This window comes from Sphaerodactylus townsendi, linkage group LG06, assembly GCF_021028975.2.
Source record: "Sphaerodactylus townsendi isolate TG3544 linkage group LG06, MPM_Stown_v2.3, whole genome shotgun sequence".
NCBI lineage: Eukaryota > Metazoa > Chordata > Lepidosauria > Squamata > Sphaerodactylidae > Sphaerodactylus > Sphaerodactylus townsendi.
In genome coordinates, this window is record NC_059430.1 from 42,294,606 (window position 1) to 42,871,321 (window position 576,716).

The 576,716-nt window shown below is 42.7% G+C and overlaps 11 protein-coding genes, 1 long non-coding RNA gene and 2 other non-coding genes across 29 annotated transcripts; 5 read left to right on the forward strand and 9 right to left on the reverse strand.

The window, feature by feature from the left end:
• Nucleotides 1-6,739: 6,739 nt before the first annotated feature.
• Nucleotides 6,740-11,881, reverse strand: LOC125434995. Its single transcript, XR_007244844.1, has 3 exons — nucleotides 11,363-11,881; nucleotides 7,783-7,948; nucleotides 6,740-6,892 (listed from the first exon to the last, which is right to left on the reverse strand). It is a non-coding gene; the product is annotated as an uncharacterized LOC125434995 (long non-coding RNA).
• Nucleotides 11,776-48,238, forward strand: SERHL2 (serine hydrolase like 2). Its single transcript, XM_048500915.1, is given in 14 exon segments — nucleotides 11,776-11,944; nucleotides 32,720-32,869; nucleotides 32,961-33,074; nucleotides 38,324-38,365; nucleotides 38,643-38,662; nucleotides 39,381-39,455; nucleotides 42,539-42,564; nucleotides 42,566-42,614; nucleotides 42,823-42,935; nucleotides 44,098-44,177; nucleotides 44,809-44,843; nucleotides 46,658-46,734; nucleotides 47,045-47,132; nucleotides 47,642-48,238. Coding segments are annotated over 14 exon segments (1,050 nt in total). The 5' UTR covers nucleotides 11,776-11,883; the 3' UTR covers nucleotides 47,762-48,238.
• Nucleotides 48,239-49,284: 1,046 nt separating this feature from the next.
• Nucleotides 49,285-56,207, reverse strand: RRP7A (ribosomal RNA processing 7 homolog A). The gene is made up of 7 exons (XM_048500916.1): nucleotides 56,075-56,207; nucleotides 55,637-55,779; nucleotides 52,481-52,606; nucleotides 52,156-52,279; nucleotides 50,927-51,024; nucleotides 50,294-50,492; nucleotides 49,285-49,655 (listed from the first exon to the last, which is right to left on the reverse strand). The coding sequence occupies exons 1-7, from the start codon at nucleotides 56,136-56,138 to the stop codon at nucleotides 49,570-49,572; spliced, it is 840 nt and encodes a 279-aa protein (XP_048356873.1). The 5' UTR covers nucleotides 56,139-56,207; the 3' UTR covers nucleotides 49,285-49,569.
• A 19,281-nt stretch (nucleotides 56,208-75,488) lies between these two features.
• Nucleotides 75,489-80,853, reverse strand: POLDIP3 (DNA polymerase delta interacting protein 3). Of its 3 annotated transcripts, none has more exons than XM_048500918.1 (4): nucleotides 80,715-80,853; nucleotides 77,705-78,101; nucleotides 76,839-76,913; nucleotides 75,489-75,698 (listed from the first exon to the last, which is right to left on the reverse strand). In XM_048500918.1, the coding sequence occupies exons 1-4, from the start codon at nucleotides 80,825-80,827 to the stop codon at nucleotides 75,504-75,506; spliced, it is 780 nt and encodes a 259-aa protein (XP_048356875.1). In that variant the 5' UTR covers nucleotides 80,828-80,853; the 3' UTR covers nucleotides 75,489-75,503. The 3 variants fall into 3 exon arrangements, with proteins under 3 accessions (XP_048356875.1, XP_048356874.1, XP_048356877.1); XM_048500917.1 differs by having other exon boundaries at nucleotides 76,839-76,916; XM_048500920.1 differs by lacking the exon at nucleotides 76,839-76,913.
• Nucleotides 80,854-81,192: 339 nt separating this feature from the next.
• LOC125435974 lies at nucleotides 81,193-81,341 on the forward strand. Its single transcript, XR_007244954.1, has one exon. It is a non-coding gene; the product is annotated as a U12 minor spliceosomal RNA (small nuclear RNA).
• A 4,603-nt stretch (nucleotides 81,342-85,944) lies between these two features.
• On the reverse strand, nucleotides 85,945-116,104 carry LUC7L2 (LUC7 like 2, pre-mRNA splicing factor). 2 transcript variants are annotated; one of them, XM_048500914.1, is made up of 11 exons: nucleotides 115,766-116,104; nucleotides 105,329-105,366; nucleotides 104,658-104,752; nucleotides 97,434-97,532; nucleotides 95,980-96,090; nucleotides 94,028-94,171; nucleotides 93,056-93,232; nucleotides 90,967-91,058; nucleotides 89,678-89,707; nucleotides 88,544-88,738; nucleotides 85,945-86,941 (listed from the first exon to the last, which is right to left on the reverse strand). In XM_048500914.1, exons 2-11 carry the CDS (start codon nucleotides 105,333-105,335, stop codon nucleotides 86,743-86,745), a joined length of 1,149 nt encoding a protein of 382 aa, XP_048356871.1. In that variant the 5' UTR covers nucleotides 105,336-105,366; nucleotides 115,766-116,104; the 3' UTR covers nucleotides 85,945-86,742. The 2 variants fall into 2 exon arrangements, with proteins under 2 accessions (XP_048356871.1, XP_048356870.1); XM_048500913.1 differs by lacking the exon at nucleotides 105,329-105,366.
• Nucleotides 116,105-116,185: 81 nt separating this feature from the next.
• Nucleotides 116,186-118,315, forward strand: LOC125434992 (synaptonemal complex central element protein 1-like). Its single transcript, XM_048500921.1, has one exon. It carries the CDS (start codon nucleotides 116,551-116,553, stop codon nucleotides 117,328-117,330), a length of 780 nt encoding a protein of 259 aa, XP_048356878.1. The 5' UTR covers nucleotides 116,186-116,550; the 3' UTR covers nucleotides 117,331-118,315.
• Nucleotides 118,316-120,607: 2,292 nt separating this feature from the next.
• FMC1 (formation of mitochondrial complex V assembly factor 1 homolog) lies at nucleotides 120,608-122,856 on the reverse strand. Its single transcript, XM_048500924.1, has 2 exons — nucleotides 122,678-122,856; nucleotides 120,608-121,024 (listed from the first exon to the last, which is right to left on the reverse strand). Exons 1-2 carry the CDS (start codon nucleotides 122,813-122,815, stop codon nucleotides 120,821-120,823), a joined length of 342 nt encoding a protein of 113 aa, XP_048356881.1. The 5' UTR covers nucleotides 122,816-122,856; the 3' UTR covers nucleotides 120,608-120,820.
• An 836-nt stretch (nucleotides 122,857-123,692) lies between these two features.
• On the reverse strand, nucleotides 123,693-123,765 carry TRNAR-CCU. The gene has a single exon. It is a non-coding gene; the product is annotated as a tRNA-Arg (tRNA).
• Nucleotides 123,766-136,350: 12,585 nt separating this feature from the next.
• UBN2 (ubinuclein 2) lies at nucleotides 136,351-183,648 on the reverse strand. Its single transcript, XM_048500904.1, has 17 exons — nucleotides 183,154-183,648; nucleotides 176,877-176,966; nucleotides 169,754-169,855; nucleotides 169,130-169,267; nucleotides 167,611-167,723; nucleotides 163,423-163,915; nucleotides 162,289-162,359; nucleotides 160,064-160,193; nucleotides 158,624-158,742; nucleotides 157,659-157,772; nucleotides 154,465-154,608; nucleotides 148,259-148,309; nucleotides 146,705-146,747; nucleotides 140,828-142,366; nucleotides 138,553-138,799; nucleotides 137,962-138,051; nucleotides 136,351-137,473 (listed from the first exon to the last, which is right to left on the reverse strand). The coding sequence occupies exons 1-17, from the start codon at nucleotides 183,646-183,648 to the stop codon at nucleotides 137,424-137,426; spliced, it is 4,029 nt and encodes a 1,342-aa protein (XP_048356861.1). The 3' UTR covers nucleotides 136,351-137,423.
• A 4,431-nt stretch (nucleotides 183,649-188,079) lies between these two features.
• On the reverse strand, nucleotides 188,080-217,580 carry TTC26 (tetratricopeptide repeat domain 26). Of its 6 annotated transcripts, none has more exons than XM_048500908.1 (18): nucleotides 217,499-217,580; nucleotides 217,077-217,214; nucleotides 215,290-215,382; nucleotides 213,372-213,486; nucleotides 213,095-213,144; nucleotides 212,202-212,347; nucleotides 209,244-209,415; nucleotides 208,877-208,951; nucleotides 206,257-206,359; nucleotides 203,738-203,793; nucleotides 201,767-201,820; nucleotides 200,908-200,971; nucleotides 199,721-199,809; nucleotides 195,993-196,076; nucleotides 193,617-193,686; nucleotides 191,562-191,668; nucleotides 191,159-191,292; nucleotides 188,080-189,302 (listed from the first exon to the last, which is right to left on the reverse strand). In XM_048500908.1, the coding sequence occupies exons 2-18, from the start codon at nucleotides 217,212-217,214 to the stop codon at nucleotides 189,191-189,193; spliced, it is 1,662 nt and encodes a 553-aa protein (XP_048356865.1). In that variant the 5' UTR covers nucleotides 217,499-217,580; the 3' UTR covers nucleotides 188,080-189,190. The 6 variants fall into 6 exon arrangements, with proteins under 6 accessions (XP_048356865.1, XP_048356864.1, XP_048356867.1 ...); XM_048500907.1 differs by lacking the exon at nucleotides 217,499-217,580 and adding an exon at nucleotides 217,337-217,443; XM_048500910.1 differs by lacking the exon at nucleotides 217,499-217,580 and having other exon boundaries at nucleotides 217,097-217,192.
• A 14,287-nt stretch (nucleotides 217,581-231,867) lies between these two features.
• On the forward strand, nucleotides 231,868-318,121 carry GUCY2C (guanylate cyclase 2C). The gene is made up of 27 exons (XM_048500906.1): nucleotides 231,868-232,096; nucleotides 232,713-232,834; nucleotides 234,305-234,366; nucleotides 243,377-243,592; nucleotides 247,585-247,706; nucleotides 249,722-249,818; nucleotides 252,242-252,356; nucleotides 255,246-255,381; nucleotides 257,200-257,285; nucleotides 261,429-261,540; nucleotides 265,909-265,990; nucleotides 266,301-266,406; nucleotides 268,278-268,340; nucleotides 271,183-271,254; nucleotides 275,784-275,888; nucleotides 278,541-278,627; nucleotides 290,281-290,413; nucleotides 292,724-292,861; nucleotides 295,858-295,946; nucleotides 297,917-298,008; nucleotides 306,017-306,175; nucleotides 307,802-307,994; nucleotides 308,416-308,590; nucleotides 310,332-310,430; nucleotides 312,565-312,659; nucleotides 313,556-313,632; nucleotides 317,348-318,121. The coding sequence occupies exons 1-27, from the start codon at nucleotides 231,895-231,897 to the stop codon at nucleotides 317,520-317,522; spliced, it is 3,210 nt and encodes a 1,069-aa protein (XP_048356863.1). The 5' UTR covers nucleotides 231,868-231,894; the 3' UTR covers nucleotides 317,523-318,121.
• Nucleotides 318,122-323,716: 5,595 nt separating this feature from the next.
• Nucleotides 323,717-362,070, forward strand: PLBD1 (phospholipase B domain containing 1). The gene is made up of 11 exons (XM_048500737.1): nucleotides 323,717-323,974; nucleotides 331,075-331,294; nucleotides 339,828-339,911; nucleotides 342,733-342,871; nucleotides 347,565-347,726; nucleotides 350,942-351,086; nucleotides 354,311-354,511; nucleotides 354,597-354,737; nucleotides 355,609-355,794; nucleotides 357,370-357,476; nucleotides 361,813-362,070. Exons 1-11 carry the CDS (start codon nucleotides 323,890-323,892, stop codon nucleotides 361,978-361,980), a joined length of 1,638 nt encoding a protein of 545 aa, XP_048356694.1. The 5' UTR covers nucleotides 323,717-323,889; the 3' UTR covers nucleotides 361,981-362,070.
• A 9,096-nt stretch (nucleotides 362,071-371,166) lies between these two features.
• Nucleotides 371,167-499,729, reverse strand: LOC125434394 (activating transcription factor 7 interacting protein). Of its 8 annotated transcripts, none has more exons than XM_048499705.1 (15): nucleotides 499,483-499,729; nucleotides 435,759-436,846; nucleotides 425,805-425,891; nucleotides 418,597-418,742; nucleotides 409,439-409,576; nucleotides 408,119-408,184; nucleotides 406,086-406,159; nucleotides 401,642-401,730; nucleotides 395,630-396,286; nucleotides 383,213-383,295; nucleotides 380,758-380,830; nucleotides 376,606-376,770; nucleotides 374,931-375,116; nucleotides 374,153-374,265; nucleotides 371,167-372,267 (listed from the first exon to the last, which is right to left on the reverse strand). In XM_048499705.1, the coding sequence occupies exons 2-15, from the start codon at nucleotides 436,837-436,839 to the stop codon at nucleotides 371,851-371,853; spliced, it is 3,375 nt and encodes a 1,124-aa protein (XP_048355662.1). In that variant the 5' UTR covers nucleotides 436,840-436,846; nucleotides 499,483-499,729; the 3' UTR covers nucleotides 371,167-371,850. The 8 variants fall into 8 exon arrangements, with proteins under 8 accessions (XP_048355662.1, XP_048355666.1, XP_048355661.1 ...); XM_048499709.1 differs by lacking the exon at nucleotides 499,483-499,729 and adding an exon at nucleotides 499,002-499,118; XM_048499704.1 differs by lacking the exon at nucleotides 499,483-499,729 and adding an exon at nucleotides 485,605-485,701 and having other exon boundaries at nucleotides 376,606-376,767.
• Between the last annotated feature and the right edge of the window lie 76,987 nt (nucleotides 499,730-576,716).

Consider the following 576,716-nt stretch of genomic DNA (forward strand, 5'->3'; position numbering starts at 1 on the left):
TCCGTGTAGGCCGTCAGGAGCTAGGGAAGCCTGCAAGAAGGCTGGGGGGCAGGGCTTTGGGGGGCGGTGGCACCTGCCGCTGCGCCCCACCCCCAGCCTCCGTGCAGGCTGAGCCCCACCCCCCAACATCTGTGCACGCCTGTAGGGTCTGGCGAAGGCCTGGGGAGGCCTGAACGGAGGTTGGGGGCAGGGCTTGGTGGTGGTGGGCAGCCCAGGCAGGTGCTGCACCCACCTGCATCTGAGCCCCGCCCTCCCCCCACCAGGCCAGCTCCTGAGGTGGGGCTCGGTGGCATGCGTCCAGGGACATGGGTGACGCCATGTTCCTATAGGCCATAAGCCTCTGCAATCCGATGGCATTACACACATTTGTATGTTTATGAAAGAAATTAATCCTCTATTAGATACTTTTTAAGACTCCCTGGCAAAGCAGTGTGCAAAATGTGTGGGGATCTTTACGTGAAACATAATAAAAATATTTTCCCCCTCCACTGTAGCAATTTTTTCTTCTCTGGTTTCAAATTCAGAACAGCCATTTCCAAGAGCCCCACATTGAGAAGTCCTTAAAATGCCAAATTAGGACCAAGGAAGCCCAACTTCAAAGATCATCTGGTGCCAGTCTCTTGAAACCTAGTCTAGTCCGCCTCACAGGGCTCTTGTGATGAAGATGGAGAAGGGAAAGGCAATGTGAAGGGAGAAGGGAAGGCCACCTGGGTTCCTTTAAGGGGAATGGGGGGGAGGGAAATGTGCTGGATTGACTTGTGCAACAGGATGGCCTGAAGCCCCACTTTGTTGGATACAGTGAGTGGATGCTCAGTATGAAGTAATTTTATATAGGAAATTTGAAAAAAAAACTATGTGTTGCCAATGGTACACAAAGTACAGGAAATACAAAGTGAAATGGAACTATGCTAAACTAGCTAACACACCTGTAACAGCTAGATTAGAGTCCAGCAGTATCTGAGAGACAAACAAGATTTTCAGGATATAAGCTTTCAATCTTCATCAGAGTCCTGTTTTGTAAAGACAGTTACCATTCTAGTAAGAGAAAAACTGTAAATTTAGGTTGATGAGTGGGAATAACAGAAACATTGCATAAAAAGTCCTGGTGGCATTATAGGGTTGCCAACTTCAGATCATGAAAATGCTGGAGATTGGGAGGAGGGGTGTGGAGCCTGGAGAGGGGAGGGACCTTAGTAGGTATGATGACTTACAAGCCACCCTGCAAAACAGTCATTTTGTCCAGGGAACTGATCTGTGCCATCTGGAGATCAAGACCCCAGATGGAGGGTGGCAATCTAGCTGTATAAACAATTTGGGGAAGTACTCCAATACACCATATTTCAGTCTAAATGCTGTACACCAGGGGTGTCCAACTCTGGTGCTTCAGATGTTCATGGACAACAATTCTCAATTGGCCATGCCAGCAGGGGCTGATGGGAATTGTAGTTCATGAACATCTGAAGCGCCAGAGTTGGACATCTCTGCTGTACACTTAATTCCAGGGGAGCCCCTAGGCTTGTACTCTTGGGCAATCTCCTCCAGAGGCATCACCGCATGATTGCGGTGCTCCTTGGATCTGTCACATATCACCCAGATGAGAGCCCTGTCATTCTTGCAGAAGAGCTTCAGGGGCTCTCAGTACTTCCCGCAGAAGTCCTGCCTCCCCTTTCTCCTGCTTGGTAAACTGCCTAGCAGTCTCCACGAAGCTCTGCCAGTTGGGATTCCCGTGGAACTGAACACTCTCCCAGCACTGAGGGCAGACCATGGCCACTGGCGATTCCCCCCAGCCCCAGCACTGGACGATGCAGGCCTTGCAAAAGTTATGCTGCAGTCTAGGGTCACCAGCACTGTGAAAGAATCCAGGTAAATGGAGCCGGTCGCTTCCTTTTGAAGCCTCTTGCTGGGGCTCTTTGCAGCCATGGCTCACTCTTAGATAGGCAGAGGATTGGTTTTCTTTCCCGCAACCAAGATCGCTACACCAGGTTGGCAGAGCTGGGTGTGCCCAGCAAATTCAGCAAAGAAGCTGGTGGCAAGCAGAAAGGAGGAGTGGAATCAGCACTTCCCTGCAAAAGTCACGAATCTTCATGGGTTTTGAAGGGGAAAATGGATTGTCAAGGGGCAGACAACTGGCTGCTTTCCTGGCCGGAGGAGGAGAGGGCCAAATGCACCCATCATGTGACCCAGGCAAGTGGCACCTGGGGACAGAGCCCCCCGCCCCCCGATTTGCCTCTGATGCTTCTTTAAGACAAACAACCAGGAGAAGAACCAAAAGCAAAAAAGAACAAAGCAAGGATTCTCTGTGCTGTTTTGATCACTACTGCAAAATGCACTGGCAGGCAATGGAGATTTTTACATACAGGACTTTTCTGCACGTTTTCCTCCAACTTCCAACTTTTCCCTTCCATGCTCCACAGCAGTTTCATCTTGTTGAGCGCATGGTTATCGTGGTCACTGTGGAGACTTGCTGCCTTCTTTTTTACCCCTTTTCCGCATATATGCTCTTTTAAAAAACAAATCTATCAATATATTGTCAAACGCTTTCACAGCCGGAAACACTAGGATGTTGTGGGTTTTCTGAGCTGTATTCCAGTAGTATTCTCTCCTGACATTTCACCTGCATCTGTGGATGGCATCGAGAGAATACTACTGGAACATGGCCATACAGCCTGGAAAACCCACAACATCCTAGTAAATCTATCAATATTTGAAACAGATAAGCAGCAATACATTGTTATAGTGCTGTAACTACCTAGTGCTATAATTTATTGCTACATCTATTCAAATTTTAACGAAACCATTGCAGTACCATATAAAAATATAACTAAGGTTTTACAGCAATTTATTTGGTTGCCATCAAGTCACAGGCAACTTATTGCATCTCCATAGTTTTTTGTTTGTTTTTAAATCTCCAATGGCTCTTTGGGGTGCAGCAGAAAAAATGCCGGCAAAATGGTTTTGAAGAGGGGCTGATGGAAGGGAAATGGCATGAATGTAGCAGGTCAAGAAAATGTGTACTATTCCTTGCAGACAGTGCACTAATGCACTAGGATGGTGCTCTTTACAATAAGACTGAAGGAAAGGTGATTTGAGGAAGAACACAATGAGGCTGGAGAAAGTCTGGAAACAAAATGGTTTCTCTGCAACATTGTGCAGAACCTCTTGCACAAAGTGCTCCAATTTGAAAACCAAGCTGGAAAAACACCTTGGTGTAAAAGCAGCCAAAGGTAAAGATTGCTGAGATTTGAAGATTTTTTTCAATTATTACCATTTCTAACCTGCATTACTCAGCCCCCTTCTACATGGGCCAATAAACACAGGTTAAGGATGGTAAAAAAACCAAACTTTTTTTTTGGGGGGGGGGACTTCTCCCCTACAGCGAGCCTGCCCCATGTTATATCCCCCAAATTGGGTTTTTCGAGATTCACACTATCCGTGAGTCTTTTTTAAAATCCCAGGTTGCAGCCGCTTGCGAGCGAACGGCTGAGCAGGAGGCGCTTTATTCGGCTGTGCTTTCCTTTTTTAAATTTCCTGGCTTACATCTGCGTAGCCACACATGTGTAAAGGGTTGTATCATGAGACAGCATGGCTGCGGGGGTTCATTTGTGCATGCCTGCGTAGTTACGCATTGGTGGGAGGTAAATTTAAAAAATCGACGCACCTCCGTGTGAAGGCGCAACAGCAACCTGCATTGTTTCTGTGGGCTCCAATCGCTGCTGCACGGATGCATGCAAACACGATAACAGGAAAGTGGGTTACTTTATCCTGACTGCAACCCGCTGCACATTTGCTGTGTGGAAAGGGCCTCAGTGAAGGTAATGAACATGTTTTAAATATACAAAAGCATAATGAAAATATCTCCAAAGCTAAGGCTCATTCCGCACATGAAGAATAATGCACTTTCAAACTGCTTTCAGTGCTCTTTGAAGCTGTGCGAAATAGCAAAATCCACTTGCAAACAGTTGTGAAAGTGGTTTGAAAACGCATTATTTTGCGTGTGCGGAAGGGGCCTAAGTGATGCAAATTTAACAGCATACATGAGATATATTCACTTTTCTTGAATTCTGTTTTAAGAGGCTAAAGCGTTTATTGATACATTTACCAAAGTAAGCAAGTATTTCACCACTGGAATATTAAGAGATATATTAAGAAGTCTATGAAATATGTTCATAGATGATCATCAGCCCCATTGCAAAACCATACATGCCATCTCATATAACAAAGTATCAGATTGCAGAATAAAAGCTCAGAAAAGTTAATTACAACACCAGATTAAAAAGACATTAAGAAAAACTAAACTTACCAAGAAGCAATGGTACAGGCTTTCTATAATAGTAACTCACCCATGTTTTATTTGCTTTTCAGAAGCTCTTCCAGAAGATCTGGTTTTTAAATAGGCAAACCATGTTCCCAAGGCCTTCCTTAGCATAGCATTGTTAGCTTTCATTAGGTAGGTGGCTCTTCTGTTCTCTCTGCCTGCCCCCCCCCCCCCCCCTTCAGCAAGAGGGTGTGCTCATTGTTTCCCAACGGTTTCACAGTCCAGCAAAATTTTTCCTGTTCCAGTAAATGGCTGTTTTCGGTTCATTGTTTCTTAAGGGTGGTTTCTCTACCAACATCTCTGATTAAGTTAGCTCTTGAGCATTGCTTCAGGCACAGTTCAAATACAACATTAACAAGGTTACATGTGTCATCAGCATAATTAGCATGTCAGACATTTCTAACAGACGCCACACAAGCTTCACACAAACCAAACCTGTACGACAAAAGTGTCACAGACAGGACACACTAATCTGTCCCTCCATGCCAAAAATACATCCCTCTATCCACAACATAAAATATACAGCTGTAACAATTCCCTCTGATGTTTGATAAAGTGTACAATTAAACTCTTGTGAGTTTTTTCCATATTTTCCACTATGCAAATTCTATTCGAAAATTCCGAGCAATGTACTTTGTTTTGCTAATATAAATTGCCCAATCTCCTGCCAGCTTTCTGATGCAATTACGACTCCTGATCTTATCCTTGTCTTGCTTTTTGCTAACACACCAAGTTCCATTTTTCCTTTCTAAGCCTTTCAAAATTTTACCCAGGTGGATTGTGCTGTTCATATCTTCAGTTGCTGCTTGAGAAGAGTCAGAGACACGCAGACACAATGCAAATATATATTTTAAAAATAGAACAAAGCCACAACTACTTTATCTGTGTGCAAAATCACTGAATGGTTATGTACTGCTCCCCCAGAAATTTAATTCACCACAAAAACCAAGCCCTCTGAGATGTTCCATTACTTACTGTCCCTTTGTGTGCCAACATGGACAAGTTTTATGAGAAAATGACTCCTGTCACTTTGTTTAGAAAGCAGTTTTGTTTTCTTTGGACACCTCTATGCTTTCCTTTCAGGAATATCAGAGAGACTTAGGGAAGATCAGCTACATATCAAATCAGGAATGCACTGTATTAAATTAAATTGTATGGGTTAAATATAATCCTCTGCTAAATCTGTGTTTACACTGGTCAGACAGCCTTCAGTTCCAATGAGCCAAACTACACATCAATGCTACTTCCTAACAATGCTGTTTCCTAACATTCCTAGGCACTGGTAAATCTTCCCAGAATTGTATAGAGCTGTTAGGATAAGCCTAAACTTGTCTGGTCTATTGTTCTACCTTTCATTGATTGTGTTATATGACTGAGAAAGTTCACAGCCAAGTTCTCCTATTAAAAACACAGCAAAGAATAATTTCAAAATAAAGAATTGGGACTCCATTACTATTTGGGATTGAGATATGATTATTTGTTCCACATTGTCATGCATCCCTTTGTATTTCTCAAGCTGCAAAACATGCTCACAGATTGCATAAGATTCCAAGCTAGAAAAGGCTACAGTGTATGGGGGGGAGGGGATATTTCCTTACAGTATTTGAGTATTATAGGTTTGACATCCATTTCAAATCACCAAGCCCTTTATTTGCATCATATAAACTACTTTTAACACTATACAAGAAATCACACACAATTCAATGACCTTTTAGCTGGAATTCAAATGGTTCCTCCTAAAAAAGAATGGCTCTTGCACCATTTGTTAATGCTAACAGATATTTCTGAATCATAAATGTAACGTGAGAATCAGATCACTTTGGAATCATTGCAGATAACACATTAATAGTCACCTCTCAACTCTAAATATACTGCACTTCCTGAACGAAGAGCTTTTTTTTGTGTGAAGGGGTTGGGGAAAGGAGGAGGGAAAAAGAGAAGGATCTCAATTTTATGAGAGGTTGGCAAATTCCTATCCCTAAAAGCAAGGATGGCAAACCTTACTGTATCTATTCCATGTGCCATGACCACTTGTATTTCCTATAGTTTGCTCTGGGATGGAAAAAGTTGTGCATACAATATGCCAAAAATACTGGAGGTTCAACTGCAGACCATTCCAATCCTTTCAGCAACACTTCCCTAACAGCAGCGGTCAAGGAATGACATTTTATCCAGATGCTTTCAGTGCTCTTACATGGACCCACAGTTCTTATGGTTAGTTCCAAAATAACTCATAGTTGTTTCAGAGGCATAAAACAGCACTTGAAGTTTTCACCATCCTGTGGAATTTTTAAATTCATTTTACAGTTTTTGTTTCTGTGTAAGAATTATAACATTACAAAATCACAAAACCGTATCACAGAAAACTAATATCATAGTACAAGTAAAGATATATGTAAGAAAAAATATATATTCTTACCAAAATTTATTCTGGATGCTGCCACATCTGTTCAGAACTAGTACATTTCTGACTCCCAAATGCCAGAAATACACAGCAGGAGATCACCATATCCAGCCTGCATTGCTTGTGGACTCTCTCAAACATCTGTTTGGCCATTGTCTGAGCGGTGGAGAGAACTATAACATGATCAAGCAAACCAGTGATTGTCTAAATATTCTATGCTGAACCAAATAGACACTGTTCTTCTATAAGAATAATTAAGTCACATTAAGCAAGCTGAGTCTACCAGGTTTCTAATACAGGAAATGATACTGAGTGTATAATGCTGAGAGCCAAAGGAAACATGCATCGTGTCTGCTATAAAAACAGACATACAGAGGTTTGCTCTACCTAAACAGGTCAACTATCTCAGTATAACAAGTCCCCGAAGACAACCCCCCGGCTTCTTATACCATTTGCCCTAGAGTATATTAAAAACAGTATTTTAAAAAGTTAGTCCTAATCAGTGGCGTAGCACCCACAGGGCAGGTGCAATGTCCTGGGTGGTGCAGCAGTGGAGGTGTGGCCAGGCCGTGGTGGGGGCGTTCCGGGGCAGATGACGCCACGGCAGGGGCACAGGGCATGCGTGCGCCCCAGGCACAATTTCCCCTTGCTTTGCCTCTGGTCCTAATGTAAGAGACAGTCCAAAAAGCTGGCGGGGGGGGGGGGGGGGGGCTAGCTCAATAGTAATGCTACTATACAATTAAATTTGACATCTGCAGGAGAGGCATACTATTAATAAAATAATATTAAATGGTTACAATTCTGGTTCAGATTGTCTAGGCTAGTAGTCTTATAACATATCCTTAGAAGAAGCATAATTTTACAGAAATGCTACCACAGTGTGTACAATGCAGATGCAAAATTTCTAGGCATTTCCCAGCAACTCGGGGGGGGGGGGGCAGGGTGAGAATTACTTTTATCTTTTCTCCAGAAAAAAGAGAATATTCTAAGAATATATGAAACACTTTTTTTCTGATCAAATTTTTAAAATTAATGCTTTAAAGCCATAAAATGATTCACTTACAATTTAGTTGGCATGTAAAGTTGCACTGTTTGGCATCCTTGTTATAGTTAAAAGTAGAAATGCCTTCATTTTATACAGTGTTAGAAATACACTCAGTATTAAACACACAGTTGAAAACTGCTGCACTCTATCCTTCCTTTGCACGTATATCACATGTTTTTGGCACCTGAGAAGCAGGAAAAAAAGGTGAAAATTAAAAATAGAAGTTTTTGAGTAAAGAAAGAACATTATTTTAAGAGATACTGCCTCATGCAAGAGAACTACAGCACATTTGGATAGGCCAAACTAGTCCAACCTTTGTCAGATCTCAAAAAGTGAGCAGGATTTGCACCAGTTACTATTTGGATAGGAGACCATCAAGGAAAACCAAGATTGCTACTCAGAGTCAGACAATGGCCAAACCACGTCTGAACTTCTCTTGGCTTGAAAATTTCATATGGTTACCTTAAGTTCACTGTGACTTGATGGGAAAAATCTGCAGGAGGGGATGGTGAGTTAAACTTGATAATATTGAAAACATTTAACTCTTCAAAGTATATTATCATTACATATATTATGGCAAATTAATTGTAGACAGACTAGTCATATTTAAACAATATGTATTGGAAAATATATTATTATCATAATACCATAAATCTTTTTATACTTTATACATTTATAGCAAACACGGGAATTATAATTACCTGATGCTGTAGACTGCCTTACATAGACATCTTCATGCTACACATTTTGAACAAGCAATCTCTTGTTTTTAAAAGCATTTTATTTATTCCAAAGGAGAAAATATTTTAAAGTGTTTTTTCCAGTGTTCCCTGAAATTTCCAATTAAAATTGTTGCATATTTTCAGTTTCTTTGGGGTTTTAGTTTGATTGCTTAATTTCCTTTGATAGATGGTTCCTCACCCAAGCTTCTGGAATTTTAAAGTCACACTTGCTAATCAGACTGGAGACTGAAACCTGTGTGTTTGTCTAACTTGAATCTGAGGCGTAAGAGAAATTACATGAATTTTACAACTGAGGAACAAGAAGCAGCCTTTAAAGGCTGGTTGTTTATTGCTCTGCTCCCCCTGTTCATTGTGCATATTTGTAAAAAAAAAGAAATACAAATTGAGAGATGGTGAACAGAACTTTCCTCACAAAGGGGATTGACCCTTTGAGGCCTCCTCTGGAACATCTTTCCACTCAAGAATTTGAAACAACTTTATGGCACTGAAACAGTTCTCAGACTGCATTATTCTACCCTCTAGTCTTCCAATTATGGCCTTCATCAGAAGCGTAGCTGGGCAGGAGTGAACCCAGGGCGCACTCTGTGTTTTCTCCCCCAGCCCCTTCCCTAACCTTTTCCAGCTGGCAGAAAGGGCTGAAAACAGGCCAGGCTGGTGGGGCGAGGGAGAAGGGGTGATTGTCACGCTTCCCAGGCACGCACCCCCCCCCCTCTTTAGGGAAATGTGTGGAACCTCCCTACCACTATGCAAGAGTGAGGGGCCTGTGGGAGGTCCCGCCTGCCAGCAACTGCCCGAACTGTGCAGCACCAATATGGTGTCTGTGCAGCCATGTGGCTTACAGGGAATGTTGGCCATGTCTCTATGGTTTTTATCACAGATTAGGAGAAATTCCTAGAGTGTCATCCAGAAGTGATATGACATCCTTCACATATTACACCCTTTGTACCATCCTCAAATATCCTGGCACTTAATAAGACAATGCTGACAACCCTATGCCTACCACTACTGTAATCCATCAAATATCTCTAGTTTTCACCCACCGCATGCACGCGTGCACGCGCATGCACACACATTTAGGGCTGCTTCACCCATTACATTTCTCTATATTGCGATAGTTTCCCAAGCAAGTTAAAGCCACCACTCCCAAGCCACGACGAACCCATCATAAGTCTCCTCAAGACTCCCAATTTATATTTAGCTGCTCCAAATCTGGAAGCTTTTCCTACCTCCAAGTCATTTTTTGTCATGCTTTTTTAGCACTACCTCAGATAACACCAATGAACCTTTCCTTTGTGAGCCTTTTTTAGGGCTGTTTCACTTTTCTTATCAAACTGGTCTTTTAAGAGCATTATTGCCACCCTTGGATAATATTGCACCTGAGTGCATGGTCACTACTGGAGAGTCAACTAGTGGAATCTTTAGATCATTCATAGTGCTGGAAGGTAAAGTTTAATTTTTTTTTTGTTAGTGCTCCCAGTGAGGCATTGCCCCCAGATTATCCCATTCAATTTTTGTGACCCCCCCCCCCATATTTCTGGTAAAGAAAATTCTTGCATGGGTTTGGAGGGTGTCTTGAACCCTCTTGAGTCCAGTTTTGAAGTTTCAATAGGCTGTTCTGCATTGTCAGTTTGGTAATTTAGTGCTGCTACCATTTTTTGTAGAAGTATGTTGAAATGTTCAGGCTGAAACAGTCTGGAAGAGGCATTGTTCTGTTCTGACTCCTCCCCAGACTTTTCTCCTTCTGGATGTGAGGTGGAATCAAAAGAGGACCTAAATGAGTACAAATCATTCTAGGAACATTTTTGTCTTTTTGAAAATGGCACCTTTTGGGGGGGCCTCGCCACTGTCAAAAGCCTCTAATACGCCCTCCTCTTCTCCCCAGTTAGACTGGCTGTCTAGGAAGGATCTGTGGCATTTTCAGCCCTTGAACAATGTTATTGGGTGTTTAAAATAAGGATAACAAGAGAAGCCAAACTTTGAAGAGAAACTTCAAAAGAGGGTTCATCAAGAACCTAAATGGGCCTAGCTGCAATTAACAATCATAAACTGAGTGGCAAGCTGTCAAACAAGTGAAGTTTCAACTCTGTCACACCTTTCAGGTTTATCAACCTTAACTATTAACCATTTTGCCTTAGTCAGCACAATGTCTCTGAGTAGGAGTATTCCATAGTGAACAGGGATGTAAAAAGAGCTTTAAAAGATCATGCAAATGATAGTCTTTCGCCATTTTCCAGTTTTTAATGTTTAGTTTGGGCAGCTCTTCCAACCTGATCAGAATTGTGTCTAAAATGCCACCATCTGTTCTCATGACAGTATTCTCCAGAAGCCACATTCCTAATTGTAAAAAGCTGTCTAGAGGTCTGCCACTGTTTCCTTCAGAGGTAGGCAGAGCACATCTTTCCCTGCAGGAGGAGGGGTGGAGGAGCTTTAACATCTCCTTTCATCTGGCTGCTACAGCGGCCAGAACGGCTCACAGGAACAACCTCCGGCTAACTGAAGCCAGATGGTGCTGCTGCCGCTCCTTCCACGCGTTTCCAGGTTGGCCTGGCTCCGCCACCCCCCTGAAACTTCTGTGGCCGCTAATTTAGCACAAACTTCTATCGAGAAAGAGGGTTTTTCTGATCTGAGGCGATCAGAAAGCAACTAGCAGACCAACCCCAGTGCCGCGCGGAGTCACAGCAGCAAATGTTTGGCACCCCCTCCCGCCTTTTGTGCATTTGCACCCGGAGAGCGCCCCCCCCAAAAAAAAACCCCACACCCGCTTTTCTCCGGCCGTAGTAACTTCATGAAACACGGCCTCACCCTCCCCTTTATGAAACAAACGCTGCTTCAGGAAGAAAATTGCGCCTACTTACTTCAAGGTACACTTTGGACAAGATAAGCAAATCTTCTCGCGGGTATTGCAGTGACTAGGGCGCCGAATAAAGTTTGCAGAAAGAAAGAACTCTCCAAATTTAAACGTGGGGAGGAGAGAACGCCGCTGGCCTCCTTTCTCGGTTTGTTTTTTTTAAATGAATGCAAGTACTTTTTTGCAACGGAAAAAAAGTTTCCCTCCAAGTAAAAAAGAAATTATTCAAAACCCAGCCCTGGCCAGATTTGGGACTTGCACTTCAAAGCCAGGCTGTTTTTCCGACGCCGACAAGAACGCGCAGCTGCGGCTCCCAGCATGTGGTGCATCCACCTCGACAAAAAGCTTCAGCGACTTCCCTCCCTTCCCAGCCCCTTTTTACACCTCTTGCTCTATCGCGAGCTGCTTGAAGAAAGCCTTTAGACCTCCCTGCTTGGTTCCAGGAACGGGTACTTAAGGGACCTCTCCCAAGTACTCGCCCTAATCAGAAAATGGGGGTGGCATCCATCCTGCCTATGCCCCCAGTCTATGACACACCAGAAGCTGCACGTTAACGCAAGAGCGCTGGAGGAAGAATGTGAAAATATGGGTGAGAGATTATGTGAGGGGAACTACGGGAATTAATTCACACCGCAGCAGCTGATAATTAGCATGTGCATTATAGTAGTCTGGATAGAGGCGGTGTCCTTTAGGAATTCCAACCTCCTGTTTAAAAAAAAACAACACTTTTATTGTTTTGTTGTTTCATTGTTTCCCCTCCAACGAAGTTCTGGTGGAAAGCTGATATCCCCAACGCTGTTCAGTCCTCACAACAACGCTGTGAGATGGGTTAGGGTGAGTGACTCCAAAAAGGGCTTCATGGCCGAATGGAAGTTTTAACACTGGGCTGGATGTAGTGCATAGCTCCAAAACAGCTGAGATATTGAAGCAAGTGTAATAATTTAATGTTATGTTTTAAAACAAAAAAACATTTAGCAGAGACAACAATTTGACTTTGTTTTAACATTTTAAAATTATTCCACATTGGATGACTATTTAGAATTCACTCATTCTGCAGCTTTTAAGCATTTAATTGTAATAAGTCTGAGTTAAACACTCACTGGACAAGGAAGGTGAGGTCATTTCATATTTGTATGCCCCCTTGAAGGAAAGGATGTAAATGCTTTAAATAAATACATGTATAATATTCATAATAGTTGCTGCTGCTTTTCTTTCTGTATTGGTTGTGTTCCCTGTAGTGATTCACTGGTCACCCAAAGAAATTTTAAATACCTAGCATAGTAGTGGGACAGAAAGGTGTTGGCAGATGAAGGTTCTCTTGCTTGCCTTGATGCATCTATAGGCTACTATTAAAGCACAGGTTGCAATACTAGCCATTGTAAGACAAAAACAAGAACATATGAAGCTGCATTGAACTTTTTTTTTACTTTAACTAGTTACTGGATAAATAGGCACACTGATCTTCAGTGAAAAAACCTGCTGCAGTAACAGTGTTCAGGGCACTTCTGAACTTGTACAAGCTTTTACCTTGCTCTTCAATTACTGCTAGAATTTCAAGACTTCATGAACATTGTGAAGAACATTGTAACACTGATACTAAAACAAAACATACCCAAGAATCCTGGCAACATTCCTTAAGTACATATTATTTGGGATAAAGTAATTTTTTTAAAAATTGTGATATTTCTAAATACCTGCATCTTTTCTTTTTTAAACTGCAGGTCTTTTTATCAGCTGCATTTTTCCCCACATCCTTCTCTTCACAGCTTCCTTTCTTACTGTTTAAGGTACTGCAAAGTGAAAGGTTGAGATAATTTTACTCTTGCCAGGAAGCAGTTTAGTGGGCCTTTCAGAGAAGCTGTTCTTAGGCACCTCCTTCTCTAGGACCAAGTCAGTTCATGAGGGAACTCTGACACATCCTTTCCAGGAAAGTGACGACTGATTTGTACTGGCAAAGCCTGTGCAGCACTCTCTCCACTACCCACATTTTAGATATAGGACTAATGTAATTGTAAACAGAAACCATATGTTGAACAGAAGCTTCTTAGACTTACAGAATGACCAATAAGTCTTTCTCAGTGCATTTAAGACGAAGCAGTGGTTATTCAACTCTCTCATTCCAGAAAGGGTTGTTCAGGAGTAGCTGCAGTACTGCCTGCTTCAAGACAGGGAGCCTTCACCTTTCTCAGGGCAGCAAGTACTGTCGCTCAAATCCAGTCTGCCAGCCCTCCGCTGGCAGATTTAAGCATCCAGGAGGGACAAGGGTAGTAGATCTTAAACTTCCAAGAATCTTGCCTGTATCTTCAGACTGAACAAGCAAAAAGGTATCCTGCACAACTGGAAAATTTGGAACCCTAAGATCATCTGATCCTGTCACTGCTAATGTAGAGTACAAGTCATAATTGATACAAGAGGTTTTATCTGCAAAACAATGCGCAAAATGATCACAGTGGCTTGCACAGCATTCCACCTCCCCCTGTAGGTCAGAAGCCTAGAGTCCCTGACCACCTGGAAGAGTTCCACAGGTCTACATTGCACAGATAAAATGGTAACAGAGAAATATTGGCTCTTTTTCACCATTAATGTAATGGAGTAGGCTTTAAAATAAGCTCTAGCCTGTGCCTTGTCAGATCTGTCATTATCTGTCTTCACTGTTTCTCAAGCCGTCTCCCTTGCTTTTTCATTGTCGACCACAGGCCCTCAAACCAAGGGTCAGTCCAGGGCATTTGGTCTGAGGGAGGGCACCTAGGAGTAATCTTGTCAATTTTTTGGTCATTTTCTCATTTCATAGGTCAACCCGGGCATTGACAAGAGTGCCTACTATATCAACAAGGAAATCCCCATTTGAAAACCATTTGCTCCATTAGGTTACAGGGGAGGAGCGTCATAATCAATCCCACACCCCCAAAGCATCTTAGTACCCCTGTAAGTCTATGAGATGGAAACTGTCTTCAATTTTCCTGAAGTAGCAAGGCCAGTCACTGTCACTAATACAACCAAACGCTTCTGGGTCTGGTCTGTAAATTCAGTTCAAAGTGCCTCACCTACATGCCTGGCTGCTTATTCACCCAGTTGAGGGCCTCCACATTCTACGCATGCTCAGAAAGTTGTTTACTGGTGTCCCACACTACAGGTTAAACTCAGTTTGGTTGGTGGTGATCCAAAGACTGTATGGCCAGGGGAAAGAAATGGGGAAGTGCCCACTCAGACATATGCATGCACGTGCAAGTCCCTGTCCTATCATGACATATCCTGACAAAACCACGTAAAGTGTACACACACAAGTGTGTACAACTAAAAAATCTTAATTATATATTTACAAGTGAAGGGCCCAAGAGGATTAACAGGAGTGTGGGGGGGGGGAGTTCATTTTCCCACTCCTTGCTATTCCTCTTTGCCTTCCCAGCAGTGCCTGCAGCCTCTTCCCTTCCCTTCCCTTCCCTTCCCTTTCTTTCTTTCTTTCTTTCTTTCTTTCTTTCTTTCTTTCTTTCTTTCTTTCTTTCTTTCTTTCTTTCTTTCTTTCTTTCTTTCTTTCTTTCTTTCTTTTCTTTTCTTTCTCTCTCTTCTTTTCTTTTCTTTCTCTCTCTTCTTTTCTTTTCTTTCTCTCTCTTCTTTTCTTTTCTTTCTCTCTCTTCTTTTCTTTTCTTTCTTTCTTTCTCTCTCTCTCTCTCTCCCTCCCTCCCTCCCTCCCTCCCTCCCTCCCTTCCTTCCTTCCTTCCTTCCTTCCTTCCTTCCTTCCTTCCTTCCTTCCTTCCTTCCTTCCTTCCTTCCTTCCTTCCTTCCTTCCTTCCTTCCTTCCTTCCTTCCTTCCTTCCTTTTCTGTTTCTCCCTTAGGCAGCCTCTGCCACTCACATACCTCTTTCTGATCCCCTCCACCATCTTCAGCTTGCCCCTTTAACCTTTCCACTCCACTCCACTCCTCTCCTATCTTTTACTTTTTTGGCTTCCCCCACCATACTAGCTGAAGCTTGGAATCCTCAGCAATGGTGGTTGCAATGTGAGTTGCTGAGCAACTGTTGTGAATATCAAATCCCATCAGTAACCCACCAAATGGCCACCAAGATCTCAGGAGGTCTCACTGGTACACATTTTTTTAAAAAAGCAGATATTTACTTCTATGATTTTGGGAGTTTTCTAACTCCCAATGTTTGTTTGTTTAACAGTTCATATGTTTCTGCAAACCAGGCTGTCTCTAGCCCCATTGTGTTGATATTTTGATTCACTGTCTATTGGCCAGTTCAAAATTATATATTAATAATTCCCTAGCTGCCTACTCCAATTTCACCTAAAATGCTGAATGCACTAACACAGTCATGACCTCTAGCAACCCAAAAGGCAATACTTTTTTTGGAGCCACCCTTAGAAAGTGACCTACTCAGAGCCCTCAAAGTAGTAATCAGCTGGGTTGGAAGCCTCAGGTGCCTAAGCCTCCTCCTGGCCTCTCAATGCCCCCATCACTACTATGTTGTCTGGCTTGCCATTATCAAACTAGACCTTCAACACAGCATAAAAGACTTGGAGGGTTTAGATGACCATTGCCTCACTCTAGCTTAGATGTTCCTGACTATTAGGTGCTGATATATCTTGAGAAATAAAATCATACTTGATTATTTCTATATGAACAAAATAGTGGAAAAATAATTATGTAAACAAATGCACTCTATTAACAATGTATGAGTTTATGAAGTAGATTGTACTACGTCAGACCCCTGATCCATTTGGCCTATTTATCGTCATTCTGATCAGTAACAGCTCTCCAAAATTTCCAGCAGATGTCTCTTCAAACCTTGCTGGCAGTGACATATCTCAGGTATGGCAGGTATGGCACATGCTCTGGGCACCACTTGAAGGTAGGCGCCATCCCTGCCAGCCTGCTACAGCTGTGCAGTCTGTGCACCTTGCCTTGCTCCACCCGCCTTCCATCTCCTCAGTGCTGCTCAGCCACTGGCAATGCTGCACCTGCTCCAAGCCAAGCTTTGGGAAGAGTCTTGCACCATCCTGAGCCAGCAACAAAGCACAAGGCTGGCCAGTAAGGCAGACACCACCCCCACCCCCCGCCCCGACTGGATACTAGAATGCTTGCCATAGGCACTGTTTTCTGTAGATACGCCCTTGCTTGCTGTTTATGATCTTTCAACTGGAGATTTTAGGGATTGAGTCCCCAGTCTTAGTCATACATGGTATGTGCACTGAACCTCTTCCTCAGTTTTGAAATTAGGTGATACACTTAGTAAATTAAAATTGCTAAATATTCATTGAGAGATATGATATCCCTCACTTCTTCTTGGTACTTAATACTATGCTCCATTTGTTAAGTATATTACAACATTCACTTTTCTAAGCCTTTTCTCTTCAGTGCACATTGATTCTCTGGCAATGACATGATGCTTAGTTCATCCTGCTTGTACAGGAATAATCATTTATTAGGATTATTTTGAACTGAGGGGAGTGTGCCATTTAGGGTTTTACTGTAAGGCAGTGATACTCAGTAGGTTGGAAGTCACATGTGGTCTTCAGCATGCCCCCTGTTGCTCTTCTCAGCACCATTCCTCAATGTGGCACCTGCCCTATGTTTCAGGAAAGTAAGGCCCTTTTCTGGTAGAGGCTTGTTGTTGGTAGTTGGTTCCACCTTGAAAAAGTCACCACGAAAATAAACTTGTAAGCTGCAAGCCTTCATGAGGTACAGGCCTGAAACAAGGGATGGAAGTAAATGTAGCTTTTTTGCTGGAGGGTGATTGAGAATGTGGCTCTCTACAAGCCATTGAGCTAGCACTAAGGTCCTAATTCCCTAATGCCCTAAGGTCCTAATTCCAATTAGTTTATCAGTGTTTATTCTCTTTCTTTCTCCCACTGTCTCTGTCTCTCTCACACACAGGCCAACTACACATAAGGCATCTGCTGCTCGATAGGGGCAAACATGCGTTGCCGCAAGATTTCTTGTGGACATATCTCCTCAAGTCCCGCTTTCATTTTCTATTTTCTCTGCAACAGGCAAGACCACTTCTAGCACAAATTTAATTTTACTTCACAGTCAGAGTGGGCAGAGTTGCCAGGGAGCACAGTTTTGCCCTGGATCTCTTCCCTCTACCTACAGGCAGCTCGCCTAGTCTCATTCCACCCCCACCCCCCCATTTCCCTGGTGCTGCTTTGCACACTTCCCCCTCTGCATCTCTACATGCTTGTTATTGATAGATCGATAGGAACAACACCAGCCAGGTAGCTTTCTGGCTCTACCCCACCTGCCCCACTCTGCCTATGCCTTCTCCCATGATTGGGAGGCCATTTTTAAAACTTTCTTTCAGACAAGCTTCTATTTTAAGAACAAGCCTCTCTCTTTGGCTTTTGCAAAGGAACAACACAAACAGCATTTCTTTTTGTCTCCACTCCACCTTCCCCGCACTGCTTCCGCCCTCCCCAGCGACCAGGAGGGTTTTTTACAACTTTATTTCAAACAAGACTGTATTTAAAGCAATTTTCCTGGCTGCAGCAGTGGCAGGAAGAGAGAGAAAGAGATAGAGAGTATGTGTGTGTAGAGGGGAAGGAAGAGAGGATTTAGCATATGGTCCCCCCTTCTTTCTTTTTGGGAGGATTATGCTGGGAAAGGGAATACAATATTGATATACTTGCTATCACAGGTATATTGATCTTGCAATTACGAGTGTGGTTAGATATGTGCCTTTAAGAGGAATTGATAGGTGGAGTTAAGAGAACCAGGAAAAGCTGCAGAGGGTCGATTCCCCACGGTCAATTAATTGCGTGATACACGAAATATCACAGATTCTGGACGAACTCCCCACTGCCTGAGTGACTAACAAGGCTTCTTCCAGGTTCTGTCGCTCATTCCCCCCTTATCCCATATCTTTTGAGGTACCTGGTTGCAAGTACAACTTTTTAAAAATCACACCTCTGAACCTGTTTGGTGGGGAGGATCGGGGGACTAATCTGGTTTCCAAATTTCCACCGTTGAGTATGATGCAAATGTCTTCTAGCCAATCAGTGTGCGGTGGGCTGGCTCGAGCTAGCGCCGCTATCAATAACCCTCCTCTTTGGTTTCCCAATTTCTGCTTTTGGGGTCGCGGTGTGCGGTGCAAAAGGGAAATGTGTGAGCCAGTGAACCGTTCGAATGGGAGGACAGTGACCCGATTAAACATTAACTGTTAATTTCACAGCACATAGGCAGAGATAAGTAGTCTGTCCCTAGCCTTACAGAATTTTTAAAAAATCTAGGCGCTAATGGTAACGTGTGGCGCCGATCTCGTGAGAACACGAGATCATGAGAACATGAGAAAGCGTTAACCAACCAGAAAGCAGAACAGGGGGTGGACGTTCTGATATGCTCACTTCATGACGTTATCGTGTTTTTCCGAGGAAAAAGCGGTCCCACCCCAAAATGGCACTTCAACCAATCAGGAGAGACCAGCCATGGCGATCGCATGGTAGTGGGGATTGTCACATTTCCTGAATGCGAGATAGGCCTACCAGTCCAGCTCTACTTCCTCTCCTTATTCGGATGGAGTACTTATTGGGATCAGGGCCAGCAGCAATTTCCTAACAACTTTCTAACATGCAGTTCATATAACTCACCTAGCTGGCATGGTGGCTACCACGTGATGCCAAACAGCTCACCTGAACCTAACAGCCTCCGCACAAGTTGCATGATTTGGCCAGATCCAGAAGTGGCTGATCAGATAGTTCATCTGAGCTACAGCACAACTTGTGCAAGTTGACCACGCTATTCCCAGGGAGCATCTGCTAGGACCATGGTGGTGAACCTTTGGCACTCCAGATGTTATGGACTACAGCTCCCATCAGCCCCTGCCAGCATGGCCAATTGGCCATGATGGAAGGGGCTGATGGGAATTGTAGTCCATAACATCTGGAGTGCCAAAGGTTCGCCACCACTGTGCTAGGAGAAGGAAAGAGGGAAAGCTGAAACAGTGTTATATAGTGGTTAAAGTGTCAGACTAGGAGCTGAGGAATCCAAGTTCGAAGCCCTACTCTGCCATGGAATGATATAAGCTGAATTGGCTTCCTTTTGGAAAGAAAGGTGGGGCATAAATGTAAATAATAATTAATGAAACAAGACTGGGAGGCAGAGAAAGGAAAGCTTCATTAGTTGATTAGTTAGGGAAGGAGAAAAGGAAGCCGGAAAGGGGAGAAGATATGGGTCTGTCGTTAGGAGAGAAAGAAGAAATAATGTGAGGAAGAGGATCCAGGGGAAAATGACATGATCCCTGAAAGTCATTGCTTGTTTCCCCACTTCAGAATAAAACTTCTGCTATTGTACTGCCCTTGTTTAAATCCTGGTCAGACCACACTAGGAATACTGTGTACAGTTCTGATCGCTGAAACTGATAGAGTTTACTGTAGAGCCTGAAAAGGTGCAGAAAAGAGCAACCAAAATGATCAGGAGCAAGAGCATCTCTGCCTTATGAGGACCAGTTAAATGCTTAGGGCTGTTTAGCATAGAAAAAAGTGTAAGTAAGGGGAGACATGGGGGCTTCCGGTTTGGGAGAAGAAGCGGCGGCAGCAACTTTCTGTGGCTGCTGAACTCTGCACCCTTTACCGCAGCGAACCCCTATACTATTGGGACGGTAGGAGACTTCAAGGAGCTGGAAGATATCCTGCCCACGCCGAGCCCCGTTTGGGGAAGCCCGTGAGCTGGAAAAATCCGTAAATAGGAGCCTGAACGGGTGAAACATCCCACGGAGACGGCTGGGAACGGGTAGCAGAGCGGGGGAAGAGCAGCCTTCCCCCTTCAAGCAACGTAACCAAACCCTAGAGATTTTGTTATTACTACTTTGCAGTAACAGACATTGGGTTTAGTAAAGTCTGTATTATAAAAGAGTTTAAATTCTTCTAAAAGCTATCACCTCTATATGAGAAAATAAATATAAAACGAAACGAGCGACTACGGAAATAGAGGGGAAAAAAATAGAGGAAAGCGGACCTCCGGTAGCGCAAAGCGCATAGATGAACAGAAATTAATTAAATACCGAGAGGGTCCAGAAGACATAAGCCTCTTAAATAAGTAAGAAGAGAAGTAATCATTTATAAAGTAAGAAAAGGGGAAAAAAATAAATCCTTACCGCTTTAAGGGCATAAGGAGTGGCCAAACGAAACAAACGGAAGAGAGTTAATGGTGAAAAAGCAGGAAGTGATTGCGAAACCATAGAGAGGCGAAATAGCCGCTCTGGCACGCGACGGAGAACAGGACATAAACAAACCATAAGTATTAAGAAGTAGTTAATAAGAACTGATTGTGCCGAAAGATGTATGACTGATGCATTAAGTTTGAGGTGAAGACAGTTTGTACCAGTCTTATATTTACCAACCATTGAAGGAGGAAATAAATGGCGGCCAGCAGAGGGAAGGCGCAAGCAAAAGATAAAGGAGGAATTGAGGAAATAGCGGGAGGCAGGAGAGGCTCGGAATCTGCTCCGAAAATGGAGACATTGTATGACATGATATCTGCTATGCAACAGAATATCGTAACGTTACAACAAGACATGCAAAATAACTTTAAGGAAATTAAACAAGAAATAGCGCAAGTTAAAAAATTGGAAGAAGCGGTCCTGGCTACAAAGCAAGATATAAGTGATGTTAAAGAACAGATGGTCACGATAGGTGAGAGAATGGATGAAAAAGATAAGCGAATAGAGTCTCTGGAGGAAAAAATAATGCTAATGGAGCTACGAAGTAAAGAAAAAAACATACGGATCAGAGGATTAAAAGAAGAAAGATCAGAAGAACTGGAAAAGAGAATAATAGCTGAAATGGCAAATTTTATTGAATATGATGCTGAAGAACTAGAGGCAGAAATAGACTCAATTTTCAGAGTCAACTCAAAATTTGCCAGAGAAAACAACGTACCCAGAGACATTATTGTCACCTTTCTCAAAAAGAAACAAGAGACGCGCTACTAAGAGAACAAGCAAAGCAGAAAATGAGAATTGAGAACCAAGAACTGACTCTTGTATTAAAGGAAATTACCCAATAGCTTCATAATGGAGAAGACTTTAAAGAAATATACCCCCCTGACTGAAATCCTCAAAAGGAAGAAAATCCTCTATCGCTGGGAAGTGTTAGAAGGATTATCCTTCACTTATAAAAGTAAAAACTGGACTGTAAACTCGGAAGAGAAAATGGAAGACTTCATTCAGAAGAACAAAAAAGAACTGACAAAAAATGAGTCACAGAAAGTTGGTAAATTAAGACATATACAAAGTATATAGATGGAAAATTATTTCCTTTATCTTAAAGCTTCTATAGACAATGTTTAAAATAATAATTTCAGGAAAAAATAAGAACCATATCAGGTAGATAATTCTAAGTTGAAGTATTAAAATGTGATATATAAGTTGGATAAAAATTAGTATGAAATATTTTAAGGAACAACTACAAAGTTTTTATGGTAGAGAGAGATATAGAGATATATATGTATAAAATGAAAATTTAGAATTTAATAATTTGTTTGATATTTAAGCAGAATTGTATGAGTATGTGGGTAAATATCTATTTGCTGTTACTATAATTTATCTGCTGTTATTACATAGTATGAAGATGATAGGGTAGACAATAATTAGAATTGAATTTTAGAGTTAAAATATTAGGGATAATATAAGTTGGTGGATAAATTAAGCTAATGAATCTAAAGGGAAGGAATTCATATGTAATTAAAGAACCCTTTTGTCTTCTATGCGCAAAATGAATAACAGGTAAAATCGAAGGAGTGCATGGAAGTACATACGTGTAAATAAAATGCGGAAAAATATCGGAAATATAAAAAAATGTATATATGTATAGATAGAGTTGTATTATATATGTATTAGGATAGAGATGTATATATGCACACCGAGTATATACATGGGTTTGGATATCTCTGATAGATCTCTAGGTTTCCCTGCTTAAATGCCACAAGAGGAAGGGAAAATAATAATAAATAGGTGTTTATAGGGTCTCAATTGGAAGATAATTTGGAGCAAATAATAAAGAATATGCAAATATATAGTATGGTTAGAGAAGATGGTAAGGAAATTGACAAGAATTATTAAAGGATAAAAAGATAATTCTGTCTTCACCATGATATGAAGTTTTAAAAAAAAATAAATGAATCTGGAAGAAGATTTCATGCACAACAATATTAATGGGTTAGCAACATACCACAAAAAACGTGAGGGGACATTTTTTTCTTCTAATTCTTGTATAAACAAAGGTGTGATATAATATGTATTCAAGAAACGCATATAAAAAGAAAAGATGAAGAACTAATTAAAAGGAAATCCCTTGGGGAACTTTTCCATGTTGCACATAGGAAAAAAAAAGGGGAATTGTGTTATATATTAAACAACATTTAAAGCCGACACTGATCTTTGGGGACCCCCATGCAAGATACATCGGAGTAGAAATAAATGTGCTAGGGGAAAAAATACTTGCTGCTAGGGGTATATGCAATCCTCCAATGAAAAAAAAAACACAGGAATATTATAAAACCTAACAAAAAATATTAGCAGATCACCATTACGAAAATCTGGTCTGTATGGGGATCCTTAAATGGGATCGTAGATCCATGTAAAGATAGAACTGCGGTTAAAAAACTAAGGGAAAGAAAAAAGGGGTAAATAGGAACTAATCTAGCAAAACTACACCCCAAGTTTCTTTGACATGATGGAAAGCTACCACTCTGTAAAGCTGATGTCTGGAGGGAAAAATGGGGAGAGGGCTAAAGATTACACCTTCTACTCACATAGGCATAACTCCTCTCAACTGAATAGACAATGATATGGACATCACCATATTTATTGACCAAAACTAAAGACATTTCCTACTACCTAAATCTTATCTGATCACAATCCGATTACATGGCAACTGGAATTTGATACAAAAAAAGCCAAGGACATGGGAAATTAAAATGATTATATCTTCTAGGAAAAAAACAAAGAAGTAGAAAAAGAAAATGCAGAAAACATATAATAGAATATCTTTCAATTTAACGTAAGGAACGGTAGAGGATATAAAAAAGTTTCAAGTATGGGATGCCCACAAAGCTTTCTCTTAATATCAGGAGGAATACTAATTACAAGAAAAGAAGTAAACTTAGGAAAAAAGAAAGAAGAAAAGTAATACAAAAGAGATAATGAAAGAACTTTACCTCTCTGGAACAAGCAAACAACAACCCAGAAGTAAAATAAAATAACAAATAAAAAATTCAAAATCTTGAAAGATTTACTTCAAGCACTCCAATCAATGGCAATTAGAAGCCTTAAATAAATTCTTTTAAAATCGAGACAAACAAAAAAAAACCTCTTTATAATGCAAAAAAATGTAGGAAAATGGATTAGTATTAAAACAAAAACAAGAAAAAAGAAAGGAAAAATTATAACTAAATTAAAAAGAAGGGAGAAAAATTACTCTGACAGGATCAGTCAAAAATGATAATAGGAAAAATAAATAAATATTACTCAGATTTATATAAACAAGGACAACAAAACAAATTAGAAATGGAAAAATATATATCAAATAATGTAAAGGGTAGAATAGAAAAGGCACATCTAGAAGAATTAAATAAAACCTTTGACCTGGAAGAAATCAAGAATGCAATAATGAAGGCAAAAAAGAATAAGACCCCTGGGCCAGATGGCTATACAGCTCAATATTATAAATTATTTCAAGATATCCTAGTACCTAAATTAACAGAAGTTATAAATAATGTTGCATTGACAGCCCAAATGCCAGAGACATGGAAGCAAGCTAATATTAGCTTAATACCCAAAACATCTGAACAAGATCTAACAGTAGGCGGTTTTAGACCAATATCGTTGCTTAATGCAGATTATAAAATCTTTGCAACAGTCCTTGCGCAGAGATTGCAGAAAGTAATACAGACATATGTTAAAAAAGACCAAACAGGATTCATTAAAAGAAGAAGTATCACTAACAATATCAGAACTGTGATAAATACAATTGAATTTTTGAACTGGAACCCCAGCAACAAAGCAGCTCTTATTTTTGTTGGATTTCTAAAAAGGCATTTGACAACATCAGTTGGCAATTTATGATACGTAAGCTACAACAAATGGGCCTGCAAGGAAGCTTTATAAAATCGATATAAGCAGTATATACGACCTGCAAAGAGCTAATATAATTATAAATGGAATAAGATCGAAAGAAATACAGATACAAAAGTTGTACATGACGCAAGGATGCCCGCTATCAGCATTTAATATTTAACCTGGTCCTGGAAGTTTTACTTGAAACACTACGAAATTGTAATTGTTATAAAGGACTAAGGATAAAAAAAACAAACATAAAACTAAAGGCATATGCTGATGATTTAGTACTCTTCATAGATGATCCAATTCAGAATCTACCACAAACCATTAATACAGGGGAACAATTTGGACAACAAGCAGGATTTCATCTTCCAAATAAGAAAAAAGACCAAAATTCTCAGCTTTTAATTCTAACATGAGACAAAGAGAAAAAAGAACCTAATTATAGCAACAAATATACAGGTGGAAAAAAAGAGTAAAATATCTTGGGATAGAGGATTGAAAAACAATAATTAATCAACTGTTTAACAATAATTATAAGAAAAGTGGATGGAAATAAAAAGATTTGATTTCAAAATGGAACACCCACTCCATCTCCCTTTACAGGAAAAATCGAACTGATAGAAAAAACTATGGTGCTGCCCAAGATACTGTAACCTATTTCAAAACTTCTTACCGGTAATATATAGTTCAAAACAATCGCGAGAAATCGGAAAAAAAAGATCTTCTGGAATTTTGTATGGAAATAAGAAGAGACACTCGCATTAAGCTATATATCGCTAATAGAAAATAAAAAAAGGGCAGGCTTCGCCTTCCTCCGGACCTTACAAACATTATATACTTACATGCCATGCGAATGCCATGCTCTTCTTTGGGTTCGAGGAGTGGATTTTAAACCTAGGATAATGAAGAACTCTCTAGATATTGAGGGCCACAAACATCAGGGTACAGGGATGGGCAACGTAATTACTCTATGGCCTACCAGGAAAATAGAAAAAAAGACAGGGATCGCCTGCTAAACAAACCATATATATATTTAGGAGGAGAGCCTGTTGTTAACAGTTCTGGGGAGAAATATAAATATTCCTATTATAGTAAATTACCCTACTGGGTGTCAAGAACTGAGAGTTGGCTTAAATATTTCAAAAATAATAGCAACAGACCCGTTTGGGTAAATAATATAATTTTGATATCTCTAACTTGACGCTAAGACAACGCATCTAACACTTGTAAAGAAAGACAAGAAATAACAATTGGACAAGAAATACACAGTCATTGGTTTACATTTACTCAACAAATACAAACACAATATAGAAAAGATATAATAGATTGGACAATCGATAAAAAACTCAAATCCCCAGAAAGTTAGATAAAAATATTACTTTAATAGAACCAAACAAAGGACTCTCCAAATTCATAAGCAATAAGTTGTTAGTGAATTCTACAAACGGAGAAAGAAAATGTAACAGGATGTGATGGTGAAATGGGCACAGGATATAAGGAAAAAACAATAGCATATGAAGACTGGGAATTCAGCTGGGAAATAAATGCAAAAATTTTCATGGCAAGCCTTGAGTTGAGAGGGAAAACTATCTTAAAATATACCCATCGGGATGGTACATAACCCCTAAGTAACTCCAGCTGGCAAAAAATGAATAGAAACATCTAATTCGAAAGCAAGGTTGGTATCATTGTCATACACAGAAGTAAGAGGAAATATGATACACATGTGGTGGTTTTGCCAAAAAACTAGAAAACTTTGGGGTGCTTGTACATTAGAAAATATATAAAAAAATAATGAAAATACAAATAGATTTTATGCCAGAAATATATTTTATTGAATAATATAGGAATCTGGGAAGATACTCTTAAAATAAAATATTGAACTGTTCTTGTATATGACCATCAGCTGGTGCGAAAGTTTCCTGATAGCCAAAAACTGGAAAAGCGAAAAGGTTATTTAACAAAAAGAAGAATGGTTACTTAAAATAACAGGCTACATGGATTTAGATAGGCTGTCAATTAAACTTAAAGAATTACCTTGGAATAAATTTGAGAGGACATGGAAAGATTATCTTCAGTTTATAGATAAGGATAAAAAACAGATAGTTAATAAAATTGTGCTTAAAGAAAACTGAAGTATTGGTATACGATAATACAGTATGTTTAATAAGTATAATGATTTAGTTTGAATACATTATTAGAAGAATCTTTACAATAACAATTATAATAACTCTTATTAGAAAAATGTTTTTTTATTATTTAATTCTCAGATCTAACTAAACCAGTGTGGAAGTCTAAAGGCTGTAAAGATAGATGGAATCAAACCAAGCATTCTGTTTAAAAATAAGACGATAGAACCGAAGAAATGGACTTGGTAGAAAAAAAATGGAATAACTTTATTTAATTTGTACAAATGTAATGAGAATGTAGTTGTTTACTTTTGTGTATACTTATTTTTAAATAATAAAGTTTATAAAAAAGTAAGGGGAGACATGATAGGAGTCTCTAAAATTATGCAGAATGTGGAGAGAGTGGATAGAGGACTTTTCTCCTTTTCTCATAATACTAGAACTTGGGGTCATCCATTGAAGCTGAAGGGTGGGAGACAGAACAAAAGAAGTGCTTCATATGGCACATAGTTCAATTGTGAAACATGATGTGGTAATAGCTGCCAAATTGGAAGGTTTTAAAGAGTGGACAAATTCATAGAGGATGGGACTATTAATGGCTACTAGCTGTAATGGATACCTACTCTTTCCAGTACCAGAGGTAGTATGCCTCTTCATATCAGTCACGGTGGAACATGGATATGAGCATCCTGTTGCAGTCATCTTGCTTATGGATTTTCTAGTGGCAGCTGGTTGGCCACTACGGGGAGAGAATCCTTGACTTGATGGGCCTTTTGTCTGATCCAGCATGGCTCTTTTTATGTTCCTTTCTAAAGTTGTTGGGAAAGGGCTTGTTCTTTCTAATTAATAGGATAAAAATATGGGAATCAATAGTTATATTTAGGTTAGCAATAAAATAAAAATTTCTTCCTGGCAGGGCTCCTGGCCATTTAACAATGGTGTGACAGACTGGAATTTGACAGATGGATCTTCTGGCATACAGAAGACAGATGGGATCATCTGAATTCCAGTTTCTGACCACTGATAAAAGCACAGGAAGAAAAGTGACAGCACTCTTTCAGTAAAATATTTGAATGGTTCATGGCATTTGCAGCTAATGTAGCTCATTCCCTTTATTACTGAAGACTGCAAAATCTGGTGGGAATCTCTAGTGATTCCTTCTGTTCTCCATCATTTTTACTTCATTATTAAGATCTGCCACCCATACTGTGCCTGCCATATTGAAGTTACCAGTAGTAGCTATCAGGGGCTGCTGTGTTTCACATTTTGAACTGCTAGTTGCAATCATACTAACCAAATGCTTGCCCACATACACTCTCACTCTGACAATGTATCAATATATCAATGTATATATGTGCATATATAAACGAAAGTGCAGCAGGATTTCTCTGGGACCTCTGAATGCAGTGCATGCTTATGCACTTGCGTTCTGCAGAATCTTCCCTGGGCTGGGGGGCAACCCAATACCCAGGGTGGAGGATAAATGTTGTCCTTACCTCCATAGTATCTCAAATTGTATTGCTGTATTTTCCCCCAGAACAAGTGAATGGAAGCAATCCACTTATATGGGAGAAATTAAACAGATGCTTTGGGGCATGCAAAAGTCAAGCCTATTTCCTGATCCTGGAAATTTCAAACTGAGAATCAAATCCACTCTGCATTACAGAGCCTCATCCTCTGTTAAGTTCAGGGCAGCATACATGATTTCCCCTAGTATTCATCTTTATGAATAGGTAGGTTAAGTTGAGAAAGTGACTGACCCAAAGTCACCCAGTGTGGCTCATAACTGAGTTGGGATCGAGATTACCCTTGTCCTAACTGTTTCCCTACTCTAGCATCAAACTTATGTTTGTAGTAATCTTTTACAGACAGACTGATCACATCCATACCTTTCAGGAAGCACAGGATAATATACGTTGAGCTTGCCTATTTTATTGTCTCAACAATAAATTTTATTTTATTATCTCAGCAATAAAATTCAAGATACTGATTGGCTCAGTCATCCATACACTTTGCAGATGCCTAAATCCTGTATCTGATGTCCTTCTTATCTCCTTTGAGTAATTAAAATATTTGTGTTTTTGTCCAAGAAACTTTTCTCTCTCATTACAGGCAATCTATGCAATCCAGAACTGCATGGCTGATGGTACCAGTCAGAATCAGATGAAGAATCACAACATATCTTTGAACAGTCTGGCATTTTCTTGTGTTGTTTCCTTGTTGCACCTGTTCCTTGTTGCTGTGCTAAACCAGCAGATACAGCTGCAACAGAGCTTCGGCATGGCAGATTTCCCCACCACAGTCATTTGGAAGTGACCTCTGCCACCTTACTTCCAGGTCTTTTCAGATGTTTTCAATCAGCAATTAAATACTATTGTATTGTTATAATGATGTGATTATTATGCACTAGGTTCTGTAGACCCTTTCATTCTGGAGATATTAGGGGAAAGGTATATTTACACAATGAAAGGAATGAGAGACCTTTTTTAAAAAAAGGAAGCTGAGAATTTAGTGGACCTGATATATGCTTATATTCTTATAACGGCATAACAATATTCAATTGCTGATTTTTTAAAAAAAGCCTTCCAGTGGTGGGGGAGGAAATGGCCAGTGAGGGCAAGGGCAGGTATAATGGCTGCCATGTGGGCAAGACAATGAAAATCAAAACTTTCCCACTCATATAGCACAGCAGCTGACTTGGGCAGCTATCTTTCCCAAAACCTTTCAGCAAAGCAGATTTGGGAAAGATCAGAGAATAGCTGGGGAAACACCCCCTCTTGCCTTGATTGCCAGCCCAGATGGTGGCTGAAGATCTCCTGTAACTACAACTGATCTCCAGCTGACAGAGATCAGTTTACCTGGAGAAAATGGTTGCTATGGCAGTATAATCTATTGAAGTCCCTCCCCCAAATCCTGCACTTCTCAGGCTGCATACCCAGATTATCCAGGTATTTCCCAACCCAGAGCTGGCAACTCTACTCTTACTCCACACAACAGTGTGGTGTAGTGGCCAAGAGTAGGTGGACTCTAATCTAGAGAACAGGGTTTGATTCCACAATCTTCCGCATAAAGCCTGCTTGCTGGGGGACCTTGGGCTAGTCACAGTTCTCTCAAACTCCCTCAGCCCCACCTACCTAACAAGGTGTGTCTGTTGTGAGAACAGGAAGGGAAGGAGTTTGTAAGCAGCTTTGAGACACCTTTATGTTGAGAAAGGTGTGGTATAAATCCAAACTCTTCTTCCTTTTAATTCACTGTGGTAGCAATGGCTGATGTAGCTGAAAAGGCAGGGAAAGCATCTCCTCTAACCTACATTGGCCAGGCTACCCTGATCTCGTCAGATACCAGAAGCTAAGTAGCGTCGGCTCTAGCTCCTATTTGGATGGGACGCCTCCAAGGAATACCGGGGCCGTGAGGGTTAGACACTCCTGGAGGTCTTTTATCTAGAAAACCCTACGAGGTCGCCGTAAGTCCGCTGGGGAAAGTACTAAAATTGTAACGAGAGCTGTCTTCAGAATACAACAACAGTACGACAATCTAATATATGCATAACTTTAGATTTATTGCGGAGGGGAGAAAGAAGACTAAAACAAAATCAGAAAAGGAATAGAGTTTGAGGAAAATATGGAATAATACTGAATTGCATCACAGAATGGTCGAGGCGCCATAAAGATTGCACAGGACGCACAATGAATGGTGATTTGACCCCATGACGCCCTTCGCCGTGTTACTTCTGAATGCTTCTCCACGCCTCTGCGTCATTTGACAAAGGTCGGGAATGAAGTGAAAACTCGTTTTCCTGAAGTTTTTACCGCGTTGTCCTAATCCCAAGGTCGGTGTGAGATACTGCCGGCTCCCTTTAAGAGCTGCAACTTCGTTCCCGGCTGAAGGGGAAGCGGGGCTGCTGTGCTTCCGGCGACTGCTGATGGGAAAAAGAGACAGGTCGGAACCGCGAGCTCGGAGGCCGGGTGGAGACTGTGGCGGCCGCTCCTTGCAGTGTCCACAACAGGTCTGGCCTCTCGTTTTGCAAGGCCTCGATCTTATGCATACGGATCAGTCATGGGACATACGAGGGGGCGTGCAGAGCCTCCGGTTGTCAGCTGGACAATTTGTAGATCGTTTCTTTCCTTTCTGTGGGTTTCTGCTCGGAATAACTGAAACTCCTGATTGTTTCTTTTCCTCTGTTTTTCTATTAATGCTGAGCAAAGAATTAATCCTGAGGCAGAAGCTTTGGCGTCAGAAAGAAGTCGCCTTTTTAAACCTTGAACCTACAAACAATGATGGCTGTTGGTGTTTGATAGATTGTGATAAAGAGGCGTGCAAAACACTTGCTTACCGTGTTTCTCTTAGGTTGCTTGCTTACTAACATACCGATAATGGCAACAGAGTTCATGTTTTTATTATTTGCAATGTCTCTGCCGCTGATTTATAAGAAGCAAAGGCATTTGCCCAGCTGGGCCAAATCCTGCAGCAAACTCAGATGCCTGTTAGATTTGAGTTCGGTGGCACCTTAGGTATAAGTTTTTGTAGAGACAAACGTCCCTTCATCAGACACGAGTCTAATGAAAGGAAGGAAATTTGACTCTAGATTGCATATACCTTGGAAATTGTTTGTCTTGAAGGAGCTACTGGATTCATGTTTTACCACAGACTAATGCAACTACTCTCTGAAAACTTCCCAGAAGTACCTGTTTTCATTCAGTCTCTTATTAAAAGATTCACCAAAAGCTAAAGGGCTACTGTACGTGATCATCCTCCAGTGTGGTCTATGCAATCAGCTGCCAACCATGCTCTTCACATATAACTGTGAACAAATTAAAGGCTTGTACCTGATATGGAAAGATCACATGCAAGAAACTGCTGCTAACCTGAAAGTCATCCTGAAAGTCAAGAACTCCCAAGGGTGATTCCAGCATGAAACTGAAATGGAATTCTTTTACAAGCTGGATCCTAAGATTCATTAAGACTCAATAGACACAATAAATTCCTGTCGCACTACTGGTGTTAAAATTAGCTTGACACATGTAGAAAGATGGTTTTATCACCTATTACTACTGCCCTATATAAGAGCAGTTACCATTCACAATTGAGCCTTGCAGAAAAATCTCATAAACTGCTCCACTTGCATTTCACTGTCTTTGACCCCACTGTTGATATATATTGCTTTTATCCAACAACATCTATATTTTTGCATTGACTGGTCTCTAGCTCACAAAAGCCTGTGCAGCAATCAATTCCCACAACCCTTTTTTCCCCATACAAAAGCAGCTACCACTCTGGCATTTTCCATGATAGGAATCAACGACTGTCTCTGCTCTAGAATTTTTCCTCATTGGGGTTATCGAAGTTCCACATTGGGGTTATCGAAGTTCCTTTCCTTACATATTCACTATGTGAAATCTTCTGTAGTTTTGACCTGTAACACTATTTGAGAGTAGGAACAGAGTTACAAAGCAATTGTATTACTGGAGGGGAAAGGTAGAAATTCATCTTCTCTTGCTCCCTTTGTTCTCAAAAAGATCCAGATAAAGGAAATGCCACAAATGAATGTAACCTCAGCTGACATGGACTGCAGTGCCAGATGCCTCTGTGTTAGTGACTTGAAGGAGAAAGCCAGGATTTCTTTACTGAACTAGTTTTGAGTCCATGTTGTCTACTACACATAATCCAAATGATGGTTTCTGATTATGCAGTATCATGTGGCATTTACAAACTTTCCTTGTGTATGGTAAGTGCCATGAAGTAACTTCTGACTTCTGGTGACTATGAAATAATTACCTTCAAAACTTTGCATTATAACCACCTTGCTCAGGTCTTGAAAATGCTTAGTACAATTTATGTCTCTGGGATATTTCTTTTAATCTCTTGCCTATGTGCCAGACTTCATTGGTGCTACCAGGTTGGTTATAAGGTATTTTGGTGTTGCTCTAGTATTGCACTGGAAAAGTGCCTTCTTAGCAGGTCAATCTAGATGTTCTTAGGAGAAACTGAGAGGCAGCAGCAGATTACCAGGGTACTTCCCAAAGAACCCTTGGTGTAAGAGAGTTTACCAACAAGGAAATGCACTATTTCTTCCTTCCTGCCATAACATTTGCAAACTGTCCCTCTTAGTGCTATATAATTACCAGTATATTGTACTTCCAGGTCTGGGGGCAGTTGTGATTTGCTGCTTTTTTGTTTTAGACATGATCACAGAGCTGAAGTTCTTGGTTCCTTGGGGTCATATTGCAGCCAAGGCATGGGGACCACCACAGGGTCGCCCTGTGCTCTGCTTGCATGGCTGGTTGGACAATGCAAACACTTTCAGCAGGCTCATTCCTTTGCTCCCTAAAGGTGAGTTTACATTAATTAAGAGTGATGCTCTTTTATATTGGAGTGAGGACTGGCATGTGACTTGTTCCTTTCCCCCTTGTTTCTCTTTCAGACTGCTATTACATGGCAGTAGATTTCGGGGGACATGGACTGTCATCCCACCGGCCACCTGGATTTCCATATCACTTCTTGGACTATGTGGGAGATGTGCACAGGGTAGCTGCAGGTGAGCATGGCGGACAGATCTGCATATAGCAGGCTTAAGCATCTCAGTGCTCTGTATTCATCTTGCTCTAGGGCACAGACAGGTTGTTTCACTGTCCCAGATCAATTAAGGACAGATTGATTCATTTAAAATATTTCTTTTCCTACTGTGAAGAAACAAAAAACAATTTTGAATAAAAATCTAATTGAAACTGAAAACTTTATGAAAACCAAACACCTGGACAGAGCTGTAGCAAGGGGGAACTGTGCCCAGGGCAGGCATGTGCCCTGTGCCCCTGCCATGCTTCTGCCACGCCTCTGCGCCCGGTGTGCACCCCACCTTGTCCCTTTGGCACTACACTACACCTGAATCCTAGTATAGAAAAACTGCCTTAGCTGTATTTCCTAGAAGGCCACAGCCCAAAGTCTGAAGAGGGGAGGGTTTGGAGGAGGCTGGGTGGAACATACGCAATGCTTCTTGTTAGGTAGAGGGGTTGGTGGTAGTGTATGCGAGAAGGCACCCCACCCTAGGCTGTTTCAGGGGGAGGGAGAAGGCCATTCTATAAAGAGAAACCTCCTAATATATTTTGTTTGTTGTTAATAATACAGTGTAGCAGTGGTTCTCAACCTGGCGGTCGGGACCCCTTTGGGGGTCGAACAACCCTTTCACAGGGGTTGCCTAAGACTCTCTGCATCAGTGTTCTCCATCTGTAAAATGGATAAATGTTAGGGTTCGGGGTCACCACAACATGAGGAACTGTATTAAAGGGTCGTGGCATTTGGAAGGTTGAGAACCACTGCAGTATAGTATTCATTTATTTACAGTCACAGACTTATACCATTGGATAAGACAAACCACATTCCAAAATAAGAAAATGGGAGACATTCAAGGAGAATTGTTGTCAATAGAATCTTATTTTAAAAATAGAAGTTCTTAGTTAAAAACTTAAACCTAAGGTTGGTTTTATAAGGTGAGATCAATACTTCTCTAATGTCCCTGAAGTCATAATGAACTACCTAAAACAGCTTTCATAGTTTTCCCTGGATTAGAGCAATTGCTCTTTGGAACAAGTCTAGCAGCCACTAATATATTTATATGGGAAACTACTGCCTTTCACTAGAGCCATCCAGACATCCAAACAAAACTGTAGTATATATAGGTATAAATACAGACACACAAAAAATAAAAGCAACACAATGAAGACATTAAGAACTAGCAGCAACAGAATAAAAACACAGTGAAGTGTGATAAAACAGTTAAAATTATTCAGTGGTACTAAAGTTACAAGAGAACAAAATAGACTTTCCTCGGAGACTAAATGTTAACAGTGATAGTGTCAGTCAAATACCATTAGGAAGGATGTGGCAGCCACTAAGTCTCATTTCTGAAGGTGGGCAGACTTGGAGAAGGCTAAGAAATGGCAAATGCAGTTCAATGTAGCTAAATGTAAAGTGATGCACATAGGGGCAAAAAATCCAAACTTCACATACATGCTACAGGGGTCAGTGCTATCAGTCACAGGAAAGGGATTTGGGCGTCTTAGTGGATAGTTCCATGGGAATGTCAACTCAATGCATGGCAGCTGTGAAAAAGGCAAACTCTATGCTGGGGATAATTAGGAAAGGAGTTGATAATAAAACTGCAAGGATTGTCTTGCCCTTATATAAAGCAGTGGTGCGACCGCACTTGGAGTGCTGTGTTCAGTTCTGGTCGCCACATCTCAAAAAGGATATCGAAGAGATAGAAAAAGTGCAGAGAAGGGGAACGAGGATGATTGAAGGATTGGAGCACCTTCCTTATGAGGAGAGGCTGCAGCGTTTGGGACTCTTTAGTTTGGAGAGGAGACGTCTGAGGGGGGATATGATTGAAGTCTATAAAATTATGCATGGGGTAGAGAATGTTGACCGAGAGAAATTTTTCTCTCTTTCTCACAATACTAGAACCAGGGGGCATTCATTGAAAATGCTGGGGGGAAGAATTAGGACTAATAAAAGGAAACACTTCTTCACGCAATGTGTGATTGGTGTTTGGAATATGCTGCCACAGGAGGTGGTGATGGCCACTAACCTGGATAGCTTTAAAAGGGGCTTGGACAGATTTATGGAGGAGAAGTCAATCTATGGTTACCAATCTTGATCCTCCTTGATCTCAGATTGCAAATGCCTTAGCAGACCAGGTGCTCAGGAGGAGCAGCAGCAGCAGCAGGCCATTGCTTTCACCTCCTGCATGTGAGCTCCCAAAGGCACCTGGTGGGCCACTGCGAGTAGCAGAATGCTGGACTAGATGGACTCTGGTCTGATCCAGCAGGCTAGTTCTTATGTTCTTATATGTTCTTAAGGACCTCACGTTATCCTAAATGGTGGGGAGCTGTGTGGGAAGGGAAGCTCTTTCAGATAGTACATTATGGAGCCATAGTTAGTCAGTCTAAGATGTGGAGGACTGCAGGTTCAAAGGTCCACTAAGCAATTGAAGCTTGCTGAGGATGCCCATGGGTCAGTCATGCATTTCCAGCCTAAGCTATCTCTTGGGGTTGTTGTGAAGATAACAAGATGAAAATGATACAAGGGAGGGGGAGAGGGTTGACATCTGGACATGGCCCACCCACCCTAGGGGAGGGGAGGTGTCAGATTCCCCGTTCAGACAATAAATCACTTGATTGGTTCAAGGCTTTTATTGAAGACATGTCAGGAACATAGAAAGAGAGTTCTGGTGAAAACCGTGCCAAACTCTTGATAATATGAGTGTGAGATCCCCACCCCCACATGAGAAGCAGGCAGTTCACATTGTGTGGCCTGGAATCTCTTCCCAGCTGCAGAACTTCAAGTCTACAGCTAGAAGTGATAAAAATGCACCTGCAAAAGCGAAAGCGATCCCCCCCCCCCAACAGCACCATCATGACAGGAGGGGGAGGAGTGCCATGCAAGGGAAGATGAGAGGGGGGAGTGAGTGAGGGGTGGCATGTGAAGGAGGGGAGGGAGGGGGAGCTTTTTATTGAGCTATTTTGGGTCCGTCCATTGGGTAGAAAGGTAGGGTATAAATGAAGTAAGTAAATAAATCTAACACCAGGTAGGCTCCAAACAACAGTTTTAAAAACACAGTCTTTCTGCCACAATTCTATGAAGTACTTTTTGCTAAATATATTTCAGTATTAACTTTTGCCACAGGTACAATATGGATGTACTAATTTGCAAAGAAAGGTTAAATTAAAACCGTATCCTGTTCTCTTTATTGAGCTTTCCAAAGCCCTTTTTTCTTACCGAGAAGCAACCATTTCTTTCTCATTGACACTTTGGCTCATTCCGCACATGCAGAATAATGCACTTTCAAACTGCTTTCAGTGCTCTTTGAAGCTGTGCGGAATGGCAAAATCCACTTGCAAACAGTTGTGAAAGTGGTTTGAAAACGCATTATTTTGCGTGTGCGGAAGGGGCCTAGGTCAGTCACCAGTTTTTCCAGAGGACTCAGAGACATTCAATGTTAAAGGGCATGTTTCCAGTAACACAGAGGGACTCTCTGCTTAGAATACTTTACAATCTGGACAGTATGGACTAATCTGCGTATAAATAATCCTGCCCAGCGACGTAGGTATAAATTTTTTATGGGGGGGGGTTCGGTGGGGCCACACCCCCACCCGCCCCAGGGCATGGCCACGCCTCCCCAAGCCCCACCCCTGGCCTAGCGCTTATAAAAGCAGCTCTCCGAAGTCGGGGATGGCAGACTCCCCTGCCCTGCCCTCCCCTGCCCCTCCCCTCTGGGCTGAGGCATAGAGGGAAAATGGAGCCTGGTGCAAAATCTGAGTTTTGGGCCCCCCTCCCCCCCCGGCAGCTGCTGTGATGCAGGAATCCACCCCCAAACAGCATCACTTTCAATGGTGTTTAAACTAGATCCACCTTAAAGGGAGAATCTGGGGTCCCTAGTTAAACAACATTGAAAGTGATGCTGTTTTGGGGTGGATTATCCCCCACCCTGAAACAGCATCACTTTCAATGTGGCGTAGTGGTTAAGAGCAGGTGCATTCTAATCTGGAGGAACCAGGTTTGATTCCCTGCTCTGCCACTTGAGCTGTGGAGGCTTATCTGGGGAATTCAGATTAGCCTGTGCACTCCCACACCTGGCAGCTGGGTGACCTTGGGCTAGTCACAGCTTTTCGGAGCTCTCGCAGCCCCACCCACCTCATAGAGTGTTTGTTGTGAGGGAGCAAGGGCAAGGAGATTGTAAGCCCCCTTGAGTCTCCTACAGGAGAGAAAGGGGGGATATAAATCCAAACTCTTCATCTTCTTCTTCTAAACTGAGGACCTCAGATTCTCCCTTTAAATCCATGCCGGAGTGGGTGGATTTAAAAGGGAAATTTGGGGGGTGCCTGCTGTCAGGGGTGCAATGGTTAAGCTGGAAGCACCAAACTTTCAGGGTATCTTTAGGAATCTCTCCTAATGATATCACCCAGGTTTGGTGAAGTTTGGTTCAGGGGGTCCAAAGTTATGGACCCTCAAAGGTGTAGCCCCATCTCCTAAGCTCCCATTGGAATCAATGGGGGATGGGGGCACCCCCTTTGGGAGTCCATAGCTTTGGACTCCCTGGACCAAACTTCACAAAACCTGGGTGGTATCAATAAGAGACTCTCCCGATGATCCCTCCCAGGTTTGGTGAAGTTTGGTTCAGGATGTCCAAAGTTATGGACCCTCAAAAGATGTAGCCTTCATCTTCTATTAGCTCCCATTGAAAACAATGGAGGATGGGGCACTCCCTTTGGAAGTCCATAGCTTTGGAGCCCCTGAACCAAACTTCACAAAACCTGGGTGGTATCAATAAGAGACTTTCCCGATGATCCCTCCCAGGTTTGGTGAAGTTTGGTTCAGGATGTCCAAAGTTATGGACCCTCAAAGGTGTAGTCCCCATCTTCTATTAGTTCCCATTGGAAACAATGGAGGATGGGGGCACCCCCTTTGGGAGTCCATAACTTTGGACCCCATGAACCAAACCTCACCAAACCCGGGTAGTATCATCAGGAGAGTCTCCCAAACAATCCCTGAAAGTTTGGTGCTGCTAGCCCAAACAATGCGCCCCCCTGCAGGCCAAAAACCGAAAAAGCACTGAAACGTTTTAAAAACCCACAAACGGGTGGGAGGAGCTTCGGACATGAATGGGGGGGGGTTCAAACCCGAGAAACCCCCCCCCCTTATCTAAGTGCATGATTCTGCCTCCAATTTATCATGCAAGAAACTGACAATCAGGTTTCTTTCAGAATCTCATTTCTTTTTCTTTCCTTTTAGCATTGAAGTGGGATCGATTTACTCTCATGGGTCATAGTTTAGGTAAGTGGCCTTAATCCTCAGAACAGTTTTATTCTTTTCTCAAAATATAGCGAATATTTAACTTCCAGGTCAACTTTTTGACCTTGTAGCAGCAGTTAATTTTATGAGGTAAAAACATTTATCTTATTTGCTGACTCATTCAACTCACGTAGCCTAGTCCTGTCCTCTAATTTACTAGCCTGCTTCTTCTCTTGGTGAGGCTTAGCAATAAGGACTTCTTCCTTGGTACTGGTTTCACATTGTACATTTAAACCACATTCCCTGTTCTCTCATACAGGTGGAACTGTGGCAGGAATGGTAAGTATTTTTTTAAAAGGCATTCCTCATATCAACTGTTTTTCTCCATTAAAATGTTGGTTATTTAGTTCACTTCATTATCAGCTCTCAGGAGTGAAGCTGGCCAAGTTAGTGGTGGCAAAACAAATAAATCCATAAATCAATACATCAAAGTTAAGCCAAAAATATCCCCAGCTAGTAACAATAAATTAAGATGAACAGAATCAGCAAAAAAGGAAAGTGTGTCAGCTTAATAGCAGAAAAAAACCCAAAATCAGAGCTGGGAAACAAGCCAGTCAAATAAAACAGTGCAAAATGATATATAGGCATAAAACAGATGGTAATATACTAAAGTGGTTAGATAATAAAACAATGAAAAGGTAATCATGAAAAAACGCAAAAGCCTGGGCAAATAAACATGCCTTTACCTGACATCTAAAAGGCAGTAGTGAGGTGGATGTGGGAGTGGCGGCAGGTGAGCTTCCAGGGGGAAAACATTTCATAGCCAGGGCACAACCATTGAAAAAAACCTGCCTCTTGTTTCTAGTTACCTCATGTTTATGGGTGGACATATAAAGAACTGGGCATGCAATAAGGATCTTAGGTGACAGGCAGGAGACCCCAGTTCTCTCTGTGGTAGTCAGAAGAACACAAGGAAATAAAAATGTCTGAAGGCAAAAATGTTAGAATTAACATTTGCACCTGGGATAAATTCTCTCCTCTTCTTGGATCTTCCTAGTTCTCATCTATTTTCCCTGACATGGTGGAGAAGTTGATCTTGGTGGAATCGTATGGCTTTTTCCCAGCACCTAAGGTTAGATTCTAAAATGCTTTTCTCTTCTCTTTATATCACATTTGAGAGCATGAGAGCTGAATGTCAGTCAGGAAAGGCACTGCAGGGAAACAACCCCACACTTGCCCTCCTGTCCCGCTGTACAACAGAATGTTCACTAAAATAGTAGCGTAATGTTTAAGAGTATAATGTTTAAGAGTATTAGACTAGTTTGTGGGAGCCCCTTCTTATGCCATAGTAGCTCTCTGGGTAACCTTGGGCCAATCACACTCCCTCAGCCTAATCTACCGCACAGGATTGCTGTAAGGATACAATGGGGGAGAGAATAACACTATTATGCTGCTTTGGGTCCCCATTAGGAATAAGGGCAGGGTACAAATGAATTAAAGAAATAATAAGTTGATGATAGCAATGTTATATTTCTGAAAGAAAGTGCTATGTGATTAAAAGGTTCTGGTACTAACCTTCAAAGCCCAAAACCGTCTGGGGCCTTCTTCTGGGGCCCATCTCTTCAATTTGTTCCCTAAAGAGCATTACACTCAGTAAATTACAACTTACTGGTGGTCCCTGACCCAAATATTTTCTGGCTGTCCTTGACCAGAACCAAAACCTTTTCAACTCTATCCAAGCCTGGTAGAACACTCTGGCTGATTATGCACAAGGTGCTTGTGGCGCTGCAGGGGCAAATGTCCGTCACTGCAAGATTTCTTGTATGGACATGTTTCCTTGAGCCCTGTTTCCACTTTCCATTCACTCCACAGCAAGCAACACCACTTCTAGCACAACTTTAATTTGCTTCGCCACCAGAGCAGGTCAGATTTGCCATGAGCTCAGCTTTACCCCAGACATTCTCCCTCTGCCCATGGTCAGCCCACCTAGCTTTTCTCTTCATACTCTTTCATACTGCCGTCCATGCCTTCCCTCTCACCCCCCTTTCCATGTTTCCAGCTTCTTCCTGCCCCCTACTCATCCTGCCAGCATCTTTTGGTAGCCAGCAAGTGGAAGTCAAAGAAAATAGGCTCAACCACACAGGCTTAGCCAAAACACACCAACTTCTAAATTCTCATTTTGATATCCCAATATAATTATATCAAACAGTGCTTGGTCCTACCATACATCCAATGTTCCTGTGTGCTCAGCCCCCCTCCCCCCATGCACATTACATATGTGGCAGAGACCTGATATGGGAGTTTTACAGTGTTCATTTACATTCAGGGGACAAGTTGTTTCTTTGGATAGTACAAGCAGGGCGTCTTTTTAACTTCACTCCGCTACTCCCGCTCTACTTCCCCTCTCCCCAGTGATCGGAAGGACTTAAAAAAATTTATTTCAACTTCAAAATAGTGATAGATCTAATACGGTAATGTCAAAATACCAAGGAATATCAAAATAACAAGCCTCATTCTCCTTCACTACCAGCAGGAGAGTGTGTGTGTGTGGAGGGGGGAAGAGATCATTATAAAGTTGGAAGAGACCACAAGGGCCATCAAGTCCAACCCCCTGTCATGCAGGAACACACAGTAAAAGCACTCCGAACATATGTTCATCCAGCCTTTGTTTAAAAACCTCCCCAAAAAGGAGGTTTTGATGATAGCAATGTTATATGTCTGAAAGAAAGGGCTATGTGAGTAAAAGGTTCTGGTACTAACCTTCAAAGCCCAAAATGGTCTGGGAATATCAGTTTTAGGTTATGGGCCCCTTCTTCAGTATGTGTGGTCCAGGGAATTGCTTTGCCTCTTTCATTTGTGGGAGGAGTAGTGGTGGGATTCAGCGGGTTTGCACCACTTCGGCAGAATGGGTTGTTAAAATGGTGTTTGCAAACAACCAGTTGTTAAATTATTTGAATCCCACCACCAGAACCAGTTGCTAAATTATTTGAATCCCACCACTGGGCGGGAGGGATTATTTCTGGAAAGGGGCTGCAATATCAATATAACTGCAATACTAATTATATAACTGTAATTTAAAGGCTTTTACAATGCTGGCAATCTTGGGACTACTGGGTGTGATGAGATCTGTGCCTTTAAGAATGAGTTGATGGGCAGAGTTAAGAGAATCAGGAAAAACAGGCCCAGGAGACTTCTGCAGACAAGCTGCACAGCAAGGTGTGAGGCCTCCTTGCATGTAAACAAAGAAATGCAAGGAGTCTTCACTACAAGCCCACTGAACAGTGAAGAGTCCCAAGGTAAGCGGTCCAAACATAGTGGGCCTCTGCCAAGTGAGACCCGACCCTTTGGGACTTGATACAAGTTCACAGGGCCTGTAAGATGGAGCTGTTTTGCCAGGCCTATGGTTATGGGCAGTAACGGTATCCATCTATTGACTTCCCCTTCTCCCCTTCCTTCTGCCTTTCCTTTTTACCTTTTGTAATATTAGTGTGAATGCTGGGTTTTTAAGGGGGTATAGTTTCAAATTTTAATTGTTATCCCCTTAGTAGAGACTGTGGCACAGGGGTACAATAGAATATGTCAGTTGGTGTTGTAAGCTGCCCTGAGCCCATATGGGGAAGGGCAGCCTATAAAACAAACAAATACATAAAAACTGCCTTATCTACTCTGACTGCAGTCACTCTCTGTGGTCTCCGCTGGAGGTTGTTCACATCACCTCCTACCTGACATTTTTAACCACAGATGTGAGGGACTTAGCCTGTGACTATCTGCATGCAAAGGAGATGCTCTTCCCCTGGACCCCAAACCCTCCCCTAACAAGTGTGAAACTGCACCACCACCTAACACATTTGCTGTTTTCTGGGAGATGATAAAACCTGAATGTACATACGATAACCTTGGTGTCATTTTTGAATGTTTATGTTGCTTGAGTTTCTAAACCTATAAGAAAACAAGCTTTTGTATCACAGGAATTGCATGTGCCACTGACAGGACATGAATTCAGAAGTTTAATTTCACAAATATTGCAATAAAAACTACTCTCTTAACATTGCTTTGCACTTTGTGATGCGACTTGTAGTTGATCAGAAGGGAGCGTGCCTCTCTGATGTATCCAGTTCAAATTTGAACTTCTCTAACTTCTAACAAGACAGGAGTTCCTCTTATTATAAACCACTGCCAGGCTCTGAGATTGTTCCTTGGCTCTCTTGTTGGCAGGGTGATGAGAGGGGCCCAGGATTAAATAAAGCCAAGCTCCCCATTCACCCCTAAAGATGCCCCATCAATATTAGAGGTGAGGCTCCAGGTGTTGTGACCCTTAGTAGCGTGAATCAGTTGTCAGCTCTTCTTCCTCCCTTGATTTCATGCTGTTACCCTGTCTTGTTAATGTATAGTCTTAAAATATGATGGTGCTAACTGCTGCTGGTGGTGGTCTGTGTGTTTTGTGAGAAGTTTTGGTTGTAAGGAGCTACAGAAAGGAAATGACTGCTTCTGATTTGCAGGACTATGAAAGGTTACTAAAGCCCAAACGAAAGCTGTTTGAGGGTCTGCTGAGTTTTGAGGCAAGCAAGCAAGATTCTGCTAAAGTGCGCAGCCCCCAAGAGGCACTTCAGAGGTGAGTTCTGTTTTTGGACTCTAAAGTCAGTAGCTGTCATCTCCTGTCCTTGTGGAATGGGAGCATGGTAGTGTGTCCTGTAAATGCAGGCTGACTCTGGACAAGAAAGCAACCATTGTGGTATACTGCTTTGCCATCCTGAGAAAACAGCAGCAGCACCTTTGGGGTAGACAGAAGGTTGAAAGTGACCTGTAAAATAAGTGACCAGTTACTTGCAAGTAATATGCCCCCACGCCAGCCACCCAAGGACTGACCTATCAGAGTAAAATGAAATTTGAGATGGGCAAGGGTTTTATGAAGAGTTTTTATGTGGAGGTTTTGGATTTATATCCCACTTTTCTCAACCATAAGGAGCCTCAAAATGGCTTTCAAACTCCTTTCTTACCCATCCCCACAACAGGTGCCTTGTGAGGTAGGTGGGGCTGAGAGTTCTGAGGGAACTGTGACTAGCCAAAGATCACTCAGCAGGCTTCATGTGCAGGAGTGGGGAAACAAACCTGATTCAACAGATTAGAATCCGCTACTCTTGTGGAGGAGTGGGGAATCAAACCCAGTTCTCCAGATTAGAGTCTCCCATCCTTAACCACTACGTCACTGTTCAGAGTTTGTGATAAAGCTCTCTTCGTGACAGACACAGCTTTGTATTGTGCTGTTGCACTCTCCCTCTATCTTGCTGTCAAGCATGAAGAATGATTGAATGGTTCCTGATTTCAGAAGCTTTTAATCAACTTTCAGTTAGTTGCCATATTCAAATGCAAGTGCCAGTCAGGTTGGAGTTTGTTTCCTTCCCGCAAACTGTGATTCCAAACCAGAACTGAATCTTGGCTTGAGAATCGCTGAGATGAACCAAAACTTCATCTTGACCAGGTCCCCATATTTGCACATCATTGCAAGCTGTGGCCTGATTTAAGACTTCTGAAACCAGGAAGTTTGCAACCCTGCTTTGCAGACACAGAGAGGAGGGGAGCTTGCAAGCACGACCAGTTGTTTGCATCCATCCTGAACAGAGAGAGGTTTGTTGTGGTTTCAAAACGCAGCCTTACCCAGCCTCAAGTATAAACAAGTGGAATAACCATTTAGACAGGAGCCTTTCCAAGAATCATATTTTCCAATGTATTTCTACAGTGGCAAACCCTTGTATGTTCTTATTTGGTTTCTCTAGGCTATTAAAGGCAAACCCACACCTAACAGAAGACAGTGCAAAAATATTGCTGCAACGGGGAACAACTGAAGTGCCAGGAGGTAAAACGTTATTGTCGTGACTGTGCAATAGTTCGGTAGCAAGGCTAAGACCTCCTTGGGTGGCAGTGGTAAATTTTTGCCAGAGGATGCATAAAGCCAAGGTCTGCAACCTATGACTCAAGAGCTAAATTCAGTTCAATAATGGAACCAAATATACCTTTTATAAAAGAAAATGATATGTGTAAGTTAAAATATAGTGGAATGATAGAGGGGATGCTAAAATAACCTCTCACAGGGAAATGAGAGAAGTGGGTAGTTTCCAGTAATCTTAGTATGAGCCATGCATAGATTTATGCCAGTTCAGTGGAACAATAGGACAGGATGCTCCTGTATATATTTATTGCTTATTGTTAGATCTTGTGTGTGCTTCTTTCTAATAAAGACTCTACAATGAATGTTTGGGCTGCAGAAACTTTATGGATTGTTATTACTCAGAGTGTCAATTATAAGTAATTCTATATTGTATATTTTCAGTTATGCAAATAGGCTTTATTATACTGGCTCATTTGTTCTGAAGTATGATGTAGTTTGGCTTTTGAGTTATAAAAGATTGCTGACCTAAGGCATCAAGCGTGCAACAGCTGTCCTGACATCAGTGCCTAATATATTGTTATCTTCTCTGATCCCCCAGGTCTGGTCTATAACAGAGATATAAGAGTTACTTTGGTAAGTTTTTGTTGTCAGTTATCCAACAAAAAGGTATGTTGGACTGGACTAGGAAAGTCTTGGCTCCAGTTCCTGGTCAACCATGAATTCTTTGGCATTTTGTGCTCTCTGTTTCACTTTCTCATCTTTTAAATCTGCTGCTATAAATTTGAAATAATAACATTAATATTTTCGTACCCTTTTCAACCTATCCTCTAAAGGGCTTGTCTGAAAATGAAATAATTTTTTAAAAAATAATCGGCATATTAAATACTGCATTGAAAAAATTTGTAGCAATGCCAGAACTAGGTAGGCACTAGGACCCCAGCGGAGCATTCTAAAACAAAGATGGTCCAGCATGTGGTGGATGAATTTACAATTCTGCTTTGATCCTTACATGGAAAAGAGTATAGCAAAGTGTGCATGTTCTGGCATCGTGCAAATCATGCATAAATACCAAAATGGCCAGTGATATATTTTCACTGTTCACATTTTTGAGGTGGAGAATGTGCTTTATGTTGTGTATTGTTTCCCCTCCTATCAAGTCCTGCTAGCTAGCCCCATCTCATCAGATTTTAGAAGCGAGGCAGGGTCAGCCCTAGTTAGTACTTGAGTGGGAGATCACCAAGAAAATCCAAGGTTACGAAAGCGAGCGTAATGCAGGGGTGTACCGCCCATGGGCACATGGGGTATCTCATGTCCCTGGGCACACACCATTTTGTCATGTGGGGGGTACCGGGTGGGTCCTTGTGCCCAGGCTCTTCCATGGCATAGCAACCCGGCCAGGGCACTGCTTGCTGGCTGAAGTGTTCACCATGGGAGAGGAGGAGCCGGTCCGCCTCTGTGGTGCATGTTCTAGCCTGCCTGCTGCTGAGCCCTGCCCTCCTGCCCTCCTTGCAGGCTGGCTCCTGCCCTCCCCAGGGAGGACGGGGCCCAGCGGCATGTGGTCCAGGTAGGCGCCGTGGCAGCAGCTGGCCTGCCACTGTGGCGCCCTCCTGAGCTGCCCGTCTGGGTCGCCCGCCGCTGCCCCCTCTCCATCAGAGGCCAAGCCTGCCTTGCAGGCCCGCGGCAGGCTCTCGGCCCAGCTTGCAAGGATAAGTGGGGCGGGGGGGGAGGGATGCCTTGAGGTTTTCTGTTTACTGTTATTCAAGAGAATTTCAACATAACTTATACTCATTTTTGTATTGCACATCAAAGTAACTCCTTACTTCTGCCTGTGCAGCTACTTGTGATGTAGCTTCAGCAAAGAGCCAGCTCTCTCGATCCAAAGCCTGGCAAGAAGAGTAGCACTTATCAGGCAGTCCACTTTTGTCCTGTCAAAAAAAATGACAGATGGGAGGGCCTGCCCCAAGTTCCCCACCTCTCCCACTCAACGGGCGGGGCGGGCAGAAGAGGCAGCTGTAGCACCGGGTGCTCTGCCCAGTAATTACACTGGCAGATTTTTGGGGGGGTCTGGAGAGAAGCAGTGCACATCCTGGATAGAGAATTCATTGCCTGCTGCCTCTTCGACATGTGTATCCACCTGTGTACTCTTACAAGATGTCTCACCCCTAAGCACAGAACCACTCTCTCTGCCCCAATTTAGCTTTTCTTCATGGAAGCCCAGGCTTGAAGGGATCTATTATGATGCCAGGCTCTTTGACCAAGCCTAGAAGAACCTGAAAATATTTGTTGATGTCTTTTTGCAGACACTACTGGGTACGTTTTCAAACATTTCCACAGAACTATGAGAATTTCGCACTAAAAGTTAATTTGCAGTGACCCAGATTATCAGGTTCCACATGTACAAAAACCTAGATATCAAACTCTGTCTGACTCTGTATTTTCATTTGTAGCACAATCACAGTTTTGTGACTTTGGACCAATCTTTGACCTTCCTGAAAAACATCCAGGCCGATGTACTGATGATCATGTGAGTGATATACAGATGTGACCAGCAGCTTATCTTTCATGGCCTTACTTCTCTCCTGCCAAAATTCTAAGAAAAAAATGCCATTGCTTCACTAATCTGCTACAAGAACAAGGCTAAGTACAACCTTTAAGGAGCACTGCTGGGGTAACTACTACTTTAAGTGCAGAATTTATGGCATATATTAAATGGCTGCACAGTACAGTTGCCTTGAAATAGCTTCTGTTTACATGACTAGCTTGTCCTTGGCTGTGTAAACAGAACAATGCAAGCTACCCACAAAGATAACTTCAAAGTTTGTATTTCTTTCTAGAGCACAAGATGGGATCTTTTCCATTGAGTCTAAAGATATGCCTATTGTGAAACCCCTGCAAGAGGCATACAGGACCTTCCTAAAAGAGGTGAGAGCAGCTGGCTAGGCCTTACCAGACACTTACACTGGCCTACATATGTAGCAGTTTCTCTCATGTTAGAACTTTAGAGTAAGGAAGAAACCTTTATCTTGCTCTGTATATATACTGAAGTGGGAGGGAGAAGAGTATTGAGAGTATATTTCACAGAATCGTGAATTTTTTTTTAAATAAGCGGATTCATAACTTGTAAACCTGCTAGTTGTCAACTATTTTAAATCTTACCAAGGAGAGTGGGGGGAAAAATCAGCATTTCCAGTGGCAAGACTGTTAGTCCAAAAATATGAAATTGTAACAAATAAAGAAGTCTTTATATCTGTCCTGTGCTAGATCACAGCATTTGGGTTTAATCCTTTTTAACAGATCTGGTCAAGGCTTTCGTAACCCACTGAAAGTTTCTGTTTACAGCCATCTGTAATATTAATAACGTCTCTATTAGAATATTTCAGACATCTCTTTTTTTGGAGTCCACTTCTCATTGTATTCACTGTCACCCTTAGCGCTTCCACTACGCTGATGTAACTGGGAATCACTTTGTCCACATGAACGAGCCAGAAGTTGTGGCTGGGATCATCACTACTTTCTTAAGTGAAGGCAAGAATGTCAAAGCCAGTCTGTAGCCAGCATCACCTCCTCCCCTGCTGACTGTCCAGTGGATGTGTTCTGCAGGAAAAGACATCCCTTACTACTGCTAGAGTGAGGACAAGACTGCAGCTGAACTTCCTTCAGGTTGCATTGGAAACAAGTACAGGAATCTTGGATGTCTCTAAAAGGTGTGGAAGAAATGTGGCCACAACTATTGTTGCCGAGAATACGCCTTCAAACAGAAGCCACATTTTTGCTGGTTCTCCGTTGCTGGGTAGCCAGCATACATTGTTTTTGCTGAATGTCTCAGCCAGTTTCATTCATGCACACAGACTCCATGGGACCCCATGAGCTATAGGCTGAAGTTGTTTTTACTGGTTTTGGCACAGTAGATGACATTTGGCTGAAAGCCTGATTTTCTAAATATACAACAGTTGTTCATTTAATAAAATAAGTATTCGCTTGTTGTGCTGGTTGAACAATAAACATGGCTTACTTTACCACTAGATCAATCAGTCGCATCAAGTGCATCATTCAGGAGTAGAGTATCTGAGGTTTTATTCCTGGATTCACAAGAACAGCCTGTTTTTTAATACTGCTTTCTTGCATGCTTTAAAACTTTTTTTAAAAAAAGCAAGGACTTATTGCCTATGCTGTCAGCTATGAGACACTGAAGGGATAGTATCAAAATTTTGTCTAATATTAAATTAAAAGATGTAAGCAAGGGGGAGAGTCAGTTTTTACTGCCAACTACAGAATCCTATTGCCTTTCAGTGGAAAGAGAACTTGTGTCTCCCTTGTTAACTTTTAGCAAAAGAATTAGCTAGGCATTTTTTCCAGTCACACTCAATCTGCTCCCCCGTTCCCAACAGCACACTGGCAACATGAGCATCTACAAAGATGTTATACATGCGGCTGATGGCATCTCTTCCTGCCCTTACTGCAAGTCATGTCCACATGTTTGTGGTAGATATTACATTAACATTAGAGATTCAAGAATCTCGAATTCTTCCTTACAGCTAATTTTACCCAATAGAGTGCACAAATGGCCATTCCCATTTTCAAAAGATGAAATGTTGTGCTGAGATTATCTTGAACTGCTCTGAGAAAACCAAGTACCACTAGGAAACCTCATCTTACCCCTTTGGCATCGTATTTTCTCTCCTTAGGGGGATAGTAACATCAACCAGTAGCAAAGCAACCCTTTCAAGCCGCAAAGCGGTGCAGCAATTTATTTAGAAAATGTATAACTGCCTCTTTAGAGACTTCCTCAACAATCATTGTCATGATTAGTATATAGCCGCTACCAGTCTCCCTTACTATACTATTGCAACATGTATCCTAGCAGAATCATTGTTCCCTGAATACCATAGCAAGAACACACAATACTACACAAAATATTTGACATAATTGGCAGCACAGTAGTACATTAACTGTTGTAGGTGACTTAGAAGTTAGAGAAGGAACTAGTCACACACACTGTGTGCAAATTTAGTTTGCAAGTTACCCAGCAAACCAGATATGCAGGAAAAAGATAAAGGAAAATGGAGAGAAAAAGAACATTCTATAGCCCGTAGCAACATTTATTTACAATTTAAAATGTAGTTTTTCATCTCTCAGCCAAACAGCACACTATTAGGTGACATCAAGTTTGTCAGGGATCATGGAGCAAGGTCCACAGAGCTATCATAGGGTTGTGCATTTGAGCAAAGATTACTTCATGTGTGGCCCCTAAAGCTGTCCACTTTATTAGACCGTCCAAGAGACAGTGATGAAATGAGCAGGAAGCTCCATCAAAATATGTCTGTCTGTAACCTCTTTGTGGCTTCCCTTTTGTAAAGACTCAGTATGGTCGAAACTTTCGCTGTTCTCGCATGAGCGCAATTTTCTGCTTGTCTTCTTCGAATTTCTTCCTCAGCTGGGCTATGTCTGAAAAACATGGAAAAAAGATACTAGATCAGACTGAAGATGAACGACACTCCTGCAGATTTCATCTGTCAGGCATTTAAAACAGCTTTGTGCTGAAAATATTATTCCCAGTGTGTTCAAGTGTTATGTTGATTCTGTGTACTAAAATAATTATTTATAGTAGAATCTACTATTCACTATTAGAAATGCTGCGAAGCTCTCCTGAGGGATTCAAATTTTGTTTCTCCTGCAATGAAGCTTCAAATGAAACCCACTATGAATCCAGAAAAGGGTCTACCAAGACTGGACAAGTAGACAGCCTGACTAAGGTAGCACTTCTGTTCTCCTTCTGGCTTCTGCACTTTTGGCAAGTGTTTATAATGAGTTAGGTTTTAACCATATGAATGCTTGCCATCATCCCAACATCCTGTATTGTACTGTGTCTATTGACAAGTTGACACAATTAAAAAGAAACACAACAGACCAGAGCTAAAAATCCCGGCAATGACAGCAACTCTGTTTATTCAGCAGCTGCTTCCATTACCACCAGGCTTCAAGCTGACCTGGAAAAGCCACATTTTGCAAGCAACTCAGGTTCTACACTTCATTCCATCTGCACCCAAATCCCACAGGACTGAAGTGGATAAGAAGTTACTCACGCTCTCTCTTAGTTTCACGATGCTGCCAAGCATAGAAGTTGAGCAGTTCCTTGCGTTGTCTCTTGCGCTTCTCCTTCTCCAGTACCCGCAGGTTGGCTGCTTCTGTCCGTGGAACTCCAGGTCTTCGACCTTTCCTTGTCACCTTCACCCACCCATCCTCATCTGGGACACCATCGGCAGCCTCAGCTTTTGCGTCTTCCTGTGTCAAAGAAAAAAAGTGAAGAAATGAGAAGGCTGAGAAAGAAAAAGCAGACCTTATCCAGCTTTGGAGGAAGGGGCTGTTGGATTCCCACCAGCCTCCTAAACCCAGAAACATGGTTTACAATTCAGAGAATGTTCCACCTGACTGTCACAGCTCATTAATAAAGGAATCCTAGAACTAGCCCCTTTTACCATGCAAGAAGATGGATAGAAATGGCTTGCTGAGGAAGGCACAGTTGTGCTACCTCCAGGTAATATAATCAATGTGACCCTCCAAACGTAATGGTTCTCAATTCACCATGTAAAATCATAGATGTCTACCCTCTAGGTAGGAAGGTCAAGGACACTACAGTAGGTAACACACTGGAGAACATTCATAATTTAAGAAGTCTGTAGCACAGTTAACACAACTGAAGCTTCAGCAATCCCTACCTCAGCAGTCTTCTGATCATAGACTTGCATGAAAGAATCCACCTCTTTCTTCAGCTCAGCGGGATCCACAACTGATGCAGCATACCCAGCAATCCATTCTGAGATGAAGAAGAAAATCAACAATCACTACAAACATCTTCAACAAGTTATGCAGAGAAAAAACTGTGGGAACCGAACAAGCCCTTCTTCACACAACCTAAACTATGGACCTAGGTGGACGGGACAAACAAATTAGCTCCAATGACGACTGCTGGTAGGAATTAAATTGCACATTGTGTGATATGGATGCCTGCCTTTGTCTGCTTGTGGATAAGAACCACCAATGTTGCAAGAGCCAGGAGCTTGTTTCAGCTGAGCCACTACTTGAGCAATTTAGCATATCAGAAACCCCTATATCCTGGGTGGGTAGTAGCACCAGCATGCTAACACTGCATGTGCAGCAGTATTACATGCACTTTAAACTTTGCTAAATCTGTGCAAGGTTGTATGGGTAAGTTCTTCTGTCCCATCAGCATCAGGCCTAAGGCAATGGTATGCAAGTAGCTATTTAAAGCTGCTTACCTCATGAACCTGCAGCAAGGTCCATTTCCTAAACTGCTGAGATTTCACACTACTCTGCAAAAGCAGGAGTGCAAACAGGGAGGAGATCTCTGCTTACCCCAGACAGTGCATCTTGCAATTGCCTTGCTTTGCCACTCCGCACTGCAGTCTGACAGTGAAATTATGTTAGAGCAAGAGGTTTAAAACCTAATGCCTAAAGATACTGGGTGAAAGATAACTTAACTGACCCTCTTCTGCCTTTTGCACAATCTGACAGTGTACTGCAAAGATAAGGGGGAACCCCGCGGCAAGCCAGATTTGTACTGGCAAGAGATGGCTAAATGCCTATGGGGAAAGGATGAAGAAACTGATGTGTCAAAATTGAAAGACAAGAACCCAATTTGGCTGGAATCAGTTACATTTCAAGGTCAACTTTCCTGAAAGCAAGGAACTCAGCTGCAGATGTGGCCACATGCTTCATTTTATCCTGCAAAGTGGTCTAGGTTGAAAGTCACCCAGTGAGCCTCATGCCTGAGCAAGTAACTGAACCTGTCTCCTCCAACTGTCCAACATTTGTTGCAAATTTCAGTTTCTAATAACAGGAACAGATGCTGTGAAAAACTGAATCTGCACTTCTGCGAGCCAGTACAAGAAGGCATAGAAGTTCTAGGCATCTGTGGCTAACTTACTGAGAATTCCAGTTTGAACAGGATGATTGACTGAAGAGATCACTAGGGGCCCATGCGTTGATAATGACCGGGCAGCCTGTATACCAGCTGGACTCTTGAATACCACATAGGCCACCTTGAATCCCTAGAAAACAGAAAGTACATTTGTACAGGCTAAAAAAAACCCCAAGCCTGTTCATATATATCTCAAAAAATGAAGTTTCGCTAAGTACATAAGCAACAGTTCAAGAGTATTCCCCCTCCCCAACACACTTTTACCTACATTATTTCCCCACCACTCTCTCAACATGCAAGCCACCAACAGAGCTGACTGTTCTCAATTTACCAACAATGTCTTAGTGTTGAAGAACTTGGACTCAGATGCTTCTGGTTTTTCTCCCAGCCTTGGCTTTTCACACATCTCCACAGACTGTACAGAACAGCAGCCGGAGAACAGCCTCGACAAGCATTCCTTCGAGCAAAATAAGAATTTAGCACAAAATTACTAAAAAGTATATGAAGTTATCCTGTAGTCAAGGTAAGACTACCAGTCTTTCTTGGCACAGGATTCAATTAACTTGGAAAACAGGCACACTCCCAGCTGATTCCAGAGTAGTCTTCTTGTACCCTTCCTTTCACAACACAGCTATATGACTATCTCCTACTCTTACAAAATTTTTGAACACCAAAAAACAGGACGAGTCACAATCATGTTGTCTGTTATGCACTGTCTGTCATTGACAAAAATGTATGGTTCCTTCTTCAGAAATCAGCTAATGCAGACATTCTCAAGATCTGAATCAAAAGTTCCATAGAGGATAATGTCCTACCGGTATGCATTTTCTTCTATAGCTAGAATTGTAAGGCAACAAAATGAAAGACAGAATTGATTCCCTTATTATAGTGATACATCCAGCCATTGAATTTTATACTAATTAAACAAGCCTGTTGGCCATGGTATGGGGAGAGGCATAATCATGGCACTTTCTTTTTTTTATTGACACAAAACACACATAACCCATAAAATAATTACAATTAGAATAATAATTTAAATAATTACATAAATATTACATACATTTGAAATCATTATACTAAGACAATAGTCAACTATTACCTTAGGTCAATCAGATTGAATAATATATAATAATTATAGATATAATCATGGCACTTTCTTTGCATTTAACTACACAGCATGAAAACTGCATGGCAGTATAAAAAATACTCCAACAAATCTTGCTGTGATAAGCATTATCTTAAGAATGAAAAAGAACAATTCTAAAAAGAGATGATAGCAGTACCTCTAGAATGTTCAAAGCATTTTCAATAAGTCTGGTGTTAATTTTGAAAGATAGGGTTGACTTCAGTGCATTTCTGCAAGTGCCAGGACTTACATTAATGGAGCCTGACTTGGTTACCTCCCCCCGCTCTGCCTGAAATCCTGCCCCTGGCAGGAGGGTACCGCTAAGGACTGGCATTTGGGCTGACGCGGGAGAGGAGAGCTGAGAAAGTCTCTCTCTGTTAGCAGGACTCCTTACACCTGCAGAAACACTGGTGTGGATCCAACCCATTATCTTTATATTGCATATGTAGTGGAGTATATAGAGGAGTACAAGACAGAGACTTACTTAAAGCCACATACCAAAATGAAGGTAAGATAGAAAGCAGAAAACTTTGGTTCAAAGATAATCCTCTTAACTGTTATGCAGTAACTAATAACTTGGAAAAAAACAGGAAATAAATGGTTTAACTAAATGCTAACACTTTAAATCAAAGGCAGCATGGTACTTTAGGCAGTCATCTAATCTCAGCATCTAAAAGGTTCTGGAAACATGCTCACCTAACACGATACTGCTGACCCTGGTACAGCTGTCTCCTATTGAAAACCTATGTTCTTGCCTTGGGTGAATGGCTAATGTGTTAGGCATAGATGTCCCACAACTTATAGACTGTGTACATTTACAAGTTTAGACAAAGGCTGCTTTATTTTTAACGAGGAACATTTCTCTATACTATAACTTTGTATCATTCAGTTGGAGCAGTCTAATTCAAGAGTCACCTGGGGTAGCAAAACTGGGCCCTCGACCACCCTGAAAGCATTGCCCGAGGAAAGCAACTGAGAATAAAACGATCTGTACTGTAACACAGTCTCATGCGGAATACTGTGCTTAGTTCTGGTTGCTTCATTTCAAGAAGGATATTGGAAAAGCTGGAAAAAGTACAGAAAAGAGCAACCAAAAACACCACAGCATGACAAAAATGATATATGGTGAGGCAGTGAGTCAATTGCAGAGGGGGGCTTATGAAGGAGAATGCAGGGAATGAGGAAGTAGGGTATAGCTGGTGTAGGCAATGAAGGCACTTTGTGTGTATATCAATCTTGTCTTCAAAGTCAATGATGCTGTTTCTTGGGCACTTGGGGCTTTAAGTTTAGAAAGAAAAGGTGGCTGAATGGCAGCATGAGGTATAGAGCTTTGTATGGTGTAGAAAAGTAGACAAATAATTTTCCCTCTTTCATAATAATAGAATTCTGTGAAACTGACTGGCTGTAAATTCAAAACTGACAAAAAAAGTATATTCATACTACAGGCTTTTGTGGTACTCACTGCCGCAAGATGTGGTGATGGTCACTGGTTTAAACTGATTTAAAAGGGGTTGGACTGTTTTATATTAAAAAGATCTATCACAGGTTACCAGCCATGACAGTTATAAGGGGCTTTCAAGTCAAGATGCAGAATCTTGCTGCCAGATTCTGGGGAGCTCTCAGCAGGAAAGGGCTGTTGTTTGTGGGGTTCTGCTTGTAGGCTTCTCTGTGAGAAGTCAATGTTGGAAAGAAGATGCTGGACTAGAAGGACCACTGATCTGGCCACTGTGGCTACTCTTAGGCTCTTATCAGAATGAGAGAGCAATAATGTCTTCTCCAGTCAGATTGCATGTCTAATGTAGTGACTGCAATTTTAGAAGTCTCTCACTTGAAAAGCTCCCTGCAAATAGAAAACTGGCAAAGCAAAGGAAGGTGATATAGAAGCAAATAGTTTTCTGTGTGCTTGAAGTTTCAAATAAAGGAGCACTCAAAATTCACTTCTAATCTGCTGTTGTGCTGTCCTTTCCACCCTTTCAGCATTCTACACATGTGTGTGTTAACCAGCAACCCATCTCCCTGACAACAAAGAGAAACTCTGGTGCTCATCTTCAAAGTGCTCCAGAAACCTCTCTCTCCCCAAAGCTGCATCTTCTCCCACAATTTCCAAATGCAAATAGGCAACCCATGCTGCCCAGAATATCTTCCAAGACAAGGCTTTTGGCTACTTGTGCAGCCAGCCACTACCATTCAGACAACTGAAAGGAGTAGATTATGAAAAATAGGGATCGTGAGGGGGAGGGGGGGCTATCCTATTTTTGCCCAGAGGCCCAGATTTATTAGAACTTGCCATGCATTCAATAGCCAGAATACTCTCTCTCTCCACAAGACTATTTTCTCCTTCCCTCTTCCATATAAACTCACCTCTGTGCAATATGGTGGAACATTGAGGATGAAAAGAGTACGATTTGGAGGCCTGTTAGGATCTGTGTTCTCTCTGACTTTGTGCTCCTTCACATAAAGGTAGTGAGGAGATTGATGCTTTTCAGAGAACTTCACTGGTATAGCTAAAAGAAGCAAGGGACATTTTGTAAGCAACAGACTATAACAAGAAGTCTTAAATCTACACGAAGGCCCAGCAGTATGCAGTGAATCGCAATCACAAGCTTACTACGTGAGGGAGAATTAACTCTTATGACCCGCACCATAGGGGGAAAAAAACACATTAAAAAAAACCCTATTCTGTTCCTGCAAAGCGAGATGGCTACATATATCAAAACCAACAGGAACGGCAGGAAACCGAGCGAGGCCCATGAAGGCGCTCGGCAACCACACCTCAGCCCTGCAGAAACAAACTCTCACCCGTGTATCCTGCAGGAGCAACGCACGATCCCACTTTCCCACGCTTCCTCTTGGAAGTCGCCATTTCAGTGCTGTAGGAGGAAGACCCGTCGTTGCCCAGTTCCTGTAGTAGCAAAGCATGTTGGGAGCTGTAGTTTTTCCGCGTAGACCCGGGTGGGGAAGGGAGTGACTCTGCTCTTGAGCCCATCAGCAATACGGAAAAGAAAGGTTCAAATATGTTTTTAAAACTTCACGATCTCACAGAAACAAACGACGAGAAAATGCTATGGGCTTTTTGGTTTGGCGTGCAGGCTCTGAGGGTGACAGTGGAGAACGAATTCCCAAGAGGTTGCAGACAGAATAAATGGCATGGACAGACAGACAGCCCACTTACCTTTTTAAGTAGCGCTGCTGAGTATCCGTTTGGCATTTCCTTTTACATTTCAATCATTTTCTTTTTTAAAAATCTGTTGTTCCTTTGCGGGTGCGGAGTGTTGTGCTACAGGACTGAAATGTGATGATCTTGACTGCCATAAGGGAGTGACTAGCATAGCAGTTTCGAAGCTTATGTTGAGAAAGGAACCCAGTTATCTCATGCTCATAGTAAACACTACATCCAGTAAACACTAGGCACAGATGGTTCTGGTGGGTTTTCCCGGCTGTGTGGCCGTGGTCTGGTAGATCTTGTTCCTAATGTTTCACCTGCATCTGTGGCTGGCATCTTCAGAGGTGTATCACAGAGGAAAGTCTGTTATTTTTTAAAAGATCTGTTGTTCCTTTGCGGGTGCAGAGTGTTGTGCTACAGGACTGAAATGTGATGACTTTGACTGTCATAAGGGAGTGACTAGCATAGCAGTTTGGTAACAGACTTCTCCAGTGGTGGGATTCAAAAATTTTAACAAAAGGTTCCAATGGTGGTGGGATTCAAACAGTGGCGTAGCGTCAACAGGGCCAGGTGGGGCGTGACATGGCGGGGGCGTGGACAGGACAGACAGCAGGCACCCCCCAGATTCAGGGGCATACCTAGGCAAACTGGTGCCCGGGGACAAAACCTGAGTTTGGCGCCCACCCCCCACCCCCCCGGCCCGGCGTATCGGCGGCCACCCTCCCCCACCATGATCAAACAATGATTTTTTGTACCAGCTCACAAAACACCTCCCACTCCCAGCAAAACATGCATGGCTCTCTCCCCACCAACTCTTTTCGTAATTTCCTAATCACAACAACCCTATGAGGTAGGTTGTTAGCCTGAGAAACAACTCCAAGCCAGTGCAAGTGGGTATTAAGCATGTAAATCTCTCACAAATCACCCCCAGCAAACATTTACCAAACAAATGTCAGCATCATCTCTCACAAAACACCTCCAGTGGAATCCACCCCCAAACAACATCACTTTCAATGGTGTTTAAACTAGGGAGCTCAGATTCTTCTTTTAAATCTACCTTAAAGGGAGAATCTGGGGGCTCCGGTTAAAACAAAATTGAAAGTGATGCTGTTTGGGAACAGATTCTCCCCCACCCTGAAACAGCATCACTTTTTAGGGTTGGAGATTCAGATAAAACAAATAGCAGATTCGGCTGGAATCTGGGCAAATTCGGACAAAAATTGTCTGATTATGTCCTGCCCAAATATGAACAAATGCGAATGCAAGGTATTTGGGCTTTTGGGGGGGTATTTTTGGTGTTTTTTTGGCCTGCAGGGAGCACATTTTTAAAGCTAGCAGCACCATGATTTCAGGGCATCATCCAGAGACTGCCCTGATGATACCAGCCGAGTTTGGCGATGTTTGGTTCAGGGGCAGCAAAGTTATGGACCCCCAAATGGAACGCCCCCATTCCCATTGTTTTCAATGGGAGCTAACCTGAGATGGGGGCTACCCATTTGAGGGACCATAACTTTGGTCCTCCTGAACCTAACTTCACAAAACTTGGGTGGCATCATAAGAATAGTTAACAGGTGATACCCTGAAATTTTGGTGTCACTAGCTTTAAAAATACATCCCTTCCAGGCACCCCAAGAAATTTGCCCAAGATTCTTTGTTTTGCAGTGACTTTGCTCCATTGTAGCTAATGAGGAATTTCTGAGGCAGGCTGCACATTTTTGAAGATAGAGGCACCAGACTTTCAAGGTGGCTCCAGGAAGCCCTCCTGGTAATAGCATCCAGGCTTAGAGACCTTTGCTTCTGAGGGTCCAATTTTATGGGCCCCCAAAAGGCTTATTTTGTTTCCCTGCTCTTGCACATGAAGCCTGCTGGCTGAGTTCTCTCAGAACTTCTCAGCGCCCCCACCCACCCCCAAAAGCAAAGCTCACCAAGCTTGGATGCTATTACTCAAGGCCTCTTGGAGCCACCTTGAAAGTCTGGCGCCTCTATCTTCAAAAATGTGTGGGGGGGGGGGGGTGGGGGGGGGGGGGGGTGGGGGGGGGGGGGGGCGGGGGCGCGGGGGGGGGGTGGGGGGGGGGGGGGGGGGGGGGGGGTGGGGGCCGGAGGTGGGGCGGGGGGGGGGGGGTGGGGGGTGGGGGGGGTGGGGGGGGTGGGGGGTGGGGGGGGGGGGGGGTGGGGCGGGGGGGGGGTGGGGGGGGGGGGGGGTGGGGGGGGGGGGGGGTGGGGGGGGGGGGGGGTGGGGGGGGGGGGGGGTGGGGGGGGGGGGGGGTGGGGGGGGGGGGGGGTGGGGGGGGGGGGGGGTGGGGGGGGGGGGGGGTGGGGGGGGGGGGGGGTGGGGGGGGGGGGGGGTGGGGGGGGGGGGGGGTGGGGGGGGGGGGGGGTGGGGGGGGGGGGGGGTGGGGGGGGGGGGGGGTGGGGGGGGGGGGGGGTGGGGGGGGGGGGGGGTGGGGGGGGGGGGGGGTGGGGGGGGGGGGGGGTGGGGGGGGGGGGGGGTGGGGGGGGGGGGGGGTGGGGGGGGGGGGGGGTGGGGGGGGGGGGGGGTGGGGGGGGGGGGGGGTGGGGGGGGGGGGGGGTGGGGGGGGGGGGGGGTGGGGGGGGGGGGGGGTGGGGGGGGGGGGGGGTGGGGGGGGGGGGGGGTGGGGGGGGGGGGGGGTGGGGGGGGGGGGGGGTGGGGGGGGGGGGGGGTGGGGGGGGGGGGGGGTGGGGGGGGGGGGGGGTGGGGGGGGGGGGGGGTGGGGGGGGGGGGGGGTGGGGGGGGGGGGGGGTGGGGGGGGGGGGGGGTGGGGGGGGGGGGGGGTGGGGGGGGGGGGGGGTGGGGGGGGGGGGGGGTGGGGGGGGGGGGGGGTGGGGGGGGGGGGGGGTGGGGGGGGGGGGGGGTGGGGGGGGGGGGGGGTGGGGGGGGGGGGGGGTGGGGGGGGGGGGGGGTGGGGGGGGGGGGGGGTGGGGGGGGGGGGGGGTGGGGGGGGGGGGGGGTGGGGGGGGGGGGGGGTGGGGGGGGGGGGGGGTGGGGGGGGGGGGGGGTGGGGGGGGGGGGGGGTGGGGGGGGGGGGGGGTGGGGGGGGGGGGGGGTGGGGGGGGGGGGGGGTGGGGGGGGGGGGGGGTGGGGGGGGGGGGGGGTGGGGGGGGGGGGGGGTGGGGGGGGGGGGGGGTGGGGGGGGGGGGGGGTGGGGGGGGGGGGGGGTGGGGGGGGGGGGGGGTGGGGGGGGGGGGGGGTGGGGGGGGGGGGGGGTGGGGGGGGGGGGGGGTGGGGGGGGGGGGGGGTGGGGGGGGGGGGGGGTGGGGGGGGGGGGGGGTGGGGGGGGGGGGGGGTGGGGGGGGGGGGGGGTGGGGGGGGGGGGGGGTGGGGGGGGGGGGGGGTGGGGGGGGGGGGGGGTGGGGGGGGGGGGGGGTGGGGGGGGGGGGGGGTGGGGGGGGGGGGGGGTGGGGGGGGGGGGGGGTGGGGGGGGGGGGGGGTGGGGGGGGGGGGGGGTGGGGGGGGGGGGGGGTGGGGGGGGGGGGGGGTGGGGGGGGGGGGGGGTGGGGGGGGGGGGGGGTGGGGGGGGGGGGGGGTGGGGGGGGGGGGGGGTGGGGGGGGGGGGGGGTGGGGGGGGGGGGGGGTGGGGGGGGGGGGGGGTGGGGGGGGGGGGGGGTGGGGGGGGGGGGGGGTGGGGGGGGGGGGGGGTGGGGGGGGGGGGGGGTGGGGGGGGGGGGGGGTGGGGGGGGGGGGGGGTGGGGGGGGGGGGGGGTGGGGGGGGGGGGGGGTGGGGGGGGGGGGGGGTGGGGGGGGGGGGGGGTGGGGGGGGGGGGGGGTGGGGGGGGGGGGGGGTGGGGGGGGGGGGGGGTGGGGGGGGGGGGGGGTGGGGGGGGGGGGGGGTGGGGGGGGGGGGGGGTGGGGGGGGGGGGGGGTGGGGGGGGGGGGGGGTGGGGGGGGGGGGGGGTGGGGGGGGGGGGGGGTGGGGGGGGGGGGGGGTGGGGGGGGGGGGGGGTGGGGGGGGGGGGGGGTGGGGGGGGGGGGGGGTGGGGGGGGGGGGGGGTGGGGGGGGGGGGGGGTGGGGGGGGGGGGGGGTGGGGGGGGGGGGGGGTGGGGGGGGGGGGGGGTGGGGGGGGGGGGGGGTGGGGGGGGGGGGGGGTGGGGGGGGGGGGGGGTGGGGGGGGGGGGGGGTGGGGGGGGGGGGGGGTGGGGGGGGGGGGGGGTGGGGGGGGGGGGGGGTGGGGGGGGGGGGGGGTGGGGGGGGGGGGGGGTGGGGGGGGGGGGGGGTGGGGGGGGGGGGGGGTGGGGGGGGGGGGGGGTGGGGGGGGGGGGGGGTGGGGGGGGGGGGGGGTGGGGGGGGGGGGGGGTGGGGGGGGGGGGGGGTGGGGGGGGGGGGGGGTGGGGGGGGGGGGGGGTGGGGGGGGGGGGGGGTGGGGGGGGGGGGGGGTGGGGGGGGGGGGGGGTGGGGGGGGGGGGGGGTGGGGGGGGGGGGGGGTGGGGGGGGGGGGGGGTGGGGGGGGGGGGGGGTGGGGGGGGGGGGGGGTGGGGGGGGGGGGGGGTGGGGGGGGGGGGGGGTGGGGGGGGGGGGGGGTGGGGGGGGGGGGGGGTGGGGGGGGGGGGGGGTGGGGGGGGGGGGGGGTGGGGGGGGGGGGGGGTGGGGGGGGGGGGGGGTGGGGGGGGGGGGGGGTGGGGGGGGGGGGGGGTGGGGGGGGGGGGGGGTGGGGGGGGGGGGGGGTGGGGGGGGGGGGGGGTGGGGGGGGGGGGGGGTGGGGGGGGGGGGGGGTGGGGGGGGGGGGGGGTGGGGGGGGGGGGGGGTGGGGGGGGGGGGGGGTGGGGGGGGGGGGGGGTGGGGGGGGGGGGGGGTGGGGGGGGGGGGGGGTGGGGGGGGGGGGGGGTGGGGGGGGGGGGGGGTGGGGGGGGGGGGGGGTGGGGGGGGGGGGGGGTGGGGGGGGGGGGGGGTGGGGGGGGGGGGGGGTGGGGGGGGGGGGGGGTGGGGGGGGGGGGGGGTGGGGGGGGGGGGGGGTGGGGGGGGGGGGGGGTGGGGGGGGGGGGGGGTGGGGGGGGGGGGGGGTGGGGGGGGGGGGGGGTGGGGGGGGGGGGGGGTGGGGGGGGGGGGGGGTGGGGGGGGGGGGGGGTGGGGGGGGGGGGGGGTGGGGGGGGGGGGGGGTGGGGGGGGGGGGGGGTGGGGGGGGGGGGGGGTGGGGGGGGGGGGGGGTGGGGGGGGGGGGGGGTGGGGGGGGGGGGGGGTGGGGGGGGGGGGGGGTGGGGGGGGGGGGGGGTGGGGGGGGGGGGGGGTGGGGGGGGGGGGGGGTGGGGGGGGGGGGGGGTGGGGGGGGGGGGGGGTGGGGGGGGGGGGGGGTGGGGGGGGGGGGGGGTGGGGGGGGGGGGGGGTGGGGGGGGGGGGGGGTGGGGGGGGGGGGGGGTGGGGGGGGGGGGGGGTGGGGGGGGGGGGGGGTGGGGGGGGGGGGGGGTGGGGGGGGGGGGGGGTGGGGGGGGGGGGGGGTGGGGGGGGGGGGGGGTGGGGGGGGGGGGGGGTGGGGGGGGGGGGGGGTGGGGGGGGGGGGGGGTGGGGGGGGGGGGGGGTGGGGGGGGGGGGGGGTGGGGGGGGGGGGGGGTGGGGGGGGGGGGGGGTGGGGGGGGGGGGGGGTGGGGGGGGGGGGGGGTGGGGGGGGGGGGGGGTGGGGGGGGGGGGGGGTGGGGGGGGGGGGGGGTGGGGGGGGGGGGGGGTGGGGGGGGGGGGGGGTGGGGGGGGGGGGGGGTGGGGGGGGGGGGGGGTGGGGGGGGGGGGGGGTGGGGGGGGGGGGGGGTGGGGGGGGGGGGGGGTGGGGGGGGGGGGGGGTGGGGGGGGGGGGGGGTGGGGGGGGGGGGGGGTGGGGGGGGGGGGGGGTGGGGGGGGGGGGGGGTGGGGGGGGGGGGGGGTGGGGGGGGGGGGGGGTGGGGGGGGGGGGGGGTGGGGGGGGGGGGGGGTGGGGGGGGGGGGGGGTGGGGGGGGGGGGGGGTGGGGGGGGGGGGGGGTGGGGGGGGGGGGGGGTGGGGGGGGGGGGGGGTGGGGGGGGGGGGGGGTGGGGGGGGGGGGGGGTGGGGGGGGGGGGGGGTGGGGGGGGGGGGGGGTGGGGGGGGGGGGGGGTGGGGGGGGGGGGGGGTGGGGGGGGGGGGGGGTGGGGGGGGGGGGGGGTGGGGGGGGGGGGGGGTGGGGGGGGGGGGGGGTGGGGGGGGGGGGGGGTGGGGGGGGGGGGGGGTGGGGGGGGGGGGGGGTGGGGGGGGGGGGGGGTGGGGGGGGGGGGGGGTGGGGGGGGGGGGGGGTGGGGGGGGGGGGGGGTGGGGGGGGGGGGGGGTGGGGGGGGGGGGGGGTGGGGGGGGGGGGGGGTGGGGGGGGGGGGGGGTGGGGGGGGGGGGGGGTGGGGGGGGGGGGGGGTGGGGGGGGGGGGGGGTGGGGGGGGGGGGGGGTGGGGGGGGGGGGGGGTGGGGGGGGGGGGGGGTGGGGGGGGGGGGGGGTGGGGGGGGGGGGGGGTGGGGGGGGGGGGGGGTGGGGGGGGGGGGGGGTGGGGGGGGGGGGGGGTGGGGGGGGGGGGGGGTGGGGGGGGGGGGGGGTGGGGGGGGGGGGGGGTGGGGGGGGGGGGGGGTGGGGGGGGGGGGGGGTGGGGGGGGGGGGGGGTGGGGGGGGGGGGGGGTGGGGGGGGGGGGGGGTGGGGGGGGGGGGGGGTGGGGGGGGGGGGGGGTGGGGGGGGGGGGGGGTGGGGGGGGGGGGGGGTGGGGGGGGGGGGGGGTGGGGGGGGGGGGGGGTGGGGGGGGGGGGGGGTGGGGGGGGGGGGGGGTGGGGGGGGGGGGGGGTGGGGGGGGGGGGGGGTGGGGGGGGGGGGGGGTGGGGGGGGGGGGGGGTGGGGGGGGGGGGGGGTGGGGGGGGGGGGGGGTGGGGGGGGGGGGGGGTGGGGGGGGGGGGGGGTGGGGGGGGGGGGGGGTGGGGGGGGGGGGGGGTGGGGGGGGGGGGGGGTGGGGGGGGGGGGGGGTGGGGGGGGGGGGGGGTGGGGGGGGGGGGGGGTGGGGGGGGGGGGGGGTGGGGGGGGGGGGGGGTGGGGGGGGGGGGGGGTGGGGGGGGGGGGGGGTGGGGGGGGGGGGGGGTGGGGGGGGGGGGGGGTGGGGGGGGGGGGGGGTGGGGGGGGGGGGGGGTGGGGGGGGGGGGGGGTGGGGGGGGGGGGGGGTGGGGGGGGGGGGGGGTGGGGGGGGGGGGGGGTGGGGGGGGGGGGGGGTGGGGGGGGGGGGGGGTGGGGGGGGGGGGGGGTGGGGGGGGGGGGGGGTGGGGGGGGGGGGGGGTGGGGGGGGGGGGGGGTGGGGGGGGGGGGGGGTGGGGGGGGGGGGGGGTGGGGGGGGGGGGGGGTGGGGGGGGGGGGGGGTGGGGGGGGGGGGGGGTGGGGGGGGGGGGGGGTGGGGGGGGGGGGGGGTGGGGGGGGGGGGGGGTGGGGGGGGGGGGGGGTGGGGGGGGGGGGGGGTGGGGGGGGGGGGGGGTGGGGGGGGGGGGGGGTGGGGGGGGGGGGGGGTGGGGGGGGGGGGGGGTGGGGGGGGGGGGGGGTGGGGGGGGGGGGGGGTGGGGGGGGGGGGGGGTGGGGGGGGGGGGGGGTGGGGGGGGGGGGGGGTGGGGGGGGGGGGGGGTGGGGGGGGGGGGGGGTGGGGGGGGGGGGGGGTGGGGGGGGGGGGGGGTGGGGGGGGGGGGGGGTGGGGGGGGGGGGGGGTGGGGGGGGGGGGGGGTGGGGGGGGGGGGGGGTGGGGGGGGGGGGGGGTGGGGGGGGGGGGGGGTGGGGGGGGGGGGGGGTGGGGGGGGGGGGGGGTGGGGGGGGGGGGGGGTGGGGGGGGGGGGGGGTGGGGGGGGGGGGGGGTGGGGGGGGGGGGGGGTGGGGGGGGGGGGGGGTGGGGGGGGGGGGGGGTGGGGGGGGGGGGGGGTGGGGGGGGGGGGGGGTGGGGGGGGGGGGGGGTGGGGGGGGGGGGGGGTGGGGGGGGGGGGGGGTGGGGGGGGGGGGGGGTGGGGGGGGGGGGGGGTGGGGGGGGGGGGGGGTGGGGGGGGGGGGGGGTGGGGGGGGGGGGGGGTGGGGGGGGGGGGGGGTGGGGGGGGGGGGGGGTGGGGGGGGGGGGGGGTGGGGGGGGGGGGGGGTGGGGGGGGGGGGGGGTGGGGGGGGGGGGGGGTGGGGGGGGGGGGGGGTGGGGGGGGGGGGGGGTGGGGGGGGGGGGGGGTGGGGGGGGGGGGGGGTGGGGGGGGGGGGGGGTGGGGGGGGGGGGGGGTGGGGGGGGGGGGGGGTGGGGGGGGGGGGGGGTGGGGGGGGGGGGGGGTGGGGGGGGGGGGGGGTGGGGGGGGGGGGGGGTGGGGGGGGGGGGGGGTGGGGGGGGGGGGGGGTGGGGGGGGGGGGGGGTGGGGGGGGGGGGGGGTGGGGGGGGGGGGGGGTGGGGGGGGGGGGGGGTGGGGGGGGGGGGGGGTGGGGGGGGGGGGGGGTGGGGGGGGGGGGGGGTGGGGGGGGGGGGGGGTGGGGGGGGGGGGGGGTGGGGGGGGGGGGGGGTGGGGGGGGGGGGGGGTGGGGGGGGGGGGGGGTGGGGGGGGGGGGGGGTGGGGGGGGGGGGGGGTGGGGGGGGGGGGGGGTGGGGGGGGGGGGGGGTGGGGGGGGGGGGGGGTGGGGGGGGGGGGGGGTGGGGGGGGGGGGGGGTGGGGGGGGGGGGGGGTGGGGGGGGGGGGGGGTGGGGGGGGGGGGGGGTGGGGGGGGGGGGGGGTGGGGGGGGGGGGGGGTGGGGGGGGGGGGGGGTGGGGGGGGGGGGGGGTGGGGGGGGGGGGGGGTGGGGGGGGGGGGGGGTGGGGGGGGGGGGGGGTGGGGGGGGGGGGGGGTGGGGGGGGGGGGGGGTGGGGGGGGGGGGGGGTGGGGGGGGGGGGGGGTGGGGGGGGGGGGGGGTGGGGGGGGGGGGGGGTGGGGGGGGGGGGGGGTGGGGGGGGGGGGGGGTGGGGGGGGGGGGGGGTGGGGGGGGGGGGGGGTGGGGGGGGGGGGGGGTGGGGGGGGGGGGGGGTGGGGGGGGGGGGGGGTGGGGGGGGGGGGGGGTGGGGGGGGGGGGGGGTGGGGGGGGGGGGGGGTGGGGGGGGGGGGGGGTGGGGGGGGGGGGGGGTGGGGGGGGGGGGGGGTGGGGGGGGGGGGGGGTGGGGGGGGGGGGGGGTGGGGGGGGGGGGGGGTGGGGGGGGGGGGGGGTGGGGGGGGGGGGGGGTGGGGGGGGGGGGGGGTGGGGGGGGGGGGGGGTGGGGGGGGGGGGGGGTGGGGGGGGGGGGGGGTGGGGGGGGGGGGGGGTGGGGGGGGGGGGGGGTGGGGGGGGGGGGGGGTGGGGGGGGGGGGGGGTGGGGGGGGGGGGGGGTGGGGGGGGGGGGGGGTGGGGGGGGGGGGGGGTGGGGGGGGGGGGGGGTGGGGGGGGGGGGGGGTGGGGGGGGGGGGGGGTGGGGGGGGGGGGGGGTGGGGGGGGGGGGGGGTGGGGGGGGGGGGGGGTGGGGGGGGGGGGGGGTGGGGGGGGGGGGGGGTGGGGGGGGGGGGGGGTGGGGGGGGGGGGGGGTGGGGGGGGGGGGGGGTGGGGGGGGGGGGGGGTGGGGGGGGGGGGGGGTGGGGGGGGGGGGGGGTGGGGGGGGGGGGGGGTGGGGGGGGGGGGGGGTGGGGGGGGGGGGGGGTGGGGGGGGGGGGGGGTGGGGGGGGGGGGGGGTGGGGGGGGGGGGGGGTGGGGGGGGGGGGGGGTGGGGGGGGGGGGGGGTGGGGGGGGGGGGGGGTGGGGGGGGGGGGGGGTGGGGGGGGGGGGGGGTGGGGGGGGGGGGGGGTGGGGGGGGGGGGGGGTGGGGGGGGGGGGGGGTGGGGGGGGGGGGGGGTGGGGGGGGGGGGGGGTGGGGGGGGGGGGGGGTGGGGGGGGGGGGGGGTGGGGGGGGGGGGGGGTGGGGGGGGGGGGGGGTGGGGGGGGGGGGGGGTGGGGGGGGGGGGGGGTGGGGGGGGGGGGGGGTGGGGGGGGGGGGGGGTGGGGGGGGGGGGGGGTGGGGGGGGGGGGGGGTGGGGGGGGGGGGGGGTGGGGGGGGGGGGGGGTGGGGGGGGGGGGGGGTGGGGGGGGGGGGGGGTGGGGGGGGGGGGGGGTGGGGGGGGGGGGGGGTGGGGGGGGGGGGGGGTGGGGGGGGGGGGGGGTGGGGGGGGGGGGGGGTGGGGGGGGGGGGGGGTGGGGGGGGGGGGGGGTGGGGGGGGGGGGGGGTGGGGGGGGGGGGGGGTGGGGGGGGGGGGGGGTGGGGGGGGGGGGGGGTGGGGGGGGGGGGGGGTGGGGGGGGGGGGGGGTGGGGGGGGGGGGGGGTGGGGGGGGGGGGGGGTGGGGGGGGGGGGGGGTGGGGGGGGGGGGGGGTGGGGGGGGGGGGGGGTGGGGGGGGGGGGGGGTGGGGGGGGGGGGGGGTGGGGGGGGGGGGGGGTGGGGGGGGGGGGGGGTGGGGGGGGGGGGGGGTGGGGGGGGGGGGGGGTGGGGGGGGGGGGGGGTGGGGGGGGGGGGGGGTGGGGGGGGGGGGGGGTGGGGGGGGGGGGGGGTGGGGGGGGGGGGGGGTGGGGGGGGGGGGGGGTGGGGGGGGGGGGGGGTGGGGGGGGGGGGGGGTGGGGGGGGGGGGGGGTGGGGGGGGGGGGGGGTGGGGGGGGGGGGGGGTGGGGGGGGGGGGGGGTGGGGGGGGGGGGGGGTGGGGGGGGGGGGGGGTGGGGGGGGGGGGGGGTGGGGGGGGGGGGGGGTGGGGGGGGGGGGGGGTGGGGGGGGGGGGGGGTGGGGGGGGGGGGGGGTGGGGGGGGGGGGGGGTGGGGGGGGGGGGGGGTGGGGGGGGGGGGGGGTGGGGGGGGGGGGGGGTGGGGGGGGGGGGGGGTGGGGGGGGGGGGGGGTGGGGGGGGGGGGGGGTGGGGGGGGGGGGGGGTGGGGGGGGGGGGGGGTGGGGGGGGGGGGGGGTGGGGGGGGGGGGGGGTGGGGGGGGGGGGGGGTGGGGGGGGGGGGGGGTGGGGGGGGGGGGGGGTGGGGGGGGGGGGGGGTGGGGGGGGGGGGGGGTGGGGGGGGGGGGGGGTGGGGGGGGGGGGGGGTGGGGGGGGGGGGGGGTGGGGGGGGGGGGGGGTGGGGGGGGGGGGGGGTGGGGGGGGGGGGGGGTGGGGGGGGGGGGGGGTGGGGGGGGGGGGGGGTGGGGGGGGGGGGGGGTGGGGGGGGGGGGGGGTGGGGGGGGGGGGGGGTGGGGGGGGGGGGGGGTGGGGGGGGGGGGGGGTGGGGGGGGGGGGGGGTGGGGGGGGGGGGGGGTGGGGGGGGGGGGGGGTGGGGGGGGGGGGGGGTGGGGGGGGGGGGGGGTGGGGGGGGGGGGGGGTGGGGGGGGGGGGGGGTGGGGGGGGGGGGGGGTGGGGGGGGGGGGGGGTGGGGGGGGGGGGGGGTGGGGGGGGGGGGGGGTGGGGGGGGGGGGGGGTGGGGGGGGGGGGGGGTGGGGGGGGGGGGGGGTGGGGGGGGGGGGGGGTGGGGGGGGGGGGGGGTGGGGGGGGGGGGGGGTGGGGGGGGGGGGGGGTGGGGGGGGGGGGGGGTGGGGGGGGGGGGGGGTGGGGGGGGGGGGGGGTGGGGGGGGGGGGGGGTGGGGGGGGGGGGGGGTGGGGGGGGGGGGGGGTGGGGGGGGGGGGGGGTGGGGGGGGGGGGGGGTGGGGGGGGGGGGGGGTGGGGGGGGGGGGGGGTGGGGGGGGGGGGGGGTGGGGGGGGGGGGGGGTGGGGGGGGGGGGGGGTGGGGGGGGGGGGGGGTGGGGGGGGGGGGGGGTGGGGGGGGGGGGGGGTGGGGGGGGGGGGGGGTGGGGGGGGGGGGGGGTGGGGGGGGGGGGGGGTGGGGGGGGGGGGGGGTGGGGGGGGGGGGGGGTGGGGGGGGGGGGGGGTGGGGGGGGGGGGGGGTGGGGGGGGGGGGGGGTGGGGGGGGGGGGGGGTGGGGGGGGGGGGGGGTGGGGGGGGGGGGGGGTGGGGGGGGGGGGGGGTGGGGGGGGGGGGGGGTGGGGGGGGGGGGGGGTGGGGGGGGGGGGGGGTGGGGGGGGGGGGGGGTGGGGGGGGGGGGGGGTGGGGGGGGGGGGGGGTGGGGGGGGGGGGGGGTGGGGGGGGGGGGGGGTGGGGGGGGGGGGGGGTGGGGGGGGGGGGGGGTGGGGGGGGGGGGGGGTGGGGGGGGGGGGGGGTGGGGGGGGGGGGGGGTGGGGGGGGGGGGGGGTGGGGGGGGGGGGGGGTGGGGGGGGGGGGGGGTGGGGGGGGGGGGGGGTGGGGGGGGGGGGGGGTGGGGGGGGGGGGGGGTGGGGGGGGGGGGGGGTGGGGGGGGGGGGGGGTGGGGGGGGGGGGGGGTGGGGGGGGGGGGGGGTGGGGGGGGGGGGGGGTGGGGGGGGGGGGGGGTGGGGGGGGGGGGGGGTGGGGGGGGGGGGGGGTGGGGGGGGGGGGGGGTGGGGGGGGGGGGGGGTGGGGGGGGGGGGGGGTGGGGGGGGGGGGGGGTGGGGGGGGGGGGGGGTGGGGGGGGGGGGGGGTGGGGGGGGGGGGGGGTGGGGGGGGGGGGGGGTGGGGGGGGGGGGGGGTGGGGGGGGGGGGGGGTGGGGGGGGGGGGGGGTGGGGGGGGGGGGGGGTGGGGGGGGGGGGGGGTGGGGGGGGGGGGGGGTGGGGGGGGGGGGGGGTGGGGGGGGGGGGGGGTGGGGGGGGGGGGGGGTGGGGGGGGGGGGGGGTGGGGGGGGGGGGGGGTGGGGGGGGGGGGGGGTGGGGGGGGGGGGGGGTGGGGGGGGGGGGGGGTGGGGGGGGGGGGGGGTGGGGGGGGGGGGGGGTGGGGGGGGGGGGGGGTGGGGGGGGGGGGGGGTGGGGGGGGGGGGGGGTGGGGGGGGGGGGGGGTGGGGGGGGGGGGGGGTGGGGGGGGGGGGGGGTGGGGGGGGGGGGGGGTGGGGGGGGGGGGGGGTGGGGGGGGGGGGGGGTGGGGGGGGGGGGGGGTGGGGGGGGGGGGGGGTGGGGGGGGGGGGGGGTGGGGGGGGGGGGGGGTGGGGGGGGGGGGGGGTGGGGGGGGGGGGGGGTGGGGGGGGGGGGGGGTGGGGGGGGGGGGGGGTGGGGGGGGGGGGGGGTGGGGGGGGGGGGGGGTGGGGGGGGGGGGGGGTGGGGGGGGGGGGGGGTGGGGGGGGGGGGGGGTGGGGGGGGGGGGGGGTGGGGGGGGGGGGGGGTGGGGGGGGGGGGGGGTGGGGGGGGGGGGGGGTGGGGGGGGGGGGGGGTGGGGGGGGGGGGGGGTGGGGGGGGGGGGGGGTGGGGGGGGGGGGGGGTGGGGGGGGGGGGGGGTGGGGGGGGGGGGGGGTGGGGGGGGGGGGGGGTGGGGGGGGGGGGGGGTGGGGGGGGGGGGGGGTGGGGGGGGGGGGGGGTGGGGGGGGGGGGGGGTGGGGGGGGGGGGGGGTGGGGGGGGGGGGGGGTGGGGGGGGGGGGGGGTGGGGGGGGGGGGGGGTGGGGGGGGGGGGGGGTGGGGGGGGGGGGGGGTGGGGGGGGGGGGGGGTGGGGGGGGGGGGGGGTGGGGGGGGGGGGGGGTGGGGGGGGGGGGGGGTGGGGGGGGGGGGGGGTGGGGGGGGGGGGGGGTGGGGGGGGGGGGGGGTGGGGGGGGGGGGGGGTGGGGGGGGGGGGGGGTGGGGGGGGGGGGGGGTGGGGGGGGGGGGGGGTGGGGGGGGGGGGGGGTGGGGGGGGGGGGGGGTGGGGGGGGGGGGGGGTGGGGGGGGGGGGGGGTGGGGGGGGGGGGGGGTGGGGGGGGGGGGGGGTGGGGGGGGGGGGGGGTGGGGGGGGGGGGGGGTGGGGGGGGGGGGGGGTGGGGGGGGGGGGGGGTGGGGGGGGGGGGGGGTGGGGGGGGGGGGGGGTGGGGGGGGGGGGGGGTGGGGGGGGGGGGGGGTGGGGGGGGGGGGGGGTGGGGGGGGGGGGGGGTGGGGGGGGGGGGGGGTGGGGGGGGGGGGGGGTGGGGGGGGGGGGGGGTGGGGGGGGGGGGGGGTGGGGGGGGGGGGGGGTGGGGGGGGGGGGGGGTGGGGGGGGGGGGGGGTGGGGGGGGGGGGGGGTGGGGGGGGGGGGGGGTGGGGGGGGGGGGGGGTGGGGGGGGGGGGGGGTGGGGGGGGGGGGGGGTGGGGGGGGGGGGGGGTGGGGGGGGGGGGGGGTGGGGGGGGGGGGGGGTGGGGGGGGGGGGGGGTGGGGGGGGGGGGGGGTGGGGGGGGGGGGGGGTGGGGGGGGGGGGGGGTGGGGGGGGGGGGGGGTGGGGGGGGGGGGGGGTGGGGGGGGGGGGGGGTGGGGGGGGGGGGGGGTGGGGGGGGGGGGGGGTGGGGGGGGGGGGGGGTGGGGGGGGGGGGGGGTGGGGGGGGGGGGGGGTGGGGGGGGGGGGGGGTGGGGGGGGGGGGGGGTGGGGGGGGGGGGGGGTGGGGGGGGGGGGGGGTGGGGGGGGGGGGGGGTGGGGGGGGGGGGGGGTGGGGGGGGGGGGGGGTGGGGGGGGGGGGGGGTGGGGGGGGGGGGGGGTGGGGGGGGGGGGGGGTGGGGGGGGGGGGGGGTGGGGGGGGGGGGGGGTGGGGGGGGGGGGGGGTGGGGGGGGGGGGGGGTGGGGGGGGGGGGGGGTGGGGGGGGGGGGGGGTGGGGGGGGGGGGGGGTGGGGGGGGGGGGGGGTGGGGGGGGGGGGGGGTGGGGGGGGGGGGGGGTGGGGGGGGGGGGGGGTGGGGGGGGGGGGGGGTGGGGGGGGGGGGGGGTGGGGGGGGGGGGGGGTGGGGGGGGGGGGGGGTGGGGGGGGGGGGGGGTGGGGGGGGGGGGGGGTGGGGGGGGGGGGGGGTGGGGGGGGGGGGGGGTGGGGGGGGGGGGGGGTGGGGGGGGGGGGGGGTGGGGGGGGGGGGGGGTGGGGGGGGGGGGGGGTGGGGGGGGGGGGGGGTGGGGGGGGGGGGGGGTGGGGGGGGGGGGGGGTGGGGGGGGGGGGGGGTGGGGGGGGGGGGGGGTGGGGGGGGGGGGGGGTGGGGGGGGGGGGGGGTGGGGGGGGGGGGGGGTGGGGGGGGGGGGGGGTGGGGGGGGGGGGGGGTGGGGGGGGGGGGGGGTGGGGGGGGGGGGGGGTGGGGGGGGGGGGGGGTGGGGGGGGGGGGGGGTGGGGGGGGGGGGGGGTGGGGGGGGGGGGGGGTGGGGGGGGGGGGGGGTGGGGGGGGGGGGGGGTGGGGGGGGGGGGGGGTGGGGGGGGGGGGGGGTGGGGGGGGGGGGGGGTGGGGGGGGGGGGGGGTGGGGGGGGGGGGGGGTGGGGGGGGGGGGGGGTGGGGGGGGGGGGGGGTGGGGGGGGGGGGGGGTGGGGGGGGGGGGGGGTGGGGGGGGGGGGGGGTGGGGGGGGGGGGGGGTGGGGGGGGGGGGGGGTGGGGGGGGGGGGGGGTGGGGGGGGGGGGGGGTGGGGGGGGGGGGGGGTGGGGGGGGGGGGGGGTGGGGGGGGGGGGGGGTGGGGGGGGGGGGGGGTGGGGGGGGGGGGGGGTGGGGGGGGGGGGGGGTGGGGGGGGGGGGGGGTGGGGGGGGGGGGGGGTGGGGGGGGGGGGGGGTGGGGGGGGGGGGGGGTGGGGGGGGGGGGGGGTGGGGGGGGGGGGGGGTGGGGGGGGGGGGGGGTGGGGGGGGGGGGGGGTGGGGGGGGGGGGGGGTGGGGGGGGGGGGGGGTGGGGGGGGGGGGGGGTGGGGGGGGGGGGGGGTGGGGGGGGGGGGGGGTGGGGGGGGGGGGGGGTGGGGGGGGGGGGGGGTGGGGGGGGGGGGGGGTGGGGGGGGGGGGGGGTGGGGGGGGGGGGGGGTGGGGGGGGGGGGGGGTGGGGGGGGGGGGGGGTGGGGGGGGGGGGGGGTGGGGGGGGGGGGGGGTGGGGGGGGGGGGGGGTGGGGGGGGGGGGGGGTGGGGGGGGGGGGGGGTGGGGGGGGGGGGGGGTGGGGGGGGGGGGGGGTGGGGGGGGGGGGGGGTGGGGGGGGGGGGGGGTGGGGGGGGGGGGGGGTGGGGGGGGGGGGGGGTGGGGGGGGGGGGGGGTGGGGGGGGGGGGGGGTGGGGGGGGGGGGGGGTGGGGGGGGGGGGGGGTGGGGGGGGGGGGGGGTGGGGGGGGGGGGGGGTGGGGGGGGGGGGGGGTGGGGGGGGGGGGGGGTGGGGGGGGGGGGGGGTGGGGGGGGGGGGGGGTGGGGGGGGGGGGGGGTGGGGGGGGGGGGGGGTGGGGGGGGGGGGGGGTGGGGGGGGGGGGGGGTGGGGGGGGGGGGGGGTGGGGGGGGGGGGGGGTGGGGGGGGGGGGGGGTGGGGGGGGGGGGGGGTGGGGGGGGGGGGGGGTGGGGGGGGGGGGGGGTGGGGGGGGGGGGGGGTGGGGGGGGGGGGGGGTGGGGGGGGGGGGGGGTGGGGGGGGGGGGGGGTGGGGGGGGGGGGGGGTGGGGGGGGGGGGGGGTGGGGGGGGGGGGGGGTGGGGGGGGGGGGGGGTGGGGGGGGGGGGGGGTGGGGGGGGGGGGGGGTGGGGGGGGGGGGGGGTGGGGGGGGGGGGGGGTGGGGGGGGGGGGGGGTGGGGGGGGGGGGGGGTGGGGGGGGGGGGGGGTGGGGGGGGGGGGGGGTGGGGGGGGGGGGGGGTGGGGGGGGGGGGGGGTGGGGGGGGGGGGGGGTGGGGGGGGGGGGGGGTGGGGGGGGGGGGGGGTGGGGGGGGGGGGGGGTGGGGGGGGGGGGGGGTGGGGGGGGGGGGGGGTGGGGGGGGGGGGGGGTGGGGGGGGGGGGGGGTGGGGGGGGGGGGGGGTGGGGGGGGGGGGGGGTGGGGGGGGGGGGGGGTGGGGGGGGGGGGGGGTGGGGGGGGGGGGGGGTGGGGGGGGGGGGGGGTGGGGGGGGGGGGGGGTGGGGGGGGGGGGGGGTGGGGGGGGGGGGGGGTGGGGGGGGGGGGGGGTGGGGGGGGGGGGGGGTGGGGGGGGGGGGGGGTGGGGGGGGGGGGGGGTGGGGGGGGGGGGGGGTGGGGGGGGGGGGGGGTGGGGGGGGGGGGGGGTGGGGGGGGGGGGGGGTGGGGGGGGGGGGGGGTGGGGGGGGGGGGGGGTGGGGGGGGGACTACAATTCCCATCAGCCTCCTGTCCAGCATGGCCAATTGGCCAATGCACAATGGTAAAGGCTTGATGGGAATTAATAGTTCCTGAACATCTGGGGAAAACACACTGAGTTCCTGGTATAGAAAATGCTAGCATTAAAAAGGCTGTTGGCACATGGTCAATAAGAATTATTTTTAAAATCTTCCAAAAGTTACACACCAAGATTTTGAAATTGCCAAAATAATACTGAGTGTCATGATGGCTTGTACCATACAGGAAAGATTTTGATAATATGCTAAAAATGTCATCTCTGTTTGCTAAGTTTGATCCCAAAGAAAAATTCCACAAAATGTAATGCTCCAAAACGCATTGAGCCAGTGTACTGTGTCTTTCTGATTGACTACTTCAAAAATTAACAGATAAAGACACAAAAGTGGACAAGAGCAACAAAGATAAGGAAACAACTTCAGTACAACTGACAGAATTAGGTTGCAACCCACAACCTAATTCAGTCAAAGTAATTCAATTAAGGACAGTCTTGCTGTCCCAGTTATAGTTTTCAAAAATAAAAGCTTTAGCTTAGAGAAAAGTAAACAACACATTGAATCATAGAGTTGGAAGAGACTACAAGGACCATTGGGTCCAACCCCTGGAATGCAGTAAAACAAAATGAAAGCACTCCTGACAGATGGCCATCTAGCCCTGACTGTCAGGAAGTTCTTTCTAATGTTTAGGTGAAATCATTTTTCCTATACCTTGAACCCATTACTCCTTGTCCTAGCCTCAGGTGCAGCAGAAAACAAACTTGCTCCCTCTTCAACATGATATCTCTTCCAATATTTAAACATGGCAATCATGTTACCCTTTAATCTTCTCGAGAACTACAGATAAACATGAACTACTAGATAATAAACTGGTCAAATAACATACCAATAAAGCCTTCCTCACCTATTTCTTCCTTATCCTCCCCCCAAAAGAAGCCCCTATGAAAAATTAAATAGAATAATTGTTTATCTATGAAGCAGACAATGACGTTTAGTGGTACAAAGAATTCAGAATCATGACAATCTTTCTAAACCAGTAACTAAAGGCCAAAGTCAATTAACAGCATAGGATGTGTCATTTCATAACTCACCTGGAAAACAATCTGCACAAGGCTTTACTGGAAATAAGACATTACTCTATATCCAATGCTGAACATGACATCTTTATGCAGATAAAATAAAATCTACAAGAGGAGTCCACTCAGACAGAGGGGATTTTTCTACAAACATGGAGAAACCTTCAGGTTTGCAGGAAAAATTGTACAGACCCCAACTTAAAAGGAAAATGGAGATCTTTCATCATAGTGTTGTGAGATTTGGCTGCCATTTTAGGGTTGCCAACCAACCCTGCTAAACATTGCTGATGGGGAGGGGGGAGAAAAAGGTAGACATGGGAAGTTTAGAGAAGACAGACAATATTCAGGAAGGAAAGGACACAACTGAAACAGAAGGAGAGCAACAGGTGATGACAAGCAGCTTGGGAGAAAAGAAATGAGAATGGGGGGGCTGGGTGGCAGAAAGGCAGCAGGTGAGGGGCTGAGCAAGAGATAAGGAAGAGGAAGCTAGTGGGAGGGGGAAGTTCTCCCCCTTCTTGTATTCCAACTTGAATATCAATTCTGAACTAAAAGTAAGCATCAGGAGGCCACAAATTCCCAAAATCCATGTTATCGTCAAACAGTCCAGTTATAAATGCAGGTTTAGTCCTGGGCTAGACCTGACTAGCAGAAGCTAAATCTTTTGCTCTCCTTTCCCTACTTGTCTTTTCCTCCATCTTTAGCCTGAATGCTGATGCCTGCGGATCCACGGCCTGGAAAAGTATGCATTACAACAGAATCTACAGCTAGCAGGATAAAATACCCGAACAAGAAGACAGAAAAACAGCAATGAGGAAACAGGTAGAAGAGAAAACTGCATTTGTACTTTGCAACAGTTTCCTTTGTCTACAAATTAAAGGGAATATTTGTAAATCTAGAGGTAAATCTAGAAGCATAATTAAACATAATTGGGTGCACACAAATACAAGGGCAAAAAGGCTGCAATAATTTGTTAATTCATTGTACGCACACAGTTGTCAGAATTCATTTGCACATCAGGAGCTTGGGGGAAGGGGTTGTAAAAGAGTAAGCTATGAAGACAGACTCTTACTGTACTATGAAGAAAGCTGTTTGTGGTAGTAATTTTCATTTGTTTGCTAGGAAGGGGAGATACAGTTTCTTCATCATCTTCCATGTCATACAGGCACTACAAACAAATAGCAAAAGCAGCTTGTTGAGATTTCTGGTTTTTAAAATGTGAGGCAACTATTCCAAAGGAGACTTGGCTTTCATGATGTAAGCTGTTTTATGATGTAAACTGTTAAATAACTACCCTGAGGTCTCTTCAGAATGGTCATGTGCACATGCATTTCAATGTTGTGGCATATACTGTCCAGCTGGCTTCCAGGAATTTTCCTAGTTTTAGAAATGAAAACTTGCATGTACCTTCTCTGAGGTAACATTTGCAGCCTCTGAAGACAAAGGACTTTATAGCTATCATAGTCTGTGCTCACTAAACAGTTTCAAAACTGCACAGCTTACATCAAGTACACCTCAGAACTCCATAATACATTTGAATGAAAACTACTCACAGATCTCAAAATTCAATTTCTCCTTGAACTGTCTTTTGGTCAAAGTCAATTGCAACAGCTTGCCTGCTCAGGTTCACTGTGACTTCAGAAAAGATCAGCCAATCACACCAAGGCAGGGCAGAGGTGTCACAGCATAATGCAAGTGTGAAAAGCACTAAGAGCTAAGTGTAGAACAACTGAGGAAGGTTCCAAAAATACTTGCTATCATGACAACAATGTGAAATCTGTAAATGTGAAATATTGTATATCAGAGTGTCAAACTCATTTGTAATGAGCACCGGACATAACATAAATGTCACTTAGTCGGGTCAAGCCCTGTGTGTGTGTGTGTGTGGCTGCCTCAGCTGGCGAGCTTCCACCAGGCTCCCCAGCCCAGATTGGCATTGAGGGGGTGGCTACCACATCTTAAGAGGATTTATCAGACCTGTGAGCAACTGAGGCAACTGCCCCCCACTCCCTGTGGACTCACCAGGCCAGATTGGCAGGGGTGGGGGGTTGCCTCAGCTGGCTCGAAGACCTGATGATAAACTCCCTCAAGGGGGTGGGTCCAGCCCCCTGGGCTGCATGTTGACACCTCTGAACAGAATGCAGACAATGCTCTGAACCCATGTCCCATAAATGTATTATTTGTACAAAGCCAGCCAAGGTTCAAATCCTTTGCCTATTTTATAAAACAAGCATACTTTCTGTTCAAAACCTTCCTAGTGTTTTACAGTAACTGAGCCTTTCCCATTCAGCTAATGAAGGACACGCACCTGTTTGTGTGTGTGATTATTCACAACATTGATCTTCATACCTGCAGGGTGAGAGTGTGATGGAGCTGCAGCCTTCTGCTATGGTAAGGAAGCAAGTTACATCATTAACACCAGAGCATAAAATGCCTGACCTCAGTTCATGGGAGAATTGGAGGTTCCTCCAGCCTGCAGTTTATAACTAAGGCAGTGCTGGATTACTCTGTACCAAACTGTTTTTTCTTTAAGAGGTACGCAGTGACCTTACTATCCCACCCACTTCCATGCGTCATTTGACTGATATGAGGAGCAGACAAAGACATTATAAGATATAAAAAGTATGGAAAAACAATGCTTCAATAACAATATGCCTGCCTTTCCACTCTGTGTGAAAGAGGGGAAATGTGTAGAAGGAGGGAACTGTAATAGATATTGAACAATGCTTTATAAACCAGTTGCACAATTCTGATATAAATTATTACATATATTAAAAATAATTACAAGCAATTTTATTCTATAGTTTTTCTCTCCAACAATATGTATGAGAACTGTACTAATATTTCATATTAAAGTAAGGAGTCTTGATAGAGTTAACATTAAATATTCTCCATATTTAACTTTGGAGGAATAAAATCAAGCAAGCTCACATGACAGAAACTATTTAAATTTTAGATAAAATGGCAGCACTAGTTTCAATATACAAAAATCGTATGTGGCAAGAAGAATTGGGATATCTATGTTTTCAATCTCATATTATGGAATTTTAAAAAATTCAAAATTCACACACATGGATTTATCACTGTTATAATTAAACTATATTACTGCTTTCCCATTTGGTCTCTCTGAAAGACATGGAGCAATCTCACTAGCAGTTGACAACCATAACCTACTTGAATAGTTTTTGTTATCTTCATGGCAGGGACCACTGCTTCCATAGCACTGTTTATAATGGCTGCAGTAGGTACAGTAGGTGCACTCCTTTTCAAGCTGATCTTCTCTCTAGCATCAACAACTTTGGCCACCTTCTCGACACTTTGTTGTTTTCGAGAATTGAGCATCTCTCGGGCATCTTGTACTTTCCCTTTAATTTTGAACCTGGCATCTTTCTGAAGCAGTTTCTCCCGGGCATCTTTCACACCAATTTTCTGTCGGGCATCAGTAACACCAATCTTTTGACGTGCATCAAATGTCCGTTGGAAACCAACACTTGATGTTGGCCTGCCAAGAAAAGTTTGTTGGACTCCAGTTCGGGATCTGATACTACCAAATACTGGCCTGGTGTTTAACCTGGAAGAGAAACATCAAATATTACAAGAAATGCAACATTTCAGTTAGTCTAAGCAAACAATAAAATAAAATACAAGAACACACACAGAAAGACAGCTATCTATCAACCAGTCTGAAGGAAGAGGCTGAACAGCCTGGTAGGAATGCTCAGCCGCTAATATATATGTGACAGAAAGGACAAGAGCTGATCAGAGAAGCTAAATCCTGCAAAGAAGTCACCAAACACATACAGTTGTACTTTCCTATTGGTTACTTGAATAAAATCACTGGCATGTTACTCTGGCACAGGGCAGGGGATGGAACTGCTTGTTCTTCACTGTTTCCCAAATGTGGAATTCAGATTCCTGCTCTAGATCTGTACTAATGGAGGCTGGATTGTTTCAAACCATGTTTCAAAGAACATCTGGGCCAATCTTCACATTTAGTCATTTCACTCAAATGGCTGGACCTTGGCTAAAAGCAGAACTAAAAATATGATAGCTACCTGGTGACATAGGAGAGGAAAAAACTGATTCCAGCATTTAAGAATTTAAAACATTTATGTAGCCTTATGCAGAGCCAGCCCCTTAAACTCTTATGTTAGCGTCTGCCAAAAGACATGACAAGAGTCCCTCTGGTGTTCATAGTAGATGAGAATACAGTGACATTTATCTTAATGCTCAGCCACAAAAGCATACAGCTCTGAAACACAGTTTAAGTGAGACAAGATTCCTTCACAGCAAATCATTCTCTATTGTCAAGCAGCCAGTAGCAAAATCAGCAAAAAAGAACCATTAGTGACACTGTGTCAGGAATGGAACGTGGTCAAAAGCCAGGTTAGTCAAAACTGGCTTCTTGCAAGCTGGGTGCTTCGCTACCTTCCAATAAACACTACTGATCAACAATATAGAGTTTGTTTATTGATTGAAGGGTTGAGACCTAACACACTGTCTAGCAGTGAACACTCTTAAAATGCTTGCTTAGGGAGGTTACAACATCTTTTGCTGTGCTTCACAAGGAGAAAACTGCACAAGAACTCTGCTCTTATAAAGGATTATATATACTGGTGGGATGCTGCCTGCTCCCAATACCAATAATACTATCTAAATCTGATATGGCATTACAGGTTTTTTCCTTCAGTTTTATTGGGACAAATAATCATAACTGTGATAGTAACACACATCAATGCTTAAAGACGTTACACAGAGACCTCAGGAAACATACAAAAATTATTCAACAGCCTGGTGGCATCCCAAAGAATGATACCATTCATCAGAAAACTCAGGAACTGACAGAATATAAATCAGTGGTTCTCAACCTTCCTAATGCCGCGACCCTTCAATACAGTTCCTCATGTTGTGGTGACCCCCAACCCTACCATTTATCCATTTTACAGATGGAGAACACTGATGCAGAGAGTGTTAGACGACCCCTGTGAAAGAGTCATTCGACCCCCAAAGGGGTTGCGAACCGCTGATATAAATAGAAAGCAACTGCAGGTGTTCAGGGCAAATATCCAGAAGACAAGGTCAGAGGACCTGGTAGGAATTCAGAAGACATCCATTCATTCTAGTTCTTAACAGATAGACAATTCAGAACAGATCTCATAAACTAGTCTCTATACAGAGCACTTATAGTCTATACTAGATAGTAATAGTAGTGCAGGTAAGGTTTAAATGAAAATACACAGACAATAGAAAGATGGATGAAATCAAGCCATTTATCCCTTCAGTCACACGTTATACACTTGTCTTAATGGAGCCATGATCTCTTGATTTCTGTAAAATTACAGCTGATGAAACAATTTTACCTAATCTTTCCCTGCATCCTTATGTTGTTCAGCTAATACCATATTATAAGAACTCAGAGTACAAACTATATTTCATGTCTGAGCTCTTTCTGATTCCCAGTATGAAGCTGTCTCTAGACGACAACTATGACATACTGGAAAGATATCACTATAGGCTGAGTAAGTGCTTGGCAGGAATAGACAGGGAATCGACACACAGAGAAATTAACATTAGGAGAGAGATGGCAAAAAATTCCTCTGGAAATATGAAATAGTGTGGACTAAATTTTTCAACGATCCAGAAAGGGAAGAAGCAGGGGTAACCTCACTACCCCAGTAGACTCCGTTGTAAGCAACACTAAAGCACTGCCAACAACAAAGGGTTGTGATCCCAAGATGGGCACCACAACATCACCCCTTGAGAGACTGCAAGAGACGAACTCTTCAGACCATAGAGAAGTACAATATTTCGGGTAGGGAAAGAATCAGATTTAGGGAAGGGTCGAGAAAGAGCAACAACTTCGCTACAGACCCACATTCACTACCACTGCGGCTACCACCATCTCCACCACACACACTGCATTCAATTGTGACATTTCGGGTTCCAGGCGCGCGAGCACGCACGCACGCACACCCAAGCTCACACGAGCTGGAAGGCCCAACAAAGCCAAACGCTCCAGCGGGTTACAATTGACAAAAGACCTCGCCAACCAAAGTGCGGAGAGGAGCTCTTGGGCCACCCCGAAGAGAACTCGGATTTGCGCAGCAAGCGAGGGAGGGAGGCGGGGGGAGATGCGCTAACCTCCCGCGAGTCCTGCATGTCGCCCCGCTTTTCCTCGACTCACCTGCCCTTCAGGTTCACACTGACCCCCCGTTTCCTGATCAGCTCGTCCAGAGACAAGTCCGCCATGTTGTCGCTAGGCCTGAAGACAAGTCGCAGCGACTGAAAGCCGGACATGAGATTTAACTACTTCCGGTTTTGTGCAGCTCCCTCTCTCTTCACAGCAACGGGGGGGGGGGGGAACTCTCGCGATTCCTTAGGGCGCGAGAAAAGAGATGCGAGACCAAATCACGCGGGGACTGGGCTCCCATCATCCCTCGCGGCCACAATGCATATTTGCATATTCGCCGAAAGGGCATAAGTGGTCATTTTTACACCTCAAAGTTGCCTTTTTTTACTTTTACTTAGGTCATACTGAGAAGACAGTATCTGAAGTTATGTTTTGAAACTGCTGCAATCCATTTTCTTTATCTAACATTGCTCGTCCTGACTTGTAAAGCAACTGGACGCTCCCAGATGGCTTCCCTGGACTTAACACCGTTATGCCTTAAACTTATGAGTAAGGAAAATAACGATCCGGGGTGACGCCCGGATCCTCACTGCTAATGTGAGAAGAATTTTTGAGCGGGTACAGGTCGTCCCTATGGTGACCCGCCTACTTAGCGGGATGCCTCGGTGGTGGATCTGCCCGTCCCCTGATTTCCCAAAAATAGCTAAATTATTTGCTTGTCTGTACCATTGTCACGGAGGGAACTCGCCATAATTGTTTTCTTATAAGTCCGGATGCTGACAACGTGGCACCAGTTGATAGTATATGATAAACACTGCCTTCACACACAGCCTCCCATTCTATGTTAAGTATTGCTCCTAATTTTGTTGCGAACAGGGTTTGTAGAAAACACAACTGCAGAGGTGTGTCCATGGACAACCCAAAAACTTAAATCTGTTTAATTACAAATTTCTTTTCTAAACGAATACCTCATGGGAGGGTAGCTTACCTAAGGGATTAATAATAAGGCTATCTACCAATCTTCAGGTTATTTATTGCCCTTTCATTATTTTGAGTTCAGTGAATTTATTTATTACACATTTATTATAATAAAAGGGACAGACTGGGGAAAATATCCAAATCCTGAATGAATGTAATGAATGCATTTTTCTCAGCAGCACATGTTCTCCCTCCATGGATAAATATCCTGGGTAGAATGCTGGCATGAGAGCCAGAATTTTTTATATTTGCTTAGTTGCAATTCAGCCATCAAAAGCCCAGAACAGTCATATCAAACCATACAAAAAGAAGCCTGCACTGAGCCCAAGGGCAAGGATAGTGCTTTAATAGGCTGAAATTTGAAAGTCTAAAATGTCAGTTTCTTCATATTTTTAGCTTTTAGAATTGTGATGAAACAAGTGAAAATGGATGAATAATTACCTGCCTTTCCTCTCAGAAGTATATCGACAAGGCTTCCAGGAATAAATGGGCAATTCCTGAGCCTTCCATTCCATATCATACATTTTCCAAACATGTTTCCACCATCAACCTCATTTTCATATCCCCCCCATACTGCAACAGTGTTAGTACTGCAGCATACAGAAGCTGTGTGATTACAGAATATAATCCAAACTGCAGAATAGTATAACCATTTTTTAAACTTCTTGATGTATTGCTGAGTATAGACTTGGATCCTCAACTGCCTTTCCCCTCATGGCAGGCACTTCCGTTTGTGGAAGGTTGGTGGGCAATTTTTGCCAGTTTATTCCCCTCACATAGTCCATCACTTGGATTATACACCCCTCCCACCCCCGCAGCATGTTCATGGTGTTCCGCTGACCCATTGGGAAACAACATCAGAAGGCTGCACGAGAAAGGTAAGCAGGGTCAAAGCCACCTGTTGTTCGTACTGCCAATAGCAGAGCCTTTGTCCTGTATTTTGCAGCAATGGCGTTCCAACAAGGATCTAAAAATGAATCTCCTGTGAAAATGACACCTGATCCGACCCCCAATCTAGCATAATTGACAGCAACTCTGAAAATGAGCTGTGCAAATCTTTTATAATGGCCATTGCTGCAAAGTGTGATAATTTAGCAATATTTCACTTTATTCTTGGGATGACATGCCAAGGTATCATGGAACTGACTCTCCTGTGCTAGGGAAATGTGTGGGTTTGTTTAGCAGCTTCATAGATGAACTACCAACAAAAGATATGCAGGTCAAGAGGCTGAGTTTTCTCTGAAAAAGGCAATTCTTTTAGAGGCAAATACCACACTTTCTTCAAAACTGAAGTGTTTTCTACAGTTATAATCAGTCCCCATATTGCTCTACTTTCAGCCAGTTGCATACTATGCACGTTTACTAATTCATCCTTACAATTTTCTGACAGTTTAGTTTCAAGCTTGCCTTAAAAAGGTCATTCCATGTTTGGCTAAAAATCATTTTGATGTACACATGCAAGTTTTAGCTAGGTTTGTTTTCATTTACCTTCAATGCAAATTAAAGGACAATTTTGAATGCACTTGATGATGGCCTTATGGGATATTAGCAACGAAAAATGATTAAGCTTTCTTTTTCTTTTAAAGGGGAAAAACACCATCATTATTGGCATATTTTCTCTCATGTATCCAAGCAATATACATTTACTCACATTGTACAGCTCAGTCCATTCTTTTCTGGGGTAGCAATCAAAAAGTTAATAGGATGAAATAAAATAAAAAAACCATGCATCAACCTTTTGGAACTGTGGGTTTACTGGACATTGATTGTGGCAAAACAGGCCCCCTTGGAGGACTTCCATGGGTCACGAGTAGAAATACATGGCCTATCTACCCAACATCTATAGGTTTTCTTTGCAGTGTAAGCAAATTGTAACAGAAGACACAATTTTGAACAACAGAGCTTAATAAAGGTCAAGTATTTTAGAACATAGTGCCGAATAGTCTGCAGAATTTAAACATTATGGAAGATTTTATCTTGACAGAGTAGAATAAGTGTAGTTGAGTTTCCACTAGTTTAAGACCTCTTAAAGCTAAACAAATACCTATAACACACAAGTCAGATTTATAGGATTGTCAGGATAGTATTTACCTGTGAGGGGAAAAATGGAATTTGGTTCATAATCCAAGACTTTTATTACCAGAAAAGTCCAGAGAACAGGACCTTGTCACAGGGGAATATGAATTGTAGTTCAAATTATTTTAGTAGTGGCTAGATACCTGATTGTCAGGTATCTAGCCACTACTAGATACTGACCATATTAATCTGAGCTGATGAGTGGTTCACTGGCCTTGATAAAAATACGGGATTGCCTTTTCCAATTGGCTAGCTGAGAATATGTTGGTTCAGATACAGAGAATACAGAGCATAATGTTGAGCTGTGGAAATCCTATTCCTCACTCAATCTTTAAATCAGTCTTGAGATTTCCAGTGACACACAAGAATGTGTCTGATTGCAGAATGAACATATATTCTCACTCACATACAAATTCCAAAACATACTTTCAAATGGTAAAACTAATTACTCAGAGCAATTTTAGACAGTAAGTTAATGTAAATGTAATGTCTGTTTAGAGGGGTCCAGCCAGCTGTTCTGGTTTAGGAAGCTACTTAGTAGCACTTGAGTGTTCTGCACACTTCAACGTAAGTGCCTTTAACACGTGGGGTGCAAGAAGATAACTGATAATCAGGAGTCTGCAACCTGTTCATGCTATCACCACCAGGACTGTCAAGAAAGGATTTTCAAATAAGTTTACAAAATCTATTTTTTTTTAAACCTCCAGATTGCAGTTTAAGGACATAGGTATTTAGTGCCCCTATCTGCTGGTTCTGATCAGCAGGAAACAATTATGAAGGAGCAAGTAGCCTGCCCCAGCCTTTAGGAAAAGAGTGAGCTGCTAAGCATTTGCTTTCTTCTGAGTCTTGACTGCACAACTTCTGTTTGTTATACCATTTGTGGTCTGGTAGTTTTTGCTCCTAACATTTTGCTCTCATTAGAGGAACGTCATGGTAAGATTTCTCTCATGGTATGATGTGTTGCAGGCAAAATGTTAGGAGCAAAAACTATCAGACCATAGCCACATAGCCTGGAAAACCCACAATACCCAGTTGATTCTGGCTGTGGAAACCTTCGACAATACATTGAACTGGATAGTCTCTGGGTTTATTCAGGAGGCAACTATAAAAGAGTGCATATACAGGATTATGGAATACAGGCTGTGCCCAAAATATTAAAAGATCCAGAATATGAACTCTTGTTTTTCTTATTTAAAATTCAGAGATTCCATTTGTGGGGCCAGGACCGCATCTCCACACATTTGTCATTTCACAAGCTTCACAACAAAAATTTAGAATTTTAAAATTTTTATTTAAAACATTTATTAGCTGCCTTTCTACCTTGCAGAACTCGAGGAGGCTTACAATACAAATAAAACGATTATAAAAACACAGAAAAGACCACACTATAGAATCACCAATTAGGACTGTGAGTAAATAAAAAATAAATTAGTCAAACACAGTCCTACATAAAATTGTCTTCAGCTGTCTCTTCAAGATGGAAAGTGAAAGGGCCAGGAGCACCTCCTTGGGGAAGTTGTTCCATAATCATGGCAACAAAGCAGTCTGTGTTCCAAACCCCAGCCGGAAGCCAGGTTGAAATGGTCCACTTTACTTAATAAGCCTAGATAATATGAGCTACAAGAACAATTATGAAATCAGTTTGCAAAAAAACCCCTCATTAATATAAGCTATCCAATTCAGATGAAAAAAAAGCAATGCATCAATATTTAAACAAGTATGTGAATTATGATGTTTTTAACAAATAATTTGAGGAATGCACAGCCTCAACTCCAGGTGCATTATTGTGTGTGCGTTCAGAGAACCCTGAATTCAACTTTAAATGTGCCTGCACGGTTACCCCACCGTTTGACCATGACTTAGGCTTTCTTTGAGTTTGGAAGCATTTGATCCATTTCCTGTCTTCTGAATGCCGCTGTCTGTGCAGAATATCATGTTCCCTTCCTACAAACCAGGATTTGTATATGAATGAGGTTCTCCTACAACTAACTTTCCCAGGTGGAACTTTTATACCATGTATGCTAACTCAACATATCTTCTTTTCATGGCCTAAATAACTTTTGTGAAACCAGAAATACAATTAGTATTTGTTATGTGCAACTAGTTATCCTTCACCAAGTAGTTGCCACACATAATTACCCTGGTAAGAAGACATAGACATAAGCAACACACATCTTAATTGTGAGGAGGGAGTAGGGAGCACAGAGCTATTCCATTGGACAATACTGGGTTTGTTTTTTATTTTTTATTTTATTTTTTTACAATTAAGGATGTGCAATTAACACCCCACGAGAAAAAGCAGAAAAAAGTCTTATGGGAAAAAACAATTATACTGAACACATACCAATTAAATGGTACAGAGTTATGGGGATGAGTTTGATTTCAAAGTTTCAACAGAAATTTTAAAAAGAATGAAATGCAACAGCTATTCAATTTCCAAGTCTAATAGGCACTGTAAAAAACAAAATAAAAACACATTTCTGCTTTCTCCAGCACATGTCCCCAATCTAAATATCCTGCCAAACATCTGGAATTCTCAAGAACCAACTGAGAACACAGTCTTACCGTGATAATAAAAGCTTGGGACCCCCACCCACCCACCCTCTTTAAAAACCACTCAGTGCTGCTGCCTGGACTGGAAGAAAATTAAGAGGATTTTATAAAGGTTTGAAAGCATCCAAGGCCAAAAGCACAATATAGTTTGTTCACTATAAGTTGTGTTGAAAAAAGGAGACTAAAACATTGAGATCTACATCATAGTACATAAAAGTGTTGTGTTGAAGAGAGATTTTGTGAAAATAATGTTTTACAAGTTTGTTGTAAGGAAGGGAAGGGGAAAGGACACTGCTTTAGCGGTCACCAAGGGTCAGTTCAAACTTCATTAGAACCTTTTTTTTTTACACTGTACATCTACTCTAGTTGGATCAGTGTGTGGATCTGCTCACTGGTGTCCCTTTGAAAAACTGTAAACTAAACCACAGTATGCAACTCCATAGGAAGTTAAAGGATCAAGTGAATGTACAGCCAGTTATATTTCCCCTGCTTCACGCTCCTCTGAGCTCCTTCGGTCTTCTGATCGGCCATTTGCACTTTCATAGGAACGCTTCCTGTCTTTGCAATCTCGGTCTCTAGGCGATTTCTCTCTAGAGCTCCTGTCCTTGTCACGTGATGTTCTGTTATGGTCTCTTGACCGTTCTTTATCTCTGGATGATCTTTCTTTTGAGGATCTGAAAAAATACAATCCATTTGATAGTTTATATTACTTTTTTGTTTACTTGTTTAACTTAGAAGTCAATTTTTATCAGAGCATGAGAAAGTCAACACAGACTGCATTATTTACAGAGACAGAATTGGGGAAAGTGGAGATAAATTTGGACAACTTTCTATACCTAGATTTTTTTCCTCAGTGAAAATTTTAAAGGTTAGGAGGAAGGATTGAATTTTAAAATATCCTGCTGCCTAGTACATTTTCCATGTAATTCAAACAAAATTGGAGTGTGCAGGCATGCTCCTACCATGCAAGACTGAAAATAAAGCCTTTTCCTAGATTAATGATATCTGCTTTGTTATCTGTATATTGTTATCCTGCCAACAAGTAGTTGAGGGAGGCACACGATTCACCATTCTTCCATTTTATCTTATTATCCAAGGGAGAGACTAGCCTAAAGTCACCTAGGGATTTGAACCTTGATCCTCCCAGTCCTAGTTAACGCTAATTATTTGTTTTACTTATACCCCACAATCTGTGAGCTGAAAATGGAGGAGACGCAGATGGGGGCTTATGGAGTGAGTGTGAGGTTCCACAGAAAATACAGTTGCTTTAAAGAGGGAAATATGTGGCAATATGTGGCACTTGGAAGGAACTCCAAGGATAAGTAGCTACAAGGAGAAACAAGTAGAATCCTCTTAAAGTGATCAATAGGTATATATAAAGAAGTAAGGACAGATGTACTGCACGGGCCATAGTTAGTGTCTAGATGCAGAAGTTTAAGGCAGGGGGACAGAGAAAAGCAGTCAGATTTTTGTGATTTTTATAGGGAGAAGCAACATGATTAGATGACAAATGGCACATAGAGAAAAGAAAAGAATGCAGGAAACATCAAGGCTTTATATGTGAGCAACACACTGGTATGTCATAAATGGAATGCTTGATTACCCACGCCTATCCATGGGACCACAACCGATAATCACTGTCACACAGCAAAATTAAATTAGTAATAAAAATACAGGTGACATGCTATGTATTTTTGAAGTTCTGAAGCAGATTTCTGAGAGCCAGTTTAACAATTCAGGTATCCAACAAGACCAGATACAGTGTTTCATGGGAACACCGTGACAAATTATGGAGACCCAACTTGTCCCAAATAAAACCAATCAGCAACTCCAAGCAAGGCTGAAAGAACACAGCCAAGACTTCAACTGACAAAGACATGCAACTCCACTGTTTCTGCTTAAAAAAGCATCCCCTTAACCATCCAAACAAAGAAGCATGCTAAGCAACACAAAGGCACATAAAGAAGTGCGACAAGTTTTCATCTCCAAGTGAAACTACTCAGAAATACAATACTGCCATAATTTTTGAAAATAGGTTGAATACATGCTTAGATTTTACATGCAATCACTAACACTATTAGAATATTCAGGGTTACAATTGAATGTTATGGGGCACATTGTTCCATGATGCAGTACCTCCTTTGATGCAGAATATTAAGCATGGTTAAAATTAAGGTAATGCTCAAGGTGTCATTAATGTTCCCACAGTAACAGTAGTGACATGTCACAGAAGTGTCTGCAGATGAACTACTCCTTCCTGCTGATCCAAAAGTTACCTTTTTTTAGAACTGCGTTCCTTGCTCCTGTCCCTGGAGCTATGCCTGCTTCTCTGGTGGCTGCGGCTTCTGCTGCGACTAGTAGAACGAGATCTGTGACGATGACGTTTCTCACGGGATCTTGATCGAGTTCTTCTCTTTCGGTCACGTGAGGAGGACCGAGATCGATGTTTGCGGCGATCTCGGGATCTAGATCTGAAAGGAAGAAGAATGGTTTGGATTTCTACCCCGCCTTCCTCTCAAGGCAACCCAATTCCTTCCCTTCATCTCCACACAACAGACACCTTGTGAGGTAGGTGGGGCTGAGAGAGTTCCAAAGAACTGTGACTAGCCCAAGGTCACTCAGCAGGATTCATGTGTAAGAGAGGGGAAACAAACTCAGTTCTCCTGATTGGAGTCCACCACTCTTAACCACTACACCATGCTGAAAGGAGACTCAGACTGGATAAAAGGGAACTCCAACAAACTAGATCCATTGAAATGACACTCTGAAATCAATTTCTGCTGTAAGAAGTATGAAAATTTCAAAATTTCAGGGGTCTTTTAAGGTAAAAATCCCTAGCTTCACAGATAGCAGACTTAGTAGCACCAGTTCATTAAAAATGCCCAAGAGTCGTTATTATGTGTAGCCAGCAAGGCAGCAGCTGCTGCGCTCCACATCAGTAGTAGGATGTGTCATACTGGGAGTTCAAACAATTCTGGATCTGTAAAGCTTTAAAACTATCTTCCAAGATGATACTAAACAGAAGGTAGCAACCAGTTCAAACTGCTTTGCATTTCAAGTACTAGCTCACTGCTCACTGCTTTTAGAAAAATTGTCTAGGGGGTGCCAAGCAACCCTCAAAGTGCAATAGAGGCTCTTAATGCAATTCACAGCAGATGTGCTTCCTCTATGGCTAAATGGCTGGCACATCCAAGCTTTCTATTCCTCATCATACCACTAATAATTCTGGGTTTTAAAATTCCATTAAGAGCCGTGTTTGTTGTGATCCATAGATCTATCTGCTGTAGTCACACTTCATCGAAGTGTCAGGAGCTGGGACTCCTGTTGTCACTGAGGAAGACTTTGTTTACTAATGATACCAAAACATACACTTGTAAAAATTCACAGGAAAAGTAAAGCTGATATCCTACCTCTTGGGGTTCTTGCTGTGGGATCGGGACCTGAAAAGAGAGGTTAAAATATATAAATATATGCTGAAATGTCAACTTGCACAATCTACTAATCAAAATATTTTGCACATTCAGTGCACAGCTACTGAACAAAAGAGACCACTATCTTCTTTGTAATCAATTCCCTTATTGAAGTATTACAAGTAGAATTTTTCAAATAGTTTGACAGCCTTCTTAAAAAAATAAGATTCCATAAATGAAAAATACGGAGAAAATAAGCATTTCAGCATTTGAAGTACTGTATATACTCGAGTATAAGCTGACTTTTTCAGCACTTTTTTAATGCTGAAACAGCCCTTCTTGGCTTATACTCGAGTATATTCGGTAATTCCAAGATGGCAGCCAGAGCTGGGGCTGCTGTGGGGATCCGGTAAGCATGTTGCTGCTTTTTTCCTAACTCACCAGAGAGCCGTAAAAACAAGCTGCAAGGACAGCTTGCATAGCATTACAACTAGGTTGTGTGTGTGTGAGTGTTAAAAGAAACCAAGGCATTTCTCTCCTAAGGGTTATTGGTGTGTTGCATTCTAGATGAATACAATTCTTCATACAGTCGTTTACTGCCAAATACTGATGTTGCTGAAGACAAAGCCTTTCTTTGGAGCAAAGTTTAGGCTGGCATGGCTATGAATCCCAGAATTATTCTACATTTGGAGGAAAACAGTGGTTCATTTGTGTTCCTAGAGTGCTGGAAAGCTGCTCATCCCTAATGCAAACTCTGTTAAGCAACTCTATTTCATCTTGCTCCCAAATCTTCTGTTTTTAGCTGCTACAGAGTCAAGTTACACTCAAGTCAATGTTTCCCAGTTTTTTGTGGAAAAAATAGGTGCCTCGGCTTATATTCGGGTCAGCTTATACTCAAGTATATATGGGTATTAACACCACTTCTCATAAGCAACTTGTCATAGTGCTTGACAACTGTGAAATGCTCAAAATCATGCAAATACCAGCAATTTAGAATTGTCTGGAACTCTGGGAAGTTGTACAGTGAACTGATTTACAGTGAATATAATATTATCTTTGATGACTAATCATGTCAGTTATTATGAAAATGTCATTGAGTTGAAATTCATTTGGATGTTTTCCAGGTTCATTCCAAACAAACACTCAAGTAGAAAGCAGCAAACCTGAAACAGCAATATCACTCTTAAACTAGGCAGAAATCTTATTTAAAAAGAAAGTTCTGCTATTCTTTTCAGAGACAGCAAATGCAAATAACATTCTTGTCATTCTGAACTACAACAGATTTCTACCTCCTTAGTTTCTCTCTTTCTTCCCTTTCCCTCTCTTCTCTCCTCTTGAGACGTTCCTGATTTCTTTTCTCTTGTTTATCAGCCACAATCCTCTGAAAAACAAATGTAACATTTTCCGTAACTACCTTTATGTGGACTGGAACCACCAAAGCATTTACAATATTGTGTTTGCTTCTCTTCCTATTTCTTGACCCTTTCCAATCACACACCTAATCTGGCAGGATCATGAGTTGTATAGTTAAAGGTGTACACAGTAAAAGTAATCTTTTGTTCATTCCAGAGAGGGAATTAATGGGGTCACTGTTTAAAGGAGTGATCTGTAGGGTTGCCACTAAAATGTTTCATTTCCCTGTCCAACTTTTTTCAATTTCTCTGATCACCATGCAAAAACAGCCCCATGTTTTAAAATGCATAGGTTATTGATTGATTGATTGATTGGATTTTATAGACCGCCTTATCCCTGAAGGGCTCTTATGTTACATCAAATAAAGGTTTTATTAAATGGTTTAGAACTATACAAATTCTGAAATGCAAAACCACTTATTTAGACCTTGAATATGAACTTATTTAAACATTGTTAACTGAACACATTCATTTTGAAAATGCGTTAAAATTACAAAGACAGATCTTCAATACTTGTAATAGTTAAACATTAATGACAGAATATTTTTGTTCTGTTTAAAACTACACTATATTATATTTTTAAAATTCAAGGAATGTTCTAAAAATGGCTTAACTGAACCTACAATATGAAACTTAGATGTAAAACTTCAGTTAAAAATCAAGTTAAGAGTATAAGTATTCTTTAAAAAAAATTAAACAACCTACAGCTGTCATTTCTACAGTTTTCCCATTTTCTTTTACAGTTCCTTTCATTTCTGATCAATTGTTTCTTCATCCACTTTGGCTTTTGTTTTTTAAAGTATTTTCAGGGTGTTCACATTCTCCCTCAAGTTTCTTCTTTTCTCAGATATTTTCTTGCTGCTTAAGATGTTTAACATCTATGTACTTAAATCTTTCAGGCTAAGCCTTCAGGATGCCTACAAGAAACATGCTTTAATACACCGTTCAGTGAATTGGAGATTATTGCTTTCTTGAATGTCATGGAAAACTGGCTGGATACTTTTCAGTTGTCTTCTGCTGTAATCTCCTTTGTGTAGAAGTAAGTATAAGTGTAGGAATAGAGAAGAGAGGTCTGTATGCTAAACGGTATTTTATAGAGTGTATGAACTACTGGTTTAAAATTAATATTTTAAAAAACTGTTCTTTTATTAACTTAGTTCTGCACTATAAGGCCTGATTTTAACCCAATTTTCAAATTTATTTTTGAGAGTAGTATTGTAACATGCTTGCGCTTTACAGCTGGGTAGAAGAAATAAAGCAATTGGCTGATGTGTCAAAATATTCCCATGTTCAAATCAACCAAAACTGATTCCAATTTGTTTGCATACAAAAATGTTGCAAGAAGCCAATCAGCTTCTCCACAAAATAATGCAGTTTCTTACAAATTCATTTTATTCTGTTTGATTGTCAACAACCATCAGCCAATATACATTTTCAAAATCATATAATCAAATAATGGAATGTGTGCCTTGTTATTACAACATAAACGAATGAAGGTAAATAATGTTTTAAAACGAAAACCTGTAATATTCTATATTGACAAACAAGACTTTGGTAATTTGATGGGAGGCAACATGTTGTGCAGAAGAACTACAGAACTGGAGGCTCTGCTAGGTTCATATATTTCTCCATGAAATATCTTCCACAAAAGAGAAGTTAACAGGCAAAGTGGGATTGACAGATCTGTGTCAAAAGGACCATCAAGGGAGAAGTCCTGACACTATGAATTCAGAATGTTAACTCATGATCCCCAGAGAAACATTCTCTGAATTTTCCATATGAGATTCTTAAACAGATGCTCAAAAGATCAATGCATGTAAGTCTTTATATCAGCCCCTTTAAAATATAAGTTTTCATTCCCAGCTACAGTTCCAAACATGAGATACCAATTAATGGAAATCTTTAACAATTGTCTGACCAGCAAATTATTATAACTAATGGATTTAAGAAAGTGATATATAATTACCCTAAGTTCTTCAAGTTTCTCTCTTATTTCAATAAAACCCAAGTGCAGTTTTCCCCCAAAATGATCAGCAAGTCGCCTGTCATTATCGTGTAGACCAAGATAGGCTGAGCACACTTCACAGACCCGAAGCTTCTGCTGCTGGAAGCTAGAGGCAGGCATTGAATTTCTGTACACTTCCTGAAAGACACACAATATATTCTCACAAATACATGAACATACAGACATCCTTAACAGGTAGATGATTAATTTGCAGGATGGAGGATTAATCTGTGAATAGCTCAAGAGAGGGACAGTGTCTATTTTATTTTTTAATTTATATTTTGATTTTTAAACCCTCCTCCAAAGGGCTATTGGTAACCTGGCAAGGGAACCTGTGGACTGGTCATCACTGCTGTATGGACAAGGAAGGAAAGAGTGCATCATGGACAGAATACTTTTGTAGACTCTTTCCAGTGAACCACAAGAGTGGACCAAAATATTTGGGAGTAGCGCTCTAGTCTGAGTGAAATGTGTGTAGTTCATTATAAAGTTAAGACAATTTTCTGCTTCCTACTGCAGCAGTCCACGCTTTTCTGAATCACTAGAACAAAGGCTAGTACAGATCTGCAGTGGACACAGTGAGAAACAAAGGGCTAAAAGAAGGCTTTCCCTGTAGGAAGTACAAATCACAGCATCTACAAACACATCTATGGTAAAGGGTCAAGTCTGGTCATTAAACACTACTGACCTGAATGAAATATTAGCGCAGGAATGTGCTTTGTGTGGTCGAATGCCACAACTCTTACTACACATGAGGACTTATTGAATTTTAGGTACAATAATTGGTTGAAGCAATTTTTAAGACTCTTGACATATGCCAGTACTGTGGGTCAACTTATTCGTGAATCTTAAAAATTAATAAATATGAGAGTGCTGTTTTAATGTCCAAGGACCAAATTAAATCAACTGCTTAAAAACACTGATTCAAATTACCTCTGCTTCCCTCTTCTTTGCTCTTGCTTTCTCCACTTCATCCATTACTTTCTGCGATTCTTCCACATTTCCATCAGCCCCAAGTTGCTCTACTTTGGCAAGCAGCTTCCCAATTTCTTCATTCAATTCATGGACTCGTTCAGCCTTTGAGGAAGTATAAGATAAAATGAATGAATTAAACAGTTTTCTTCTATCTAGCAAGATTGAGATGTACATCTCACAACAGCAACATTTCAGAAATACGCAGAAGATACTGCAGTATAAAGAATGCATTTAACAAAAGGAGGGTACACAGATTACAATTGGTCCTACCCATTAAATTGTCTATTCCTTGCCACAAGGTAGGCAGGAAGTGAAAAAGCCAGTATGCCACAGAGATCAGAATACTGGACTTGGGACTTTTGAGACTTGGCTTCAATCTCTCATAAAATTCACTGGAAGGCTCTTAACCAGTGGCATATTTACCTAGGGGACATGGGGTACCCTATGTCCCTGGGCACACCCTAGTTGGGGGGCGGAGCAAAAATTTCAGGTTCATTTGTGTTTTTTGTATTTTTAGTGTTTTTCAATTTTTGGCCTGCAGGGGGCACAGTTTTTAGGCTAGCAACACCAAAATTTCAGGGACTTTTCAGGAGACCCTCCTGAGGATTACAACTAAGTTAGGTGAGGTTTAGTTCAGGGGGTCCAAAGTTATGGACTCACAAAAGGGTGCCCCCATCCCCCATTGTTTTCAATAGGAGTAATAGGAGATGGGGGCTACCCCTTTGAGGGTCCATAACTTTGGACCCCCTGAACCAAACTTCACCAAACCTGGGTGGTATCATCAGGAGAGTCTCCTAAAGATACTCTGAAATTTTGGTGCTGTTAGCTTAATTGCACCCCAGACAGCAGGAACACTCCAAATTTCCCCAGATTCTCCTTTTAAATCCACTCCCTTCAGCATGAACTTAAAGGGAGAATGTGAGGTCCCCAGTTTAAATATTGAAAGTGATGCTGTTTGGGGGTGAATTCCACTGGAGGTGTTTTATGAGAGATGATGCTGACATTTGTTTCGTAAATGTTTTGTGGAGTGATTTGTGAGAGATGTACATGCTTAATACCCACTTGCACTGGCTTGGAGCTGTTTCTCAGGCTAATAACCTACCTCATAGGGTTGGTGTGAAGACAAAATTAGGAAAGAGAATTGGTGGGGAGAGAGCCATGTATGTTTTGCTGGGGGCGGGAGGTGAGCTGGTGCAAAAAAATCATTGCTGAGTGAGGTAGGTGTTGGGGAAAGTGGCTTGCCCTTACAGGCGGAGAGGCAAACTCAGGTTGTGTCCCCGGGCTCCTGTTTGCCTAGATACGCCTCTGCTCTTAACCACTCATAAACTTGTATCTCACAGGGTTGTTGTGAGACATTATCCTGACCTTCTTGTGTTCAGACACTATCCTGACTTCCTTGTGTATGGGTAAAGGGCCATCAAGTCACAGCTGGCTTGTGGCAACCCAGTAAGGTTTTCAAGGCAAGAAACTAATAGAGGTGGTTTGCAGAGGAAGGCATAGTGACTCTGGTATTCCTTGTTGGTCTTCCATTTAAGAACTAGCCAGGACCAAGCATGCTTAGCATCTAAGATCTGGCAAGATCAGGCTAGCCTGGGCCATCCAGGTAAGGGACCCTGGCCTTAAACATTACTGAACCACACAATCAATACAGTCCTTGAACTGGATCAGGGAAACCGAGGTTCAGATCCCTGTTCAGCTGTCAACATTTAGTATGACTGTTGTTCATATTATCCTTTGTTAGCTGTACTTCCACATCTGTATAGTGGACTATTACTGACTTCAGAAGTTTGTTGAAAACAATGAAATGATTAAAAGCATTTTCCACACTGAAAAGTGATGGAGAAACAGTTTAAAAAACTAATCAGAGGAGTACAGCTAAGTGCCCCGCGGACTAAGTGCTCAATGTTTACCTTGGCTGCAACTTCAGCACTAATCTCTTCTTGGGTTTCTGCTAATCTTTTCTTTGCCACTTCAGTTCTTCTATCACAGTCAGCTATAAATGACTGCAGATGATCCATTGCCTAAGGCATTAAAAAGTCATTGCTTAAAATTAATGTTTTCATTAAGCAAAACAAATTCACTCACTACAGTTTAAACTTGAAACATTTAAAAAATTGCACCAAAAATCTTAAAACTTTTACACTTAACTCACTTGATCAAGGCTTTCTAGGAGATCTTAAAGCAACTTTAAATCACACTTACTGGAATACTAAAACATTTCCAGTTGTCAACACTCTTCCATTTCTGTATTTTTTAATAATGAAGACAAATTCAGAGCAGTCAACCAATGAGATGTACAATTACATAAGGCACTCTTGAGTGAAGCTGAATTGGCAAGGATTTTAAGTAAGAAGGGCTAGATTTCACATATAGAAAATAATGCCCTAGCTCAGTGGTGGCGAACCTATGGCATGGGTGCCAGAGGTGGCACTCAGAGCCCTTTCTGTGGGCACACGAAAACAGAGTGCCCCTACCCCGGGTTGCTAGGCTCAATTGTTAGCATTAAACCTAAGACCTAGTTTTGGGGAAGCAGTGTAGGTAACCTTGTTAAGCGCTGTTAAACCCCACTGATTTTCATGCAAAGAACTAAAGCGCAATCCTTTACCTGGGAGTAAGCTTGGTTGCTGGCAATGGGGCTTGCTTCTGAGTAAACCCTCCAAAGGTCATGATTCACCCATTGGAAGAGATGCAAGGTTGCTTCAAAGCAAAGCCACTGACTACCACCAAGCTTACTCCTGAGTAACACATGCCTCAGAGCCAACCGTTTTTTCTAAACTAAAACCTCAGTATTCAGGTTAAATTGCTGTGTTGGCACTTTGCAATAAATAAGTGGGTTTTGGGTTGCAGTTTGGGCACTCGGTCTCAAAAAGGTTCGCTATCACTGCCCTAGCTCCTCATTGTGTGAATGGTTACAGGCTTAACACCTAGTTTTTCACTTCCCAAAGGTTATCGGTTCTCCAGACAATATCACTACTTGTATGTTTTTGTTCCATATCTTCACTGAAAGCAATCATCTTTAAAATATCACACATACATAATACTTCTCAAACTCATCAAAACTTACAGCCAGCAAGTCCTGTTGAGTAGTTCTTCCAGTAGTATATAAACTTGCAACAAAATGTCTAATTTCTCTAATCATGTTCCAGCATTAAGCAACTAACCAAGAATTCTAAATCCCAGAAAACTGAGCACTTCACAAAACCCCATGCTCCAAAAATATAGGCACTTAAGCACCAGGTTATTTGCTGGGATCAAGACTTGAAAACAAAACCCAGCATGACACTATGTGCTTGAGTCAGCTTCCCACGCTGTTACATGTTCCAACACAGTTATACGTGAGAGAGAATTCAAAGACAAAACGTACATCAAGCTCAAAGAAAAAGTCTTGTCCTTTGGATGCAATTTCATAATCTGCTCTTAATGCCAAATCATGCACCTTCAGACATTCTCCAAGATCCATTCTCTAAAGACAGAAAAAACAAGAATTTAACATACGTACATTAAATGCAAAGTGGCTTTAAATAATATTGTGATCAAATATTGTGAAGAAAATTTAATGTAAGTTCAGAAACAATGCACTATTTGAATTAATTAGCACAACAGAAATATTTTCATCAGTGACCAGAACTACCGTATATACTTGTGTGTAAGTCGACCCGCATATAAGTCGAGGCACCTAATTTTACCACAAAAAACTGGGAAAACTTATTCTTGCGTATAAGTCGAGGGTGGGAAATGCAGCAGCTACTGGTAAATTTCAAAAAGAAAAATAGATACCAATAAAATTACATTAATTGAGGCATCAGTAGGTTAAAATGTTTTTGAATATTTATTTCAAAGAAAAACAGTAAACTAGCTCTGTAAGTGGAAAAGAGGGCCAACATGAACAATATGGTTTCAACAATAACTTTAAAAGTACAAAAACCTTAGCTCAATCAGCAACCAAGTTAAAACACAAGAGTTAAAATCCTTCAAAACTGGATTTTTGGTCAGGGGAGGAATGTTTATGTTAGCAGAACCAACATTTCAGAATGTAGCCCCATCTACTATTAGCTCTTATTGGAAACAATGGGGGATGGGGCACCCACTTTGGAGATCCATAAATTTGGACCCCCTGAACCAAACATTACCAAACCTGGCTGGTATCAGCAAGAGATTATCCTGATGATACCACCCAGGTTTGGTGAAGTTTGGTTCAAGGGGTCCAAAGTTATGGGCCCTCACAATGTAGCCCCATCCACTATTAGCTCCCGTTGGAAACAATGGGGAATGGGGGCACCCCCTTTGGGGGTCCATAAATTTGGACCCCATGAACCACACTTTACCAAACTTGGGTGGTATCATCAGGAGAGTCTCTTGAAAAATCCCTGAAATTTTTGTGACACTAGCCTAAAAACTGCGCCCCCTGGCGACCGACAAAGTAAAACCCCTAAAATATTTTTTAAAATACACCTGACTCGCGTATAAGTTGAGGGGGGCTTTTTCAGCACCAAAAATGTGCTGAAAAATTTGACTTTTATGCAAGTATATACAGTAGTCCATATTAAGATATTCAATATAATACTGCTCAAACTAAGTATAGCTGACTTTCTTGCTGCTGTCACTCTAGCATTATATTGACTGGCCTTAATAAAAAGTACAACACAGCTTTTGTTATTGGATTCCACTTGGGAATGATGTAGTCAGTTGTAGTCTCTGCATTTGTACTAATACATGAACTTGTAAGACTGGACAATTCTAAATAAGTCTCCTCTCTTCTTCTTGCATTCACCCTAACAAGATTGCATAGCTATCATCAGCCCATTTGTTTAATAGAGATCCTAACGAGGGGAGATTATGCATTACAATCATAATAACAAATGGCACATGTTTACTTCTATCATACTCCTTTAATTTACCTCCTGACAATGAAGACAATGAAGTATTCTCCATGAGTACAACAATTACAATGATTTAAATTCTACAAGCGTTTCACTGATGATGGACCCTTCATCTGGTGGAAGTGGTAGAAGTCTAAGCTTATAACGCCTTGGGTGTTACAATCGCACAGAAAAGTTATAAGAACTGGAGAAGTAGACAAGAGAATTCTACAACTGATTCTCAGGCAACAACGATAGTTAAGTTATACACACATTCATAATAATCAGCAAGAAAATTTTAAATCTCAATTTGAAACTGAGAAAAAAGCTGTTTAGACTCCTATTTTGTAAAAACAAGAATAGATAGCTAACTTAGCATGTTTTACCTACAGAATTTTTAGCCATGCATCCTGTAACAGAAAACTTCATCCAACACACTACAATGATTATACACATTGCAATTTCTTTGATTTTTAATGAAATTAATAGCAAACTGATACAATATTAATAGCAAACTGATACAATATTATTTACAACAGCCAGCTTAAAATATATGGCTCCTCCTCCATATCCAATACCATTCATTTGTAAGGCATCACAAAATAGATGTATCTATTTACTCTTAATTCATACATATCCATTATGTTTCCAGCATAATAATAAATGTTTTAAGCTCTGGGTTTTTACTGACTTTGTAAATGGTTCAGTCTTGTGCTAGGTTGTGAGTTGCCTCAAGCAAGTCTCTGAATTAGCAGAGATACATTCTCTGCTTAAACAGTGGATAGAGTGCTGAAACAAGATTTGGAAGTTTCAGCAACCCTCGGCGAGCCACTCTTTTAAAAAATTACTTAATGGGGTTGCTGCAAAAATTAAATGGGGAATGGAGAACAATGTATGTCACCCTCAGATCTTTGAAAGAGGGCAAGATAAAAAAAATATGCTAAGCCAAATGAAACACACACACAAAAATGTAGAGTCATTCTTATTTTTCCTGTTAAGATTTGGCCACCAACATAAAATTTCTCTCCTGTTAGGAATTTTTATAAATCTACTATCTGAAAAGATTAAGCAATTGGAACATCTATTCTATGAGGAGAAGTAAGAATCTGGAGCTTTTCAGATGATTAAAGGGGAACATGAAAGAGGTTTATTAAATAAGTTATGGATAACGTATTCCCCTATAACACTAGGCCACAGGAACACCCAATAGGTTGATGAGGTACACATTCAGGACATATGAAATAAGTAACTCCATTTTATTTATTTAAAACATTTATTAATTATCTTTCTCTTTTGTGGAACACAAGACAGCTGACAACAGAAATAAAACAACTACAAAGAAATAAGAATATTTTAAAAAATTATAAACATTGGAATTTACTACCAGTTGGCACAGGTCCATTATGAAAAGAATGCTTCCCTTGGAACTCTTTGCTGCCCAGTGGGGTTATAGTGGGTTTTTTGTCTGCAAGTGAGGAGGCACTGCCTGCTGTGAAGTTTGCCTGCTACATTCTCCCAGGTCAGCTTTTCCCGGTTCTCTTAACTCCACCCATCAATTCATTCTTAAAGTCACAGATCTTATCACACCCAGTAGTCTCAAGATTGCGGACTTTGTTAAAGCCCTTTAAATTACTGTTATATCGATATTGCTGTAATTGTAGTTAATATTGTACGCCCCTTCCACAAATAACCTACACATCCAGGTGCCATAAGCATACAAAAACTAGTACTAGGAAACCACGACAGGAAAAAGCTTTGGCATCTATGCTGTTTGCTGGTCCTGCAGGGCAATAAGTGATTGTTGTGTGAAACAGGATCCTGGGCTATACCCTTTTCAGGATAAAGATGACCCCAGTTTAGAGAATTCATCCGCCATTTTCTGGAATGTTTTTGTTCTAGAATGCTCCGCTTGTGTCCTAGTGCCTTGCGGACAGAACTAGGTAGGCACCAGGACTCACATGGAGCATTCAAGAACAAAGATGAAATGGTGGATGAATTCTGAAATCTTCAGTCATCTTTATTCTGAAAAGGGTATAGATGGATCAGTTTTAATCTAGCAGTCTGCTTCTTATGTAAATGATTTTCCCCGTGTATAAGTAGAAGCGGTGTGTTTCTGAACAGGATTCCAAGAGAGATTACAATGTTTTGTGTTAAGTGCTATACTGAGTAATCATTTGACATCATCACACAAGCCCCCTGAAGCATTTTTTTATTTACACGCACACCACTACATACTTTCCACCATCTTATTTCTACTTCTCATTATTGGCATTGTCCAAAAGCCAACATTTATGTTTTGAGATTCAAGTCTGAATGTAGCAAACTCAGACAGTTATAAGAAAGAACCTGATACTGACTTTGTTCAGGAAACATAGCAAAGATTACTCTAAGAGGTATAGAAGTTATCTGGTAATATAGTAATTAGAGAAAATTGTGCAAAGGCATTGCTCAGGTGGTATCAAACTGGGGAGGATAGCAAAGATGCCTGAGTTTGTTTGGTTAGAAATGTATTATATGTTAGAAATGAACAGATATGTTGATGATTTTATGCATATCTGGCAGGAACGTCTGAAAGCAAAACTAATCTGAAGGAAGATTCATAAAGAAATACACAGGATTGTTGATTATTGGATATGTCTAAGAATTAGCTCATTATTATATTTATCAGGTTATACTAATAAGCAAATTCCCATGTTATGTGTATATCTCATAGCTTTATGTGTTTTCATCTTTTAATTTAAAATTCTGCATTTTTAAAAAATAATGCAGTTTACAGATTCACTTATCCTGATGGAGTATCTTTCTTCTTAGTCAGTAAGATTATCCAGAGCCAGGAGACAGTGAAGAGGGTATCACACTGTGTCACACTCTGGAGATGCTCTGAATGCCACCAAAGACCAATGTAAGCAGAGATCTGCTGACCATGCGTTTTGGCAGGCAGTTAAGGCTAGCCAAAGCACAACGATCACCAATGATCATTACTCTGTATTATAATATAGTATTATAATATAGTATTATAATATAGTATTATAATATATTATTATTATTATTATTATTATTATTATTATTATTATTATTATTATTATTATTATTATTATTATTCAGGAAAACCTAAAACAAAGGTGGAAAGGAAGTAGGGAAGAAATACAGGGGAAAAACCTATATCAGTGGTTCTCAACCTGTGGGTTGTGACCCCTTTGGGGGTCAAACAACCCTTTCACAGGGGTCGCCTAAGACTCTCTGCATCAGTGTTCTCCATCTGTAAAACGGATAAATATTAGGGTTGGGGTTCACTACAACATGAGGAACTGTATTAAAGAGTCGCAGCATTAGGAAGGTTGAGAACCACTGACCTATATGGTTATCATTCTGGGCAATAGGATTTCTGCCTGCAGAGTGTGACTTACTGTGCCTCCCCCATCCTGCAGCAGCTCCAAATCTACCTCAAAATACTTTCTGGGGGAAGGGGTCCCTCAGCATGGAGTGAGCTGGAGTGCTGCTGTGGGAAGAGGGAATCAAGAAAACAGACCCACACACTTGTGCAGCCATTCAACAGATTCCAACCAAGAAACGTAAAAGAAAACAGTGCTGCAATAATTTTGCTTACTCATACCATTGCCGTTTAAGTCCTCAAATTTATTTTCATTGTTTCTTGGAGCAGCCAGCCTCAGAACTTAAGAAAATGCTGCACTCTACAATGACTGAGACTCTGGAGGTCTACCTAATCACTGCAGATGCAAAAGCTCACCTTTTGACAATTATTTTTCTTCCTCGCCATTGACCAATAGGCTAAGGAGGGTTGTTGTTTTTTTTAAAGATGCTTTTATATCAAAATATTTGGCAACTACAGTGTGGAGGCAGTACTCTGCAACACATAATGATCAAATGCACTTGTACTTACAGCAGATTTTTGTTAGCTATTGGAGAAACAAGTGGCTTTTTCATTGTTTCTTCCTCTGTCTTTTCTCCAGTGACCTACCACATTATTATTACTTCTCCAAACCATTCTAAACAAATAGCCCATCACATAGAACAACTGTTCCATATGCACAGCAAGCTAGCTGGAATACCATCCTTCTCTTGAAAGGGTAAGTGGGGAGTTGTTTGTCCCATGAACTGATGTATCCCAAGAACAGGTTTACCATATCATTGAGATAAAAACTGTTTCTGGCTTTACTACTTCACACAGTGGCAATGTCCAAAGAGTGCACAAGAAAAACAGAAATATCCAAGTCTATTACATCTGTAGTAACCAAATGTAAGCAGTGAGACCGTAAACCACCATCTCCTTCCAATAATGAACAAAAAACTAATATTCTCAAAACAATTCACCATATGGGATTATTTCTCAGCACAGTGCCCACCCCACTTTTCCTTGCACCAACCAAAAAGCAAACTTAGATCACACAAGTAAATATTATTCTTGGAAGAAAATGAAGCTGGCTCTCTAAAGTTAAATAAAGAAATCACAGCCAAATCAAAATCTTCATTCAGCCACAAAGTTTACTGTGTAAGCTCTGGGCAATCACAATCAATTCTGCCAGGGCTGATGAGGGTTGTGATGAACAATATATACCATCCAGAATTCTCTGGAAGAAAACAGGATAAAATTTATGTTGGCCTCTTTGAAATGAAGTGCAGGTAAAGTGAAATTATCTGAGAAAATACCTCAAAATACAGCATGAGTGTCGAAGGTTTTCCTCTAACGCCATTTTAACTGTGGCAAAATACACAGAAATTGACACAGTCAAAGAATACCTTCAACACCTCATCATTCCTACTATTTTCAGCAATGGTTTTATTGTAGTGTCTCAGCAATTCTCAGTAGAAGTACAGTGGCTGGACCCACCAAATTTTTCCATTGGTGAAAAAGGACGAAAGGATTGTGGCATCTGCATGACAAAAGCCATGTGAAGCAGGGGCTGTAGAAAGGAGAGGAACTGCTGAGATTTAACTAAAAAGCTGGCTGAATCCAACCCAAAACTTATTTATTACCTTACATGAGAATGTTTTGCTGTATAATATAAACATGGGCATAAAGTTCTGGTCATTGCTTGTTTATATAAAAGCTTAACCTTACACCATTCAATAGTGGTGCATGAATTCATTTCTTAAGCAGTTGCTTTTGTACTGCCTCCAATATTCAACTAAATTGAGCTTTTAAACCAACAAATGAAATTATTAAAAAATTTAAAGAAATTAGGCTAGGGTTAGAGATTAGCTATTTATTGTGACGATTACAAGCAGAGTTGTTTCTCTATTTAGATCACAACACTATTAGCATACTTTTAATTATAGAAAACTGAGAAAAGGTTGGATTTAGGTTTTGTGGAAAATATGGTTATTAAAGTATGAAATCCTAGATGAAAAATGAACCTAGCTCCCAAATTGTTGGGGCTGGATCTCAGAGTCATTTTTTTTTTTGTTAAAGTCTGCATTATGAAAAAAAATGTCTTAACATAGAAAACTAGCAGCAGAATTAACTCAGAGCAGGAAAAAAGTTCAGGAAGACTAGCGCACTGTTCACAAGGTGCCAAAGCACTATTTAGATTACATCATTTTAAAAACAGGGGTGCTGGGAGGGAAACAACTTATATGTTCTGGTTTCTTTATGATAGGATCATTTACTTAACATTCAATATTGTATTTTGGTTCATTAGCTCATTACTGCTGGAAATTGTAAACATTCCAATAAGCAATATTTAAAATTTATAAAATAAAATACGCACTGTTCCAGAGAGGACATCATGAGGGCAACAGTTGAGAAGATGACTTTTGCATACTCTGTCATCGCTGAATTTGATTCGCTGCCGGGTAGTGTCCCCTGTAACACAGAAATACACATCATTGATTAGGCAAATATGAAATGTTCAAAAGGCCAGCGTTGTTTCTTTTGCATCCAAAGGATTGTTCTCCATGATACACACACACACAAATCTGATAAAGTTGAATCTAAAACGTAACACTAGCTCAGGAATAATTTAAATATAGTAACTTTCATATAAAACACAACACTAAAATAATACACCAGAAATTAAACATAACTACACATAGAGAAAATTCATTGCCTTAATAGTATTGATACAGAAGTCACAGATTTCTAACACGCTTGGACTGCACTTGGCAATTGGAATGAATAGTTTTGCAACTGTTTACATTTCTTGAGTTTCTATTAAATGTCACTGACATTTCTTCAAGACTTCATTCACGGTATGGCTGCAAAGGCCTTTTACTTTGGGCAGGTTGAACACAGGTGGAAGAGTTTATACAGCTAGAACACTGGAAGAAACAAGAATGCCTACCAGCTGAATTAAACAATTACTCTGTAAGTTGAACACAGTGTATCTACATTAATGACAAAATGAGACTTCTAGAAACACAAAAGCATCAGCCTGCTTACCAAACATGAAGTCCAATTGCAAGTCTAATCAAGCACATCTGCGAACAAGGTTGGAAATATTAGATCTAAATTGTAAACTCAATTACCTGGCTACTGATTTACTGCAGGGGTTACTGTCCCTCAAGATACAGTAGAAAGGTCATTATTTCAGACTGGCAAAGAAGGTCCCCTCAAGAGTTACTTCCTGTCTAAAGATGCAGCAGCAGTTTCACAACTCATGTTTTCTATTTATTCCTTAAAACTGTCATTTCATAAAGTGAAAACCTATTGGTGAATTACTGAAACAGAAGAAAACTTCTTTCTGAAGCAGAGAAAGGATGTCTTCACAACTCCCCTCCCCATCTACCTCAGAATGTAGTCATCATTTCATTCTATTAAGTTTAGAACACTCAGTTTAAACCTGTGTCCAAATCCTTGACCCAATCATTCCATTGTGCAATTCCAGTTTTAACTAGTTGTCCTATGCAAAGTTAAAATGCAAACTTTTTTTTCAAATAGGTCACATTTCACATAAAGTAAACTTTCATTTCAGAAACAGATTAATTAGTTCTAAATAATTCACATCCTACAATAACTTCAGAGTAGTTCAACAGTAGGTTTTCAGATGCTAGGTCTCTCAATTTAATAGATCTAAATTTACAAAATTTAGATTTGCCCTTACAAGTCATGCCTACTACTGCAGAATACTTGAGGGAATGGGGGCACTTTCCTCCCAGTCTTGCTCTCTTTTTAAGACACATGTGCGCTGGTTACATATTAATTAACACATCTGAAAAGTTAGCAGTAACTCACGGCTCGGCGAATGCGGGGCCTTTCTGACACTCCCTTGCAGAATGAAGTAGGCAGGCATAGATACATTGAACCTTTATAAATAAAACAAGGGGCCAGATTGTTCAGTTTGTATATAATAAAGTCTGCCAGCATTTTCATCACATATCTAGAAATACATGTTGATTGTAAAGAATGGAGGGAAACCTGAATTGTGTTGTGTCTGACAGCAATACACTAGCCTATCTTGCGGGAATTTACTGAAAGTTGCTGTCAATTAACCAGGGCTGGGTTGGAAAAACATTTTAACTCCTGGGTATCATCGTTTTGTTTATACTCCTTCCTCTAAAATTACCCAGATAGCTACAAATTTAATGTTGTATCTAAAATTTGATTCTGGTGCCTAGAATCTGAAATATTTTCCAGTACTGCTTACAAATATAGCTGTTTCCATTTTTAAAAACAACTGGTCTTCAGCAACTGTAGCTCGATCACAAAATCATTACATAAAATGAACTATTGTGGGAGAACTGTGAAATTTTAAATACTGGTAATGGAAATTATCATTCTTGCTCATTAAAAAAAAAATATTTAAAACATGGTTGCTACTCCAGCTCTTCAGCACCCAGGTAAATAGATATTTTAAAGCCTACTATTACACACACCAATTCCCCCAGATAACTTTAATTTATGTATGACATGAAATAGTAACACTGAATTTACACAATTACAAAATTAAGTTCATCTTTAGAAACAGCAGCTTCCTTTTTAGCATGGTGTCTGGCCCAAACCATATTTCTGTAACGGAGATGGAAGTAATTATATAAAGCCTGTTAGGATAATTGTTACTCATACATATTAATATTTTGTTAATTTAAAAATCCAGCTTCCTGTACAATGTTAAAGCAGATATTCCACCCCACCTGATGCAAAAGCAATATCCAGATGTCACTTTCACTACAAATAGATATTAATTCTTGTTCAACAAAGTATTTAGAAATATTTATAATGAGTTTGTTTTTCAACTTACACATTATGTAACACTGTTGTGGTCATTCAAACAAGGAGATGGATTTGTAGGTTAACTAAAGAGGAGGTCTGCAACATGTGTTTAACCCACATTCTTTGGCTAACACTGGTTTCAGGTCTTTTCATTTTTTTTATTTTTATGGCTCTGTATATATTTCCTACATACATTAATGGCCCAGTTATGCTGCTATAACTATTTGTTAAACCCAGGTAAGGCAAAAGGAATTCAGGTCAACCTCTATATCATAAGAACATAAAGAAGAGTCCTACTAGATCAGATCAGTTGTCCATCTATTCCAGGGGTGTCCAACTCTGGCACTTCAGATGTTCATGGACTACAATTCCCATCAGCCCCTGCTGGTATGGCCAATTGGGGTGCTAGCAGGGGCTGATGGGAATTGTAGTCCATGAACATCTGAAACATCAGAGTTGGACACCTCTGATCTAATCCAACATCCCATCTTAGACAATGGCCAAACAGTTATTCTGGAGGGCCAACAACAGGGTCCAAAGGCCTTCCCTCTGATGTTTTTTTCCTGGCACTGGCATTCAGAGATTTGCTGCCCCTGAACATGAAGGTTATCTGTAGTCACCATAACTATGAGTCACTCACAGACATGTCATAATGCCCCATTATAAAGCACCCCAGCTTGGATGCTTTATAAGGATGCAGATACAGTGTTGTAAGCCTCTTCAGTGATACGACTACAATGCAATTCGACAAGTAGCTTAATTTGTTCACAACAGAAACACAACAAAACCATCCTTTCCAAAGACAACATCCCAAAATTTCAAGCAATTAAGCTGTGCCTTGACTGGACATTACCCAAGGTTAGCCCTACTTTCCTACAAAACAGGTACAAGATAGATTAGAAATACAAGAACTGTAGACAAACTAACTTTCAGCTAACTGTGATCCTCATTTTCACTACCTCTTCTGAAACATCTCAGGCAATTTCCTCTTCTGCCACCAGCACAAGCTCAACCCTCAATCAGAGGATTGTAATTCTTCCCTGATCTCTATCAACTACATTTTTACCCTAGTCCTTTTCCAGAGAGCTGAGGCTGCATTACAGTTCTCCCTCCATTTTATGCAACAATACTATTAAGTAGGCTAGGATGAGAATGTCTTGCCTACGATCATCCACTAAGCTTCATGGTTGAGTGGGGATATGAATATAGATTCCTTGCTCCTAGTACTACACACAAACCACTACTTCACACCAGTTCTCCCCTTATAGTTCTTCTCCAATATTGTGTAGTGGTTAAGAGCATGCCACAGTGGTTGAGAGTAGTTGGACGCTAATCTAGTGAATCAGGTTTGTTTCCCCACGCATACACATGAAGCCTGCTGGGTGACCTTGGGCAAGTTACAGTTCTCTCAGAACTCTCAGTTCCACCTACCTCAGAAGGTATCTGTTGTGAGAAAAAGAAGAGAAGGAATTTGTAAGGCACTTTGAGACTCTTTGTGATTGAGAAAAGTGGGGTATAAATCCATACTCCTTTCTTCGTACTCAAAATCATTCAAAACTAAACCCAGGTTACTATTTTTTAATTAAACACACTAAAAATATAGAAAAAATGAGAAAACAACTTGAACAGCCTTGTAAATTGAATCTAAGCATGTTTAGTTGTGGAAATGTGAGCAAGCGGGAAATGAAGTTCCTGGCTGTCATGTTCATGGATCTTTTGCATATTGCAACCAGAGCCTCTGTACGGAAAAAGTACCATATCAGAATTAATATGTGGGCTCCATTCTGAGCAGCATCAAAGAAGTAATCTTGGTCTCTTTTAACCACACAAACCCGGAATACTGTGCAGGGAAAAGAAAGAATATTTTATCATATGATTTTTGTTTTAACATTTAATTAAAAAGGTATACTGCTGAAGCATTTTTAAAAGTGAACAAATTTTGACCTGGGAAAAAGGACTACAGAACTCTCAGATATCCCAAGTTCTAATCATCTTCTCCTAAGCACACAGAACAGATCTATGTTCTTCGAAAGCTCATTTAACAGATTATCCTTTATTTCTTTTTAAAATTAATTTTCATAGATTCATACATATTCATCTATGGTCATCATATTACATGTAAAAAATTTTGCATGCCTGACCTGCCTAGCCTACTTAGGTGCAGTTTTCCATGTGGTCTCAATGGTAATGAAATAGTATTGCTGAAGGCTTTGATGGCCAGAATTAACTGCCAGCCATAGATGCAGGCAAAATGTTAGGACTAAAAACTACCAGATCATGGTTACAAGGCTCGGAAAACCCACAACAGCAGTTAGTGAAATTGTTGTATGTTAAAGTATGCTTCAAGTAACTTACATTAAAAAAGAACAATATAAGGTTAGTTAAGCTAAACAGTGGCATTTTAAAGACTATTTACTGCAGCATCAGTTTTTCTAACCTCACTTTCATAAAGTGAGCTGATTCATGAAGTGAACTGACCCATAAAAGCTCACATTAAAATAGCTAATGTAAAAAAATCCTAGTGACCAACACAGCTGTATCTGTAATTATCCTAGCTAAGGGAATTCATTTACTATTTGAATTGTAAAGCAGTATGAAAATAGCAGAAACTGAAGCAAAATAATTATGTCAAAGCTACCTAACAAGCTGAATGAAAGTCCAAGGAGAAATTCTTCTTTTCTAATGGAAAAAAGTAGAAAACAATTTTACAATGCTAAGTATCTGTTTTCTGACCCATCAACAACAACATGCATCTCTCTGCACCACAGAGGTTATTTATAGCATGGCTTTTTATTATAAACATACCAGTATTCAAAACCTGATATACATATCCTGGCATCAGAACCCCAAAATGAAAACCACATCTGTGATGCACTGGTAGCAATTCATAACATAGCATCTCTTTTAAAAAATTAAAGATTTGTTAGAGGCCTAGATGTTGGAGGTCTTAGAATTCTGTGGTAGAATATCTGAAGTTTTTGTGTACCAAAACATCAGACAATGATTTGTACTTATAAACTTTCTCGGAGTGTTCTGTTGAATCGGCTGCTCAAGGCACTGAATATGGTTGTCATTAAAGGTAACAACCAGAAGGGGAGGTATCTCTCTAGAATACTTAAAAATGCTTCCATGAATTACCCCGTATATACTCGCGTATAAGTCGACCCGCATATAAGTCGAGGCACCTAATTTTACCACAAAAAACTGGGAAAACTTATTGACTCGCGTATAAGTCGAGGGTGGGAAATGCAGCAGCTGCTGGTAAATTTCAAAAATAAAAATAGATGCCAATAAAATTACATCAATTGAGGCATCAGGAGCCTAAATGTTTTTGAATATTTATTTCAAAGAAAAACAGTAAAGTGGCTCTGTAAGTGGAAAAGAGGGTCAACAAGAACAATATGGTATCAACAATAACTTTAAAAGTACAAAAAACCTCAGCTCAACCAGCAACCAAGAGTTAAAATCCTCCAAAATTGGATTCCTCATCATCATCTGTATGTCCAAATGTAACCCAACTTAGATTTTAAGAGGGATATTATCAGAAATGGAAAATCTATTATTAGCTTCCATTGTAAACAATGGGGGATGGGGCATCCCCTTTGGGGGTCAATAACTTTGGATCCCCTGACCCAAACTTCACCAAACCTGGCTGGTACCATAAAGAGACTCTCCTGATGAGACCAGCCAGGTTTGGTGACGTTTGGTTCAGAGGGTCCAAAGTTATGGACCCTCAAAAGGGTAGCCCCATCTACTAATAGCTCCCATTGAAAACAATGGAGAATGGGGGCACCTCATTTGGGGGTCCATAACTTTGGACCCCCTGAACCAAACTTTACCAAACTTGGCTGGTATCATCAGGAGTGTCTTCTGAGGGTACCCTGAAATTTTGGTGCCGCTAGCATACAAACTGCACCCCCTGCTGGCCAGCAAAGTAAAAACACAAAAAATTTTTAATGACCCGCATATAAGTCGAGGGGAGCTTTTTCAGCATTAAAAATGTGCTGAAAGATTCAACTTATACATGGGTATATACGGTAGTATTTTCTATTTTAAAAATCTCACTGGATATTTTATACTGATATATTTTAAGGACTGGGGTAGAAAAGTAATGAAAGTCAAAATCAATGGATCTCTGACGCTATTTTGTACTACAGTCAGCAGCAGGAGTCCATCGCAGCAAATATTGCTATCATAAGGTCATTCTAAATTATTATGTTGTAAGGACTGGGGTAGAGAAGCATCATGGAAGTTTTATACAGATACAATACTTGCATTGTTATTGCAGTATGAATGCTTTCAAAACCAGTTATTTTATGTCCAAGCCAACACTTTAAACACCGTTGGCAAAAACCAGCAAAAAATAAATAAATGAGAAATCCTTGGACCAGGCCTCAATAAATCTACCCAGGAGATGGGAATTGGGGTGGTGGTACTTATCTTTTCGACAGACAGCTTTCCCCAAGATTTCTCATTGCAAAACACAAAACAACATGAGGGATTTCTCTCAAGTTCTCTGGAACGCTCAAAAGAATTACAGGAGAAAAAAGATAAGTAGCATCCACTAAATGTGGGCACATAACAGACGAAAATATCAAAAACAAATTATAATCTATTCACATCTGGACAGATAACAGACTAAATGTGGGCAGATTAACAGACGGAGAGCTAAATGTTCTCCAGGGTTTCAGGAAGAGTTATTAGGTAACCAGGAGGGGATGTATCTGTGTAGAATACTTAAAAATGCTTCCATGAATTAGTATTTTCTGTTTTAAAACTCTCACTGGGCATTTTGTACTCCTGATATATTTTAAGGACTGGGGTAGAAAAGTAATGAAAGTCAAAATCAATGGATCTCTGACGCTATTTTGTACTACAGACAGCAGCAGGAATCAATCGCAGCAAATATTGCTATCTTAAGGTCATTCTAAATTATTATGCATGTGAATTGAAATAAATGATTCAAAACAAATGTCCAGAATCTCAAATTTAAGTAAAGGACTAAATGTGGTAGGTGCATAACAATGTACTTATTGGATATAGGTCTCTAATATTCATCTACCTGTAATGCTGTATGTATTACAATGTATTCAGTGACTACAGGTTGCCATAACCAACAGCTGACTTTTGGTCATGTCAAAATCCACTTCACCAGACAATGCAGACACTTGTAGGAGTACAACTGAAAACTAGATCAGGAGGAATCTAGAAATTGAGAATCACCGATTCTGACTGCTGCAAGAGAGCTACCTATTACTTCACAACCCAAAATCTGTACAAACTGAAAATACAATTTGTGCAGCATACAAGTATTGGTCCTAATTTTTGAAGATCACTCCACTGAAGAAAATCATCATTTTTACCTGCATCACTAAGTTTCCATCTACCTGTAGTCCTTTTCTCACACATTTACAGATGCTAACTTCCTTGTGTTGAAACAATGGAAAGCTTGAAGTGTGGAATCCAGGGGAACCCTTGACCAAGAGAACAAACTACCCTTGACCAAGAGAACAAACTACCCAAAACTTAGCTTTTCAATGGTGAATAACTGCACTGAAAATTCTGAGACATGTATCAAATACACAGAACAGTAATCTTTCATCTTTCAGCCATCGAAATGTTTGGGATAAGTATCAAGGTAACATCTATGCACATAGATATCCAATTATATTCTGATTACATGATTTTAAGGAACACTGAAATGAACCTCATGCTGTTAAACTATTTTCTTAGCAAGCACCTTATCATGTAACAAGAAACCAGGAACAAATCTGCAAAACAAACGTTTGTGGAACGAGGTAAACGGAGTCACAGATGACAGGACTTAAAGCATTATTTTAGGAACAATGAGTTGAGTTTCATTAGTTTCATTGCATGTTTTTTATATGAAAGTCTGTAGTGGTTAGAGCAGCCATTCTCAACCAGGGTTCCCTGGTACCCTGGGGTGCTGTGAGCATGTCCCAGGGGTACCGCGGCAACACTACCGCCCCCCCCCTCATTTTTGTGGTGTCTCCCACCGGCGCCAGCAAGGACATGGAGCTGGCCCATGGGGCAGGGCCTGCCACAAGGTCAGCAGCCACCCCCCCAGTGCTACCCTTCACCCTGGGAGGGGAAGGTGGGGGGTGTGGCAAGCAGGGGCAATGGGAGGGGAAGGTGGAGGGTGGCGGCAGGGGTACCGTGAGATATGAAGAGTGAGGTCAAGGGTACCCTGACCTCGAAAAGGTTGGGAAACACTGGGTTAGAGCAACAGACTCTAATGTGGAGAACCAGGTTCGATTCCCCCTTCTCCACATGAAGCCTGCTGGCTGACCTTGGGTAAGTCATATTTCTCTCAGAACTCTTACAGCCCACATGGAGGTAGACAATGGTAAACCTCCTCCAAATGTCTCTTGCCTTGAAAACATCATGGGATTACCATGTCAGCTGTGACTTGACAGCACAGACACATGCACACAAGTACTGGTAAGAACTGACTAAGTTTACTAAGCAGTTTTCAAGTCTTTTAAAGTCACTTTGCTCCAAATATTCAAGTGTTTAAAACACTGAACATAGAGATGTGAAGGCTCAAGTGGAGGTGGGGGGGTACCACAACAAAAGTCTGGAGAAACAACTTCTCTACATTTTCCAAACAAAAAGTTGGAAATTTGGGGAGCACTAAAAATAACTCCTATTAAAATTTTATCATTTGGAATTAGTAAATCCTATTAAGACAACGTTCTACTCATTTAAATGTGTACTATGCATTTTGTTATCTAAGATTCTTTGTATAACATAGACATACATTATTTAAATATATTATTTAAAGTTACTATCTGGTTCACAAGCAGCATGCAATTATGTGTACAGAGATAATATTCTACTGAAGAGCTCATTTGCTTTCAATATTATAAACTTTTACTTGAGACACAAGTGTGATACTGAATGAGATCATGTCTATCTAAGCAATACTTTCTTCTGTTTACTTTCAAAAACTGATCTCTATTTCTTAGCTCTTCAATGGCAAAGACTAATTACAATTAGTAAAATTTGATGTGTAAAGTTAAACATTTATGCCTAATAAAGGTTTTGGAATGGATTGGAAGTTAAACATGATGTGTACTATGCTATTCAAACAGTAAAATAAATTTATGATTAAAATATGCTTGCAAAAGTTTCAGATTTTTCCAAAATTCCATTGCCCTCATCCAAAATAAACCAGACAACATTTGGTTTTCTTCCAAGGCTTCTGGAAAGTTTTCCTCTCCAAGTTAGCATCATCATTATTTGAACACACTAATTACATGTTATACAGATACGCTACTCTATGGCTTGCAAATACACTTAAAATTCTGATGAAAGCAGTACTGAACGGATTTCATTGATAAACTTTATGTACAATTCACAATTCTTCAGGAAAGACACCGTCCCCACCTGAATTTGGAGTGATTCTGACAGACTGAAGCTAATACTTAAAATCATCTAACACAAGTGTAAAATAATAAGGCAAGACAATAAACAAGTAAGTAGGCACATTATTGATATTCAGAAGTTCCGATAAACTGAATTAAAGTGATTAATAAGATACTGTGCCAAGGAGGATGAAATTGAAATACTTCAAATGCCAGAAATCATAAAAGGGATAAAACACCTTAACATAAGGAAGCAAATTTAGGTTAAATAGTTTGAAAGCCTCAAAATATCACTTCATAGTCAGAAGAACGTACTTTGTAGGCACAGGGAAAAGACTTCTTTACACACAGATTTTCACACAGCACATGCTTCCCCTTCCCCCAAGTACATGATCAGCAAATGGTTGTTACACCATAAAGCCTATGAAACCCACTAATAAATGACTGCTCTGAATCCCACTGAAATACACTAATAGTTCAATAAAACATCCGTCTATAAGGTTTATAAGTGTATGCTGACATGTAGCTTCCTGAAAATTGTTATTCATGTTTTTATTCCAACTAAAGTCATCTATGCTTAAGGATGACAGCAAAGCTACAAACGTATCCAGACAAATCCCGAATGCACAAGAGTGCTCCCACACGACATTGGTTTTTTTCTATATTTTTGGACAAATTCCGTTAATGATACCTCAATTATGCCAAAATTTCTATAGAGATTTTGATTTGAAATGCTGGTTTGGGTCAGATTTCTAACAAGCTGGCCATGACAAAAAAAAAAAGGCTTCATCGTCGGAAATCACGGCCGGAACAAGCCAATTCATGCCCGCCCCCCCCCCCTCCCTCCCTCCAATAACAAGGCAAACTGCTGTTTCACTGAGCCGAGATGAACTACGGATGGGGCAATTTCATGTCTCGATGTTAACTAGGTGCTGATCCAGTCGATGTACTGGCTGAGACAGTGTCACCTCACTGTCGGAAGGCAGAAACGCCCATTCTTCAGTAGAGCGGGAGGCACAGCTTCCCTCTCCCACCTTCAAGGGAGGTGAGTGGCGTTTCTCTCTTTGTCCCCCTCCCCCTCCCCCTGTCTTCAGCGATTCGCAGCGGCTGCACCGGGACGCCGGCATCTTACCCATCGTAAGCCCCGCCCCTACAAGGGAGGAGAAAAAGGCGACACGCAGTTCTGCCAATCATCTTACTAGGCCTTTCCTATCCCTCCCCCACCCCACCGGAACGTCTCCGCCTTCTTCGAGCCTGATGGGCAGGCAGCATTTCTTACCGTCCCGGGAGGTGCCCATGAGCTGGTCCAACATCGCGCGCATTTGGGCCTGTGCCGACATTCTGGAAGTGCACGGGGCCCGCGAGGGCCGGCCTAGTCCCTGTAAGCCCCGCCCACAGCGGCCTAGAAGGTGTCGAGCCCGACGCGGCGGTTGCTTTTCTCAGGAACAAGCTCAGTCAGAATCGCCCTTTCTCTCTCTCTTTAAGGCCGTCGTAGTTACAGTAACGCCTTCCGCTCTTGTTTGACAGGGAGGGCGAGTGACCGCCTGAGGCCTGTCTGTGTCGGAGGTCCTCGGGTCCCCAGTGCTCTCCCCCTTCACGCCTGCCTCACTAAGGCGCGCGCGTTTCCAGACGGTAACGGACATCCGCGCGCACGCGCCATTCTCCCGCCTACCCTGACGGCTAGTAGTTCACTGATTGGCCAAGCCGAGCGTTTTGCACCTGTAACGTAAGGCGTCTTCGCTGATTGGCCTCGAGAAACCGTCGCCCTGCAGATCGGCGCTCAAGATGATTGGAGGCGCAGCCCACGGCCTCTTTCTATGACGTTTCTCAATCGGCTCGGCATCACTGGCAACAATTGATTGAGTTAAGAATACCCCTCCCCCGCGTTTAGGAAAACGAGTTCATTTGTATCGAAGCTTTACAAAATTCAATATGTAGCGAAACCGTCGCCATACTGGGAGTGGTGCTGAAGCTTGCCCTCGAAAGTAGAACTAACTAAAAATACAGTTTGAAATGGGGGCCGTTGGCTGAGGATGTGCCGGATTTACATTCCCTCTCAAAGCCATGGAGGGAGATTCCTGGGACTTTGCATCAAAGATGGAGGAGATCATATCACTTGTGAAACAAATGCAGAATGCAGGAAATCTGGATTCAAGAATTGAAAATCTAGTAACAAGGATTAATGAATTGCAGCAAGCCAAGAACATAATGAATGAGGAGCTCTGTGAGGCAAATGAACATAATGCAGAACTTCAGAAGGAGCTGGAAAAATTGAATGAAGAGGAGTTGAGGCTTGAGGAAATATTGAACAAGAAGAAAGCAATTCGACAGAATATGGAAAGGCACTCTGAAGAGAGAGAAGCAGAGATGAAGAGACAACAGGAAATGAACCTGGAAAGTAAAGAGAGAATTGACGATCTAGAGGCCAAGATTCAGGAGGAGAAACTGAAGCAAAGGAAGCAGAGAATGCAATTTGAGCAGCGACTTGAAGAGTTAATGGAGAAGCACAAGAGCCTCTGGGAGTGTCATGTTAGAAAGAAGCCAGTGACTGAAGAAGACAAAGAGCTTTTGCTTGCTGAAGAAAAACAGATCCAAGAGAAAGTAGCTTATCTTCAGGATGAATTAGATTTGCTGAAGTGCTCTCCCTTCAGTGAAGAGATAAAATTTCTCAAGAGTCCTGAGGCAGCTTGTTCCATGGAACTGTTTCAAGAGGAAAATAAGAAAGCAAAAGAGTATTTGGAAGCAAGCTCCAAGAAGAATTCTGACTTGCAGGAGAGATGTAGGAGACTAAAAGCAGAGTTGGAAAACTTAGGGGTGCAGGTTGGAGGCCCCAAGGACGACTAATTGGTTTCTGGGCACCATAGAGTAGGTTAATGGGATCAGGAGGCAGACTGGACATTCACTGAATGCTGGCCCAAGTATAGGACATCTATAATATTGGCTGATAAGAGAAAACATTGTTTTTGACGTTCAGATAAATCTTCATCTGTGGGGAATACTGGGCTTCTTGCTCCATTTTCAGCTTTGACCATTGTTATTGAGAGGAATTTATTAATCTGTTAATAAAGAAGTTCTACTGACTCTCTCAAAAAAAAGAAAAGAAAGTAAAACTAACAAGAATTCGGGTTTCTCTTCTGTTTGGTTACAAAGTCCAATGGCCCTGGTCCTGGTTGTTAGCCTGCTGTGCAAGGCTTCTGGGACATTAAGGACTACACAATTTATTGCAGCTTAAGTTTCTGTAGACTGAAGTGCTCTTTGTTACATGCTTTTGGTAAAATCTCAGATAGCATATCCATACCTGAACAAACCTTGCCACATGAATGTCATGTAAAATAAAGTCCACCTTAAGATTAACAAAATTTATTTCAATATGAGTTTCCACAAGTCACAGCTCATTCTTCAGACATGTGAAGGGAAAATTGTACTGGGAAATATGAGGAAGGCTGGTGGAAAGGAGCCAAGGCTTGGTGTGAATTACACCATAAATCTTCCAGGTGTAAATGCTTGGTGTAAGGGAAAAAGAAGGAGCTGATGTATCTGAGAAAGTGTGGTGTTACTGATAAATGTTAGTGTTATGATGCCATTGGACTTTTATTCTGTTAGTGCACATCTATCTCTTTGCAATTAAATCCTAGGAACTGCAAAAGGTGTAGTCAGTGACTTGGCTACACAAAACTGAAACGTATAAGATTATGCTGCTTGCGTTTAATGGGTTTTTAAGCTCCATCTAGATTTTTCGATATTTTCTAAATGTATATACATTCAAAATTAAAATAAAGAAATCAAACAATCACCACCAACATGTTTATAACCACATTTCCACTTCATATAATCATCAAAAATCACAAACAAAACTAGTATGCTCCACTAAAAGAGGATTTTTGTGCACATCTTTTAACATCTAGGAAAATATGGTATTTTACAGCCCTCCTACAGAGAGCTATACCATAGAGATTGAAAAGGCCTTTGACCTGGCAGAAGAGATTCACAATTCCTGAAGTTCTAGTATTAAAAACAGCAGCTGCATGGAGGACCTTAGCTTATGGGCTTGTACAGAAAAGCAGCTTTTGATGTAAGTGGGTACCAGGCCATAAAGAGCTTTATAAGGAAGAACCAGTGTGTTACAGTAATCCAACCTAGAGGTTACAGAAACATGGGTCTCTACGACTAGCTCAGACTACATGGAAAAAAGCCTTTAAATGAAGTGCTGATTATAAAACATTTCTAAATACCATACCAACACACTCCTCCAAGGGCAGAGCTGGGTCCAACAGTATACCTAAACATTTAATTCTATCCGACAAATGAAAATCATAATACTCATTATTAGAAATCTATCACGTTAGACTGGGTTCTGTGAATGCCTGGATGTTTATGAGGGCCTCCACAAGTAATTTGTAAGGACAGAGGTAAACTTGTGAAAAAATGGATAGCCTACCCACACAAATCACACTGTGCCCAGTGCTACATAGTATTTTTATCAATTACTTGGATGATGGAATAGAGGGCATGCTAATCAAATTTGCAGATGACACCAAATTAGGAAGGGTAGCTAATACCCCAGATGACAGGGTCAGAATTCAAAATGACTTGGACAGATTAGAGATTGGACCAAAAACAACAAAATGCATTTCAACAGAGATAAAGTTAGGCAGAAAAAAATGAAATGCACACATAAGATGGGCAACATCTGACTTGACAACAGTACATGTGAAAGGGATCTGGGAGTTTTAGTAGACCAAAAACTGAGCATGAGTCTGCAGTGTGATGCAGGAGCCAAGCAAGTCAATGCAATTCTGGGATGAATTGATAGGAGTGTAGTGTCTAGATCAAAGGACATCACAGTACCACTCTGTTCTGCATTGGTCAAACTTCACCTGGAATACTGTATCCAGTTCTGGGCACTGCAATTCAAGAAGGATACTGACAAAGCTGGAACAGCTCCAGTGGATGGTAACCAAAATGGTAAAAGGTCCGGATTCCATGCCCTATAAGGAGCAGTTTAGGGAGCTAGGTATGTTTAGTGTAGAGAAAGTTAAGGGGTGACATGATAGCCATGTTTACATATTTGAAGGAATGTCACGTTGAAGATGGAGCAAGCTTGTTTTCTGCTGCTCCAGAGACAAAGACAAGGAGTAATGGATTCAAGGTGCTGGAAAAGAGATTCCAATTAAACATTAGGAAGAACTTCCTGATGGTAAGGACAGTTCAACAGTGGAATACACTGCCTTGGAGTGTAGGGAGTCTCTTTCTTTGGAGCTTTTTAAAATCAGTATCAATTGCCAGGTACATTAATTATATTGCTAATTTTCCTGCACTATTCAACTCCGAGTTCAATGACACCTTTAGGACAAACAAGTTGTTTTCCTCTTGGCTTACCTAATTTTAGTATATGTAGATAGAATACCTGACTTGGACTACAGTGATGTAGGTTTAAATTCTATTCAACCACAAAACTCACTTAGTGAGCCTGCAGTGATCACTGTCTCAGACTGTTGTTACTTGAACCACAGATACTCAAATGTGGAAATATTTGAAGACTGGTATAAGAACATAAGAACTAGCCTGCTGGATCAGACCAGAGTCCATCTAGTCCAGCACTCTGCTACTCGCAGTGGCCTACCAGGTGCCTTTGGGAGCTCACATGCAGGATGTGAAAGCAATGGCCTTTTGCTGCTGCGGCTGCTCCCGAGCACCTGGTCTGCTAAGGCATTTGCAATCTGAGATCAAGGAGGATCAAGATTGGTAGCCAGAGATCGACTTCTCCTCCATCAATCTGTCCAAGCCCTTTTTAAAGCTATCCAGACACAAATATTCCCCTAAGAATATTTGTATATAAGTATTTAATTCACGCAAATATATTAATTGGTTATCTTGCTGGTTTTTATGATTTGTTACATCTTTTATGGTGTGAGGATTATGCTAACTATGGTTATATACTATTGATGAAGACTTTGTGCCAAAATGCATTGGCATTGTTTTATTGTATTCGGCAGTCTGTTATTTTATTATATGTGCACAATTGCTGCCTGCTTTGGATTATTTCATACATTCAATTACCTGTGTTATGTTTTGTGCACATAATTGAATTTCTTCATTACACACACACACACACACACAATTGGCAAGGCAACTGAACAATCATTTATATATATATCTTTAGTTTTATCACTACAGGGTGAACATGAGCATTGAATGAAAAACACAAGAAGAAGAACTTGCAGGCAATTGCTCCATCTGTACATGAACATTGAAAGCAATTCAATTAACCACTACTATTAAATAAAAGCATTTTTACTTAAAGTTCTTTTAAGATTAGCAAATTATTTCATATCTATGACTCCCAACCTTTCCCTCCAGGCTGGTGAGGTAGCTTAAGGCCCACGAGCCCAGCCACTTCTTCTGGTGAACGCTCTCCACTGCCATGATATTCTTGATGCAGTGCTCGGTGCTTACGGACACTGCGCAGAAGACAGAGATAAGTGGTAGCCTGGAAATGTAGATCATGTTGGGCCCTGCATAATTTTTCACTGGTTACCTGAAGAGAAAGAATGGAAATGAACACAAGAAACTTGTTACAAATGTAGAATTTTTATTCTAGAATTTTACTCAAAAAGCTAAGTAACTTTTAACACACTGCTCCACAAGCAAGAAAGCATACTGCTTATGCAACACAATGTGAAATTTAGCTATGAATGTTTACAGGGGAAGGAGGGAGCTAGAATGGACATGGGAAATAATTTGGCTCTGGAAATTAAAACTTGGAAGAAAGCAAAATGCACTTCAGTTTTCTAAACTATCCTCTCTAGAGTGCTCAGACAGGTAATACTATTAAAAGCGCCATTAAACAGCTAAATAATACACATTTAAGTGTTAAGGTTACAATCCTTGTTCACACCTACTTAGAAGTTCCACTGAAATTGGTAGAATCTACTTCTGAGTAACAACACTGGTGATAATTTCAGATAATGCATTATCTGAATGAGGTGTTACTCTTTGCCAGTTTAGATTTAAGAAGCAGCATGATCTAGCGAAATTCAAGTATTACTGCTGTGGGGGTGCCAGTGAAAATACCTCGACTTTTTTTTTACCCCCAATGACGCAGTTGCTGTATATCAAGATCTTTTTAACTGGTAGAGCAATGAAAGCAGCCTCAGTATCCTGGAAGAGCCCAACCTGCAGGTTCTCTTGTATAAAAACCCAGGGAAAAAAACATGGCTACAGCAATTAATGGTTGCCCACATGAGAGGTGTTTTCTACAAATGAATGCTAATAGAATCTCTATTTTAATTTTGTTCAGCTTTCATATCTTGACCATCACTTAGCCATAATATGACATGTGTCCAAAAAAAAGCGAGAACATCTCCAGAGTTTTGACAAATGTCTAGAACAACCTTGGTGGTTTCCATAGAGCCTAAATATTTATTTTATTTTTTGTTATTAAATTTATATACCGCCCCTCCGCCAAAGGGATCTGGGCGGTGCACAACAGAATTATATAACAAACAATAAGTAATATAGGTCTGAGGAAGCTATTTATCCCATTTGGGGAAAGAACTTCACACAGGGCTCTTCCCCAAAATTGGTTCAGCCCATGATACCTCCCTCAACCCAGGTTTTTAAAAAATCGCTCAACTAGCGATCTTTCTGGAGAAACCAAAGAACGGTTTGCAGTCGCTTCATGGAGGGGTGAAATCTCCAGAGCAAAGAGGGGAAACCAATGTATTGTCGAAGGCTTTCACAACCGGATGGTTTTCCAGACTGTGTGGCTCTTGTTCCTAACGTTTCACCTGCATCTGTGGCTGGCATCTTCAGAGGTGTATCACAGAGAGGTCTGTTATAAATTGTGTTATACACTGTGAAGATGCCAGCCACAGATGCAGGCGAAACGTTAGGAACAAGATCTACCAGACTGCGGCCACACAGGCCGGAAAACACACAACAACCAGGGAAACCGAGTTCATTAATAACGTGGTTTTTTAGGACTAACCAAACGAGGCTGGTTTCTGTACAGCACTGTACTGTGCAAAAACCACTCTCGTTTGGTTGGTCCTAAAACACGGCGATTGCCCAGCGCGGGGAAAGGGCTGCAGAGGCGAAGCCATCAAGGTAATTAACATTCAGAAAAAAGTGATCTGTTGCAGGAATGAGTCCCGAAGTAGCTGCAGCTTCCTCCCCCACATCGATATACCCGATGAGCGCGGAAGGCCTCCTTCAAATACAGACAAGCCGCCATGCCTTGGTACGAACGACCAGCCTCCGATTTAGCATAACGAAGCTCACGCAAGAGGCAACGGAAAGTGCGCAAAGGCAGCCCCAGGGCCGCCATTTTCCCCCTGTGAGCGTTTCTCACGTTCTCAGCCAATAAGGGTGTTCCATTGGTCCATGAAGCGGAAGCTCCGCCTCTGTCCCGCAAGGATCCGGAGCAATCCAGCCAGGAGCAATCCAACTCGGAAGTCTTGTCGTCTAACAGTTATGGAGCCTCTGATTTCCGGCGAAGCGCAGAAGGCTTCTGTGGAAGTGAAGTGGACGCCATTTTCCTTTGACAGCTAGAAGTGTTTTTTCCGCCGATTTGAACTCATTGTTATTTTTGTAGCCTCTCGCCCCGAGTCTTTTTATTGACTGGAACCGCATCTCAGTAGCAAAATCAATAAAGAGGAATTCAGAAGGTACTACTCTACAGGTTATGGATCAAAGCCACTGGAGAGGTTTCTTCCAGCTGGCTTCGATGAGAGTATCGGAGAAAAAGCAACTGGCTGACAACCTCCTTTGTATTTTAATTTTTATTGCCTTTCGAGCCATGTGAGTTGCCTTGGAGATTTTTGGATCAAAACCAGTATATGTAATGTAAATAAACATGTGTGTGTGTGTGTGTGTGTGTGTGTGTGTGTGTGTGTGTGTGTGTGTATAGTTTCTTACCTAAGGGAAGCTGCAGCAGATTAACATGGCAACCCACGTGGAATTATGATATCAGATAAAACGGTGTTCATCCTCTGAAGAGCTGGATTCTGACCAAATAGTGTTCGCAATATTTTACACACGCTAATGCACCATAAGCGAAACACGCGACTATAAGAGTGCAAACTGTAATCACGCGAGAGTACACAAGTATTGGATTGTGAAGGAGACGAAGCATAATTATGTTTCTTGACCTTAAAATGCATAAAAGTATAAACGAAGTTAAGGAATGTAGAAGAAAAAAAGCTCACCCCAGATGGGACTCGAACCCACAATCCCTGGCTTAGGAGGCCAATGCCTTATCCATTAGGCCACTGGGGCTGCGATAGCTGAATGTCTTTTAATTGTATACTTATACCTTAGCCAGAAGTCCTTTGTGGGCAGTTTCTACGTGATTCCTGTGATGTTTCGCAAAACGAAAAGTTGCTTCAAAGATTTTTTGGTAGGTGTACGGTAGCAAACATGAAAAGAATTAAGCTTCGAATACTTCACGTTAGAAGTAATTGGAATCAATGTAAAACGGCGGGTAACGAAAGGTCACGTGAGGCGCTACTTTACCTAACGGGATTGAAATAATCATTCTTCTTCCATAAAAGTGAATTTGTTCACTTGTTAATTTGTTCATTTCCGTTTAAATAGAAACCTGGGTGGCTTAGACTCCAGGTGAACATGTAAAGGAAAAAGAAAATTAAAACCATTTTATGATTTTTTAATTTACATCCTGTATAATATGCTTTCCTCAGAGTGAATCAATACAGTAAGTAGGATAAGACATCCAATAAATGATGCAATAGGATTAGGAGTGCAGAAATCTGAAACACAGCTGAACTAAAACATAAAGGCACATGTTAAGCTATGCAGAGATTACACAGTAGGTTCACACATATAGTAGGAAATCCCTATAATTTATTAAAGCATCTTTCTGAATCCTTTCATTATAGCATAACCCTATTGCATGCGTAAAACTGCCCTCCTGAATAGTTCAGTTTTGCCTAGTTAGCAAAATACCCGGAGAATAAAAGTCCAAAAGGCTCCTGTTGTTGTTAGGCTCCCTGAGGCCAGCTCTGATCAGAAAAGTGGGGGCTACAACAAAGAATGAATGAATAGAGGGAAACATTCGGATAAGTTTTTCTGTCACCGTGGGTGGAGAAGTGGTTCTGAAGATACAAGGGTCAAAAGTCATGGAGGACTTTGTATGTGATACCCAGCACATTGAACTGAGTCTGGTTACTGATGGGGGGCTGCAGAATGGGTGTCATAGAAATGTTCCGTTAGTCTCCTGATAAATTCTGCACCAAATGGAGTCACCAAGTTTGATGGGAAGCTGAGGTAAAGTGCATGACAAGAGTCCAGCCTTGGTATTACTGTAGTGTGGACCAAGGTGTAGGGGTGTGTGTGTTTTGTAGCTGCATTACCTTGATTCTTCCACAATGATGCTGGATCCAGTATAACTCTAGGCTCTTAAGGGTTAGCTGAATTCCATCAAGGTGGGAAGTACAATGTCATTCAAGATCTCTGCTTTCCAACCAATAATACCTCTGTCTTCTTAGGATGTAGTTTACATTTGTTCACTTATAGTTATTTAAGCACAGCAGACAAGCAGCAATTCAGGACCTCTACAGCAGAATGTTTGAATAAAAAGATATATAGCTGAGTCCCATTAGCATATTAATGACAGGAACTCCCAAACTACAGATGATTTCTCCTAAGGACTTTACATAGAGGTTAAAAAGCTCAGGAGATAAGTTTGTTTGTGGCCTGTGGAATCCTAAAGGACAGGTCCCACACTGGTGAATTGGTCTCCAAAGGCAATCCTTTTTGCCTAGGCAGCAAACAATTATTTGAACCAGGCCAAAGCACTCTGGCCCCTTCCGCACACACAAAATAATGTGTTTTCAAACCACTTTCACAACTGTTTGCAAGTGGATTTTGCTATTCCGCACAGCTTTAAAGAGCACTGAAAGCAGTTTGAAAGTGCATTATTCTGCATGTGCGGAATGAGCCTCTGAGTGCCTGAGGAGCATGGGTTGGTGACTGATTTGATATTTTTAATTCAAACTTTAAAAAAAAGATGTTTCATAGCAGAATCCTCTATATTTACTAAGGACTCAAACTTAGTAAGTTCAGTGAAACTTCTCCTAAATAAGGGTCAGGGACTACACCTCTAGCCCTCTTTGTTAAAGAGATATTAGGAAATAGGCTTGCCAACCTCAAATTGAGGCTTGGAGTTGTCCCAGAATTACAAATGATTTGAGGCCATCTGTGTTTTGAGGGGAAAGGACACAATGTTTCAACTCACTGTAACTTACTGTGAGACTATCACTTGTATCCATAGGCCTTTCAACTATAGATGTCTGGTAGAAATTTAAAAGGCAGAAAGCCTTTGTTAGGCCTGGTGTTAAATTTTGAGCTGGAAGATTAAAAAGTTAAATAACCTATAGTAAGTAATTTACTTTCTTGACTTTGTATGAGAGTAGATCCAGTTGGAAGATTCAACCTATGTCTACATTTTAACATCTGAGCTACTGCTGAATACGTTTATATTTTCAAGATATAGGAATTGAATATCTTTATAGCTGACTTTTACAAGAAATCGTTAATATCTTGATATTTCTAGTCCTTTCCTAACCAGAACTTTGACTTTTACTGTTGTTATCCTTACCTTCATGAATTACCATGAGGATACAGCAGCTTCCAATTTAGGAATGTTTCAGTATGGTCTATATATTCTTCAAGTAATCTGATAGAAATATTATGAGATCACCAGAGTTTGTGTGATCTAAGATCTAATTTTTGCTCTATCATGATCTAAAACTTATATATGCTCAATTGGGAAAGATCATAGTCTGTACCATTTGTTATTTTGTATTGCTCATATTATAAGTAATTACCTTCATTTTATTTGTAAAGCATTTTAGTAATTTTACCCTGTGTAATCTAACACTATTTCAAAGTGTCTGGTTATCTTGAACCACATATTCCATATACAATTAATTATTCTGCATTTCATACTGGTTGGGTTGTCTTTAAGGACCTTTTCCTTCTTTTTGGTTTGGCAGTAACATAAACCATTTAAAGCCCAGTATAAAAGGTCATCCTGATTTGGGAGTAATGCATGGCAAACCTTTATTTGGCTGTTGTATTATTTGTATGTTTCCAACATCCTTAGATATGGTAAGAAGACACATTCAGAGAAACAATAGTGGCACTTTAGATTCCCAAATGAACACAAATGAACATTCAGGGTGCCCATTTGCAGAGAGGTACACAGCCTGAAAGTCCTCCTTCTACGGTAATGTGGACTTTCAGTTTGAATACTTTATGTGCCAGGAAGTAATCTGAGCCTAGCTGTGAATTACTATATTTCAGTTTAAAACATAGGTGAGGGCTTAGTAAGGTTCCGAGGCCCATTAGTTACTTCACTAATTAAGTATTATCAATGGCTAGGGAAAACATTGGGAACTAGGCACTTACTTTTAAAAAGAAAAATAGCAGAAGTAGAGCCTTGTGATAAATCTATTACAACTGGTTCAATATTCTCTTCCCATTCTAATACTTTTCCTTTAGGAGATCTTGCAGTATATTTGCCTGCCAATTATATTATTACAACTATTATAATTACATATATTACAACTATTATAATAATATATATTATTATAATCTATTACAACTGGTTCAATATTCTCTTCCCATTCTAATACTTTTCCTTTAGGAGATCTTGCAGTATATTTGCCTGCCAATTATATTTGTGATTGTTTCACTCAATACAACTATTCAACTATGGATACTGACAGCCTAATCATGGGCATGAATATTCAGGAATGTTCTATTTTGAGAGATACATCTGAGTAAATGCACCAGTGGTAGGGTGGGGTGGATTTAGGATAAGTTCTGTTACTGAAACTGCCCTGATTGGTATTATTTCCTGACTGCACAGCTAACTGATACCAACCCATTTCAGTTCAACCATGTTTTATGTCCTTTTTCCATCTCCTTGCTGGAAGAAAGTAAACACACATGCATGAAAAAGCACTTAAACACAAGCAAAGATAAGGTTAATTTATGTGTCACCTAATCCATATGTATGTTGCCTGTTTTCTACACATGGGGACCTCAAACTGGAGCAGATGAAAATCTTTGCCTTCAGAGGAATGTTACTCATTCTAAAAGAAGAAAATATTTCATGGGAGTTCCTTTCCAGTGGTTCTTTAAAGTTTCCAATTTCCAATTGGAAAAACAGGGAAAAAAGCATCAGAAAAAATAATCCCCTGAATTTTCCCATATTTCTAGAATTTTCTCATCCTATTTCTCATATTTTGTCTCATATACCCATTAGTGGATGAAAGAGTGCTTGATAAGAATGACTTTTGGTTATATTTAGTAAGCTAGAGGCAACTTTATGTTCTTATATGCCCCCACTGTTAGGTTTGGATTGAAGCTGAATGCCATCCAAGATCAAAACACATAAGACCAAACTACAGCACTGAAATTATTTGCACAAAGACCAGACAAGCTAATATGTACATTCCTCTTTATTTAATACATCACAGACACATGACACATACAAAAGAAAAACACTCATGAAGATCCTGCCCCAAATTAAGGACACATACATCTACACTCAGTTGAACAGGCTCCCACAGCAGGTCAGATATCTCCTAGCTAGATACAGATGGATTTCAGAGAAAGTATGTTGCAAAAACAAAACAAACACATCCTGCACACTATTTGGAAAGTAGAACTAGTAGAGAGTAGTTTATGGATGCAGAGGAAGGCCAGGGAACTAAAACCATTCTCTCATATAGAGGAACTAGAACAATGAGATTCTGACACCAATATTCCATGTTCACTATTTTATCCTTCTGGTCCAAACAATGATAAAATGTGCTAGGAGGGGAAGCTATTTTTCTTCCCAGGTAAATTGCATCTTTAAAACAGAACAGGCCCGTATGAACATTTAAAACTGGTGCAGGCATTTCTGGCAGCAGCTTTCCCATTTTTCCTACTCCAGTTTCCGATGGACAGTTAGGCAGGCACCAGTTCTCCCCGTAAAGAGCCTCACATACTTTAAAAAAATACAAAAGGAGGGTGACAGGGGTATTTACAAAATTCATGGCTGGTACAGTACATCATTTAAGACACACTATGCTACAATCTTTCAGGTCCTGAGATTATTACAAAAAAGTTCAAATATTGTGTTCAGATTCAGTCTGAGGAGGAAAAGATTTCTTTATAAATTCAGTATCCCTTCACATCAGTAGAACACATCTTCCTAAAAAACAAAACCAAAAGTAGTTGGCACCAGTCAGTCACTCATTAAGTAGCCATGTCTGGCTACTCTGGCCTCTCTCACAGAGAAGCGATGCATGTCTGTTGCATGGAGAGTATTTATCACATGGAAGATGTTTTAGGGGATACTCTCCATATGAAGTCACAGGCTTTCCCCATGAGTTTTAGAAACAGTCGAGTTCTTAGCAGCAAGTTAAGCTCATGTGTGGAGCCAAATTGTATACAGAACTGAATTAGCACTAATGATGTGTTGCTAAGCATGGTTTATAGCACCGCTAATTTTGTTACATGAAGGAGGACAATACAATGGTGATTTGGGTTCTCTTTCAGAATGTTCCAAATAGTAAACTAGCGCCATGGGAAGTCTCTCTGCTTCTCATTCGATATATTTGTTTGTAGCATATTTATAGCCTCTTATGTTCAAGCATATAGTTAGCCAAGGATTAAAAGCTGATCCCATCCCCAAAATAAGACATGAGAAGAAGGTAACTACAGAAGATACTGTTTTGTAGGATGACTAATACTATAATAGAAAGCTACTCGTTAAATTTGTTGATTAAATTTCTTTAGCAAGGCAAGTATTTGTGTGTGGGTGGGTGGGTGTGGGCGCTGGAAAGAAGATAACCACCCATATCTTGGAACCTACAAAAAATTTTAGCATTAAGAATTGAACCTTGAAATGTAGTATTCTGGTACTGAGTATGGTAAAAGGAAAACAAGGGATGGAGATAATAGTTTATAATGCGACTAGTGTAATACTGCTCCGCAGATTTTTAGGAAGTGAAGCTTATTTTAAGTAAGGCTAATGCAACTGATTTTTTTCCTAGCTAACATCCAAGTACTAAATTAATGTGCTCTCAACACTGATAATGTAGGCACACCAATTTTTACATGAGGGAGTTCAAAGGTTATTTTAAATTTTTATTTTTAGACCCAACACTGAAGGACAGAGGAAGAGGCAGAAAATGTAAGAATGCTGAATTAGTTTACATCTGCATAGAGAGGGATTATTTAATAGATTGCTTCTGATACAGGGATTGTGCAAAATTAATTAAGTATATTATTTATATGATAGCTTGGTTATGGGTATTTTGGTTGTTTATAGTTCTATCACATACTGTAACCCCTTATATTTTTTTACTGTACATATTTTGAGTATGCATGTTTGATTATGCTATTGTATAAAATGTTCTCCCAAATAAGTCTATCTGATAGGTTCTCTCCCATGCCATGCAATCTCTCACGACATTAGCTTTGCACTAACTGAAGTGTTTATTCTTTAACTAGAGTTTCATTTCCATGTTGGAAATATATTTCTGTAGCATACATATTCAAAAAGCTGTGTTTGTTAGGGCAGACATCATGTTGCAAGGGGGGGATGCATGTAATATTAGAGCTTAAAATCAACTGTGTGCATAGTTAATTTTAGTTCCAATAATCCAACTAAGGCTTTCTAGAGAGGTGAAAGGGCAGATTACAAGATCTTTCCTCTAATAGTGAAAGCCGGTTGTCCCTCAATAAGCTTTGAATGCTGTAACCATGATTAAAGTTTTTTATGAATTTGCTGATTTCTCCCAATTTATTTTTTTATACTAGCCAGTCAAGGCCATGAACTTATTTGGGTGCTGTGTGGTTTCCGGGCTGTATGGCCATGTTCTAGCAGCATTCTCTCCTGACGTTTTGCCTGCATCTGTGGCTGGCATCTTCAGAGGATGAAGTAGTATTATCAATGGCTAGGGAAGATGCCAGATTCCTCTGAAGATGCCAGATTCCTCTGAAGATGCCAGCCACAGATGCAGGCAAAACGTCAGGAGAGAATGCTGCTAGAACACGGCCATACAGCCCGGAAACCACACAGCACCCAAGTGATTCCGGCCGTGAAAGCCTTCGACAATACCATGAACTTATCTTTAGCACTGAATGTCAGAATCTCAACAAGAAAGCTTAAGTGCTGAATAATGCAAATATAAAATGGAGCATACTGTACACGGTTATATGCTGACGGCATTAGTATGATTAACAGACTGCAGTGTGTGGGTTTTTTTAAAGCTTCAGAATTTTTTTTTTGTACTGTGGAACAAAGACTGTCTCTCTTACACAGCAACTACTCTATAATGTAATATTTGTTATAAGAGGAAACAACAACAGAAAGCCCCAATTTTCAGTTATGGCAAAAGAAAACATAGGATTTGTTTAGGTTAAAGGGTTTTAAGTGACCTAAAAATGGACTTTGCATCTCCAAGTTCTAAAATAGTGGTAGGTTAAGCTGATTCCTTAACTTAGTTTCAGAGCTGCTATAAAATTACTTGAACTACCAAAAGTTGGATATTAAAGGCAATATTGAACAACAGGGTCCTGAGAAGTCCCAAACACATAATTTAAAAAATTATAAAGCTCTGGTGGTTGAACAAATGCAAACAGTCATTTATAAACTGTAGCACTAGTTATATATCATAATCCTTTCCTACTATCTCCAAATATACAGAATATCACCTCTGAAGGCATCTTTGTAGTAAGCGAAACTGAATAGAGCACAGATTGCTCTTTTTTTTTACAAATGGATTAAAGTCCTTAAAACCCAAATTAAGGCCATACCTCTGAGATTTCCTCCAGCAAACAAAACACACCAACTAAACCTTTTTCTTGACTGCAGGCAGAGCAGTCTTATTCAAGATGTTCACTGCAATCAGAACACAAAATCGTTACCACGAAGAGGTATCTTCCTCCATCACTTTGAGCTACCTTCATCAGCATATGCTTACATGGGATATTTTAGATGTGAACAATCTTCAGCATTATTCCAAGTAACTAATCACCCATTCAAGAATGATCTTAAGCAGAATGCAACTTATGTTTCTTCTAAAGATATAAGAGTATTATTCTGTTAAAAGAAAACTGGATTTAAACTTTGCAAATTTTTAAAGTATATGATCCTTTACTGTGATCACTAAATTGTATTCTACTAATTCTCACAGTTGATTAATTTACAGTAGCAGGCTTTGTAAAAAAATCTTGACATACTGAGCAAGTGTAATACTTAATAGCAAAAATCCTGCTTTGACTAATTCTGACACAGATTTTAAGGTATGTATCCAAGCAATGCAATGAAGTGTTCATGTCTAATGAATGGGAAGTGACAACCTTGATTCAATCTCCACTGAAGTTGAGCTACTAGGCTCTTGGGATTTGGTTTTAAGCGTCTCAATTCCAGTATAAAGGAACTATCGATACCCTGGAGAACCTGGATTTAACTGTAATTATGCAGATACTGATGGTGCTGCAGCTTTGTCCCCTATGCACCTGCCATGGCAAAGCTGAATCAGTATGTGGTACCATTTAAGGTGCGTAATGTAAGGATACGCATCTGATACCCAGCTGCATAAAATCCCAGACAACTGAGAAAGTCATCATACCCTTGCAACTGGATAGCAAGTTTCTCTGTCAAGGTCAACTTTCCCACGTTGTCTGCAGTTGTAGCAATGTAAATCACCATGCATCCACAATTGAAACAAATTTTTGAATATTAGCATATTGTACTAATTTTCTTAACATAATTTGTACTGTGATCTGTGGAAACATAGTATTCAGTTCTAGCTATTCTTTACCTGTGGGTTGGAAAAAATGTTTACCTGTGGGTTGGAAAAAATGTTTTCTGAAAAGGGAATGCTAAATTTTAGGGAGGGGGTTGAGCTTTTAGTATATTTATACAGTATCAAACTGGAGCCACTACATTAATTTCATTTACAACCAAGAATTCCATGGGAATCACTCAATTGTTTTCCCTCTGACCACTTCCTGACAAGCTGCTCGAATATACTACTTACTGTATTGTCACCTGTGACAAGTGCTTACCTATATAAGCAAATATTAATGCTACAGAAAACAGATGGAGCATTAGGACTCTTGGGAATACTGCTCTGTGTGAAAGCAAGCACATAAAAATGAATGCCATAATACAGCAGCTAAAACATTACACACATTAAACACTAATTACAGAAGGGAAAACAGTTTTAACAGCATAAAGTCATCTTGGCAAGTTCAAGATTTTTCACCCACATGCTTCCCTCACCTTATGACCTTTGAGTATAGTTTGTTGGAAAGAGGAAAACAAAACAAAGAAAAGGCACTTAACCAAAGGACAAAGACCTGAATCAAGTAAGTTGTGGAGGGATAACACCATTCAGTGACAGAACTAAGTTATATAAAAACGTTTAAAATTTGACATAAAATTATAATTGCATAAAATATTGTTTGACTATTTGATTATCTAGCATGTTTACCTGTGGGTTTGCTTTTGAAAAAAATCAGAAAAAGCAAGCAATTCTACTACAACCTTTAGCACAGGGAGGTCAGAAGACCTGGGTGAACACCTTCCAAAGCTTAGCTTGATTGCAGGTTTTGCTTATTTCCTGCAATACGATCCTGAAAAGTCCCAAAATAAAAAAAAGAGGAGTCACTATATCTTTTGCTAATACACTCCAAGAAAACAAGACATTCCTTAGTATCTAACCTTCCTGTGAGCAAACAACTCCAAAACCAAACTGTAAACTAGAATTAAATTTACTTATAAATATAGCCATAAGCTCTTATTATGAATGTAGCAGCAAACATGATAAGACAGTTTGGAGTCCTAAGCGGTTAATCCTTCAGAGGATAATAATTCAATGTAACTGATGGTAGCTTGGGAGTTGCAGAATCTCTTTCATGTCAGCTGCTTTGGACCAAATCGAGAAGCTATGTAGAGGTTGGATCAGTCAGCTGAGAAGAGAGTGAGGATACCTTGGTTGCCTTCCTCACTCACAGCCTACAAGGTACAAGTTTCTTCTGATTACATGGAAACAGATGTCAAACCCACAGCACCCACACCTGGGACTTATGACTCCGCATTGCCCATCCATCTTCTTGGAGACAAGCTGATATAGAAGGCTGAGCAAAAGGGAATTATTCAGACCACCGACTTCTATTTTGCAGGTGATGGAGAGCAACATATAGTGAAGACAAAATTGCTTACATCTATTCCTCATGGTTTGTAAAGATCCCAGATAACTCAACAACTGTTACTTTGCCCCCTATATGGTTAACACATATATAGAAGGCATAATTAAAAGATGTAACTTCAAAACCATGTTATTTGAAATTATTGCTTGTTGCGGCGCAGAGTGAGCTTGCCATTTTAGCTCATAGTCCCCAAAGTAAGTTCAGGTCAGCTATCCACAGTGACAGCTTTGACTTTTATTGCTTGTGAATACTCAGTTAGTTCGTACAAAATGTTAGATTAAAATAAGTCAGGCTTTTCAAAAAGTAGCTTAAATGAGGAGTTTCTCTGCAGGAAGTCCACAAAATTAAAATTTGCATTGGAATATTGCTCCCCTCTCACCCACACTGAATCTTCTGGACAACTCTTGATGTTTCTGTGCCCTCCCCTTTAGAAAGTAGACACTAGGAATCACAACAGTGCTCGAGTTATTCCAGAGTCAATTTTTTTGTTTTACTTAGCACTTAGGAAGAGTCTACACCCATCATTCTGTTCTAGTTCCAGGCTATGTCCCCAGATACATCCAACTGGCTATTGGTATAAGGAGAGAAAACGTTCATTATATGACTAGGTTGTTCCAGTGTAGCTGTTTTGCAAAAAAAGATCCAAGTTAGTCTGCTTTGTGGTCTACCTCTTCATCTTATTCACATACTTAATATATGCAGAAAATGCGTGAACTACATTAGAGTGCAGGGAGCTATTGTGTTCCAAAGTTTCATTCTTCATTACTTTGAACAGTGAAATTTTTGCATCAGCAAGAAAAAGTTAATCAAAGAGTGTGGTGGTCTCAGGGGAAAGCTGAGGTTTTCCTCAATAATATTTTTAGTGATTCTATTCACTATCTTCCCACTTCAGCATTGTTTCTAGAAGGCAGATTCCACATGGGCCAAAAACAGTGGTGTGAAAATGGTGTGAAAACAGTGTAAACCTTTTTACACTGTTTTAGACTAGTTTATACTGTTTTCACACCATTTTCACACCACTGTTTTTGGTCCATGCGGAATCCGCCTATGTGAAATAAATGTTCGGAAGCCAAAGCCAAAGTTCTGCCAGGAAATGTTTGCCTCCTCCAACAGAAGGAAGAAAAACAGGATATTAACCAGCTAAGACTTCGCTCCTAAAGGCAAACAGGAATGTTGGACTATTTGCCAGATTCTCATAAAATTTCTGGTATAAAGAATCATCAACTATAACTTCAAAGTTTTGAGATATTTCTTGCAATTGCCAGTTTGTAAATATAGTTTTATACCCCAGGGTATATCTACATTTGTGATTTTACCATATTAACATAAGCATTAGTTGTTCTATAGTAGCAGCCAATCGCTTTTTCTGCAAATTAAAAGTATATATTTAAATTTATGTTAGTATAGTAGAAGCAAAATATATGAGAAAGCAAGAATCTGTCAGTTTAAGCATGGAAGAGATGATTGTGGGGAACAGGAACTGCCAGGTAAGCAAACTGAATCACAGCAGAAAATAAACCAATTACTGTTCTGCAAAATCTAAGGCTTTGGATAATGTCCCAACTTAAAAAAAACCCCATAATCTTTTGAACTGACTAATTAACTATGTAGTTTCTTCTAGCCAAACTACATAATGTTTTAGAAAAGCCCTTAATGTACCTTTGAAAAGAGATAAAAATTCAAGATTTAATAGAGCTTATTTTTCATTCACAGTTCTGTGCAAAATGCTTTATTTAAGGGCTCAACCCAACATTCAGTTACTGTTTTTATATTATATATTATTTAAATATATGTATGTGTTTACATATACACTTACTGAGGCATCTAAGTGTAAAGATAAGTAATCTGCCTTTCCAAGATTAAAGAATATATCTTTAAAAAATGAAACAACTTGTCTAAAAGAAAGATGAATTGTGATCTTAAAGTCATCAGGGTATGTGTGGAGTAAAACTACATTGGGCCATAGATCTCTGACATTTCCATTGAAGCTATTCAAATGGCAAGCTGCTTTTTCAGTTTAAAATATGTCTTGCCTCTTCTGTAATTAGTGCAGCTGTAATACAAAATTCAAAGACACTTTCAGTTGTACACAGACCCTCCTGTAAGTGCATAGTCTTTTGATGAATCATGAAACTTCTTGTTCACAAATGGAAGAAAACTGAAAGATTCTAGTTCAAGAATGAGAAAATCTAGTAAGATTTTATTTATGGGAGATATCAGATTTAAGTGAGAAAAAGATTCACATCAGAAATGCTAGTTTCTAGACCAGAAGATCATGAAAGATTTCATGGCAAAACTGGTTATGCTTTTCTGATCTTTTTCCCAGACAAAAGCATGCCTCAGTTATATTCTGACATCAATATTTTCTGTACTATTTTATGAAATATAAGTGAAATGTCCTAATTGCCTTGCCAAATATCTAACATATTGCTATAAAAACTGAAAGTTAGCCTAGAAGTTCTGTGTTGTTGTGCAGCAAAGAGATCAGGTTTTTACACCTCCTAGCTATGCAAATATTAGGAATGCTGAAATATGAACTTTAAGTCTAGGCAGAAGGCACCTCAACCACTCTTTGGAGAAAGCTTTGAACAGTACTGAGAAAAGGAAAAAAAGACTGTGCACAGAAGCAAGCTACATGTATTTCTTGTTAGCTGCAAGGTCAATACAGTGCTTGACTTTTTTCGAGCTATCAGGAGAAGGAGATTACCAGAGACAAAAATATCTTCATAGAAATAAAAACTGGATGTTTCTTGATTTTGTGAAAATCTTAAAACAAACAAAAAAGACACAAAGCAACTCTCTAGTAATACAGCACATCTAAGGGCAAAAAGAAAATCTTCCTTCAGAAGATAGTAAAAGTAAGATCTGCTCTGATGAAGCCAAATTAGTTCCCATTTTATATTTAACTACCTGAAGTTAGAATATCCCATGTAAGCTCCACTTAGAAGAAGTTTAAACAGGTTACAGAACACACCAGTGTTTTCCTTTCTCATTTTGATTAGCACTGATGGGGGGAATAACACTATATATATAACACCATATATACAGTGTCTATAACACTACCTATGACTACAATCTGCACAGAACAAGAAAACCATTATCTTCAGCTCTTCAAAAAAAACCCAGGGAACAAGTAGCATTGACTTTGAAGGAGAAAGCATTTTCTTCCTTTCGGTTTCTAAACAATCTCTTTTTCTGCTCTGCATTCCATGTTACTCAGAGCTGTACATAATGTTCCTAACTGGTATATACTGTTGACATTCCTGGGACATCCCATTTGCCAACAGAATGGGATGGCCTCACTTGCATGATGGATGGAGAAGTCTATTTCAGCTTCCTTTCACAGATCCTCTTTTTCAGATATCAGCCTGAAAGAAGATTTTTGTGCTGCTGTAGGTTTGACAACTGAACCTTTCTGTGTAACCCTTTCTGAGCCACTCAGAAAGGATAAAGGCTTTGGGAGTTCTTTATGAGAGATCAAACTATGAGTAGTTCTCACATGAACATCTTTCCTCCTTTTCCTTCTCTCTGATCAAGTTTTTTTCTTCTTCTTCCTCTCACCACAGTGCTTGGGATCAGAATATGTAAACATTGACAGAAACAGCAGCTCTGTGTCCATTTAAGCATGTTCCCAACAGGTTAGTTTCCATCAGCAAAGCAGAACCACTTTAATCCCCTTGCTCATCTGAATCTCACTGGGTTTTCCTTTGTAACTTAGCGTCCCCTTTACTTTGGCCTCCATCTGTAATTTGAATAGGAGAAAGAAAATACAAATGACAAAAAAAAGAGAAAATGCTACTTTAATTATGCAAGTTATACTAATGAGATGCACGTTATAGGATAATGAGCTATATTCTTACCAGGCAGCCTTTAGAACAAATGTTATTTAATGTAATTTTGCAACTCATTGCAATATTTATGGAACTAGAAGAACAAACTCTATAACTAGATTCAAAACTAGAGACAAAGTTTGATCAGACAGTATGCAAAACAGCCTAGAATCCTTATTATCAGAAGCTAGAATTTGAAATATATGGACATTTTTTCACTTCCCTGTTTCTGATCTTCTACTCCAACTGTTTCTAGGAAAGGCCCAAGAACTGCAGGTGATAAATGTACTCAGCTCAATAAAGCTTGAGAAATAATTTTTTCTTCTGTCTTCAAGAAACTAATTGTCAGCTGAACTGATGTTTCACTTATAAAAACTAAGAGACAAAATTATTTCCATACCTGTATATGTTTGTTGCAAGTGAGCAGGCAGAGGTGTGTGAGACAGAGTTGCTGTGTGCTGAGCTCCTGGCTGTAAACCCTTCAGTAAATCTGAAGTGGCACAGACAGAAAGAAAAAAATCAACAAGATGCAAGTACCAATGGATACAAATATAATAGTTTCATTCATTTTTGTCCAAAACACAAGATGATCCATCTGGATAGTAACAGCTATCACTTTAACTTGCAGATTCATCTATTATTAAGACTACACTAACATGAGAATCCATTCAACATTTTATGTGGTCTCTAATGTGCTTCTGAATAGGTTTTCTGAGATGAATATCTATTTCTGAGGTGAAACAGATATTTGTCCAGCCTTTATTAACAAACTAGCATAGTGTTAGTTTTACCATCCAAAAAGGAAAGTATATATATATGCTAACACATCCATTCACAAATCTGTCTCGAGGAAATCTGACATGAAAAAATCTTATCCATTAATTTTGAAGAATTATATCTATATTGCCTTGCAATTTTTCTTCTACACAGGGAATTTGTTTAAAGAGATGTTTTGTATTAGGGTGGCAACAAAAATCCTAGCCACACTTACTTTGAGTCAGGCTGTGATGGAAAGCTGCTGAGGTAGATCCCGAGGTGCTTGTCACTCCAGCTGTGTCTGTTCCAAAGCCAAGTAGCTCCAATGGGAACTGAAAGGGCATGGTCACAGGAACAAGGCTACCCAGCATCCCAAAAGGAGTCAATGGAGCAGATGCCACATTCTGATTGGTTACAGACAGGGATGGTGTCATGAGAGTCAACGGGGAAGCATTTGCCAGCAACGATGCACCTGCTGTTGACTGTATAGAGACAGGTACTATTTATACATCTGTTGTTATATAACCTGAGGTACATCTAAAAGTAAGACTGAGGCGTCAATCCTAAACTGCTGTTTCATCAACTTAACAACTTGTTGCTAGAACTCTTCTAGGAAATCTTTAAAAGCAACATAAATATAGAAACTATTCAAATATTAAATTCTAACATGGAACAGCACACATGGGGTACAATCCAGAATAGGTTAGATATGTCTACAATATGGCTCTGAAATCAATGGCTCTAGAACTGAAGTTCCATTGAAGGAAGACTCTGTATAGAACCAACTATGGTTCTTTAAAACAAACAAAAATAATCCTTTATGGCAAAATATATTTCAGAGATAGGCGGGATGCTACAATAACCAGTATGTGAAATGAATGACAAGAAAAGATCTTGATGAGACTAGAAAACCTTCTCAAATATTCTTTACAGATAGGAAAATTATAGAAGTAAACAGTCGCCAGGAATCCAAGTGCAACCATTACCAAATGCATACAAATGCACTAAGCAACTGGGCAGGGGCTCTTGCATTTATTACTCATTGTGAGACTTCTAATATGTCACTTCCCAAAACAGGCCTCACAATGGACAGAGTTTGGGCTACAGAAACTTTATGGATTACTAGTCAACATGTCAAGTGTTAATTCACATGTCAATTGTCAGTAATGTCAAACTATATATTTTCAGTGATGCAGACAGGCTTTTTAATATTGGTTCTGTTGATCTCTTGTTCTGAATTTTGACTGTAGTTTGGTTCTTCAATTATTAAAAAAGAATACCGACCTGTGGGATACAAGTTTCATAGGATTTCAATGCAACGCTCTCCTGGTAGCACTCATGGCCAAAAAGCCAGTTCAAAAAGCCTACTGACATGACAAGTTCAGTCTATTATTAATCATAACAGCCTCCCATTGTTGTCTTTAGAGTCAGCAAAATAACTGTTTCACAGTTTAGCACGGAAGAAAGATTTGAGGCAGAATGACTGTTCTTGAGAATACTCAGTATTGAACTAAATGGGGGTGTACCATTCGAGAGTTTCCAATAAATTAACAAAATTAGCATGGTGTCAGGAAAAACTAGATCTGGGTTAAGTGAAAATGATATGTGTTTGTGTGTGTGTGCTGTCAAGTCAGAGCTGACTTATGGAAACTCTGTAGGGTTTTTAAGGCAAGAGACACTGGGAGGTGGTTTGCCATTGCCTGCCTGTGCCTCAAGGCTCTGATGTTCCTTGGAGGTTGGCCATCCAAATATTAACCAGGGCCAACCCTGCTTAACTTCTGAGATCTGACGAGATCAGGCTAACCTGGAGTTATCCAGGTCAGGGCAGGGAATATTCTACTGTTCCTATAACTGTACTAATATCTGCTCATAAACCAACAAGTAATTACATAATATTGAATGCTATTATTTCATTACAATGCAAAATTGCTAATTAAGCTAACTATTTTAAGATTGTCAGATTTGAGCTGTTCTCTGTTTAATAACTACGGAAGTAATGAAATATCTAATTTCGCATCAGAAATATGCTTATGCCTGCTAGACTACGCATGGAATCTTAAAAATATATTTCCAGCAAACTGTAACACATTTGCAAAGGAATAGGGCTAATGAATGAATTAGCCAAATCATTTCAAGCTCACACTGGCAGCAGCTCCCCAGGGTCTCAAGCAGCAGCCTTTCACATCACCTACTGCCAGAGCATTTAACTAGAGATGCCAGGGAATGAACCTGAGACATTCTGCCTGCAAAGCAGCTGCTCAATCACCGATCCATGGCTCTTCCTCAAATATCTGCAGTGCAATCCTAAGCAAAATCAATGGATCAACTCCATTCAGGATTGCACTGTTGATGTCCTTTCATGTAATCATTAACAAACATATTTTCCATTTCCTCCGACAGTCTTGTCTAGGGATACTTGAGCAGGAAGTAACATGTACTTTGGTTTAATGAAGTTAGATCATGTGCATAAGATATACTGAGGCTTATCACATTTCACATTCAACACATACCTGCACACTGGCTGTAACACCTGCAGACCCTGAGGCAGAAGCTGGTCTATGTGGAGCTGACAATTGTTTAGTAGCACCCTGTGTTCCACTTCCTGCTGCCCCAGAGAGATTAGTCCTGTTAACTCCACCTGTATTAAGGTTGCTGCCCCTGTTGACAGGTACATTCATTCCAACTCCACTCAAATTATTTTTGCCCACAGTTCCAGAGGCAGAAGAGCTGGACACTTTTGCAGGGGCCTGAGGGATCTTTGCTGGTTGAAGGCCTGAGGTGCGATTAGAGGGCAGTAAATTAAGTGTAGGAGACTGCCTGCTGACATTTACTCCACTGTGCTGTTTATGAAGGGAATTGCTGCTGGAGTGACTACTCTGGGATACTAGTGCACTTGAACTGGAAGAACTGGAAGATGACGTGGGCTTGGGTGTTGGAGTGGACTTGGATGATGACAATTTAGGTGATGTAGTAGGCTTGGATGTTACAGGAGGCTTGGATGCTGTGGGCTTGGGAGAGGGAGCAAGTTTGGGGGAGGGAGCCATGGAGAAAGGAGGCTTGAAACCCTGGGCAGAAACCTGCGATACCATGGCCTTGGTTAAATAGTTACTAGAGGTAGAGGTACTGGACGTTGTTCGAGACACAAGTGGGTGAGCCATTTGAGAACTACTTCCAGAGGTGGTGTTAGGCAAAGGAAGGCGATATACTACTTGTTTATCTGAAGTCTTGGTAACTGGAGATGAACATGACAGTCTGGGATTGCTACTTAATTTCACAACAGAGTTTGTTTGAGATTTACTAATAGTTGCTTGTAGAGGTGACACATATTTTTGTTGGGCAGCCGACTGCTGGTGAACCTTGGTTATTTGTAAAGTTGAAGAGCCGCAACTTTGGCCTTCTGAAGAGGTTATGAGGACAGTCGTATCCTTGGGCCTCTGTGAAGCGGGGGTAGTTGTGGCTTGGACTTTACAGGAGGAAGAAATATGGGCCTGTGAAGAGGAAGCAGCTTGAATTTGGCTTGACCTCTGTAATCCTTGTTGTAGAAGTTTGGCTGGCAAAGGCTCCAAGGAAACCTTGGGGTTCTGAATTGAAGATCCAGCAATAAGACCTGAAGATATACCAGTCTGAAGCAAATCTTGGGATTTCTTTGGTACTGGTGCTGTGTGCCCAGCTATAAGACTTGAGGAGTGTGGCGTCTGAACGGCCTCAATCTTTTTTGAGGATGACAGAGGTAACTTGCTCATTATACTTGCTAACTTTTCTTCTCTCAACCCAGGCCGAGGTCTTGAAGTTGGTGTTTCTACAGAGGTTCCAACAGGAGAATTTTTAGCTCCATTGTTAATAACAGCCAGAGCATCAGAAATAGAATCTAGTGAAGGTGGATTGAAGGAGAGGTCTTCATCCAGTGAATCATCCAGGCAAATTGTCTCTGGAGTTAGATTACAGCTAGAACTAGCCAGGCCACTGACAGATATGGTGGTACTTGAAGCAGGAACACAAGATGACATAAAAGCGGTAGAGCTTCTCTGCTCCTTCTTTGGACTAGTGTCCTAGTGGGAGGGAAAAACAAAGTTAAAATGCTTTTCCTAAAGCAGAAAGTCAGAATTTTTAAGCAGTGGTCACATTCTGGAAGTTTGTAATTATGCACAATTTAGTGTAATGAGTGTAATGTTATTTAAGATGCTATCAAAATATTAATATTATATAGTGTTCATTTACTTATTAAGCTAGTTCTTAGTGATAACTGCTGGTAACATATTGTTTACAAGATAAACGTATTTTAAATGTATTTTTAAAACAGTAAGATACTTAAAGTTAAAAAGAGGAGACATCTGCTCCCTATATGTACTGATCAGTGTCTGCTCTAACTATATCATGTAGTGTGTGGGGACAATGAGCCCTCCCCCACTAAACAGCTGTTAATGCTTCAGTCCATCTCTTTCTCCTTCCCAGTAATCTTGTTTCTCCCCTGAAAGGATCAGACACTATAAGTGAGCTTAGTGAAAGGAAAGTGCTCAGAAGAGGGGCTGAGAAAAACTGACAGGTGTAAAGTGAATTCAGCAGTCAACACCCATTTTCCTCTGTAAAACATCATTCAGACAAACCGGTGCAGGGAAACAAATCCAAGTAATGTCATTTAGAGATAACAGTTTATGACCCATCCCTAGAATGTTCATGGCATACATAACATGCTTGCCTTATTCAAGGTCTATTTTTCACATGTAAAAGGTAAATGATGGGGCCATGTCTTGGTTGAAGAGCACCTGCTTTGCAAGAAGGTTGCCCTAAATTTAACCCCATTCCACTTTTAAAAGAATCAGGTAGTAGGTGATGTGAAGGACGTGAAAGTGAGACCCTAGAGAATTAATGCCAGTCAGAGTAGACATTACTGATCCTGACAGAACTGTGGTCTGATTCAGCATAAGGCTGACTCATGTGTTCAAATCAACATTCTTTACTAGGTCAACTTTTGGTGATAAGGACTATAAAGCATTTTAAAACCTTAAACATTAACAGAGGTGCCAGACAGCTATGTTAGCACAAAGAGATTTCCCAAAATTAAAACAATGCAATAGTATTTATTAAGACTAACCCAAAAGATATCATAATATATGCCAAGTTTTCAGGTTCTCCAGAACTTTTCATTAGGCAGTATGCTAATACCCTCCTCCAAAAAAGGAGGGGGAAAGGTGCAAGGACATAGGTAAGGGTTTTTTTCCTTGGGTTCAACCCCCACATTACATGTCTGCAGCTCCGCCCCCCCCCCCCCCGTTTGTGGGGTTTTTACCATTTTTAATCTATTTTTAATTTTTTGGTTTTTGGCCTGCAGGGGGGCCCTTTTTTAGGCTAGCAGCACCAAACTTTCAGGGATTGTTTGAGAGATTCTCCTGATGATACTAGCCAGGTTTGGTGAGGTTTGGTTCAGGGGGTCCAAAGTTATGGACTCCCAAAGGGGTGTCCCCATCCCCCATTGTTTCCAATGGGAGCTAATAGAAGATGCAAGCTACACTTTTGAGGGTCCATAATTTTGGACACCCTGAACCAAACTTCACCAAACCTGGGAGGTATCATCAGAAAAGTCTCTTACTGATACCACCCAGGTTTGGTGAAGTTTGGTCCAGTGGGTGCCCCCATCCCCCATTGTTTCCAATGGGAGCTAATAGGAGATGGGGGCTACACCTTTGAGGGTCCCTAACTTTGGACCCCCTGAACCAAACTTCACCAAACCTGGGTGGTATCATCGGGAAGGTCTCCTAAAGATACCCTGAAAGTTTGGTGCTGCTAGCTTAACAATTCCACCCCTGACAGCAGGCACCCCCCCAAAAAAAAATTTCCCCAGATTCTCCTTTTAAATCTACCCTCTTCGGCATGGATTTAAAGGGAGAATCTGAGGCCACCAGTTTAGAAAAAGAAGAAGAGTTTGGATTTATATCCCCCCTTTCTCTCCTGCAGGACACTCAAAGGGGCTTACAATCTCCTTACCCTTCCCCCCTCACACAAACACCCTGTGAGGTGGGTGGGGCTGAGAGAGCTCCGAAAAGCTGTGACTAGCCCAAGGTCACCCAGCTGCCAGGTGTGGGAGTGCACAGGCTAATCTGAATTTCCCAGATATGCCTCCACAGCACAAGCGGCAGAGCGGGGAATCAAACCCGGTTCCTCCAGATTAGAATGCACCTGCTCTTAACCACTACGCCACATTGAAAGTGATGCTGTTTCAGGGTGGGGGGATAATCCACCCCAAAACAGCATTACTTTCAATGTTGTTTTAACTGGGGACCCCACATTTTCCCTTTAAGGTGGATTTAAAAGGAGAATTTGGGCTCTCTAGTTTAAACACCATTGAAAGTGATGCTGTTTGGGGGTGGATTCCAGCATCACAGTGGCCGCCGGACCCCCCCTCCCCCCCTAAAAAATCTATACTTACGTCCCTGGGAAGGTGAAAGAAGAAAAAATTAGGTATTTTCTCTGCATCCTGTAGATAATTCCCTGCAGATTTAACAGGCCCTGGGCAGAGACAGTATCAGGATGCCTCTATGACATTATGGGCAGAAAGCGAGACAATGGGAGACTACAATTGTAAACATTTAAAAATGTACCGTATATACTCGTATATAAGTCGACCAGCATAGAAGTGAAATCACCTAATTTTACCACAAAAAACTGGGAAAACTTATTGACTCGCGTGTAAGTCGAGGGTGGGAAATGCAGCAGCTACTGGTAAATTTCAAAAAGAAAAATAGATACCAATAAAATTACATTAATTGAGGCATCAGTAAGTTAAATGTTTTTGAATATTTATTTCAAAGAAAAACAGTAAACTAGCTCTGTAAGTGGAAAAGAGGGCCAACATGAACAATATAGTCTCAACAATAACTTTAAAAGTACAAAAACTTTAGCTCAATCAGCAACCAAGCTAAAACACAAGAGTTAAAATCCTTCAAAACTGGATTTTTGGTCAGGGGAGGAATATTTATGTTAGCAGTACCAACATTTCAAGGAATCTTTAGGAGACCCTCCTGATGATACCACCCAGGTTTGGTGAAGTTTGGTTCAGGGGGTCCAAAGTTATGGACCCTCAAAATGTAGCCCCATCTACTTTTAGCTCCCATTAGAAACAATGGGGGATGGGGCACCCCCTTTGGGGGTCCATAACTTTGGACCCTCTGAACCAAACTTTACCAAACCTGGGTGGTATCATCAGGAGAGTCTCTTGAAACATCCCTGAAATTTTGGTGCCGCTAGCCTAAAAACTGTGCCCCCAGGCGGCCGACAAAGTAAAAACCCTAAAATATTTTTTAAAAGACACCTGACTTGCGTATAAGTCGAGGGGAGCTTAAAATGTGCTGAAAAATTCAACTTATATGCGAGTATATACGGTAAATATAAGATAACTTTCTTTCCTGTCCCTTGTTTATTTCAAACACTCACCTAATGATGTATCTTAGAGAACTCAAGAGCCTGTTGGCTCAACTTAAAAAACATTATTAAATATTTTAGTTTAGGATTAATAATTAACAGTGTCATGATAATACCTCAGATAAAAGCTATGGGACTTGCTTACTTTTGTCAATATTGCAATCTCTAGGCTGGAATGTGGTAGCATTATACCAAATGTCGCCATTTTTAAATCAGTAAGAAACAGGGGTTTCTCAGATACATAGTTCTCAAGTATCCAGTTACAATCAAATTCAGTATACCAGAAGGATTGCCTAATCCTTTATGAACCTACCTCACCATTACATTCGCTTTCAGAGGCCTTGCTTCAGGTACCCCACTTTCTAAGACCAGGTGGGTGGCAACCTGGGAAAAACTTTTCTTGGTCATGGCATCAAAGCTCTGGAACTCTCTCTCTAGGGAGATTCATCTGTCCCCTTATGTTGGTATCTTCTGCCCAGTGGGTGACTTTTGGTTTTGTTTGACAGAGCCTCAATCATCCTTCCTTCATAATCAATGTTTTTATGTTTTGTATGAATTTCACCTTCATTTTATATGAAATTGTTTTAATGGTATATATTTGTGAGGAGGACTGATTTTAATGGGTTTAAAATATAATTTTATCATGCATGTTTTAAATTGTTAGCTGCCTTGGTGGCCTTTTGTAAGGATGGAAAGTCAGGACATAAATTCTATAAATAAAAATAAATGAAGATATAACCCCCTGAAATGCATTATGAATCTCCAAACCATTACCTGTTGAACAATCTCTGCTGCAGGAAGCATTTCATGAAAAAATTACCGCTTAGCAATTTTCCACTTTCTGTTAGAAAGCCTTGATAGACCTTGAGCAAGCCACTACCATTAAAATCAAATGCTATGAAAATAATTGCTCTGCACAGTTTGAGGGTGACCTTTTATTTCTACATCTTTTCTGTGATTTTGCTACTTACCTTCACTTTGGGTTTAGGTGCAAGAATCACTTTCTTTTTTGCCCTAAAGAAAAAAAAGGTACAGACCTACAATTAGAGGGCAAATCAATAATCTGTATGGGAAACAGCTGAACTACCAGAAAAGGCTTTAAATAGAACTAGAAGTGTACTGGCCATGGACACAAGGACACAAGGTCAGTTGCTCTATGAGTGTAGAGCAAACATCATCAGGAAGAGGGCAGAATGAAAACATTTGACTGAAATCCATAGGAATTTCTACACACATGGGTACACAAAATGCATGCAGTCAATTCCACAGCTCCCCATTTGATTCTCAAGAATATCACCTGCAAACTCAAAAAAAAAAATTCATACCACATCCCAAAATGTTTTTGAAATTTTGTAAAGCACTTTGAAAAAAAATTGAGAAAAAGTTAGGTGTTTTTATATGGATTGCAAACATGCTCCATTCTGAACTTTAGTTCTTTGCTGAAATAGTCCAGTTATAAGATTGAAAAGCCATGTATTTACTTACTGTGTCACCTTTTCAAAAATTCACAGGATAACTTACAAAAACAGCAAAATATGAACACTACAACACAAAGTGAGATAAATTCTAAACTAATAAAAGAAACCATCATACCAACAGCAGCAGCAAAATAATTATTTGAAAGTCTAAGGAGATTAAAAGGCACCAATCAAATCAAATAAAAAGTATTTTAAAACAAGTCTTCGCCCTGAAGCGAATCATGGCTCACAAAAAATGGCAGGCATTCCTTGGAAAGCTGTTCCACAGTATGAACACAACCACTGAGAATGCCTGCATCACACATTTTTGTCAGTACTTTGGCAGTGAAAATGTTTGCACTATTCCGTGTGACACAATGATGATTGAGTAAAGTAGCAACATTGGTCAAATTCCTGTAACTACAGCGAAAACTGCATTCTGGAAATTAATCATCAGCAATTTCAGTATTGTGCTTAACATTGGAAATAAAACTATTAAAATGCAAAGTGGCACACTCCCTAAAATCCTGACCAGGAAGTCTGTGGATGCTTGGGAACTTGCTGGAACTCTCCCTTGAATGGGAATGCACAGGATCCAGCCCTGTGTCAAAGTTATTTTACTCAAGCAAATCTAAAGCAGATATTCATATTTGAATGTTACGGAACATTGGAGCTTACCGTGTTTCCCCGAATATAAGACAGTGTCTTATATTAATTTTTGCTCCCAAAGATGTGCTATGTCTTATTTTTAGGGGATGTCTTATTTTTCCTGTGTTCTGTTCGGCGGGCATGCTTCCAAACAAAAACTTTGCTATGTCTTACTTTTGGGGGATGCCTTATATTTCGCACTTCAGCAAAACCTCTACTATGTCTTATTTTTTGGGGATGTCTTATATTAGGGGAAACAGGGTAGCAGCACCAGAATAACAGATCACACTGAAGTCTGGGGATGTACAGTCTCATCACAAACAGAAAAACAGCTGTTGTAAACAAACATTCATTCTCAGATTGTATGACAGGCACCATTAGAGAGATCAATCAAAATACATGTCTTGATCCTATACTCACGGAGCAGATGTAAGATGATTATGAACACTCCGGCTTTCTTTAAAGAGCATCCTGTAGGAGAGGAAAAGAAAACCATTCAACCCTATCAACAAATTTCTCCAGAAAAAAAGTCAGATAGATAATCTGACTTCCATAATTTTTAATAAGAAAAAACACTCAGTACAACCATGAAAATAAAAGACATTTGAAAACTTAACATCTTTAATCCTCAGTGCTGAGAAACAATGTGGATTTTGAAACAACTCTTATTCAGGTAAAACTGAAGTGCTGTGGGTGGGAAATAAGTCAGATCCAGGAACAAGAAACTGAGTTATGCAATTGCACTCCCCCTGAAAGGTCTGAAGTGGTGGGATTCAAACATTTTAACAACAGGTTCCGAAGGTGGTGGGATTCAAATAATGACTGTTAAAAAGTATTTTAAAAATATTTTAATATCACTTTTTTATTTTAAGTATTAAAATATTAATACTTAATAAAAAATATTGTAAGTATTTTTAAAAGTGATATTTTAAATTTTAATCTACAGAACCTTCGGAACCCCCTGAACCCCACCTCTGTCTGAAGTGACTTTTAAATGCCAGTTAGAGTCATTCCTGGAAAAAGTAAACATGATCACCATCACACGTGACTTCATAACATCCCAATCAGATTACCAGGAACAAATGGAATATTGTGGTTAGAGCATATGACCAGGAAGACCATGGTTCAACCCCTTTGTAGCCATGAAGTAAACTTGGGATAGTTACATTTTCAGCCTAAGCTACCTCCTCATGTGGGTTTAAGGATAAAATGGAAGAAATAATCATATATGACTTCCTGAGCTCCTTGGAAGAAGGATGGGATTAAAATGCAATAGCTAGATAGGTACTCTTAATGGGGCGGCCCCTTCAAGAGAGTTTGGAAACTGGTTGTCGCGGGTTTTCCAGGCTGTGTGGCTGTGGTCTGGTGGATCTTGTTCCTAACATTTCACCTGCATCTGTGGCTGGCATCTTCAGAGGTGTATCACAGAGAGAAGTCTGTTACACACTGTGTCCACACAGCCCAGAAAACCCACCATAAGCAGTTGAATCCAGCCGTGAAAGCCTTCGACAATACAGTTTGGAAAATTCAGCCAGTGCAAAACACAGTGTGAAACACAAAGGAAGAGATCTTTAACCTATTACCTGAGCCTTTGACTGGAGATGCCAGGGACTAAGCCACATCCCTCCAGATCTTTCATAATTTTTATGACATTGTTTTATATTTTAGCATAGTTGCTAGCTCACTGGGAGAAAGGAGGCCTGTAACAATTTTTATTTCTGTTTTACTATTATTTTAGAGAATGTAACTGGTTTTGAGTCTTCGGGGGAGAATGGCAACTTAGAAGGGTCATAGATAAATTTGAAAAAAAGGCAGAGGCTATCTGAGAGAGCAAAGTTTCGTAAGTTCTGGCTAAAACTTCTTCCTTTGGACTTATCACAAAATCCAGTTCTCTACCAGCTATAGGCTATTTTGTTCTAAGATAGCTATCAATCTTGGAGATTATGATATAGTATAGCCCTGGATGTATGCCTTTGATCCAACACTGTGAGAATAGGCTTTATTCAATGGGACTCTGATGAACCCACTACATGAACAGGGATAAGCATCCACAAATACCACCAGAAAGCTTGATAGCTCAGGGTGTTATCTTTAAAACCACAGGATTTTAACATTTTCTTTTCCTACATAAAATCAGAACGATCCTTTTAAGTTACAAAACATCTAAGAATTCCAATTCTCTTTCCTCAAACTCTTTACAGCCTCTCTTACCTAAGCTGATGTCCTGTGGCTTGTCTTTGTCTCGTCTATCTGAGATTGCAACTCTTCAAGGCAGGGAAGGAGTCTCACTGTTCATAAAGAGCCAGGTATATTTACAGCACCATATACATATGAAGACTTATTAAGAGTTACTTATGATGACCAAAGAATTCAACAATGTATTTGAACAGTAGCCTGAACAGCTTTCCTCAGTTCTTTTAGTAACAAAGCTTGGGATTTCAAACTGGCTTTACTGGAAGCTACAGTACAGTTATTGTAGCCATATGGCTGCTCACCTCTGTGAACCCACAGAGAATCAGCTTTAGTATATAGTAGAATCAGCTTTAGTGTATACTTACACTGGTCTTTCTAGAATAGGGCAAACTAGTAAAGAAATTATACATGAATGCATAAAAATATCAGTTTGTTAGGAATAATTCTAAACTACACCAAACTGAACCACTGAATAATAATAACAACATGTTTAAAGGGGTAGGTCAGTGCAAGTAAAGCCAACTATCCACAAATTACTATTTATTTCAGCTTTATGTACTATCATGTTTCAGAGGCTTAGGAAACAGTTCCTGTCTGGTCCCTCAAGTCATTTTGGGGTTTTTTTTTGCTCCATCTTAGTAACTTTCAACTTTGAAAGAACCTTTAAAAATGCTGTTTAGGGAAGAAAGACCTATTTTTGCCTTGCCTCTACTTTTCACCAATACCTTCCAGTTTGACAGGTTCTTGCACTACAGTAATTCTCCTGAAAGGTAACTGATTGCCTCCAAGAAGACACTTGAAAATCTACTCTGAGTACTTTGCTTCAGATTCTCATATCTAGATGAAAACATTGGCCACTGATATGTAATGTATTTGAGAACATGAGCATAACTGTTTACATGTCAGAGTCCCTACTTATTATATCTGGTGAGAATCAGCCGGAAAAAGGAGGATTCACTGCAAGATCAGTAACTTTGTCAGGAAAGACATGGTGCTAAACAGAACAATATCTGTGGTCTTCCAGTCTCTACTCCAAGATTTTTTTTTAATCCTTCAACTTTCTGTTTATTTTGCAATTAGATATGAAACTCCTCCTAACTTCACCTGAAAGAAAAACCTACTGAGGTAGTAGCTGTTGTGAGTTTCAGCACACTTATATATATTTGGCAAATCTTGCTTTCCATTGAATAAAATATTGAAATTGTATTACCCACCACATTTATAATAATATACCATTGATGAGCCTTGCAGAGGCTAGTAATTTTTGGGATGATAGTCTAAAAATAGTGCTTGACAGCTCTTCAGACTCCATTAGAGAATTCCACAATATTCCATTCAATCCTCATTCTGCTCAGCATGTCCTCATAACAATTAGGAAAGCCATTATAAAGATGTGACACAACCCACTAGCAGCACCCTGATGTTTACTCATTTCTCCCATTCAATTATGGGGTGGGGGGAAGCTCCCTCTAAGATTTCCCAACAGAGGCAATGCCCGTCCCACAGACTGCTAACGCTGTCAAGTTTAGTCAGTCCTGTTTGTCTTTGCAGCCACTTAGAAAGTTAATAGGACCTCTGGTTTTATTTGTTTGGTTTTGTAAAGATGATAGCGGGAGGAGATCTTCAGTGACTAATATTGTGTGTGAAGAAACAAAACAGAGAGAAAGAACCTTGTTGCCAGGGAAGGGAAAGATTAATAGAACTGGTGGAATCCATCTAGCAATCAGGACTCACTGGTTAGATGGAAGACTGTATTTCTTGTAGCCTGCAACATAAACTGTGATGCCAGTAATGGATCAAGAGAATTATGGTTGCCTTGGAAGGCAGAATAGTATCAACTGCAAGACTACTCTGTCCTTAGGCTTAGACAAATAAATGGTCCTATTTCCATTTTATCTTTAGCTGTGGGGGTAGAGACTGGTTCTCCAAACGTGACAAAGTTATTCTATGACCTAGACACTCCTTTGAATAAATACATATTCCCAATCCATTTTATATGTAGCCTGGTGTGTTTGGAAGGGGCACAAAAGCCTACTGCCCAAGTATTGGAAGCTGTGTGTGTATTTGTGTGTGTGTGTGTGTGGGGGGGGGGGGTGTGTGCAGAGCCCTGTGGCTGAAATGGTGAACGTTAAGTTGATGTTGGTATTCTGAGATCTGTTTAGAGAAAAAGGAAAGGAAGATGTTTTTAGCCATTTTTTAATTCATCAGTGGGACATAGCCATTTTTGTTTGCTCTTGTACAGAGTGTAAAGGGCAGAGATTTGATGTTGGTTCCCTATGTATGGAAAATGAGGCAATTCTGCTCTCTTGGGCACTACTTAAACCAAACAAATACTCCCATATTTTCAGATCAGGGTATCTGAGAAACCAGTATTTATTCCTGATTCTGAGAGTCAGGTGAAGATTCACACTGAATATTCAGTATGTGAACAGTGTAGTACTTAAAATGTTGGTCTAAGACTTGGGAGACCAGAGTTCAAATTCCCACTTAGTCATGAAGCTCTTTATGTAACTTTGTGCCACTTTCAGCCTAACCTAATTCATTGGGTAGTTGTGACCAAAAGAGGGAAGAAGAAGTATATTCTTTCATTCACAAATTAAATATAGATTCTGATTGTCTTCATGAAGGAGCTCATGACATTTTTCTTCTCATCTGACAACAGTCCTCTCTTTCTTGGACTGAGATTCAAACTATCATGAGTGGGAAAACTATATTTTTAAAACCATAAGATTAATGGTTGATGGCAAAAAGTCTCTTGAAATATCAACTGTCTCACACTGAAATAATTTCACAGAGATTAATAGGGATGCCAGGCCTCTGCCAACAATGAGGCCTGTTGGTGTCTTAAGCACCTTCAGGAGAAACAAAGAGGGGGGAGTCTGGCAAAACCAGAGATATTGGGGAGGGGGGTGTTTCCTGCAAAACCAAAGATTTTCTGCAAAATGCAGAGCGCCCCCCCCCCCCCCGTCATTTTGTTTTGAACTAGAAGTGATATATAGGTGCACCAGCTGGGTATGCCACATCCTGCCCCCCAACTGCTCCTGGGAGTTGCAGTCTGTTGCCAGGCAATCCTATTTCCTAAGTTTGGGCCTGGGTCAGCTGTGCCCTCTGCGGCAAAATTCAGGAGTTGACACCCCTGCCTTCTATGCAACATTTTCAACTATTGCAAATATTGAAGTGATGTGGCTTTTCAGTAGCTGTGAAACCCAAATGAGACTCAAGCCTCACAACACTGTTTTGTAAAGTGTCAGTAACCATCAGGTCTATGAGATAACACATTTCTCATGATTAATGCAGGTAAACCTTTTTCAATCAATCAAAGGTTTGCCATTTTCAGGTGCTCCTATACCAGTGGTGACGAACCTATGGCACACGTGCCAGAGGTGGCACTCAGAGCCCTCTCTGTGGGCACGCGCGCACAGAGTTCATCATGTTGGGCGGGGGCATAAAATCATCCCCCACACACATCTAGACTTGGCACAACATGCGCACACTGCGGCGAGCTGGTAGGACTTGGCTGGGAGGGCTGGTGCCTATGCTTACTCCTTTACCTGGGCGTAAGCTTGGTCTTGGCAATGGGGTCTGCTTCTAAGTAAACCCTCCTAGGATCATGATTCATCCGTTCAAAGCATTGCACGGTTGTTTCAAAGCAAAGCCACCAACTACTACCAAACTTACTCTTGGGTAACACGCGCCTCGGAGCCAACCATTTTTTCTAAACCAAAACCTCGGTATTCAGAATTCATTGTCGTGTTGGCACTTTGTGATAAATAAGTGGGCTTTGGGTCGCAGTTTGGGCACTCGGTCTTGAAAAGGTTCACCATCACTGTCCTATACCCATAGCCATTCTTGGGATTACAGGCTACAGTGATAACAAGGAGCACTCTTTCCCCAACTTTAACTTCCCCTCATCTTCTTAAGGTCTGGGGTTGACTCTCTCAAGATCACCCAGTGAGCTTAATAGTTGAGTGGGGTTTCGAATCTGAGTCCCTCCTTCCCTCCTGTTTGTCACCTTATCTGGTCCTTTATTACATAACATTTGTTCCTTCCTATGTCTCACTGATGAATCAACCAAAATGCCCATTTGATTACTCCATCTATGTACAACATTTAGAGAAAGACATGAAAAAGGCATTCTGAACAATAATAACTGATTTTTCCTTACAGTGGAGACTCAAAACCCCAGAATCTTTCAAATAGTCATTTTTATTCAGGTTGATTTTTTGCTATGCTTTTGAGGGCATGAAGCATTATTTGATTTCATACAAACAGGTTGAGAACTGAAAATATCCTAGATCTTAGGGATGTGGCCCAAAATCAAACAAGTTAATACATTGTAATTTATTTCTTTATATTCTTAAGAGTTATTTAATTCAATGAACTTTATACTGAAATTTGAAAAATCAACAACTGAATCTAAGCAAGTACCATACCTAACTTGCATCCAACCTTTAGGCCACAGTGGTTTAACCTCTGTCTCCATAAAGGTCTTGAGGTAATCTTCTGCAGACTGGCTTCTGTTTGGTTCCAACTCATAGCATCCCAGTTTTATCTTGACAAGGTTACAAAGCAAGGATCTGTGGAAAAAGAGTGGACAGGCTTGAGTTCAACAGCCCTCATCCAGCCTGTCCCCTGCTCAGAAATCTATACTGTTGTATCCTGTGGTAATTTATATAATACAGTTCAGATTTAAATTTCTCAGAGTTGGAACTTCATTATTTTCACATCCAAACTTCTAAATGCATTATATCTAAATCCCTGAGTCCAAAATACATAGATTTTATTTTTTAATTAAATAAAAAGGGTTACCTAGTCATAGAATCTGACTGAAGAACTGTGGGTACATGGAGATACTCCATAAAGCAACGTTAGATGGTTTCTGGGTAGTCATTAGTGCAACAGGTTCTTCATATCTCCAGATGGCGACATAAAAACCAATAACCTTATCACAGGAGTCAGAGGGAACTGCTGAGGGTATCCCGACACCCACACCCAAGGACGTAGGTAAGGAGGGGGGTTCTCGGGTTCAGACCCCCGCATTACATATACGAAGCTCCGTCCCTCCGTTTGTGGGTTTTTGTATTTTAAAGTGTTTTTTTGTTTTTGGCCTGCAGGGGGCACAGTTTTTAGGCTAGCGACACCAAAATTTCAGGCTATCGTCAGGTGACACTCCTGATGATACCAGCCAAGTTTGGTGAAGTTTGGTTTAGGGGGTCCAAAAGGGGTGCCCCATCCCACATTGTTTCCAATGGGAGCTAATAGTAGATGGGTCTACCCATTTGAGGGATGGAGGCACCTGCTTTGGGAGTCCATAACTTTGCACCCCCTCAATCAAACTTCACTAAACCTAGGTGTTATCATCAGGATACTCTGCTGCTGATACCACCCCGGTTTGGTGAAGGTTGGTCCAGGGGGTACAAAGTTATGGACTCCCAAAGCAGGTGCCTCCATCCCCCATTGTTTCCAATGGAAGCTAATAGTAGATTGGTCTACCCATTTGAGGGTCCATATCTTTGGAACCCCTGAATCAAACTTCACTAAACCTAGCTGGTATAATCCGGATAGTCTGCTGCTGATACCACCCCGGTTTGGTGAAGGCTGGTCCAGGGGGTACACAGTTATGGACTCCCAAAACGGGTGCCTCCATCCCCCATTGTTTCCAATGGAGGCTAATAGGAGATGGGGGCTATGAGAGTCCATAATTTTGGACCCCCAGAACCAAACTTCACCAAACCTGGGTGGTATCATCAGGAGAGTCTCCCAAAGATAACCTGAAAGTGTGGTGCTGCTAGCTTAACAATTGTAACCCTGACAGCAGGCACCCCCCCCAAATTTTCCCAGATTCTCTTTTTAAATCCAACCCCTTCAGCATGGATTTAAAAGGAGAATCTGAGATCCCTAGTTTAAACATTGAAAGTGATGTTGTTTCAGGGTGGGGGATAATCCACCCCAAAACAGCATCACTTTCAATATTGTTTTATATGGGGACCGCAGATTCACCCTTTAAGGTAGAATTAAAAGGAGAATCTGGGCTCCCTAATTTAAACACCATTGTTTAATGGTGAGGCAACCCCCCCCCATAAAAAATCTATACCTACGTCACTGCCCACACCCCCACCCCACAAGTGCTTTTTGCAGTGATGTTTCACTCATGGAATAGCCAAATCTATTGAAAGTTCACAATAAATAAAATATATAAAATAAAAATGGCAGATTACCATATTTTGCTAGACAATTGGCAGTTTACCCACATATTTCTTTACAGTTTTATTTACTGGGATAGGTGCTACAACAACCTAAAAGATGAGGAAGAGCAGCAGGCCATCAAATTTTAAGACGCATAACAGGATCACACACACATTTATAAGGGGCTTCATGTGGTACACAGAAAATCCAAAAGTGCTAGGATGAGGTTCTTGGTGTGATTAAAGGAAGATGCATAGATAGATTACTGCGCAGTATCTCGAAAATATACTGAGTGTCCAAGTAAAACATAACCCACACTGGTAGTTTGCAAGACAGGATTAATAATTCTAGTAATCTCATTAGCAACATTAACGTAATACATAGACTTTCACATAGTTTTCAACTATTGAAGAGTTGTACTACATTAATTACCCAACAACCACTTTGAGCTTATTTATTATTTCATTTATTTACAAACACTATATTCTGCTTTTCTGCCCAATCAGGATTACCAGCTAACAATTAAAAACAAATCAATATAAAAACACATCAGAAAACCAATATTACTAAAGCTTATATTTAAAAACACAGAAACAAGCAATTAAAACTTAGGGCAGGACAAAGGGTCACTGATGGGACACTAGTTGAAACAAAAAGTCTCCACACACTGGGTGAAGACAGTGATGAAAGGAGACAAACATTCCTTAGAAGGGAGTTCCATAATTTTGGTGCCATGACCAAGAAGGACATATCTCGGGATTCCACATGTCTAAGCTTAGGGGGCATCTAAACCAGGGCCTGAGAAGATGATCACAGTGGTCAGGTAGCTTTGTATTAGACTAGGCCAGGGGTAGGGAACCTGCGGCTCTCCAGATGTTCAGGAACTACAATTCCCATCAGCCTCTGTCAGCATGGCCAATTGGCCATGCTGGTAGGGGCTGATGGGAATTGTAGTTCCTGAACATCTGGAGAGCCGCAGGTTCCCTACCCCTGGACTAGGCAGTCCTTAATGTATGCCAGTCCCAATCAATGTCTTAAGAGCAGCACCAGCACCTTGAACTGATCCCAGAAACAAATCGGAGCCAGTGTAGACGGACCAAGACTGGAGTGATAAGGTCCCTACAATCCAGGCAACAGCCTGACTTTACCAATTGAAGCATCATATATTAGGAAAAACAGCGTATAAGGACATTATATTCATTATGTACACAGAGATTAACATTTTACTACAACTCAAATTATTCTGCATGGACTCAAAAATAAGAATATTTGCAAACATTCCTTTGCCTGGCAGTTGGCATCTGATTGTGCTATGATCATTGCCCAAGGTCTGCAGGCCAAATGAGCAATATTATTAAAGGAAGGTTATGCTGTGACAATGTCTCCAAGTGCCATTCAAAAAAAATATTTTAGTGGATAAACGGGCAATATTGTATCATACCTCACTGTATCATCCCAGTGGAATTTCTTTCTTGGTCCTGCAACCCTCTTTCCTGGCTTCTCATCATCTTCCTCTTCTGAGCCATTCTTTTCTCGTTCATCTTCTGCCTGCAATCTAGACCCAAACCAGTAACTGCCTTGTTGAAAAAATAGGTATACTTATTTCCAATATTAGTTTGCAGATGTTAAAAGTTCTGAATGAATGTAAAGAGTGGGGGCGGGGGGGAGGAAAGAATGCAGACAGAGAAGAGATGGTCAGTAAAGGCATAGACAATAGTGATCTGTGTGGAAAGACAAGGAACTGGGCAGACTACTCTGCCTCAGGTCTGGAGAGCCCCTTCCAGTCAGGGGAGATTTTGACAGACCAATGGTCTTATTCAGTATAAGGCAGCTTCATGTGTTCATGTGCCTAAAACGGAAACTTGTTCTACAACCTTAACACCTAGAAATCTGTTTTTTTCCCTAAGAGAAAAAAGTATTTCATATATCAAACTGATTCAAAATGTCAATTTCTGCGATTAAGTGAAGATTCTACAGAACATACACACCCAGATGTAATTAACGTTTTGTGTTTGCTTCTTAACTATTTACCACATTTCCAACTTGTAGAGGAAATGCTCATAGTATAACTGAATGAAAACAAACGCAGGTAGTCTGCTGAAGAAGAAGCTTCACTAGTTCCAAGTTCTTTGTTGTGTGAAACACTACAAACAAGCAAGAACAAGTGATCCAAGACTTGTTCCACGCCATTTTGTGAAGGTTTCCACTATGGCTGTTTTCCCTCATTCTTTACCTATTATACTGTGAACAAAACTTCAAATGAAAGTTTCAAAAGAACAATCACAAAACAATTACAGAGAGCAGTAAGTGCCCCCTCCCCTGGGAAGTGTCTGCCTTTTCATAGCCCTGCTTTCTTCCATGAATCGTGTACATTAGCCAAATATATCCCATGGCTCAAGTACATACTTGGCATTCTTGGCCTGACTGTGGGCCTGGCAGTCCTCCTGGTATTTGAATAACTGGTCAGGCATGACATTGCTGACAGCCAATTTCAGTTTTTGCAATGGTTCCTTCAAGCAGTCATCCTGAAAAGACATAAATAGTAGAATAGTGATGTAAGACTCTATCCAACTGATACGTTTCCCAAATGGTCCCTTCTGTTTGGAACAAATATATCTCCTGAAGTGACAATTTGGTTGTTAATTTTTTTTTTTGCTCGTCTGCTGTCTAGAAGGAAATTTAGAATAACTTCATTCTAAGTAAGAACAGAGAAAAAAAAGAGAACAAATGAAATTATCTTCTATATTGGTAATGAAGCCCTTACCTGATAAACCAGGCTAGTCTAATCTTATCTGATCTAAGAAGCTAAGGAGGGTCAGAACTGATTAGAATTTGGATGGGAGACCACCAAGGAACTGCAGGATCCTACACAGAAGCAGACAATAGTAAACCTCCTCTGAATGTCTCTTGCCTTGAAAACCCTTTGGGATTGCCATAAATCGCCTGCAACTTGACAGCACTTTCTACTATCATACTGGCAATAAAAGCGTAACAGCAAAAATATTATATAGAACTGGACATCCTTTTTGCAAATGGCGCACCAAAACATTTGTAATGCAAAATTTTGGCTTTTTTTTCCTTCCCAGGATGCATGTGAAGCTACAGTGACCTGTAGGGGACCTCCATGGCCCTGCAATTTCCAGGCAAGAAAATAAAAAATCTCTCCCCACCCCCCTTCCCCAGTGTTTGGGACTGGAATGGTTGGCAGCCAGAGATTCCCCCCTGCAACCAAGTATCTCCCCTAATCTGAACATGGAGGCCGCCAATTGAATTCTAGCGAATCCATTTAAATGATAGATGGACAGGGGGAAATTGGATGTTTCCTGGTGCCGCAGTTTGCACAGGCAAGCAGGAAGCATTTGAAACCTGGGTTACAGAGAAAAGATCACTTGTTTAGCAATCTTCATTTAACCTGGGTTGGGCTCTCTAAAATGGATCTGACCCATTTGGGGGGAGTGTTCTATGCGAACCTCTGCCCCCAAAATGGTTTTTTGCCTTCTTATCCCATTTAGATTGGCTGTGTAGAATCTCCCTAAAAACCACTGATACTCACAGCCAACAGACGTAAGCCAGTTTCAAATCTAAACTGTCATGAGTCCTATTCAATGAAACTCTCACTGTGTAAGAGCTTGAAACTCAATATACTACAATTCTTAGGGTTCATGATTCTTAAAACATTTTGATCCCATATTCCTTCAATTTGTGGCAGCCAGCACCTTTAAAATACAAAATTTAATTGTATATAAAAACCTTTTAGATTGAAAGCTTCGTTGTACAGGAAACCATGTGGATGACCCATCTCTAATAGTCTACCCTCCTATATAACCATATTGCAGATCCTTTTACCTGAACATTGAGGTGAAGCTTCTTCAAACGTTTTATCAATGTGTCCTTATTGCATGGCACGAAAGCCTCGAGGTGAGAGTACACTCCATTGCAGATGTGAGGACTCAATTCCTGTAACTGCAGCTCAATACTGACAAATGGAAAACAAATTTGCAATAAATGAAAAATAGCTGAGGAAGGCAAAGATTTACTTAAAAGGCTTCCTAAGGGTGCTGCATATTTTACTTTTCAAAATGTACACCCCCAACTTTCTGTCCTCATAATGGCCACCAAAGCAACTAACAAATTAAAAACACACATGATATCACATATTTTAGAATAACTTTAAACCAATGTGAAATACATCATTAAAACAAATACCAGTGCTAAAACATACACACAAAAACAAAAAAGCGTTAAAACATTGAGTTGGAATAAGGGATCATTAACAAAAAAAATAAAAGTCTTGTCCTACTGGAAAAAGATGGTAACAAGAAATAACAGATGAGTCTCTCTGAGGAGAAAGTTCCACAGTTCCAGTGCCGCAATCAAGAAGTCCTTCTGCCAGGTTGCTACCTGCCCAAGCTCAAAAGGAAGGAGCCCCAAAGCAGGGTCTCAGAAGATAATCACACTGGTCAAGAACGTTCATAAGTGAGAAGACTATTCTTCAGGTATGTTGGTCCCAAATTTTACACAGTTTTAAAGGTCAACACCAGCACTTTAAATTCTACCCCAAAACAGACTGGGAGCTAGTTATAGATAGACCAAGATTGACGTGATATCCTTGCTGCTGCATTCTGCACCAAATTAAGATTCTGAACATTTTTAAGGGCAGTCGCAAGTTCATTACATTGCAGTAATCTAAATGTGACCAGAACTTGCATCATAATGGGCAGATTTCTTCTGCCCAAGAAAGGCCACAGCAGGGTAGCCAATAGAAGCTGGCAAATGGCAATCCTGTTCATGGCTGCCACTCGTTCATGAACCTGTTCCTTCAAGGAGGGTGCAACACTTTTCAGAACAGTTGACCCCTTAAATTCCAGGTGAGACCTTCCTCTCACCAACAGCACTGTTGCTTTGTCGAAGTTAAGCTTCAGCAGTTTAGCCTGCATCCACTCCAAAACTGCCTGAAGGTATCTGTTCAGTGTGTGTACAGCACTGCTGGGAGAGGCCAGAAGTGCAAGACAGAGCTGATTATCATTTGCACACTGGTGACAGCTCAGCCCAGTTCTCGGAATGATCTCACCCAGTGGTTTCACCTAGCTCGTAAAGAGCACAAAGAACAAGGTGCAGCCTTGTAGGGCCCTACAGGCCAGAGGGCTTGTTCTTATGTTCTTATGTTCTTAGGGCTAAGCTCCCAGGACCACTTTCTGAAAGCTGCTCTTTAGGAAGGATGAACCACGGTAAAATAGTGCCTCCCAATCCCAGCTTAGAAAGATGGTGCAGAAGGATACTAACACTGATGGTGTCAAAAAACACTGTGAGGTACAGGAGAATGAATAAGCCTTGACTGTCTCTTGGCACAGACCATCCACCAGGATGACCAGGGCTATATTCAGTTCCATAGCCAGGCTGGAAAGTATCCAGACTACATGATACAGCCACTGGAAGAATAGTGAGCTGAATGACTATAAGTAGTAAATGAATTTAGGTTTAGCTACATAAATATTCAGGAGCTGCGTGGTGTAGTGGTTGAAGTGCTTGCACTGCCACTCACACGGTCAGGAGTTCGAGCCCCCTGTGGGTCAGATATCCTGGCAGCTGGTTCATGGTCAACTCAGCAATCCATCAATTCCTTGGTCGGTAAATGAGTACCTAGCATATAGCTGGGGGGTAAAGAATAGCCGGGGAAAGCAATGGCAAACTACCCCACAAAAACGGCTTGCCTATAAAATCACTGCTTGCAGTGGTACCCCAGGATCCGATACGACTGAAGGGGAAACTTTACTTACATAAATATTCAGCCTGGATTCTATACTACACAATTTATAAAGAGCAAGGACACAGCAGAGCTTAGAAGGAGGCTTTTCTCTGTACAGCAGAGAGGAACTGGGGAGTCTTTTCCCACATAAATTTGCATACATATTACTCTTTTTCAATTAGAAAGATCTTAAGATAAGCATAGTTGAAAAACTTTTACCTTTAAAAAAATCCACCTACTTGATTATCCCAAAATTTTGCAGGACATCAGCTTATTCTCATTCCCTTTCCTAAACTAAACACTCTCATCATAAAAAAACACTTACTCCAGCAGGATATTGTTCATGTCCTGTGTGAAGAATTTCTTTCTACCTTCTTCATCAAAGAGCTTGGCAGCCTAGAAGAAGCAAAAACAAAGACAACTTTGGGTACATTTTATCCCAAAATGCCTATCTTGCCTGTTGAGCTGCTCTCTGTTTGACTGTTAATTGCACAGATAAGTCACAAAGTAGTTTAGAAAACAATCACTACTGTCATGTACTATATGTGTACATTAGTTACCTTACAATGCCACATAGCTATTACTTCTTCCTCAATCATATGAATGATGATCAGGCATAGGCATTATAACATAAAAATCATTTATTTGTACAATCATATGATTTATGATCAGGTATAAGCATTGTAACAAACAAATCACTTGCTTCTAACTAATATTTTTGGGTGGTTGGAAAAAGGAGTTAATAAAGTACCTTAATGTCCCTCCACCATATCAAGATGTTTCCTGAACTCAAATGCCATATAGATAAAGAGCAAAAGTTACACTGCTTATGTAAAAATGTATTTTAGAGAACACCAGGGAGGGCATATGCAAAACTTCCATCCCTCAAAATACCAATACGGTTGTGGCATTTCCACAAACACATATATTTTAAAACATTGGTAGTTTATTCATTCAGCTGTACATCATCTAAGACTGAGTAATCAAGCATATGTGCATATGCAAATTAGCCTTCAACTAAGAAAGGAGAGTTCTTCAATTGAATTAAAACAGACAATTGGAATATCTACTAGTGGAACTTGCAAAGGTAGGAGAACAGAATTTCTACTTGGTGGTACATATATTTCTGATTAAAGATTCACTTTTAGAAACCTTAGTAAGCAAACAGATGACCTCCAGGGACTGTCACTCGTACTCTCTCATAAGTAACATATAAGAACAACTGCAGCATTTGCGAGTTCAATGCAACTTGTGTATAACTTGGGATAACTAAAAGTGAACAAGTCGGCTGCTACTTTCAGCTAATAATGTTTGAACACATTTTATGGAAAGGTAGAATACAAATATTTTAAGTAAATAATGTTTTCCATGTAGGCTTTAGGATGACACATGCTGTCCAAGTTCAAGTTTGATTCAACAACTCTTCTCAAAATTCAGCACTAGGGAGGCCAATACTTACATTTCTAAGATCTTCAATGCGCTTTTCCAGATGTGCTGGCAGACGTTCTGGGAGGGCAGGGACCTGTTTCAATGTCAGGATCTCAGAGGGATGAGATGGATGAGTGGAACTTCCATTTTCCCCAGATGGTTCAGAAACTGGGCTGCCATTGGAGGCACCATCAAGCAGCCTATCCAAGTCAATATCTCCCAGGATCTCTAGGGCACTTTCGGTTTCCTGCAGGAGCTCATGCTCATTTGTGCAGCCAAAAATAGAAAGGTCTGTAACATTGAGGTTCAAGTCAGAGATGTCACTTCCAGCAGTGGCTGGGGCAGCTGGGAGTTTATTGGGTGCAGAGTTGGAAACAGCCACGGTGCAATTCTGAGTCACTTCTTTCTTCCTGAAAGCTTCCTCTTCCTTCTGCAACTTTTGAATCATAGCAGACAATGAGAATGAATCCTTGTACTGCTTCTTTTTTTTCTTTTCAGATTTATGTGAATTTAAGGCCACCACTCTGCAAAAAAGAAAAGAGAAAAGCAGTTAAAAAGTCAATCAACCACACTCTCAAACAAGAACCTAATTTTAGTTAAACATCATTAATCTTCAGCAGTAGAACATTTACGAATTATTATTAATGAATGTACCATTTCCCAGGTTTCCATTGCAATTCCACAGAAAGGCTGGTAATCACATTTCCCATCAAGAGTTTCAGGTCACTTTTAAATAATTTGCTTTACAAAGTCTTCAACAAGGACTGAAAATTGCAAAGTAATTTTCACAACATGATTCTTCACTTAGCCCTATTATAAGTTATAAACTTAGAAACAGCCGGTGTTAGAAGCTCTGACTATTTTCCTGGCAGGTAGTTTTAAGTAGAGATTAGGGTTGGTAAATGGGAAAAAAATTCGGCCCCGGTTCGGATTCGGGTCCAGTTCGGATGTATGGGGTCGGATCCCATCTGGAGCCTGCTGTATTCGGATATTAACTGGACTCGAGATTCCTCGGCTGGTTTTATTTTGATGTTTCTTCCCTGTTTTCGTAGCGTAATTTTGAAGATATTGGCATGAAAATTCCAGGGCATCTTCAGAATTGTTCTGATTTCATGCCCCCAAGTTTGGTGGCAGTTTATTCAGGGGCCTGGTTAGGATCTTCAAAGATAGGCCCACATATTCCATTGTTGCCAATGGAAGCCAATGGAATATAGGGTTATTTTGAGTGGTCCATAACAGGGTCTCAACCAAACTGTACCAAACTTCTGGGGTATGGATCAGAACAGTATCTGAAGATAATTCCCATAATTATGTTGATATCTTTTAGGGTCAAAAGCCCCTACAGGCACCCCAGGATTTTGCCTTAAGATTCTGTGGTTTGCATTGAATTTTCAATTGCTTCAATGGGGAATTCCCAAGCCTGCAGAGGGCGCATTTTAAGCATCATCACCGAAACTTCAGGCGTCTCCCAGACGCCATTCTGACTACACCTCCCATGTCGGTGCAGTTTGGTTCAGGGGGCCTTGCTATGGACCCACAAACAGGTGGTCCATTATCACCCAATGTAGGAGGGGATGAAAAATGCAAAATCCATTTTTTTTTTTTAAAGCTCTCGGATAAATTACATTTTAGCTAGAGACACCGCAACTTTGGTGGCATCATCTGGAGACTTTCAAGGATCATACCCCCTAGGTTTGGCAGCTCTGGTTGAGGGGCCAAAGGATCCTTGAGGAACCTTTGCTTTTAAAACAGATTTTATGCTACTGTGCGGATGTTTTGTGTGATTTTGGGTGACTCGGCGAGAAAATCATTAGGATCGTGGAGGATCCATTCTTTTGATCATGTTCTTGGGGCAATTGCCGGGGCCAGCCATGAAGTTTGGATGTGTGACTGCTTTGTGCAGACATGCGTCTGGGCGACTTGTGCCATGATGTGGTGGTGGATTTTAAAGTGACTGGAAGTGAAAACCATGGATCCTGAGGATCCATGCTTTTAACCATGCTTTTGGCGGCACTGTTGGGCCAAGGCGAAGATGGATGTGTGACTGCTTTGTTCAGACATGCGGCTCCAAGGACTTGTGCCATGTTGTGGTGGTGGATTTTGGGTGATCAAGTGAAACTATGGATCCTTGAGGATCCAGCGCTTTTAATCCATGTTTTGCTGCACTGTGGTAAGAAACTCCCAGGCAGGTGAATTCATAATAAATTTATTACAAAGCTTTTAGTTAAAGGTCCAGTTAAAGTAGTTGATTTTTTCAGTTAAAGTGTTGTTTTGCCACATTTCTAACATTGTGGGATGTGGATTCCTTCACTTTGCTTCTTTTCCCCAGCACTTTTTTCTTCCAGCCTTACTGTGCTGTCCTGCCTTCCACTGGCGGAGAAGCCTGTGATTGTGGCTTTCCCTCACTCCCTTCCATCCCCTGATGTCACAAGCAGTTCTCAGCTGCATCCCAGGCGCACGCCCAGGAAGTGCTCACACGACCCCGCCGCTTCTGTGCTGGGTCGCTAAAAGGCCGCTCAGAAGAGCCGCCTGATGCCGCTACTGAGGCACGATACGCAGCGTGGGCTGCATCGGGCGCTGTGCCTGCCGGGGAACCCCGCCACTGGCGCAGCGCCGGGCTGGCTGCAAGGGGAAAGGCTTGAAGGGTGCAGCGCGGGCGGGCTGCTGTGGCCGCTCTCGCCGGGATGGAGGAACCCCGCCGGGCCTCCCGGGCGCAGCCGGAGCCTACGGTAGTGGGGAAAGGCCCCAGCAGCAGCGGGCGGGGCGGCTTTGGCACAGGCCGCCTCTGCCGTGAGGGAGGAACCCCGCTTACCTCAAGTAACGCTGGGGCTTACGGGCAAGTGGGGAAAGGCTCCAGCTGTGAGCGGCAGGGCTGGCTAAAGCGGGTGGCCGCCTGCGGGGAGGGAGGAGGTACCCCGCCATCTCCCTGGCGCAGCGCCGGAGCCACGGTAAGGGAAAGGCCCAGCTGCAGCGGGCGGGCGGCTGCTGCGGCCGCCTTCTGCCGTGGGATGGAGGAGGAACCCCGCTGGCCACTGGCAGCCGGAGCTTAATGTGCGGGAAAGGCCCAGCAGCAGCGGGCGGGCGGCCGCGCTTCGTGGCCTTCTGCCGTGGAGGCGGAGGAGGAACCCCGCATCTCTGGCGCAACGCCGGGCTTAGCGCGGTGCGCCCAGCTGTATGCAGGGCGGGCAGCGTATCGCCCGCCGTGGAGGGAGGAGGTACCGCCACTCAAGCAGCGTGGAGCTTACGGGCGGGAAAGGCCTGAAGCGCAGCGGGCGGGCTGCCGTACGCCTCGCCGGGGAGGAGGAACCCCGCCACTGGCAGCCGGGCTTACGGGGCGTGGTGCGGCCCAGCTGCATGGGGCGCCGCCTGTGGGCCGCCGCCGCAGGAGGAGGAACCCCGCCACTGGCGAGCGCCGGGCCACGGCGGGAAGGCCTACGTGGCAGCGGGCGGGCTGCCGCGCTTCGGTGGCCGCCCCTGCCGCGGGGTGGGAGGGAGGTAGAAACCCGCCATCTCCCGCGCAGCGCCGGGCCACGGTAAGGAAAGGCCCAGTGACACTGTGTAAGGCCCTTCTTGGGTGGGAAACTTTGTGGGACCATTCTCTGGGTGGGTTTTTATTTTGTAGTTTTAGCCCCATCATCCCACCGCCACTTGCCAGGAGCCGTGCTGGGAGTTCGGGGTCTTGGGCTCTCGCGCTGGCCGGGGAAATGAGGCTGGGTGGGGGTGGGTGCTTGTGGTGGACTTGGCGGGAGTGGTGTGGGGAGCCGGGCGCTTTGGCGCGGAGTAGGGTTTGTTTTGTTTTTTTACTTGGAAGCTGTCATCCTGCTACCGCGGAGTCTGGCCGTCCCGGCTTCTGCAGAGGCGAGCCGGGCCAGAAGGGAGTTAAATTTTATTTTCCCAGGCTGGCTCGAGAAGCTGCTGCTTACCGGGAAGGGCCAACTTCGGATTAAGTGAGGAGGGGGCAGGCTCGCCTCGCCCTCGGACCTAACTGGTTGATCTCGGCCTGATTTGTTGCCTCGAGGGCCGAATCACAACTTAGTAGATGTGTCAAAGGAAGAAATCATTACAAAACCCAAGCTTATATTAATGACTATACCACAACTATTTTTTAACACATTCAGCAAAAAAACAGCTCACAACTGACAAGCTCTGACACAAATGATTTACCATTAGTTCCGAACCAAAACAGAATAATCTATGCTAGAAATATAGATAAGCTCACCCCAGCTGCTTAGAAACTTTCATCTTTCGTGGCTTTTTCTCCTTCTCTGCCTCTTCCTCTTTCCGTTTGCGCTTCTTCATTCCACGGTCCTCACCATCTTTCAGTTTAGCTACCTGGAGTGGACAAAGAACAATTACTTCATCAGTGAAATAATGTAATATCAACTGTAAAGTTTTAAGACCAAACAAGATCTATCTAGTCTGGCAATTTGTTTCCAAACAGCCTGGTACATAGGGGATTTGATGGCAATCGTTAACCTATGTTTACTCACCATCATTCTTCATTTACAGGTTATAGATGTTACTTAATAAGCTCAGGTGGGTTGCAAAAACTGTATTGTACTACTATGACAGAATTTATACTATGTCACTATTATATTCTAGAAACAATTTCAAGTTTGGGTTTTGCCATAAAAGCCTTTAACAACTTGAGTCTCACAAATAGCCTCTCCCATTTTATTATCATATCCATTACAACCAGCTGGACTATACATCCATGGTAGAATATATGGAATCCACACAGATAGTCCCATTTTGAATCAGTGGCATCTTCAGTTGGAAAGACTTCAAAAACCAGCAAGAAAAGATGTCTGCAGCCAGTCAAATAAACAGTAAGGCTACATGCAACTCAGTACTAGACTTCATGATAAAGTATATGATGCTGTAACTCAGGGGTCCCCAAACTTTTTAAACAGGGGGCCAGTTCACTGTCCCTCAGACTGTTGGAGGGCCGGACTAAAAAAAACTATGAACAAATTCTTATGCACAAATGATTGTAAAATGTTTGATTTCACCTTTCAGCCTTTCTGTCATGGTCTATTTTTAGAACAGTGACCAAAGTATGTCAAGTACAGGGTGGACTCCAAATATTGTTGGGGAGGCTGTGGAATACCTTCCCCTGTAAAAAAAAAAAGCAGAACTTTCCCAATGAAACATTCCATCTAACCCAGGATCAGGTATCTTCCTGGGTTCTTTCCTCCCTAGCAGCCAGAGAGCGATTCGCCAGCCTGGCTGATGCCAATGGGAGTGAGGCAGAACAGAAAGCCTGAAAGCAACACATGTAGTAGTCGAGAGGGAAGGGCAGAGCAGGCGTTGCCACATGTAAGGTTTCCAACTCTGGGTCAGAAAATTCATGGAGATTTGGGGGTGCCATCATGTAACTGCAATCAACGGCCATTGGGGCCGGTTCCTCCTCTCCCTCGAGCCCCCACTGCACATGAATGGAGCCATCGCCGCCATGCCTGGTGGGCCGGATAAATGCCTTCAGGGGGCCACATTTGGCCCCCGGGCCGTAGTTTGGGGACCCCTGCTGTAACTTAACTGGACCATCCATGTACTCTTTGAATAGTAACAGAACACAGAAAACAGCCAAAATTAAAACAGAATATGTGTGTTAATTATGTAATTTGATATGAAAAATGGAAGATTGTGATACGCTTTAAAGTTTGTGATTTGTGATACGCTTTAAAGTTTGAAAACAACTGTAAAAATATGAATCTGAAGAAACTAGTACTGCTCACTTTAGATGGCCTATGCTTTTTGCCTTCTGTAAAGCCTTCCTCCTCAGAGTCAGATGCCTGGCGGAACTGCAGAGTTCCAGTGTTTATGTAAAAGCCTCCATATTTTGTAGTCAATGATGCAGGAACCAGTTCATCATACTGAGAAGGAAATGGAAGAGTCAGGGTAGCAGACAGTTATCACTTTACTAACATGAAATGATGATTTGCTATGCTGCAAAATGCAGCACCAAACAGTATATATAAAGACAATCATATATGTTTATACTACCATACTGGTGGAAATGTTGTCAGAAGTCTACAATACACAGAGCAAAGCTTAAAAGCAATCTGAATGAAGATAAGGAGTGCTACAGTGCTAACAGTATGAGAGTACCCCACCAAAATCTCCAGAATGCTGGCTTAGAAGTGATGTAATGTGCATCATTAAGGATAAACATGATCATTAATGTAAGTTATCTTTCTGACAAACAGATTTATGACTATAATATATCAAATAAGAGTCAGATAGCATCCAAAGCTGAGCAGGTCTACAAACAGCTGGTGCCTGGGAGATGGTCTATGTGAGAACCTCAGGAGCTCCTGGAAGAAGAGAAGGATACAGGTATAAAAATCCGATTAACTCACAGCTTCTGAGTTATCAATAAAAGGATCAGTTTCATCATAGCCATAGCCTATGTCAATGAGATCCTGAAGGCGGTCCTTCCGATGCTTGTGAGTCTTTCCTGCCTGAAACATAAAAGAAATAGGCATTTGAGGGCAAAAGATGATTTAAGATAAAAGTGAAAGCTTGAGGCGGCTTCAAAGTCTGCATAAAACTAAAGCAGTGTTATTAGATTCCTATTTGACATTTAAAAGAGCTATCAGATTTAAATCAAGGTCCATGATCATCACATAGTTGTGAAAATTTATAGCAGAAGCCTCTCAGAGATATAACCAATCCAAAGCTTAACCAACCAACCACTAGTAATTCTATCATCTTGCTCTATAAGAAATATATTGTTTGTTCTATAAATTACATCTAATCTGCAACATGGCCATCCATGTCTGTGCCTACATAAATCCCAAGATTAGAGTCATGAACAGACAAGACAGATCTTCCTACAAACTTCAAACAAGCTCCAGGTTTGCAGTATTTGAAATCTACAGTAAAAGACCAAACCAATAAAAAAGACAAATTTAACCCCAAATGTAATAGAAGGAGCACCTGCAGTTTTAAGAAATGAATTACCTTAGCAGCCTTTGGTAGGCACAACAGTCAGGCTTGGTTTCTGTCAATAAAAGGCATTGGGAGAGGACAGGGATGTTTCGGCCTTTGAGTGAAAGCTCACCAGGGACAGGCCATACACCAACCACTGGAGATTTGCTATCATCCGATCTGCATGATTCACCTGAGCCTGGCTGCTTACTACTGATCTTGGGCTGGTTACATATTCTCAGCATAACCTACTTTGCCCAGATGTAGTGAGGATGAAACGGAGGAGAATGATCCCCATTGTGGATCATTGATCCTCTGGGTCCCCACTGTGGAGGAAGATGGGATATAAATGAAGTAAGAAATAATCAATATGGCTGAAGATGGGTGGCAGGTAAAACGTAGGTTGGTTGTTGGGTAGGAAGGAAGGAAGGAAGGAAGGAAGGAAGGAAGGAAGGAAGGAAGGAAGGAAGGAAGGAAGGAAGGAAGGAAGGAAGGAAGGAAGGAAGGAAGGAAGGAAGGAAGGAAGGAAGGAAGGAAGGAAGGAAGGAAGGAAGGAAGGAAGGAAGGAAGGAAGCAAGCAAGCAAGCAAGCAAGCAAGCAAGCAAGCAAGCAAGCAAGCAAGCAAGCAAGCAAGCAAGCAAGCAAGCAAAGGAAGGTGAGGATGTAAGGTTGCCATGTGAAGAGAAAACAGTGTGGGCAGGGGAATCCAGAGGAAAGTTAGGTGCCCTTCGCAAATCCTTGTCCATTTTCCACAACGCACCTAGGCCCAGCAGCTAACACTGCACATAGTTCTCCCATGTAGAGGCTGCCAGGGGAGAGAAGGGAAAGCTGCAGACAGAGGGGCAGATAAAGGTAGGGTGGCTAGTCAGTGAGACAGAGAAATAAGCAGTTAAAGGGGAGAGGCTATGGGGGCTTTCAGGGAAGGAAAACAGGAAATAGTTGGAAAGGGGGAAATCCTAGCAGATCCCACAGTTATATGTTAGGTGATAAGTACACTGGCAATCTCAGGCACTGAAGACCCTATGTTTGCTGTTGGGGGAATATTAATGTTCATGTTGAGGCTGCCCTGACAGGAGCAGCTCAGGACTTCATGGCCACTGACATCCACAGGACTGTTCTGGAATGTACTGAGACCTGCACATAAGCATGTTATACACCTGACTAAGTTTTCTCTGGAGATAAGGTACATGGTTTGATAATGGAAGATTTTTCTATTTTGCCCTTGCCATGAGCCAACCATTATCTGGTAACATTTAGAATCATGGACCCTTGGAACCTCCACAAGCGCAGGGCTAGGGAAACAATTAGGATGGTCCACGCTAGGAGGTTCATGGATTAAGAGGGGTCTCCTGATGTTTCTTGGGGTTTTTCCAGTCCAACAAGGTTGGTGCTTTTATTGCAGCCTATGGAAATGACCTGAGCTGTGAGTATAATAGCTCCTGAGAGTGCTCTCTTTTTTCCATTTCAGAATGTCCTTTGGCTTACTGAGGAGCTTTGGATGAAGAAATAACAGGGCAGATGGTTAGAGTGCAAGTGTAGGAAAACTTGAACTGAATGTGACCAAACACAAGTGAGAGAACATGATCATGCTTATCATGTGGAAGTATGGCAGAGAACCACGCTCATATTTGAACCACCACTGGTTTTACACAATGACATTTGTAGATCTTTCCTAAGTTATGAAGGGGCTTTTATCTCAAGTCCAAGATAATTTTAACCTGGAAAATATACCCACTGTGATTTCTCTGCAATGCATTTTGCAGAGAATTGCTTGCATATGCCACAGCTTAGATACAACAGTTGCACTGTTTCCATCTCATGATAATTCCAGAGTGCCATCTGATCATAGCTGTATGGATGACTCTCAGTTGGTGAGACCTGATGAAGCAGACAAGGTGTTTCAAAGTGTGGGGTATACCACATCCAATTCTGATCCTTGCCACTTGTGAATGAGGGTATCCATGCAAGGCTGAGTTAGCTGTCTGGGTACAGGAGGTAGGAATGCATCTCAATCGCTCAGAAAACATCCCCCTAAAAATGACCTTTACCAGTAGACTGATAAGAGGTACATGTGCCTGTTGATTCCTCAGGACCTCTATGTAGCTTTCCATACCATTAACCATGGAATCCCTCCGAAGAGGCTGGCTGGGCTAGGAGTAGGGGACGTTATGCGTCAGTGGTTCCACACTTACCTGACCAACCACTTCTAGAAGATAGGACTGGAGGACTATTGCTTGGTCTCATGGTATTTGTGCTGACAGGGTTATTTAACATCTCTATTAAATCACCAGGAGACCTGGAATGAGGTGCCATCAACACACAAATTACACCCAGCTCTATTTCTTCTTAACACCTAAGTCTAGGTGGGTCTGCGGAAGTCCTAAATAGGTTCTTGGAGAAGGTAATGGGGTAGATGAGGTTTGATGAACTGAAGCTCAATCCAGATGAGGTGCTGTCAGTCAATGGAGAAACTGCTTGGAGACTGAAGTCAGCCTTGTCCTGGAAAGGGTTGTATTTGGGGAAGGAGCAGACTCGTGTTTTGGGGGTGGCAGCAGATCCTGGCCTATGGTTGGAGGTTAAGAGCTCCTCTGCAGCACACAGTGCCTTTGATGAGCTCCAGATGGTTTGCCAGCTACAGATATTCTTCAAAGAGTGATCTGGCCACAGAAACTCATGTCCTGATCACATCCAACTCAAATTACTGTAATGTGCTCTACATGAGGCTGCCTTTGAAACAGTTCAAAAACTGTTAAACAATGTGGCACCCAGAGGGGAGTACACGGATCATATAACCCCTATGCTGAAACATCTGCACTGGCTAACCATCATTTTACAGTCCTTATTTAAAGTGCTGGTTCTTACTTTTAAGGCCCTAAATGGTTTAGGGCCAGGGAAACTCCTGTAAGATCCAGCCCACCAGTTAAAATCTGCCTCTCAAGCCTTGTTCTCTATGACCCTGATTTCAGAGGTGAAGCAGATGGCAACTAGAGAGCATTTTTTGTGGTTCCACCTTGTCTTTAGATCACCTTCCCCCCTTGAGGTTTGCTTACCTAGTACCTAAGTTACTTTCTTCTAGGTGCCAGGCATATCTTTTTACCTAAGCTTTTAATTAGGAGGTTTATCTTATCAGTGATTTAATGGTCTGCATCTGTTTTATGGACAGTTTTTATACTGCTTATGTCAAGTTGCTTTTTTCAATACTGTGATTTTAAATTGAAAGCAGTGCAAGTAGGACTCTGAAGAGGCAACATGGACATAGTCTAAATGAATAATATGATTGTATATGCGTGGGGTGTAAAGTACCATCAAGTCATAGCCAATTTGGCAAGAGACATTTAGAGGTGGTTTGCCATTATCTGCTTCTGCATAGTTCTGGACTTCCTCGGTGGTCTCCCATCCAAATGCTATTCACAGCTGACACTGGTTAGTTTCTGAGATCTGGCTATAAATAAATACATACACCAACCAGTCAGAAAAATCTTCCCATGGTAATGGGATGATTCAGATACTATTCTCTCATATTGAAAAAGCATATTAAAATCTATCTCAGCCTGTTTCAGAATCCTGAAGAGGGCAGGTTACTTTCCGTGAGTTGGAGCAGAGAGCTGTGATCATATTTTGTTCTCTTTCTCCTGAACAGAAGAAACTACTGCAGCCACACACCAGAACCTCCTCAGCAGATGCATGCAGATATTAAGAAAGCTCCAAATTTTTTCGTAAAATTATGGGCCTGCCAAACTGTGTACCGTATGCGGCCCTCTGTTTAGAACTGGGCCAAAATTCATTAGTTTATAGGGCTTGGTTGAGAGCTTTTAAATTTTGGCTTCGCCTGCATTTCTCACATGATGAGCACTCGCTGATTCACCTACTTTTGTCTGATACTCAGGCTAATCCATGGTTCTCTCTGATCGAAAGAAAGATTGAATCACTTGGTATATCTCTCGACTCGCTTTTCCCGCTATCTAGTTCAGAATCCTACAACTTGTTAAAACAAAAATTGTTGGAAAGCGAATGGATTAATTTATTTAGGGCTGCTATGAAAACTTGTTCACCCTTACATCTTTCAATACCCCTATATCAAAACAGGATGGCTCCCTATTTGTATTTTTTTTTGACTAATCCAATGCAGAGAAAGAGCCCTCCACGCTACTCTGCTCGCTTCAATGTTTTCCCCTCCAGCTTTATTGCGTGGTAGATTTAACAATAACTTGGAAATGAGCGAAGAAGGGCATGCCTCTTGTGGTGAACAACAAATTGAAACATTGGCACATCAACTGCTTTGCTGCCCTAAATCTGCTAATATTAGGATCACAAAATATTCCTAATATTCTTTCTAGGATACCTAGTGAAATGGGAGAATCAGGTAGACTTCCTTTCCTTCTGGACAATTCTGACAATGAAACTTGTGAATTGGTTGCACAATTTTTACTGGAGGTGATGCACAATCAATAATTTATATTTTATCTTAAACCTTTGTATTTGTATACCTTTTATCTCAGGTTTTTTATTGTATTATGATTATTGTTATGCCAAATAAAGGCTTATTATTATTATTATATTAAGAAAGCAACAGTATATCACTTACTATGGCAAAAACAGGGGAAACTATTTGCTATAAACAATATGTAAGGTTGCAGGACTTTTTAAAAAGCTATGTCCTAATGCAAGAATGTTTGCTCCTCATTTTTGAAATTCCAAACCAGACAGTAACATTGAGACCTAAAATTATGAATCTCCACACAAGAGAAAGTTTGTGTGAATCAATCCAGTGTACCAGTCTTTTGAGAAAAGGTAACAGTTCTTACATAAAATATAGTGCTTCACTCCTATGAATCAAAGAATGACTATGATAAAGAAAATGTATACTAAAAGAAAATAACACATTCAGAAAATGTATTGAATAAAATCAGTGAAGGATTCTTTTGGTGTTTTCAGAATGGCTTTTGCTGCAAAAAAGAAAAACGTAACCATTGGAAGACTCAAAGAGCTGCTGTGAGGCTCAGAGCCCACCATGGCACACATTACCTTTGGGTCAGATTCTCAAGTGCGCATGTTTCCCCTCCTTTTCAGAATGCACCATACCGTAGATCAAAGAAGCCCCACGATTTCCAGGAGTGGGGAAAGCATGCCCTCTGCCTGTGCTTTCCATACTGCTCTGCTGCTTCACCAAGGCCTACCTGCCCTCCAGAGGGTTCTCTATCCTCGCACTCTGGTCGTCCCTTCAGGAACATGTTGGGACCATCCCCTCCACTCCCACTCCTTTGTCTGCCCCTTCTTTGCCCCAGGCCTGTTTTTCCTCCCTGCTGGCTGTTGACCAACCTGTTAGTTATGGCCCCTGTCCCACCCACCCCATGCTGGTGCTCCTGCACCATATTATCTTTTTGCCTCCATTGATTTTGTTTTTGCCATTTCAGGGTTGGGTGCAGTGTCACTACCTGCTTAGGAGGTGACTCAGTTGCACGGTTGCTGGGCCATCACTGGAGCAGCTTCCCCTCGCCCTGACTGCGCAGCCCAACAACAAATTCTTGAAAATATGTTATATGCCTCTACAGTGAACATAGAAACAATAATAATCTAATCTATAACTCATCCTGCATTTAAAAAAGTGCTATACATTTTGAATGAGTAAACACTAGTTTTTGGAGCAACAGTGGTGTAGTGGTTAAGAGCAGGTGCACTCTAATCTGGAGGAACTGGGTTTGATTCCCTGCTCTGCCGCTTGAGCTGTGGAGGTTTATCTTAGCCCATGCACTCCAACACACACCAGCTGGGTGACCTTGGGCTAGTCACAGTTCTTCTGAGCTCTCTCAGCCCCACCTACCTCGCAGAGTTGTTTGTTGTGAGGGAGGAAGGAAGGAAAAGGAGATTGTCAGCCCCTTTAAGTCTCCTAACAGGAGAGAAAGGGGGGATATAAATCCAACTCTTCTTCTTCTTCTTAAACAACATGGCAATCATTCCAATCCAAGGAGAAAATATTTCATAAGAATTTTTCTTTAATTTGCCCACTAGAAACATTGAAAGAAGCCAGACTGTTCCCCCACCCCATCCTTAACATCTGTAACCCTATATTCCTATATCTAGTACACGAGAGCTGGCACCCAAGCAAATTTGTATGGTGGGGTCAATTAATAGCTATGCTTGAGAGTTCTACAAAACACAGCGAACCCTCCAGAATGTAATTTAATTTATTAATTTGGGTATACAAAATAAATTTTAAAAACCCGTGTCTCTATATGTGGTTCCATCTCCTGCAGTAGTCATTTCCTGGTTGGCTCTGCTTCCTATGGCAGCCATTTTGTAGTTGTGACCACCACTCTGTATCTGAATTGCAAAGGTGACCATAGGCTCATAAAGGTTGGGAGCCCAGTTGTACACCTGACTGGCACACATAAAAGTGTAGGATTGCAATAAAAATCCTCACAATATTAATTATGTGTATTACTTTCTACTGATATGCATCACTATGAACTAAATGTAAAGAGAATTTGAGTCATAGTGAGAAAAATTCAGCTAATACCTGAACAGTGAAGTTGTTAACAGATGTTGACTTACATATTTTGCTTCAAACTTCTTAGCCAGCATTTCCACTTCATGTTGCTCACGCTCTTCATCATTAAATGGATCAACCACTGTGGACTTTTTCTGAGGGACACACAAAAGATCAGTCAATGTTTACAGAAAAACTTGCTTAATAGAAATAAGGAGTTACAGCATCACTACGCTGCATTGCTTTGATTGCATAAACACAGTTCCGGCTAGGAAGCAGTAAGTTGGTAGCAAATACAGCTTTTCAAGTACATCGTTACTACCATTAAAATTTACTTTCAGGAAGTGCAAATGAGATCTGTTTACTAGCACACTAAAGTGCCCTCCCTAAGTCTTTGTAGAGTATCCCAGCACATGACATGAACTGAAGGCAAAGCTACACATATACCTATAATACAGAGGTGAATAAGTTATATTAATGAAATATCAGTACAAAGAAATCAACAGTGATCTAAGCTCAAAGCTGATAAACTGCGAGCTAATTCTCAAGCTTCATCAATTTTAAACGACTCTTTCCACACCTTAAACAAATACTCACTTACAAATGAACATGCGTTATAAACCCTGCCCATCTCTGTATCCTATAGTAAACTAGAAGACCCCCAAACAAAAGCTGCAAAACTAGGTCTCCCAAAGACAAGGCAGCATTTTTTTTCTACAGATAATGATAAAATTATCAGCATTCTTGAGTTCTGATCTTCAAAATCAATAAAGCAACAAAAAAAGTAACCTTTTACTAGTTTAAAATGACTTTTTCATAGGTCCAGGCAGATAACAGCCAAAGCACAAATCCAGGTGAGATGAAATATTTCATGAATAGAAAGATTAATATGTTGTTTCACAGGGATCAAAAATCCTCCTATTACTATCTCCATGAGCTGCTGCATGGTTTGTGAGGAGAAGGAACAAGAAGAATCTACAGAATCCATCACTAAGGGAACTATAGACCAGCTTCAAATCGGGATTATCTCAAACCTACCTTGACGTTGGGGGTAGCCCAGCCCATTTCCTCTTTGGGCATTCTGCAAACAGCTTTCTAGAAATGCACCCCTAGAGCAGTAGAAAGTTTCTAAACCATTTGAGAAAGCGTGCTTGGGCAAAATCAAGAATTTGGGTTTTTGCTAATTGTTTAAGACAGCTATTTTTTTAAGGAACACGGATTGGTGTCCTCGGCAGTTGGGCTAGCAGCAACTCTGCATAGTAGCCACAGGAAAGGAAGCTGAAGATCTACAGGATTGAGCTGGGAAGGCTTCTTAATGAGAGAGATCTAGTTGGCAGTTATATAATTTTCAGAAACTGGTAGAAATGGTATTTGGAAATTTCTGCTGAAATTCTTAAGTTTTATTTTTTCAATTCAAATTAAAAATCAAAGTAACAAGAATTCAAGTGCAAACATCTAAATGCATTTTTATTTTTATTTATTTATTTATTTATTATTCTACTTTTATACCGCCCTCCCCCGAAGGGCTCAGGGCGGTTTACAACAGTGATAAGACAATAAATATTAAAACAATTTAAAAGCAGCATCCAATTTCTGTATCAATTAAAATAAAGATGGCGTCCCGCTATTAAAACTCCTACAAAGGGAACAGCGGGTTGTAGCTGTTTCCGGGCACCCCTATCAGCGGCTGGACTCTCCAAAAGCCCGGCAGAATAACTCAGTCTTACAGGCCCTGCGGAATTCATTAAGGTCCCGCAGGGCCCGGACAGTTGGTGGGAGAGCATTCCACCAGGCAGGGGCCAGGAGCCGTGAAATGCCCTGGCCTCTAGTGGAGGCCAGCCGCATCATAGAGGGGCGGAGGATCACAAACAGATTGGCCTCTGCTACTTGAACGCTTGAGAGACCGACGTGGGACATATGGGGCCAGACGGTCTCTTAGAGGGTACTGAAAGGTCCCAGGACCCAGCGTAGGGCCTTAAAGGTTACTTTTAACCAACACCTTTGGAAGACAATCCGGAATCTCAACTGCGGAGCCAGTGCAAGCCGATGCAACACGGGCATGATGTGATCTCTAAAGGCACTCTCCCGTGAGCAGACCGCAAGCCGCTGCATGCTGGACCAGTTTCAATTTCCGGATCAGCCGCAAGGGAAGGCCCGCGTAGAGCGAGTTGCAATAGTCCAGCCTGGAGGAGACCATTGCATGGATTACAGTGGCCAGGTCCGTCTGGGAGAGGAAGGGGGCCAGCTGCCGGGCCTGTGAAGAAGCATGGAAGAAGTGCAACTCATTACATGGGCTTACCCAATTCTCCACTGAAAGAGACTTAATCCAGGTGGACCCCCAGGCTGACGGAGGGGGTCGGTGCCACGAGACTCTCCCACACCGGGCGCTGGAAATCCCCTAATTTCTAATGCCTAGCCAGAGAATCTCCGTCTTCGTTGGATTCAGCTTTAACCTGCTCTGCTTCAACCAACCAGCTACCGCCTCCAAACAATGCTGTAGAGCGGCAGGGGCGGTGACCGCTCCCCCCTCCATCGACAGAAGTATCTATAGCATGGGGGATGAAGGTACAAATGAGCTTGCAGCTATATACTTTGCTACTTTGTGCTTATGGGGGTGGTACTGTGATGAAAAGGGAAGAGGCCAATTGTGAAGAAACAACATTAATCATTAAGAGGAAGAAATGTGCACTCCAAGACACCTTTGAAAAACAACAAAAGGACCAGCAAAGAAAGAGTTAACTGAATGACAGGCACTGCTGCAATATGTAGACAGTAATACAGTAAAACTGTACTATTAACATAGATATTTTAATATAAATTTGTGTGCAGGTATTTAAGATCATAAAAATGTATATGCATAGGGATGAAGTGACAAGCATATTGCGACTTATTAGTGATATCATCGATTCCAGTGACACACAGGCAACCCCATTCTATCTGGCTGTGTGTCTATTAAGTGCTGTCAAGCTGCTTCCAACTCATGGTGACCCTATGAATCAATGTACTTCAAAATATGCTATCATTAACAGCCTTGCTCAGGTCTTGCAAAATGAGAGCCATGGCTTACTGTATAGAGTCAAGCCATCTCATGTTGGATTTTCCTCTCCTGCAGCCATCAACTTTTCATGGTAGTATTGTCTTTTCTAGTGACTCTGCTCTTAATATGACCCAAGTCTACCACATTTCAAAAACAGCAACATTCTTCCTGTTGGTTTTATTCAATGTCCAATATCCACACGTATACATAAGGAATACTGCAGCATGTGTTATTTTGATCTTGGTTGCCAGTGACACCTCCTTACACACCAAAATCTTTTCTAGCTCCTTCATAGCTGCTCTTCCCAGTCTCAATCTTTTTCTGATTTCTTGGTTGTAGTCTCTCTTTTGGTTGATGATGGAACCAAGAAATAGAAAGTAATGAGATATAAGAACTGGGAAAATGAGGTGTCCCCACAATAGAAGGACTACATTAGGGAAAGAAATGTGACCAAATAAGCAACCAATAATGCAAAGATTCTGGACCACCTACAAAGAATGTATAATTGTGCATCTGCTATACGACGGAAAAATCTCCTATTTAGAGTCATAAAATACACATACTGGTTTCTTCTAGGGTTGGCTTCTAAGCAGTGCATCTATTTATTGTTCTTACTTTTTTGGCAGAGAAGGAGAGCACATATAAATCCATGCTCACTCTCCAGAGATATTATAGAAGCTCTGTATACGCTCACACAGTTTACCACAAAACAAAAAATTGAAATTCCAATCTACATCCAAGTATTGTTTTATCATAAAAATGCACTGTGATAACTACACAAAATGCTCTTTAACCATGGAACCCGCAGTCAGCCAAGGTTCATAGAAAGCAATTCCATAAGATCAAGAATAATAATCAAGGATCATGATGAATATCACACTGATGTGCAATTATTTTCTAGCCTTTGTATTTTGATTTTTTTCTAGAATAGAATAGAATGAGGGCTGCCAGTAATGAGTTCTTCAGAATTCAAAACATCCTAGCCCCTTTGGAATCTAAGGATTTATTTACAGTCTTTCTTTTGATAATGTTTCCTTTATTTCACTTAAAATTATTCAGTCCTGCACTGTACACATATGGCCATTGATCTAACATGTGGGCTCTATCAAATGATCCTTCACATCTCTTCCTTTACATCTCCCAAAATGTGTTCTCTGTATTTTACGTTCTACTGCTAAAAAACCTTGCAATATTAATAAAGCACACACTTCTTTGGGGAAGTGTTCAGATGAAAAGATATAAGGAGCTGTTTGGATGCCTTAATTTACAAGTATATTTCTGATTAAAGAAAAAAGAAAGAAAGATGTGACCTGCAATATCTGGCTCTTTAACCTCCACAGAAGAATAAAGGAACTGCAGGAGAAAGCTACTGAGAAGCACAGGCAAATGAGAAGAAATTAAATCTCTCCTCACAGCCTTCAAGAGTATTATAATTCTTGACACAGTGAAGGTTCACTTGGCAAAGACTGCAATGTAAAAGTGAAAGAATAGATAGTTGTGAACACATCTTTTTTTGTCAAATAGAATTCATAAGTTAGTACAGTTTAGACCTGAAACAATATCTCCAGAACACTATTTCACTACTGGCCATAGACCATACTGAGCAACAGCTACTTCGGCAATTAGAATAATATCATACAACATACACAAGGAGTTCATAGATCTTCAGTATCAATTTCTTTACTGCTAAATATAAATTCAGTCACAGCTGCAAGGATCACCCATAAAATCCTGATTATGTATTACACTGCTCACATGGACTTTTCTGTGAATGAACAAAATGGTCCAGAATGGAGCTCCTGACTTTTAGATTCCCATCATCATAAAGGGATGATGGACTGAATACAGCTCAGGCCGGACTAGACGAGGTGTGCAACCACAGAATGTTTAAACATAAAGCAATTATGTCATCACTTCAGTTTAACACTGATTAGCACAACCTAAAAACCATAAAATATAATAGTAAAAGCATTTACTGGAAATTATCCAATGAACAAAGTATGTCAGATATTTCAATAACTTGAATATGCATTTGTTCCCAGGAAAACTGTGGGGAAAGAGTGTACATCATTTTCACCAGATTAATCATTAGCAGTATATTTACTGAAGTATCTCTCTGTTTAGAAGATAATAACGCTAGAATTCCTCACAATGGATCAGGCAGCACATGGGAGGATTTGGCAGAACAACTCTTGAGGTATTCCAAACAGAGTAACTTAGAGGCTCCACAGAGCTCATGCTGGCTACTCAAACCCAGTGGTATTACCAGCTGGTGGTTATGACCTTCTTTCAACTTGTAGGGTTAGGTAAGTATAGTAAATACATGACCAAACTTTTGTCGTCAAGCAAAGAATTACATCAATTGAACATAGAATCTAAATCAATAGGTCCCTTAAATAACACAACACACTGCAGTCATAATATATTTTCAGCATTAAAACAGACACATTTACAGTCCAATCCAGAGCAGAGTTATTCCAGTCTAAGTCCACTGACTTTAACGGGTTTAGACTGAAGTAGCTGTTTTGGATTGCACTGTTGGACTTCCAACATGACAGATGCTTACAGCCAACTTTGGCAAACTGACTATTTGAAAAATCCTATTCTATCATGCCCTTTATGAGGATATACACACAAAAAAAGTATCCTCATGATCTTGATCTAAACATGTTCTGAAATGCTGGAACCAGTTCTGGGAAAAAAAATATACAGAGGCGCATAATTTTGTTTGTCCTCACTACTCCTTCTCAGCAGGCCATTATTCCCTGCAGTGACATATGGGTACAGTGGGAATCCATTTAAGCGGTTTATAAGTACCAGTTGGTTCCTGGGATACACTGAATGTTGCCTTGAGATTCAGCTCATTATGGGGCATACCTACACGCATCAAACAGACTTTAATACTGAGGGGGGAAAGCATTTCTTTAAAAAACACACCCAGTGATTAAAGATGAGAATACCTCCACTCATGGGCAGTACTTGAAAAAGGATGCCTTGCATGTCACCCAAGCACATTAGACTGATAAAAGGTAAAATTAGTTGAGTTTAGTTTATGGATGGGTCACAATGCTTTTAGACACTGCCTAAGTAGAAGAACAAGTTCTCTACAGAGCATTAAATAAATAAATTATCATCGTATATCCGGCCCATCCCTTGACAGTGATTATGTTTTATCTTTTTCCAAACCAGAGACCACAACCTCCATATTACTCCTCTTTCACACACACCTCTCAACTTCAAGAAAAGCAGCTAAGTGCGACAAGTGACAAAACACAAGGAGTAAAGGGGTGGGAAGAGATCCTTACCCGGGGCTCACCACACAACAGCAATTCGGGATAGCTGAACTCCACGCAGCTCTCCTCAGTGGGATCTTTCAGTACCAACTCCAGGCGGACTGTCTGACGCGGCGGCGGCGGCGGCGGCGGCGGCGGCGACTCCTGCCGGTTGCTTTCGTGCGGTAATTGCTGGTGTGGCGGCGGCGGGGGCGGCGGCTCTGGCCTTGGGGGTTCGCGCTGAGGTTGCAGCAGCGGCTTCGGCTCGGGCCGACCGATCTCGCGTGGCAGCAAAGGCAATAACTGGGGCTCCGTCCGAGGACAGGTTTCGAACGGCTGCAGCGGTGGCGGCTCCGTCCGACAGCTATCGTGGTGTTGCTGCTCGGGCAGCTTTAGGGCCTCACGCACCAATGGCTGCTCTACCTCGCGAATCCCTCCAGGCTCTCGCTCGAACACCGGGGTCTCGCCTTCTCGCCGCCTCACGGGTGACAGACTAATGAACGGCACCCGGCGTGGCTCCGCCATCATCTAACCCCCCACCCCCTGTCCCACACGTTCGGTGTCCCCCCCTCACCACCCACAGCTCCTGCTGCTCCTCCGGCTCCCTCCCCTTAAACCGGTCAAAGTAACCACCCCCACTAGGTTCTCCTCGCCGCTGGCACCGCCGCCATCTTGGCGCCCCCCCACGTAAATAGAAGCAGGCCACTAGGGCACGCATGCGTAGTAGCGGGCCCTCATGGACGCGCCGCTGCACGTCACTGTTGTTATTGCACAGATTCTCTCGACGTCACGACGGTCCTCGCGATCGCACGCTGAAGGCGCCGGAGCCCCGCCTACAGTTGCCTTGGAAATATGCACGCTGACCTACGGTAATGTTGTTAAAGGGACAGGAAGGGGGCCTCGCAGAACAGCGTCGGCTTCTTCGGTAAACCCCATGGAGTGGGAGAGACGAGCCTCAAAAGCAGTAGCAGCGAGTGGGTGGCACAGCAGACTTCTAATTTGCAATTAATGGGCGTTCTGATTGGCATTCTGCATGCATAATCACAGCTAACAGGGCAAACAGGGAAGCATGGAGGGACTGGTTTACAGAGTGTCCAAGAGTCGGACACGACTACCCGGATAAAGAAGAACAATCACAGCTAACAACTATGTAAGGTAGCCTAGAGGTCAATAACAGTAGAAAAGTATAAACAAATCATGGACTTCTTTGATAAAATATTGGAGAGTCAGCTAAATAATTCAAACATTTCAGAACATTTACAGATGAATTTCTTTGGCTGCTTTAGTTTAAGTTGATTAAATGTGTGTGTGTGCATGTTTAAGATCCGTCAGATTGTTTCAGATTTACGTTGAGCCTATGAAGTAATGTAATCGAAAATGACACTTGCTCAGGTCTTGCAGCTTGGGAGCCATTGCTTCCTTGATTGAGTCAATCCATCTCATGTCGAGTCTTTCTTTTTTCCTGCTGCCTTCAACTTTTCACAGCACTATTGTTGTTTCTAGTAACTCTTGTCTTATAGTGCAACCAAAATATGATATCCTCAGCTTAGTCATTTTAGCTTCTAGGATAGTTCAGACTTGATTTGATCTAGAAACCTACTGATTTGTCTTTTTGGCAGTCCACAGTATCTGTAGAACTCTCCTGCAACACCACATTTCAAAGGAATCTTTCTTCCTGACAGTTTTCTTCACACACATTAATAGTAACAGCAAATAATGTGGCATAAATTAACTTGATTACCCACCTACAGTGATTGTTAGGGCAGTAGCAAACCAACTCCAAGCCATCTTAGAGAACTAATCTTTTCTAGATTCTTTTCAGTTTGCTTTTAGGCCAGATTATGGAACAAATATGGCTCATCTAGCTTTAGTTGATGACCTCTGGGCTGGGGCATAACTGCCTAAAATGGCACCAGGGTAAGTAGTACTACCGAGGTTGAGTAGCCAGCATGAGCAGTTTAGGGCTGAACCCAGCCAAGTTCAGCATAGCATTGAACAGGTCCACTCTGAACTCTATGTGGAGTTTGGGGTGGGGTGAGCGCACACTGGCCGGCTCAGCATTCAATTGTGCCCCTGCTCCTGAATTCCATGCAGAATTCGGGCAGGGGTGCAGTTGCGGGGGAGGGGGGTGGCCAGCAACACCATCCTCACATAACCTGCCCAAGTGGCACTTGGGGTAAGGGAAGCCATTGGCTTACCCTGATGCCATTTTAGAAAAGAATTTGTTTACGGTGGTTTCAGACTTCTAATCTCCTAATGCATTAGCCACTGATTGCCCCGTTTTTATGATTTTACTGGCTTACTATATGTAATCTGCTTTGAGTCCATGTGAGAAAGGTAGTCTATAAATAACATATGTAAAATTTCCAGCTTCTTCATGGTCCTTCCCAGTCTCCTTCTGATTTCTTGGTTGCAGTCTCCCTTTGGGTTGATGATGGAACCAAGGAACAGAAAATCTTGAACAAATTCAATGTATTCATTATCAGCATTAAAGTTCTATAATTCTCCAGTAGTCATTACTTTTGTCTTTTTCATGTCCAGTTGTAATCCTGCTTTGGAACTTTTTGTTTTAAGCTTCGTCAGTTTTTTTCCTTTTTTCTGCCAGTGATGTAGTGTCTTCTGCATCTCAAATTGTTAATGTTCCTTCCGCTATCTTCATCTAAATTTAATCCAGTTTTTTTTAATGATATGTTTTGCATACATATTGAAAAGATAGGGAGATAAAATACATCCTTTTCTGACACCTTTGCCAATCGGAAACCTTTCTGTTTCTACATATTCTGTCCTAATAGTAGTCTCTTGTCTAAGAACAGGTTGCACATCAAAACAATCAGATACTGTGGGACACATATTTCTTTTAAAACGAACTTCAGCTTTTCATGATACACACAGTTTAAAAGCTTTGCTGTAATCTATGAAACACAAATTAATACTAGATAAAATTGCATGTTATATTTTGCAGCCCTCCATTGCTGTACAATCAACAATCTCTCAATTAGTTATCAAATGTTTTTTAATCTCAGTGTCAGAGAAGTGAGGCCCCTTCTGCACACACAAAATAATGCGTTTTCAAACCACTTTCACAACTGTTTGCAAGTAGATTTTGCCATTCCGCACAGCTTCAAAGAGCACTGAAAGCAGTTTGAAAGTGCATTATTCTGCATGTGCGGAATGAGCCTGAGTGTCTAGTATTGTTTCCCAGTATTTCATGGTGCTAGGTTTAATTCCGCATCAGTTCTATATCTCATCACCTACATAACGAAAGGGAGAAAATACAGAAGCTTGCTGCTTATCAGTATCCTGTCATCTTCATGGTCACATACAGTTATTTCATTTACAAAATTGGTCATCCCCCCCCCCCCCAAGATATTGCATTACAACTACAATAAAAGCATTAATGTAAAAAATTTGGATTCCCACACAAATGGTCAAATGATACTTGTTTTGCTATGTAAATACATAGGAATTATATATTAGGATGCTGTGTTTCATGGGGATTTTTAGTTGTTTAATCCTATAGAGCCGTATGTTTTTTACTGTAAATTATTGATGTTTTAAATTGTGCTCTATCTATATGATGCCAACCGCCCAGAGCCCTTCGGGGGTGGGTGGTATACAAATTTTTATTATTATTATTATTAGTAGTAGTAGTAGTAGTATTGGAAAAGTGGACATTGCCAAAAGGCAATGGTTAACATCTGGAACGCTAAAAAAAGAAACAGAAGGATTAATTCTCGCTGCTTAAGAACAAGCGATTAGAACAAATGCAATAAAAACAAAAATCGATAAAACATCTAACAATGCCAAATGCAGATTGTGTACTGAATTGGATGAAACTGTGGATCACATACTCGGCTCATGCAAGAAGATTGCGCAGGCTGATTATAAATTGCGGCATAATTCAGTTGCCAAAATGATTCATTGGAATTTATGTAAAAATTATGGTTTTTCCACACCCAAGAACTGGTGGGAACATAACACCGAAAAAGTGATTGAAAATCAGCAAGTCAAAATATTGTGGGACTTTAGAATTCAAACAGATAAAGTGCTGGCGCACAACAGACCAGACATTGCCATCGTCAAGAACAATAAAGTGTGGATTATTGATGTTGCTATACTCAATGACATCTGGGTCGAAGAAAAACAACTAGAAAAAATTACAAAATATCAAGATTTAAAAATTGAACTGTAGCGTCTATGGCATAAACCAGCAGCAGTGATTGGAGCACTGGGTGCTGTCCTAAAATCCTTGGGACGGTACTTGCAACAACTTAACATCAATAAAATCACTGTCTGCCAAATGCAGAAAGCTGCTCTACTCGGCTCTGCAAACATTTTACGCCGATACATCACATCTCCTAAGTTCCAGGGTGGAACTCGAAGCGGATAGAAGGCCAACACCAACCAGTGATTTGGCAGTTGTGATACAATGTGCTTGTTGTTTTTGATGATGATGATAATAATAATAATAAAATCAAACAGTATCTTGTATGGCCTTAGGGCTCCAAACTTGTAAAAGTACTTTAGTAGGAATTCTTTTTATACAAAATAGTCTAATTGTTAAATCATTAAAGTTAAAAGGCAGACTTAGGAATGCTGAAGTGTTTTGTACATTGAAAGTTGTATATAAGTGTTAAGTTTTATTATGCAGACCTCCCTTTTTTGAAGCATCAGAGCTCTATAAGGCTGCTGAGTGGGAAAGTGATGGGGGAGGGCATGTTTAATCCTTTACTTCTCTGCCACTCTGCATCTGAATTAATTGCATGGGGGACAAGGGACACATACAGCTGCTTTGAAATTTAAAAGTAAAGGGAGAGGGGAGATCCTGATCATGAATCTCGTGTATCAAATCTACAATTTGACCTTCATAAGAACTCACAGTACATGTTAATACTAATCACATAAGGAATTTGAGTTATAAATTTACTGTGCTTTCACAAAAAAATGCATATTGATCTGTTTACTTTTATAAATTGTTTTATTTCTTTGGGTTTTTACGCCATCCCAGCATGAAAACTTGGTACAAGTTACAAGCACTACCAGTTTCAAAGCATACAGATTGTAAATGCTTACAGCATGTTTTACAGTGTGTTTCGGTGGAGTTTCTTTTGGCTTCTTCACATCCTTTAGGAGTTTAGTGATCTAGTCTCTGAAGTAAACTCCCTAGTTCCTCAAGCTATTGACAAGTACTTAAGATGCTTATTATGCTACACAACATAACTTCTAAGGACAAAGTAAAGCAGTACAGAAGACTCTGTTCAACCAAGTATAGTAACTGTAGTGAACATAACCCAGCAGCCACTTGCTGCCCGCTCCAACAAATGTTTACTGAGAAGTAAGTTCCATTAACATCTATGGGACTTCCTTCCAACTTTGTGCATTTTGGATTACAGCCTTAATGCCTGGACAGAAGGCTAAATCTTGTTAGAGAAACAAATGCATCCAAATGTGGGCTATTTGCTGCATAAGTTTACTTCCATCGTAGTCTGTGCCTGAGATACTAAAGTCACATAAGAAGAAATACTCTTTGTACCATTTCCAGTGGGGTGGGGTTTTTTTGGGGGGGGGGGAGATAATTTAGAAACCTATGTTTCCTAACAGCCAAGAGTTTTACTGTGACATGCTGAATATATTCTTTGAGTTCACATCATATCTACTATGGTAAGCGATACCAAAGAGTCTAGTAAGCATCTGTACAACTTGAATAAACCAGTTCTCAAAGTGCTTCATCCCTAGAGGAATTGTAGAAATGCAGGACATTGGAAAACCTGACAACTAAAGACCAAATTAATAGCTAAATGCTGGTAATTGCAGTATAAAAGAAAATAAAACCCAGGAAATGCTATATAACAGAAGTAATAAAAAGACACTGCCCATACTGCATGACATTCAGACAGTTTTAATTAATATAAAAATATAGATCTGTTCTTAAGATTTTGTATTATTATATTCTACAGTACTGGCATTAGGGTGAAAAACTCTTCAGTATTCCAGCCAGGTATAAAATACAGCCATTTTCACATTCTGGTAGGAGATGGTAGCGGATTCCATCCTCTTGGGTAATGCTAGTTTAGATGGGGACTCTGTTTTCCTTGGCCCACTTTTTCATGATCCGGACAATGTACTCTACTTGTGGATTACCTGTACTTCTCAGGAGGTGCAGCACTTCCCTTAGTGTATCTCTGAAGGGAAAAGGACAAGTGAACAAAGATTTAGAAAGTAATCCTGTGACGGATATGTTAGGTTCTGCCTCTCCCTAAGAGTAGCTATTGGGAGTTGACAGAACATTAGAATGTTAGGCAGAGGCGTAACAAGGGGGGAAAGCGCCCGGTGCACCGGTGCATTCTCTGCCCATGCCACGCCCTCGCCACACGCCCACAGGGGCGCACGCACGCACGGTGTGTTGGGCCCCCGCCCTGGAGCTACGCCTCTGATGTTAGGAAAAAGAAGTTGGAAAACAATAGCTGAGAGGGCAGTTAGAGAGCAGCTGGGAGTTGGCAGCTGGAAGTCAAGGGGGAAAAAGACTACATCTGATGAGTGAGGTTGAGATGAAGATCAGCTTAAAGCTAGCTGACTTAAAGGGGTCAATTTGTCTCACAAGGTGAGAGATACTGGAATAGGGAAACAGTTAAGAAGTTCAATAGAGGTGAAACGTAACCTCTATCTTACTTCCTTCAGTGTTTTAAGATATGAGTAAATGGTAGCAATGTGTGAACAAGAACAGTGTAAGAGCCCCCAAACCTAATAACTCTGTGAAGTCATTGAGTGAGGGCTAGGTTACTCTGTCTGCTGATGTCTTTGTGTGTGAGAGAGAGGACCTGAGAGCTGAAATGGCCATGACTCTAGAAAGTTTAAAAAAGAGACAAGAAAGGTAATGAATGACATGTGATGGTTTAACCCACTTGTAACCCTGAACCTGAAAGAGAATGTAGAGAGTGGTAAGTACTCCTTGAGAATGGAGAAGGGGCATCAGAAATCCTAAGCCAGTCTACTCAGAATTCTACTTAAGTCTATTCAATGGCGCTTGCTCCTAGGAAATGTTCTTATGATTGCAATTCCAAAGGGGTAAGAACTAAAGAAGATATTTCCCATTTCCAGACTGAAAATGAAAGGAAAATACTAGAATAAGACTGCAAAAATGTAACTGAATATCATGTGAAAGTTTTAAAACAATACAATAGTAAGAATCATTGTAACACTATGGCATCTCTGTAAAATTAAAGGATGTTCTAGGATTGTAAAATTACTCAGCCAGGAATTCAACTAGAAAACAAATTAAAATTCTGGTATATACACTGGCAAAATCAGCATGCAAGTAATTTGGAAGAACTATTTAGAAGTCTGGTTGTGGTGGGTTTTCCGGGCTGTGTGGCCATGGACTGGTAGATCTTGTTCCTAACATTCCGCCTGCATTTAAAAGTCTGTTTAAAGATGTTTCAGCAGAAGAACAATATAGGAGAGCTTTCATCTGTCACCATTTACTATGGTTTCTAAAAGGGTTTTGACCACATTCAGCTCGATGCATTTAATGCACCCAGAAAGAGACTTTGCAGGTACAACTTTGCAGAGACAATCTATGTTTTCTTATCCACTACTTACAAGATCTAACTTCATTACTATTGATTGTTTCCTGATGCTTACTAGACCTATATGACAATCATTAAGTGTTGTACCTTATGATTCTTGACAAATGTATTTTTCTTTTATGTACACTGAGAGCATATGCACCGGAGACAAATTCCTTGTGTGTCCAATCACACTTGGCCAATAAAGATTCTATTCTATTCTATTCTATTCATTTTGTGAATTCTTTGCTTTATTTGAACTGTACTGCTTTTGAAACACCAAGGCTAAGAAGAAACAAATCAGAATTCCATCACATCCTATCAGTTATCAGGGTATTTGAACTGAAAAGGGCTTTCCTCCTTTCCCTACAGGCACTTGGCATTAATAAGTAGAATGATGCCACAACCATACAAGTGGTCAAGATGTTAATGCCAAAGAAGTCTAAAAACAGGAAGCAACTGAATGTACATACTTGGGTTCTCTGCAAGCTAAGATCATTTGGAAGATGCCTACACATGCTCCCCTTTTGCCTTCCCAGTATTCAGGATTAGGATCCAGTCTTTCCAGGACATCAAAGGCTTTGGCAGAGTAGTAAAACTGTCCCATCTGGGGAAAAACATAACACATAAATAAAATAAAAATCTATAAAGCACCATTGTTCAGGATCAGCACACAAATGTTTAATGTTATACCATATTAGAAAAAGGCTAATAGATATTGACTAGCTTACTGACAATATATGTTCTTAACTGCCATCATCCACATAACTACACAAGTTGAAGAAATGGGTAGAAACTTGAGTTAAAAATTAAGTTACATGTCAGGTTTCTTGTTGAAAAATTAATATTACTAAAAGATAGAGGAGTAAGGCTCACTTTATAGCAGTCATTTGCAATAAGCTGTAAAAGACTAAAAGACTCTCCTGAAGTTTCCATCTTCTGGTACAGCTCCCAAGCTTGTCGTGGCTTCTTATTCATAATGTCTGCAAGGGACAGAAAGCTAGTGGAGACATGTTGATACACAACACTCGCTTAATGCTAGATAAGCACTCTAATCAGTAGTCTAGTTATTTCTGCTGTTTGGATAACAAATACAGTAACCACACCCATCATCAGCAACAGTACAAAGGGAAACAGTCTAATATCAGTTACAAAATCAAAAAAACGTGAAAAAGTCTCAGGAAGCAATTAGCATGTTTGAACAGAGTAGTAGCATTTAAACTGAGCTCCCACCCAGAAATACAGGTTACTCCATTGATCTGTCTATTCTGCCTCAGAAAGAACATAGTGCCAGTGTTGAAAAGAAAACAATGTAGAAAGAGACTTCTGACAAAAAAAAATTAAATGTTCTAAGCAAGGCTTAATAGTACTGTCCTTAGTTTGCACCGTCTTAGCACCAACATTTTGGAACTCTTTCCCCAGGGAGATTTGTTTGTCCTTCTCCACGGGCATTCTCCCCAGCAGATAAAGACTTAAAAAATATTTCATTTAGCATACCCCCAATAATAGTTAGTGGCCTTCCTCCCTGGTTCTGGTAATGTGTTTTCATTGAATTGTATGATAATTTTAAATTTTAATTGTTAAATGGTTTAATGCTTTTATGTGACCACCGTAGGGCCTCTGATAAGGTGGAAAGGTAGCATAAAATATTTAAATAAGTAAATAATAGTTTGCGTATAAGAACTAGTAGGTCTACAGTTCCACAACCAGGAGATACATGAAATGATACATGAAATAAAAACCATTTATTTGTATCACTATGAATCCCACAGCTATACCAGCGAAACATCTCTGGGTATGATCCATTTGTGCACCTCCCAAGGTTTCTCTAGCATTTATTTTTTTCCCCAAGCTGCTTTGCTGCAAAGTTTAGGGAAAGATCACAGTAAAGCCTGGAAATCTACCATGGGTGGGAAATGAGATGCACACATTATTGTACTGATACGATATGCCAATTTAAAAAAATAACCCAAAAAGCCATAGTGGCCTGTGGGGGAGGGGGGCAGCTGCTTCCACAGGGCTGCTGCAGAGAAACTGTGTAGAAACCTGTCATATGCAAGCTCTGTTGCCACTGCACTGTATTGGTAGCCAAAGCAGACACACATGTGGAAACCACTGAGATCTGCAGACTGCTGTTTCTTAAATCCCGTAAAGACACAGCTAATGTTAAGAGTGAATATAGAGTCACACACATTTTTGAATGTGACTGCAGTATGAATTGTATCAATTGAAAAGCCAGAATGCAAGAAAGTTATGAAATAGTTGCTTCAACAGCAATTCATCCCGATGGAAATTTTACTGTTCGTTGTTTGGTTAATATTTAATATTGTCACTTTGCAGGTGACAAAGACAACACTTACTCTGCAAGCAGAAATGCCAAGCATCTCTTGCTGCCTCAGGGCCAAAGACAATTGAAACTCTGAGATCAGATCTCAACCCCCCCACCCTTTTAAAAAATGCATTTATCAGGTAGCTGTCCACCTCCAATTTAAATCTGTACTATATTAGGAAGGGGAATTTAAGCCTTTTCTCTAACACCATTTTCCCAATTTGGGGAACAGTTATTTGCCCCACTGTGGTAAATGTACAGTTGTCCATCTGTACTGTTAATGTTTTCATCAGGGCAAGGAGTGGTTCTCCAGGGCTATTTTAGGTAAGGAAGTGTGGGAGAAGGCATAAGCCCCCCTACTTGCCTGGGCCATGCCCAGATCAGAATCAGGCTCCCAGTCTTGGAACTCCCAGAATCTCGTGTTTGGGCAAGATTAGCTACTTGTGTGACCTGTTATATAGGCTACATCTTATTTTAGTTGAAAGTTACATTTGTATACATTAAAATCCACTCACAAAATGAAATAACATTAGGGAAAGAAATTGCAAAAGATAATACAATAGAGAAGAATTTATCTTTGACAGCAAAATAAAATAACTCACAACAGCGAGCCAGCCAGCTGATGTATACAAAATCATTCTTTATTTTCTCACTTTGAATCAGAAGGAACACCTGGAGAGGGGAGGTAGAGAAAAAGCTGCAGTAACTATCCGCTGTACAGCACATACCATAAACATACTCTCACTCCAAGCCACAGCCAGATTTCATGTAAGCCATGGCTTACAGACAGCATGTGTTTCGTGTGGAAGAATGTGACATGCAGACAAATTTGATGTAGAATAATGCATAAATTATCCTTCCAATTGTGTTATCAAGTGACCTCTAGTTTTGAAATGCTAAAGGATGACTGGGGAGCATCCTTATGCACAGAAGGCAATGATGCATAACATGCAAGTGCAAAGGAAGATGGGGTAAGATAAAAACTAGAATGCATAGGGAGAGAAATAATGCATTTGTTTCTAGAATGCGAAGGAAGAAGTGAAACACTGACCTTTGCTGGTCTTTCAAGAACCATTTTGGGAAGCCATAAATTTATATGCATCTCTGCTATCCAAAAATTACTTCTCTTTACTTGAGGTGATATTGCTGCTGGGATACTGCATCTTCCAAGGACTTACAGCACAATATTTGCTGTCTCTATCTACCACTTGCTACGCTTTTGTAATTGCTGTGAACAATCAGCTTGTCCAAGCATTCCAGGCAGCCACTGGAGCTTGTTTGTGACTAGAAGAGCAAATCACACCCTTCATGACAACACCATTGCAAGCCTTTCAAAAGTTTTAACCTTTCTTCAATTAATAATTCTTTGTGATCATGGGAGGATTCATTTAATCTTATGTGTATACTTTTTACAAGCCTAAAAAAGCCCTTTGAAAGTTACATTCTGTTAGAATATAATGGTGGAACAGGAATGTGTATCTTGTCAGATTGGTGAGGAAACTAGCATGCCCCTAAGCAGCAAGGCTATTGGCCTCCACTTCTGAGCATGTGAATGAGAGCAAGCTACTGTCACATAAGAATCACTTTAAGTATCCTGCCATAGCTGGGGATTTACTTGCGTCATATTTTCTGTGATCATGTTCAAAGACCTTAAATATACACATGATTCTAATTAGAACAGCAATCAGCATCTTCCATATCCTCGTCTTTTTCATAAACATAGATGCATTCTATGACTAGCAACAAGTGTAGTTCCTTACTATTAAATTATCATATTATAAATTGGGAAACAGATAATGGAAATGTACTGTATATACTCATGTATAAGTCGAATTTTTCAGCACATTTTTAATGCTGAAAAAGCTCCCCTCGACTTATATGCGGGTCATTAAAATTTTATGTGTGTTTTTACTTTGCCGGCCAGCAGGGGGCGCAGTTTTTATGCTAGAGGCACCAAAATTTCAGGGTACCCTCAGAAGACTCTCCTGATGATACCAGCCAAGTTTTGTAAAGTTTGGTTTGGAGGGTCCAAAGTTATGGACCCCCAAAGGAGGTGCCCCCATTCCCCATTGTTTTCAATGGGAGCTATTAGTAGATGGGGCTACCCTTTTGAGCAGGGGTAGGGAACCTGCGGCTCGAGAGCCGCATGCGGCTTTTCTGCCCTTGCACTGCGGCTCCTCGAGCCGAGCCGCTGGCTTCATCCTTGCCCGCCCTGCAGGCAGCAGGGCAGGCGCACCAATTGCCCACAGCCGGCTGGGCCACGCTGCGGGCTTCCCCTCTCGCCCGCCCCGTTGGAGCGGGGCGGGCGCTTTCCCGGCGGCTGGCAAGGCTGAGCCGCCGGCTTCATCCTTGCCTGCCCTGCAGGCAGCAGGGCGGGCGCACCAATTGTCCACGGCCGGCTATGCCGTAGGCTTCCCCTCTCACCCGCCCCATTGGAGTGGGCGGGCACTTTCCCGGCGGCTGGCAAGACCAAGCCGCTGGCCCCATCCTTGCCCGCCCTGCAGGCAGCAGGGCAGGTGCATCCATGCGCTTCTCAGCATGAGTGGAGTAAAAGGTAAAAAAACCCAATATATACAGTGTTATCTTTATTTTAAATGTCAAAAATTATTTGCGGCTCCAAGTGTTTTCTTTTCCCGTGGAAAACGGGTCCAAATGGCTCTTTGAGTGTTAAAGGTTCCCTACCCCTGCTTTTGAGGGTCCATAACTTTGGACCCTCTGAACCAAACTTCACCAAACCCGGATGGCTGCAGGAACGGTAAGTCGACTGGGCGACGGCGCCCAGCAGCGCCGTCTTCCTGGTTCTTTCTGGGACTGTTCATGCTTAACGGGTCTCCGCGGCGCCGGGTCGGGCGCGGACTACTGACTCTGGCCGCCTCCGACTCAAGTATGGAAGCTGCCAAGTGAGCCAGGCCATGACTGATAAAGTAGAAAATACTTTCCCTGTTTGTCTGCAGTATTTTAAGAAAGCAGAGACATACCTCTTCAGCCTCATTGGTGTTGCCAGTTGCAGCTTTGGCTTGGGCATAATTAAAGTTAAAAGTGTCATCATTGTAGAAGTAACTCTGGAAAATAAAGTACATAAGATAATCAACAAACGCATATAAGAATGAAGACTCAAAATTTGAGTCAGCTTTAACAGGGTAAGGAGGGTGGATAGCAAGCTTTTAAACAAACAATGGCTAGAGTTTGTGATTACAGACATAATTGAAACATTCCACAGCATTTTGGGAAGAGTTCCAAGACAGAAATTGCAGGGTGGTAACATTCTAAGGTTTGCCTTTCTTTCTGGGATTATTACATTCTACTGTGATGCAACTGCCTCTTTCACCAGAGCTTCACCCACATTAAAACATCCTTGCTTATTCTCCAATAGTTTAGCAAGTAGCAAAGAACTCCGTTTTATGTCTATGCATGTTATCCTTAGAAATACACTATACTGAAAGTTCATAAAGAGTTCTGGTAAACTGTCAAGAGCCTCTAGCATGCTAGTCCTGGTCAGCATGAAACTAATTTTACCAGTAACTTTCAAAAGTTGCAAATATAACCATGTACTATTTAAATGTGATGTAAGCCATATATGTGCATTGTACTTAGCTACATGTACCTGAGAGCAAGTACTAGCATAAGAAAACAGCCAAGAAGACAGAGGCATGAAATTGGTTAATAATAAGAATTGCCGAGCATTTGCCAAAACAACAGCCTCTTTGTTCAAATGTGGGTGGAACTTTTTCTGCCCTCATTCATACCAAGTTTTTGCCCAGGGAAAGAAGCACTTTCCCCCCTCCAGCTGTAGGAAAGTCATAGCTCCTTTATACTGAAATCCTTTGGTTGTGTAGGAGGTTCAAAGAATTACCCAGACACACAGGTTTGGAACAGAGAGGATGCCAAGTGACATTAAGTCTCAGACAGGAATGTTTTCAGCACTACATGAACTGCATTATCAGATTATGGAACAGGCTTTGTACACTACCATCAATCGTCAGGTATGCCTCACCCTGCATTTGTTTCAACACTTTATCCTGACCAGTTCTACATCCTATTCAAAATTTTATTCTAAAGATTGACTTAGGGGGCCTTCAATTCTCATTGCTCTCACTTTATACAATTATTCCAAACATTCTACTTGGAGAGTATAAACATTATTAAATCAGCTTGTCACATATAGCTCCAAGTGATTACTCTAAAACAGATGCATGAACACATTTACATAAACACCCTTCTGCCCTCTGAGTGGTTAATGAAATGCCTTCTGCTCAACAACAAATCACTCTTCCATAAATGGTAGGTGCTTCTGAATTAGTAGATGGATAATCCAATTGAGTGAGATTATGGATCTTGTGTGCAAAGAACAGGTCAGTGTTGTTAGTGGAGTGGGAAAGATCTCAAGAGATAAAATCTGCAGACTTTAAATTAAAGGTCCCTGGTTTGCAGCCGTAGTTTCTCTAATAATTTCACTGGTGCCTACAGTCTTTTTCTTAGTGTGATTCATTTTCTTACATGTCTCCTCCAACAGGAGCAACCCAATAAAGAAAGCTCAGTGAAAGAATTCCCGTTGTCTTTACTTCTCTGACCTTTCCTCCCAAATTCTGCAGTCTTTTGTGCTACATGAAACTAGTTTTGCATTCTAGCATAAATCTAACCTAATTAATTTCAATAATGTTAGCTCTGTTGAATAATATATTCAACATTAGCTTAAAACTGTCAAAAAGAACAGCCAGAGGCTCTTTCCTTCTATTTTATAAATGTGTGAAGTTAAGAAAACTCATGATATTTTTGCTTTTAAAAGTAAAATAGTCTCAATGCAGAGAAGACCCATCCATGAGAGGCCATCAAAAAGGTTAACACCACAGCCTCCAGGGAGGAGCATCTTACCATTGGTTGTAACTGCCTCATCCTGGACCACTAAAGATCAGCAAATTATTTGGAATGACAAGGTCTCCAACAAAATGAAAAAGGGTTTCTAAAGTTTTTTCAAGCTTGGTGACTACCCAATAAAGTGGCAGATGCTTGCAAAGTAACACAGGGAAACAAAAACTCCTAACTGATGGGGCCTAAATGAGCATTTAACTATTTAGGAAAAAGACAGCTTAGGACAATAGCAGGCACCACAAGTGCTAGCCTATTTTATACAGGAGTCATTAAGCCTTGGATTTTGTTTTGATTACCTTCCAGCAAGAAACAAGAATTTTGGAATACTGGCTACAGATGTTGTGTATCTGTACACACAGAAGATTATGCTTTCCAAGCAGAAAAAAAAGTTAATCCCTTTGAGGAACTGTTTTTTTTTAATGTTTTCTTTCTTCAGGAACATACTACCCCTCCAGTAAGAATAAAAATAAAACTACCCTGCTTCTTCAAAAGAATATCCGAAACACAGCCAATGCAAAAGGAATTAAGACAATGCTGTGAGGTTCTCCATACTGGAGAAGTACTGTGCTCCTTCAGAAAGGCAACATAAAAAAATCAAACTTTTAACACGTTTCCAGTGGCAATTCAACAAGGGGTATTTTTTGACACCCATACCTATTTTCACCTCTGTTCGTCCTGCCAATGCCTCTTACTGTGTCAGCCCACTTTGGTACTCTCCCTACCCCAGGCTATGTTCTTGCAAAAAAAATTTTCTAAGAGTTTGTAAAGTCCTATCAGGCATGTATGACACATTGAGCTCTGTTTAGACACCAGGGAGCTGAGAATGAAAGGAGAATTAAGTGCATCAGTTACTGAATTAAAGGGGATTGGGGAATAACAGCAACACAAGAGAAGCAGTGATAATGGAAGCTCCCTCCCCCTTCAATCCAGGCCACAACTGATTATAGAACTGGCCTATGGAAACAGCCTCCCCACATGGCTTTGACTCAGTGCCTTCATCTGAGCCACAGAACTTCCTGAATAGAAGGCCATCTGAGCAGGTCGTCTGAGTGCAAGCCCTCCACAGAGCTGGCCCCTGACAGCTCAAGGGAGGCTGAGGAAACAACTCAGTCAGTTACCAACTGGCAGAGCCATCTGTCAGAATCCCAGTAAAAAGATGGTAGTTTCCGGCTGGTGAAGTGGAGAGGCAAGATCATGATGTGCATACATTCAAAAGGCAAAGGGGTTAGGAGGCTGAGGAGGAGAAGCTTGCCCTCTGGGCAATGCAGGTTAACTGAATGTTCTGTAGAATCAAGTGCCAGAGAACAAAGCTTTTACCAAAGAAAGATTATGGCAAATGTTTACTGTTGTCTTTCTGGAGTACAGATTACTCCACTGCAGAGTAGAAATGAAATATATAAAGACATTATTTCTTTGGAAGAAAAAACCCTGTTTATTCATCCAAGTTATTATTTTTATGTCAGTTTTCTGAAAGGATACATACTCTTGAATTTAAAAAGAGACAGAATAGTTGTGGATCCCAACATTATCAGTGATACCATGGTTAAAAAAAATCTGGTAATTTGAACACCAAAATCCAGGAAGAAATATGGCAGGGGAGAATTTGCAAATAATTGCACTGAAAAGATCAACATACCAGGGCAAAACAAGAAGCCAGATGTCCAGCTTTTGAAGTTTCTCAGATACATGATAGAGATAGCAATCTCTGTTGTTTTTCTCCAGGATCTGATAAACTTGTGAATTAATGGCTGCATAACTGTTAGATTCTGCCATGCCCATACAAAACAACGTACAAAGGATGCACTGAAGACCACCAGTCCTGATAAAATGTACTGACCTTCACTGAAGTGAGATAAATTAGGACATCATCAAACTGTCTGAGCAAAAAAAAACAGGATGCCATGCACTGTCTCCCAGGGATTGTATCTGAGGAACAGATGAACAAATATTTTGAACATAATAAGAGAGCAGCAGCTTCTGACGTCCTCCCTATATAACAGTCCACAGGTACTGCAACACAATGTATGCAAATGATCTGTCTTTACAACACTTAAACACAGGTAATTATTTTATTGGTCAGCACATTATAGCAAAGGACTAAAAGAAATGAAAATCTAAGGGTAAAATTACTCAGACACTTTGAGAATTTTGCTCCATGCCTTCATTACATTAGAACCAGGAAATCTGCAAACTCTGTCTCATTTTTATTAGATACTATTGTAATTTCTAACAATCAGGGCAATATATCCCTTTTGCCAAAGAAACTCAAATGCCATAGTCTGAATAAACTGTGCAAATTGAGAATAACAGTGCTTTGAGTAAAAGGTATTAGTTGTATTGAGTTATCTGGAGCACCACCACCATTTTCTCTGTTTCAGCTAATGTAAGAGGGTTCCATTGTCTTGAAGCAGTTTAAATTACCTCCATATGTATCTAAGGTAAGACCTGATTTACTTCTGTTACAGAAGGAAACACCCCTACTTAGGAGGGTCTCTCTGCGTATTATATATAGAAAATATTCCAGAGAAGTACCTATGACTATCTACCACAACACCTTAAATATGTTCATGTAGCATAATCTTTCATAGGTAAGAGTCTAATAATGACATTCTATGTAGTGTTACTCCAATCTAATTCCATTGATTTCAGTGGTTTAAACTGGTATAACTGCACAGGATTGCATGATAAAGATTAGAATAAATATATCTCAACTGGAACTAGATACTACAACACATATGCTTCTCTTGCTGACAGTGACAGCTATGTTTGTAGGCAGGAAATACAATGTTATGTCACAACATAGCAATATTGTATTAGATGGGACAGAGAGAAAAAACATAGCTGTTGTCTTGGTGGCAGCTGTGCGTATATTTTGAAAACTAACACTGACTCCATAGATGAAGAAAGATTTCAAGGATGTCTGAAGAATCCATACAGTAGTGACGCAACATGAGTGAAAGGTTGCATTCAATGGAAATACTGTCACATAGTATTTGAAGAAAAAAATCATAAAAGTTGATATACCACATTCACTGGCTGAGCCTCCCACCAGCTGGAAGAATTGCTGAGCAATTTTTAAATGATCTCTCTGGAAAGAAAGAAAAAGGCATGATATCCAATGTATGGGCTAAGCAATGGGACATAGTAACAGTATAGCACATACAATTTTAAGCAGAAAAGCCACTTCCAGAGGTGTGATCAGGATGAGATAAGTGGCTAAGGCAGGGGATACTTAGCCCGTTGTATGATCCAAACTTTTTTTCCCTTTAAACCTCTCATAATTCTCATTGGCCCTTCAACAGTATCTTTTCTGGTTCAAAATGTGTCCCCAGGACCATGTTACATGTGTAAGTAACATGCCAGCATGAGCCAGTGTGGTGTAGCAGTTAGACTATTGGATCCATGTTCATATTCCCACTCTGTCAGGAAACTCAAAGGTTGACTTTGGGTCAATCACTCTCTCTCTCTCAACTTAATCCTTGGGCCCTAAGATTTACGATTTGCAGAAGGATAACATGGAGAAGTAGAGAAATATGTATGCTACCTTGAGCTCCCTGGAAGAAGTGCAAGGTAAAAATTGAGACATCGATGGTTAGTAATGCTTAATATGGTTCTGAAAGCATAGAGGGGAATGGATACTTATTGTGGAAAACAAAATAATGTGATTGTTTCAAATACAATGTTCTCATAAAAACAAAGCAAGTATTTTGTAAGCAAGACAGATAAGACATGCTCAACAACTAAAGTTTTATTATTATTTTTTTAACTATGTGGAACTGAAAAAAAGGGTCTAATAAACAAGGATAAAATTGGTCTCAATCAACATTTCAGATGAATTCTACTGCCTACATGTCTGGCTTCCATGAACTAAAGTTATACTCACTGAACCCATTTCCTGTCCAAGAACTGCATTCACTACTCCCTTGAGGATATATTCCTGGAAAAAGATTAGATTCAAAGACAAATTATTAAATGCTGCAAAAGGTTTATGGCATCTTAAGTGGCCTCTAAATTACACTATTCAAATTAATTACAAAATCAGAAATACATATTTCTGAAATGCCTATCTCCATGGATTCTGACAATCCAAATCAAGATACACTAAGCATGCAAAACAAAATCAACTACACTATATATGAACCGCTGACTGCAAGAAACAAGCATAGGCTCATTCCTCACTTGCAGAATAATGCACTTTCAAACTGCTTTCAATGCTCTTTGAAGTTGTGCGGAATGGCAAAAACCACTTACAAACAGAAAGTGGTTTGAAAACGCATTATTTTGCGTGTGCGGAAGGGGCCATAGACTGTAGTTCAAACAACCATATTATAAAATCCATTACAAACAATGAGCATGAGCTGTAAGAGCCGCAAGCAGCTGAGAGATTTATTACCTCCTTCACTCCTCTAATAAACCATATCCAACTACCGTATATACTCGCGTATAAGTCGACCCGCATATAAGTCGAGGCACCTAATTTTACCACAAAAAACTGGGAAAACTTATTGACTCGCGTATAAGTCGAGGGTGGGAAATGCAGCAGCTGCTGGTAAATTTCAAAAATAAAAATAGATGCCAATAAAATTACATCAATTGAGGCATCAGGAGCCTAAATGTTTTTTGAATATTTATTTCAAAGAAAAAAACAGTAAACTGGCTCTGTAAGTGGAAAAGAGGGTCAACAAGAAACAATATGGTATCAACAATAACTTTTAAAAGTACTGTAAAACCTTAGCCTCAACCAGCAACCAAGCTAAAACACAAGAGAGTTAAAATCCTCCAAAACTGGATTCCTCATCATCATCTGTATGTCCAAATGTAACCCAACTTAGATTTTAAGAGGGATATTATCAGAAATGGAAAATCTACTATTAGCTTCCATTGTAAACAATGGGGGATGGGGCATCCCCTTTGGGGGTCAATAACTTTGGATCCCCTGACCCAAACTTCACCAAACTTGGCTGGTATCATAAAGAGACTCTCCTGATGAGACCAGCCAGGTTTGGTGAAGTTTGGTTCAGAGGGTCCAAAGTTATGGACCCTCAAAAGGGTAGCCCCATCTACTAATAGCTTCCATTGAAAACAATTGGGAATGGGGGCACCTCATTTGGGGGCCCATAACTTTGGACTCCCTGAACCAAACTTTACCAAACATGGCTGGTATCATCAGGAGTGTCTTTTGAGGGTACCCTGACATTTTGGTGCCGCTAGCATAAAATCTGCGCCCCCTGTTGGCCGGCAAAGTAAAAACACACAAAAAATTTTAATGACCCGCATATAAGTCAAGGGGAGCTTTTTCAGCATTAAAAATGTGCTGAAAAATTCGACTTATACATGAGTATATACGGTAATTGAAAAAGCATGTCCAAGAATGTCCAGCCAGTAAATGTGGTATATCAACTTTTATGTTTTTTTCTTCAAATGTAATAACAGTTTTGTTTTGCAGGCTATAGTTGCACGACCAGAGTAAGATTTTAGTTTATTGTATCTTAAACCTACTTGTCATATCTTGGAGTTAATAAACTACTATATTTTAACTGAACAGAATGCCTTCCATTTAAAGAAGTAGAGTTCTGAAATTAACAATGAGCTTGGAATAGCCTGCATAATAAGGCCAAAGAATTCCACATTCAACAGGCCTATTGTTTTTAAAAATGATAAACCCAATTCCTGGACTAACACCTGACTTTAGGAGGAGTTTTCCATTTCTCTGTTCAAGAAGGTTCAATGTGAGACTATCTTGTAGTCTCTATCTTGTAGTCAAGGACTTGACTCCTGCTCAGGAGTTATGAGATATTCTGATTCAGGATTACAAATTTTTCTTTTCTATAATAATGCCATAAGTTTCTAATACCTGAGGAGTTGTAGGTTCCAGGTCTTTGATGAGGTTGTAAGCCTCCTGTGCATCATCTAAATTGGCACAAGATACAAGACACACACTTTTGAGAACAATATTCAACATCACCATCTTACCTTCCACACAAGCATTTAGTAGAAAGTGGTAAAATTTATATAATGGAAACAATTAGTACCTTGTTTGTGATGCAGTTATTTTATTACATCTGTTATTAAGAAATGCATCACTGCTTTAGTGCAAAGTCTCCTCATCCTATTCTAGCCAATGCTATGTATCAACATAAAGATAAAAAATAATCCCATTCATTTTCCTCCCACAGTTATCCACCCTTTGAAGATAGGACAAAAGGAACAATTATGTGACAATCACCCAAGCAAAATACGTTGTTCATAAGAGTTAACGCTGATTTTCTTAAGAATTGTGTAATTCTAAGCAAGGGCTTCCTATAACCTCAGTCTTAAAGTCTTAAGTAATTGGTCTGGATTCAACAGGACTAGGAGAGCACTGGGATGTATGTATTTTTGTCTGCCAAAAGCTCCTTCTGACCTATGGAAAATTGATGGTCTGATCCATGAGACCTGTGTGAATTAACAGCCACACATGTCAAGAACTGCCATGAGCAGAAGCAAGGGGAAAATGTCTCCTTCCTTCTTCCACAAGCAGAATTTTACTTGAAGAAAGGGAAAAACCAATTGTGCCACTCTTCACTGCTGCCCCTGGCTTTTGTGACTGTTAGTTCCTGTGGGTCCCACAACCTCATGAATCAATTTTCTGAAGGTTGAAACTACTCAAGGAACGAGAATACACATATCTACATACACACAACTTTCCTGGATCCAATCCAGTGAATAGAAGCAACCTTCATTAAACTCAGTGGAGCTTATTTCTAAGAAGTGTTTTTATGGTTAAGAGGACACAGAGGTAGAAACAAAATTTAGAAAAATGCTCAGTTTGCACAAATCATTTGTACAACTAAAAGAACCATTAATTAGGCAGTTATACTGGTACAAGCCCACAGAAGTCAATTAACACCTAGTAAAGTGATCCATAAACATCTCTTATGTGCCTTTTATTATGAACATTTTTTTAAAGATTTTTACCCTGCCCATCCCCAAAGGGCCCAGGGTGGCGAAAAATCTCATAAAACAATCACAATTAAAACAATAAATACATTAACACCAATATTATACAGTACAATTAATTTTAAACAATATCAAGATTTAGACTTACAAACTCTAATTTTATCCCTCCAGGAGGCCAAGAAAAATAGATGACATCCCAGATGGCCTCCAGAAAAAAGCCCGGCGAAACAACTCCATCTTACAGGCCCTGCAGAACCCATTCAAGTCTTGCAGGGCCATGATCTCAGTCGGGAGCATGTTCCACCAGGTAAGGGCCAGGACAGAAAAAGCTCTGGCCCTTGTTGAGGCCAGCCGGATAGAGATGATAAAATGCTGCCCTGGCAATATTTGTGACCTTATCCACCAACGAGAAAGAAGAATCCAGGATCATGCCCAAACTCTTGGCAGAAGATGGGACAAGTTGAATACCATCAAGAGTCGGGAGTAGGCTATCCTGTACAAGGTTACACTGACCCGGCCAGAGGACTTTCATCTTCAATTGAGTCAACTTCAGTTGATTCTGGAGATTATACAGTGCCAAATCATCAGCTGAAACTAGTTGGGTGAGATAGTATGGGACTGAACTGCAGAGGCCAGGTATAATTTATTTCACTTTTAAAGGACATTTCCTCATCAATTAGAGGTAAGAAAAATACCAGGAATAATAAAATAATTACTGTAGTTCTGACATACACAATTATTTCCTACTGCTAAAGCTATCTAAGCCTATTGTCCAACATGTGCATTTTAAAATACATATTTCAGGGTGGCATAGTGGTTAAGACCGAGTAGACTCTAATCTGATGAACCAGATTTGTTTCCCCATTCCTACAGTCCTGCTGGGTGACCTTGGATTAGTTATAGTTCTTCGGAACTCTCTCAGCATCACCTACCTCACAAGGTAGTGGGGAGAAGAAGGGAAAGGAGCTCATAAGCCCTCTGAGTCTCGGTATAGGAGAGAAAGGGGGGATATAAATCCAAACTCTTCTTCTTCATTGTTTAAAGCTTGCAACATTAGTTCTCATCACACAGCCCTTCCTGTTCAAGGTTGCAAAACCATTCTGCATAGCATGCCTGGGAATCCCAACTACCACCCCTCTGCCCTGTTTCATAGCAGCCTTAATCAAAACAAGATATTTTTCTTAAGTATCACCTATCTTCAGCCCTCCTCGTACCCATGCAGGAATGTAAATCATTTGCTTAATTTCTCTAGCACCAAAAACAAAAAGCAGGAAAAAGCTGTCATCTGCTACATTCCCCCCACTAAAATAGCAAAACAAAATCCTCTGTATTCGACTTTGAGGCAAGCAAAAAATGGATTAATAGAAAGTCCTGGGAAATTAAAAAGCTTACCACCTTCACTACATCAAAGAAAAAAGCCAGAGATCTGTTTACCTTGTCGGAGATAGTAAATAACTAAATTCAATCTGACTTCAGGAATAACGTCAATCAGGGAAGGTAGTACTTGAAGAGCCCCTTCCCCTCCTCGGAAAACCACCTGCAGAAGAAAACTCTGACGGTGTTAGTACAGTTGCAAGTTGTAGTTTGTAATCATGGAAAGTATTTATTGGACTAGGAATGGCTGTTGTTAGGCAACCAAAGTATTAGGCAACCAAAGTATGGAGAAAAAAAGCAGGGGAGGGAGCAGAGCCCTTTTCAGGCCATATTTGGCCTTTGAGGAAGAACTCATTGGGATCAGGGCTGGCTAGGGTTGCCAGCTTCAGATTGGGAAATTTCTGGCGTTTTTGTTGTGGAGTTTGAGAAAGGCAGGGTTTGGGGAGGGGAGAGGCCTCCATAGAATATAATGCCAGAGTCCACATTCCACAGCAGTCATTTTCTCCAAGGGAACAGCTCCCTGCCATCTGGAGTTCAGTTGTAATTCTGGGAGATTTCCAGGTCCTTCCTAGAGGTTGGTATCCAGGAGCAGGGCCAGAGCCCCTCCCCGGACCTGAAGGGGACCCGCCATCGGCCGAGGACACACTGCAGAAGGAGGGCGCAGGTGGATTCTATGGCATTATATCCTGCTGAGGCTGCTTCCTTCTCCAAACCTCACATCTCAAAACTCTACCCCCAAATCTCCAGGAATTTCCCAACCTAGAGCTGGCAGCCCTAAAGAAGGAAGCAGGAAAAGGGGAGGGTCTATGGGAGTGTTAATGAAATGGAAAAAGGAAATAGCAGGGGAGGGGGAAATGAGATGCTTTTTGAAAGTCCTTTTGGGTTCCCATTTGTATATATATATCTAAACTGGAACTAAATATTATAATATGCAAGCAGCTGCTGCTGCAAATGATAGCTATGTGTGCGGTGTCTCCCTGTACCATATCTATGGACATGGAATATAATGTTATATCATGATATGGGCACATTGTATTAGACACGGCAGAGGGGGGAAACTTAACACATGCTGGTGTTTTTATGGCAGCTGCATGTATATTTTAATATTTAAGACTGGCCAAAAAAGAACTTTAACACTGAAGTCATGAAGAACTTTTAAAAGGAAATAAGTTTGTGCCTGATATACAAGTTGATGGAAAGTTAGTAACAGGATGAAGGAAGAGCTTCACATAGTCTGAACACTGAAAATACTGAGTAATTTTCAAAGTTCTGGACAGAAATATGATAGGGGAAGGTCAGCAAGAAGAAGGTTACAGTGGTCATGGCTGGATATGACCAGAGAGGAAATTATGGATTTCTGCAATGGTACAGGAAGAAGTAATAGATGGAATGGAAGGGAGCAAAGGTAATTGATTAATGAGAGGCTATTAACTAATGTGATCAAGGAGAAGGAAGATTTAAATATTACAATTCAATCATGGCCAGTTTGAGATGGTAATGAGACCTCCAAGTGGATGGATCAGACATACAGGTGGAAATGTGACTAGACAGGGGAGGAGAGATCTGAGATAAAGTGGTGTGGCTGAATGACATCAGGATCCATATGACACTGGAGGCCACAGGACTTAATCATATCACTCAAAAAGAGAGCAAAGAGAAAGATTTGCACAGGACCAAGAACAAAACTTCTTAGGATCTTTACCTCAGAGATGACAGACCTAGACCTGAAAGGAGGTTTCCCCCAGGAAACACTGAATGTATCATTTGAACTGGCTGAGATCAGAGTTATGAAAATGTAAGTCACAAGGGGAGTCAACAGAAACTGCATCAAAAGGCCGCAGAGAGGATCAAGACAATATCTGATCTGGCAGCAAGAAGATAAACCTGTGATTTTTAACAAGAACATATTTAGTAAAATGGAGGATAAACGATTGTAGGATGTCAAGAATGGAACTGGGAGAGACAAAACACACCATAGCAATTTGGAATCAAAGAAAGAAGAGAAATCAGTTTTGACTTACAGGATGAGGGTAGGTCAAGGAATCATTTTAAGAGGGGAGATATTTATTTACTTCATTTTGTATCCCACTTTTCTCCCCACTGAGGCCCAAAGCAGCTTTGGCTATTTTGCTCTCCTCCAGTTTCCATCCTCTTCCATCAGGTGGTGGAATGTTTGAACATAGCAGGGAATAAGCCAAAGGAAAAAGATGATGTGCTTAGAAAAGGCAAGAATAATAGTGAGGAGCTGGTAGCCAGTAGGTAGCAAAGAACAGGCACAATGGGGCAAATGAAAGGGATGGTTAGAAAAAAAAAAGTGTATTAATAATTGCAACAGTCAGAAAAATAATTCTTAAGCATTTGCCTTTCTTGCTAAGATCTAATTTCCCCAGGTATCTCAACATATGTGGAAGCAATTCAAAGTAATTCATGGAAAGCTCTGGTGTTTGCAGAAGGACATTGATAGGCCATCCTTCTGACAGCAGGTCCTCGCACCAATGGACAAGCCATTGCAAAAACTCAGGGGACCTTCAGGACTAGGTTATTCTAAAACTCTAGATGTGATAGTTGGAGGAAGAAAAAAAGGAAGTCTCACTGAATGAAGGAAAGAATATGATTTCCAGTCCATACAACTGAGCTCTACAAAATATATAAGTTTGCTATGTTCACAAGACCCACTCACCAGATTGTGTTTAATGAGTTCTTTAGCAAACTCAAATGATATTGAGGCACTGTCCATCAGACTCTTGAGCTCTGCCTTATAAAGAAATTAAAAACAAACCAGTGTCAATGCAAGAGGAAGACACAGAAGAAGCACAATATTATCTTTTGTACCCTAAATACTAATTTACTAACCTATTCTAAGTTATGTTTCAGGACAGTTGGAAAAGCCAACATACACTCAGACAAAAAGAAAACTCATACAATTAAGAAGTGCATACAGCTAGCACAGTAGATGCTGAAATAATGGAGCTATGTCATACACAACCTTTGGGAATGGGAGAAGCTCATATCATCAAAGACTAACGATAAAGAGAAAAACAACATACCTCAGCAGCCTTCCCATTATAGAGTCGAAAATGATTACAGGCCTTTAAGTTAAGAGCAATGGTGCTATCAGGAACTTGCTGAAGGTAGACAGCTAGCACCTCTTGGGAGACATCATGGTAATCCAGCTTGTAGTAGCACAAGGCCACATAGACATTGAGAGCCAGATATTCCCTACAGAATGAAACATGAAACTAGTTAACATCAGTGTTCAAATAACTATACTTTTAAAAGCTTGTGTTAATTTTAATGGCAAAAAAGTCAGTTTAGCTACAGTAAATCCCTGCCTACAGGGGAAGTGTGCAGATCAGCCAATGGGAAGTTGTGGAACCTCTGGGACAGGGGTAGGGAACCTGCGGCTCTCCAGATGTTCAGGAACTACAATTCCCATCAGCCTTTGTCAGCATGGCCAATTGGCCATGCTGGTAAGGGCTGATGGGAATTGTAGTTCCTGAACATCTGGAGAGCCGCAGGTTCCCTACCCCTGCTCTGGGAGATGGGGAGGAAAGAGAGTTAACTGGAGGAAAAGTCTTTCAGTGCCTCAGACAGGACTTGGGGAAGTGACAAAAAAATAGGGAAAACTATGGCTGACTCTGCACAGGCAACACAAACAGGTTAAAGGAACCCATGTTGCCTGTGCAGCCATTTGCATGGCAGGTGCAGGAGCCATCCGGAATTGCTGGGATCCTGGCATCAGGGGGCAGCATGCTTAACACAGGAAATGATGTGTTTCTGTGAGAATCACACAGCCAAGAATCCCCCCCAAGAACCCCGCCCACTTATCAGCACAACATGGTGGCCCCTAGAATTATTAGGTGTCAACTGCTGTTCTTCCAGGAAGAGGACTACAGTTCCCATCATCCCCTACCAGCATCATGCTGGCAGGGGGTGATGGGAACTGTTGTCCATAACATCTGGAGGGCTGCGAGTTTGACACCTGTGCTCTAGAAAATCCACTCTAATGGCAGCTGTCTGGGGAATCCACCATAATGGTAGATGGAGGGGGGGGGGGAATAGAACACTTCCTGCTTGCTGTAGCTCGCACAGGCAAACAGGAAGCGACGGAAACCCAGGTTGAAGGGGGAAAGTCGCTAATTTAGTGACTTCCATTTAACCCGGATTCATCCAAATATAATGGGTCAGAAATGTTTGGGAGGGCCTGAACCTGTTATATTTGGTCTGTGAGGAATCAGCCTTCCAGAATAGTTAAGTAGTCAGGCTTTGCCAGATGAAGAAAGACATCTATAGTAAAGGTACACAGGGTTCATGGGCTTTTGGAGAGTCAGGAATAAAGTAACTGTTCTGTGTTACCTTATGGAAATAGTGTATTAGTATTAGAGACTTGTATTAGAAGGGAGCATTAGAGGGAATTAACATCCTAAGAAACAAGCTAATAGTGTGCCAAGGTTCTAAGATTCTCAAGTTGAGTAAGAAGTTCTAAAAAAAATTCCTTCCCTTTCACACAGGGAGAAAATGTCTTTTCTGTAAAGCTGTGTGTGTTAAATAGTAACTTTTCTTACAGCAGAGATTATGCTCTCCTTTAAGTCCCATTCCCAAGCTTCCTCTGCAATAGAAACATGTAGTACAGCAGTTATTTGTTAACCTTACCTTACAGACCATAGAATCATAGAGTTGGAAGAGACCATAAGGGCCATCAAGTCCAACCCCCTGCACTGCAGGAACACACAATCAAAGCACTCCCAACATATGTTCATCCAACCTCTGTTTAAAAACCACTTGCAAGCCACCCCACAACCAAAACAATTTGGTCACTACTACAGGAAGTTGTAATGCTGCAGGTAAGTTAGTGCATTACTTTTTATTTGTAAAAAGATACAGGATATATTTCTCTTGTCTAGAAAATACTGAAGATACTTCCTTGTTCCTGGGACTGCGCCTTTATCTTTATGCTAACTTTTCCTACTTAATACGTTGCACTGAATACTGCCTCTCAGTGCTTCTCACTGTTTCTCAGTGTGTAAGCACAAAATTAACTTAAGGGAAATTACAGACTAGTAAATTAACACAGCAATCCAGATCCAGGAGACGGCCACGGATGGTGCTGCTGCTGTGCCACCGCATCGCCTCCAGAGGGCTTTCTGGTAGCACGGGGAGGCAGAAAAAAGCAGAAAACCTCCCTGGCCACCCAAAAGCTCTCCACAGGGGAAAAGAGAGTTACACCAGCCAAAAGGGTGGCTTAAGTCCATCCTCCCAACCACTGGCATTCCCAGGGCAAAAGCCAGGTGGGAGCTGACTAATGTTGGCTCCACCTCTGGGAACACCCCCAGTTCAACTGGCTACAAGTTAGGCCAATGCAACTTTAGAAGTGGTGACCAGAAGTGAGTCAGGCACCATAGAGCTGCGTGGAGCCACCCGTCTCCCTATTTGCGCTGCTGGCCAGCGTAAGGGTCACTTATGCCAGCCAGGAAGGCAAACACATTGATGTAAGACTACGCTGCCTCCTATGGCCATTTAGCCCCTGTGTCTGGATTGGGCTGTCCAGAACTTAGTTGACAGAAGACTGCAGTTCTGTGTTGGAATTAAAACAGTACCTTTGGGCCACCAACATCTAGTAAGGAAAGAGATACCTCAAATAGTATTACAACCCAATCCCATTTATGTCTACTTGCTGCAATGAGTTCAGTGGATCTCACATTCTAGGATACCATCTGATGTGAACCTTTCCTAGGTTGTCTACAATAATACATCATGCAATACCACCCAAAAAAATTAAGTCTCAGTCCTGCATCATAAAGTTTAAAATTATGAGCTGCACTGCATTGTAATTTATAATGAACAATTCTATTTCAACGCAACAACTGCCAGAAAACTACTCACAGAAACCTAGCAAGAAATTATTAACAATACTGGCAAAACTGGAAGAGTTCTTCTCCAGTAAAATACTACCACCAATAAAATATTAAGCAGATAGAAAGGGGGGAAAGAAAAGCTGACCAAACCGGTTATCGAGAAGTATGCGTTTGTAGATATCAATGGCCTCTTGGTAGTGAGATCGCATATAGTGGATAGATGCTAGGCTAAGCTGATCTTCTGTTATGTCCTGCAGATTCTGGTGGAAGCTCATCAGTTTCTTCTCATCACCGAACTATATGGGTCAGAAAGAAGATACAGATGCTTCACACAGAAAGCAAATACAGTCATATTCTGTAGTCATTCTCCATTAAAATTTTCCTTGGGCTTCTGTTTCATATTTTCCTAAAATCCCACTTCTCTGGTCACGAACTTCAATTCCTTAGGGTTCTCCCCACTCCCAGCCCCCTCCATGCCTTGTCTTCTACTTTCAACAACATATTTGAAAGTCAGAATGTAAAGAGTTATAGTTAGAGGAGTCCCAGGAGCCTAGGATAGCTCATTAGGGTCTGAGCATTCTTATCAGCCCCTACCAGCAGGGCCAATTGGCCATGCTGACAGAGGCTGATGGGAATTGTAGTTCCTGAACATCTGGAGAGCCGCAGGTTCCCTACCCCTGTGCTAGAGAGATCTAGGTTAAAATCCCCGCTCCAAACACAAAGCCTCTTGGGTATCCTGGGGCCAGTCATTCTCCCTGACCAACTTGGCAGGATTGATCAAACGGGAGAGGAAAAAATATGTATGCTATTCTGAAATCTTTGGAGGAAAGGTGCAGTAAATATTTTATACAGTTCTTCCTGCACTTAAACAATGTAGAGGTCCTTCCACATCCAGTGGGCCTTACAGAATCTATGATGATGCAGACACATTTCGGGGAGGGATTTCCGGTGCTAGGGAAAGGTGTCAATATACTTCAGGAACACTCTGATTACTTGCCTATGTTTGTAATCATTCTTTTCTTTTCTTCTTAAAGCATACGTACCTTGTGGGCTAAATGGAACAACAGACGATTCTGAAGTCTACTTTTGGGAGCTGAACAAACAAATAAGAATGAAAAACAAACCTTATACCAATATTTAGGGTTTACAAATATTTATGAGCATACCATTAATTTTATCAGGAATATCTCCGGCAATACCAACTTCTGCATTACCCATCCAATCTAGTTGGTTTCCAAGATGCTATTCAACTCAAATCTAACAGTTCTCATGCAGATCAACACAGCTACCCTCCAAAACTATGTGCATTACCCACCTTACCTTTCAAGGCTGCCTGATCGGCTTGTGTATACATCCCCAGGAAAAAGTAAGTGCATGCTAGATTCACCCAAACGTCAGGGTTGCAGTTAGGTTGTTTGGTCAAAGCCTCATACTCCTGAAACAAAGAAGTCTTCTTGAAATGTTCATTGTGTAGCCAATGAATATAAATAAGCACAGCTAATATTACTGTTTGCTTTCATTATCAAATATAATGCAGTAATAATTTCCAGAAGCAGGATGTGTAAATGCTAAATGCTCCAGATAAATTTTCTCAAGAATAATTAGAATAAGCCTCCAAGTCAGTATAGTTCCAGCTCAAAAGCAGAATCAAAAAGCAGTTTTCCCAAGATTACATAGTGCATTAATGGTTGAGCTGTGATTTCAGAGGGGAAGGGCTTATACTTATCTCTGCTGAATTACACTAGTTTACAATTCTGCATCCCCTGAAACAGTTTAGACTAATCAGAATCCCAAGCCACAATGATATTGAATACTCTATTTGTGCAGTAAATCTTGATCCAGAAAGTCTTAAAAGGATTAAATAATCACAGAAATCTTTTAAAAACTGGTATAGGTTCAAATGGATAATTAATGCAAAACTCAAGGTTACAAAATCCTAAACTGCAAAATCTCCCATGGTTAATATTAGAGGGGACACAACAAGGAGCCATGTATAAGGACAAAACGAAGAAGTTAGGGAAGCTGCATGCGAGAAGGGATGGGTGAGGAAGTACATAATCCCACATCCTGCTCCTCAACCTGAATGGATAGTTACAACTTAACTATACATTCAAACTTCAATACAAACTGCTCCATCCAATGAAAATAAATTAAAAGATCTGGGTATTAAAAATCTAAATCAACCATGCTACACTGTGGTAAAACATTAACTGGATTACTATGATAGTTTCCAGAATCTGTACTATTCGTTTTATAAGCTCCAGTATGATATTTTGCAATCACTAGGGTTTTTAAAATTTTGTTAATGTATGCAATCTGAAAATATGTTTGACATCACTTAATCTTAATTGTTGTCAAATTCAGTTTTAATAAAAGGGAACATACTGTACATTCAAAATCTTTCAAACAAACGAATGCGAGGCTATTTTAAATATCACAATTAATAAACAAATGTTGGCATTCAATTCTTTAGTGACATTAAGCAATAGTTCACTCCTCAAAGTTAGAGATACAAGTCCTGAGTTGATTCCTCCCACTCTCTTTCAGCATTTCAAGACAGAAGTAAAGCATCTACTATACCTTTTCCCACAGAAAGGTACAAGTGTGGTCAGTAGTGGTGTGGCAGAAGTGTGTACTTTCATAATAGAAAATAGTCCCGAAGGACTATGAGCAGGCGGGTGAATAAGCAGTGAGTCAAAGGAGGAGATGGGAGGGACTGGCTTGGTGTTTGGTCTAGGTCGAGGTAGGTGGGAGAATGGGGAGGCTGTTGCTAGATCTGGTTTGGGGAAGGGGGAGGGCTGCTGCCAGGCCCAGTGAGACAGCAGGCAACTTGCCACTACTGTCCAGTCATCCCAGCTTGGTGTTGGAGGAACTAGGTGTTGGAGGGACTTGGGAGGACTACCGCCAGGCCCTACTTGGTGTTTGGGGTGGAGGGAGGGTTGGAGGGGGAGGCCGATCAATTCACAGTTCTACTTATTTCTTTCAGTGGGACAGAGTATAGTATAGATACTGGAATATTTATGATGCTTCTCTTTTCCAACATGTTACTCTAATGTTAAACTGCATTTACTGAACTCAGTCTGACTTAAGCATTTATTAAAAGATACATAGCAAATTGGTTTGCTGTCCACCTTTCAATTTACCCTGAAACATTCTCTCTTTCCCTTTTTCCCAGTGGTCTCATTTTAAGACAGCATCCTCCTTCCTTTCAAAGGGAAGTAGAATTTTCTCACCTCACCTCCAATGCTCTCTTGTAGTCACCCAAATGGAAAGCACAATATCCAATCCAGAGATCTCCATCTTCCTCTTGTTCCCCAACATGACGTTTAAACTTGCAAAAAAATTTAAATCATTATTTACATATTTATTTTATTAGATTCATACCCTGCCCTTTCCCCCACAGGGCTCATGTTATGGGCACTCTCACAGGAAAAATCTCATGAGATTAACTTAATGAGGACATTTTTCATAGAAATTCATAAATTTACAGTGCAACCGGGGGCGGGGGGGTTGCGGGCTAAAGACTAAGGCGGTAGAATGCAATGTGCCACTTCAGACTGCAGGAAACAAATTCTATTTTTCAATGCTTGCATACAAAATGTAATATGAATAAAAAATACGCACTGCTCGGAGAAAGTTTGTAGCAGCACTTTCGGTTGTTTTGCTGCTTTTTGTGTAGGGGAGCATTCCAAAATGTGAATGATCCATTGTCACAGAGATACTGTGATCTTGAACACATGATCATCTGAATCAGATTGTTGACCCATGTAAAGTGCCATTCTAAGCAAAACTGTGCCCTTCTAAGTTCATTGATGTTGATGGACTTACAAAGAGTATTACTCTTGTTCAGGACTGCACTGCTATTCTGCTGTTCCTTGCTCTGAATTACAGCAGCTTGCCAGGATGTCAGTAGGAGGAGTATACAAAAGGAGTTCTATAGCACTTCTTAAAGACTGTTTTATTGTAGCATAAGCTTTCATGGGCTAGGATGAAGGGCAGACTCAATACATAGAAAGATATAAATTAATAGGAAACAAAAACAGTTGCTAACTGTGGGGGTCTTTAAGGTGCTTGCAAAACTTTTTTTTTGTAAATTAACACAGCTACCCCATTGACTGATTTAATGTGAGTAAACATTTACTTTCTTGCGTTACTTCAAAAGGACTGTCCTTTGATGTCTCAAATTATATACATCACTGACCATAATAATTATGCCAATATGTATACTGGTTAGATCATACTACTAGTAAATGAGAGACCCAGGTTCAAATCCTCACCATGCCATGAAACTCACTGGGTGATCTTACGGCAGTCACTGTCCTGTCAGCATTAACTACTTCACTGGTTGCTATGAGAGGAGAGAACCATATAAGCCTCCAGAAGTTCCTTGAAGGAAGGATGGGATAAAAATCCTGAACAAAAGAAGCAATCTTTGGGGTGTGGGTATGAAGTCTGCCTCTGAACACAGCTGAAGTGGACTAACTTTAAACTATTCCCATTATACAAAATATACACAGATCAACAGGGAAGTTGTAATTAGTTAATTAGTTGATAGTCTATCAGGGAGTCAAAATCAGAATGAACAAGATGAGTGGATGTTGTGGGTTTTCTGGGCTGTGTGGCTGGGGTCTGGTAGATCTTGTTCCTAATGTTTCGCCTGCATCTGCGGCTGGCATCATCAGAGGTGAATCACAGAGAGAAGTCTGTTACACACTGTGATGCCAGGCCACAGATGCAGGCAAAACGTTAGGAACAAGATCTACCACACCCCAGCCACACAGCCCAGAAAACCCATAACAACCAGTCATCTTGTTCATTCTGATTTTAGTTCCTCCAGATTAGACTATCAACTAGTAGCTAATTGATGATTTTCCATAAATAATCTTCATCTTAACTGCAGGGCATTGACAAGCCTTTGGTGATTTGCTCAGTAGACACACACAAGCAAGCAAGCAAAACAAAACAAAACCAGATGTCATCTAAAGGAGCGGTTCATGGAGACATTCAAATTCGTATCTCCGGTACCTCCAGCAGGGCAATCGCACCAGTGAAATCGCGCTGGGTCAGCAGCTCCTCCAGCTGCGGGATCCGCTTGCCTTTCTTTTTGCGCTTGTCTGCAAGCTGCGGGCCGCCCCCGACGGCGGGTTTGAGCCTCGAAAGCATCTGTAAGAAATAAGAGGCAGCACGATTAGGTGAAGCATCTTGGAAGCTCCCGTCGCTTCTCGTCTCGAATGAAATATATCCCATCCCTACTCAGCCCTTCTCCTGCATTCCCGGCCCCTCACCATCTTGCCCACCAGGCCCAATCCACGCCACCGCCGCCTTTCTGACTCTCCAAGGACTCTGTTGCCTTAGCAACCACGCGGGCGGGGGGTAGTTAAGGAGATGGAATCTGGACAGAGAGGCATCAAATAATGACCGGGCAGCAACAGTTAACCCTTACTCACAGTTCCGTTGCGGATTCCACCTCAGAACCTTCTGCTTAAACAAGGAGGAGTTCCATCACGTTGACGATGCGGCAGGGGCGGGGACGGCGCATTGCTTTGGCAGCGTGGAGAAAGCACAGGCCTAGTTCGGCAGAGACGGATCAGCTCCCTTAAAGACACATTTTTAAGAAGTCCTTTTTTAGTAGGTCAAATGTAAAGGTGGATCAGATGTAAAGAAAATGCCTTATAACATGGCAAGCCTTGCTGCAAAAGGCGCATGTATGTGTTGGGCATGCTTGGGGCAGTTTGAGGATTGTTTCTAAAGTCTTTAAAATTAACTATATAATAGACGGCCTGGCCTATTATAAGCTTATGTTTTATATTCCCTTCCACTCCGCCCCCCCCCCCCGCCCAGCCAGAAAAAAAATGTTCTCAAGAAAATGACCTGCCATTCAAGCACACTATTTTATTTTTTGGTCTTATAGATTCCATTTTGGTCTAATCAGTTTCAACTCTCAGTTAACTTGAAGTAAAGCAACAACATTAGGAGTTAATAAAAATAAATTCTCTCCAATGAGTCTTTCCCTAGTTCCATTACACTTGTACTGCTAATACTAGACTGGAGCTGGTGCTATCAGAGCATTTGGGTCCTCAGATGTTATTGGAAGAACTTGAGTTTTGTTTTTTATGTGGGTGTTGAACAGTAATGTGCAATTCAAGATTCAGGGAGGAAAGATGGGATAATTTATATATATAACTTTCAGGAAGGTGGGCAGCCCAATCTGAAGGGGGGGGGGGATCCTCCTCTAAAGCAGGCACAGCCCAGTCCTCCTCTAAAGCAGGCACAGTGGGCACCATGAATGCCCACCCCACCAGCGCAAGGGGGCAAATGTGCTGGCGGGGGGGGGGGGGGGTAGTTACCCCGGCCTGGAAGCCGCTGTAGTCACCAGGACAAGCAACACAATTCAAGAATATGTATTTCATTCACACACACACATATATAAATGAATAGTGTAGTAGAATTGATTATGATCACACCCAAGAATCATATTATTATGAGCACACACAAGAATCGTATCATTTACACTATAGGAAATTGATACGTTTCCTGCGCAGCATTAGAGATCTAACTAGTGAGGTACTTTGGGAATCTGCCCACAAGCTTGCATGAGCTTTCAAAGTTCAAGGAATTAACTGGAACCTAGCTGCACTCTTAGATGATATATTATAGAAAGATGGGAGGGGGAAAGAAGACTTTGGGTAGCTAATTAAAGAAATACATGGAAGCATATATTCTGTCACAAAGTGTACAGTTTATTGCTTTATTGTGCACAGAAAACATAAGCTGCAGTCTGCCTCCTGCTTGGATTATAAAAAAAGCTAGTTTGCTTTGTTCACCAGTTGTTCCTTTTTTGCTGATTGAATTCTCTCTGATCTGAATAAAAGCTGATTAATTTAATCACCTGTCTCCTGATGCTTTTCCTGCCCACCTTCCCTCTGAGCTAGGAGCAGGGTAGCTTGCCAAAGATACTCCATGGAGTTTCAGTTTGATGCCATGAGCTTGCTGACGATACTCCACAGAGTATCACCGCTGCCCCTGTCGCCCAGGCCCACTGGAGCAAAATGCTGCGCTGGCATGGCCAAGGGTGGGCAGGGGGCAGTGGGGCTGACCGGGCCCCTATTCCTCTCTATGGAGGATTTTTGGGGTTTCAGCACTGCAGGAAAGCCCTTTGGAGGGGACAGGGAGGCGCTGAAGTGGCACTGTCCCTTCCCACCGCGCCCCTCTGGATGGAGCTTTACAGTTTAATCCAGATTTCTTATTACATTTATCAAATTCAGCAGCTGCGGGAGCTCTGCTATTTCACAACCAATTTATAGAAAAAATGGCCTGAATATATTTTAAAATTCTCTCATCTCAGACAGCTATGTACTTCAGATCAGCAGTTAAAATTATATCTCTTTATTTGCTTGCAGTTGTTTTGTAGTGACAGCTTCCCTACAAGATAAATAAATGGATGATCCTTTGAGATTTCATCTGAAGGATAAAAGGCCATATACTAGTTCAGGGGTAGGGAACCTGTGGCTCGAGAGCCGCATGCGGCTCTTCTGCCCTTGCACTGCGGCTCCACGAGCCAAGCCGCCGGCCCCATCCTTGCCTGCCCTGCAGGCAGCAGGGCAGGCGCACCAACTGCCCACAGCCAGCTGGGCTGCGCTGCGGGCTTCCCCTCTCGCCTGCCCCATTGGAGCGGGGCGGGCGCTTTCCCGGCCGCCGGCGAGGCTGAGCCGCCGGCTTCATCCTTGCCCGCCCTGCAGGCAGCAGGGGCTGGATGCACCAACTGCCCGCGGCCGGGCTGGGCCGCGACCAGTGGGCTTCCCTCTCGCCCCGCTGGAAGCGGGGCGGGTGCTTTCTCTGGCGGCCGGGCGCAGGCTGGAGCTGCCAGCTTCATCCCTGCTCCACCCCTGCAGGTGCAGCAAGGCGGGACCACCGCACTAATTGCCCACGGCCGGGTTGGGCCAAGCAGCGCGGCAATTCCCCTCTCGCCCGCCTGCCTCGAGCAGAGGCGTGGTGCTTTCCCAGCGTCGGGCGCCAGGCTGAGCTGCCGGCTTTATCCTTTGCCCACCCTGCAGGCAGTGCAGGGCTGGACGCACCAATTAAGCCTCATGGGCTGGCTACGCGACCGCTGGCTTCTCACTCCGGGCCTCCGCTTGAGCGCCGGGCGGTGCTTTCCTGGCAGGCCGTATGGCCAGGCTGAGCTGCTGGCCCTTATCTCTGCCTCGGCCCCTGCATGCAGCAGGGCAGACGCATCCATGCGCTTCTCAGAATGAGTGGAGTAAAAGGTAAAAAAACCCAATATATACAGTGTTATGTTTATTTTAAATGTCAAAAATTATTTGCGGCTCCAAGTGTTTCTTTTCCCATGGAAAACGGGTCCAATTGGCTCTTTGAGTGTTAAAGGTTCCCTACCCCTGTACTAGTTAATGTCATGATTGATTTTTTAAAATGTTGTTAAATCATTTTTTGCTCTTCAAACCATTTTAAAAGAAAATATTTTAGAAAAAGTATTGTTTTTGATAAGTCTGTTTAGCTTCATCAATATATTGTTTCACACGTCCCTAAACAGAGAGCCATCAGTTTAGTTTGCTTTGAATGAAAGATAACTGGAGACTACAAATGTACAAACAAAGAGTAAGTGAATACAAACAACATGTTTTAGCAAATAACAGATAGACTATTCTATATCAGACACAGAGAGAGCCCCTTTATATATCAAATTTTAGATGTCCAGATAAGAGCCATTTATGTCAATTTTAGGAAGGCAGCTGGCTGCTTGGGGTCCTGGACACCAAGGATTTCTTCATGAGTTCCACACAAAAATACTTGTGCAGCAGTGTGAGCAATTTGTATTATATACAAAATGTTCAGGGTATAGAACAAACTATTTCTGTGTGAATTTTTAATGTATATCCTGCTTTTCTTTCTCCAAGGGACTCAAAGTAGATTATTACATTGTGCTTCCCTCTTCTGCTTTATTATCAGAGAAACAATCATGTGAGCTGGTTAGGTTGAGAGATTTTCAGTGCAATCCAGAGCTGGCAGACAGATGGGGACAGTGCCACTCCAGAGCTACCCCACCCACTCCAAAATGTTTTCTTTGGTGCAGGAAGGCCGAAAAAGTACAAAAAAGAAAACTCCCCAAAGAATCCCTAATAGGGATTCCCTAACAGAGATACACCATGAAAATTATGTTGTATTTCTGCCAGCAGCTTCGTCTGCTCACAGGGGCTGACCGGGCTCTGTAGTCCAACTAATGTTGGCCATGCATGCCCCTCTGGAATTCCCCTGGCCATGCTGGCATAGTATTTTGCACTGGCAGGCCTGGGCAATGCGGAACATTTCGGGGACAGAGTTGCTCTGCACCCGGCCACCTGGGTAAGTTGCCCCTTCGCTGGTGCATTTGCCCCTTGTGCCAGTGGAATAGGCACTCACACCAGCGCAGTGGTGCATCAGCTCCAAACCCCCCCCCCCTTGATTGGGCTGCCTGACATGCCCAAAGTCTTCCAGTGAATTTCCATGTCAGAACAGGGATTCAACCCCAGTTGTCCCAGGTCCTAGTCTGACATTCTAGCCATTACATCATGCCAGCTCTCAAAGATATAATTTCTAGGAGATTAATTTAGTGATCAGTTACCTAAATTTTAAAAAGTCATAGATGCTCCTCCTCCTCCTCCTCCTGCATCATATAATAATAGTAATCATTATTACATTGGTATTGGCTCTTGTAAATGCTCATTCTTTTATTTATTAATTAAACAAAATATATATAAAATCTATAAAATCTATAAAAAACAAAATTAAAATCACAGTCTAAGACTGCCAAATAACTATTTCATTAAATATTTTGTTCACTATTTAGAGGGCTTTCAATATTTAGAAGAACAGTTTCAGAATATTGTAATAAATCAGTTTTGTCCATATAAATTATGGTATGGCATGGAATGGAATGTTATAGTATATACCTACAAAACAGTACTGTTTATTCCCTTAGATGAGGTTGCCAGCTCAAAGCTAAGGCATAAATCTAATGTCTGTTGTTATTAAGTTAAACCTTCTGTTCAAAAATGGGCTAACTAAACATTAGCATATACTTTTTGTGAGTCAAAACAGGCAAAGTGCTAAGAGATCCATAAATTGGTCTTGCAAGTGAGTTTTAATTGTTTAAGTATAGTCACAGAAGCTCACTGTTTGGGCTGGGGATATAATACTGGGTTGGGTGGTATTATCCCTGCCCCTTTTTCATGGCCTCAGCTGGCCTACTTGAGCTGCTATTTGCCTCATGGGAAAACACTCAGATAATCTATATCAAGTGTCCAAATTGTGCCTTTCAGCACTTTTGGAATTCTGACACTGAATGGTAGTGAGCACAACCACAAAATGGCTGTCATAAGAGGTGAAGCTAGCCAGAAAATCTCAGGGAGTGAGGTCATGATTCACTCTAACTTTTCCTGTCAGGTAGAAGCTCTGGTAAATGAGATCCTTTTTTAAAATGAGCACAATAATACAAATATTTGATTGCATACAATCAACTTATCTTCAGACATACAGTAAAGATTTCTGTGCTGTGGAAGAGGCTGCCAAAGCAACTTAAAAATCTTAAAAATCTGCACACCAAATCAGATGTCCAATGGCTGATCAAAAGCTCGTGTGGGCAATTGGACTACCTGGCCCCCCTCACTTTCTAAAAGCACTTGGCTGGCACCAGGAGAGGTATCTTTAGGCACCATGGCCATGTTTGCCGAATTTTTTTCTAAATAACGATAGGAAGGCAATTTGAAGCTGGGAAAATTATGGACTGGAAAAAAATTCTTCCAAATCATGGTTTTCCATGACTACTATGTACCAGTAAAACATGGTTATTGCATCTAGTTTACTCTCAATTCAATGAACTTTGACTCTACATAACAGGAGTGGTCATAGCTCAGTGGTACAGGACAAGCTTTGCATGCAGGAAGTGCCAGGGTTAAACTCTGGCATTGCTAATTTAAAAAAAATGGTATTAGGAAGAACTTCTAATTATGAAAACAGATACTGCTGTGTTAGGTGCACCAAAGGTCTGACTCATACGGGAGCTTCATATCTTTATATGTGGATCAGGGCACAAAATACTGTTTCCCATATTGAATTCTAGAACTTTATTTTGCAAATTTGCGCCAGACTGATAAGCAGAACAGCTGTTAATAATTCCATTGCTGTAATAAAGGAGGTGGAAGAGAGAGAGAATGCTGGCATTGTGCCACAGTCTCTGCTAGTACCAGTTTATTTGTTGCTTGCATGGTATCCACATTGTGTACTTAGAGTGATTAATGAACTTGTTTATAGCACATGCAGTATTTTTCAGAGCTTCATGAGCATGTTGAGAGCAGCAAAAAAGGGAAGTCCTGTCTGGATCGAATAGAGATAGATAACCATCAGAGTTCAGAAAAAGTTTATGTTACAAAAGGCGAAGTGCTGCTCAAATACACTGGGTCTATTAAATGTTCAGTATGGCTGTAAGCAGGAGGAGATTCCTAAAGGATTTCTTTATAGTGCAATTCCTATAAATAGTGCCCACAGGATTCCTGGACTGATCTCCAGGCATGTATCTGAAGCTCTGAACACATGAAAGTGCCTTATTCTGAATGAGGCCTTTGGTCCAGCAATGTCAGTATTGTCTACTTAGACTGGCTGCAGCTCTCAGGGAAAGATAGAGTACTTGATCATTAGGCCTGTCTCTGGTGATGAGCAGACCTTGTATTATTTAGTATGATCTTTGGTACTCTTTGGTACAAGTCTGACTCTTGGGAAAGAGCAGACTGGTGTGGGAGAATCCTGTGTGTGTAAGGCTGATTCCGCATGGGCCAAAACACCAGCATGAAAACGGTGTGAAAATGGTGTAAAAAGGTTTAAAACAGTGTAAAAAGGTTTATACTGTTTTCACACCATTTTCACACCACTGTTTTTGGCCCATGCGGAATCAGCCTCAGAGAGGCTCCAACTTACTTCAGTATCCTAGATTACTACAATGTGCTCGACGTGGGGCTTCCCTTGAACATTATCTGGAAGCTACAGCTGTGATCAGATTGTATGGTTGTATGGACCATATCACTCTACTCTTGTTCTACCTAAACTGGCTTCAGATTTGCTGCCGGCTCAATTCAAGGTTTTATTATTGACCTTTAAAGCTCTATACAACCTGGGACCACCATATCTTAAAGACCATCTTCTCCCATACAAACCTACTTGCTCACTCTGTTCACCCTTGGAGGCTCTGGTTCAGTTGTCTCTGCCATCTGAGGTTAGATGGGTAGCTATCCAAGAAAGGGCTTTCTCTGTTGTAGCACCAAAATGTTGGAACTTTTTCTTCAGGGAGATTAATCTGTCTCCCTCTATTGGTGTCTTTCACCAGCAAGTGAAGACTTTTTTGTTTTGTCTGTCATGCTCTCAATAATGGTATACCTTCTAATGTTGTTTGTCTATGTGTTTTCAATTGAATTTTGTTTTCAATTGAATGTTGTATTTTAACTGTGTTTTAATTGTTTAAATGTATTAATGTTTTTATGTTTGCTGCTTTGTAAACCCTGATCGGGTGGAAAGGCATCATAATTTTTTTAAAAAAGAAATAAATATTGCCTAGCCAGTAAAAGCCTATTTGTACCTGAGAGCATTGACAATCTGGAGATCTGTACTACTGATCTGTTATTGAAACCAGTGGTGGGATCCAAAAATTTTAGTAACATGGTGGTGGAATTCAAACAGTGGTGTAGCACCAATGGGGCTGGCCGGGGCACGACGGGGGCGTGACCGGGCATTCCGGGGGCGGGGCATTGTTGGGCGGGGCTGTGGCAAGGACGCAGCTGCTGTGCCAGTCCTTGGGCGGGAAACGAATGCATGCAGGCGCAGGCTGCCACGCACGCCGGTGCACCTCCTGCTAGACTGCTTCAACTTCTGCGCGCTACTGCTGAGGAGTGCAGGAGGGGCGTAACTAAGGCAAAAATCACGTGGCAAAATCACCAATTAGTAACCCCCTCTCGGCACACACAAATAATTAGTAACCTACTCTCGGGAACCTGTGAGAACCTGCTGGATCCCACCTCTGATTGAAACCAATATGTAATTAAATAAATCATCTTTCTTATTTATATACAACTCCTGCCTCAGTGATCTTTGTATTCTTCTCACTCATGACAATCTTACCGCACAGCAGCAAACCCAAAATCTTTATACTTGCTATGCTAAAAACATCTTGTAACTGAAAAAGTTTACAGTTTAAAACAAACCTAACAAAACAAAAACCTAAGAGGCTGCATGTGTCTAGCTTGATTGGCAAAACTGCATGGAGGGATGATTTTTCTTCCTTTTTCCCCAGGGCCATTGCCAGTATTTGATCCAGTTAAGAAAGCAAGTATTCCCTATTATTAACATGCCATAGTGCCAATCTGGAGAGTCCTTTATGGGCTGCTAAAAAGCCACCATGGTCAAAGATTCCATCTCTCCCAACCAAGAGACATAATATGAGTACTGAACTGTACTGTAAATTAAATACAGACGAGTCACAAATTACCTGGGAATAAAACCAGCTGAATTAAGAGAAACATCAGCCTCTTTTTAAAAAATGCAGCCCTAATAGCCCAGACTTACTCAATCTTGTCAAAGTTCAGAAACTTAGGGCCAAACTAGACATGATGTTGGCCATGGGGCCAATGTGGGGCCAACTAAACCACTTTAGAGGACAATTTAGCCATATAAAATTTACTGTGAGGGCCCAATCCTGTGCAGTTCCATGGTGCAGTGGCAACAGGTAGAAGAAGAAGAGTTGGATTTATATCCCCCCTTTCTCTCCTGTAAGGAGACTCAAAGGGGCTTACAAACTCCTTGCCCTTCCCCCCTCACAACAAACACCCTGTGAGGTAGGTGGGGCTGAGAGAGCTCAGAAGAACTGCGACTAGCCCAAGGTCACCCAGCTGGCATGTGTTGGAGTGCACAAGCTAATCTGGTATCCCAGGTAAGCCTCCACAGCTCAAGTGGCAGAGCAGGGAATCAAACCCGGTTCTCCAGATTAGAGTGCACCTGCTCTTAACCACCACACCACGCTGGCTCCAGGTGACCTTCTTTCCCCACTCTGTGCCTTTTAAAGTGCCCAAATAGCAAACCAAACCAAACAACCATGATTCTGTGGCTGCCATCTCATCTAGTACTTTTTTTAAAAAAAAATTATTGTATCATTTGAGTTTTACAGTTTATAATAATTTCTTCTTCATACATTTTCAAACAATACATTTCCCCCCTTTTCTCCCTCCCCCCGTTTCATCTTCTTCATAGTTTTGTCACACAAACAGCAGTAAGTTCATTCTCTGTAGCCTCTTCTCCGATATTTCTTCATTGACTCGAGCTTCTTTCATCCACTCCACATATATTATCCATATCTTCAAAATTTCATTCTGTTTATCTTGCCATGTCTTATTTTGGGTTAATATATCGAGAATATCAAGCGTCACTTGTTCCCAGATATATTCTAGCCATTTCTGAAATGTCCATTTTTTCTTTTCTTTCCAGCCCAAGGCAATTATTTTATACACATAACTATATTTTTTTATCCTCTCATCTAGTTTGGATCTAAACAGGGCCAATAGTTGAATGGGACACAACCAAAGAAGACTGGGGCTGCTGTGCCGAAGAACCACCTCTGCTCATCTCTTGTCTTGAAAACCCCACGAGATGCAGCTTCATGGGGTTGCTGTTGTGGCCTGCTGAAGGCACAAGAATTTCAGGTTAAAGCTGGCTAGCAGAACCAGGCAGGCAGAGAGAGAGAGAGAGGACTTCAAGTCCTGATGAAAAGCAGTCCAGTGCAGCTGTACAAGCCAAGCAAGGGGTAGGTCAGTCAATCTGGTCCGGGTTCACAAATCCAAAACATTCAATCCGAGAGCAGGTGCTGCAAAAACTGTCAGGCTGTTTCCCAAAGTTGCTCCTGCAACTCTTACTATTCACAGCTGCCTCTTATAAGCCCGCATTCCTGCTCAATCTGAACCCTGAGCTGACTCACAACTGTCCCTTCGACGTCTCTGTCCTCCAAACAGGCGCTGTGTTTTTTGGCATGGAGTGCTTGATGGCCACAATGTCTGAGCTGCCTCACAGAAACAGGTGAACTGGGAGGACTGTCTGCCCTGTCCTCCTGTTCTTGGTTTGGGCCAGCACTGTCTTCCACCTGTGTGACTTCCAGCTGCTCAAGGGACTCAACCAACTGTGGCTCTTGAGATTCAGCCAGCTGAGACTCAGGTTGTTTCCGCATGGCCAAAATATCATGGGTGGAGCAAGAAAAATATTTCTATGTAGCCAAGAATCCAGGCCTAAAGCAGGTTTGCCCCTCGGGGACATATGGGGTCATATATCCCCGGGCACCTGCCAATCAGTCACATGGGGGGGGGCGGAAAATCGCTCCCCACACTACTAGCCTGGGCCTGGCTGGCCTATGTTTCCTTTCACCAGCGCTGGGCAAGGAGTGCCAGGCAGGCTCCCTGTCTGGCCCCCAAAAGTATTCAACTGGGGGAAAGAACCCTTTAAAATGGAGAAGGAAAACTAATGAGATGTGAAATGCTAGTTTTATTCTTCATTAAGAGGCATGTTAGTGATATTATTTGTTATGATAGTATAAGATTCCTTTTTTGGTTTTGCCACCACAGACTAACATGGCTCTCCTCCAAAAACTGTCCTTGGAACTGTCAGCTTCATAAATACTTATTCAGTTGACAATCCTAGGTATCCTCTGTCAATATATACTATAAGGCATAAACCATTGGTGCACATTTAGGATAGTTATTACATGCTAGAGAATATAAACTGATTTTGTTTGAGCTAAATATGAGTTGTCTTACATTCTCCAACTATGAAGAATATTGAAATGTTTGTAATTTGTCTTTGGAAAAGACGCATGCAACATAGAATGTACATAAACAATATTTAACCAAAGTTCCTTTATTGCTACATCATGGAAAGTCACTCTGGCTTGCTGTACATTGAATGCTTGAGTTGTTTGTTCGTTTGGTGTCTAATTTCCTGTGTTCAAAAATAATCTCTAGAAGATAGAAAAAAGTTAATGTTGTTTGTTCAAGGGAACTGAGAGCCATTCTAAAACTCAGCTACCTATTCTAAAAGGCAATTTAATGCCACAATGAATATTGTGGAAGTTAATATTTGAGGTAAATGTAGTCTTTCCTAGAAAAGAAAAACAGGATGAGATGTTTTGAAGACTTTAGTAGGGCATACAGCACTTACATATATCAGCTTCAATAAAATTAAGATGGAATATAGATGATTGGATAAAATATTTTTTATTTAGAGCTTTTCCACAATAAGATTTAAAAACAACGGCAGTACTTTATTTGAACCAACTATAGTTTTGGGACTTTTTCTAATGGAGCAACATGACTGCCTACAATATACCATGTAAGTCTGCATGATATAGTGGTTAGGGTTTGAATCCCCTTTCTGTCATGGAAGCTTGCTGGGTGACCCTGGACTAGCCACATACTCTTAAGTTAACCTAACTCACAGAGTTTTTTGAAAATAATATGGAGGAGATTATAAAGGTATACCTAATTTTGGGGGCCAATGGAATGAAATAAAATAAATTGCTACCTGCAATTTTTGTCAAAAAAGATGAAATTAAGGCTCTTTCCACACATGCAGACTAATGCACTTTCAAACTGCTTTCAATGTTCTTTGAGGCTGTGCGGAATGGCAAAATCCACTTGCAAACAGTTGTGAAAGTGGTTTGAAAACGCATTATTTTGTGTGTGCAGAAGGGGCCAAAGTTTGTGGAAAGTGATGTAAAAAAAGCCTAACCAAGCTGGGTCAAAAAGTCTAGCCCAGTGATAGCGAACCTTTTCGAGACTGAGTCCCCAAATTGCAACCCAAAACCCACTTATTTATCGCAAAGTGCCAACACGGCAATTCAACCTGAATACTGAGGTTTTAGTTTAGAAAAAAATGGTTGGCTCAAAGGTGTGTGTTACTCAGGAGTAAGCTTAATGGTAGTCGGTGGCTTTGCTTTGAAGCAACTGTGCAACTCTTCCAATGGATGAATCATGACCCTAGGAGGGTTTACTCAGAAGCAAGTCCCATTGCCACCAACCGAGCTTACTCCCAGGTAAAGGATTGCGCTTTAGTTCTTTGCATGAAAATCAGTGGGGTTTAACAGCGCTTAACAGGGTTACCTACACTGCTTCCCCAAAATTAGGTCTTAGGTTTAATGCTAACAATTGAGCCCAGCAACCCGGGGTAGGGGCACTGTTTGCGCGTGCCCACAGGTATAAATTGACTATAACTAACTTGCAATTAATTCTTCTCTGTAGTTAGTTTTTGTTGTTGTTTGGGAGCTCATTGGAAAGATAGGCAAAAATTGGGAGGTGTATGAAAACACCACAGTGCTGTGGAGAAGTGGGAGAAAGCCTTGCAACCGCATACCATCCACAATCTGTATTCAAGACCCCCCCCCCCCCCCCCGCAACCCTCCTCAAGTCACTTTTTTCAAATATTATTTGTAGTCAAACCTCAGACTAAAATTTATTTTGGATGACTTCGAACCATGTTATAGAGATCAGATAAAAGCATCCATGGACTTGCATGTACCTCAAAGGCTTTAGTTGATCAGTATACCAATTAAACCCATCATAGATTATGCCCTAACTAATTGTTATTCATTTGGTTATTGTGGGTATTCTGGGCTGTGTGACTGTGCTCTGGTAGATCTTGATCCTGACGTTTTGTCTGCATCTGTGGCGGCATCTTCAGAGATGTATCACAGAGAGCACTTCTCTCTGTGATACACCTCTGAAGATGCTGGCCACAGACGCAGGCGAAACGTTAGGGACAAGATCGACCAGACCGCGGCCACACAACCCAGAAAACTCACAACAACCAGTTGAATTCGGCCGTGAAAGCCTTCAACAATACAGTGTTATTAGTTTGTTTGCTTCTCTTTGGCTGATTCCGCATGGGTCAAAAACAGTGTGAAAACGGTGTGAAAACGGTGTAAATCCTTTTAAACAGTTTTAAACCCTTTTACATCGTTTTCACACCACTGTTTTTGGCCCATGTGGAATCTGCCTTTGACTTAATAGTCAAACTGTACTAATATGGTAATTTCTCTTCCACTATTATTGTTGTGGGGGATAAAAGGGAAGTAAAATAGCATAAGAGAAGAACGGTGGCCATTGAACAAATGTTGTGTCACTGATGTCCAAGCTCAGACTGAATTAAGGGCTTAGTGTTATGCTTCACTAATATTCTGATCCCTTTATGGTCAGCAACATACAAGAACACGTTGTTAATAATCTTGTTATATTTGAGAATTTTATTTGACATTTTTATTAAAATACAGAGTGAATGCCGAAAGGGAGTTTATTTATACTCTACCTCTTCATAAACATGTCTGTGAAGTAGCTCAAACAAAAAATAAAAATGGCAAAAACAACAAAAATTACATGAGATAGAACAACAGAAAAATAAAATATATGAAAAAGGAATTGAAACAGAATTAGATTAAAAATTAGGGCAATGATATTTAAATGGTATTGTACACAAGCCACCTTGAGCAAAACTCTCAAAAGCGACATAGAAGCATCCTAAATAAATAAAAACCGAGGAGATTCTCTAAAACTAAAATGGCATAATACCAAGATAACTGGTAAAACACAGAGGAAGAGGAGTTGTGTAAAGGCTTTGGTAAATAAAACCATAATCACTTGGCACTAAAAAGATTTTAAAGAGCCGGAGTAGTTTAGTGTTTAGAGTGCTGAACTAGGATCTGAGAGACCATGTTAAAAAAACCACTCTGCCATGGAAGCTTGCTAGATGTGTGTCAGTCACACACTCTCAGCTTAACTTACTTCACAGAGGTCTTGTCTGGATAAAATGGAGAAGAGGAGAAAGCTTGTAAGCCACTTTGTGTCTTATTGAGGAGAAAAGTGAATTCTATAACCTGGATATTTTAACTGATGAAGCTATTTTTGTGTTTAAAAGACCAATTTTGTGTGGAGATTAAAGGAACCTAAATTCTATTCTTTCAAGGACTGGGCAGTCATGTAACAGCCAAGATTTGACACCTTGATGATTGCCAATAGTTGGCATCTCAATTATCAGTTTGAAGGGGGAACATGGTAAAACTTCCAACTGACATCTTCAAACTCCACATTCCAGAGAGATATGGGAATCACATTTTGTTCTCCACTAGGGTTCCAAGTCTCCATGTAGTAGCTGGTGATCTCCCACTACTACAACTGATCTCCAGGTGACAGAGATCAGTTCATCTGAAGAAAATTACTCCTTTGGGCAGTAGATCTATGGGATTATACCCCATGGAAATTCCTCCCTTTCGCAAACCCCACCCTCCTCAGACTCTACCCCTAAAATCTCCAGGTATTTACCAACCAGGAGCTAGCAGCCCAGCTCTGCACCCAACTTCAAAAGCTCTATGTGAACCCCTCTCCCAAAGGATGACTGGGAAATATATAATTACTCTGAACCTTTTTGGATGGACATTTGCACAACCTCCCTACTTTATGATTGGTCAAAGAGCCTTCCTCTTTTATTTTCCTGACCTATCACATTGTTGTCTTATCTAGGGAAGTGCAGTTATTGCCTTAGTTTTATAGGCCTCAACAGCAAACATGTAAAACAACCTTTGGTCCTTTCTCATTTCATGAGTTCTGCTGTTGTTAATTGTTCACAGGCAGAAGTACCATCTGGGGCTGATTGGGTGTGTAGGTGAAAGAGGAACTAAGAAAGGGAACAGAAATATCTTTCAGAAAAGTGGATTTATAACAAATATCTTTGCTTCACTCTAAAACATCAGTCATGTAGCACCTGTGACAACAAAGACATAATGGGACAACAAAAGCTGGGTCAGACATTTTGGACATTGCTACTTTCTACTCAGCTGCTTTGGCAGACTGGTGAGGGCAAATGTTCGAGAGATGAAGGTCTGATCAATGTAATGATGGTGACTGATGATGAATTAGTGACTGCAAGCAACATAAAACCAGCTGTACTACTAGGATTGGATAAGGTGAAAGAAGACCTGAAAGGTAAGAGCACAGTGCCACAGCCCCCCATGCCCTGTACGTGTATGTCTTTGGGATACTGTCAATACCATCTTAAGCAAAGTTTCCCCTTCTGACTTCAATGCAGTTAAAAGGGTATAATTCAGGATTATCTCCTAGCTATGTGAGCCAACCAATAACCAAGATTGTTTAACTCTTTCAAGCCTGCTGGGCCTTCCCAGAAAGATGAACTTTGGTTAATTTTTGTGGTTATTTAGACTGAATATTGGGTAGTATTAGATAATAATAGCTAACTGGAATGTTAATTTCTAGAAACTGAGACTTGTCTTCTTCAGGTGAGATTCTGTCTTTAAAATTAGGTAAATTAGGGCAAGGTTGTTTTCTGCAAAGCTGGGATCTTCCCTGGGTTTGTAGAACCCTGCACTATAGCTAAGGCTGGCTTGTGGGACAAATATCTGTATGGGCAAGGGGGTTAGTTAGCCTTTGACTATTAAATATAAGGATAGTCAATTAATATTCCTTTTAAAGACAAATAAATTAGGCAAGTATTTGATCAGCCAAACATGCTACCAATTCAGATAATTATCTGAAATGTTTGTTTTATAGTTAAATACCTAATTCTCCTGCTTTTTTGTTGAAGAGAGCAATCTGAGTGTCTGTGTCAATGCATCATTTGATGGCCTCAACAAAACAACACTCTATGTCTCACAAGGCTGCCGCACTAGCACTTGTGAAGGTGTGGAAATCATCAGGAAGTTATTTGTGAGTATTAAGACATTTCTGTGGGAATCATCTTTTATATACATGTAAACAATGACTGGGATGTGGAATGGTATCCCATCAGATCTCACAAGTTAAGCAGGGTTGGTACTTGGATGGGAGACTACCAAGGAATACTCTGCAGTTGAAGGCAAAGGCAAACCACCACTGCTTCTCACTTGCTTTGAAAGGCCCTTGCTGCAGTCAGCATAAGTCAGCTGTAACTTGGTGGCATTTTACACACACACATTCTGGTCAGAACAAAATTTAGCAATTAATGGAAAATATAAATTATTCTTATAATGACAGAGTATCTTATGATAATGTACCATTTGATAATGTACTATTTCAAATTACAGTCGTGTGTGTGTGTGTACATATATATACATATATGTATATGTATATGTATATGTGTGTATATGTGTGTGTGTGTATATATATATGTATATGTATATATGTGTATATATATATGTAAAAGGGGAAGCAAACGGTTCGAACATGTGTCATTGCACAATGCTTGCAAGGGAGGGGAGGGGCAAGAAGCCCCTCGTTCCCCTCCCTCTCTCCCGTTCCCTTGCATGGCAACCCGGCCGGTCCCTCCCTAATGTTTCGCTTCCTCTGCTAGGGTGGGTGGGCCATGTGCAGGTGGCTGATCCTGTCCCTTTCACTCCCTTCCCTTGCAGGCGAATTATTTAGCGTAAAACACGCTGGGAGGCATGAGCTACATTGTGTTCAAATTTCAGAGCATTTGGTCCAGCAAACCCCCGGACCCTCCCTCACCTTCCCCTTCCTCCGGTAGGGTGGGTAGGCCATGTCCAGATGGCGGACCCCATCCCTTTCACTCCATAAGGCAGCGGTTTTCAAGGAAGTCATGGTTGTTTCCCTTGTATCAGAGAGTGTTGCTTTGACTGCCAGCAGATGTCGCTGTTGCGGAACAGAACTGTGGTTCCAACTGTCACAGATGTGGCATGTACACAATAACGGGCACAGTTGTGACATGTACACAACAGGAGGTGTGGAAACAGTATGGAAACCTGGCCACATGCGAATGCGACGTTGTGTGAAAATTTCAAAGCAATCGGTCCAGTAGTTTGGGAGATTACCTGTCAGCAGAAAAACGCACTGATAGATTTTTATATATATAGATTTTATATATATAGATATATATAAATGCATAGCCTTGATGTTAATATATTTCTCTCATATTAAAGGTCCAACTGTTCCTCAACCATGTACCTATATAGCTCTAATTCATGCCACTAAATAGAACATACATGGGGCTTCATCATATTTACTGATCTCCATATTTCGGATCTACTCTCTTAACCAATATTTTCTTCCTATTCCTATTGCCATGTTTTGCATCGTTTTGCCACGTTCCTTCGCTTCAATAGCACTTTGCACCTATATGGTGGGTGTTTTGCTGGATTTTCCATCTTCTGTTGATTTTTTCTGTGTTTTTTTAAATTACAGATGGATGGCAATCTTGGATGTGCTGTCCTGGGTCCCACATGTACCTATGCCACATACCAGATGTAAGTATTGGCAAATACACTGTATTGGAGGTTAAAATATTGAATAGACTCCATGCTTACTTATAAGTCTAACAGAGGTATGTATTCAGTATAATGCTTCAAGGCCTTACATTTCCACCTCCACTTTTTAAAATGGATGTAGGAAAATGCTATGAGGACCTAAATTCAAGCATCTGATAATAACACCATTATATCTATGGTATTTCGGAAATGCATCTCTTCACTAGTTTCTGGCCTTTTTAGGATTAATTGTCAAGCTGTTATTGGCACAATATTCATTTCATTTGGCCAAAAGGCTGGTTAAGCCCACCTTAGTACTTGACATTAAAACCACATAATCTGCGTATGGAAGGATGGATAGTGGAACATTTTTCAGTGTTGGACAATGGGCATTAACTCCATTTAGAGCAGGGTCAAGATCATTAAGAAATAGGTTGAACAAAACTAGAGTCAGGACACACCCTTGTTTAACTCCTCTGGTTACTGATATTCCAGGAGTCAGTTGGCCTAATGGAGGACACTTCACTTGGCAGGTGGTATTGGTATGAAAGGCCTTTATGAGCATGATGAGTCTAGGTTCTATACCCAGAGCTTTTAACTTCTGTCACAGCAGCTCTCTAAGCACCGGATCAAAGGCTCCCTTGAGGTCAAGGAAGGCCATATATAACTTGGCCTTTCCTCTCTTCACATATTTGGAGATTATTGTATTGAGGACCAGGCAGTGATCTAGAGTGGAATGACCCTTCTTGAAACTCATTTGCTCAGGTCCCATAATTTTTTACTCATTGATCCAGGAGGTAAATTTATCCAATAGATATTTGGCGTAAAGCTTCCCGGTGATTGATAGGAGGCTAGTGGGTCTATAATTGGCTGGGAGAGCCTGATCTCCTTTTTTTAAAAAAATAGGGACAATTATAGTGTTGGTCCAATTGATCTCCTTTTTTAAAAAAAATAGGGACAATTATAGTGTTGGTCCAATCATAGAATCATAGAGTTGGAAGAGACCACGGGCGATTCCGCACACGAGTAAAATAGGTTCGACCCAGTTCCCTGAGAAGAATACTAACCTAGGTTGAAGCCATTGTTGTTCTCCACTGCAACCAGCTTGATCCAAGCTCGGAGGGCGGAATCATCCTGTGCCTCTTCGCTGCTCCGTTCCAATTGGCTACCGTTCTACGGCCGTGTTCCGTATATCCCCACAGACGTTATTTAAAAAACTGCCACAGGAATGGAGGGACGAAGGTGGCGTTTTTTAATTGCCGCTTACATTGGTACGCGGAAATTGTGCGCTGTTTGTGTGACCAGCCATCGTTTCAAATGCAAGAAAGAAGAGGGGGAAAAAATTAGGCGCGATTTTCGCCGCAGTGGTTCTTCAGCTGTACGCATGCCTGAAACACTCAGCTGTGATTGGCTGAATGGGGGACTCCTGGCACCAGAGATTCTGCACTTTACTGGAATCAAGCTGAGTTCGAGCGTGGTTCCCTGAAAAAGTAGTAGTTCCCAGCTGGAGTCGGAAATTTGACCGTTACATGGGGCGAAGCTGGTACAAAACCACGTTGATCCCAGTAATTGTGCGGAGCACTTAGGTCGAACGCAGCTCGAACTTAGATCGATAACGCAAGTGCAGAATTGACCCACAAGGACTATCAAGTCCAACCCCCTGCCATGCAAGAACCTGCAATCAAAGCACTTCTGACATATGTTCATCCAGCCTCTGTTTAAAAACCTCCAAAGAAGGAGACTCCATTACTCTCCGAGGCAGTGAATTCCACTGTCAAACAGCCCTGACAGTCAGAAAGTTCTTCCTAATGTTTAGGTGGAATCTCTTATCCTGCACCTTGAACCCATTACTCTGTGTCCTAGTCTCTGAGGCAGCAGAAAACAAGCTTGCTCCCTCTTTGACATGGCATCCTTTCAAATATTTAAACATAGCTGTAATGTTATGTACATAGCTATCATGTTAACCTTAGCTTCTCCAGACTAAACATCCCCAGCTCCCTAAGCCTCTTTACATAGGGCATAGATTCCAGACTTTTTACCATTTTGGTTGCCCTCCTCTGGACACATTCCAGCTGGTCAATATCCTTCTTAAATTGCGGTGCCCAGAACTGAAACAGTACTCTAGATTATGTCTGACCAGTGGACAGTAGAGTGGGACAATTATTTCCCTCGATCTAGATACTATACTCTTATTGATGCATCCCAGAATTGCATTGGCTTTCTTGGCTGCCATGTCACACTGCTGACTCATGTTCAGTTTGTGGTCTACTAAGACTCCCAGATCCCTTTCACATGTAGTGTTGTCAAGCCAGGTGTCACCCATCCTATATCTGTGTATTTCATTTTTTCTGCCTAAGTATTGAATCTTACATTTATCTCTGTTGAAATTCATTTTGTTAGTTTTGGCCTAGTTCTCTAATCTGTCCAGTTCATTTTGAATCCTGCCCCAGTCCTCCAGGGTATTAACTAGCCCTCCTAATTTGGTATCATCTGCAAATTTGAATAACATGCCCGCTATTTCATTATCCAAGTCATTGATAAAAATTATTGAATAGCACTGGGCCCAGGACAGAACCCTGTGACACTCCACTACTCACTTCTCTCCAGGATGAAAATGAGCCATTGATGAGCACTCTTTGTGTTTGGTCAATCAACAAAATTACAAATCCATCTAACAGTTGCATTGTCTAGTCCACATCTTTCTAGCTTACTCACAAGAATATCATTGGGCACCTTATCAAAGACCATGCTAAAAATCAAGGTGTGCAACGTCCACAGCATTCCCTTCATCTACCAAGTTTGTCACTCTATCAAAAAAAGAGATAAGATTAACCTGGCATGACTTGTTTTTGAGAAACCCATGTTGATTTTCAGTGATCACATTATACCCTTCCGAGTGCTTACAGACTGTCTTCATAATTATCTGCTCTAGAGTCTTTCCTGGTATTGATGTCAGGCTGATTGGGCAGTAGTTGTTTGGGTCCTCTTTCCCTCCCTTTTTGAAGATGGAGACAACATTAGCTCTCCTCCAGTCCGCTGGGAGTTCTCAAAGATCAGCAGGTACAAAGCCAGTATTGTTCACAGCAGTGAACAGAATGGCTAAAACAATTTCTGAGAGGCATCTTCGAAGCTACGTTGAAATCTGAGCATATTGCTGATTCTCATATTGTTTCTTTTCAGCTTTGATGATACCTCTCAGAAATTTTTTTTAAAGGACAAACAATATATTCACGTAATTGGCAAGCAATACAGAGGCCCTTTCCGCACGGGCCAATAACAGCGCCCTAGGGATGGCAAAAACGCCGTCCCTAGGGAGCTGTTCGCATGGGGGGCGCAGCTGCATCCCAGCTGCGCCGCCCTCACTCCCTCCCAGCGGCGCGAAGCCGCTGTTTTCCAACCTCACTCCCTGAGCGAGGTTTTTGGGAAGCAGCGGCTAGAAGGCGCCACCCCCCTTTCCCAAACACCTTACTGTGTCCTCCGGCCTCCGGCGTGTCGCACAGGCCAGGGGACACGCCCCCCCTGCCCTGCGACTTCCAAGCTGTCACGCAGGGCAGGGACGGCATGTCCCTTGGCCTGTGCGACGCGCTGGAGGTCGGAGGACATGGTAAAGCGTTTGGGGGACGGTGCAGCCTGCGCAGAGGCTGTGACGTCTTCCCCACCGCAACCGGGACCGTTCGTGCGAATGGTCCCAGGGGGGTTGGGTCGGCGTCATGTACGCCGACCCAACCGCCAGCGTGGCTGTGTGGAAACAGCCTGAGTTTATTTTTTATGGATTTACAGCACCCTGTCAGAGTTCTTCCACTGATGACTCTCCACCAATCAAGGGGAGGCTGATTTCAGTTAATTCGAACCAAGACAATTGCTTTAACTTGCAGTTGCTTTGTCTGAGGAAAATCTGGTGGATAGGAAAAAGATCAGGGGTTTTAAGATAGCAGCATCAGTGAAGAACACGCTGTATTGACTGTTTCTCTGGTGTTTTTGTTATATATATGTTATATATATTTGGGTTCTGTCCAATATGTTATAAAGTTTCTAAACTGAATGTTTGTTTGAATAAAACCTGGCTACTTTGGTTATTTTTTTTAAGTTAACTTTATGAAGAGAGAATAGTCCTTTAACTTTCGCAAACCATCCATAATCTTGGCCATGCCAAGGAGAGTGAGGTTTTTCTCACTTACTTGGGGAGACGGGTGTTCTCAGCCATAAGGCAGCCACTCTCTCTTTTTTATCCAGAAGTGTGAAGGTCCCCTTCTGTGAAACAAAAATAGGGTCCTCTGGTGGCAGCCGTCTGTATTGAAGGAATCAAGGGTGGCCTAGGGAAGTTTCGCCATCCTGGAGGGCAAACAGGTCCATTGCAAAAGGGAATTTCCTTCCCCTGCTGTGAGCTTGCCGCTACCCCCCAGTTCACCACAACATTAATGATGGAAATGGTGGGCAGTTGTGATGCCAGATGAGTAAACATCCCTGGGAAACTTCATCAAATGGCAGACAGCACAGAAAATCACTGAAGCAGCAGAAAATGGCAGGCAGCAAGAGGTGGAGAAAATGAAAGCGAGAGCTTCAAAATCGGGTGGGAGAAATAAAACTCTGCACAGCAAGCAAGAAACATTTTCAAGATATTTTGGCAAAAAAGATTGCTAGTTTAGCGTTTCCAAATAAAACGTTTTTAAGAGGAAATAAAGCATTTTCAAGATGTTTTTGGGGAAAAGATGCGCAGAACTCCTCCTCAAAACACTTTTATTTCTATCCTGAAGATGTTTTATTTGTGTTACATAAGAACATAAGAACAAGCCAGCTGGATCAGACCAGAGTCCATCTAGTCCAGCTCTCTGCTACTCGCAGTGGCCCACCAGGTGCCTTTGGGAGTTCACATGTAGGATGTGAAAGCAATGGCCTTCTGCGGCTGTTGCTCCCGAGCACCTGGACTGTTAAGGCATTTGCAATCTCAGATCAAAGAGGATCAAGATTGGTAGCCATAAATCGACTTCTCCTCCATAAATCTGTCCAAGCCCCTTTTAAAGCTATCCAGGTTAGTGGCCATCACCACCTCCTGTGGCAGCATATTCCAAACACCAATCACACGTTGCGTGAAGAAGTGTTTCCTTTTATTAGTTCTAATTCTTCCCCCCAGCATTTTCAATGAATGCCCCCTGGTTCTAGTATTATGAGAAAGAGAGAAAAATTTCTCTTTGTCAACATTTTCTACCCCATGCATAATTTTATAGACTTCAATCATGTCCCCCCTCAGACGTCTCCTCTCCAAACTAAAGAGTCCCAAACGCTGCAGCCTTTCCTCATAAGGAAGGTTTTCCAGTCCCTCAATCATCCTCGTTGCCCTTCTCTGCACTTTTTCAATCTCTTCAATATCCTTTTTGAGATGTGGTGACCAGAACTGAACACAGTACTCCAAGTGCGGTCGCACCACTGCTTTGTATAAGGGCATGACAATCTTTGCAGTTTTATTATCAATTCCTTTCCTAATTATCCCCAGCATAGAGTTTGCCTTTTTCACAGCTGCCATACATTGAGTTGACATTCCCATGGAACTATCAACTAAGACGCCCAAATCCCTTTCCTGGTCTGTGACTGATAGCACTGACCCCTGTAGCGTGTATGTGAAGTTTGGATTTTGCCCCTATGTGCATCACTTTACATTTTGCTACATTGAACTGCATTTGCCATTTCTTAGCCCACTCACCTAATTTATCAAGGTCCGCTTTGGAGCTCCTCAAGAATCCTTTGTGGTTCTCACCACCCTACATAATTTGGTATCATCTGCAAACTTGGCCACCACGCTACCCACCCCTACTTCCAGGTCATTTATGAATAGGTTAAAGAGCACTGGTCCCAATACGGATCCTTGGGGACACCACTCCCCACAGCTCCCCATTGTGAGAATTCCCCTTTTACCCCCACTCTTTGGTTCCTGTTTCTCAACCAGTTTTAATCCATAGGAGGACTTCCTCCTATTCCTTCATTGCTGAGTTTTCTCAATAGTCTCTGGTGAGGAACTTTGTCAAAAGCCTTTTGGAAATCCAAGTAGACAATGTCCACTGGTTCCCCCTTATCCACATGCCTATTTACATCCGCAAAGAACTCTAGTAAGTTTGTAAGACAGGATTTGCCTCTGCAAAAGCCATGCTGACTCTTTCTCAGCAGGTCTTGCTTTTCTACATGTTTAATAATTTTATCTTTAATGACAGATTCTACTAATTTACTAGGAACAGATGTCAAACTGACTGGCCTTTAATTTCCCGGTCCCCCGTAGATCCTTTCTTAAAGATTGGTGTGACATTGGCCATCTTCCAGTCTTCAGGGATGGAGCCTGATTTCAGGGATAAGTTGCATATTAAAGTGAGAACATCAGCAATTTCATGCTTGGAGCTCTTTAAGAACTCTTGGGTGAATGCAATCTGGGCCAGGGATTTGGTAGCATTTAGTTTATCAATGGCTGCCAGAACTTCTTTCCTTTGTCTACCACTATCTTCTAGTTCCTCTGATCTCTACCCTCCCAAGAAGCTTGGTTCAGGTGCAGGGAATTTTCCTCACCTCCTCTTGGGTGAAGACAGATGCAAAGAATTCATTCAGCTTTTCTGCAATCTCCCTGTCATCTTTTAGCACACCCTTTGTTCCTTTGTCATCTAACGGGCCTACCGCTTCCCTTGCTGGCTTCCTGCTTTTGATGTACTTGAAGAACTGTTTGTTGCTGGTTTTGATGTTCACAGCCATGCCTCATAATCCTTTTGCCTCCTTTACAGCTAACTTCTGCTTCTTTGCCACCATTTGTGTTCTCTCTGGTATTCTTTATCAGTTAACTTGGACTTCCATTTTCTAAAAGACATCTTTTTTTCCCTAATAATTTCCTCAACGTCCCTTGTTAACCATGGTGCCTTTCTTTTGGACTGGGTGCTGCCTTTTCTAACCTGTGGAACACATTCCAGCTGAGCTTTTAAGACTGTGTTTTTAAATAACCTCCAAGCATCTTGGACATTTTTGACTCTCTTGATTTTCCCTTTCAGCTTCCTGCGCACTATCCCCCTCATCTTTGAGAAATTTCCCTTTCTGAAGGCAAATGTAACTACATTAGTAGTTGTCACTTGTTCGCATGCAGAGATACTGAATCTGACAGCATTGTGGTCGCTGTTCCCTATCGGCTCAACAACACTGACTTCCCGCACCAGGTCCTGGGTCCCACATAGAACTAGATCTAGGATCACATCTCCCCTGGTTGGTTCTACAACCATCTGCTCTAAGCCACAGTCATTTAGCATATGTTGTGTGGAATAGGCTGCTATTAGAATGATCTATATCTATAGATGGATGCTCAGATCTCAGGGGCAGCATGTAGCACCTTCAACCCACATAAGCTTCTGTGCCAGTTACAGTTTTTCCTTGAGAACCAAGATTTGGGCCCAGGTATTGAAGCTCTGATTGCATTCAGGTTAGATTATTGCAATGCCCTCTACTTGAGACAGACTTTAAAGGCTTTTCACAAACTTCAGTTGCTTCAAAAGGCAAGATTACTAGCAAGGACTGATTAAAGAGAACAAATCTCAACCACTGTTGAAAGAATCTCATTGGTAAACAATTAGTTTCTGGGCACAGTTTAAAGCAATTATTCTTGTCTTTAAAGCTGTAAGTGTGAGATTAGGGTATTTAAAGGTTTGCCCAGTTTGATATGAACCTATGTGAGAATTGTGCATGAGAGACACTGTTCCATGTCACAAGTCCAGAAGTAGACACAAGCCCAGAAGTAATAAAAGGAATCTGAAGCTTATATATACAAAGTTCCCACTTGACTGTCATATATCTCCCAATGGGGAAAAGAAGAAATGTAGACACTTAACCAGAAAGTAATTTTGGAGGAGAGTTTTACTGATGCCGTGGACCTCTCACAAGATGAAGTGGGTTTTAAATAAGCCTCAACTGTCGCTAGATACTAAAATGACTTAACTAAATCTCTCTCTCTCTCTCTCTCTCTCTCTCCCTCCCTCCCTCCCTCCCTCCCTCCCTGTGTTTCTCAACCTTCCTAATGCTGCGACCCTTTAATACAGTTCCTCATGTTGTGGTGACCCCCAACCCTAACATTTATCCATTTTACAGATGGAGAACACTGATGCAGAGAGTCTTAGGCGACCCCTGTGAAAAGGTTGTTCGACCTCCCAAAGGGGTCCTGACCCCAGGTTGAGAACCACTGATCTAGCTAATCAATATGTATTTTTAGCCCAAAGGTCTCAGGGCAGGTTACAAGAAGACAAGAATCACTGGAAAAGACAAAAGTTAGAGAAAGCAAGAAAAGAGGAAGACCCAACATGAGATGGATTGACTCAATAGTGGAATCCCCACTGCCAATTTACACACACTTCCTGCTGTTTCTATTGCCATGGGAGTAGGGAAAGACTTGTTATTACATGGTTAGCCCACCATTCATAATTCACCCTACAGACATTCCCTTCCTCCAGCCTGTTGTTAACTGCAATGGCTCTGGAAGTGAGATGAGAGTGCAAGGGAAATGGCTGACTGGCCATTTGGAGGTTTTCAAATGCAATAAAATACAGCGATTTTGCATTGATTCTCTGTTTTTATCAATATATCCATATAATACATAACAAAAATTGAAGTGATAAGAAATCTGAGAAGGGGGAAGGGAAGAGGTGTGCATGGGAGTGCAAGGGAATGGGAAGGGCTGGTGGTGGGGGGAGGGAATATGTCCAGGGCAAAGCTGTGCTCACTGGCAAATCTCCCTCGCTCTGGCAGCAAAGAAAGTTAAAGTTATGCTTAAAGGGGTGTCACTTGGTGCAGGGAGAATAGAAATTAAAAGTGGGGCTTGGGGAAATACATCCATACAAGAAATCTTGCAGTGATGGACATTCACCCCTGCTATGCAGCAGACACTTTGAGCATAATGGGCCAAAGAGTATTGCAAATATGATCCACACAGTAGCTTTCCTTTGATGAGACATCAGTAAATATAGCACTCACTATGGAATAATCTTCTCATTTTTCTTAGAGTGGACACAGTAATGGGCCTCCCTCTGATCTCTGCAGGGAGCTTTGGGCTGACTTGTGACTACAAAGAAAACTTAACACGGATGATGACACCAGCTAGGAAAGTGAGCTACTTCTTGGTCGATTTCTGGCAAAATTCCAGATTGCCATTCAAAACAGTCTCTTGGGAATCTGCTTACATCTATAAGACAAATAAGATTGCTGAAGATTGCTTCTGGTAGGGAATTCTCCTTATATGCCACGTCTTTATAAAGCTTCCATTATTTTTAAATCTCAGGGTATTTTTGCATATATCATGAGAGCAACATCTGTGAAAAAGCCTTGCTTAGATCTTTTGTGAACATAATTCATTTTAAGGAAATACCTGAAAGAGAAATTCCCAGTTTAATAAGCACTTGTCTCTAGCATTTATTTTTTTCTGGTGCAGGGTTACATCTAGAGAGGTTCAACCAGAGGTTGCAAGATGCATGAAAGGATCTTCAGCACATTTTGTTCCTAAATAGCAGTTCAGATTCCCAGCCTTGAGTGGTTCTTTGGATATAGTGTTTGCCCACTTCAGAAATATACAGGTTGCCTACATGTTTCCCTCAAGGGGACAAATAGTGACCATACTGAGAAACTACACGAGGTCAGGGAACCATACAAGGTGGGAAAGTGTTAAACTCTCCTTCGCAGAGTTGCTAACATCCAGGTGGTAGCTGGAGATCTCCTGCTATTACAAATAATCTCTAGGTGGCATAGATCAGTTCACCTGGAGAAAATGGCCGCTTTGGAAGGTGGATTCTATGGCATTGCACCCCACTGACCATTACATTATAACTCTTTCCCTCCTCAAGTTCCACCCCGAAAATCTCTAGGTGTTTCCTATCCTGGAGCTGGCAACATTGCTCCTCTCCCTACTCTATGGCCTTAATTCAAATAAATCCAAATAATTCCCTTCATTCCCTTCAGTTCAGTAATATAACCAGGGGAGCATGAGGGGGTTGATCAGAGTGGAGCCTGCAGACGTAGCCAGCAATATAAAGTTGGAACTGGTCAGCACGATTGCTCAGTTTGATTCTGGGCTCAGCGTGGCTTAGGTTGAGCTTTAAACTGAAGGCTCAGACAAATTTGTGCTTTTGAGTGATTGTAAATATGCTTGGAGCAGCAGTGGCGTAGTGGCTAAGAGCAGTGGCTAAGAGCAGGTGCACTCTGATCTGGAGGAACCAGGTTTGATTCCCAGCTCTGCCACTTGAGTTGTGGAGGCTTATCTGGGGAATTCAGATTCGCCTGTACACTCCCACACACGCCAGCTGGGTGACCTTGGGCTAGTCTCAGCTTCTCGGAGCTCTCTCAGCCCCACCCACCTCACAGGGTGTTTGTTGTGAGGGGGGAAGGGCAAGGAGATTGTAAGCCCCTTTGAGTCTCCTGCAGGAGAGAAAGGGGGGATATAAATCCAAACTCCTCCACCACCACCACCACCACCACCACCATCACCACCACCACCACCACCACCACCACCACCTCCTCCTCCTCCTCCTCCTCCTCCTCCTCCTCCTCCTCCTCCTCCTCCTCCTCCTCCTCCTCCTCCTCCTCCTCCTCCTCCTCCTCCTCCTCCTTCTTCTTCTTCTTCTTCTTCTTCTTCTTCTTCTTCTTCTTCTTCTTCTTCTTCTTCTTCTTCTTCTTCTTCTTCTTCTTCTTCGTGTCTATCATCCTTCTTTCATGTTGTTTGAAATAATAAGATTTTGAAAAGCTTGCAGTTTAAAGCTGGACCTGCCCAAGCTCAGCCCAACATCAAACAGTCCCACCCTGCTCTGAACTCCATGTTGAGTTCATGGTGGGGTGAGCTAATGCTGACCAGCTCAGTGTTCAACTGTGCCTCTGCTCCCAAACTCCATGTGGAATTTGGATGAGAGTACAGTTGCGAAGGGGAGTATCTTGGAAACACCCTCCCACATGACCTGCTTAAGTGGCACCCAGAGTTGGGTGAGCTGTTGTGCTTCTCCCAGGCACTATTTTAGGCAGTTATACCCCTGCTTCAGTTCCTGCTATTTAGCTTCAGTTCCTGCTATCCTGGTTATCATATCTTGTTTAATTTGACTCTAATATAAAGCAACAGGGGAAGCTGCCGAGGGTATGACTCTCCTCAGGGAGAAGAGAGCATATCAGGGAATGAAGACGAATCCAAGTTTTTGACTGATTGCAAACCTGCTTGGCAATGTTTGTTGACCTACTTTCATGTTGTTTGAAATAATAAGATTTTGAAAACTTCTGTAAGTTCATACAAGGATAGAACCAGCATTTAGTTTTCTAAAGCTGTAATTCTAACGTTTTGCTTAGCAACAAAAGCAAAAGTAGAGATGTAGCTTTTTACTCAGGGTTCAGAAGTCTCTAGTTACAGCCGTGTGCTAATGTGTACCTTTAAGGATACTGCCATTTTGCATTCCATGGACCTCTCTTTGTGAAAAAATCCAGTTTTTATTAAACTGCTTTTAAGGATGTTTATTCAAAAAAATTAGACATTCAAATGCATATCTGGCAAGGTTTACTAAATATGCATTTTATTGATATGTTTTGTATAATATACACATCTCCATTAAGACTCTGGAGGCAAATATCACATATCCTGAGTATTGGATATGTTATATTTTGCATCTGGGAAAATGTGATTTTTCTCACAAGTAGCATGTTTATTTCTATTTTGATTACTGTGTGGACTACAGTTGTACAGACAGCAATCAGATGCTGTCTTTGACAAGCTCTCTTGACAGCTCATCTGTGATGGTTTTTTATTGGAAATGTAATTTATCTACTATTTATTTACTATCTGTATGTTCCCCCATTATTCAACCCCAGTATTGGACTCTTCACTAGGCTTGATTTATATTTTAAGGGTGCACCCATCCAGAGGTAAGAAAGAAGACAGAATGGGTGAGCTTTTGGGTGAACTTGTTTGGTTACAGGGCTTCTGTTCCTTTACAAACTGACTGACATGGAGAACTATAGTAGGAGTCAGAAAGAACTAAACTGCAAAGTTAAGACCATGGCACAGACAGTTATGATATTTGATACATACTTTTGGATTGATGTGCTTGTCACATGAATATAAGTAAATATACTTATGTGTAATTATTAGTTTACATTTTGTAGAGGTTTTAACTTTGTAGTTTTTTTTCTTCTGTAGTGGGACTTCTTTTCTGTTTTTGAAATTTAGCAGGGGACATTTGATTTCTATATTTAGTTAGCTGAAGAAAAGCACAGAAACTTTACTAGAAAAACAAACTAGGAAATGTAGTGGCAGTAGTACTAACATAGATCAGGGTAAGCGAAGGGACCAGTGTCTTGAACAGTGAGAAGTGGGCTCAGACTCCTACACATTACATTTTTCTTGTGTCCTCTCTATGTGTACCATGATGACTTTTGTTTAGATTGCGTCTATTACGTAGGCAACTAAAGTTTTCCCAGCATGGCAAATAGCATCTCAGGGCTGATTCATGCCAGAAAAATTGAGTGTGGGGGAAGGTTTAAATTCCTTCTCCTTGTATGCTTTGGTCCCAGTGTAATTCAGACCCTTGAGTTCCAAGCACGGGATTAAAAGTGCACATCTCATCAGAAGTCATAGGGAGGACATGGAGGAAATGTAATGTATAGTTAAGGCTTTTATAGAAAAAGGAGGAAGGAGAAAAGGAGTATGACCAGAGAATGTTCGTATAAATGGGCCTGTCCACCATGTCTCCATGTCAAGAACTATCACTAAACTACCCTAATAATGAAACATTTTCCAAACATTTGTTACTATCCATAATTCAGATAATGGGTCATCTACCCTGTTTCTGACATGAAAGTGAGTGGCAGAGTTGCTGCTCTAGTGTTGCTTTAATTTTAAAATACAGTGTAGGAAGGAAATGGGAAGGAGAGAAAGTTGAGTTCAAACATCTTGTGCATTCCTCTTCACATGAAAATAGAACTCCCAATTCATACGTGAACAATCAGATACATTTAAAAAATATATTTGTACCCCCATCATATCTGGTTTGATACTTAGTTTGTACATTTCAGTGTGTTAACAGCAAGCATCACTGTTAATGGTGTCAGAGGTTCTCCCATATTTGTACAGATCTGTGCTTAAGGGAGGTTATGTGACCAGAGTTCAAGTATTCCAATCTCCCATAGCCTAACATTTAGTTCAATTATGTGCTGCTGTTGCAAAAAATCCTGTCCTAACTTCAGGTATATGAATGCTCTAGAAGCTGGAGTTACATACTTCTCTGGAGAAATAAAAAACAGGGACATAATAAGGACCCCAGAGCGACTGAAGGAAACACTGAAGAATCCATCTCGAAAAAGCAATGGTAAGGAAAGATGAGGAATTTTTTGTCCTTAGGTTACATTTCATGTGTTAAATTTTTTCTGGATCTAAGCAGAAGTTCTCTGGAGAGAAAAAAGGTGGAGAGGGAGAAATATACTGATTGGTATCTACATTTAAGGGTGAGAAGTAATAGCTAAGCTCTTGCTTGTTCCTTGGTAAACTGGTCATTAACACTCTGAGCATCTTCTAAAACAGGGGTAGGGAACCTGCAGCTTGAGAGCCACATGCGGCTCTTCTGCCCTTGCACTGCGGCTCCATGAGCTGAGCCGCCGGCTTCATCCTTGCCTGCCCTGCAGGCAGCAGGGCGGCCGCACCAATTGCCTGTGGCCGGATGGGCAGTGCTGTGGCCTTCCCCTCTCGCCCACCCTGTTCGAGCGGGGCGGGCATTTTCCCGGCGGCCAGCAAGCCCAAGCTGCTGGCCCCATCCTTGCCCGCCCTGCAGGCAGCAGGGTGGGCGCATCCATGCGCTTCTCAGAATGAGTGGAGTAAAAGGTAAAAAAACCCCAATATATACAGTGTTATCTTTATTTTAAATGTCAAAAATTATTTGTGGCTCCAAGTGTTTTCTTTTCCCGTGGAAAATGGGTCCAAATGGCTCTTTGAGTGTTAAAGGTTCCGTACCCCTGTTCTAAAAGAAGTTAAGAGCTCTCTACTTATGTGGATTATTCTCACAGAATCCTGCCACACTTTTTAAACTGAAAAGCCAGGAGCAGATTAGCCATTAAGGCTACCAAGGAAACCCCTGGATCCAAGCAAAGGGCTGCCCTCATAGCTACCACTATCACAAGCTGGTGACCTCTGCAGTTGCTGTAAGTGAACCACCTGCCCTACACCCAAGCAGGGTGAGCATGCTGCCCGCAGTGCAAGAAAGCCATCTGCCCCAGCCCTGTGTTAGGTGGGTAAGCTGCAGCAGTGATGTGAACTATCTGTCCTGGCTCCTTGCGGGGCAGGCAAGCCACCACCATGAATGAGCCAGCTACCCCAGTTCCATACTGGGCGGTGAGCTGCAGAGGCAACAGCTCACCACCTCACATGGGGCCTATGCAGCTGGATTGCTTATGGTGGCCCCCTCACTCCACAATGAGCCGGGGCAGGTGGTGTGTTTACCATAGTGGTGAGAGCGCTATATTTACTCCATTCTGTCTTCCTTTGTGGGGCTGGGCTGGGGGCTTTTCCAGGGCTGTTTTTGCTTCCCAGTTCACCGCTGCTAACAGCCCCTACAACTCAGGGTTAGAAGATAATGGACATCATTTTGGGACAAGCTGAGCTTGCACAAAGGAGGTGCATTCTGTGAGAACTGTACTGGAACCAGATTCAACATAAAAAAGGCCACAGAGCAGCTTGTAGTCTGGAGCTTTGGAGCCTCCCCATAGGGATTTTTCCTTGCATGCAGACCAGGAAATTTAAAAGGAATGTCCACACAAGGTCATGGTTATTCTGAGCTTTTCTAGGGTTTTCCCTTTAAACCAGATAAAAAACTAAACCATATCTGATCTGGAATGATGAGGTGGCTGTGAGCGGAGCATGCATTTGGATGCTCTAACCATAGCCAGTAGGGGAAGGGTGTAGAGCCAAATTCTGCTTTCAAAATGGCATGGAACAGCTCAACACTGCCCAATTCCTTTCCCAGTTCAACCAAATCAGCCATGGGCTGAGAAGATAAATTAGGAGAAAAGGGAAGTCTTTCCTAATTGCAGGGGGCCTGGTATAATTGCTGTTGCATCTCACTTTTTGTACATGTGCAGCAGAAGGAAGGAAGAATGCAGGGGTAGGGGCAGCAGCAAGTGAGATAGATGTGTGGGGACCAAGTTCTCTCCCCATCTTACCTCACTTGCTTCTGCTGCCATAATAGGTTGCATTTTTGCACCACTATGTACATGCAACCTATGTGATTCAACTTGCAATCCTGAGCTATATCTTCTGCTACATTTTTCTGGAATCACAAATGCCTTTACCAGTGTGGCTCTGCTTTACATTCTCTGTTGTTTTAAATTGCAGTGATTGTCATGTGTGGTACCCTGGAGGATATTGAGACAAACTTAGAGAATGGAGAGGTAGATGAAGACATAGTTATTGTCCTGATAGATCTTCACAGGTAAAATAAAATGGAATCAAATCAAAATAGTAAAAAGAGGAATTCCTAACACTGGAATGTTTCTCCCAATAGCTATGTACAGAGTTAAGTATATTTTAAAATGCCCATTAAACTACCATGCTAAGACAACCAAAATTCTGTACCAAAAAGAGGTTAATTGTGTGACCTGTATAAACTATGCAAATTGAGACAATGTGCATATATTTGTAATTGATCCATTTCATCTAGATATAGAAAGAGGGGCAGGCAATAATGCAGATAACTGAAGCTTCATCCTTGCTCACCAGCCCCTACTTTATTATACTCTTTCTCAGAAAAAGATGGTAGTATGATTCATTGAGATGCAGCGATCAAGAAAATTGTATGCTTCCACATTCGAATACAGTCCCAAACAAATATAAGAAGTATAATTCATTTTTACACTCCGCCTTTGTCAAAACCATTATTTTGTGCATTATTGAACATGGTACAAGAGCATTTATAGTCCTTGAATGACTGTCACCAATCCTTGTATTTTTACTTTAAAATGGATGTGTTGGGGGGGTGGGAGCAGGGCTAGGTAGACATGAGGACCCAGGTGGAGCATTCTACAACAAAGATGATATGTTGAGTTCTGTGGTGGAGGAATATATAAACCCTATCAAGGTTTTTTTGAGGCAGACTATAACTGATGCGATATTGCCACACATTTTCACATCTATGTTTGTGGGCCATCAGTGCCAGGATCTTAATTTTAGAGAAAAAATGATTATTGAGATTTATGGTCGAATCCAAACTTAATGAGTTTGGCATTTCCTTGGAGGACCTGCTAATGCTAACAGAGCAGGAGGTCTATGGGGCTATCAAGAAGAGACTTTTTGACAGAGAGTTTCAACAGATGCTAGAGGAAGCTAATAAAACCTGTTCCCCAATCTCTCTGGGAATACCTGTGGATAGATTAATTGTAGCCCAGTACCTTTATCTCCTGGTTGAGGCCCGGTGGCATAGAGCAATCACCTTAGCTAGGTGTAATGCCCTGGCTTCTTCCTTTAGCCTTGGACGCCACCTTGGAATCCCACATAAAGAAAGGACATGCCCGTGTGGCATGGGTTCTGTGGAAACAGTATCTCATATGCTGTTGAATTGTCCTTTTTATGAGATAGGTAGGAAGAAGCACATAATCCCCTTCCTGCATGGAAGTGAAGGCATTACAGATAAACAGAAGGTTATATATCTTTTAAACAGCCACAACTACGAGCTGTTGGAAGCGGTGGCTAAATTTTTTTAAATGGTGTTATTTTAACTCGTCAGAAGTTGTAAAGTTGTAAAGGCTGTTATTATCTTGCTAAGTTAATCTTAAACAATTTATATGCCATTAAAGGTATTCAAAATCGAATCGAGATTTGTAGAATCTGCACATTGCATATAGACTATGCACACTGGTATGTCAAGCAGCCCAATCCAAAGAGTGAGATGGTAGAGCGGCAGCTGGGGATGGGGCTGTGGCACCACCTCTAAAGAGGCAATTAGGGGCGCAGATGCTAGGGGAGAGAGAGAGAAACCTCTTCTCTCCTGGGGAACCCCACCACTTTACATCACCCTTTTTTGGTGACATAAATCTGCCCCATAAAAAGGGGTATTCATGGGATGCTGAAACTGCACTGGGAGCTGAATCAAGTCAGCTCCACCACCTGGACTGCCCCCAGGCTGCCCCCACCCAACCAGGCATAGGCTCCTGTGGCGCATGCTGCAGGTTCTGGGTTTGGGTGCTTCACAGTTGCACAATGCCCTACCATTGCCATAATAGCCCCATCACCAGCATATCCTCCCCTTATGCCAGCAGGGTGGGCACCTGCTTCCAAGGCTCTTCCAAGGCTCCATCCCCCCCTCCACCACCACCTTTGTACTGCACTCTTTAATGTCCTTTTCGTGATCTTCATAATCTGTGGCGAGACTATTGGTCACTAATAGTTTGAAGAGAGCAGGTTTGGATTCAGATAAAACAGCTGCACCAGTGACTGATATATTGACTACATGGCATTGAAATATCTTTGCAGGAGCAGTTGTCTTATGATGTGACAGTGACATTTCAGAACGCAGTCAGATAGTGTCACTATGCCCAAATTATTTCCCTATGAGGGCTTTGCAGCCTCAGGCATCAACTCAGCAATTCATATAATCCATCCTATTCATGTAATCCGTGCCTGTTATTTTTTAAAATTTAAGCACTGTTAACTACCATAAGGAAAATGTGATCTCTATGAAGCAAAGTAATACTGGTGAAAAGAGACCCACCAAATAGAAAAACAGAAGAGCATATTCTGATTGTTCTACCACATCTGCTAATCAACAGCTAGGAAGTTATCATTCTCTCAACTATATAACTTGTCTTTTTTTCCCTGGCTCCTCACTATACTGTGGGGCATTTGTGCTTTCCTTTACAGTAATAAGTACTTTGAAAACAGCTCTTCATCCTTTGCGATGCGGAATGTCCTTGTCCTGACACTGAAACCATTGAATACCACCTTGGCTTTGGAGAATTTCCCAGATGCCCAAGTGGTAAGTTAATTTTATCATTATTCCTTCACTCATGTCTGCATTGTTCTCACAACACTGCCATAGATACAACAGTACTCTCAGACTGTACTTATTCTACAAGGTGGACCTATCTAAAATAGAAGCAAAAGAAAATGTATGTGGCAAACCCATATCTTTGTAATGTGATCTATCTGAATGTATTGGGATTTTCCCAGTCTGCAATGTTTCTATTATACTGAGAGTTAGATGGGGTGTTGAGGCTCCATGCCACTTACTTACAAAGCCATAGTGGATACAACTGAGTAGGTGTGAGACTGACAGATCTGCCAATAAGTTAAAATTCCAGCTACTCACCAGTTAAATCACTTAAAATGTCATCTTATAAGCAAACCACTGGTTTTTAATTAACACAGTAACAGAGAAAGAAAACAAAGTTCAAATAAAATATCTGTGTAATGCCAATCTATGCTGTAAGTATACTGGTGTTGCCGTGCCTCAGTTTAAAGCAGTCAATAAATATCTTTTGAAGGTAACTAAAATGTCTGACCAAACACAGCCCTCTAATTATTCTCTGTTTCCCATGCTGCCAATCACCTTCAACTGTCAAAATCCAACTGCCACTTCAGCATCTGTCCATGGACCGTTCAGGTGCTCCAATAAAATTTTTCCACCTGGCATGATCTTTAGTAGCATTTTAAAATAGTATGTAACACTTGTAGAGGGTCATTATCAGCCAACAGATTATGAGTTGGGATGGAACAATTTAAATGGAGAAGCAGCAAGGTGGTTGGTGGTGCGGGACTCTTCCCCTGCCTGCTGCTGTCCACCCCCACCCCTCACTTCTCTCCTTCAACCTCTCCCTCCTACAGTGTTCTCACTCTGATACATTGTGATTCTGTAGGTGTTCTATTCTGCTTTCACATGCTGTACAAGACAGCATGCACACCCTACCCATGAGCCAGTTCTTCTATAAAATAAATACATTCCAACTGATGTGCTGTAGAACAGAGATTTCTTCATCCAAACCAGATTAATGTTGGATGTATGAGCTGGTGACAGAATAACTCTACTTCATCTCCTTATATGTAATAGCCATAAGTGGTTCCTATATAGACAAACAAAATCCATACAACAGGGCCAGCCAGGATTAGAATATAGATTTCTACATATCTAGGAAAAAACTAAAGTTTGCACAAAAATCTGATTTTTAAAGGGGGGTGTAAAAAACTAAAAAGAGTTCATTTGCTAGAGACTTGTTAAATGAATATGAATGTTGGGAAGTAATTTTCATATTCATAGGCGGGAAGGGCCACAATGCAGCCCTGCTCAACCAATCTGCACCTCCAAAGCATGCCCTTCAAATTTTGGCCCATTACACACTCATGTGTTCCCTGCTTCAAGCAGCCTGTTGCTTTTAATTATGCAACAGCTTCCATATATGATTCAGGTTAGATTTTCCCTTACGCAACTGCTCTGAAGTAATTGTGCTTCTTTAAGGGGAAGCCCTGTGTTTTCCAGTTGTGGGGAAAACCTGACCTTTCTTTTGACTTCTCAAGAAAGATGAAGTAAATGTATACGCGATGCCAGCTTTGGCCTTTTTCCCCCCCCCCCCCCCCCCCCCCCCCCGTAACAGTGTCCTCCTATACCTATGTCATTTCACCCTCCTCCCACTTTTCCTGCCGGCCCTCTCCTCATCCCCTCCAACCTCCATTTTTGTTCTGCTCTCTGGTTGAGTGGTTTCTGGTGGATTTTGTTTTATTTTTAAATTTTTATTTAATAATGTGAAAAATATGTCAAATATCTGTGAACTGCATCTGTAAAACCTCCATTTGTCTGGGGATCTGGGAATCCATGCTGGCTTCTGCCAGTCCTGGAGCACTCATTGCCCACCATGCCTGCACCATGTGTTTGGGGGGGGGGAATCCCCCAATCCAACATTGAAACCCTTTGTTCAGCTAGCAACCATCACTGGAACACTACATAAATACTACATGAATACTTACTTTGTGTAATCATTTTTGCTGTCCCTGGCAGGTTTGCAGGGCACTACCTGTCCTGTTGGCAGAATGGCTCAAATCCTTGCTGGGTTTCCTTAAGTTTGTTTGTGATGCATGCAGTTTCCCAGCAGAAAATGCCCTATTATCGTGGCATTTGAGGGAAATGTTTTCGCTGCCTTCTTCATCCATACCATAAAGTCCATAGCAGTAACATCAGTGAATCAATGTAACATTCCTTTGAAATATATTTAATAGATTTTGCATTGTCCTTTCCCTTCTAAGCAGGTTTTAGAGCTCTAGAGGTCATTTGAGGGGGGAAGAAAGAGCGCATGTGCCTCAGGACACTGATCTGGGCAGGCACGATACAACTTCCCCATGGTAATTCCCCATGCAAACTTTTTGGTTGTAAAAACACTCACAGGCAACACATCATGGTGACAGAACTAACCTGGAGCCGGAGAAGTGATTTGTGAGGAAATGCGTTACTCCTGCACTGAGCCAGAAAAAAGCTGAAGAGGCGAGGACAAGAGTGTTCAATACATGCTTCTTGCCCCATAAGAAAGGGAGGTGATTTTACAAGTGACAAAGGGATAAATGTGGCATGGGTGCATAACTGCCTTTAGATTTAGATGAGGCAGTTCAGTTGAACATAGACTGCTGATAGACCGCAGAATTCACAATTGCCTGGCAATAAGTGCTCTGATGCAACATGCTGATGGTGGAAACAGATATATGAGTATCTACTTCATTGACTGCCTGTTTTATTTACCTTCCTCCAGGGAAAATATAGAGTGCAATATTCTGCTGTGTTTTGTGGAAGCAAGGGTTTCAGATGGTTCTTAGCAAGTTCACTGAAAGGAATGCAAATTCTCTATGTCTTCAGTGAATTACCTGCTTTCCCCATCTCTTGCAGCTGAATGATGACTACCTTGTTGGTTATTTGGATGCCATTTTGCTCTTTGGAATTACATTAAAGAAACTGCTTCTCACACGAAAGGACTTTTCTGCTGCAGATTTCATTGAACACTTCCGGAGTGTCACATTTCCAGGTAATCAAATGTAGCTCTTTTCTGTTATCAACTGAAAGACAATTCTCTAAAGCTTTTCACCACATCAGAATGAAACATTCAAACGTACAGTTTATTAAAATAATTTTTTTTTAAAAAATAGTATGTTAAATATTGTATGCCACTTTTGGACCTTAGGCGCTACATGATAGCAAATAAGCAAACAATGTTTAGTAATATGTTTAATAAAAACAATGTTTAATAAATAAATACTAAAATACAACAAACACCAAGACACAAAAACAGAGGGCCAGTGGGAATTAATGGAAGAGTACCAAACAAAACAAAATACCTTCCCCCACTGGCAGAAGACTATGATGAAGACAGACAGATCTCTTTAGGAAGGAAATTCCAGAGTTTTGGTGCCAAAACTAAGGTTATTCTTCAGTTGCTAGTCATCTAGCCTCAGATAACAGGGCCACCTCAAGCAGCACCTGTGAAGAGGACCAGAACAGTCAGGTAGGTTCATATAGGTGCAGGTGGTCTTAAGGTATGCAGGCTCCAAGCTATATAGAGTTTTGAAGATCAATACCATTTCCTTGAATTGGGCCTGGAACCAAATTGAGAGCCAGTATAGGGGAAACATGGCTGGAGTTATATGATCCACATGACTGCAATCTGGTGCATCATTCTGCACCAGCTGTAGTTCCTGGACACTCTTCAAGGCATATTGCAGTAGTGCACATTGCAGTAGTGTCATCTAGATGTTACCAGGGTATGCACTGCAATGGCAATATCTCTTCCACCTGGAAAGGGCTGCATCTGGCTCACCAGCTGAAGGTTGTGAAAGGCACTCTTGACCATTGCGACCACCTGCTTATTAAACAGATGGCCTAGGATGGTTCAGCAGCACCCTCAAACCTGCTCCTTCAGGGGGAGTGGAACCCCATCTAGAATAGGAAATATTTGGCCCATCTGTAGCACCTGCATTTTGGTCAGGACTAAGTTTAAGCTTGTTAGTCCTTATCCATTCCAAAACTGTATCCAGTCATAGGTCATAGATTCTATAGACTCCCTGTGTCAAGAGCACAAGGTTAGGTCAGGGAACAGCACACAGAAGCCAGAGCACAGTAATCCCAGAATACAGGCATGAAGGAGAGATGTTGCTACTGAATGGTAGCTCTTCCCTTGGCCTCTTTTAAGCCAAATGCTCACTTGGCAGCCGGAGGTGCTGTGCACCTGGCTCATGCATCAGACCTGCTTCTGCAAGAACTCTCTGTCATAGCTGAGGACTGGCCAATGCTGAGCAGCCAAACAAGTGCTGTGTCTTCTCTTATGTAAGTCACTGTGCAGTTTTCTCCAGTGTTCCTCTCAGGGCTCAGGAGAAGTAGGAGGAGGATATGCCAGTCTGGGATTCCCTGCATTTGGTCTGAAGCTGGAAGACTAAGGGACTTCTGGGCTTGTGCCAGGCTGCTGCCCCCCAGGGGCGAGCTCGGTGCAACATGCACCCCCGGCCCCCTTGTAGCTCTGCCTCTGAAAGTGCCTCCCAGTCACAACCCAAAAACTTGTCCAGAAGAACTTGATGATCACTGGTATCAGACATCCAAGAAAATCAACAGGAGGATCTTGCCATCTTGCTTCCTCCACTTGAAGCAAAAGACAAAGCTGGGCTTTTTATGTACTCTTGGTCAGGATTCAAAAGCATAACCATTTTGTATATTCACATCTTTACTAGAAGGTTGGATGGAATGTTGCCCCCAAGAAACTGCCTTTCCTCATTATTTTGTCCTTCTTACCGAATGTTATTTTCAGGGGAAATGACCAGGCTGTTATCAGTAGAAGTCTCTGTTTTTTTTACAGGCATCCTGGGTCCTGTAATACTGGATGACTTTGGCGATATTGATGTCAATTTCACTCTTATGTATACATCTGTGGATAAGTATGAAGTAAGCTAAGCCATAATGAAGTTTTTCCATGAGGAGACATGCCAGAGATGGGATGAGGGAGTAGCACTTAAATTAATACATGAGAGAGGCAGAAAATATCAATGTTAAAATACAGCAAGAAAATTAAGGAGCAAAAGTGGATCAGTAAACAATAAAGTATCTTCAGTAGATACTGTTTTCTGTCAAGGGCACCATGTGGTTAGTAGAGCAGAAAAGCAGTGTTGTCTGGTGGTAACGTTTGTGTTTTGGGGAGAAGTTGTTTTAACAGCAATTAACCTCTTATTAACCTCTTGTTGAAGATGCAAGTTAAGAATGGTTTGTGCCCCAAAGGACTGTTCCAAGTCTTTTGATGTGGGGAAGATGGCTCAATGGCATCAAGAGCAACAATTTAGTATTAGTGTTATTAGTGTTAACACTAATACCAAAAGAAAAAGGAGAAATTCTGGAGGCAAGCAAATACAGACCAATTTCTTTAATTAATTTGGATTATAAAATTTTTACAAAAATTTTAAGCGAAAGACTAAAAAATATGCAGGAAAATATATAAATGAGAATCAGGCAGGATTCATACCTAACAGACAAGCAAAAAATAACATTAGAACAGTGTTAAATATTATCGAGTATGCAGAAAAAAAATCCAACTAATAGAATTGCTTTAGTGTTCCTGGATGCATATAAAGCGTTTGATAGTGTAAATTAGGCTTTTATGATAAAAGGATTTAAAAAAAGAGGAATAGAGGGACCATTCTTAGAAGCAATTCAAACAATATACCATAAACAAACTGCAAAAATCAGAATAAACAACCAACTGTCCAAACAATTCAAAATAACCAAAGGTACAAGGCAAGGCTGTCCACTATCCCCACTGTTATTTATTTTATACTTGGATATACTAACCAGCAGATTAGACAAGGAGAAGGAATGGAAAGGATTGGTAGTAAAAAATCAAACCTATAAATACAAGGCATACGCGGACGATCTGATACTTGTCATAGAAAACCCCACAGAAAAAATTAATAGAGTAAACAACATCATAGAACAATTTGGTAAATTGGCAGGATTAAAAATTAATACAGAAAAAACGAAAACACTGTTATTGAATATAAAACATAAAGAAACAGAAAAATTCAAGGAAAGATCAGGCTTTGAAGTAGTAAACAAAGTAAAGTATTTGGGTATAGAATTAAGAACTAAGAATAACAATCTATTTGAGGACAACTATGGGAAAATCTGGCAAAAAATTAAGCAAGACTTAGACACGTGGAAAGGGCTATTTCTGTCATTATCGGGGAGAATAGCAGTAATCAAAAATAACGTGCTGCCGAAGTTAATGTATTACTATCAGAACCTACCAGTAATATTATCGAATAAAATATTTCAGAAGTGGAAAATAACAATTAATAAATTCATATGGAATGGCAAAAGGAACAGAATCAAGTATTTACAAATGATTAAAAAAAAACTCTATGGAGGTTTTGCGTTACCAGATTTGAAAATATATTATGAAGCGTGTGCAATCACGTGGATAAAAGAATGGATAGAATTAAAAAATACCAATTTACTTACATTAGAGGGATACAACTTGTACAGAGGCTGGCACGATTTCTTATTCCCTATAGAACACAATAAAAACTTCAACAATTTCAATACACATTTGATTAGAAAAGCATTAGCCAGGATATGGCTAAAATATAAAAACTGGTTCTATGAAAAGACCCCACTATGGATTTCAAGAATAGAATCACTAAAGCTAAAAGAATTTAGTAACACGGAGAAATGGGAAACTTACAAAGACCTGTTAAAAATAGAAGGTACAACAACTAATCTGAAAGATAGAGAAGAGATAACAATTCAGGGGAAAAAGTGTCAATGGTTCCACTATATACAAATAAAAGAAACATATAAGAAAGATTCAGAAAGAGGCTTCCAGATAAGAAAGAATGAGTTTGAAAAAGCGATGTTAGATGACAAGAAGAAAATAATCCAAAAAATATATAATATGTTGTTAAATTATAAAACGGAACAAGAGAACATAAGTGATAACATGATAATCTGGGCTCAGGATATAGGAAGAAATATAACAACAGATGAATGGGAAAAAATATGGCGGAATAATGCAAAGTTTACGTTAGCGATGGACCTACGAGAAAACTGCCAAAAGATATATCATCGCTGGTATTATACACCAGTAAAATTACATAAAATGAAAAGCATGAACAATGACAAATGTTGGAGATGTAAAAAAAAAACGGGAACGTTTTTACATATGTGGTGGGAATGTGAAACAATAAAGAAATATTGGGAAGAGATAATTAACCTCATTGAAGAAATCTTAAAAACTAAATTACAAAAAAAAGCAGAAATTTTTCTCCTGGGTCTATTCAATAACAACAAAATAATAGAACGAAATAACAACCTGTTTATGTATTTAATCACAACGGCAAGAATGGAAATTGCAAAGTACTGGAAAGAACCACGGCCCCCCAACGTGGAAGACTGGAATAGAAGACTTTATCAAGTAATGGAGGCTGATAAATTAACCTGTATGTTAAAAGATAACCCAGAAAAATTTAAGAAAACATGGAAATTATATGTTGATTATTTAGAGAAAAAGTTAAAATGAAAGTGGAAAAACAATATAGAGATTTAATTGTAGATACCTGAACGGTCTTATCTGATAAATTTGATTCTTTTATATTTAAAGGAAAACAAAGAAAATGACGAAGACAGACAACAAACAAACAGAACAAATAAGAGAAGACTGTACTACATATATACTGTTTATAGAGCTTAAGGTCAAGAAGATTAAGAATAAGAGTAAAAACAAGAATTAGGATAGGAGATAATGTATAACAAGAGATAAGATGCAAACAGAGATTTGTGCCAAGGATGTAGATAATGTTTAGTGATAGGATGTTACTATGTATACAGTTAAAGATATATTAGCCTTAAGATATAGAATTGAGAACAGGAAAGGCAGGAGAAATTAACAGTAGAGGGATAGCTACATTTCTCAGAAAAGCTATGAAAGTCAGAGCAAGAAGCATACAGGAGAGAAAGATTAAAAAAATAAAATAAACAAAAGGAAGAAAAGAGCATTAATGACTGGGATAACTCCCACTAAACTTGATCTGGAAAGTTAATTATATTAGACGGAGTCAATTAAGGGGGAGGAAGGGTATAGTTTAGAATTAACAATTAAGAAACTTAAATGATGGTGTAAACGAACCCTTGAGAAGGGGAAACATTTCGAACTGTTTATTGGTTATAATGTTTGATAAAGATATTGGTCAATATAGGACCAATAGAGAAGGTCAAAAGTTAGATTTCATAGACAAAAACGGACAATGTTGGATACCCAAGTGTCGAAATGACTGAATGCAATATGTAAAATGTTTTAAAACTCAATAAAAACTATTTTAAAAAAAATATTTACTAAAAAAAAAGAAAAAAAAAGAAAAAAAAAGAAAAAAAAAGAGCAACAATTTAGGAGGTGCCCCCAGTGTCATATATTAAGGCTTTTTCCTGCCTACCCGTACCATTTTGTAACTCACGTGACATTCCAAAATATTATGCTAGTTGTGTCATGTTCCTTGCATTTTTACCAAAAAAATAGTGCTTTTGGAGCTGTGTGCTCCTTTTTTCCATAGTGAGTATGTATATTTATTTTTAAAATCAACTATTCCTGCTGCAGGTAATCCTGTCTCTGCCATTCTGTGAGCACACAATGGGATATTGCAGTTATTCACTCAGATGGGTGATAGCCAACGAGAGCAAGATACTCAAAGAAAAAGTGCATAAGGAATAAATGCATATGTTAAAACTTTTTTGAAAAAGAGTCTCCCCTCATGACTTAATACATGAATAAAGTTTGCAGTGTTAGAACTTGTAGGTCTGTGTCCTCTCTTTTGGCAAGGATAGCAAAGCTACAGACAATATGTTAGAAAAAGAGGGAATGCAGTACTAAGCTATGAAAAGTATAGGGAAAGTGACTAAGATTATTAGTTTTCATTTTATTGTCACACAGTGTCACACATCCAGTGGAAAAGAAGTTAGTTTTCATTTTAGTTTTCATTTTATTGTCACACATCCAGTGGAAAAGAACATGGAAAAATTCAATTTTCCTCGGCTTTCTCATTCTAGTATAAGATCCTCCTTCAGTATGACACACAATTGAATAAGACGACGGCGAAGTCGAACAAACCATCTTTCCGCTGGAGCAAACACACCCTGCCTAATGATATTCCTAGCCGTGGTGAGACTATAAATTGACCTCTGCATTCCTCTGGGGTGGTACTAACTGGTAACTTAATCCAACCTTTCATTTCTCCTTTTAAATATCTAGCCAATTTCAGATCAGTTTGGCCACTCATTGGGAAGCACTATTCTTACTGATCAGTTTCCTGAGATCCCAGTGTTAAAAAATGTACATACAGTTGAAAGTGCTACTTTATACATTCCAACTGTTCCTGCTTACCAAGTGCAGTCTCCATTTCCTGCTACCATTTCCCTTGTAAATCACTGTTACTATTGTGTCTTTGGGATGCCTTGTGAATTATGCTAGTTGTGTCATTCTTTAGGGTTCAGTTCCTTCCCTATGTTCCCTCAAGGAAACTCTCTGAATGGGGAATGGATGCATCTTGGCTTATAACTATTAAGTATTGGTTTCATTTTGATTTTAACCTCACTGGTCTTACTTACCAAATAGTTATTGACTCAGTCATCAAATTGGCTAGTATGTATTGAGCAAAAAGTAAGGTCTATCGGCTTATCCCTTGAATCACTGGCCATGCTATCGGAAAAGGATGCATTTCAAGTAATAAAATGAAGAACTGCAGGCATTGAATTTGGCCTGGATGCTTATTTAACTGAACTGTTTATCTATCTATTATGCCAATAAAGGGCTGTGACTGAGATACAGATCCATGTATAACTAAGTGTGAAGCCTTAAGGCACCATGCTGTGGATAGCCTTCCATTTTTTCTACTGCAGCTGCTGTGGCATATTTTGAACTGTTGATACCATACTCCAGCCAGTTACATTTTTCTAGTATTTATTTATTTAGAAAATTCCTGTGCAGTCTTTCCAAAGAATCTGCTTGAGGTGACTTATCAAGTAAATCATGATGAAAACATAGAAGAGCATAAACTCATTAACAATCAACAAACAATTAGTATGCCTTAGCGGTCCAGGTGCTCGGGAGCAAACAAATGCCTTAGCGGTCCAGGTGCTCGGGAGCAACAGCCGCAGAGGGCCATTGCTTTCACATCCTGGGGGCCACTGGTGGGGGGCACCTGGTGGGCCACTGCGAGTAGCAGAGAGCTGGACTAGATGGACTCTGGTCTGATCCAGCTGGCTTGTTCTTATGTTCTTAATTAAAACCTAGCATTAAAAATCCAGACACATCATAAAAACAGCACAAAACATTAAATGGCTTGAAACAGGTCCCATATGACATTTCTTGGGCTAGAAGCAGACAGCAAAAATAATTTTAAAAGATCAGTTGCTTGATTAAAAGCTGGGTGAAAAGAAATGCTTTGTCCTGGCATCTAAATGACAGCAGGGAAGGTGACAGGCAAGCCACAAGGGCAGTGACATTCATTCTACAAGCAAGATGCGACCACTGTTGCATCAACATTTTATTTATTCATTAATGGTAGCTATATCCCTGCCTTTCGACATTGCTTACTAAAGGACTTTAAATATTGTTAAGAGTCAAAATAAAATAAAATTAGTCATCAATATACTAATGCCTTGACCTGGACAGCACCAGGCTAGACTGATCTTGTCGGATCTCAGAAGCAGAAGAAGTTTGCATTTGGATGGGCAACCTCCAAGGTATACCAAGGTTTAAGCTGCTTTAGTCCTCACTGTGGAGAAAATTGGGATATAAATGGAGCAAATCAGTGATACATATGGCTGAAGATGGGAGGCAAATAAGATGTAGGTTGATGAGTGACTGATAAAGCAAGAATGAGATGGGGAAAGGGGAGAGGATATGGGGGTTGCCACGAGGAGGGAACGAGGAAGTAGTATGGGGTGTGTATATAGAGGAAAATGAGGTGGCCCCCAACAAGTCCTTGATGGTTTCCTACCATTGCAAGTGTGCCCGGCCTAGTAGCCAGCTCCACACAACTGGGCCATAGTTTACCTAGGCAGAGGCTCCTGGGAAAAGAGAGAAACCTGAAGATAAAGGAGCAAAATATTTCTAAGTTGGCTGTTGAATGGGAAGGTGGAAAGGAAGTAGGAAAAGGGAACAGGCTATGGGGTTTTTTAGGAGAGAGGAAATAGTAGAGAAGGGGCAAATGAGGTAACCTTGCAGGTTCCCACTTGTAACAGAGTAAAAGCAGCAATCAAATTAAAAATGAATGTTGAAATAAATTGGGAGTAAATATCTGCAGCTCCCTATTAGATATGTGTATGTTTTGATATGGCTGCCCTGGATAAAACCTGTGGTGAATAACATACTATTATTTCTCCACGCGTGGATCAGAGCTGTTTTTAAAAGATTATTTAATACCAGAGTGGTTGATATAGCCCTTATCAATAAGTAAAAAAGTTACCTGCTTTCCTATATCAATGCCCTAATATTTCAGAAATATTTTTAAAAAACATTTTTTTTAATTCAAACAGTTTGTAGTCCTATTATGCAGCACTTTTTAAAAGGAGTGACCAGACTCCCCATCCTTCCCAGGCACATCTTCCCCCGCTCCTTTGCTGTGCTTAGATACTTATTAAACCACTCATGCTAAATTAGGGCTAATATCAAAACAGAGGTGAAAGGCAGGGTACCTGCTCTTATTGCTCAACAGAAATAATTTTCCATATGGAGGATAGGCGTGTGCATAGCATTGTCCTCACAGGTAAAATTAGTTATTTTCTTCCTTCCCATAGGTTAAAATGCAAAACTATATAACTGCAAGTGCACCATGAGATATCTCCCTTTTCTTAATGCCCCTTTTCTTAATGTAAGTTGTAGAGCATACTCTTGGTAGAGGGAAGATTCCTCAGACAGTCATCTAGTTCTAGGAGGGACACATGGAGTCTACATATAAACAAACAAAATGTATGATTTCATGAGCAGTCTGAAGGAAGCAGTAGAATTCCATTCTTTCAGGTATTGAGTGTTTTCCATATGAGTACAGGCTTCTGTAGTTTGCCCATAACAACAATGGGGTTCCAAATGGCAGGGTTTCTTGTTGTTTCTCTGCCCCAGTCCCCAAGCAGTGGCCTTTCTCCATGTTCCATGAGAACTTTTTCTCTGTAATGTAACAATAACTGAAATTTGTTCCATCTTGACAGACCGTTTTTTTTTACTTCATTCCCCTTTCAAATTACATTTTTTTTTCAAATTCCAAAAGCACGACTCTTCAATTTATCTAGACTTGTTTCTGTCTGTTCAATTTGATCTGCTTAGAATGAAATATCTTGGCTCTTGGTGTAGTTGCTCTATCTCTAGCTCCCCAAGTTATCAAATTTCTTCAAAAACTAAATGTTCAATTAAAACAAACCATAAAATTCATCAGTACAGACCCCTCCCCCATATGAATGTGTTGTAAAGATCACTGTGTTTCAATTTCTCAGTAGTTGTCTGGTTCAATAGTTATTAACCATCCTTTCACCCATATGATCTGAGATTTAAAAATGCAGTGTCATTATAATGACTGCCACTACATGGGCCATAATAACAATCATCTTCACATGAAGCTGAAGCCTCTGTTTTAAACTGAGGAGAAAGAAGTTGGGTGGCGAAGAGCATGTGTGCAAGGGAGGGCTTTTGCATGATCAGAACCACTAGATGGCAGCAGACTGTCAGAAATATAAATGCGTCTTTATACTTTTCAATTTCTTGCATTGTGTAAATATGCTTGGAGCTATTTAGCCTTCTGTCACTCAGTCCAAGACGCAAGGCAGAAAAAAGCACTCTATAATTTGCCTAACACATTTGCCTGCTAACGGGTTTATTTATTGGTGACCCAATGTCCTGCTTTCCAGTCAGGATCAGAGAGTGCAACTGTGTTAACAAGGATGACTTTGTTGGGGATATAAGACTGGCCCATGAATCAGTAGATGGAGAGCATGAATACCTACTAAATAAAATGAATGAGAAAGGTTTGCAAAGTAGCTTGTGTGAGAACTGTCAAAAGAATTTTGTGCCTTTCATTAGGGCTTGATTATCAACAGAGATCAGTCCTTTAATTCATCTCCCCATACCTTGTGGGATTCTGAAACAGGGACAAGAGACAAAAGGGGCAAGACAAAAAAGTTCACCTTATCTTTTTGTTACTCTCTCAGTTTTTGTCTCCGCTATTGCATTAATTGGAAACTATATAATTCTTAAACATTTAAACAAAAGAGGTTAAACCTGTATTTAGCCGTTTTATATAACCCCCTTGAGACTATTTATAACTCCTTGTAATATGTGAAACAACTGACAGGAAGACATCCTAGCAACTATTCAGGCTTGATTTGATCTGGAACCCACTTATTTGTGGAGCCTAAAACTGCCCACAGCTTAATGGCTCTCATTTTTGAGTGTGTGTACGAGATTATTCCATTCTCATTCAGCAGGTGTTTTAATATTCTTCTTGAGGTTGTCTGATTGCCCATTTCATTTTCACAGGTCCACAAATTCTGGTTATAGCTATTTTCGTACTTACTGGGACAGTGGTGCTGGTTCTGATCATCGCTCTGCTGGTACTGAGGTACAATCCTCTGTTTCTCTTCCTCTGCATTATTGGGCATGGGTCCCCAAATTATTTCTGAATTTGAATTTCTAAAGCTTTTCCTTTCCACAGGCTTTTCAGTGCAACTGACATTTACTATGATACTCACAGCTTTACCAATTAATCAAGTCTCCTATGGAAGATTCATTGTCTAATCTTAGTGCCTTTTGTGTTTTAGCTGTCTTGCATTAAAGTTTCTTTTACTCAATACTTTCTTTCTTCCTTCCTCTTTCCTCCTCCCTGTCTTTTTTTTTTCACTCTCTCTTACACATTCAATATATGTATAAAGAAAATACAGAAGAGACAATGAAATCCGGCTGAAGAGATGGTCACACATACCACCTGACAAGATCTTGCCTTTGGAGACCAATGAGACAAACCATGTCAGTTTGAAGGTATGAGGCAGCAGCCATCCAAGGCAGTAGTTTCCCTTTGCTTAATACATACAGAGCTACGTGAACAGTTGCAGTGGTATTACAGATGCTACTTGTAAGACTGCTCTGCGATCTCCTAATTCCTCCTACTCTGCAGAGACAAAAATGAGCCAGTTTAATATAACCCCATTAATTGTCTTTTAATCATAAAGCAAGCAATTGGTTACTTTTAGTTTTGTTTCATTGTACCATATGTTTGTACAACAGTATTACTAATAAAGCACAAGTCACTAGATTATGTTCACTTTCCAGTGAAGTCCATACTCTTTCCCCATAATCTGTGACTGTATGCCACAAACACATTTTAGCCATTGCTTGATACTCCTACAAATGACTTTTCATGTTAGCAGCACAATATTCCATCTTCGTGTCATAGACTGGCAGAGGACAGGTGGTTATACCGTGGCCTTTCATGCATGCACAACTTATCCTGTGGCTGTTTATTTCACATTGTGATTTTCCTTCAGTTTTTTTTTTTTTGCTCAGGGATTTCCTCCTGCAAAGTGTCCCTAGCCGAGTCAATCTGCCATTTTTCCCACCCACCACTTCCTTATTGTTTCTGTGCAACCTCCATTTGGGGAGGTTGCCCACCACCTTTCCCCCCCTGCTGTCTTTGGTCTCGCATTAGTGTGCAAGACCATGCCAAATTCTTGTCAACTTCATTGGGTCCATCACTTCAGCAGTAGATCTTCAGCATGAACATTTTAAAAAGGAAAGCCTCTCTTATCCTTCTGAAATGGTGACTCAAAGAGTAGGAGGAAGTGCTGTGGTGTGGATGGGGAGAGGTGGGGAGGAGCAAGAAAATCTGAAAAAAGCTAAACATATACTGATTCCTTTGCTTTCCCTGCAAAGGAAGAGGAAATATCATGTATTCAGAGCTTTTGAAAACTGTGATGATCTGAAAACTGATCTGAAAGCTGGGTGATTGTCAAAGGAGGGATGTCAAATCCAAAATAAATGTACCGTCCATGTGAAGGAGACCACAAGTGCCTAAATGGCCTGTATTTTTTTTTATTAGCGTCGTACAGTGGAAGGGAGCAGTTCTCAATTGTTTCTCCACGGGTGTACTCCCACACAGGAACTGTGGCAAGGGGGAATGTACAATCTTCAACAAACAGATCTCATCTCTACATATACACATAACAAAAGTGAAACTAAAAATAAAACTTCCCAAAGCATTGAGGAGGCAGGAATTATCTCTTATTAAGTGTATCCAATAGATATTCTTAACTCTCACATATCACATTCCACAAAACAATCACAGTAGTAATGGATGCAATAAAAGATAAAGAAAGTATCTACTTTCTCAGGCATGAAATATTGTGCTTTAGGTACTTAGGAAATCTCCCACACAAAAGTGCTGTCCTGAGTTGAATTTTTGGACTTTGTACAACTTTTTGCCATCAAGTCACAACTGACTTATGACGACCCTGTAAGGTTTTCAAGATCAGAGACATTTGAAGGTGGTTTGCCCATTGCCTGCCTCCATGTCATGACCCTGGTAATCTTTGTAGGTCTCCCATCTAAATACTAGCTAGTGTTAGGGTTGAGAGTATGTGACTGGCCAAAGGTCACCCAGTAAGCTTCCAAGGTGCAAGTGGGGATTTGAACCTGGGTTTCCCAGGTCCTTGTCCAACACCATGCTGGCTCTCATGTCACTTTTGGAACATTTTAAAAGCAGAAAAGTAGCCTGTATAGGCAAATAGATAAATGAATAATGAGAAACATGTGGCTAGATTCCTCATGCACCAAACACCACAGTAGCACTCCTATTGCACTTTCTGTTTTGCTTTCTGGCACACAGCATCTAATCATCTACTTTTGTTTGTCAGATTGAGGATGACAAAAGACGTGACACTGCCCAGAGGCTGCGTCAAGGCAAATATGACAAGAAGGTATGTCTACCCAGGCATCAACCATTCTTGTTCTCTCTAGAAGCATCGGTGGGATTCAGATAATTTAACAACCGGTTCCAGTGGTGGAATTCAACAACTGGTTGTTTACAAGCACCATTTTAACAACCGGTTCTGGTGGTGGGATTCAAATAATTTAACAAGTGGTTGTTTGCAAGCACCGTTTTAACAACCGGTTCTGTTGAAGTGGTGCAAACCTACAGAATCCCACCACTGTCTAGAAGGGTTCTTCTGTTAGGCAAATGTCAAGATGCCATTTCACACCAATCTCTAGTAAATTGCAAAGGTGAATAGATTAACAATGGGGTGGAACCTTTGCTGATTAGTGGCAAAGACAGCATTCATATGCTGACCTGATGAGAATTTGGCTGGGACAATTGCCCCTAACAGCTGAGAGGGGGCTCACAAAGCTACCCTTCAGCTGCTAAAGAAAAAAAGCCTGTTAAAGTGTGTGGGGGGCTGTAAAGCTTAGCTGCACCATTTTGAAGATGATACTAAGCTCTTCTCTCCCCCGCACCATGCCCTGCCAGTTTGATGCATATATAACTTTTACATGGAGGTTCTATCTGCAGTTGTATCACCAGATCCCATTTAAATCAGTGGAAATGAGGTTTTCCTTGGTTCAGCTTAAAAGGGAATGTCTCAGAAATCCCATGGGCCATGCTTGGAAACAACATGGCAGCATATGGACATCCCTAAATAAAGTAGGGACATACTGTGTTCCACCCAGTGAAAAATACTTGCGTGGAAATGGCCCTTGTTTTCCTTTAAGGCCCCATTCATTAACAGATTCTTCATACTGAAAAATGGACACAATGAATCACTGGTTCTAGTACAATAGATACTGTTTAGAGGAACAGCAGTCTGATGTGATGTGAAGTGAAGTGTAATAGATGATTAACACTATGCTTTAGTCACACAAATTTAAATCTGCTTTTGTTGCCTGCTCACAAGTTTAAAGGAGTTGCAAGATCAACTTTTTAATACAGCCAGTAACAACAGTAGAAAAATCAGTGAACTTTACACTTTGTTGTTCATGCTAAATAGCAATTAATGAGAATTAATAGATCTAATTTGCAATGTGGCCCAGTGGCGTACCTAGGCAAACTGGAGCCCTGGGCAAAACCTGAGTTTGATGCCCCCCAACAACAACTTTTATTAGGCATTGAAAGAATAAAAGAAAGAAAGAAAACAAGCATTGGCAGGAAGGGGGGATTTAAAAGGAGAATCTGGGGAAATTTTAGGGTGTGCCTGCTGTCAGGGGTGCAATTATTAAGATAGCAGCACCAAAATTTCAGAGTATCTTCATGAGTCCCAACTGATGATACCACCCAGGTTTGGTGAAGTTTGGTTCAGGGGGTCCAAAGTTATGGACCCTCAAAGGTGTAGCCCCCATCTCCTATTAGCTCCCATTGGAAACAATGGGGGATGGGGACACTCCCTATGGGAGTCCATAACTTTGGATTCCCTAAACCAAACATCACCAAACCTGGGTGATATCATTAGGATAGTCTCATAAAAAATCCCTGACATTTTCGTGCTGCTATCCTAAAAACTGCGACCCCTGCAGGCCAAAAACAGAAAAGACACTGAAAATTCAAAAAAAAACCCACCTGCATTTTTGGTGCCCCCCACAAGGTGGTGCCCTGGGCAGCTGCCCACTTTGCCCAATGGGAGGAACGCCTCTGATGTGGCCCCACCTGTGGATACTTGTATCCAGATACTGTGGTGATGGACAGACAAGACAGATCATTCCGCAAACCTGACAAAAGCCTCAGGATTGCAGAAAAATCTGAAATGTACCCCCCCCCAGTACATTGGGGGGTTAAACCCTACCAAATGAGGAATGGAGTGCCTTTAGTTTTAAGAAATTGATGCCTCAGGCATCTTCAACAATATTGCCAGCCTTCAAGCTTTGGTTTCCAATAAGAAAAGACAGTGGGAAAGATCAGGGTTCCTGTGAGGATTATTTTGGCCTTTGGGAGAACACTCATTGAGGCCAGGCCTGTCAGCAATTTCAGGTGACATAGTGCCAATGTGACTTGCATGACTCATCCAGATTCAGCTGCTTGCTACTTTTCAACAGCCGCCACCTCATGAAAGTGGTTTGATGTAATGAATTTCTGACTAGAATCTGGGAAACCCAGATTTTTATTCCCAATCTACAGTGCAAACTTACTGCACTTGCAATGTGACATACACCACAGGGTTGTTGTGAAGATAAAATGGAGGAGAATGATGTAAGCTGCTTTAGGTCTCCACAGTGAATAAAGGTTAGATATAAATGAAGTAAATAAATAATATTGCTCAAGATTGGGGTGGGGGCAGATAAAAGGTAGGTTGTTTGATGTGAAGAAGAGAAGGAAGCAGGGAAAGGTCAAGTATGGGGGCTACCATAAGGGCGGAAAGAGAAAACAGTGTGAGGATGGGATACAGGAATGTGAGATATCTCCTGCAAGTTGCTGCAAGTTTCTCACCACATAACTGGGCCTGGATCAGCAGGCATCTGCAGCTCAGCTAGAGTTTTCCTGGGTAGAGGCTGCTTGGAGGATGGAAGAAAGGAAAACTGATGACAGGGGTCAGATAAAGGTAGGTTGGCTCAAGAGTGGAAAGGAGAGAGGGAAGTAGGAACAGTTCCGAACAGGGGGAGGCTATGGGGGCTGCCAGGGAAGAAAAAGAGGAAATAGTGGTGCAGGGTTAAATGAGATGACCTCTGCAAGTACTTGTGGCTCCCCTGCTTGTATCTTTCTAAAATATAAATATCTCAAGATATTCTGTTGTTTACTGTTGTGTTTCATTGTTGTTTCCTTCCAATGACTTTTAGGTGATAATCTTGAAGGATTTCAAACACAGTGATGGAAATTTTTCAGAAAGGCAGAGAATAGACCTCAACAAGGTTAGTGCTGGACCTCGAGGTAGCAATTAATGCATAAAACGCACAGTCCTTTCCCCATTATAGCTATATTTTTTGTTTAAACATTCTTTTTGCAAAATGCCATTTCCCTTTGGCACGAGCTTTTAGAATCTGCCAGATTGCACTACAGATGCAATATCATGGCAAATAATGATGCATCTTTGCAGTCATTTCATTCACTTTTGATTTACTTGAACTGGAAGGCAAAAGGGCTCCTTCCAGATGAAGATTTTTCTATGCCTTAGTTAAAAATGGAAGCTCCTCCCCAGCCAAGGCAGCGTGGTTTCTGCAAAAGTAGGTCCTAACTCTTTTAGAGGTTTTTAAAAGAGTTTTTTTCCTTTTAGAGGTTTTTTAAAGTATCAGGAAGCATGGGAACAAGATAGACAAAGCACCCCAACAAAGGCTGCTAAGCAGACTTCATAGTCATGGATAAGAAGACAAATATTCTTATGGATTGAGAGCTGTCTAAAAAATAGGAGTAAATGGTCAGTTCTCGCAATGGGGCTCATGAATGGAAAGGAGAGAGGGATGTAAGCAGTGGGTTCCTCAGGGATCTGTTTTGGGACTGGTGCTTTTCATCTTGTTTAGCAATGATGTGTCGCTTGCGGGGGGGGGGGCACTACAAGGTGTCCAGGTTTAAGGCAGATGAAACCAAATTATTTAGGGTGGTTAAAATAAGGCCTTTTCCTCATGTGCACCTTACCAAAAACCTTGCATTTTGGAAATCTGTGAAATAATTCTGCCTCTTCTTCCCCTTCCCCATTTTTTTTTAGTTTTCTTCCCTTGTCTCTACATTTATTCCACATGCTACTACTGAAAATGTATTATTTTTTATGGTTGTGGGATGTTATCTGTGATGCAGAAGAATAAACCCTCCCCATTATTTCCCCTTTGTGCAAGTGCTCTAGCATTGGGGTGCTGTGTGGTTTCCGGGCTGCATGGCCGTGTTCTAGCAGCATTCTCTCCTGACGTTTCGCCTGCATCTGTGGATGGCATCTTCAGAGGATCACAGCCACAGTTGCAGACGAAACATCAGGAGAGAATGCTGCTAGAACACGACCATACAGCCCGGAAACCACACAGCACCCCAGTGATTCCGGCCGTGAAAGCTTTCGACAATACATTGCTCTAGCATTACTGTGCAGTTACATTTTGAAGCAACAGTTTAAAAAATGCCTCAGCCTTCATTTCTACTATTGAGAACTACAAACCCAAAATGGAAGCCAAAGCAACTCCTGGACAGGCACCATTACCTGAAGGAACAGAAACATGTAGACCACCTGCCCACAAAGAACCACGTGTTTCTGTCAAATGTGATCTGCAGCAACACACAATCATTACTGCAGCAGTCCCTCATTGCATGCAGCAAGTCCTTCTAGTACGCTTTTCAATTGCCTCAGTGTTCTATCGCTGATACAATCACCCTCACTTAAAAACCCCTCTGATTGAATGTTAATATTTCAAGTTCTATCTGAAATTGTCAAAGCTGATCCAATCGCCTTGCTTCTTTGTATCTCTGCCTCAATGTTATGTTGCTATTTTGATATGACAAATAGATTTTTAAAAAATCCTTTTGAAAATGGAGGAGGAGTGGGAAGTGAAAATGACTGAAGGGAAGATTGAGCAACTACGTGGGGTGTGGATAACAGCCTGGTATTTGAAGGGGCAGATAGATAAGGATCATTTCAACATGATGTCATGCTCCATGGAAACTGGCTTGGAAATGGATCAAAAAAAGCATCACAGTTTTAAAGTGCTCAGGATACAATGGAGGACTAAGGAAGGGAAAACATTTCTGGAACCAAATGAAAGAAAAAATGTGTCGAATTCAAAGGAAAAAATGTAGCATTTTGCTGGAAGATATGTTGCAAATGACTTGTGTGGAAAAGGCCCAAAACCAGATTGTGAAGAGCTCCAAAAGTATCTCTCCAAACTGGGGGAATGGGCATTAAAAAAGCAAATGAGATTGAATGTAAGTGTACAGTGAAGCATATTGGAGCAAAAAATCCCAACTTCACATATACACTGATGGGATCTGTGTTGGCAGTGATCGTCACCATCCAAGAAAGGCATCTTGAGGTGGTATTGGATAGCTTGATGAAAATGTCAATTCACTCTGAGGCTGCTGTGAGAAAGGCGAATTCTACACTGGCCATAATTAGACAAGGAATAGAGAATAACACTGTTGCTATATTGCCCTTATACAAATCTATGGTGGATTTGGAATATTGTGTACAGTTCTGGTCACCACATCTAAAAAGGATATTGCAGAGCTTGAGAAAGTGCAGAAAAGAGCAGCTAAAGCAGTGGTTCTCAACCTTCCTAATGCTGTGACCCTTTAATACAGTTCCTCATGTTGTGGTGACCCCCAACCTAACATTTATCCATTTTACAGATGGAGAACACTGATGCAGGGAGTCTTAGGCGACCCCTGTGAAAGGGTCGTTCGACCCCAAAGGGGTCCTGACCCACAGGTTGAGAACCACTGAGCTAAAGGATGATTGTGGACAAGATATCTGCTGTGCTGCAGGGGTGAATATCCATTGTAGCAAGATTTCTTGTATTAACCTATTTCTTTGAGCCTTGCTTTCAGTTTCCATTCTCTCCATGGCAAACAACACCACTTACAGCACCAATTTAATTTGCTTTGTCAATGTTGCTATTTTGATAGCAGATTTGACCACCAGATTTGCCAGTGAACACAACTTTGCCCCAGACATCTTCCCTCCACCCGCTGCCAGCCTACCTTGCTACATCTTTCCCTCTCCCTTGCACTTCATCCACTCATTCCCCCTTGTCCACCCCTCCATGTTGCCAGCTCCTTCCTTCTTCCTGCTCATCCTACCGGCATCTTTGCATATCCACAAGGGGAAGGATATAAGAGTTAAACCCAGCAAACAAGTGAAAGTCAAGAAGCTCAGCCACACAGGCTTAGCCAAAACACACTGACCTCTAAATTCTCATACTGATATCTCAATATAATAACAGCAACAGGGAATGCTTGGTCCTGGCATACATCCAATGTTCCCATGCACTTGGCCACCCCACCCCCCCACTTTTCCAGGGATGGAGTGAATTCCCCCATGCACTTCAGGGGTATCAGAGAGTGGATGTGGGAGTATATCTAATGCAGGAATATCAAAATAACAAGAGATATCAAATAACAAGCCTCTCTCTTCTCTCACAGCAGCAGCATCAGGAAGCTTGTGTTTCTATGGAGTGGAGGGAGAGAGAATATCAGTCCTAACACATAGTCCCCTTCTTCAGCAGAATGTAGTCCAGGAAATTCCTTTGCCTTTTTCATTGGCGGGGGGATTATTTTTGGAAAGAGACTACAATATTGCTATAATTGCAATAAAAGCGATATCAATATAACATCAATTTAAAGGGCTTTAACAAAGCAGGCAATCCTGCAACTGTGTGCCTTTAAGAATGAGTTGACGGGTGGAGTTAAGAGAACTAGGAAAAGTTGCAGAGGCTCAGGATACTTCAGCCAGCAAGCTGCACAGTAGCAGTGGAGTACCTTCTCTCGTGTAAACAGAGAAACCCAAGGAAACCCCACTATAACCCCAGCAAAGAGTCCTGAGATAAGTATACCATGCATAATAGGCAGTGGTGGATTCAAATAATTTAACAACTGGTTGTTTACAAGCACCATTTTAACAACTGGTTCTGCTGAAGTGGTGCAAACCTGCTGAATCCCACCACTGATAATAGGCCAAAACGACCAGGGGGCTAGAGCAACTGCCCTATGAAGAGCGGTTAAAACACTTAGTGCTGTGTAGCTTTAAGAAAAGGCAGGTAAGGGATGACATGACAGAAATCTATAAAATTATGCATAGTGTGGAGAGAGTGAACAGAGATTTTCTCCGTCCCATAATGCTAGAACATGGGGCTGTCTGCCAGAAGCTGAAGAATGAGAGATTCAAAACAGACAAAGGAAAGTATTTATTCATGCAACACATAGTTAAATTGTACAACTCCCTGTCCTGGAATGTGTTGATGGCTACCAACTTGGAAGGCTTTGAAAGAGAGATGGGCATGTTCATGGAGGATAGGGCTATCCATGGCTACTAATCAAAATGCATACTAATGATGTGTATCTATTCTCTCTGGCATCAGTGGAGCATCCCTATTATATTAGGTGCTGTGGAACACAGGCAGGATAATGCTGTTGCAGTTGTTTTGTTTATGGGCTTCCTAAAGGCACCTGGTTGCAATCTTTTGCAAGAGAAGTGAGGGCAAGAAGGATCAGATGCTTGAGCTCCCCAGTGAAAGGAGGGGGTTAGAGGGGGAGGGGGTTAGAGGTGACAGGTAGTGAGATGGTAGGGAGATGGAGGAGACTAACAGGCAGGGGAAGGGAGATTGCTGTCGGTACCCCATTTGCTATCAAAGGCAAATGTCTCAGATTCATGGTATAATCAGCCCCATCTGTTTCTCTTATTCTTAGCCTCCTGTCTTGCTTTACAGTCATCTTTCTGCTTCTAATGTGTATGTTATTTTTGTTGTAGCTTCTTCAGATTGACTATTACAACCTGACTAAGTTCTACGGAACAGTTAAGATGGATACTATGATCTATGGAGTGATTGAGTATTGTGAGAGAGGATCACTGCGGGTAATTATCTTTAAAACCCACCAATCAGTTTATATGGAGACAAGCTTTTGATGAGGCCTGGAGATGGTAGGAAAGAAGGATAACAGTTTGATCTGTAGCCAGCAAAAGATGTTGCCAGATTTCAGCATTCTCAGGCATGGTTGAATTAGAGCCAATAATCTATGTTATTTTATTCTAGACACTCTTATCCCACTGACTTCATGCAACGTCACTGAAAGTTAATTGAAATAATTTTACTAAGTTCAGTTTAATATTAAATGTATAAGTCAATTTCTGGAAAGACGTCTGTGAATTACCATGAGACGCGGTTGCTGCTCGAGGTGGGGAGAAGCGAAGCCAGCTGTTGCAGTTCCTGTAAAACACACTGTACATCTCAGAGAATACACAGCTCTAGGCTCAAAAGCTTCACTATGAGGGAAGGGGGCTTTTAAGCCTTTGCCCAATCATAAATAGCCTTCGGGGAGCACTATCTGCTCATTGTGAAAATGAATGTGTACTGGTGTCAGGAGACATACTTTTTCATAACTATGCAAATTCCACGCTCTTGGAGTTCTTAATTGGAATGGCTAGGGTAGGCTTAAAAGCACCTTCCTCACGGCAAGTATGCCATATGTTTTTGTCTTTGCTGTTGTACTTGTCTAGTCAGTACAGTGGCAACAAGGGCTTCCATATGCTACACTGGCCAATTACCCACAGGGCCGATTACCCACATGCTGGCAGTTGGAGCGCATTGGGGCAAGAAACCTTGTCTTGATGCACTTCCTCTCTGGTGTGCACTAGGAGTAGAAGCACATCAGGGCAAAAAATCTTGTCCTGACACACTTCTTCCCTGCAGTGCACCAAAAGAGGAGCATTGGGGCAAATTTTTTTGTCCCAATGCACTTCCTCTTGCCCTGCCTGTGCTTCTCGCCTTCCCCATGGAAAGCAAGAGCAGTACTGGCATGACTTTTGTGCCTGAGCAGGGCAAAGGGGGGCAGAGCCAGCTGTTGATAGTACTCGGCCACTGTCTCCTAAAGTGGCTGTTTACCACCTATCACACACTTCTAGGGGGCTTTTCCAGGCTTCTTAAAAATCAGCAATTGATATATATCATTACAGAATTATACTGCTATAACAGGTCCCTTGAATTTCCAACTCCCATTTTTAGAGGTATGGTTCTATCTGCTTTTATTGCAGATATATGAGAATGACATCTCTGCAACAAAAATGGCTAAAGGCTTACTTTTTTTTTAAAAAGGAAGCTGAGAATTCACATGTCCTGATAAATTATAACCTTCCCATGCTGGATAATCTTATAGTGCTATAATGATTTGCTAATTACCAGGTTTTTTTAAAAAAGTCCCCCATGGTATAGGGGAGAACAGTGGCGTAACGCCAAGGGGACGGGGCGGGGCGCGATGCACTGGGCACGCGCAGGGGCAGGAGCGTGGCAGGGGCGCAGTGCGCATGTGTGCCCTGGGCACAGTTCCCCCTCGCTCTGGCCCTGGGGGAGAGGAAATAATTGCTGTAGTGGACTGAGACAGGGGAAATGGTACTGAAGCGGGTGGATCCAGAAAAGGTTTGGACTTTTTTTATAAGTATGGAAGTCACCCTGGTTTGCTGAAATCTTTCATAACAGATCATAGTAAAGTTGGTTTTCAACTGGTTGCAGGAAAGCTGGAGAAAATCTGGAAGGTCAATGACAAGCCCCCAGTCAGTGCTTTGTAGAAGCAGGGAAAAAACACTTCCCATCAGCAGCAAAGCTAGACTAACTACTCAGCATGAAGTTTGGTTGCCAGTTCCAGGTAGGGAAATTCCTGGAGATTTGGGAGTAGAGCAGTGATGGCGAACCTATGGCACGAGTGCCAGAGGTGGCACTCGGAGCCCTCTCTGTGGGCATGCACACAGAGAGTTCGTCATGTGGGGGGCGGAAAATCACACACCCACACACACACACGACGTGCGTGCACTGCGGTAAGCAGGGAGGACTCAGCTGGCGAGCCTGGTGCCTGTGCTCCGGGTGGCTGCTGCCTGGGGGGGTGGGCGCAGAGGAGGCAGAGATGCTAGAGAGGCAGGGAGCGGTGCGAGCAGAACTTGCTGAGGCTAGAGCAGGCTGGCCCCTGCTCGAGTGGGTGGGGTGGAGGAAGAGGGAACCAACCTTTTTTTCTAAACTAAAACCTCAGCATTCAGGTTAAATAGTCGGGTTGGCACTTTGCAATAAATAAGTGGAGTTTGGGTTACAATTTGGGCACTCGGTCTCAAAAAGGTTCGCCATCACTGGAGTAGAGCCTGGTGAGGGCAGGGTTTGGGGAGGAGAACGTCCTTAGCAGGGTATAATGTAATGGAGTTTACCCTACAAAGCAGCCATTTTCTCCAAGGGAACTGATCCCTGTCACTGGGAAATATGTTGCAATTCCAGGAAATTTCCAGGACTTACCCAGAGATTGGGAACGCTAGCATGAAGGTAACCTTGTTTGTATAGATAAGCACCAATTGCCATGCAGCTGTTGTCTGAAAATAAAATTTTCTTTTCTGTTCCTAGAATCTTCCTAAGTGTTTTGGATTGATAAAAATAAGTGGTGTCCTTTTTGGTGTCCTTTTTGGTCATTAAACTGGTCTGTTAACTTTAGCCAAGAGTCTTACTGAAATGTCCTTATTTTCTTTCTAACTCAGGATGTCTTAAATGACAAAATCTCCTACCCTGATGTCACTTTCATGGATTGGGAATTTAAAATTTCTGTGATGTATGATATTGCTAAGGTAAGAAGAAGAAAAGCAGTGATCAAATAATGAAGAATATAAATTTGCAATTTCAGTACTGTCTGGGTAGGAGGTAAGTGTTATAACGCGTTCTTAAAGTATCCATCAACAAAGTTGCATGAGTGTCTTCTGTATCAATCAGTTTGACACAGAAAATCTGGAATTCTTGGAAAAGCTGAACCATTTCGATTGGTTGAATTTTGTCAAAGTGGCAGGGTAACACAGTTCTTTGCCAGATCAACAGAATGAGCTCTGTTTTACACGTGGAGATTAGAAATGAACCCCTTTTCATGAGAAGCTATGTGATTAAAACAGGCTGAAATAAGCAGTATCAGGAACCAGAGAGAAAAGTGATTTTTAACTTTAAACAGATTTTAAAAGAATTCATAATCAGATGGGATTAAAAAAATCCACCTTTTCCCACACCTTTCAGTCTCCAGAGGCCATGTATGCATATTACATTACATTATATGAGTAAACTATAAACATTCATATGGGGGAGTGGCACTGTTTCTTCTCTCTACATGCCTCTAATATAACTGTACAGCACTCTGCTCTTTGTATGCCTTAAGACTGTTTCTGCCCTCACTTGGATAGCCCAGGCTAGCCCAGTCTCTTCGGATCTTGGAAGCTAAGCAAGGTAGGCCCTGGCTAGTATTTGGGTGGGAGACCACCAAGCAAGTCCAAGGTCGCAACACAGAGGCAGACAATGGCAAACCCCTCTGAATGTTTCTTGCCTTGAAAACCTTACACAGTCAGATGCAACTTGCCAGCACTTTCCACCACCAGGCTGTTTCTCATGTGATGCTAAAGGGCTGACATGGGGTTAGTGGGCAGGGTAGGCAGGTCTTGCCTTGTATAAATTTTCATTTCATAGATATATAGCCTGTATTACATCAGATTCTTCTGATCTCCATTTCTGATTTCCCAGTAGCCCATTTCTCCTACTCTGCTGGGCAGTTGTGTGGCCTGTACCATTTCAAAATGAAGCCTGCATGTGCAGCTATGGTGTTGGCAGCTGCTGTTGCTTCTATGTCTGCTTTAAAGCCACAGTATTGTGCTGGCTGAAACAGACAAGAGTGTGCCTCTAGCTAAAGCAGGGCTATTTAGGCTCCACAGTCCCTGTTATTCTTCCTACCACAAAGAGTGTGGATGGGGTGGAGTGGGAATGCAGGTGTACTAGAAAGACCCTTGGGCATAAGACAGACAGGCTGATCTGTCAGAGCAAGCCAAGCAAGACTTCCTATTGAGCATCACTATAGCAGAAAGGAAAGATGAAAGAAGGAAAAGCTAGAATTATATCACAAGATCTCCACGTTCTAGTAAAAGTGTTGCCAGTGATGTGTCATATGGCTTCTAGCAGTACTGGTTTGACTGGTTTGGGCATAGGTGGGAAGTTTCTCTCATAGGTCCAGGAAAAAGTATCATATCGTATATTTAATTTATATACCACCCTCCCCTGAAAGGCTCAGGGCGGTATGAGGATTCACCTGTAAGTGATTGGAAACTCCCAGGATTACAGATTGCTCCATAACAAAAATACCAGGAATGTAAATTCGTGGCAAGTACAAATTTTATTTTGTAGATGAAGGTTAAAATAACAGATAATCAAGATCCCTTTAAGTTTGGTTTTAGCAGTGAAACAACCTTGATTTCCTTAGTCAATGACCTACACCAGAGATGGATGTGGGAACACTTACCTGTTGATTGTTCTGGACCTCTCAGCAGCTTATGATACCATTGATCTTACTGTCTTTCTGAATTGATTCCCCAGATGCAAGTGAGAAGTGTAACTGTTGTACCAATACTTCCTGCATCTGGTACAACATCTGGTATCAGGGACTGCTGTTCTTCCCTGAGGTTGTTGGCCTGTGGGATCCCACAACACTGTATTCTTTCTCCTATATTATTTAATGTCAACATGAAATTCCTGGGAAGTGTCAGATCATCAATGGATGTGATATTTCTACCTCCTTTAATAGGATCCTACATAGGCTGTGGATTTGCTTAATTACTCAGAATCAATGGCTGATCATGCACAGCTACCTCAAAGAGAATTGGCCAGGGTGTCTTTGTCTTGGGGCACTATTGCCCACCACCTTGTTTGTGGCGGGGCAGGCATTACCCATCAGCTGGCTTTTTGCTTGTGTCCAGGGAGGGGCGATGTTTTGCAGGTTCTCTATCGCGCATGCATGATTTAATTTTTAATATATTTAATTTTTGTCTTTAATCTTATCAATCTATCAATCTATCAACATAAAAATATGAGCTATTACAAAAAAAGTCTTGAATACGGCATCTGTAAACTTTGCCCAAACACTGTCTTTAAGGCGAAAAGTGAGGAGGGAGTAATGGAGGCATACAAACTGAAAAACAACTACATGAGCTGCCATTTGCTAAGCTTCCCAGGTTCATGATCATCCATCTCCTGAAGTGCTGTAAACCCAAGCATCAAGACCAACTGCCCTTTCCCAGTGTGGAATCATTGATTGTTTCTGTGAGGCTGGAGACATCCTAGTTTGTTTATCAAGTGCAGGGGCAAATTGGTGTTTGGACTGATCGACTATTATTATTTTTAAATTTTTAAAAATGCTAGTATTGATTTATTGATCTATTGATATAGTTATTTAAGTTTTTTAAAAAATCTAAAGATCTAAATATATGCAGGAGCAGAGAGGCCACAGACAATAGAAATGATATGGCAAGACAAGAAGTGGGAAGTAGTCTGCAACAGGGAGGAGGGTGAGGTTGAAGTGTGCAAATCAGTGCAGAGAATGGGGGTAAGACTAGGTGGGCTGGCTGCGGGCAAAGGGGAAAAGACTGGGAAAAAGCTGTGTCCACTGGCAAATCTACCCTGCTTTGATAGCAAAGCAAGATTTAAATCGTACTATAAGTGGTTTCACTTGCCACAGAGAGAATGGGAAATGAAAGTGGGGGCTCCAGCAAATACGTCGGTGCAAGAAATCTTGCTGTGGTGAACACTGGCCTCCACCATGCAGCAAACATCTTGTCCACAATTGGCCAATGATTGAATGAATGTGGGTGAACAAACAGAAGCTTAATGCAGACAAGAGGATCTGGTGATCTGAGAAGTTAGGTTTATCTGGTGTTACATGGATTTGTAATTTCCCTAGAGAATTAAGTTCGGGGTCTAAAAGATCTTCTGGACTTGGATTTACTCTTGGGTGACTAACAGTGCAATGCAGAACAGAGTTATTCCACTTCAAGCCCATAGAAGTCAATGGGCGTAATTAGAGTAACTCTGTTCTGGATTGCACTGTAAATAGCTATGGCTAGGAATGCCTTTTACCGATTGAAGCTAATATAATAACTACTGCTATTCCTTAAAAAAGCTCTCAATGAAGTGGTGTGTGTGTGAAAGAATGGTGATAATAAAGGGATTTCAATGTAGTAGGGATATGGTCTGGGAACACCTGGTTGCTTTAAATCCATACAAATCCTCAGGACCTGATGAACTGTATCCTAAGATGTAGAAGTAGTTGGCAGACATCATCTCGGAACCTCTCTCTTTAATTTTTGACAAATCTTGGAAGATGGGGAAGATACTTGAGGACTGGGAAAGGCTAATATTGTATCTGATTTTAAGAAAGGAGAAAAAAAAAGATGGTTCAGGAAATTACCAGTTAGTCAATTTGACACTGGAAGAAAATTTTGTCAAACAATTATTATAGGGTGTGTTTAAGAACATATGGAGAAACACAGTATGATTGTTAGATCTCAATACTACTTTCTTAGGTATACGTCATGTCAGATCAGTGTAATCTCTCTCTCTCTCTCTCTCTCTCTCTCTCTCTCTCTCTCTCTCTCTCTCTCTCTCTCTCTCTGATAGAGTTACTAGTTTGGTGACTCAGGTCCCCTGGTTGCCAGCAATCCTAGTTTAGGCTCTTATTTTTTTAAAAAGCAGCTGTTGTATGGTGCAGAAACTCTTTAAAAACATGAAAGTGTAGATTCTCCCAGAGTTTCTGGCAATTCCTAGAGAGGCATGAAGGCACTCCCAGGTTTTCCCTGGAAGTGACATCAGGTTACTGCCCACAGCTACCCCCAGAGTCCTTTGGTCTCCTGATGGTTGCCAAGCAGGGCCTGGCTGCTTGCAAGTCCTTCAATATGTACACTAGGCTTCTTTCTTCCTCCGTTTTAGAAATCTACTGAATTCTCTTCCACTGAGCTTTTAGGATAAACTGATTTATTTAACAGAACTTTAGGGTATTTCTGTATCTGTAAGTACCTTGACTGTACCTTGATTACAGGAAAAATTGAGAAGGAACACTTGCAACATACAGATCAGCTACTGCCAGCAAAGCCTTTCTTAGGCCTCTGCTAAGGAACCTTCAAAACCTGGAGCCCTGAGGACATCTGCTGATTAGTTTTGCTGGATTTTTCCATAGTACACCTGGGAAAGCACATAAGTCTGTGCACTCTGAAGTTGTAGGATCATGAGACATTTAGTTTATGCTAGCAGTGATAAAGAGTGATAATTCTTAGAGTAGTATTTCCCAACCTGAGTCCCAACCCAAAAGTGGGTTGTGAAATCTGTCAGAGTTTTACAGTTTTACTGTTTTGTTCATGCTCCCCCCCCCCCCCAAGAAGTAAATTACCATATCAAGTAAATCTGGGCTTCTGGGTTAGCCTGCCAAAAAGATCAGGAAGCACTGGCCTAGGAGATTCCATTTAACAAGAGTATATGATGTAAAAGGTAGTTTTTTTAAACCACCATTGTAGAGCAAGAGGAACTCTCTGCTACTGCATGGATTCTGATTTGATTAATGTAAAGCACTCATAGCCAATTAAAAAATTTTCATTTATTGTGAGGTAAAATATTCCTCAAGAAACAATAAAAATCAACATGCTGTATGTGAAGCTTATATTGGTTACAATATACATCAAACTAAGTAACTCTTTTAGTTTCAGTTAATTTGTTTCACATTCAAGTTCTGACTAAACAGTGAACAACCCCCACTGAACTAAATGCATGCAAGTATATAGAGAGACTTCTCTTTTTCCACCTGCTCAGTCTGAGGGCTCAGCTTAACTGCCCCTTTCAACATAGAATCTTATAAAATTTAGCTGCCCTGACTTGAAAGGTCCAGGATCGCCTGATCTCATCTGGTCTCAGAAGCTAAGCAGGTCAGTGCGTGGATGGGAGACCGCCATGGAATTCCAGGATTGGTATGCAAAGGCAGGCAATGGCAAAACACTCTGAATGCCTCTTGCCTTGACAACCCTATGGGAATGACATACTTCTGCCATAGCTTGACAGTACTTTCTCCCGCCAAAATTGCACAAAAGTTTCCCAGGGTCATTTCTGTGCAGCAGCCTGTTAAAATTTATTTCATAACCACTGAGGACTGTCAAATTTATTATCTTGTATGTATAGGACAGTTGTATTTGTTTTTCTTAGTAGTTGTATACTGTTCATTTTTTTTTGCGGCGGGTGGCTTTAAAATGTTCTTAAAAGAGAACACAGATATGTCTGAATGAGGCTGTATAGCTACATGCTTGCATCTGGCCAGATTTATCTTATTGGTATTACTAGGATATAGTGATTACTGAACATCTCATTTCTACTTCGGATACATCACAAATGTTTGTGACATGTGTAGAGCAGAAGAAAAAGTCTGCCAAGTAGAAGTCCTGGGGTTTTCTGTATGTTCCCAGGCTGTAGACCAGGGGTGGGCAATTATTTTTTCCATGGGGCACTTGCATAAGTCATAGAAAATATTTTTGGAGGAGCCGGAGCCAAAGCAGCAGGGGGGCGAGAGCACTTTTGAAAACCCCGCGAGAAGCCGGGCAGCCAAGGCAACCGACTTCTGCGGGCATTGCTCAAAGCGTTACACCTAAGCTCCTCAGCAAGGCAGGGCTGAGAGGCACTTTGAAAGCCCCGTTTCATGAAGCCGGTTGCCTTGGCTGCCAGCTTCTGCGGGGACTTTCAAGTAAAGACACCTCACTCCCCGGCACGGCAGCAGGGAGCCAGTCAGGGTCATCCCAGCGGGCGGATGTATGGCCCGCTGGGGTCGAGTATAATGCCCAGGTCTGCTGTAGACCATAGTACAGGGGTCCCCAAACTTTTTAAACGGGGCCAGTTCACTGTCGCTCAGACTGTTGGAGGGCCGGACTCAAAAAAACTATGAACAAATTCCCATGCACACTGCACATATTTTATTTTGAAATGCAATCCCAAACAGAGTTATGACAATCTCAGTAGCCCAACGTGGTGCACAGCGCAATCCTAAAGAGAATTATGGTGGGCGAACCCTTTCATTCCAATGGGCTCGGACCGGAGAAACTCAGAGCAGGATTGCAGCATAACAGCCGCAGGATCTGAGGCTCCGCCTAAGCCCCTTTCCCAGCAAAGGGTCTCCAGCTCCCAGCTCAGCCGCCTTTCTCTCTCCCCCCCCCCCCTTGCTGCATTGGTACAGTCCCCTCCGGCCCCCTTGGAATGAGCGCAGCGGAAGTCGCCCGCGTTTGAGGCTGTGTTTGTAAACCTGGGGGTCGGGGTGCCAAGCTCCAGGGGCTGCCTGGAGCACTTTAAAGCACTGAGCACTAATGTGCTGAAGAAATTTTTCTCCCTTTTAAAATGGGTTGTAGCCAGTAATCTGGAAACAATCCTGAAAAAGCGGGCTGCTGAGCCTGAATGCAGCTCTGCCGCCTTTCTCTCACCCCCCCCCCCCTTGCTGCATTGGTGCAAATCCCCTCCAGCCGCTTGGAATGAGCAGCGAGTCGCCCGTGTTTGAGGCTGTGTTTGTAAACCTGGGGGTTGGGGTGCCAAGCTCCAGGGGCTCCTGAAGGTTCCCCCCCCCCACAAGAATTACAGCTGCAGAGGTTAGCTCTCCTGAAGAAAATGGATACCTCGAAGTGGGGGACTCTGTGGCCTTGCGCTCCAGCGTGGGAAAGGAAGGAAAAGGAGAGAGAGAAAGGGGATATGCGCTTCCGCCCAGCGGGCCGGATGAATGTCTTCCAGGGGCCTGATATGGCCCGCGGGCCGTAGTTTGGGGACCCCTGCCATAGTAGCATGAAACAGCACCTCATTGTCCCACACTTTCACCAGTGCCAAATACTGTTGATAGGAAACACAATCAAACACCTACAAGATGATCAAGGTGTTTTTACACAGTTCAAAAGTTTAGATTGCCTGCAAACTTCACTTGTAAAGATTAAGATACTTCTGTAATTTAAACAGCATTCTGGTCATGGAAAATTTTGTATTTGCATTACAAACTGCTTTAAGCTCCATGTGTGGAAACTCTGATAGAGTGTGCTTGTTCATTTCCAGCACACTGCATTCAAACTATGTTACTACTTGCTCTAAGTCAGGAAAGCAGGGATTCCCCCTTGCTTAATCTGGAAGATTACTTTGTCTCAAACAAGCTCCTGATTCAAATTTCTTTATGTGTGGGTTGATGGTGCAATCAATGCTCATTTAGCCTTTTCAGTAGCAGAAAGGGTGTATCAGGAAAACCAAGAGGGTGCAACAAGTAAGTACAAGTTTAAGTACTCTACTGCCTCTTTAGTTTCCATCTAAATGTGTGATGGTTTTGCTGCTGTTGCTCTTGTCTAACCTACTCACATACAATTTTCTTAAAGGCCTTCATTTCTTTTAAACAATGAAGCTTTTAAACAATTTGGAAAGAAGAAGCAAAATATTTTTTTAAAAAAAGAAAAAAAATCAGTTGTTTACAAGCAATAATGGCTGCTGGCTTCTGTGGTGCCTTCCCCTTTCCGCTTATTTGGATGGAAAGCACTCATTAGAATGTCCAGTCATTAATCTGCTACTTTTCCTTAAGAATACAACTCAAAATGTTGTTTTTGTCCTTTGAAACCCTATATGGCTTGGGACCAGGCTATCTGAAAGACTGTCTTCTCCCATGTTCCTGCCTGGAAATGAAGATCACAGTGAGAGGCCCTCCTTACTGTTCCATAGACCAAAGAAATTTGTCTGGTGGGCATACAAGAGAAGGCAGAGGCGTATCAGGGGAAATGGTGCCCAGGGGCAACACTGTTGTGGGTCCCCTTCCACCCTGGCGCCTCTCCTGCCCGATTGGGGGGGGGGGCAGCAGCTTCTGCTGGCCTCCCCACCCCCCTGCACTCCATTTACTGTGGCAGCTCTGGTGGGCAACTCAGACAGGTGCAGCAGGGATGGGCTGGCTTCTGCCCTCCCCATCAGCAGGGGAAGGCAGGAGCCCAGAGCATCCCCTTTGCGCATGGCCTCAGCACCAGTGCTGGGCACTGCTGGCGCAGCTGGAAAATACCAGTACAATCTCCCAGTGCGTGAGAGGCCTCCAGGCCATGAAGCTGGGCCCGTCCTCTGGCACCAGCAAATGGCGCCCCGGCACCGACTGGATCACAGCGCTGTGGCGACCCGGCTGGTTTCCGGCATCCCCCCCCCCCCGTGACTGAAAGGCATGCGCCGGGGAGCATGGATGTCCCCATGTCCCTATGGGTGGTACACCCGTGAGAGAGGGTCTTTTCAGTGGCAGCCCTGTAACTACAGAACAGGCTTCTTTGAGAAGTATGCCTGGCCCCCTCACTTTTGAAGTGTGCTTAGCCCCCTCACTTTAGATTTTTAGGAAGCAGTTGCAGATTATTTTATTTAGGACTGCATTTGGCTTGTTTGGTGTTTGGTTGCCTAAAAGCTGGCCTGCATGGATGTGGGGGGCAGGGCTTGTGGCATGTAGCTGGGGCACATACTGTTTGGTCGTGGGGGGGCAACCAGTGCCCAACACCTCCCCATGTGACCAAAAGGTATGCACTCGGGGACATGGATGATCCCATGTTTCTATAGGTCTCTGCCCTCTCTTCCCCTTCACCCACACACTCTCTCTTCCTGATGCTGCTGCTGCCGCAAGTGAAGATAGAGGCTTGTTTGAAACAAAGCTTTCAATAGCAGTCCTGATCTCTGGGGAGAGTGAAAGTAGAGTGTGGGAGGTGGAGCCAAAAAGAGACCCTGCTTTTACTGTTCCTCGAAAAAGCCAACTCTTTGTTATTATTATATTGAGATAGTGATATCTTGATAGGAGCATTTAGAGAAACAGGGAGGAGCTGGCAACATGGAAGAGAGATGAGTGGTTTGAGGCTTTTTAAAGATTGAGATCAATAAGAAAAATTCTGGCAGAGGAAAGTGATTGAAAAGGTTCAGACATTCTATGGTAAAGGAAGGATTCATGGGCATAATGAGATAATTGGGTGGAGTTCAGATAGGAACAGCAAGGTTGGGTAATTTTGTCAGCAGTGTGGGAAATGTATAGTGAGCTTGCATTGTGGTAATATTTGCATTTCAGTGATAGAGAATTGGCATCATATTAGATGACTCTTAAAAACTCAAGCTGAAACATCTTTGGCAGATCACGATATTGAGCCAAGCTTCTGGAATCCCTCACCAGTTTCTAAATCACAAAGCTTTCCTCTTTCCAGAGAAACCAATGTCCTTCCTTCTAGCATCTGAAATTCCAGCACCTTCAAGGGCAATGAAGGTGGAAAATCCAATTAGTAATTTGTGCTCTGTCTCTTGGTTAGAAGAAAATAAATCTCAAAAGAATAGCTGTCCCTTTTTCTTTTTAAGGAAACATTGATAGGAAGATTAGATGAATGCACAACCAGTAATTTTGGATAGAAAATGGTATAGAAGGAGATAGCAGTTCTGTTCCTTCATCCAAAATGTAAGAACTAAGGGTAAAATCTCCTACAGGGTCAGGAGAAGGCAGGCTATACAAATACTCTGAATAAATAAATTATGGAAATAGAAGAAACTTTGACATACAATGAAAAGGAAAAACTCTGATCAGAATTACAGTTATGTACATTTACAGTATCCCTCTTCCTAGATATAATGTGGCTTTTTAGTTTGTTTGTTCATTCCCTCCTAAAACTATGTCTGCTATAAGTGTTTCAAGGTAAGGGTGAGCCAATTATTCCCCGTGTGGCCTTTTCTCTCCTGATTAGGTAGACAAAAAAAAGATGCAGTACTGAAGCTTTTGAAGTCTGAAATTGCAGAAACTAGAGAAAGTTTCCATGAGTTTGAAAAAATAAGAACCAAGCAAACATTATGCAAGAAATCTAAGACTGCATCTTCTGACATTTTCCTTTTTTTAACGTAACACAGAGCACTTGTGCAGATCAAAATCATATATACACATCTAGGCTGCCATTTGTTTGAGGAGGGGAGGTCTTCCCATGGGACGACAACAAGTGGGGAAGCTGTTGTGGACATGATTTGGGGAAGAAAGGGTTAAACACCCCAAGAGCAATGTTGTTCCAATAAAACTGGCAATACACCACAGTATTACCCAAAATTAGGGGGTGAAATATGCTTAATAGATAAGTAGCATAAAAGAGGAAATAAAACCTTATGCTTTCCATCAAAATTCATTGGATATGTTTACTCTTCAAAAATATCCAATTACACAATACATTTTTGGGCTACTGAACTATAAGAACTTTCCCTTTATATATGGCCTCCAGGAAAGCTGATCTCATATTAACTTTTGGTAGTAAAGTCATAAAAGAAACTGACAAAGGTTGATTCCCAACAGAAAAAATGAATGTAGATCCAAACCAGTTTGGAAAGATTCGGCACCTTTTGATCACGGTTCCATGGTCCCCACTGCAGCTTGTGGCCCCCAAACGATCCTTGTTCCCAGCAACACAGCAGCAATGCAGGACTCCCCACTGTTGACGGATCGAATGCGCGATCCACTCAGGGGCTTTCCTGATTGGCTACAGCGTTGTGTTGGGGTGGGAATTTTTTTAAATATTCCACCTGGCAGATCCACGTCTGCGCGAGCATGCGCAGAACGACTCTACGTGGAGATGAACGGGCAATTTATGCAAAGCCCTGTTTCCGTGCACCTCCATGAGTCAGATACAACATGTAGCACTGCTTTATATTGCCTTCTACTCAGTCAATCAGTCAAAACCGTCCCCATGTAGCTTCGTATCCATGTGGATCTCCGGTTTGCAAAATAAAAAAAAAGGCTGCGCGCGCATCGCACACAGCCCACTGTGTTCTCATTGGATGGGAGGCTCCACGTCACCACCAGCGGTGGGAAAAATGAATCCAGATTCAACCCCCAAACTTTCCCAACTGCTCCAGATTCCACACGTGTTTTTCAAAAAGGTGTACTTTCAAGCAGGTTCTGGAAAAACACGTGATTGGGGTGGGTGGGTAGAAGAGCGCCAGAAATGGGATGAATGCATGTTGGGCGCTGGTGAAGTGGGGAGTTCTGCACCAAACCTGGATAATTCCCGTGAGTATCACGTGTTTAATAGTCAGTGGGGAATCGACCAAAGTGAGCTTTGACTCACAAAAGCTTGTACCCTGGAAAATTTTTGTTGCTCATTAAGGTGTTATTGGACTCAAATTTTGTTTTCATATAAAAAAGACTCCCAAGCCCATTTAAAACATTATGCAAGCAGCATTTTGCTGACATGGTCAAAATCAACCCAAGACATGTAGGAGTTACAAAAGATGACCATATAGTTTTTCTTGCCATATAATGTAATTGTGTTGCTAGTATAACTTTCAGGGTAGAGAAAAAATGGCACATTTATGTGTCATTTGTTGAGCCACATTACTGTTGTATTCAGTGAAAATGATGAAATCAGTCGGACAACATCTGTCCCTTTCTTCAAATCATAGGGAATGTCCTACCTGCATTCAAGTAAAACAGAAGTTCATGGCCGCCTTAAATCTACAAATTGTGTGGTGGATAACCGTATGGTGGTAAAGATAACTGATTTTGGATGCAATTCTATTCTGCAATCTAAAAAAGGTATGTAAGAAATATTACCAAGCTGTTTTCCTTCCTAGTTCTAGAATTCTCAAATGCACAGATGTATTTTTGCAAGAGGAGAATGATCAGTGTGAAAAAAACAAAACCCTGTTTAGCATAGGTTGTTTGAACATGGTGTCATACTTCTGGCATGATTAAGTATTGTAAATGATTTTGGCTAGTGCCTCCACTTGACCACACTTGATCACAACTTTCAGCCAGTGCTACAATAGCAGAAAATGACATAACACATTAAGATGTCATGAGAAGGTATCACCGTATTGTAATCTTTTGACTTTTAGTTGTGCCAACAGCTGTAGTGTAGTGATACATATTTCTGTTACATATACATAGATAGAAATATATATAGAAATAACCTGATATATACATCTCTATGACTGAAGATTGGCAGTGGATTTGTTCTTTTCCCCAGAAAGTTGAAAGTGACAAGACAGAACATTATGGTGTATACCTTAAGTTTTCATTAGACAGGTACTACTTCAAAAACTTGCAAAACCTGTTTAAGCAGACATGATAATATGCCAAAAGACATAAATATATTTCTTAGGATAACAATAGCTGTATCACCCATTCGTTGTCTGTCAGTCTTTACATTAAAAATGTTATGACATAGTTTAGACTTGGGTGTTTTAAGATCAGAACATACTGTTCCTACAATCTGTATATTTTGGCCTGATATTTTTCACATTGTTTCTGGTTCTCAGTTCGTCAGAATGAAGCTTCTGCAATATTATTGAACTTAACAAAGCATGGGAATGGTAGTGGAAATCAGACTGTAGGAATCAGAGGCGTAGCTAAGAAAAATGGAGCCGAGGGCACAATCTGAGTTTTGCACCCCCCTCCCCCTGTAGGCGACTGCCCTCCCTCACCAAACAACAATTTTTTGCACCAGGTCATTTCAAAGGAGATGGGGGGGGGGGGCTTGGAGAACTGGTCCTGTCCATGGAACCTGTGATCCATGGGCAGAGCAAGCTTGATGGGGGTGGGGGCTGGGAGAGCTGGCACTGCCCATGGATCCTGTGATCCATGGGCAGAGCAAGCTTGCTGGGATGGGGTGGGGGCTGGGAGAGCTGGCACTGCCCATTGATCCTGCGAGTGCCCCTCTCTCTCTGAGAGGGAGCTTCTCAGAGAGAGAGGGGGGAAGTGCTCCAGCCTCTGCGGATCCCTTTCTCAGCTTAAAAAAAAACCAATGCAGAGGCTGGAATGCTGGAATCATCTACTGGGGGAGGGAGGCTTTGTCCAGGCCCCTGCATGCCCGACTGGCCTTTTTGGTTGTGGGGGAAGTGAGAGAAGGCTTCTGCTGGGCCCCTGCATGTCGGGCTGGTCTTTTTGGGTGGGGGGGAGGGAGGGAGGGAAGGCTTCTGCCAGGCTTCTGCAGGTCTGGCTGGCCTTTTGGGGTGGGGGGGAGGGAGGGAAGGCTTCTGCTGGTCTGGCTGGTTTTTTTGGGTGGGGGAAGGAAGGGAAGGCTTCTGCTGGGCCCCTGCAGGCTGGAGCAGTCTGTTGGGGCGGTGCCAGGCCAACCAGACTGAGGGGAGAAGGGGGGAGGGGTTTGGAGGCAATTTTCCACCCCCATATGATCTAACAAGGGGGCGCTAGGGACAATTGTCTCCAGATGTCCACATTGTTGCTTCACCACTGGTGGGAATGGATTCAGTTCTGAAGAAGCTATAACTCTGTTTGCTGGGCCTTTCTGTCTCAGGCTTAGGGTTGCCAAATATGAGTATGGATGTTCCTGGGGATTTTGACTGTGGAGCGTGGGGAGTGGACAGACCTCAGCGAGAGTATAATGCTAAAGTTCACCATCCAAAACAGCCATTTTCTCCAGGGAATTGATCTTTGTAGACTGGAGATCTTCAGGCCCCACCTGGAGTTAGCATCCCTATTCAATGCAGCATCTACATGGGGATTTTCTTTCACTTGGCTTCTAAATTATAGTGGGTTTTGGGGAGCATCCACATGATATCATTCTCTAACCATTTACATTCCTGCCTTTCCCTGTTCTCAGTACATTCCTTCTCAATCCTACTTTGGTACAATCTTGGAAAGAATGCAGTCCAAACATGTTACCAAACTATTTGGACAGGAGTGTACATGTTTTCAATGGTCCTGCCCATATCAGCTTCATTTCCCTTCTGCCAGCTCTTTGCAGCCACCATTTTCTCTTCTGTACCACTGGAGGACTTTTTGAGGGTTTAACAATCTTTGTCATGTGTATGCAGCTTCACACAAACACTCGCACACACACACACACAAACAGAGAGAAACATGGTCTATTGTCTTGCTTTTCAGATCTCTGGACTGCTCCAGAACACCTTCGCCATGGTGATGTATCTCAAAAAGGTGATGTGTACAGCTATGGAATTGTAGCACAAGAGATCATACTTCGTAGGGAGACCTTCTACACCAACTATTGCTTCAACCATAAAGGTAAAGTTGGATCTTACTGTCACAAAAGCTTGCTTAGGCCTCTGCCACAAAATGTGGAATTTCATTCAAAACTATCTTCTTTGAAAAAATATATGTAAAAATGGAATCATTCAAGAGGATATTTGTGCAAATAGAATAGGCCTATAGTTTTGAAGCCTGTAAATTTTGGTAGTTTTATTGCATTGTTTTATAGCATTATATTTTTATTATTTTGAAATTTTGAAATCCATGAACACATAAAGTTGCCTTATAATGAATCGCACACATAATTGGTCTATCAAAGTCAGTATTGTCCACTTAAACTTTTTCTGATCACCTCCCACCTGACCCTTTTAGTTGAAGATGTCAGAGATTGAAACTGGTATCTTTTGCATGCCGTGCAAATGCTGTATCACTGAGCTATAGCCCCTCCCCAACCCATCTTGAGGCTCGTTGAGAAAGCCAGGCTATAAGTGCTATGGACTTTCATCAGTAGCTTGTGAGTGAACTGTAGCTGTTCCTGGGCAGCAGAGATCTTACCACCATGTTGCATTCTCTGATAACATATAGGTTATACTGCAGCAGTTTGCTGTATGGAGGTTGCTCTTGTCAGAATACTGTGACAAGATTGCTGACTGGAATAAGTCATAAGGATCACTTCAGTCTTGTTTCAGCTGATATTGACCGTTAAAGTCCTATACTTGAAGAACCACCTACTCTCATATAAACCCACCTTACCAATCTTTAGAGGACCTTCTTTTGCTCCCCAACCAACTGATGCTAGTTAGGTGGTATGACGAGAGGGAGGGTTATTGTTGCCCTTAAGCCTTTCCACTGCCTCATGCACAGAAAAAAAATCCCTCCAAAATTCTAATGGTCGATAATACTTTCCACATGGGTCAATACATACAGGTGAGGGGCAGGATAAAACCCATGTTGACCAGGAACTTCGCAATGTTCCTGCCCCAACATGGGTCTAACCTGCCCCTCACCCACACTATTGGCTGCAGGATGGGTTTTTTGAAAATCACGTTTTCAGTAATTCTTTTATTTGAACGTGGCTTACAGTCATGGCTCAGTGAATGGCCACAGCTGTGAGCCACATTTGGGGGCTGTGATTAAACTAGAGAATTGCAGCCCCCGGCCCCCACCTGCACAGCCATGCAGGCCATAACATGGCCCTGGGGCTTGGTCCTGGAATTGCCAGCCATGTGAATGGTCCAAGGTGAGGGTAGGTTCATGTAACCCGCCTCTCACCTGGGTGGCCCTTTTGTCTGTCAGTATCTCTGTGCAGTAGTGTGATGTGGTGGTTTAGAATTTGTGTATCCACTTTGTTTTTCTCCACTTCTATAAATTAAATCAAACAGTAAGAGTGTTCTTTAGATGTTCAACTCGGGCACTTTGCAGACAGGAAAATTAACAACTTTATAGGGACACTTAAATAACCTTTTCCTTAATATCAGAACATAATAAAGAACGGGCAGAAGCTTATAAAGTTAACAAAGAATCAAATGTTTTTATTTATAAGAACGAAATCAGGAAGTTTTTCTGGCAAAGGATTATACACACATACACAAGAGGTTGGTTTAAAGAGGTTATTATTTACAAGTTGTTTCAGTATCTTTTTACAGTTGATACAAGGTTCATACAGGTCACTGTTTTTAGTGCCTCACTTGGAACTGGTCCTCAGCCACCACAGAATGAGGCTGTAACAGAAGCTTATTCCCTCTGATGTTCAATTCAGTTTTGTCACCAAAACTCTCAGTGCTCTGGCTAAGAACACTCTGCAGTTCTCTCTAGCCAATCACATGGAGTTCCATGTCATACCTCTGGGCTCTCAACATTCTACTGTCTGAGTGTATATATATGTTACAGGTGGCAACCAAAAAAGGGGCCATATTAGTTTTGGTACTGAAAATCTGGAACTCCATCCACAGGAAGATTCATCTGTCTCCCCCTATTGTTGTCTTCCTCCAGCATGTGACAACTTTTTTGTCTGGTTTGATGCTCCCTCACTGATACATACTAGCCTTCTTTCCTGTTTGTGTGTTATATGTATTTGTTTTTGTTTTAAATATTTTATACATATTTGTATTTGCAGTGCTTTATAAAGTTTGAACAGTTTTAGTATTTTAATATTTACCCCCTTGGAGACCCTGAATTGGGTAAAAAGTTGGCATAGAAATGTTTTAAATAAATTTTTAAACCCTATTTTGCCTGTAAATATAAGTATTTGTAAATTTTTCTTATCAGCATTGAAAGTCCCTTAGGGTGGCATATTATGTCAGGAAAATAAAAGAGGGAAAAGTTCAAAAAGTTTTATTCCTCTATTCCATTCTTGAAAAAGGAGCCCAAAGTAACAGCAGCTGGAAAAGGATTTTTAAAATGACCCACCCACTGTTGCTTGCAAGTTGAACTTGTATGATCTTGAGCATATTTTGTTAAAATATAATTATTAGGTATGTGAATAAACAGTCTGTCAGCAAAATGTTGCTGGAACAATTATAATAGAGTCTTCTTTGCTTCAAATATCTTTATAATTTGCATAATTTATTATGCAGTGAAGCAGATATACATTGCAAGGTCAGTGAATAACAAGTAAACACCTGTGACAAAAGGCTGCAGATTGTTTTCAGGTTGCTCAAGGATGGTTGTAAAGGTGAGAGAAATTACATCTTTGCAGCCATTTTCAAGCAAGTTTTAAAAAATAACCCTGGTTCCCTTTTCAAACTTTACTTGGGCTCTGAGAGCAGGGCTGTTGGGGCAACCCTAGCAGGTATGCTTTTTCAGTCAAGGTTTTCCTACTCAGTTCCCAAATTGCTCCATTGTGTGGATTTTTTGATCTGCATAGCAGAGCCAAATACAGGAATTAAATAGATGGTGATATACAAAACCATCTATTTAATTCCTGAATTTGACTCTTCCAATATTCTGCTTGCCTAGAGAAACTCTGCTTCTCAAGCTTTATTGTGTTTGTATAATGACTAGTTAAATGTTGAACTTCTCTTTTGCTTTAGAGAAACTTTATAGAATTGAGAGCAGCGAAGGGCCAAGACCATTCCGGCCAGATCTGTCTTTGGATTCAGTGGAGGAAAGAGAGCATGAAGTAAGATTATGTTGAAATAATATCATTTCCACCATAGAAAAGCAATATTTATGCACAAACCTAAACCAGCAAGTTTGACAGGAGGAAGTTTATTTATTTACATTTATATATAGTTTGCCTTTCTTACTAAGACTTAAGGCAGGTTACACAGTGTAAATCAATGCAATAGAATTATGACTGCTAAAATTAAAATCAAAAAAGTTTTCTATTAGCAATTCCAGGGTATTATAGTTACGAAACTTTATAATGCATACAACATGGTAGCATAAAATTTCACTCCAAATTATTTAGAATGGATCACTAAATACATATCTAATAGCAGGAGGGAGGTATTCATCAGTTTAGGAAGAAGGGGGATCTGAATTACTGGCAAAGTTTGAAGCCTTCTTCCAGACCATGGAGCCTTCCTCTAATTTAAGTGACTGTTCTGCTGGACATTTTTGAGGGTGTAATACAATATAGGCTGACTTTAATATATATGGAAAATTGCACTTACATAAGAAGATACACATAAGAAGATACCGGGAATAGCTGGTTCAGATTATAATTGGATTTTTTGAATTCTGAAAATTGCATTTCTCAAAGCCATCCTGAATCATTGCTAGTCTTATCCCAAGGTCCTATATATTACATCAGCAGAACCAACTGTTAGAACATGTGTTGTGCTGAATTCCTATAAAGTAGATAAAGGGGGATTTAAAGAAATGAGAAAAAGACAGAAGGGATATTGAATTTTTCCTGTATCCATGCTATCTCTCTGTGTGTATATGCCATCAAGTCACAGCTGGTAGGTTTTCAAGGCAAGAGACATTTGGACGTGGTTAGTCATTGCCTGCCTCCATGTCACATCCATGATATTCCTTGGAGGACGCCAGTTCAAATTCTAACCAGGGCTGACCCTGCTTAGCATCAGAGATCTGATGAGTTAGGCTAGCCTAGGATTATCCAGGTCAAAGCAAATGTCTTCATCCATTGGGGAATACTTCTAATTTTAGAACTCCTCAGAAAAATCGTAAGGAAGAATGCTTTTAGGAGAAAAGATGGGCAGTCAAGAGTTGAGCAATCAGATAGTGCCAGGATGCCAACTTGTCCAGTTATTTGGCATACTTTTCAGTTTATTCAGTCTGAGGATGTGGACGGGATTCTTGAAGTTTGAACCCTACAACCTGCTTGTATGTCCCTTGCCCTTCCTAGTTACTTAAATTATTGTGGGGATGGGGGTGGGAAATGAGGGGAGGCTGGCTAACTGGATTTGAGAAGTAATTAATGCCTCCTTGTGAAAGGGGGTGATTTCCCCAGCCTTGAAATAGAGTGGGTGGTTGCCTCAGCCTTCTAAAATAAAGCCCACAGACTCAGGAGACTCAGTAATCTTTCACCAATCTCAAATGTTCTATTCTTGAGCAAGGTTGTTGAACTAGTGGTTACTAGGTGTTAGGTCTCTGGAAATTTGGGTTGGGTTATCACTGTAGAAATCCTGAACTGGTGCCTGAAGGCAAATTTGCAGTGTATGTGGGCTAATAAACTGAAGCTTAATCCTGACAAGACAGATGTGCTACTGATGAGCAGAAGAGCATTTATATTGCTCCAGATGGCTATCAGCAATACTTTCATTTTTATATAGTTACACCCGCCATTTTGTAGGCTCTGTGCTGATGCAGGTAACAAAATGGCAGGCGCAACTGTATAAAAACAAAAGTATTGTTGATAACTGTCTGGAGCAATATAAATGCTCTTTTTTCAAAGTGCTAAGTTTAACAATGCCGAGGATAATGGTTTTGACAAAGCTGATGTTTAAATACGATTCTTTATTCTAAAAAGAGAATTGGACAGGAATGAAGGCAGGCACTAGGACCCCACAGAGCATTTCAACGAAAGGAAGATCCAGAAAGATGTGGCGGATTAATTCCCACATTTCCTGGCATCTTTCCATGAGAAAGGGTATAGCTACAATCTGGATTATGTGTTCATAGGTATATCTTCTTGTGAAAAGCTGCTGGGAAGAAGACCCAGAGAAGAGACCTGATTTTAAGAAAATTGAAAGTATCCTTGCTAAGATATTTAGGTAAGAATTACTTTAGTAATATTTATGTTTTTTTTTTAATATTTTTATTGATATTTCGGAATTATTACAGATTTATATTGTATACTTTATATACATCCTCCATATCATTTTTCCCCCTTTCTCCCCCCTCCCTCCTTCTTCTTCTCTTCTTTAGATGCGCAGCAGCAGGTCCATTCTTTTCAATCTTCTTGTCCATTTTCTTCTGTAGTTGAATTTAGTTTAGCCAGTCTTTGAATTCATCAATCTCCTTCATATCCTTTTGTTTTCTTGCCATGTTGAGTTTCTTGACATTGTGTGAAAATTTCTAAGGTAATTGCTCTATACATATTCAACCATTTCTGCATTGTCAGATTTTTTGTCCTTCCACTAGTATATTACTGCATGGACCGCTCTAATCATGAATTTGAAGGTTTTCCTTTTCTTTGTTTCTATTATGGTATAATCCACTATACCTATATAAATGGTAAATCTATATTTATCTTTATTTTTACCTTTGTATTTTTTCTATATTGTTTTTATCACATTTTCCATATTTTTTGCTTCTATACATTCTGGCCATATGGGTATATATTGTTTTCTCCTAGTACAACATTTTGGGATGAGCCACTTATCATATATGCCAACTGTTTTAGGTGTTCTATACCATTTTTTAATATTAATTTCTTCTCTAGTTCTGCATATTTATCTATTTTATTTTTTTTATTCATATTATCTATGAAATCCTTTTAATGAGGTCTATGTCTTTCCTTCCATCTTGTTTGCCATTTTTCCATTATGATTCTTATCCTTGAATTCTTGATCTTCATGTTTTGTATATATCTAATATTTGTCTTTCTTTCCTCATATTTTTATACAACTTTCATTATACCTCTTCCTCCCTCCTGGAATTTTATCTTTCCCAGATTCCTCTTAATGGTAACCAATTTCTTTACCTCCTTTCTCTATAAAATTTGGAAGCGTTATTATTCTCCTCTTTCATTGTGCAGTTGTGCTACATATTCCTTGTCTGTGTAGAGATCTTATTGTTTGTGCTCCTTCCCCTGTCCAACCATTAACTTTCCTTGAGTGGTGCCAGCACCAATTAGCCTAGCATCGGCTTCCTTCCATTTCTCCCCGTTTCCAAATTAACACCTTTCTAGAGACCTTTTAGTTTTTGTCTTTCTATTTTGAACAACTTGAATATATTCAAAGCTACCCGTGTTCAAGTTTATTTCATTTCGAACTTCATCCATCTGTCTCTTTTATCTATTTGAATTCCATCAAACTTTTTATTTAAAATGCCGCAAAGTAATATTCCTGTAATTTTGGGAATTTAATACGTAGTTTTTAGACCTTATAGACTATTTTATTCATCACTCTTGGTTTCTTTTGATTAAATGCCCATAGTTTAATTTTCTTATCCCATTCTTTAATTGTTTTCTTAATCTCCAAGCGGCAAAGTCTGAAATAGATAGAAGAGTTTGGCATTATACACATTTTAATGCTACTATTCTCTTAGAAATAGATAGATTCTTCCCTTATACCTCCTTTAATTGCTTCATTATTTTTTTTTCCATGTGCCATTAATTATGTTTAAACATCTTTTCCTTCTTATTTGTTAATGTTATACCTAAATATTTAATCTTCTTCTTCACCATTTCTTTCTTAGTAGTTTTTTTTTTCTATATTTATTCCCAGGTTCCAGATTCTCCATTAACCACACAAACCAGAATGCTTTTGAAAGGATCTTCTAATATTATTTTAATTCTTTTAAAGTTCTGGGGTTAGTTGTTATTAGTAATAAATCATCTACAAATAAGTTTAATCTTATTTCTTCTTTATTGATTTTATAGCCTTTGATCTACCATTATTTCTAATTCTATCCGTAGGTATTCCATTGCTACTACAAATAATGATGGAAATGGACATCCTTTTTTCACCCCTCTTCCTATCCTAATTTCTTCCGATCATCCATTATTTATCATAATCTTTGCTTTTATTGTTTTATATAATTATTTTAATATCATTAGTAATCCCTTTCCAAATCCCGTCTGTTCCATTATTTTGGAATAAGTAATAAGTGACTAACTGTGTCAAATGCTTTATAGACATCTAATTTTATCATGGCATGTTTTTATCCTTACCATGTTCCATCATTCAATACATTTCTTATGGGATAGCTAATGTCTCTATCCTTCAAGAATCGATATTGATCTTGACCAATTATTTTGGTAATGTGCCTTTATTCTGTTCGACAATATTTTGAGTAAATATTTTATAATCCTGGTTTAATAAACTTATAGGTCTGTGGTTTCAACCTGTTCTGGATTCATCCTGGTTTTAATGTAGTGATTATTTCTGTTTTACTCTCCATGTTTTCTGGTATTTTCTGTCCCTTTAATCTTATTATATAACAACCTTTGTAATTCAGATTAATGTTCTGCCATTTCTTTGTAATACTCTGCTGTAAATCCATCTAAACCAGGAGACTTGTTGGTCTTTAATTCTTTATTATAAGCCTATTTCTTCTTGTGTTATATCTTTCTCCATGCTTTGTTTCTCCCTCCTGTGTTAGATCTTTTTTATGTATTTCCTCTATCCTTTCTGTGTCTATCCTTTTAAATAATTTTTTGATAAATTGTGCAAACCTTTGTCTAATTCTTATGTTTCCTGTTATTCTTTCTTTGTTTCACTTATTATTGATTTAACTCTTTGTTTCTTTCTTTTTTCTTTAAATGGTGGCTAGTTGTTTCATTGACTTTATATTGGTTCTTTAGAGTGATTTTTGATATGTGTCTTTTTTCCATGCTCTAATTGATCCAATTCCTCAGTTGTTTATTTAGTAGTTTTTAATTCATTATAGTCCAGTTATATTATTTTTTGTTCTGTGGTTGTCTCTGCAGTCTTTGATTTTCACTTAATTGATGTCTTTCCTTGGCCCCAATACCTTTTTCTGTCTTTTGTATTTCTATACAATACCCTCTCATTACCTGCCCAACCGAGGGCATCCACAACATCCGATCAGAGACCGGTGTTTTATTTTTCTAAAGAAATAGTTTTCATTCCTTCCCTGTAAAATCTTCTTATTTCTTTCATTTCTTCATTATAATGTTATTCCTTATCTCCATCTATACTGTTGTCCTCTTTTGCCAGTCAGGTGCTTAGCTACCACGAACATGGTCTGACACCCTCTTGTGTCTGAATCTCTACATTGTATAAGACTCCATGTTCTTTGTCAGAATATAGTATGTATGTAAATTTTTTATGTCTGTTAGAATAGAAAGTTGGTTGTTGTGATTTTCCGTCTCCTCATACATATTAGTTATATTCCATTTTAAAGCTATAAGTTCTCAAATCCCTTAATACAGTCTCCCACTATTAATTTCTCCTTATATTCCCTTTGTATGTTAAATTGTTTCCTGAATACTTTTTACTTTGTTAGGTTACGCTATAAGTTCATTAGTGTTATTTGTATCTCAGTAAGGAAACTAGCAACAAAATCCATCTCCCATTTTGATCCCTTCAATATTTTTTTTTTTTTGCTTGTATGTTTATATTATTTTTCACTAAAATAACACCATTCTTCCTTCCCTCTGCCCTTGATTCACATAAGGTTCTCAGCCGGTAGCTTTTATTAAAGAGACAATATCTCTCTTTCTTTTATGTGTTTCTTGGATGCAAACCAATCCCAGTTTTCTTTCTTAACTAGTTTGGCTAGTTTAAAATCTTTGAAATTGGAATTTAATCCGTTAATATTTACAGATACAAGTTTTAAATCTCCTGCCATAAATTAATAATTTTTGTCTACTATTTTTGGACTGCTGCTGTTTCATATTCATTCTTTTTTCCCCTCATTTTCCCCTTCTCCTTGAATTTCTGGGAGGATTCCTCCCTCCCACATCTTGGATTTTCGGCCTCTGGGTCTTCCCTCCCAAGCCTTATATTCAGTCAATTCTCTCTATTGTGGCAATCAATCCAGTTTAAAAGAGATTCTTATAACGATTTCAATAAAGGAATGCTTCTAAAATACATACATATCAGCTAAATTGCATCTTACAACCTATTTTCCCTCAGAGAGTTTTTCCTGTCTGGGCATTCCGCCCATTTGATGTTTACTGAAACAGTGTTAAAACTAGATAATACTATTCAAAACAAATGTCTAGAGACCTTCCCAAGATTGTTAAAAGTAAACAATGTTAGAGCAGATTACTGTTTTAATATCTTCAAAACTACATACAAGAGTTATTTTAGTTGAGTGATTGTTATTCAGTTAGATTCTGTAGTACTTAGGGGTAGAAATGTTATATAGCCATTTGAAATTTTTTTGAAGAAGTCTTGAAAAGCATGTTATCTTCTTTGGCTTTAGGCGTCTGGTATCTTGTGAAGTCAGCCTAATCCTACATGTCATCTTCTTCTGAATCACTGTCTGTCTGAGGGTTCTGCAGCTTCAAGGAGAGACAGTTTATCAAGAGTTGTTGTGCCTCTTGGGGTTCTTATATATATTTCTGATTGTTTTCAAAATGTAGGATAAGCCATTAGGTAATATCCTTGAAAATCTTCTATTTGCTTTAAATGGGCGTTTGCATATGGCATTAGTGTTTTCTTGATTTGCAGCGTTTCTGGTAGAGATCTTGTCTCACAAAATTTTCTCAACTTTATACATCAAAGGCTGAGCATTTCTCAGCTTCTTGTATAGATGTTTCTTTGATCTCTTCTGGTACATTTGAAAATAATGTCTGAATTCTGTTTCCCTAGAAAATCCTCCTGTGAGCTCTATCTAGCCCGATTCGATTAATGGTTGGAATGTTTTATAGAGAATTGAACCACTGTGTCAAATGGTTTTATATCTGTTTAGATCCTCCATTCGGGACTCCAATTAAAAAAATGAGGGTTTCGCAGCGTCTTGTCTATCTGAGAGGCTATTTTTTTTTGATTTCAAAGAGTCCAATGTCGTCAAAGTGGCTGCTATTTGTTTCCTGGATTTTAATCCTCTCCTTGGTGTTAGAAAGTTTCTTTGACAAGTCTTGTATGTCTTTATCATTTTCAATCAGGTTGATCTGTTTTTTCTTAGTAAAAGATCATCAAAGAGCCTTTATCTGATTTGTTAGCTCTGAAAACAAATCTGTTTTAGTTCACATAGAAAGTTTCCTTGAAGCCATGTTTTGCTTAAGCTATACTTTATCTTTTAGTATTTTAGTGGACTCACGGTTTTGTTTTCGTCTCTTCAAAGCTTTATTAGAGGTGTTCTCTCTTTTAGGTTCTGTTTCAAGAGTTGATTATTAGTCTTTGCTCTCTAACATGCCATTAAATCTTTGTTGTTTTACGGGAGTTAGCCAGCGTCTAATCCTTATCAGGACTATGCATGAAAAGCCAGTAATATTTATGTGACATGATGTCAAGATGGTTCAATGTATGGAAAGATCACATATTGCTGATAAGGGAGGACTTTATTATAATGGTTTTGACAAAGCTGATGCTTGAATACGATTCTTTATTCTAAAAAGGGAACTGGACAGGAATGAAGGCAGGCACTAGGACCCCACAGAGCATTTCAACGAAAGACGTGGCAGATTAATAAAAAGATAAAAGGAAGAGAGTACTACTGAGCAAGACATGGGAGTTCTGTGGTCAGGTTCCCTCACTCATCAGATAGTCCTGAAAACTTATTTTTCAGATAGCAAAAAAGGCTCAGAGTTGTTGGCATGGAAGCTGTTTAGTATCATCTGCCCAGCGTAAGACATGTGCATATAACAAGCAATCATTAATCTAGATAAGCCTAGCCAATAAGAGTAGTCTTGACTAAAAACTCAGCTCTCTCTCCCTCTCAGGATCTGGCATCTGCTTCAGTAGTAGGGATGACTGAAGAGGAGGAGGAGAGAATGGGCAATAATGATAACATAACAAAACCAGGATAGGCTTGTCATAAGAACATAAGGAAGAGCCTGCTAGATCAGACCAGAGTCCATCTAGTCCAGCACTTTGCTACTTGCAGTGGCCCACCAGGTGTCTTTGTGAGCTCACATGCAGGATGTGAAAGTAATGGGCTGCTGCTGCTGCTGCTGCTGCTCCCAAGCACCTGGTCTGTTAAGGCATTTGCAATCTGAGATCAAGGAGGATCAAGATTGGTAGCCATAGATCGACTTCTCCTCCATAAATCTGTCCAGGTCCCTTGTCCAAGCTATCCAGGTTAGTGGCCATCACCACCTCCTGTAGCAGCATATTCCAAACACCAAATAATGTATTGCATGAAGAAATGTTTCCTTTTATTAGTCCTAATTCTTCCCCCCAGCATTTTCAATGTATGCCCCCTTGTTCTAGTATTGTGAGAAAGAGAGAAAAATTTCTCTTTCTTGACATTTTCTACCCAATGCATAATTTTATAGACTTCAATCATATCCCCCCTCAGACGTCTCCTCCTCACACTAGAGTCCCAAACACTGCAGCCTCTCCTCATAAGGAAGGTGCTCTAGTCCCTCAATCATCCTTGTTGCCCTTCTCTGCATTTTTTCTATCTCTTTGATATCCTTTTTGAGATGTGGCAACCAGAACTGAACACAGTACTCCAAGTGCGGTCGCACCACTGCTTTATATAAGGTCATGACAATCTTTGCAGTTTTATTCTCAATTCCTTTCCTAATTATCCCCAGCATAGAGTTTGCCTTTTTCACAGCTGCCATGCATTGAGTTGACATTCCCATGGAACTATCGAGTAAGACGTCCAAGTCCCTTTCCTGGGCATCTTAATTGATAGTTCCATGGGAATGTCAACTCAATGCATGGCAGCTGTGAAAAGACAAACTCACTGCAGACTGTATCTAGCAGAAGATAAGGAGAACACAAACTTTCTTGCCAGGGTACCATGATCTTAGAAGATTCTGTTATGGATTAATATCCACTTAATATTTAAACATACTACATGTTTACTAAAATGCTTATATTAGCTAAATATCTAGAATGTGAAGGTTAACAGAATAAAGCCCAGCCAAACTGAGCTGAAAGCAATTTGTTTATGTTAACCATGTCTGTGTATTTTAATTTGATTAATTTGATTTGATTTCCTCCATGTCCCTCTATCAAATCTAAGGAGGCAAGAAAGTGTGGATGTCTTGATCTTATTGAGGAGGGCCAATGTAATATGCAAAAAAAAAGTCTTGTAGCACTTTAAAAACTGTTGGACTTGAATCAGGGAGATCCAAATTCAAATCCCATTCCACCCAGTCAAATTACTTCACAGAGTTGTTGGCAAGATAAAATGAGGGAGGAAAGAACCAGGCAATCACCTAGCCCCCAAACCTTTTAGATCATCAACTCCTTCATGGAATCCTTCATCCCTCATCAACTCCCAGGCATGTTAAATAAATAAATAAATATTATAAATAATAAATGTCTTTATTTGTATAAGAACAATGTGTAATGTCCTGTGGGGCTACATATCAGCTATACATCAATAAGTTGTAATTTAAATTTATTGAACATTTTATGCATTTTTATTTCTTATACAAATGTTAGCTTTTGCCCCAAAAGTTCATAATTGACCCTGGTGCTTATTGTCCCCCTTTTGACCCCTATGCATTTATTGACCCCTTGAATAGTCCCATTGACTCCCAGGAGTCAATATTGTCTTAAGCACTTTAGGACCGGGGAATGATAAAAATTGAGGTAAATGAAATGGTGAGATAATGAAGATAGATGTCATTGAAATATAAATAATGTTGGAACATTTAGTCTGTGCTATCCAGAATTGTTCACTACATTTTTGTATTAATTTCTTGCATTTTCCAAATCTAACCCAGTAGTGTACAATCCCAAATAAAGCTATCACACACACACTTTCCTTAGAAGATTCATCTATAACTTTTAGAAACTTTTCTTAGCAAGCTATTTTTTCCAAGTTGAAAGTGATCAGAAGCAGAAGTTCAGAGATTTCCATTTTAGTTGTATGGCTTCCACACATGAAGTAATTATCACTAGCTTCTTTTTGCTGTCTTGAAATTCACTTTTACCATTTCTGTGCTTGCAATGTTGCCAGCAACTACCACAACCAAACCAATGAAAGCTACATGGACACCTTAATCCGTCGACTGCAGCTGTATTCACGAAACCTGGAATGCTTAGTAGAAGAGAGGACACAGCTGTACAAAGCAGAGAGGGATAGAGCTGATAGGCTTAATTTCATGCTTCTCCCAAGGTGAGTGCTGCAAGGGGTTGTCTGGAGCAATTACCAGTGTGGGGCTTCCATGTGAGAAATCATTGAGAGAGAGTGAGTAACTGACAATCCATAGCACTCATTCATATGTTAATTTTGTTGTCATTTACAGTGCTTGTCTCTACAGAACTTAACTGCAGACAATTCCAGAGTATTATTTCTTTTCTATTTCAGAAAACAAAAAGACACTCTTTTACCACCTTATAAATTAATGCATGTTTATTCTAGCACATTTCTCAAACGTTAGCAACTTGTGGACTCCAGTTCGATTTAAATATTTCATCCCAAGCTCTCACTCTTCCCTCATTGATGCCTTCTACTGCCAGATAGCCTTTTTGTCCAGAAGAAGAAGGGAAAAGGTTAACTGCACCTGTTTCTTGTCTGCTGTACTTGCTGCTTGTCTGGATGGGAGAGAGAGGATGTCCTCCTTCACCTCCTCCCAGCCCTTTTGTTCACAACAAGCTGTACCTGACTCATGAAGTCTGTTGGTAAATGTCAGAGTTGTGGGTGCTACAATATAATTACCCAAACTGACACTGAAACATATTTGTTAAGAAAAAGGAACAATGTGCTTGAGAACGTAAGCGTCTGGTTCTGAGCAAGCAAATTAAGTCAAGGAGAAAATGTGATCATATTAACCTAATCATTAATCTATGAATCTAATTCTGAACCTGGTTCCAGAGTGTGGAGCAAAACCATGGTCAGGTACAGAATGAGGAGCTATTTCTATAACAAGGGAAAAACCCCAGATTTGTGGGACAGATCCTACTCCTCCTTCAAAAAAGAAGGCTCCAAAAACAATGCTAACATTTTGTGAAACCACCATTGGCTTTACGAGGCTGTCTAGCAATCCTTTATAAAAGGTCATTTTTAGAAAAGTAAGAAGTTGTCAAAAGGAGAGAAAGAAAATGGAAGCAGGAGGGTTGGCAGGAGGAAGTGATGGAGGCAGAGGGGAGCAGCAGGGGGGAGAGAAGGTAGCAGCAATGGGACGAAAGAAGGAGAACGAAGAGGTAATGGGAGGTGGTAGTGTGATGGAGGAAGAGGAGGGGTGGAAGTATGGTTGCCAACTCCCACTTGGAAAATACCAAGAAATTTGGGGACAGGGCATGGGGAGCCTGGTTTTGGGAGGGGGGGCCCCAGAAGGATATGGGGTCGCCAGGCCTAGCAAATACCTGGAGATTTTGGGGTGGTCCCTGAGGAGGGGAAAGTTTGGGGAGAGGAAGAGAAGGACCTCCATGGGTTATAATGCTGTAGAGTCCAAGTGAACTGATCTCTATTGCCTGGAGATCAATTGGAATAATAGGAGATTGGCAACTACGGCCTGGAGGTTGGCAACTCTAGTGCAGAGCAAAGTGTGGTGCATACAGCTCTCTGGAATGGGGAGTTTAAAGATCAAAAAGCCCCGTCTGTTCAATTCACAACTGTAAATAATTTGCCAAATCATTAGCATTATGAGATTTAATTAAATAATACTAATGTAGTGCCTTGAAATCATTATTAAAAATAAAATTAACTTTATTCTTCAAAAAACTATGACCATCAATAACAATAACCAAGCAGTAGATGTAGCCTAAAGTTACATTTAGAAATATTTTCCATTTTTGACAGGCCAGTGGTAAAGTCCTTGAAGGAAACGGGACTAGTAGAACCCGAATTGTTTGAAGAAGTTACCATTTACTTCAGTGACATTGTGGGCTTCACAACCATCTGTAAATACAGCACTCCTATGGAAGTGGTGGACATGCTAAATGAGATCTACAAGAACTTTGATCGCATTCTAGATCATCATGATGTTTACAAGGTGACCAAAACTGAGAACAGGGCATAGAAGGCTAGGCAAATTGTTAAAGTGATTGGAAGCAAAAACAGATCTTTGCCTCTGACTCAAGGAAAATAAAACAAAAAGTGAGAATTATTTATCTCAGACATCCTCTTTTGAAATTCTGCAAAATGTAGAAGTAAAGTAGGCTTCCTTCTGCTTTTATTTTAGATGTTATAAGGGCAGCTTTCCAGAGAAAAGTAGTCTTGTACAGACTTCCTAGCCTGAATATTGTTTGCAATTGAAAATGTCTGTATAAATATGTTTGTTAATTCTAAGGTGGTTAGCCTTCCTTCTGTCCAATGCAGAGAATAACAGTAACATTTATCAGGCCTTTCTCATATCTGATCATGGTGGTTCTTTGCTCAGGAGAAGATGGTGACTATAGCTCATATTTCAACAGGTGGAGACCATTGGAGATGCATATATGGTAGTAAGTGGTTTACCAAAGAGGAATGGCAATCGTCATGCAGTGGATATTTCTATGATGGCATTGGATATACTCAGCTTCATGGGATCCTTTGAACTCCAGCATCTTCCAGGCCTTCCTATATGGATTCGAATAGGAATACATTCTGGTACCGAGTGATATTATTATGTACATGATAAAGACAAACAATGATGAATTCTCAGTTCTGTTTGATTTTTCATAAATTGATGACAGAAGGTCATAATGGGTTGGATCCTGTGGATTTGTTCTGCTAACAGTTGTATTTTCCACAGTGCAAGAAACCTTCCCCTGATTCAGAAAATCCTAAAGTATCAGAGGAAGTCTCTGTGCCAAAGGATGGCACTAGTATAAATATAATAGATCCACAGGATCCAGCCCATTGTATCATATACATATCTTCATGGGCATTTATTTGTTTAATGTATTTATAGTGTGCCTTTCGCATCAAGACTCAAAGTTGATTACACAGTGTAAATAGATAATAACCCATGTGAAGAAATATCTAATAACTGTAGTGTAGGTCTATACAATATGTATGAGCAGACATTGAATGGGAATGTGCTAGGATTAGAATTACAAAAATATCCATGAGCACAGTATATTATGCATGATACAGAGTCTGGATATAAGGAAGAAAAATGGTATTACATCAGCAGAAAACAACAATAGGATAATATGAAACAACAATGAAACAACAATAGGATAATATGAGCAGCAAGCTCATATACTCAGTGATATAAACCACAGTCCCTTTCCATTTATAAAGTGACTTCTGGAACTATTCTGCTATAATATAACGCTCTGAAATGTTTTAGAAAAGCTCCCCTGAACAACTCCATTCTGCATAATTCACAGAATGACAGGCATGTGGGAGCCTTCAGCTTTTTAATTTTTTGCTTGCTTCAATAATCTGTTTGGTGCAAAAGGGCATATAATTGTCAGCCTGAGAGCTTATCATGTGATTTTCTGTAATGCAGTTAGGGTTTCCTGGCAAGCAACATGGAAGTGGTGGGGAGTCTTACTAGGCCCAAATTGTTGTTGAGAGTGCATCAACATCACACCCGGAAGTGACATCATCGTCACCAATGGCATAGGTGACGCTCTGGTATCTGGCTAAAAAAACTATCTGACAGAAGCTGTTTTTAGCATAGAATTTTGCCCAAAATACAGAGGGCCTTCCTCCTTGTCAGCAAGGTGATGACATGTACTAATTATGTTGTCATCGTCTACTACTACTACTACTACTACTACTACTAGTCGTCGTCGTCGTCGTCAATGTACTAATGAAATCAAGGCCTAGTCCTCAATTTGGGCCTTGTAAAATCCTCCCACCCCTTTCCTGCATTACAGGGAAGGGAGCTCAAAGCGGGGGATCCCTTGCCCCCCAGTGGGGGCTTGGTAACCCTAAATGCAACTCTTCTTTTTTGAATCCCAGAACTAATCTACTTTTTGTAATAAGTTGTTGATCCAGAGCAGATCTTCTTTGTCTGATATAAATAATGGCAAAAGCTATGATAGTAGTTGAAACCTCTACTATTCCAGTCTGATAATTGTGCCTCCATGCTACTTTTTAGCTCCAACCACCTTCCAGAAAGTGACCATGAATCAGGCTAACAGGGAAGAGAAATTCAATAGCTTCAAACCTTAACGTAATATAAATGTTGACATTAACATAGCAAAGGTGCAAACCTGATTAAAGAATTTCAGAGGCAAAAACAGGACAAACTATCCTGATTCAACTTTGAACCCTAATGTGTTTCCTGATGAGTAACGTTAATGACTTTATTTAATTCTTGAGTTGCATCAGGCTTTATTTAATTCTTGAGATTAGTTTAAGATAGTATGGACTCAATACTTTGCATCTTCAGGTCCTTGTGCTGCTGGTGTTGTTGGGATTAAGATGCCTCGCTACTGCTTGTTTGGAGATACAGTGAACACTACTTCAAGGATGGAATCTTCAGGTTTACGTAAGGATGGTCATTTGGTCCTAGACTGCCCAATACTTTGTTATCATTATATCTAGTGTTCTTTCCCCACAAAATAATTATTTCCTCATAAGTTAGAATATAATTTATCCGTCATTCTTCCTTCAAAGAAAACTTTCTCCAGTAACTGCTCAGCCATGAAACCCTTGAACATCTATTATGGAATCCCTGCAGTGGATTCTAGCTTACACAACTTTCCTGCAGGGCACTGGTCATAGCTGTTGCTCATGAGTGTTGATTCATGGCAACTGGATGCATAGTCCAGAACATAGCCCAAATGCCTTTGTATCTAAGCACTGCAACAGAAAATTGGATGCAACAGTAGCCTGTCTTTGAAGAAGTTTGTAATAGTCACTTATTCAGAGGACTCAGCATGCAAACCTTTTTACCACTTTGGAAAAGGGCAAGAAAAAAACTTGTAAAGTGCCCCCATCCCCCATTGTTTCCAATGGGAGCCAACAGGAGATGGGGCTACACCTTTGAGGGTCCATAACTTTGGACTTCCTAAACCAAACTTTACCAAATCTGGGTGGTATCATCAGGAGAGTCACCTAAAGATATCTTGAATTTTTGGTGCTGCTAGCCTAAAAACTGCACCCCTTTCAGATCAAAAACTGAAAAACACTAAAAGTACAAAAACCACAAACGAACATGTGGGGGGGTAGGTGGGTGCAAAATTTAGATTTTGCACCGGGCTCCATTTTCCCTAGCTGCGCCTCTGCTTGGAAGCATACAAAGCAAGAAAATTTGGAGGGGTGTTGGTTGTGGTCAGAGGCAGATACTCAATCAAACAATTTAAGATAGAGCAAAAATACAATGAATATTAAAGCAATGTATGCAAATATAACAAAGGACTCAAAACTACATAACTAAACCAAGAAGGCAGAGCACACTGCATGATCTAGGAAGAAAAATGCCTGTATTTTATTATTTCTTTTAAAAACTATTGAATTTTACTTGTTTATTTGTAGACCATTATGGGTACTCTAAAAGCAGAGAGAGAACCTAGAAATACAGTACTAATAGTAATAATATCTTAGTGCTTTGTTGTTCGTAGTCTCAGTTGCTTTGCTCTGTTTACAAATGACTACTAAGGTTTTTTGGCATATCAATATACTTCATTTATTTCATTTCATTCATTTGATTTATATGCCAACCTTCCCCTTATGGACTCAGGGTGGCTTCCAATGTGTAAAACTATTAAAACATACATTAAATACATTAAAACACAGATGGCAACTGAATATTTTAAAATGCTAAAGTATTCAGAAATTGCATCCCGATTGATACATCCAAACTAGTAAAGGAAGGGTATATCTAATTCTCAATATGGCCAAAACCCCAGGTTGAACAAAACTTTGAACTCTTAAAAAAATGGAGGGATCAACCCACTCTGTGGCAACTATTATTTATTTATTATTATTTATTAATTTTTCTATATCACCCAACCCCCTAAGGGCTCTGAGCAGTGAACAATAAGGCCAAAAGAGGCAAATCCAATATATAGTAATAAAATATAAAGATATAAACATTAAAATCATTTAAAACACAGTAGCAGCAACACACAGAAATGTTGGCGGCGCTCCATCCAATTGTTGGCAGAAGGACAGTAACTATAGACAGAATCAGAGGGGGGCGTCAGGGGGGGAGACAGGCAGCAGCTCCGCAGCTAGCCTCCCCAAAGGCCCAGTGGAACAACTCAGTTTTACAGGCCCTGCAGAACTCCTCAAAGAGTGAGAGAGACTCTGAGGCGACTGCCTTCTGGACTGAAGAATAGCCAGTTCCCCATTCTGGCTTCTCCTATTGATTCTTTATACCCCAATTGTACACAAATAAAAGGATGACACAATCTTTATATTAAAGATGGTAGCATGTAGACTATGTGCTCCCTAGTAGTATTTTATCTGAAAAACTGTTAGACCAAGGCTGCCCTTATATAGTACCTCAACAGTAATTCTCCACACTATACAGATTTTTATAAACCTTTATCACATATTCCCTAATTCATCTTTTCATTAAACTAAACTCCTTAGCTTGAATATAAACACAATATAAAACCAAAAATTAAACATGAATTTATGTTAGAATTTATTATTTGTTGATTGTATATTTACAGCTCTACGGATTCATGTAAGTGGTTCCACTATTGCTATCCTCAAAAGGACAGACTGCCAGTTCCAGTATGAAGAGCGAGGAGAGACTTATCTGAAGGTACAAAAATTTCAAAAAGATCTGCCCAGAGATGTCACATCCCTGAAAGATTTATACATTTTAAATTACTAATTGAGGATAAAGGAACTTGCCCTGTAATCTCATAAATAAACAGTGATTTGACTTGGGCTTTTGTCATCAAACCCATGCAGTCTAACCACTGCATTGCACTGGCTGTCATATCTAATTTCAGTGCTAATCTCATTAATTTTATCAGGACTTTCCTATGCACAACTGTGGATGGTAATGACAGTTTACTTCTGTTGGTTTCTGATACATACATTACATATGTATGAATTTAAAAATCCTAGGTATGCATCTTATGCTCATAATGTAAATTAAGCAAAGATAGAACAATTATGTAAATTAAGCAAAGACAGAACAATGTTGCAATGTATAAAGAAATTAAGAAGAGCTCTGCTGGATCAGACCAGAGGTCCATCTAGTTCAGCATCCTGTTTCATACAGCAGCCTGCCAACCTGTTTCCCTGGCGGATCGAACAAATAAGGTGCAAAGGTATTTCTGATGTTGCCTCTTAACACTGAGTTTCAGAAGTTTACTGTCTCTGAATATGGAGGTTCCCTTTACTCACCATAGTTAGTAGCCACTGATGGACTCTCTTCTGAAACTGACTAATCCCTCCCCTTAAAGCCATCTATAAAGAATTTACCAGCAGCCCTACTGGATCAGACTGTATTAGATCATCTTCATCATGGACATTGACTGACTAGCTTCCCACAAATTACAGTTCAGAAAAAGGGAAATAATAGTTACCAACAATTGCATAGTGATGCAGGACAAATAGTTCTGATAAGTTACCATATGTGGTATTATTAGATACCACATAGAAGTACTGTAGAAATCTAATCTCTGATTGAATCTCATTTTATATTAGGGCAAAGGAACTGAAATTACCTATTGGCTCACAGGAGTGAAGGACCAACAATATAACCTTCCAACTCCACCTTCTGTGTAAGTGGTTCTTTGTAGTATTAACAGTACTTACCAGTCTATTTCCAACATTTAGAGTAACTATCTATTCCCTTTCTGTTAATATATCATTTGGTCGTATTCCTGGCAAAGGTCAAGATGGCATCAGTGCATACATATATTCATATACATGGCCCAATTGTATCTCCTACTGTTTTGTGCTAATCATGGTGAAACCCCACCACAAGCTGCTCATGTGTCAAGAAGAGTTATGTGTATAAGTTGGAATTTACCAGCCAGTGGTTTGGATCTAGACTAAACTGGAACTCTGTCTAGACTGGTAAACTTTGCCTCCTTGCCCACTGTCTCTTCGTGGGATCCAAGATCATGTGTGCTATACCTTTTCCCATAGAAAGAACCAAGTACGGTCAGTAGTGGTGTGGTGGAAGTATGTGCTTCCACAGTAGAAAATAATCTTGAAGAACTATGAGCAGGTGGGCGAGCAAGCAGTGAGTTGGGGAGAAGGTAGGCAGACCCGGCTTGGTGCTTGGGTGGGGTGGGGGAATGGGGAGGCTGTTGCCAGGCCTGGTGGGAGAGTGGTGGCTTGCTGGCACTGTCCCTCTGGCCTGGCTTGGTGTTTGGGTTGTGGGAGAGGGGAATGGGCCTGGCTTGGTGTTTGGGCCAAGGGAGGGTAGGTGAGGGAATGGAAGGAGGTTCAGGAAGTGGTGGCAGATGAATTAAAAAATCTCCTGATATTTTTTGGTAAGCTAATGCAGGATTCAGTTAATTTCAGGCTTGATTTGGTCTAGAATTTACTCATTTGTCTTTCTGATAGTCCATGAAATCCATAAAACTCTCCAACACCACTTTTCAAATTAATCAACTTTCTTCTTGCCAGCTTTCTTCATTGTCCAAGTTTCACACCCATACATTGTAACAGGGAATACTATGGTATGAATTATATTGATTTTAAAAATGTGCAACATATCCTTATACTTAAGGATCTTTGATGGTTCCTTCTAGCTACCCTTCCCAGTTTCAGTTCTGATTTCTTGGTTACAGTCTTCTTATGATTGACTCAGGGAATAGAAAATCTTTCACAATTTCCATTTCTTAATTATCAACCATATTGTTGTATAATGCCCCAGCAGCCTGGACTTCGGACTGATATTGCCAAAAAGGCAGTGTAAGTCCATTCTGCCCAATGGGGGATTCTCAGCAGCGAGGAGGCTTTTTTTTTAACTGTCAAGCCTCCCTATGCCACCGAGAAGCCTCCATGGGAGTGGCCGGAGTGGCAGTTCCTGTAGCAATGGGCAGGCATGCAGATACCCCATCAGTGAATGAGATTCCCACTCCAAGTTTTGGCCACTCATTAGCACTCATTAACAGCCAAGGAGAACTCTGAACCTTCTCCACAGCAAGACATTACTGGCTCCTATAGTGTTTCCCCTCTGCAGGCAGTATTATCCACTAAAGGTCTCCCCTCTTATCTTTACAAAAATAAACAAATAAAACCATCCCTGTGCCTTCCATGAACTTGCTAAGTGCTACAAATGGTAACAGTACTGACTGAACTTGAGAACTTGACAGCCTGAGCAGCTTCAGGATACTACCTGACAGTCTGATACAGCATTGTCCCCACCAGGAAATATTATAGGGCCTTGCCACTGCCAGGAAATCCCAGTGGGGTATAATTCCTCCTGCCCTTCCAAGTTTAAGCCCTTGCACCATTGTATGAGGGGTCCCAAATGCACATCTGTACGGCCCTATGATGTGTTTGTTTCAGGGCACCTCCCATTCTTTGCAGGAAAGTATGCTCATGCTCACTTTGTTCCCTCCTTTGTAGGGTTATGCATGTGGGCAGTGGTAGGCAGTGTATGACCATATCACCATGCACTTGTTAGCCGTTTATAACAGGGGCACCATCAGGGACATACTCAATGGAGGGATTCAAACGTTTTAGTAACAGGTTCCGATGGTGGTGGGATTCAGTGGCATAGCGCCAGTGGGGCTGGATGGGGCATGACGGGGGCGTGGCCAGGCATTCCAGGGGTGGGGCATTCCTGGGCGGGGCTGTGGCAAGGACGCCGGGCATGCGTGCCCCAGGTGCAGTTCCCCTTTGCCCTGCCTCTAGATTCAAATAATGACTGTTTAAAGTATTAAAAAAGCAATATACCGAAAGGTAGTATATTATTTCTTTTTTAATATAATTATATTGATTGATTTTAAATAATAACATAAGTAAGGAGAGAAACCAAAAACTGTTTACAATTGTTAACATATTACAAACATATCTAATTGTCTATCTCTCTCAACCCCCCCAACTAAAACATCCTATATTGCCTCCCTCCTTACCATATTTCCCTCCCTCCCTACTTTCTACTTCCCCTTCAGATTCCTATAACTACTTTATCTATTCCACTTGAAAGAAAACTAACAGAGGAAGAGATCCAAAATCCTTAATCTAAAAGAGTAGTTTAAACTCCTCTCTTTCCAATATAAATTTCAAGGGAAAAAAAGAAAATGAAAAATCTTTACCTATAATACTTTCCCAACCTTTGTACCAATGAACAAAAAAAAATAGAATTACTATATATTGTATTATTTCATACAGTTCATACACATGTGGGGAGGGGTGCCATGGGGGGCAGGGGGCCCTGGGGGCGATTTTGCATCCCCCACTTGATGAGATTTGTTGTACCCAAAGACAGAGATTATCCCCTTGTCCCTAGTGGAGTTAATCATTAATAACCGGTTCTCCGAACTGAGAAAATTTTAGTAACCGGTTCTACCGAATAGGTGTGAATAGGCTGCATCCCACCTCTGGACATACTACACTGTTTTTCAGTGTCCACAGGATTATTGTGGACAATGGTACAGCAATTGCTATGCTCTCTGCACCCTGGCATGACCACTTTCATAATTTTTTCTGCCCCCTACTAAGCAAGCATAGCATACCAACTAACAGATTAGGCAATACACTAACATCTGTAATATGCTAGTGTTGGGATCTTAGGGTTGGGCTACTTGTTTCTTAGCCTTTGGCCATGCCTCCTAGACACAGGGTCAGATTATTTACTGATTCTGATTAAAAAGGGAAATATGAGTTGGATGTCATCAGCACATCAATTGCATTTCACCCCAAATCTCTGAACAATCTTATATAGCAGTTCCACGTAGATGCTGAAAGTCCTATCAATGGAATTTAAAACTGCTTAGCATTGTTTAGATTTTGGTATGTTTCTGGAATTAGAACCAAAATTAATTTATAGTTCATTATTAAATCCAGGTATTGAATTATTCCAATTTATTCATAAGCTTTATGCATAAAATGATTCTGAAGTAAAACTTTATCTCCTATATATTGAAAATAACTTCTATCCACAATACAGGGTTGGATCCAATGGATTTTTCCCCCACTTCCCACTGTAACACACTGTGCTCCTGAAAAACTTCTAAGGGTTGAAGGAATCCCAGAAACAGCTTGGAATGCAATCTGGGGCTCTGCAGTGAGGGCGGGGGGCAGGGGATTGGTGAAATTGTTCTCCTTCCTTACATTCTGCTTGTGGAAAAAAACTTTAGATCTGCCATCTGCAATTTCACCATGCAGTATCCTAATTTTATATCCTAGTAGATGAATTCAGAATATACAATAAGGATGGATAAATGGAATAATAGTTAAAGGGTTCATTAGTAAGACTTATAGTTGTTCTATCTCAGTGAGTAACTGAAACCTTTTCTTTCCTGCAATTTCCAGAGAGAATCAGCAGCGCTTGCAGACTGATTTTGCTAAAATGATATCAGACTCTCTGCAGAAAAGACAAACAAAAGAGTTCCAGATGCGAAAGCTTTCTCGCGTGCCCAGTTATTACAAAGACACTCTGGAATATCTGCAAGTGGCTACTATAGAAACTTCCAGTTCTTACCTGTAACAAAGGGTAAAGAGGACATCTCTTGAATATTAGCAAGCTAACAATAAGTATAATAGACCTTACACAGTCCACATATCTTCATTGCTGTAGATAGCAGAGGTGGCTGAGGAGAGAAATGCAGTCTTTTCTTTGAATGTTTGGTACGATAAATAATCTGTAGAAAGAACATGCCCTCTATTGCACTGGAACAATATAGATGGCCCAATGTAAGATGCTGCATTTTGATGACTGGAAGCTTCCTGATGCACTGCTTCTTGAAATTATGGAAGGACAAAATAACAGTCTTCCAGATGACACTGGCTTGCATATCATGGTACTTGAAGCTGTGTGGACTGTGTAGGCTGTGCTGGTCCAATACTTGTACTGATTTATAGTTTAGATAGATGGATATAGACTGCTGGAGAAAGGCCTTGTGAAGGTATATGCCGATTACATTCCAAGATCTTGAATTGAATGCACATCTATTCTTCTTGGAAACTGTAGTTTGACCATGCTATCATTCTTTTTTAAAGTAACACCAGCAGCATTTTTAATCTGAGTCTCTATCTCATATTCAAGAGCATCAATGGCGTAGTGGTTAAGAGCATGTGCATTTTAATCTGGAGGAACCGGGTTTGATTCCCCGCTCTGCCGCCTGAGCTGTGGAGGCTTATCTGGGGAATTCAGATTAGCCTGTGCATTCCCACACATGCCAGCTGGGTGACCTTGGGCTAGTCACAGCTTTTCGGAGTTCTCTCAGCCCCACCCACCTCACAGGGTGTTTGTTATGAAGGGAGAAGGGCAAGGAGATTGTAAGCCCCTTTGGGTCTCCCACAGGAGAGAAAGGGGGGATATAAATCCAAACTCTTCTTCTTCTTATACTACAAACACCCTTGCCTTTTGTCTTAAGTACAGTCTAAAGAATTTTTAACTGTATATTAACTGTATAATGTATTGATCTACTATTCACTTTCATCACAGTGATTTGCCATGATTTTGACATGTTATGTTTGTTTTAAAAAAACAAGTATCATTGTATTTGGACAAGAAATAAAACATTTTGAATAAAGTTCTGAATGTTTAATTGTATTGACTCATGCTATATTGCTAGAGATGTAACTGGAAAATCTAACAGTCAGCAAATCAAATGACATCTTGCACAATTAGGTTTTCATAGGCCGATTACACACAAGACATCTGCTGCATGATGGGGGCAAATGTCTACTGCAGCAAGATTTTATTGTACAGATGTTTTTTCTCCAGCTCCACTTTCATTTCCTGTGGCAAGCAAGACCACTTCTAGCACAAATTTAATTTCGCTTCACCTCCAGAGCGGGGAGATTTTCTAGTGACCACAGCTTTCTCCCAGACCTCTTCTCTCTGCCTACAGTCAGATTGCCAAGCTCCACCCTTCCCACTCTTTGCACTGCCATCCATGCCTTCCTACATATTGATGACACCCAAGTCCAAAACTCTGAACTAACTGGGCTAGAGGGCACATATAAATGTTAAAAAACAGTGGGGGGAGGATTGCCCTCCGGGGACACCATATACCAATGGGTGCCATGTCATGTCCCTCTCTCCTGGTGCCACCCTCTGTTCCAGATTCTGAAGGAATAAGATCAGCCATTGAAGGGCTGTTCCCAGCATTGGCAAGGCTGAAGTTCAACAGGTCGCAGTTGACCATGTCAAATGCTGCTATCATAGCTAATAACAATAGCATTGATGACCTGCCTCAATCCAGCTGTCTACAGAGATTGTCTGTGAGGGTGGCCAGCACTGTCTCTCTCCCATGACCAGACCTGAAGCTGAATTGAAATGGGTCCAGAACCAATGCAGCATTCAAGAAAGTCTGCAACTAATCTGCCACCACTCTTTCAATTGCCTTGGCCAGGAAAAGAAGATTCAACACAGGGCTGTAGATTTATTTATTTATTTATTTATTTATTGTTTCGATTTATAAACCGCCCCATCCCCTGGGGGCTCTGTGGAGATGGCTTCCCACTGTCTACTTCAGGAAAACTCCTGAGGTTAGGAGTTGATAATATCCTTTAAAGGGGTCCACACTCCTCCCACGTTGGTTTTAAAATAGATTAGAGGGTGCATAGTTCCAGGAGGCAAGTGGTCAGCTTCACAGCAGTCAGAATCCTGTCAACATCAGCCTGACCAAGCCAGCTGACTTGGTTCAGTATATGGCCAGAAGATGACCAAGGGGCCTCCAGTTCACTTACTGTATCAAAATTCACAGGGAGCAACAAGACTATCAGCAAAATGGCTTACAAAGGCCGCACAGCTGATGATCAAATCACCAGTCATCTCAGCTCACTGAACTCTGGTGATTTGAAAATTTGTCAGATGGTAACAAATATCTGCTGGAACACAGCCATACAACCTGGAAAAAATCAACAACATCCTAATATCTGCTTTCTTGGCAACTCTAGACTCTCTTGGATTAAGTGGATTATTTAGAAACATTGCAGTATAGCTTTTGATGTGGCTTTGGTTCTCAAATTACCTTAGGCTTGAAGAGGAAGCACCTAAATTAAAAAAGAGTATTCATCCACTATCATTTGGGAAGCTCCACTTTGAGGTGAAGAAAAACTTGTTATGACTCCAATTCAAAGAGGAATGTTGGGAGTGCCTGTTGATGAGTGTCTATGGGGGACTCCTTCCATTAGCACTATATGGAGGTTAAAAGCTCGTTCTTCCAAGATAAGACCCTAAAATTTAAATAATTTGGGCCCTTTTTCCCAGCATCGGGACCCATAAACGCAGCGGCTTGGGACTGGCAACAACGCCGGCCCCTTAGGCCGCCCGTTGCACAGGCCAGGGCGCAGCTGCGTCGCAGCCTGCTGCCAGCTTCTTTGCTGGAGCAAGTTTCCCCAGTGCGCTCAGAAGCGCACTTGTTGGGGAAATGCCGGCTGGAAGTACGGCAGCGGCTTCCGGGCGCTTCCCCCCCCTCCTCGATCCCTGTACTTACTTTGTCCCTGGGCCTCCGGCGCGTCGCCGAGGCCTGGGGACCACGCTACCCTGCCCCCCAGCACTGGAGCAGGCATGCAGGGCCAGGGCGTGTCCCCAGGCCTCGGGCGATGCGCCGGAGGCCCGGGACACGCTGGGTCGGCTTGACGCCGGCGGGCTCGCATTGGTGCCGACTGCTGCCGGCTGCTTTCTAGGAACCGTCTGTGCAGACGATTGCGGTAAGCAGTCGTACTGGCCTGGCGTCAAGTACGCCGACCCAGCCGCTTCCGCATTCGTGCGGAAACGGCCTTAAATAAGTATATAAAACATTTTAAAATCCCTTTTTCAATTAATGAAGTACTGCAATGACTTATTTCTTTGTGAATAAATATATGTATAAATACTTTTGATTTCTTCCTTTCTTTCTTAGGTATATATCACTGCCACCAGGAATTTAATACCCAAACCTCTTTTCAATTTCTCCTAAAGTACAGTGTCTGAGCTCTGAAGCAGTTTTGAAGGGCTTTGTGATCCTGGAGAAGAAATCCTAATAAAATTCAGGTGTTGGATTTCAGATTAATTTGAACAAATTATAATTTTATTTGTATATTTACTTAAGCGTGATGGTTGCAAGAGATGATATATCTAATCTCTACAGTTAAGGAAACAATGGGTGATAATAACTTCTGGCTGAAGTGACCCACATTTTTTCTTCATACAACTCCTCTCTCTCATTTTCTACTTCATTTTCTTTTTCCCTTCAGATATCTATTGTGTCTAATTTCTAAGGTACGAATCTCATCTACTTATTTAACTCTTCCCTCTGTGACCTTATTAGGATTTGACTCCTTTTTTGCTCTCCTAATGTTGTCGATGTATATTCTAATTATCTCTTTTGACTATTTATGACTTCATATAACATTAGGAAGGATTCTAGTCAGAAATCTATTCCCCCCCCCCCGCCTGTCTAAGCAGTTAACATCATATTGCTGTTTATTTCTTTCCTTCAGCCTCATTTCCGCCCCCACACACACAGCTTTCTCTCTCTCTCTTTACAAAATCCTTCACACTCTCCAGTACCAACCAATCACCACACTCTCTCTTCCTCCTCTTTCACCTCCCTTTCTTCTGTGACTTACCTCTCCTTTAAAGGAACACACTTAACACTTTAGATCATTACAAGTATATTTACGGTTGAAGTGTTTTGAATTAGGAGAAAACCTCAGCCTTATCTATTTGCCTGCTAATAACTGCTTTGCATTCTAGAGTTTAAAGTGGACTTTTCCCCCTAGAACACTAACAAGAACACATCATTGTTTTCAACTACGGTAATTGCATTCATCTTCCCATGGGTTCAAGGAAACACCAACTTTGGGTATAAACAAAATGTTTAATGACAGTATTGAACTAATGATCTCCTGGCCCAGATGTGAGATTATCATAGGATTTTCACAAGAGAATTGGAATGACAACCACGTATTTGTGAACATGCTTGATTATAAGCTTGGCAACAGCTTCTGAACAGAAACACACACACCTCACATAGGATTACCAGCCTCTAGGTCAGTGGCTCCCAACTGTTTTTCACCCACATACCCCTCCCTAAAATTGTATCCCCATATTAGAAAGCCCATTTTGTAATTTTCCCCCCTCCAAGCACTATAGTGCATACCCCTGGGGGTACATGTACACCAGGTTGGGAACCACTGTTGTAGGTGATAGCTGGAGATTACCTGGGCTTACAACTGATCTCCAGGCCATGGAGATCAGTTAAGATCAGTGGTTAATGCCGTGACCCTTTAATACAGTTCCTCATGTTGTGGTGACCCCTCACCATAAAATTTTTTTTGTTGCTAATTCATAACTGTAATTTTGCTACTGTTATGAATCGTAATGTAAATATCTGATATGCAGGATGTATTTTCATTGTTACAAATTGAACATAGTTAAAGCATAGTGATTAATCACAAATACAATACGTAATTATATTTTGTGGAATATTTATTTCTAATTACAAATAAATGAAATATGTGTTTTCCGATGGTCTTAAGCGACCCCTGTGAAAGGGTCATTCGACCCCCAAAGGGGTCGCGACCAGTGGTGGGATCCAAAAATTTTAGTAACAGGTTCCCATGGTTGTGGGATTCAAACTATGGTGTAGCGCCAATGGGGCTGAGTGGGGCACGATGGGGGCGTGGCTGGCCATTCCTGGGGCGGGGCATTCCTGGGCGGGGCTGTGGCAAGGACGCAGCCACTGCGCCGGTCCTTGGGCGGGAAACGAATGCACGCAGGCGCAGGCTGCCATGCACGCCGGTGCACCTCCTGCTAGACTGCTTCAAGTTCTGCGCGCTACTGCTGAGAGGAGGGGCATAACTAAGGCAAAAATCACGTGGCAAAATCACCAATTAGTAACCCCCTTTCGGCACACAAATAATGAATAACCTACTCTGAGAACCTGCTGGATCCCACCTCTGGTCGAGACCCACAGGTTGAGAACAGCTGAGTTAAGATGGAGAAAATGGCCTCTTTGGAAAGTGGCCATTTTCTCCACCCTCCTCAGGCTCCAACCCCAAATATCCTGGTATTTCCCAGTCTGGAGCTGGCTAGGGTACCTGACCATCTCTGAAAACCTGTTTGATCTTGCTTGATTCTTGAACTGTAATGAAGAAGGGAATTAATGAGACCAATATATATTCTAAACAACATCTGAAACAAAATGAAATCTTCCCACCCCCGCGTTAAGAACTGGATCACAGTCATGCTTGCCAGGTTTAAGCATGTAGGTGCAACTTTGATAGGACAGAGACACTTTTAGATGTGTCAAAAATTGGGGCACTTGAGTCTTCCATAAACGCCAATCATGTCATATGCTATTCAGCCGTTTCAAAACTGAATATCGGTTAGCTTTAACTGAGACTGAATAGGCACCCTTAACACATCCACTCTGAACGGAAATGTTACCTTCCTCCACTTTTTAAACGATTCTGCCTCGTGAGGAAAAAGGCGACGGGTTACTATTCCCTGTTAAGTGAGCTCAAGTCCGCGGTGGTTATGGGGATGTCCTATTTTTAAGACACGTTTTAACCACCCCAAGCCGCTGTCACGGGGAACACCAAGGTAATTTTTTTTCGTCTTCATCCAACGAGTCCGGGAGTCGCAAGGAAAAACTGTGTGCCAGACACGTAGGCGGCGGTGTGAAATCCCTTATTTTTCGCGCCGCATTCCCGCCCTCCCTCCGAGGCACTCAAAATGCCGCCCGCCGGGGCTGAGGGGAGCTTCTGCCGATTCCCACCCATTAAGGCTAGGGCGGGCCTGCAGTGACTGCCCCGGGACAGCGGGGCAGGGCGAAGGCGGGCTGTTCCCTCGGTAAAAAAACTCGCCGAAGTCCCGGGCCGCGGCAGCCTCAGTGTGAAATACACTGTGCAACAGCATGGCCCGGCTGTTTCCCTGCCTGCCCTCCTGCTGTTGCTTCTGGGGTCTTTTTCTTTTCTGGGCCGTGGCGGAAACTCAAGCAGGTGAGGAGCACAGAAAAGGCAGCCCAGGCTGGGGACAGGGTGGTGGGGCGGAGCGGGCAGACCCCCAAAGAGAAGGAAGCGAGCGAGCGAGCGAGCGAGCAGCCCCGTTTCTGGAGCATGTTCAGGGTCTGTGGAGGCGCTGGGGCGCCCAACCTTGATCTTAGACAGTGTGGAATCTTCTTCGGAGCCCCGCAGAGAAACTGCTCTGCTTTCTCTCTTTTCACACACTCAAAAGTTTTCGAGTATCGATCTTAACATACACAACCGCCCGCAGTCAGTTCGGGGAAAAAAGATAAAAAGAGATACCGGTACGTTGGTAGATTTCTTGAGGCTGCCGGGTCTTCTTAAATGTAAAAAATTAAATGCACTCTGGAATCGCAGAGGTAGTCTTTTATGGCTGTAGATTTCTGTGGAGCCGCCGGAGTGTTCCGGAAACTCTTAGAATCAAGATGTTTTGTTCTTCTTCAACAGTTGAATGATAATTAAAATAAGTTAGAAGCTTAGAAGTCAAATAAGAATGGAAATAATTAAAATAATATTTACAATTTCTTTGAAGTTAAATAATAAATAAAATGACAGACCAACCCCCCCCCCCCCCCCCCCCCAATCCTCCTGTTGTACTCTGGAAAGAGGAATTTCTTGGACACTGGACTTTTTTTGGCATTAGTCTAGTATGGGAGTCGCCAGTCTTTTTGAACCTGCGGGCGTCTTTGGAAGTCTCATGCAGGTTGATGGGTGCAACCACAGAATAGTTGCCCTGGGAGACAGCTCTGCACAAGCAGCGTGCACAAGCACAAGGAAGAAGTAGATTTAAAACATGTACCAGAAAAGAGGAATGACAGAATAAAGCTAGCACTGATAATTGCAGCTGATGCAAGATTGTTTAAATCTGCATAGACAATCAGATCTCTAGTGACAGGGCAGGAGCACTATCCACTTTCTAAAACAGTTGGTGGGTGCCAGGAAATGTGCCAGCAGGCACCATAGCACCCAACCTGCTGCATGGGTGCTATGGGCAGGGAGCTGGTGGCAGTGGGCCCCACCAGAAGCCCTGGCCCCAAGCAGCTGCCCCACCTCAGAGTATGCTGACACTGACTTGACTTAGGAGCCACATGTGACCCTTTGATATGACACCTGTGGCTCTGCTGAGCACCATTCCCCAATGTGTCACCTGTACCATGTTTTAGGAAAGTGGAAAAGATCCTTGCTTAATGGGGCTTGTGGTGTGCAGATGGTTTCCACCTTGATATAGGTGCTTCTGGAGGTCCAGGTAAGCTGCAAGCCTCCCTGAGGTACACACCTCCTGCCAGGAATGGAAGAAAATAGTATGGCTATCTGTGAGCCACAGAATGAGTACCACTGGTCCAGCTACAGATCAACTGAACAACGGTGGAAAGGGGCTTGGAAAAAAATGAAATCAGTTCATAGAAACAGAAGAAGACCAGTGTCACACAAAATCAAATATTCCAGTATTTAATTGCCATTGATTATTTATCATCTATGGATGCACAGAGGTTCCTCACTATCATTTAGCCAATTAGAGTACTGAGGGCTGAACTACTGAAGCTCAACATCCTGTCCATATATTTTGTGGTGGTCTAGAAGTTAATGTGGATCTTGGAAGCTTTAGAGGAACCCACCATTAAAAATAGGGGAGGGGGGGCTGATTCCATCCTCTTATCCTGAGAGGATAGTCCTTGCCCATATTCCAGGGAAAGAAAGGGCTTTAAATACCTGAATGGTCTTGAATGAGGGCCACCCTTTGTCTTTATGACTTGTGAACCAGGTCCCAATTACAATAATGCTACTGTAGAATATTTTATAACTGAAGCTTCTAAATCTCTTTCCCCAATGGGTTCTCAGATTTTCTGAAATGGGACCCAATTGTAACTTACTGTACTTTTCAGAATTCACATATCAATAAACTAACTAGAAAAGCAACTTCATGCTACTCCCCCCCCCCCCTTAACATAATATACATATTATAGATATGAATATACTTCCAGCTGGTCCCTGTGGCCCCTTGCTGTGATTAGCTCCTTCTTACCAGCAAGATGATTTGTGGGGGAGGAGAAGGCCTGGAGCAGAAAGTGCATCCCCCCAAATCATCTTGCTGGCAAGAAGGAGCTAATCACAGCAAGGGGCCACAGGGACCAGCTGGAAGTATATTTTCTAGTATTTATATTTCAAATACTAAGTAGGAAAAATAAATTATAATTGTGGTCTATTGAAAAACATATGAGATTCCTGTATTTTTATGTTGATAATTTTGTAATGAAGAAGGTCATAAAATAAAGCTTAAAATGAACTGGTGTGTTTCTAAAATGATTGCAGCTTCACTAGTCCATTATACTTTTTAAAAATGAAGACAAGTATCAGGACTATTGTTTAGGCAAGATAGGCAAGTAGCCAGCCTGGCCTCAGTGAGTCCTCCTTCAAAGGCCATAACAGCCTTGGAAAGAGACCTGTTCCTCTCCCTGACTATTACTGAAAACTGGCAATACCATTGCCATTGTCTCGTAATGGTCACATAGAGCATTCACTTATAAAAGCTACTGGCACTTTTTCTATCATTTAAAAAACCCTTTAAATCTTTTTTTAGATTTTTCTGCAAACTTAGGGCTTTTTCTGACAAGATGTATGTTGTCTGTTCATGGCCTAGTCTCCAGAGTTAAGCATCCACACATAGTGCCTTATTGGGAATTATTTATATTGAAATAATATAACTGTGTATTTCTCAATGTAGTTAAGAATTAAACCAGATCTTCACCTTCTTCTGAATGTTCATTTTATGACAGAAAATGAAACAGGAAGTTTTGTGCAAGTTCTGTAAATGTAGTGATTGAGCAAATCAGAAATTGTTTACACTGAAAAAATATAGGAAGCAGAACTAATTCATTTGTTTTTAGGTTTAGATGCAAATATGTATGGGTAGAATGATTCCTGTTAATACTTTAAAAAACAAAGCTGTTGTGGAAAAAAAGGATCACAAAAATAAAAGGGTGAGTGCTACTGTTCTGCTAAGTTAAATGCTGAACCCTCCTCCAGAGGAAAAAAAAATATATATGCTTAAATGATTGAGCAGAATTGAGTTGAAATGGCAGTTTGCCATTGAATACCGGTTGCTAGTGGGGGTGGGGGTGGGATGCAACAGTAAGGCAGGGCTTTCTAGCAGCATCTGGATGTGGAAAACAAGATGTTAGATTAGATAGACATGATCCAGTAATAAATGAAGCAAATGGATTTCTACCACTTAGCCTAGCAAATTATGTACAGTACAGTCATTTACAGTGTCAGTGAAGTAAAACAAGTATGACATCTTGTTGCCTCCAAGAATAATCATGCATATCTAGTAATTATTAACATAACTCTGTGTTAATTATTAAATATTTGGAAAAATCGGTCTCAAGTTCCTAAACGTAACTTGTCATTCATGACCCCAAACATCAAGTTTAACTCTACAAAGCAACTGAAAGCATACTTGCTGTTGATCTTGTTCCCAAAAAAGTAGTATACTTTGATTTGGATCCCATAGTAAATTTTTGTTGATGGAAGATGTGTGGGATTTTTACTAATATCTCCTCTCACTGTTGAACCCTCCAATTTATATCTTATGCTGCCCCAATGGTTTCCTGGGCTTTTTCAGTTGCAGAAGCAGAAGGCAGGGAAATCCCATTCTGCTGATGAAAATGTCTTTCATTAGTGGAGAGTTTCTGCAGGATCCAAGCCTTTACATTTTTGAAACTGTAAACAGAACTAATTGAACTTTGTTCAAAATAAAGCATCAAGTTAAGGAAGCAGGCCACTGTTGTTGTGCCATTATGCAATACTACCCAAAAAAAGGTTTTCAAAATGAAACTAACCTTGTTTAAAGTTTCTGTGTATAGTTTAAATAAAGATTAGTGGCTTCTCCAAGTTCCTTATTTTATCTTAAAGATTTTGTGCTTTCTTTAAAGATTTTGTACTTTTTTCTTCCTTTGTGCTTTCTTTTGTGCTTTCTTTTGTGCTTTCTTTTATCTTAAAGATGTTGTGCTTTCTTTGGGGGGCACATTCATTTTTGAATTAGTTACACGAATGTTCTTTGATTTGTGTCTGAGTGCTGCATTCCCTATGTACTTGTGCACAGCTGCAAACTCCTGCAGAAGTTAGAGGATCCCTCTTATCCTTTGATGAACGTATTTTCTTGGTGGGTCTGAAGATTGTTTGAAGGTTATGTTTCTTCATCAGTTTCCCTATTCAATCAGTTATTTCCTTCATGTATGGCAAAAATACCTTCCCTTTGGGTGGCTGTTTATCTTCATTCATGTGGTTTGTTCTTGATCTTGAAGCTCTTCTGATGTCTATAGTAGCGGCATGGATGCTGGCAGCGATGAACTTACTCTGGCGGTGGGGCACTGCATTAACCAGGAAGTGTTCCTCAGTGCCATTGTTCCTGTGCCACTGGAGGCTGCACCGGCATGCCAGGGGGTGTTCCAGGGTGTTCCTGGGGCAGAGCTGAATTTAGTAAGCTTCCAAAGGATTTTCAGCCTGGTAGTGCCCCCTATGTCTGCAGATGACTTAATACCACCCAAAAGTGGGGTGAAAGTTGGTCTTCCCAATGAGATTTTTGAGTTGGCCAGTGGTTTAAAAACGTTTTCCCCTTCTTGTGTTGCCTGGAACCCTACCGGAGGCGGTGCGGGCGCACTGCTGTGGCGTCGTCCCCAGCTGCTGCTCTACCCCCACCCTTTGGATTGGGCTGCTAGCTGGATCAATTTGGGCTACTTTTTCTTCTTTTATTTACAAACTAGTATTTTCTGCATGTTTGATAAGTTTTTTGGCTAGATGCAGAAACCCTTGCCCTTTCTGTGGGTGGTCCTAGTGTGCCACTGTTCAAAGAAATGAAACTTAATCTGTGTGTACCTGAAAATATACTGTTGGAGGGCCTGAGGCTTCTGTATTATGGAAATGGGGAAAGGCAGCATGTTTTTAGCTTTGTTCTCTCAGAACTCTTTTAGCCCAAGCAGGGAGAAGCAGTGCCAAACCACCTCTGAATGTCTCTTGCCCTGAAGACCCTATGGTTACCATAAGTCAGCTGTGACTTGACAGCACACACACATACATATTATGTATCTTTCAGTGCAGTGTTGTATGACACTTATTATTTGCGGTACACTTCTTCCCAATTGTACAATTCATTTACTTTTTAAAAGTCAGATTTCACCACCATACTGATGGATTTATGCAGCAAACTTAAGTGGGTTTGCTCAGAAATAAGTTTAAGTTTATTCAGTGGGGCTTACTTCATTAAAGAAAAAAGGAAGGTTGAATTCAAAAAGAGAGGAATTAGATATAAGAATATTCTAGAGAGGAAAAATATGCAGATGCTGGTGACTGAGAAAGTGATATTCCTTATTTCAATAAACAGGACCATTATAACAAATGGTAAAAAAAACCCTTTTTATCAGCTTTGTTAAAGTGGGAAGGCATTTTTATATCAGTGTGACAAACTGAGATTGCCTTGAAACGGAGTTGAGTTGCACAAGCATTCAGAAATAGTCCAAAGTAAACTATTCAGAACCTGAGCCTGCAAAGGAGAGCAAGTAGAAAGTGGTTGTGCTATCATTTAGAACTAATATTTATTGTTTAATATTTTATGTGGTTGTATATTTTTCATTCATAGGTATAGAAGCATCTTTTTCATTTCTTTGTGAAGCCTTGTAGCTGAATCCCGCATGGTGTCAAAATATTTCCCAGATCTCAGCTAATATTACACAAGATTTTTGTTTTATTTTGTTAAGACAAGTGTTTTAATACAAAATGTTGAATTGCTTTTTCTATGCAGCCTATATATGGGTAGCCTAGAATAAAGAGAGTGTCACAGATAGCCCTTTTGAGGAGGCTAGTCAGGCCAGGATCTAACAAGCCACAAAAGCTTTCCTGCTACCTTTGCTTGCCAACCTTATTCCACCAGATAATATGAGATAATCCAAAAATTGAATCATGTTCTTACAAAAAAAAAAACGGAGCTCCAAAGCAATGTGTCTGTTTAAAAGTTTTATTAAAAATCATACACATTAAAATTGCAGGATAATAAACAATAGTTAAGTCAGAGCATCTTTTGGCATCATTTCAGGGTTTCTGTTTCCCCTCAAACAGTCTCTTTTTCTAAATGAGAGGAAAATTTGTTGGGTCCTGAACTGGCAAAACATTTTCAACTGCCAAAACAATTTGAAGCAATAAGCCACCCTGATACCTCTTCCTCAAAAATGCTGGCATGTTACACCAGGCTGAATCAAACAGAAGAAGAAGAAGAAGAAGAAGAAGAAGAAGAAGAAGAAGAAGTAGTAGTAGTAGTAGTAGTAGTAGTAGTAGTAGTAGTAGTAGTAGTAGTAGTAGTAGTTTGGATTCATACCCCACCCTTTCTCTCTTGTAAGGAGTCTCAAAGCAGCTTACAAACTCCTTCCCTTCCTCTTCCCACAAGTGAATCTGTTCAAGGTCAATTTGGAAATCTTTTGAGGCCTGAAAAGGCTCAAGCAACCTGTATCTGTAACAAAAGTAGCTTCAGTGATGTCAACGTGTGGAGGATTTTTTCATTAAATGTTAAATTATTATTGAAATTGACTTAGTGTCTTGGAAAATGATGATTATACCACATTGACCCAGACCTTTTGGTCCATCAATGTCAATATTGCCTATTCAGACTGGCAGCAGCCTTCAGGGTCTCAATCAGAGTCTTTCATATCCCCTCCTATCTGATCCTTTTAACTGGATATGCCAGGGATTGAACCTGATGGGCCCTTGAGGACAAAATACAAAAGAAGAAATGGCTATACAAGTATGTCTCTCGCTGTCAGTGGGGTTGTTCCACCTTGTCCTGTAAGGACCATATGATTGCTATGATTGTTTAAAGATTAATCCCATAAACTCTGCTGATTTATCAAATGGTCTTTTTAGTGTACAATACCAGACATGCATCTGGTTCTCACTGTTGTTGTTTGATTACAAGTGATGAGTGGGAAAGAGCTCCCCTCTCCCTGCTAATTATCCTATCCTTTCAGAATGGAGTCAGCACTTTTATTAACATGCAAAATTTTCCCATTTCTTTTTCAATGTCTTTGCAGATATCAACTATGCAACTGTATACTTGGTGAAAGCTGAAAAGAAATTCTATATTAAAGATGTGATGGATAGGAATGGTGATGCTTATGGTTACTACAACAACACTGTACAGTCTACTGGGTGGGGAATTCTTGAGATCAAAGCAGGCTACGGTAGCCAGTCCATAAGCAATGAAGACCTCATGTATGCTGCAGGATTCTTGGAGGGCTATCTCACTGCTTCGTAAGTACTTCCATAAAGGCAGTTCAGTAAATGAATGTTGTTAAAACTTACAAATCTGTTTCCCATTTCATAAATCTAAGCTCCAAGTCAAGGATCTGTAACAATATTAATTTTTGAAATCTCAGGTTTTTAGTCCTTTTGTCCAGTTTCCTTGACTAAGGCTGATTCCGCATGGGCCAAAAACAGCAGCAGTGTGAAAATGGTGTGAAAATGGTGTAAAAGGGTTTAAAACGATGTAAAAGGGTTTATACTGTTTTCACACCGTTTTCACACTACTGTTTTTTGGCCCATGCAGAATCAGCCAAAGTTTTCTTCTGGGGCAGGCAGTGGCAAACCACTTCTGAACTTTGCTTGCCTCCAAAAGCAGTCCCACTTTCTATGCAAGAGCAACAGTTGTTTTGACCAGTGATTGTATAAACAAGGCCAGTTGTTACAAGAAGGGCTAATGTAAGTCTGTCGGGGTTCATCTGGAAATACCTTGAAGCACCAACCTAGCAAGAGAGCTCTGGTTGTCCACTGCGTTTAAAAAAACAAAACTTGTCTGTGTTTTCCAACTCATACAGTGACTGACTGATGTTAAAAAAAATCTTACCTTTCAATTGAAAACTCTGTATTTACCATCCATTGTTGTTACCTGTTTGTTTCCTTTCACAAAGTAAAAGTGGCTTCCTTTGCAGACTCCCCACTTCTGTCATCTAAGTCTGCTGTTCTGGACACACACCAAAATGAATTATAGGAATGTCTATTGGGACCAACAAAAGTGGCCAGAAGGTCAATTCCATGTAATGGGAGGTGGGAATGTCAACTGACTTGCATAGGCTCAATTGTACTACCTTACAAAAGACAAAAGTTGTAATGAAAATGCAGCATGGATTATGTAAAACCTGGAATGACAACCTTCAAAGTGGAATGACAGTCCCTGGGCCCAGAGAAAATGCTCTGAGATTGGAATGACAGCCCCCCACTTTGGAGTGATGACCCATGGGACTGGAATAAGAGTGCTTGGAGCTGTCATTCCAGTCCCAGAGCTAATTATGTTGTTCCAGGCATTGTCATTATATTCCAGGGCTGAGTTTCAGTACCTAAACATAGGTACTAGTCCCAGGGGCTTTAATTCCTGTCCCAGAGCCATTTATCTCACCCCAGAAACTGTCACTCCAGTCCCAGAACACTGATTCCAACCCCAGTGGCCATCATTCCCTTCTAAAGACTGATTTCTCATAATCAATTCCACATTTTCATTGCAAGTTTTGTGTTCTGAAATGGAGGTGGGCTGATTCCCCACGGTCAGTTAATTGCGTGATACTCACGTGAAATATCAAGGATTCAAGTACTTCACCCTGCCTGATCAACGAACAAGGATTCATCCCGGTTCTGGCACTCATTCTCCACCTTATCCCGTGTCTTTGCCGAACCTGCTTGAAAGTACTACTTTTTAAAAAAAACACGTCTTCAATCCAGTTTGGACAGGAGGATCGGGGGTCTAAACCTGGTTCAAATTTCCCACCATGGAAATACCTTATAACCAATCAGTGCGTGCGGTGCTGTTCTCACGAGAGCACGAGAGAATGATAACCAACCAGAAACTTGGGCGGGGGAGACATGCTGACGTGCTGACATCATGATGTGAGCACATTTTTGTGGGAGAAAAAAAAAGATCCCACCCCAACACAGCACAACAGCCCATCAGGAGAGACCTGCCAAGCCAATCGCGTGGTAGTGGGGATTGTTACATTTCTTGAATCCGAGATAGGCCTAGATGTCTTCACTGGAAACATGCTGCGGTGGGGAGGTTGAAACCTCGATGAAAAGGTGCAGTTTATTTTCAAACTTGGTTTGATCTAGATTGAATTTCCCAGTGAGGATTCAGCCTCCATTGAATCTATGCAAGTCCATTGGTATTCCTTGCTTTCCAAAACATTCAGTGGACCTTCAGGCATCTCCCATTGTTCCCAGTGGGCATTGCTGTTGTTCATTTTAATACATCCTTCCATTATGCCTCTTGGGGAACTTTTCAGGAGGGCTGGATTGGGTGTTTTTCAGCTAAATCACACCAAACGTTCAGCAGAGTAAGTGCTGCCTGTCTATTAAACAATCAGGTTCCGAGTGAATTGGACCAAGGGGATGAATTCCCTAGCTTGCTGAAAAAGCTGCCCCAACTCTCTATTTACTCAGCTTTAGAAGAACAAAAGAACTTTGCTCCCCACAAAAGAGGGAGTTCATGAGAACTATAGTTCTCTGTAGCTTGACTTTAAAGGTGATTGGTTGGAAGCATTCTATGCTCCTCCCTTACAAAGATCTAATTGGAAGAAATGTAATTGCTGAAAAAATCAATAGAATCAAAGAAGAGCAGGAGTACATGTAGCTGTTTAGCAGAATTCAAACTGAAAAAGAACACAGATTTCTTCAGTGAGGATAGCTTGGTTTCACTAAGAATCCCAGATTTCTAATGCCATTCTGGAAAATCACTGTGATGACCTGAAACAGGGATTTCCATGTATATTTTTGACTTGGGTATTTCATTATATGCCCTACTATCCAATAAGCAAAGTTATAAATACATTCCATAAAGAAATCTGAGTGTTAAAGCGTGACCAGCCTGGGAGAAGAACTACATTTTCCAAATAACAAAATATGTTGAGTGGTAGGAAAATATTATGTCCCTGAAGCCAAGGACTACCTTGAAAGAAGACATCTAGATTAGGAGTAACAAGAACAGTATAAATTATGAATTTATTGCACAAAATATATGAACAGAAATCAAAGGAAAAGGAAAGAAACTGAGATATACATAATGTCACTCTGAAATATTAGAAGCAAAAGTCCTGCAAAAAGAAAATAGAAGGTTGTCTTTATCAGTGTAGCATGCACAAACTGACACAAGCTGAGGACAAACAGGTCCCTTTGTTGTGTTGACTGTGCAGATAATGTTGGAACATGTGCTTAGATGGGACATGATCTATTTGACAGTTGGACACTCCCTCCTGCTAGTGCCGTGTGTAAATCAGTGCAGTGTGCATAACCAAGTAACGTGTGCAAAGACTGATATGGCATGGGCATCGGATTGGCACCTGGTTTGTATATTAGTAGACACAGTCCACTCAGTGGAAGGAGCTTGGAAACAGCTGTGTCTGGCGGAGCACTTTGGTGGTGGTTAGTAAAATGTAAACGGATCTGAACGGTGACTGTGTGTCTTGCAGTTCTTGTTTGCCTTGCACCCCTCAAGGTGTCCTACTCTCGTGTAAGCCGCTGCTTCGACAGGTTATGGGCCCAGATTCTGCCCTTACTCGAGAGTAGCTGTTTTTGTTGCTGTGTGCGTAAACAGTTCCCGGCTGCACCATGGCTGCTTCTTTTGCCGGTTTGCCTTTCGAGCGGCTGACAGAGCACAACTATGTGACCTGGTGTTTGAAGATGAAAGCCTATCTTCTGCGTGAGGATTTATGGACTTTTGTGTCAGCTCCCTTACCCGCCAAGAGCCTCCTCGCTGGAGATAAGAGCTGAAGAGCCGGGCAAGAGCATCCATCATCTTGGCAGTAGAAAGCTCCCAACTGCTCTATATATTAAAGACGCATGCGTCTGCATCGGAACGCTGGAACTTACTCAGAGGCGCCTACCAGCGTGAGTTCATTGGAGTGAAAGTCTTACTAACAAGACAGTTGCACCACCTCAGGGCTACGGAAGGGTGACTCTGCTCTCTGGTTAACCTACAGAAAATGCTAACGCTATTTTCTGAGTTGGTTGATCGCAGGGTCTGCTTTATGAGGACTCACATGCCTACCTGCTGATTTCGTCACTAGATCTATCTGCGGGAGTCGCGGTCAGCAGCCTCCAGACAGCTGCGGATGCCGCCTTTGGTCCTCTGGACTACGCCACCTCGAAGCTGTTGGACCGCGAAATGCGACAGAGGGAATTCCAGAAGAGCGTTGCTATTTAGCCTCAGAGGGAAACAACTCCTGAGAGTTCGTCCGTCATGCCTGCTGTTTGTGCTTAATTGCATGCGTTGCTACCGTGGAGCTCCTGGCCACTTAGCAAGAGTACGCGTGAAAGTGTTGGACCGACGGAAGCCCAAACAGAGACAGAAGAAGGGTCCTGGGAGAGGGGACTCTGCCTCTTCTTTCGCCTGCTTTTTTTGCCACGCGGCAATTCAACAAGGACAGAGATGGAACTTGGCTCATTGACTCTGCCTGTTCTATGCACATCGCGGAACCGTGAGCATTTGTTTACAGAGGATCAACGTACTTCTGGCATCGCAAACGTGTGTTTGGCAACCGGGACTCCAGTCTCTGTGGAGAAGTAAGGAACAGCTTACGCAAGCCTGCTTTGGTAAGGACACATTAAAAATGTCCTTTATGCCTGTTTGATTTCTGTTTGCTCAGCCAAATGATCGCACAGATGGGTATGTTGTTACTTTTGCTGATCAAATATGTACAATATCTAAAAAAAATGATGTTGTGTGTGCGCGAGGGAAATTGTTAAATGGCTTGTATTATTTAGAACACAGTGATAATGGTACCGTCTGTATGTCTGAGAAGGTAGCAACGCCAGTGTCTACGTTCCTCCGCATGACCACAATGCATTCATTATTACCATCGTGTGTTTGGATTACATGAACTTCAGAGCACTAGCCAACCTAGTAAAGGTGTGCGGTCTGAAGGTAAAACCCTGCAAAAAGTTTTTGGAGTGCTCTGTGTGTGGCAAAACCAAAGTGAAGGCGTATCCTTCAACCGCCAGAAATAATTCAGAGAGTCTAACCAGTCTCACTCCAACTGGTCCATATGGATCTTGCAGGACCGCTCTAACTCAGTCAGGGAAAAGCCGAAGCACCTAATGGTTCTGTGTGACGATTTTAGTAGGTACACGCACTCTTTCCTAAAGTCGAAGGCTGAGGCATTTCCAAAGTTCTGGAACTGCGTGGAAATGATAGAGAAAGAGCTGGGTCATAAGGTGACTGCGCTGCAGACGGACAGGGGAGAATGGACAGGGTAATCACTTTCAGTCTTGGCTGGAAAGAAGGGGAATCCAACACCGCCAGAAAACTAATCCTTATCGGGCCTATGAGAACGGCGCATCGGAAAGAAAAAATAGCCGCATTCTAAAATATGAAAGAAAGCATGCTGTTAGATGCTGATTTGCCAGAATACTTCTTACAGAAGTACAAATACAGCCACATATAAAAGGAACAGAATGTGGTCTTCTGTAGTGAAACAAACCCCGCTTTTTTCCTAAGTTGTATGGGAAAAATCCTGACTTGTCAAACATGAGGATTTTTGGCAGTAAGGCTCGCGTGTTGGTTACCACAGCAGAGAAAGACAGGTGACCCCAAGTGGCAAACTCTGACCTTTGTTGGCTTTGAACCACTGATCTAAAGGTTTTCGCTTTTCTCATCATTATGGGATCATTGTCATCTCCTCGAGTGCTAATTTTGTTAAGTTGGCGAATCCGGGAGAAAATCCACTCAAACACAGAGGTAAAGCATTTCCATTTACTGAGCCTGAAACAGTTAATGGACAGCAGTATTTTGCCAGCTGCTGTCTGGCTGTCAGCGCTCAGAGAGTGCGTGAAACGTCCGAGAAATAAACAAACTGTCTCCTCTAGTGAAGAGTCAGAAGGGGGAGGAGGTGGAACGAATCCATCCCTCGCCAATATCCAAAAGGATAAACAAGGGTGTGTACCACCCGACCGGGTAACGGTCACAGTCAGAATGTTTATGTGTGTCAGACTTCTGTTTTTGAACCGTCTCCCCATGCAGAGATTTTATCTCTTCCCACTGAAGAAAGAGAGAAGTGGGAGGAAGCTATGGAGGCGGAACATAGTACCCTTGTTAAACAAAATGTGTTTGTGAAGGTAACTGCACCCCGGAAGCAGAAAATAATCGCCCTAAGTGGCATTTAAGAGAAAACTGTTGCCCTAATAACAGGCTGATTTATGCGCAAGAATTAAGTTGCTCGGGGCTTTGGCGCAGGATAAACCGGAGGAGGAGAAAGGGTATTCTCCCCACAGCCAGACCAGAGTCTTTGCGGTTCGTCCTTGCCCCAGCGAGCAAGTATGACATGAGGTTACGCCGCATTTTGATTTTCAATGTGCGCCACCTTAATGCTCCACTAAGGCAAAATGTTCATATGGCGCCACCTGCTGGATATGAAGGCTATGACCCAAACATGGTTTATAAGCTGCAAAGGCCCCTGTACGGGCTTATTCAATCTGGGAGGAATCCGGTACTGCTGCTTAGATGCAAAACTGCAGCAGTGTGGGTTTCTATCAGACTCTCTTAAGCTGATGCCTTTCCGTAAAGCGTGAGAGGTCAAGCATCAGACAGAGAGATCATACTGGTGTATGTTGACGACATTTGTGTATGTACTAAGACTGACCAGCAGTGGGCAGAAAAACATCTACAAAGAACTCACAGTGAAACCTTTGTGGTGAAAGATCTAGGTGAAATAACCCACTACCTAGGCATAGACATTAAACAAGTAATAAATCAAGGCTTCTTCATGTGCCAGAAGAAGAAAAATAGAAGCCATAGTCAAGAAAGCTGAGTTAGGATCGCCAGGAGAATCAAGGCGACCCCAATGACTGCAGAGTTTTGTATGATCTGATACAGAACTGTGTAGTGATCCAGAACTATACAGGCCCTTAGGAAGCCTACTGCATATCGCAAACTGGACGCCACTCAGACCTGGCTTTTGCCGTAAGCATGTTAAGTCAGCCATGCTGCTAAACCAACGCAGCATGACTGGATAGGTCTGACTCCGCAGATAAGATACCTGAATGGTAAATTGCTGATCTTGGCTTACTGGCCAAAGCAGAGAAACAGAGCAATGTGCTAAGTGCAACAACAGATAGCTCTTTCGCTGACGCAGAACCACAAGTCATGCACAGGATTTGTAGTGACTTATGCAAACGCATTCAGTATCCTGGCAGTCCCGCACAGACAGACCTCTGCTAGCTCCCTCAACTGCTGAGGCTGAGTTCTGTGCCATCTCTGAAAACATGCAAACGAATTGATCTGGTTGAAAGCATTGCTGTCAGAGTTAGGGGAAACAGTAAACAGCCAATCCCCCGTTAGAGGATTCACAGACAGCCATTCATCTAGCAGAGACAGAGAATCTAAAGGCTAGGAACCAAGTTAGTTGTATGAAATATGAACAGGTACTAGAACTTGTACAAAGTGGATTCATTAAGCTGCAGCATGTGGATTCAAAGTCAAATGTAGCTGGACGCTTTAACCAAGCTCTACTGCTGTGCCAGTGCATGTACTTTTATGTGAGCAACTGAATGTACCATCTGTATCCAATGTATAAAGTGTAAATATGGGCCGTCTGTCAAAACCGGATCATGGAAGGGGTGTTGGAACATGTGCTTAGATGGGGACATGATCTATTTGACAGTTGGACACTCCTCCTGCTAGTGCCGCGGTGTAAATCAGCAAGTGGCCAGCAACCAAAGACTGATATGGCATGGGCATCGGATTGGCACCTGGTTTGTATATTAGTAGACACAGTCCACTCAGTGGAAGGAGCTTGGAAACAGCTGTGTCTGGCGGAGCACTTTGGTGGTGGTTAGCAAATAAACGGATCTGAACGGTGACTGTGTGTCTTGCAGTTCTTGTTTGCCTTGCACCCCTCAAGGTGTCCTACTCTCGTGTAAGCCGCTGCTTCGACAGATAATAGAGAGTTGGTTGTTTGCAACGTGATTCAGTAAAGATGCTCAATGGGAAGTGAGAGGAGTTTAAGCCTTCCCTGGCAGCAATCAGTACCATCCCAGGGAAGTGGTTCTAAGGATATAGTGTATTTACATGTCCTTAAGAGGGAACCACAGTTTCTGCTGATTCCTACTAATTGATCTCACTTTCCGTCCCATCCACAGGGGAGGGGGCTGAATTCGCTGGTGGGAGTGGCACAGGGCCACACTGGTAGATTTGCCCTCCCTGGGGCAAATCCATTGGCAGGCGGCTGCTGTGGCCCTCCCCACCAGAAAGACGGTGTGCTGGATGCCGTACCAGCATTGTGCCCTGCTGCCAGTGTAGTGCGGGTGGTCTGGGGACATTAGTCAGCTTCCTCCTGGCCATTGCCCCCATTGTGCCAGCTTTGGACTTAACCACCAAAAAGGTGGCATGAGCCTATTAAGCCCAATAGGGGCTTCCCAGCAGTGGGGAGGCTTTTTTGCATTTTAGGTCTCCCCAGCTGCCGGGAAGCTTCTCTGGGAGTAGTGGGCTGGTGCAGCTGCACTGCTGTGGCTGGACTCCCAAAATGTCCCTGGGGAGTCAGTGAGCCCTCAAGAACAACACAGAAGGCAAAGTGGAGGGCTGCAGCAGGACAGGAGAATCTGGGGAAATTGCTGCTCACTCTTAAGAAAACTCAAGTCCTCTTATGTCTTTGGAATGTGTGTCTGAATATCAGCTTTTATATCTTTCTGTGGAGTGGTTTCTGTGATAAAAAGACTATTTGAGAAACAAAGCTTACCAGTTTGTATTTAGTATGTAGCTAAGAAAATGAAAAATGAAACAACAATAATATTTATCTCCTCCTTTTAGACATATCAGTGACCATGTTGCAAACCTGTCTCCACAGCTGTTTAAGAATGTTATCATTATGAAAAAAGTTGAAGATTTTATGGGGTAAGTACAGAGTTGTCAAAAATTGGGCTGAGGAACTGAAATGTCATGATAGGGTTCAAACCACCCCCGGTGATTTCTGCACTTTGTAACTTAACTAGTTGATGTAGGAAGAGCTTATGCCATAATAAATTTGTTAGTCTTTAAGGTGCAGAAGGCTTTCTTTTGTTTTTGCTGTAATGGACTAATACATTCCTGTGAACATTAGTGTCCACAAAATCACAGGTGACACACAATTAGGTCAGGAGTAACTATATTTAGTGAAGGAAACATGCTTTGTGAATAATATTTGTATGAAATTATAAGGAAACGTTCTGGTGTAGATACTTCTGAACCCAAAGCATATGTTAGTGCAGCTATAGTTTCATTTCTTAATAAACAGTACAACCTTAAATGTGTTTACTCAGAAGCGTCACTCAGATTTATTCCCTGAAGCGCAATCAAAGGTCATTTATACGCTGAACTTCTTGTGGCAAGCATGCTTTTCTTCAGGTTAGATTTTTAATTGTGCAACAGATTTGACACATTATCTGGGCTAGATTTTGAATTATGCAACTGGTCCAAAGCAGCTGCGCTTCTTGGGAGAGAATCCCTGGATTTTCCCGATGCTGGCAAAACCCAACCTTTTTGCCACTTCACACACACACACAAAATTTAACCAGAACAAGTGCACCAAACCTTCTTCGGGTTTTCACCCCTCCCTCCCGCCTTTTCCCCTCCCACAAGGGACTAGTTCCTTCTTTTGTCTTCCTAATTTCCACCCTCCCTGTGGTGATTCAGCTGCATTGCTACCAGACCAGACCCATGGTGGGTGAGGGAGGCTTATTTTTCAGTGTCTCTAACTATTCTGCCAGCCTTAGAGGTAACTAGAAGAGCAGTATCAAGATGGATATCATTCCTGCATTGGCTCAGTAATACAAATAAGAAAAGGGTATCTGTCTGGACAAGTCTCCTACCAACATTAACTAGAAAATAGCCAGTCTCACCTTTCCTAAAGCAGTTAGGAAAAAACAAAGCCCTCTGCCTGGAAAAAGCCAATTCCCACCTCAACCATGGTTACACCTGCCTCCTTAAAACAAAGGTTATGCTAACTAATTTAATCAAACTTCCTTTCAGCCATTCTTCAAACAGATTCAATCTTTTTGTTTCCAGACTGTCCTGTAAAAAGACCACCTCCATTTGCACTGACATTAACCGGGGACTGTAATTGTATCAGTTCCACTCTAGAATCTAATCATACTTGGGTGCTCCCTGGGCTTAGAATATTAAGCCTAAGTGTCCACCTCATTCTGCTCTGGAGAACAAGAGCTGCCTTGGTCCTGGGAAAATCCAGTCTTTTAGCATAGCCTGAGGGCCCAATTCTCCCTATTACTAAACTGTTCACCCTGCACATTGTGTTTAGTATTTCCTGGAATACCCTCTGGTCTACTGTTCTCAGTTCTGCTTTCTACCCCATCTCTCTCTATGGGAGCTCAACATGGGTCGCTGAACTATTCTCATTGGATCATTCCTCTTCTAGAACAGGAAATTATCAGCTTATTCCCCCCAAACCTGATGTATTCCAGACCTATCACTTCACCTCTTTCTGAATCCCAGTACTATTTGAATTCTCTATGTGTTTTTATCATTTGCGTGTCTGTACGTTTATTATTTTCTGTTTTCTAAATAACATTTGTTAACTTTTTACTTTTGATTCCTGTGGATTTTTTTGCAGAAACCTACCTTTGTAAACTCTAGTGGAAAATATCTCATATTAATTGCCTTCTCTCGCTACACAAAGTCTGGCCTCACTAATTCCCCTACTCTAAAACGGGCAGACTCTAGCATTTTGGATTACAGCATCCTCTATTTTGCTGCTGCTACCAGTTAGACAGGCTTCCTCAGGGAATCTGCTGTGGCTGCTGAGGGAGGAGTGGGGAACTTGTGTCTGACCCTCTAACCCCAATGGAAAATAGGTGGACAGAATAGGACTATGTTGTACTTCCCCCCTCGGTTGAGTGTTCTCTTGAGCCCTCAAGGAATGGGGTGGGACTTGCCTGGCTCAGCTGAGTGCAGGGCACAAGACTTCAGAGATCAGGCTGGAGACTGCTACTTTCAGGGTTCCACAGGGAATATCTGATTGTAATTTCTTTGGGCTGCTTCCTGAACCAACTAAAAGACTATGGTATGAAATTAAAATTAACCAGGTTTTCTCCCACTCTCTTCCGTTGTGAATGCCAGCTTAGTTTCACTTTCTCTTATCTGCAGACGCAATGTATCTTTGCCTTAAAGTTTCACTTGCAAATATTAGGCAAAATTGTGCCTAATATCTGCGATCAACCTGGCTTGTGCCTTTTGCTCTAACGTTACTTCGCTAATACGATGGAAGTTTTTAAAAAAATGTTGCAAAAATGGAGTTGGGAGGAAGAGAAAATGGCTGATAGGTAGACAATGGACACTAGAGGGTGAATGAAGGGGAGGAGTCATCGGGTGCATGCACCTAAGGTGAACTGGTTAGTTCTGTGCTGCAGTGTTGGATATTTCTCATGCAACTTTTTAAAAAAAGGAACTCCCCCACGCTTTATATCTTGGGGGAAGCTGGAAACCTGGGGCATCAAAAGGTTTCTCTGAACAAGCAAAAATTACGTCATGCAGCACATTTGGTGAAAAAGGTGAGGTAAAGAGATGTGTGAAAAGAACATCACATGCCGTGGAGCTAAAACCACAGCATCAACTGTAGGCAAAGGTCATCAAGTAGTAAATGTACAAATGGCCAAAGTTTATTTCTCTGAGATGATTCAAATTATGAAAAATACTCTGTAAAGTCAAATTTATTCCCATATAGGAAACAAGATCAATGGACTAGAGAACAAATTAGAAACAACCCAGATGACCAGTTTTGGAGACATACAGGATACATCATTGCTCAGATGGACGGCCTTTACATGGGGACTCTAGAGTGGGCTAAACAGCAGAAAAGACCAGTAAGAATTATTAAATTGTCTTTAAATAATATGTAAATATATAGCGTTGACTCTAAAAATACCCTTCCACTCATGGAAAAAATCGTGAGTGGAAGGGTACTTTAGAATCTAACCCAGAGTGCTTCCTACTTTACTAGGCAATACAGTAAGCCTTCCTGTTAACTCCAGCCTTCCTGTCAGTATCATTTTCTAAATAATTCAGTTATACCACAGCTACCAGCTCTATACAGGAGATGTGTTATGAGTGTAAGAGAAGAGAGTTATTCTCAAAAATTCTCCAGTTGCAGCTCAGGTGGCACAGTGGGGCGGGGGGGGGGAGCTGAATGGGCTTTGGGAATGGTGGAGGACCATGTTAATGCATTTGCCGCCTCCGCCAGCATAAGGGGCACCCAAACTCATGGAGAGAGCAAAGACCCACTTCATAGTGGCGGACAAATCTAGAAGTAGGCACCACTGTGGAGTTAAATTGGCATCCAAGTGGATGCTGGTGTGTGCGGGATGGGTGGGCTAGTGTGTTTCTGCAAATAGAGACAACTTTTTTGGCTTCTATTGGCATTCCAGCCTGGGACACCCCCCCCCCCCGCCCCCCGGCCGCCTGTTTTGGCTATGGGACAATTCAAATGACAGGAGGGTTTTCAAATTTCCCTCCTTTCCACGCAACCTGAAGCCCCTTTAGAGACGGTATGGCATCACCTTCACTGTGCTGTCCCTGGTGGCTTCCCCCCCCCCCCCCCCCCCCAAGCTGTAGCTTTTTTGGAAATTAGGTGGAATATTGAAAGTCTGAATGCATTTGCTCTGTCTTACTCACAGAATGAGAAGTGATGCTGCATGGTGTTTCTGCCATTTCAGCCTTAATTGTTTTGTGGGCTGTTGACCCTCTAGATAACCAAATAGACTGCAGCACTGTGAATTAGCAAGCTGAGAATTGATGGAAGACAAATAGCTTTCACCTTTATTGCCAAGTTCAGCTATTTGTTTCACACTGTGAGTAAAGACATTAACAGCCAACTGACCTTTCCATCTTTGTCTAAGCACTGCAAGGAAACATGGAGCCTGGGGATGATAAAGTTAGCATCAACAACATATAAAACAAATAGCATTTATCCCCTGCTGATTTTAATTTCAGCTTCCACTGAAATTAAATCATAAAAATGAAAAAGAAAGGGAAAGAACTGTTTTACAACCAGCTCTGTGATCCCACTTTTATTTGGAAGTAAAATTCAGTTGAAATCAATGGGTCTTATTATGTATGATTCAAAGTGGTTTGAGTAGGTTTGTCAGACAGTTTTATCCAGATTCTCAAAAGTTCTGCTTATAGTCTTCATCTATATGGTAGATTCAGATGAACAGCTAAGCTAGTGACAGAGGCTGTTAACCTTTCTTCCAAAAAGCTTAGAACAGTGTACATGATTTTCGTATGTTCGCAAAATCATGTAGTCAGTATGGATTTGAATCTGAGTCTTCCGGTCTTAATCTTATATAGTAACTGTAATACAATTCTTGCTCTCCAATTGCTGTAAAAATCATATGTACTCATGTATAAGTCGACCCGCATATAAGTCGAGGCACCTAATTTTACCACGAAAAACTGGGAAAACTTATTGACTCGTGTATAAGTCGAGGGTGGGAAATGCAGCAGCTACTGGTAAAGTTCAAAAATAAAAATAGATACCAATAAAATTGCAATAATTGAAGCATCAGTAGGTTAAATGTTTTTGAATATTTATTTCAAAGGAAAACAGTAAACTAGCTCTGTAAGTGGAAAAGAGGGTCAAGAACAATATGGTCTCAACAATAACTTTAAAAGTACAAAAACCTTAGCCTTTTTGTAAGGAAGGGTTTTAAACAATGAATCTTACAATAAAAACTGGAATGAACATGCCTGTTCACTGTGACTCAAAACTACACTGCTTTTTAAAAGAATAGTTCATTATTTGTAGTGTACATATTTTTAAAATTGCACATGGCAGGTGTCATTTTAGAAGGAACATTCACACAACCTGTCAGGGGAGGAATGTTTATGTTAGCAGTACCAACTTTTCAGAGTATCTTTAGGAGACCCTCCTGATGATACCACCCAGGTTTGGTGAGGTTTAGTTCAGGGGGTCCAAAGTTATGGACTCTCAAAAAGGTAGCCCCGTCTACTATTAGCTTCCATTGGAAACAGTGGGGGATGAGAGCATCCACTTTGGGGATCCATAACTTTGGACCCCCTGAACCAAACATCACCAAACCTGGCTGGTATCAGCAAAAAAGTATCCTAATGATACCAACCAGGTTTAGTGAAGTTTGGTTCAAGGGGTCCAAAGTTATGGATCCTCAAAATGTAGCCCCGTCTACTATTAGCTCCCATTGGAAACAATGGGGAATGGGGCACCCCCTTTGGGGGTCCATAACTTTGGACCTCCTGAACCAAACTTGGCCTAAAAACTGCACCCCCTGGCGGCCGACAAAGTAAAAACCCTAAAATATTTTTTAAAATAACACCTGACTCGTGTATAAGTCGAGGGGGCTTTTTCAGCACAAAAAATGTGCTGAAAAACTCAACTTATACACGAGTATATACGGTTAAATGTTGCACCCTTTCATGGACCTGTGATCTCTCTGTAAATAATGTTGTGCCCTTCCCCCCTTAATCATTTTGAATATTTGAGATAGTATATACCAGGGGTTGGTATATACCAATCTTTTATAGTTCATGCACCATTTTTTCATTTTTAGTTAATATGTGCCATACAATCTTATACCCTTTTTCAGCCCCTTTAAAATATGGTAATATGGATATAGTTAACAGTTATGCATAAAATGATTTATAATGCCCACCTAAACAATTATAGTTTTTTAGAATAATATAAACATATTCACATCTTCTTTAGCCTCAAAAAGGAATCCAGTTTTTGCATTGACTGTATTTCACATTTTATTTTTCTAGGGTTGAATACTTGGCAAAAATGTGTTTTAGTAATTTGTTTCTTGCAGGGCATGAATAAGTATTTAACTCCCACAAACCTTTCCCCTTCAAAAAGTGAATCATGCATTCTATGAACCCATTTTTAAAAGTTGGAAATAAGGTTAATTTTATTTCTTATTTCATTATAGTAGAAGAGTACTGAAAGTCAATTTTTTTCAATATTTACATTTTCCCCAATATTTCTGTGCTTTTATATTTTGGAAATTCACTCTAACATGCCATTATTATTGTGTGACATATATGAAGCAAGCATCTGGATTTCCTGTTTCCTAATAATCAGACTAAAATATTGATTGATTGAAATACTGCAAATCAGACTAAATATGATCAGTCAAGTTACCTGAGGAAGGTAACTTGAAGAGTGCTGCAAAGTGCTTGATGTTTCTTCACAATATCATTTTTAGAATTTTTTTTCTCTTTAATTTTTTTCCCTTTCCCTCTATATTTCATTCTTTAGTCTCATTTTTAGCAATGTCAGGAATTTGCTGCTCTCTGAATCCTGAAGAGCCACAGTCTGCTCTTCTTATGAGAACTGTGCTACAGCATCCAGTCCTCCCGGCTACAGTGTTCGCATGAGATAACATAATCTGGGATAGGGAGCAGGCACCCAATTGCGAACACAGCAGTTTATCAACAGTCAATAAGATGGTCAGAATATCTGTAGGCAAATGGAAAACACATTGCCTATGTTCATACGCTTCTAGAACACTGATTTGGGAACTTTTGCAGTAGAAAGGTAGTCTGCACACAAAAACAAGTATACTCTAAGGCTGCTCTGTGGTCCAGATCTTTGCAGCTGCTTCCCAGAGAATTGTCACCACTTCAGCCCTCCTCTTGGCATGCTGGCTAGTACATCTTGAGACCTTTCAGACATTATACCAACTCACATAAAATAAACTTTGCAGGACCCAACTAAGATTCCACCTAGTTCTGCATCCAACTTTTCATTAGCGATTTCACAGATACTTCTAGAATAATCAGAAGCAAGGTATCTGGGCAGCTGTCTTCCACTTTTGCTTGGTTTTCAGAAACCCACCACTTGATCCCAAAGGTACCTTTAGCCTTTAGTTACCTATCTTTCTGAACCTGCTGCCAATCAATTTAATGGGATGACATCTATACCTAGTGGGATGACATCTATACCTTGTACTGTTTTATAAATCCCAGTCATGCCCTAGTATGTTTATTTTTTCTCTGAACAAAATAGTTTTGACACTTACAGCTTTATTTTCTGATGGGTTATGTCTGCCACAGAACAAGAACTTTAGCTTTCATTGCAGATAGCATGGGCTTCTTGAGATAACATATTCCAGTTCCCTTTGGGTTTGGCATGCATCTCCTACAATCATCCTGAACTTGGTAGCCAATTTTGAGGCTTCTTGCTTTATTTTCTAATTAATTATGCCTGCCACACATGAATGGCTTTGTCAAAACCCTGGTTTTCTCCCTAATAGAAATCCAAAGTGGCGTTTGTTGTTCTCCTTTTCTTCAGTTTATCCTCACAACAATCCTGTGAAGTAGGTTAGGCTAAGCGTGTGTGACAGGCCCAAGGCCACCCAGCAGAGTGGAAATTCAAACAAGTCCTAACCGTCATACCACATTGTCTCTTAAACAACCCTGCAGAATGTTCTTCATTCATAGGCATCTGTCACTCATCATATGTCAATTTGTATAAATCTGAGTTTAAGCTTATACGTTTGTTATCTCTTTCTTGACCTTCAGCCTCTCACTGTTTTTGAGACCCGCTTCCCGAGTGCAGCTGGAGATCTGCTTGATCTCATTCCTTCCTTCCTCTCACATTCAACAGAGGAAAACTATGATTTTTTATCAGGAGGCCGCATAAAATACCGATGGGACATGGGTCACTGCTCAGCTCTGATCAAGGTGAGCAAACAGTACTTGTTTTATGTATTGTCAAAGGCTTTCACGGACTGATTCAACTGGTTGTTGTGGGTTTTCCAGGCTGTGTGGCCATGGTCTGGTAGATCTTGTTCCAGACCGTAGAACACTGATGATGAACCTTTTCGAGACCAAGTGCCCAAATTGCAACCCAAAACCCACTTATTTATTGCAAAGTGCCAACCCGGCAATTTAAACTGAATACTGAGGTTTTAGTTTAGAAAAAACGGTTGGCTCCAAGGCGTGCGTTACTCAGGAATAAGCTTGATGAAGCAACCGTGCAATGCTTCGAATGGGTGAATCACGACCCTAGGAGGGTTTACACAGAAGCAAGCCCCATTGCCAGCAACCAAGCTTACTCCCAGGTAAAGGATCACACTTTAGTTCTTCCCATGAAAATCAACGGGGTATAACAGTGCTTAACAGATTTACCTACACTGCTTCTTCAAAACTAGGTCTTAGGATTAATGCTAATAATCTCCCTGAAATAATTACACTATAATCACACTGGGGCCCTGGTGGAGGAAGGGGGAGCAGTGTGGGGGGAGAGGGGACAGGGAAGTAAAACTTTAGCTTTCTGAAACCCAATAAACCCCCCACCACAAAATAGAAGTAAAAAGGCAGTCAAGGAAGAATGCTTTGCAAGGTGTGGGATAACTTCAGGAAAGCTAAATTGGTGGAGCAGCCATCTGATCTGCGGTTTTTCCTTCACATGTCATCTTTCCTTCATAGCACTTGACTTCCCACAAAAATGCAACAGGAACAGAAAAATAAAAGCAGTTCTTGGTGTGCTTTTAAAAAAATCCTAAATGCATCTTTGTTCCTCCACCCTAGGCTTGATTCTGCCCAGGCGATCGGCAAAAAACTTGGGTCTGAGTGTTTCCCTGGTGTACGTGTGTTGGATCCATTTGGATCCACCTTCTACCTTTTTCCCATGTTTTGTTTGTTCAACTCCTCGAGCAGCAGCAGCCAGCCTGCTCCAGCCCCCAGCAGGTCCTGTGTGCACCTGCCACTCTGCCCTGTGCTGCTCCAGTGCCTCCACCCTACCCCTCTGCCTCTGCCCCACCCACTCAAGCAGGGGTCAACTTGCTCTAGCCTCCAGCAAGTCCCACGCGCACTACTCTGCGCCTCTCTAGCATCTCCGCCTCCTCTGCCTCCCCCCCTCAGGCAGCAGCTACCCGGAACACAGGTACCAGGCCTGCCAGCTGAGTCCTCCCTGCGCGCATGTTGTGCCCAGTGGCCCAGGCCAGCCTAGGTGTGTGTGTGTGGGTGATTCCCCCCCCCCACACACACACACGACAAACTCTGTGTGCGCATGCCCACAGAGAGGGCTCTGAGTGCCATCACCACTGCAGTAGAACAAGATCTACCAGACCACGGTCACATGGCCCAGAAAACCCGCAACAACCAATACTTGTTTTCTTTCTACCTTTAGAAAGAGTCACCACTTTATTATATTTGTAGACCCCATAAACATGGTTGAGCTTTTAAATAGATGCTAATCAGAACCTGGTCCGTACAGAGGAAGTTCATTAATGTAGCTTTTATAAGTCATCTGAACAGAAAAAATTAACTGTATTAAGAAATAATGAGAGAATGTTGTTAATTCCCACCTCTGGACAATTTTACTGCATCAATTGAAGGCTTTGGGATTCACCCCTTGAAATGAAAACATGTCTGTGATATATTTCAGGTGCTTGCAAACACAAGTGCTTGGGATGTAATAGGGAAATTTCGTGTGTGTGCGCGTGTGTGTGTGTGTGTGTGTCTGGGGAGTCTGAACATTGCCTCTCAGCATAAACAACACCAGATTGGAGATGTTTTGACACTCCCATAGGAAATTTCCCTGTTGGATCCAAGGGACTTATATTTGCATACATGGGCTATAATAGAGCTGATGGCATCATGGGGAGATGCACGCAGCACCACTCAAGAACCCTTATGACCCACCTGAACTGTGCACCCTTAGCCCAAATTATCATCCAAAATGTATGTAAATGTCAAGCCCTGGATCTGTGAGCAATATCGGACTCAGTGATTTCAATCAAAATCCTTTATTGACAGGCGAAAGCATGGCCATAGAAGAAGCCAGTTCTAAGAACTGGCGTTCCCGAGCACCCTTTTATGCCCACCAAGCCCCCCCCCCCCCCGGTTTTTCCGTTTCCCTGGAGATATCAAAGCAAAGCAATACAGAGCATGAATGCAGGGACTGTTGGATCTCAAGGTCAGGTGAACAGATATGAGCCCCCCCCCACCCCCCCGACAGTAAACTGTCCCTGGCTATTCAGTCCTATCACTGACATAGGCCTAAATAATCTAAGAATAAATGCCATCCATGTACTAACTACAGCTGTTTCTGAATTATCTCAAAATGTTAAGACAATAATCTGAATCAAGTTTCATGTTGTTAAAAACCAAGCAGCAGATAACCTGAAGTAGATATTCTATTGACAAGGACATTCTGAGAAACAACAAAATAACACTAGGGACAGAATTAATTGATTTTGCTTTTCATTATTCTGTACAAAACAAGATATTGATTGCAACTGATTAGTGATGGCCTGCTTGCCTATTTTAGGGTGTATGTCTGTTTCTCCAGGTGAGAATAAAGAAGGCCTCAGTAAGGAAAAATATAGGTTTGTTGTCTGTACAGAGAACAATCCAATGGAGACTAGAGCATGTGGTCTCAAGGAGTCCCGAGGATCAATATACAGTTTAGGCAATCATAGAAAGTCTGAAATCATAGTAGAAATCAGTATATTTGCATATGGCCAGTGTCTAGTAATCAAGATAAGCAGAACCAATTAAGAAGAATCTCACCATAGGCTCTGCCTTCTGTCGGGATGTTTCATGTGCTGCAGTAGCTCTGTTGACTAGAAAGTAAACAACCTTTTACAGAGAAGTCAGCCATGCCACAAGGGAAACCAGGAAAACCAGGGAAACCAGGGAAATAAAGTAGAACAAAGCAGAAGATACTATCTTCCAAGGCAGTGCCACCAGAAACAATGCAAACATCTTAGAGGGTCATAGGAATGCAGACATTTGGTTGAGAATTGAGAGTTAACACAAATAGTGAAAAGCAAATCCATTTATTATCTACCTATGTCAATAATTTCTGCGTATTTTAATTTGATTTCTTTCACCTCCCTTCACCTACCAGATTCTAGGTACAGCATTTTCTTCCCCTTTCTCTTTTCTAGGTCCTTCCTGGGTACGAGAACATATACTTTGCTCATTCCAGCTGGTTCACATATGCAGCTACGCTGAGAATATATAAACATTGGGACTTCAAGATTGATAGTCCAGAGACAAGCTCAGGCCGTGTCTCTTTCAGCAGTTACCCAGGTAATTAGATGTGTGAGTAGAGCTCCAAGAAGAGTGTATTTCCCATTATTCATGTACTATTTGTTGCACAGTTTGGAAGCAGTAAATTTGCAGTCTTTCATTCACATTCTGTGTTTGTTTTTCGCATCATCCTTTTTTCTTTGTGGCAATTGTTTCCTGTACTGCAACATATTTGTTTTGTGTATCTGGAGAAAAGTCAGCTTTTGTTTGCATGGGTGCAGGTGTCACTGATCATACAATGAGGGAGGTGTTCCCTTTTTTGTGATGTCGCGTGAAAGGTCTATTGATGCTGTGTTGTGATTGGACATTTGAATCTTCGCAACTTGGTGTAGCCACATGGGCATTTGCAGTCCCAATTCATTACCATCCATCATCCATTTTAGATCCACCCCCCCCGCCCCCCAACTTTTTTTAGTAGAAATATCCATTTTGAGCAGTTTCCCCCTGAAGTTTTAATTTTTTTTTTCAATTTGCCAGAACCAGACTAGTGATAGAATGCTAATCTTAAAAGTGAAACTTACAAGGCTCGATCCATAGGTCACACAACCAGGTCACTCATGCATACACAACAGTGGACAGAAGGAAGAGGATGCACCACAAGAGCAAATAGTACCAGCACTTTGGCAGGTGGCACAATTTTGTTTATTTGTTTGATTTATACCCTGCTCTTTCCTTTCTTGTCAGAAAACCTCCATTTCGTGAAATTGCTTGCCAAAGATTTTTTTAATGGCGCCTTAACATCATGTCAACTGACAATATAATCTGCAACTCTTTTGTATACTAGACTCCTGTTCCATGTGAATGAGCCCATTTCGCTGAGTCACACAAACAACCAATTTAATTTAATTTATTTACTTTTAAAATAATATTTCTATCTCACTTCATCTCACTTCACTTGTCATGCCCCCAGAGAAGCTTTTGTTATTTTCTTATTAAGCATCAGTTATCCCTATGGTTATAATGGGTTTAGTAGTTCCTTGTATAGTGTTCTAAGGGAGGGAATTGTAGTTAGACCCTGTCCCTTTAAGAAATTTCCCTAGAGGCAGTCTTCCTTCATTACCCAGCAATGCCCCTGTTTAGCTCAGTCAGTCTAAGGTGCCTAGGGAGTTGGAATGCTGCAATCTCTGTTATGTCTATGCATAGACTAAAGTGTATATAGTCTAGAGAAGGCAAAGTTAAGGTGTCAACAGAAAATAGAATGCAGACAAAAGACTGAAAGAACCAGGAGGAACTATAGACAAGTGAACTTTCTTGAAAGGAGTCAAGGAAAAATAAAAGTCTACAGCTTCAAGTTTGTTCACCAGTCAAGCAAGTACCTTATCTTAGTCAGACCCTGGGAGGAGTTAGGGTCTCAAATCTTCTAAGCAATAAACCTTGTTTTTGAACTGTTACACCTTGCTTGTGTGTCTCCCACTCTGTTCCAGCCAAGAACAGGGCACCTTCAGATTGTTTTGCTTGGGGAACAGAGCAGCACTCTAGGCAGACATTTAAAAAAGAAACTGTCCTCTGCTGTCACTTCTTCATTTTTCTTGTGGGAGCTGCCTACTTTAATGTCCATTTAGAAATGTGTTTAAATCTGGACTTAAGGCCACAATAGTCTATTTTTTTAATTTTTCCACCAACCAATATCTCTAGCTTATGAAAACTGTCACAGTAAATATGTCACACTTTGTTGTATCACAAGACTCTTATTGTTTTTAAGTGGTCCAACAGATTAACAAGGCCACTATTCTGGAATACAGAAGTGACATCTAGAAAAAATAACCACTACTGCTCTCAGTGTGGTATGATGGTTAAAAGTGTTGGGACTATGATTTGAGACACCCAGGTACAAACCCCCATTCTGCTATACAGCCACAGTGTTAAGTTGCACTGTGGGAACGCTAAAGTGACTTGCTGGGGCACTTTATGCAAGCTTTGCGGCTTTAGTATTATCGCCTTCCCAGATTTTTTGCCTTACTGCTCTCTGTTCTGCACTGTAAACAGAAATATGCATTCTTGGGGATTGGCACTGTATTTTATTATAGTTGCATCATTGCATCATTTCCAGCTCAGGCAGTTCAGTTTCTGATCAAACCTGGCCCACTGGGGCCTGTTTGAAATACTGTCACTACTAATTAATAATAAGGCTGTGATGAATGAGGCTGCAAGCCTACAGTATTCCCTGCAACCTTTGCTGAGTGGCATGCTGGCTTGTGTTCAGGAGATGAAATCAGAAGCACTTTTGTTAGCTTTGCTAGAATGATGGGGCTCATTCAAGATTGTTTGGGAGTTGCTGATAACAAAGAGAGAAAATGGCTTACAGATGAAGTACATATAAAGAGGTAATTTAAATTACATAAAATTCTCATAAAACCCATACATATGGAACACAACAAACAGCTGATCAAGCAAAACTTCATGCATCTGCTGAGGCTTGTAGTTTTTATTTCTGTTTGAATGCCTTTTCTTGGTGATACCAGTTCTTTCCACTGTTTATCAGAACTCATTTCTCCAGCAGACTATCAATGATATAGAGACAAACTCCAGAGGAATTTGAAGCCAAAACTAGTAAATGTGCATACCTGGAAACTGTTAGGTGGGGTTTTCTTTTTTTGTTTCAATTATTAATGGCTTAGTATTTTTAGATGTCTCTGGAAGATTGCAGTTCATGTTGAAGGTCACTGAGAAAGTCCATTCTTATAGTGGTGCTCAGAATGGAAGTAGACTCAGGCTTCTGTGTTTAACTAAGATATAGTTAGTTATTAATCTTTTCTCTTTAATTTATATAATACTTTTTAGTGCTTCATGGGTGAACCACAGAAGTTTAACTGTGCACATTAGCAAGATGAAAGGCATATAATGCCACTAATTGTGGATGCATCTGATGACAACAGCTGGTATTCTACACTGGAAGGGAGGCTAGACTGTTGCTGCCAAAATGTAGAATCCTGCTTATCCTTAGCAATGTGGATGTGAGCGCTGCTTTTACCATTCTCCAGTAAGGATAAGAGAAATCTCTCTCTCACTTTGGATGCTCTCATGGTCTGCCGGCTTGGCTGCTGCTTCTTCTGCAAGGCATCTCTTTTACTCTCCCAAACTGATCACAGATTATATGAATAAATGCTATCATCACAGTTGGACCATGTAAGGCTATTTTTCTTTTTTAATGCTGGAGAAAAAGAACTAAAAAGTTGTGAAGGGCCCACTCATGAATAACAAGGGTTCTTTTATTTTGTATACAGGTACTTTGGCATCCATGGATGATTTTTACATACTTGACAATGGCTTAATAATGTTGCAGACAACAAACAGCATATTCAACCAGTCTCTGTTTAAACAAGTGGTACCTGAGAGTCTCTTTGCATGGCAGAGAGTCCGTCTTGCCAACATGATGGCAGACTCTGGAAAAACTTGGGCTCAAACTTTTGCAAAGCAAAACTCTGGTTGGTATTATAAAGATGGAACCTGTTATATGTATTATTCTCTTTAAAATAGTGCAGTTTTAATTGTCTCTTCCCTGCCCCCTAGGTACCTATAATAACCAGTATATGGTCTTAGATACAAACAAGATCACATTGCAAAAGCATATTGATGATGGAGCTCTCTACATCATTGAACAAATCCCAAAACATGTGGAATACTCTGATCAGACAAATATTCTCCGGAAGGGTAAGACCTGTTGATATTTTATTCAGTTTTGCTTTCTAGTAAGAATTGGAAATGGCGAAGAAGGAGAGGTGTGGAGGAAAGGTGATTATTTCTACTTGTCAGAGGATCACCAAATATGAATCCAGTCCTTTGGGAGGCTATAGGAGACGATAGGAGATGCTCAAAATGGAAATGGAATTTTCATTCCCTTTTGTTATTTCTGGAATTCTTATGAGCTTCAGCCAAGGGCCGGCATCAGGCCTGAGCATGGTTGAGTACATGCCAAGGCCCTCAGACCAGCAGAAGGCTGCTGGAGATGACAGACCAATCTAGTGCTGGACAGCAGTGGAGGCGGAAGAGTAGAAGAGAACTGTGCATAGTGTTGCTTTGTCTGGGCACGCCTCTTAGCAGCAAATGGGTGGGGTTTTTTTTTACCACATTTATTTATTTATTTATTTATTTATTTATTTATTTATTTATTTATTTATTTATTTATTTATTTATTTATTTATTCATTCCACTTTTATACCGCCCTCCCCCAAAGGGCTCATCAAGATGAACCTGAAATGTTCACAGTCCTTGTAGAGCTGCTGGCACCACCAATGAAGAAACCGCACTCTGTCCCTTCTAGCATTGTGATGTTCCCGTGGGGCAGAGCGGGGCAGGGGAGAAGCACAATGCAAGGGGTTATGGCACCCTACAGCTGGCTCTGCTTCAGTTTGCCCAAACAAACCCTGCCTTTATGGCTGTTGTTCTCTGGGTTGCTGCCAACCTTGGCCATATTTCCTACATCTTTATGGGAATTAGTTGGAGCTCTCTAGACAGCATAGAATCTCTTTGAAATTTAGACCTTTGAAGCAATGTAAGTGATCTATGTCTACTCAATTTGCAGGTTACTGGCCTTCTTACAACATCCCTTTCCATGAAACTATCTATAATATGAGTGGATATAATGCATATGTTAAAAAATATGGATTGGATTTTTCATACGACTTGGCTCCCAGAGCAAAAATTTTCAGACGGGACCAGGGGTCAGTGACAGACATGGAAACCTTGAAGCACATAATGAGATACAACAGTACGTAATTCTTCTCTTTATTATTTTTTTAAACATCCAAACCCCTCCTCCCCCCGATCCCCAAAACATGACAAGGCTTATTCCAAAGCACTTGACTGTCATGCTCTGTACCTGCAAACACTGTTCAGGTAATGTCCAAGAAATAGCAATAGGAATTGAGTTCTTCTTTGCTACTATGTTGTTGAACATAGCTGGAATAAGGTAATTGTTGAAGCTTAAATACCTTTAAATGGAAACAATTTTTCAAACTCCATTGAGAAAAATTCAGTCAAAATTCCACTAAAAATTAATTTCTCACTAAGATCAGGCCAAGAGCTCATCACACCTTCCTGCTTCTTAGGAAATAACCTGCATCATTCAGTTTCTCTAGATTTTGAAATGAGGAAGGTAAATCCCAGTGAATATTGCAACCATGTCTATAAATATCTAGCCCTATGGTCAGCCAAGCAAGCATGGTGTAGTGGTTAAGAGCGGCAGACTGTAATCTGGAGAACCAGACTCCAGATCTATATGCATTCTTTATGTTCAATACATCACTGTAAAACCCCGTTATATTCAGTATTTGACACAGAAAGCAGCATCCTGGGTCTCCCATTTCGCCCCCTTCCTCATGTGCAGAATAATGCACATTCAATCCACTTTCAATGCACTTTGCAGCTGGATTTTACTGTGCGGAAAAGCAAAATCCACTCACAAACTATTGTGACAGTGGATTGAAAGTGCATTATTCTTCATGTGCAGAAGGGGCCTTCATGTTACAGCTAGCAGAATAAAGGTTTTTTTTTTAATCTGATTTTTCTTGGAATGCAATTTGGATCCCTTTTCTTGCCTCTCTGCAAAAACAGTATGAAGACTAACTGCTCATTGCTCCAAAGAAAAGAATTTCATCCTTTTATTCTGTGAAGAAGATTGACTGGATCGGGGGGAAATTCTTCCAAAGCTCCTGTTCCCCGATTGATGTCATTTTTAGGTCAGGGCAAGAGTGGGGTTGAGGAGTTTCTTTGAAGCACCAGACAGGTGGTTGTACGTACTGTTATCTGCAAAAGGCAAGAAAATGGATCCTTATTTCTTCCTTTGCAGAGATGCAACTGACTATTTTTTTTCTTCTGAACTAAGGTTGGAACTTTCAAGGAAGACAGGAGCATTCCCAAGCCCAGGTTTTCCTCATAACTTTAATGCAGGCAGAGAAGGAACAGCAAACTGGAAAGATGCTCAACTGTTCTCTGTCCTGATTCTCTCCTGAAAATGACATTTTCCCCAAAATGAGTCCCCAGATGAGTTTGGAAACTGGAAATAATCCTGCCAGCTTTTGCTCCTGCATTGGCATTTGCAGCTTCTAGGGGTTTTGAAACAAAGTTTGGTGAAAGAATGGACATTCCACCCTAACCTATCAAAAAGTAATGCCAGCTTTAATTGTTGGTTCATGTTTCATCTGATATATGCAATTAAAGTATGTTTAAGGTATAAAGCAAATATTCCCCCCCCCCCCCCAACCATTAAAGAAAGGAGGTAGTCCTTCGCTATGGATGGTCATGTGTAGAATTACTTAACTAATCCGTCCCTTCTGCTTTGTAGACTACAAGAAAGACCCGTATTCAAGGCAGAATCCCTGTAATACCATTTGCTGCCGGCAAGACTTGAGCCTCAAATATCCATCTCCAGCTGGCTGCTATGATTCTAAGGTAAACACTCCACGATGAACTGGCCTACTAGAGATGCTGTTTCGGATGAAGAGCAGGGAAGCAAAAATGTATTCCTGTTGTTTTTTTCTCCCTCTGTTTCCCCCTTGAATTTGGAATTATGGGTGCCAGCAGCCCAATAAATTCACAATTGTGTAATTTTTCTATCCTTTTTTTAAACTCTCAGAACTGGGTGAGGGATTTAGAGCAATTCAGTAGTCCACAAGCCAGGCACACTTAACAGTAAGAAGTGCTATAAGAACTGGACATGAGACCTTAGTTTGTATGTGTAAGTCTGGCCGCTTGTGAACTGCTACAGTTTCATGTTACAACCATTGCTGATTATAACATCTTCATGCTTAACCTTTAACTTGAGGAAGCCACTGCCAGCACAGCAACAAGTGTTAAACTCCACGATGCCTGCCCAGTCTTCTGTTATGAGATTTCTTCTCCTCTGTCATGTGATATGAACCTTGTCCTGCCTAAGCATCAAGGTCCAGAGAAGCTGTAAAAAAATATCCTGACTGATTGCCCAGATGTGTCAGCTGATCCCTCAGTTAGCTTTTGAAATGGGGTAATAAATGACCATAAAATGTCAGGCGTTGGCCTTTGTGAGGTATCCACAACAGTCTGCTTGAGCCATCTCTGTTTGCCTTCAGTTACACAATTTCCCCTTTCGCCTCTCTGATCTTGTTCCATCTGTTTGCACACAGTCAAACAATTTGTATGAGTAGGGACCAGTGGTGGGATCCAAAAATTTTAATAACAGGTTCCAATGGTGGTGGGATTCAAACAGTGGTGCCGCTGCACACACGCACCTCCAGTCCCTATTGGGCAGGGAGGTTGCTTTAGTAACCCCTTCTCGGCACTCAGAAAAAATTAGTAACCACTTCTATAGAAGTGGTGAGAACTGGTTGGATCCCACTTCTGGTAGGGACTATCCAAAACATTTTAGTTCCTGAGGGCAAAACTAATGAGAGACTAGGAGTTTCATGATATTTTCCCTGTAAATTTCATGGTCCTGATTTCCTCTAGTGGAGCTGTAGTTTGAGACCAGTTATAATACTGGGAGAACTCCAGGCTCTACCAAGAAGTTGGAAACCTATATGGTACCACTATTTGCCCTTTTGGCCAGGCATTGATTCTCCCCACCAGAGCAAATAGTGCCTTCATGGGGCTGCTTCAGGTTTGGAAAACAGTGAATGCATTTGATTCTTTGCAGAGTTGGACCCCTGCTTGCCTAATTGTTATAGAAAAACACTCTGGCTTCCTTTTATACATGGTAGCATGTACAGACCTGAAACCCAGGTACTCTGCCATGGAAGCTTGCTGGGTGAATTTGGGTCAGTCAACACACAGTCAGCTTAACCTATTTCACATGATTGCTGTGAGGGTAAAATGGAGGACAGGAGAATGTTGTAAGCTGCTTTGAGTCCTCATTGGGGAGAAAAGTGGGGTATAGGTGAATTAAGTAAATAAATAAATCTATTCCATACTAGAAGGCCCTACAACTCTAGCATACAGATTTAGTATGCTGTACACTAACATCCAAATATTTCCGGAAGCCATGCCAACCTGCAGTTATTTTAGACCATTTAAATTCTTTCCTTTGCATCTCCTTCCCTACTATATTGGTATAAATATTAAACAGTTATTAATAATTTAATATTATTGCATTTGACAGAAAGAGAATGAGAAAAGGCACATACACAGGGGAACTGAAAGAAGTTTAGCTCTCTGGCTTATTTGCATCCCCTCATTGCAATGCAAGTCTATTGTAAGAAAAAAAATCATGTGTTCTTTTTTTAGGGCCTTAGAACTGTTCAACACAGAATGACAATCCCATTTCTTTGTCAATCAAAAGAACTGTTGGGAATGAAACCAATATATACTTTAATAGCATCTTGTACTTATCTGTTGACTACTGTTAGAGTAGAAAATGGAAGATGAGAGAAAGAAATAACAGGGATTTGTAAGGGTGCATTGAAAGCAGAACAATAGGGAGGAGATATTTGTTGTGTAAAATAGGTAATATTTTGCTTCATCCTGGATTCAGGGTGATTGCTTTTTGAAGAGAACGACAGAACAAGAGTTTGCATTGCTGTCCTCTTGGTCAGCAAGGATGTCTCATTAAGGAAGGACACAGATGTGAGGTCCTGCTGTATCCCCACTGTAGGTGGGGTTTGTCCCCAACAACTATTCCTTCACTTAAGTCTGTCGAGAAGCAGAGGGGCCTCAGCTAGGCCTCATAGGGGCGGGCACTGCAATCACCTTCTTCTTCCTTTTCCTGTCCCAGGACATCTCCCACTCAGTTGGGGGAGGGGGTGCCTGCTTCCTTCTTCCCTGACTTACTGGAACAGACCCCTTTTAGTCCTCCGCACAAGGCAGTGGTAACCCATACAAGACTTTGCCTCCTCACAAGGATTGCAAGTCCCACAAGAGCATGTGGAGATCCTGGACGCCACCAGGGTTTCCACCCAGCCCTGTCCCTCATTCAACTGCCATGGCTTTTAAGGGACCACCTTTCCCTGCTAAACAGGTGTGCCAACCCTGTCTCTGGACTGCTTTTTTAGTTCCAGCTAGTGAGGCTTAAGGTTTCAGGATACAATTGAAGGGAAGGGTAGGTCTGTGCTTATGGTCTGTTCCAGATAACAGAGGCAAGAGAAAGGGAAATAGAGGTTTTTCAGCTCATTGACCAAAGACTGAGCTTGACATTCCATGGATTCCCTTCCACAAGTCAGATCTGGCCAGTTTGCAGAAGGATCTGTTTACCAGTCCTTGCAAAATATGTCTGATTACTTATCTAAAGGGATGGGGGGAAACCTTTTCCTTTAGGTCTGTTGGCAACTCTGGTCTTGGATGCTCTGAAGCAACCTGTTTTCACACACAATTTAGTCAAAGAGAAGGGGATGCAGGGGAGAAGGGAAGAATACTTGGTAGGTTGAGACAGGATGCTCTTAATTACTTTCCCTGAAAGAAAAGGGATGCTACCACCTTATGGTGCAACCCCCAACAAAGTCTATAAATCTCTAATCTGTTTCTGTGAGCAGCAGTGGCGTAGTGGTTAAGAGCAGGTGCATTCTAATCTGGAGGAACCGGATTTGATTCCCCACTCTGCCACTTGAGCTGTGGCGGCTTATCTGGGGAATTCAGATTAGCCTGTTCACTCCAACACATGCCAGCTGGGTGACCTTGGGCTAGTCACAGCTCTACAGAGCTCTCTCAGCCCCACCTACCTAACAGGGTGTTTGTTATGAGAGGGGAAGGGCAAGGAGATTGTAAGCCCCTTTGAGTCTCCTACAGGAGAGAAAGGGGGGATATAAATCCAAACTCCTCCTCCTCTTCTTCTTCTGCCAACCTCCCCATATCTCTCACAACTCCTTCATACCTTCAGGCAGTCTCTATTATCCCATCCTCCAGATTTCCCTAAGTTTATATTGCAAGTTCTCTCCTCTGCATTTTTGTCGAGTATCTGTTATGTTCTGCAGAATAACACACATTTTTAAAAATTCACACGTACAAGCAGATCCATAAGATTCTTCTAGTATTAATGTTCCTAACTGGAGAGCCAGCATGATTACTGGATAAGAGCAGGTGGACTCTAGTCCAGAGAACTGTGTTGGATTCCCAACTCTTCCACATGAGTGGCAGACTCTGATCTGGTGAACCAGGTTGGTTTTCCTACTACTACACATGAAGCCTGCAGGGTGATCTTGGGCTAGTCACAGTTCTCTTAGAACTTTCTCAGCCGCACCTACCTCACAAGATGTCTGTTGCGGGGAGAGGAAGGGAAGGAGTTTGTAAGCCACTTTGAAATTCCTTACAGTTGAGAAAAGTGGGGTATAAATCGTAACTCTTCTCTACTAATCAGCTGTAACTATTGGAAGGCAAGTGACTCGGTTGAGGCCTGGGTGAAAAGGAAGCACCACGCAAGAAGCTGCACATGATGTCCCATGCAGCTAGTTGATCCCTATCTTGCAAGGTGTTCCTTCCTGCCCTTGTACCGCCTGAATTGCTGCTGTCACCATGCCCACAGACTCTGGCCATTAAATTCAAGGGAAAATTATATATAGCTGAAATCTGCAACATGAAGGAATGACCTTATACTGCCCAATGAATGATTCAGTAGTGGACATAAACGCACTGAACTTTGGGACACTGGCATTTCTGAATGCTGTGGTACCAAAAGCTGAATCATATGGCTATTTATAAAAGTTATGTGTATTCTCAGCAAAATGACCAGTTTGATTCAGGAAAATTCATGCTTTGCCCCTGACACTTTTGACTTCTTCCTTTCGTTTCCTTCCTGAGACATGAAATATCCTTTGATCCTTTACAGGTATCAGACATCTACATGGCTGCAAAGTTTACAGCATATGCCATCAGTGGTCCACCAGTAGAGGAGGATCTGCCAGTTTTCAGCTGGTCACGTTTCAATTCAACAAAGCACCAAGGCTTGCCAGACTCATATAATTTTGATTTTATCACCATGGTGCCAGTTCTATGAAACTGGCATCAGAGTTTCAACATATGGGGGGAAAGATTTTTCTATGTAGTTTTGCAAATATACCAAATAAACTGATCTGTGCACTCCTGAGATTCTGCCTTTGATTTCCTACCTTGAGTTTGTGTGTGCAAGCTATCCTGAACAATATCTACACAGATGTAGTGAAATATATTTTCTGTTGCAGTTCGAAGGTTCCTTCAGGTGCGCAGCTGGACATCCATACATTTTGCCTTTCTGATTTCATGTTGCATTTTTTACTACAGTAACCACTCCTTGACAGAGAATGTGAATTACCTGTTTAGTTCTTGGCAGTGACTTAAATGACACATGCACACTGTGATTGCACCTGTTGCCCTCTCTGAAAGGTTTTATTTTAAGTAAAGCAAAGATCAAACCCTCACATATACTTCAAGTATATTACTATTCATTTCTTCAGTTCCAAGTCTTTCAAAAATCAAACAAAATAAACCCTGCAGTTTGGAAACAAAAGAATAGACCAGCAGGCACCAAATAGGACACATAACACACTTCTCCACTATCTTACATTGCTTGAGTCTTGCATATTCTACAGTAGCCATCAGATGGCAGCAGAATCTCACTTATGTGCAACATTCGCTAATACTATCCAAGTAGTCCTTCCTTTCCACGCTTGCTGCATGTGCATCCTCCACAGTATTCTACTACATTAGAGAATGCAACAGGATCTGCTCTGACACAAATACCCCATATGTCAATTTAAAGAAATGGCTAGCATTTTAAACAGCCAAATAGTGACTTAGCACACACAAAACAAAATAAATAAGGCTGGGTGAGCTTTTTGACCAGAGTGCAGCCCTGCAACCCCGCCCCATCGACTAATGAATATGCTGGTGTGCTGTCAAAGATCTGAGCAGGGAGGGTGAAGAAAGGGTTGTACTTGGCCAGAAATCCTTTATGGGAGTATGGTACTAGAAAAGTTCGCAGAGCTCAAGATGCATACTAAATGGTGGCACATCAGGCCAGTTGGCTGGCCATGGCAGTTCCCTTGCTGTTCCACAAAAGTCAGCATACAGCCAGAAACCTCCTGTGCCTACTTCATAGCATGAGCAAACGGAGTGCCAAGACTTGGTAAGATACAGCACACAACTGTTGGCTGCAGGCACTCACTTTGGACAGGGTCAGAAAGAGCTATGATTGAAGACATCACCATTCCTGCTCCATATGTTGGGCTCTGTCTCAGCTTGACTACAAACCTGTGTCTTATGATGGAGGAAGGGAGCAACGGTGCCAGCAAAGTGATCTGAAGGGTCATTGATTGGAATGTTTGTCTACCCTGACTTCATTCTAATAAGTTGCCATTGTTAAGTAACAATATAACCTCAAATTCTTCATGTCCGTCTTTTGGTATGTATCAAACACATGTACAGTACTGAATCATAGTGTGTTACTCTGTTTGGATAAGCCTAGTGTATAATGGGATTGTAGAGGGAGAGTTTGCAGGGAATGAAGGAAACAGGTCACTAGGCATTGATGCAGTCAAGCAACTATGTTTTGAAACCACAGATCTTTAGCCAAGGCAACTGGTACCCGGTGGGCTGTTGGAGCAGAGCCAATGCCAACAACAGGCACCAACCAAATGCCACCTCTCCTTTTGCTACTATGTTTACAACAATAGCAGAAATTATCAATGTCAGAAAGAAATCTTACCACATGCCCCCTTAGAGTTGCCTGGCAAATGGTGGGAGAGTTAGCGTGAACAGCATCCCAGGAGAAAAATAACAAAATAAAAATAAGGCCTCATCTACTTATTGAAAGTTCTGACTGTAGAGCTCCTCACAAAGGGTGGCTCTAAGAATCACCAGAAACTCTATGGTTTCTGCATTTTCACTCTAGGAATTTCTAAGAACTCTATGATTAGAACTTATGTAGGTGGATGGGAACTTATTTTTCTTTTTAAATTTTCTCCCCAGGACAGCTCATATCTATGGCTCCAGTTTTCACCCACCAAACAGGTAAGCATTGCCTGGAGGTCTCCCACCAAAAGTGGGCAAATAAGAATCCATGCCTCTCTAACCCACTACTGAACACACTTATCATACAGTAAGATTTATGAGATAAGTGATATGAGCACATCAGATCCAGAACTCTGCTAGCTTACAACCATTTTACCAAACCAGGGTAAGGGCTTCTGTTTTCAGATAGGAGAACATTTAAGCAGGCAACATTTTTTTTCTTCCTTGAGTGGTGTTCTCTTTGTACGTTGCTAGATGAAAATTTAAAAAAATAATTTCAGGTTGTTTTGCAGTAAGACATTATTAGAGCAACCAGGGGTGTATTTTGGTTACCCCATGTCCACGGGCGCCCCCATTTGGTAACGGGGGGGCCTCCGCAAAATTTCAGATTCATTTGTTTTTTGTAGCGTATTTTTTGGCCGGCAGGGGGCACAGTTTTTAGGTTACTGGCACCAAAATTTCAGGGTATCGCCAGGTGACACTCCTGATGATACCAGCCAAGTTTGGTGAGGTTTGGTTTAGGGGGTCCAAAGTTACAGTTCCCCAAAGGGGGCGCCCCATCCCCTATTGTTTCCAATGGGAACTAATAGTAGATGAGGCTAGTCTTTTGAGGGTGCATATCTTTGGACCCCCTGAACCAAACTTCACTAAACCTAGGTGGTATCATCAGGATAGTCTCCTGCTGATACTACCTAGGTTTGGTGAATATTGGTTCAGGGAGTCCAAAGCTATGGACCCCCAAAATGGGTGCCCCGTCCCCCATCCAATGGGAGCTAATAGTAGATGGGGCTACCCTTTTGAGGGTCCATAATTTTGGACCCTGAGCCAAACTTCACCAAACCTGGGTGGTATCATCAGGAGAGTGTGCAGAAGATAGCCTGAAATTTTGGTACTGCTAGCTTAAAGATTGCTCTCCTGACAGGCACCCTCAAATTTTCCCCAGATTCTTCCTTTAAAACCACCCCCCTCAAAGTGGATTTAAAGTGAGAATCTGGGCTCCCTAGATTAAAAATCATTGAAAGTATTGTCGAAGACTTTCACGGCCAGATTCAACTGGTTGTTGTGGGTTTTAGAGGCTGTGTGGTCGTTGTCTGGTAGATCTTGTTCCTAACATTTCACCTGCATCTGTGTCTGGCATCTTCAGAGGTGTATCACAGAGAGAAGTCTAAGAGAAGTCTGGACACAGTTTATAACAGACTTCTTTCTGTAATACACCTCTGAAGATGCCAGACACAGATGCAGGCGAAACATTAGGAACAAGATCTACCAGACCACAGCCACGCAGCCCGGAAAACCCACAACAACCAACATTGAAAGTGATGCTGTTTGGGGGGTGGGTGGGGAATCTACCATGAAGCAGCATCATTTTCAATGTTGTTTAAAGTAGGGAGCCCAGATTCTCCCTTTAAGGTGGATTTAAAAGGAGAATCTGGGCTCTCTAGTCTAAACATCATTAAAAGTGATATTATTTGGGGGGTGGGATGGGGGGAATCCACCCTGTAACAGCATCACTTTCAATGTTGTTTAAACTAGGGAGCCCAGAGTCTCCCTTTAAGGTGGATTTAAAAGGATAATCTAGGTTCTCTAGTCTAAACAACATTAAAAGTGATGCTGTTTCAGAATGGATTCCCCCACCCCACCCCAATAAAGCATCACTTTCAATGTGGTTTAAACTAGGGAGCCCAGATTCTCCCTGTAAGGTGAATTTAAAAGGAGAATCTGGGCTCTCTAGTCTAAACAACATTGAAAATGATGTTTTGGGGTGGATCATCCCCCCCCACCCCAACAGCATCACTTTCAGTGTTGTTTAAACTAGGGAGCCCTGGGTGTGCAGATTTGTGAGTTGGGGCATGTTCTATAATGTGATGGTGACTTTGAGATGACCTGGTGAAATTATTTTGGTTTTTTTTTGGGGGGGGGGTGGCCGCCCATATGGAGGGGGCAGAAAACTCAGATTTTGCCCTGGGCTCCATTTTCCCTAGCTACACCTCTGGGAGAGAGCCATGTATGCTTTGCTGGAAGTGGGGTGGGGAGTGATTTGTGAGAGATTTATATGCTTAATACCCACTTGCACTGGCTTGGAGCTGTTTCTCAGGCTAACAACCTACCTCATAGGATTGGTGTGAGGACAAAATTAGGAAAGAGAGTAGGTGCGGAGAGAGCCATGTATGTTTTGCTGGGGATGGGAGGTGTTTTGGGAGCTGGTGCAAAAATTATTGTTTGGTCGTGGTGGGGAAGGGTGGCCACCCATGGAGGGGGGCGTGGCCAAACTCAGGTTTTGTCACTGGGCTCCAGTTTGCCTAGATACGCCTCTGAAAGCAACCCAATGTAATGTATACCTTTGCACAAAATAGCAAATGGAAAAAGTGATGGTGGGCAGTGAACCAGAACATTTCCTGCCTTAGCAAGCACTGAGATGTCTTTTAAAGTTCCAGGCTCTTAACAGTCTGAATAAAGCACACAAGAATCAAAAAGTTAAAAACCCAGTAGTTTATTTCAAAGTATAAATTTCAGGCTTGTCAGACAAAACCCCACTACAATTAACACGTATACAGACACTAATCTATAATGCATACAAAAACTGGGGAGAACTTGCCACTGCCCCGCTCAAACTGGACTTTTTGGTACGTCCTACAATATCTTTATTTACAAGTTAATCTGCGGAAGAAAAAAAATCAAGAGTGCAAGTTTATATAAAGGGTTTTGTAGGAGTTTATTTGCCAATGGCTGATAAGTTACTGAAGTCCAACAAGTACCCCAACGTTTGGCTGTCCAGTTACTTTATTTACAGATAGAACTTCAACTTCAGACAGCGCTTAAAATATCTTCAAAGCAGAAAAGCCAGCACAAGATGAGAAATCTATCCATGTGCTTTAAAATATTGATTAGATCCAATGACAAAAGGAACCAAGATTTTAAGTTGTATTTATCTATGTGTGTTTTACCCTCCTCAACATGAGCTTTTATAGTAAGGTTGCAATAACTGATTTATGGCAATGCTAGAAGACCCCACCAAAACACTGGTACCCAGTTCACCTCCCTCACCACAAAAATATGAGGGGCAGAGAAGAAAGAAAAATAACTCCATATATTTAAGATACATAGCTGTGAAAACAATATAATTTTTGTTTTAAAAATCTGGATATTTTTGCAGTGGAGAACTTGAAAACACCAAGAGAGTTCTAAAAGTCTTCATCCCAACATTGTTGTTTTTTTACTGCATATGCAGTTTTCCTATTTAATACTGTTAATGTGGCTATTCAGGGAACAAGTTAAAAAGCGACTTAACACCCAATCTGATTCTACATCTGATATAGATTCTGCATCACAGACCACTTAAGACACACAGCCTAAAGTGAAAGGGTGAACTGACAATTTATTGCAGTACAACACTGTTCAAATCCCAGCAACTTTCCTCTTGACTCCACAAATGCCATTAGCTTTGACACCATTTTTCTGGAATGTATATACTGAAGAGGCACAGCCATGCCCCCAATATAATAAAACTTCAGGTTAGAGCTACTTTCAGTGATTCAACTATCCTTGAGTAACCCAGCATACTTACTAATATGTTAAGAAATCTTAGAAATCTGTTTTTTCCTAATTAGTTGCCACCGTCACATATGAATTGTTCTTGCCCTCCTCCCCTTCCAATCTACTGAGGTCTTGCCAGAAAACATTTACTTGCTGTAATCTGAGGGACAAAGTAGGAAACATACAAACGATTTGAGAGATTTAGTAGCAGTTTTCCATTACTTCCTCATGTTCAACAGCAAAAACATCTCACATGCCCCTTCCCGTCTTCTAAAATGGAATGTTACTAACCACCCGACGGATTCTCAAGTTCTCAGTGTAAAGAACAGAATGTTGCTGAAATTCAGATGAAAAAATACCACTTCACCTTCACATTTAACAACAGTAGAAAACAGAATGTAAGAATGGGCCAGCCCATCTACTGCAGTAAGGAAAGCATGGTGAAAAAATACTGACAAACTGCAATATGGAGAATAACATCCCTCCATGTCCTTTTTCCTTGAAGCTTTCTTTCCATCATCTCTTTTACATCTGTAATGCATACACCATGTTGAGAGGGTTCAATTTGACCATAAGCATCGCAAAGTAAAACCCCAATAACTGTACTTTGATATTCTGCAATTCTGTTAGGTCCTAATACTTTGAAAGAAAAGTCAGTTTACAGGCAGATGCTCAGTGGAAAATAAACCACCTCTCCTTTCTTTGAGAATATGGCACCAAAAAAAGGCTACAAACTCCAAACTGTGTGCTCCTGCAGACAGAGCACTCTAGTGTCTATTTCTGCCTTCCCCATGGTATTACCTACATAATTAGTTCAAGATGTTCATTCTGATCCATAACAAAGTTTTGGGGTTTTTTTACTAATAGTCTCTCTACCAGTTTCTGTTTGTAAATCTGCTTTGCCCTCAATTTAGGATTTAATTTAACAGCTGCAATTGACACATTACAAGTTTTTTTGTTGCTGTTGTTGGAAGTGCAACAATATCTGGCTCTCAATGCAGAAGTAACAGAAAAAGTGTAGTTGCCAATATTGTCTCTCTGTCAGTTATAAGGCAGAATGTAGTCGATCCAGGCAGAGGCGTAGCTGGGCCAAACTGCACCTGGTGCGCAGTCTATATTTTCCGCTCCCCCATGGCCCCCCCACGGCGCTCCCCCTTCCCACACTTACCTTAGTTCCTTTTCTTTTCCTAGAACTTTTTCAGGCTGAAAAAAAGGCCTATTCACAGTTCAGGCTTAAAAACGGCCTGATGGGAACTATAGTTCCCAAGAGACCTTGTGAGCCCCAAGGTCTCCTGGGAACTGTAGCTCCTCAGGCTGTTCTTAGCCTGTACTGTGAACAGGCCTTTTTTTCAGCCTGAAAAAGTTCTAGGAAAAAGAAAGGAACTAAGGTAAGTGTGGGAAGGGGGGGCACCATGGGGGGAAGGGGGGAATTTTAAAATTCCCCCCACGCGGACTCAAATCATATAACACACGCATGTGGCACACCTCCTCACTTCCCCTGGTAGCCCCGCCTCTGGATCCAGGCAAGGATACTGATATTTTCTGGGTTCACAGATCTCTGATTCTTTTCAGTAGCAAGTTCAAGCATGATCTCTGGTTGCAAATTATCTTCCTTTGTGTGAAAATGCATGCCTCATATATTCCATATATCCACACTCTTTTCAGCTATATTCTATCTTGTGCTCACTGTTTGAAGATAAGCAAAAAGCATGAGTGCTAGCAAGAAAGAGGCAAAGCAGACTGAATCTTTGGCTACATATGACTGGGATTACTGCAGTCACACACAACTCTTAACTTTCTCTCCCCCCCCCCCGCCTTTAAATCAATTTTTATATTTAAAAATGCTTTTCCACAGACTTTAGATTATTCTAGTGTCAGCTGATTTTTAAAAAGCATTACTGCTGTTAAGTTAGAGAGGAAGCCCAAGTATGCCTCCAAACTGAGGAGAAAATATTCAAGTGGTCACTCTAGAGAGATCATTGTTTGCTTCAAGGTGCCAACTAGCAAACAAATAGACAAACAAGTAGACAAAATAGTTTTGTTTCTGAAGGCAGCACCACTGCTAATTTAAACAAGTGAGGCAAATGGATCATCCACAAGAGTAAAATTCACTCAAGTTCAAAGGTAATTCGTGAATAGACCACTAGAAATAAGCAAAAGATCCACAAGAAAGCTGGTTCCTCATCACTCAAAAGCAACTCCTTGGTTGTAAAATGTAGATGAGGATATGAGGTGTATAAAAATAACAGAGATTTTTACTGCACATATGTTGTCACAGTTGCAGAATTAAGACCCTGTCTTCCCAACATATATAAGCTCAGCGTTGTTCCAGCCGTTGGCCTTCTCCCTTTTGGAATCTTGCATTTCATGGTTTCAGCTCTACCAGCTTCAAAAATAAGACAAGAAGTGCTAGACTTTTGGCCAGACAACGAACAGAGAAGAGCTGTCCCCAATTAGAGCAGCTTTCCACTGGAAGGTGATATGGTGCAGCTGTTATTCATTGTCCATGGAAGGTGTGGTTTACACTTGTTTGTCTTATGTACTAGGTCCTGGTGGGATGGAAGGAGATGGAGGCACTGTTCAGTTGTTCTGGCTCAGCACACTGAAAGAATGAAAGGCTGTACCAGAAGATGGAGTTATAATGGCTTAAAGAAAGCAATTACCAGGATGTAAGTGTCCAGAGACGACCTCCCTGGAGTTCCCCCTCCTGCCAGTGCTGGACGTTCCCAGCCAGCCAGCCAGCCAGCCCCTCACTTACCGCAGGGTGTGACATGGGCAGACAGCAGACAAATGGCCAACAATGGTCCAGAGGCGTGGGGGAGGTCGGCAGGCTCATGGTGGCAGAAAGCGCTTCCATGGCTGGAGCCGCTAGTGGGATCAGCAGAAAGGACAGCATGCTTGGGTGAGAGAAGACCTCAGCCAGCCAGGAAACCCCAGGACTGAAGAGGGGACAAATGGGCTGAACACAAAAAGGAGTGCCCAGATGGCCTGGTTGGTGGCAGGGTGGGCTTGGGAGCTAACTACAAGGAAGTCCAAGGTCAGACCTGACCTCGGATGATAGGAAAGGCCCCAGACATTGAAGGAGGGCAGAGCCAACACAGAGCAAGGAAAAGGCAGCACATGGGACCAGAGAGGTGGGGAGAGATACAGCCTGAGAGCAGAGAAGCAGGGAAAGCTATTTTCCCCAGCTGCAGGGAATGGTGGGTGGTGCTAGTGAAAAGGAAGATTATAAGAAGCCCAGCAGCCAGACAGCCGAGGAGGAAATCAGCTGGATATTTCTGAAAGAGAACCCAGCAGCCAGGGACAGCTGAAACACCCAGTTGAGGTCCTGGCCCTGTTCTAAGACCCAAGGGAGGGTGACCAACACGATAGTGGAGGGCAAGGGGCCACAGCACGTGAAGGGGGAATGCCACATAAGTATGTTAACAATATGGTGTCATGCACCCAAATCTCCTGTGGCATACCAACTTCCTCTGACAAAGGTGAATAAACCTATCTTTACCAATTCATCAGACTCAAGCATTTCAACACTGGCTTGAAGTATCACAACTGAGAATTAATCTAGGAAGACTGGTTGCTACACTTCTATGGACATCTGCAGGGAGAGGTTGTGGAACTAGCTAGAAGAGCTGAAAAATGAAAATGGCAAAAGGAGAGGAAACACAGAAAAGATGACGGCATTTATTTTTGAACTTACTGTTTAAGGCACAAATTAAATTTTTTAAAAAGAGAAGGACAGGTAAGAAGAGGGTCAGGAATGCAAATGAAACAACTTTCTACAAACCTGTTTTCAGCCTGGTCTCAGAATGCTTCCTGAGACTAGCAAGAGGATTGCTCCCTCCCCCATAAGCAGATACACATACATTCCTCAAGAACTGGCCACTCCTCCCCCGCCCCCCCCCGCCCCCGAAAAAACAACAACCAGTCAGTGTCTTCTAATGTAAGACTGGTCATTCTTCCAGTACTAAAGAAAGCAAGACCCCGAATCCTGGTTTCCCTCTTGACCCAATATGCCTCTTTGTGTCAGGGCTAATAATTCCTCCTCATCCTACTAAGATTTTTATTTGTATGAAGCCATATGCCAAAGATCCAGGGCCTCACTGCTGAACAGCAGCTTGACAGGGAAGGGGAGAAGAATTTTATACTTCAAGATTCCAGCTGAAATACAGGCTCTCCCACATTATGCTAAACATTTATTTGGGTTATAAGTTTATGTAGTGTGTGACAACTGTCCAAACTAACCTTGCAGAAAAAGTTTTACAGTGAGTTTCATGCATGGGAATAAACCCAAAACCAGAGTAAGCTGCATTGTGGGGGCACGATGGAAGCCTTCAAAGTCTCCAGTTTAACTGCTTTGGGAAGCAATCACATCTGTAGACTGGGGGTCACAGAAAGGTCCGAAGCGTCCATAGATGTCCTTAGCACGGACAGCAAAATAGTATTTGCTGCCAGTCACAAACTGAGTAAGTGTGCAAGCCATAGGCAAAGGAAGGGCTTTCACCTCCCCAATCTTCTTCCATTGGGAGGGCACAGTGGCACTAGGGTCCTCATGGTATGCATACAGATGATAGCTATCCACGCTGGCACAGCTCCGTTCCACTTCTAAAACGCTCCAAGAAAGCACTATGCCATTCTGGCTCTGTACACGTGCTAGCTTCAGATGTGGCTTCTGCGGCAGAGAGGTATTAGCAGCTTCAGGGGGCAAGCGTGGTGGCTGCGGGGCATCTGGCAGTGGGGCGGGATGCAGAGGCCGCACGGATTCCTGGAAGGCAGAAAAAATATTTCAGAGAATAAACGCTGTGTGGATTGGTGTACATGTCTCTCATTCTATTTTCAAAAGTGTATTAGGTCAACAAATCAGTTTATATTATCACATAGCCACAGTCAATCCAAGGTCCCAAAAAGCACTAGATAAGATTAACAGTACAAAAAATTAAGAAACAATATCATATTCCCAAGCTCTAGTGCAGAGAAATCATGAGTAAGCTAGTTATTTTTTTAACCGATGCTGATGAATATTTTAATTCCTCAAAATATAAACCTTGGCAGCTTGTAATACAAGCATTCAACACGAAAATCAGCATTATGGCACCAAGTTATTCTCTAGTTTATAGCTGTTAGAAGGACCATACTTCCAGAAATTATGTACTCAGAAAAATGGACTGCTTACTTGTAACTGCACAAAAAGGCTGCAAAGCTCTGATTCGGAATACTCCACAGCTAGGCTTTTAGGCTTAATATCCTGACCCACACCAAGTACACATGCTAATGCATATGCCCAAAATAAAAAATTAATAGCTTCTTGCTCAGTTCTTCCAGAACAGCAAGTATTAAGCATTTGTTATGGAGAAACAGGGTAGGTTGTATGACTGGACAAATAACTACAAGTTACAGGAAATCAACTTGTTCGTCTTCTTTGTGGTCTCTGGGCACTCACACAAATGGGAAGACATCCGCAAGCTCGCTTAGTTGGGCACTGGATATCAGTACAACCCATGAAAAAACAACGTTGAGCACAGCACTTTCAAAGGAGGCATCCCCCAAAGTTCTGACATTCAGGGCATAATGCCTTAGAGAAGTGGAAAGTTGTGACCAAGTGGTTGCTCCAGAAAAGGAACACCTTTGCTAAACATAGAAGCCCTGACTCTTTTTGAGTGCAATCAAGCTGCCAACTCACAGCATAACTTTGTGGCTGATGAAACCCAACACCTAAGGCACCAAGACTTTGTTATCTTTTGTTCTGGTCCTTACAACAAACACAGCACCATCCAAACCTGGAGCTGGTGGGATGTGGAACCAGTGTGGTGCTGCCTCACTGCCTGCAACAGGGCTTTCCAGTGGTGCAGGGAGCTTGGAAAAGCTCCAAAACTCCCCCACTATTAGAAAGCGGCTTAAGTCCAAGGGCTGGTACACTGTGCAACCAGCCCTAAAACCCCAAATCAGTCAGCTCCATCCTGAGAGCACCCTGACCCACCCTCCCCCGCCCCATGCTGCAGTCTGAGTAGGGTGCCAGCGCAGTCCTGCTGCAGCCTGGACTTCTGGGTTTTGTGGTAGTGGGGCTGCAGGACACATGACCACCAGTGCGTCTGCCCCCTCCACTGGGCTAAGTGCTCTGGGGAAGGCAAATGGGCCGGTGTGAAGTCATGCTGGTTGCAGGAGCCCTTCAGCCCTCCTTTGAATGGGGCTTACAAACAAGTCAGGATTCTACCTAAAGGGATCCGTTCTATCGAGACAGAACTGACATTGAATGCAGTGTTATTTCACTGGATTCAAGAAGCACATTTCTTTACACTGGTTATTATAATTGTTCTTCTTGTCTCTCTGTGTAAGTTGCTGGAACACTGCATTTAGACTTTTGATTCTGTTTTCCTTTGCCTCTCACTTATTTTTATCTCTCCCTTTCCTCTACCCACCTGCCTCCCTACTGTGCATGCCCACCCAATCCCCTACTCATTTATAGTGCTGCTGCCTCCCCCAAAAGGAAAAGTTCTGTGTGAACATCTGTACACAAATGCTCCTGTGTGTGGGGATTTAACCCCCTTCCTCCCCTCAAATTTGTCAATATAGGCCCTAATATGAGGATTTAAGTATCCACACATAAATCCTTCTCTGTATGTTCACCTCAGCAGATGGATGAAAGTACTTACTGAATGCACTTGAGATGGCCGATGGTGCACTGTGAGCTGAGGTCCTCCAGATCCCAAAGTCAGTCCATTGTTTGCAACATATGCTGTTGTCTGAGGCATTCGCAATGTCACACCTGCACAGGAACCAGCAAAAATACAACAATACATGGAAGAATGTAGCCTGGTCATAATTTTCAGTTCTGTTACTTCTTAACTTACAATTATTTTGTGAATATCATTAAGATTGTTAAAGCTTTCCATCCTTTACAGTAAAGTATATAATATCAATCTTTACAGTAAAGTATATAATATCAACCTATAAAAACAAATACTACACAAAAATCCTAAGGTTATACAGATATTAGTTCAATTCCTCTATCAAATCATCATCTCCAAAATGGTATATAGCATTTGTCAAATAAATTTGAGCCCTCTTTTTTTCAAATAACATTATTACCTCCTTACTGTTGCCTCTAATTATTTTTCTGGCTCATAGAAGGGAAGTCCTAAAGTTCTGAGTGAGGGTGCAGAAACAATTTATTACAAGGGAATTTACTCTGTACATTTTGAGAAGCTTTTACAAATGTAAATGAATTTGTAACTACACATGCACATCTACACAGTGTAAAAAGCTGCAAGGCCTGAAAAAGAATTTCAGTGATGCCTACAGCCAAACAGGCTATTCTTTATAGCTCCAGGTGAACTGTTTTCTTAAATACAGACGAGGATGACATTAAAAAATCTATTCAAATACTGTACCTACATGGTACAGAATAAATCTGCAAGAAAGTTTGCTTACCTGAACTTTGTGGGTTGACCTGCCTCAAACTAGGGCTCTGCATAACATTGGTTCGTACAACATTCTGTCCTGATGGTGCAGGAAGTGTAGTATAGACCACCTGATGGTTTGCAGGGGTTCTTGGTACTGGGAGCCGGGCAGCAGTCTGAGTCATTGGACGATGGGTTACATTCACAGTTGTCTGGGCTAGAAGTCAGAATAAGCAGAATATAAGTATTATGCTCTATCTAGAAATCAAACATTGCAAAAAATCAAATGGTGCAGAAAACTGACGCATTTGAATCAGGCCTGTGGAACATAGTTTTTTTAAACACTCAACAGCATTTGCTTTCAGTAACAAGAGATATTTAGGAGAATCAGGAGAAGTGATAGCTTTCAAAATTCTTCAATGTCTACAGCAAAAGAACCATTCAATGAAGCTTTACCACACAGGTCAATCTGAAATTTGTTAAACTTGCATCTCCAAGTTATACTACAAAAGGAGGGATTCACAACATGGGCCAGACTGAAACTTAGGGGTGGCTTTACAGATGTACATGACATCACTGTGCCCCATTTCCAGGTCTTGAAATGCTAGGGCCCTAGCTACACATGAACATGACTATTTGTGTCATCACAGTACAAGGAAATAATTATTACAGTTCAGTACATCACAAACAGAAGTATACCTGACCCAAAGCCTCATAGGAGGAGCCAATTGCTTTAATCACCAACCAGTAAACTGGCTCTCCACACAAGGGAAATGAGAACAAAATAGGTGTCCACAATGTCAGCCCCTCACCCTCCATAGACAGCTGAGTCTTTGCACAGCACATGTTGTTTTCCTTGCCATGAAGCCTAGTTTTTTTCTGAGCTCTTTCTCAATTCTGAACATATTCCTCCCCACAATCCTAATTCTCCCTTTAAACAGTTACCGCTGCATTAATTCCTCTTGGGCAGGGTTCTCTCTCCTTCTTCCTAAAAGCAGAAAGGATGAGGAACCATTGACAAGCCTTTATTGAAAGAGTGAAGCAGATGCTTAGTGGAAACTGGGGAAGGTGACTGGGGGTGAACAAGATGGGGGGGGGGGAGGTTGCCCATCTTTTGCAGTGTCATTTCACTAGCAACCAAGTTTCCATTATACCACTGAGGGGGCCCTCATTGAGATGTAAAGACAGTCAGTTATTGGAGTGCAACCACACTTGCTGATCTGCTGGAATCAGAAGTAGGGCTGTGGGCTGTGTGAGTTGCATCCACTCAACTGCATGTTGTGCACTTTTGCTCTGGAGAAAGCCTCATAGTCAGCCAGCATCTAATTGATTCTAGTGGTAATTTTTGAAACAAAAACACGTTAGAAGAGAGATCGCTGTGGTAATGAATTGATGGAGCTTCCTCAAAGATGGATAAAACAGTGCGAACCTGATTTTCGTCTGCAGAGTAACTGCCCTACAGCAAAGCCAGTAATATTCTACTGAATCACCCCTTCTATTGACCATTTAATGATGTAAAAATACTATGATCTGAAAAATCTTCTATTTCTTTATTTCTACAAAATAAATGCTTTCATTGCACACTGCCCTTAAATTTCTTTATATTGAAGTAGTGGTATTTCCCACTGTTCCCACTGCTAGATAATGAAAAATCCAAATGGCTTGAATACAAAAAACATGCACAGCTTTATAAACAGTAAAATTACCTGTGGGGAGAACATGTATGGTGGTCTGTGATAAGCCACTTCCTTGTGCACCTGCCTGTTGGACAGGAGCTGTCTGTACTGGCTGCAGCGGACGAGATGTAGACTGGGTTGGCAGGCCCACTCCAGAGGTGCTTGATTGGCTTTGGTTCTGCTTCTTGCTCTCTGCTTCAAAAACAAGTCGATGCAGTTACAGACAAGACAGAAAAGGCAGCTGAAAAAAGTAACTTTAGTGTCTTCTATTCTATTTCATATGTAATTGAGAATTTAAATTCTAGTAGCCATTCTTCCCAACACAATCAATTTATATTCTATTTTTGTATAATGCATGAACAAAATAATCATCGGAGGAATATATATACATACAGTTCACTACTATACAGGGTTTCAAGCAGAGGTGGGATCCAGCAGGTTCTCACCAGTTCCCGAGAGTGGGTTACTAATTATTTGTGTGTGCCAAGAGGGGGTTACTAATTGGGTCTGCTTTTCCGTTAGAAATTCCATTAGGTCCAAAAATCATAAAGTCCTGTTGTTTCCTATGTGGCTGGTTAGCAAAGGTAGAAAACGGGATAATTCTTCCTGTTGGGCTGTTTAAAAAACATGTTTTAGAAATATGGTAAAGTTCCTTGTTTAAGGAAAGTATCCTTCTTTTGATTTCTAGAAACAAAATTAAGTATTTGAAAGTATTAAGTATTCGACAGGCAGTCAATTAGAGGAGAAGTAGTTGTTTCTGTTGGCAGTAGACGATAGGACTTGATATAATGAGTTTAAATTATGGACAGAAAGATACCAGCTGGAACTTTTTTTTTACAGTAAGTGTTTTTTACAGTAACAGAGAAATTATTAATGCCCCGCCCCCGGAATGCCCTGCTCAGCCCCATTGGCGCTACGCCACTGTTTGAATCCCACGACCATGGGAACCTGTTACTAAAATTTTTGGATCCCACCACTGGTTTCAAGGTACATCGACACATACCCAGTTCATGAAATCCTACGGTAGCCTAAAATATGTTTTAAGCTGTGGAAATCTTCAATAAATTGAACTACAACTTAATCTGAATAAGCTAGTATGACATTTTATGTGCAGGTCTAAGCTTAACCTGGTTGACTTCAATGATCACAACACTGTTAAACATTTGTTTCAGGACAGCTATCTCTGTAGGTTTGGACTCAACACTGTATGCTCCTTTAGTTTTAGCATCTCCTAAATAACAGTACTCAAATATATTGAGGTGCTGTGTGGTTTCCGGGCTGTATGGCCGTGTTCTAGCATGCTGCTAGAACACAGCCATACAGCCCGGAAACTTCACAGCACCTCAGTGATTCCGGTTGTGAAAGTCTTCGACAATACGCAAATATATTCTTTATAGATATATACAATTTAATCTTATGTTAGCATTTATCTTCCATTATGAGTTTTGCATAATGCCAAAATCCAATCTAAAATTATGCTGATCAGGGCATTTGCTGGAACTCTGGTTGCCTTCAAATGGTATATTATACAACAAATCTGAAAGTAACCTGTAACTACTCTTGCAATAAATCATTCTGTCTCTTTGTGCTTTCAGTGCATTATCTCAAGTGAGAATGTGTACTGCTTTCCGCAGTGGTGGTAGAAGAACTGAGGGAGGTGCTTCTTCTCCTTTCTAGTCACATGACATTTGGGGCAGGAAAACCTGCCCTGGGCTCTGGTTGGGAGGGAGAGGAGCACTCTGCAGAGTTCTAATCCTCACTAAAGCTTGCTATTTGATACCGTGGCTGACCTGCACAAGTGCAGGCCACAAAGGTGGAATATGCTGAATCTTCATTAGCTGCAATAAATCTTTCATTAATGGCCTCATTTTAAAGGCTCAGAAAGACCCAGCTTTTATGTTTGACGTAGATGAAGAAGACAGCAGGTGGCATGGAAACTATCCCCCATTCTGGACCTGAAGAACTGCCATACTATCCTTACTACAGTGTCACTGAGGCTGGACTAGTGTGATGCATATTGTATGAGACTACCCCTGAAGACAATGAGGGAGCTTCAACTGCCTCAGAATTGGTGGTATGGTTGTAGACGGGGGTTAAGCTTGAGCACATTATCCTAATTCTTAAATATTTGCATTTGCTTCTGCATTCAATTCATGGTGCTGGATTAACTTTTACATTAGCTGGGACCCTCATAGCTGAGGGACTGTTTGTGCTCATAGCACAGCAACCACTGTGATCGTTGTTATCTTAAAAGGGTATTAGGATGGCTTTGGATGAGCCCAGACATTTTCTGTGGCTGTTCCAGTTTTGTTGAATGGCCTTCCTGAGACAGTGAGAAAAGTTCCTGCCCTTCACAGCTTTAGGAAGCTGTGCAAGACTGAACTGTATAGATGAGCTTCTTAGGGCACTTCCGCACATTCAGAATAATGCACTTTCAATCCACTTTCACAATTGTTCGCAAGTGAATTTTGCTATTTCGCACAGTAAAATCCAGCTGCAAAGTGCAGTGAAAGTGGATTGAAAGTACATTTTTCTGCAAGTGTGGAAGTGCCCTGAAAGTCCATGAACAGTAGTATTTGTTTCTTAAGTGTTTGGCTGTAAGAACTGGTTGAAAGGGCTATCTTCTCTTTCATTGTTGCACCAGTTTTAGAGTGATTTGTGATCTCGCTGTGCGATTCTTCAGTGCAAGAGAAAAGTGGGATAAAGTATTTTAAACAAATAATAATAAAATCTGTTCATGGTATGAGTACTAACTGCAAAATGTAAGCACGCACACACGCACTAACATCGCTATCGCCATCGCTAATAACACTCACACTGTCACATGTCCCTGGATGGTCCCAAGCCATATAGCTGCTTTTGCTCATCCTCTTCCTCCTGTAGAGATTGGCTACTGATGTGTGTGAGTGTATAAAACTGAGCCTGTCTGAGTCTCACCACACTTCCCGCCTTGTCTCCTTCCTGGGCCTCTTAATGAGAACACTGCATTCCAATCCTTTAGCTTTGAGATAACATCTGTGATTCTATTCTGTTGTTATGCAAACAACCAATTATGTTATATTGTCTGCTTCAACTAATCACACCTAGTTTGGGGGGCTCCTAAAAGTATATCAATGCATAAGCCTGCTGTGACTTTTCAGATCTGTCTATGGATCCCTATGTGCCAATATCCTGCCATAAAGCTTCAACAAAGAATATCATGACTAATCCTGAGTTCTTCAATTGAGCCTGTGGACACAGGGCATGACTGACTCACACACACACACACACACACACGAGAGCCTGCAGAAGGGCGGCCTAGACAACAAACAAACACTGGAACTCTGGCTGCCTTCAAATGGGGTTATATAAGAAATGAGAAAGTAACCTATGATCACACACACTTCATTATAAATATAAACAGAACAGAAAGAAAACCAAAAATCAAAACACATGTACCAATTATATCAGAAGACTAAGAAAAAATTGTTTACATGATAACAATCTGATAAACAATAGTCACTTAATGTATTGTCGAAGGCACGGCCTTCTAGCACACGGCCATACAGCCCGGAAACCACACAGCACCCCAATAGTCACTTACTTACAATAGCTGCTATTGCCAATAGCAAGTGATATAACAATAATCATGAAATAATGCTTATCAAAATCTAACAAAAACAATAAAATACAATTTATGATACACCTAATAATATAAGTTGCAATATATAATCAAGTAGATGAAGTAGATAAAAATAACTAAGAAATTACTATTATAAATGATGATGAATTCTCAAATATTAAACATTGAATACACAAATTATCATTTCTATTTGTAATATATTTAAGAATTTTATGTTTTATTCCCTTTAGATCCCATTTCAATATGTAGCATATTATGAGGATTATTAATAATTTATGTACAATATTTCAACAACCTCTTTCTCAACTCATCATTTTTAAAATAACAATATAGATTATATGCTTTCCACTCATCTTCTTTGACTGGTCCCTTCACAAAAAAATGGTCAATTTTGCTGTCACTGCATATTTAGCTACATACATACAAACAAACATGTATATATTCAGTAGATTTCTCTCAATCATTTCTTTTTATAATTTACCACCATCTCCATTTTTGGAAGTAATTACTTATAACGTCCATCAGGTTCAGTTAATTTGTCATTATATCTTCTCATTTACCTTGAGAACAGCCATCATCTTCATCATCTAGGGTAAGGTCAATGACTCCGCTTGAACCTGTGGGCTTTCCACTCTGAAAGTCAAACAAAATTTGTCATCTTTGCAACAGTGAATTAAAGTTGCGTGCTACGATTTTAATACTGTTACAAGAAAAACCAGACTACAAATCAGTGGTCATCAGTGTCCCCACCCCACCCCAGCACCAGTAAGCGCCACATCCAATACCTCAGCAAAAGAAAAATTATTTTCACTTAAAGCGGAACTGACATGAAGAGAAACCAATCTCCATAGAGTGCCAGAACACGAAAAACCACATTTTAATTGATTCCAAGAGTATTGCCAAAGTAAACTGCAAAATAGAAGTATTGAGGATTAAGGCAACACATTTAAGGGCAACATAGATGTAAAGCCATTGTATGTGGAAAGTGATATAGTAAAGAATGGGATCTTAGGATCTGGAGGAGGAACAAACTATTGATAATGCTCTCTAAATGAAAAACTATTCTCTATAGTTTTAAATATAGAGAATGTGCTACAAATAACTATTTAAAGCTAAAACCAAATAACGTCCCCATTTTAGACTTTAACAAATAATGGCATTGTTAAAAGAAACCAACATGACAGGATAAAACATGAATAATTTCAAAATAGGCAGATGAGACTACTGTTTAATAATGGTAGTAGTGGGGAGAACACTATTTTTTAATGGTAGTGATGGGGAGAACACGTGTTTATTGAATGTCACTGGCATCTTGAACGTATAGTACAGGGGTAGGGAACCTTTAACACTCAAAGAGCCATTTGGACCCGTTTTCCACGGGAAAAGAAAACACTTGGAGCCGCAAATATTTTTTGACATTTAAAATAAAGATAACACTGTATATATTGGGCTTTTTTACCTTTTACTCCACTCATTCTGAGAAGTGCATGGATGCACCCGCCCTGCTGCCTGCAGGGCGGGCAAGGATGGGGCCAGCGGCTCGGCCTCGCCGGCCGCCGGGAAAGCACCCGCCCCGCTCCAACGGGGTGGGCGAGAGGGGAAGCCCGCGGTGCGGCCCAGCCGGCTGCGGGCAATTGGTGCGCCCACCCTGCTGCCTGCAGGGCGGGCAAGAATGAGGACGGCGGCTCGGCTCGTAGAGCCGCAGTGCAAGGGCAGAAGAGCCGCATGCGGCTCTCGAGCCGCAGGTTCCCTACCCCTGGTATAGTACAAAGTCAACTTGCTATTGTATGTTTTGATGGCCACTCTTGCATGCACTGGGCAGATCCCATAAACTCCACTATTTGTGAAAGTGGCCGAACAGTGACTTTTTATCTTGTTTTGCTGGGATGATGAAACAAATGCTTCAGGCTTCAGGCTTTTTTGCTCCATTCCCCTCCCCTGCTCCACTTCCACCCTCCCTAATGATCAGGAAGACTTTTTAAAACTTTATTTCAACTTCAAGCATTTGTACCATATTAGATCTGTCAAAATAATGATAGATCTAATACAGGAATATTGAAATAATAAGCTTCTCCTTCCTCCCGCAGCAGCAGCAGCAGCAGCAGCAGCAGCAGCAGCAGCAGCAGCAGCAGCAGCAGCAGCAGCAGCAGCAGCAGCAGCAGCAGCAGCAGCAGCAGCAGCAGCAGCAGCAGCAGCAGCAGGAAGTGTGTGTGTATTGGGAGGGAGAGAATATCAGTTCTAGGACATGGCCTTCTTCAGCAGAGTGTGGTCCAGGGAATGGCTTTGTCTCTTTCATTGGGGGCAGGGAGGTTGAAAGAGGCTACAATATTGATATTGCAATAACAGCAATATTGATATAACAACAATTTAAAGGGCTTTAACAAAGCCAGCAGTCTTTGATGATGAGATGTGTGCCTTTAAGTGAGTTGATGAGCAGATAAGAGAACCAGAAGAATCAGTTAGAACTGAGATCAAGGAGAGTTCAGCAAGCAAGCTGTGCAGCAGGCAGTGGGATGCCTCCTTGCGTGTAAACATGGAAATGCAAGATAACACACTATAACCGTACTGTGAAGTGAAGAGCCCCGAGGAAAGCATTCTATGCATAATGGACTAGGTAAAAAAGGGAAAAAAGATGGATAGAACGGGGCTATACTCTCTTCCTCATCTCGGCTTTCTCATATACAGTAAGCCTTCCCACCACCCCATCAAATATATATGGCATATGGTACTATGAGGAACTTTGGGGAAACAGTTACAAAAAAGTAAAAACATGGTTTAGTCTGTTTGCCTTGCTGCTCAGAAAAACCCTACATTGCAACCCCACCCCCCATATTCTTAACCAATTCTGAACGCTTTTTATCTAAACTGGAATAAGGCAAACAAGCTCAAACAGACGAATGGACAGGAGACAAAAAACCCAAGCACATTGTTTGAATAGAAAAAAAATTGGATAGGTTTACATTTCTGGGGATTATAACTTTTGATCTACACAGAAAAAACACAAAAGCAATCTACCTGTGATGCATTTTCAGGAGCCTTCTTTGCTGAAATGTCTGTTGATGGCAGTAGAGGTGGCAGCAACCTTGATGTCTGGCTCTCTTGAGGGGGCAAGAGATAATTTCATTGAACAATCTAATTAAATCCCATGCAATATAACATTTATATACATTGTAACAGCATATTTGATACATGCAACTTGTACAGTCGATTGTTCAGATTCTCTCTTCAGAGCGTAAGCACAGAGATAATTAAATTCATAGAGGCAACAGTGAGCTAGAATATACATCAATCATTTCAGAATGCAGTAATAATATACCCAAACATACATTCAAGAAACTGGCTACTTAGTACAAACCAGTACTCAGACATTCCCACACCCTGAACATCATTGCAATGTTTTTGTTCCAGCTTCACTTTCTCCGTATTTCCCTGACTTCACCATCTATTTTTCCCCATCTATGTTTTTCAGTCTTCCCAATGTCCCACTTAAGTCCTGACTTTCAACTAGTCTATTTCAAACCTGTCCTCTTGCCTTTCTTTCTCTCAGACATTTAATCCAGCTATCTTCCACAAAAGGTTTATTTTTCTTTAGCTGTTCTGCTTCTTGGTTAAACCTTGCCCTTTAATTTCCCAGGTGAGGTTTGAAATCACTAACCTTCTCTTCCACCACAGAAGACTACGAACACTGCAATAAAGAGTCACTTATTTATAATTAAATAGCATCAAGGTGTTAAACAAATTACAATAGATCCCCTGATAAAGCCACAGGTAAAAAGCTTTGGGATCAGGAAACAACAACGAAGAATTTGTTCAACACCATTATTTATTTTTCCTGCTAGTGTGGCCCTAACTTCTCTTTACTCAATTAAACAGGGCATTAAACACTCTGAAAGTTTAAAGACATGGAAGATGAAGAAAGATTAATTTGGGTAAGCGGAAGGAAAAGAGGGGCTGTGACTAGTGAGTATATATGTAAATACAGGAAAAAGAAAGGCATATATAGCTCCAGGCAACTGTTGCCATGGAACTGGAATGTTGGAAGAGAGGAGAGCATCAGTCTAACTGTGGGAAAGGATGAAAAGAAAACAATGGAAAGAAAGATACAGAAAGTCCTTCTGGAAACTAGCAGAGTGAATATAGTGAGACAGAAAGCAATCCTGGTGAGACAAACTATGTCCTTGATCTCAAAAGGCCTAGGAGTCTGTTGTCTCTGAATGCTTACACAGTCTGCTAGTTGGGAAGCAATGAAAAACACAGCAGTGGGGGAACCAGAAACCTGCTATGCAGTGTCAACCCAAGCCCACTACAAATTGTTTCTCACACAGGCAATGCTGTAGCTGTCAGGGTCTGTTCCCCCGCTTTGTCTGACAGTGAAGATGATGGCCTGTTATGCCGGTCTTTTGACTCCAACAGAGGTGAGACCCCCGAAGCCAGACCTGGCAGCAGTGACTCATTGGAGGATGAGGAACCAGCTGCGGCCACACCAGCTTCTGATGGCCTTTCAGAACCAGGGCCAGCTCACCAAGCACCCCCAGAACAGTCCCAGAGCTCACCTCCAGCCCCCCCCCCGCTCCCCAGCTTGCAGCCCTCCTGGTTCCCCTACCCCGCTAGAGCAGCGCCAGCAACAGTGGGACCTGACACAGCAACGGAGATCAACCAGACTAGCTGCTCGCAAAATGTGAGTGCTCACAGACTTGGCTCCTTAAGGCAAGATGTGAGTGCTCACAGACTCAGCTCCCTGAAGCATGGCAATCAGTCCCACATGGATAAAAAGGGCTGGTTGCTGCTTCATGCCTTTGCAGACGACAACAGCTGACGTTGATGACACTCAGCTTGTGGACTTACTTTGTGAGAACTGTACTGGCCTTGTTTTGCTGAACTTGTGGACTTAGTTTGTGTGAACTGTACTGAACTGTTCTTGAGGACTTAGTTTGAGTGGACCTGGCTGCACCAATGGAGCGGTGTATCAAGAAAAGCTGTGAGTTTCTTTGCCTATCAAGTAAAGCTGTGAGTGTTCACTACACCGTGCCTTGTGCCTCCTTTGTGGCCAGCCTGTGACAGTAGCATTAAGTAGGCCTCAGTATAGGAAACTAAAGTACTGAGAGGGATACAGGGGGCTCTGAAATTGTCAAGTCATTTGGAAAAGGAGGCTACTTCAAGAAGTTATTGTCTTTACCCTAAGTATTTAGGTTTCCAAACTTTTGAATAATAAGACAGTAATTTACATTACTACCTCAGTTCAGTCTTCACTGCCCAATGTACAATAAAATACACATCAGATCTGCACAACTTGTTGTTGAACATCATTTAGTTCTCCCGATGAGATTGAGAATATCTGGGGTGTTTTCCACTGACCAATCAGGGAGGCAGGATCAAATTTTTCCTTCCATGATGTCGCTGGGACATGCCCCTTCTTCCCCAGTTCTTTCCTGCTTCCCAGGAGAGTAGTTGTCTCATTGCCTGTGCTTTTGCTTTATTCCTTATTCTGCTGATACTGTCTGAACTTCTTATTCTTATTCTCTTCTTTAATCCTATCATCTCCTCCATTGTCTTTCTGCCATTCTCTCCTGCTCCTGACTCCCCAGGCTGAGAGAGAGCATGTGTTTGAGGTTGTTAGAGCTGCAGCGTGAGGTGACTCTTGGTGTCCTTTTTGTGTCTTTTAGCAGTTGTCCCTCACTGCAAGTTTGCAGATGAGTCTATGGAGGCAAGAAACAACAATTTTATCTCGGAAGAAGGACTTCAACCCCCTGCAGTCACCAAGGGGGACAAATGGCAAGTCTATCCCCTGATAGGGCTGTCTCAACTGTGGAGTCAGTCAGCAGCCAGGGGAAGGTGCCATATTCTAAGGATCAAACTGGCACAAAAAAGCTGCACATCAAGAAAATGGCGCCTGGAACTTCAAACGTCCCTTTCCTTCTTCCCATTCCAGTGGCGGCAGTTGGCAGTAGATTGGAGAGCCATGGAGGCCCATCTGTGGCTCTGGAAGGCATCTTAGGAGTCATCAGACTGGGAGAAGGTACTGAGGAGATTGTTGGAGTTATCAGAGCAGTTTCAGGGAGGAAATGTTTGACCTTCTCCAGATGCACCTTGGAAGTAAGGGCTTGCAGAGAGAAGAGGGCGCTGCTGCCACAGGCACAGTTAAATGCTTTCAGGTTGCCTCAGTCAGAGAGAGGGATATGCAAGGGGCAGGCTGCTGTAGCTGGCCCACTAAGGCAGTGAAGAAACGGACTAGAATATGTCCTGAAAGAGAGCTGTCTGATTCTTCCAAATTTGAAGAGGGAGGGAGGGAAAGAGAGGCTGGGTGGGTGGGGGGTTAAGGGATAGACCTAAGTTCAGGTCCAAGCATAAGGGAAATAAGGAAGTCTTCTCCTACACTTCAGTAACAGAAAGTGTTACCTTTCTTTGAATTTGAGGAGCAGCTCCAGAAGGAGTTGGAAAAGGCCGCAGCCAGTTCCCAGCCTTCATCCACAAATTGTACTCAATGCCAAAATACACTAATGATTTACTGCAGGTTCTCCTCATAGATGCTCTGGTTGCAGAATTCCAGATGGCAGGCTTGATATCAGAGCCAAATTAAGGATGCCATTGATCACAGGGCTAACTAGATCTCAAGGAGAACACATGAGGCCATCGCCATGTCAATTACTGTATCTGCTGTGGCATCCGTCATCTCCAGGGCCTCCACAGTCTGGTCAAGGAAGATGCTTCAGGTACTTCCAGAAGGAAACAAGAGGTTCCTGGAGGGGACTAAGAGGATCCTGAAAGTTGTGGACTTCAACTCTCAACGCTCTCTCCTTCTCCTCCAGCGTCACTGCAGCAGTGGCATAGTGGTTAAGAACAGGTGTACTCTAATCTGGAGAACTGGGTTTGATTCCCTGATCTGCCACTTGAGTTGTGGAGGCTTATCTGGGAAACTAGATTAGCCTGTGCACTCCAACACACGCCAGCTGGGTGACCTTGGGCTAATCACAGCTCTTCGGAGCTTTCTCAGTCCCACCCACCTTGTTGGGGGGGGGGGGAGAGAAAGGCGATTGTAAGCCCCTTTGAGTCTCCTTACAGGAGAGAAAGGGAGTTATAAATCCAAACTCCTCCTCTTCTTATCCGCTTGACATTTGCTGCGGCTTCACACTTGACAGGTGGACTTCTGTTCTAAAGCCTTAGTTGCTGCAAACCTGTTCCAAGGTGACAAGTTGTTTAGAGAGGCACTGAAAATCATGGTCAAAACCAAAGACACAATCAAAGCGAAGACTAGGGCATTTTGAGAGGAGGTCAGTGACCAACTATTCCTTTTGTTTGCAGCATACGCTTCCATGATTTTGCCAAGATTCCAGAAGGTCCTCTTGGAATCAATTCCGCCACCAATCACACAAGGGATTCTTCAATTGCAAATTCCAGTCCAAAGGGGCACAACAGGACTCAAGGTCCTCCAAGGCATGATGTGAGAAGTCCACCGGTGAGGGGAAGACTGTTGCTCTTTTGGGAGGCCTGGTTGCAATCCAGTGCAGACAGTTAGACCCGAGAGATTGTTTCCCCCCAGCTATGTCATTGAGTTCCTGCCCACCCACCCCAACCTCCATCCAACAACCCACAAAAGTGGACAGCCATGTTCAAGGCCACTGAGCACGTCCTAGACATAGCAGCTATAGAACTGGTTCCAACATTGGAACAGGGCTAAGGGGTCTACTCCATTCTGTTAATCAAACCTGAGAAAAATGGGCAGAGAAGGGCAATTCTCAATTTAAAAATTAGGTGATAATTTGATAAATTAGGTGAGTGGGCTAAGAAATGGCAAATGCAGTTCAATGTAGCAAAATGCAAAGTGATGCACATAGGGGCAAAAAAATCCAAACTTCACATACAAGCTACAAGGGTCAGTGCTATCAGTCACAGACCAGGAAAGGGATTTGGGCGTCTTAGTTGATAGTTCCATGGGAATGTCAACTCAATGCATGGCAGTTGGTAAAAAGGCAAACTCTATGCTGGGGATAATTAGGAAAGGAATTGAGAATAAAACTGCAAAGATTGTCATGCCCTTATACAAAGCAGTGGTGCGACCACACTTGGAGTACTGTGTCCAGTTCTGGTCGCCGCATCTCAAAAAGGATATTGAGGAGATAGAAAAAGTGCAGAGAAGGGCAACAAGGATGATTGAGGGACTGGAGCACCTTCCCTATGAGGAGAGGCTGCAGCATTTGGGACTCTTTAGTTTGGAGAGGAGACAGCTAAGGGGGGGATATGATTGAAGTTTATAAAATTATGCATGGGGTAGAAAATGTTGACAGAGAGAAATTGTTCTCTCTTTCTCACAATACTAGAACCAGGGGGCATTCATTGAAAATGCTGGGGGGAAGAATTAGGACTAATAAAAGGAAACACTTCTTCACGCAACGTGTGGTTGGTGTTTGGAATATGCTTGCCACAGGAGGTGGTGATGGCCACTAACCTGGATAGCTTTAAAAGGGGCTTGGACAGATTTATGGAGGAGAAGTCGATTTATGGCTACCAATCTTGATCCTCTTTGATCTGAGATTGCAAATGCCTTAACAGACCAGGTGATCGGGAGCAACAGCCGCAGAAGGCCATTGCTTTCACATCCTGCATGTGAGCTCCCAAAGGCACCTGGTGGGCCACTGCGAGTAGCAGAGAGCTGGACAAGATGGACTCTGGTCTGATCCAGCTGGCTTGTTCTTATGTTCTTAAAATTTGTGAATCAATTCATCAGGCTTCAGATGGAGACCCTGAGGTTGACTGCAAAGGGGATTTTCTTACATCAGCCAATCTCATGGACATCTCTCTTAATGTGCCCATCTTTCTCCGCAATGTCATTTCCTCTGATTAAGCATAGGAGAACATTTTCAGCTCTGGGCCCTCCTGTTCGGTCTCTGCATGCCCCCCAAGGTCTTTTCCAAGGTTATCATAAATTTGGTTGTTTGACTCAGAGAGGAGGGGGTGAGCCTGCATTCCCACCTAGATGATATTCTAATCCAGTCCAGATCTTTCTACCAGTCCACTCTAGATACTCAGTGAAGAGTTCAGTTCCTGAAGAGTCAAGGCTTCATGATAACCACTCCAAGAGCTCCTTGATCTCCAGCCAGCAGCTGGAGCACCTGGGGTACTGAAAGATACAGTGGTCTGCAAATTCTTCATTCCTTGTCCCAAGACTCTGAGAATACAGAAAAGATGTCCCTGGCCTCTCATGTCCCTGGCCAGCTGATAGGCCTCCTTATTCAAGGGAGTTCCAGCAACTGGCTATTTCGCTCCTATCAGCTTCATATCACCCTTAAGAGTGCCATCTCAGTGACTGTTCCCAGACAAGTGAGGACCAATCTTTTGCAGTGGACCAGGCAGCTTCAACTGGATTAAGGGAAAACCTTCTGGATTTTGTCTACCAAGCGATTGTTCACAGATGCTCTCAGAGTGGGGAGCTAACCTAGAGGAGGTACCCATTCAAGGCACTTGGTCTACAATGGAATCTCAATTCTCCATCAACGTTCTAGAGTTACAAGTGATCCATCTTGCTCTCCTTCACTTCGAGCAGCGCCAGATTATTGTCACATTCTGATCAGAACCGACAACGTAGCATGAAAAGTTAACCTGAACAAACAGGGTGGATCAAGATCCTCAGCCCTCCACAGAAAAGCAAACAAGGAGTTGGTCTCCCTGAGAGTTGAGAATATTGGGGGCACCGCCAACCTCCAGGATGACTGGCTGAGTTGACAGCACCTAGACTGGGGCGAGTGGAGCCTCAATGGGGTGGTGTATCGTAGGACAGCGAATCAACTGGGAAGTCCAATTCTGGACTTGTTTGCATCCCATCTGAATCACCAAACTCCCAGGTTCTTCTCCTGTTTTTACCACCAGACAGCAGAGGCAATGGATGCCCTATCCAACAAGTGGCCTGTTGGGCTTCTCTGAGCCTTTCCTCAATTTCCTGTTCTACCCAGACATCTATGGAAGTTCAGGGGAGAGAAGGCAGGTAGCTCCACGGTGGTCTCATTGTTCTTGATTCTCCACCTTGTGACAGATGTCAGTCCAGGAACCCCTTCTCCTTCCACACTGAAAGGATTTGCTTCTTTAGGGTCCCATTCTCTATCTGGAGACTGGCTACCTGGTGATTGAGTGGAAGAGCATGAGAGTGTGTGGGTATAGCAAGGAAGTGACAAACACCATACGATTCTTGGAGGGATTCCACAAAGATTTATAATATCATAGGGAAAGCTTTGTTTGGTGGTATCGCCTCTTTGTCAGGGGTGAAAAGTGTCCTTGTCTTCACTCTGCCATGCCATCAACTCCAAGGCATTGTCCATCAACTCCAAGGTCCAGTTATTATATCTTAGTTGTTATCAATTTTCAATCCTAAAGTTACGGTATCTTGTTTTTACATGATTGATTCATATTCAAATAAAAAGTAAAGACCCCATTTCTCATTGAATTCATGTTTTGAACGTCCATTTACAAGATTGGTTAATTTGGCCACAAGAGCATATTCTCTAATTTATTCTTCTCAGCATTTAGCTGTAAGACCTTTATCAGATTTCCAACTAGTTGCAATTGTTGCTCTTGCATCAGTTAGTAGGTAACAACACAGTTCATTCAGTTTCTTTTCTGGAAGTATGTCAGCCATTGAATTTTTCTTCCCTCTGCCATTATTACTTGCCATTATTTAATTTCCCCTTACTAATTAATAATTTCTTTATATGTTATATTGTCATTCTTCTTCAGAGATTCAGTGTTGTAGTGTGCTTCTATTGGAGATTTAAAGAGTGAAGTCACGGGCTAAGTTGCAAACATGATTTTTTTCCACATTTCAAATAGTCTTTTTCTCATTACATGAGAGTATTTTTTTATCAGCTCTATCTTTAGGTCTGTTTTTTCTTGCCATAAATAACTATGTATGCCTGATGTGAGGCCTACAGTTTCTAATTTTACAAGACTATGAACTGATTTTAATATCCAATCAGCAATCCGCGTAGGTCCCACTGCATAGTAATATAATTTAATATTTGGTATCTCTAGACATCTTCTTCCTTTTGTCTTGTAAAACTTTGAATCTTATTCTTGTTCTTTTATAGGCCCAGATAAATTTGTTAATGTGTGCTTGCGATATATTGAGAATCGTTTCATTAATATATATAAGGCAGCATTTGAAATAAAAAAATCCTCTTAGGAAAAATGTTCATATTAATATTTGTTATTTTTCCTAGCCAGGATAGTTTGAGTATACCATCTTTGTAGGTTTTCTTGAATCTTCTTCCAAGTCGCCCCGTAGATATCTCGAAATAAGTTATTAATTTGACCGTTTATATTGATCCTCAGATACTTGATTTTGTTAGTAGAAACATCATAGCCAGTTATCTCTTCAATATCTTTTATTTCTTGTTTGGTTAAAAATCTTGTAACAATTTTTCTTTTTATAGGATTTATTTTGAATCCAGCAAATTGTTCATATTGTTCTTTTTGCTCCATCAAATGTTTTATTGAGAAGTTAGGACTAGATATTGTCAGTACTACATCATCTGCATAGCTTTTCATCTTACATTCTTTTCCATCTACTTTCAGACCTGTAATTTTTTGAATCTTGTCTGATCTTTATTGCCAGGAATTCTAGGGCTAGTATGAATAGTAATGGTGACAATGGACATCCTTGCCTTATTCCTTTTTCAATTTGGATCTTTTCTGTCAAGGTGCCACTGATTAAAATTCTTGCTTTTTGTCTAGAATATATTCTTGTAATCCATTCTAAAAATCTGGGCACGCAGGTGTCTCAAAGCCTTCCTCATCAGAATTTGCGATTTTTGGAGATTGGACTCGATGTTTATAGCAGTCTCCAACCCAAATAAAGGTTCCAAGATATCAAAAGCAACAATTAGCAGATGCCTCAGGAGCTGCATAGCTGAACCATACAAGGTTCAGAGTTTACTTGTTCCCACAGTATTCTCCACCCATTTGGTATACTCAGATTAAACCAATGAAGCGTTTGCAAAGAATGCGTCAGTGGCAGAAATTTGAAAGGCTGAAATGTGGTCCTCCATTTCAATTTATGTCAGGCATTACAAGCTAAACCGTGCCTCGGATGCAGCCTTTGGCTGACAGATGTTGCAACACATCAAGGAACCAGAGAGCGATTCCCCACCCAAAATTAAGAGACACTGCTACAGGAGATCCCCAGATATCCTTGAGCTCAATGAGAGAAGGATCACTGGTACTTACCATGAAGGATCCTTTCTTCTTTGAGCAGAAGAGGACATCTGCCCTCCTGAGTCATTATACTCTCTCAGTTTTGCCAGGCAACTGTACTGTTGCACATGTGTAAGCATGTTGATCTTGCTTCCTGTTCTATATATTACTTGGTTGCTAACCTTTCCTCCCTGGTGTTTGATATACCTGCTGTCAGTTAAGATTTGTTTTCAACTGCTATTTGGAGTCTCCAGAACTGGAAAAGAAGGGGCATGTCCCAGTGACATAAGGGAAGCAAGAATTTGATGTTCCTCCCTGATTGGTCAGTGGGAAATACCCCAGATGTTATCTTCCACTCAAAGGAGAAGGACCCTTCATGGGTAAATACCAATGGTCATTTAATGATATGCCAAGGTTTCATTATATTTTCTGGTTTTGTTGTCTATTTGAGATTGTGAAGAGAGGTCATAATTAACTACATGTAACCTGGAATACACATTAGACAGAATTTGTCTGTGCAGAGTTTAAAGTTAAAGTATTAAAACTTGAGCATTTTTATACATCATCACTGGATATAGTATAAATTTATCTTACATAACATCCTTTTACTGTTAAAAATAATAATGTACAGGATCAAAAATGCCCAGAAGAGAGGAGCCATGTTTTCCAGTTCATTTCCATCCAAAGAGTATTATCTATTGTGGGGAAAGTGGGAAGACTGGATGAATACCTAGACAATCATTTGAATATCAACAGTTAGAGGTAAGCTGTTTTTATTTTACTACGATCTCTGGGCATTACACAAATTATACTAGCTACCTGATCTACCTGCAAAGAGATACAAAAATTTTAAAGATTCCAAAGAATTTAGGACAGCTCAGATTAAGGCTTTGCAGAGCTTAGAAAGAAGAATCCATCTGCTGAAGGCCAAATATGTAAACAACAACAACTCTGGAGTGCTGTGTGGTTTCTGGGCTGTATGGCCGTGTTCTAGCAGCATTCTCTCCTGACGTTTCGCCTGCATCTGTGGCTGGCATCTTCAGAGGATCTGATAGTAGGAATGGAAAGCAAGTGGAGTATATATACTGTGAGGTCAAAAGGTGAGGCCATCTGAATAGAGTAGCCTGGCATGTGAGTCACAAAGAAGTCTGTAGCATGTGAGTAACAATGAAGATGGCAAGGTCAATAGGTGAATGCATCTGAATCCTGGTCTTTGTTCCCTTTGATTGCTATTGTCTATAGTTGTCCTGTGTTTGTGTGGAGCTGATTACTCTGGTTGAGCTGTTACTGGTACTGCCTTATTCAGCTCACAGAGATCCAGTGACTAAAGCTCTGTGAGAACACACACTGTCCCTTCTTATGGTTTGAAAAGCATAAAAACAAGCCTATATATTATGGGATGAATCCTGCTGATGTAAGAAGGAAAGGGCCCTCCTCTCATCCATGGAGTATAAAGTCCACTCTAGTTGCAAGAAAAAACTTATAAAGGATTTTGCTTCCGGCAACTTAACTTTGTTAGTAGGTATTTCTTTCCTCAATATCTCTAGAAGCTTATCTCAAAGCAGAAATCTTTCCCGTTTATACAGAACTACAGAAATATAGCTTTCATGTACTGAATATTTCTTCTGTATTTCTAGACAACATTGAATACTTTAATTGAGATGTCATGATCTTGTTCAAACAGTTGACAGCAAATGTAAATTTTTCACAAATTTACAAAATAGTCTGCAATTTACCACACTATTTTGCAGGGGGACATCAGCTTGGCTCCTTCAGGGAAGTGGGGTGATAGAATTATGCTGGTTATTTCAGTATTCTCTATATCTAGATAGCATTTAACTAACAGACACATTCGCAAGTATTTAACAATGTTATATGATTAGCAGTGCAATCCTAAGCGAAGTTACTTCAGTCTACACCCATTAATTTCAATTGACTTAGACTGGAGTAACTATTTATAGAATTATACTATTAACAGCCCCATCTAATGGGCCAGGAGCCCATCCTGTCATTTCCAAAGAGGCTTCCCAATGGCGAGGGAACACTATAAACAGGAAAAAGCCAATTGGGCTTAATGGACTTGTGCCACAAAAAGGTGGCCTAAGTCTAATGCTCCAGCCACCAGTGCAAAAGGGTTGATGGCAAAGTGGGAGTCAACTAATGCTGGCTCCTTCCCCAGCCACGCCCCAGTTATTCCAGGGGTGCACAGGGCTGCTGACGTGGCATCCAGTGCAGCATCCCACCACCAGGGAAGGATGTGGTTGCCTTGCACAGGAAGATTCACCCCTCCGCCAGGGCAACTGCCTTGGGGAGGGCAGATTTGCTGGTGGGGTCCCACTGCGCTCCCAACAGTGGATTTCCCCCCACCCCACATTTGGATGGGGCCGTAACCCTTTCATTATTGTACATATATCCTTGCATTTTTTTAACATTTGCAGCACTAGCTGTGACAAAGCTAAGTATGTCAGGAAACTGTTAGACATAAGAGGTGAATGAGATGGATCAGTGGATGATGCCTGGGGTTCCTTAATTTTTCTTTACAAAGAAAAGGAGCCTTTCAAAAGTTCACGAAAGGGTACTGTGGATCACAAAAGGATCATAAATTAAGTTTTAAGACATGTTTTTGCATTAAGTCCAGATCTCATTTTGAATTAGATTTTAAAAACAGTCAATTGTATCTCAAACTTTAAAATAAACTTTAAAACACAATTTAAATATTATAAAACTCATTTTACCAATTTTGTCCAGATTTTAGGTTTGACTAGGAACAATATTATTACATAAAGCCTCCCCCACCCCCCCACCCCTCAAGGAATACTCTCATACTTCTCAATATAACTATAGCATATCTGAATTTTACATCTCATTAAGAACTGGAGGCCATTTTGAGCCAAGAAGTGAGGCATGGGATACGTATTTGAATTAATAAATGAAAGGACTAGAAAACTGTTAGAAAAATGACGTGGTATTCTAATTTCTGCAGGGTTACTTGCAAGGTTCTTTTATCACAACATTTTAATTCTTCCAATAGTCACTAAATTCTGTTTGCTAGCAAACAGTAACCTTAAGCACAAACATAAAAACTTATGCTCATTTTGCAAGCAGAGCAAGTTTACTTAGCTGTACTGACAATTTAAAAGAAATGAATGAGTTTGATAATTATGTGTGGGGAAAAACATTTCAGTATGAAACATCCAGTTTCCCTACTTGTACACTGGTTTTCTATCATACACACTATGAGCATACATAACTTACCGACTCTAGGTGCGCCTGAGGTGCTTATTTCAGAAGGCGCAGTACTGCTCAGGGCCGTCAGAGGGATCTTCATTTGTATGGAACTCCTATTGCTGGTAGGGGGAGTATATATCCCTGTTGTAGTCACAGTAGCCAAAGTGGTCCTTGAGGCTTGTGCAACAGGATGTGCTGCTGAGACAGCCTGTACTGCCAGAGTTGTCCCTATAGAGCAACCAGCACTGGCCGGAGAGTTTCTCTGAATGCTAGAGTTGGGTACCGAAGGGCTGTTGTTTGGTTTTGCTGAATTAGCAGATGACAGTGATAACGGAGTCTTGCTTAGGTTGCCAACATTAGATTGACTTTGCACAGGTATAAATTCAACACTTCCAGACTGCTGGTTAGTAACCAAGGTACCAGTATGGCCTTGCAGGAGTTGAGTCTGAGAGGACATTGCGACAGGTACATGCAGTATTACTGGCAAGGACTGCAGTGAAACAGATACAGGCTGTGTGTTGCTGCTGGCTACTTGGTTAGTGCCAACCACTGTCGCTGTATTCGCTGCAGGAAGAACGGAGGTTGTCAAAGAGCCAGAAGTCAAAGGCGCAGAAGTGACTGGAGTCTGTGGTTTGGGATGTCCACTGACTGCTGTCTGAGGAGCTGTGAGATTAGTAGCAGACACTACAGAAAAGGTCAAAAGATAAATAACTGTCAACATTCTGTGGCAAGTGAGCTATTTTATTCAATACAGTTGAATGAAAATAAAACCAGCAGTATTAGTTCATCCTGGTAACCAGCACTTTTGAGTATTATTTTATTTATTTTTACCCTACCTTCTCCCCAAAGAGGACCCAGAAGGGCTTGCATCATTCTCCTCTTCTCCATTTTATCCTCACAACCACCCTGTAAGGTAGGTTAGGCTGAGTGTGTGTGACTGGTCCAAGATCACCCAGTGAGCTTCCATGGCAAAAATGGGGATTTGAACTTGGGCCTTTCAGATACTAGTCCAACACTCTTTACTACACCATAAAATATATGCTACAACACTGAATTATCGTTTTAAGAAAGCGAAGTAAAATTCCAGTTGAAATGAAGAGACAGTAGCTTGCTTTCTGATAGTGGGAGTGATTTTTATTGATTCTTCCCTTTCACTGCAAATCTTCATTGTGCAACCATGCTGTTCCTAGGGGTCCAACACCACCTGTGGCCATCATTTGGGGATGCACAAAATCAGAATGGTAACTTCCACAAATGCTATTCTACTCTCACAGAATCTGATCCAAGCCAGTAATCTGAAATTCTCATGGCAACAATTATCTGTGCTTGTTAACACATTCCTGTGAACAACAAACATACAACATAAAGGCTACTTTAGTGTTTGGCATTTACATTAACAATCCATAAATAAAAATTTACAGATATGCCAGGTTTTCTTTACTGTGGATCCTTACTGAATCCTGGGGCAAAATGACCACTAAGAGTAAAATGGTATTGTATTTTTGGAGGGTTATGATGTATCTTCACTTCTATCTGTACTTAAGAAGTATACAAGACTAACAGCAGGTTACCCTTGCATTTAAGGTACTGTTGTTAGAGTTTTTAATAAGTAGAAAGATCTGTGTCCTATAAGAGTCTATACTAAAGTTAGTGCTACTACATTTTATTACCTATTACTACATATAAATGTGAAGTTGGCACAAGTCGATCTTGGACTGATGCTCTCTAAATTGGTTGCCCAATCTATCAGGGTTGAAAATCACTATTGATTCTTTTGATATAAGAAGTAATAATAGAGGTTGTAGTATGTTGTTATGTGCAGTGTGCCCCAGCTGTAATATCCATATGTTCCTCTATGTGCATAAATCCTCATTTGGGAGGACAACTTCCTAGAGAAAATCACTGTTTGTGTTGAAATCTTTACCTCTCTGTTCTGAGATTTATGTGTGTCAAGATCCTCCACCTAGTTATTCTGGATATTCAAAGTACTCTCCCTTTATAAGTAACTTGTTGAGTTTTGAAAGGGGGGAGTAGTGAGAGAGCATTTAAGAAATAAATGCTATTATTCTCTTAAAGACTATATTCTGATGTTGTACTAACTATATTAGATTAATGCACTTTATATTAATCGTGCCTTAGATGACTTGTGCCTTAAAATATAGCCTCTTAAGATATATAAATAAAGGTCAACAGGGTATTGCTGGAATTTTCTACTTGCTTAAATGTATGCTGAAATGCTTACTTGTAGAAGCAGCCAATCAAACTGCAATAACCTATGGTATTATCTCAAATGCGTGGGATCCCTTCTCCCATTTTTAAGATACCTGGCCAGGAAGAAAGATGCCATCATTGCCTGTCAATGGGGAGGTCTGATGAGCGAATTACATCCTCCAAATGTTGAAGTGCAGGTCATAGATTTTGCAGGGATTCAAAGTGTTCTGGAACTTCAAGAATGCTATAGAAAGCACTAAGTCTCTTCTCTGCATTCTGATAAGTAATAAGCTAGGCGCTTCCCCCTCTCCTTAAGATAAGGGTGTTATGCTGTGGTTAGTTTATTGTTTTATGGTGTTCAAAGTGGCCTTTGTAAAAAGAGTGTTATTTTTTAGTTGCTTATTACCATATTTTGTTCTCGTTTTAGTTGCTTATTACCATATTACGTTACATTTTAGTTGCTTATTACCATATTACATTCTCCTCCTACTAGACCTAAGTGCCAGCCTCTTTTAGATCATGAGACCTGTGTAGTGGTGAATGGAGGGCTTAACCTGTATTGACATGTAAGAGGTTGGACTGAAGTGATGTAATATATGAAGTACCAATGATGGATGGATGTACTCTTATAAAATGCTCACCCTGAAATGTAATCGTTGCTTCTGCCTTGGAGTCAGAATGCCTATAGTTTTCTGCTGCAGCTTAAATAAATATACATACCTCTTACTCCCTGGTGTCCATGATTGCATTTTTGGTGCTTAAGGGTCTCTAGTTTAGACTTTAGTCTAAACTTCTAGGAGAGTCACTTAATGAAGAATGATGAAAGCTGAGACACCAGACTAAGATGTATCTACCCTATTCAGGAACCAGTGGTCACTTCAGCAGAAGAGAACTGACTATTCTAACAGTGATGGGGGCAGAGGAATCCTTGAAGGGTAGTTCCTGGCCAACAGCAGCAGTGGAAACTGACACCGGCAGAGGAACTTTCATAGACAACAGCAGTTACAATTAAGCACAGACCACAGCAGTGATAAGCAAACTCAGGCTAGTACTGCTCAGAAGAAGGCAATGGTAAACTACTTCTCATATCTCAGAAACTCTTTGATGAGACAATCCAAAATGAAAGAAGATACAATAATAGAAGACAGGATCCCCAAGTTGGAAGAGATTCAAAGCACAAATAGTGTTGTTCTTAATAATGCAACAGGATTAAAGCTGAAAGGACATTGAGCTGCCAATGTGAACAGATGCAAAATAAAGTCCAAGCTATATGACATGTATATAGCAACATGGAATGTGAGAAGTATAAATTAGGTAAACTAAAAATTGTAAAAATGAGCATGGAACGTTTACACATTGTAATCCTGTGAAAGGACATTTTCAGTCAGAAAGTTACAAGTGTTTTACTCTGAAAATAACAAACTCTGAAGGAACAGTGTTGCTCTTATAGTGAGGCAAGATATAGCACATGTAAACAAAAATTATATAATGCAAAGTCTGACGAATAATATCAATCAGACTTCAGGGAAAGTCTCTCAACATAAACATCATTCAATTTTATGCCCCAACTACAGATGCTGAAGAGAAAGAAATTGAAAGCTTTTGTGCAAATATCCACGAAGAAATTGATCACACACTGCAACAAGATACCATGATCATCATAGGTGACTGGAACACAATGAGACAAAGCAGAATCACATATGGTCAGAACATTTGAACAAAGTTTATAAAAAGAAGCAGGACAGCAATTCGAAGCATTTTGTAAAGCCAACAATTTGTTTGCTGTAAACAAATGTTTTAGGCAACCAAACAAATGCTTATATACATGGATATCACCAGATGGCCAAAACACAAGTAAAATCAATTACATAATCAGAAGCAGAAGATGCAAGATCAAGAGTTAATAATGGTATAGACAATGAATTTATTAATATAAAGCAATCAGAATAAAGCAGAAGAAAAACACTAAACCCCAGTGCTCAAATATAAATAATTCTGGAAGATTTTAAAGACCATATAAAGAACAATTTGCATTACTAAATTCAGCTGGATGTGAACTAGAAAAACTATGGGGTGAAATAATAGATTTTTGAAGGAAGAATGACCAAAGACTATTCCTGAAGCCAAAAGAAATTAAAAGCCTTGATGGATGCCTGATGATACACGTAAAAGACAGATGAGGAGCAAAAGTAAAAGATAACAGGGATGGAATCAGAATTCTTAATGCAGCTTTTCAGTGACAATTATAATAATGACTGCAAAGAAACAGAAGAGAACAACAAAAAATGAAGAACAAGAGATCTGTTCTACGAGATCAAAGGAAAATTCAAACCACAACCAGAATACTGGAAAATCAGCAAGGAAATGCATTAACTGTTCAGGACAAAATAAAGAAAAGATGGTAATAATACACTGAAGATATATACAGAAGACATGAAAGGATGACAGATTTCTTCAAAGAAGAATTTTTTGATGAAGAACCTGAAGTTTTAGAAAGCAAAGTGGAAGCTGAACCCAAAGCAATTGCAAGAAGCAAATTACCAGGAATAGATGGAGTAACCAGAGGTATTTCAAGTTACAGAAAGTGAGTCCATCAAAATATTAACAAGAATATGCCAACAAATATGGATTTTCCATTCCTTGGCTCAATAGTCAGCCAAAAGGGAGACTGCAAACAAGAAATCAGGAGGAAACTGAGTCTTGGAAGGACAGCCATAAAGGAGCTAGGAAAGAACCTGAAGTATTAGGAAGTGTTCTTGGAAACTGTCAAGGTATGGTATTCTCCACTATAAATGGATGCAAAAGTTTAACAATGAAGAAAGCAGACAGAAAGAAAATTGTTCAGTTGAAATATGGTATTGGAGGAGAGTTGCGGATATCATGGACTATCAAAACAACAAATACATGGGTTCTATGTCAAACCAAGGCTAAATTTTCCCTATAACCTAAATAATTAAACTGAAGCTATAGTACTCCAGTCATATCATGAGAAGAAAAGACTCACAGGAAAGAAAATAACGCTAGGAAAAGTTGAAGGCAGTAGGAAAGGAGTTGCATTTAAGATGAGCTGGATTGGCTCAATAAAAGAACCCACAGCCTTCAGTTTGCAATATCAGTTGGCTATATCAAGGACAGGATGCTTTGGAGGTCATTGATGCATAGGGCTGCCATAAATTGGCAGCAACTTAACAGGATTTAACATACCCACTGCATGCAGGAAGTATATGACATAATGAAATCAGCATGCCTATGTTAAGAAAAAGGAGTACTAGGTAGAAGTGTGATATTTATGGTACTAATTAATCTTTGCCCTGGCATTGACAGTAGGAAAGAATTAACACATTGGAAGAGGGAGGTAAGATCAAGAAATAGAAGAACAAATGAGAATAAAGGATAAGAAGAAATCTGAAAGGAAAGGAAAGTTTGCTTGTGGATATTCCTCCCAGTAGGTTGCGTGGCAATGCTCATCAATAAAGAGAAGATAAAGATAACCATATAAATGCCCCACTCTGACCCAATTTCCAAGTGGATAGGTGTCTGGTAATGGACAGAGGAGAGAATCCAGAGGAACCAAAGAACTGAAGGCAAAGCACTTTGTGTTCACAGTGGCGAAGTAACAATTAAAAAACAACAATCTAGCAGTGCACATCTGTAAAGGAACACTCTCCAAAGTTTCTCTTTGCTCCATCAGCACCCATTGTTGCTCAGTGCTATCCATGGGTTTCCACAGAAGAGCTACTACTTGACAACAACATTGATATACTTTTCTTTTTACACATGCACAGAACCACATACATGTACACATTTGAGGTAGAAAGGAGTTTTTACCTGTATTAACAGGTGCCTGAAAAGTAGTTGGTGTGCTGTCACCTGTATTTCTCTTGGACTCTAGCATCTGTCTCACTGTGCCAGCATTTCTGTGGAATACAAATGTGTGTTAATAGTACCATGAGAAGCTGAAGCAGAGAAAAAATTATTCCAGAGTTTTTTGTCATCAGAGTTTTCCATATTTATGTGAACCAAAAGCTTTTTTACTTTTTTATTTCATTCAGAAAAGAATCAGGAAAAAAACCCAAAGAAAAAAGAATATAGTCTTCAGGAGTCTTGATTCTCTGGAAAATAACAGTACAGGAACCATTCCTAGTTTTGAACATAACAGTACATCGGACTTAGTATGTCCTTGCATTGGAGACATGGAAGGCATCCTTGATTGCTAGAGGTTTCTCTCATCAGCTTTGGAGGCAAGGGCCCTTTATGAATGCACTACTTACTCCATGGCTGTTTGCTTTGCAGGGAATTTTTTCTACTACAAAATGCCCCTAGCTGAGTCAATCTACCTTTTCACGTGTCCCATTTCCATGTTTTCTCCATGCAACCTCCTGCTGTCTATTTTGGTGTTGTCTGTGGTCTAGCATTAATTTGCTAGACCATGTAAATGTTATTTCAATTTCAGGGTCTATTGCTCTAGTGATGGAAAACAAATAGCCTTTTCAATCCTTCTGAAGTGGTGGCTGGAATAGTACAAGAAACTGTTGTTGTGGGGATGGGGGGAAGGAGCAAGAAAACTTGAAGGAAGTAAAATGCATGCTGTGAAGAAGTGGTTCTCAATTTGTGGTTCGTGACCCCTTTGGGGGTTGAATGATCCTTTCAAGGGGTCGCCTAAGACTCTCTGCATCAGTGTTCTCCATTTGTAAAATGGATAAATGTTAGGGTTGGAGTCATCACAACATGAAGAACTGTATTAAAGGGTCATGGCATTAGGAAGATTGAGAACCACTGCTGTGAAGGGAGAAGAAAAGTCACACTTTCAGAGCTTGCAGAAACCACAGCAATTCTCGAATATAAAAGCACGGTGACTGCTGAAGAGGGGGCAATGTATGCATATCTGAGATTCCAAGCCAAAAGGAATATATGATCAGTGTGAAGTAGAATGTGTAAATGGTTAAGGACAAAGTTGCAACATCATCGCCATGCATCCTCCTCCTCCGTTTAAGTTTCCACAGTTGCAACCTTCCTAACTAAAAGTCTGCTCATTACATCAAAAGCTAACTATTCATAGACAGCATAAATAAGTGTGTGTGTGTGAAAAAAAATGAAAATTGTGCCATATTGTGTCCTACAAAAATAAATTTAGAGAACAAAAGGATTCATAAAGTCCAAATCTAATTTGTGACTTTTCGTCTTCCACCTGAGGTAGATTGGGTCTAGGTGGAAGACTGGAACCTGAATAATTTACAGATGTACTGGTCTTTCCTGTGGCTTCAAGATTATTGCAATGTGCTCTCCTTGGGGGCTGTGGCTAGATTGCTGGCCAGGACCAGATATTGGGAGCACTGGACCCTCATACTAAAGCAATACACTGGTATCCGATCCACTCCCAAGCCCAATTCAAGGTGCTACTTTTATCCCTTATAGCTCTCCAATGCCTGTGAATTAAGATCACAAGGAGCTCTTGACTATTTCACGAATCAAAGAAACTTGTCTGGTGGGTGTACAAGAGAGGGCCTACCTAGTCTACTCCTGAGCATTCATATAGAGTGAAAAATCTTTCTGCATGACAAACTAGGAATTTCAAAACAATATGCTATCATCCTGAAGATCATTACCTTCTGTAACTACTCAAGTGGAGTCAGTTGACATCACCTCAACCTGTTCACTGATAATCATGTCTATTAACTATCTACGGACTTTGACAGTCATGTCTGTTCTGACTAATACACATAGGTCTGAACAGTGTAGATAAATTCCAATGATTTTTTAAAATAAAAAATTCAGGATTTTAAAAAAGTAAATCCTTTTTTATTTAAATTAGATTTTGTTTGGTAAAATGCTTTCTGAAGAAAAATCTATACAAAGATATTTTTCTATTTAAGATACATTACAGGAAGGATATATAGAGGCAAAATTTTAGAACAGCATCTAATTTGAAAAGACTGAATCTAAGGCCCTTTCTGCACGGGGCCAAAAACAACGGCCCAGGGATGGAAAAACACTGGTCCCTGGGGAGCTGTTCGCACAGGCAGAACTGCTGCAACGCAGCAGCGCCGTCCTGTGCGGCCCTGAGCAAAGGCGCCGCTTTCTATCTCCCTTCCCGAGGGAGGTTTTTGGAAAGCGTCACCTTCCCATCAGCGTGGTGCGAACAGCACCGCACCAACGACGCTGCTTCCCCCCCCCACTCACCTCGTCCTCCAGCGTCTGTCTGGAGGGCTGCTGAGACCCGCCCACGCTGCCCTCCGACCCCTGGAGGTCAGAGGGCAGCATGGGCGGATCCCTGCATCCATCCAGACCGACGCTGGAGGACGAGGTGAGTGGGGGGGGAACGCAGAAGAGCCTCTGAGGGGGCCGCTCGCACGCTCCCATGTGAATGGCCCCCTCCCCTCCACTGGCATAATTTCTGCGGGTGGAGAGGCACCCTTTCCACCTTGCGGAAAGGGCTTAAAAGAAAAGGGCGTGTTCTCTTGGATGCACCAAGCACAGATCTATTGCAAAGAGTGTAATAAATACTTATTTCTATGTAAAAAGAGAAGTCTAAGATGAAACAGAAGATGGATCACAATGACAAATTTATGGGGGAGGTGGCAGAAGATCTTAAAGGAATGGTTACAAACCTGAAAAAGTAACAGAAAATATTAAAACATCGAGATAAAACTTGACATCAATATGAAAGTAATTCTGCGCTAGGCGAAGGGACTGCTTTGGTTTGATCTGATGCAAAGAATGTGCTTTGAGAAAAAGAGCTCTTCTGGAAAAGGACAAAGATCTTCAAAATAATTTATTCCAGAATTGGAAATATTTATGTCTCTTTCTATTGAAGAAATGGAACTCACTGTTGACCAAATCTACCGGATGAAGTCAGTGGCAGCAAAAATAAGAATCTCCCCCAAGATTGTGTGATATATTTGACTCTAAGATCACTAAAAAAAGACATTCTTAGTTTGCACTATTAAAAAAAGATGAAATATCAAGGTCAGGATTTGATAATAATGACAGAACTGCCATGAGAAATACTACTAAAAAGATTCAAAATGTGATTCTGTCATTTAAGTCCAGGATACAGTTCACGCAGCTGTGAAGTTGTTGCAGTGAACCTGCTGGATAAAGCGTGTCAAAGAAATTGATCAGCATACAATAAGGTTTGAGTGTAAAATTGCCAACCTAACTCCACAATGACCCTGTTATATATGCTTGTTAAATAGCAGAAGAGAATGTCTTTGCAGAAACAATTGATATATCAGAAAATGCATACACAGTGGAATTCTGACAAGAAATAGTAGTAAAAACTACAAAAGCAGTTTGGTCAAAGATGAGAAGAAATTTAGAAGAGAATGAAGACAATAACATATGGCTTCAGTACTCATCTGATGTATCTCTTAGCCAAAGACTTTAGTGCTCCAGAAAGAAAGGTTATTGTTGTTCAAATTGCTGAATACTTCTATAACATCGATTGTTACAGCAGCTGCTTTGTAATGGGTGGACCAAGCTAAGTCTCCCACAAGATGTTAGATGGAACAATATAATTTACTGTTTTGAGTAATATACCAAGAACTGGCCTATTCTGATACAATTTTGTGAACAAGTAGATGGCACGATCATGGCCCAAAGCCTTCATGTTGGGCTTAAGAGAATTGTTGAATATATGATAAACATTCTGAGTCCCATTTCAGAAGCTTTAAACAAAGCACAGAAAAATAGCTGTTTTATTACTGTTGCGGTTGAAATTTAGAAGGAACTAAGAGAGCATTTAAAAACCAAACTCTGCCGTGACAGAATTAAATTGTAAGCATTAAAAAAATGAATGGGACGAACACCATTTCCAGCTCATTTTCTCGCAAATATTGTCAATAATCAGTACCAAAGTCAAACCTTAAGTGCTGAAGAAGAGTTAGCTATGATACAGTTATCCCGCGATCATCCATTCTTAATGCCAACTATAACATCAGATCTGGTGGCGAACCATTCAAGAAACATAGATTTGCTGATGATGTTTTAAAGAAAGTCACAACACTGAGCTGGTGGAAGTCACTTAAATACTTGGATGGGCAGTGCAATTCAGGGAGGGTGCAGCTGCGTTACACTGGGATGGACATGTTAAGTGAAGCTGCGACTGTCCATATCTCCATAGTTGATGAAAGGGATGTCCATCAAAGATGTCCTCCTATGAAAGAGAATTCTTAAGAGAACTAATACAAATTATTTATCTTTCTAACAGCAGCAAGGGATAAAAATGCACAACAAACTTACTCATAGGCAATATTATATTCGCAAATCTTACCTATATGCCGCGCTGTTAATGCCGCCTGTGTCGCCCACTGTTTTTCCTGGGGATTGAGGTGTGCTTTGTGGATTCTATAAAGTAACAGAAGTCAAAGTGAGACCAATGGCCTCCATATTCATATATGTTTGTTCTATTCACCAAACATACTTTTCTTTTCCCTTTCAATAACTTAACATATTTCTACTTGATGAATCTGGGATCCCAATATAAACTACTGGTAAATCTGCTTGCACCACCACAGCTGTGATTTGTAATGCTGCACTACCCTCCCTTGAACTTGCCAGTAATTTCAAGGAGAAACAATATTAAGATTTTAAAACCATGCAGAGATCGAACAAAGAAACAACAGAGAAAAAACACAAAAGGTACATATAATGGGGAAAGGGGGGGGCTCCCAATTTTGACTGCATCAAGTATAAACATACCTTTAAGACTCACTACTGGATCTCTGATTATAACATTCTTAATTATTATTATTAATAATAACCTTCACACTTTTCTCTATTATATCTATTATATTTATTTATTATATTTATATACCGCCCTCCCCCGGAGTTTCTTGTTCTTCTATTCCTCAAATTCACAAATCATCAAATCACTTTTTTATTTTTTACACAAAAAGTCTATCAGGGTTGACAATTATTAAACAATTTAAGTAAGTTCTTTTCTCTAATCAACGACATAAATTTAGCCATCATTACATTCAACAACATCACAAACCATTCTTCTAATATAGGTATAGCTAAAGTTTCCCATTTTTGCTGGTGATAATATTTTTGTTGGGGATGTCTGACCATAAGTCCCAAAAGAGAAAACTCTGGTTTCATTTGTATATTAGTTCGTAAAATTTTCTGAATTGTTAAATGCATTTTTATCCCTTTTTTTAGCTTTGTTACAAATCTCATATGTCCCGAGTCATGCCCTCCGCTCAGCGGAGGTAAATCTGCTGGTGGTCCCCGCCCCCTCCATGATGCGGCTGGCCTCCACGCGGGCCAGGGCATTTACTGCCCTGGCCCCTGCCTGGTGGAACGCTCTTCCCCCAGCAGTTAGGGCCCTGCAGGACCTTGGAGAGTTCCGCAGGGCCTGCAAAAGTGTGTTGTTCCACCGGGCTTTTGGGGGGGCCGGCCGCTGAGCCTGCCTCCTTTTGCTGCCCTGCGCACTGGCTATATATTTGACCATCTGCCAACCCCCTCCTTCCCAGGGTTTGATCACTGGGGTCTGATGCCAGACGTCTCTTATTATTAATCACTTATTGAAGGTTACTGCTGCTATAGTTTTAAGGTTTTGTATTATTTTAATTGGGGCTATTCGATTTGTTTTATTGTGTTGTTATTTGTTGTTGTACACCGCCCTGAGCCCTCTGGGGGTAGGGCGGTTTATCAAATTGAATTATTATTATTATTATTATTATTATTATTATTATTAGTAGTAGTAGTAGTAGTAGTAGTAGTAGTAGTAGTAGTAATAAAAATAATAACAATAATAACAATAATAACAAAGGAAGGTCATCTTTACTATTTATTTAAAACAGTAAGAAATTAAGCCTCTTTTCATATAGATGAGAACCCTGCACTTCATGGGTTACATATTATGAAGTTTTTTAAAATAACATTTCTACTCTCATAAAACACACCTGCAATGATTCAAAGGAAAATGCTCAATTATATAGCATCAGCATGTCCTGACAAATCATACTTGATATTAATGAAGTATACAAATCATCCACAGATCACCAAGCCACAGCTAAATTTTAATGAGGCCACTGCTGGACAAGACCCACACCTCAATACAGTCACTTTTTGTCTGCTCTAAACTTCCAAAAGATATTCTCTCCTCATTGCAATTTACAGAAATTTCCTCTTCCCTATTTCATCCCAAAATAATATCAAATTATTTCCTAAAATTCTACGGACTTTTTTTTAATGAAAAAGGATTGGTTTCATTCCAGTAAGATCCAAAATTATCCCCATCAAGGTAATTACTTTGTTTTTAACAGTAAAAAGAAAAATAACATAAAGTTCTGGCCTTACATCAGATCTTTTTTTCAGATCTTCTTTAACTGTTCCATAACGTTTTGTCAATCTTGCAATTTTAGCCTTGAAGAAGGGAGAGAAGAATAAGACATTAAGTATGTACTCAGTTTATCTTAAGTTCAGATTTATTTAGTCATTTGTTGATCAACACAAAAGCTTTTTAAAAACCCTGTAATAAACAAAGAATGCCCCCCTTACAACCAACTATAGAAAACATATTTACAAACATAAGTACAGATTTCCAAGTATGTTCTTATTCATTTTTTTTGCATTTTTACTTTTATTTTACATATATATGTAATATATCTATATGTAGAGAATAATAATATATAACTGTAAAGTTCTTTCATGATCTGTGGCTATAACAGCCCTTCACAAAATGCAATAGTTTAAGTAAAAGAGCAGTCTGCCACTGAAAAGGCATCATTATTATTAATTGGTACAGAATTTTCCTAATAAGGAAAAATGACAACAGCCCAATCCAGAGGGCTGCAGTGGCAGGGGATGGTGCTGCTGCCACACCGCCTCCAGAGGGGATCCAAGCAGTGAATCCTGCCACTATATGTCTTCCAAACTTACAAGGGAACAAGCCAGATTTTAACAGGTGCACAGTTTTAAATTATATCTGGGTCCTACTTTAAACAGCAGTGAGACCTAACTTCACTGAGAACAGCCTACAATTTTTATATTTTATATATTCTGAGGGACCCGTCTCATCCAGCACACTCTCTTTTTAAACTGCTACCATCTGGCAGACGATACAGGGCCCTCAGAACTAGGACAAAGAGGTTTAGAGACAGCTTCTACTCTAGAGCTGTGGCTATGCTAAACTCCGCTGCTTCATATTGATGTATTTGGGGCTGTGTAGGGATGGGTGGAGGATGATGATGTATGAGTCTGAAATTGTGTGCATCGAGGAATGCTGCTGTAAATTTCGTTGTGCGTGCACAATGACAATAAAATGCTTATGCTTATGCTTAAAATGCTTATGCTTATGCTTTATATTTCATTGTAGTAATTCTCTTCCAGTGATCTACATGCACAATTGATTGCACTTGTCTTGCAGATTTCCCATCAGTCTTGGTTATCCTGAACTGAGATGACTGTCTTATGAGTGCCCATGACTCATGAATCCTTATTTTCTGTTCTTACCAGGGCAACCGACAAGAGTAAAAACTGAGTTTCTATTTTGTCTATAGCTGACATGTGGCCTGCTTGTAAAGTTTAATTTCTGAGGATAAACAAAGTATGCATGAGAAAAAAAGAACATATAATGAGGGAAAGCTAAAATGACTTTTAATTTTTAAACACACATACCTGTAGTTCATTAAGGGCAACTTTATGTCTCTTGTTACATTCAACCTTATCTACTCTAGTTTTCAGATCTGCTAGCGATTTATCAAAGATTGTATACTGCAGGGCACTAAACTTTTCTTCAAGAAACCTCTGGATAATCTGTAAAAACATAAAGAATAAATTACAGGGTTACCATTTGATGCACAATACAGTCAGTATATTCAATATGCCACCATTATTAAAAGCAGATTATATTTATTTGAAAAAAATTATGTACATCAGAATTGAATACAAAGTAATGATGGCACTTACTATATTTTTTCATGTCTATAATAATTTAGGACACAGGTTTTAAGGAGATGGTTACTGTGTGCATAAGGAATTTACACATACACACACACACTGATTCACCCTATATGTCTACTTCCTTTATTTTGCTGCCTGCTCACCTTGACCACTTTCAGGGTACAACCAGATATCCACTGAGAAGAACATAGACTCATGCTGTGTACCAATGTTCCTTGCTCTCTCAGTAGAGAATGATATTCTGCCCCAGGATTCCTAGTGGCATAGGAGGTTAAGAGCTCATGTATCTAATCTGGAGGAACCGGGTTTGATTCCCCGTTCTGCTGCCTGAGCTGTGGAGGCTTATCTGGGGAATTCAGATTAGCCTGTACACTCCCACACATGCCAGCTGGGTGACCTTGGGCTAGTCACAGCTTCTCGGAACTCTCTCAGCCCCACCCATCTCACAGGGTGTTTGTTGTGAGGGGGGAAGGCCAAGGAGATTGTACGCCCCTTTGAGTCTCCTACAGGAGAGAAAGGGGGGATATAAATCCAAACTCTTCTTCTTCTTCTAGCTGCAGTACTAGCATCCAGGTGAATTTTTGGTGATAGGAGACATTTCTGAAGCTAAATTGCACTATTTATTTATTTATTTATTTATTCATTCATTCATTCATTCATTCATTCCACTTTTATACCGCCCTCCCCCAAAGGGCTCAGAATGCTTTCAAGTTCTGCTGAAGGCTGCCAAGGAAAAAATGATAAAGGAAGTCATGGTCCTCAGTTTACAAGATCTAGGCAAGGCTGTAAATAGAAGGACATGTTGGACGTCATTAATTCATTGGGTTGCCATAGGTTGGAGGTTACTTGATGGCACTTACTCCACAACACACATACATGATCTTTATGAGTTCATCACTGAGCAAAGCATATGTGTCTTCAAAAAACTCCACAACAGTGTCAAAGAAGTTGTAGAAGAATCTCACACAGTTGCTTTTCAATTGTCAACAAAGTAGAAAATGTTAAAAATTTTAATCATTCTTAACACAGAGCTCCCAGAAAGTCAATAATTGAGAGCATGAGCATTAATTTTATTCACTGCATTAATGACAGTGTGCAATGACATGTGCAGACGATCACAAGGAGTGCTGCAACCAAATGTTGTTGATGAATGACACAATCAGTGGTAAAGTCATTTAGCACTGCTTTTGTCAAATAAGAAACATACCCATGGTAGTGATCAGTCACTGATGGTGCTTCAATGGTATGCACCCTCCATCTTCCAATGGTATGCACAAGCAAGTATGTTAGTAAGTGGAATTTCGTTGTCTTGGAGGAACCTGCTCAACAGCAGAAAATATCTATTCCCCTTTAGTAGCTGTTCTTAGCTGCCTTACAAATAACAAGTCTTGAGCCAAACTTTCATCTTTTAGAAAGTGCATATAAGCTAGAAGCAAACATTCATGGCCTGGCAATGTTGACTCATCCTGCTGTAAATCTCAATTACCATGAAAAGGGAGAAGAGGCTAAGTATAATAAGAATTCACACCTAGGACATACCTTACCCAACAGGGCAATAACTGTGTGATTCTGTTAAAATAATAACTTATTTTTTCTTAAACATCAAAAATCATATTTTGATAGCATATAATCTTTACACAAAAATAGACAGAAGCCTTTGATAAACGAATGCATACCTTCTAGGAAGATATGAAAGTCTTTATTAATAAAATTTTGGAAGCTAAACAACATAAGTTTCATAGAGACACTAGTGATTATAACACTGGTTATGTTTACTTCTGGAAAGCAAAGGACTTCAATATTAAACAGAAACAGTCACTTGGAGGGATACAGACAGCTCTCATTTTTCTACATCTGAGAGCTCTACATTTTTCTACATCTGACTAGCCTGTGTCAGAATTCCAAAGTTGCCTTTAAGCTCACTGGTCTACTGAATGGTGTGGTGATTTTTTGTTTGCTTTGATGTGGAAGAAATCAGGAATCCGGTCTTGAATCTTCAAAGGAGTCTTCACCTGTTAGATGTATTGTCAGTTTTTCGCTTGGCTTACTGTTTCTATAGTTATTTTCCCTGAAGTTAGAAGCACTTCTGATGCAAAGAAAATTCTTCAATGGTATTTTCTTTTTTCAGAAGAATCTGTCTTAGGAAATTGAGTTCAATTATTTTTCCTCAAATAAGTGTTCGGCAAATCTTGATAGAGTGGCTATCCCAGACTTTTCTACAACTAGTGGTTCAGACCATTGTTTTCTGAAGTTAGAATCCCTTGTTTTCTTATGTGTAAATAATATGGTTATATGTCTTGGAACTTTATTTCTGGTGGGAAATCTTGAATTAATTCCGTAAAATTTTGTTCAATATTAAAAATGTCCTCACCAGCTGTAATAAATCTTTGTAGAATCTCACCAAATTCTTTTTCAGGATCTTTTTTGCCTATTATTTCGGGAATGTTTTCAAACCATAGATTTCTCAATTGTCTATATTTCTAGAACTCTCTCTCCAGCAATTCGTATTCTTTTCTCTTGGCCATCTAACTGGCAAACATTTTCAAATAAATTTTTATTATGTTTACTCTATCTTGTGCATTCTCCTGAATGTGCTTTTTAATTTTAGTCAAACTTGATGTTACATCCTGTCTGAAGTTCTGTAATTCTGTCTTGAACTCTGTTCTTATACTGAGTTCCAATTGGTTAAGCTCCTGTTTTAGGCTTTGAAGATCTTCTTTCATATTATTTTCTGCTTGACTGATTTGCATAGACATGGATTGGAGCTGTTTAATCATGTCTGATGAGCTCACAGACATTGTTCAGAGTGTTGTGAGGCTTGATTAGTTTGCTTTTTATAAAAAAAATTTTCCCCAAAATAAGAGCACAAAGAAACCCCTCTCCCAGAGTAATACACTAACCCCAATAGTGAAGTCAGAACAGTTAATAATTAACAAATCTTTGAAGTTTTTAACAGCTGCAGTTTGTGTCCAGATACAATTTCTAGAGTGGAGGCAGTACATCAGAGTATATCAGGATAATTATAGAGGATTTCATGAAGGCTGAGAAAGTCTATTGTTTATATTAAAAAGTGGCATTTGAGATAATGGCAGGCTTTTGTTCTCATAGTCTATAGAAAATTGACTTCTTAAAAAATGGTATGTTGCTGTCTCTGGCTAGATGCTTAGTCCACCAAAGCTTCACCCCCAGATTTCTCCACAGTCATATACTTTTATAAAGGGGTTCTTTGGCTGCCCATAAATTACACTAAAATTCTCTTATCACTGCAGCTCAAAGTCAGAAGAAGTTCAACATAACTTTCATTGCAGCATTAGTAAATCAACTTGTTTACTGTTGACCTTCTAATTAAATTATAGTCCGTCCTTAGTTATAAAGTTTCGTAACCAGTTGTAATCCATTTATCAAACTGACAGTTTCGTTATTAACTTTGAATTGTGCAACTCAAATAAAAAAAGTTTCTTATAAAAATTGTTTTAGTAATCTTTCAGTATTTTAGAAATCTTACTGCAGATCCATTAAGGCATTCAAAGAAAGCAAAAGTAACAGACTAATGAAAGGGGGAGTAAGAGAGACGGAGAGGCTTTTTCTTTTGCTGAAGACAAGTTTTCAAATAAAACTAAATTAGTCCACCTGTTCAATTGAAGGTCTCCAGAACTTCTGTAGAGACAAGTGCTAGACCTGGTCTGCAGTAAAGCTTATCACCTGGCTTAAAGACCTGGCTTATCACCCCTTTCAGTAAAGTGTAGAAGAACTACTGGAAGCTCAAATTGGTTAAAGCACTATATTCTCTGGAAGTCTGATTTCTTATTTCTGATTAGTACAAGAAAGCACCTGCTCTTCCTTTGAATCAAATAAGTGTTTTCAAATATCTTGAGTTTTCAAATATTTTCACATCTAAAAATGGGGTGGAAACTAGGTTACCTGAAGTGGTGAGGTCTACTTCCCAACAGTTTAGCCAAAGATTGCTTCAAAGATGGAAGAGATCACCACTTAATGGAAAACTGCGCTATGTCCAATCTTGCAGTATATAAGGAACAATTTTGTCATGTCCCCCCCTTTAGGTGTTTGTTACATCTATGAAAACAGGGTTGCACTTATCTCTAACAGCTGCTCATTGAGTTGTCACCTGTGCAGTCACATATAGGCTCTCCATATGTGCAGGCCTACAACTGAGAGGTTTCTGAAGCTCAAAAATTCCTGAGCGGGCTCTATCCCCTCCCCCACACCATTTCCCCACCTTTTTGCAGAAAGATAAGGAAAGGACAGAGCACCCATCATTCAGTCCTTTCTGCAACCAACAGTGGCTACCAAGCATAAAATAGAAAGCTCACAGTGGAGCAGGAGGGAGGGATTTGTGACTGCACAGATGACCACTCAATGAACAACAGTTACAAGAGAGTTAAACTCTGTTTTCATTGTTGTGGTACCAGCGCAGTCCCACATGGGAGAGTTGTCAGCTGACTTACCAAGTCTATGAATCAATTGTGAGTTCTCAGTTGATTAGAGACTACAGTACTCTCTTCCCACAACCACATCACTCAGTGGCATCTACATCCCCATGTCCTAGAGTTACTCATAATCCTTTCAGAATATATTTGATGCAGGAATAACAGAAAAGATGAAATTGTACTCCAAGATCTAAACTGTCCATCTTAGGCTGTGATATGATAGATGAAATAATTGCTTTTGCTCAGAGCATCTTCTCTCTGGGCTTACAATTTGATCTATTTCACTTAATTAAGGGAACTTCTTCCTATACATAGGGATTGTCCAATCTAATCAGATTGCTATGCTTTTTAAAAATTTCCTGCTATGATCAGTTTTGTATGTTAAATCTCTTTCTCAAACTTAAATACTTTAAAATGTTTCTGTCCAGCCTCTCAAGTTCAAAATGCAGTAGGTGCCTCCCGAGTAGACTGCTTAAATGTCTGATTGCATTATTCTTAGCGTTCCATCTAATTAGTTGGTCTTTGTAAGGAAGGATTGTCAGACATAGTTTATTGGCTTGCAGAACCAAATTCTGTTCAGACTTATTTCGGGTTGCATTGTCATTTGGTATACCCTCATGGTTGGTGGCGGCCAAGGTCTTCACACTATCTTTAGCTGGCTGTAAGCCTGAAGGTCGTGTTAGTGCTTTGCGAAGATTGGCCACTTCACTCTCGAGCCGGTTCAGGGAGTTAAAAATGGCCTTAACAGTTCTGGCAACCCATAAGAGCATTTCAGAGCAATCATTAGGGCAGCTGCAAGCATTCTCGGCCAGAACACTGTCTGCAACACATGAGTCAGAAATATCTTTTCCACAGTTAACCTCCCTGACAGCTGAAGAGCTGGCCTCCTTTGTTTCTTCATCACGTAAGTCAGTTAGAGGGGCGTAGAAATTGGTAATTGGGAATCCAGACAGAGTTGGGCTATCAGCTTTAAAAAATTCATCTATTTCTGCAACCATCCCTAGCTGGCCAGAGATCACCACTTGTGAAGTGTGCAAGCTAATTGACACGTTACACTATGGGAAAGCCCCTGGTTTTGACCTTGTACCTCCTGACCTGATTAAAAGAAACACTGATTGGTGGGTACCAGTCCTGGCAAAACTGTTCACCTCAATAGATAGATCAGGGAAAACCCCTAAGGGCTGGGAAATAGCTGTAATTGTCCCTACCTATAAAAAAGGGTGATAGGAATACCCCTGAGAGTTATAGGCCCATCAGCCTACTTAGTACTATCAGCAAGCTATATGCTAAACATCTATGCTGGAAACTGAGAGACTGGCTGGAACAAGGGAACCATTTAGCAGAAGAACAGGGGGGGCTTCAGAGAGGGATATTCAACACAGAATCACTGTGTAATCATGGACCATCTCATAGCTAAATACACATCAAAGCCCCAGACCTCTCTTTATATTGCCTTTGTGGATTTTAAATCCGCCTTTGATTCTATCTCAAGAGATTTACTTTGGGACAAGTACCGATATACTTTGCTTAGTACCGATATAGATAAACGGTTACTAATGCTAATCAGGGCACTTTATCAGAATACCAGCATTAAAGTAAAATATAACCCACAAGGCTATCTAACAAATGAAATCAAAAGTAGCAGAGGGGTCAAGCAGGGTTGTATTTTGGCCCCCTCCTTATTCAATTTTTACATCAATGATATTGTAGCCTTATTCAGTAACCCAAAATTCCCCCCAAAATTGTTGACAAAAGTATCTCTTTACTTTTATATGCGGATTTAGCTTTGAATGAATCCAGCATTCCCATCAGCCTCTGTCAGCATGGCCAATTGGCCGTGCTGGTAGGGGCTGATGGGAATTGTAGTTCCTGAACATCTGGAGAGCCGCAGGTTCCCTACCCCTGATCTAGCTCTTATCTCTAGAACCCCCATTGGCCTAAGGAGAGCCCTAAGGACCCTTGCTGACTATTCTCAGAAAAACCAGTTAGAAATTAACTATGAAAAAACCAAAGTGATGGTTTGCGCTACTAGACCTAAATGCCATATATGGAAATTAAATGGGAAAAAATTGGAGCAGGTTCTACTCTACAAATATCTGGGCGTAGTATTTCAGTCATCAGGACTTAGAACGGCTCATATCAAATATGCTGTTGCAAATGCATCTAGAAGCTCTGGAGCTATTAGAAATTATTTCTGGAACAGAGGTGGGCATCATATTCCGGCTGCCATCAAATTATTTAAGGCCAAATCATTGGCGCAACTATCATATGGTACACCACTCACTTTTACAGCCCTGGCCCCTGCCTGGTGGAACACTCTTCCTCCAGCCGTCCGGGCCCTGCGGGATCTTGGTGAGTTCCGCAGGGCCTGCAAGACGGAGTTGTTCCACCGGGCCTTTGGAGTGTCCAGCCGCTGATATAAGTGCCCCCGCCTCCTCCTACATTTTGGGCCCATTACCATCTATGGGCCCACTCTTTTTCTCCCCTTCTGGGAGAGTTTAACAGGGATTGTTGCGGGCATTGCTGTTATTAGTCGTTCTTAATTGCTGCATTTTAACTTAAATTATTTACAGTCTATTATGTAACTGTTATTTTATGTTGTTCATCGCCCAGAGCCCTTCGGGGGTTGGGCGGTCTATAAGACTGAGAAATAAATAAATAAAATAAATAACCGGCTCCCTCTGCAATCTTGAGCGTCCTCAGTCAAAATTCTTGAGGTCTATCCTACAGCTCCCAAACAACATTTCGAACGCTGCTTTGCTTATAGAGACTGGCCTAATTTCAGTACAAGCAAAACTATGGACACTCTCTCTACTATATTGGCTCAGGCTATGCTATTGCCAGAGGGGTCTTGCAAGACTTGTCTTGTCTGACATATTTGTTCCCCCGTGGCTTAGAGCAGTTTTACGGAAACTATCACATTATGGACTCTCTCAACAACTAATTACCAGCATGAATTATGATAGAGCTAGGGATCTTGTTAAACTTAGAATCATAGATGTCGAGAGGCAACACGGTCTGAATAAACTTAAACACCCAATTTTCAGTAAAATAATGCTGGAATAAACTTTCAATAATGCCTTATCTTGGCGCTTTGCTTTGTTTAACGATTAACTATCCACGACAAGAGCCCTCACGGCCTACTCCGTTACAATGCCCTTTCGTCCAACTATATCAACGGGATTTATAACAAAGTACCAACTGAGGGTAGAATTTGCAGTTGCCAAATAGGAGGTGTTGAAAACTCGGAACATATATTATTTGAATGCTCATACTATGATGAGATACGTTGGATGCTTCTGTCCTTTGACCAGACAAACTCTCCTTTGGCTAAGAAAGAAAAGGTTAAAATACTGTTATCAGATACCAATAAAAATCTAATGTATTCTGTTGCCAAGTTTGCCTGGATATCAAGTAAAATCAGGAAGGCCCGACAGAGCACTACTGGCTCTGCCAGCTAATCCTTATTATTAATTATTATTAGACTGACCTTCCACTCATTATCTTGAGCTGATGTTCTGAGTTTCTGAGGCCTATTATCTGCATTTTGTTAACTGTTTTAATCTGTATATTTGTAATATCTGTAAATTTTATGATTTTAATTCTTTTGGATCTTGCTGGTCAATGACCGTAAATAAACTATGATGATGATGAAAATGTTTCTGAATACTGTCTGAAAGAAGTGATAGCAGAAATGATACCAAAATTAATACAAGTGATATCAGAAATGAAACATTTATAAATTAAATGAATGGTGCTTTCCTTACAGTTAGCAACTTGGAAGTCCCCTGTTTGGCTTCTGGCATGCTCATGGTTTGAGATAGGAAGGACTTCTTCCTGGTGAAGTGCAACTAAAGATATCTAAAATGCTTAAGGTATTGGACTGTTAACCAACACACAAGTCATAAACGACTCTTTAGTCTTTTGTAACCCAATTTATTCGCATACTTTGTGTTTTTATGCTTAATATTATATTCTCGTCTGCTTAAGTGTACTCTTAAATTTTACTATGGACATACAAAAGTTCTAAACCCACGCCTTATCTATTAACTACTGTACTCCTTCACAGATTAAAGAAAGAGGGGATATAGACTTCTTGCCATTTGAATAACAAAGCACCCTTAACTACCTAGAGTTAAATACACAAAAAAACCCCATGAAAGTGCAATACTGATATGATTAACAAAAATTCTCAAATTAGAGATTACTGTAACAAGCATGTTGGTTCAATTACATCAGTCCCCAGATGAATGTGCCAGTGCCTTATCACAATAGCAAGAACTCTAGCTAATAAAGAAGGGGAGGACAAACTTCAGTTTCACCTGGATTGTTTTGTATCTGAGCCAACATGTTTTAACGCAAAAAACAAAAATAATGCTTTACATTACAGGCAATGTCTTCAACAGAAGAGTAGATAAACTCTACCTTTTCTAACTTCTGATTAACATCCCCTCTGGTTGTAATTTTTACTTCAAATTCTGCTTCATACTCTTCTCCCATGTATCGACGACGTTTAGAATGGACAGTGTCCATATCCTCCGATTTGGAGCGCTTCCTTCTTGATGACTCACCTAGAAACACAGGGCACAATCTTTAAAATGCAACAGACAGAAAGACCACCAGAATATTCTTTGTTCTGAGGCACATATCTATTCAAGGAATACCAAAAATCATTAGGAAAACAACAGGTTGGACTTACCATGAGGCTGTCTTTTCTTCATTGGGATGAAGTCATCCAGGCTGATTAGGTCACGTCTCCAACTGTTCAGGCAGGGCTATGCAATTTTTTTTGCTACCCTCCTGGACTGTAGTGGGCTGGCCCTTCCAGGAATACATAGCCATGCTCTACTAGTAGTACTGTACTCAATTTTAAATATAAATATATGTATTTATATTTATTTATGTATTTATATTTAAAATTGAGTACAGTACTACTAGTAGAGCATGGCTATGGTATTCCTGGAAGGGCCAGCCTCCTACAGTCTAGGAGGGTAGCAAAAAAATTGCATAGCCCTGCCTGATATATATATATCCTCTTCACTAATCCACTCATTACTCTTAGGGTGGGAAGTGGATGAGTTTACCCCACTGAAGTGATGACAACCTGTAAGTCCAACCTGTCATTCTTCTTCAGTGGGACGAAGTCATTGAGGTTGGTTATATACGTAAATCCTCCCAAATGGGAACAATTTCTCTGGCACACATATTATCTGGCTTTCCTCAAAGTTCCTGTAGTGCCATGTTGTAGGGCTTTTCTTCTAAAGGCAACCTCAGCTGAAGCTTGCTGATCGAGTCTATAATGGTGCGCAAACACAGAAAAGGAAGACTATGTGGCTGCTCAACATAACTCTGCCACCGGAGCTTTGGAAGTGAAAGCCGCTGATGTCACTGCAGCTCTGGTGAAATGCGCAGTTACGCGTCCCAGTACCTGCAAATATTGGCATTTGTCGGCTATCTGAATACATTGCTTCACCCAACTGGCAATGGTCATTTTTGAAACTGTTTTTCCTTTATTCCACTTACCATAAGCAACAAATATAGAATCTGTTAGCCAAAGGACTGAGTTCTATCATTATAAAATTTTAGAGCCTTCCTGACATCAAGGATATGCCATTCCTTTTCCTTTGGATGAACTAGGCTTCAGACAAAAGGATGGAAACACCACCAGTTGACTCAAATGAAATTCAGGTTTTACTTTAGGAACAAATGATGGATTAGTCTCAGTATCTACTGACTCCTTGTTGAAAAACATATCTCCTTCCTTATGTAAAGGTGTTCCTTATGGCAACACCACTGGTTGACTCAAATGAAATTCAGGTTTTATTTTAGGAACAAATGATGGATCAGTCTCAGTGTCACCCAACTCCTTGTTGAAGAAACATAGCTCCTTCCTTATGTAAAGGGCCCGCAGCTCCAAGACCCTCCTAGCTGAGGTAATGGCTATAAGAAAAACCACCTTCTAAATTAAAAAGGACACATCCATCCTTCACAAGGGTTCAAAGGGTTTTCACATCAAAGCTTTTTAAAACTCTCCCCAAGCTCCAGAAAAGAAACCCTTGCACAACAAGAGGGGACTGCTGAGATTTGCCATTTAAAAAACTCTTAATCATGGTGTTTCTGGCTAGGTCTTTGAAACTTCTTTGTACCAGGACAGCTGAAAGAGCTGAAACCTGCCAATGTAGGGTGTTGGGTCGTAACCCTATTTTCCACCTATGACAAAGAAAGGTAAGGATATCCATAAGGGATGGTTTCAAAAGTGAAAGTTTCCTTTCCCATGCCCACTTTCTAAAGGTATACCACATGAAATCATTTATACGATTTGTGGAGTCCCTTCTTGAACCCAACATTATATTAACTACCTATCTAGGTAGGCCCAATCTCTTTAGGTCTGCCCCTTTAATAGCCACACTATCAACTGAATCCATGAAGGATCTGGGTGGACTATACGTCCTTGACTGAGTAGATTTTCGTCTAATGGTATTCTCCACAACATTCCCTGTGACAACTGTACCAAGTATCAGAACCATGGTCATTGTGATCAAAACGGGGCCACTAAAATTAAGGTGATGCCTTTCTTTCTGACTTAGAATCTTCCCCAATAAGGGAAGTGGAGGAAAGCCATAAAGTAGACCTTTTGGCCACTGAATCCTGAGGGCATTCACCCGCTTTACCTGTGGTTCCCCAAAAACAAGCACAGAACCTGGGAACCTTTCTGTTCGCCACTGAGGCAAACAGGTCTATCTCAGGTAGGTTGAACCTGTTCACTCTCTAGAAAGATTGTCTGATGAATACACCACAGGTTCTGTCCCCGGTCCTTTCAGCTTAGCCAGCTGGCCTGTGTGTTTGTTACCCCAACATTTTGCTATGATGCTTTGTACATTTTTTTTCTGCCCAAGTAGGGTCTTTACTGCTTCCTGATACAACATCAAGGGCTTCATGCTCCCCTGCTTGTTTATGTGGGCCTTGGCTATTGGTCTGGACAAACACATGCTGTTTTTTTAGCCTGTTGCTGAAAGTACCCAAGCAAAAGGCCTGCAATTCCAGATAGTGATGCTGAGCTTCTGCTCCACTACTGACTAAATGCCCTGGGTCACTAGTTCCTGGCAATGAGCGCCCCAACCACATTTGCTGGGATTGGTAGTTAGCATCAGTTGAAGGGGCTAGAGAAAGGAAATTCCCTGTTTCAGGTATCCCAAGTTGGACCACCACCTAACCTGTCTTTTAATCTGCTGTGTCAGTGGTAACCATTTGTGTCTTTTTTTTTTGCACATGCTGCTGTGATGGGGTAGCAGAACGTACCGTAGGAGATGAGTGTGCAACCTTGCCCAGGGGAAAATATTGTTTGTCAAATTTAGTCCATCAGGTCCATCAGATCTTCTCTTTGCTTGCTACAGGTAAGTAGAATCATCCCCTGAATCTTGAATTGTTTTTCCTCTGGCAAGAAAACCTTCCCTTGAATTGTATCTATCTTGGCTCCCAGATGATTAGGTGTATAACTGATATTAGGGAACTCGTCTCCCTGTTGATGAGGAATCCATGTTCCTCCAATATCTAGACAGTCTGTATCATGTTCTTCTGGAGCACCTCTGAGGAAGCCCACAGGAGGTTGTCATCCAGGTAAGGATAAACATGGATTCCCACCTACCCAAAGGTGTGCCACCAAGGTGACCAACACCTTTATAGAACCCTGGGATCCAAGGATAGACCAAAAGGTAAGGCCCTGTACTGAAAACATTGTCCACTGGTGCAGAAGAATAGAAAACGTCTGGATGATAAATGTATTGGGATATGCAATATGCCTCCTTTATGTTCATGGAGGTCAAAAAAATATCCTGCTGTAGGACAAGCAGAATGGAACATAGAGACTCCATCCTGAATGTTGTTTGTTTTTTAATCCAGTAGTTGAGACACTTGAGATTTAAAATGGCTCTCCACATTCCCTGTCCCATCTGGTCTGTCAGTACTTTTGCTGTGGTTGCAATGTTCAGAATATGCTGGGCAGCTTCTTTTAAGATGGTACTTTTTCTGGAGAGTTTGGCTCTGAAGATCTCTGAAACATGTGCAGAGGTGGGGAGGTAAACTTGTGTTTGTGACCTTCTTAAACCACTTAGTGCATCCACAAGTTGATTACTATCATCTCCCACGTGTCTACAAAGTGCAGGAGACTACCTCCTTAAGCACAGTCAGCCTGAAGACATCTTGGTGGAGACTGATCACGTCTTGATTGTTGTTAAAACTGACATCCCTGATGTCTGCTTCCATATTCAGAAGGCCCTCTGGATCTAAAGCCTCTCTGCTTGAAAGAGGGGCAAAAGGATCCATAATTCTTTGCCTTGTGATCTTTTGCTGACAAGTTTGAGGAAGAAATCATCACTTTCTTCTTTCTCTTGGTCTCAATAAGGACTTTATTTATTTATTTTTGAGGCTTTATCCAGTGCAGCTTCCCCAAACAACAATTTAACCCCAAACTGTTCTGTTGAGAGATTGGCCTTTGTGTGTCAACTCTCCAATTTTTTAACCACAGATTCCTACAAACCAGTACTGTAGCAGCCTGTGATCTGGCATAGAATTGCATTGCATCTAGTGATGCATCTGCTATGAATTGGGAAGCTTTCTGTATCTTCAGCAGTGATCTTCTTAAGGACATAGGGTCCACCTCATGATTCTGCAGGAGATTCTCAGACCAGATCACCGAAGCTCTGGCAATATTTGAGAGAACAGCTCGAGCTCTGATTGCCAAAGAGTCTCATACGCTTTTTTAAAACCTTGTTGGATTGGCAATCCAGGGAGTCTTTTTAAACATTTCCCCATCCTTTGACAGGATTGCTCCGGAATGTAATGGCACTACAGGCACATTCACCAAAGGCACTTTTTCTCCAGTGTCTTCTTATTTAGGGAATAACACTTTTTTGCTATCAGCCCCAGGGAACTGCTATTGTCAGGAAGGGCCTACTCCTTTTCAATGACTGCATCAAAATGCTCTGGGAAGGGGCTTCCAGAAATCGGCTTTGCTGGCTTCTTAAGCACCGTGTTATCAAGATTAGCTGAGGAAGGATACTCTCGTGATCTCCACACTTTAGCTAGTATTTCAAAGCGTTTATGGCTTTAGGCAGAAGTTTCTAGAAATGCTTCCTTGCAAATAGTCTGGAAGAATTATATCTAAATTCTTCCTCATTACCCAACCAATCTCCTTTCTCCCTGTCTGAACCCATAGCTTCAGATTTGATGGAATTGGATTTCTCAAGGTCCATCTCTTGAGTCACAGGGTTCCAAATGGTGGTCTTTTGCAATATATTTCAGACACTGCTTGGGGGAGGACTCCAGTGACTGAGCTGTTTTCCTCCCGATCACTGTCAGATTGAGAGGGGAAGGTGGATCTATAACCTATTTTCTCTCATTTGGTTCACATTCTCCCTTGCATCTCCAGCTGCGAGGCTTTCTATTGTGTAGGGGTGGACTGTCAGATGCTTCTGTCCTTGCAGCTTCAGTTGGGGCTGTTATTGGAAACACGGCTGCTCTGCACCCTCACAAAGGGCCTGCTGAATTAGGGAGGCTAGGGTCCAGAGAAAGACCCAGGAGCTTGCAGTGAAGTCTGTGTGTATGTGGGGGGAGGCCCCCCCCCAAAGACTGCAGATGAGATCATGCTGTCACAGGTGAAGTGTTTCCAGTCCTAGAATTTCTCGTTGTAAACACAGTCTATCAGTCATCAAGACAGTTCGCTGCCTGCATGGGGTTTCGTGAGGTTCTGCTTCTCAGAATTTCTCCAAAAATGCTCCATATGGCATTGCTGAGACTTGTCTGCCCCTGGAACTTGTTCTGATGCCTGCAGATCTGCTCTGGTGTGCTCCTATGATACAGGACTTCCTGGCCCCGAGAGGTCCTCAGCCATCCCAGGTATGCTCAAGGCTGGAACAATGGGGCCTAGGCTTTGCTCTGGACTACTGGAACAACCTGCCCTAGCTACCTTCATAAGACCTAGATGTCTCCTTCTGGACTGATGTTCCTGGCCTGGGGGACTTATCCTTATTTTTCTTATTTTTCCAGCTCCTAAAGGAACTGAATTGGGCCACTCTTCTGTTTGGACATGATCAGATAAATTCCTAAAAACCTTCTTGTTCAATAAAGCTTCGAATCAAGCCACTTATCTTAACTGCAGGGCTATCAGAACTGGAATGACCAGTCCCCCTACAGTCCAGGAGAGTAGCAAAAAAAATTACATAGCCCAATCTGAACAGTTGGTGTGACCAAACCAGTCTGGATGACAAAGTCTCACTGAAGGAGAACATCTAATTTTAATTTAAATATTCACTGACATAAAAATTAAGACAAGATTATCCCCCTAAATGTGGGAAAGCCTTTTAATGTTTTAATTGTGATAACATGCTGTAACATGTACTGTTGATTTTTAATTTATTTCATGCTTTGTTTGAACTATTAGCTGCTTTGTTGGCCCTTACTGGAAAGAAAGGAAGCATACAAATTTTGTAGATAAATGAATAATTGGTGGAGTTAAAATAGTTCTCAGCATCAGATAGAGTAACCTCTTAGTCAGAAAAGTTGTAGTGTTAAGTCAGTCAGATTGGTAGTTTTTTGTAACTCTTCTGTATATGTCAATTTAAAAAAGTATAACAAAGTGTGCATGTTTGTCTTCTCTCCCTTCTCCATATGCACAGACACACAAACAAGCAAACATTTGAATTACAGCAGAGAACTCCAAAAGATAAGTTTGTGACCTATTCATAGATTGCTAGCTGCTGCTGGGTAGCTCACATAACCCCTAGAAGACCAGGGAACAGATCACAAAAAATCTGTTCTAAGCTTTAAAAAACATTTTTATTTAATAGGATTTCTTCTCAGTAGTAGCTTTGTTTCTTGTGCACTTTGGAATTCAGGTTCTGTTTCCAGAACAAAACAAAACATGGTAACATGCTGGGTAGTATACAGGAATAGATTCAAAGAACTAGCAGTCCCTTCTGTCCCGTGTGCACACACTGTATAGGAGTATTGTAAATAACAAACCATTCTGCTACTACATTTTTTTGGAAAATCTTTCATTTCCAAAAATGCATTGTTTAATAAAACTAATCAATGTTGGATAAATGAAATACCAATCTAACTGAGCAGCTATTAAGTTCTTTCATGCAAGTGTCACATTAGGATACTCTCCCATGCAATTTGTTTAGGAGATCTTGCATCAGTTACTACCTCTTAGCCTAATCTACCTCACAGACCTATTGTGAGGAAAAAGTGGATATAGGAATACTATTGCACACCTTCCTGAACTTCTTTGGAGGGGCAAAGATCTAACAAAAAAGGGTTTTTTTCATTTCATATTTGGCTTCTGGGAAAATTAACATAGCATACCTGTTTTGTTTACTACATCTAAGCAGTATAAAGATGATCAATTAGATTGCAGTCATTTTAGGGTTTTGTTAAAATTTCCAAAATAACCTAATCTCTACAGCACAGAGATGATAGGAATTAACAAGGTATCCTTGTATCTTATACAACCATATTCTAATTAAAATACTACAGTTCAATACAAAATATAAAACTATAAATAAACACAATTTTTCTATAAATTCTTAGATATTACTAGAAGAAACATATTTTGTCATTTCTGTCATACATACTTCTTACTAGAGGCCTCTCTTCCTCCTCCTCTTGTTCTTTTTCTTCTGCTTTGCCCAGTTCTTTTTCTTTTGCCTCTTCTCTACCCTCTGTGAGAAAAATCAGATTATTTTACCTTATTGACCAAAAGCTCCCCATTTCAGGTCTTGGCAATTACTTCTGTGAGCATATTAAATCACTGCATGTACAAAAAGAAAAACTTAGAATGTTGTTGTTGAAATCCAAAGGCATTATACAGTTCTCTGTTTACATTACACTGCTCGAACAGACACATTGCTGAACATTTATTCCTACTGCGTATTTTTACAATTCATTACATCAATCAAATCAATTCTACTATAACAATTTAAAAAAAAAATACCCTGAAGTTCTCATATAAGCTCTCAAAGGACTGACAAAACATAAAGTACTGCAAGAGAAATTTCACCCACAGAAATTTCTCCTATAGACCAAAATACATCCCAAAGCACTTGCCTTGGAATTCAGAAGACTACCAAGAGCAAAGCTGGGGGAATGAGGAGTTAGCAGTGGCAGGAAGGAAAGAGAAGATAAGTGTTAGATCCAACAAAGGTTGCCAACTCTGTGTTGGGAAGTTTGAGATTTTGGGGTGCAGCCTAGGGATGGGAAAGACATCAGCAGAGTATAATGTCATACAGTCTATCCTCCAAAGCTGTCATTTTCTGCAAAGGAACTGATCTCTGCAATCTGGAGATCAGTTGCAATTCCAGGAGATCTCCAGGCTCCACCTGGAGGTTGACACTCCTATATGCACCCCAAGATATAATTCACAATTAAAACAAATATACAATAAAATATCAAATATCTACACATCATCAGAAAATTACTAAATTTGCCTGTGCGTTTTCCCCTGCCTCAGTAATGAGGGAAATTTTCTCTCTAGTGAACATTTTCAAATATTAATTTTAAAAATTACCACATACTGATATAGCTATATCTATATATTACTACAGCAAAGGGGTAATCATTTTTCTTCCCTTGTGCTTGTAGCAACTGGTGCCTTTTTCTTTTTTGACCTGGTTTTATTTGTTTGTTTGTTGAGGCCATTTGCTTCCTTGCACTTTTAGAAGGCACTTGATCCTGTGAAGATGCCTGTCCCAGATGCAGGCAAAATGTCAGGAGGAAATGCTACTAGAACACGGCCATACAGCCCAGAAACCCACACAACACCCCAGTAATTCTGGTCGTGAAAGCCTTCGACAATACACTTGAATGCTCATTGCTTTTTCCAGTTACTCACCCTTCAATCTGGCCCTGACTCTCTAAATAAGTTCCACCCACCCCCTCCCTCAGGGAAAACAGGAATTCTTTTCCTTGCATAGGCAAGTCTCATTTTTTAATTTAAAAAACCTCCCTGGTAGCAATACAGGGCTGTAAGAGGTGCCTGTGTCTTTATATCCAGCACCTCACTTCGTGGGAATTTGATTTGGGGGGCATTTGTTATCACTTTCAGTTCTGATGGGGACTGTCCAGAAAGCAGCCCATTTCATTGTTCTTCGTCTGCTAGAAACATTTAAACAACTAAATATGAAGGACTAGTCACTTGGAAGCAACTGACTAGATGAGGCAGCTATTCACTTCTTTTTGTTTGCCTGTTGTTGACAAAAAAAATTATAAAACTAGTTTGCAGCTCCAAACATCCAGATATTAGAATGAATCTTGGAATGGAGGATATAATTTCACAGGGACAATATGGCAATTCTCATTGTGTGTGCATATCAAGACATGCACACCAAAAAAGAAAAACGGAACATTGGCACAGTCCCACCACTGATAACAGTAGCACCCTTGCTCACAAATTCTGATTTTAAAGGTATGTCTGAAAGAAAATAGAAACATAGAATCATAAGAGTTGTAAAAGACCACAAGGGCCATCCAGTCCAACCCCTGCCTTGCAGGAACACACAATCAAAGAACTCCCAACAGATGGCCATTAGTTCTTCCTAATGTTTAGGTAGAATCACTTTTCTTGTAATGTGAATCCATTACTCTGCTGTAATCTCTAAAGCAGGAGGAAACAAGTTTGCTCCATCTTCAAAATCCCTTCAAATAGTTAAACATGGCTAACGTGTCACCCTTTAACCTTCTCTTCTTCTGACTAAACATACTCTCCTCATAGGGCATGGATTTCAGAACTTTTACCATTTTGGTTACCCTCCTTTGGACATACCCCGGCTTGTCAATATTGCTCTTGAATTACGGTGGCCAGAACTGGACATAGTATTCCAGGTGAGGTCTGACCAATGCAAAAACAGAATGATACTATTACTTCCCTTGATCCAGACACTATACTCCTATTGATGCATCACAGCATCACATTGGCTTTCTTAGCTGCCTCATCATATTGTTGACTCATGTTCATCTTGTAGTCTACTAAGATTCCCAGAGCCCTTTCACATGTACTGTTGTCAAGCCATGTGTCACCCATCCTATACCTGTGTATTTCATTTTTTCTAAGTGCAGTATCTTACATTCCCCCCTGCAGGAATTCATTTTGTTAGTTTTGGCCCAGCTTTCTCATTTGTCCAGGTCCTTTTGAATTCTGACTCTTTCCTCTGGGGTATCAGCTACCACTCTTAATTTGATGTTATCTGAAAATCTAATTAGCATGCCCTCTATTCCATCATCCAAGTCATTGATAAAAATATTGAATAAAAGTGGGCCAGGACCGAGCTCTGTGGCATCCCACTAGACATTTCATCCCACTAGGATGAAGATAAGACATTGGTGAGAATTCTTTAGATTCTGTCGGTAAACCAACTATGAATTCACCTAACAGTAGCATTGTCTAGCCCACATTTTACTAGCTTTTTTTGCAAGAATATAATGGGGAACCTTGTCAAAGGCTTCAAGGTATGCTACATCCACAGCATTCCCTTCATCTGCCAAGCTTGTAACTCTTTATACAAAAATCCCAAAGATTAGTTTTGCATGACTTGTTTTTGAGAAACCTGTGTTGACTTTTAGTGATCACGGACCGGTATTCCCTTCTAAGTTTTTACAGACCGTGTTTAATGATCTGCTCTCGAACCTTTCCTGATACTGATGTCAGGCTGACTGGGCTGTAATTGTTTGGGTCATCTTTTTCCCCCCTTTTGAAGATGAGGACAACATTAGCCCTCCTCCAATCCACTGGGAGGTTTCTTGATCTCCAGGAATTCTCGAATATTATTGCCAGTGGTTCTGAGTTTACTTCTGCCATTTCTTTCCATAACTTTGGATGTAGTTCATCAGGCTCTGGAGGCTTGAATCAAATTAGAGTAGCCAGGTATTCCAGGACTACTATTTTATTCTGTGCCAGATTTCCCCTACTGCATCATCTGCTCCAATTCTCCCTTGTTGACCACTGTTTTCCTTTAGGGAGAAGACTTAAGACACAGAAGTAGTTGCGTAGTTCAGCTCTTTTTCCATCACCTGTTAGTGTTTCACCATCTTCTCCACAGAGTTATCCTACTATTTTCTTGTTCTTTCTTTTGCTTCAGACATAACCAAAAAATACTTTGTTTTTAACTTCTCTAGCAAGCCTCAGTTCATTCTGCACTTTACCTTTCTGACGTTCTCTCCACAGCTGCTTGCTATTTGTTTTTGAGCTCCTCTTTGGTGATTTCCCTCTTTTTCAGTTTCTTGTACATGTCCCTTTCAAATCTTAGCTCAGTTGAAAGTTATTTAGACATCCATCCTGATTTCTCTAGACACCTCCCATTTTTCCTCTCATTAGAGCTGTTTGAAATTGTGCCTTCATTAACTCACTTTTAAGAAACTCCCATCCATAGTGCACTCCCTTTTCTTTTAGTATTTTTAACTAAGGGACCACACCCAGTAGTTTCCTAAGTTTACTGAAATCAGCCTTCTTAAAATCTAGAATGAGTGTTTGACTATGCTTGGCTTCCCCGTTCAAACTCCAGGAGCACATGGTCACTTCTACCTAAGGATCCCAGGTAATCACTGTAGGTTAGGATCAGATTTAAAATAGCTGTTCCCTTTCTTGCCTCTTCCACCTTCTGGACAATGAAACTTTCTGCAAGAAAAGTGAGGAATTCGTTGAACCTTATGGTCTTGGCAGAATTTGACTTCCAACAAATATCAGGAGAACTGAAATCTCTCATTACTATTACATCTCTCCTTTCCGAAAATCTGGTCGTCTGTTCTAGGAGGGCCTCATCCAGTCTGGCTTGGTAGTAGACCTCCACAATGATATCATGGCTGTAAAACCAACGTTGCAACTGAAAAATTGTGGAGGGATGTTAGATGCGCAGAACCCCTCTATTCAACATGATTCTGATGCTAGCAAATTGACCACTAAGAAAAGCAGGCAGAAATAGTACATGCAGAAAACTTCTGTGTTATCCAGTGTAACCTTATGGAGCCAGTAGTCAGATATGACTGGAAATTCAAAAGCATGGAAACCTCAGGTTAACTTGCTACCATGCGAAGAAGTCATCTGAGAGGAGATTACCCTGGCTGGATCAATGTTTTCAATTGTTCTCCATCCTCAAAAGTTCAAGAGGATAGACAAATATACATACAAGAAGTCTAGCTCTATACTATCTCCTACTCATAATAGTGGCCTGCTAAAGATTAATTTCCTACTAACAGCATACAAGGCCAGTAAAATAAAATTAATTGCATATCATGCTGCAAACTAGCTGGGCTTTCTGTTGGCAATGATGATAAACCCAATAGGGCAAAAAATTAACATGGGATACTTTTCAAAATTCTATTTAGCAACTGTAATCCAAAATATACCACCAGGCTTATATTAGCATGGCTGGAGTTTACAGATTATTTATTACTATGCATGCAGTTACTGTAGAAGGAAAATGAGGAACTTGCATGTCAATCTGCATGTATTAGATCGGTGTTAGAGTTCTAAGAATTTCACCCAGGCAAAATAGGTATAGACAACTACTTCTATACCAGATTAAAGTTGAGAACTCTGATGCTGATGCTATTTCTTGTGCTAGAAAGATACATCTATCCATGTTGTAGATTTGCAGACATTCATGCTGACTGCATGATGAAGTGTGAAAATCTATAGGGATAACATGCAGATGTTTCCCTGGGTTATAATAATCTTAGAAAATGTTTGAAGGCTAAAGAGAGTCAGCGTGGTGTAGTGATTAAGAGCAGGTGGATTCCAATTTGGAGAACTGGGTTTGATTCCCCACTCCTCCAACTGGGTGGCTGAAGCTTATCTGGTGAACCAGATGTTTCCGCACTCCTACATTCCTGCTGAGTGACCTTGGGCTAATCACAGTTCTTTGGAACTCTCTCAGCCCCACCTACCTCACAAGGTGTCTGTTGTGGGGAGAGGAAGGGAAAGGAGTTTGTAAGCCACCTTGAGTCTCCTTACAGGAGAGAAAGGTGAGGTATAAATCCAAACTCTTTGTTCTCCACAAGTCCAATCATTAACAGCATCGCTGAGGTCTTGCAAACTGAGAGCCATGGCTTCCTTTATAGAGTCAATCCATCTCATACTGGGTCTTCTCTTTTCTTGCTACTTTCAACTTTTCTTAGCATTATAGTCTTTCCCAGTGTATTTTGTCTTCTCATGATGTGACCAAAGTATGATGGCCTCAGTTTAGTCATTTTTGCTTCTTGGGACAGTTCCAGGTTTGATTTGATCACGAACTGCCTCACTTGTCTTTTTGGCTGTTCAAGGTATCCTTAGTACTATACTCCAACACCACATTTCACAGGAATCTACTTTCTTCCTGTCAGCTTTTCTCATTCTCAACTTTCACACCCATACATAGTAATGGTATAGTAGGGCATGAATTAATTTGATTTTGGTTGTCATTTAAACATCCTTACATATAAGAATCTTTTCTAGTTCCTTCATGGCTGCCCTTCAAGTCTCAATCTCCTTCTGATTTCTTGGTTGCAGTTTCTCCTTTGGTCAACGATGGAGTCAAGGAATAGAAAGTCTTCAACAATTTCAGTTTTTTCATTGTCCACCTTAAAAGTTGAGTAATACTCCATCAGTTATTATTTTTATCTTGATGTTCAGCTGTAATCCTGCTTTTGTACTTTCTCCTTTAATTTTCAGCAGTAATCATTTCAAGTCTTCACTATTTTCTGCTAGTAATACGGTATCATAAGAACATAACATCATCACCATAGCTCAAATATTCCTCCTGCCAATTTTTACTCCACCCTCATCTAAATCTAATTCAGTTTTCCTTCTGAGATGTTCTGCATACAGATTTAAGAGTCAGACATACAAAATACATCTTTTTCTAACAAACTGGCCAATGGGAAACCGTTCTGTTTTTCCATATTCTATCTTAACAGTAGCCTCTTGACAGAGTACAGGTTGCACATCTTGCATACACATTGAAATTCTCTTGTATGCTACAGTTAACCAGTGTAAATTTTCAATATGATCTGCAGTGCCTCTTCTGAATCCGGATTGAATTTCAGGCATTTCTTATTACATATATAATAGCAGTCTTTGTTGTAGGATTGTAAGTTCGATTCTTCATTCAGGATTGTAGGATTGTAAGTACGATTCTTCATATACTGTACTTGGTAGCCAGGAAGATCCAGATAACCAAGTGATCCCAGAACGTGTATGATGGGTCCTCACTTATGCCAAGAAAAAATATCTACCAGAAAATACTTTCAGAACAGGTGAAAGCACTTCACAATCTTTGCTTCACAGCAGAGCTAGATTCATCCACATGTGCAATGCTTTCCTCACTAGAGTACCTACTTCACCTACGGTTTCCCTAGCATATCAGCTTCCCAAAACTCAATCCAATGCTACTCCATCTTTTCCCAGCCAATGGTTAAACATTTTTTTTGGTTGAACAGTTTTATACTCCAGTGTTACCTTCAGTACCTGCATGGGATACCTGGATTGTCCTCACCTTCACCATTAAGAGCTTTGAACCTATGGCAACTTGTAACCTTGAAGGACTATTGTTCAAAAGGTGGCCTTTCTTACAGCTATCTGCTCTGCCAGGAGGGCTTCAGAACTTGCTCTCTGAGGGGCAGACCAATCTTTCTTCTGCTTGTATTGTGATAAGGTAATCCTTTGTCCCAACTCTAATTTCTGCCGAAGGTGGTCATGGTGTTACATCTGAATAAGGATGTAATCCTATCTAACTTCTTTCCATCACAGAAGCTGAACATTGGCTTCCTATCCTAGACATAAAAGTAGCACTTATATTCAATAGGTATCATATCTCTCAATTTCAGAAACACAATAATTTTGTTATCAACCCAACAAATCATACACTGGATATGCCATATTATAGAAATCTCCTGCCAACTTGCATGTGATTTGCCTTCCAATATTGAAGCACATTCCACAAGAGCAACCTCTGCCGTCTTTGATACCCTCACCTGAACTGTGCCATGCTGCAACCTAGGCTTAGCTGTTGTGACAGATTCAGCAACAGGCAGAGGAATAAAGATCAGGATGTAAAAGGTTATAAATGACCATTCAGTGAATAAGTTATAGGTAAGAAGACCACATGTTCTCAGCTACGCAACAAACTGCTGAATAAGGATGAACAAACTGAATCAAGGGCTGTTTTTGCCGGTTGTAAAGCCCCAGGGATCTTACATCCCGCGGTGCTTTTTTCCTGATGTTTTACTTTGCACAGCTCCTGGTTCTTCCCAGGAGTCAAGGCAGGGGTGATCCGTAATGTCCCTGCTGTTTCCACACGACCCCAGGGCATGAGGGAGAAACCGTGGATTTTAGACCGGGGTGGGTGGGTTTAAGTGCCCCGAATGGGAGGGGAGCAATTCTCTCAAACACACATGGATTACAGGGAGGGGGCTGATGGGAATTGTAGTCCATAACATCTGGAGTGCCAAAGGCTCGCCACCACGGCTCTAGAAGATTGTGTTAGCCCTTGCGGGGATGGGAGTATTGAGACAACAGACCATATACTTCTCGATTACAAACTGTATAGCAATATTAGAGAAGCCTTGATGAAGGAAATCTTTGTACGATTTAGAGGGAGGGATAGAAATATTATTCTATCACTTTTACTATTATTATTATTATTTTTATTATTATTATTATTATTAATTCAATTTAATGAACTGCTCTCCCCCAAAGGGCTCAGAGCGGTGTACAGACAATAAATACCAAAATACAAAAAACATTGAATAATATCATTGAAATACATAAATCAATAAACACAGTACCAGCAATACAACCCACCCACAATTTGGAGGATGGCGTCCAGTTCTAACCCTGGGAGGGGACCGGAAGACAGTCGAAGAGAAACAGATGGTACATGGGCATCAGGAAGGGGCGGCAGCTCAGCAGCCAGCCAGTCCCCAAAACCTGGTGGAACAGCTCCTTGCTGACAAGGATCACAAAATGACTCTTAAGGTTGTTAAATTTGGAAGGGTGATATACAACACTAAGAAAGCTGCTGGGAATAACATTTAAGGGGTAGAATTTTGATACATATACAAATATATATATTCAAGACTATTATGATGTGGAGGTGAGTTAAATTTAAAGGAAATTTTAAAACAAATTATAGTATATATGTTTTAGTAGGAAATAATTAGTCTGGAGATTAAGATATGATGGAAATGTGATAATATTGTGTACATGGATGTTATGACTGTACTTTTAAATTACCCATCTAAGGAATTGAATCTTGTAACTGTATATTTTATTGTATGGACTTGTGCAGCAGCTGAAGGTACATCAGATTTGTATATAGCCATGGTGGCGAACCTTTGGCACTCCAGATGTTATGGACTACAATTCCCATCAGCCCCTGCCAGCATGGCCAATTAGCCATGCTGGCAGGGGCTGATGGGAATTGTAGTTCATAACATCTGGAGTGCCAAAGGTTTGCCATCACTGGTATATAGGTATTTTATGGACGAAATGATGTAGAAACATTTAAGGGCTGGTCTTTGAGCATAATAATAAAATTCTATTCTATTCACACACATATCCCAATATATTGGAAAGGCATGAATGTATGCAGATGCTTTGCAGAGGTCAAAATGGGGTAACCAGGGTAGGATTTGACAAATTCACATTTTTCATTGCCCCCAAAGGTTCTCATGAAAGTGTTGCAAATTAAATATGTTCATTGTTTTGTCTAAAAGGATTTAGCTTATATTCCACAAAACATTGCCTTCTTGGTATTCCAATCCAATATTTATTTCACATTACAAAGAAGCAGTAGAATTTATCTCTTACTGGTGCAGACACATGGATTTGGCCTTTCTGACTCTTAGAGTTAAACCGTAGGTTAACTGACCATAGTTACATATTACACAAAGTTAAGAATGGCCTTGGTGTTAAAACATCAAGCTTTCCTCCTTTCTTATGCTGTCACTTTAGGTTCTCATTTGAAAAAGAACAACAAATTCAGGGACCACAAAGTAGCTACTAGTAGAACAGGTCCTATGTTAGGACACTCTACAGACCCTGTACGTTTTCTGAAGAGGAGAACTCCTTCAGTATAACTTGACAATTTGCTCTGTTAAACATCGTGGAAGAGTCACTCACATTCTCACTCATACTGCGGAAGAGTCAAGTATATCAGATCACCTGGTATCTTCTGAGCAAGCACTGATACTGTACACCATTTAAAACTGTACAATACTGACTAATTCTGGATTTCTTGCACAAAAAAAGAACAAAATTCACATTTATACCAATTGAGCATTTTCATTCCTTTCACTGTTAGTTATCCTGCGTTAGTTATTAGCATGCACTGAATTAATGCTTCTGAAGGATCTATTATTTTACCTAACAGAGCACGGTATCTGACTAATGAAATACAAAATACAATAGCATTCCCAAGCATTTATCTGAATATTATATACGGTTTATTACATGTTTATTTACAAAACAGCAAGTACTACATGTAAAACAAAATGGGAAAAGAGGAGAAATCACCATTTTAAACACACACATTTTATATGTGATCTATATAATCACTAACCTGAAGGACTGGCTTGAGTTGACATTACCCCCTCAGATTCTTTCTCACAACATAGCTCTTCTTCATCAGAAAGCACCAAGAATGCTTCTTTGGGCAAGTTTTCACTGCTTTCCTGTTTGGATGGAGAATTTAATGAACTTCCCACTTTATCTTCTACATCTACATTAGGATTCTCCACTGGAAGCAAGACAGATTTGGAGAAACAGCTTAAATCATCTTCTGCTGGGGCCAGCTTTTCTAAAATCGGAATAATCTCCTCTGTTTCCATGGTGGTTGAATTTCCCAAGATGCTTTCTACTGGTTCTTCTTCCACTGTTTTTTGTATACTAGACTCCAAAAGATCAGCAGATCGGACATCCCCATCCTTTGGATCCTGATCTGAATCCATACTGCTGGATATTGCTTGTTCGCCAATGTTATCTTTTAGACCTTCCTCACCACTTTTTTCTTCCTCCGCAGGCAAATCAGGAATACAAGCATGATCATTTGCTTCTACTCGATCTGGTGAGGAGTCATTATTGCAGCTCAAGTTACTTTCAACTTCAGGCCAATTTGATAAGTCTTTCTCATCCAAATCATCTTTCACACCAGTATCTTCATGGTCTAGATTATCTTTTACACTAACCTCTTCCTGGAAGTCATTATCTTTTTTGCAGCCAAGCACTGAACTTTCAGGTTCAGGGGCTGAACTACTACTAGCATCCTCATGATCTTGCTCAGCAGCAATCTTCTCAGGAGACATATTTTCAGGTTTGAGAGCTACATTAGTTACCTGGTCCTCTCTATTATCAGGACTTTTGGCATCAATGGTTTCTTCAGAGTTCATTTTTCCATCTTCAGAATCAAGGCATAAATCCTCTAAGCCATTAATCTCTTTGTCCTCTGTGCACTCAGAATTTACTAGAGGAGAATTAAGATCTGAATCTCCATTTTCATGTTTCCCATTTAACAACTTAACATCAGTGGTCTTCATAAGCTCTTCTTTCACCTTATACACACTCTCAAGCTGTTGTCGATCACTTGCTCTCATTGTTTTGCGGGCCTTAAATACTCTTTTTTGAGGCTCTTCACTACTTTCCATCTTTATCCTGAAAAAGTAAATGTATATTATTTAAAACTGAAATGAATATGAAACACAGAACGTAACTGTCAACGGAAGGAAGTGACCGTTATAGGGAGGAAGTGAAGTAAAAAGTTCAGAGAAGTCCTGCCTCCTAGTAACAGGAAGAGAACAGCCCTCCGCCTTCAGGAGAACACACACCACACACAACTACACAGATGATCCAACTTCATTATAATAAGTACTAGGACAGGTTGGGGGGAGGGTCCTACAACCCTGAAGAAAGCCCAGACTTTGCAGAAAACTATAACAAAGTAAGAATCTAAAACAAAAAAAAATTAAGGGGTTGAAAACTTCCCCAAGTAACAGACTCAGTGCCTGTAGCTTTAGGGAAAGCATGACCACTGAACTCTGTTTGCCATTTTGTCTGGGATGGACAAACACACACAATTGGAAATGTAAAATCCATACCGTTCTGCCCTGCCCAGAACAAGCCACCACCCTGGGTCAGACTTTTCCCAGAGAGAAGGCTGGAGGAGGGAAGGAAGAAAAGCTGAAGACAGGGTTGAAGATAAGGTTAGGTTGACTGGTGGGTGGGAAGAAATCAGCAAAAGGAGAGAGGCTATGAGGGCTGCCTGGAAAGTTAAATATTGACTGTGTGATTCATCTTGAGACCAATTAAGAAAAAAGGCTATACCTTTTTTAAAAAAAGAGAGAAGGGGAAAGGATACAAGGGGAAATTAGTTGACCCCTCCCCCATAAGTTGTTGTGAATACCCTGCTTGTATTTTTTAAGCAAAAGTTTAAAAGTAGATTGTAAAGTATATCCTACAGAAATGTATTCCCTTAACAAAACAGACAGCAAAGAAATGCAAACAATGCAAGAATATTCAAGTTCAATATCTGTGAACTCTGTATGTGACAATTTATTCTGGAACAATTTATTCTGGAATTAAAAGGAAAAGGGGGAGTTGCTGCCCCTTGATAGACCTCCTATTACTTATTTTATGTTTAATGAAGACTGTGCTATCTATTCCCTTTTGTCAAACCACTCAAAGTAATATAGCTGTACTAATAAATTGTCCAACAACTTCAGTCCCTTCAGATTATGAAATACACTCCTTATTTATAACCATGATAAAAAACTTGATAGGTATATTAATGTGAAAAAATGTATCTTTTGGAATGACATCCCTTACTAATTTTTACTGCATTTCCTGAAAAGTGCTGGTGTTCCACTGACTCCTCATTTTCACCCAGCACTCAGGGTATGGTCTAAAAGCAACATGGTTGAAGCTAAGTAATAACTGATGAGAGGTTCACATATGTATACCTCCTTGAATTCTATGGAAGAAAACCAAAATATAAGTGTGTAAACGTAAGCACACGCGCACAAGCACACACACACACAAATCCCTTTTCATTATAGTGCCTTTTATTGCAGTCTCGGTTTTGTATGGCATTGTGTGACTTTATTATATCTTGTTGTATTGTATTGGGCATAACTGTTATTGTGATGCCTCCAGGAGGCATCTTAGCACACTCAGAGTGGGCGGCAGCCACTAATACGGCCTTGGCAAGTGAGGTCTCAGTGCTGGAGACATGCAGAGCGGCTACCTGGTCCTTGATATCTGCCTTCACCAGGCACTACAAGGTGTAAACAGCATGTGGATAAGGGGGAACCAGTGGACATTGTCTACTTGGATTTCCAAAAGGCTTTTGACAAAGTTCCTCACCAGAGACTATTGAGAAAACTCAGCAATGAAGGAATAAGAGGGGAAGTCCTCCTATGGATTAAAAACTGGTTGAGGAACAGGAAACAAAGGGTGGGTATAAATGGGAAGTTCTCACAATGGAGAGATGTAGGGAGTGGTGTCCCCCAAGGATCCGTATTGGGACCAGTGCTCTTTAACCTATTCATAAATGACCTGGAAGTAGGGGTGGGTAGCATGGTGGCCAAGTTTGCAGATGATACCAAATTATGTAGTGTGGTGAGAACCGCAAAGGATTGCGAAGAGCTCCAAGCGGACCTTGATAAATTAGGTGAGTGGGCTAAGAAATGGCAAATGCAGTTCAATGTAGCAAAATGCAAAGTGATGCACATAGGGGCAAAAAAATCCAAACTTCACATACAAGCTACAAGGGTCAGTGCTATCAGTCACAGACAAGGAAAGGGATTTGGGCATCTTAGTTGATAGTTCCATGGGAACATCAACTCAATGCATGGCAGCTGTGAAAAAGGCAAACTCTATGCTGGGGATCATTAGGAAAGGAATTGAGAATAAAACTGCAAAGATTGCCCTTATATAAAGCAGTGGTGCGACCGCACTTGGAGTACTGTGTTCAGTTCTGGTCGCCACATCTCAAAAAGGATATTGAAGAGATAGAAAAAGTGCAGAGAAGAGCAACGAGGATGATTGAAGGATTGGAGCACCTTCCTTATGAGGAGAAGCTGCAGCATTTGGGACTCTTTAGTTTGGAGAGGAGGCGTCTGAGGGGGGATATGATTGAAGTCTATAAAATTATGCATGGGGTAGAAAATGTTGACCGAGAGAATTTTTTCTCTCTCTCACAATACTAGAACCAGGGGGCATTCATTGAAAATGCTGGGGGGGAGAATTAGGACTAATAAAAGGAAACACTTCTTCACGCAACGTGTGATTGGTGTTTGGAATATGCTGCCACAGGAGGTGGTGATGGCCACTAACCTGGATAGCTTTAAAGGGGGCTTGGACAGATTTATGGAGGACAAGTCAATTTATGGCTACCAATCTTTATCCTTCTTGATCTCATATTGCAAATGCCTCAGCAGACCAGGTGCTCAGGAGCAGCAGCAGCAGCAGCAGGCCATTGCTTTCACATCCTGCACGTGAGCTTCCAAAGGCACCTGGTGGGCCACTGCGAGTAGCAGAGTGCTGGACTAGATGGACTCTGGTCTGATCCAGCAGGCTAGTTCTTATGTTCTTATGACAGGTACAGTGTGGCAGACACAGCCTTTGGTCACATGGTCCTGCAACACATGCTACCATCCTAGTCTGACCCACCCGGGCAAGGGACACTGTTTTAAAAGGTCCCATGTTGAGATGTCCTCCTGCTCAGGGGAGAATGACCATTGGACACTTACTGTGAAGGGTCCTTCTCCTCTGAGTCAAGGAGGACATCTTGCCTGCCCAATAGGGACAGCCAAAAAACACACACGAGAGAAGGGTTTTTTTTTTGTTATGGAGAGTTATGTTATTTAGGGACAATTGCCTTGTTCATTAAGTTTCCTGCTACTTGGTTAGAGGAGCTGAAGGCTGGTAGGATCTGGTGCCCTCCCCTCTCAGCTCCTTGCTCCTCTTACTGTCTGAATGTGCAGGGATCTGTCTTTATCTTCACTGCTCCACAGAAGTCTCCAAAACTGAGGAAGAAGGAGGGGTGTCCCACCAGCAACAGGAAGCTGAAGATTTACTTCCTGACTCTCTGGGAAGCCGGTGGGAATCACCCATGTTGAGGAAATGTCCTCCTTGACTCAGAGGAGGAGGACCCTTCACAGTAAGTGTCCAACTGTTGTTTTGGAACCAGCCAATTAACAATAAATAAATTATTTCTTAAATACTCATTGCTCAACTAGAATGTACTTCGCTGAAAAGTTTGGTTTTATAAGCCTATTAGTAGAATGTAAGAATATCTTATAAAGTTTCATGTCACATCTTAAAAATTAATTTTGAAAGTATTTTAATAGAACAAATTCCCCCAATCCATTTAAATTTATAGTTATTGTACACAAACACATGGTTTAAAAATGTAATCAGATCTCAACACCGAAACAAATCATAATCCTTTATCAAGAACAATGTGCCTGTTATTCTATTTAAATTAATAAAGCACAAGAAAAAAATTCAACTTTAACCATTAATAAGGCCATTAAGTCAGGCAGCCTTTTTACTGTTCAAATTATGAATACTTCTAGAGATAAGTGTTCATAGCCTGATCACCTTCCACATCATGCTCAGTAACTTTGGGGAAAAAGAAACCCTTAAATCTGCAAATAAACTATATATATTAGAGCCCAAACTAGATTTCTTTGGGGGGGGGGATGTCGTTAGGGAGCGTTGGAGGGGAGCACCGATGCATTTGCCCCCTCTACAAGTGCACCAATGCATTTGCCCCCTCCACCACGCTGGTGGAGGGGGAAAAGGCACTGCCAGCCAGCCACTGCTCAGTTCTGCAGAAGTGGAAGTCTGGGCTGCTGCAGAGCTGCACCGGCATCAATGAGATGCTGGTGAGGGGGTGCACTAGGCCATTCCTGGGATAGAGGTGACATTAGTGGCTTCATCCCTGGGTTTGCGGCTGATTGCAGAGGCCTGGGTCCTGGACTTAGGCCACCCTTTTGGATGCCCTAAGTTCATTATATTATATGGAGGGCTTTTCAGCAATTATGTTTTTTGTTTGTTTGTTTTGCTTCTTCTGCCTCCTTATACCACCAGAAAGCCCTCTGGAGGTGGCAGGGCAGCATTTTCCTCAGCCACCTATTGGGCTTCTCTTGTTCTTGCATATCTAAAGTCCGTAAAACACATATTTTGTAGTGTCAAAACACGTCTAGGCTGGAAAGGACTTGTTTAGTCATGGAGTAAATATTACTATAGTTGTTGCACCAATTAGTGTACGTATGTGTTCAAGAAATATAAATCAGAATGATGGAAACAGAGTTTAAAATTGGCCCCTTTCTTGATCATTTTGTTCCCTTTATATAAAATACAGTATATGAATGTGATTAATTCGTGTCAGAGACTCAACAGAAAACTACAAAATCTAAATGATTATTGCAAAAATATCTTCTGACTTTCAAAACTACTCATGTAGTAGCTGCAGAAGCTTTCTAAAGAATATTTTTTAAGCTAGTGGTTAGCAAATTTTGGGGGGCAAAACGCTTTCTCAATTATGATGCTTAGTTGCACATGCACCTTGCACCCATTGTTCATTTCAGTTTGACCAAGTTTTTAATCCCCCCAATCCCTTGCAAACCTGTGTCCAGCAAGCAGTCACAGCAACATATGATATAAATGGCTGCTGCATTCCAAACCATCACCTGGAAAATATATTATACCATATGCACCAACTATAAATTAGCTAATATTTTCAAGCTAAATTTACACATGGCACTTAACAGAAAGAATGTGGAAAATTCCGCATTTGAATCATTCAGGAAGAATTATCACCATTTTAGATACTTTACTCAAATGTATTTCTACTTACACTTATCTAACAAGCTGCCTCACGATCTTGTCTAAGATTTTCTATTTCACATTTAACAATACTTTTGAATTTTAACATGAAAATATCTAACTCTTCCTATTATAAATGCACTACAAAGTGTATTACTAAGAAACAAAAGTGAAAGAATTTAAACTGATAGATGCTTGGACATTTAATTACTTGAATTACTGCAAATGCAAAATGCTTTCTAAGAACTCAGAGTTTAGTGGAACGGAACTTTTTTCAGAATAACATATATGTACAATATATTTGCCCAGTTTAAATACCAAGGCAAAAATGAAATAGACATTTTTCATGACTCTAAATATTTCATATTCAGCGATGTACAGTTTCACTCCACATCCACAAGGGTGCACACTATAACCACTTAAAAGATCTTTGTGGATGCTACAGCGAATAAATACAAAGCAGTCTAAATTAGATCACGACAGATCACTTAGACAATTTGATCCCATTTGTGCAAGCCAATCAGCAATGTTCTTTTATGTCTTCCAGCTACAGGGTAAGAGGCTGCAAAAGTATTCACTTACTTTCAAATAATTTTGCACCCATTTGGTTCAGGAAGACCACATGAGCGATACTTAACAGTTATTAATGTCCATACTTTAAAGCTCCTCAGATGGTGCTCCAATAAAGTCCTGGTTGAACTATGGTGAACTATGAAATTCTACACTGATTACACAGATTACTGGGAGTTCAATGAAAATTGTGTTTGTATGCACTGAATTGAGCCCAACAGCATGAATACTTGTGTGTAAGCATTTTTAAGGACATTCCAAATAAAATTCAATATTCTTCTTTTAAGAAAACGATGTGGTACAGTTCAGCAGCAAATTATTATTATTACAGAGAAAAAATATACAGATTTCATTGTTTGAACATTCACATAATGCTAATAATTCCGTGACTGTAATACTCTCTCCTGGGAATCTTTCATATTAATTCACATTAAAAGAGTAAACTATTCTATATTAGTGTATGAGATCACTGCCACCAGAAGCCATTCTTAAGATCACTGCCAATTTTTAAAAAAATGGTGAATGCTATAATCACTGGTGCTTATTTGGTCAAAAGTGTACTAGTGGATTTTTAATGATACCCCAAAGGTTCCTAATCCTACAAATCTGGCAGGATCTCCTCCCTCATAATTTCCCCAAGGGCTATCACTGCTACGTGGCAACAAAGAAAGGAATTAGCATAACTGCTATGAATTAGCCTACAATCCTCAGGGGAACAGCCACTGCGCTGCTGAAAAGTCTAGCTACTCAGCGGCCAGTTCTTTAAGTTCTGCCCAGAAACAGGGAAAACAGAGACAGACTGACAAATGGACAGATGGACAGCCAAAAGATACAGAAAGATATCAAGGAAACTACAGTCCAAAATGTGTAGTGATTCACTGAATAATACTTTAGAACAGCATTGCTAAAACTAATGTTTGCTACATATAATAAAATTATGTGGATGAAAAAAATTATGTAAACGTGTAATGTTCACTGTAATCCGGCTAATTATTAGACAATGTAAGCTAGGCAAATAAAACGAATATGCAGTGTTGTCTTGAGGTAATTAGGGAGAGTAACTGGACAGGACATTTTGTTCTAAATGAAAATTAGTACATTACAAATTCAAGATGAAGGTCTCACATTTCAGTCTTGCAATTAATACTCCTTTTTCAGAACTTGTCTAGAACGTTTCCTAGTAATACATTGAATTTCAGTTTTATGGTCAATGAACATAATGGTGTTAAGCATCACATTGAAGCATGTGCATTATATTTTTGTGCATTAACAGCAGCATTCTGAAGCAATACACAATTTTCATACCATTGTTTTAGTTTGCCTTCCCTAAAACAATTAAATTTTCCCCTGAAGAAACACATGGTACATGAAAACTGTTTCATAACATTATCTTAAGTACTGTGTATACATTTTAGGCAAAACAAATTTAACGTGTTTTTACTGTGAATTAAAAGAAACACAGAATCTTGTTGCCCATCAAGATGAATTAAATATGGACCACAAAATTACCGCTAAATCAGGAAGTTTAACTTACTGCACTTTTAAATCAATCACCATTTTGCTCCTTTATAAAAATGGTCAATTTTCATAATGAGCATGAAGGGAAAAATGAATAATCGTAGCACTCCACCCCCAGTCCAAGTCCTTGTAATAACCAAGACACACACAAGAGGGAGCCAGTTGTAGCTACACATAAGAATTTCACGTAGGAAAAAATATATCAGTCTTCTTCATTGTCACCAGATTCTCTCCCTATACGATTACCTTAACTGATTGGCTTATGGAATCAGTTACAAAACAGCCAATCAGGACTATGCACTCTAAATTCTGTCCAGCAACTAGAAAAGGATATAAAATTACTACTGAGTATTTAAGATAAGTCTCTGAAAATAGAAGATTAATTCTTGAATACTTAAAAAAATAGTTATAAATAAACCTTTAAAATTTTGCTTTTTAATCACTGTAAAGCTTAAGATGTTGCTATAAAGAACAAAACTGTGAAGTACAGAGTATATATTGTGCAGGATAGCGCAGGATGAGAGGTTTTCCTGAAGCTGAAAAACTAAGTGGTATGGGTTAAACAATACTTGCATATTACTTCTTTCATCAGTGAGATTCATAACCTTCCCACATTTTGAATCTGCTGCATACACTGCAAAAAGGACAAGCGTGCCCCTCATGCTTCACATTACCACTATATTCAGCAATTTCCATAACCATTTTAGAAAAGCTTGAATCTATAGGTGACTACTGAAAGCTGTTTCAGCATCAGATGCCACCTAAACACGAACTGATCCTTATGCAAATCAGTTGTGTCAGTAAGAAGCAATAACATATTATTCACTGTGAGGCCTTGTTTAATGTGTCTAATGGTCAGTCTGTCCATTTCCTATATCCCAATTTCTAAAGTTCAAAAAAAATAACGAGCGCATGCATGTTTATTTTGTGGAGCGGGACCTGGGACACCAATTCACTGTGCACCTGACTATGTTTGGGTGAAGGCTCTTTAGACCGCAGGCCCTAGACTGGGATGACAATGCTTTAATAGTTCAAAAAGGAAAAAGAACCTGGTCCTGTCAAGAGTGTGCCTGGAGTTCACTCTGGATTTGACCTCTTTCCACATACCCATTTCCCCCCCTCACAACTGCTTCCGCTAAGACAGGAAATGGAAATAGCAATGGCGGTTTGTAAGGAAGGGACAAATTAGTACACCTGCTTGCTTCACTGGAATTAAAACAGTAAAATAAAAAGTCACACTGGTTCATCTCAAGTATTCAGCATAGTACAGAAAAGCAAATGAAAGTGTCGGTATTGGTTTACCCTTTTTTTGTGAAAAACAACTTCATTTCCTACATAAGGAAAATGTGTGGAAATCTATGACTTTTAGTCTGATGTTTTGATCACCTGATGAAGGTATCTATTTTGAAAAATAATTTGTTAATGATTAATGCTATATGAGATTTTAACACGACTATGATCTTGTCAAGGATGGTCATGTGCCAAAAGGGCTATTACATTTGCAATTGTTTTCATCTAAACAAGGACATGCAACAGAAGAAGTGATGCAAGTCTGACCTCTATGTCTCTCCAATTTTATCCTGTACCCTATCTCACAATAGTCTGATGTCATCAGTAGTAGCCGAGACTACTAGTAAAATTTGACAAAATACACCACAATTGTATGAACTTTCAAATTAAGAAACTAACATTTATACAGTACCACAAAACATTTAAAATATTAATCTAACAGATACTTTCACGTTCAGTATCAAAAAGGGCAATCTGAAAACCTACCTAAGTTGTATCCAACTGATTTCTCAGAAACATATTTTTGCCTATTTCTTCTTTCCTCTTAAGAGATTTCCTTCCTTCAGAGAAATGAAATACACCTGCTTGCACATGCACAGCCACAGACAGAGGTCACTGCCAACTTTAAGTCATAAAGGTGGATCAAAGTAGGCAGGACCACAAGAAAATTGAGATGCATGGTTAAAAGCCTGGTTAAAAGACTGAATCACCTTCAATCTGCAATTACCTTCAATACCTGTTCACTTCACATTCAAAAGGACTATTTTTTGCACATGTAAAAATTCCCCAACAAAACCTCCCCCGCAGCCATTTTGCCATCTGATCAGCAAGCTCAGTAACAGAAACTATACTTGAGTAGTATGATGTCAGAGGACTGACTGAAGATCTGCATAGTCACGCTGGTTGGTTGCTGAAGACCCATTTGTATAAGAGCCCTTCAATACCGGAGGCTGAGACTCAGCAGGAAGCAGGGAAAGATCTGCCTGGCAACAAGGCTAAAAATAGAATCAGTATGAAGCAGTGGAACGGGTGTGAAAATAAGAGCAGAGCATGAACCAAGCCAACCTTCTTCTGTATGCAAAGTTGTACAAATACAGAAATAATGTTCTTCTCCAGTGATTTACTCCCTTTAATGCTCTCTAAAGAAGTACACAGAGATCAGCAGGCATGCTGCGCAAGCAGCAATTGGGGGGGGGGGAGGGGAAGGGAATCAGACTTCAAATAATGTAATGAAAGTATTATTTTAAACAAGATACATTTTGATAATAGACTTTGAAATTGCTTAAAAAGCTTGGTCCAGTTATTAAAGTCATCTTTATGGTTTTAGGAAGTTGTGAAAATTGATCAATAACTAATATCAAGAAGCTGCTTATACTGAAGCAGATGCAGTCAGCTCTCATGTTTATTTATGTTTCCTGCCTTTCAGAATCACATACAAGAGCCTTTATCTAGGTCACGGAAGGTTCATACATGCTCACAGAAGGATTCTCAATATTCAAAATATTCTTTAGCATGTGGTTACATATACACTCAGCACAGCAGTCATGTACACTCCAGAGTGGTGAGTACCCATACTGACACATCACTGGTGATAAGGAGTGGGTAGATTACATGGTCCTATTTGTGCTTGTGGTGGACTGATTGAACCCATGGAGCCTTCCTATTTACTGTCATGAAGAAGGTAAGCCAAGGGATGACAAGGTTACTCAGTAAACTTCATAGTCAAACAGATCTTAATGCAGATCTTTTATTGATTTATCTAATGGATAACAAAATAAGAGAAAGTATACAAAATTTAATAGATGCTTTCCGACATAATTGGGCCAGACAAAAATTTGGTGTCATACATGGCTTTCATGGAGGTTCACAGATGTCAGGGAGTACCAAAGTGTTACCTCTGGTGAGTAAGCGAACTACAGACAGGGGTGCAGCAAGGTGTCATTGTCAAAACTTGAATTTATAGTCTGTTCGCCAAACCAATAATAATCCAAAATGGAATGCTGTGTCTCCCCCATCTGACTCATGGATGGCGAGTGAAGGATAAGAAGCATCAAAAATCACATTTTTTTTTAAAAAAAAGCAACTTTGGATATGCCTCCAGGTAGGCAAGGGCAGTCACTGTCAGAGGCAGAGCTACAAGGGGAACGGGGGGTGCGCACTGCATGGGGTGCATGCCGGGTTGGGGGGGGCGGCGGAAAATTGCCCCTGATCTCCCCGCCGACGCCACACTCACACTTTAAAAAAATTATTTATTTTATATACCGCCCTCCCCCTGAGGGCTCAGGGCGGTTCACAACAAGGTTAAAACATACCTTAAAACATAATTTAAATATCAGTTACATAAAAACAGAACCCATTTAAAAATATGGATGGCGTCCGGCTACCCCTCCCCCCTTTTGTGCTCACGGGAGGCCAGATGGCATGGTAGATATATTTTTAACCAGGCTGGCCAAACGCCTGGCGGAACAGGTCCGTCTTGCAGGCCCTGCAGAAACTCTGTAAGTCCCGCAGAGCCCTGATCTCCCTAGGGAGCCTGTTCCATCAGGTAGGGGCCAGGGCTGAAAGGCCCTGCCCCTCGTGGAGGCCAGCCTGATCATTTTTGGGCCAGGGATCATGAGTAGGTCCTCCTCCGAGGAGCGGAGGGGCCTACTGGGGCAATATGGGGAGAGGCGGTCCCTCAGGTATGTAGGTCCGAGACTGCAAATGGCTTTGAAGATCAAAACCAACACTTTAAACATAATCCGGAACTCAATCGGCAGCCAGTGCAGATGGTATAGGATCAGTGTGACTCGATCCCTGCTCGAACTGCCAGTAAGCAGCCTGGCTGCTGCATTCTGAATGAGTTTTAATTTCCGGATCATGGCTAAAGGCTAGCCCGCATAGAGTGAGTTACAGTAGTCTAACCTGGAGGTAACCGTTGCATGGATCACCGTCGCTAGATCAGAACGGGAGAGGTGAAAGTGGAGGCTGAAAGTGGAAGCTGAAAAAAGCAGTCTGTTCACCTGAGGCTGAAAACGGCATGGTGGGAACTACATTTCCCAGGAGGCCTTGCAAGCCCCAAACCTCATGCCATGCAATATAAGAATAATGCAAACTGAACTCAGACGAAAGCAGCAAATAAAACTTGACAACAATACTCACAGTTGCATACAATTTTTACATTTACACCCCCAATCTTCTAAGAGCCACTGAAATGTATTCCTCCTTTCAAAAAAAAAAAAAACTACAGTGCACAACAAAAGCAAAAGCCCAACCAGAAACTAGATGGTACTAGTGAAATGTACAAAGCACTTTTGCCTTTAATAAAAATAACTACAACCAGATATTGCTAAATGAAGACATACCTATCTTCCAAGTCTGAAGACTATGGGTTCTGATTGAATATAGTTTTACTGATAACTAACCTAACTAGCAATAAAAGTGATCTTATATTTTCACATCAAGTGTTAAGAACAACAGTATTTGAACCAAAAAAAACCTTGGTTTTTGACAGGAAAGCAAATATCTAGTATTACAACCAAAACACTTTTGGAAGTAAAGCAGGGTTTAAATCTGTACTATTCCAACTGATAAGACCATTATACATCATGTGTGGAAATGTGGAAGAACATTCAGTTTTCATAGGCTTTTGGATTAGCAATAAAAGCTTCGTGACAAATAAAATCACCATGCTCATTTTTGTGAACTGCTAATCATTTAAAAATTAATGGGAAAATGGATGGTTGAATACATATCGTGAATGGTCCTTCTCCTACGAGGCCAGGAAAACATCTTGTGTTGGGTGATTCCTGAGGTTCACAGTCACCATACATCATTTCCAGTTCATGGCCCTTCCGTTTCACCTTTTGACTGTTCTGAGGGTTTTCTCCATGACCCTCTTGGTGCCCACAGCTTGTCTCCAGGAACAGGGGGTGCAAATTCACCCATACTCGATGATCTGCTCATTCCAGCTAGCTCACATCCCAAGTCTTTGACCAACACGCAAGCAACCATCAACCTACTGCAGCAATTCAACTTTCTAGTAAACGTTCAGAAAAGCTCTCCGACTCCTACCCAGCAGTTATAGCACTTCAGCGTTTTGATCAATTCATCGAGCAACTCCTTATTCTTACCAGATTCCAAGATCCTAAGGGAAGACCTATCTGAAGAAGGATCAGCTTCAGATCTTCACTGATGCCAGCCTGAAGGACTGGGGTGCTACTCTGAATGACCATCCCACTCAGGGAAGGCGGTCTCTGTCTGAGTCTGAAGACCAGAGCCATCTTCCTAGCCCTTCTACACTTCTAGAAGTCATTGAAAGGGAAACACTTCCTAATCCATATGGACAATGTATCGGCCAAGATGTATCTTAACAATCAGGGGAATCAGGGAAGCTACCAAGATCCTGCTGTGGGCAGAGAAACATATCTTTTCCAAGCAGACTGATTGAGCAGAGAGATTTCAAAGTCGTAATGGATGCTAAAGAGACCGTTATTCAATCAGATCAACAACATATTCGGAATGCTGGAGGGGGACCTGTTCACCCACCCCAAAAGCAATTAAACACTGTGCTTCATGATAAGGTACTTTCATCTGAGGGTGGAGACCACGGACTGGCCCAGGTCCTTGCTCGATGCCTTCCCTTGGGTTCCAGTCCTACCAAAGCTCCTGCGCAAGATATATCTCCTGATCATGCCTTATTCACCAAGAAGGCTCTGGTTCTCTTCCCTTCAAATGTTGATGGCACTTTGGTTCATTCTCCCAGTGGAACCGGACCAGTATCCCACCCTTGACCAGAATGATACAGGCTATTGAATGGGGAAAATGTGAGATTTGGTTATTCCAGAAGTCCTGCCTGCCTTTAGGTAACTCTCCATGGTCAGATTCTATAAAGTGCAGGTGCTGCAGAAGAAAACAAGTCTCACCTACATCCCTGGGTTTGATGCGGATTTGCACAGTGCTACCCTGAGAAGGCAGATCATCTGTCCCACTATCCCGGACACCCACTTGGAGGTTGCACACCATCTTATCAGCTTTGATGAAGCCTCCCTTAACCTGTGAAATCCATATCACTTAGGTGGCTTCTTATGAAGACACTCTTCCTTATAACCATGACCTCAGACAGAAGGGTTTCAGAACTCAGACACCTGGCCACCAACTGGAACTTTGCACGTTTCACCCCAAGAAGGTTGTGCTTTGGATTGACCCTACATTCAGACCCAAGGCTGCTTCAAAATTTCATCTACAACAGGAGATATTCCTGCCTACCTTCGGTCCCAATCCTTCTTATCCTAAGGAGCACTCGAAGCACAAATTAGATGTTCAACGAGCACTGAAGATTTTCATTATCCGTTCTCAAGAGATCAGGAAGTCAGAGATCCTTTTCATCAACATTAGTCCTCCTAAAAAAGGCAAATCCATGTCCACCGCTTCTATCAGTTCTGATTTAAAGTCCTGCATAATTGAGACTCACAAAGCTCAAAATTTGGACATACTCTTGGGCAGGGGTGTCAAACTCGCGGCCCTCAAGATATTCATGAACTACAATTCCCATCAGTCCCTCCCAACATGAGCATTGGCTATACTGGCAAGGGCTGGTGGGAATTCATGAACATCTGGAGGGTTGCAAGTTTGACACCTATGCTCTTGGGTATCACGGCTATCAGAAGCTCTGCCATGAATGCAGCGTTAGCCTTGGTGGAGGAGTTTTGTAAGCCTGCCATATGATCGTTTGTCCCAATATTTTTACATCATTAAAAGATCCATACCTACAGTTCCACGGTTGCCGCCTTAAGCAGGCGCATTCTTCAGCGTGTGTTAGAGGATTAGGATGATGACCGTCCCTTATTAGGGGACAGTGCCCTTCAGGTCCCAACACAAGATGTCCTCTGGCCTCTGGGAGAATGGACTGTTGGATACATACTGTTAATGGTTCTTCTGCTATGAGGCAGGAGAACATCTTAGTCCTCCCGTTGTCATTGTTGAAAGCAGTAGTGGGTAACAAATATTAAATATTTATTTGTTGTATGGTAAAATATAGATACTATAATAATTTATGCTTAATTTGTTCTTTTTCCTTTTTATTTTTATGAGATTTATCTGTGGATGTACTTGTGAATTACTATATGATGTTGATATATTTGTACTATGTATAAGAAAGTAAATAGATAAATAAATAAAAATTTTGGGAGGTTAAAAATATTTGTTTAATTCTACTTTTTCAGGATCAGAATGTTCTTACCTCCAGTCGTTGTTTGTGAGATTATGGTTCTCGTTATAGTGAAATAAATTTGAATTAGTTTATGGAGCTGGTTCACTGCTTAATCCGACTTTGGAACTGGAAGTGGAAGATCCCTACCACAAGGATACAGGAAGTGATGAGTTTGATCCTGCCTCCCTGAGAAAAGGGATGGGAATTGCCTGTGATCAGGAAAGATGGTACGTGCTGGAAAGCCTTTATCAGATCTAGTGAAGTGAGAAAGCCTCCAGGTCTCATGGCCTCGATGATAGAACGCAGAGTTTTCATGTTAAATTTCTTTAGTTTGATTGATCTGTTGAGATGTTTTGAGTCCAGAACAGCTCTCCAGTACCCATTCTGTTTGGGGATGGTGAAAAAGTGGGAGTAGACCCGCTGTGATCTCTCCAAGGTTGGGACCTCCTCTATCACTCAGGTGTCCAGTAGTTGATAGATGGCATTGATAGTGCGTTGGGCTTTGTCCTGCTTTCTGCTCAATAGAGATATGATAAACCTTCTGTGGGGAATCCAGGCAAACTCTATGGAGTAGCCACCTCCTGCGTCCAGGGATGAACCTGATGTCAAATCAAAACATCTTTGAACTTGAGGAGACTGCCCACTGGAAGACCATGATAGGATTTGGAAGCCTTGCCATCCCACTCAGCCCTGTCTGATAGACTGCAGAACGGCTTGAAGTTGTGGTGTCTCCGAACAGCATATTACCCTGGAAAGCGTAGCCTGCCACAATGGTCTTGGGAGCGCAGGTCTACTTGTCAATCTCTGAGCCAAAGACTGCACCTAGCTGCAACAGAGCATGCCATGTTCAGAGGCAAATATTAAGGAATCAAGAGTAGCATCAGTAACAAAGGATGAAGCCTTGAGGATTCTCCAACATACTTTTCTCTGAATCTGGGATGAACCTGACCAGCTTCCTAGCCCAAACAATGGTCAACCTGACCACTATGGAGGCAATGGCCATGGCACACATGGTCATGGCAGTAATTTTGGAGATCTTTTAAGAGAAAACTTTAAAAGTCTATCCTTAAGGGTCCTTAAGGTTGCCCTCTCCATCCTGGGAAACCAGGCCAGAGGACTGTAGGGTGGCCATTGCTGCATCTACTAGAGAAACCTGAAATATTATTCTGTTGGCAAATTCAGGAAGGGAATACAGTTTTTTGCCACTGGAGGGTAACTGTTAGAGGTAGGTCTGTCCCACTCCTTTCTAATCTGCCTTTCAAAAAATTCTGGTATGGAGAATGTCTTGGGGGCAATATCAGAATGAGGGAAAGACTCATTGTTACTCTTAGGTCTGCCCTTGATAACCTTCTTAGGTTCATAGGGCTCCTCTGCAGATTTAGAGACATGCAGGTCTAAGGCTGCAATGGCCTTGGAGAAAAAGTATTGAAGGTCCTCCTAATTAAAAACCTGTACAGTCTGTTCTGGCAATTCCAGGGGGATATCTGCCTTATCTGACAGAAACTCCCCCTCCTCCTTCTCACTATGTGATGACTGATCAGGGTCACAAAGAGGGTCCCTAAAATATTTTCTAGGAGCCTTTCAGGGCAGCCTTAGTGAGCCAGCAGGGCTGGGTAGTCATATCTGGGGAATTCTAGGGGGGAGTGATAGGAGCACACAGAGGGTGAGGGTGCTGTGAAGGCCAAGCCCCTGGTGATATACCACCATTTCCTCCCTCACGGTCTTCTTCATCAGGGCAACCAGATCAATGGGAGAAAAGGACTGAATAGTTGTGGCCTTACTTGTAAGTAAGCATATGGCGCCAGAGGAGTTTCCCTCTCCCTCACCCTGCACAGATCAGAAAGGTCTTACCTGTGCTCTGGGTCGGGTCCAGCTCTCTCTGACTTGTTCTCTGAACGATTGACTGGGCAGGAATTCTAGGGCCACCTTCCTCCTCTGTTAAAGTGGCAGCAGCTTCCCTGGAATTCTGGGGAGAAATGCATCATTTGGAACCACACTTCACCAGAGTTGCACTCCCAGCCTCTGGAGAGACCAGAATACTGGTTCCTGGGTGAGCTACTGCGTCCCTGATGCTGGCAGGCTTTTCAGCAGCAGTAAGGGGGCCCCTCAGCTCTCCCTCTAGGAGAAAGCCATCAGTGGGCTGTTTTCATGCCATTTTTTCTGCAGGCAGAAGAGATGCCAGAAAGCTCTATCACTCCCCTATCTCTCCCTAACGAAGCAAAAAACTGGAGAAGTGGGAAAGACAGAACAGCAACAAGACAGAGAATGAAGCAGCAGAGGAAAGAAAAGAAGTAAGAGCAAGAAAAGCATGTAACCTTCTACAGCGAATGTGCTCTCCCTGTCTGAGTAAGGAAAAGAACTGGACATGGATGATCCCCACTGCAAGGAGACAGGAAGTGACAAATTTGATCCTGCTTCCCTGAGAAAAAGGATGGGAATCACCTAACACAAGAGATCCTCTCGCCTCTGAGAGAAATTTACATAAAGCATTTTCTAGCTATAATCCATCCAGTCTCACTACATACTGGGTGCTGTGTGGTTTCCGGGCTGTATGGCCGTGTTCTAGCAGCATTCTCTCCTGACGTTTCGCCTGCATCTGTGGCTGGCATCTTGACGTTTCACCTGCATCTGTGGCTGGCATACGGAATCCAAGTGATTCCGACCGTGAAAGCCTTCGACAATACTCACTACATACTATTACTCAAGTAAGTTTTTTAAAACGCACACCCAGACATTCCTGCTTCTAGACATCGGGTCAGATCTAAAAACTGTTTGTACCCTGTTTCCCCGAATATAAGACATCCCCTGAAAAATAAGACGTAGTAGAGGTTTTGCTGAAGTGCGAAATATAAGGCATCCCGCGAAAGTAAGACGTAGCAAAGTTTTTGTTTGGAAGCATGCCCGACGAACAGAACACAGAAAAATAAGTCATCCCCTGAAAATAAGACATAGTGCATCTTTGGGAGCAAAAATTAATGTAAGACATTGTCTTATTTTCGGGGAAACATGGTATGCATGTAGAGGTGAGGAGTTCTGTAACTTCTATGATTTCCAACCTAAGCTGCATCCCCCCCTCCCCCCACACACACACTGACTCCCAGTTTCCTGAGTGACACACAAGACAAGGAGGAATTTTACCCAAGTGATTGGCTTTTATTTTTAACTTTTTCTTTTTTAGGTTTTGCAAGCCTGAGCACTGTTTTATTAATATTCTTTTTAGGCTGTTCTATACTTTAACTTTTAAAAATGTCTAGTTTTATGACATGTTTCAATGGCTAATTGATATCATGTACTTCTTATGATTTCACTCTATTTCACTCTATTTCATTTTCTGAGGCACCTCATGGAGATCTCTGAAGAGACCAGGCCAGTCCCTGCCCCTAGGGATTCACAAACATGCACCCCATCAGCAGAGCAGCTAACCTGGACCAGTTGCAAGAGTCAATTCAGGATTCTGCCACCTTCCCTCACAAGTAAGAGACAGATGACAATAAAAGGAAAGGAATGCACAAAGAGCAGCCTAGGTCTACTTCATATCAGCTTGTCAATTTAGAGGAAGAGTTGTTGGAAGACATATGAACTACTTGCTTATCTGGAATGTTGTGTCTCTGCATGACAAAGTCCTGCTGTGGGTCTAAAACGCTCTGAGAAGTCAGGAATAAAGGAAGGTCAAAAAGACCAAATTCAAACACTCCATAATGCAACCTTAAAGGTGTGACACATCAGGTTCTCTGAATTCTTCAGCTAGATGGATCTGACGGTGGATTTATATTTGCCACCCTTTCATGGAACAGGAAAATCTTGTTCACCTGAGTGTCTGACAAGACTGTCTTGCAACAGCTTGAGTGGTTGACACTGAACCTGCTTTTTCCCCAAGTAGACAATACTTCTCTGGCTATCCCTGGTCTCTAGATTGTAGGTAGATTGATAAAAATGTATTCCCTGAGAGTATGAGTGTTGGCAAAGAAGCCCAACCAAACTGCAGAGCTCAGTCTCAGAAATAGCATTCATGGTATGTGTTAAAAAGAAATCTGAGGTCAGGGGAAAATAATCATGTAGAGATAGGAATTCTTCTTTCTTCACCCCCCGTAATATTGATTTTAATGTCCATGTCTGGAGGAAGGGCAGTACTTTGTTAGAAGACGATTCAGAGAGTAAGGCACTTCACTTCAGGCTTGCTGTGAAGATTCCTTCTAGTTGAGGTACAAGAGGACATCTTGACATTTGGGAATTCCTTCCCCCATAATCCCTTGTGACAGGAATTAGGGTGTTTCTGTTCCTTAGGTGAGGGAGTGTCCCCTTGCTTCAGCTTACGGCCTTTCATGTGCAGCTACGGAATCCTTTCTGTTGAAAGCCACCTGCCAGCCAGGGATGCCTTCACCTGCTCAGAGAACTATAGATTTAGAAGCACTTGCTGCTCAATCTCTAAGCAATCTGGCGCATTCAGGCTGGATCCAGGTAAGATACTGGTCCCTGGAACACAATGTCTGAAAATGTCCAGGGAAGCTGGACCAACAGTGCAACAACGTCTAAGATTACGGGTATCTTCAGCCAAGATCACTTCTGCTCTCCTGCCTGACTTTGTTCAATGATCTGGAGATAAGCAGGATCAGAGGAAAGATGTATAGGTCAACTGGCAATCTGGAGAGGAGCACATTCATCTTTTCCACTTATGGACAATTGTAATGGGGAAAAAATGAAGGGGGTCTGGCCGAACCAACAAGTGAATTGTTCAAACAGCACCTGAAACAAGAATCTCTTCCTCTGGGCCAGGCAAACCTGCTTGGGTAAATCAGGGGCTGATTCCGCATGGGCCAAAAACAGCGGTGTGAAAACAGTATAAACCCTTTTACACCATTTTAAACCCTTTTACACCATTTTCACACTGTTTTCACACTGGTTTTGGCCCATGCGGAATCAGCCAGACTGAGAATTTGGTTGATTTCAGGGCCAATCAGACTGAGAATTTGATTGATTTCACTTGGGGAGAACCTGAAAATAAACCATATCATGTTTTTTCAGGATTTTTGGAGGAGGCTTAAAATATAAACCCTACTCCAAAAATAAGCCCTACCGGTAGTTACAGATCAGGATGGTGTGATCCAGCAGGGTGCTCCCTGCCAATGAGGATGCAGCTTGCATCACACATGATGGGGAAGCAACGGGCTGTCGAGAGCCTACCTTAATGAATTGTGAAGGTGCTGTATTTCCCCTAAAATAAGCCCTACCCTGAAAATAAGCCCTAATGCATCCTTTAGTGCAAAAATTAATATAAGACCCTGGCTTATTGTCGGGGAAACATGATAGATGCCTTTCTGATCATTCCACAATCAAGGCCCATTCCAACTGAAGTTTCTTGGAACACACACCTCCCTGGTGATTGATATGTGCCTTGGTATTGTCTGCTCAGATGTGAAGGCACTGAGAATTTCAGTGGCAGGATGATTGCCCTGAATTTCAGGAAATTGATACTGGTGGATCTATCCCCAGACAGCAGTGGGCTCTGCACTCCAAGATACATGCACCTGTGGTGCTCAATGTGTTTCTGAATAGATATTGTTGCCTTTAATCAAATGCAAAGAGATGGTCCACCAAAGGGGATTCTGCAACTGCAAACTGAATCTCATCAGCAGTCAGTTGCTGTCAAGTATTACTTGAGACTTCCAGGCATATTGCAAACAGAATTCCCTTCATTAGATCCACTGACTTTGAAGCAGTGATCCATTTTCATCACATTCTTTAGCTTTGCCACATTTTCTTATAAAAAGAACAGCTTCATGCTGACTGAACCACAATCATTCCTAGATGAGTCACCAGTTGTGATGGTGTCAACTGACTCTTTTCAAAGTTGATGATGTGATTACAAACACTGAAGAGTGGATTGCACATTCTGGGAAGACTTTTCCACTGAAGGTGATCTGATGCGTAGGTCATCTGGATAGGAATGCACATGAATGGCCTGGGATCTGAGGCCTGCTACAAGGACAAGTAGGAATTTCATGAATAGCCTCAGGGCCAATGTTCATGAAAAGAGCAGGGACCTGAATGGGTAGTAACCACTTCATGAGTTGGTGGAAAATGGGAATATGAAGTTTGGGCTCCTTAAAGTAGGGCTGTCATGAAGTCCCCTGTTACAATTGACTTTAACCCCTCTATCTTGATTTATTTTTTTGTATGTAACTTACAGTCCAAGACATCCCCCAAAACCTCATTTTTCAAGGACCGTGCTGTAAGGCTGATATCATTAGGAGATGATGGTTGGCCTCTTGAGTGCGATGAAGCTTTGCAGGATTTCTAGGCAAGGGGACTGTAAGAAGCAATTATGCAGAGTATAGACAAGCTTGATGATATAACCTGACCTGATAGCATACTGTACCTAGCCATCAGATGTGGATCCTATCCAAATCTGCCAAACAAGTCGAAGTTTACCCCCCAGGTTCTGTTGTCCAAGTTTTTTAAAAATTATTTCAAAAAAGAACAGAAAAAAGAACAAATAGAAAAATGTAAAATCCAGCAACTAAATAGAATAAAAGAAGAAAGTACATAAAAACAAATATATAACAGCGATGAAAGATTTACACATAAGTTTCGATAAAGAGTTTCCAAATTTCTAAAAATAAGCCCACATGCAATTGTAACCTATATGTTATATGATCAAATACTGATAAAGTTCTAAGGTCCTCAATCCATTAATTTACCAATGGTGGGCATTAATCTTTAAAATGCTATAGTACAAGACTTTTAGCTGTAGTAGGGGCACAGAGGGTCCATTTTTGTTGATGGTTATCCTCCAATAGACAAGCAGATAGTTGAAAAGTACATAAGCATCCTCAAAAATCCATGAACATTTTAAGACAAAATTGATCTGAGTAATTACTTCTTCCCAGAAAACAAAATGACTGGACACATCAAAACATATGTTTAAGCAGGGCCAGTTTCAGAATTTCAAAGGCTCTGAGCGCAAGAATATCATCGGATCACCCTTCGCCTTCAGTATGGCACCTTTTTCCTCCAACCACACCCCTTACATTTCGCTTTACCCTTTCTTTCTCAATCATTCCTTTTTTCATTTCAAGAGAAATCATACTAAATTGAGTTTCCTTAATAGATCTCCCTTTGAAATATGTTTGTGAAACAACATTGGTCTTACCTATGAAGGGGACTTCTCCATTGAGCAATTGAGGACATCTGGGTTTTGCTTGATCACCATTCAGGAAGGCAGGGGGTTAAAAATTTTTTCCCAGGTTCCTCTCTGTGCTGTAGCTCTGCCCCCGCAAGGCACATTTCCCCAGCCAGGGATGCTGAAGGCGCGCTCTTCCGAGGGCTGCTTGCCCTGACGGAGCTGTTTTGAGACCGTCGACAATAGTCTTCACTGTCCTCTTCCGAGGACATCAAGGTCTCCCTCCTCTTTGACATAGTAAAAAAAGGAGGAGCTGCTTGCGTCTCCCACTAACTGCCGTAACGGCAATATTCCAATCAGCTCTGTTGCCTAGGGAGTGCTCCGCCCGTGAGACTGGGCTAGCGTTTCTCCCCACCCTTCCCCACAAGGAGTAGAGGCACGCGAAGGAGAGAAGATTAAAAAGAGAACTCACAATGCAAATGGGTGTAGAAAAAATTAGAAATGAACTAATTCAGTGGCAGTAACAGCCACTGTGCCTGCTCTTCCTAAAGGCAGGGAGCAAACTTGAGAGCAAGAGAGGGGGCAGAGCTATAGCATGGAGAGGAACCTGGGGAAATTTTTTTAACCCCCTGCCTTCCTGAATGGTGATCAAGCAAAACCCAGATGTCTTCTTGCTCAATGGAGAATCTGTGCTTAATATTTGTTAGGTCTTGATCCTTGAAACAATAAACAGGCTCTGGAATGTTGATCAGTAGCATTTATTGAAAAGGTAACGAAACACCCAGCTTGCAAGAAGCCAATTCTGAGGAACCTGGCTTCTGGGCCCTTTCTTTATTCAGAAACAATCGCCCCATCCAATTCCCCAAAGAATGTAAGAAATAGTTATTTCGGTGCCTCAGCACCCCAAGGTCAACGATAGATAAGAGATACAGCCACCCGGACTTCTACCCCCACAAGTCAACAAAAACATCCCCTTTCCTGTGGGAGAGGAAGGTGTCAGGTGCCTAGTTATCTACAAAGCGTGTGAAAGGGAGAGTACAGATCAAGGAATGCCCCTTTGTAGCATAGTAATATACAGCAAGCTGAATACATATATTTTGTAACAATCACATTGACAGAAATGCGCTTTAATCACCCAGATACGGTCAGACTATTTCAGTCCAGGAATGCCCCTCAATCAATTAGGGGCCATCCCTGACAACACTACATCTGCAGAGCTAATTTTTTGCTCACAACTGGAAGAAAAGCATAACCTTGAAGAAGGATTGATTAGAGAAATAACATAATGTATTTGTCTATGTGAACTAACATTTACTACATGGCCAAAAAACTGAACATTTGGAAAATGGAATACTTTTCTGTTTAGAATTAGAAATTAATGTGAGTGGTAATAGTTGGTCATCTGTATCTTAGAAATGTTTCTATCATTCATGTCTGTATTGTAATAAATAGATTTTAAAAACTTTTAAAGTGACTACTTTGTACTAAAATCAGAGAAAAGAAATTCGCCTTCCATTATTGTATTTGGTGCACAATCAATTAAAGTGGTATTGTCAGTCTAAAAGCAATAACAAATATTGTACAGGAATTTCAATCTCAAAGTCTGTGGAAAAAATTCTTCACTCTCGTCACTCAAAGTGAGGAGGCCAATTTACATCTATCCAAAATGCTTAAGCAATTGAAAAACCCTAACACATTGAAGATGTGCGTTTAGAAACATCAGGTAGAACGGTCCATTGGTTCACTTACCGTGAAGGGGCTTTCTCTTGTAGGCGATGGGGCATCTTGGTGGGTGATTCTCCACCCCATTTCAGGGAGGCAGGAAACAGAATTTCGTCACTTCCTGTTCAGGCTTGGCATCCATTTTAGCCAGTATTCGACTGACCGAGCAGTCCAAACAAGAAAGAAAGAAAAGCTTCGAGGAAAAGAACGTCTCCAAAAACAGAAAACTAACGAAGGAACAACATGAATGTAACGTGAATTGAAACAAGAGAACCTGAACATACGGAACTAGTATGACACAGGAAAGATTCCTGGAACTAACTTCTCCTAGTCATAGGACTAGATATTGGTGGAAGATTTAAAGAACATGATAGACGCTAACGACACACTGGGAGGGCCAAGGTGCCCCATCGCCTACAAGAGAAGGCCCCTTCACGGTAAGTGAACCAATGGACCGTTCTCTTGCAGGCTCAAAGCATCTTGGTGGGGCCTCCCAAAGCAGTGTTCCCAATAGGGTGGGCTGTCGTTAAGCATTTATAATGTGTTCCAAAACCCTACGTCCAACACTGTGTCAGCTGCCCCCCATGAATTAAGTTTGTAGTGCTTAACGAATGAGGAGGGGGTCTACCAAATCCCCGCCTTGCATATTTGTTCTACTGTGGCACTATGCCTAAACGCTGCGTTGGTGGCTGCTGACCTGGTAGAGTGAGCTGTGACTCCTGATGGAACTGGAACGATCATGGCCTTGTGTGCTTCCACGATACAGGATTTAATATTGGCGCTAATGGAAGCCACCGACATGGCCATGCCTAATTTAGGCGCTGCAGTGTTAATGAGGAGAGTTTGTGTCTGTCTAATCGATTCGATACGCATACTAAAGGCTTTGAGAGCCCGTCTGACATCTAGGTTGCGCCATAACTGTTCTTTTGGATAGTTAGGCCGAAGGCAGAAGGATGGAAGTACGATGTCTTGCTGTAAGTGAAAACTGGATGAAGCCTTGGGTTTAACAGTGAGATCTGTACGGAGGACCACTTTATCATCAAGGAAGACACGCATTAGGGTCTATGAAGAGGGCTCTTAGTTCTGAAACCCTTCTAGCAGATGTGATGGCCACGAAGAATAAAACTTTTATCCTGAGCCAACATAAGTGTATGGTTTACACGGACTCAAATGACGATTTCGTTAGAACTGTAAAAACCGTGTGTAACTTCCACCGAGGGAACCGATGGTGGGTTGGAGATTGTGATTGTTGCATGCCTCTCAGAAACCTTAGGACATCCGGCTGTTGCGAAACTGAGAAACCTAGACACTTATGCCAGACTGTGGATAAGGCGGCAACCTGTCTTATTAGGTTATTACAGTGGAGACCTGATTGGAACCCCTCTTGCAAGAACTCCAGCACTAATGCTAGAGATGCTTTCTCTGGATCCATCTTCCTGCTGGAGGACCATCTGACAAGGTCTTCCATGTATAGTTATAGATACGTAGATTAGCAGGACGTCTGGAAGCTAGGAGAGTATCTGTTACAGCTGCAGAGTAACCCTTGGCCATCAGATTACGCCGCTCGACCACCAAGCGGTGGATGGAGCAGGTTCGGTAAGACTGGAATGTGGAGTGGAGGGTAAATGGACAGTTCTTGTATTGCAGAAAACATGGTCTCCTCGGCCAATAGGGTGCCGCTAGTATGATTTGATCTTTGGTCTGTATGATTTTCTGAAGTTGTTTCAGTATAAGAGGGATGGAAGGAAAGACATACAGAAAAACCTGGAGGCCAAGGACTCACCAGGGTATCTACTGCAAGGGCTTTTGGATGAAAGTACCTGGACATGAACCGTGGTAACTGTGTGTTTTGGGCCGTTGCGCAGAGATCGACTGATGGAAGCCCGAACTGAAACGTGATGCTCCGGGGCACCTTGATGTTCAGTGACCATTCGGCCGGAGAAACGGTCTGCCAACTCAGCCAGTTGGCTTGCAAGTTCAGGGTTCCTTGCATAAGTTCTGCCCTTAGGCTCTGGAGATTGTTTTCTGTCCAGGAGATGATATTGGAAACCTCTCTGTGCAGTCGTGAGGATCTTGATCCTCCTTGGTTGTTTATATGGGCCTTGGCTGCTATACTGTCTGCGCAGATTAGGACGTGTCGATTGGCGACAGATTTTTGGAAGAATCGAAGAACTAACAGTATTGCTTTTACTTCTAGAACAATGAAAGGCAGTCTGGACTGGTCGTTGGACTATTTGTCCTGGCTGTATTGATTTCCGAGACTGGCCCCCCCAGCCCTGAAGACTTGCGTCTGTAAGGATTTGTAGCTGGGACGGATGCAGATACTATCTGCCCTGCGTGAGATTCCTTTTGCACATCCGCCAACTAAGATGAGACTTCAGGGATTATGAAATCTGCCAACTCCTGTCTCTTTTTAGGATGATGTCCTGTGGTACTGACAGAGAAATTATTGAAGGGGGCGTGCGTGGAATCTCCCCGGAAGTAAGAGGGTATTTGCGTTGGAGTCTATGATGACTCCGAGGTGAGTCAATCGTTGAATCGGTATTGGGGAACTCTTTTGACGTTGATCGTGAATCCATGAGACTGCAGGATTCGCCTGACTAGATTCAGATCCTGATTGCACTGTCTCTTAGGAACGGGAATGGATTAGGAAATTGTCTACCTCTTCAGTGTCAGAATGTGTCAGAGATTGTTGATCCTCATCACCCCTGCCTTCCTCCTCATGAGGGAACTGCAGGGGATCTTCCGATGGGATTCTAGGGTAACCCCTAGTTAGCCCATGGGCATAAGGTGGGGACCTAGGGTAACCCCTAGTTTACCCACTTGTTGAGTGAGCAGTGAAATCCTGTGGAGAGGGCCTGAAGCCGTCTCTAATGGGTGCCTGTGAGGTCCCTGGACCTTGCAATGGGAGTCTAGGGTAACCCCTAGTTTGCCCAAACTGCTCTGATCCTGTGAGAAAAGGGCCTGTTGAGACCTGTATTCTCTGAATAGAAGGCTTGGCAATTTGTTCTCTATGGCTTCTCTTGAAGTCAGTAGTTGGTGTATGGCATTCAGGGTTTGCATGGTCTTGTCTTTCCTGTTGCTTACAGGCGAAGGAAGGAAATGTGTAGGTGGAAGGGAAAGGAACTCTATGGCATAACTCTGGGAAACGGTCTCTGTCATCCAGGCATCGACGTGGGTGTCTCTCCATGTTTCCTGGAAGAGGAGATGACCCCCACGTGTGTGAGTCAGGACTTGGAAGTCGCTTCTGCTCTGGTGTTCTTGTTGAACCTGGATCAGGAGTTACCTTTACAACGAAAGTAACTAAATCCACTGAACCCCCAGGATGGGCTCCTGTCATCTCTCGGAGTCCAGGAGGTGCTTCTGCTGTCTTTAGAGGTGTGTTGCAATACCCACTGCGAACTAAAAGGTGTTCTCGGCCAGGGGTTTTTGTCGAAATGATAATTACATTACTGAAGAACAGACAGGGTTCCTACCCGGAAGACACATTAATTTAATATACGTAAAATTCTTAATGCGGTCTAGTTTGTCCCCAAACAAAGTTTTGCCCTGGAAGACATAACTGGTGATCATAGTTTTAGATTGAGTATCAGCTGCCAGGCTCTAATCCAGGCATTACGGCAGGCCCCCAGGATGGAGGCCATGGCTCTAGCTGATAGGCCTGAGGCCTCAAGGGAGGCGGTCTGCAATAAATGATGCTCCCATTCTGATATGTTTGATACCCTCTCTAGCTACCGTCAGCTCTAGGGGCAGAATATCCAGGGCACGATTGGCCCAGACAAGCAGAGCTCTGGCGGCAGTAGATGTTGGTGCTATGACCTTCATGGAGGTAGCCCAGGGTTCATGTGATCGTTTGAGCATGGTATCTGACCTTTTGTCTAGAGAGCCTTTGATAGTACCTTCCCCTTCCTTAACCAGGAGTCCTCCCGTTTGGGTGTCAACTACTGGGGCATCAACGGGGGGGACATTCATGATGGGCTCCACATATTCAGGGACCAGATATCGCGTCTTGGTGGTGGAAATGGTATGTTTTTTGGAAGCTGGTGATTCCCATTCTTCCTTGATTTTCTTAATGAAAGTTCAGGAATAGGAATAACCGATTTGGGAGTTTCCTCCTGCGGCAGATATTGCTTACTGCCCTTGGGGCAACCTTGATAGGCGGTAGGGAAAATGAAGCCCCTGGGATGTGTGCATCAGCCGCGTCGTGCAGCTCCAGGGCTGTGATGGTTTTTGCCATTAATAAGGACAAGACCTCATCTTTGAAACATCTGTTGGGAGCTTCTGGTACGCTGACATCTATTTCCTCAGAGTCTCAGAAGTGAGTCGGGGAAGGCTGATCTTCATCCCCACTACCTTCCTCTTCATGAGGGAACTGCAGGGGGTCTTCCAATGGGATTCCAGGGTAACCCCTAGTTCGCCCATGGGTAGAAGGTGGGGATCTACGGTAGCCCCTAGTCTGCCCACTTGAAGTGAGAGCAGTTGCATACTGTGGGTGTGGCCTGGAATCTTGTCCACAGGGATCCTGTGAAGAAGTTCCTGGCCCTTGCATTGGGGACTGGGGTAACCCCTAAGTCTGCCCAACCTGCTCAGCTCCTGTGTTAATAGGAGGTTGAAACCCGTACTGCCCATGTTGAATGCTATGCAGTTTCTCTTCAGTTGCCTTTTACAGAAAGGCAGCGAAGTCAGCTGGGGTAAGGGATTGCCAATTAAATGGTTGTACCGCGTTTAAACGTTCCCCCTTGTCCATGTTTTGTTTTCCACCTTCTCCTCCCCCCTCACAGGAGATCTCTTGCCTGTACGTTGTTCAGGGACTTTTCCGTGAATATGGAGCTCCACAATGGAGACTAAGCCTGCTGGGGGGGGTGAAGCTCCGGCATCTGTTCATGCTGCCGCTCTACATGAAGGCCTAATTGGTACAAATATGGTCAAATGTACATTTTGCTTTCCTTTACCCATAATGATCAAGATGCATAATATGAGAAAGCATCTCTAATACACTGACTAGTTCTAGCAACTGTCACAAAACTGATTTGACAGTGTCTACTCCAACATGTAATACACCAAGATGTCTGAGCAGAGCTTTTGAAGATAATTTTGGCTAATGCTGTCAGTCCACTTCCCAACATTTTGTTACTCCTGAAAAAAAAAGATTAAATGTGATATATTACAAAAAATTATTTGCCTGGCCAGAAATGTCAGTAGCATGCATCAACACAAGAATCCAGTTGCAGAAAGAACAAGATACAAAGAATGCCAAGGAATTTTTTTGTCTAGAACAATGGCCTGTATACCTCTGACATGAGTATCACAGTATTGAACACAAATATTAGACACCAACAACCAATACTTTGCTGTCAATTTGCCTCATACAAAGCTTGCAGACCTTCTCCCTGTTCTATTCATGACATTCAATTTTTAAAAATTACCTTTGATGTCCACTGGTTTATCCTTAACAAGGAGAAGAGTCCATTGGATACTCTCCGTGAAGGCTGTTCTTCAACGTCACTTCCTGTGAAGGTCCTCAGGGTCACATCCCCTCAGTATTCTGTTTGAGACAGCAGTAGGTATGAGGACCACAGGAACAACAAAACTCCACACACAACAGTCCAACATGAAATTAATAACACATAACATAAATTATCTAAACTCTGGCTCCATCCTACTCATCTTTATAATCGTTACCGGTTAGGATCACCACCATCAGAGATAAATAGAAACCAGGGAGGGCCAAGATGTCTTCCCTTCCCTCCAGTAGAAAAGCCCTTCATGGTGAGTATCCAATGGACTCTTCTACTGGGGGGGAAGACATCTTGCAAGGGACCTCCCCAAGCAGTGTCCCCTAATTAGGGTGGATCTCTTTAATCTCTGATTATAGTCTCCAGCACTCTTTTGCCGAAGACCACCTCTGTGGCTGTGATGGAATTCAATTTGTAGTGACGTACAAAGGATGAAATTGATGACCAAGCCGCTGCCTTGCAAATTTCTTCCACTGAGGCATGATTTCTGAATGCCGCATTAGTTGCCGTGCTTCTGATGGAGTGTGCTGAGACACCCAATGGTAATGGCAAGTCACTAGCCTTGTATGCTTCAATGATGGCTGCTTTCAGCGTTGAACTCACCGCTGCCTTAGACATGGGTAGCCCAATATTTGGTGGCTGTATGTTGACAAATAGGGTTTCTGATTTTCTTAATCGCCCTGTCCGGATTAAAAAGGCTTTTAAAGCCCTTCTGACATCTAGAGTATGCCATAAATGCTCTTTTGGATGTCTCGGATTTGGCATGAAATTTGGAATCGTAATCTCCTGTCGTCAGTGAAAGTTTGAGTTCACTTTAGGAATGAATGCTAGATCTGTCCTTAACACCGCCCTATCCTTGTGAAAAACGCACAGTTTTGGGCTGGATGATAGTGCCTGCAGTTCCGAAACTCTCCTTGCTGATGTTTTTGTGACAAGAAATAATGTGTTCATTGTAACCCACCGTAGATGCGTAAACTGAACTGGCTCAAACGGTTGCTTAGTGAGTGCTGTTAGGACCGTGTGTAACCACCACGACAAAAATCTATGAATTGTTGAAGGTTGTGAAAGTTTAACTCCTCTTAGGAAATTCATAATGTCCGTTTGTCTGGTAATGGGAATGCCATTAATCGTTGGACACACCATCGCTATGGCTGCTATATGTCTCTTCAGTGTGGCGCTACGTAGACCCAGGTCAAACCCCCACTGTAGAAATTCCAACAGGTTCTGTATTGAAGGATGTTCTGGGTCCACTGAATGGCTGTTGCTCCACCTCACAAAGGCTTTCCAGGAAGAGTTGTATATGTTAACTGTAGACCGTTTGCGGGCTGCCAGAATGGTGTTTGTTACGCTAGCGGAGAATCCTTTCTGTATTAGGCGTCTCCTCTCACAAGCCATGAAGTCAGCTTGAGCCATTCTGGATCGGGGAAGCTGATGGGACCCTGTAGGAGTAAATCTGGTTCCGGGTCCAGGTGTACAGATGGTGCTGTTGCCATTTTTTGGATCGCTGAAAACCATGGCCTCCTGGGCCACCGTGGCGCCACCAATATCACTGTTGCTCTTTCCTCTGGGCGCGGTTCCTAGCCCGAAAGGGAGCACTCTGTACTGTAGATGATGGTCCCCCACTGTGAACCTGAGGGACTGCCTGTGTGAGGGGTATATGCAGATATGCCTCTCTGAGGTCCAACAACATGAGGAAGTCTCTGTGATTCAAGGCTAACGCGATGGACCTCAGTGTTTCCATCTTGAATTTTGGTAGCTTGATGAATTTGTTGAGAAATCTCAGGTTCAACACTGCCCTGCAGTCCCCTGATTTCCTGGGGACTGTAAAGAAGTGTGAATATGCCCCTGAGAATTTCTCCTGTTCCAGGACTACCTCCACAGTCTGAATTTGAATTAAGTGTTCTATGGCCTGTAACGTTCTTTTTGCTTTTTGTGGGTCTTTGGACAGTGGGGACGGCACAAAATGTGATCTGGGTATTTTTAACAGTTCGATTACGTAGCCTCTTTGAGCTGCTTCCCGTACCCATCTGTCCACATGATCGCCCTGCCACTGTTGGCTGAATTTGGCAAGGCGTCCCCCCATGGGGGGGGGGTCTGCACCATCATTGCTTGTTGCAGTCCATTTTGAAGTTTTTGCCCTGTTTGTTAAATGGTCGGAAATTTGTTTTGTTGTGAAAGGAGCTCTGATTTGGCCAGTTTGGCCATGGGCCCTCCTTGGGGGGTCCTGGCCAATGTTTTGTGTGATCTAAAAGTTGTTCTGGTGAAACCTTGGGGCCTTTCTCGTTTAACAGCTTTAGGCATCGCCTTTGTTTTGTCTTTTGTTTCCACAAGCACTTGCTCCAATTCTTTGCCAAATAGAGCTCCCCCATAATAGGAGTATGCTGTGACTACATGTTTCAACTGAGTGTCTGCCTGCCAAGGTCGTAGCCAGGCATTTTGCCTTGCCACCATGTTGGACGCCATTGTCCTGGCTGCTAGCGCAATAGCATCCATAGTGGCGTCTGCTATAAAGGTGTTGGCTATCAAGACCCTCTCTACCCCCTCCCTTAATGTGGTTTCCTCTGGGGGTAATCTTTCTAATATCCTTTTAATCCATTCCATGGCTGCCCTGGAGACCATAGATGCTGGGGTTAAGGATTTAATTTGAGCTGCCAGCCAATTGTGTGAACTGTGCAGTGCCGCTTCCGATCTGTGATCTAAAGGGTCTTTAATTGTCCCCTCTCCTTCCTTGGCTACTAGCCCTCCAGAGTGTAATAATGACACTGGGGAGTCCATAGGGGGATTTTGTAACATGGCATGAAAATGAGCGGGAGAGAGCGAGGTCTTTTTAAAAGCTGGGGGTAGAGCCTTCCTGCCAGCTGGGTTTAACCATTCTTTTTTGATGCGTCTTACAAAATATTCTGGTACCAGGGAAAAATTTTCTCCATTTGAATCCTTTGGGAAATAGTCCTCTTTTCCCTTTGGAAACCCTTTAACTGTCTTGGAGGATGGACCCTCCCCTGTTGAGGTCCTCAGTTCCTCCGCATCCGCTTTGTCCTGTAGGTCTAGAGCTGATATGGTTTTGGTAATCAGCATTTGCAGGTCCTCATTCTTAAACAGTTTTGGGAATTGTTCGGTATTTTCCTCTAAGTTCTCTTCTCCCTCTGAGAATCTATCAATTTCCTCAGTTTCTCCTCTGTCTGACCTGTCCTCCTCTGGGAATGCGATTGGATCCCTGTGTCGTCCCGCCCAAGTTCCCCTGGGAGGATTGGGGGGTTGGTTGGTCATGAGAACGCTGGTTTTGCGGTCTGTCTCTATGATGTGCCAATTCCCCTTGGCATTCCCTGGCTGCTAAGGCTTTTTCAATTTCGTTCCGTAGTAACACTGCAAAGGCAGCAGGGGGACCCGTTTGCCAGGCTGTAAGGGCAGAATTGGCGGGAACTGCATTTTCTGTCGTGGAGGATCCTGGTATGGATACAGCCAGCCCTCCTTCTCCTGCCTCCTGCTCAGGCTCTTCCCCTCCCCCTGTACTCAGACCAGGGCCCGGGATTTGCCTGTTCGATTGAGTGCTGCCCGTCCTTTCCTCAGTCTCCTCTGGGTGCACCGATCCTTCAGCCGAGTGCTCCAGGTCCCGCATGAGGGTGGAGGAGCTCGGCTGGGAGCCGGCCGAATCGGCAGCGCCCTGGGAAGGCGCGCAGCTCCCAGGCAGCAATTCTTTTCTCTTCTTCTTGGACGCGGGAGGTCCCTCCTTGCGTCCTGCCATGTTTTTGTCCTGCAGCTGTTGCTGTGTTAAATTCTGTCCTGGGGAAAATCTTTCCCCCTGCTTTTTCTTTCCCTTGGCTCCTCTAGTTCTCTCTGCCGCTGACTGGATGAAGGACTCCCTCGGGGGAGTGAATGAACTGGAGGACATGTTGATTTCTAGTGCTCAACTAAGTGATACACATGCACACACAAATATGCACAGGACAACACTTAGACTGCACACTTAGTTTCACAACTTACTAGACACATACAAACAGATGAAGTGAATGGAGCACACCCTGCAGAGGCAGAACTAATACTGAGGGGATGTGACCCTGAGGACCTTCACAGGAAGTGACATTGAAGAATTTTGATTGGTTCTGCCTCCCTGCAAATAGTGAAGAGCATATCTGTTGCAAGATGTCCCCCACCCCCACCCCTAGTAGAAGGGAAATATTCTCCTTCTGTCAAATCCGAGAATCAGGCTCCCCTGGGAACTTCTCCAGATCGATGTTAGGTTTCTCAATAAATGAGTATGTAATTAATCTAATTCAAACGGGAAACTATGGAATGTCACAGTAGGGTGTACTAAAGTTTAGTGCATGATTTAGTGATGGGGGCGGGGGCTGATTCTCAGATGTGACAATTTTTGAGGGCTTAATAAACAGAGCTAAGCTATTGAAATAGAGATGAGGGTCTCTCCCCAAGAACTTCTGCTCACTATACTGAAGAAGTTGGGAGGATATTTCCTTGCAAAACAGGGATAAGTATTATTTGAAATACCTGTCTACTTGTCTCTGTTAGTATTTGCTGTATGTGCATTGAATTATTAGTCTGCATTAGTATTTGCTGTCATATGCACATTGCACTAGAGTGTTGCATGGTAATCCTATTTTACCAAGACAATAAAGAAAGGTATATTCTTCTACTTTGCATGTTGTTTTTCCTATTTATTATCAATAATAGGCTATTTTAACAGGTATCAGTTGTACACCCCAATTATTTACTGAATAGAATGTTACAGATATATTTTATTTCCTAAAACACCAATACCTTGCCTTACCTTTTGTCTCAAGGTAGCTTATAAAAAGTCAACACATTACTGATTAAATCCAAACGGAATTTTAGAACCCATTTACATGGTTTCTTTCATGTCTAAATTAGTAAAAGGAACCAGAAACCTGGATGAAATAGATAGCATTGTCTCATATTCTTCTTGGGGTAAGAACAGCTTTTCTAAAGGCGTGTGTCCTAAACAACTAATAGTTACTGTGCAAAAAAGTATATCTCCAAGGCACAAAAAATTCACACTTCCCAGTTTGCACTCTTAAAAGCTTAATCTTCATAATAATCTTATATGATATATACTTCCTTCACATGTTGCATGTCTGCTAATTATTTTACATTAATACTAGGTTTTAGCTCAATGTGTTTAAAAGGATCCATTGGATACTCACCGTGAAGGGTCTTTCTACTGTAGGTAAGTGGGGCATCTTGTGTGGGTGTGATCTCGACCAATTGCAGAGAGGCAGGAAATGATGAAATTCTTCCATGTACTTCCTGTGAGGTCTTGGGGTCACCTTCTTCAGTACCCCCGCCTGGCATAGTAGTATAGCACTTAAGTAACAGGAACATATAACCAAAAACACGGAAGGAAAAACAACGGCTCGGCAATAACTAAGATCACTAGAACAGTGACAACAACAACAACGACAACCCTAAATGTTGAACAGTCTGAAAACATGAATTTAGTTGATAACTGAGGAGAGGTAACATCGGAAACAAATGGAACTAGGGAGGGCCAAGATGTCTCCCCACTTTACCTACAGTAGAAAGCACCCTCTCACCGGTGATGTATCCAATGGATCCTTCTACTGTAGGAGGTGGGGCACATCTTGTGTGGACCTCCCTCGAGCAGTGTCCCTAATTCGGGTGGGTTTCTATTAGTCCCCTCGATGATATCTTTCCAGTACCCTTTTGCCAAAAGGCTGATTCTGCCGGTGTCAGGGACCCAATTTTATAATGACGTGATGAAGGTGCGGGAAATGGAAGACCAGGTGGCAGCTTTGCAGATGTCTTCCACCGATGCCTGATTTCGGAAGGTTCGCGCTATTGGTGCGCAGCATTAGCGTAACTGAGTGAGCTGTGACTCCTTGAGGGACCGGTAAGTCAGAAGCTTTGTATGCTTCGGGCGATATACAGGCTTTCAGGGTACTAATACTGATTGCTGCCTTTGGACATTTGCAAACTCCCTAAGTTGGGCGGGCTAATGTTGATGAACATACTCTCTGATTTGGCGTGAACTCCTCCGTGACTCTTATTATGTATGCTTTTAAGGCCCGTCAAGGCCATTCAATGTGTGCCACTTATTTCTCTTTGGGATGAGAGGGGTTCAGCATGAAGTTGGGGAACGACGATCTCCCCCCCGGCGCAATGGCAAAGGGGAGTTAACCCTTCGGAATGAAAGTTGATCTGTACGAAGACATACTCTATCCTTATGGAACACGCAGAATTTTGAGTTTATTGAAAGGGCTGGGTTCAGCCACTCTTCTGGGTCGATGTTATTGCAATTAAGAATAATCGCTTTCATTCTTACCCATTTGATGTGTACAGTTTGAATGTGGGTTCGAACGGGGACCTAGTGAGTGCCGACAGGACAATAGCCAGTTTCAGGCTTTTTTAAGAGGGGGAACCTGTGGACTACCCCAGGTTGGGACAATTTTACCCTCTTAGGAAGTTCAGAACGCCCGGATGTCTGGTGATGGGGTGTGTCGTCCACACAAGCGGGGATGATCGTAGCAAGAGCTGCTAATTGGTTCGGGCGTGAAGGTGGAACACTTGGAGTCCCATTGAGTAGCCCTGTTGCAGGAACTCCAAGATAACGCTGATGGATGGTTCCGCGGGGTCGAAGTCGCTTAAGCGATGGCACCACCCGGACGTAGGCCTTCCATGAACAGTTGTAGATATTGACCGCCTAATTCGCGCTCTGGCTGTTAAGATTGTAGATGTGACTTCTTCCGAGTACCCCTTCTTTATCCTGAGGTTTGCCCGCTCAAGAGCCATTACGCGTCAGCTTCTGAACCAAGCCGGATCGGGATGTATCATGGGGCCCTGCGCCAGGAAGTCGGAAGTGACTGGCAGAGTCAGTGGTTCTGGCGATGGCCAGTTCCAGGATGGTAGTGAACCAGGGTCTCCTGGGCCATCTAGGGGCTACAGTGATCACCATATGCTTCTTCGGATATGATCCTGCGCAGGAGCCGTAGGGATCAGTAGAAAAGGAGGGAATGCATAGAGAAGATTTGGATACCATATCACAAGCTCAGGGCGGCCCGCTACTGCCTGTGGGATGGTAGTGTCGGGTCAAGAACTTTGGAAGTTGATGGTCCTTCTGAGTAGGCTTTTACAGGTCTACCTCCGGAGTGTCGAAGGTGTTGCATATCTTGAAGAAGACCCGCGGATCGAGTCACTATTCTGCTTCGCACAGACTCTGCCCGTTGAGCCAATCCGCTTCTAGATTCTTGACTCCTCTGATGTGTAGGGCTTCTAGCGATACTGCGCTCCTCGGCCCATCGGAGGATTTTTGTTGCTTCCGAGTGGAGCCTTGCTGATCTGGAGTCAGCCTCTGGTTGTTGCTGATGTATTATCTTCGCCGCAACATTGTCTGTTCTTATGATGACATGTTGGTGATGAATTTGTGGCCGGAAATGTTGTGCGGCAAGGAAGATCGCTCGAAGTTTCCAACACATTGATGTGGAGCCGAGATTCTTCCGGAGACCAAGTTCCCTGGACATAACATTTGACTGGAGTGTGGCCCCCCAGCCCTGAAGGCTGGCGCGCCTGTGAAGACTTGAGCCTCGATGAGCATGTAGATAATGTTTTCCCCATCTGAGGTTGGAGCTGCCCGGCCCACCAGAGAAGGTTGAGACGGACTCTTGGGGGTATGGTCAATTTTCTGTCTTTCTTGGCAATAATGTCCAGTTGGTATGCACGGAGGAATCATTGGAGCGGTCTCGCGTGAAAACGTATTCACTGGGCTCTTCAGGTCGACATTGAGATGAAGGTTCCCAGCAGACTTGTCAGTTTTAGCAAGGACGATCTTCTGTTGGACATGACTAGTAATGTCGCTTTCCTGATTCTTTCTACCTTCTCTTCTGGCATGAAAAAGGAGTCTTGCAATCGTCCAGCACCGTTTCTAGGTGTTCGGCCGCGGTGAGGGAATGAAAGAGCTTTTTTCTTTGTTTACTTTATAAAGCCATGCTGCGCTAGGGTTTCTTTGAACTACCTCGATGTCGGCGATGGCCTTGGGGACGGAGAGTGAACGACCAGCAGATCGTCGGTGGGTAGGTGTAGACGTGTAACTCCCCTGTTCCCTCAACATGATGACTGGAGCCAATAGTACCTTGGAGAAGGTTCTTGGGGCCTTATTAACCGGAATGGCAACGCCTTTGAATTCGATAATGCTGGATCCTGTATGGCTTAATCTCAGGTACTTTCTGCGAGTTTCAGAATAGGGATGTGCAAATAGGCTTCTGGTCAGATTCCTAACCAAGTCAGCAGATCTTGATGGCTTAAGAGTTGCCGTGATAGACCGGCTGTTTCCATCCTGAATTTGGGGACCCGAATGAATTTGTTGATGCGCTTCAGGTTGAGGATTGCTTCTCCAGTCCCCATTTCTTTTGGGGACTGTAAAGAAATGTGAATATGTCCCTGAGAAACGCTCCGCTGTCCGTACAGGTTCGATGGCTTGGATCTTGGTTAGGTGGGAAACCGGGCCCAGAGTTTCAGCTGGCTTTGGTCGGATCCTTTGAGAGCTGCTTAAATGAACAGATGGTGATGTGGGAATAACGCTGAATTCCTATCACATAATCCCGTGGAGATGACTTCCTTTGTCCACCTTTGTCCACGTGGCTTCCCGCGCCAACGGTGTTAAAAGTGTTGGAGACGGCCTCCCACCGGGATGCTTTGATCGCCATTGCTTGTTCTTATTGGAGTTGAAGGACGGTCTCGTTTGTTGTATTGTTTGAAGGACATTTTGTAGTTCCGAAAGGAATGCTGATTCTGCCAGTGTGGTCTTTGCCCGGCTCGTTGCGTGCGGGGGAAGGATTTGCGGGACCGGAAGGTAGACTTGCTGTTGGTGGAGGACCCATCGGGTTCCCGGACAGATTTTGGCATCGCCTTTTTGTTGTCCTTGGTTTGGACAAGGACTGGCCCAATTCCTTGCCAAATAGGGCCCCTCCATAGTATGAATAACCAGCCACTCACGTGTTTATAGATTTCAGGCGTCCGCTTGCCATGGGCTTAATCCAGGCGCTTTTGTATGTCTTGCTATCATGTTAGAGGCTATGGATCTCGCCACTGCGACATGGCGTCGAAGGTGGCATCTGCCATGAAGGAATTTGGCAGTAAGGACCCTTTCGATGCCTTCTCTGGATGCCTTTTGCTTCGACCGGGAATCATCTCCAGGAGACGCTTTGAGCCACACCATGGAGGCTCTGGCCACTGTGGAGGAGGGATGCAGAGTTTTGATGGCTGCCGCCAACCACTCATGGGATCTGCGAAGCGCTGCTTCAGACCTCCCATCAAGCGGGTTCCTGATATTGCCCTCCCCCTCATTGGCTACCAGCGCCCCTCGAATGTAGGGATGGATGTAGGGGCATCAACTGGAGGATTCTTGAGGAGGACGGGGAAACGTAAGTTGAGGCATCAGATATTTTTTCTTAAAATTAGTAAGCTCTCTTGTGGGCAGTGGGATTGAGCTATTCCCTCATGAATCCTTTTAACAAAAGCATTCAGGAACAGGGAAATACTTGTCTCCCTCCCTATCAGCGGGGAAGTAGGGATGATGTGCCTTTTGGATATTCCTTGATTGGGGCTGGAAGCTGCTAATGGAAGGCTGGGGAATTCTGCCTTCCGCATTCTCAGGGTCAATGCAAATCCAGAGCGGAGATAGCTCTTAGAAATTAAGGATTGGATTTCTTCCAGTTTAAAGAACTGTATGGATTGTTCTGAAGCTGGCTCAGGGGTTTCCTCTGTGTCGTAGAATTTTTTCTCCCCCATCAGGAAGCAGTTCAAATCCGATAATTCTTTTTTCTTCCTCCTCATTAATAGGTAGGCCTAAGGGGTCCTTTCTGTAGGAGCCGGAGTCCTCTCGATGGGGACTGGGCGGGATCTATGGGACCGAAAGTAGAGGAGCTGGCATTAGCTGTTCTGGATCTCTTGCATCAAGAGCTTTGTCTATCTCCCCTTCTGGGCGAACTCAGCTTAAAACTGCAGGGCTGCGTTCATCCAGGAGGAGGCTGGAGTTAATCCGCCAGTGTTAGAATCTCCTGCTCAGGATCCTGTGGGTCTTGCCTGTTAGGCGCGACAGGGAGGAACCAGTTGATCGGGGGGGCCGCTTGAGGTGGTGTAGCACGACCGTTCGGTGGCCCTGGGAAGGCCGGAGGAGTCGGGCTATGGAGTCTCCGGTTAAGGACGCACCCTTGGAAGGCGCCAGGACTCCCGGCCGCTGAATTCTTTTTCTTTTTCTTGGCTGGTTGGGATTACCGCGCATGCTCGGAGGCGCCAGATTTTCCCGCTGGCCATGCTATGGTAAGGCGTCCGCTTGAGTGGGAGCTTCTCTCCCCTTCTTTATGGTCAGCCTGACTTCCTGCGGAGCGTGTGATCTCCGCCGCTGAGCCAACAAAGGTTTCGCTAAGCTCAGGCTTAAAAGCGACCTCGCGCCCGATGATTAACTCGGTTCATTTGCCAAATCGCCTTCTACGCACAAGGGGTGGGGGAGGGGTAGGTGGGAAGGAAAGCGGTTGCTTTCAGCGGCGGCTAGACTACTCTTCCCTGCCGGATCGCGCTTACTCACCCCTCTAAGGACTACAGACAAACACAGACTGACACAAACAGACTACGAATAGGGTTTTTTGCCAGAGCCAAAAAACGCCTCTGCTCTCTGCAGAGGCAGGAAAATACTGAAGAAGGTGACCCCAAGACCTCACAGGAAGTACATGGAAGAATTTCATCATTTCCTGCCTCTCTGCAATTGGTCGAGATCACACCCACACAAGATGCCCCACTCCTACAGTAGAAGAGAGCAGAGATTTAATCTTAAGCGATTAATGAGCATGTCACATTCAGACATTTTGGGTTACCGGTAGCTTATTAAAACAGTAATTTAAAATACAATTTTGACTATTCCCATGATTTCTAAATTTAACTAAGAAATACTGGCAATGACTACTACATTAATTAGTTTACAGAAGAGAGACTGAAGTTAAAAAATTTGATCTAAAGCCTGTCCTCAAGATGAAGCCAGAAAGAAATCTTGGATTATTAATCATGAAGATTCCTTCTGCTCTGACATAAGGACAGCATCTTTAGAGCATGGGTTATTCCCACCCACTCCTTAGGGAGGTAAGGCTAAACCGCTTGCTGGCCCCCTGTTGGCTCTTGGAGCTCAGTTTTAAGACTTCCCAAGCAAGAGAATCTTAAGTTAGTAGAACTAGAACAACATAACATATAAAGTATGAACACTTAAAGTTTGAACTGTAAGAAAAAGGCATCCAGAATGGAAGAACATGGGTATGTATTGTGAATAGGATAAGAGAAAAAGAAAACTTGACAACCTCCACATTGTCCTTCCTGGATGAAACTGTATAAAAACTTCTTATGTTTCTTCATGCTTGAACTTTCTTGCTATGATTCAATGAAATATTCAGACTTCAGGTGGCCAAGATGACTTCCTTACCTCAAAGTAGAAGGGACCTTCACAATGAGTAATCCAAGGTTCTTCTCTCACTCTGAGGAGGGAGGGCATCCAAAAATGGCATTTCAGTATGACTTCAGCAGGGATGTTTCTTCACTCAACGCTTGCTGAAACACTCCATGTTTACCCCTGGAATGGTTGAAGGATAAATATGAGAATCGTATCTGAAGAAAAACAAATGAAAATGGCATGTAATGCGTAATCTGTTCATTCTGTTCAGACAGACCTGTGTGATTCTCAAGAGAACTGGAACTGGAATACAAAGACTTCTAAAAGACATTGTTCCTTTAAGGAAACCAATACTTACTATTACCTTGGGAAGGACTTGTATAACTGTTGTACTGTATCACTTTTTGCACTTTATATCACTTGTTTGTTTGTTGCACAGTATAGTAAAAAGCGGTTGATGAAATGTGATACTTTGGTGTGTATATACTGATGTTGCATCACTCTATTCCTTGTACTTTGGTTACAGAAAGTAGAGACTGCATCTGCTGAGGCCTAAATATTTAGCCTGTAAAGCTCCACAAAGGTGGATAATGAGGCCCAGGTGGTAGCCTTGAAAATCTTTTGCACAGAGACTTGAAAATCCAAGGCTGCATTCATGGCTGTCCTTCAAAGAGAATGAGCAGTGATCCCCTCAGGTGGAGAAATTTTACTAAGTAAGCCTGACATACACAGTCCAACAGAATAACTGATGGCAGCCCCTGACATTCTTTTCCCCTTGTTCAGCACTGACAGTGAAATGAAGAGAAAATCCGTCTGATCCTGGAACATGTACATATAAGGTATATTTTGAGGGTTCTCTGAAGGTCAAGGGTATGCCAGAACTTTTCTGTGTGATGTTTTGGGTTAGGACAAAAGAAGGGTAAGTGGATCTCTTGTGTCCTGTGGAATGAGGAATTTACTTTCGGAATGAACATTGCATCTGGTCTCAGGACCATTTTGTCCTTGTATAAAATCAGAAACCCCTCTTCAGGGCGATGTAATGGCCATGAGAAAGAGTAGCTTCATCTGCAGCTACTTGAGTGATATATTGTCGAAGGCTTTCACGGCCGGAATCACTTGGGTGCTGTGTGGTTTCCGGGCTGTATGGCCGTGTTCTAGCAGCATTCTCTCCTGACGTTTCGCCTGCATCTGTGGCTGGCATCTTCAGAGGATCTTGAGTGATACTTTCTCAGTGGTTAGAAGGGTGGCTTAGTGTTCCTTTCAATAACCACGTGGTTAACTGAAACCATTCTGGGTGTGAATGCAACACTGGTCCTTGGTGCAGTGGTAGCCTCAATCGTTTTCAAATTGAGAGTTGTACCAAGGCTGCGAACAAAGGTCTGCGTGGCCACTCTGGTGATATTAGGATAACCAACGCTCACTCCCTCCTCATTTTTCTGAGCTCCTTGGGAATAATCAGTAACAGAAGAAAGACGTATAACATTTGTTGCTGAGGCCACAGAAAGGTCAAAGTGTTCTGCTTCCAGGTGAAAAAATGTGGCAACTAGTAATTCAGGCTTGACATGAAGAGGTACACTGTGGGTGAACTGAACTTCTCTGAGACCTGTCTGAATACCATGGAGTTCAGGGACCACTCATTTTCATGTAGAGTCTCTCTGCTCAACTAGTCAGCCAAGATGTTGTAGATCCCCTGGCAATGTTCCACCGAGATGGATAGGACTGGACTTCTGCCCAGGTCAGGATTCAATGGACTTTGAAGTGTAGTTGCAAGGATCTGGACCTGCCCTATTTGTTTACATGTGCCTTGGTGGAAATATTGTCCATGTGGATCAAGACATGACACTGGATCTGATGCTTGAAATGCTGAAGAGCATGCCAGATCGCCCGGAACTCTAGAATGTTGATGCTCAACTTCTGTTCCTATAAGCACCAGGATCCCTAGGCTGGCTTGTCCAGAAGGGAGGCCAAGCCCCCCCCATCAGACAAACCGGCAACTGTGAAGATGTGAATGATGTTTCTCTTCAAGTATAGGAGACCCTTGGAGAGATGCTTGAGATTGGTCCACTCTGCTTGACCACAGGAATATCAGAGTTCTGTCCTGCCTGTTTGTGATGTCCCATTGAAGTAGACAGAGGAAGGCCTTCAGTGGGCTTGCATGGAATCTGGCCCACAGAACTGACTCCAGGCATGCTATCATGAGTCCTTGCAGGCTGGTTGCAGAAAGTAGATTTTTCAGTTTTGTTTTCTGAATCTTGCTTGCCATACATGCTATCTTGTATGCATTATCCTCATGGAGGAAAAGGGTGTCCATTCGGGAATCATTGATCACTTCCAGGTACAGAATCCTTTGGGCCAGATTGAGGTGGCTTTTCTTCCAGTTGATGATATAGCTATGTGATGACAGAAAAAGAATGACCATCCCAGGTTGCCCTTGTCATGGAATTGTCAGAGTAGGGATGTACCAGTACTCCTTGCCACTGAGCCAGGCTTACCAGGTACCCCAAGGTCTTGATAGAGACTTTAGGAGCTGATGTCAGTTCAAAATGTAGGGTCCTAAACTGGAAGCACCAGCCACTGAAGGTGAATCTGAGCAATCTCTGGTGACCAGGGAAAATGGGGACATGCAGGCAGATCTCTTAGAGATGGAAGTCATGAAAGCGCTTGTGGCTAGTGATCCATAATTAATGTTAAAGTCACCATCCAGAAATGCTTTGAGATGATGAAATGGTTCACAAACTTAAGATCCAAGTTGGCCTGCCAGTCTCCACTGTGCTTGGGCATCATAAAAAAGATTGAAAACACCACAGATTCCTCCTCTTGAAGCAGCACAGGCTTGATGGCTTGGATTTTCAGAAGATGGTCTTTCACTGCCTGAGTTCTGGTATGATCTCTCTTCTATCCTGTCAGTGGTGAGATCAGAAATCTGTCTGCTGGGAAGCTGTGAAATTCTACTGTGTAGCCCTGTTGTATGATTTGTAGGACCCAATGGTTTGGTTGAGAGCCAGTCCACTGACGATGATACTGAGGAGGTCTTCCTCCCAAATGGTCCAGGTGTGGAATCATTGTTTTCAGTCCAACTGGTGTTTCAGTCCAACTTCTCAGAACAAAAAGGCTGGAACTGACCAGGCCTGCTGAAGCAGGTGCCTTTGGGCAAGGCCCCCCTGAACATTGTGTAGGGTCTCCTTTGGTCCTGGTTGAACTTGGGAAGTGTGTAGAAAGGATTAAAGAGCCTCTTTAATTCTCTTTTGAGGCTGTTTTGCATGACCTTCGTTTTATTTTGGTCTCCACCAAAATTTTGTCCAGATCTTTCCCAACAGCCTTTCCTCCCTATATGGGTAGCAGGATGACTTTTGAGTGCAGGTCTGCATACCAAGCTTTGAGCCACACAATCCTCCTAGATACAGTAGTGGCTGCTATTGCTCTGGCTGCAAAGGTCATAATGTCTATGAGAGCAAGGAGAGGAGACAGCTCTTAGGATGCGATTTGTGCCTTCCAGTAACCTTCTTTGCTCCAGAGGAATCAACTGAATAAGCTTTTTGGACAATATTATGGAGACCCTGATATAGCCGCCCAGTGGTGGGATTCAAATATAATTTAACAACCGGTTCCGGTAGTGGAATTAAAATAATTTAACAACTGGTTGTTTACAAGCACCATTTTAACAACCGGTTCTACCAAAGTGGTGTGAACCTGTTGAATCCCACCACTGTAGCCCCCAGTCTGACGGTAATTACTGATGCCTTGTGAAACTTTCTGCAGACAAATTTGGCTTTTCTATCTTAGGAATGGCTGCCCTCCCACAGCCTTGAAAGGGACAAAGGTGCCTGCACTTTACCCCCAGCTTCTTCTGCACTACTACCTTGGGTCACCATAGATCTTCCTTGGGGATAGGGCCCACCCTTGTTACCCTGTTGGCTTGAACTGGCTGCCTGAGGGGAATTTGCCTTTGGCACACTTTTTTGCACTTTTGTTGAAGCACAGGAGGCTACTTTTGTTTTCGCAGTTTCAGGTTGCTGTTCTGCTGCTCCTCCGCCGCCTTGCTTTCTTCACCCCCACCCAATGCATTCAATGTATTTTGGCTCAAAACAATTCCTGGCTGCTCTCCCTCTGACAAAAAATCCTTGACTCTGATGTCACTTCATTTCCACAACGATTCCATGAGAGAGTTCAGCGAAGAAAGTGGGGGAGGGAAGCAAAAAAATAAGGTGCTGGATGATAGTGACAAAGAACTACTCAGACCATGGGGAAGGGCTTAGGAGGAGATGGAGGCAACAGAAAGAGCAAGCGGGCAAAGTTTGAAGTGATTTGTAAGAGAAACGAGGAGAAACACGGAGATGAGGAGCTATCTATCTCTAATCTGCTACTCCCTTGTGAGAGAGGAACTAAACTGGACTCCAAGGCCCAAAAGGGGGACAGCAAGCAGAAGTTTAATCCTGCGTTCCTAAGGAATGGGCAGGAATAATCCACACTCTTAAGATACTCTCCCCCTCAGAGCAAGAAAGGATTATTGGGCTTGAATACTTGAAAAAAATCCAAGTGGAGCCTTTAAAATCAATCCAGAGAAGACAGATGCCTCAATTTATCTGCTTGCAACATCCATAGATATCAAAACATCTGAGAGCAAAAAGATAATTACTGAAAAGGAGAGAAAGTGATTTTCTCAAACATAAAAATGTTTGAACAATCCTAAATGAGTATGATTTTAAAACTAATCAATATTTTATGGAAGTGATATTTCAGATAGTTCATCAGTGCAAACCCAGTCTTGCAACGTTCAGGTTCTCAGTTTTAAGGCTGAGCATTAGTTTCCAACATGTGTGTACGTGTGGAGGGAGAAAGAATAATGCCAACATCCAAACCAGTCAATATACAGCAAACTGATACTACATTACCACTAACATTAAAACAATTATTTCAGAGAAAAAATATTATCAGTAAATACATTTGTTTACATTGACAAATCAAAATCAGGTAATTAGCACAGATTCCTCATTTGGACTTCAAAACAACATGATGCCGGACTGAAATTTTGTGCTGCTGCTTAGAGCTGTTTTTTAACATTTCATAAACATCCATAAGTCAACAAAAATGTTACAATAGTGTAAAGGAAGCACCCAGTGACAAAGATCCAGGCAAACTTATATGCCTACAATTCAACTACCTATAATGCCTGGAATCTTGCCAAAATTAAGAACTGAGCTCTTATGGTCCAAATGGGATAATTACATCTTTGCTAATTAAAAAACACAATAGTTAACTGTTAACTCAGAGAGGAAATGGGGAAATAACTTTTGGAAATATGTCTACTTTATTCTACTCTTCCTCCAAGGTGCTACTTCCACTGACTCACAACAACTCTATAAGGTAGGTTAGGCTGAGAATATATGACCAGCACATCACCCAGCAAAATTCAAAGAAGAATGGGCATCTCATCCATATCCTAGTGTAACTCACTAACAACTACATCATACTAGCAAATCATTTCCTTCATGTGCTTGTGCGGTCACTTAACCTCTTTCTTAACAACTTGTCCTAAGTCAATGAAAATCTTCAAGATGGTGCTGTTGTAATAAATCAAACTAAAAACCATAGTTCACCATTCCTTTGTGTACTCAGCTGAATTCTTATTTAAATGTCAAGGACTAAAAACCAATGTTTTTTATTTCTTCCAATACTGCTTGAAATACAACAAATTATTAAAAATTAATGGATTATTTCCAAAAGTATATTGTACAAATGCTTACTGTTATCACTACTCCTAAAAATTATGCTATTCCATATTTTCCAAGACTACTATAGTAGTCATATCTTCAGAATTCAAATGAAAAAATGTTGAATATTATTTCATCCTTATATTTCATTTTGCATTGAGCCAGGAATCAGCAAGTTTAATGAACAAAATAAACACATCCTTTGCTCATTAAAAAAGAATGGGACTCAATCCAATCCTTATCATAGGCTGCATCGTACACAAAATATCAGTTCCAATTGAGCTACACCTAATATTTCTTATATTTACGACAATCCCCCAGAAACATTTTGCTGTAGAAAGGTGACAAAGAAAGTTTAGGAAAAACAGCTGCTGTGTGGTACTGGATATCAACAGGAAATATACTTGACACAAAACCATAATGTGAACGTTTGCATAGCTTATCCCCTGATAATTATCTCCATACTGCCATAAGATGGCAGATGTTACAAAATGTTCTAGATTTATGCAACAGCAAAAGTTAACATATTAAATCCTTCTGACATTTCTGTAAATATGTTACCTAGATGTTCCATTTCTGACACTGTCAATTTCATCCTGAAAACCAGCTAATTGTTTAAAACATTTCACAGAATAATTCAAATAGCACACTGGCAAAGTTCACTGAGCAATTAATTTATTGGGTCTGAGGAAAAAGACTCTCATTTGTTTATAGAATAAACAGCAATTCTTGATTTGACTCCTACTAGAAGATACTACTAAGAGGAAAATACTCAATTTACATACATTTCAGTTTTGCTACAGCTCGATTTTTCTACAATGAATTTCATTTTTATTACAAAGATATTCACTCAATCACAAAGCAAAAACTATACAGATTATATTACTAATAGTTCAAGTATACCCATTTTGCAAATACTGATTAGGCAAATTTAGTTTCCTGGAAATCTGCCTACTGAACTATGTACTACTTGTAACAACTGAAGAGTAGCTTTTAGTAAAAAAAAAACCTAGCTTTTTATTATCAGCCATGTAATAATAATAAGACCATCTATGAGTCCATGGTTGTGGAGAAATGGCAAGTCAATTACCCAAGAAAAAGCCTCCAAACTCCAAAAATTAAGACATACTAATATATCCTTGCCCCCTAACTCCAGAGATAGCTACAAGAAAGGGCGTACTGTTGCTCCCAACCCCCTTCCATAAGTGAAGTAAACACTGCCAGAGGCAGTGACAAGATTTTGCCCCATGTGATCACTTCCCTTTTCACCCCAGCAATAACCATTACTTTAAATTTTAAAAATCATCCAGAGACATCACTAGGGTAGGAACTAAACTTATTCCCCGTTGACTTCAGTCATCAAGAGTCAATCCTGCTGCTATCTAGGTTCTGCTTACTGGTCCCACGTGACTAAAGTGTAACAACGTTGGCTTTGAAATGAACCCTGCATATAATGTATTGTTTAATCACATGCAACATGTCTTAGGATCAAAGACAACTTAACGCAGGGTGTCTTGTTGCTACTAATTTGTTTAATCTACATGGGTTTGAGATCAGTGAATATTAGTTGTTACTCATGTTAACTCAGAAATGAAACAAGGAAATATCTTTTTGAAATATGTCAATTTTTATTCCATCCTTCCTCCAAGGCACTTTGGTTAACATATGTCTTCATCTCCTCGCAACAACTCTATAAGGTAGGTTAGACTGAGAGCATTTGACCAGTACGTCACCCAGCAGAAGAATGGGCATCACATCCACATTCTACTCTAAGGAGCTAACCACTACATCATACTGGCAAAACACTTCCTTCATGAGGCTGTACAGTTACTTAACCTCTTAAGTCCATGACCTAAGGCAATGAAAATCTTCAAGATGGTACTATTGTAATATATCAAACTTTAAAGCATGGATCATTCCTTTATATACTTATATACTTAGCTGAACTCTTATCTAAATGTCAAGAACTAAAAACCAGCGTTTTTATTTTCTTCTAATACTGCTTGAAATACAGCAAATTTCTAAAAATTAACGGATTAGTTTTAACCAGAAGTTTCTTGTACAGATGCATCCTGTTATAACTCCTAAAAACTATTCTATATTTTCTATACTATAGTCTACGTACCTTGGAATTCAAATGAACAATGTTGAATATTGTTCCAGCCTTCATATTTCATTTTTGAATAAAGTCAGAAATCAACAAATTAGATAAACAAAATAACGCAAGTTTAATACAAAGGCTCAGCAACCAGTGAACCCCGACAACTCAAAATGGTGGTTACACAGAATTATGGAACTTTTACAAACATGTGACCTTTGACCTCACCAGAATCACTCCCACAATCTCTGTGAAACAGAATATGTACTTACCCAAATATTAAATGTTTAAAATTCCTCTTCCCGTAAAAGCTGTAAGCTAAAATACTAATTTGTCAGGATTTAGGTTTTATTATCTTGCATTTGTATACACATCCAGAAGTGTTTATCAAAATATAAAACAAAAAGTAGAATTGTTTCTTACCTCTGAATCTCTAACATGTGACTCCACCAGATTTGCTCATTGGCATACTGCTAGGCTAAACTGCTCAAAACAACATTTCGTCAGCCATTTTGAGACTGCACTGTTTCAGCTGCACTGAAAGTGGTGATTAAAATGGCTGCAGTTTGCACTGAATATCAGCCACTAACGTAGCAATGTGTACAGCTTTTGTCACAAAACATCTCCCTCCTTATGGAGCAGTATACACATAATTTTCAGTGCACATGCAGCAGAGATATTTTAGTTTCTCAGAGCATGACTCCTAACAGAAAACTCAGAAGGCATAAAGCTCGTCTCTGAGTCAGTCATTCAGGATAAAACACTCCAATCCTGTTCCGAATCCTGCAGCTGCAACTCCATGTCGCATATTACTGACTACAGGAATACAGCCAAATATTACTGCCAGACCGGGAAAGCTGCTCAGGAGGAACCTGGCTTCAGGTCTTTAAGAACAAAACTTTAGAAAACCTGTAAAGACCTTTTTGCAGTATAAAAGATATAGAATCTTGTTTTAAGATGCTGATTGTGGAAATAGGTAATCAGCTTCTCAACAACCAATCAATTCTCTATTATTGTATCGATAAATTCAGAATACCCGAAAGTTCACATAGAAAACAGTTATTACAGAGATACATAGAAACAGTTTTCATATTTGTAGTATTAATGGATTTCCCTGCCACTTAAGGCAGATTACTCCTTTCATAACCCACATCAGCTACGTAAAGATATTCTTGGTAAACACATTTTCAAAACATTAAGTTATTGGGGGGGAGAATACTAAAAGTTTTATCATAAAAGACACTAGGGAAGTTCATAGTAGGTAGATTTAAACACATTATCAGTAGTCAGGGGTAGGCAGATTTTACCAATTTTCAGCAAACTTTCATTGCATATTTTACTCCTCTGCTCCAAGCTTGAAGAATGAGACAAGACAGTCATTCAAATAAATAATTATTCCAGATGTTAACAAGACCTGATCCTGCAAGAATGAACACCATGATAATTTATATAATGCTTTGAACGCTCAAGGCATTTCACAGTAATAATTACCCTTGCACTGCACACTGAATACTAAGGCGGAAATACGATAGCATGCCCAAGGTCACGCTGTGAATTCATGGCAGAGGTGGGATTTGAACAAAGAACGTCCAGGTTCTCAACTCACTCTTAATTACTATGCTACCTCAGCTCTGAAATACTACAGCTACATCCTCGTGGAAGTTTTGCTATACCGTGGTTTTAAATTGCAGCATTTTCTTTTCTGAACATCTACACATTATCCTCTAATGGTTCATTTTCCAGACTTTCCCTGTCCTTAATACATTAACTTTCAATCCCGATTTGATACCATCTTTCCAGAAAGAATGCTCAGGGCTGCCAATAATCTGGAGAAAAAAGTGCTATCCCTTTAACAGGTTTTAATGGGATGTTACTTAACCTTCTGCCTCAAAAAGCTGCAACCATCCATTTCCACAAACTGAGCCTCTGTTAAAGGGGCAGAACATTTTTTCTCTAGGTTTTTTGGCAGCCTTAAATGCAATGCAAGCATGTTAGCACAACATCTGGATGGGTGTGTTTTGAAAGTCCTGTTCAGGCAACATCCTTCTTCCATCTCACCCTGTTGGCCACCATTCCTTCCCCCTTGCACCACAGGAGGGCTTTTTAATAGCCGTTTTTAAAAGTCTAGAGGCTTGCTTTCTAAAAAAAGAAAATCCAGAGGAAATAACAGATTATGGCAAGCAATCATTATGTTACTGTGTTACAGTACAACAGCAGGTTCCTTTAAAAAAATTAAAATTCTCAAAAAGCCCAGCATGGGGGGAAAAGCAAGACAAGCACATACAGAACTCCTGTATATCACAGCAGACTCCTTGGTGTGGATGCAGCCTAAAATACTTCATAGCATCACATGTAAAATCTGATGAGTGTCAGCACTGTCGCATTTAGTAACATAAATATTATTTTTACTAATTTTATTTTGAAATAAAATTGCTGAGCAACAAGAAACTGAAGAATGCCTTCTGGTCTATGAGATCTATTTAGAAATGGTGTGGCTGATTTAACCCAGAGGGGTAAAAACAGAATAGTTTCAGCAGAGTACTTGGAATGTCAAAACTACCTTTACCTTTGCAAGACTCCTCTAAGAGACTCCCTAGAACTGAAGCAAACTGGAAAATGACTACAGTCTAGGCATGGATCAGTCTTCCACCTTCCAGCCTTGTAATTCTCTCTCAATTTTAATGTACGACTGGAGACACAACACAGAAGAGAATCAGAGGGTGGAGGAATATATAAACCAGTGACAGTAGCTCAGGAGCCACCTGGGGCTCTTTTGAGCACCATTCCACACACAACATGGCACAAGCCCCGTGTTCCATGAAACTGAGCAGGTCTAATTGGCTTCTGGTTGGTGTGTGCTCCTCACTTTAAAACAGATGGTTCTGGAGAGACTGCAGCATGAGTTACCTTTAAGTCTTCCTGAGCTGCTGTCAGATGAAAAGGCCTGCCATTTCCAGCAACTCCCCACACTGCTCTACAACCTCTATAGTCTCATCCCAGGACTCTGGTAACAGCCAGAAGGAGAGTAAGCTGGCCACAGAAATCTCCCCATCATATCAGCCATCTGGAAAAAGAACCATTTGGCAACCGTGTGTGTGGGGGAGGGTGTTACTCCCCTTTCTCGGTGGCCAGCTTACACTCAGGGCACCTTGCCAATATCACAGTCTTTTGCCTGAACTGCCTACTATGCTAGGGAGAGAGTGTGAATGCAGAAAACTCTCTCCCTCATTCCAGATACAAAAATGCTGACTGTAAATCAACAGTGGTAATAAGAAAACACTCTATATGTGCAGAGATAGTCAGGTGGCTTAAAAGGTTATTGCATAATACTGCATTGTGTGTTTCCTGGAGTGGTGCACAGGACATACAGTAGTCCTTTGGCTGATGGTATTTGCAAATGAAGCTGTTCACAAGATGTAGAAAGAGCACTGCTAGCGTAACCTTTTCCTTTCTTGCAAGACTGTTACCATTTTTTCTGCTACCAACTGGGATTCAAAACTACAAGTTCGGACAGCTGAAAAATAGTATGTGTGTGTGGAGGGGGTAACTAATCTAGAGGTGCAGTCAGGATCAACAACCCTCTCCAGTCTAATAAACTTACCCTGCAAAAACCACCAAATCACAGGAGAACACAGTTCTCACAGCAACGTTGAATTCTGCCTTTACTGACATATTGGTCAAGCTAAACGTGCACAAACGCTTTAATTCAAATATGTAGTAGCACCATACAATACAACACTTTTTTATTTTAAGTCCACCCCCCCCCCCCCACATGTGCTAATCCCCATTATAAGGAAGAAGGGCTTTAGGTTTCTGGCAGTGCAATCCTATAAAGTTGCACCCTTCTAAATCCATTTAAGTCAATGGGCTAGGAAAGGATTAACTGCTTAGGACTGCACTATAAATACTGCAAGTTTTTAATGGAAAAACCATTCAACTAGAATGAAAATTTAGGCAAAATTTGTTTTAGCTGGAGAAACTGACAGGGAGGAAGAGAAAATTACAATCAGTCCTCACACTGAATGGACAATGTTTTTGCCCTGAAAGTGGGGGGTGAGGGAAAGGCACAGGGTGAGGGTAAGGAAAAAGTCTTAACACCAGGCTATCCCCAGATTGCTTATGATGGTTTTGTGCAGATGAATGTTGCCACTTGGTACATAATACAGAAACTCCAAAGATCACTCTGCCATGGTGGGTGGAGGAATGTGTACTCCTGCAACACATGGCCATTAAAATGGTGTTCTAAAAGCAGACTGCAAATAATCCAAGGGGTTTAACATAAAGTTCAGGGAGGGGGAAGCTCAGCTCCTCCAATCAGCAAAATTGCAAGCTTACCCAAAGGCTCAGCGGAGTTTAAATATATTCTCTACAGAGTATATAAGAGTATATTGCTTAAAAACACATTAAGCAGTTTCTTTTCTGCTACTACCAATGTACTTTATGACCTCAGTAACATTTAAATATATATATATTTGTAATTAAATCATATTTATTTTTAGTTATAGACGACCTTTCAGAATCAAGGCAGATTAAGATTGTTAAATTTGATTAGTTTATTTCTCATGTAATACTAAATATCAAGGCCTGCACTCCTACACAATCTCGAACAGAATTTGTTCCAATATTTTAAATTTCCCCAAAATCTACAGCTTCAACATTTTAGTCTCATGTATATCGCCTTAGTCTACTACCATTTCCAAATAATGGCGTCTGACATTACCCAAACAACAAGTTGAGGAAAATGTAGGTTAACGTCTATTAAAATCTCTCTGCAAAACATATTCAATAAAATATTTGTTACAGGAATGCAGCCTATTGGTCTCTGAATCAGCTGAAAAGATGCTAGGACCATAATGTATTTTTCATATGGAATTCAAATCTATATCCTGCCTTCTCCCCTAGGCAGTCAGTCATACATTAGATTATTGCATTTTCCACATACTACTATCCTGTGAGGTAATCTAAAAGAGAATATCTTGTGTAAAGTTATATGGTCTCTTTGATTCAAGTGAATTGATCTTCAAGCATTTTGCAGAGTCTTCTACCCTACCAAAAAAAAAAAAATCCCATTTGGGGATGACCTGAAAATTTTTATGCTGCATAAAATCTCTTCATTCCAGAAACTGAAGAAATCATATATATGTGAGAAGTTGCCTGCTTAAAAAAGAGAAGTAAACATATTTTAATTTGTATTCTTATAAAATAGGTGCTTCTGCCTGTATAGACATTATATTCTGATGGTTATGTGGTATATTTTGTTATATTATGGTATATTTTAATTTGTATTCCTATAAAATAGGCACTTCTGCCTATATAGACATTTGATTATATTTAGATGATTATATTTAGATGGTTATGTGGTAAACAGACTACATTATTCAAAGGATACTAAAAAAGGTACTTGGAAAAATCCAAATAAAACTGGGAAGCTGATTGATTTCATCATATAGCTGTACTATAAACTACAGCTTCCTCATTCTGATGTTATAGAAAACTAGGGTTGGCTGCAGAAATAATTAATTAGCTTCCAGGTTATGAGGTGAGGAAGGATATACAAAGACAGCTCGTATACTGTCAAACTGTAGTTTGGTGTTAAAACTGAAAAAGTCAATGTAAATATAACACACAGGGAGAAAAGCTCATCTTGTCCAGCCTAAGCAGTAACTTGAAGCAATTACCATATATACTCATATATAAGTCGGCCCGCATATAAGTCAAGGCACCTAATTTTACCACAAAAAACTGGGAAAACTTATTGACTCGCATATAAGTCGAGGGTGGGAAATGCAGCAGCTACTGGTAAATTTCAAAAAGAAAAATAGATACCAATAAAATTATATTAATTGAGGCATCAGTAGGTTAAATGTTTTTGAATATTTATTTCAAAGGAAAACAGTAAACTAGCTCTGTAAATGGAAAAGAGGGTCAACAAGAACAATATGGTCTCAACAATAACTTTAAAAGTACAAAAACCTTAGCTTTTTTGTAAGGAAGGGTTTTAAACAATGGATCTTAGAATAAAAACTGGAATGAACATGCCTGTTCACTGTGACTCAAAACTACCCTGCTTTTTAAAAGAATAGTTCATTATTTTTAGTGTACATATTTTTAAAATTGCACATGGCAGGTGTCATTTTAGAAGGAACATTCACACAACCTGTTAGGGGAGGAATGTTTATGTTAGCAGTACCAACATTCCAGAGTATCTTTAGGAGACCCTTCTGATGATACCACCCAGGTTTGGTGAAGTTTGGTTCAGGGGGTCCAAAGTTATGGACCCTCAAGAGGGTAGCCCCATCTACTATTAGTTTCCATTGGAAACAATCGGGGGTGAGAGCACCCACTTTGGGGATCCATAACTTTGGACCCCCTGAACCAAATATCACCAAACCTGGCTGGTATCAGCAAGAGATTATCCTTATGATGCCACTCAGGTTTAGTGAAGTTTGGTTCAAGGGGTCCAAAGTTATGGACCCTCAAAATCAATTGATAAGCCTTTATTTTGCATAATACAGTAGAATCATAAAGGACCCTCAAAATGTAGCCCCATCTACTATTAGCTCCCATTGAAAACAATGGGGGATGGGAGCACCCCCTTTGGGGTCCATAACTTTGGACCCCCTGAACCAAACTTTACCAAACTTGGCTGGTATCATCAGGAGTGTCACTGCGCCCCTGACAGCCGACAAAGTAAAAACCCTAAAATATTTTTTTAATACATCTGACTCGTGTGTAATTTGAGGGGTGCTTTTTCAGCACAAAAAATGTGCTGAAAAACTCGACTTATACATGAGTATATACAGTATATTTGAAATTTAGCAGATAACTGAAAATCTGACAAGCATTCTACGTGGACAGATCCTATTGAAAATATTTTTACATAACTTGTTTCATTGTCATTCAATACTTCCTTCCTATGGGGGAAAAAGAAGATATTTCAAAATCTATAGTTTATATCAGAATTCCCTAACTTAGTACACATTTGGTGCCACTGTGTCCACAAAGCTTTATAAAAAGTGGGCCGAACTTGTTATTGGCTGTCCACATCCAAATGACTGAGCTTTACTGCTGCAATTACAGCCTACTTGCAAATAATAAGAACTGATTTATTTAATTCATTTAGAACAGCAAAAAATTAAATGTTGACTGAACCATAATTAATACGCATAGAACCCTGTTTATGAGATCTTATATGAATCACGAAGAACAGGAAAGACCACACCAATATTCAGGAACATATCTGAATTTTCACTTATGTTATTATGGGATACATCAATTATTAGTTTTTGATAGTAAAATCCTATTGTAGAACAATCCATAAAACAATTTCTAATCAGAACAATCCATAAAACAATTTCTAATCAGATAAACACAACAGTGCTTAAATAGTTTGCTTAATGTTACATTTGTCCTCTATAGCCTTTGGAGCTATGCTCTCAGAATTTAAATCTGTGCTACTTAAAAATTTAAATCAATACTACAGTTACATAAAACTACATTAAAATCTTTACAAAAGCTTTAGTGAGAGTGGGTCAAAATTCAAAATACAAGGTATTTCTATATCCAAACCCAACACTAAGCCAAACTTACAAATTATTCAATGACCTTGCTGAGATTCAACAGAGAGTATATATGACTCAAATAAAAATGACTAAAACAAGTACAAAATTGAAGAGCTGCAGGTTGCCACTTACAATCCTTGTTTTATTCAGAGTAAAATGAGACATTTCAGATATAATGGAGACTCCTACCCCAGAATATGCTGACATTAGTTTTAATAAAGGACAGAAATCCACACATAGATGGAAAGGATGCCTATAAGCAAAACTACGGGCTGTATTAATGCCCTTCATAGAACAGAGGTCTGTTGTGAAGACAGGTGATTAAAACATTCACACTAATCAGAAATCTTTATTATTTCCACACATAAGATGAAAACCAAATTGCCTGGTTCCTGGGCTCCAAAGAATTTGATACTAGTGCTTAAGAACTTTCATGCTGTCAAGAGAGTTTCCATTTTGAGAGCGAAGAGTTTGTAAAATTCTGTCTTGGGTGAGAAGAACTCAGTTCTCAGGTGCAAACTTCTTTGTGAGTCTCCCTTATTTATTCAAGGCCACTGTACAGCCTCTGAGCCTTTGCTCGGATTATCAGCATTACTGGAAACATCTGGACATGCCAGTCTGAGAAAGTTTCACTTCGTGAGGGAGGGGGAATTTTGCTCCTGAACGAGTCTCTGACGTTCTGATCAAAGTGTGTGCTGATTGGCTATTTATGAGTCACGTGTTACAGCCAGCAAATGCCATAAAGTAGTGCCTATGGTGTAACCTGCAGTCCTATTCCACTATCCCTTTTCCTCCCCACCCTTTTTTCCGTTTCTACTGGAACTATGACATGTACTGAAATCAACTGAAGTTCCTGCTGCTTGTAGGATCATACTGTTACAAAGAGAACAAATCTTTATTATTTTCTTGTGTCTCTATGATGCATTCTGTGCGTCACTGTATTTTAAGCCTGTATTTATTTACTAATTTATTCAATAAAGCTTTTAATTAATTAAATTAATTTATGTCTGAGTTTCGTTCAGACTCACCTGCTCAAGGACGCTATTATTCAAAGGCCCAATCTGTGGGTATTAACACATACAGAGTTGATTCCTGTACAGCAGATAAGCTCCTAAGCTGATAATGTGAAATAGCTTCCAAATATTGCACTAAAAATTCATGTTTCCTTAAGATAGTTTCCTGAAATGAGCTAAATTCCAAAACAATATGACAGATTTTTAATAGATTTGTCTCCTTCTCTACAGAGAAAGCTCAGTTTTTAAAGAGGTTGGAAGATATTGACATGATTATTCATTTATATCTAGGAGTTTTTAAACTAGGGCGCTTTCTTGGTAATTTAATGTTTATTAGTAAGATTTTAAATTATACAGATTTGTACTATTTTAAATGTCTGTTGTGTCATCTTGGCTTTTAGATGAGAGCTTTTAATTAATATATTTTATGAAACAATTCACTGACAGCTTGGTATAGTGGCTAGTGTGTTGGACTAGCATTCGGGAGACCCGTTTGAATCCTTACTCTGCCACTGAAACTTGCTTGGTGACCTTGGACTAACCAATCCCATATTGTCAGCATAAGTTACCTCATACAACAACATAAGCCTCACACAACAACATAAGTCGCTTTGTGTGCTCACTGGGAGAAAAGAAAAATATAAGTAATTTTTTTTAACTGAGATTTTATATAGGGAGTATAGGAACAGAAACATTTCTAGAAAACTTAAAGTTGTTATCACAAAAAACTAATTTAAGTGTCTTTGATGGGTTACCTAAGAATGAACAGGGATTTACAAACTCCACTCCTGATAGTAACCCTCTTTCCCAACATTTCAGGAAATGAAGATTCTTGAAAGACAAGAGTCTTCTCTAACTTTGCTGGTTTTAGAGAGGCAGGGATGAAATAGACATAATGTCTTGCATGGTTCAGAAGACATTCCGCAATGGTTTCTTACCTTTCTACAGTGTCCAACATATACCATGGAAAATCCTGACTCTGGTTAATTTCTGTGTAATTAGAACACTTTAGAGAAGGTGGGAAGATCAGCCCACATTTAATGAGGAGTAAGCCAAACCAAAGTTTGCAGACTCCTGAAGAGTGTAATTTTAACTGTCTGATAAAGCTGCAATTTAAAACCAACGGAAGTTGATACAAATTCCAATTTTTTTTTCACAAATCCAGGAATCTAGAACAGACATACAGTAACACACAAAAGCCAAAAATAGACTGCAAAAAAGCACTAAGGTCAAAATACTCCCAGTAGTGTACAACTCCAAGTTTTAAAGTAACCTACAGCAACTCAACTAAGCAATTGTCATCTTCACCAGGGTATGTGCCATTGAGCAAAATAATATAATTGAAGTTTTCAACTCTAAAATGCAACATACTTATTAGTTTTGAATATAAACAGGAAGAAAGAATCATCATTTAAAAGAATGTTTCTTTCAACATGTTTGGCAAATGGAGATAAATATTGGCATGCTGGATGCTGAAGCCCCAGTGAATCCTAGCTGATGAGTCTCCAATGTAAATCAACCGAACTTTTCAGCCCTTGTAACTAAAACAATTTAAAATACAACACAGCACAGACAATAGTACCCAGATATTACCAAGTATAACCCCTGGAGGGTGCTGCACTCTTCTAGAAGCAACTTGCAGCTGGTCCCTGGCCCTGAAAGTTTCTGGCTGCCCTCAACCAGAGCCAGAGTTTTTTGGGCTCTACTCTCAGCTTGGTGAAACTCTCTGTCAACCGAGACCCAGGTCCTACAAAAATTGGCCCAGTTCTGCAGGGCCTGTAAGATAGCAACATAGAATCATACAGTTGGAAGAGATCACAAGGGCCATCAGGGGTAACCCCCTGCCATGCATGAACATACAATCCAAGCACTCCTGACAGATGGCCATCCAGCCTCTGTTTAAAAACCTCCAAAGAAGGAGATTCCACCACATTCTGAAGCAGTGTATTCCACTGTCCAACAGCCCTTACTGTCAGGAAGTTCTTCCTAATGTCTAAGTGGAATCTCTTTTCTTGCACCTTGAGTCCATTCTCCTTGTCCTAGTCTCTGGAACAGCAGAAAACAAGCTTGCTCCCTCTTTGACATGACACCCCTTCAAATATATTTAAACATGGCTATCATATCATCCCTTAATATTTTCTTCTCCAGACTAAACATACCCACCTCCCCAAGTCTTTTCTCATTGGACATGGAGTCCACACCTTTTATTGGTTACCCTCCTCTAGACCCCGTTCCAGCTTGTCCATATCCTTCTGAAATTGCGGTGCCCAGAACTGGACACAGTATTCCAGGAGAGGTCTGATTTTCTTGGCTGCTGCATCACACTGCTGACTCGTGTTCGGTTTGTGGTCTATCAGGACTCCTAGATCCATTTTACATTTACAAACTAGGCATCACCTATTCTATATCTGTGAATTTCACTTTTACTGCCTTAGCATCTTGCATTTATCTCTGTTGAAATTCATTTTGTTAGTTTTGGCCCAGCTCTCTAACCTCTCCAGGTCATTTTGAGTTCTGACCCTGTCTACTTTGCAGTCATCTGCAAATTTGATTAGCAAATTTCTATCCATCATCCAAATCATTGACAAAAATATTGAATAGAACTAGGCCCAAGACAGAACCCTGTGACACCCCAGTAATCACTTCTCTCCAGGATGAAGATGAGCCATTGGTGAGAACCTTTTAGATTCAATCAATCAACCAATTACAAATCCATCTAACAGTATTACTGTCTCGCCAACATTTTACTAGGTTGCTTGCAAGAATATCATGGGGCATCTTGTCAAAGGCCTTACTAAAATCAAAGTATGCTACTTCCGCAGCTTGTAACTCTGTCATCTGCCAAGTTTGTAATTCTATCAAAAAAAGACATAACATGTTCCACCATGTGTATGGTTGAGGAGCAACGGTAACATTGTTGCTAACCTCCCCTACAGTTAACTTCTTATCCCGGTCTACTTTGCAGTAGACAGGGATAAGGGTTAGAGTTGGGTTAGAGTCGATATTTGTTGTTCAGGTTCCCTTCTCCATCAACCAAGAAGTCTCCGAGCCTAACCTCTCTTACAGTGTTGAAAAGATTAAATGAGAAACCAACAAGTGGTGGCGTAAGCTCCTTAAAGAGAGAGATGAAAATATAATGCTATAAATAAAACTGCTTCCATACAAATTAGCGCTCTCCTATTTTTCAAGTTAATTTCTTGAATTTTTATATTACATTTTGCTGTGCATGAACTACAGCGTGGCAATATTTATAATGTACATTTACTGTTATGCTGCATATTTCTGTAAGAGACCGCATAAGACAACATCCTCAAATACTTTCAAACTTTTATTAATTTCAAGGTATTTAAGAGTCAATTACTTTGCAGTATATGCATTTAAACAATTTCATCTCCTGTCAAGATATATAGAACACTCAAATAACATATTATAAATATTAAAATATTAACTATTAAAATACAATCAACTAAAAATGTTAAATTGAAATACTACAATCAGTAAATAAAAATCACTACTAAGAGTAGTGCAAAATAGGCAAAAACAAAAAAACCTAAAATAGTACAGCAAAAATTCAATATAAATTCTTGTCGTATTCATGCAACTGATAGTTGCGTTATTTAGCTGAAAAGCTGCCTTTTCCAACAGTTGAAAACAGATTAAATGTCTTAACTCAGGACTCTAGTTTATACAAATATATGCTGCAATGCCCACACATTAAGGAATCCTCTGCCAAGCCCAAATGTAGAATGGGAGGTCTCTGTGCATTCTTCCTGTATGCTCCCAACCAACCTCCCTTTCCAGATAGCCATTAGGTGACATGCACCACACCACACTTGCACTCCAATAGGTGACAGACTGGGACTCTGCTTAAGATCTATGGAAGTGTTGGCGAACCTATGGCACCATGGATCTATGGGAATCCTTCTGTATATGGGCAGTATACCACATGGGGACTCATGAAGCAAGTCAACGTGTGTTGCCTACACACACAGATACTGTGTGCACACAAGCAAGAATCATGCTTGCAGCTTAAAGCTTTATATAAGCAACTTTTTAAAACTTTCCATTGGATGTTATCTACCACATTTTTTGGGGACAAGTTTTATCTACTGTAACATTCACAAACACAGAGTTTTGACGACAATGCAGACCAATTAAAACAGCGTATATATTAGGTATACAGATATATTTCTCCATATCAGATAAGACTTATCACATAAAAGACATCAGGAAAAAGAAACGGAGAAAAAAGTTACGACAAAGAAAGATATTTTCACACTTAATCTATTAGGTTCCACTTGTTCCATTGCCTCGGGTTCTGTCATGCCTTACACTAGGACAGTTCTAAGAGGGCCACTCTGAGAAGCCTACAAAACACTCAGCATTTATACAGCTTTTAATGTGTCTGAAGTACTCTGTGTTTATTGTCTCTTAAGTATAAATTATAATTCTAAACAGATATTCTTCTGTCCTGACATTTACTTACTGACAAAAATGCTGTTCCGTGGTAAACATGGCATCCAGACTTCCATTAAACATAAGGACACAAAAATTAAAGAATGCTCTTAACACAGTATCAAGAACTACCCTTCAAGAAATAGCCCTTCAGGTATCAAATGCTTCGTTACAAACCCCCCACCCCCACATATTGTGGTACAGAACTTCAAACAATGTAATTACAGTATTTTTATTTCAAAAATCGTAAGATCACCTCAGATCAATGAAACAGGTTTTCACAACTACTGTGCAAACATGTTCAATACAAAGAGTGTCTGTAGAAAAACCACACAAGGCCACAAAAGAACCCCCTTCCTGTTAACCTAATCTGTACCAGTCCCACAGAAAGAAGGCTTTGCCACTTGGCACTCCACAGCACTTGTACCATAGTAACCAGAAGAACAGAAAGATAAATGTGACACTGTTACTCAAAAATACCAAATTAACAGTGCTGGGGAAATGCTGAAATAGCATGGTATAAGAAAAATGCATGGTTGAAGTATGGTTTTTTAAATACTTGACATATAAGATTTATAGCACACCTTGGCCAAGCGGTTACTTTTCGTGAAATTATTACAATTAGCCACCACTAAATCCCACACATGGAAAAAATGTTACTTTTATACATGATTCATACACACACACAAAATTTAAGATTAGCCATCATAATTAAAGATGACATGCAACCCTTTTTTACAGACTACAACTCCTGTACCATGATCATAAATCAAAATAGAGAACTACTAACCGATGGTTTCAGAAGCCAGTTTATTTCTTCACCTTTGTGTTCTAGAACAAGGGGTAACTAGGGCAGGTCAACTCCTCGTGGCTAAAAGCGACGACGTCTCTTCAGTGCACGGAAAATAAAAACGAGGACTCCACGCGCGCTTATGCACTGCGCATGCTTACACACACCTTTCTAATAACTATAGAGGAGTCCTCCAACTGGCCAGAGCGGCGTTCAAGATGGGAGGCGAAAAGGACGGAGGACAAACTACCGCTCGGGCACAGCGTTGATCTGGCAGGAAGGCTCCAATTCAACAGACACTCGGAAAAGGAAGGTTGGGGAGATTAAAAAAATAACAAAAAGAAATGCCTTTCGATGTAAAGTGCTGTCAGAGGTAATTCTCGCCAGTTATATCATGGACAGGGAGCTGCTGTTTCCGAAACAAAACAAGAGCTATACAGTGTTCCCGCGCCCTCCCTCTCCTCTCCGGTCTGCGCAGTACCTGAGCTTGTGAATTTCTCCGTCGCCACTGCTTCACTGCGCCACCCGCGAGCGCTCCAGTCTGCCTCCTCTGCCGCCACCGCCGCTGATTCAAAAAAACACAACCCTCAGCACGCGTTCGGCGGTTATGCAAATGAGCTCCGATCTCCTCCCACTCCTTTTTGGCCACACCTCCCTCGAAGAAGCGGGGCGCGGGATGCGCGAGCGACTGTTTTTCGCCGGCCAATCCGCACACCAACCATTTCGACGGTTATGCAAATTAACTACAGTTATTTAGCATATTGTGTGGCTCCTCCCCCTCGTGATGGGTTGGGGAAATTGCTGGTCGCACTTCACTAGGACTGATAAGGATTTAAGGTGGAACGGCAGTTATCGCGTGATCGTACTTTGGTAGGGTGGCTAGGGAGTGGTGGTGATCTGCAGGGAAAATGTACAGCTGCAAGAGAGGAAGCTAATTTAAAGTAATCTTGTGACGGAGCAGGAGTTATTTTTTCGTCGCTACCTGCAAGAGCTGTGGAAGGTCTATATGGGTTTTCGTAGTGGCTGAGTCACTAGTCCTCAGCGTCAATTTCGTGTCTGACGTTACCAGACCAAAATTTAAACATTGCAATGAGAGTTATTGGTGTTTTGTGAAACGAATAATATTCTAAAATCCTTGCCTATTGTAATGATTTACCATTACTGACATCATTTTAGGTGATATTTTTGGGAACCTACTTTTTTGTCACTTGGGTGTATAAATATGATATACATAAGAAATGCTATAACCAATTTGTGATTGTATTTTGTGTTCCTATCACCAGTTCAACTAAATATTATCAAGAGAAAATAAGGCATAACAGTTTCTGAATCATTTGGGAATAAGACCATTCAAGATGAGACTAAGATGAATAGAAGTGGGGAGATGAATTATTAGTCTGCACATCCATATTTGCATCTTGTAAGCTACTAAATTACCAAGTGGTTTAAGTGAACAATTTGTCCTACTTTGTCTTCCCTTTTATTGCTTCTTTCTGTCTTAGCTGATTTCAGCTTTCTATAGGTATTAAACTTGTCCAGTCCTGTTCAGACAGAATGTGTGCCAATTGGGAGTGTCTTATATTTACAAACTTAAGGTTTCGCTGGTTGTCCATTTGCTTCTAGACACAATTCAAAGTGTTGATTCTTGTCTTTAAAGATCTGAATGCTATGGGGCCTGGGCATCTCAAGAACTGCTTCCTCCCATGTTGTCTAGCTCACGTTAAGATCTCTATCTTCAACCAGAGACAAGGATTTTTCAACAGTGGCCCTTCTCTTATGGAACGCCCTTCCCTTTCAGGTTCTCGTGGCTCCTACTTTGCTTTCTTTTAGAGATTTTTTAAACTCTATTTTAGTCTGGGAACTGTTGTTTTACGGCCTGTGTTTTAATGCTGGTTGGGTTTTTTAATGCTTGTTTTATTTGTTTTTTGTAAGCTACCTTAGGCAAGTTCCTGGACAACTGGCACATTTTAAAATAAATAAACAAATAAATAATGAAGATGGGCAAGAACCAGTGGTGGGATTCAGCAGGTTCGCACCACGTCAGCAGAATTGGTTGTTAAAATGGTTCTTGTAAACAACCAGTGGTTAAATTATTTGAATCCCACCATTGCCAGGAACCTAAATCTTGTTTCTAGCCTGTACCCTTTTGTTGTCTTCATGAGAGGCACTGGACCATGAAACTTTGCTGTTAAAAAGAACAGAAAAAGATCTCATGAGGAAGTGAGCTCAGTGGTGATGGTAGGGCATTTTGAAATCTTTTGCAAAACCTTCCCCCTGCCAGATCCTGTAAGCTATCAGATGATTCAATGGGGTAATGTTTATTCAGTATAATTTTATTCCACCCTTCCTTGAAGGAAACCAGAGTGGATGTACTCCCTATTTCCTTCATATCTTTAGAACAACTATGTGAGGTAGCTTAGGCTGAGATTGAAGGTCAGGTCCAAGGTCACCTTAGTAAAGTGCTGTGAGGAGTGGAAATTTGAACCTGAGTCTTCACAGAGCACATTCAACAATCTAACTGCAGCAAACTCACCTTCTGTCAACCATCCTGTGTTCGAGGCAGTTTAGGACATTTTTTCTTTCAGTTAATTTACATTGTCATATTTTACACAGGAGCTCCCCAAGTACATGGAGACCCTTGCTCAGTTCTCTCTAATGTCATGCTGCAGAACCTTTCAACACGATGCATTCTTGCTTGAGTCTTGATATAAAAACTGAAAGGTCTTAGATAGAACAATTAAAAACAAAACAAAAACAGAGATCTTTGAGTTACACCCTGGCAGCAGACTGACTCGAAAAGAGCTAACTTCATCCTGGAAGGGCACAACATAGCCATGCATCTTTGGTCTGGCCATAGATAGTTTCTTTTGCTTCTAGGCTTGGCATCTTGTAGGCCCTCTCCTTTCTTTGGAAACTCAAACCAAACAACATCTCTTCTGCAAAGCAAAAAGGTAATCCCAGCTTTCTTCCATCTCCTAGAGAAGGTGCTTTAAAAAGCTAAATAGCTTTGTTTGCAGGATGGTTAGTTTATTAAGAGCTGTCTCTAGTCCTATACATACGCTCTCCTTGCATTGACTAAACATGCGGTGAAGGACAGTAGACACAAATGCACTGACTCCCCACTCCATTTGCATTATTACTGGTTAATAAACACAGCACCTATGCATGGAGAAGCTGCCCACACGTGCACTCCCTTCCCATGACTGGCAATGTTTTGAAAAGGGAGTAATTCCTTCACACATCTGCACTATCAGGTGATTCCCAGAGGTGGGATCAGCATGCTCATAGCCACTGTTCCTCCCCACACATTCTGTCAATGTGTAGAGGGGTTGTGTGTTGGACAATGCTTAGTTTGGAACCCCAGAATATTTTGTGATTAGTCCCACCCCCAGATAACCTTTCAGTGATTGCTACCCTGACAGCAGCCCTTTTGTAGTGATGTTTAATATTCTTGTAATTCCAAAATTACTCAAAACCAGATGTTTGGGACTCCTCACCTTATTTGTGGATGGTCTGACTTTATAGCTTTTCTGATTGGTACAGGTCACCTATTTACTATTTGATGTAGTAGCAAAGTGAGGATCTGAGTTTGATAAACTTCGGTGATAGTATTGTCGAAGGCTTTCACAGGCAGAATGAACTGGCTGTTGTGTGTTTCCTGGGCTGTGTGGTTGTGGTCTGGCAGTTTTTGCTCCTCACATCTCATTCACATCTATCGCTGGCATTTTAGAGGTATGGTACAGTGAGAGGAGTGCCACAGAGAGTAACACTGTGACTTACCTCTGAAAATGCCAGCCATGGATGCGGGTGAAACGTTAGGTGCAAAAAACTATCAAACCATGGCCACAAAGCCTAAAAAACCCACAACAGCCAGTTTGGGAGATAATCTGGGAATTCTAACTCTTCAAAATCTCCCCCCTGCAAAAATCTGTAAATTCTCATGGGACTGAACAGGATGGTTTCTCCTCTTGTTCTTCTATTTCCCTTCCCAGTTTTACACAATAAAAACTAAATTTTTGGTTGGAAGATGAGGAGGGGATCTAGATATTGCAAAGCTTCTGTTACTGAGACACTTCATTTACCCAGTAAAAGTGTAGTCATCTGGCATATATTAAAGGGACTAGGGAAGGAATGAGATATTGCTCATAAAAGTTCAGTTCTGTGTAGCCATGCATTTCTACTGGAGAAGTTGGTTACTAAAAATATTTCACTGCAGGATAAAAGCCGATACAGTTGGTATTTTATGGGAGTGCATAGATAAAGAGTAGCTTGAATCATCTTGAAAAGAAGCATAACCTTTGACAGGTTCAATATTGAACTGAATGTATCTCCTCTCTAGTGGTTTAAGAGCCTAAGAAGAGTCCTGCTGGATCAGACCAGTAGTCCATCTAGTCCAGCATCCTGCCTTATATAATGGCCAACCTGTAGAACCAACATGAGAGCATAGAGACTGAGATCTTTCCTTGATGTTGCCAACTTGCATGAACATACCAGTTCCTTTAGTTACCACAGTTAGTAGCGGCTGCTAACTTCCATGAATCTGTCTAATCCCCTTTTAAAGCTAAAATTGCACCCACCTTTGCTTTCTTGTTTATAAATTAATGATGCTGAAAATAATGCTTTTCTTTTTTTATAATGATGAATTCAATGCACTATTGTGGCGCTGCACCTTCTCCACCCACTCTCCAGGGGGGTTGTGTTGTCTCTCCTACTCGTTCATGAGTGTTGTCCTTCTTGTCCCCGCTCTCCTGGGAGTGGCTCGTACTGGAGAGCCTCCGCAGCCACAGAGTGAGTCAGCATTTTCCTGCTAGGGCAGGGCTACTGGCACATCTGGCTGGCATCCTGAAAAAGCCGCCAGTTGTCCTCTGGGAGGGCTAACTCTACCCTGAGATCCCTCCTCGTCCGTTCTTCTGTGGGGGCCTTTCCCTGCCTGGCCTCCTCCCCTCTTGAGTCTCTGGCTCTGCTGTCCTCCTTGTTTGTCTCCCATACACTCCAGCTCCAGCTCCATTCTCTTGCTTCTACCACCACCCCTTCCGTCTGGTCTCCCGCTTTCTTATCCTCTTCCCCCACCCCTCAATCATGCCTTCCAATCTCCCATTCGACCCCATGTTGTTCCTCAGACTCTCCCAGCCAGCTGACTGGCTGCCCCGCTCACTGGCCTGCCTCCCTGGAATAACTTTTTGAGACTTAAATCCTAATATAGAAAATGTATTGGGCAGCCCTGGAAGGCTATACGAGGTTAACGAAAAATCCAGAAGGTTAACCAGCCCCACCTCATATTTTCACAACTTTGAAGTGCTTGTAACTGAAAATTGTTTATGTAAAATTATGTACTTATTTCTGATATGATATACGTTGCATGATGAAATGTATATGTGAAGTGTATGAAAACACATGATTTATTGTAAACTTTCATTTATAAACTGATCTATTTGTTAAAATATACCACGTGGTTGTGGTGGTAGCCTTTTGGATACTAATTGCATTTTTGCATTGTTTATGTAGTACTTGTGTATCCATTCCCCTTTTACATTGCATGATAACTGACTCATTGGAAGGGACTTCTGCTGGCATTAGAATGTTAGCAGTTTTGTTTTAGACATGTTCTTAAATTTTTTCAGATGATATCACAGCTTTGTTTCAACACTGCCTAACAACCAGCTACTTCGAATGGGACAATGATTACTATGAGCAGGCAGATGGGGTAGCATGGGAAGTCCCCTCAGCCCGGTGATAGCCAATTTTTACATGGAACATTTCGAGAAACAAGCCCTCAAAACAGCACCCAGGAAACCCGCAACTTGGCTCCGATTTGTGGATAACACTTTTACAATCTGGATCCATGGCAGGAGGAATTGCTGAATTTTCTGGACCACCTTAACAGCATCCACCCAAACATCCAATTTACCATGGAAGTTGAAAAAGAAGGAAAACTGCCTTTTTAGATGCCTTGGTCTTTTGCAGACACAACCATCAACTGGGCCACACAGTATACAGAAAACCAACACACACAGACTGGTATCTACATAAAAACTCCAACCACCATCCAGAACAAAAAAGGGGTATAATCAAAACTCTGACAGAGCGTGCAAAACAAATTTGTGAACGTCACCTCCTCCCTGATGAAATCAATCATCTAGACTGGGCTCTGCAAGCTAATGGCTACTCCACAACAGAAATCAGAAGAGCTTTAAGACCAAGAGAAACCCAGAGGACTGAGGAGAAACAGCCCACCACAGGAAAAATAGTTCTAATGTACGTCAAGGGAATCACAGATCAAATAGGGAAACTGATGAAAAAACATAACTTACAAACCATCTTCAAACCTACCAGGAAAATACAGCAGATGCTACGCTCAGCAAAGGACAAGAGAGACCCCCTCACTTCTGCAGGAGTCTATTGCATACCCTGCAGCTGTGGAAAGGTCTACATAGGAACCACAAAATGTAGCATTCAGACTCGTATTAAGGAGCACGAAAGACACTGCCGGCTTAACCATCCTGAAAAATCTGCAGTTGCAGAACATGTCTTAAACAAAACTGGACATAACATTTTATTTGAAAACACTGAAATTCTGGACAATTCAGAAGGTTACTATGTCAGACTGCACAGGGAGGCCATTGAAATTCACAAAACCAAGACAACTTCAACAAGAAAGAAGAGATTCTGAGGATGAACAAAGCTTGGCTACCAGTACTTAAAAACACCAGAAGCAAAGGCCAAGGGCATGCTAAGTTCATGGACAATGGACTCCACCCAAACACAGGATTTGCATTCACCAATGCTGCTGCTGCTGCTGCTGCTGCTGCTGCTGCTGCTGCTGCTGCTGCTGCTGCTGCTGCTGCTGCTGCTGCTGCTGCAGGGCATGCAAATGTGAATCACTCCCTGGACTGAAAAACTCCACCTACAGTATTATACTATCAACCACACCTTTGCATAATATCACAACCAAGCCGGCTCTCACAAAAATGCTGCACCCAAAAATATTATTTTATTTTCAACCCTTCACCAGTCACTGTTCACTGCCGAGCCTTGGGCCACCAATCTGATGTATTGGTCACTGGCCCACCAAACACCCCCTCTCCTACACTCCCCTTTGACTGAAGGAGTAAATCAACAGAGCCTCTGACAACAAAAATGGAGGGAAACTCTGTGAGAGAGAGTTTTGGCTTTTATGCAGACAGCACCCCTTGGTAAGCACACAGAAAGTAGACTGGCACTTATGGTAACGTGAAACAGATTTAACTTTATTATTTACAGAAATGAACTGGCTTCTCAGATGGCACAGAGAGGTTACTTAAGCATGCGGTTTCAGAAAGTTTGAGCTTCTACTTCACAGATTTTTCGAGCAGTTTCACTGACACACACTTGGTCACACAAAGGTGCCTACTGAGGGTACTTTCCCTCTTACTAAAGTCTTCAGCTTTTTAGCTTCTAGCACACCCACTGTCCCACACTACCAGCTGGAGCTTAGAGGACTCTTGGCTCCGTAGCCTTCCTCTCTAACTAGTCCCTATTTGGGTTTCACTACCCTTCTGGACTTCCCTCCCAAACTGGATGGAGCTGTGTACTGACAGATACACTCTGCCTGGATGTTAAGCTCCGGGTTTCCTTCCACAGACTTAGATCCACCTCAGCTTAACAAAGCTTTTCACTGTTCAAAGAGCTCTTGCTGACAAAGTCAGACTTCTCTTCAGATCAAGATCCAGAAGAAATAAGATTTCAGAATCTGAGTCTCTGACAGGCTTTTTCCTGTTTATATATAACCAGCACTTCTAGCTCCTTCTACCTGAGGCTCTAGGCAAACTTCGCCTCTTGCCAGCCAATCAGGTGGTATCTCCATATAAGGAGTGTGCTTGCACATTTTATGGCTGTTGCCATGGCCTGTTTTACTAGGCCTGAAAAACACCCACCAACCCTTCAAGGTAGGCAAATCCGTCACAAATAGCAAGTTCCACCCAAATGCTTACTGATTGCTTCCCCACCTGGGGACATGACAATTTATAGCCCACTACAACATTCCCTTCTCACTGGACACAGTGTAACATACTTCCCTCTGTGATATACCTCTAAAGATGCCAGCCACAGATGCAGGTGAAACGTTAGGAACAAGATCCACCAGACCACAGCCACACAGCCCGGAAAATTCACCACAACCAATACACAATGCAGTTCATCTTCGTTTATGCCCTCTGCCCCAAGAAAATGTCTGCTTGAACTCCATTACCCGAACTTCAAAATAGAATAGCCTTACAATAAATCCTAGACCAGTGGTTCTCAACCTGGGGGTTGGCACCCCTTTGGGGGTCGAACGACCCTTTCACAGGGGTTACCTAAAACTTTCTGCAACAGTGTTCTCCACCTGTAAAATTGATAAATGTTAGGGTTGGGGGTCACCACAACATGAGGAACTGTATTTTAAAGCCGGGTCCAGCAGGCTTTGCAGGAAGGTGGCATCCAGGAGATTCTCGTGATGGGTCTCCTGTGAGTAAGGTTTTCGATGACTAATTATTTGTGTGTGCCGAGAGGGGGTTACTAATTGGTGATTTTGCCACATGATTTTTGCCTCGAAGTTATTGCCCCCCCTCCTCCTCATGCAGTAGTGCTCAGAACTTCTGAAGCAGTCTAGCAGGAGGTGCACCGGGCGTGTGTGGCAGCCCTGGCGCCCTCATGCGTGCATTCTGCTTGCCACTGCCTGCCCAAGGACCTCACGCGAGCCGCTCGGGCGTCCTCGCCACAGCCCAGCCCCAGGGAATGTTCCCTCTGCTCCCGGAATACCCGGCCATGCCCCCGTCATGCCCTGCCCAGCCCCATTGGCGCTACGCCACAGTTTGAATCCCACCACCATGGGAACCTGTTACTAAAATTTTTGGATCCCACCACTGGTCAAGCTTTAGCAATTGAAGGAAGGAGTTGGGGTGCTGTGTGGTTTCCGGCTGTAACCTTGGTTTGTTCTAGCAGGCATTAACTCCTGACGCTTTACGCCTGCATCTGTGGCTGGCATCTTCAAGAGGATCTGATAGTAGGAAAGGAAAGCAAATGGAGTATATATACCTGTGAGTAAAGGTTAATAGGTGAGGGCATCTGAATAGGAGTGGCCTGGCAAGTGAGTAACAATGGAGATAGCAAGGTCAATAGGTGAGGCATCTGAATAGAAGTAGTCTGGCCTTTGTTCCCTTTGATTATTCCATTGCGTGGAGCTGATTAGTAACTGTCTTGACTCTAGTGTTTAAGCCTTCGACAATACATTAGGAAGGTTGAGAACCAGTGTCCTAGACACTGCTAAAGGTAGTACCCCTCACCTCTTCAAGAAGCCAATTCCACATGTTGGGAGCACTATCACAAAGGAACAGACTTGATAGTGGTAATTGGTTTGCACACAGGGGTATTTGGGGAGTGATAGTCCTTCACTTCTGTAGATCACTTCTTCATAATGTGATCAAACTATCTTCACTTCTCATAATGTGATCAAACTATCATAGCTTCAGTTTAATCAGTTTAGTTTCTCGAGAGAATTTAGGCTTGATTTGATCTAGAAACGCCTTATTTGCCTTTTTAATGATCCACGATAGCTGTAAAACTATCCTTCAACACCCCATTTCAAATGAATCAACTTTCTTCATTGTTCAACCTTTACAACTATACATAGTAATGAGAAAAATTATAGCACAAATCATAGCATCATCGCAGCCTATTCATTTTTACACTTAAGAAACTTTTCTAATTCTTTCACGTCTGCCATTTCCAGTTTCAATCTCCTTCTGCTTTCTTGGTTGCAGCCTCCCTTTTGGTTGATGATGGAACCAAGTGACAACTACTAATGTAGTTACATTTGCCTTCAGAAAGGGAAATTTCTCAAAGATGAGGGGGATAGTGCGCAGGAAGCTGAAAGGGAAAATTAAGAGAATCAAAAATGTCCAAGGTGCTTGGAGGTTATTTAAAAACACAGTCTTAAATACTCAGCTGGAATGTGTTCCGCAGGTTAGGAAAGGCAGCGCCCAGTCCAAAAGAAAGCCACCATGGTTAACAAGGGAGGTTGAGGAAATTATTAGGAAAAAAAGATGTCTTTTAGAAAATGGAAGTCCAACTTAACTGATGAAGAATACCTTGTGAGGAGAACACACAAATGGTGGCAAAAAAGAGAAGCAAGTTAGCTGTAAAGAAGGGAGGCAAAAAAAAAGGATTATGAGAAACGATGGAAATGCGAACATCAAGACTAGCAACAAACAGTTCTTCCCAAAAGTACATCAAAAAGCCAGGAAGTCAGATAGGAAGCGGTAGGCCTGTTAGGATGATGAGAGGAACAAAGAGGTGTGCTAAAAAGAATTGACAGGTAGATTGGGTAGAGAAGCTGGAATGCAATTCCTTTGCATCTGTATCTTCACTCCAAGAAAGGGAGGTGAGGAAAATTCCTGCACCACTGAACCAAAGCTTCTGTAGGAGGTGAATCCGAGGAACTTCTGCTAAGATAGTGGTAGAAAAGGAAGAAGTTCTCGGCAGCCATTGATAAACTAGAAATGCTACCAAATCCCCTGGCTCCAGATTGGGCCATCTCCATCCAAGAGTTCTTAAAAGAGCTCAAGCATGAAATTGCTGGATGTTCTCAAATTAATATGCACCTTATCCCTGAAATCAGGCTCCATCCCTGAAGACTGGAAGATGGCCAATGTCACACCAATCTTTAAGAAAGAGGGTCTAGGGGGGACCCACATGAAATGTTACAGGCCAGTCAGTTTGTGACATGTACATGTTCCTGTGGTAGAATTAAAATGCATGAGAATCTATCATTAAAGATAAAATTATTAAACATGCCAGAAAGAAACTAAGACCTGCTGGAGGAAGGAGTCAGCATACAAGCTTTTTGTAGAGGCAAGTCCTGGTTCTTACAAACTTACTAGAGGAGTTTCTTTGAGGGGGGAATTGTAAGACAGACATGTGGGATAAGGGGGGAACCAGTGGACACTTTGCTTCTACTTGGATTCCGTCTAAAAGGCTTTTGACAAAGTTCCTCACCAGAGACTGTTGAGAAAAACTCAGCAATGAAGGAATAAGAGGGGAAGATCCTCCTATGGATTAAAAACTGGTTACGAGGAACAGGGAAACAAAGAGGAGTGGGTATAAATGGGAAGTTCTCACAATGGAGAGATGCTGCGTCGGAGTGCAGACTGTGTCCCCTAAGGATCTGTATTGGGACCAGTGCTCTTTAACTTATTCATAAATGACACATGGAAGTAGGTGGGTGCAGGTAGCTTGGTGAAACTAAGTTTGCAGAGCGATACCAAATTATGTAGGAATTGGTGAGAACCACAAAGGATTGTGAAGAGCTCCAAAGCCGGACCTTGATAAATTAGGTAGGAGTGGGCTAAGAAATGGCAAATGCAGTTCAATGTAGCAAAATGTAAAGTGAAGTGCACATATGGGGCAAAAAAAATCCAAACTTCACATAACACGCTTACAGGGGTCAGTAGTGCTATCAGTCACAGACCGGGGAAAGGAAAGGGATTTGGGCGTCTTAGTTGATAGTTCCATGGGAATATCAAGCTCAATGCATAGCTTGCAGCTAAAGTGAAAAGAGGCAAACTCTATGGCGGAGGGAGAATTAGGAAAGAGGAGTTGATAATAAAACTGCAAGGATTGTCAGCCTTGCCCTTATATAAAAGCAGTGGTCTGCGACCAAGCACTTGGAGTACTGTGTCTTCAGTTTCTGAGTCGCCACATCTCAAAAAGAATATCGAAAGAGATAGAAAAAGAAGTGCAGAGAAGGGCAACAAGGATGATTGAAGGATTGGAGCACCTTCCTTATGAGGGAGAGACTGCAAAAGCGTTTGGGACTCTTTAGTTTAGGAGAGTGAGACATCTGAGGGGATATGATTGGAAGTCTATAAAATTATGCATGGGGTAGAAAATGCTTGGACAGAGAGAGAAATTTTTCTCTCTTTCTCTAATAACACACTAGAAACCAGGGGGCATTCATTGTTAGAAAATGCTGGGGGGAAGAGATTACAGGGACTAATAAAAGGAAACACTTCTTCACACAACGTGTGATTGGTGTTTGGAATATGCTGCCACAGGAGGTGGTGATGGCTACTAACCTGGATAGCTTTAAAAAGGCCTTGGGCGAAGATTGCCATGCGGAGAGAATCTGAAGTCAATCTGCATGGAAACACTTAATCCTTGAGTCCTCCTTGATCTCAGATTGCAAATGCCTTAGCAGACCAGGTGCTCAGCAGCAGCAGCAGCAGAAGGCTATTGCTTTCACATCCTGCATGTGAGCTCCCAAAGGCACCTGGTGGGCCACTGCGAGTAGCAGAATGCTGGACTAGATGGACTCTGATCTGATCCAGCAGGCTAGTTCTTATGTTCTTATGTTCTTATGGATTATCATTGCCATGGCTGAGTCCAAGAAAAGAAAAACTAAGTGTACCAAATCCATCTAATAGAAGGCGCTCTTGGCTACCATGTCGGCATGCTTTTCAAACAATTAGGGTTGATCAGTGCAACTAGAGCTAGTTCCAGACTTAGGCTCGAAACCAAACTGAAATGGTTACATTCATCATCCAGGAAACCTAGCAGCTGTTTTCCCACACATACTCTTATTACTTTCCCCCCAAAATGGACCAACATAGCAGGACAAACTGAAGACAGAAAGGGGAAAGAATTTCCAAATTAGCTGAAAGAAAAAAGCTGAAAGAAAAAAGACAATTTCCCCTACAGTTTGAATGTTTTTGTTTTTGGGTGGGTGATTGTTGTTGCTGGTGTAGCGAATGCGTGCCGTCACCAAGTCGTACGCTCAAGAAGCGCAAGACGACGACGGCAACCGGAGATAACATCTGGTGGAGATCGCCAGTGCAAGCGGGAGCTTGCTTTGAGGTCCGATGGTTCCTAAGCGAATCTCTCGCGTGCTGGTTCCTAGCACCTTTTATTATGATTCTAATGGGGGCATTAATAGAGGCGGGACGGGAGAGTCCGGAGAGAAGAAGCGGGGAGGAGAAAGCGGGGAGATCATCATGTGATGCATGATCTCACCCCTGGCCGCTACGTCGCGAAGGAGAAGAGCGTGCAAAGCTGTCTGGGCCTAATCCTCACCTGGGGGCAGATCATTGTCCCTTTGTCTGGGACGCCCGGTGACTGAGCCAGATAGTTCATGACCCGTGACTCATACGGGGTTGAGGAGTGGGAGTGCGGTGCGACCAAGAAGGCCGTGAGAGGTCCGTTGGTGTGCCAACGTTTCTACCACGGTGCTGCTGGGTCAGCAGTTGCATTATTTACATCTCCTCGCTTGACATTTTAGAAGGGGACGCGAAATGCTAGGGTGCAGTTTAAAGGGACGCTTGTCTCCTATCCTCATCATCTGGTCAAGCTGACCGAGCTGCTTGTATGCTTAACATTAGAACTTGGTTGCGCGGGTAAGGGAAATTCAGAGGCTTCTTACGCACGCACGTTACAGGCGAAAATATTAGATACACATTGAGATAGAAACAAGATCCTACTCATCAGGGCATACAATCGGTAAACCAATGCAGAGCTGCACGATAGCACTCAACTCCATCCTCCCGGCAGCCAGCCTTCCAGGAAGGGATCGGACTGACCACCAATGGGGCAATACATTCGATTTTCAGGAAGATTGGATGAAAACAACTTCTTGCAACTCCGCACGCAGACTTTCATTGCTGGAATCAACGCCTGGAGGAATTATCCAGAGAGATTAAAGCAACACATATTATGCGTACATTCTCACAACCCTGGTGATGCACAATAACAACAAACAACTCAATGGCGGCGACGATAATCTAAAGGTCGCTTGACGAAAGTTCCTGCTGCTTTCGGAGGCCAGAGGCATCCAGCAGCAATACGGAGGTTAAAGGAGATTGATGGAGCTTCTCGGCAAGAAGGGCACAGGCCAGCCAGCCAATAGTCTTGCGTATTACAGGAAACAAGTCCGGGGACTCCCACAAGGGAAGTTAGCTGAGGGAAACACACTCCGCCTTAGTTAGAGCCTTGGCCATTGTCTGTACCTCGAGCAAGGGGGGGTCGAGGGGAAGGGCGGAGCTTGGCCGGCTGTGCTTTGGTGACTTCCGGAGTGAAGCCACAAGAGGCAGAACGCATGGTGAAAGCGGTATAGCAGAGAGTTCCCGCAGACACAGGCGGAAATGCAGCAAACAAACAGAAATAACATAACTTCTAAAATTAAGGCATGGCAATAAGGCTTCCAGCAATAGTTGGTTTCACAGTAAGCAATGAAAACATGTGGCTAAACGATACATAGGCTGGAGTTGATGTATACGGAAGGAAGGCAACCTGCGTGGTTGCATAATTGTCCAATACGCATGGCTCTTGCTGTTTGACTACACCCAAAGCTACAGGAAGCCGATGGCGGCTTAGGAAGTCCATGGATTTCACTCCAAAGAGCGTAGGGAGAGCTACTGATAGTCCTTTAGCATTGCAGGTTCAGTGGATTCTCACTTGCAGCAAGGTTGTGAGAGAAAGAGGCGTGGTTCCAACAATATTCAAAGCTGCTGAAAACAGCAGAGAGTTCCAAGGGTTAATCTATCAGGAATGTTCCTGGCTGCAATCTCCAAGCTTCAGCCAGGGGCGGCAGAGAGGGAGAGAGACTGGCGACTGTGGATGAGGGCAGCGACATCACAGTATCAAACTCTGAGCCATAGCTGGCCCAGGCTGCCCGTTCCTCGGGTGGCCCCAGTGAGGGGCCTGGCGGATCTCCTCGTGGAAGAATGGCTGTGCTGGCTCCAGAGAGATCCCGCACTCTCCCATCCTCCCAGCCCCAGGCTGGGGCACCGGCCCTCCCTCAACAGGGCTGCTGCTGGGTTGGGATCTCTCCAGGGGAGGAGCCCGCTCCATCTCCGGGATGGGGCGCTGGCCTGGCATGGCGACTAGCTGGACTCCTGTATGGAAGAGAAAAACAAGCAACGCTTTTCCCCCCCAGGGAGTTTGCTTGGCAGCATTGGCTGGGTTAGTAGATGACAATAGAGGACCTTGAGCCCTGAGTGGGGGGGGGGGGGAAGAAAGCAATTTTTGAATGATTGATAGAGTAAATCGATGCACTTTTGGATATGGTCCACCTTGCTGGATGAGACCTTTTGATTTATGGTAATTCGATATAGAGGGGGGAACTACTCCCCTTTCTTTCGTTTGTTTTGGCCATAAGCTTTCCTTAGGCGCAGATTGGCCCCATTCCTGGACAACGATCGCTGCCAACATATCAAAGCGGCGCGTTAAGAGAGACACAAGGCAGGGAATTCCGCCCGAAGGCTTAAGATGGATGAAGGAAAAAGGTTCTACATGGAGGGAAGGGGGAGAGAGGAGTTTGAAGAAAAGAGTTTTGAAGGAGTTTAAGAAAAGAAGCTAAGATGGAGGCGTAAGCTTGAAGCAAGGAGTCCCATCGGGTATCCTAGGGAGCACGACGGGCTGCAGCCAGTCCCGCTTTAAGGCCGGAGGATGCTGTATTAAATGGGCGTAAGCCTTTCAAGCGCATTGGCACACATTAACTCAGAAGGAGAAAAATCCTTTAATTGAAGCCTGAAGAGCATACAAGCTTAGAAGCTAATGGAAAAATCCACTCTTCATGAGGGGAAACTTTAGGGAGTCTCTTGAAGGGGCAAAGACATACATGGTGAACATGCATAGGCAGTGCCACAGAGCACATATAAAGTAACGAGGAGGGATTGTAACTCTGAGTTTTATAGAGGATCTTGCTCTCTCTGAAAGGTACTCGACGATCATCTTTGCTGCCGCTGGGAGCTTTGGAGCTTTAGGGCTTTGCATTGCAGGCTCTAGAGGCTGCCATGAGATCTGGTTTCTGAACCTTACACAGCTGGAGAGGGCCAAGGGGGCTTCTTCTTCCACGAAGCGACTTTTGGCTTAAAGGGAGCCATTGTGCGAGCATCTTCCCCTTTCCATGCCTCATTGTCCTGAAGATTGGCTATGGGGCATTCTGAGGAAAGGAGGTTCTAAAACGGTAGTCCTCTTCCGTCAGGCAAAGTGTTTTCTTTCTGTTTGCAATTTCAGTGACTGTGGACTCTGCAGAGATTTTGCAGAATGCGTACCACCATTCTAGGGGTGGGAGGAGGAGCACTGCGTGGCGGAGAGAGGCATGGCGTGACTTTGGAAGTAGAAAGGGGTTAGCAGAGCAGGAGAGAGTATAGATCGTGAGGGGGGGGGGAGCAAGCAAGCTGGCAAGACCAGCCCAATGGTCTCCTCGGGTGGAGGATGGGATCACTGGCTCACTGAGGCTGGGGCAAGCGAGAGAGATCTCATGTGGGGAGCTCCGGGGGAAGAGGTTTGAGGTCGCTGGATCTTGGTTCCGGGCTGGGGAGATGCCCGGCTACGCTGGGCCTCCTCCCAAGCGGGCATTGGGAGGCGCTCGGTCTTAGAGCTTTCCTGAGGAGGTCTTCGCCCTCTGGGGAGAGAGATCCTCCCTCCTCCGCCAGGGGTTGTAGGTGGCCCATGGGCAGCCTACAATTCCTCCGGAAATGTCCTGGCTTGCCGCAATTGAGACACCTTTCGTGCCTCTGGGGCTGTCCCTCTGGCATGGCAGAAGCTGAGTGAGAGGAGGCCGAGGCGTGCTAGAAGAGGCTGCAACTTTGATGGGCCCGAAAAGACCCGGATATCCACTGGCAAGCTTTTGAGCATGTCGAAGCCAGCCTAGGGGTTCCTTCCTAGGCTCTGTGGATCGCTTATGCGGCACTCAGCCGGAGAGAAACGCTCTCCTTGGCAAGGCGCTTAAGGAGTCTCAGCCACTGGGCCTCCTCAAGTTGTCAGCCCCACCACCTGCCTCCTTGAGGGCCTCCTGGAGCCTGTTCACAAAGCTCAGCATAGGGCTCTCTGAGGCTTCTGCCGGGTGCTAGAAAAAACTTTGGGTTGGCTGTCCGGGTATTGGGGACTTCTTCTAAAAACGCCTTTGTAGGCGCATTCAGAGGCGCACCGTAAGGGTGGCCACCGCAGGGACACAATCTGATTGTTGGGGTTACATTGAAGCGCATCGAAGCCGTAAAGCCAGGCGGCGGTGTAGGCGCCGCCGGAGGCGGGCTGCCCCTTGCTAAAGCATTGCTGGCGGAACTCGCTCTCCCAGATCACAAATTTCGTTGTGCAGGGCTCAGGAGCATGCGGAAGGTGTGGATCTCTTCCAGTCGTCCGGAACCATGCAGAGAAGTGGAGTTCACTCGCCATTGCTTTACTTCTAGCATGCCTTTTCTTTCCGGCGTAGAAGGGCTAGTGGATTCCTTTTACCGCCTCTGCATCGCTTTGGCGGAGCTTCCAGTGAGGATGTTATAGCTTAAGGGGCGGTTGCACTCGACAACCATACCAGCCAAACAATGCCACCCTCCCCTCGGTATCTGTGGCAGAAGTGGACGGGGCACAATACCGCGGTGAGAATATCGGGCATCAAGTCTTCCGCTAGGGTTTCTTTCTTTGCAGATCGTGGCTAATACGCTTCTGCGAGAGTTCTTGAAACTCCGCGCTTATTGCCGGGCGCCTTTGACGGAGGTGCGGTGAAGCTTCGAAATGAAGGCGGAGCAAGGGGAGGGGCGGCTGGAGCCGAGCGGGAGAATTTGAAATGGGCGGGAGGAGCAAGGGGCAGTGAAGGAGGATAGAGCGTCCAATTTAGTGGGATAGAGAAAATTCCGGGGCTGAAATTGCCAGGAGGTGAAAGAGGTCGAGAAGCGAGGGCTGCCTATAGCAAGGGAGCCACAGGTCTGCAGGCTGGATGGCGACATAGCATTGTCTCCACCGCCAGTAGCGAAGTGACATCGGGCGATGCGAGGCTCTGTGCGAAGAGTCGCCCGATGTTTTCCCAGTCCTTAAGATTCAAGTCCCCTCGGGGTACCATGGACACTGAGCTTCAATCTCCTCAACCAGTTTGGCGCGAGCTCCCCTCTCTTAATGGAGACTCCTGCCGCATTTAAGCTAACGCTTTCAGTTAGATTAACGTGCTTGTCATAAGCCCTGCTTTTGCAAGCTCCCATACTCACCGGTGTTCCGTCGGACGAGAGAGTGTCCTAGGACGCGAATCTCTGGATGCGCCGATCCAGAGGACAGGCGATACCCACGAAATGGTGGTCCCTGGATGCGCCGATCAAGCGGACTTCGGTATCGCGGCCCTTTCCCAGGCGACGGTGAGCAGGGTGGAGGTTCGAGGATTCCCGGGTTTCGGCACCAGCTTGTAGTCGTGCCGCGCAGTCAGCGCAAGAACGAGACGAGACGCGGAGATAACATCTGGTGGAGATCGCCAGCAGCGGGAGCGCGGAGGTCCGTGTTCCTAGCGAATCTCTCGCGTGCTGGTTCCTGGCACCTTTTATTATGATTCTAATGGGGGCGTGTAGAGGGGCGGAACGGGAGAGTCCGGGAGAGCGGGAGAGCGGGAGATCATCATGTGATGCATGATCTCACCTGGCTGCTACGTGCGGAGAAGAGCGTAAGCATCTGGGCCTAATCCTCACCTGGGGGCAGATCATTGTCCCTTTGTCTGGGACGCCCGGTGACTGAGCCAGATAGTTCATGACCCGTGACTCATACGGGGTTGAGGAGTGGGGGTGCGGTGCGACCAGAAGGCCGTAGGTCCGTTGGTGTGCCAACGTTCTACCACGGTGCTGCTGGGTCAGCAGTGCATTACTACAGCTGGTAAAATGATATAGGAGAACCCCAAGACTCTATACCTCTTCTATGTTGCTTTTACAGGAAAAAAGTTCAAACTATGGGGAAAACTGTAAAAAGTCCTATCCTATCTAAAATAGAGAAGTCAGTTCTTCATAGAACATCAGCTCTACGGCTGCACAGCGACTATCTAGTCTGGATTCAGTTTCAACTAGATTCAGTTTAGTAGGATCTGCCCCCCATAACCCATATATCTCAATAGGATTTCCTCCCTTGAAAGTGTTTAAGATTTCAGCCTTAATCATGCTCCTAAAACCTGCCAATTGTGAATATTGGATACCCTGCCCTACATTATTCATGGTTTACAATACACCTTGTAAATAATTCTCTAGCTTTTGGTTTTTGGGGAAGTGATATGAGATGGCATAGAGGTGCCTAATGTGTTATTATTAAGATACACAAATGAAAGAGGAAAACTGCTCTCAGCTACCTTATTGGCTACCTTATCTCAGCTACCTTATCAGCTACCTTATCGAGCCTGCAGGAGGAATCATGCTTTCAAATTAATTTTCTGGGCAAGCAATTACCAGAGAAAATCAGTCCATTCACTTGAATTCAGTTCTGGTCTGTGTTGGCTTTCCTTCAAAATTATAATTTATTCATATCCAGTAAAAAAGATGTTGGATGTTTTCAGCATGCATCAGGGACGTAGGTATAGATTTTTTATGGGGGGGGTGTGGGGGGGCCCACACCCCTACCTGCCCCTAGGGCATGGCCACGCCTCCCCAAGCCCCGCCCCTGGCCTAGCACTTATAAAAGCAGCTCTCCAAGGCCGGGGGCGGCAGACTCCCCTGCCCTACCCTCCCTTGCCCCCCACCAGCTGGGCTCGCAGCCGGCAGTTCCTTCTGCCTTCCCCTCTGGGCAGAGGCATAGAGGAAAAATGGAGCCTGGTGCAAAATCTGAGCTTTGCGCGTGCCCCCCCACCCCGGGCAGCCGCTGTAATGCTGGAATCCACCCCCAAACAGCATCACTTTCAATGGTGTTTAAACTAGAGAGCCCAAATTCTCCTTTTAAATCCCCATTAAAGGGAGAATCTGGGGTCCCTAGTTAAACAACATTGAAAGTGATGCTGTTTTGGGGTGGATTATCCCCCACCCTGAAACAGCATCACTTTCAATGTGGCGTAGTGGTTAAGAGCAGGTGCATTCTAATCTAGAGGAACCGGGTTTGATTCCCTGCTCTGCCACTTGAACTGTGGAGGCTTATCTGGGGAATTCAGATTAGCCTGTGCACTCCCACACATGCCAGCTGGGTGACCTTGGGCTAGTCACAGCTTTTCTGACCTCTCTCAACCCCACCCACCTCACAGGGTGTTTGTTGTGAGGGAGGAAGGGCAAGGAGATTGTAAACTCCTTTCAGTCTCCTACAGGAGAGAAATGGGGAATATACATCCAAACTCTTCTTCTTCTTCTAAACTGAGGACCTGAGATTCTCCCTTTAAATCCATGCTGAAGGGGGTGGATTTAAAAGGAGAATCTGGGGAAATTGGGGGGGGGGGTGCCTGCTGTCAGGGGTGCAATTGTTAAGCTAGAAGCACTAAACTTTCAGGGTATCTTTGGGAGACTCTTCTAATGATATCACCCAGGTTTGGAGAAGTTTGGTTCAGGGTGTCCAAAGTTATGGACCCTCAAAGGTGTAGCCCCATCTTCTATTAGCTCCCACTGGAAACAATGGAGGATGGGGCACCCCCTTTGGGATTCCATAACTTTGGCCCCCCTGAACCAAACCTCACCAAACCCGGGTAGTATCATCAGTAGAATCCCCCAAACAATCCCTGAAAGTTTGGTGCTGCTAGCCCAAACAATGCGCCCCCTGCAGGCCATAAACTGAAAAAACACAAAATGTTTTAAAAACCTGCAAACGGAGGGGCGGAGCTTCGGACATGAATGGGGGGGTCGAACCCGAGAAACCCCCCCTTACCCACGTCCTTGGCATGCATGGTTCAGTTACATTGCATCATAGGGTTTATACTCCTTAGGTGCATAAATAGATCTTTCACACTTGCAAAGTGTGTTCACAGATAGTTTGGTAAGAAAGGGTCTAAGGGTCATAAATTGGCTGCATGTTTTTCATTTTTCATCTAGCACACCACTGTGAAATTTTCTAAATAATCCCTCAGTTAATGTTTGATGGAAACCCACTTAGACAAAAAAAAATTGCCTTTATAATCTGGCTTTCAATAATACTGTTAACCTCTCATAACTAATCATAAAGCACATATATCAGGAAACATGCACTAAGAAATATTTGCCACATTATAGCAGTACAATCCAAAACAGAGTCAGAACCTTCTAAGTTCATTGAAGTAAATTGTCTTAGAAGGATGTAACTCTGCTTGGGGTGGCCATGTCACAGGTACAAGCTCTACAGACAAATAACTATAATCTTTATTTAAAAAAAATATTAGTCACGTTTCTATCTTGTTGAACTCAAGGCAGTTTACAAGGTAAAACAAACAATAATTATAAAAACACATAAAATATCACAATTTAAAATCTCAATTAGGACTGTCAATAAATTAAGAAAAAAACCAGATTTAGTTAAATGTGTTCTTAAAATTGTCTTCAACTGTCTTCTGAAGATTGAAAGTCACCCTGGGTTGATTGTTCCACAATCATGGGGCTGCCACCAAAAAGTCCCTTTGTCATGTGACTCCTTTATGAGTTGTTTTCATTTGGAGGATGAAGACATTTTCAGGATTGCTTCTCCCTGTGATCTTAATTCCAGGGCAGGAATATATGAGAGAAGATGATCCCTCAAATACCCCAGTCCCAAACCATGCAGAGCTTTAAAGGAGAAAACCAGCACCATGAATTGGGCTCCAGAGTGGACGGGTACCAGTGTAATTGCTGTAATATCGGGTCACGTGCTCCTGGTAGCCAATTACAACCAGCAGTCTAGCCACAGCATTCTGCACCAGCTGCTGCTTCTGAACACTCTTCAAGGGTAGCCTTAAGTACAACACAATAGTCCAGTCTTGATGTAATTAAGGCAATCATCATTGTGACTAGATCTAACAGAACCAGAATAGGAGCTGCTGATGCACCAGCTGAAGCTGGGGAAAAGCATTCCAAACCACAGCAGCCACCAGGTTTTCTAACATGACTGCTGTGTCAAGCAGCACTCCCAAGTGACAAACCTGACTTTTCAAGGGGAGTATAACCCCTCCAAGAGAGGAGAGGTCTCAAGTCCCTGGTGTGTGTTTTCCACTAACCTAGAGAACCTCTGTCTTGTCAGGGTTAAGTTTCAGCTTGGCGATCCTTAACCAGGCCATTATTGACATCAAGCACCAGTTCAGATCATGAATAGCATCCTTGGAATTAGGCAGAAAAGTAAAGCTTGGTATTATCTGCATATTATTATTATTATTATTATTATTATTATTATTATTATTATTATTATTATTATTATTATTATTATTATTATTATTATTATTATTATTATTATTGTAGATTTCACAGCTGCCACATCTTTATCTGGTTGTTGGCCTTCATTACAATTTGAGCCTCACCCAGAGGCCTAGGAAGTTGTAATGTATTGGCGTAGTATTCATGCGGATCCCAGCAGGGCTGCCTTCTGAAGTTGACAGATGTTAATTTTGTCAATTCGAAGATGTTTCAAGTGCTGCCCTAGTGTTTTTGGGATGGCGCCCAGCGTGCCGATTACCACTGGGACGACCTCAGCTGGTTTGTGCCATAGAAGCTGAAGCTCGATTCTCAAATCGCGGTATCTAGTGACCTTCTCGTGTTCTTTTTCAGTGACCCTGTTGTCACCAGAGACTGCTATGTCGATGATGGTCACTTTCTTGTCCTCAATCACGGTGATGTCTGGTGTATTGTGTTTCAACACTTTGTCTGTCTGGATTCGAAAGTCCCACAGGATCTTGACCTCATTTTCCGTTACTTTCTCTGGACAATGTTCCCACCAGTTCTCAGCTGTTCTTATGTTGTAATTCTTGCATAAATTCCAGTGGATCATCTTGGCCACTGAGTTGTGTCTCTGTTTGTACTCAGTCTAAGCAATCTTTTTGCAGCAGCTAAGGACATAATCTACAGTTTCATCAGCTTCTTTGTACAATCTGCATTTTGCATCATCTGAGGATGTTTCGATTTTGGCCTTGATCGAATTTGTTCTAATGGCTTGCTCTTGGGCGGCTAAAATCAGGGATTCAGTTTCCTTTTTCAGAGTTCCAGTTGTTAACCACAGCCAGGTCTTTTCGTTGTCCACCTTGTCTTTGATTTTCTCCAGAAATTGGCTGTGCAGTGCTTTGTTGTGCCAGCTTTCAGTCCTCATTTTAATAACATTTTTTCTGTATTCTTGTTTGGTTTTCTGGGTTTGCAGCAGCAAATGTCTGTTCTTCACTTCAATCAATGCCTGTTCTTGACTTTCCTTCACATAATTGGCCAGTGCATGCTTTATTATTGTTGTTGTTGTTGTTATTTAGATTTTATAGACCACCCATCCCCGAAGGGCTCTGGGCGGTGTACAATAAAAACAATACACCATAAGATACAAATTGTAAACATCAAACATTAAAAACCATTAAAATTACAACAGCAGCATTATCGTATCATATTGATGACATTATGGCACATAGCTCCTGATAACATCTCCCAGTGGCTTCATATAGATATGAAATATCATGGGGGACAAGATTGAATGCTGTGGAACCGACAGACCAACAGCCATGCAGCAGAGCAGGAATTTGCCCAACACTACCTTTTGACACCCCCCCCTTTTCGGGCCTGTTGCCTTTAAAAAAACCTTCTCTCCCCTCCCTTCTTCACTTAGCTATAGTCTGGCTGGTCCAGTTTTGAACTGTGCATGCCACTTACAAACTCCATGTGGACTTTGGAAGTGGGGCCCACAGTTCAATGCTGTACTCTGCCTGGCCGGGTCCAGCATTCAAAAAGAGATGCTGCCTCCAAACTGCGCAGAGGTGTAGGGCCCATGGGGAAATCTGGGGACAAATGTCCTGGGCGGGTCCCCAATCAGGATCTGCCTGGCTGGGTCTGGCTGGCAGACCTTGCGGGACACCCTATGGCCGGGCTGGAAGAACCCTGCCTCCACTGACAGCATTGCCAGAACTTACTTACTTACTTACTTACTTACTTACTTACTTACTTACTTACTTACTTACTTACTTACTTACTTACTTACTTACTTTATTTATTTATTTATTTATTTATTTATTATTTCGATTTTTATACCGCCCCGTCCCCGAGGGGCTCCGGGCGGTGTACAACAATTAATACAGATAAATTAGGGCAACCATACAAATAAAACAACAACATAAAAACATACTAAACTGACATAAAAACATACTAAATTTCATTAAATTTCATTAAAACAGTGGTAATTTCATAATAAAGGCACCCAGAGAATCCTTTCCTTTAAAACCCTCCCCTGGGGAGTAATCGGACTCCTCCATAGGAGGATAATCTTGATGGTATTGAACAGGGGCGCCATACTCAGCGGCTGGTTACTCCAAAGGCCCGGCGGAACAACTCGGTCTTACAGGCCCTGCGGAACTCACCGAGATCCCGCAGGGCCCGGACAGCTGGAGGAAGAGTGTTCCACCAGGCCGGGGCCAGGGCCGTAAAGGCCCTGGCCCGTGTGGAGGCCAGCCGCATCACGGAGGGGCCGGGGACTACCAGTAAATTCGCCTCTGCTGAACGCAGAGGGCGAATGGGGACATATGGGGTAATGCAGTCCCGAAGGGTCCCTTTGTTAATATAAATAGCATTCAACTTAGTATTTATGTCTCCACAGTTAGCAATCCTTTTAAGTTGTGGTGAATCTCAATTTTTTTGTACATAGTTTCGCAGCATCCTCAGGGCATCTATGCAAATTTCTATTTTGTAATTTGCCCCTCCCTTCATCCCTCTCTACCCTTCCCAAAAGATATTCCCTCCAAACTGTCCCCCAGCGTTCTCAAAGCCTGTATGCAAATGAGCCTTCTTCTCATTCGCCCATCGCCTGCGCCCAGGTAAACATGATTAACAGGCAAGGAAGAGCTAAGAAAGCAAGGAACAAGCACCATTGGGCATGTGCAGAGTAAATTTCCACGTGACTGGCATTTCCACGTGGCTGGGAAATAGCAAAATCTCTGGTACACTGGAGCAACGGTGAGTTCTGTTTTTTAATTTTCATTTCTTCAGTAACTGTTGAGCCAAGTTCCCATTAAAATAAGCATCCCTGTGAGTCCTTATGTTTTGGGGAGAGCATGCTCAAGCTTAAACAGTTGAGGTTGCTGTTATTATTTGACTGGTCTGATATATTTTGATTTAGTTCATATTTGTCTGGTCTTCTAACATGGGCACACAGGGTGGCTGGGGGGGGGGAGGAATTTGAGAGCTTGCCCAGCATGATTTCCCTTAGATGTGGCCCGGGGTGGGGGTGTCTTTCTGACTCTTTGCTAATTCACTGCCTTTTGCCATGGAGTGTGGGATGCATGATTGTTGTGTTCAGACATATGGGCAGGGGCTTCCGCTGGTGATTTTGGGGTGACCAAGTGCAAAAATCAGGAGGATCCATGAGGATCCATGTGTTTTAACCACATTTTTGTGTTTCTGTGGTGCCACGGAGCACGAGATGCAGGATTATTGTGTTCAGACATGTGTCTAGAGGTATGAGCTGTGATATGCAGGTGATTTGGGGGTGACCAAGTGAAAAATTATGAGGATCCACGAGGATCCATGTTTTTCAAGCAGGTTTTTGCACCACTGTGGCACCACGAAACATGGGATGTGTGATTGTTGTGTTCAGACGTGGCTAATGGCTAGAGTTGTGATATGCTGGTGATTTTGGGATGACTTAGTGCAAAAATCATGAGGATCCATGTTTTTCAAGGAGGCTTCTGTGCCACTGCAGCACCACAGAGCGTGGGATGTGTGATTGTTTTGGTGCTGCTTGTAGATTAAGACATGTTCTATAGTTTCATGGTGATTCTCCTGGAGGCAGAGGACATCTTGCTGGGTGTTTCTCGCCTTTGCTCAGGGAGGCAGGAAAAAGAATTTGTCACTTCCTGTAGAGGCTCTGGACTCCATTTTACCAGTATTTTTCCTGCTTCTACAGGGAGTGCACAGATTCTCTGACTCCTCCAGCAGGATTAGCTAATTTCTTACTTCTAAATTTCATTGCTGCTCTCTTTGTGTCACTCTTTTGTTCTCCCTGTCCTCTTCTCCTGGATTGGGTAGATATTAGTTTTCTGTCAGGCTTAGATTAGGCCAGGTAGCCTTCCCGCCAAAAGTTGTGAGGCAAAACAGCCTCCAGGGAATTCTCCCCAGTCAGGGAGATCTTCTCAATTTTGGCTGCAGAGACAACTAGGATAGTGACAAAGAACAGGGTCTTCCCCATTTTGCCTACAGGCACTGAGGAGGGCACTCCCAGCCACATGCTGGAAAATCCATCTCAACAGGAGCCACCAGAGCCTGCCGTGGCACAGAATTCAGCCACATCCCAAAAGGAAAGTAAACACAAGCGCACTGCCACCGCCAGCAAAGGATGTAAGAAAGGGAAGCTTGCGCCTGTGAAGAAGCAACTCAGCCTGGCCCCTCCGGATGTCGGTGGCATTTCGATACTGAAGACCCACTTTAAAACGTCATCTCCAGTAACCCTGACGGAATCAGGCAAGAGCACTCCGGTTTGGAGGGGGAGTGAAAATCTGCAGGGCTGGGAGGTCCCCAAGCCTGTCCCAATCAATTTGACTGGAGTTCAATCTCCCCAACAGACTTTGTGGAGTTCTTAAATTGTTCTATTGTGCAACAAAAGGAGAGGTACCATCAGCGCAGAGGCTAGGGCTACTGGCCATCCTCCTCCCGTTTATGAACAGCTACCAATGTATCCTCAGGGGAGGGAAGCCAGGGCTACTGGCAGTTCTCCTCCCCCGTGATAACTATGTATCAGGATACCATCAGGGCAGGGAGACCAGGGTTACTGTCCATTCTCCTCCCATTCACAAACAGCTGACAATGTATCCTCAGGGGAGGGAAGCCAGGGCTACTGGCAATTCTCCTCCCTTTGATAACCAGCTATCAGGATACCATCAGGGCAAGGAGGCCAAGGCTACTGGCCATTCTCCTCCCATTCATGAACAGCTAACTATGTATCCGCAGGGGAGGGAAGCCAGGGCTACTGGCGATTCTCCTTCCCTTGATAACCAGCTATCAGGATACCATCAGGGCAGGGAGGCCAGGGCTACCAGCCATCCCCCTCCCATCACTGAACAATCATGTCATTATCGACAGGGAAAGGGAGCCAGGGTTACTGGCCATCCACCTCCTATAGGGCCACACATTTTGCTTGAGAGGGAGTCCAGGGCTACTGGTCATCCTCCTCTCAGACCCTCATTTCCTCAGGCCCCTGATGGCCCTAGGCCAGGACTACCCCAGATCACAGCTCCCCATCACCTTGCCACCGGAGGAAGAATAGGGGATGAGAATCAGGAATTACCAAATGTGGACCTTTTCTCTGAAACTAAGGAGGCTCAGCAGTCCTCCTCAGATCAGTCCTTTAGCTATACAGGCTAATGGTTAGTCTACTACAGACATCAGAAGATCTGCAAGACCAAGAACAAACCACAGGAATGAAGATAAACCGCCACACAGTGGGAAGGTGTTCTAGCCATACATCAAGGGAATCACTGATCGTATAAGGAAACTGATGAAGAAACATAACTTCCAAACAATCTACAGACCCACTAAGAAAATTCAACTAATGTTACGTTCAGCAAAGGATAAGAGGGATCCTCTAACCTCTGCAGGAGTCTACCGCGTACCATGCAGCTGTGGACAAGTCTACATAGGGACCATGAAACACAGTGCCCAGACACGAATCAAAGAACATGAAAGGCATTGAAGACTAATTCAGCCGGAAAAATCAGCATTAGCAGAACACTGATGTTATCTGAAAACACAGAAATTCTGGACCACTCTGATAACCATTACATCAGACTACACAGAGAAGCCATTGAAATCTACAAGCACATGGACCATTTTAACAGAAAGGAAGAAACCATAAAAATGAACAAAATTTGGCTACCAGTACTTAAAAACATTAGAATCAGGCAGGAAGTAACTAAAGGGATTAAAAAGCTGGGCGTCGGCTATGCAGATGCCCTCGCTAGCTGATTGTGCAACTTCATTGTTACAACTTCATTGTTACTTACATATACTAAAATGGGTGGATTTAACCCAACACATGGAAATCACACTTGCTAATTTCACCCTTTACATTTGTTAACCAATGCAAATGGTTCTTTCTCACACCCTGGATATTCCACAGGTATATATACTCCACCAGTTTTACTACCATCAGATCCTCTGAAGATGCCAGCCACAGATGCAGGCAAAACATCTGGAAAAATGCTACTGGAACATGGCCGTACAGCCCGGAAACCACACAACACACCATAGGTAGGTATTTTTGCAAGAACAATATCAAAGAGTGTTGAGTATGTGTCTCTCTCACTGTGTGTTTGTGTATTTGCATGACAAAACATACTACATGTGTACTTTTCCATACTTTTCCATGTGTACTTTTCCATATATACACACAGTTTCATTTCTTACATTGATCATCTTCTGTCTAGCAACACTGTCCATACCATAAATGATTAAAATATCACTGCAGAGTTAGAGCGCGCAACAATCTACTGTTGCTATGAACCTGTTTCTAAGATCAGTAATAATGATCTTGTGCATCCATTATCCACTTTTGTCTCTGTTGTCAGGATATCACAATTTATTTTTAAGTGTGTGTTTTGATAATTGTCCACATGTATGAATATATGGAAACATTTCAATGGAATATATGGAAACATCTTTCTCCTGAGAGACCCTGGCCCCACATGGGGGAGACAAGATTATTCTTGTATGACATACTTTGCTTATATGTGTCTGCATGTGTGTGTTTGCCATCAAGTCACGACGAACGGCAACTCTGTTTCTGTAGGTTTTCCAAGGCAAGAGATGTTCAGAAATGGTTTGCTGTTGCCTGTCTTCATGTCATGCCCTGGTATTCTTTGGAAGTTTCCTATTTAAATATTTGCCAGGGTCGAGATTGAGAGTATGTGATTGACCCAAGGATATCCAGCTAGTTTCCATGGCAGAGTGGTTATTTGAATCTGGGTTTCCCAGCTCCTAGTCCAACACCTTAACTTATACACCGTACTGGATCTCTTTGCCCATACCTAAATCTATTGAGTAATGGCAGGTTATAAATTGGGGTCAGAAGATGACATCATTCAGAAGGCACAGCTGTTATAATGTCTGACGTTACCATATTTCATATAAAACAGTGGTTCTCAACCTTCCTAATGCTGCGACCCTTTAATACAGTTCCTCATGTTGTGGTGACCCCTGTATTTGTACGGGGTGTATGTGATGGGGTTGGCGATGGTGTTTTCTGATGGCCTTAGACGACCCCTGTGAAAGGGCGTTAGACCCCTAAAGGGGTCTCAACCCACAGGTTGAGAACCGCTGATATAAAAGCTTGTGGATGATAAACTGTTAGTTGGATTCTACAAAACCTAAACCGAAGGCACTCATGGATGCCACTCTTTACCACCTCTTTCTCCCTTCAGCAGACCCTTAAAACTTTGAAAATCTGATGCTGGCGGTTCTAGGAGTCTAATGAAAAATACATCAAAGAAATTGCTTCCACATCCTCTGCTGCCAGGGAAGTCTTTTACATCAGTAGAGGCTCTATATAGGCAGCAGAGTAAAGCAAGACAATCATTAAAGATTTCCCCTTCTTACAACATCCCCCCGTGCCCTTCGGCATTTTGTGCACAGGTGCCAACACAAAATGTTTCTGTAGCTATGTGAGTTTTTAATATGCTAACATTTGCAAATAGGATGTATTTTGATTTATGTTTATTCACAAAATATTGGCTACTCTGATTTACTGAGTTGCTAATTTTGGCTTGAGGTGGAGCCTGGGGAAGGGGGAACTCAGCGGAAATGTGATTCCATAAAGATTGTCCTCTGAAGGTGACATTTGCTCAAGGGGAACTAATCTATGTAATCTGGAGATCAGTTGTAATTTCTGGAAAACTTCAGGCCACACCAGGAGCACAGCAACCCTAAGACTGGTCATTAATTTGGAGGCCTACATTAAATCTTTGGTCTGCCATGAACTTGCAGAATGTCCTTGGACCATTCATTAATTTGAAAAATTAGTATAAAAATCATATTTCACAGAGTTGATTTCAGGATGAATTAATAGAAATTGTAAAGCACTTGGCATATTTTATGACAGCAGCTAGTTAGAATAATCAGTTATGATTGGAGAATAGCCAAATGTATAGTATCATCAGGAAGTTCCAGAAATCAAATAGTATTCCTATTTGATCATGGGAGAAGCTAAACTTTAGAAATACCCCATTTCAAAACATTCAAGAAAGCTGAAAATGGAATCAATTCATGGTAAGTTTTGGCAGTTCCTTGCCACAGATGGTTTCATTGATAGGAATTCTATGGTAGCAAACAGCTAAAAGAAAGGAAATGTGGAGATGTTGCCATGGAAGCTAGCCACATGGAGAAGTGAGAGATGTTGCCTAGCAACTGTGAGGGCTTCAAGGCATGAGCATTCCACAGAGAGCTAGGAAACCAACTACTGGAATGATTTGGGGGAGGGGAGAGAACAGACAAAGTTGAAGGACACAGAAATAGTAGTCTGGTATGGAAGCAAAGAAAAACAGAAGCAATTGTGAAGAAAAAATGATGAAGGAGAAATCTGGCTTCTATAGAATAGCAACAAAGCACCATAAGGAACAACCTTACGCTAAAAATGGTGGCAACATTTTATCAAAGATAGTCTTGATAATGTCCTGCTTTAAGTGATTTAGTGTAAGTTGGATATTCTGCCATTGGGTGAGAATACAACTAATATTTTCCCCAAGACATAAATAGGCACCAAGGGACATTACAACACAATAAACAATGTATAAGCATCCACCTTCATAAATAATGAGAAGTGTCCCAGATTTACCATAAGCAGCTGCTTACACCTTTCTCATATCATCAAGTTCAACACATGCTTTCCTACATGCCTAAAGACAGTAAAACATCATAGTAATATTGCAGCAACCCAAACAGTTGTGTGCAGTGAAAATATTTTAGGGGTGCAAATGAAGAAGGTTACAAACTCAGGGTTGCATCCCAGAACTTCTTTCAACTCTTTCCATAGATAGTGGGATATAACTCTCTGATAATCCGTGACTGAAAATAATGTGAGAATTGGGCTCTACCATTCTGTGTGATATTGCAAGTTATGCTGGGCTGCTCCGATGAGGCCATGCACTGCTTGGCATATCTTGAGAGGGCCCTGGCAAGCAGATAATGGCAGCAGAGGACACTGTTGTTTCAAAGAGAATTATGAAATGGTTATCCAAAAATGACATAATGAATATCCTAGTAAAGTTAATGCATACTATATGAAGTGCTAAAAACAAAGAGGTGGAACATAAATTGTGGAGGGTACAACATCTAATCAGAATTACATAAGCTATTAGTGATATCTGTCCCTGCAAATAAAAAATTGGTTTGGATAGAGGTATCAACATCTACATTGAGGCATTTGTTTGTTCACACATTTTAATTCATTCATATATGGTTGTTCCACTTCCAGGCCTTCAGGTTTTATTGTTATTAGGGCACTTTCACACATGCAGAATAATATTCTTTCAATCCACTTTCATAATAGTTTGCAAGTAGATTTTGCGTTTTGCACAGTAAAATCCAGCTGCAAAGTGCATTGAAAGTGGATTGAAAGTGCATTATTCTGCATGTGCAAAAGTGCCCTAAGAATAAGCTTGCTTAAGAATCTAAGGTTAGGGTGGAATTAATTTATCTTTTTATTTCTTAGAGATGGTTCAACCTTATCTCCATTTTTTTCTATCAAGGTTTGTACTATGTTTCATTTTAAATTCATTTACTGTACCCTAGTTTTCAGCCAGACTATAAGGGCAAAAAGCAACTCTTGGAGTAAACAAAAATGTTATCCTCCCCCGCTTGATATCATGTAATTTTGCAGTAATAAATATTGAAAAATGAGTGGCAATTTACAACCAGATTATTTTACACATCAGAATTTACAAATGGAAAAATATCATGGGGCTAGCTTTTTGGGTTTATTGTAATTCTTGCAGGAACTATATGATTCCTAGACTCACACAATAAACTACTTTTGTTCCCTGCTCTCACTTATCAACCAAAAATGCAGTTCTCCAGTTTCTGCTAGTGGGGGGGGGGGGAGGGGGAGAGATTCTGCATACAACAAGCTGTAGCCAGCCTAAGAGAGATTGTTCCTGTCATGAAAATAACACCTGGATAATTAGTGATTTATGTTTGTGAAGAAAAAAATATCACACAGGGCTTAAGAACAGAAATCCTATGTTCATTGCGAGAAATAAGGGGATATAATCCCATCCCACTCAATATTGAAACTTTCACACTAAAAATTAACTCGTTTTTCACTGCAACTTCCAGTGCACCAGTACAGAAGTTTTTTTTCCTCATATGCCAAGGTCAACAGCAATGCCACTTATTCCAGTCAAAAAGATCTGCAAATGCAGTGCAAGAAAGAGGCAATTCCCAGTTCCAATGGCAGCACTCCAACTCTCATTTCATGTTGCTCCTGAAGACCTTTATCCTCCTTGAGCTACATTTCAAGGGGTGTTCTGGGCCACTTTGGATGGGGTCGGGGCAACATTGTGCTTTCATGCATGGAACATAGACATGAGCCAACCCAATATTTTATTTGTTTGTTTGATTTGTTCACCATCCTTCCCTGAAAGACCCAGGGCCATTTACAACAATTAAAACGGATACTTAAGACGGCAATAAGTCATTCAAAACCTCAGTACAAAAATATTATTTAAATCTAAAATATATCAGAGAGGACTGTCATAGGAGCTCACATTCACTAACACTTGGGTCCCATATTAATCAATTTAAAATAAATGTGACTCATCAGAGGAAAAACAACTGAAGAGGACAACCTAAACAGAAAATTCTGACCAGAGGGGACACTATTTTGATGCCACACCATCGCTGCCTCAACCATACTCCCAGTGGAACTGCTCTATCTTGCAGGCACTGCAGAGTGTTCCACCAGGCAGGGACCAGGGCAGAGAAAGCTGTGGCCCTGGTTGAAGTCAGCCAGGCCTTGCCTGGGCCAGGGATCATCCGAAGATTTTCGTTGATTGACCACAATTGTCATGAGCCAGTCCCTGGGCACTGAGGACTCTAACATACATCCTGAAGACACCGTGAGGCCAAAACTTGTTCATTGCGAAGAGGTGCAAGCAATAGAGCCAGCTCCAAGGCCTTCACTGCCAGCCAAGGCAGTGCCAGCAACAGATTCGAGCCCTTCCCTGCCAGCAGAGGCTGAGCCAGATGTGGCACAGCTAGGAGAGCCCTCAGCAGCCCCAGATAAGCTAAATGATGAACCAGCTGCATGAAGACGACAAAGGCAGAGACAGCAACTCAGTAGTTGAGTAGTTGAAACAGTAACGTTAGCTTTGAGGCAGGAGGCCCTATCTTGCCTTTGCTGAGGAGTGAGAGATAAGTAGGCCTTTACAAGTTGATGGGAGTGTCAGCTTCACCCAGATACAAAGGGTATTCCTTGTGCAGATCTATTTTAGCCATTTTTATGCTACAAGTAATACACTTTTGGAAGAGAGCTGTATTCTTCTTCGGTTCTGCCATGATAACAGGCCCAGAACCAGGAAATAACAGAGCTATAGAGACTAACATCTTCTGTGGCAGCAAAAGAAGAGCTGAGGAGAAGCTACATCTAGGTGGGAAAGTTCCCGCCTGCCTCTTAGAGCTACAGCTACACAACAGAAAATAAGCTTTCTGTTCTCTCTGAGACAGGTCTGTGCATGCATACTCCCCATCTATGAGTGCACAGAAGATGAACCCAGGTCCCAGTCCAATATTTTAACTACTACATTACACTGGCTTTCTTACGAAGTTTAATATGCAGTTCAAAATCAGGCAAAGACAAGTGGAGTCCAAGTGAGTCACATGATGACATACTTTCCTTTATTTCTCTTTGGACTGGTATCAGCCAACAAGTCCCTCCCACACATTAAGCTCTGAAGAGAAAGAAACAGACTTTCAGATGTCTGTTTTTCTGCCTCACAACCCAGCTATACTGTTTCTCTTTACAGGTGGTGGGACGGCCAGGGCTCTAGCTTCAAAGTTAGGGTTGGGAGAAAATAACCCTAGCATATAGCAGATGGCAGGCAGTCTGGCTACATTCCAATGAGAGAGAGAGAGAGAGCAGCCTGAATTGTCAGCAGAGTAAGTGGAGGGGGGGGGGGGAGTTGGCTGTATATATTTATTTTTTAATTTTCTCCCTAGCATTTCTCCCTAACATCTCCGGATCTTAATAAATGTCACTAAGCATAGGCTGCACCCAATAAGTGAGCAATTCCGTCACAGGGGCTATTACAGAATTCTCCACCTCCATAGAATAGATTCCTACTGTCTCTGATCTCTATGTCTCCTGCTAAAAACAATGTGTGATGGATGTCATAGAACATATCTTGGATGTCGATACCACAGAGCCCATTCTATTGCAACAGAAATACTGCAGTATATATTCTGTCTTCACAGATCCTCTCAAAAAATGGGGACTGAAAAGCTATCCTGAATCTCAACTTACTCATCAGGGTATCAGGTTTAGAATATCAAAATGGAAACTGTGAAGATGATAGTAAAAGACATTCAGACTTTATGGTGTCCATAGCTTTATGTCCCTATTTGCCCCTTCCACAGATAATTTTTCAGATTCAACTTAATGAACTAACGTTTTCCATTCATGCCTTTTCATCTAGCATCAACCCCAGGCATGTTTACCAACAGGATCATCTTTGGAGTAGCAACTATATAGACCAGAAGCATCCATCTTCATTCCTTTCTTGATGACTTCTTAAAACAGCTCTCCCTCCAGGTTATAGCCATTAGAACATAAGAAAGAGCCTGCTAGATCAGACCAGAGTCCATCTAGTCCAGCACTCTGCTACTTGCAGTGGTCCACCAGGTGCTTTTGGGAGCTCACATGCAGGAGGTGAAAGCAATGGCCTTCTGCTGCTGCTGCTCCCGAGCACCTGGTCTGCTAAGGCATTTGCAACCTCAGATCAAGAAGGATCAAGATTGGTAGCCAGCATTAGAGAATGCTATCAGTCAAAATAGGAGTTCTTAATAAATTACCAAAAAAACAGGAGTTCTTAATACATTACCAGAGAAGTTTATTCATCCCATCGCAAACCATCTACCACCCTGGGGACAATCATCAGCTAAGTCATAGGTGAACTCTAGTGTGACCAGTCAAGATGACAGATCTAATTGTTGCTATCAGTACAGTAGCTTGAATGTTTTGATGTTCCTGTGGCCATCTGAATTTCTTTATGCCTTCCCATCATAACCAATCTCACACCCATATCCAGAATTAATTCAGTTACCACTGAGAGACTGAGCAACAACTTTGCTGACCAAAGGTTTCTCTGAACAGGTAACTCAAGCCATGTTATCATTCCATAGATTGTCAACAACCAGACTGTATGACTTCACTTGAAAACCTTGCATAATAAAGTGTAGGAAGAAAGTGTTTATCTTCTAATATTCCCAAACTGTGTTTCTCCAAGACAGATTATCTCAAGGCTTGTTGGCCGGCTGCTCCCAGGTGCTGCTTTCAGTCCCTTGACTGGGTTGGGTGGCCAGGGCCTGGCCACCTTCACTCTTTTCTGTCCCTTTGCTCCAGCCCTGGCATGTTAGACCTCACTACTTCTCTCCTACTCTCTCACAATCTTGTTCTCTCTGTGTCACCTTCCTTCCTTCCATCCTTCCATCCATCGTCTTCCGCATATCTGTGCTTTCCCTTTTACTCTCTTCCCTCCCGCATCCCTGTCACCAAACCCCTATTGGTCCAAGGGTAGTTCAACAGGCTCTATTGGCTTCCTGACTGACCCTTTGGTCCACTAACACATCTCCCTCTTAACCCAGGGAGGGGAGAAGCTAGTGTTCCTTTCCTACTGCAGTTTCTTCAGCACCACCTGGCTGCTGCACGTGGCCCTGGGCACTGGCAGCCACGAAGAGGGAAAGGTTTCCCATTAAGAGAGCAGCCCAGGTAGGCCTAAGTCCAGCAGGCCAACATGCCTCTTGAGCTGTCCAGCGGTGGAGGTGCTACCATGACCCATGGCTACCTGACTGTCTCCTGGCCTCTCCTGCCCTGGTGGACTTTAGGCCTCTTCCTGGCCGCACTGCGCTGCAGCTCCCAGCAAGGTCAACTAGGAGCTGCTGGTGGGTTTGGGGGGGAAGAGGCTGGTGGGGGTAGTGGTGGGCCCTGGAAACACAGTGGAGTCTGGTGTGGTGGCAGCAGCCATTTCCGAACACCTTCACTTCTTTAACCTTCCTTCCCTTTTCTCTGTTCCCTTTCCATCCCCAGCCTTCTGTGGACTAGGTTTCCTATATCCCCATTCCAGCAGCCCCTTCTTTTAAGCCTGGCTCACTAGGATCCTAAATGCCCCCGTAACAGGGTCACACAGACTTTGACTGTGCTGGTGTCCCCAACAACAGAGAGCAATACATCAGTGTGGAGTCTGCCTGTACCACAAATAGATCAACAGCCAGCTGTGGAGGGGTGACTGCCCTGTTGCTGATCACTCTGTCCTGGCTTTCAACCATGGAATGGGTAGTGAGGACACAGCTGGCCTGGGGCCCCGTGGAGGAGTAATCTGGAAGGGTTGATGGACTCCCAGAAGCATTTTTTAAAAATATTTTTTATTTTACCAACAAAGAGTTACAGAGGTTGATTCCCTATTTGCGGAATCAATCTAGGTTCAACCTGGTCCATGAAAGTACTGACCTAGCTCGATTCCACAGTCACACCTCACAGCAGCCAAGGTCGTCGTGCTGGAGCCGTGCTCACAGAGTGGGATTACCTTGGCACCTCTTCTCCTCTTAGTTCCCAATTGGCTGTTGTCTGCTCTACACAGCTATTAGATCAAAATGGCATCTATCCCTCAAGAATGACAAACGTTTTTAACATGCCACCAGAAAGGAGGGAGGGAGTGTAACTGATTGACCGTTACGTCGCTAGGCGGGAAAAATGTTGCAACTTCGTTGCTATCAGCAGTGTGTAAATGTGCGTTGTTTATATGTATGGCCATCACTTCGTATACAAAAAGGAAAAAAAATTTAAAGGCGTACTTCCCCCTCCGTGAGTCTCCCATTCTACGCATGCCCAAAACACTTATCTGTGATTGGCTGAATGGGAAAATCACGTCGAGAAAGATTCCCCACTTTACCAGCTTCGACCTGAGTTCGACCTAGGTTGGCAGAAAAAACTGTACCTCCCTGGTGGAGTCAGAAATGTAATGGTAAGAAGGGTCAGGGCTGGAACACACCTGGGGTGAACTCAGCAGATATGAGGAGTTCCTAGGTCGAACCTAGGTCGATCCTAGGACAATTCCACAATTGGGGAATCAACCAGAAAAAGAAAAGAAAGCTAAATGAAAATAAATAACTAGAACAAATATAACAGTAATAACAATAATATAAAAAGGAAAAAGATAACAGAAAAAGAAAGGTCAACAAGGAGAAAAACAAAGTAGAGGGGGGAAGAACTCAAGGACTCACACTGCTGATTCTGGATTTTTCCAGAACTAGTGGGTTTACAATCTAGGCTCTTCCAGTCCACCTGTCAAAAGAAAGTGCCCAATATCTGGGGAGGTGAGAAAAGCTAAGAAAAGCTTGCTCTTCAGCCAGAAAAATAGCCCCTATCAGCAATGTATAGTCTGGGAGCACTGAGAGGCTCAACCAGAGTGAAACACTATTCCACTGGAGCCCCCAATTCCCAGCAGTATTTTCTCAGCTCGCTCCGTTCTGTCTTGCCTATTTATTCTCATCAGTTCTGGGTTTTTTATTATTATTTTGGAGGGTGAAGTCTACAAAGCATCACTTATACAAGCTACGGCACATTTCAGCACAAAGCACTGAAGCATCAAATCCACAATTTTAAAAAATATGGAAAAAACACAAAATGGTGGACAAGAAGCATAAGGGGGTGAGTGGGTGGGATTGCAACTTCACCAGGTTTACTTAGCACCATATTTTTTCCCAACTCGGACCAAATTTTTCTGCTGATTTATACATTTTTAAGAATATGCAGTGTAGTATCTTTCAAACTCTGCAGTACATACAACTCTTTTGCAATTCTGAAGTTGGCATCCACCCCCCAATAAATACTAAGAGTTGAGCAGCATCTCTAATGTCATTGGTCTCATCCAATGCCAAAGGGGAAAAAAATCAAAAAATTTTGCCTTTACAGTCAGTGACATATGCAACTCTTCTAATTCTTCAACAAGCTTGGTGATTGTAGATACAAATAAAGTAACACAACTAAAACAGAACATCTTATCAGGGCACATTTCCTCCATTACTTTAAACATTCAATTCACCATCAGTGAATGGTCTACCACTCTCAGTGATACATTTAGCAACATGATAGCTGGGCACAGGAGACTATTTTGTTGCAAAAACACTTGTTTTTAAGAGACTATATTTTGTTCACCCACACCTCTCCTTAATGTATTGAGTAGCTCTTTTGACTGGATTCAAAGTGCCTTCTAACATTATACTCCTTTAAAACTGCAACAATTTAATTAGTTTCTCGCATCTTTAAAACTACCATGTGTAGACCTGCTCCCTCATCTGATAGGTTTGACCTTCCTCCAAGAAACTGATTTTACACCTTGGAAAAGGGGGGGGGGGGAGAAGAATGGAGGGCTTATTTATGTGTATTATGTACCATCAAGTTGCTTCTGATTTATTAATCAATGACCTCCAAAACATGACTAATGATAAATACATTCAACTGATGATACAGCCAGGAACATGATAAAACCAATAATACAAACCACCTCTATTCAAGGGAAGAAAAGTAAAAATAGCTTAACAGAATTTAGAAAATGAATTCAGTTGCATTGTGAATATCTGAACAATTTGTTATAAATGACTGCTTAGAAGACATTTTGCTAATTTGTGACAGTGAATGATTGTGGGTAATTTATTTTGGGGTGGTACTTTCATAACTATCTCACCATGTTTTTCATATTTGATACCTCATCGCAGAGGCGCAGCTGGGCCAAACTGCACCCGGTGTGCAGTTTATATTTTCCGCCCCCCACGGCCCTCCCTGCAGCGCCCCCCCCCCCACGGCTTCCTCCCTTCCCACACTTACCTTAGTTCCTTTCCTTTTCCTAGAACTTTTTCAGGCTGAAAGAAGGCCTATTCACAGTTCAGGCTGTGAATACTAAGGTGTAACTAGGGCTGGGGCAACCCAGAGTTTGTGCCCAGGGCACTGCTTGAGGGGGGTGCCAGACAGCCCTGAGTCCCTCCATAAGCTCTGCTCCCCCCAACTGTTGAACTGCACCTGAACTCCATGTGGAATTTGGAGTGGGTGCATATTTCAAGGCTAAAAGCCAGTGTGGTGTACTGATCAAGAATCTGATCTGGAGAACTGGGTTTGATTGCCCACTCCTACACATGAGCGTTGATTCTTTTCTGGCGAACTGGATTTGTTTCCCCACTCCTACACAGAAATGAGTGACAGTTCTCTCCGAACTCTCTCAACCTCACCTACCTAACAAGGTGTCTATTCTGTGGACAGGAAGGGAAGGAGCTTGTAAGATGCTTTGAGGCTCCTTACAGGAGAGAAAGATGGTATATAAATCCAAACTCTTCTTCTTTTGGGATTGGTGGTCTAGTTCTGCCTGCAATTTAAAGTTGAACCTGTCCCGGTAGAGACCAGCCTTGAACTGCAGGCTCTGCCCCGGTAGAATCCAGTTTTATACTTCTGGAATGCAGAGAAGGACATGCAGATGTGTCCAGCGTTCCCTATTTGTGGGGGGTGGGGGTGGAGGCCAAGTCTTATTGGTAGAGCATTTGATTTGCATACAGAAAGTCTCCTATTCAGTCACTAGTGTCTCCAGTTAAAAGGAACAGGTAGGTAATGTAAAATACCTCAGTTTGAAACCTTGAAGACTTGCTGGCAACTAGCAGGAGACCAAGGGGGATGGGGGAGCTGTTGACCATGACATGATGTCACTTGCAGGAAAACCCTTTAAGTGATGTCACATTTCTCTATGAATCACCAGAAACTTGAAGTTTTCAGCAATTCCTCAAGAGGCATGTCATAATTTCTAGAATTTCCCCCAGAAATGACATTGTGCTGCAGCCACTGGCATTTAATTTTTTTTCCTGCCAGCTATTAGAGTGCCGGCAGGCATATAGCAACCTTAGCAGCTGGTCAGATACCTTGATGGTCCAACAGTCTCACATCGTATAAAATAATGTACATGTGTTTAGACATGTGAAATAATGATAAATATTCTCATGGAATATTTCTCTTGCCAGTGATTTAGAAGCAGCCCCCTCTCAAAGATCTGGGTTTTGGGGGTATCGTTTCAAGGTAAGGTAGTCTGTCTTCCAGATGAGTCCCTGAACTTTTCAGTTTAAAATAAACCACTTTCTTTGAGTTAATGCTTATAACTACTTTGTCTTTCCATACCTGATCTCTGAAAGAGGAATCTGGTTTAGCAGAGTTAGCGAAGTACACAAAGAAAATCAAGAGATTTCTGTGGTGGTGTGCTGTTCCCTAGTCCTTTCAGTGAGGTTTCAGGTTACTCACAAATGAGAGCATAACTCACAGGGAGCAGATACATTGTGCATGCAGCTGCAGCAATAGCTTCTGCACTCAGCCCTAAAGCCTAGTTTTGCACACGGCTCCATCAGTTCTGTTGAGTGAGAAAAGCAAGGGAAAAAGGCTCTTAACGACTGTTGCTGTGAAACTGTTACAGGCAGTTTACTTGTGTTACGAGGAGTGGTGATGGGGTTGCACATTCAATGTATAGTATGTCAGTTTGGACAGCAATTCCAGAGAGGTGTGGTCAGAAGTTATTTTGGCCATTTCTAGTAGGGGGTGAGGTTAAATTGAGGCTTGCTGCAGTGGGGGAAGGGCAGCTATCGCACTTTAAATAGATCAGCTGCTGATTTACAGAATACGTCACTTATTTTCCCCTTATTTTTGTACTGTTTTATTCCTTAAAAGTAATTGATATAATTAGCACACCAATTCAAAGTGAGACAGCCAGTTGGAATTCTATGTTTGCTGCATCCCTCATCCAACTTCTGGCCATCATTTCAAGTACATTCATTCATTCATTCATTCATTCATTCATTCATTCATTCATTCATTCATTCATTCATTCATTCATTCATTCATTCATTCATTCATTCCATTTATACCCCGCCCTGCACCGAAGTCCCAGGACGGCTTACATAATGGGGTTAAAAGAATTAAGATTGTTCACACACTGATAAGCACAGGAATACCATAAGCAGATGCACTTTCTCAGAAGCAATTGTGACAAATTTGATTTATTATGGAATCCAATTTCCTGATTTATTATGGGATCTAATTTCCTGCATGTGCAGTGGGGAATGCTTTGGGTTTGGGATTTGTTCTACTAGATTGTTGCTGGAAAGTGATCACTTGAAGGTCCAGCCACATAATTATTGTCCCAGCAAATAGGTAGACTGGCTGTAACCATCTGCTTATTAATGCATTCATATCAGATATTTTACTTTGGGCAGAAGGAATAAAATGTGAGTATCATTGGAGCTTGGTAGCATAAATAAAAGCTACTACTATAAACTGTAGTAACGTTCTATATGTGACATTGTTTTGCAGAGCGAAAATAGGCAGTTTGCAGCCACTCCTGAATTACTTCACTGCAAAGCTATGCAGCAGGCTCTGCAAAAGATGTATTTGCAGGGGGACCTGCAGCTACAGCGGGGGAGGCAAGACAGTCACATTGCAGGTAGAATGGTTACATCTATAGAAACTTTCTGGTGAATGTAAGTCATCATATACAGATAGGGACCAGTTCATAGTTCATAACTTTTTAAACAATATGTGTTTGCAATCATATTTCAGGCAAGGAATCATCAAGGATTTGCAGAGGGCATCTCATTTCTCCCTCTACTACCCTCCCCCAGAATTTCCTTTTCGCTTTCCCTGCCAGCCTCCTTAGCATCTCCCCTTTATTACCTTTCATCACTTCTTCCTACCCAACAGCCAACCTATTTTGCCTGCTTTCCTTTCTTCAAATGTTTTTCAACCCCTTCACCTTGACAGCCTCCCCCTTCAGAAACTGGACAAGATCTGCCGTGACTGTGGGCATTAGCCTAGTTAAGATGCACAGTTGGGCAATGTTGTGCCAAGTCCAGTTGCATGGCAGCCAGTACATGCATTGAGCCAGGTTCTACAGAGGGTGCTGCTGTGGGGCAGGGCCTATTTACATGGTAGCACCAAGCTTGGCCCTCTTGCAGAGTGGGTGCTGTGGGGCCAGGATGAGTCTGACTTAATTGTACTGTAACCACCACCTGGTCTGGTCCCAATTGTCTGGTGGTTGGCACCCACATGGTCCAGTTGTGGAATGACTGCTGTTGGTGCCAAGCCAGACTCAATTCTGCACCAACTGCTGCTGACAGGCAGGGCCAAATGATGTGCATAGTGAATCTCCAGGAGTCACTATTGGGCTTGTCCACAGGAAGTCCTCCTTAACCAGGGGACATGAAGGGGTAGGGGCAGTGGTGGGATTCAAAGTGTTTAACAACTGGTTCCGGTGGTGGGATTCAAATAATTTAACAACTGGTTGTGTACAAGAACCATTTTAACAACTGGTTCAGCCGAAATGGTGCAAACCTGCTGAATCCCACCATTGGGTAGGGGGGATGGAACACTTTCCAAGGCTGTTTTGGCCTCCAGGTGTACCTCTGCTCCCTTCCCAATGACTGTAATTTACAAAAACTGAGATTTGGAAGGCTCAGCAATATTTTTGTGGCTGCCTAGCAACCCCAAAAGTGGCTGCCTAGCAACCCCCAAAATGGCAACCCCCAAAATGGCAAGTGAGAATTCTCTTCTTAAAGCTATAAGCATTGTTTCTATAATTTTGGGGAGTTTAATCCTTCAGTTTTTAGGCTTTAAAAAAGATTTTAGATTTTTCTGCAAATCTGGGATTTCCTTCAGCTTTTTAGAGTAATTCCTCCATCTATTCCTGTTTCCATTTTGCTAATCTATTGATCTACACTCAGTGGCCTAGTTCAGAATTAGATACTTTACAAGTGGAAACTCACAAGGACTTGTAGAAGTAATCTAATTTCCCGCTCCCCTGCTATTTCCTCTCGTCCTTTCCTGAAAGCCCTCATAGCCACTTCCCTTTTCTTTCTCCTCCTCACACCCAACAGTCAAACTACATTTATCTGCCCCTTCATCTTCGGGGTGTCTCCCCCTCCACCCACAGCTTTTACCCAGGCAAACTATGGCCCAGTTTTGTGATGCCAGCCCCTGGATCAGGCCCATGGTAGGGAACCCTCAAGGACTTTTGGGGGGGTATCTCACTTTCCCTTTCATCCTCCTCCCCACTCTATTTCCTCTTTTCTTCGCAGCAATCCCTGTATCCTTTCCCTGCCTCATTCTCACCTTCTCAGGCATTTACCAACCTACCTTTTATCTGCCTCCCATCTTCAGCTATATTTATTAATTATTTACTTCATTTATACCTATCTTTATTCTTAGTGGGGACTAAAGCAGCTAACTTTATTCTTCTCTCCTCCTTTTTTTTTGCTCATAACAACCCTGTGAGTTAGGTTAGGCTGAGAGTATGTGACTGACCCCAAATCACCCACTGAGATTGGCCACCAAGATGGGAATTCAAACCAGGGTCTCCCAGATGTTACTCAGAAACTATTTTTGATAGAATGGCTACTATTGAAAAGTAGCAAGCAGCCAAGCCAAGTTGTATTGTGCAAATAGGGCGATATTGAGTTACCAAGTGGTTGCTGTCCACTCTGGCTCTGATGAGTCTTCCCTCAAGCACTAGAATAAACCTGGAAAGGACCTGTGCCCCTACCCCTTTGTCTTTTACTTGCAGAAACCAAACCTCGAAATGATGTGATTGCCTAGCAGTAGCCCTGAGGGAATTCATTTGTTAAAGCTACATGTGCTCCTTTCATTGTTTAGGGGAAATCAACCTCCCCAAAGTATTTTTTTTAGATTTCATATTTTTATGCAAACCTGGGACATTGTTCAAATTTGTTGAAAGATATGTCTTATCCATTCACAACTCCAGATCAGGGTTCAGTATCCTTAGATACAGCCAACTTCACTATTAGTATTAAGATTTATTTCATATTAAGCACTTAAAATATTATTTATCTGTATTTAATAATCAAATTTATTTTTAAACGTTATATTTTTAATTAAAAAATTTAAAATAGTTGAAACAATCATGTTTTTTTGAAAAGGGTAAAATAATCTCTTGCACAACCCCAATAAAATTGAGGTAAATGGTGCAAAAACACAATGTGAATGTGCAAATCTAATTTACTTTAATATGGTTTTGTGCAGAGGTCCCTCATGTATTGGGCCTAAAATATATTAATCCCTGCAGAAATGGGCTGTAGTGGTAAGAGCACATGCCCTCTTTATGATTGGTCAAACTCTAGCTTGATCACCTCCCAACAGTACTGTCGCTGAGAAAAACAAGCAACCTTTGTCTCAGTAGTTAGGTCACGTGGTGGAAAAATACAGTGGATCGAGAGCTCACTGACCTATTTATATAATCTCTCTCTTGCGGAAGCAGCGTGGCCACAAAACTCTAACCAGAACACTAAAATGCATATTTTTTTCTTCGTAGGTATAGTTCTTTTAACAGTAAAAAGTTGTAAAATACAGGAATGTGAATGTGCTGAACATGGTTTAATAAAATTTGATTTCTCATAAGAACAGCATATGTGAAGCTGCTGTACAGACAGCCTCTCCCTATTGTGCCTTCCCTTAAGCTAATTGTGCACGGGAGATTAGAGGCAGTGAATGACTCAACATTTAAATATGCACTGTTGGGGGAAGGGGAAAGGGAATCAGCACTGGAAGTGTGCATGCGAAAGGTTTTCACATGCTTGAGCACTGGCAGCGCACTATTTGAGCACGATTATGATTAAATTAAAAATAACTAAATACAGAAAATGAAATGTTATTTTTGATTAAATGAAAATGTGTACCTCTCTTCCTTAATAATTATGACTATGTTCTTTTCATCTGAAAAGATATTTTACAGAACAAGAATGTGTCATGTGCCAAAAATATAAAAGAATCTTGTCCAGATGAAAACATCGTTTCCTTCTGTGTTTAAAGCATGCATGTTAGATCTTGGCAAGAAATGGGAACTACCTCAAATATTCCTTTTTAAAAATATTGTTTAAAGTTGTTATTCACCTACATCTATACAATTTCAGAAATAATAATGAGAATGGTACAGTAACGGAAGGCAAAAAGCACATCAAAATCCAAAACAAGATCTTTGAATTAAGAGCAGATGTTTCAACCAGAACTTGTTTTAGCATAGACGATTTCACTGAACAAAGAGTGAGGGGGAGAAAATAACACACACCCCACCTCCTCCTCTTCCTCCTCCCTCCTTCCTCCTTCTCCTCAGCATTTCCTTCTGCAGCAGGGCTTCTCCTCCTCCCCCCATCCTCCTGCTGCCAGTCAAGCAGAATGCTGCAGCAGGAGGCACAGATGATTTGCTCTACAAGCCTGCCAGTAAGTCACAGTGGGAAGCAGCTGCAGCAGCTTGGTTCCTTCTCCTCCCTCTCTCACCCCAGGGCAACAGCTACAAATTCTGCTGCCAGGCTAGGCTTTTTCACATGAGAAGTAGTCGTTTAGGTGGGGAAATGTAGATTAAATCTACTTTATGCACATTCTGCTAGCTATGTAGGCAGCCATTTTGTGTGTCATCCATTTTGTGAAGGTTGAATATTACCTCGTTCTTTTTTCTAGAACGCAGTCAATCGAATCAAAATCATATCAATTTATCCTTAAATCATAAATCACGTGATATGCCAAATTATGAGACTGCTATAGGAATAGGTGATTGATGATCTAGGGAGTAAATCTGTTACCTTCGCTGTGCAGCCAAAACACAGTCAGTTTATCTAAAAAGCCATCCTCTTTCTAAATTAGGACCAAACATGATGGCATCCTCAGGACCACCATGAACACACTGCTACCATTTTAAAATAATTAAAAATGTCATGAGGTACCAACTACGCTGTTTTCCACATAAAGATTAAAGTATGGTCAGTTATCGTGCGGCAGTAGAGGAAATAGTATGCTTCCACAGTAGAAAAATAGTTTTGAATCAATATGAGAATTAACATTCATTTTTAAGCACTGTTTGTCAAAACCATTATTCTGTGCGTTATTAAACATGGTACTTCAATATAGTGGTGGAGCGCCAAGGGGGAGGGGGGTGAGTCATGCACCGGGCGCACGCCTGGGGGGCAGAAAATAGCCCCCCGGCCCCTCACCCTTTTCCCCATGTGGGAAGGGGGGCAAAATGTGTGTGCTGCAGGGGGTGCCGCGGGGGGCCATGGGGGTGGTGGTGGAAAAAACAAGTTTCGCACCAGGCGCAGTTTGGCCCAGCTATGCCTCTGCTTTGATACAAGAGCATTTGTAGTGCATCAAAGACTTTCAGCAGCCCTCCCGCATCCAAGCCAGGGTTGTCCTTCCTCCCAGAGCTTGACAAGAAATCTAGGACGTGACCCTACAGGGTGAGGAGAGGCAGCTGTGTCCTGCTCCTCCGGTTTACTTACCTTCAGAGTTGGCACTAATGTAAACCCGAATGCTCCTCCTATTGAACACCAAGTACGGCAGCAGTGCCAAAAGGTTCCCGCAGAAAGCCATGCTCTTTGTTGTAGCATTCTCCACCTGGTGGGCAGCCCTACCCCTGAGCCCTGCCCTCGAGTGGTGTGGGTATGGTGGGGCGCCTGGAGAAGAGGTTATCTCCAGGCGCTATTTCCCCCCGACAAATTGCTTTTGTCACTGTGATACCCATGAGAATTTTTTATTTTACAGTTAGCATAATATTTCTGAGGTATTTTTTGCCGTGAGAAAACTACAATAATTAAAAACCTTAGTATCCAAGTAATCTCTCATGCCACTTAAAAAAAAATTATCCTTAAAAAACCTAATTTGTTCCTCTGAGGCTGATTCTGCACAGTCAACATGGGCTCATATAACCCGTTTCAGTTGTCTGTCCTGCTGTTTGCATGGCAAAGTACAGGGCCAGCTGGGATCACTGGGATCCCAGTGGCAGAAGGCGGCATGGTTTGCACAGGAAACACTGTGTTTTGTGAAAACTGGCCAGCTGATAATCCCCCCTCCATGAATCCCCCCACCTGAGAATCTACTCTCTGAGAATCCCTCCATCAACTTACCGGTACCACATGGAGGCTGCCTATTAGAGAATCCATTCTAATGGTGGCTGCCTGGGGAATCCACCATATGGTAGATGGAAGGGGGTGGGAATTGAACGCGTCCCGCTTGCCCTAGTTCACACAGACAAGCAGGAAGCATTTGAAACCTGGGTTAAATAAAAAAGTTGTTAATTTAGCAAACCCGGCAAATAGAACCGTTCAGAAGCGTGGGGGGGGGGGGAATTCTATGGAACCCCACTCCCCAAGCTTTTAAAAAGGACCTGAACCCATTCTATTTGGCCTGTGCAGATTTATTTATTTATTCATTCATTCATTCGATGAATGAATATCCTTTATCCTTATTCATTCATCCCCCAAGGGCTCTAGGCGGCTCACAACAACCCCAAACAACCACATAACAATTCAATTAATCCAATAGGATACATAAACCATCTAAAAACAATAATAAATTAAATTAAAATTCAATGCAACAAATAACTCCATCACAACAATACAATTCATGGTTGGATTGGAGGCACCCTATCTAAAAGGCTGGGAGGGGCTGGCAGCGCTGAAGATGGAAGCAGTAGGCACTGCCAAAGATGGTAAATGTGGCGGGCGTTACGAGGGGGCAGCCGATCTGCGGCCAGTCTCATCAAAGGCCCAGTGGAACTCACCAAGGTCCCGCAGGGCTCGGAAGCTGGAGGAAGAGCGTTCTACCAGACAGGGGCCAGGGCCGTAAAGGCCCTGGCCCGGGTAGAGGCTAGCCACATCGTGGAAGGGCCGGGGACCTCCAGTAGCTCCGCTGTCGCAGAACGCAACGGCCTGTTTGGGACATATGGGGTGTTACGGTCCCGCAGGTAGGAGGGCCCCAAGCCACGAAGGGCCTTAAAGGTCAATACCAGCACCTTGAAGACGATTCGGAACTCCATTTGGAGCCAGTGCAGATGGTGCAGCACGGGGGTGATATGATCTTGATAAGTACCCCCTGTGGGAAGCCGAGCAGCTGCATTCTGGACCAGCTTCAACTTCTGGGTCAGTCTCAAGGGAAGGCCCGTGTAGAGTGAGTTACAGTAATCCAATCTCGAGGTGATTGTCGCATGGATCACAGTGGCCAGGTTGGCCTAGGGTGCCAGCTGCCGGGCCCTGATAGATACAAGTAATGCGCCAACAATAACAGGCCATGGGTTTAATTTTTTAAAACTTTAGTTTCTTTTTTCACAACAAATTAATACATTTCATTTTACACAGTACAGTGTTAAAAAAGCATATTTATTTATTCAATTTAATATGCTGCCCACCCCCTGAGGGCTCTGGGTGGTGTACAATATACATATTAAAACTTCACAGATAAAATCAATAACAGCGAGCTAAAACCATAAATAGCAAAAACAAATACCAATTTACAAACCATAAAATTATTAGATGTCGGAAATCGCAGTTCAAATTGCAGTCCATATCATGTCACGTGGGTGGTCTGAAAAGAGAGTAATGAATCAAGCAATGAATACAAATATAAAGTAATCCAGATTGAATTGCAACATTATCCAATACTTCATTGTTTTGCCAGATCTCTTTTACTGAGTCAGATACAAATACTTATTTTTAAAATTAAGATTGATCGGTCCATATTGCAGCAAAATGTCATTTACATTCAACTCCTTAGAATGGACAAGATTTTTTATGCAGCCTGCATGCTTACAAAGAAGCGGCTTTCACTGACTACATTGGTATCTACTCTAAAATATGTGCAGCTTTAGATTTTATAAAGCAACCACACATCAGTTAGGGCAGATGTAATTGTCTCTGTTGCAACTGAAGACTCTTAGTCAGGCTTTCCGCCTCTAGTGGCATTCACTCAGGGGCATAAAAGAGAACAGCAGTAGCAGCAAGCTAGGAGGAAATCGCATCCATAGATTTCCATTCCTGAACTGCTCACTGCTGTTGCCACATTATCCCTGCTCTGTCCCTTTCTCCTACTGCACCTATGCAAAAGTGCAGTTGCAGTGGTGAGTTGCTCCTTCCTCCTCATTTTTTCTATCTCTGCAGAGCAGTGCTGTAGCAAAAATGCTGTAGCTTGAAATGTAAAAGTTAAAAAAATCCTTTAAACGGCTGAGAAAGAGAGAGGTAGCATGCAGCAGCCATTTTGAAAGTAGAGCTTTGCTCCACCCCTTCTCCACAGTTGCTACAAATCTCATTTGGACATTCCACCTCACAGTTCCCCTTCTAATTGGGAGAAAATTTAAGTTTTTATTTTCTCCATATTAAAAGGGAAACTAGTAGGCGTGAGGCAAGTCATCCCTGGATTAGTTACAGTATCCTCTGGACAACATCTTTTACCTTGGGGGCTTCCTGCTGTCTTTGCGGGAAGGAAACCCCACGTGGGAGCATCTTATCTTGTTTCAATCTCACCCTTTCTCCAAAAATGTCAGGGCAGTATATATAGTTCTCCCCTCCTCCAGTTTAAACTCCCAGTAACCTAGTGAGGTAGAATTGTCTGAGAGAGTGTGACTAGCCCAAGCTCACTTAGTGAGCCTTGTGAGGATTTAAACCTGGGTTTCCCCAGTCTTGGACTGATACTTTAATAGCTACGGTATCCTGGCTCTTGTGAATTGAGAAAGCCTGTACTTGATTCTCCATGTAATTGTCGTACAGCACAAAGGCTGAAGAACCATTATTAAGTTGTTGTAAGGGAATCAATGTTTTACTTCAGTTAACGTTTGCATTGTACCTAAGTCCACTTTTTCCATTACTCAAACATTGCTGGGAAAATGTGATTCTTTCTCCAGTTAATGCATGTCACATTACTTTGTTCACTTCATGAGCTCACTACCACTGCTCACAACCCCTTTAGTGATGAGCCACACCCTTCTCCCTTCTCATATCATTATGAAACATTTTACAATATTTCAGGTTTTTTATGTTTATTTTTCTTGCCTTAAAGACTGAGCACTGCCTGCTGAATTATTTTAATAGAATGAAATAGCTGGGGCAGCCTTTAAAATATGTGAGGAAATCTGGAAATGATCTACAATATTGTTTTCCCTCCTCACATCAGTATTGAATCTATTTGTAAACATTTGCTGCTGGCTCCTACTTAATTTATTATTGTCATTACTTCTACTTCTTGTTTTCCAAAGAACTCAGGTAAGTGTATATGTCTTAACATTTTACTATTATATCTAATTCTGAACATGGTTCCAAAATGTGAATCAGTAAATCCACAGAACAGGGTCCTGAAAAGAGTAGGGTTTTTTTTTTGAAACCCCCAGATTAGTCCCAGGTTTGCAGAAAATCTCAAACTGAAGTACTACAAGTACAGACAATGGCCAATTGTGCACTTACGACATACCCCGCACTTTAGAAGCAGTCCATTCACTTTCATTTCCTCTGCAGGATTTTTCATCTGTGTGTGTCTCCTCGCTGTTTTTTTAAATTCTGCCACAGGGCAGGATTTGCACATTTGTGGGGAATTCACCTTTTCCTGCCCTGACTCTATGCTTGCCCCTGTGGCATGCAGCATGGGGGAGTTCCTCTTTTTTTAAAAAAAATAGCATGTAAAGATCAGTTGCAGCTGCGGATTCCTGCAGTTTCCTATATGCGCATGTGCCCTCTCATTTCCTCTTCCCTCTTCAATCGCTCTCTGTCCCCCAAAATCTATCTGGTTCCAATGAAATCTCATCTCCTTTTTGGACCACATACTGTTGTTGTTTCTCATAATGCTTGTTCCTTATTTCTCAAATGTTATAAATCATTTTTGTCCCACATCTGTACTACCAACAATCCATACATTGATAGATCCACACATGTAATTTCCACTTGTTTGCTCTGTTTTTACTACCAGCAGGATGGCCATTTTACCCTCCTCCTCCTCACATGGACAAGCTAAGTTCACGCATGTTTCCAGGAGACCTCCATTTTGGATACTGGAATATTTGTATGGTCACTTCCCATTTTCTTTAGTTTGTGCTTGGAACCATTGATGGTGCAATGATTGAGGTACCTGCAGACCTCCCCCAAGCTGCAATCCTTGTGGCTATCTCACAGTCAACCATGCTGTAACCCCCCTCAGTCGAGCTGGGTGGGCATGGTGGGATTCAAATAATTTAACAACTGGTTCTGGTGATGGGATTCAAATAATTTAACAACCAGTTGTTTACAAGCACCATTTTAACAACCAGTTAAAATGGTTGTTTACAAGCACCATTTTAACAACTGGTTAACAACACCTGCTCCAGGCGCCCCACGCGCCCCCCTGTGCTCGGGGGCAGGCTTCAGGGGCTTGGACAGGTACTGCAGTGGCAAGCCAGCTCTTAGGCCAGCCTGCTATGGCACCTATTTGATCCCCCCGTCTCCCTGCAGGCCACCTCCTGTCCTCGCTAGGCCCTGGGGAGGTCAGAAGTCGGGCTGTAGAGGACAGGGTGCCATGACAGTTACCCGGCGAGGGAGAGGCATCCTGGACACTTGGCTGGCCCCGGCCTCGGGTGGTGGCAGATGCCCCAGTAGGGGAGAGGCCTCCTGGCCGCACGGCTGGGCCTGGCCTTGGGTGCCGGCGAGTGGCATCCCGGCACAGGGGGAGCCGCCGGGTGCTGGCTAGGTTGCCACTCTGCGGGAGAGGCCGGGCACAGGGACCCGACCAACGCCCGGCGCCCTGCCATGTAACCAAAAGGCGTGCATCCAGAAAACATGGGTTACCACATGTCCCTAGGGCAGTACGCCACATGGTCTTACTGAAAGATTGCTAGGTAAAGATGAAATATATAATGCTCAGCTAAGAGGAGATCGCCATGGTGATATTCTGTTCCCCACTTTCCCATTCAGGTTTGATGTAGGCATGTACATGTTTTAATTTTTTTTTTACTTGTATGAGTGACTATGCATAGACTTCATGTGGGCCACAGTGGAGGAGTCAGCCGACAATGAAAGTTCCCTTGCATGTTCCTTCCTTGGAGGGCACGACAGGTGACTGGCGGCAGCCAGCCTGTGGTAAGGCCTGTTTGAGGTCTATGGAAAGTCATTCAGGAAGTAGAAAAAAATTGAAATGAGGGACACGTATGTGCCTACACCAAACCCGAACGGGGAAGGGATGTACAGAATGAGACCACGTTGCATCCCCCTCAACCAAACCTTGTGCATTTCACATTTGCCCAGTGATTTATCAGTAATCACTTGCAGCAATAGCAAGAGAGAGAGAGAGAGAGAGAGAGAGAGAGAGAGTTAAAAGAGGAACCCTTGCAAACACAGGGAGGGGGATGGGCAGCAAAATGTGAGAATAGTGGGAAGATAAAAGGGGTGAATGACTCTTTTATGGGAGAGGGAAAGAGGGGAGGGGAATACCCAAAGAAAGCTTGGTGCGGCACATTCTATTTTGCTTTCCTGCAAAGGGGAAAAAGGGGATTCCCTTTCAAGAGGTGCGGCTGCTTTGGAACAGTTGCGTAATTGAAAATCTAAAACTGAAGAAAAAGGCCCCTTGAGGCAAGGACACATTCCATGTGCAATTGGCCAATGTAATTGAAAAAGATTACTGCCTTTTGGGAAGGTTCATAGCAACCACAGTACACATAGTTAGAGTAGGGGGCAGTGAAGGTCACTGCTGGATCCAGAAATCTGTCAGTGGGAAGGCACTGATTATCCTGAATATTCCCCATGTCCCACCCTCACCAGTCCTTTCAACTCAGGAAAGACCTAAATGGACCAGTAGCCATGTGGTTTAGGAGGTCACATTGGGAAGACGAAAGGGGATACAATTGCCCTTTCTGCCCCTTGCAACATTAGAACACTGTTGACAGGCCATGGTTACTTCCCAACTCCAGATCCCATGACTACAGGAATAAAGGACAGCTATGGAGAGAACACAAGAAAGATCCACAATGCTTGCTTCTGCGTATAACTGGATATGATCCTGTTTCAGCTTTAAAACAGGCTGTATTCGGGTTGTCAGGCATCCAGCAGGAGATTGAGGGATAGGAGTAGTACTTACCCAGGGAGGAGGGAGTGATCTTGAGCCACCATGCAATGACATCACTTCTGGCACAACTTAAAAGTGCCAGCATTGCCATGACATGTCAACACTTTACAGCAGGAAGTTGTCATCACGCAGTAATGATGATAATTGTTCCTTCCCCTATTTGGGTAGTATGTTTCCGACCACTAACAGCTGGGAATTTGCATACTATTAGTGCAGTCCTGGCAAGCCCATATGTATCCCATATCTGATTATCCTCAACTGACACTCTTGCTGTTCCCCTGGTCATTTCAAATATCCTAGTTCTTCTGAGAACCATGAGGCTAAAGTGGAAGCTGAATACGAAGAAGAAGAGTTGGATTTATATCCTCCCTTTCTCTCCAGTAAGGAGACTCAAAGGGGCTGACAATCTCCTTTCCCTCCCCCCCCCGCCACAACAAACACCCTGGGAGGTAGGTGGGGCTGAGAGAGCTCAGAAGAACTGTGACTAGCCCAAGGTCACCCAACTGGTGTGTGTTGGAGTGCTCAGGCTAATCTGAATTCCCCAGATTTCCCCAATTCTCCACATCTCAAGCAGCAGAGCTGGGAATCAAACACGGTTCCTCCAGATTAGAGTACACTTGCTCTTAACCACTACCTGCTCTTAACTCCTCTCCTCATGAGAGAGGATGTTTAGGAATAATCATAATTATCTCATATGAGGCCTCTTGATACAACTTATTTAACACAGCTGCTGACAGTATCCGTAGGAAAATCCTCATGAAGTGTAAGGAAACCATTTTAATCCATCAGTTTCCTAGAGTGGACTATGAACCTCCAAGCTAGCAACTGTGATCCACACAATGGTCATCTCTCAGTTATACTCTGTTCTATAGAAAGATGATAGTAGATTGCATATTCCTCCACCACAGAACAAAAGCATGCTGCAGAATTTGTTGTAGAATTCTCTGTCTGGGTACAAGTGCCTACCTAGCTCTGCTCCCTCGATCCATTTGAAAGAACATTTTGCCATAATGTTCTTGTATGTTCTTTTATCAAAGTACCATGTTCAATAATGTTCTTGTATCAAAGTACCATGTTCAATAATGCAGAAAATAAAGGTTCAGACAAAATTAGTGCATAAAAATGAATTATAATTCTCATATTTGTTTGGGACTATATCCTACTGCGGAAGCATAGAACTCTCTCAACTGCTGCACCTCAACAAACTGAACTATCATCTTTCTGTGGAACAGAGTATTGACTATTGCACTTGCTCTATGCAGGGCTGCCCTTGAGGTTGTTTTGGAAACTGCAACTGGTCTAATACTCCATCTGTGTGAATCCATGCTGGGACCCATAGAGGGTATTTATTTATTTAATATTTTATAATTTGATTTATATCCTGCCCTCCCCTGTAGGGCTCAGAGCAGCAAACAACAACAACGTAAACAGCAAAAAAACCAACAATAATCACAGCATCACAAATAAGCAACATGAATAAACAATAGATGGCGACTTCCCTCTTTATGTACCCAGAACTACAAAAAACATGATGACCCAAGACTAAAACCCTCTAAGCAATTTACAGCAGCGTTAGCCTAGTGACTAACCTAAAAATACATCAAATCACTAAACTATGCCTAACACATAATCAGTCTATATACCTAACACTAGCTCTACAAGAAACTACAGGCAATACAACTCACTACCTAAAATACTACACTTCATAACATTATAACTGGAGGAAAATACAATACAATCTAACTAACTAACCTATCCTAGCACTAACCTCTCCATTACATAGAATAAGCAACACCTGAGAACTGACTAAATCAGTCAATTTTGGTGACCCCAAACTTCAGGAGGCACCAGAATGGAGTGTGGGCCCTTTAATAGTTGTTTTTGGCTGACCCTCTCACAGTCAGCATATCAATTGTTAACATCACCCACCGGACTCTGTCCCAGGTGGACCTCAGTGTCTGAAAAGTAAATGTCACTGCTCCACCAGGAGTTTCCCCTTGTGCCCACACTCCACCAAATATCAGCCCCCCCCCCATCCACTACAACTGGCTCGATAGTCACCAACTCTCTTGTCCCCAGCCCATCAGTATTTACTCCATCTGGGGGCTGCGGCTGCCACCATGTTCTTACTGGGGCACGCCCAGCCTCAGCTGCTGAGTGGGAATCCCTCGAGCGTTTTGTGGTCTCCACTGCTGTCTGGGGGCCTCTGGTGTTGGATGGAAACCCCTCACCTTGGCACTCTCATTGCCAGAGGACTGCCGGCGCAGCTGTCGCAGCCGCAAGTTCAAATGCTGCCATCTGGAGACCCTTTTCCACTGCTTGACGGGGCGGCCCAGGCTGACATTGGCGGGGCAGCTGACGACATGCTTGGGCTGGAACTCCAATTGCAGCTCACGCTAGCGGTCCTGTTCAAGCAACACCCATACAATCGGGGCTCTACCAGTTGCAGTGGCTCCAGGTGGTTTCTAGATCAAGTTCAAGGTATTGGTGCTTACTTTCAAAGCACTAAATGGTCTGAGGCCTTCATACTTTAGGGACTGCCTTTCCCATAGCATTCTGAGAAAATTATGTTATTTGACTAGCTATCTCCTGGTAATTCCCTAGCCTAAAATCTGTCTTGACCAGGGACAGGCTCTTTTGGGCAGTAGCCCCTACCTGGTGGAACTCTCTGTCTGTAGAGGCCTGGGTGCTAAGGGATCTTATTCAGTCCTTCAGGGCCTGTAGGACAGAAATGTTTCACGAGACTTATGGTTGAGGGCAAGTACAGTTACCATCTGATCATTGGCCCTGAACGCATAAGTCAGCCTCTCCCATCTCCATTTTTAGTTCATCCTTGGTCATCTTTGAGATTTATGGTTCTTTATTCTCTTCTTCTACAGTACTCCACCAAAGGAAATATAAGATTTTGTATTAGTTGCATCATCAGAACATACAGTTTATAGAATTTAATACATACATACAAAGAATTTAATAATTTTTTTAACTTACTATGGTTGTAAATTATTGTTGCTGTTTTTTTGGAATTGTACTACATTGTTGCTAAATTGTGACCCACTCAGAGCTCTGCTGTGATGGTGATGGGGAAGAGAGGATAGAAATATGGTTAAATAACTAACTATAAATTTTGGTTCAGATTTTCACTTTATCACCTTGGGCAAGTCACTATCTCTCAGCCTAGCCTACCTCACAAGGCTGTGAGTGTAAAAACCCACCTGAGCTCCTTGGAGGAAGGATTGAACAAATAAATAAATAATAAAATCAATGTTATATCCAATACATAAAAGATATTTTACAAAAAATACTTTTCCAATACCTGATTTAAACCTTATTTTTTTACTTAAAGGCACAAATCTACATTTCAAGATTGAAAAGTACATACATACAGACAATAATTTATTTTTCAAAAATTTAAAAAATGTTTAAGGTTCAGCTAAACTGACATTTTTGCTGTCTCTAACAATGGGAATGGTGCTTTACATTTGTATTTCTAATTAGTGTTGCACACATCTTGTGCACTATGCAAGATGACCTTTGTTCTGCACGTGGACATTCTGCATGACTCAGTATTGAAAAATCCCTCCCAGTTACCTTTAGTCTCATTACTTTGTTTTTAAGCTGCCTGTGTGTTCACACACATGTCTATGCCTGTTTCCCAGCTGCATGTGGAGTCCCCTGTGAAATGTTTGTGGCATGCTGTCTATTGTTGGGGTTGCTACAATATATTGTGAGTGCGTGTGAAAAGAAAAGGCTGTTCCCCTCCCCCATGATCTTTCCCACATTCAGTCTGAGCTCACGGACAAGCTGGTACCCCTCCCCCACACTTGGTTCTACACCAGCTGCTCTCACTGAAAACGACACTGGAGAGGCCTCTTTTCCCCCTAAACCAGTTCTAACAGGAAAGTGGAGAGAAACAAAACCCAGATGGGATTTCTAGCCGGAGCAGCTCCAGCTTCTCCTGCTGCTGGCAAACGCTCCAGCTCCATGCAGAAGCCCCTTCCACAAATTCCACTCAGCTCTGCTTGCTACTGGCATTTGCTCTGAGCTCTGGCTCCTGTTAACACATTTCAGCAGAGATTTCCTCTTCTGAATGTTCTGGGAGGGATCCAGGCCAGAGATTCTAGTCAGCCCTGGTGCGGCAAAACCTCAGCCTAAACAACAGTTGATGTCTCATTCCAGCTCAGTAACCAGTCTCAACCGGCTCAAACCGGCTTTGGCCAGATAGAATTGGCAGCTGAGCCTTCTCTCTCCCATGAATTTTCCCTGCCCCACCCATAGAAAAACAACAGTGAGAAAACGTTTGTTTCTGTTTTGATGTGGGGATTCTCTGCCAGCCTTGAACTAACTTGTGCTCGCAGCATCCCCAATTAATAGAAAAAAGCCCCCCACTGTTGCCCTGAGCAAGAGGAATAAAGTCACATCCCTCCTTCCCCCAGCACTATTCTCATGACAAGGCACACACACTACACTGTCTCCTGCTTTTCCCTCCAATTTTTCTGGAGAAGGAATATTGAATAATTCGCCCCTCAAAAACATGAATGTTCCTGTTCTTCCCCATGGTGGAGGGTATCTTGTCCTCCCAACTTCAGGGGTTAGAATATGCTTGCCAGCCCCATACATAATTTATTTTCCTACAGTGGCCCTGTTAAGGATAAGTGTAGTGTTCTTTCCATGACCCACAACACCATACCCCCACACTGTTTGTTATGCAAGATTATACAGCATGTTACCTCCCACAAAGATATAATTGTGCCTCTCTGCTAAACCAGAGTAGAATAGAATGCCCTTCCATAGATAATAACAAAATAACTGCCATCCTATATACTGATGTTGCTAGAGGCCAAATTTTCTGTTTCTTGCACAGTGTTTCATAATTAAGGAAATTGCGATATATCCAGTGGTGGGATTCAGCAGGTTCGCACCACCTCGGCAGAACCGGTTGCTAAAATGGTGCTTGTAAACAACCAGTTGTTAAATTATTTGAATCCCACCACTAGATATATCCCCTTTCTTCCATAACATGTTTTTTGAAAGATGGAGAAAATGAAGGGCCAACTATACTAGCTCAAAGAATCCAACAAGGTCTTCTCATTTATCCCAGATTCAGTGATGTAAATAGTTTACACACACACCCCTTCCCCGCCCCCCACCAAGAGAGGCAGGGCAATCCTATGGCAAGTTATTCAATTTCAGTGGGATTAGACTGGAATAACTTTTGTAGGATTTTGGTTGTTTTACAAGAAGGTTGTTAACAGGATCTATTATCCTCAGATAATGACATTTTGATTCCTTCAATCTTCTATCTTTTTATGTTGAAAGATATATCTGAGGTTAAAGAGGTTTAGGGAAAAAACCTTTCATCCTCATGGATACAATTCAGTCCGTACTTGTGTGGCAAATGGGCAGGTGGCTAGAAATTTTCTTCTGTTTATTAGAGGTGATTTGTAGTATGTTGTGTTCTCTAGGACTGTTACATTGTCATTTGAGACAGAAATCCTGCTGTGTGGTGGTAAATATCTGAGGTAAATTGTTGAGATGGGAATTAAAGTTAGCAATAGTTTAACAACTCTGTGATACTCAATTAAATGAGACTCAAACTACAATTGAAAAACTCTCTCAGATAAAATAGGTGGGGAAATATTATTTACCACTCACTGGTATGACGAGAGGGCCTCCCCACCCTTTCGAAAAATCTTTACTTACAGCTCCCCTCTGAGGTAAGATTGAGTTATTACATGATTATTCTGTAAGACATAGGGAAGTGATAATGCCTGCAATGTGGTGAATGTACAGCAACATATAGTACAATGCATGTATTTGCAATTATTTAACATTGTAAATTGTATTTGACACAGAATTTTAGTATAATTTTAGCAAATAGTAGAATTACCCCAGATTTAGAAGCCAGTTAAAGCTAAGAATAAGACATGCCCAGGGAGATACAGAGCAGCTCATGACAGTAGCTAAATCAGAACAAAACACTTCAATGCATATCATCCAAAATCTGTTACATTTTTTTGTCTGCATCATTACCTTTCTTTGGGAAAAAGTATGTAAAGTTGAGGAGAAAACATATATGATAGTATTAAAAAAGTAAGACAATTCTTGAGGCTCCATAATACATATATACTCTCACACAGAGATTTGGGGAAAGAATTCAGAGTTTAGGAAATAATTCAGTGGGTGTGTGTATCTATCTATCTATCTATCTATCTATCTATCTATCTATCTATCTATCTATCTATCTATCTATCTATCTATCTATCTATCTATCTATCTATCTATCTATCTATCTATCTATCTATCTATCTATCTATCTATCTATCTATCTATCTATCTATCTATCTATAGATATGTGTGTATCTATCTATCTATCTATCTATCTATCTATCTATCTATCTATCTATCTATCTATCTATCTATCTATCTATCTATCTATCTATCTATCTATCTATCTATCTATCTATCTATCTATCTAGATAGATAGTAGATAAAACAGTAGATACTAGATACTATGAATATATATATATATATATATATATATATATACACTCATATACATACATATATACACAATTATGTATTTATATACAGTTACGTAAACATGGAAATATTTCAACAATGTTTACCACTGCTGGTATGTCAGTCATAACAGCTCTCTATAGATGGTAGAAGTCAACATCTCAATGACTTGTTTTTATTTAGCCTTTCTGAGCCCCATTTTCAAGAGAAGGAATAATGGATATGAGACAAAATAATAAAATTAATCTGCTGATGTTTCATCTGTAAGCGTTCTCTGCACAGTATTCCCTGATTTCTTCTTTCAATCGCACATTCCCCAGTACCGTTTCAGAATGTTCCAGCAAGTATTAAAACTTTATCGTGCTGCCAGCTCTATCTTGGGAACTGCCTAGAACAGTGGTGGCGAACCTTTGGCACTCCAGATGTTATGGACTACAATTCTCATTGGCCATGCTGGCAGGGGCTGATGGGAATTGTAGTCCATAACATCTGGAGTGCCAAAGGTTCACCACCACGGGCCTAGAATTTCCAAGACAGTGTTTGGGAAGGCCAGAGTTCAGGAAAAAATTCAGTGAGAATCAAATGCAAAAGAGGGCAAAACTAGATTTTGTGGTGGCCATGGGTTCAACCTGTGGCCACTGACACTATTTTTGAGAAGTGTTTTACCATTTAAAATTGCTGAAATGGCCTGTTCCTGATCAACCCACGGCACAGTACAAAGGGCCAGGCATGCTTGTTCTTCCTCCACACCTTTTTCAGTGCTGAAACCAGCCATGGGTGAATCATTCTCAAAGCTACCATTTCCTCCAGGGGAACTGATCTCTGAAGTGCTGAAGTAAGTTAATTCCTGGAGAATTAGAGGCTCCAATTTGATATTGGTAATTCTAAGAACTTAAACCAGCACTGCTGTTAAGAGCTGGTGATTTTTTGTTCGGAAAAAATTTCATAACCTGCATTCCTTTCTGCTACTTCCTTATTTTGGGGGCCTTAAGATCTTAGAGAAGACTATTTTCACTGTGTCTGTGTAGCTCAGGGGTCCCCAGCAATGGTTCTCATTCATTCCATGGTACCCGCTGACAGTGATGAAGGGAGGGGAAACTGTGCCCAGGGCATGAGCTGCTCACACACTCCCTCCCTCCCCTGAAATGCCCCCGCCCCCGCCACGTGACGGCAATGGCGGTGCCTGGGACAAGCCACCCCGGATGTCCCCATTGCCTCTACGCATCTGCCCACTGATGCCTTTCCTGGTAACTGCCAAGTATTTTTTAAAAATGTGAGTGGGGCTAGGTGGGGCTTTTGCTCAACAATTATTATTATTATTATTATTATTATTATTATTATTATTATTATTATTATTATTATTATTATTATTATTATTATTATTATTAGACTTAATAAACTGCCCAACCCCCAAAGGGCTCTGGGCGGTGTACAATGAGACATAAAACAAATACAATATAAGGTCTCATAATTACAATATAACAATAAAACATTAAAATTCATTAAAATACATTATAGCAGCAATTCCAAAAATTACAAATAAAAATACATGCCCAGAGGCATGCACAGATGGCGCCCAACCCAAAGGCCAGGAGGGCCAGCATTGCCCGAAAATGGATGGTATCAGCGATCAGGCAATGTTGAAGATGGTAAAACTGTCGTGGGGGCTCCAGGGGGGGGCAGGCAGTCTGCGGCTGGCATCCCCAAAGGCCCGGTGGAATAACTCGGTCTTACAGGCCCTGCGGAACTCACCAAGGTCCCGCAGGGCCCGGACAGCAGATGGTAAAGCATTCCACCAGGACAGGGCCAGGGCTGTAAAGGCCCTGGCCTGGGTAGAAACCAGACGCATCAACGAGGGGCGGGGACTACCAGAAAATTGGCCTCTGCCAAGCACAGAGGCCTATTTGGGACATATGGGGTAAGACGGTCTCGCAGGTATGAAGGCCCCAAGCCGCTGAGGGCCTTAAAGGTTAACACCAACACCTTGAAGAACACCAACAAGGCTTCTTATTGGCCACTGGGGATTTGACTGACTGCAGATTTTTAAAAAAATTATTTGGCAGCAGCTGCTACTACAAAACAAGGTTCTTCACTGTGTGACTGAAGATAAAATATAGCAGCCCTTTTCTGCATGGCTACGCTAGCCCAATCTACCTGCTGGGTTTTTGTGAGAATAAAATGGGATATTGGGCAATAATGTACAATGTCCTGAATAAGGTTGCCAACTCCAGGTGGGGACATTCCTGGAGATTTGGGGGTAAAGCCTGGCAAGAGCAGGGTTTGGGGAGCAAAGGGACTTCAGTGGGGCATAATCTTGTAGAGTCCACTCTCCAAAGTTGGCATTTTCTCCAGGGAAACTGACCTGTGTTGTCAGTTGCAATTCCCAGAGATCTGAAGGCTCCATCTGGAGGTTGGCAAACCTAGTCCTGAGCTCCTTGGAGGAAAAGTGGGATTAAATGGTAACAGATCAGCAGGAAGGGTTCGGGATAGGAAGAAGGCTTGTGTTCATGTCCCTCTTCCATCTTACATCAAAAGGGTTTTAGAAAGAGTTGGAATCAAAGATATAAACTTGGGGGGATTTCAACAATGTTGTCATTTTTAAACATCTGAGATTATTTGACGACAGTTATGCTGCTAATGTTTTTAGATTCTGTCTCATGTTGAACAATTCTTAGGGAACTAGACAGTCTTGATTAAATTCTATAACAGTGTTTAATCTAGAGGGAGAGAAAAACATGCCCTTTTGTAACTTGACACTAGGGCAAAGAGCCCAGCTGTTTTTATTTGAGGAGAATCCCCTTGAAACAAAATATTTTTGCCTCGTTTTGATTAATACAGTTTTTGTAAAACTGTATTTTTATGTGGAGTTGAAAGATGCGTGTGCTTGTATATGTTGAAAAGAACATTTTTCTTATTCTCTTTTGCTTGAAGTGTGAAAATTCACTGGAATAGTGAACTATCTTCTCTTTATACACCTTTTAATAATACACCTTTTAAAAATATATGAATTTCCAAAATGTTCTTGTCTGGCATGATTTCCTCTGTGCTCTCCATCTTAACTTGACTTTCAGTATTAAATGTATGAAATGTACAACCTTTACTGTATTTACAGAGGCACACAATACCTTATGCACTTGCAGTCAAAAACCTAATATCCCTTCCTTGTGTGGCCATGTGCACAACGAACTGCATTTATCCATAGTAGGGTTGCCAGCTCTGGTTGGGAAATATCTGGAGATTTTGGTGGCGGTGTCTAGGAAGGGCGGGGTTTTGGAAAGGGAAGGACTTCAATGGCATCCACCTTTTAAAATGGCCATTTTCTCTGTTGCCTGAAGATCAGTTGTAATAGCAGATCTCCAGCTGCCACCTGGAGTTTGGCAACCTTAACCCACAATCTTTACACCTCTTCATCACACCTCTCACTCCATTCCAGAATAACTGTGCTCAGAGATTCTAGAACCTGCTGACTGTGCCTTAGCTAGGGGATGCAATGAAATAACAGCATCTTCTTTCCTGTTTGGTAGCATTCTTAAACTGGCTGTTATGGGGAAAGGGGACAGAGGGGGAAGGAAGTGCCTGTTCCGCAAGAACTGTTATGTTGTCTGTCTACCTCAGCATTTCCTGGCATCTAAATTCTTTCTACTGTGGCAATATCAGGAAGCTGCAGTGTCTTGTGATCTGACTCTTTCCTTAAGACTTCATAAGCATTTTTGCTAGAAAAGGTAATATCTGGGAGATCGGGGAATATAGATTTTTACATGTATGGACAAGCAGTAGAAAAGAAACCAAGTCTTTCAGAATTAAAGTCATCGTCATATTTATTTACAGTCAACAGACCCATAAAAACAGATTAAAGGAACTAATAATTTAAAACAAGTTAAAAATATATTTTGGAAGTAAATACAAAATTAGAATTATTCAGATTAAAACTACGTGCAGAAAACCGAATTCTTGCTGCCACAGACAAAAATTTAGCAACTACAAGAGTAATATTGGTACATTTGTCCTTTAGGAGAGTCTTTTCTAAAAATACAGGTGGATAATTCTCCCAACCTGGTATCAGCGGTATTAACCCATCTTGGCATATCCTCTGGTACAATTTGCAAAAAAGCAAAACATGCACCAGAGATTCCACATCATTACCATTACACAAGTAAGATCTTTCAGAATATGGAATACCCAGAAGGTGACCATGCACAACCTCAGAGGGGAGCACGTTAAATCTGGCTTTAATAAATATTATTCTATACCGCAAAATTGATAGATTTTTCAGATAATTAGCTGGATTAAATGGGTTGCTATAGTTCAGTCCCAAAAAAAGAAGGGGAGCAGACAGATGATGACTGAATTCAAATTCTCTCAGGGTAACATCCTTGAATCTCTGGATCACAGATTTCAGAGCCATATCTGGCCCCAATAATGTAAGAAAAGATGGGGAGAGGCTATATGAAGTTACTTTGCATTCAAAAACTTTGGCCCATTTTGAGTGATCCTCAGAAGCAAGATGTATTAATAAGCCTGTCCCTTTAACCATAGTTTTATGGCAGCAATCCATGCCCTGTGTAAAAGTGGAAATTCTCCAGTTTCAAGAAGACATACAGAATTGGGAACACATTTAGGAACCTGTAAAAGGGTTCTCAGGAATTTTGCTTGCACTCTATCAATTTCAGCATTGGCCAGATAGGTGCGGCATATACAATTTGAGCTGCAATCTTAGCATTAAAAACCTTGACGGCTGATGGTAAATGATAACCTCCTTTAGTACAATAGGAATGGAGAATAGCTTTGTTACCAATTACTGCTTTTTTGCTTTATCACATTTCTATGAAAAGACCAGGACAGAGCATGATGAAAATTTACTCCCAGGTATGAAAAAGTCCTAACCTGTTCCAGGATTTGGCCATTAATAGACCATCTCCTAGATGCAAATTTCTTCCCAGGCCATTATTTTAGATTTTCTATAATTTATTTCAAGACAATTTAACTGACAATAATCTGCAAATAATTTTAATTGCGAGAATTATAACAATTGTAACTTCACATTTATATAGTGCTTTTTGTGATCAAAGTACTCCAAAATTAATTAAAACAGTTACCTTTGCACCATCCCTTTAAGGTAGATCAGTATTACTATCCTGGCACAGCAGATTGAAGGCTAGGAATTGGTGGCTGAGATGACCTTCGAACTGGATCTTAACTCATTCTCTTCCAGTGCATTTCTAAAGTGTTAAAACCTTCTAAATCAGTCGAAATAGGTTCAGAATGGAGAAAATTGGCTTTGGTTCTATCTCAGTAAATGTTTAAAATAAGAATTTATTGCTGATTACTTTGTATTCAGCATTTTGTGCCTGAGCTTTCTGAAACAGATCTAAAAAGTGCCTGTCATTCAATTGCACCCTACAGTTGTGTATTTGAGATATCTTTGGAAGTTTTCATTTGTCTCCCTCTGCTGGTCAAAGTTACTATTTTTTTAATACCCACGCCAGTGTTGTAAGTGTGCAAGGCGTATGTAATTGCACAGTTTCAATTTGCCATCCTGTACATTATGGGTATTTGTGTTTTAATATGAGGATGCATTTTGTCTCTGCTTAAGACTGTGCATGTAATGTAAACACTAATTAAAAATTAACTGTTTAAATATTCTGTAGGTGAACATTAAACTTAAAATCTGCTATGTGTAAGAACTAAAGCTAATTGGAAATTGCTAACCTGAGTGTTAAATTTCAGTTATGCCCGAAACACTAGGGAAATGCCAAATATAGCACAGGGGAATGATTAAAGCATGCTCTCTCTTCCTTGGAGGCTGAAAGAAAGGTTTGTCCATGGAAAATAAAGGAAATTTGCCAGCTTCTATAAAACAAAGAGTAGGAAGAGCCAAAAGGGAAGCAGTGGGTTCAGGACAACTCATGTCTTAGGAATGATGATGTAAATGGTTCAGAGGTCATCAAAATGTGAATAGGGTTGAGCTTGCCAAAAAGCATACAGGAAGAAATGACAGTGCTTAAAAAACAAAAGAAAACATCAGGTTGCAGGAGACTTCGTACATGAAAAAGACAGAACAAGAGGGGTGTAGTGCAGGGATCCCCAGCCTTTTTTACCTTGCTGGCATCTTTGGAATTTTGATACAAGGTAGTGGGCACAATCATAAAATGACTATGATTCTATGATTACCACAAGAGATAGACCAAACCACAAAATGCCCGGTAGTAAGGTCATGCATAACTGTCATTTCAGGCAGAAGTTCTGCATAATGTTAAAATAACTAATATTGTTTAAAAATATTTTTGTGTTTGGTCACACAGTGAAGATGATCGTGCTGTGATGGTAGCGAATGCTGAAGCGAGTTTTAAAAAATCTACAAGAAGAGGAGATAAAATGTTTTTCATGCTGCAATAATTTTCTATTTGCTAGGAATGTTTTATACAAAAGAGCATTTGAAAAATTGTGACTGACACTTGCTGTCTGAAATTAAATGTCATCGTGTTTGTCCACGAAATTTGAATATCACATTTCTGAGGCAAACTCAGTTCTTCAAGTAGTTTTGAAGAATAACAGCCAGGTCCATTTTTTAACTACATTTACAGAGCATTCTTAAGGAGAGTTACTTCAGTCTAAGCCCATTCATTTCAGTGGCCTTAGACTAAAGTAACTGCATAAGATTGTGTTAGATTTCTTGTTTTGAAATATTTGTATATCTTTTGTTCAATACTTGTTTTTATGAACAAATGAAAAAGTATTTTATTTGCTGTATTTCACAGATGATAATATAGAGTTTTCTTAAACCTTGTTTAATGTTGTTGATGTTAAACATTACCACTGGTGAGAAAGTGAATGAATATACAATAACTGCCTCATGAAACTTATACAACTAATGGCCAAATTGAATCTTTTTTCAGCTTTTTTAATCAATCTTGTCTAATTTACCTCCTTACTATGCCCTGTCCTATGTGGCTTTTGTCATTGCAGGTCACATGATACCTAACATATCTGTTTTGGGTGGTCAGTGTCCCTTCCTCCTTTTTTCACCAGTGGAAAGTCTTATTAGATCCAACCCACAATTTTCCACACTGTTAATCCATACAGACAGTTGTCTTTCAATCACTCCTTTTATAGCTGCTATTTAGAAACAACTGTGAGGAAAGAGAGTAAAAGAATCATTCAAGGCAAAATGTCACCATTGCCATCTCCACCTGCTGGAACAGGGCCTAACCCTTTAAGTACTAGATGACACTCAAAGTCAAATCAACAATACTTCCTGCCCTCACTTTGGCCATACTATATGGAAAAGGAAACCCTGAGAAATACTGAGAGAGATGAGTGTTACCTTTGCCAGAATCATAAACAGAAGGGAAAGGTGCATTGAACAAGGCAAGGAAGAGGCACTTTCATGAAATCTCTCTCTTTTTATGCAAAAAAGACAGTATGCAGTAGAAATTTCACTCCACCTGAATGTGCATTCTTCATAATTGGAAGACAATAAGTAGTCTTACAGAAAGAATACTGAGAACAAACCTATCAGAATAGAAGAATCTGCAACATTTAGATTTACAATTTGCCTGCTGAAAATGTACAATTCCCCATCCTCAGAGAAGCAGAAGAAGAAAAAATGGAACACGAATAGTACTAATGGTGATGCTCTAGAAATGTCCCCAGTTCCTACTGTAAAGACTATGGCGACTGGAGGGACTCCTAGAATATAATTTAGAAGTGAAATCACATCCTCTGTGATGTTCTAGGGATTTCTCCAGTCTCTGTGATCTTTACTATAGGAATTGGGGAAATTCCTAGAACATCAAATTCCATCAATCCCATCATCGAATGTATAGCTTTTACTGTCGCAAACTGCTGCTTAGGTTTTAAATGGTTTTAGTGTTTTATGCTGTGGATTTGCTGTTCGATTGTACAGCCATATTGTGAGCCGCCTTGAGCCCTTTGGGGATAAGGCGGCCTATAAGTTTAATAAAATAATAAAATAATAATAATCATCTCATGCACCTCCACATCTCCTGTCATTCATAAATGTGGGGCTAGGATTGGAAGTTTGCATGGCATAGATGTCAGGGAGCAACTGATGGCACTGCTGTGACAGATAACATCCAGGCTACAATCATGCACAATTAGGTTATGTTGCTGGCTGGTGCCAGCAACTTATCCCAATCAACCAACCTACCCTTCAAGAGACCCAGTGTGCTAATTCTCTTGAGCTGGATGGCTATATTGTATTTCATGTTAAAGCTACCCCAGGGAAAGGCCTGGGGAGACTAAAGGGCGGATTGGGCATTCTAATTTCTGCCGCTATGGGAGTAAATTGTAAAGAGCTCCCTTCAGGTTTAATTGTGAACCTGAGATGAGTGATTTAGCCAAATGGCCACTGGTCTCTGTGAGTGAGGAAAAATATCTGATAATGCAACTGAAAAGTGCCAAAGCCCCTGGACAAGATGGAGTCATGGCAGAATTACTAAAAGCAAATTCTGACTGGTGGAGCCCATTTCTTGCATCACTCTTAACCTACATCAATGAAACAAGTCAGATTTCAGTAGATTGGGGTACAGCTATTGTTATCCCTTTTTATAAAAATGGTGACAAGACAGATCCAGCAAATAGACCGATAAGCCTGCTTAGTACCATAAGTAAGCTCTACTCAAAACACCTTCTTGATAAATTCATCCTTTGGTTTGACAGTGAAGGACAGTGGCCCAGGAACAAGCCGGATTTAGAGCAAATAGATCCACACTCTATGCCAATAAAGGCTTGCTTCTGCTTCAAATAGATCCACACTAGATCACTGTTTAACTGTTCAGCATCTAATTGAAAAATATGCCACTGGGAAAGATACTTCCCTTCATGCCGCATTTATTGACCTAAAAGCTGCCTTTGACTCAGTACCCTAGACAAGACTCTGGGCTAAATTAAGAAAATCTTCGATCAATAGGTGACTTTTGGCTCTTATACAAAGTCTACACTTAACACCTCTCTAAGAGTCAGATACCATCAACACAACATCCTGACAGATGTTGTTAAAACATTCAAGGGCGTACGGCAGGGTTGCTTACTTGCACCAATGCTTTTTATTTTCTGCCAGAATGATCTGGTGGAAAACTTGAACAATCTAAGTTATCATCTCTTAAAAATTGCCAGTAGGCATATATCCATGTTGTTATATGCGGATGATGCTGTAATCTTATCAAGAACCCAAATAGGATTGAGAAGAAGCCTGGGTAAATGAACTTCTTATTGCAAGCAATATAAACTGTCAATTAATTTCCAAAAATCAAAGATTCTAGTGGCAGAAAATAGCCAAGGTGCAGAGACTTGCTTATCTTGGGGAATAAGATTGAACAAGTGGATAGCTTTAAATATCTAGGGGTAGTTCGCCAGGCCTCCGGTGCAAAACTACAGCATCATAAAGCAATGGCACTCGCTGGTGATAGGACAGCAAATAGTAGTTTGAAATTCTATAGAACCAGAGGTGGATCTTATGCACCGGCAGCCCTTAACTTATTCAAAGCAAAACTAATCCAACTGCTCGTATATGGATCAGTCCTGGGCTCTTTCCCCTCTTCTTACGGCCCCCTGGAGAAAGTTCAAGCCAAATTTCTAAGGTCACTCTTGCAACTGCCCAAGTGTGTATCTAATGCCTGGATTAGATTAGAAGCTGGAATGGTCAAAGTAGATGCCAAATAAGTTCTATTTTGTATTTTATCGTTTTACCTTTAACTTTGTTACCTTTTGTTAATTTGGCCTTTTGTGAAATGTTATATTGCTGGTTGTTAACTGTAAATAAACATTCATTCATTCAGTTAGGTTAAGTTACTGCTAGATGTTGAATCGGGTTGGAAAAGAACCATGTTTTCCTCATATGTGCAGTTCTTTGTCCAGCTAGATATATAAAGGTTGGCATCTAATATATGTGCCCCTAACACTGTCTTAGCAACTACATAGTGCTAAATGTTAGTCATAATCTCTCTCTCTCTCTCTCTCTCTCTCTCTGTGTGTGTGTGTGTGTGTGTGTGTGTGTGTGTGTGTGTGTGAGAGAGCAGGGTAGGTAACATCTATAAATATTTTTTCTAGCAACGTAAATACCACACACATACTGCTTTCTTTATTGCAACATGACCCTTATCCCAGTAGACTAATATATTGTTTAAGTATGCACTTTAAAAATCTGGAGTGTGCTTATGGTGTAAGTTAAGAACTGCATGGAAGAAAAATGGGGGGAAGGGGGAGATTCACCTAAAAGGGTAGTACCTTTCCAGAACAAAATTAAAATGAACCCACTGGATATTAGGAAAAAATTTTTTAGAGTAAGAGTAGTTCAGCAGTGGAACCAGGTGCCAAGGGAGGTGCAGAGTGCCCCTTTAAGTAGGGATGAACACTTGTCAGGGATGGACTTCCAGGGAACACTTGTCAGGGATGGACTTCCAGGGAACATGACACTTTGAACAGATTGAGCTTCTTAGTGGAGTGAAGATTGCTGGCAGAAGAGCAGAGAGGGTCTGACTCTGATTTCCCCAGGAAGCTCTGGGAAACTTTTAATTTGACAGGTGAACTAATTTGGATTCCATTTTTACCCACTAGTTCTGATGAGATCCAGGATCAGTAAGTGAGAGCTAGCCATTTGACTTTTAGAAGGCACCTCTCTGTCTTTTTGCTACCCTTTTTGTCAGTAGCAAAGCCACCAGGGGGTGGGGGTGCACGACGCTCCGGGCACACCATTTCTAGTCACGTGGGGAGTGAAAAATCCCCTCCCCCCTCCCCTGTGGCCCCCTCCCCCTGTGGCCCCCCCACCCACGGTGCACCACCCCACTTACTTTTAAGAATGGAGAAGGCCGGAAGCCTGCCTGCATTGCCTGGGCCTGGTGGGAACTATGTTTCCCAGGGGCTCCTGGGAAACGTAGTTCCCACCAGGCCCAGGCAATGCAGGCAGGCTTCTGGCTTCTCCGGACTGTTCCTTTCCTAAAAGTAAGTGGGGTCGGGTGCTGCGGGGGGATGCCATGGGGGGTGGGGGTGGGGTACTGCGGGTGCACCGCAGGGGGCGGTGGTGCTGCAGGGGGGCACAGGGGGGCGAAAAAGCCAGAGTGCACCGGGTTCCCTCTGGTCTAGCTACGCCTCTGCTTTTTGTAGTTTCCTACTTTCACTTTCTCAGGGTGTTTAATTTACTTTTGGGCTTTTTGTAAGTTTTTTCTTATTTTATTTTTCTCCTTTACTGGATCTGCAGCATAATTTTTAATCCACTGAAGGATTTCAAATGCTAAAAAAAGAGAGAAGCTTTTTTTCTTACCAGATTGGATTTACACAGTGGCCCATGACTTACGTAACACTTACCTTGAACCTGTTCTCTACACAGTGGGCTCATAGTGGGTTCCCCTCACATTTCTCTGTTTACATGTGGGGAGGCAGCCCAGTGCCTTGCAACTGCTTACAAGTCTCAGAAGGGTTGATGGTTCTCTCCAGGTTTTGTTAACTCTATCCATCAACAACCTTAAAGGCCAAGTGCTGATATTCTTTCACCCCCTTCCCCTTCCCCTCCACACACACACTACATGCTCTCTCTCTCTCTCTCTGCTACCATCACAAGAGAAGAGAACAGAGAGACTTGTTTTAAAACAGAGTTTTGCCTGAAATAAAGTTTTAAAGCCCTCCCAGCCATCAGGGAGAGTGGAAGCAGAGTGGGGTTATGTGGAGCAAAAAATGCCTCCTTGTACTGTTCCTTGCAAAAGCCTCTTTGTTGTTATTTTATATTGAAAGATTGATGTCTCAATTTCTCAATATGTGCACTTTAGAGAAGCAGGAAGGAGCTGGCAGGAAAGGGTGGGGTGAGGGGGAATGCTCTACTTGGCAACTAAGGCTGAGCTGGTGTAGGACAGACTGAAGATAGATGTTCGACAGAGATGAATGGGGATTCTCCCCCCTTTGCCACTACTATAAATATGAGAGATTGATCTCTTGATCAATCACTTAGGGAAGCAGGAAGAAGCTGACAGCATGGGGAGTGAGGGGAAAGGTGTGCAAAGAGATGCAAGGGCAGAGGAAGGCTGGCCATAGGCAGGAAGATGATGTCCAGGGCAAAGCTTTGCCAACGGGCAACTCTCCCCACTCTGGCAGCAAAGGATCAATGAAAATCATATTAGAAGTGGACTTGTTTGCCATGGACAGAATGAAAAGTGAAAGTGGAGCTTTCATACAAGAAATCTTGTTGTGGCAGACATTCATCCCCACCATGCACCAAACACATTGTGCATAATTGACCAGTATGAAGACACAGGTGGAAGTCTCAACACATCAAATGGACTGCAATATTTTATGATTTAAAAGGATCTGAGCAGCCAACAGGCAATAAACAAGTTAATTGTGCTCACTCCTCAGATAAAGGGACGTGGGATATTTAATAATAATGAGCTGTGGTGATAAGAGGCTTCTGGAGTATTTACTTCTGGAGTACTTACTTATTTCTGGAGTACTTACAGGACTCTTGTGCAGAAATGGAAGCTTGTTGGAGACACGGTGAAATTTGAATTGAAATCTGTTTGTGGCTATTTAGCTCGATATCAACAAGACTCTTTTTTTTAGCTAGATCCCTGTGAGAATCAAAATTAGCTCTTATCAGGAACTCTACTTCCTAATGTAAATAGTTAACCAATTGAGCCTTTTGGAAATTGCTTAATTAATTTTAATATGTTGCTGCCATCTTGTGGATCTTCTGAAATTACAGTGGATTTCTGATTTTACAGAACTGCAGTGAAATACAAGTGACCCTGAACTGTTAAACATATTGCTCGTGTCATCTGAGATCAAGAATAATTTTCGGTTTTTCCTAATTTTTTCATTTTTTCTCCCTTTTGACAATTTTAATAAAAATGTAGACAATTTGATCTTGTCAGTCTGATCTAATATGTTAAAATTATAGTAAACCTGGTCTGTCTGTTGAACTTATTAGAACTAATATACTAATATACCAACATCCCCTCACTCTATATTTTTCCTAGTGTCGTTATCCAGTGTTTTTACCCTCCCTATTCTAGTGTTGTTATCCTTTTAGACCCATTTCTAAGTAGCTAAATTGAATAATTTGCTGAAAGTTAATTATTAACATAAGATAATTTATTCAATTGACTACCTTTTTATGCATATAAATATTATATTCCATATTGTTAATCTGGTATTTTAGAAAATATTAGTTAAGATAATTGTACCTTGCATGGCAATAAAAATTGTAACAGATATATAGCCATTGTTCTTCTTTTTCCTAGCTTTGTCCCACTAATGCATGGTCTGTTGCTCAGATTTTTTAACACTACTTCTCTCAACTGAGCACGATGTCTGGTTGCAGTAACAGATATATAGCCATTGCAAAACTTTAAACTTCTCAATATTATAGATTGTTTTCTGCTAAAACTAAGAACAAAAAGGCTTTTTAGTCATAACACCTAGACAGTAGTTCAAGAAATGTCTACGGGTTCTGCAGAGATGATTAAACAACTTCAACTCATATCTTCATAAATAATTCAGTCAGAAAATAATGAAACAAAAAATTAAAAGTTTAGGACAGGAGATTAAACAGTCAGAATTTAACATGAGAGAAGAGGTAAAGTGAGACCTACAGAATATCAACCAGGAATTAGTATTGGGTTTGACTGATAATTAAGGAAGAGTACAGGAGAATGCATAATAGATAGTAAAAATTATACAGTCATGATTGGAATTTGTTTGCCAAAATGACAGCTAGGATAAAAAGCTATTAAACATTGAGGAGAGAATTGAAATTCTAGAAGTACAAGATACAGGGAATAACCTACTATTTAGAGGCATCCCAGAGATGATAGGCAAGAAAGACCTTGAAGATGAATTTGGCAAGCTCTTACAAAAATGTATATCATTTGGCAAGGACTCTCACAATATTGAACAAATCTACAGAATTAATTCAAAGTTTGCTATAAGAAAGAAAATATCAAGATATACAATAGTGAAATTTACACATAAGAAAATTAGAGACTCCATCCTCCGAAAGATTCATCATAGAAGAGTCTAAAATATCAATCTTTTAAGACCTATCCAATAAAATTTTAAGAAAAAGTGAACAGACTTTTAAAGACAAGTTCTTTTTAAAAAGGAAATAAAATACCATTGGAAAGTTCCATTTTCTTTAAAAGTGCTCTTACCTACAGGAAAGACAATTATTAAAACAATACTTCAAGCCAGACAGTTGGTTAAACATCTCACAGGCGAAAGCCCTTTTGAAGATCTTACAAGGAATCACCCAGAAAACTCAAAAGGCTAACCATCCAAAGATATAACAGACAACAAATATAGACCCTTTCTGATGGAAAAAAGATGATAAACATTGTGAAGTAGCAACTCTTTCTCTGAGAAAATAACCAAGAATATTATTTCAGTTAATGTCACTGGACTAAAATCTCTCTTCAAAAGAACTAAAATATGTAACCACCTACAGAAACAGAATGCTGATGTTATTTGTATCCTGGAAATTCATATTAGAAACCAACATGAACAAATATTAAGTCATAAAAAACTGGGCAATGCATATATTGTCTTAACACACACCTAGAGAAAGGGAGTTGTTATCTATATTAAAAACTAGAAGATCACCATAGTTAAAGAACTTAAAGATCCAGATAGAAGATTTATATTGTTAAGACTTAAGTTGCCAGATAGTAAAATGTGGGTGAATATATATGCACCAAGTAAGTCAAGAGACTTTTTTTGAAAAACATTTTCAAGCTACCTTAGACTTCCAAGGGTATGAATTAATATTAATTGGAGATATGAATGTTGTATTATGCCCAGACATGGACATGTCTAAAAAGGCTAATGAAGGGAAACTACCTAAAAATGTATTCCAGTATATGGATCTGTTGAATTTAATTGATGTTTGGTGTAACCATCATTTTAGGACTAGAGATTATACTTTTTTTCACACCAACACCAAACTTATTCTAGAATTGATACATGCTGGTTAACAAAGATTTACAAATATTGATAATTCAACCACAAACCTTTGCAGATCACAATCCACTTGGATTAATATTAAGGCCAAATAGAACTGGACCAAGAAAATGAAGCATGAACAATAATCTGAAGCTACGAAAAGAAATTAAAAATGTGAAGAGGATTTGGAAGAATTCTTTAAAATTAACAAAATTGAAAGCATGCCTGTCAAGACAATCTATGCTATACTATAAAAGTATGGAAGAAAAAATAAGTTTAATATTACTTAATATTACCACCTTCATGGCAGGAGGCATATATAACAGTAATTCATAAAAAAGAAATAATCCAGAGTTACCACAATCATATAAGCCATTTCTTTATTGAATGTAACTTATAAACTTTTTACAGTAATGACAACCAGAATGAAACGACGTACAGACAATCTAATTCATGATGATCAAACTGGATTTATTCCTAAAAGATATATGAAGGACCAGGTGAATTTTGTCATCAATGCCATTGAATATGCAAAACAAAAATTAAAACCACTTTCATCTTTTTGGATGCTGAGTAAGCGTTTGATAACATATCTTGGGACTTTAATCTGATGACACTGCAACACTTAAAATGTGGATATAAGTTCCTTAATTAGAGTAGAAGCATATACTTTAAACAACAAGCCAGAGTTGTAATAAACAGATTCCTTACAGAAGAATTTCATATTGAAAAGGGCACCCAACAAGGGTGTACTTTGTCATCTCTGCTGTTCAACCAGGTATTACAGGTGCTAGCATTGGCAATTAGGGAATTAAAGGCATTTAAGTTGAAAATGAATAATTTAAAATGCACTGTTATGCAGATGATGTAGTGTTAACCATCCTAAATCCACAATTATTGATTATGTGCTTGATGAAGCATATGGAATTATATGGACTTTTCTCCAGCTATAAAGTTAGTAAAAGGAAAACAAAGATAATTTTAAATAGTTTAACAGAGCAAGAGATACAAAGGATTAATGAATTCACAGATTGTGATGTTCATTCAAAAACAGTTATATATATATTTCAAATTCTACCAATACACACTCTCACACACATAAGATAATACATTAAGAGAATGGCAGACTTACAAACACATTTATTTGGAATCACAAAAACCTAGGATCAGATTTAAAGTTCTACAAAATGAAAAGAGAAGAGGAGACCTCACTCTATCTAACATCAAGCTATACTATCAGGCAGCTGGCTTGGTTTAGATCATAGATTGGATTAAAAATGCAAGGCAAAGAATGATAAAATTAGAGATTTGTGACTTGAAAACCAGCACACATGATTATATATGGCCAGAAAAGCTCTCAAATCTAAGATAAATATATTATAAAGATAGACATGTATTAAGAACAGGATTATTTGGAATCTGGATAAAGATACACAAAAAATCAAGCATGCCAACACTTGCCTAAATGTCTCCTATTGAAGCTTATTATGATGAGACTACTGCCTCCCAAAATGATGATATTTTATATTATCAAGAAAAGATCAAACCTTGGGAAGAAGTCAAAGAAGGAGAAAAAATGGATGACATACTTCCCAATAGCATCAAGGTTAAGAAAAGAGTCAAAGGTGACAGGAGGTACTTTGAGAAAAATGTCAAGATTTGAGAGAGAAATCACCCAGAAGGAACAACACTTAATGAGTAGAATTCACAAGTTATTACTTAGGTATGATTCAGAGACAGAACAGGTTAAAAATTGTATGATAAAATGGATGCAAAATTTCCAAGAGGAGATTACTTTCCAGCAGTAAGAAACTTTATGGACTGAAAATATAAAATTTACTACATGCCAACTGTTGAAAGAAAACTGGTACAAGATGTTTTACAGTTGATACATAACTCCAGAAGATATTGAAGAATGGACAAAAAAATATAAGGGTATATACCAGAAATGTCAAGAAAAACTTGGACCTTTTTTCCATATGTGGTGGATCTGTAAAAAGGTGAAAAAAATCTGGATAATGATCCACACAGAAATGCAAAAAATATTAAAAATTAAATTTAACATGGATTCAAAAATTATGTGGTTGGGAATTTTCCCAGAAAACCTACCAAAACATCAAGAATTATTTTTGTATTTATTAACTGCAGTATGAGTCTCTTTTGCATCTAGCTGGAAAACAGAAGACTATCCCATTCAAGAAAATTGGGAAGATAAGATGAGAGAGTACTTTATAATGACTAAACTAACAAACCTTGTTAATAGAAAAGCTGAGCATGAATTTGAAGAAAAATGGGAGCCTTATTTGAAGTACTGTGTGTGTAAAATTCTATTTAAGCATATGTGTTGAGATCAGGATACTAAAGTTTATATGTTTAAGTTCATATGAATTTGTCTAAGTGGAGGTTTTTCTTCAGTATTTTGATTATTGCAGATCAATGTAATTTTTCTTTTTCTAATTTTTTCCTCTTATAGTTGTATTGTTTTGTGAGAAAAATAAAAAAAACACTTTGCAAAGATGCTTTAGACTCATCCTACACTGAGTAGGGGGTTGTATTAGATGGCCTGTATGTTGGAAGTGAAGGACAATGTGCAGTCTTGCAACCTCAGACTTTTTTTTGGGGTGGGGGGTGTGTGTAACTTGAATAGAGAGTCAGTCAGTGAGATAGAGGGGTCAAGACACTGGCATCCTTTTTCGACTGCTTTGACAATATTTATTTGATGTGGAGATTGCTAGTCTTAAGAAAACTTCCTTCCTTCTGCCTTTTACACCCTCCCTCCACATCACTTCTCCATCTTGCAGTCATGAGGGCACAGCACAAGTCCTGTGTCTCATCCATTAGACTAGTTTAGAAAACTATATTTATCCCATCCAGAAATGGAGTTCCTATAATGTATATTAGTTTGAATAGATCAACTCTGAATAACTTTGTTCCTGGCACAGAGGTTAGATGGGCTTTGCTGTGGGCACAATAGATGGGCACAATAGCCTTTATGCACTCTGCTAAATTACCAGGTTCAGAGACCCAGATTCTGTATCCAACAGGTTGTGGAGGCCTCACTAAAAATTTATGGAACCCAGACTAACAAGTCTTAGTACCAGATTATGGTAAATTCAGACTAAGATGCAGTAACTAAAGAGTTGAATTTGTCCCCAGCTAGAAAGTCTTCTGGTGTGCAATTTACTTGATAAAATAACTGAGCTGCATTGAGATGTGTGTGTGAGGGCTTAAGCTGCCAGAGTGAGCTGAATAGATAAGTGAGCCATGGCAACC

What these genes read in the sequence shown, in the direction of transcription:
- RRP7A (XM_048500916.1), bottom strand. Translation starts at nt 56,138, where the DNA reads ATGGCGACTTCCAAGAGGAAGCGTGGGAAAGTGGGATCGTGCGTTGCT. An exon ending in TGTTCAAACTGGAATTCTCA is followed by an intron (nt 51,025 to 52,155) that starts GTAAGTTAGCCA and finishes TCTTCATCTCAG; the next exon opens with AATGGATTGCTGGGTATGCT. An exon ending in TCGTGAAACTAAGAGAGAGC is followed by an intron (nt 49,656 to 50,293) that starts GTGAGTAACTTC and finishes CATGTTTTTCAG; the next exon opens with ACATAGCCCAGCTGAGGAAG.
- POLDIP3 (XM_048500917.1), bottom strand. Translation starts at nt 80,827, where the DNA reads ATGTCCGGCTTTCAGTCGCTGCGACTTGTCTTCAGGCCTAGCGACAAC. An exon ending in AGTGTGAACCTGAAGGGCAG is followed by an intron (nt 78,102 to 80,714) that starts GTGAGTCGAGGA and finishes TTTCTCTTCCAG; the next exon opens with GTTAAACACCAGGCCAGTAT. An exon ending in AGATAACAAAAACTATTCAA is followed by an intron (nt 76,917 to 77,704) that starts GTAGGTTATGGT and finishes TCCTTACCATAG; the next exon opens with CAGAAGGCTGCAGCTCCATC.
- LUC7L2 (XM_048500913.1), bottom strand. Translation starts at nt 115,826, where the DNA reads ATGTCGGCACAGGCCCAAATGCGCGCGATGTTGGACCAGCTCATGGGC. An exon ending in CAAAGAAGAGGGAAGCAGAG is followed by an intron (nt 93,233 to 94,027) that starts GTAATTTGAATC and finishes TGTGTCTTTCAG; the next exon opens with GAAGTGTACAGAAATTCAAT. An exon ending in CACAGCAAGAACCCCAAGAG is followed by an intron (nt 88,739 to 89,677) that starts GTAGGATATCAG and finishes TCTTCCTTTCAG; the next exon opens with ATCTAGATCCCGAGATCGCC.
- LOC125434992 (XM_048500921.1), top strand. Translation starts at nt 116,551, where the DNA reads ATGGAGGGAGATTCCTGGGACTTTGCATCAAAGATGGAGGAGATCATA.
- FMC1 (XM_048500924.1), bottom strand. Translation starts at nt 122,815, where the DNA reads ATGGCGGCCCTGGGGCTGCCTTTGCGCACTTTCCGTTGCCTCTTGCGT. An exon ending in AGGCCTTCCGCGCTCATCGG is followed by an intron (nt 121,025 to 122,677) that starts GTATATCGATGT and finishes CTTTCTCTTCAG; the next exon opens with GTAACCAGTGAAAAATTATG.
- UBN2 (XM_048500904.1), bottom strand. Translation starts at nt 183,648, where the DNA reads ATGATGGCGGAGCCACGCCGGGTGCCGTTCATTAGTCTGTCACCCGTG. An exon ending in GCATTGAAGATCTTAGAAAT is followed by an intron (nt 162,360 to 163,422) that starts GTAAGTATTGGC and finishes TGCTTCTTCTAG; the next exon opens with GCTGCCAAGCTCTTTGATGA. An exon ending in GTGTTACAGCCAGTGTGCAG is followed by an intron (nt 138,800 to 140,827) that starts GTATGTGTTGAA and finishes GTCTCTATACAG; the next exon opens with TCAACAGCAGGTGCATCGTT.
- TTC26 (XM_048500907.1), bottom strand. An exon ending in CGATCAGGCAGCCTTGAAAG is followed by an intron (nt 213,145 to 213,371) that starts GTAAGGTGGGTA and finishes TTGTTTGTTCAG; the next exon opens with CTCCCAAAAGTAGACTTCAG. An exon ending in AACTCATTAAACACAATCTG is followed by an intron (nt 206,360 to 208,876) that starts GTGAGTGGGTCT and finishes TTTCTTCTGCAG; the next exon opens with GTGGTTTTCCGAGGAGGGGA.
- GUCY2C (XM_048500906.1), top strand. Translation starts at nt 231,895, where the DNA reads ATGGGACAACAAAAGCTGGGTCAGACATTTTGGACATTGCTACTTTCT. An exon ending in TGATGTATGATATTGCTAAG is followed by an intron (nt 278,628 to 290,280) that starts GTAAGAAGAAGA and finishes TTCAAATCATAG; the next exon opens with GGAATGTCCTACCTGCATTC. An exon ending in CTTCCAACTCCACCTTCTGT is followed by an intron (nt 313,633 to 317,347) that starts GTAAGTGGTTCT and finishes TGCAATTTCCAG; the next exon opens with AGAGAATCAGCAGCGCTTGC.
- PLBD1 (XM_048500737.1), top strand. Translation starts at nt 323,890, where the DNA reads ATGGCCCGGCTGTTTCCCTGCCTGCCCTCCTGCTGTTGCTTCTGGGGT. An exon ending in CGTGGCGGAAACTCAAGCAG is followed by an intron (nt 323,975 to 331,074) that starts GTGAGGAGCACA and finishes ATGTCTTTGCAG; the next exon opens with ATATCAACTATGCAACTGTA. An exon ending in CTAAACAGCAGAAAAGACCA is followed by an intron (nt 342,872 to 347,564) that starts GTAAGAATTATT and finishes CTTGACCTTCAG; the next exon opens with CCTCTCACTGTTTTTGAGAC.
- LOC125434394 (XM_048499703.1), bottom strand. An exon ending in TCAGGCACCTGTTAATACAG is followed by an intron (nt 396,287 to 401,641) that starts GTAAAAACTCCT and finishes CCTTTTCTGTAG; the next exon opens with TGTCTGCTACTAATCTCACA. An exon ending in CTCCTGAAAATGCATCACAG is followed by an intron (nt 380,831 to 383,212) that starts GTAGATTGCTTT and finishes TTTGACTTTCAG; the next exon opens with AGTGGAAAGCCCACAGGTTC.